This window comes from Schistocerca nitens, chromosome 3, assembly GCF_023898315.1.
Source record: "Schistocerca nitens isolate TAMUIC-IGC-003100 chromosome 3, iqSchNite1.1, whole genome shotgun sequence".
Classification (NCBI taxonomy): domain Eukaryota; kingdom Metazoa; phylum Arthropoda; class Insecta; order Orthoptera; family Acrididae; genus Schistocerca; species Schistocerca nitens.
In genome coordinates, this window is record NC_064616.1 from 344,345,893 (window position 1) to 344,917,950 (window position 572,058).

Here is a 572,058-nt window from a genome sequence, read left to right on the forward strand (position 1 = left end):
TCTCAGTCCTCGAAGATTTTGATACAATAAAGATAGCTGACATTTCACATTGAATGAGTTATAATTGGGTAGAGTTGAAATATCTCCTGACTGTTGAGAATTCTCAACCGATAGCTGTTTATACTGATGTAATAAGTTAGAATTGTGTTTTTTGGTTTCTTTCTCAAACTGAAGGTTTGTCTCAGCCCTAACCTTTCTTAAAATTTGGTTTCTTTCTGTCCTCCCTACGCTAAAAAAGGGTCTTTTCTGAACCCTGTAACCACTGGTATTTTATCACTTACGACAGTGCCTCCCCCCTTTAATTTACCTGCTAATTTCCCAGCCAGTTTACCCTTCCCTTTCCTGTTGAGGTGAAGGCTATCCCTAGTATAATCCCACCTATTGAGAGAATCAACAGGAACCACACTAATGTGTGACTCTGCACCCGACATAAGCTGCCGTTCCAACTCAAAATTAACTCTCTTGACCGAAGAGTTCAAACGATGTCGGTCATGTAGCCCAAGAACAGATACAAACTCAACACTAGTATGCTTCGATGCTGATGCAATATTTGCCAGGTCACACTCTATACTGTACCCAGGATCTCTGTCAATACTATTTCCTGCTCCACTCACTATAACCACGGTGTCTTCCTTAGTGAAATCTTTGTAAAGTGATCCTAAATCCTGCTCCAGACCAGTACTAGATTTAAAAAAATTGGTAACCTGATATTCTGATCCTAATTCATCCTTCAATTGTTGGCCAACACCTTTTCCATGGGAACTACCTACCAACAACACTTTCTTTCTCTTTACTGATTTCCCTACATTCTTACTTTTCAATTTGCTGCTGAAAGTTTGTTTTGCCCTGTCTACACCTGCAACTGCTTGAGGTTCACCAGCTTTTAACTCAATCAACAGGTCAAATCTATTTTCCACATTCACCACGAAGCTGTCAGACAAAGTTCTAGGCGTGTTCCTCTTGTTGCCTGTTGCCACTTCCCACCTCTCTTTACCCTTCTCCATCTTTAACCTGGCCTTGTCTAACTCAGCCTGAAGGGCAGCAATTTTCCCCTCCTGTTCTAGTATCTTCCTGTTTCTACTACATAAAATACACTCCTGGAAATTGAAAAAAGAACACATTGACACCGGTGTGTCAGACCCACCATACTTGCTCCGGACACTGCGAGAGGGCTGTACAAGCAATGATCACACGCACGGCACAGCGGACACACCAGGAACCGCGGTGTTGGCCGTCGAATGGCGCTAGCTGCGCAGCATTTGTGCACCGCCGCCGTCAGTGTCAGCCAGTTTGCCGTGGCATACGGAGCTCCATCGCAGTCTTTAACACTGGTAGCATGCCGCGACAGCGTGGACGTGAACCGTATGTGCAGTTGACGGACTTTGAGCGAGGGCGTATAGTGGGCATGCGGGAGGCCGGGTGGACGTACCGCCGAATTGCTCAACACGTGGGGCGTGAGGTCTCCACAGTACATCGATGTTGTCGCCAGTGGTCGGCGGAAGGTGCACGTGCCCGTCGACCTGGGACCGGACTGCAGCGGAGCACGGATGCACGCCAAAACCGTAGGATCCTACGCAGTGCCGTAGGGGACCGCACCGCCACTTCCCAGCAAATTAGGGACACTGTTGCTCCTGGGGTATCGGCGAGGACCATTCGCAACCGTCTCCATGAAGCTGGGCTACGGTCCCGCACACCGTTAGGCCGTCTTCCGCTCACGCCCCAACATCGTGCAGCCCGCCTCCAGTGGTGTCGCGACAGGCGTGAATGGAGGGACGAATGGAGACGTGTCGTCTTCAGCGATGAGAGTCGCTTCTGCCTTGGTGCCAATGATGGTCGTATGCGTGTTTGGCGCCGTGCAGGTGAGCGCCACAATCAGGACTGCATACGACCGAGGCACACAGGGCCAACACCCGGCATCATGGTGTGGGGAGCGATCTCCTACACTGGCCGTACACCACTGGTGATCGTCGAGGGGACACTGAATAGTGCACGGTACATCCAAACCGTCATCGAACCCATCGTTCTACCATTCCTAGACCGGCAAGGGAACTTGCTGTTCCAACAGGACAATGCACGTCCGCATGTATCCCGTGCCACCCAACGTGCTCTAGAAGGTGTAAGTCAACTACACTGGCCAGCAAGATCTCCGGATATGTCCCCCATTGAGCATGTTTGGGACTGGATGAAGCGTCGTCTCACGCGGTCTGCACGTCCAGCACGAACGCTGGTCCAACTGAGGCGCCAGGTGGAAATGGCATGGCAAGCCGTTCCACAGGACTACATCCAGCATCTCTACGATCGTCTCCAAGGGAGAATAGCAGCCTGCATTGCTGCGAAAGGTGGATATACACTGTACTAGTGCCGACATTGTGCATGCTCTGTTGCCTGTGTCTATGTGCCTGTGGTTCTGTCAGTGTGATCTTGTGATGTATCTGACCCCAGGAATGTGTCAATAAAGTTTCCCCTTCCTGGGACAATGAATTCACGGTGTTCTTATTTCAATTTCCAGGAGTGTATAAAACCACTGATGAGTCTCATTTACTTCCCCTATTCCCACGCCACTACAGTCACCCACATGGAAAAAGCTACAGCACCCATCACACCAAAGCCCCGACCTAAGAACTCTACGGCAAGTCAAGCACTTTTCACTCAAGATAAGAGTAACAGTTTATTAAGAATAAGTCATTTAAATTAGAGATAAACACGAAAATATGATTCCAAAAAAATGGCTGTGAGCACTATGGGACTCAACTGCTGTGGTTATCAGTCCCCTAGAACTTAGAACTACTTAAACCTAACTAACCTAAGGACATCACACACATCCATGCCCGAGGCAGGATTCGAACCTGCGACCGTAGCAGTCCCACGGTTCCGGACTGCGCGCCTAGAACCGCGAGACCACCGCGGCCGGCATATGATTCCACAAATTTGGCCTATACGCAACTGTGTCTAAACAAAAACAACAAAGCAAAGTTTCTGAAACAACAACTTAAACTTTACGCTACTTTCCGGAAGTGTGAGTTAAATAATGAAGAGGTACGCTACAGTTAAATGGCTGGAGAGACCAAAGAACAACTAAACGAAATTCTACAGTAAGGTACACGAAAGTACAACTGTCCTCAACGCGAAGGTTTGTTTGAAAACTAAGAATTTACTAGGAGAACCGGCCGGTGTGGCCGAGCGGTTCTAGGCGCTTCAGTCTGGAAACGCGCGACCGCTACGGTCGCAGGTTCGAATCCTGCCTCGGGCATGGATGTGTGTGATGTCCTTAGGTTAGTTAGGTTTAAGTAGTTCTAAGTTCTAGGGGACTGATGATTTCAGATGTTAAGTCCCATAGTGCTCAGAGCCATTTGAACCATTTTTTTTTTTTTTTACTAGAAGAAATTATGCCGTCCGACCTTCGAAGTGACGTTTGCAGTCAGCTATAGGGAGCCATATTTACACGTGGACTTCAAGTCATGACGCAACTTCACATTTTCCGTCTACAAAAAGCCTATGAGAGTTGGAAGAAGCAGTAAAAGATAGAAAATGTCCTAGGAGCGATCGAGGATGTAACCCATAACGTTTGGATTCTTAGCCGCACTCTCGTTTATCACGATTTGATGTTACGTTTGTCTTTAATGGCTCGTACATCGCTTAGATACTATACTTGATTGAAAGTATGAAAAACAAGAAGAAAATGATCGTAGCGTGGAACAATAGGTTCCTCTTGCGACTCTTACAACTGAAGAATAATTTTCTTTGAAATTGAAACTGGCAAGCCTCTAGAAATACGACTCCACGATGTTATTAAACGAAAATACCTCACAGTAGAGAAATCGCGAAGTTTCTCGCGGCATCGGGGAGATTTGTTTGTTGTACTAGAATTCTGTAGTGGGGTAGTCAATCCGATGTGGGAATAAATAACGAGTTAAGAATGAAAAGTCCCTTTATGTGTGAGTCCCTTTTTATATTTGTTGTAAAGTCACTTAGCTGAAGAGTAGAAAACTGTGCCACTGCCATATGGGGCAGGGGCATGAAATTACAATAAAGGAAAAAAAAATATGACTTTTGTTCCTGAGCTGAGAGTTCCAATCAAACGTAATGACCAGCCCGTCTACCCCAACAACAGCCATAGTTCTTTAAAACATCCACCTGTTCCATAGAAAACACAACATGTACCAAATTTACCTTGTTTCCCCCTCTGTCTTCCAGCTCAACACACAAGCCACCAACTCCCGCAAACTGGTCCACTGCACTCTCACCCGTATCGACACTCTAGTATAAACCAATTCCAGCCACCCATCCACACCACACCTCTCCCCAAATCATGGCACGGCAGCAATATAATATCCTATTCCACAATACCTACCGAGCGAGGTGGCGCAGTGGTTAGACACTGGACTCGCATTCGGGAGGACGACGGTTCAATCCCGCGTCCGGCCATCCTGATTTAGGTTTTCCGTGATTTCCCTAAATCGCTCCAGGCAAATGCCGGGATGGTTCCTTTCAAAGGGCACGGCCGACTTCCTTCCCCATCCTTCCCTAATCCGCTGAGACCGATGACCTCGCTGTCTGGTCTCCTTCCCCAAACCAACCAACCAACCACAATACCTGCTCCATTTCAATTCACAAACACGTCTTCATGCACACCATATCCCAACACCACACTGATACTTTCATCCTTAATGACACCTTCCTCCATTCTCATCTGTACTTAGCCATACATCCTCCAACAAACAGATAACCCACTTTCCATTGCCCGAGGCAGAGTTGCTATTGGCCCTCACAAGAACAGCCCTGTCCTGTTACAACCCCTCTATAATAGTCCTAACGAACACCTTATCCCACTCTCTCTTCCTCAAAACCATAACCTTTACCTGTGCCACTATCTATATACGAAGATGTCATCCCATCCCACACGAATTTCTCAGCCACATAGATCATATCTTTTTGTCATCTATTATTGCCGCTGACCTTAACATCAGCAGCAGCTCCCATGCTGAACTCAAGTGGTGGTTTATTGACTCCCTCCATGAGGATATAATCCCTCTCCCACTGCATACCTGCTCTGAAGGCAATTTCGGTCCTGATGTTATCCTCACATCTCATAACCTCCACGGGCGTATTACTACAGCAGTCCTCGACCTCATCAGAACTGTCTATTTCCCTGTCCTACGCACCATCCCTTACACCAAGCACCCTACCAGTGCACCCACTCTTCCTGCCTCTCCCTAACACATCCAGGACTAATCCTGTACCAGCTGGGATGCCTACAGGGAATCACCGCTATCCAACTTGGAAGCCACCCCTCATCCTTCCAACACCCTGGTGACATCACCATGCTGCCAGATTCCTGCAACAGACCTTATCAGATGCCATGACGCACCACACTCCGATGAAGTCCATCTATCTACACCGTCCCACACTCCCTCCACTTGCTCTCCTACTCCTCTGTCAATCCCGTCGAGTTAACCAATATTTCCTGCAGATCTGTGACCGAGACACACTACATACCACCGACAACTGCAACGATACATACAATATCTGCTGAACGCAAAGAAATGCTGCGTTTGGCGACAAATGTGTACAAACCTCAAAGCCACACTGCCCATAAACTCTTCTACGTACTGGAAGGCATTTCACCATCTTTCTGGAAACAAACCTGCTCCTTCCTACCCCCTTCTGACTCCCCGACAACCTAAGCAAAGCCAACCACTTTGCATTATACCTCTCTGACATCTTCACCATCCCAGACGTCCCCCACTTCTATTACTCCATATTCCCAACAGTCTTTGAGCGCAACAATACCTCCCTCTCACACCTCACTCCTAACATCCAGTAGCTCAACAAAATCCCACTAACAACACAAGACATTCAACAGATACTCCATAACAAAAGACATTTGAAAGAATGGTGTCTCTCCTTCCTAGAAATCCTAGCCACCATTTACAAAATAGTCTTTCACATGGGTTTCTATTCTAAGCCATGAAAAACCTCTCGAATCCTCTCTTCCTCAAACCTAATAAACCTGCTACTGATGACACCTCCTACCGTCCCATCAGCCTTGCCTCCCTGCTTAGCAAGGTTTTCAAGGCCGTTCTAACCCAGCATATGCATTAACACCTACCCATTTCTGTCCATCAATGTGGCTTTCTTCCCAAGTTCTGCTCCAATGACCAACTCGCATAATTTACTCGTCTCCTATCCCACCAAATCAACAACCTCAAATCCCCCATTTTTGTCTCCATTTATCTCGAAAGAGCATTTTACCTCTTTAAGCTCTAGACCTATGCACTTCCCATAAATGGTGTCAGCCTCATTGCATCCTTTCTCTCTAACTGTCTGTCTTATGTCACCATCAACAATTCAAACTCCTGTATCTTCCCACCCACTGCAAGTGTGCCCCAAGGTTCTGTTCTCTCTCATGTCCTGTATGTCCTCTACACCGCCAATATTCCAAAGCCCTCTCTTCTTGTCCACCTCCTCCAGTATGCCGATGATACCGCCTTTCTCGCCCTCTGCTGTGCCCACCAGAAATCCCAACGATCCCTCCAGTTTCATTTCAATCAGTTCACCTTCTGGTGCAACCAGTGGCTTCTCAAAATCAAAACTACCAAATCCCAGGTAATAATTATAGGCTGTGTCACTCACAGCTTTCGCCCCCACGACTCTTACCTTACCATTTACGACCTTAACTGATACACAAAAATACCTCGGACTAACATATGATCGCTGACAAACATGGAAGCCCCATCTACTAACCATTCAACACAAGCCCACAATATACTAAAATTACCAAAACTGCAAACCGGCTGAACGTGAGGATTGCACCCATCCACAATCTTCTGTACCTACAAAGCCCTGATCTCACACATACCCTGCTATACAAATGTGGCATGGACTTTTGCTCCTCTCTCCTTTTATCACGCCCTACAAATCCTCGAACGCCATGCTCTCTGCCTAGCCTTTTGGATCCTATTTCCGTCCCCCACCTGCATCCTCTACCAACTTACAAAATTCTCCACCCGACTCTTCCGTCTTGAACACCTCTGAATATCCTATGTCACCCATAAACTCGACACTAACCACCCTGAAGTTTCTCCTCATACTTATTGATCCTGGTTTCTGCTGTGCCTCTACTACTACATTCCTCCGACACTACACCGTCACACCCTCTACGGCTTCTTTCAACGAAACTTTAATCGCCTTCTCTTACTCGACCATCAAAGCCATCCAGATGTATACCCGACCTACCAGATCTAAGAAATCCCTACCATCCTCCTGTTGTAAGGGTTCCTTTCCCTCCACTCCTTTCCATCCATTTCTTAAATCTTGGTTCGGAACCACATCGCTCTTCACTCTTCTCAAATCCCTCCTCAAAATATCCATCCACATCAACCCCCACCTAAACAGTACTCTTGAATGTTACGTTCCCATGACGCTCTCGTCCCTGCCAGTCTACATTCACTCATCACTTCGCTCATCTATGTATCTATGTTTAACATTCACTGCCTCGGTCTTTTATGTTTTACGTTATGTAACTATCTATCTATTTTTATACGTATATTTGTGTGCAACACTCATTTTCCAATCATCTTTGTCTGTACCTTAATTAATCAACAAAACAGCCTTTTATATTTTAACTTATGCAACTGACAATCTATCTTTTTAGTATGCAAAACATTCATTTTTGTCAGCCGCCATATGGAGTTTTTACACAATGTTTTTTTAAAATTTTCACTCTCATGTGGATGAAAAGAGGCAAATTGTATCCGCTGACAGCCCACCAAATAACAATAAAGATAAAGATTATGACTCTTATATTTTCTTTTATTGCCACCGTTTTCTGTAGATGATGTATCGAAACGTGTCACAATAAATAAACTTGTCTGCGTCCAAGAGGTCTCCAAGAATTTATTACATGCGAAGAGAAACAAATGAACCTCAAATTTACTACATGTCTCTGTTGTAATCTCAGCAAAATGTTTGAAATCGTTTCACACACACAAGATTAAAAAGGAGAAAACAATTATTTAAATAAAAATAAATTTTTAATGTACGAAGTTTTAAAGGCCGACTAAAAATTATAAAATAACGTCTCCTAGCCCTATACAAATTCGTAACCTTACACACACACACTTCGGAACATTTGTGATTGTGAATTTTTAATAGCTGTAAAAATACTTGTAAGATTTAAAACGAAAAAAGGGGCGCATACAATACATAGTTGAGGGATGAATAGTTCACCTCTTTACTGTTACACTAATTACAAACTGATGCATGAATAGTTCGCCTCCTTACTATTATCTGTTCCATACGCACCTCGTTTCTCGTTTGTTCACCTCTTTACTGTTACACTAATTACTAACTGATGCATGAATAGTTCGCCTCCTTACTATTATCTGTTCCATACGCACCTCGTTTCTCGTTTTAAATCTTAGAAGTATTTTCATAGCTATAAAAAATTCACAGTCACTCATTTTCAGGACTCTCTGTACTGGACTAGGGGTCTGTAAGGGGCTAGTATAAATTATTTGTTCTTTTTAATCCGATTTCAAAACGTGGCATATCAAAATTTAATTTTTATTTAAATAATTATTTATTTGTATAATTATCTATATGCTCACGTTACACGTTTTCGAAGATGACGCTGTTACAGATGTCTAACAACGCCGCACATTTATAGACATGTAGCATAATTCGAAATTAAGTTTACTGGATTATTAAGGGATTACTATTGCTACTTGTAAAATGTGCTGTAGCGGTTTTCGGCACGCAAGGCGGCAGAAACAAGTCTGCTTCAAAAGCTCGTTAAGGTTTGTGGGTCTGATATAGTTATCTACAGGCATGATGGTTCTGAGCGTATAAATGAACTACCTAGGAATGCATAGGGGACTATAAGTCTTGCGAGAAGCGCACCAAACATTTCAACACACAAAACTGTGGTGCTCATCACGTCAGCGTGACCTCAATTCTTTTGATCAGTAGTGCTACAAGGACTTCACGAAGACGGTGAAGCTAAATGACCGTAATTTTGCCTGTAGCTAATTGTTAATCGTTCCATTAATTCCCTTCGTTGATGAAACTTCTGTAGTTTGTGACAACGTCAACAACCCAGAAACTCACATTTTAGGTAGAACGAAAATGCACACATTTTCAACATTGTTTCTCCATAAATCTATGGTTCGTTATCATTGCCATGCAGTTAATTAGACTGTTGCCAAGACAACTCGTGGAACAAGCATTACACTCATGAACTTACAAACTGATGTCCGTAATTGCGGGACCGAATTAGTCATTTTTATACCTTCATGACAAACTCCGTTCACAATGTAGCCGTTAGGAGACGCATCAACTATATCTAACAATTTCCGATCAGTGATAGCGTCTGTAGAGTCCCGTTTGTTGGACCCCGAGACAGCGACGTCATATAACATTAGACTATTTGAACGATAAGATTCTGACACAATGATTGCTGTGAAGACATTTTCAAATGATAATTTATTGTAACCACTCATAATGGACTTGCTTGGATTAGAGTCCACGCACTTATCAAATTATACAATGGAAGAAACGTAAGGGATTGGCCGGAGTTCATATTTAAAAACTTGAGACAAATGGTTTTTTGAACAGTAGTAATGGAGCATATTACTACACAATCATTTGAAAATTACTTTCTTTAATATGGAATGGTAAATGTAAATGACGTGTGACTAGGGCTTCCCGTCGGGTAGACCGTTCGCCGGGTGCAAGTCTTTCGATTTGATGCCACTGCGGCGACTTGCGCGTCGATGGGGATGAAATGATGATGATTAGGACAACACCCAGTCCCTGAGCGGAGAAAATCTCCGACCCAGCCGGGAATCGAACCCGGGCCCTGAGAATTGACAGTCTGTCGCGCTGACCACTCAGCTACCGGGGGCGGGCAGATGGAATTGTAGGATGGTTCCTTTGACAGCGCACAGCCGATTTCCTTCTTCATCTTTCCCCAATACATGCTGATGCTCCTTCTCTGATGACCTCGTCATCGATGGGGCCTTAAATCTATCATTCGATATAGCAAGCTACGTTTCTGTAAATTTACACATTATGTTAGATTATCAACTGTATATTGTTAACTTTATTTTCCGTTATTAGCTTCTCAAACCAGAAGCGGGCGGTCAAACTGATCTGCAGTGTCAGCTCGCAAACTTTGTACTGGCCGTTGATCAAGTGTCTGGAAATTGTAACTTTGTCATCCCTACACATATAATCCATCATGGCATTTATTGGTGACAATGCTGATACATTCAGAAGTAACTGCAACATTCATTCAGTGAAAGCTGGACGGAAAAACGAAATTCACTTGCATAACATTGCTTTAAGCACTGTAGAGGACGATGTACACTATTCAGCACTATTCAGCAGTATTCGTGCAGCAAGAGTGAAAAAATGGAATGAAAAAAATATTTAAGTCCAAGACGAAGCGTTTCCTTGTGGCACATTGTTTCTATTATTTACTTGATTTCCATCTATAGTTGAGAACTTTTCTCTGTAAAGTATTATTTTTTCATACACTCTCTTTCTTTTTTGTTTTATTAATTCTTCAGTTCCTTCAAATGGCTCTGAGCACTATGGGAATTATCATCGGTGGTCATCAGTCCCCTAGAACTTAGAACTAATTAAACCTAACTAACCTAAGGACATCACACACATCCATGCGCGAGGCAGGATTCGAACCTGTGACTGTAGCGGCGGCGCGGTTCCAGATTGACGCGCCTAGAACCGCTCGGCCACTTCGGCCGGGTTCAGTTCCTTGTTCATACATTTTAAAATCAGTATTTTTTTAATCTGTGCGCTCCATGTCCAAGTAGTTTTGGCTCGTATGATGGCACTAGGTGGCAGTACAATGCACCTAATATGAAAAACGTATGTTTATGGGGGTGTCCGGATACTTTTGATCACATAGTGTATACTGCGCTCGATCATTATGAAGCACATCGGAGAAAGCGATTTTTTGAGCAAATAGCCAACAGGGATTCAGAAAATGTCGTTCTTTATTGTTACACACAGTATTGAGTGCTATCGACAGGGGATGTCAAATTGCTTCCATATCTTTTGACACCGTCCCTCACAAGCAACTTTTAATCAGATTACGTGCCTATGGAGTGCTGTCTCAGTTGTGTGACTGTATTCATGATTTCCTGTCAGAAAAGTCTCAGCTCGTAATAGTTGACGGAAAGTCATTGAGTAAAACAGAAGTAATATCTGGTGTTCCCCAAGGAAGTTTTATAGACCCTCTGTTGTTTTTTATCTACATAAACGATTTGGGATACATTCTGAACAGCCCTCTTAGATTGTTTGCAAATGATGCTGTCATTTACCGTCATATAAAGTCATCGGCTGATCAAAACGGCCGGCCGCGGTGGTCTCGCGGTTAAGGCGCTCGGTCCGGAACCGCGTGACTGCTACGGTCGCAGGTTCGAATCCTGCCTCGGGCATGGATGTGTGTGATGTCCTTAGGTTAGTTAGGTTTAAGTAGTTCTAAGTTCTAGGGGACTGATGACCACAGAAGTTAAGTCCCATAGTGCTCAGAGCCATTTTGATCAAAACGAATTAGAAGATGATTTATGCAAGATATCTGTATGGTGTAAAGAGTGGCAATTGACAATCATGAAAAGTGTGAAGTCACAGCCACACATTACCCTCTCTCTGCTCAGCTGTGCCCCTCCGCCCGCATGCCACCTGGAACTCCATTCCAATACTACGTGTGCAACACCCCGTTTCTGTAGGGCTCCTGACATGGTAGGCGTTACCAAACTTTTTCACCTCCACATCCTTCTCTACCGAACAAACCGACAAGAAAGCGATTTAATATTGCAGTGTCATCCAGTTCTGAGCCATGTTTAATTTCAAGTCTATGGCTCACTGGGAAGTTATTTTAAAACAAATAGCAAAACTTGTACCAATCAGACAGACAAGAAAGCGACCCAATAAAAACCCAAATTATCTACAGAAGAGTCGAACGGAAGATGGCACCCAACCTGAGGGAACATCAGTTGGGGCCCGCATCTCGTGGTCGTGCGGTAGCGTTCTCGCTTCCCACGCCCGGGTTCCCGGGTTCGATTCCCGGCGGGTCAGGGATTTTCTCTGCCTCGTGATGGCTGGGTGTTGTGTGCTGTCCTTAGGTTAGTTAGGTTTAAGTAGTTCTAAGTTCTAGGGGACTGATGACCATAGATGTTAAGTCCCATAGTGCTCAGAGCCATCAGTTGGGCTTCCGGGGAAATAATAAGAATCTGATAAGCAATATTGGTCGTAAAACTTATCGTAGAAGATTTAAGAAAAACAAACCAACATTTATAGCATTAGTAGGTTCAAATAAATGCTCCTGACGACGTTGCCATGGAAACATTTACAAATTCTGAAGTCATCAGGGATAAATAAAAAGAATGAAATGTTATCCATTACTCATACAGAAACCAGACTGCAGTTGTAAGAGCAAAGGCTCTGAAAGGGAGGCGGTAAATAAGACGTGAATGAGACCATGTTTTAGGTTATCCCATTGTTATTCAATCTGTTCATACGGCAAGAAGTAAAGAAAAACCGAGATGAAATTTGGAAAAGCGGTTGAAGTTCACGTGGAAGAAATAAAAACCTTAAGGCTCCCTGATGACACAGTAATTCTATCCTAGAGGGAAAAGGACATAGAAAATCAGTTGCACGGAATGCATAGTGTCCTTAAAAGAGGTTATAAGATGGACATAAGGAAGTGAAGCAAGGGGAGCGGCGTGTACTCGAATTAAATCAGGCAGTGCTGAAGGAATTAGATTAAGAAATTGGACACTAAATGCAGTATAAGAAGTTTTGTATCTGGATAGCTAAATAATAGACGATAGCAGAAGTAAAGAGGATGTAAAATGTAGACGGGCAACAGCAAGGAAATCTTTCCAGAAACAAAGTAAATATATTAACATGGAATATAAATTCAGGTAATTTATGAGAGTATTTGTCTGGAATATATTACAATCAAAACTTGAACGATAAACAGCTAAGAAGAGAATAGAAGCTTTTGAAATATGTGCTACAGAATAATACCGAAACTCTGCTGGGTATGTTGGATGACTCATAAAAAGATACTGAATCGAGTCGAGGGAGAGGTCGATAGAACACATCATCATCAGTTTGGTAATTGAGAGGGGGGCGGTAAAAATTATAGAGGGAGGCCACGGCTAGATTACAGTAAGCATACTGAAACGGATATACATTGCAGTAGTTTTGCGCAACTGAAGAGCATGCACGGGATATACTAGCGTATAGGGCTGCAGGATATACTAGCATGTAGGGCTGCAGAAAACCAGATTCTGACTGAAGACATCAACAACAACAAAATGGACACTGATGAAGACGCCATTCTTCAGACTTGTTAGTCAAGAGCACATCGGGATTTGCCCATTGCATGCGCCACCTTGCTCCAGAGTGATACTAAATTGTTGCGTCAGTCTGTGTGGCGGGGCTGGATGCGAGTTCGATTTGTGGAATTGAGCACCATCATGCATATAATGTATTCGTTCGAGCACACGATCCCATGTTCCGCATGCAAAACCGTGGTGAATGTGAAACGATCAACATACGTACCTCGCACCGTTGGTGCGACCTAAATCCATAGACGATAATGAAAACACGATTACAACAACAGTTGTCCTAACCATGTCGTCAGGTGCAATTGAAAACCAAATAATTAGTGCTTGGTTTGCAGATCGTCTTACAGATGCGAAGAATGTTGATTTCGAGGGAAAAAAGTTACTACTGTTATTGAAAGGTGTTAGTGTGTGTACAATAGTACACATATTCTGCCAACATGGCGGAGCTTCCACAAATTTACCATCGATGTAAATAAACTAATTCTAACACTCCATGCCCGCAGCTTAGCCACACCGATCTTGTTCATTGTCAACCAGAAAGGTAGGAACAGATGAAAAACGGAGTCAAGGCACAAATTAGTCTCTCCTGTTTCGAGTGTTAATGACTCCAAACCCGTTTGCAGGAAAGCATGTAATGCTTCAAAGAAAGTGAAAAGTTTATTGCACTTTGCAATAAAATATTTGAAAATTTAATTGATTTTTTGCGAAATATTTTTGTGTTCGTGTGTAAATAAAATTTGTAATGTTATTGTTCGTTTTGTAAGGTTTTACTGTGCAGCTCTTAAAGAGCTGTAATTTTAAACCCACTGCTTAGTAGACACATGTCCACGTAAACGGTTTAACTCATTTATTTACTATTCATACTTCTTCCTCTCGAAATATTTTTCCTGGCTTTTTAAAATCCTCTTTGTATCTTGTGTCTATCAAATTATATTTTAATCCTCAGTTGCTGAACACTATTACTTGGATATTTATTCGTTTTTTTTTGTTTTGTTTTTGTTTTTTGGTTACTACCCATTTCGCAATACTTGCCACTCCATATTTCCCTCACAATTGGAGATTAGTGCAAAGACAACAACGCAACGATATAGTGTCACGTTATAGTGTCATGTTACGCGCGTGCCATTTGGTATTTTAGTAAGCTTCTGGTGTTACAGTGCGCTGTTTTTCCTGAATAACCGGGAATGTTGCACCTAACTCGTGCTCAACGTATGCAACACGCGGTAAGAGGCATTTTCCCCACAGAAGGCGTTCGAGACAGTTCCGCACTGTTGCCTAATGAATAAAATACACTGACCATCATAAAAGGAGCTTCACCCGGACGGACAAGGCCGATTGCGATAAGACAGATAGATGACACCACGTATACGAAATCATTGCATCATCATCTTTGAAGTACAAGTATTTATTGCGCTACACGTGTAGTCGTGTATGTAATGTACTTGTTATGTACTTGTTATTATGGTGTCGAGCATCCATGCCTGTGAACATAAGCGTCCAGTCGTCACGGCAATAAGTTGCGCAGGTCTCAGATGCAGCCCTGTGATATTCCATCGAATGCGGCTTGCACATGAGCGCCAGTTTTTGCAAATTGGTGGACGGAGGTGGAGTCGTGATGGCACCCCACACATTCTCAACTGGGGAGAGGTCGACAGATGCGGCTGGCCATGGCAGAGTATTTACAACCACAAGGCGTGGTCGATAGGTGGCAGGGGCAGGGACCTCACGCGCGTACACTAAGGTTGTCACTGAGCCTGTTACTAGCACTAACGGTGAACGGCCGCCACATGATATTGCTCGCCATACCATTACACCGGCTGAAGGGACGGGCCATGGGAGATCACAAATCACTCCGAGTGGCGTTCTCCGCTGCGCCTCCACACAAGGACTCGGTGGTCGTCACTTCCAAGGCAGAAGCGGAACCCGTCACTAAACATGGCCCGTTGCCAGTCTGCAGGGCTGCCAGTCTGCTGCGTGGGTGTGAGTGGCACGCGTCGTAACAGTCGGTGTGCGGCGAGCCCAGCATCGTGCAACCGCCTACCAATCACACTGGCATTTAACGTATGTTGCATAGAATGCAAGACAGCATGCTGAATGGCCCATATCGTAGCCATCTGATCTTTTCGCTCGTGGCGGACAATCCGTCAGTCCCCCCTCCTTGTGGTGCGTATTGGACGTCCAGATCCTACATGCCGTGCATGGGCATAATGCAATTGCTGATGATGCTCTAGTGACGCTATCCTGCTGTCACACTGGCGGTACGGCCGGTTGCGACCCTCTCACATCAACCAATGGGCACGACGTCACGGCCCACCGACGCTCCTCTAGTCCGCGGCCGACCGTGCAAAAGTAGTCATTGGCATAGCTGATGGCGTGCAACATACCCACTCAGTTTGCAGTGGATATGTCGGGTCTTCCTGGGTGCAGTCTCTTTATGACAATCAGTGCACAAACTGCAGAATATCAGAGCAGCTTTGTGTTTGGACAGAAGAGTTTTTAGGAAGCAGAACACAGCATATTATTCTTAACGGAGGGGAATCTTCAGATGTGAAAGTGTCTTCAGACGTACCAATGGGATTTTTATAGGACCCTACCTTCGCATTATACCAGGTGATCAAAAAGTCAGTATAAATTTGAAAACTGAATAAATCACGGAATAACGTAGATAGAGACGTACAAATTGACACACATGCTTTGAATGACATGGGGTTTTATTAGAACCAAAAAAATACAAAAGTTCAAAAAATGCCCGACAGATGGCGCTTCATCTGATCAGAATAGCAATAATTAGCATAACAAAGTGAGACAAAGTAAAGATGATGTTCTTTACAGGAAATGCTCAATATGTCCACCATCATTCCTCAACAATAGCTGTAGTCGAGGAATAATGTTGTGAACAGCACTGTAAAGCATGTCCGGAGTTATGGTGAGGCATTGGCGTCGGATGTTGTCTTTCAGTATCCCTAGAGATGTCGGTCGATCACGATTCACTTGCGACTTCAGTTAACCCCAAAGCCAATAATCGCACGGACTGAGGGCTGGGGACCTGGGAGGCCAAGCATGAGGGAAGTGGCGGCTGAGCACACGATCATCACCAAACGACGCGCGCAAGAGATCTTTCACGCGTCTAGCAACATGGGGTGGTTCTAATAAAACCCCATGTCCTTCCAAGCACGTGTGTCAATTTTTACCTCTCTATCTACATTATTCCGTGGTTTATTAAGTTTTCAAATTTATACTGACTTTTTGATCACCTGGTATAATGTGAAAGTCCTATATGAACGACTTAACATCAGAAGTTCCAAGGACTTTTCGCGGATGACGCTATAATGCACTGGGATGACAAAAGTCATGGGATCTTTTGCCCGGCATAGTGCAGCAATTCGACGTGGCATGGACTCAACAAGTCGCTGGAAGTCCGCTGCAGAAATATTGAGGCATGCTGCCTCCATTGCCGTCTATAATTGCGAAAGTGTTGCCGGTGCAGTATTTTGTACACGAAATGACCTCTCTATTATGTCCGATAAATGTTCGATTAGTGGCCAGATCATTCGCTCTAATTGGCCAGAATGTTCTTCAAACCAGTCGCAAACAATGGCCCAGCGACATGGCGCATGGTCATCGATGAAAATTCCATCGTTGTTTGAGAACATGAAGTCCACGAATGACTGCAAGAAACACAACATAAGCATTTACAGTCAATGATCGGTTCAGCTGGACCAGAGGACAAAGTCCATTCCACGTAAACACAATCCATTCCATTATGCAGCGACCACCATCTTGCACAGAGCCTGGTTGACAGCCTGGGCCCATGGCTTCGTGTGGTCGGCGCCACACTCTAACCCTACCATCAGGTCTTAACAACGAGAGGCACTGCAGGCGATGCCGTGTTATTAGCAAAGGCACTCTCGTCGGTCGTCTGCTGCCGTAGTTCATTAACGCTACATTTCTTCGCACTTTCACAACGGATACGTTCGTCGTAGGTCCCACACTGATTTCTGCTGTTATATCACACAGCGTTGCTTGTATGTTACCGCCGATAACTCTACGCAATCGTCGCTGCTCTCGGTCGTTAAAAGAAGGCCGTCGGCTACTGAGTGGTCCGTGGTGAGAGGTAATGACTGAGTTTGCTATTCTCGGCACACTCTTGACACTGTTGATCTCGGAACACTGTATTCCCTGATGACTTCCGAAATGGAATGTTCCCTGTGTCTAGCTTCAACTACCATTCTACGTTCAAAGTGTATTAATTCCAGTCGCGCGGCCATAATCACGTCAGAAACCTTTTCACGGAAATCACCTGGGTACAAATGACAGCTCCGTCAGAGCGCTGTCCTTTTATACCTGATGTACGCGATACTGCCACCATCTGTATACGTGCACGTCGCTATGCCATGGCTTTTTGTCACCTCATTGTATATAGAGAAGTGGCAGTAATAGACAATTTTAGCGATATTCAGGATCATCTGCAGAGGTTCGTCGCATGGTGCAGGGATTAGCAGTTGATCCTCAACGTAAACAAATGGAACGTATTGCGCGTAAGTAGAGATAAAACTCATTATTGTATAATTTCACAATTAGACTCTCTGAAATGACAAGGTTTCAACTAGCAAAATCGAAGAAAATGAGCTGTTATTGTGACAAAGTTCTGTCTGACTTTTTCCACATGTAGAACGTACTCGTGCTGCAGTCTGTGGAGAAACAGCCGGTTTAGAAGAACGTCCAAGTTCCAGGTGATGGCACTTTGTACGATTTGTTGGGATGACAAGGTTTTATTTGGCAGATAAAACGTGAATGTTCTAAATATTGAATTATTTTTTTTTGTAAGTAATAATAAATTAAGTCGAATACACTATGTGATTAAAAGTATCCGGACACCACCAAAACATGCGTTTTTCATATTAGGTGCATTGTGCTGCCACTGTTTCCCATGTGATAGTGAAGTGGAAACGTGAAGGGACACGTACAGCACAAAAGCGTACAGGCCGACCTCGTCTGTTGACTGAGGTGGGGCTGCCATTCCCCAAGAAACTTTCCAGTACCTGTCTGAACGTATGCCTGCGAGAGAAGCTATCATCAAGGCTAAGGGTGGGTTAACACCGTATTGAATTGCAGCATTGCCGATGGAGGGCGCCACGAGACCGCCGACAGTTGAAGAGGGTCGTATTGTGTAATAAGCAGACATCTATCCAGACTATGACACAGGAATTCCAAACTGCATCATGATCCACTGCAAGTACTAAGACAGTTAGGCAGGAGGTGAGAAAACTTGGATTTCATGGTCGAGCGGCTGCTTACAAGCCACACATCACGCCGGTAAATGCCAAACGACGCCTCGCATGGGGCAAGGAGCGTAAACATTGAACGATTGAACCGTGAAAAACGTTGTGTGAAGTGGCGAATCACGGTACACAATGTAGCGATCCGATGGCAGGGTGTGGGTACGGCGAATGCCCGGTGAACGTCATCTGCCAGTGTGTGTAGTGCCAGCAGTAAAATTCGGAAGCGGTGGTGTTATGGTGTCGTCGTATTTTTCATGGAGGGGGCTTGCACTCCTTGTTTTTTTGCGTGGCACTATCACAGCACAGGGCTACATTGACGTTTTAAGCACCTTCTTGTTTACCACTGTTGAAGAGAAAGTCGGGGATGGCGATTGCACCTTTCAACACCATCGAGCACCTATTCGTCATGCACGGCCTGTGGCGGAATGGTTACACGACAATAACATCCCTGTATTGGACTGGCCTACACTGAGTCCTGACCTGAATCCTACAGAACACTTTGGAGATGTTTTGGAACGCCGACTTCGTGCCAGGCCTCACCGACCGACATCGATACCTCTGCTCAGTGCAGCACTCCCTAAAGAATGGTCTGCCATTCCCCAAGAATCCTTCCAGCTCCTGATTGAACGTATGCCTGTGAGAGTGAAAGCTGTCATCAAGGCTAAGGGTGGGTCAACACCATATTGAATTCCAGCAGTACCGATGGAGGGCGCCACGAACTTGTAAGTCATTTTCAGCCAGGTGTCCGGATACTTTTGATCGCATGGTTTATTTGTATAGTTATCAGTTTTCTTTAGTCAAAGCTTATCATATTAACAAGCTTCAGGACTTACATTGGGAAAAGTCTACCGTAGAAAGTGGCACGTGAAAAGGCATCAGATGCTTGACTAGCATGATCAGAACCCAATTTATTGTAGTTTTCAGAGGTTGTTTGCAGTGGCAGTTTTGCAAAGAATGAAGTAGATGGAAGAATAAAGCAGTTGTGTTGTATTTTTATTACAGTGTTTTTGTAAATGTTCTTCACAGTTCATTGTGACAAGTATTGACGACTACGAAATCAAAAAATTACTACTGTAGGTAGAGAGAAAACTGAATAATGAGATAATGAGTCTTTGACATTAAACGAAAGAAATGTTAGTTGATACCTTGTCATTCCAAAGGAGTCAAATTGTAGAACAATCACTTGAAGCAATCACATCAATAAAATATCTAGGAGCATGCTTACAGAGCGATTTTAAGTGGAACGACCATATAAAACTAATCGCAGCAAAGGTAGACTCTAAACTGATATTCATTGCAAGAATTCTCGATAAGTGTTGTGCACCTACAATTGAGGCAGCCCACAATAGCCTCGTTCGACCAATACCTGAATACTGCTCGTCAGTCTGAGATTCGTACCAGACGAGATTAATAGAGGATATAGAAAGGATCCAAAGAAGTGCCGGTCGTTTCGCTACAGGTTTAAATCGTAAGCGCGAAAGTGCTACGGAGATACTCACCCAACTCCAGAGACAGATGCTACAAGAAAGACGTCGAATGTTAAAATTCGGAGAGTGTGCGTTCCTAGAAGAGGCAATCGATGTATTCGTATTCCTTCCTTCTACTTATTTCTCGCGGAAATAGCACAAAAGTAAGATAAGGGAGATTCGAGCTCACAGAGAGGCTTGCAGCGGTCGTCCTCGCTGCGCGATATTCGGACTGAGACAGAAAAGGGGGGAAGTCCCAGTGGTACACAAAACACCCATCGCCAAATTCCATAATATAAGGTGGCTTCCGCAGTATAGACGTAGATGCAGCACATGGTATGTTAGTTCAGGAAGTCACGTCCTACTCTTCTGAACCAAACAATATATAATCCTCCTACCTCTCCATCTAATGAGGCTTTTCTATATGACCGTGTACCTATAGTCCCTAATGTGTGGGGAAAAGGCATCTACTCCGAAGAATAATGCAAAACCGAGAGGAGTAGATGAAGGTATAACCGAATCGTCACTGCTCAGTACCTTACCATTGACGACTAAAAACCAAGTTCGGTTAACTTTATACATCTTTATTCCGTAAACTAATTTTTAATTAACAGTAGTTAGTGGAAAATTTGGAGAAAAAGTTTTCAAAGTGTGTCATTAATGAAAATAACCAACGGTCGCCAGTTCTTCACCAGAACAAGAATAATTAAACTGAAACAGAAGTTTATACTCGTAAGCAATCTTACATAAGAATAGCTATTGACCTCATAACGTAGGAACAGTACCTAACGCACACTTTCAAGTACTTCACACCACACATGTGACAGTAGTCAAATAATAACCAAGTAGCAAATACATATAAGATATTATATTAATTTTCAAAGAGCAATTAAAGTAAGATTGTTTACTGGCTGTGGAAAAAAATTGTGGTAAAGTCTTGTGAGATCAAACTGCTGAGGTCATCGGTCCCTAAGCCTACACACTACTTAATCTAACTTGAACTCACTTAGTCCTAAGAACAACACATACACCCGTGCCCGAGGAAGGAGTCGAGCCGGCCGCGGTGGCCATGCGGTTCTAGGCGCCGTAGTCCGGAACCGCGCGACTGCTACGGTCGCAGATTCGAATCCTGCCTCGGGCATGGATGTGTGTGATATCCTTAGGTTAGTTAGGTTTAAGTAGTTCTAAGTTCTAGGGGACTGATGACCTCAGATTTTAAGTCCCATAGTGCTCAGAGCTATTTGAACCATTTTTGAAGGAGTCGAACCTCCGGGTTGGAGCCGCACGGACCGTGACAAGGCGCCTAAGACCGCGCGGCTACTGGCTGTGGACAGAAACTTTTTGTTACGTTACTCACTGTAATACTGACTGTCCTAACTGTAGCAAGCAGAAAGATTGTTTGAATTTACTCGTTGGTAAGGACTGTCATTTACCTAGCAGTTACTCTGATATTTCTTTGTAATAAAAGTTACAAATTATGCCACAACCTATAAATTAGAACTCTGCTGTGACAGAGAAATTCAGTGTCCAAGTTAAATAAAGTTTTACTACCAATTTTTTAATTATGAACGTTACTCTAATTTTCTCAAATGAATTAACATTGGCTTTTGCATCATTCTATTTCTGACATTATTCATACTACAGCCAAAGATTCCATTATTACGTAATTGTCCAAAAGTTGGAAAAAATATGTTTTTATAATCTAATAAATTAATGTGCACTTCATTTTCAAAAAAAAATGGCTCTGACCACTATGGGACTTAACATCTATGGTCATCAGTCCCCTAGAACTTAGAACTACTAACTAACCTAAGGACATCACACAACACCCAGTCATCACGAGGCAGAGAAAATCCCTGACCCCGCCGGGAATCGAACCCGGGAACCCGGGCGTGTGAAGCGAGAACGCTACCGCACGACCACGAGCTGCGGACTCTTCATTTTCAGTTCGTGTTCTGATGACCTCTGTTAGTAAAAGGGGGATAGGATGGATACTACTTAGTAATGCCTTAGGAAAATTATTTACGTGACAATATGCACGAAAACAGTGTTATTTAAGCGATAAAATTCCAACTACGCTTGTCAGCCTATTACAATTCTAGTTATAAAATGTCTAGATCTTACTTCACTTCACGATGCCGCTGGTCTGTCGAGCGTCTTCATTTAGCGGTAAAATAGGGCACAGGTTGGTCTTCTTGCCACACCATAGCCAATAACAAGGGTCCATATTACTCTTGATGTTATGTGAATTACTCTTGCTGCATTTGTACTGTGCCCAATAAATGCCATACACATAGCTTGTCCATATTGAACACCCGCCAAAACAACCATTTCAGTTTCAACTGCTCCGCACTTCGGAAACAGACTTTTTATCCCCGCACTTTTGCATAGCCACACCGGCGAATACACATAACCAACGACACCAATCGTCTCCTGGCGACTCCGAACTGCTACTTTTTTGGCGCGCTCGCACGCCCAGCGATAATGCATTTACAATTTATTACTCTCTTTGACAATAGCTTTTCACTCACTAGGCCAGCGTGTCTACTTACAAAATGTTAACAGTCCGTGCGTATTCTCTTTCTTAAATAACAATTAGCGTTTGTAACTTGACAACATATTTAGAAGAATAATATTCAGAACAACTAATAAAACAAACTTCGTAAAACACGCAGAAAATGTATAATCATCCACAGAGTTGTGTTGTTATAAACACTACTGTTTCAAACTGGGATACACGTCTCTGCTGCGGTCTTTGTGTTGTACAGTAGAGTCTTGATTATCCAATCTTCGGTTATCCGACCTTCTGCGTTATCCGACCCTTTCACCGCGCCGGCCGTGCGCCATCCGACTACAGGTCAGTGACTAACGTGTTGTTTGTTGATAGTTCATTGTCGCCGTCTGCTACTCCTCACTCCTCAGGGCTAACTTAGATCTGCAGTGGAGTGGACGTGTTGCACTTTGTTTATTGTAAAAATCTGTGGTGATCGTTTCAAAGCGGAAAAAGGAGGTCGTTTCAATGGAAGAAAAACTTAAAGCTTTAAAAAGAATAGACGATGGTGAAACTTTATTAAAAGTGGCCCAAGATTATAACGTCTGGAAAACAACAGTTGGAGACTGGAAAAGTAACCGCAATGAAATTGGGAAGTGGTGTTCTCACCGAGCAACCTTGGCTGTTATGGAATATCGGAAAACCATGAAAAAATGTGATTATGAAAAAGTAAGTGAAGCTTTTTTCCTATGGTTTACTCAACATAGAGACAAAGGTGTACCCATGTCGGGACCTATTTTGCAGGAAAAAGCCTTAAAGTTTCGTAACGAACTAAACAAAGGTGAACCTGATTTCACAGCTAGTGTAGGCTGACTCGACAGATGGAAGAAAAGATACGGAATTCGGCAACTTAATGTCTGTGGTGAAAAGCTTTCAGCAAATTTTGAAGCTGTTGAATTGTTTAGCAACAACTTCACAAGGTATTGGACAAGGAAAACTTAACACGAGATCAAATTTTTAACTGCGACGAGACTGGTCTCAATTACAAAATGTTACCGGAAGAAACATTAGCGTCAAAGGCCGAAAAGGCCACAAATGTAGCAAAGAAAGAGAGACAATTCTTGCAAGCAGTAACGCCACAGCAAATTTGAAAATGAAACTGTCTATAAGTAAGCCAAAAAAAACCGAGACCATTTAAAAATTTATCTAAAAATGCTTTACCGGTGAAATATTACAACAAAAAAAAAACAAATGCTTGGATGAGCTCAGACATCTTTAAAGAATGGTTTTTTAACTAGTTCGTGCCACAAATTGAAAAGTTTTTGAAAGCCAACAGCTTGCCCCGCAAAGTACTGTTGCTTCTAGACAATGCCACTTGTCATCCTAATGAAGATGGTCTTCAAGATCAAGATATAAAGGCCATGTTTTTGCCTCCAAAAGTCACATCCTTACGTCAGCCTATGGACCAAGGGACCATAGAGACACTGAAGAGAAACTACCGCAGAAACTTACTTTCCTCTATAATTAATGCTATGGGCAAGGGAGAAGACAAGCTAGAGCAGTTGCGCCGTATTAATTTGAAAGACGTAGCTTATGACGAGACCCAATCTTGGAAGAGTGTTGGAGCAAATACAATTGCAAAATCCTGGAAAATTTTGCTGCAGAAAAATCAAGTAAATTCTCCAGATGATGAAAATCTACAGCAGCAGACCGAACCAGAAGATACTACCCTGCTTTCATTGTTACGAAAAGTTCCGGGATGTGCTGACTCCAAAGAAGATGACATAAATGAATGGATTGTCCAAGATGAAGAATTTGAAGAAATAGTCAATATGGTAAACGAAAAAGAAGAGGACGAAGAAGCGGATGTAGTGGAGGAAAGTGAGCCCAAGATTTCTCACAACGAAGGCCACAAGGCCTTAGAAACTGCTTTAAAATATGTAGAGCAACTGGAGGAAACATCGTCTAACGTGGTTTTACTTCTTAAGAGACTACGCGATTTAGCGGCAAAAATAAAAAAAAAAAAAAGAAAAACGGCAAACAGCAGGCAAACACAGTAAATATCTATTCAGTCTAATTTGATTTGTATTGTATTAAATGTTTAACTCATTTGGCCAACTTTAGTTTAATTTTGGTGTTTTTTTTTTTGTATTATTTTCCGTGTTATCCGACCTTCCCGCTTATCCGACCTTGCCGCGGCCGGTTTAGGTCGGATAATCGAGACTCTACTGTATGTAGCCTTGAAGTGACATTATTAAAGATATATACCATTGCAACTACTATGTATCTACCATGTACAACTTTTTTATCCTGTTTCAGTGGTATGATTTTTTATCGTCGCATACTTCATGATGGACTAATAACTGAATAATAAATTGAACGGTTTTATTGACTGCCGTCCCAAAGAGTACATGCTAACACGTATTTCATTGTTATGCTTAAAAGAAACAGTTTGTCACTTAAAGGGTGAACCTGCACGAAACCAGTATACGCGTTGACATTCACTACTGCTACCGTTGAATAAATGCTAGTAGAATGTTGGAAAGCTGTCCGTTCTCTTCTGGAGCTGGCACACGTGTGGCCCTGCCACGGCCGCTGTGCAAAACGCACTGGCCGCCTCCCACGTGCTCTTTGTTCTCTAAAGGTCAGCGGCGCGTCGCGTCGCGTCCTACATATGGCGCGAACCCAACAATCTCGTTCCAATACCGTCCGCTCGCTCTGAACGTACTCACTACCGCCACCGATTTCTATATGTCGTTCATTGTTCTTTTATCTAAGAGCAGTGTCTTTAGTGATCGGTTGTAACTCGAGGATTTTTCCGTACGCAGAAAATTTCTCTGCATCATCTAAGACGGTATTGAACGCAACGCGAAGCCAGAAATGCATCTAAATACCATTTATCTCTTCGTAAAATTACATTGTTCTCTTGGCAAGCTGCTGTTTGATGCGAATTGCGTAATATCATAACTCTGCAAACGCTTCCTTAGACAGAATTAGTTCTCGAAAAGGAAACTATATATCTCTGTAGTGGGTAGTCATCACTTGTTTTCAAGGTTGGAAACATTTACTTTTGAGTGCTTTTCTGTTGGTAAAAATCACAATATCCCGTGGTTTGGACATTCTATTTTATATAATCTGGTTGCATGTGTTCTGAAGTTAAATTCCTTGCAAAATATAAATCAAGTAAAATCATTGGAAAATAACAGAGCGCCTGCAGAAGATTGATTTCGGCAAGCCGGCCGCTGTGGCAGAGCGGTTCTAGGCGCTTCAGTCCGGAACTCCGCTTCTGCTACGATCGCAGGTTCGAATCCTGCCTCGGGCATGGATGTGTGTGATGTCCTTAGGTTAGTTAGGTTTAAGTAGGGGACTGATGACCTCAGATGTTAAGTCCCATAGTGCTTAGAGCCATTTGAACCTTTTTTTATTTTGGAAATCTGGAAATTAAACGATAAAATCATTACACACAAATTACACAGAATCATCGGAAATATCTAGCAAACAGACCACTTACCAGAAGAAAGAATGTCAGCTCTAATACATCTCCTCCACAAGGAAGGACACAAAACAGACTCTACGAACTATACAGGAAATTCACTATTGTCTGTGACATACAAAATCCTGTTCAACATCCTGTGAAATCGGAGAGAGCCTCAGATAGATTCACAGATAGGAGAATACCATGGAGGATTCAGAATGAGGAGATCTTGTAGTGAACAGATCAGGTGCCTGAGAACAAAATTAACAATTAAAAAGTCCAGGAACCCCATAGCATCATTCGTCGACTTCAACAAGGCGTAAGACTCCATAGATAGAGTAACACTCTCCAGCACACTATAAGAAATGATGTTGGACAATAAGACCAGAAAGCCGGCGGGGTGGCCGAGCGGTTCTAGGCGCTACAGTCTGGAACCGCGAGACCGCTACGGTCACAGGTTCGAATCCTGCCTCGGGTATGGATGAGTGTGATGTCCTTAGGTTAGCTAGGTTTAAGTAGTTCTAAGTTATAGGGGACTGATGACCTCAGCAGTTAAGTCCCATAGTGTTCAGAGCCATTTGAACCAATAAGACCAGAAAACTTATCCAGAAACATTAATAAATACAACACCCAACAAGAAGTTCATTGTACAGACAGGTGTGAGATAGGGCGATGGCCTATCATTCATTCTATTGAACTCAGTTTTGGAGAAAATAATCAGGACATGGGACAAACGAGTCAATTGGGTAAGGAGGGAAAGACACAAAGTTACAACAGTCAACATAAAATGTCTAGCCTTTGCTGATGATATAGCCATCATAACAAATAACAGAAAAGAAGCCAAATAAACTCTACCGACACTACACGAAATCTCCGCCATAACAAGACTACAAATCTCATATGAAAAAATGCTGTACATGGACACAAAATCCACAGACAGATACCCACTGGTAACAAAGTATGGGAAGATTGCGCAAGTAGAAAATTTCAGAAACCTGGGAGCGGTAATACAGAAAACAGGACTGAACCCGACATGCAGTGAAGAAGGGATCACAACATTACAAAACGCATACAGACGTACACTGATCAGCCAGAACATTATGAGCACCTACCTGATGGCTGGTATGTCCTCCTTCGGCACGGATAACAGCGGCGACACGTCGTGGCATGGAAGCAATGAGGCCTTGGTAGGTCGCTGGAGGGACTTGACACCACATCTGTGCACACAAGTCACCTAATTCCCGAAAATGCCGGGGAGGGGGCGATGAGCTCTGACGCCACGTTCAGTCACATCCCAGATGTGTTCGATCGGGTGGGAATCTGGCGAGTTGGAGGGCCAGCACATCAATTAGAAATCGCCACTGTGTTCCACGAACCAGTCGATCACAATCCTGGCCTTCTGACATGGTGCATTACCTTGTTGAAAAATGAAGGGGTGTACGTGGTCTGCAACCAGTGTGCGATACTCCTTGGCCATCATGGTGCGTTGCACGAGCTCCATTGGACCCATCGACGCCCACGTGAATATTCACCAGAGCATAATGGAGCCGACGCCAGCTTGTCTCCGTCCCGCAAGAAGCTGTTACCCTGGTAAACGACGGATTCGCGCCCTCCCATCTGCGTAATGAAGAAGGTATCTGGATACATTAGACTGTGCCACGCTCTGCCACTGCACCAACGTCCAGCGTCGATTGTCACGTGCCCATTTCAGTCGTAGTTGCCGCTGTCGGGGTGTTAACATGGATCGTCGTTTGCGAAGACCCGTCGTTAGGAGTGTTCGGTGCACTGTATGTTCAGACACACATGTCCAGCATTAAAGTCTGATGCTCGTTCCGCCACAGTTAGCCGCTTGGCCCGTTTTTGCAGTCTGCCAAGCCTAGGACGTCCGACAGCTGTACTGAGGGGTGGCCGCCCGACATCACGATAGCTGGACGTGGTTCCACCTTGGTTTCGCCACGTCCTGAAGACACTCACCACAGCAGTCCTCGAACACCCGAGAAACCGTGCAGTTTTCGAGACGCTCGTGCCGAGCCTCCGGGTCATCAGAATCCGCCCTTGGTCAAACTCATGTAGATCGCGCGCCTTCCACATTGTATACAAGGACAGCACGCTCACTGATTCTACATGCGCCGTGCGTGCGTCTGACTAGCAGCCATTCCTCGCCAGGTGACGCTGCTGTCGCCTGGACGGGTTTAAATCGATAGTAGGTCGGTTTTCGTAATGTTCTGGCTGATCTGTGTTACATTACAACAAAAGAAATATTTCCAAGAATGACAGAGTAAGACACTGTAATACAGTAGTCTTGCTGGAGGCGTTCAAACAACAGTTATCAAGGGAAGAATGAAAATCAAGGGGATGGAGAAACAAGATAGGAAAATAATGAGCGAGATATACGAGCTATTCCAGAAACAGGGGATCTGGGTAAAGAGACCAAAAAAAACTGTACTAATAGACAGAGACGATAAAAAAAACATCAGGGAAAGTTCTACGGATAGGTTGAACGAAAACGGACTGACCAAGAACATTTTGAATATGGTGATGACTAATACAGTGAAAAACAACTGTTTAAAGAAAACCATGGAAGACCTCAAGAAACTAACCATCTCCACAGGAGACATGACAAAATGGCTCTGAGCACTATGGGACTTAACATCTATGGTCATCAGTCCCCTAGAACTTAGAACTACTTAAACCTAACAAACCTAAGGACATCACACAACACCCAGTCATCACGAGGCGGAGAAAATCCCTGACCCCGCCGGGAATCGAACCCGGGAACCCGGGCGTGGGAAGCGAGAACGCTACCGCACGACCACGAGATGCGGGCAAGAGGCATGACAGACAGGGAAAAATTCAGAGGAAAAAAAACCGTAAAACAGAAATTTCAGCAAACGCCCAAAGAGAAGAAAACAGAAAAGAATTGGACAGAAGAGAGGAAAAAGAAACACTGTGATTATATGAGAGATTTTTGGGAAGAAGAAAGAAATAGAGTGAAAAATGCCATGAAAATTGATTGTGTTTTAGCGCTTTCGTTAAGGGCAAATTAAAGCTAATAATAATAATTATTATTATTATTATTATTATAAATCAAGTAAAAATTTTTGCTTAGAATGGCAAATGGGGATTGTGAAAAAAGGGCGACAGTAGATTTCAATAAAAGACACTATAGTAATTCAGTTTCTACGTACTCGTACTTCTCCAACTGATTATACATAAAGCTTTATAGTAGTATGTAATTTTGAGAAATTTCATCTAGCGAAACAGCAGTCTAGGAATATTCCGTACATTAAATTTCGGGGCCTGGCCTTTTTCGTAAAAAAATTAATTCCAAATTTAAGATCATTCTTTACTTTTTCACTCTTATTATTTTTTTTTTTGAGTTCTTAGTAACGTGAGTACTGTGGGTCTTCTTTCTTCGGAATATTTGATAACAAAACACTCCACGGCTGTACTGTCGGCTGTTGGTGTCTAAATTGAACAATGTTTCGGGGATCTGTTCTGTTGCTATCATCATATTATTTAAATACTGCCTTATTATAGATACAAAAGGTTTATAGGTTAACCTGCACGTGGTGTGATATAAAAACACATCCGAATATATTAAGAGCAGACATGTAAGAACAGTTGAATCATCATAACGTTTCACTGAAGATTTATCATGTCAAAAGTAATCGCCTCGTTTGTTGTGACATTTATCTTTGTCACATGTTACTTTTTCTTCAAGTCTCTTGGTCTCTATCAAAACTAAAATCGCATTAGTATCAATGGTATGATGGCGTCTTTCTTCAAGTCTTTAAAAAAAGTGATTTTAAGTCGTAAAAAAATGAGTCTTGTGGGTCAAGATTATGAAGCCTGTTTTTCATAAGCTTCTAAAAGAAATAGATGCTGGCGGGTGTTATGTGGACAATGACTGCTTACATCGCTTTTCATTTCAAGCCCCAGACAGCTATATATTTGTTCGCGTGACTCATCATTCCTGCTTTACAGTGAGCAAATATATACATCTGATGCTGAGAGACGGGGACTGTCCGTGCCGCGTTTCGGAAATGCTGCTTTAATTTTTCACCATACCTCCCTCACATCTGTAGAGCAAGAATCTGAGTACGGCCAGATGTTTCAGAAAAGCTAAAATTGATTAATACCCAGAAAACATTGCGGTCATTGTTTCCCATTCTACAAAAAATCTTGCCGGCCTAAGTGGCCGTGCGGTTAAAGGCGCTGCAGTCTGGAACCGCAGGACCGCTACGGTCGCAGGTTCGAATCCTGCCTGGGGCATGGATGTTTGTGATGTCCTTAGGTTAGTTAGGTTTAACTAGTTCTAAGTTCTAGGGGACTGATGACCTCAGCAGTTGAGTCCCATAGTGCTCAGAGCCATTTTACAAAAAATCAAAATGTAGACATTCATTGCTCTATAAGCAGTTGTCGATCACCGGACTAGAATGGCCCATCGTTTTATGTTAAATACGTTAAATTGTGCAAATCCTCATTAAAAGTCCTTTCATAGCGTGACCTTAGGTTGACGACGTAGGAAAATCAGTGGAACCATCACTCACCTGGAGGAGAAAGAGGAGAAATTTAGGTCACTATCATGAGTCGGAACAGTTCCTGATACAAACCCAGGATGACTGACGGTTTTCGCTTAGCCGTACTGTTTCCAAATCGAAAAGTTTTTATCGTCTGACCTAGCCCGCAATAGCGCCATGAACGTGCACAGACGACGCGTTGGCCTTGTGCTATGGCCTTAACAGTGACGCCACGTTCAGTCTGCGGGCCCCGTAAAAGTAAGTTCTTAAACGCACTCTCCCAGCGAATACAAATGACGTACTTTCCGCACTGAATCCTTTTGTCACATTAGACAGTACGCCTTTTTGGTGAAGTTGGATAATTCTTTTCTTCTTCGACAGTCTTGAATCGAAAGTGGACGTTTTCAAAAGAAATGGAAGGAAGTTTTGCGCTCAGCGTATTTGACCACAATGTTGTGACGGTAGTGTATTCAGTATGATGTTTCTAGCACGCACATGGTTGAGGAATGCGGGCTGTCTACACTACGTCGGAACTGGATTGACTCATCGTCTTGCACCCTCTATTTTGGATCGCTCTAATCGTTTAATTTGGATTATGCTTCCACTAGTAATACATTACTGCCATTAAGATTGCGGGTATATGGCGTACACTTAGGTCCGCATACGTTCTCTCTTGTCGTGTTGCAAGCTGCCAAGCACAGTCAGTGAAAATCCGTTAAACGAAGCAATGTCAGTATGCCTCCACGAAGACAATTTCACTGTGCAAGCGACGTCCAATGGGTCAGAATGATGCGTCTCTTGAAAATGAGATTCTCATATCGAAAGTAAAATAACCTTTATAATTCAGAATACTGTAGGAAATCACCCAGTACTTACTTAATTGTTACAGAGTGTACAGGATATGCTGCTTCAACAGCTGTATGTGTGAAACAAGTGAATGGAAATGTGCAGTCACTGTAGTGCATAATGTGATCATAGCATAAGACAACAACATGTCGGTATGACAGTAACGGTTTCGTACATGTCAGCTCCCCTTTGGAGTTCTGCAACGGCACACATTACACTGTTGTCCAGAAACCACAAGCTCCTCTTACTGCAAGAGGCACATGAGCGCTGTGACTGCTGTGATGAGTTGCAGATGTAATATTTTCGGACGAGTTCCTCTTCAATATAAGCGAGCGAGCTGGCGCAGTGTTTACCACACTGGACCCGCATTCGCGAGGACGATGGTTCAGATACTCGTCCTGACATCCAGATTTAGGTTTTCGCTCCGGGAAACTACCGTGATGGTTCCTTTCAAAGCGCACGACAGCTTTACTTCCCCATCATTGAAATAATCCAAGCTTGTGTTCCTTCTCTAATGAACTCGATGTAGACGCGACGTTAAACTCTAACCTTCCTTCCTTCTTTCTTTGTTACACCCAAGAATAGCAGTTTATGGTTGTTACACTTATTTGTATGCGTCAATGACTTTCTCAACAGCATTAGCCAGCAAAAAAAAAGCTCTTTTTTCAAGGTACCGTAGCAACACCGTAGTCTCTGAAAAATAGTTTTACATCAAACATGAAGAAAACAAGTGATATGCATTTCAATTTGAGAAAGAGAGAAACGATACTGTTGAAATGAATGTAGACGGTACCTCTACAGGTTGGGTAACGCACAGAAAATTTGTCGAGGTAAATATTGTCTGACTTTGAACATCGTCCGTTAGAAACGCCTTTCATATTATGTATCGATACGCGAACTGCGAGTCACTTGGGTGGCTCAAAGACTAGTTGCTCAATGCTCTTGTCTGTTGCGGAAGTCACATCTTTGGCTGCAAGATAACCCTTCGTCCACACGTTAACGCCAACGCTGCAGCTAACATTGCCCAATATTTAAGGGACAGTGGCCACACATTGGGGCCAACATTCAGTTGAATTCGTATAGAGACAACGTAAACATATCTGACGCACAGATCACGGCCGTTGCATGTGAATAATATTGATCCACTGTTCCTGACACATTTCGAAAAACTGAACTTGGAAGCAAATACGACGACGATCGAAAGAATGAGCAGACAAACTCAGTTTCGAAACGGCAAATACACAAAGCAAGCAACGTTCGCGCGAATGTGTGGTCGGTGTATCGATATTGGCATAACGTCCTTTCGATGTTTGGTCGAAATACCGACAGGCAACGCTGTCGTACCGTCACTGGGACCAACGTTGGTGTCTTGCTGTTTCATCGATCCACACATTGGGCGAACACTGTTGGCGCCAACGTTGGCTCCAATGTGAGGGCCCGGCTTAAAACACATCTCCAATTTTTACTCCGCCGGCCAATCAGGTGGCTAGTCGGTTAGATTCAGTTCTAATAGAACCACGCGGCGAAGTCTCCAGCTCTGCTTCATCCCGTGGTCGCCGCCTGCAGCAGCTAATATCTACATCTACATCTACATCCATACTCCGCAAGCTACTTGACGGTGTGTGGCGGAGGGTACCTTGAGTACATCTATCGGTTCTCCCTTCTATTCCAGTCTCGTATTGCTCGTGGAAAGAAGGATGGTCGGTATGCCTCTGTGTGGGCTCCAATCTCTCTGATTTTATCCTCATGGTCTCTTCGCGAGATATACGTAGGAGGGAGCAATATACTGCTTGACTCCTCGGTGAAGGTATGTTCTCGAAACTTCAACAAAAGCCCGTACCGAGCTACAGAGCGTCTCTCCTGCAGAGTCTTCCACTGGAGTTTATCTATCATTTCCGTAACGCTTTCGCGATTACTAAATGATCTTGTAACGGAGCGCGCTGCTCTCCGTTGGATCTTCTCTATCTCTTCTATCAACCCTGTCTGGTGCGGATCCCACACTGCTGAGCAGTATTCAAGCAGTGGGCGAACAAGCGCTGTTAGTCGACCACAACATTATTACAACCGGGAATGAGGGCGCTTCAGTAGACTCGTGTGTTTTCCTGTGCGCTTGAAGCCGATCAGAATGTTTTCTCCCATTATAACGACCAAACAAATTGTTCTTGAAGCTGTTCGGTATACGACAGTTGGAAAAATTGAGGTGATTTTTGTTTACTGTAATGTCACCCTGCGTTTCTGATAACGACCACAGGAGGTCAAATGCAATAATGTCGTGGTTGGATAGTACTTGTTAAGCTCAGCCATAATTGACTTGTGCATTCAGCACTTCTAACAAGAGAAACTCCCCCTCCCGCCCCTCAGGTTTAGTGGTAAGATGGCTCAGTGGACAGCCCGTCAAAAACTGAACACAGATCAAGCATGAAAACAGGAAGAAGGTGTACTGAACTGTGAAAAAAAAAAAGGAAATAGAAACAGGGAACGGTCCAAGAACAGGAAGTGCAAAACAGAACATCTTCAAAATAGCAACGGCGTCGTGGATAAGTGGTCACTGTGTTGGACTGCCAAGCGGTCCAGCCGTATTCAAAACTCTCGTGCCATTTATTTCGGTTTTTTCACATCATTATCAACTGTACGTCCAGTCATTGAAATGTTTGTTCTCTTTCTGTAGTTTTGGCAGTTGTCATACAATACATTGGTTATAAAATATGAGTCACGTGCTAAAAATACGTTACCATCGCAAGTAAATAGTGAGAGCAGGCGAGACACCTCATAGGCGTCTCTCAGATATAAAAAAACAGCAAATAAACGGGTGTGAACTATGTTACAATAAAGGAATTCGAGAGTCAAAGCTTCCAAAACAGAACTCAACTTCAAAAACGCTCAAACATATGTTTTGACAGAGCACAGAGAAACTGTGCAATTTTAAAACTGTTGCGTTCATTTGTTGCAGCTTATGTGACAAACTATTACGTTGTCATCATTTCCTAGGGAGTGACCACATTCACATTCATACGAACATCTTAACCAGGCAAGGAGGTATATCTCCCTCACTTACCAGGTCTACAAATTAGGTACGTCGGTAAACATTCCTATCACATGACATACTTACTGTCACTTAATGTTGTGTATGATACATAAGACGTTTTTCCAGTGGAGGATTCGGTTGACTTGTCTCCTTGTCATCAAACGTTTGCGGTTCCCACTCGAAAGCCACTTCCTTTCGGCTACTAATAGAGTAGTTGTGCAGAAGCAACTGTCGATATAGGTCCCTACTTTAATCTCAGGTGTCTCCATAACTATTTCTCTCCTGAAATCATTTCTCACTCTTACAACTCTTATGGTCAATCTATATGTGCTCTTTTATCCCTCATTTACATCAGAAGCCGATACCAGCATTGTTTATTGGAAAAATAGCAATCTTCAGCGGAATTAATAGTACAGTGTGTTTGAAAAAGAACTCCCTGGTTTTAATGTGTCCTAGAATCTGTACAAAGTGACATACACAATTTTAGTTTGTGGTGTTTGATTCATCACCTCTCCAAGTTTGGCTCCCATGCAGTTGGCAGGTCTGCTTGACCTTGAGGGGCACCAGTGCTGATTTGTTCCTCTGTTCCCTCAGCTCTGCAGAGCAGAGCAATTCTTTTCTGATGAGGCTACATTACATGTCAGTGGAACAGTTAATCGTCATAACTGCAGAATTTGGGGGGTAGAGCACCCACATGAGCTTATTCAGCATCAACGTGACTGTCCCAAAGTTAATGTCTGGTGCGGTTTGATGGAAGATCGTGTGATTGGTCCTTTCATTTTTGTAGAAAAAACAATAAATGGGTACGTTTACTGTGACATGTTGACAGAGTACGTCTTTCCCCAAATGGACGATATTGAGGAGGAAAAGGGGCTTGTGTTTTTCCAACAAGATGGCGCCCCACCTCATTACAGTAAGCATGTGCATGCGGCGCTTGACACTCGCTTACCAGGAAGGTGGATAGGCAGAGCTGGTCAAATACCTTGGCCACCACGAAGTCCAGACTTAACCCCAATGGACTTTTTCTTTTGGGACCACATAAAAAATGTTGTGTTCAGTGAAAAGCTCAGAGACATCAATCATTAACGGGAAAGAATCGTCGCGGCGGTTGGGACAGTTACACCTGAAATGTTGATGAATACGTGGCGAGAAGTGGAATATCTTCTCGACGTGTGCAGCGCAACAAATGGATCCCACGTAGACGTCTACTAACATTAAACAAAACTTGAACGAATTCTCTTTCATGATATGTACTCATTGATGTAATTTTTCATTAATTTCCCCATTAAATTTATACTTAAAACTAGGGAGTTCTTTCTCAAACACCCTGTATTATACGCGGCTTTCAGCAGACAGAATATTTTCCTCTTTACATGCAATTTTCAGCCAATATAAGGTAGGTTTGAGCTGAAGAGGACTCCGAGACACATGCTGCAGTCCAGACTACATCGAAAATTGGTTCTTTTGCGATCCATGCCTATTGCTAATAGGTGTAGGTAGTACAAGCTACAGTTTACATTGGCATTGCACACATTTTCTCTACAGGAGAAGACGCAGCTACACTTATGTGTTGTGCTACAATGATTGAACGTCTTGGTTATAATTTTGCATTGCTTTAATATATGTTAAAGATCCATTCATACACTACTGGCCATTAAAATTGCTACACCACGAAGACGACGTGCTACAGACGCAAAATTTAACCGACAGGAAGAAGATGCTGTGATATCCAAATGATTAGCTTTTCAGAGCATTCACACAAGGTTGGCACCGGTGGCGACACCTACAACGTGCTGACATGAGGAAAGTTTCCAGCCGATTTCTCATACACAAACAGCAGTTGACCGGCGTTGCCTGGTGAAACGTTGTTGTGATGCCTCGTGTAAGGAGGAGAAATGCGTATCATCATGTTTCCGACTTTGATAAAGGTCGGATTGTAGACTATCGCGATTGCGGTTTATCGTATCGCGACATTGTTGCTCCTGTTGGTCGAGATACAATGACTGTTAGCAGAATATGGAATCGGTGGGTTCAGGAGGGTAATACGGAACGCCGTGCTGGATCCCAACGGCCTCGTATCACTAGCAGTCGAGGTGACAGGCATCTTATCCCCATGGCTGTAACGGATCGTGCAGCCACGTCTCGACCCCTGAGTCAACAGATGGGGATGTTTGCAAGACAACAACCATCTGCACGAACAGTTCGACGACGTTTGCAGCAGCATGGACTATCAGCTCGGAGACCATTGCTGCGGTTACGCTTGACGCTGCATCACAGACAGGAGCACCTGCGATGGTGTACTCAAAGACGAACCTGGGTTCACGAATGGCAAAACGTCTTTTTTTTCGGATGAATCCAGATTCTGTTTACAGCATCATGATGGTCGCATCTGTGTTTGGCGACATCGCGGTGAACGCACATTGGAAGCGTGTATTCGTCATCGCCATTCTGGCGTACCACCCGGCGTGATGGTATGGGGTGCCATTGGTTACATGTCTCTGTTACCTCTTGTTCGCATTGACGGTACTTTGAACAGTGGACGTTACATTTCAGATGTGTTACGACCCGTGGTTCTACCCTTCATTCGATCCGTGCGAAACCCTACATTTCAGCAGGATAATGCACGACCGCGTGTTGCAGGTCCTGTACGGGCCTTTCTGGATACAGAAAATGTTCGACTGCTGCCCTGGCCAGCACATTCTTCAGATCTCACACCAATTGAAAATGTCTGGCCAATGGTGGCCGAGCAACTGGCTCGTCACCATACGCCAGTCACTACTATTGGTGAACTGTGGTATCGTGTTGAAGCTGCATGGACTGCTGTACCTGTACACGCCATCCAAGCTCAGTTTGATTCAATGCCCAGGCGTATGAAGACCGTTATTACGGCCAGAGTTGGTTGTTCTGGGTACTGATTTCTCAGGAACTATGCATCAAAATTGCGTGAAAATGTAATCACATGTCAGTTCTAGTATAATATATTTGTCCAATGAATACCCGTTTATCATCTGCATTTCTTCTTGGTGTAGCAATTTTAATGGCCAGTAGTGTATATTCCGTTGCGCTATCGGCGTGTGTAATGCCCTGAAAATATCCCCTTTCTTGTACAAAACTTTAACCCATGAATGAACAACAACGCGATACGACTACTGTTAATGAAATATTACTTACTGCAGTCCTAACTGCTATGCACTCTACAGGTAGTAAAGCCTTTCAAATTGAAGTAATATTGACAAATATACGAGGGCTATCCACAAAGTACATTACGTTTTGGAATTAAAGTATTGGAAATTTTTTTATTATATACAGATGAAAGCCACACTTAAATACTACTTTTGTACATAGTTGCCATTTAAATTAAGGCACTTATCGTAGCGATGGACGAGCTTGGAAATTCCTTCGTCGTAAAATTCGGCCGCCTGCGCCTTCAACCACGTGGTTACCTCTTCTTGAAGCTGTGCGTCGTCATCAAAACGCTGCATAGCCAACCACTTCTTCATTGCTGGGAATAAGTGGAAGTCGCTCGGTGCCAGGTAGAGACTGTACGGCGGATGAGGAAACAACTCCCACTTAAAAGATTCGAGAACTTCACGAGTGGCATTTGCCGTGTGAGCCCGGGCGTTGTCGTGAATCAGCAAGATCGTTGAGCCCAACTTTCCCCTGCGCTTGTTTCGTATTGCTCTTCTGAGATTGTGTAGAATTTGGCAATACCTTTGAGAGTTTATTGTAGTGCCTCTTTCCAGGAAATCCACAGAAATCCCAAAAGACAGTCGCCATCACCTTCCTTGCCGACATTGTCTGCATGCATTTCTTGGGTTTTTGGGGGGAATTTGTGTGCACCCACTGCATTGACTGCAGTTTTGTCTCGCAGTTCACATGCTTAACCCATGTTTCGTCACCAGTAACGACGCGATCGGGTAATGAGTCGCCATCTTTCTCGTAAGCGTCCAAAACCGTTAACGTTGCAGCCATTCGCTGATTTTTGTGAATCTCTGTCAAGATTTTTGGTATCCATCTTGCACAAAACTTGTGGTAACCAAGCTTTTCGGTAATGATTTCGTGCAACAAACTTCGTGAAATTTGTGGAAAACTCATAGAGAGTTCCGTTATTGTGAAATTACGGTTTTCACGGACCGCAGCATCGACTTTTTCGACAAGTTCGGCAGTCACTATGCTGGGTCTTCCACTTCGCTCTTCGTCGTGAACGTTAGTTCGGCCATTTCTAAATTTTACGACCTATTGACGCACTCCACCTTCAGTGATTATGTTGTCCCCATACACTTCACAAAGCTGCCGATAGATTTCTATCGGTTCAAATGGTTCAAATGGCTCTGAGCACTATGGGACTCAACATCTTAGGTCATAAGTCCCCTAGAACTTAGAACTACTTAAACCTAACTAACCTAAGGACATCACACACACCCATGCCCGAGGCAGGATTCGAACCTGCGACCGGAGCAGTCCCGCGGTTCCGGACTGCAGCGCCAGAACCGCTAGACCACCGCGGCCGGCGATTTCTATCGGTGTACAGTTTTCTGCAGTCAGAAACCTTATTACAGCACGCACTTCACACTTCGCGGCATTTTCAATTATCGCTGACATTTCAAACTGTCGCAGTAACTCAACAGAGTATAGCACGAACCTCTCACTAGCACGGCAGGATGCCGACTGAGCGGCGGAATGCCATGACACCAAGAGGGCCGCGCTAGCCCCGCCCCTAACGGACACAAACGAAAACTTAATGTACTTTGTGGATAGCCCTCGTACTTGAAAAACAGAATTTCATCAGCATGTTATGGCCTTAGACTCCTGTCATCAGTGTATGACAACCAGCGCTTTTTAGTTGCATGCTATACGGAAGTACATTAATTTCATGGCTACGGAACTCAGTTTTGCTGTACAAATGGACAAAATGGGGTCACAGTTTCAGAATTATGAAAAGTTGCGATAAGAATAATAATGAAAATATGTAGTGCCACACATTATAGAGAACTGTTCAAAAATTGGGGGTTCAACTGGACCATGTGAGTGTAATTTTTTACTAATCATTTAAATAAATTTATAAAATAGTCTGATAATCACTGAGCAAATAGCTCTACCTATGACCATGGAACAATATACAGTCAAGAAAGAATAAACAAAAAATTCAAAACAGAATTTTTCTACCAGAGGATAAAATTGTCTAGGGAGAACATAGAGATTTAGAAACACACTTATTTTAAAAGACAGTTAAAACATACCTGCTTGGCAATACATTTTATACAGTAAAGGAATACTTAGACATCACAGATTAGTTGTTTGATAAAACAGTGTAACATGGTGTTAAAACACTGCTGACATTCCTCTACACAATTTTCACTACAAAGAGTTTTTCTGGAAACCCATACACCGAAGCTCTGGACTGTATAATACTAAAATCTACTGCTCTTTCTGCACTTACCATTTGAGACATTATCAAAAGTTGATGACTCAGTGTTTCAGGCAAAAATGTGAGAAGTTGCGATGCACAAAATGGAAAAAAAATATCATCGTCATGGTCCTGATGTCATCTGACAGTGTGTGTACAGTAAGTGCAGCGACTAGTGTTGTGAAATAAAAGAGCAGTATAGCATTCGCTTTTACATTATGAAGTAATTTTTGTTCAAGTATGTATGAAAGAAACAAACTTGTGTGCTGGGGTAAGGCGAACGACGTTGTGCTATTGTTAATAGACTAGCCTTGTATTCTGGACGCTCTGTTTCCCATCCACGCATCCTGAATTAGGTTTTCCGTCACTCTCATAAATTAATTCAGGCAAATGCAAAGATTGTTCCTACTACGAGGCCACGGCCTCCCATCCTTGTCGAACTAGACTTGTAAGTATGTAAGTGCGTCTATATTAGGACTATATTTTACGTTCTTAATCTATAATGCCATGGCATGTCCAGTCTGTTCGTCAAAGTCATCCATGGATGAATAACATTACTAGTACAACAGTGACTCACAGATAGGCGTTACATGCAACCGTCGTGACCACAATCTGCAGCCTGCGTTGCTCAACGGTACAGCGAACGGGCGGGAAGTATTTTGGTTAGAGATGATATTGGATAACATGCGACTTTGTCTACTACATATTGAAATACTCTGAACAGCAATTACTACGGCAGAGAGATTTTAAAACTTACGTCAGGTAACTACACTGTCCAGTCACATTAATATGACCACCTGTCAAAAGACGGAAAAACTACCTTTTGCAGCGTGGACTTGCAGGAAGAGAGCCAATGAAGAAGCACCATGCAAAGCATGCATTGCTGTCCGTCGTGATCACACTCACTATTACGAAAGATATCACGCCTTTTGTATTCGCCGGGGGACCATTATGAATCACGTTGACGTCAGTGTAATTATTGTCTTTGAATAAAAGTGCCGTTTCTGTTCGTCTCACTGCCTATTTCTTTCAGTTACATGCTGTACCGTACTGTAGCAGTTCTTTCTATCTGTGGTCCAAGTTTCATCGAGCTACGTTACTTGGCAGTTACACATAATCCGAAAGTTACTTTCGTTCTTACGTTTTGCACACCAGTGTATGCGTTTTTCCCTTAATTTTTTGTACGTTTGGCAAGAAATAAACATCACAGCATATCATATTTCCAACCAGTGAGTCTCTTAATTTTAAAATTTGTCTCTTTACCACTTCAGTCTCAAAATATCTAAGACTTCGAATACTTCTTGGAGTGTCTGTACTCGATTTTTTTCTCCTCAAAATGGCTGCTTGTGATATATCGATCGCTGGATGATATGAGATACATATCTCAGTTGTACTCTCATGTGAAGCAGATAGAGCTTAGGCACAGAGCGATAACTGTCTTGCACTGTCTGCGTACATAATGAGGCAGTTTTCCTGATGCGGAGTCATACTAAAATAGTAATCAAGCAACTTTATTCAGATTTCCGCGGTTACTATAAGCCACGCAAGTCCAAATGCTTGTGTTACAGGTAGGCGTCTGGACTGAAATATCTCTAGCAAACAGCGAAGTTACTGTCGGCCGTGAGACAGGGTCCGATGTAATTCAAAGACGCGTGGGGAAAGATTGTGTAGTATCGTGAAAAAGCTCTTTCTACACTCCTGGAAATGGAAAAAAGAACACATTGACACCGGTGTGTCAGACCCACCATACTTGCTCCGGACACTGCGAGAGGGCTGTACAAGCAATGATCACACGCACGGCACAGCGGACACACCAGGAACCGCGGTGTTGGCCGTCGAATGGCGCTAGCTGCGCAGCATTTGTGCACCGCCGCCGTCAGTGTCAGCCAGTTTTCCGTGGCATACGGAGCTCCATCGCAGTCTTTAACACTGGTAGCATGCCGCGACAGCGTGGACGTGAACCGTATGTGCAGTTGACGGACTTTGAGCGAGGGCGTATAGTGGGCATGCGGGAGGCCGGGTGGACGTACCGCCGAATTGCTCAACACGTGGGGCGTGAGGTCTCCACAGTACATCGATGTTGTCGCCAGTGGTCGGCGGAAGGTGCACGTGCCCGTCGACCTGGGACCGGACCGCAGCGACGCACGGATGCACGCCAAGACCGTAGGATCCTACGCAGTGCCGTAGGGGACCGCACCGCCACTTCCCAGCAAATTAGGGACACTGTTGCTCCTGGGGTATCGGCGAGGACCATTCGCAACCGTCTCCATGAAGCTGGGCTACGGTCCCGCACACCGTTAGGCCGTCTTCCGCTCACGCCCCAACATCGTGCAGCCCGCCTCCAGTGGTGTCGCGACAGGCGTGAATGGAGGGACGAATGGAGACGTGTCGTCTTCAGCGATGAGAGTCGCTTCTGCCTTGGTGCCAATGATGGTCGTATGCGTGTTTGGCGCCGTGCAGGTGAGCGCCACAATCAGGACTGCATACGACCGAGGCACACAGGGCCAACACCCGGCATCATGGTGTGGGGAGCGATCTCCTACACTGGCCGTACACCACTGGTGATCGTCGAGGGGACACTGAATAGTGCACGGTACATCCAAACCGTCATCGAACCCATCGTTCTACCATTCCTAGACCGGCAAGGGAACTTGCTGTTCCAACAGGACAATGCACGTCCGCATGTATCCCGTGCCACCCAACGTGCTCTAGAAGGTGTAAGTCAACTACCCTGGCCAGCAAGATCTCCGGATCTGTCCCCCATTGAGCATGTTTGGGACTGGATGAAGCGTCGTCTCACGCGGTCTGCACGTCCAGCACGAACGCTGGTCCAACTGAGGCGCCAGGTGGAAATGGCATGGCAAGCCGTTCCACAAAACTACATCCAGCATCTCTACGATCGTCTCCATGGGAGAATAGCAGCCTGCATTGCTGCGAAAGGTGGATATACACTGTACTAGTGCCGACATTGTGCATGCTCTGTTGCCTGTGTCTATGTGCCTGTGGTTCTGTCAGTGTGATCATGTGATGTATCTGACCCCAGGAATGTGTCAATAAAGTTTCCCCTTCCTGGGACAATGAATTCACGGTGTTCTTATTTCAATTTCCAGGAGTGTAGATCCCATGCGCTACTGGAAGCCCCCAAAGGCCCACTGCTGTTTTAACTATGGAGGAACAAGACCGCTAACGCAATTCTGAATTTAAACGTTACAGCGTTTAAGAGTGGCAAAAAGTTATTTACTTATTGTGAGTTTTAGGTGCACGAATTTAACTTAGGAGTGTTGTGCTTTGTTTGGAAATAAGTAATATTACGTTTTTATTTCATCTTTAGATACGCCTAATACATACATAAAAAAAGTTTTGCATCACCTCGATTCCGAGCGTTGCGGAACCTATACAGAAAATTGGAGATCAACATAAACATCATTTCCGCCCTTTTTATTGCTCATGAAAACCACACATTGCATGTTGTACCACCATACAGCGAGACCTTCAGAGGTGGTGGTCCAGGTTGCTGTACACACCGGTACCTCTAATACCCAGTAGCACGTTCTCTTGCATTGATGCATGCCTGTATTCGTCGTGGCATACTATCCACAAGTTTATCAAGGCACTGTTGGTCCAAACTGCCCCACTCCTCAACGGCGATTCGGCGTAGATCCCTCAGAGTGGTAGGTGGGTCAAATTGTCCATAAACAATCCTGTTCAATCTATCCCAGGCATGTTCGATAGTTTTCATATCTGGAGAACAGGCTGATCACTCTAGTCGAGCGATGTCGTTATCCATTCACAAGATGTGCACGATGGGGGTGCGAACTGTCGTCCTTGAAGACAAATGCATCGCCAATATGCTGCCGATATGGTTGCACTAACTGTCGGGGGATGGCATTCACGTATCGTAAAACCATTACGGCACCTTCCATGACCACCAGCGGCGTACGTCGGCCCCACATAATGCCAACCCAAAACATCAGCGAACCTCCACCTTGCTGCACTCACTGGACAGTGTGTCTAAGGTGTTCGGTCTGACCGGGATGCCTCCAAATACGTCTCCGACGATTGTCTGGTTAAAGGCATATGCGACACTCATCGGTGAAGAGAACTTGATGCCAATCCTGAGCGGTCCATTCGGCATCTTGCTGGTCCCATCTGTACCGCGCTGCATGGTGTCGTGGTTGCAAAGATGGACCTCGCCATGGACGTCGGGAATGAAGCATGCAGCCTATTGCGCACAGTTTCAGTCGTAACACGACGTCCTGTGGCTGCACGAGAAGCATTATTCAACATGGTGGTGTTGCTGTTAGGGTTCCTCCGAGCCATAATCCGTAGGTAGCCGTCTTCCACTGCAGTAGTAGCCCTTGGGCGGCCTGAGCGAGGCATGTCATCGACCGTTCCTGTCTCTCTGTATCTCTTCCACGTCCGAACAACATCGTTTTGGTTCACTCCGAGATGCCTGGACACTTCCGTTGTTTAGAGCCCTTCTTGGCATAAAGTAACAATGCGGACGCGATCGAACCGCGGTATTGACCGTCTAGGCACGGATGAACTACAGAAAACAAGAGTCGTGAACCTCATTCTGGGTGGGATGACTAGAACTGATCGGCTGTCGGACCCTCTCCGTCTAATAGGCGCTGCTGATGCTTGGTTATTTACATCTTTGGGTGGGTTTCAAAAATGGCTCTGAACACTATGGGACTCAACTGCTCAGGTCATAAGTCCCCTAGAACTTAGAACTACTTAAGGGGAGCCGGAGGTGCCTATGCTGCCCATGTTAAAATCACTAAGTTTGAGGAACATTTATGAATAAACTACCAAATAGAAAAATTTGAATTTTTTTTACATATAGAGTGGTTTAGTATTGCAGTTATGACAGAGGGATTTTGGAGTATCTTTTCTAGTTTCCTTCCAATTATTTTTTTTTTATTAATGACCCAAATTTTTGTACAAATAATTGCTTTATAATTAAACTGAAATGAAACTACTGAACATACTGCCAAATGGCTGTGTAACAATGTAAGTTTGACCACTAGGAGTGCTGTATAAAAATTTCATCTCTCTAGCTTGAGTGGATTTTGAGAAAATGTTCCTTATATTCGAAATATTCTAATTTACGGGAAATGGCTATCAAAGTTTCTCAATACATTCCTGCAGTATAGGATGGATTATCAGGGTCTTCTTCTTCATCCTCCAAAAGCTTCCTCTTCTGTCTTCTTTTCTGGCCTGTTGTTCCATCATACTTCATATGCCTTTCTTTCTGCTCCTCTTATCCTTTCTCTGTCAATATTTCTTAGTGCTCGTATAGTGTTCACCCCAGCTGTAAATCCTAATGCCTTCAGAACTTCACACTTCACACTGTTCTCTTGGTTGTAGGTTGCTATTGCATCATAAATGCCAAAGTGCAGTGTTTTTATGCTTACAAACACCCTTTTAGGAATCATTTTCCAAATCAAATTGTTTACGCTCTCATTAGGATTCTGCGTCTTTCCGTGTGGACATTTGTGTAACAATTCTGACTGTGCTAAGTCATGAAAAATTGGTTTTATTGTTCCCTCCTGATTCTTGTACATACTGCATATTACCCGCTTTACACAAGAAGTCTAATACTACCAACAACAGGCGCAACACTGAACTAATTCGAAACGGTAAACAGGAAAGAGACGATGTTCCGCACTCTTATTCATTGTAGTATCGCAACTTGGTATTAGTGTTAATTTTCTTTTCCCTACGTTCTTCCTCTTCTTATATACACGGTTACTAAAACGTGGCATCGTAACCAGAACAAAAGTGTACGACAATATTAAATGGAGCAAGATGTTCGAAATTCTGAGGAAAATAGGAGTAAGCTGTAAGGAAATACGGGTAACATTTGTCACAGAAAACAATGTAGCCCGCCCTTGCACACTCGCTGTATGCGTAACATAAGGCGCTGTATGCGTTGACAGGCCGAGAAAATCCCAAGCAGTTCGCCAGGAAGTCACGAGAGGGTGTTAGATGCATTCAGCGGCTGCCATTTCCTCTGCAGGCGTGGGGGAAAATGGTAATAACTCCACTTCTAGGGCGAGTAGAACAATAATTCAAAGTTTACATTAAAGAAGAATGTTCCAATTAATTTTCGGTAGCAAAAAAAGATCGTAATTTTTTGGATTTGACCACCTCCGGCTCCCCTTAAACCTAACTAACCTAAGGACAACACACACATCCATACCCGAGGCAGGATTCGAACCTGCGACCGTAGCGGTCGCGCTGTTCCAGACTGTAGCGCCAGAACCGCTCGGCCACCAGCGGCCGGCTGGGTGGGTTTAGTGACATCTCTGAACAGTCAAAAGGACTGTGTCTGTGATACAATATCCACAGTCAACGTCTATCTTCAGGAGTTCTGGGAACCGAGGTGACGCAAAACTTTTTGGTGTGTGTATTATTCGCTTGGTACAGTCTGTGACAATGTCTTGCCCAAGTAAAATCTACACAAATGTTAAACTAGCACCGCGGTACGTTCAGGTGGTGCCGGGTAAAGTAATTTTTTGCTTTTGACCAACAAACCATGCTCATTAAAAAATTTTACCGTCGCTTTCTTTTAAGAAGTAAATATGGAAAAGTCTCGATACAGATGAGATGAAAATATCATGAAGAAAGCCGTAGATGAATCATAAGCAAACGGACGAGCTCGCTGCAAACTTAAAATTGACTTAAACTCATTACTTAAAAAATTATTACTGTTTCTATTATAGTTTAGTGAAAATATAACAAATGAACCAATCATGCAATATGCATGTATGTTAAGTCAGATCGAAGCTGACGACGCCAATGATTATGATAACATGTTACTTTCACAGTCAAACAAAACCGTAAACTGTTTACTAAATTACACACCTGTAAATTATACCATAACTAAAATTTCTCCACGTGAAAGCATAGTATGAGATCAGTGAGTATCCCAGGCCATTCTCCAGCAAATTGTTATGTTTAACTAATCATAATTCGGTGTTTAAAACTTATGTATAGTTTACAATTTAAATCTCAATCCTTGTAGGCGGTGAATGTGGTGAGGTATTTGTAAATGTACTGATATATACTAAAATATTGTACAGATGTTTTAATATGAGGTCACAAACTGACAATGAGTATTTACCGTATTTCGTAGTATGTACATATATGTGAAATAAATGTTAAAAAATTTAACGGTGGCCATTTGCAAATACATGGATTGAGCTGTTAATAGTCACGGGACTAAACGCTTGAAAGAGTGTGCGCAGTCAAACTCATGGTCTTTCGTTGGTGAGTGGTAAGTGTGGTAAGATGGGTGAGTCAGACTTGGGTGGCCAGATTACTGCTTGGCCTAAGACAGTGTTCAAGGGCGTCAGTAAATTTATATTGGTCACCAGTTGAAAACTGGGAAGCATTTCGTGAGAGTGAGCTCTGGAATTTGGATTCTGTTGCGACTTAGCGATTTTCGTGGGCTTTCAGAGACTGCTCCTTTTGTGACCACGCGAGGTTTATCGTTGCTTGAACAGTTTAATGCAGTTTGTAACTGGGTGTCGCACTTTTTAGCTGTCTGTCTTAATATAATTGGAGGTCAATGAACTTTAGCTTTCAGTATGACTGTTACTTATATTTTGCGCTAATACACTCCTGGAAATTGAAATAAGAACACCGTGAATTCATTGTCCCAGGAAGGGGAAACTTTATTGACACATTCCTGGGGTCAGATACATCACATGATCACACTGACAGAACCACAGGCACATAGACACAGGCAACAGAGCATGCACAATGTCGGCACTAGTACAGTGTATATCCACCTTTCGCAGCAATGCAGGCTGCTATTCTCCCATGGAGACGATCGTAGAGATGCTGGATGTAGTTTTGTGGAACGGCTTGCCATGCCATTTCCACCTGGCGCCTCAGTTGGACCAGCGTTCGTGCTGGACGTGCAGACCGCGTGAGACGACGCTTCATCCAGTCCCAAACATGCTCAATGGGGGACAGATCCGGAGATCTTGCTGGCCAGGGTAGTTGACTTACACCTTCTAGAGCACGTTGGGTGGCACGGGATACATGCGGACGTGCATTGTCCTGTTGGAACAGCAAGTTCCCTTGACGGTCTAGGAATGGTAGAACGATGGGTTCGATGACGGTTTGGATGTACCGTGCACTATTCAGTGTCCCCTCGACGATCACCAGTGGTGTACGGCCAGTGTAGGAGATCGCTCCCCACACCATGATGCCGGGTGTTGGCCCTGTGTGCCTCGGTCGTATGCAGTCCTGATTGTGGCGCTCACCTGCACGGCGCCAAACACGCATACGACCATCATTGGCACCAAGGCAGAAGCGACTCTCATCGCTGAAGACGACACGTCTCCATTCGTCCCTCCATTCACGCCTGTCGCGACACCACTGGAGGCGGGCTGCACGATGTTGGGGCGTGAGCGGAAGACGGCCTAACGGTGTGCGGGACCGTAGCCCAGCTTCATGGAGACGGTTGCGAATGGTCCTCGCCGATACCCCAGGAGCAACAGTGTCCCTAATTTGCTGGGAAGTGGCGGTGCGGTCCCCTACGGCACTGCGTAGGATCCTACGGTCTTGGCGTGCATCCGTGCGTCGCTGCGGTCCGGTCCCAGGTCGACGGGCACGTGCACCTTCCGCCGACCACTGGCGACAATATCGATGTACTGTGGAGACCTCACGCCCCACGTGTTGAGCAATTCGGCGGTACGTCCACCCGGCCTCCCGCATGCCCACTATACGCCCTCTGCTCAAAGTCCGTCAACTGCACATACGGTTCACGTCCACGCTGTCGCGGCATGCTACCAGTGTTAAAGATTGCGATGGAGCTCCGTATGCCACGGCAAACTGGCTGACACTGACGGCGGCGGTGCACAAATGCTGCGCAGCTAGCGCCATTCGACGGCCAACACCGCGGTTCCTGGTGTGTCCGCTGTGCCGTGCGTGTGATCATTGCTTGTACAGCCCTCTCGCAGTGTCTGGAGCAAGTATGGTGGGTCTGACACACCGGTGTCAATGTGTTCTTTTTTCCATTTCCAGGAGTGTACACTTTACGATTTTGCTAGTGTTTTTCCGTGAGCTAATAAGCGGCTGTATGTACTTATTTTGCGCATGTTACTCTTTTTAAATTCTCTAATTGCACTATATAACTACGTTTTGCAATGCTGGATTAACTATTGTTCAAACGTTTTATCAATTTTGGCTACGTAAGGCCACGATTCAAATAAATTTGTGTGCATTTCTCTGATATAAACGTTTTTCTCGAACTTTAAACCACCTGGTTTAGCCGTCAGTATTACCCTATTTGATTTCATTTAACTATTTCGTCCTTATTTTTGCTAATAAAATGTTTTAGAGACACTTAATTGTGCTATGATTTGAGCTTAATAGCGAGGATGCATGGCCATCCCCGATTGACCATACTAAATTCTTAGGTCGTGCATTGCCCTCACCAAGCTGTCATATTTTGTTCCATCTTCATTGAGTTTACTCGTCCAGGGAAGATAGCAGTGACTTTTCGCTACGTCGCAATTGAGTTGACTCGTTCCAGGATAAATAGCGACTGACATCCGGTGACGTCGTATCTTCATGAAATGAAAATCAAGAAAGCGAGTGAGTGTTATTCAGTTCCAAAAAGCACATTAAGTGATAGACGTAAAGCTTTACGTGAAAATAGAGAGATGGCCATAACAAGAGTTTTCCAAGAACATTTAATGATGAACTGGAACCAATATCGTACGATCAATGAAACCTTCGAAGAAGAGGTGGCTATAACAAGCCTTTTCCGAGAACATTTTATGATTAACTGGAACCAATATTGCACGATCAATGAAACCTTCTAAGAAGACTGGATTCAATGCCACATCTGTAGTGGTGGAACCAAAAGAATTGTGCCCATGTAGAGCTGAGAATATTTTGCTGTAGGCGCGAAAACTTTTCACTTAAGATGAAACTAATATTTTGTTCGAAACTTTAACTTAATAGCTTTTGTGTGAAACTTTACTTATTTGAGTCAACTTTACCCCGACATATAAACTTATCACTTAGATGCATAACTCTTACATAATTTAATTTAACGTTTATAACCATTTACGATCCTATTAAAACTTTTTATAACAGAAATTACTGTTTTCCACATTACAATTTTATGCCTGATACAACCCTCCAAATATTTAAAAGACCATAACCGGAAGAGTGCAAACATGTTAAAAAAATCAACGAACGTCTGCTCTTACGACAATGAGTTACATACTTTTTGTGTCTGCCAACACACCCCGCTGTCCAGCGTCATCTGTTGGCTAGTTTTTGCACTCATTTATGGTTTCAATGAAACGCGATTTCATTTCAGGCATGTGCACCTTTCTACCCACATTGTTCCGTGAATAAATGCATTTTCAACTGTTAATAGACTTTTGGGTAGCCCTGTACATTACTTCAAGCGATTTTGTCAAATAAAGACGTGATAGGAGACCGTAGCTATTACGTGATGCAAACTGTTGATGGCTAAAGCAGCAACAAGCCACAACTTTGCTTTCGGTTACTGTATTGAAACTACCGATTTCGAACTAAGCGATTCGTCATCTAACGGCTTGCTTCCTTTCGTCAAAACACATGTTATTTTGGTTCATTGGTGAGTTGACCTACGATAAACAATAATTCACAGTTACAATGGTGTAATAATGAAGTTTGCGCTACAGAAAGCATGCAAGTCGTATGATGATGGATTGCATCAATTGGAAGGCGCTAACGGTACATTTTCAATAAAGTTACCTAAAAACAATTTGTGGCTGGTTGCTGATTTACGCCATCAATAATTTGTATACATTATTTCGTCCTACATACATGACGCGTAATGATCGCGACAGTAAAATCAGGGAAACTCAGGCTTACGATGTGGGGGCATAGACTGCTGCTCTTCTTGTGTACCATTTGTGAAGGGAATAGGAAGGAGGGGGAAGGGGGGAAACCATTCTCGAAAACTATGTACTTTCCATCAGACATCGTACGGTGGCTTGTGAAATGCAAATGTAAATCTAGGTATACAGGGTGGACGACGTAAACCATACCCTGTTTCATTTCGTGAATGCTTCAAAAGATATCCAGACGATGTTTCTGGCATTCGGTGGTAGGTAGAGGCGAACGTAGCTTTGTCGCGTGGCAAGTATTATCGAGTCTTGTATAAACGAAGACCATGAAGATGGAATGTTATGCTTTTTTAAAGCTCTCGATAACACGAGAACGATGTTACAACGTTTGTTACTGTTGGCGTTGAAAAAATCTCAGAAGTATCCGAAAATTGTGCTAAAGTTGATAGGCAAGGCTAAAGAAATCGACTACTGCGGTGTAAACAACCGCCAAGTGCTGTTCTCATGCAAAGTTCCATCGTTATTTGAAGCAAGAAAATAGGTCCATGCTACTAAGATTTTATACGACATAGATACAGGGGCAACTACGATTGTTGTGAATGTCGCTGTATCCTAACTTCTAACGTATCCGAAGAAGTTTAAGAAAACTATACCAGGTGTACACTGTCCAGTAACATTACTATGACCCCCTGTCGAATGCCTGACTAACCAACATTTGCAGCGCGAACCGCTGAAAGACGTGGGGGAAGAGTGTCAGTGAGGTTCTGGAAGGTACCGAGAGGGATTGGAGCCAACCCTACTTCACTTCCGTGACCAGCTGTACCAGGTTTCTCGCTTGAAGATCCCTGGTGCGAACAGACCGATCGAGGTGCTCCCACAGACTCTAGATTGGGTTTAAATCCGAAGAGATTGGCAATATGGTAACTCATTCCGGCGTTCTTCAAACCACCAACGTACACCACGAGAAGTATGACACGTTCCATTGTCCTACTGATAGATGCCATCGAGCCGACGGAGAACAAACTGCATGTGGGAGTGGACACGGTCCCCAAGGACATGTGTCTTTCAGAATAACAAGATCACGCACAGAATGCCACAAAAAATTCCTCAGGCCATAACGCCCCCTCCGCTGGCTTGGGAACTTCCGACGTTTATTGCTGGGCGGTATACGCCAATGGCCATCTGTTCGGTATACATCTACAGCTACATGATTACTCTGCAGTTGACAATTAAGTGCCTCTAGAGGGATCATCGAACCACCTTTAAGCTTCTTCTCTACCGTACCACTCACGAACAACGCGCGAGAAAAACAAACATTTGAGTCTTTCTGCGCGAGTTCTGATTTCTCTTATTTTATTATGATGATCATTGCACGCTATGTAGGTGGTCGCCAACAAAATATGTTCACACACTGAGCAGAAAGTTATTGACTGAAATTTCATGAGAAAGTCCTGCCGCAGCGAAAAACGCCTTTCTTTTAATGAATACCACTCCAATTTGTGTATCATATCCGTGCACTCTCTCTCCTGTTTCGCGATAATACGAAACGAGCTGCCCTTCTTCGAATTTTTTCGATGTCCTCAATCAAACCCAGCTCGTGAGAATCCCACACCGTACAGTAATACTCCAGAGGAGGTAGGTTGTGCGTAGTGTAAGCACTGTCTTAATAAACATGTTACATTTTCTAAGTAGTCTGCCAACAAATCGCAGTCTTTGGTTTGGTTTCCCAACATTATCTACGTGACTGTTCCAATTTAAGTTATTCATAGCTGTAATCCCTAGGTATTTAGTTGAGTTTATAGCCTTTAGATTTGTGTGATTTATCATGTAAATGGAATTTAGATGATTCATTTAGTGCTCATACGGATGATTTCACACTTTTCATGATTTAGATTCAATTGACATTCTTGCACCATGCAGATACCCTGTCTAAATCATTTTGCAGTTCGTTTTGATTATCTGATGACTTTACATGGCGGTAATGTCAGAATCATCTACAAACATTCTAAGGGCCTGCTCAGATTGTCTCCTGAATCTTTTATGTAGATCAGGAACAACAGAGGGCCTATAACACTTCCTTGGGAAACGCCAGATATTACTTCCGTTCTGTTCGATGACCCTCCGTCAGTTACCACGAAATGTGACCGTTCTGACTGGGGATAACGACCCAGTCACACAACTAAGACGCTTCCCCATAGGCACGAAATTTAATTAGAAGTCGCTTGTGAGGACCGTGTGAAAAGCCTTCTGGAATTCTAAAAATTTGGAATAAATGTGACATCCCCTGTCGATAGCACTCATTACTTCGTGAGAATAAAGAGCTAGTTGTGTTTCACAAGAACGATATTTTCTGTATCCTTGTCGGCTATTTATCAATAAATGGTGTTTTTTAAAAAATGATTTATAATGTTCGAGCACAGTATATGTTCCAAAATCCTACAACAAATCGACGGTAGTGATGTCGGTTTGTAATTTAGCGGATTACTCTTATTTTCTTTCTTGGGTATTGGTGTGACTTGTGCAACTTTCCAAAATGTTCAAATGTGTGTGAAATCTTATGGGACTTAACTGCTAAGATCTACATCTACATCTACATGATTACTCTGCAATTCACATTTAAGTGCTTGGCAGAGGGTTCATCGAACCACAGTCATACATCTCCCTACCATTCCACTCCCGAACAGCGCGCGGGAAAAGCGAACACCTAAACCTTTCTGTTCGAGCTCTGATTTCTCTTATTTTATTTTGATGATCATTCTTACCTATGTCGGTTGGGCTCAACAAAATATTTTCGCATTCGGAAGAGAAAGTTGGTGACTGAAATTTCGTAAATAGATCTCGCCGCGACGAAAAACACCTTTGCTTTAATGACTTCCATCCCAACTCGCGTATCATATCTGCCACTCTCTCTCCCCTGTTACGTGATAATACAGAACGAGCTGCCCTTTTTTGCACCCTTTCGATGTCTTCCGTCAATCCCACCTGGTAAGGATCCCACACCGCGCAGCAATATTCTAACAGAGGACGAACGAGTGTAGTGTAAGCTGTCTCTTTAGTGGACTTGTTGCATCTTCTAAGTGTCCTGTCAATGAAACGCAACCTTTGGCTCGCCTTCCCCACAATATTATCTATGTAGTCTTTCCAACTGAAGTTGTTCGTAATGTTTACACCCAGGTACTTAGTTGAATTGACAGCCTTGAGAATTGTACTATTTATCGAGTAATCGAATTCCAACGGATTTCTTTTGGAACTCATGTGGATCACCTCACACTTTTCGTTATTTAGCGTCAACTGCCACCTGCCACACCATACAGCAATCTTTTCTAAATCGTTTTGCAACTGATACTGTTCTTCGGATGACCTTACTAGACGGTAAATTACAGCATCATCTGCGAACAACCTAAGAGAACCGCTCAGATTGTCACCCAGGTCATTTATATAGATCAGGAACAGCAGAGGTCCCAGAACGCTTCCCTGAGGAACACCTGATATCACTTCAGTTTTACTCGATGATTTGCCGTCTATTACTACGAACTGCGACCTTCCTGACAGGAAATCACGAATCCAGTCGCACAACTGAGACGATACCCCATAGGCCCGCCGCTTGATTAGAAGTCGCTTGTGAGGAACGGTGTCAAAAGCTTTCCGGAAATCTAGAAATACGGAATCAACTTGAGATCCCCTGTCGATAGCGGCCATTACTTCGTGAGAATAAAGAGCTAGCTGCGTTGCAAAAGAACTATGTTTTCTGAAACCATGCTGATTACGTATCAATAGATCGTTCCCTTCGAGGTGACTCATAATGTTTGAATACAGTATATGCTCCAAAACCCTACTGCAAACCGACGTCAATGATATAGGTCTGTAGTTCGATGGATTACTCCTACTACCCTTCTTAAACACTGGTGCGACCTGCGCAATTTTCCAAGCTGCAGGTACAGATCAGCGTAATCTGAAAGGAACCTAATCGGTATACAATCTGGACCTGAAGACTTGCCCATATCAAGCTATTTGAGTTGCTTCTAAGAAACTCATGCTAGCAGCTGTACGTGTTTCAAATTGTGGAATATTGCATTCGTCTTCCCTGGTGAAGGAATTTCGGAAAACTGCGTTCAATAACTCCGCTTTAGCGGCACAGTCGTCTGTAACAGTACCATCGGCACTGCGCAGCGAAGGTATTGACTGCGTCTTGCCGCTTGTGTACTTTACATACGACCAGAATTTCTTCGGATTTTCTACCAAATTTCGAGACCATGTTTCGTTGTGGAACCTATTAAAGGCATCTCGCATTGAAGTCCGTGCCAAATTTCGGCGCGTCTGTAAATTTTAGCCAATTTTCGGGATTTCGCGTTCTTCTGAACTTCGCATGCTTTTTCCGTTGCCTCTGCATCAGCGTTCGGACCTGTTTTGTGTACCATGGGGGATCAGTTCCATCTCTTACCAATTTATGAGGTATGAATCTCTCAATTGCTGTTGCTACTATATCTTTGAATTAGAGCCACATCTCGTCTACATTTGCATAGTCACTTCGAAAGGAATGGAGATTGTCTCTTAGGAAGGCTTCTAGTGACACTTTATCCGCTTTTTTTAAATAAAATTATTTTGCGTTTGTTTCTGGTGGATTTGGAAGAAACGGTATTGAGCCTAGCTACAACGACCTTGTGATCACTAATCCCTGTATCAGTCATGATGCTCTCTATTAGCTCTGGATTGTTTGTGGCTAAGAGGTCAAGTGTGTTTTCTCAACCATTTACAATTCGCGTGGGTTCGTGGACTAACTGCTCGAAATAATTTTCGGAGAAAGCATTTAGGACAATCTCGGAAGATGTTTTCTGCCTACCACCGGTTTTGAACAAGTATTTTTGCCAACATATTGAGGGAAGGTTGAAGTCCCCACCAACTATAACCGTATGAGTGGGGTATTTATTTGTTCGAGACTCAAATTTTCTGTGAACTGTTCAGCAACTATATCATCGGAGTCTGGGGGTCGGTAGAAGGAGCCAATTATTAACTTAGTTCGGCTGTTAAGTATAACCTGTGGTGTCACCGCCAGACACCACACTTGCTAGGTGGTAGACTTTAAATCGGCCGCGGTCCGTTAGTATACGTCGGACTCGCGTGTCGCCACTATCAGTGATTGCAGACCGAGCGCCGCCACACGGCAGGTCTAGAGAGACTGCCTAGCACTCGCCCCGTTGTACAACCGACTTTGCTGGCGATGGTTCACTGACAAAATACGCTCTCATTTGCCGAGACGATAGTTTAACATAGCCTTCAGCTACGTCATTTGCTACGACCTAGCAAGGCGCCATTATCAGTTACTATTGATATTGATTCATGTACCGTCAAGACCGACGTTCTTCATTAACGGATTAAAGTTAAGTATTCCACCAGCTACGTCCGTTTTTCTAAATTCTAATTTCCTTGTCCTGTTCCAGACCTCACGCCAGCCTGCGTGAGCTAAAACGCGTGCCTTTCGGCCTCCTTCTAGTAACACGGTGTTGGCTCTCCTGCCAACCAAAACATAACCTCCACCCATACCAATTCGCACGGAGTATCTACTTCGACTTCACTACAAGATAAACCACTACTGACAGACACAAACACTCCACCACCAATTCTGCCTAATCTATCTTTCCTGAACACCGTCTGAGACTTCGTAAAAATTTCTGCAGAACTTATTTCAGGCCCCTAAGCTTACACACTACTTATCCTAATTTATCCTAAGGACAAACACACACACCCATGCCCGCGGGAGGACTCGAACCTCCGCCGGGACCAGCCGCACAGTCCATGACTGCAGCGCCCCAGACCGCTCGGCTAATCCCGCGCGGCTGCAACTTTCCAGTCTCTGGGTACTGATCTTTATACCAGCGAGCGCTTATGTATGATTGCTAATTATGGGGCTATGGAATCAGCATACTCTAAACGGAACGTGACTGATATACGATCTGGACCGGAAGCCTTGCCTTTCTTAAGTGTTTTAAGCTGCTACGCTTCACCAAGGATGTCTACTTCTAAGTTACTCATGTTGGAAATTGTTCTTGATTCGAATTCTGAAGTATTTACTTCGTCTTCTTTTGTGAAGGAATTTCAGGAAGTCGTGTTTAGTAACTCTTCTTTGGTGGCAGTCATAAATAAGATCACCATTGTTATCGCGCAGTGAACGTATTGGTTGCGTCTTGCCACTGATGTACTTTACATACGACCAGAATCTCTTCGGGTTTTCTGCCAGATTTCGAAACAGAAATTCGTTGTGCAAGCTATTGAAAGTATTTCCTATTGAATTTCACGTTAAATTTGGAGCTTCTGTATAACTTCGCCCAACTTGGGGATTTTTTGTTCTTTTAAATTTAGCGTGCTTTTTTCGTTGCTTCTAAAATAGTGTTTTTACCTGTTTTGTGCACCATGGGGGATCATTATCATCTCTTTTTAATTTATTTGGTATATGTCTTGGGCTACGCTTACATAGACTGAGAGAAGTAGAGATTGTCTCTTAGGAAGGTGTCAAGCGAATTTTTATTTGCTTTTTTTTAACAGATGTATTTTACGTTTATTTTTGGTGGGTTTGAATGTTACGGTATTCTGTTTAGCTACAACAACCTTGTGGTCACTAATTCTTGTGTATCTGTCACGATGCTCCTTATTTGGTTAGGATTATTTGTTACTAACGGATCAAGTATTTTTTCGCACCAATGTACACTTCGAGTGGGCTCCTGAACTAGTTGTTTAAAATAGTTTTCAGAGAAGGCATTCAGTACGATTTCGGACGATTATTTATGCCAACCACCGACTTTAAACATTTATTTTCGTCAAAATATCGAGGGAAGATTGAAATCACCGGGAGTCGGTAAAAAGAAACCAGCTATTAATTTATTCCGGTTGTCAAATATAACCTCTACCTATACTAATTCACCCGAACTTTTGTACTTCAATTTCACTACAAGGTAAACTACTTCTGACACGAGTATAAAATGTGATTCATCAGTAAGGCCACCTGTCACCACTCAGTGAACGTCAAGTTGCATACTGGCGTGCAAATCCCAGCCTTCGTCGCTGATGAACATCAGTCAGCATGGTTGCATAACAAGGCGCCCGCAGCGAAGGCCCATAAGCAGCAACGTGTTCCTAACGGTCGTTGAGAAGACACTGCTGGCAATCCCTCAGTTCATTTGGTCGGTCAGTTGCTTAACCGTTGCACGTCTATTCGCTCGTGCATCTCCGCAGCCGTGGTTCAACCCAGTCATCTCAGTCATCTATGACCCGTGGCACACCACTGTTCAAAATTGGCTCTAAACACTATGGGACTTTACATCTGAGGTCATCAGACCCCTAGACTTACAACTACTTAAACCTATCTAACCTAAGGACATCACACACATCCATGCCCTAGCACTGGTAAAACACGTCTGGTGCGTGCAACTTTAGGAGAAAAAACAAATGGCATACACAAAGGACGTTCTTCAGCGTCCAAAGGTCTAGATTACTATGGAAAGTGGACCCTTGTTTGGACGGTGTACGCAATGAGTCTATAGAAACCAAAAGCAGTGATGCCTTCTTCAAACTACACTACTGGCCATTAAAATTGCTACACCAAGAAGAAATGCAGATGATAAACAGGTATTCATTGGACAAATATATTATACTAGAACTGACATGTGATTACATTTTCACGCAATTTGGGTGCATAGATCCTGAGAAATCAGTACCCAGAACAATCACCTCTGGCCGTAATAACGGCCTTGATACGCTTGGACATTGAGTCAAATATAGCTTGGATGGCGTGTACAAGTATAGCTGCCCATGCAGCTTCAACACGATACCACAGTTCATTAAGAGTAGTGACTGGCGTATTGTGACGAGCCAGTTGCTCGGCCACCATTGACCAGACGTTCTCAGTTGGTGAGATATCTGGAGAATGTGCTGGCCAGGGCAGCAGTCGAACATTTTATGTATCCAGAAAGGCCCGTACAGGACCTGCAACATGCGGTCGTGCATTATCATGCTGAAATGTAGGGATTCGCAGGGATCGAATGAAGGGTAGAGCCACGGGTCGTAACACATCTGAAATGTAACTTCCACTGTTCAAAGTACCGTCAATGCGAACAAGAGGTGACCGAGACGTGTAACCAATGGTACCCCATACCATCACGCCGGGTGATATGCCAGTATGGCGATGACGAATACTCGCTTCCAATGTGCGTTCACCGCGATGTCGCCAAACACAGATGCGACCATCATGATGCTGTAAACAGAACCTGGATTCATCCGAAAAAATGACGTTTTCCCATTCGTGAACCCAGGTTCGTCGTTGAGTACACCATCGCAGGCGCTCCTGTCTGTGATGCAGCGTCAAGGGTAACCGCAGCAATGGTCTCCGAGCTGATAGTCCATGCTGCTGCAAACGTCGTCGAACTGTGCGTGCAGAAGGTTGTTGTAGTGCAAACGTCCCCATCTGTTGACTCAGGGATCGAGACGTGGCTGCACGATCCGTTACAGCCATGCCAGTCATCTCGACTGCTAGTGATACGAGGCCGTTGGGATCCAGCGCGGCGTTCCGTATTACCCTCCTGAACCCACCGATTCCATATTCTGATAACAGTCATTGGATCTCGACCAACGCGACCAGCAATGTCGCGATACGATAAACCGCAATCGCGATAGGCTACAATCCGTGCTTTATCAAAGTCGGAAACGTGATGGTACGCATTTCTCCTCCTTACACGAGGCATCATAACAACGTTTCACCAGGCAACGCCGGTCAACTGCTGTTGGTGTATGAGAAATGGGTTGGAAACTTTCCTCATGTCAGCACGTTGTAGGTGTCGCCACCGACGCCAATCTTGTGTGAATGCTCTGAAAAGCTAATTATTTGCATATCACAGCATCTTATTCCTGTCGGTTAAATTTCGCGTCTGTAGCACGTCATCTTCGTTGTGTAGCAATTTTAATGGCCAGTAGTGTATACTTATGATTTAATTTTACTCATTACTGTCAGTGTTGCTTCGGGATTTCTCGAACTTTCGAATGGCTTTAAAGAGCACATCGTTCCATATATGTTGATTAAAGAATATTACCCGTAGAACAAAATTGTGTGCCCCTCTGTCCTCAGCCATTTGCCGCAAACCTCGCTCCGATGTCTCGAACGGCTCACGAAATAAAAGAGGTACAAGTTTCGAGTTTTGTGCTGTAGGTCTGGACCGTACTAGTTCCCACCGACTGAGCAAGATCTCTAACTCTAACGACCTCGACGTAGACGGCAGCCGAAAGAGCGAGGAAAAAAGCGTTCGCGAATGGGTGCAAGTGACGGCCAAAAAGACGGTCTGGAGGCCGGACTGGTTGGAGGGCGTGGGCGTGTGGGTGGGGGCCTGCGGCCGGCGGCGGCGGCGGCGGTCCGCGGCAGCGAGCAGTGAGCAGGCAGCCATGGCCCCGCGCACCGCCCTCTCTCTGCTGGCGCTGCTGCTAGCGCTCGCCCTGGGAGCCGCCAGGCAGCGCTCGCCGTCGCGCATCCCCTGGTGGAACATCAAGGTCGCCCAGGAGCAGGGGTAAGTCGCACGCACGCACTGCCTCCCCCTTCCCTAAATTTCCCTCCTTCTTTCTCCGGATGCAATGACAGTCTCGTCACTAGTAGCCTTGAATAAATCGCCGATGTTTTTCTATTACTGCTGACCAGCTGAGTTACCACATTTACAACCTGTTCAGAAGCCTTTGACATCCAGATATTCTGTACTATTCCAGAACGGATCAAATCTAGTCACATATTATACGGAACTTGATTCTCGTGAGGTCATTACACTTTGTAACGCCTCGCACTATCACTATTGTATATCGTGACTTCCCATTTTGGTCTAATTGCCCTATAACAGCTGATTTTTAACATCTTATATTTTGTGAAGTATACTTTCGTATATCTTCCTATATCCAGTATCTTCTTACACCGGAGTTTTATTTCTTTTGAGCCTACAACCAACGTCCCATCTCATACTAGCACACTGCATATTTAAGACATGAAGTTGTTGGACTTGCAGTGGTGGAATTGTGGTTCAGGTCATCAAGTTTTATGCGTCCTGTAGCTACAGACAAATATGCTGGTGGTTCTTAACTTCCGCCGTACCGTTTGCTATAGCTGCGTATGTCAAATCTTAAACAACCGTTCGTGTATGTGGAAATAGGAAAATTAACAATGAAAACCAAAATCTTCCGCAAATTATCTTTGCTAAGAAGGATACCGTCAGCAGCAACTATAATCGTTTTCTCACATTGCTCTCAAATACATCAAGTTACCCACGTCCCCGTGTCGTTCGCTAAACTCGGCCCGTACTTAATATTTCTTATGTCCTCAGACGAGCCAGTGAGAAATTACTTACTTCGGCATGTATATATCTCTTATAGCTTTCCATCAATTTGTCTTTTCTTTTATTTAATATTATCGCCTTCAAATATACCCGTGAGACTTCTAAGCCACGTGCACAGTAAAGTTTTTCTTCCTACTAGAGAATTCCTCGTCTGATATACCGCTATTACAGACTGTAATTTACTAAATCATTTCATTGTTGGAAAGATACTATCAGAATGTTGTAGACCTGACAGTGCCGGCCGTTGTGGCCGAGCGGTTCTAGGCGCTTCAGTCTGGAACCACGTGACCGCTACGGTCGCAGGTTCGAATCCTGCCTCGAGTATGGATGTGTGTAATGTCCTTAGGTTCGTTAGGTTTAAGTAGTTACAAGTTCTAGGGGACTGATGACCTCAGATGTTAAGTCCCATAGTGCTCAGAGCCATTTGAACCATTTTTTTGTCGCTGCCGTAACAACAGTTCCACTCCCTCTGCCCACGTAGTGCTTTGCTAGGTCAGCCCAACCAATAACTGACGAATTCACAGCTCTGACCCTTCCATACGGTACGACCTTCCCTTTCTCTAACCTGTGAACTGGTATACCCAGGTAACTGTAGGAGGACCTATAATTCAACGTCCTTCCCGAACAACGCTGCAATGTAGCCAGTTTCACGTACAGCGTGGTTGGAATGTTGATATTAACACTTAAACATTACGTGTTTACATTATTTCAAGACAAAAAAGATCCCAGCTTACTGTACTGCATTAAAACAGCGCATCGATGTGGGGATGACCAACGTTGTTACAGTCATTGTATCTAACAAGCATGTTGTGGTACACACTCTCCATCCCATCTGGTGTCTCTTCAGTTTCTAGTGTGGCTGCCAGAACTCGTGCAAGCGGATCTTCCTCTGTCTCGTAAATTATACGACACCATAACAAGTAGACCAGACGAGTTAAATCCGGCGATCACGGCAGCCACGCGGTTGGACCGCCTCGGCCTAGACATCTTTCACCATATCGTCCCTCGAGATGTCTCCGGACCGCACGTGAGAAAAGAGGTGGTGCACCATCGTGCTGAAACCACATTTCCTAACGGACATTCAGTGGCACAGCTTCCAAGAACCGATCATCCTGTCTATCCTATTGCATACCAGGACAAGTAACTCTTGAGATTTTTCTCTTTCTCTCAGCAGACGTGAACTATTTATACATCTGACGGACATGGGTTCCTACTATGTACTCACTCCACTCTACAAGTCCTAGAAGATCGTAACAGGAATTTTCGAAAGCGCTGTATACAGCTGATTGCCAGAAAACTTTTTAATACCCCAAAATATATATCGAGAAATTTCTCCTAAAGCAATCCCACATATCATATTCTTGAGCTGGGAATGATGGCAACCATCCAAAATTCACACGTAGTGCGATTCAAATAAGGATGTATTCTCTCGTGGTACGTGACGGTCGGAAAGCTGAAGCAAACCATTTTACTCATTTTGTTAAATTGTAATTCCTCTTCCGCCTATCTGAACACTTAGCTGTCATTTGCCGCTTGCTTAACTAACTTCGCTAAACGTTACTTTCAGCGCCTTTGAGATAAATTAATCGAACTGCTAAAAATCTGCAGCGTGAATCAGCGTCGTTGCTTCTGCGTAAACTGGAACAAGGAAGAGCTGTCGGCCATAAGTCGGTCTGCCGAACCGACCCGTTCGTTTCGAGAAGTCCCATTAAGATAGGGGAGAGAATCAGAAAAATGCAGCGGTCTTATGGTAGCATAACGAAGCTTTTGAAATCGTGAGATATTTGCAGTCTTCCTGGATCCCATTCGTATTCCAAGTCTAACGCAAGTACTCGCCGCTCTCTTTATCGTCGAGAACTACGTCTGATGATGTAAGGATGCAATGTTTTGTTCACATACAATATTCCGTATCAGCGTTCCTTAGCCGCAAATCTATTGCAGCCTTTTCACTTACTCCGGAAGAACTTACTTTTTTATTTCAAGATTGAGGACATTTTTGGCTTATCACCGTTTTTTGGTACTTCAGGCTCCTAAGAAGGCTGCACACTCACTGCGACGTGTAACAACTCGTTCTCCTTTATTCTTTTTCGTTCTTCTTGTTCTTTCTGCGAATTAGTGACTCATCGACGGAGAGGTCATGGAGACGGCACAGTGGTTCAACTGGACGCAAACGACGCGAAAAATATGTCACGTCTTACTTGAAGGAAATATCTCACCATTCGGATAACGTGAGTTAAAGCTACGACAAAACCTAGAATGAGGACGGGCAATCTGGGGTTCGAACCTCGTGAAAATTTTCACACCAACTGCCTCAGTTCTCATGCAAACAGTGTACAAGAAGAGTGGCTAGTTGGGATTTATGATAAAGATGGTAGCACTGTTAAAAAGCTCAGATACGACGATCGCATGTGTACATGTGAGAAGATTTTTTTCAACTTTCGGTGTTCCTAAATCATAGCCTTTTGCAATGTATCACTTGATGATAATCATGAGGCCATAAACTCTATTAGTGAAAATAGATCACTTCTACACTCAATGGCGACTACGATGTTTTTTTAAAAAGTTTTACATGACTGCAAACCCTAAGCATGAGAATGTAACACAGTATACTGTTCAGAAAATGAAAATGTGAAATCATGTTTCACATGCATGTTCATTTCAATGGACCACGTGGTTTCACATGATCTTTGGAAATTTGTGGTGATCTCCTATCGGACCAAACCGCTGAGGTCATCGGTACCTATTCTTACACTCTACTTAATCTGACTTAAACTAACTTACGCTAAGGACAACACACACCCCATGCCCGAGGGAGGAATCGAACCTCCGACGGAGGGAGTCGCGCGAAGCGTGGCAAGCCGCCTTAGACCAGGCGGCTGAAAGCAATGAGATAATAAAATTGTAAGCACAGATGACTGGATGGAAACTGGATACTGATTCCACGTGTTATATGGAAACAGTGAATTCCAATACAGAAGTAATATTGTCCACATTGAATACATTCGACTGCAAATTATCTCGCGTAGATAAACTTGAGTGGCCGAGCTGTTCTAGGCGCTTCATTGCGGAACCACGCGGCTGCCACGGTCGCAGGTTCGAATCCTGCCGCGGGCATGGATGTGTGTGATCTTCTTATGTTATTTAGGTTTACGTAGTTCTAAGTCCAGGGGAATGATGACCTCAGATGTTAAGTCCCATAGTGCTTAGAGCCATTTTTTTGATAAATTTGATGCTCCACAAAGCACGACTACACAAATGCAGCGCAAGCAAGCAACCATCTCACCATAATCCAGAAAGATGTCACTTCAGTGTACCCATTTCTTTATCACAAGACGGTGTCTGTACTAAACAGACCGACACGCCCTCATACCACCAAGCGGAAGAACAAATTGTTCGCTTTGTCCTCCGATCATGCGGCCCACGCTAACCAACTCTGCCCTCCTAGCATTTATACTGGCTAGCTCATCTCGGAGTTCAGGCGAATTGCTTGAGACATGTCTTGCAGTTCCCATCTAAAGATAAACTACTCTAGCAGACGGCTAAGTGAATGAGGTTCTTTAAGACAGAGAAGTGCTTGTAGATGCGTGCATGGATAAATGGCATGAAAGGTGTCTAACAGCAGATGACTTTCAAACAGTAGATGCATGAATCGCTGATGAAAGACTATAGGAGAAAGATGTGGAGCTCCGTTTCACCGCATATAAACGTCCCACACGCGAGAGTACCTTCAGCATCTGCCTAAAGAGCGCCCTGTTGGCACATCAGGATACAACGCCTCGAGTGATTGTCATCTTACTCGCGCACTGTCATTGGCGTATACCAACGTTTGCCGCCAATGATCAGTGCGAGCGATCTCTTTCCACGCTTCGAGAGTCCAACGGCAGTATTCCTCCGCCCATGCTAGGAAGCGTGTCGCGTGACGGCAAACTTGTCCTGCGCATCACAACCAGGAGGCGTTTCTGGACGGCGTGACTGCTCATTTGATGTCCGTGTCCAGCACTCAGCTTCTGAATGATTTTCTGCGCTGTGGTACATCTATCTGCTGTCTACAATCAGCGCTAGTAGAGGAAGACCGGTATCAACCGTGCGTTCTCACCTGCAGCAGTTGGCTCTGGCTACCGATGTCCTCACGGTAAGCACATGAGACGGTGGTACTCGACAACCTCAGAGAGAGCCTCGTACACCCTGTGCAGACGGCTGGTACAAGGTCTTTGGACATTCGAGTAATGTGGCACGCCTATCATTTCATCCGCCGTGGTAGCAGGAGCATTTTTATCTTCAGCACAGCTGCTTTCTCTTATTCGGTTCTTCATGTTCATATTTTTTGTGATGAAAGTAAGATTGTTATAACTCTTTTGTTTTCTCTTGAGTTCTACGTCAATGACGAGTTCTAAGTTACGCAGTCGACTGTAGAATACCCTTTGGACAAATTACCTCGTTATCATCAACTGATGTTCCAAGGTCCATTATAACGGTAGGCAGGGACCATGCGAATTTTAGTATTTTACGAATACGTAATATTTGGTTCACAAGTCACATTATGAAGATACTGTGGCGTCGAGACTCTGACACGCGAAGGTGAGATGTTGCAGGGAAGTTAGTCAACATACAGGCTGTGACGCTGCCCGTTCATGCGGATATGCACATTACTGTGGAGATGTTAACTGTTGGGTTTTCTCCGATCCCACTTGTTTGGTTCCGATCTTCAATAGTTTTTCGCTAAGGCATAAATTGTACTTCTTAGAACTTAGACTCACTTTTGGGTTGCATACATTTTCTAGATACATTCATGGTTTTGAAAACAAGCTACTTTCTTTCCTACTGTTCTGTTTCTCCGATCGTAAAACACATTCTCCCATATTATTATTGTTACATTTCGGTACACCTGTGCTATCATTACCTGGTAGTCATTTATTTCTTCAAGATTTCAATTACGCATAGTGGCTACAATGGTATATTCACAACAAGGGTTCTCTGATAATCTTCACCATCGGAATGGAATCAAAGTAACAATAAAGAACAGTTAGAAGCATACATCTGTGCACACACCTAGAATGCAAAGTTATATCCTGTGAACTATGATTCGCAGAAACTGACGATATGTTCCTCTAGGATATCGCCGTCCCTCACGCTTTGCCAGAACGAGTAGTCTGTAGCCTCAAAGATGTGCTACTGATGGTAGCGAACTCGAATAGGGTTCATTGTTGGAAGTATCGTTCCAAGTCTTTGCGGTAGCCCATCCCAAACAGAAATTGAAGGTAGCATTTAGGTGTTAGGAGTTGTCGGTCAGGCATTCTTTATTGGGGAAGTGGAGTCGTTAATTATCTCAAATGATAATTTAGACATTACTGGTGGGATTTCAGATTTCCTTCGCCATCACTCCCCAATACGAGCTCGTGTTCCATTCCTAATGATATCGTCATCAACAGGAAACTAATGCATCAACGCGTGAATTTCGGGGATAGACACCCGTTCACCGTTTCTAATTCTGCTTTTGTTTGATATGCTCTTAATGTGGAAGATTACAGAAAGTATCAACATAGGGTAATTCTTCTAAAAGCGCTCACCATTGGCTCAAAGCAATTTACACTACTGTTGCGTGCAGTGGGAGCATACTAGGTTCTGCGGATTTTGTGTCCCTTCCCTCGGACTGAGTGCCTGGAAGTACAGATATACATGTTTCCACTGTTATTTATCTTTAACGTGGTATGTGTTTGACAAACGATATTCACTCCTCATCAGAGATCACACAGAATAAGCGTGGGTATGCTGCCGGCCGGTGTGGCCGTGCGGTTAAAGGCGCTTCAGTCTGGAACCGCGTGACCGCTACGGTCGCAGGTTCGAATCCTGCCTCGGGCATGGATGTGTGTGATGTCCTTAGGTTAGTTAGGTTTAATTAGTTCTAAGTTCTAGGTGACTGATGACCTCAGAAGTTAAGTCGCATAGTGCTCAGAGCCATTTGAACCATTTTCGAGGGTATGCTGCAGAGTTATGCCTCTGCATTTTTATATTAAATCTCTTATAATTTTTAAATAAAGCAAACGTTACTAAGATTCTACATCTTTTTTCTTCATCTCTACATATTTATTTCTCAACATAGTAACCCTGGTGATAAACACATTTCATTCAATGAGAGACCAGTTTGTTGATACCGTCACTGTGGAATGTTTGACTTTGTTGACAGAGCCCCAACTTTAGACCGCTTCATCACTATCGAAGTGAAGTTCTTGAAGGTGTTCTTTAAAGATTCGGTAATAGATGAAAATCGGGTGGGGCCAAGTCGGGATTGTATGGAGGATTCTCGATGACAGTGAACCCGAGGCGTCGGATTTTTACAGACGTCACGGCGCTTGTGTGTGGTCTGGCATTTTCATACTGAAGGAGAGGGTGCTCTTTATGTGCAACAGCCCTTCGAATTCGTGCTTTCAGTTTTCTGAGGCTATCTCCCGCACCGACGTACAGTAGTTACGTTACACACTGTCACGTTGCAGGCTACAATGCGGAGCCCTCTAGCGGCAGAGGGTTGCAACTTGGTGTCAGCGAAACGGAAATGTAGACCGAGTAATATGCACGACATGTAATATCTGAATCGATATTGTGAACAGAATAAAAAATTCGGAGGCATTACTTTCATCACCTTGGAAGGCAAAGTTACCATTAGTAATCTTCAGGTTGTCAGATTCTGGCGCTTCAGTTCTCTGATCCTTCTCAGTTATAATGTCTATGTTTATATTTGATATTGTTTGCTTCTGATACAGCAAATAAAATATAATCGTACGATTACAGTATAAAGAATAACCAAACACCAAATATGATTTAATTTCTATACTCTGTTCCTCACCACCTACAACAACGTTCGACGGGTGACCGCGTCTAGTTCTCCATTTCAGATAGTGGAAAAGATACATCCGCTCTGGTCCAAGCTGTAGATTACCCTAAAAAACAGCAGCAAAATCTTGACCAGCGTAGCTCAGTAGCTAAAATCTAAAACTTTCGACTTCGGGAAGTATTCTTTTCAGTTTGATGTACATGGAAGACGAAACGCAGCTCACTACAGACTAAAGTGAGACGAAAACGTGGACGAACAAATTTCGATGTATTTGTTTTGCTTATTTTACCGTGAAAGGATGAACGAACAAGGATACGCGGACTGTATTCTTACGTTCACTGTTGGATTGTTCTTATAAAGACACTCGCTCTAGTCAGTGACGTCCTTATACTTTTGTGACAGTTACGGACCTTCCCGTAAGTAGAGTAATATAGAGCTATAAGTAAGTCAGGACGACTTCACAGGGATTAAGTTATTTTCTGCAAATCCTAATTACCGGTTACTACAGCAGAACGACATGTGAAAGACCCGATCGAACGAGGTGGCGCAGTGGCTAAGGCTCTGTACCCATCTCTGGGAAACCCGTCCGACTGTTCAGATTTGAGTTTTCCGTGGTTCTCCTAAATCTATTAAGCTGAACATCAGAATCATTCCTTTGAAAAGGCTACTGAAATATTATTCGCAATGCTAGTCCAAAATGAACTCGCGATTTTTCTCCAAAAACTTTGTCGTTGACGGACCGTTATGTCTTGTCGTCTCACTTTCCCACGAGAATGTGGCTACGATCCAGACGTTGAAAATTAGTTTTCCTTTGTAGAGGGATTAGTTGGTGAATGTTGACGGGGGGGGGGGGGGGAGAGGGGGGGCCGGAAGGCACTCAGCTTCTTAGGATAACTGAGGAGGTGAACCACGGCCTGTTCACTGTTGTCGTCCAGTGAGCCATAGAAAGATGGAACAGCAGTCCGTCGCAATGCACGTTCGTTTGCACTTGATCATGTACTTAAATTATTTATGTAACTTTTAATTCTGTTACGTCACTGTGTCTATAACACAAAACCAACAGAATCTAACATAAACACAATTTTTAAGTAATTAAAAATCACGTTAATAGCACATTGAACCATGAAATGCCAAAATGAAACCGGAAATGAAAAGGGGAACAATAATAATCATAAGAGATATAAAGATTAAGAATTTACTTTATTCTACGAATCTTAGCAACGAGAAAGGGAAGGGACAGGTGTTGATCGTTGTCTATCAGACTGAGATAGTTAGGCGTTACCACAGTAATAATTTGAGACAAATATGGAATATTAAAATCGAGAAGTAGTTAGTTAAATACACAGTGGCCGCGGACTAGTTGTTAGCTTCGCTGGTAGCTGAAGCGAAGGTGTCGGTTACATTTCGGCGTGACCATATCGAATTAGGCAGGACTGAAACGGGGTTTACTCTGCTGCGTAGAGCCAAATGAGAAGCTGTCTGACAAAATCAGTAGGAAATCTGACAAAAGAGTTGAAGTGGTTCACATTTTTATTTATTTGAATCGTGCAACAATGAAAAGTGAGGTGCCAAGTACGGCATTATCCCTTTTAAATCTCATACTAATTTTTTTGCGGGCTAAAGGAATGCTTACGACACAACTCGCTTACGACAGGAGTGTGCATCAAATGTCCGTTGGGAAATCTTGAATTACATTTGCTATAGCTTCCCTGTATCGCTCTAGATTAATGCTTGGACGGTTTCATGAATAAAGCCTCGTCCTATCCTTCCCTCATCCTCGTCCAGTAGCGCTAGTAATGAATCTCCAATGAACTCGACCTCGACGAAGCGTTAAATCATAACATTTCTGCTCTACTTTCCTTCCTCCACAAAATTAGACAATGAACTGGTGAGTTCGTGGTGGCACAGCGGCTACGTTTAAAGTTGAACTGTTTAACGTAGGTATTCTAGTCAGTGGATCGTGTTACAAAAGTATTTTTGGCTGAGCGATGCCGAAACGCGGGTTGCATCAGAAAAGCGTGTGCAAATTCTAGTCCGAGCTCGGAGCGGACAATGTAAGAAGCGATATTTTCAATGGTGACACGCGCGAAATTCCTGATGACTTCGCGATGCCACTCTTCATCATAAATAGCGGTCATAACGCAGCAGTTACAAAAAAATCTGTGATAGCTTTAAGTTTGACAGTTAGCAGTTAATAATTATTGACTGAAACATTTGAAATCACATTTTTGACACGCAGTCTTAGCTTCCGCAGAGAGTGTGGAGAAAAAAAAAACCAATTGATTTCCCTAGAACACAACGCTGGGCGTTGTATGTGGGTTGGATAAGCTGATAAAAGATTGAGACATTACTCACATAAATGTAAGCATAAAAAGTCTCTTTCAAACAGATTCATCTAATACTGGTGTGTGAAATTGCAGAAAATTGCTCTTTATCTTTATCGGTGAAGAAATCATGATGTGATCAAACAATGTAATTGTTCAAAACGCGTAATACTGAGTAAAAAGGAATTATTCTATCTCATAATATCCAAATATAACGTTGTATTTTCTGGGCCCTTTGTTACACATGTTGGATACGTAAAATAAAATGCTATTTTTGCTCGAAAAGCAACGAATCTGTTGGTATTGAAGCTGCATGAAAGGCAACGGATCTTAAATGGCTCATGCACTATAGTACGACGGACTTCTCAGACATCTAACTGGTCTGTTTTTATTAGTTTTCTGTTTAATAATTAAAATATAAATTAAAACAATTATCTGTGGCAGCCACTTTTCATTTTCTCCCACGTCGCATTTCGACGGCTTACATCCTCATCGTCAGGCAGATTACGGGATTTCATTACATTTTGTTTTGCTGGAGATTGCCAATAGTCTGTTTTAAATTTCATTTCGACTGTATTCCAGGAGAAAGAACCCTGACGATCGGCATGAATTTACGTTGACATCTTTCTTCTTTGCATGCCATCTAAAGATGTCGGCACAGTAGCTCAGCGTGTTCAGTCAGAGGGATGCCTGAGTGAAATATTCAGCGATGAACTTGAAGGGGTGTTATCTGACACCCACCCAGACTAAATACACTGGACTCGCATTCGGAAGGACGACAGTTCAATTCCGCGTCCGGTCATCCTGATTTAGGTTTTCCGTGATTTCCCTAAATCGCTCCAGGCAAATGCCGGGATGGTTCCTTTGAAAGGGCACGGCCGACTTCCTTCCCCGTCCTTCCCTAATCCGGTGAGACTGATGACCTCGCTGTTTGGTCTCTTCCCCCAAACAACCCAACTCCCAACCCAGACTAAGTACGAGAACAATAAAGAACAAAATGGGGAAAAAATGAAAATCTATATTTATGACGACTCGCAGGGTTCTTTCTGCTGGAACATATTCGAAAAGAAACTCAGAAAAGACAACTGGCTACACACGGCAACCAAAAATGTAATATAATCCACTTATCGACCTGAAGATGAAGGTGCAAGGCCTCGAAACGCGTCGTGGCATAAAATAAAAGTGACTGACAAAGACAGTGGTATTAGTTCATATTTTAACTTTCAAATAAGCGCAGTTTCTGAACCACAGTCCAACTTGGACGATATAAGATACAGTTTATTGTTGCCTGGATTTGAGTAAAACTAGGTTACGATGAGTGTGAAATTAAGAAGTTCCGCTAGATGTTTAGACTGGCAAGGGGTTAGATATCACGACGACAAAGGACGTAGCGATGCCTTCAGTAATGTAAAATATTCTGACTTTCCTCTTTGATTAAAGAAATCATGAGTGTAAGAACACCTTGCAAGGGAAACGAGTTACAACCAGCCTGTGTCGCATTCATGATTATAGACGAGCGATGACAACTTGGGCTTGCTATTCGGAGTAAAAAGATTGAAAATGTGGGGTCGCCTTCGTATTTGCATTGGCGTTGCTGTCCACTTTATTTCGTGATTAGCCACCGCACGCCTGGCGTCGCGCCATAATAGCTATCACCTGCCTGCACCATATGAACGGAATTGTACCTCTACGTATCAGACCACCTTTAGTTCTCAACTGGCTGAACTCCCAGCTTATTCGGGAGGACGTCAGTTCAAATCCGCGTCCCAAATCCAGATTAAGATTTTCCGTGATTTTTATAAAATGCTCCAGACAAATGCCGGGATGGGTCCTTCCCCATCCTTGAAACAATCGGAGCTTCCGCTCCGTCTCTAATTACCTCGATGTCAACGGGACGTTAAACTCTAATCTTCTTTCCTTTCTTTCCAAAATTAATTCGCGATATCATATGTAGCGACAAGAAATTAAGAAAACATACAGGAATAAGGTGAGGATATGTGTATTGGGAACTATTAAAGAGTTTCATTTTTCTTAGTCGTCCCTAGCTTCTTAATCAATTGATGCAAACTTTTGAAATTGGCCTCTAGCACTCTGTAAGAATAGTGGGCGCCGGGGATGTGGTATGGCAATAAAGAAAAGTCGTATGGCATGACTGAAAGACCCCAAAGGCCAGGCAATGCAATATCTGCACGTCTTCTATAAGCAACTGTATCTATTTTACTCTTGACTGTGTGCAAGAATACATATTTTTCAAAAGTTCTACTTCCTTCCTTGGAGCATTCCGATCTTTCGAAACAGCTTGTTTGTTATTTGATAAATGAAGTTCTAGTGAACCATAATGAAGATACACAATGAATTGCGAACATATACCATGTAACGAGCAGTATCTTCTTGCGGCCTGATGGAGACAACGGTGTGTTATCACATAAACTCCATGGGAAACGAAAGCGTTGGGTACCACCACTGTCCATTACCGCTCAACACACGCTCACAGATCATTGTTCGGAGATAAATCGAATGGGCACAAGACAGTAGGAATGAGGTCAGTTTACCGTAGTGGGCACACGTGCACCTAATGTCCGTGGAGAGTTCTGCAGTTAATTTTAAGACAGTTCGGGAGAATTAGGGTAGTGCAGATCGTCTGCGGTTTACTGTAAAATCCACATTATCGGCCAATTGGTTTTTGACGGTGAGAGACGATGGGGGACCCCACTGAATCCCAAGTAAACTTCCTCGGTATGATGACATTTCCGAACATAACCCTTTTGGCTAGCGCGATATGACTTCCAACGTGTACACCGGCTCATCAATCAGGGTGACCCTTTTTCATACTCCAAGTGTCCCTTGGTTCTCCTACACCCTGTGCCCCGTGATATGCGGTGAGCAGCGGTTCACGTGACTTTTCTATCCCACAGGAAGGAGACGGTTGTGTGTGGCCAGGCTGCTCACCAGTTGTTACTATCCAGCACTGAATCAACGAGTGCTTTGTTGCAAGGTGCACCGTGACTTTACCCCGATATTCAACAGCGACCCTGTTATCTACAGTTTGTTGCCTGCGACAGTTGACTCAGGTCAGGACGTCTTCAACCGTATTTAATTATTTTTGGTACACCCGTGACACAGCAGCATGTGTGGGGACCAGTACCAAGTTGTGGACTGTCCCATGCTATCCGTTTCCGCAGTCACATGTGCCAATATTTGACGCGTCTTGCCTAATCTGCATCTTCATCCCCCTCAATCCATTCATTTCATTTCAGTTCATTAAATTCAGTTCAAATAGTCTTTAGGTTTTATAGTACGACAAGTTCTTGTAGCGATAATCTGCCGTAATTATTATAGACAAAATAAATGATCGACGATTAATTACTCTAAACTAAACCGAGGGCTTAGGTACAGAGGACAGACCTCTGCTACACACTGTCCCAATGGCATCATTGGACGTCGGTTTGGGTGGAGGGGGGTATAGTTTCGTACCGTGGTCGAAAAATACACCTCGCGTCGTATTTATTCACAATATGACCAATTCTGATGGTAATACTGTTTTAGGGTAGATTTCGAAGAATGTGTTCTGCGGTCGGTGACGTTGAAACTTTCGTGCTTTTTCGCATGTATTTACGACGCTTTTGTTATTTGGCCTAATGGCAGTGAGAATTTCCGCAGACTTTTAGAACAGATTTACTGAATGCGATAAACCTCCATATTTCATCCGAATGCTGGGTTTGTTCCTATGATAAAGATATCGGCCAGTTTCCTTCCCAATCCTTTTCCAATTAAAGATCCAGTTCGTTTCTATTGACATTGTCGTCTACGGGATGGCAAACCCTTATCTTTTATCCTTTCTCCTTCCTTCCACGCTTCACTGGTGCTTACTAACCAGGAAGAGACAGAGTGTGTGAGCGCAGTAGTAAATACTTATTGAGGAGGAGTGAGTGGGATGCAAATGCTCAGCCATACTGATTTACAGTGACGAGTCAAATCGTTATGACCCTTGCCCACAGTGAGATTGAATCCCGCCTCGTGGCGTTGCAGGAATGTGACACGGTAAGGAAGGTATATAAGAAGAACAGAGATAAATGGGGAATCATTCTAGCGACGACAAAGGCTGTAAGTGAGGAATCCACAGACATTAGCGCCTTTGACAAAGCGCAGACTGTTATGGACCGACGCCTGGGAATGAGGATACCGGAAACTGTGAAGCTGGCTGGCGTGCAGTGCTCTTGCTACTGTCATGAGCTTCTACGGAAAGTGGTACAGGGATAGTGAAAGCACAAGTAGGCGACAACGTGTTGATCATCTACAGACCCTCACAGGTCGTCAGGTCAGAGGCTTACCCGCTCTGTAAAGCAGGATAAGCGGCGACCTGTGTCAGATCTGACGACAGAATACAATGTTGGTACAGGAATAAGTGTTTTAGAGCACACCGGTCAGTGCGTATTGTTGAAATGGGGCTCCGAAGCAGACAGCCCTTACGTGTTCCCATGTTGATCTAACGATTGCAGTAGACGCAGAATCATTGTGACTGGACCGTGGAGCAATGGAAGCGTGTCACCTGCTCGGAGGAATCACGTTTGTTGTTTCACTAGCTCGATGGTCGTGTCCATATACACCGCCATTCAAGCGAACGGCTGTTCGAAACATGCAACATGACGTGGACGCAGGCCGGTGGGGGCGATATTATGCTGTTGTGAGACGTTCACCTAGGCTTCTATGGGACGTGAGGCAATAATCGAGGGCAGCATGTTAGCTGTGGAATACGTGAACTTTACTGCTGACCACTCGCGTCCCTTCCCCGATGGCGATGGGCTCTTCCAGCAGGATAACTGTCCACGTCAGAAGGCCAGAATCGTGCTGCTGTGGTTTGAGGAGCATGGTAGTGAACTAGGCGCTTCAGTCCTGAACTGCGCTGCTAGGGTCGCAGTTTCGAATCCTGCCTCGGGCATGGATGTGTGTGATGTCCTTAGGTTCAAGCAGTTCTAAGTCTAGGGGACTGATGACCTCAGATGTTAAGTCCCATAGTGCTTAGAGCCATTTGAACCATTTGGTAGAGAACTCATATTGATGTGTTGACTATCAAATTCGCCTGGTCTGAACGCTATGGAACACATCTGGTACCCTATCGGACTCACAAACCACAAGCCCGTTATTTACGAGAACTGTGTGACTTACTAATCGACGTCTGCTGCCGCATACCTCAGGAGACCTACCAAGAACTTGTCGAACTCATTCCACGCATAATAGGTGCTGTATTGCGCTGCAAAGGTGGAGCTGCATGTTATTAAGCATGTCGTCATAATGTTTATGCTCATCGACGTGTTTTTAGTTGGTCTCTATTGCTACATAGGTGAATCTTATGATCAGAAGCTGTCATGTGACGATGTGCAAAAATGTTGTGAGTAACGGGAAAAACGCATACAGACGTGAGTGAATTCAAGTGGGTCATACGAAGTCCATTTTTTTCTTTTTTTCAAACACTTATCGATGGCGAAAAAGAAACCACAGTGAATATCAAAATTTGTTATTTCTAACCTTTAGCTACACCTTCCAGCTATTTCTCTGCACAGTTTCCGCTCAGACTTAGACATTTATCGTAGCGTGGTATCAACTTCCCAGTACCCTCATCACAGAAGGCAGCCGACTGTGATGTCCGCCAATTCCCTACGCTGGTCGGCAGCGCGTCGTCTGGGTCAAAATGTTGCCCTCATAGCCAACGGTCCATGTGAGCGAAGAGATGAAAATCAGAGGGAGCCAACTCCGCTCTGTTTGGTGGGTGATTAGAGACCTGCCATCGGAATCGCTGCAAGAGCGTCCTCGTTCCCCTGCCATATGTGCCCGAGAATTGTCATGAATATGGAAACGTATGACAGTTCTGTTATGTGGCAAGCATGAAATCAAGTGAAATCAGTACGACTTCACACTTGGCGGGAGACTCTTCTTGTAGGCACCCTGACGTGCTCACTGTGCGCTCAGAACTGAAAAGGGCGACGTGACAGGATAAACGGGCATACTAGGGACACTGCGCGACACATCTGCGCAAAGCTGCACCGGATTTTCACTGTGGTTTTAATTTCGTGACCAATCGGAGGATGAAAACAGATAGCCCTCGCACCTTGAAGGTAATCGCCACAGATCGAATATATCTGGTATGCACAGAAATCTGCAGTATCACAAATGTTTCTTTTGACTCAGACGTCCTAAACATTTTCAGCGGAGCGCAAGAACAGACTGTTGTAAAGTGTTCATCCACTTCCAGTGAGATTATCCATTTTGGTGAAACTTGTCACTGCGTAAGGAAGCAGATGAAAATCAGGAAACTGCACCCTCTTACACGACATAACGAATAGCTCCTTAGCAAAGCAAGAAGCCTCCTTTTTCTTGTTTTGTCTAACGTGATATGTAAGCAAAAAAAAAAAAATGGTTCAAATGGCTCTGAGCACTATGCGACTTAACTTCTGAGGTCATCAGTCGCCTAGAACTTAGAACTAATTAAACCTAATTAACCTAAGGACATCACACACATCCATGCCCGAGGCAGGATTCGAACCTGCGACCGCAGCGGTCACGCGGTTCCAGACTGAAGCGCCTTTAACCGCACGGCCACACCGGCCGGCTGATATGTAAGCAAACAGACAAAAAGATAAGCTAGGCATGGGCAGTAATCTGGCCATCTGACTTGCAGACACCTGTATACGAGGGTGGGAACATTAATAGTGGCAACTATTTACTTACAAATAAAACAAAATAAATATATGTTTCAAATTTTTGTTGTCCCACAAAGGAGTCACTAGCATTGTGTATAACCCATTGCGAGTGATATCTAAATCCGGGGAGTGTAATGGGTGGTACAGCACTTCCCAAGCCGGCCCGTGTGGCCGAGCGCTTCTAGGCGCTTCAGTCTGGAACCGCGCGACCGCTACGGTCGCAGGTTCGAATCCCGCCTCGGGCATGGATGTGTGTGATGTCCTTAGGTTTGTTAGGTTTAAATAGTTCTAAGTTTTAGGGGACTGATGACCTCAGATATTAAGTCCCATAGTGCTCAGAGCCATTTGAACCATTTTTTGAAGCACTTCCCAGCCCCATCGATCGAACAAATCAGTCACAACTTGCGCCATATGCGCCAGAACTTCTTTCTCTAAGCCGTTGGCATGTTGTGTTTCAAAAATCAGTAGCTTAGAGAAAGAAGCGGCGACTCTTTCCGCAGGACCGTTACATAATTTTGCAGGAGAATACTTGTGCGAATATGGCGCAAGTTGTGACTGATTTTTTCGATCGATTGGTCTGGGAAGTGCTTTACCACTCACTACATTCCCCGTTTTAGGCACTTGTGACGTCAACGTGATTCATAAATTGAATGAAACACTTCATGGCATTCCCTTCAGAACTGTTACAAAGAATCGTCGGACAATAGACCGCTCCACTTGAACTATCAACACACTTGGGGCTTCCACGTGTGTCCTACATTTTCCACATCGCTGGTGACTACTTTGAACGACAGTAAAACTTTGAAACTTATACCTATTTTGTTTACCTTGTACATAAATAGCTGCAACTATTAAAATTCCAACCCTCGAACCTAATTTAAAGTATTAATTTTTCGATACCTGCAGTTTAATTAAAATGTGATACATTACAACAAGTAGGCGCAAGAGTATTAATACGTCTTAATGGTCCACCCATACGCCAAGTCCACCTCTGGTTTGGTGCCTTGGGCTGAAGGTTGGAGAAACATTTAAAAACATCAGTTTTTTGCTACATTGTTGAAGCTTAAATCGTTTATTTATGAGACCGTTAGTTATCTGTGGGATAAATATTAGTTCTTTTTGCTAATTCCTCCAGGCTATTAGAGATTCTTTTTGCCAGCAGTGCTCTCTTTTTTGGCTACTGCCAACCTTCGTGCTCGTTTTTGCCATTACTATGTTAATGTGCTGTTAAAATATGGCTACACAGCTAAACAAGCCGCTACTGGCCACGGCCTGAAATTTATATTTTATTTATTAATGTGCAACATGTTTAGAAACTTTTGGCTCATGTATCATGTAGTTCCTGCGTAAGAACAAACTAAAACTACACGCAACGACGAGCTACTAAGCTTGGAACACGTAGCACAAATAATAAATTGAACAGGATACTCTCTATTTATGTATTTATTTTTTGTTTTCACCCTTGTTCAAATGGTTCAAATGGCTCTGAGCACTATGGGACTTAACATCTGTGGTCATCAGTCCCCTAGAACTTAGAACTACTTAAACCTAACTAACTTAAGGACATCACACACATCCATGCCCGAAGCAGGATTCGAACCTGCGACCGTAGCAGTCGCGCGGTTCCGGACTGAGTGCCTAGAACCGCTAGACCACTGCGGCCGGCTTTCGCCCTTGTGCTTAGAAGTAAAGTGTAAACTTGTCTGCCGGCCGCGGTGGCCGAGCGGTTCTAGGTGCTTCAGTCCGGAACCGCGCTACTGTTACGGTCGCAGGTTCGAATCCTGCCTCGGGCATGGATGTGTGTGATGTCCTTAGGTGAGTTAGGTTTAAGTAGTTCTAAGTTCTAGGGGACTGATGACCTCCGATGTTAAGTCCCATAGTGCTCAGAGCCATTTGAACCATTTTTCGAAACGCGTATGAGCAGTACCATAGGCATTCTGTCGGCATCCGATAAAATATGCTCTACGTCTACATTTACATGTACGTCTACATTGAGACCCTGTGAATTGTTCTTAATTACCTGGAAGAGTGTTCCTTTTATTATATCATATGTTAGCAGTTCTTCCTGTTCCATTCACAGATAGAGCGTGGAAAGAATGCATGCTTGTACTTGACTGATTTTAAATGTATGTGTACGGTCTCTAAGATACGTAGGAGATTGAAGAATATTCGTACCCTTTTTCCTGAAAGACCGTTCTTATAGTTTCCTAAGTAATTTTTTGCGAGATGTAGCGTGTGTCCCAGTTAAAATTTATCAGCATTTGTGGTACATAGTCTTTTGCCCCCGTTACCTGCACCACCCTTCTTTGTATACGCCTCGTATCCCCTGATGTGGCTCCCGTAAACCTGAGCAGTTTTTAAGTGCGAGCTGTAACAGCACGAAGACGGCCGTGAGCCAGGAAACGGGGTACTGACTCGCACGCTCCCGCTAAGATTCTTGAACTCTGTGGCATCGTTATCTGTGGTCGTGCAGGAGAAGACTGCTGGGAATTGCGCAAGCCGAGGTGAGTGTACGCGATCTTGCGGCGCCACTCTCGCGCCGTCATAGATCCCCGTCTCGTTTCCGGCCTGCAGATAGCCTTATCTCGGGAAGTGGAGCTTCCTCGGTTAGCGAACCCTTGTCGCGCACTCTCGCACACTTTTTACGGCTCCGGCGACACTGCGACCTCTGTTTGTTACGCTTAGGCAATCCACGCTGCAGGCCAACGCACGGGGTGCGCGCCCTGGGGCTCAAAGCATAGCGATTTTGATCGAATTCCAAAAGCTTTACGTGTTCTGTGACCTACTGCAAGAGAAAACTAGAACGTCCTTGACACGGATGCTGCGTTAAAGTCGCGCGCTGCTCGCCCACCACCGATGTTGCCCAACGTGTCTCCTTCCCCGCGCCTCATTCGGAAGGTTACCGAATGGTCAAGTTGAAATTACGCAACGTTTCAGCGGCACGCCACTCGCGATCGTGATGTAATTCTAGGCACAGTGAGCTATTGATGGAGAGGTCATGACGCACTGAGGAGATATTTTGCAGCCTCGGCGTCGTTACCTGCTATTATGTGAGATACATAAACTCCACTGATCGAATTCCCTGTTACTCTTGTATGTCAGTAAGAGTTTCTTACGAAAGTATAGCAAATGGCTTTTGATAATATGAAATATTATAGAAAACGAGTAAGAAAATGAGTAGGCAAGTGTGAAAGAGCGAGAGTGATTCGGCATGCTTCTTTCGAGGGAGGGATATTTTTTTTTCTCTTTAATTCAGTTTCATCTACACCTACATCTACATTTATACTCCGCAAGCCACCCAACGGTGTGTGGCGGAGGGCACTTTACGTGCCGCTGTCATTACCTCCCTTTCCTGATCCAGTCGCGTATGGTTCTCGGGAAGAACGACTGCCGGAAAGCCTCCGTCCGCGCTCGAATCTCTCTAATTTTACATTCGTGATCTCCTCGGGAGGTATAAGTAGGGGCAAGCAATATATTCGATACCTCATCCAGAAACGCACCCTCTCGAAATCTGGACAGCAAGCTACACCGCGATGCCGAGCGCCTCTCTTGCAGAGTCTGCCACTTCAGTTTGCTAAACATCTCCGTAACGCTATCACGCTTACCAAATAACCCTGTGACGAAACGCGCCGCTCTTCTTTGGATCTTCTCTGTCTCCTCCGTCAACCCGATCTGGTACCGATCCTACACTGATGAGCAGTACTCAAGTATAGGTCGAACGAGTGTTTTGTAACCCACCTCCTTTGTTGATGGACTGCATTTTCTAAGGACTCTCCCAATGAATCTCAACCTGGTACCCGCCTTACCAACAATTAATTTTATATGATCATTCCACTTCAAATCGTTCCGCACGCATACTCCCAGATATTTTACAGAAGTAACTGCTACCAGTGTTTGTTCCGCTATCATATAATCATACAATAAAGGATCCTTCTTTCTGTGTATTCGCAATACATTACATTTGTCTATGTTAAGGGTCAGATGCCACTCCCTGCACCAAGTGCCTATCCGCTGCAGATCTTCCTGCATTTCGCTACAATTTTCTAATGCTGCAACTTCTCTGTATACTACAGCATCATCCGCGAAAAGCCGCATGGAACTTCTGACACTATCTACTAGGACATTTATATATATTGTGAAAAACAATGGTCCCATAACACTCCCCTGCGGCTCGCCAGAGGTTACTTTAACGTCTGTAGACGTCTCTCCATTGAGAACAACATGCTGTGTTCTGTTTGCTAAAAACTCTTCAATCCAGCCACACAGCTGGTCTGATATTCCGTAGGCTCTTACTTTGTTTATCAGGCGACAGTGCGGAACTGTATCGAACGCCTTCCTTTCGAATAACACAAGACTAGTGTTGGATTTCTAAATCAATAGATGCGAGACATCTCGAAATATCATTAACATCTAGATTTCATTACCCTGTAGCATATGTCAACGCTAGAGATTCAGAGCCCTTAAACTAAAAGGGGCGATCAAAAAGATTCAGTTGAAAGGCCACACTAACCCCTTCGCTACCTGCCGGTGCATATATACCCACATCCGAGTCGCGCTCCGTTGCATATACGCTTCAGCAACGCTTTCAAGCGGAAATTTTAGTAGCCGCAGGTTTGCTCTCCAGAACGTCCAAACACTGATACATTGCTACCTAAACGGGTAATTCGTACTTGGAGATGGCGTTTTTTACAAATAGATACACTCGTGCTTTTTTCAGTTACATTATAACGTCCTTTCCCCCCATACAGATGTGCGTCTAGCGTGCAAAGTACTGTAACTTCGTGTAAGTAACCTCGGCAGGCTGTTTGTTCCCATTGTCGTGAAGTTCATATTCGCCGTTCAGTGACATATCAGATGAACTGGATACGATGGCATCACGTTCTATTGATCTCACTAGTAGGATTTGTTAACAAAAAAGTACAAATAAACAACGAAGGCAACATGATGACAGCAAAACTGCGTATGTTACAATGTAGGTAGTAGCTCTGTCAATTATGTATGAGTGAGTGGACAGTAGGTGACTTTAATTTTTGTCGTGTAATTTGGTGGAATCAACAGAGACTTGAAATCTCATCTCCTTCTAACATCTTGCTCACTGCCTGTGTAGTGATAATAGGAACATTATTTTCTGTACAATGTACGACACTTTTACTTTTACTTTGTTGCTACTGTTTGAACAATCTGGGATCGTTGGTACTTTTTCCATTTGCTATGCCTCAACGACTCACTGTTAAGTTTCCTTATATTAGCTGGTGTCTAGAGAACTGGAGAATGGACTAATCAAAGAAAGAAACTTTAGATGACGCGTTCAAAACTATTCACACATCAATTACTTGGCGAACTGCAGCTTCTAACACGTGTATGAACGAACAACACTTCTTCAGTAGCTACACTAGATGTATGTGTACACGGTGTTCACAAAGTCCCATTATCATTCCAAAAAATCATAGCTTGGAAACTATTGGAGAGAGAGAGAATCACCGTTTGTTGTAAAATGTTTAGTAGCTCTCAAAAAAATTTTTTTTGTCGTTTGCTGAACATCTGACTTGGAGTGCATCAAAATGGCGGTAGATCAAAAGAGACCACAGAGGGTCATCCTAAATGCAGAATCCAAGTCTGTGTCACAGGTACTGCGGAATTACCGACAGCAGTATTGGAGGACACCACCAGCAAAAACAAGCATAATGATCAAAATCTTTAAAGAGAGAGACAGTATGAAAGACCTTCCTCGAAGTGGACGCCCCCTGTGCTTCAAGCTCGTCGTGACAAAGTGGTTCGAATGGCTCTAAGCACTATGGGACTTAACATCTGAGGTCATCAGTCCCCTAGACTTAGAACTACTTAAATCTAACTAACCTAAGGACATCACACACATCCATGTCCGAGGCAGGATTCGAACCTGCGACCATAGCAGCAGCGCGGTTCCAGACTGAAGCGTCTAGAACCGCTAGGCCACAGCAGCCGGACGTGACAAAGTGAAAGCAGCATTTCTACACATCCCTTAGAAGTCAATTCGTTGTGCATAACAAGAATTTCAGGAAGAAAGATAACCTGTCTGTAAAGTATTACATAAGCGGTTACGCCTTTTCGGATACAAAGTGCAAGTGGCCCAAGCATTGCAGCCACACGAGCACCCTCTGCAGTATGCATTCGAATGTTCCAAGCTGGTCTCCATAGATGCTGACGACGACTATCTAAAAAGTGCCTGTTTTCAGGTGAGCCAACGTTCCATATTTTTGGACATGTGGATAGCCACAACATTAGGATTTTGGTTTTCGAAAACCCACGCAACACACGTGAACATAGCCACGATAGCCCAAATCTTAAACTTTGGTGTGGCCTAATGCATCATAGAGTGATAGGTCCATTTTTCTTCGGAGAGGAAACAATAACGGGAAATGTTTATCTGGATGTGCTCGAACAGGTCCTGGTATCGAAGAACTACAGCCATTCATCATCTTCCAGAAAGATGGAGCACACCCCCCCCCCTCCTCCTCACTGGAGTTTGAACGTGTGGGATGTGCTCGTTGACACATTTCGTGAGAGGTGGATGAGCCTTAATTGTATCTTCGCATGGCTTCCGCGCTCTCCAGGCTCCACGCCATTAGACCGCTTTTTGTACGGTTACGTCAAGGGTCGCGTGTACATAATACCATTGAATGACTTGCTACCCTTCGTGCACGAATCAATGAAGCAATCAGAACTGTTGATGCAGCAATGCTGACCCATACATGGGCAGAACTCGACGATCCCCTTGATGTTCTACGAGCGACGAGTGGGGCACACAATGAAATTGTGGCATAACTGGAAAAACTTTGAGAGCTGCTAAATGTTATAAAACAAATCACGATGTTCTTTCTCTAATAATTTACAAATCACGGTTTTTTGAAATGATAGCAGGACTTTATGGACATCCTGTATAAAGTGCTGTAAGGAGTTGCGCAACGTTGTCAGCCAACAGTAAATGTTGCTGGGCGCCATGTTACCAAGTGACGGAGCTTGAGTAGAACGAATGGTCAGCGTTCGCGAATGTCGTTGGCCGTATCGTGAAATCACATACCTACAGCCGTGTAGGTGGGTGTTTGTAGCCCATGGACCGAAGAGCTCCAAACAATCGTAAACCTGGAAGAGAAATGTCCTTGTTTGGTGTCAGATACCTCTAGCGACGGAGCACATAAAACTTAATGTCGGTGTAACTTTGGAAGGTTGCTAAACGTCCACTATTCTCTGCCCCGAGACTTGAGCGATATCTGTTACGCAGTTGAATGTATGAACATTATTCTTTCATGCACGGAATGACGATGGAAACATTTTACTGAATTTGGCAAAATATGGCTTCAAGTTCGTGTCTGCCTATCCTCATTCACTTCCCCTAAATGAGATAGGGCAGATGCTTTAAAGAGTCATTAAACAAAACTACGGTTCTTATTGCGTAGTGTGCTGCTTATGCTGGTGGGTGGTCATGCGAGGGGTCCTGGTTCGATTCCTGGCCGGACCGGAGAATTTCGCCGGCCGCTGGTGGCCGAGCGGTTCTGGCGCTACAGTCTGGAACCGCGCGACCGCTACGTTCGCAGGTTCGAATCCTGCCTCGGGCATGGAGGTGTGTGTTGTCCTTAGGTTAGTTAGGTTTAAGTAGTTCTAAGTTCTAGGGGACTTATGACCTCAGCAGTTGAGTCCCATAGTGCTCACAGCCATTTGAACCATTTTGAACCGGAGAATTTCGCTGCTCGAGAACTGGGTGTTGTGTTGTCCTCATCATCATTTCGTCACTATCGGCACGTCAGTTCCCAAAGTGGCGTCAAATAAAAAGACCTGCACCAGGCAGCCGAAATCCCCGAAAGCGGACTCCCGGCCAAAATATGCCATACACACATTTCATTCTTTGTATCATTCTGGTTTGTATATGGGCTACATATCATCTTGCTGATGATAGCAAGCAGTAAAGGAAATAAAAGAAAAATTTGGAGTAGGACTTAAAATACATGGAGAAGAAATAAAAACTTTGAGGTTTGCGGATGACATTGTAATTCTGTCAGAGACAGCAAAGGACCTGGAAGAGCAGTTGAACAAAATGGACAGTGTCTTGAAAGGAGGATATAAGATGAACATCAACAAAAGCAAAACGAGGATAATGGAATGTAGTCGAATTAAATCAGGTAATGCTGCGGGAATTAGATTAGGAAATGAGACAGTTAAAGTAGTAGATGAGTTTTGCTATTTGGGGAGCAAAATAACTGACGATGGTCGAAGTAGAGAGGATATAAAAGTACTGGCAATGGTAAGTGAAGCGTTTCTGAAGAAGAGAAATTTTTTAACATTGAGTATAGATTTAAGTGTCAGAAAGTCTTTTCTGAAAGTATTTGCATGGAGTTTAGCCATGTATGGAAGTGAAACATGGACGATAACTAGTTTAGACAAGAAGAGAATAGAAGCCTTCGAAATGTAGTCCTACAAAAGAATGCTGAAGATTGAATGAGTTGATCATGTAACTGATGAGGAGGTACTGAATAGAACTGGGGAGAAGAGGAATTTGTGGCACAACTTGACTAGATAAAGGGATCGGTTGGTAGGACATGTTCTGAGGCATCAAGAGATAACCTATTTAGTATTGGAGGGCACCGTGAGGGGTAAAAATCGTAGAGGGAGGTCAAGAGATGAATACGCTAAGCAGATTCAGAAGGATGTAGGTTGCAGTAGTTACTTCGAGATGAAGAAGCTTGCCCAGGATAGAGTAGCATGGATGGCTGCATCAAACCAGTCTCTGGACTGAAGACCACAACAACAGCAACATCATCTTACTCTGATTCTGTTCCAGTTTTCACAAATAGTGCTAAATAATACAATAAACCGTATGTATTATGGACTACAGTAGGATGCAATATGTACGATAATATATCGCTGTTAGTACTGCATTAAGACTATAATAAGCAAGGTTTCATAAATAAGATTTCTTCATTCTAATAAAGAAAATTATATGAATGAAGACTACTCCATTGTGACCCCGAGGTTAATGTCAAGGAACTGCTGCGGTATAAAAACTGTGGCAGAAAAATTGTGGCGGCACACATCCCGGCTAACAGGAAGCCCTTTCGTTCGGTGCCTTTACTGTGCCGGTGACTAACTCGCCGCCTCTCTGAAATCTGCGGTGAAGTGTGGCTTCCTGAAAAACAGCAGCTTTGGGCGCTGACGTGTCGCGTCTTCTCCTGTACTCTGTGGTGACGTGCACACGTACCACTCGTTCCAATTTTAGCAGCAGTGTAATGTGGTCTGCCCTGTGAAATCCGTCACAGCTCGAATAGGTCATGTTTCTACACATGGTTCCTGATGTACAAATATCGTCTTGACTTCATCGGCATCATTATCTGAAATGACTTACATTTACGCGTGTACTCTGAAAGTCATCTTACGGTATTTGGCAGAATGTAATTACGAGTCCGCAGCTCGTGATCGTGCGGTAGCGTTCTCGCTTCCCGCGCCCGGGTTCACGGGTTCGATTCCCGGCGGGGTCAGGGATTTTCTCTGCCTCGTGATGACTGGGTGTTGTGTGCTGTCCTTAGGTTAGTTAGGTTTAAGTAGTTCTAAGTTCTAGGAGACTCATGACCTCCGATGTTAAGTCCCATAATGCTCAGAGCCATTTTTAATTACGATACCATCACGTTTCCCCATGTCGCTGTTCCTTTCGCGAATTGTGCATTGGAAGAACGCTACACGTTGAGCATCCATCATGGCTCAAATTCCACTGATTTATCATTTCACGAGACGTACATGTGAGGTAGAAAATGTTGCTTGGCTTAACTTGGAACGTACACTCTCAGAATTTCAAAGGTAAACATCTCCGTGATGTACAACCGTCTCTTATAGCGTGCCACTGGCATTCCCGTAACGCTCTTACACTTACTAAATGACGAAATGCGCCGTTCTTCGTTGGAACTACTCTGTTTCTTCTACTAATCCAACTTGATAAGGGTAGCAGACTGCTAAGCAATCGTCACAAATCGTTGTACTCATTGCTGCGTGTCGTGACCCCATCAACCAAGCGTCTCCGTCGAGTATGGTTACCAACTTTAAGAGCCTGCTGAAGAGGTACATCTACTCGCTGCTCTCCCACTCGGCCTTTCATTAAGTGATTATTTGCTCTAGATTTTCTATACCTCTTCTTAAAACAAGGCCAACGAACCTGAGAATTTTTTGGTTACACGAGAAGAAAGACGCCTGGGAGACACTGAGTTGCTCAATAATGGACACATTAGTTCTTCTTACGGTCCGAGGCTTGCACCAACACGATGTAAAAGAAGGCGAAAAATGCAATGTTTCAACAAGCTGGATCTTTGTATTATTCGTTATTGGTTCAAATGGCTCTGAGCACTATTGGACTTAACTTCTGAGGTCATCAGTCCCCTAGAACTTAGAACTACTTAAACCTAACTAACCTAAGGACATCACACACTTCCATGTCCGAGGCAGGATTCGAACCTGCGACCGTAGCGGTCGCGCGGTTCCGGACTGTAGCGCCTAGAACCGCTCGGCCACTCCGGCCGGCATTATTCGTTATTGCTCTGTGGTGCCGGATCTTGGTGAGCTGCTCCATAGCCAGTTGTTCTAGCCTGTTCCATCTTCTTATCACAACTCCACAACTTACCGTCTCGCAGATGGCTAACCCAAGATAGATGAAAAAATGAACGATTTCCACTTCCTGTAACTGTCCTGTAACTTGGATCTGTGCTCCTCAATTAATTATCATGAATTTGGACTTTTTGATATTGGTGTCTGATCCATGTAATAGGCTAACGTCCTTTACGTATGTTAGTAACTTAGCAAGTTCATCTCCGAGGCTGCTAAATGTGGTAACATAAATTTTTGTCCCTGGGCTTTTTTTAGAAAGCGTTTTGGTTCAGTTTCGTTACTATTGCTAGAAAGATATTATTCGGCAAAAACAATGTCGCTTCAGTTTCATTTTAAGGTGGATGTTTGATTACCATCTACAGGCATACTGCTTGCCGAAATTTCTAAAGAAATGCTGCGGCCGAATATAGCCACTTTTGCAATATTCATCACACTGACTTTTATTTACCCATGTCTGCGAATAATGATGATATTTCAGAATGTGAACTCCATACTGCCATATACGTTGTGGAGGAGGATTTCACGTCAATACTGCCGTGTTTAGGAATAATAAGTAATGTTGCAGACGTGTTGGAATATTCAGGTATATCTCACGAAAAGGCCATGAAGATAAAATTAGAGAGATTCGAGCCCACAGTGGGGCTTACCAGCGATCGTTCTTCCCGCAAACCGGAAGTGCTTGGAACAGGAAAAGGGGGAAGTGATTGTAGTAATCAAAATACCCTCCGCCACACACTGTAAGGTGGCTTTTGGAGTAAATACATAGATGTAGATGTACTGCAGTGACAATTAGAACGGATTTCTCTTATTAGATTAGACTGCTTTCCCATAGGCAACGCTATCGCTACACGATCTCGGTACTGCTGTCACTGTATTGCGAAAGCTGTACACGTGCTAGGGAAGGCTCCCTTTGCCAGCAGCCGCGATGTGCAGTTTTAGTGATCATACCGCAGCAAGGTCCGCTAGCACGCGCAAAAACGGTCTGCGGTAACAACAAATAGCTTGTGACGTCATGCAGTGCGCTGAGTAACAGGAAACAGCTGGCGGCTCCCTCGGTTTGAACTCCTGCCCTATTTAGCGGTGATTATCCGGGTCACACATCTAGTCACCACGGCGAGACAGACGTAAACAAATTCTCCAGCGAGACTACTTCCATACGCGGCTTGTGCGCTGGTAGTGGGTTGTCGCGCATTTTTGCCGTGTCGTCCGCACGGCTGTCGCTATGGCGGACATGATACAGTACACTTCTATTTTTAAATCGTTTATTATCTAGCTCAGTCACATCAGCTACCGGCCTTGTGGCAGTGGGAACACCGGTTACCGTCAGATCACCGAAGTTATGCGTTGCTGGGCTTGGATAGCACTTGGATGGGTGACCGTCCGAGTCTGCCGAGCGTTGTTGGCAAGCGGGCTGCAGTCAGCGCTTGTGAGACCTAATGGGGAGGTACCTGATTGAGAAGTGGCGGCTCCGGTCACGAAAACTGACAACGGCCAGGAGAGCGGTGTGATGAGGATGACACGGCGGTCGGTCGTTACCGGAAGGAGTCAATCACATAAGATTTCAAAAAGAAATCATTGGTTTATGGCATCATATGTCATCTTCAAGACGTGAAAGGGAGCAATACTACACTCACAAGAATATTGAGATTGTGTTTTTGTCAGAATAGTTCTGTATACACTACTGCTTCCTCTCGTGATCAGAATGGTCGATGGCTGCCGAAATAAGTAGTTTCTTTCTGAAATTTTATGTGACAGTGTTGGACAATAAACCAATTAAAAATAATTTTATCAGTCGCAGTCGCCTCCATTAGGACTGAAATGTCTTTTTATGCTTATCCATTACGGATATTTTACAACCGTGACTGTGTATTGAATGTAAATAAGTAATACAGAACTGTAACCAGTCACTTTTTTAAATAATTATGTTTTATTCCATGAACCGGTTTTCGAACCTTTTCAGGTTCATCTTCAGATGGTTCAGGAAGTAATGATCTAACTTCCTCAAACCATCCGAAGATGAACCTGAAAAGGTTCGAAAACCGGTTCATGGAATAAAACATAAATACTCACAAAAGTGACTGGTTGCAGTTCTGTATAACCTATTTACATGAAATGTCTTAGTTTCCAAAACACTATTAAGAGCCAGTATCTAGTCTTGTTAACTTAATAATTAAAATAACTTTATGGTGGTGCCGTGGCACTGTACAGGATCGGACAAAGAAGGCAGGAGCCAGGAATTGCTGCTTATCTCCTTTCTCGTTTCTACATATTTCGTACTAATACACTCCTGGAAATGGAAAAAAGAACACATTGACACCGGTGTGTCAGACCCACCATACTTGCTCCGGACACTGCGAGAGGGCTGTACAAGCAATGATCACACGCACGGCACAGCGGACACACCAGGAACTGCGGTGTTGGCCGTCGAATGGCGCTAGCTGCGCAGCATTTGTGCACCGCCGCCGTCAGTGTCAGCCAGTTTGCCGTGGCATACGGAGCTCCATCGCAGTCTTTAACACTGGTAGCATGCCGCGACAGCGTGGACGTGAACCGTATGTGCAGTTGACGGACTTTGAGCGAGGGCGTATAGTGGGCATGCGGGAGGCCGGGTGGACGTACCGCCGAATTGCTCAACACGTGGGGCGTGAGGGGTCCACAGTACATCGATGTTGTCGCCAGTGGTCGGCGGAAGGTGCACGTGCCCGTCGACCTGGGACCGGACCGCAGCGACGCACGGATGCACGCCAAGACCGTAGGATCCTACGCAGTGCCGTAGGGGACCGCACCGCCACTTCCCAGCAAATTAGGGACACTGTTGCTCCTGGGGTATCGGCGAGGACCAATCGCAACCGTCTCCATGAAGCTGGGCTAAGGTCCCGCACACCGTTAGGCCGTCTTCCGCTCACGCCCCAACATCGTGCAGCCCGCCTCCAGTGGTGTCGCGACAGGCGTGAATGGAGGGACGAATGGAGACGTGTCGTCTTCAGCGATGAGAGTCGCTTCTGCCTTGGTGCCAATGATGGTCGTATGCGTGTTTGGCGCCGTGCAGGTGAGCGCCACAATCAGGACTGCATACGACCGAGGTACACAGGGCCAACACCCGGCATCATGGTGTGGGGAGCGATCTCCTACACTGGCCGTACACCACTGGTGATCGTCGAGGGGACACTGAATAGTGCACGGTACATCCAAACCGTCATCGAACCTATCGTTCTACCATTCCTAGACCGGCAAGGGAACTTGCTGTTCCAACAGGACAATGCACGTCCGCATGTATCCTGTGCCACCCAACGTGCTCTAGAAGGTGTAAGTCAACTACCCTGGCCAGCAAGATCTCCGAATCTGTCCCACATTGAGCATGTTTGGGACTGGATGAAGCGTCGTCTCACGCGGTCTGCACGTCCAGCACGAACGCTGGTCCAACTGAGGCGCCAGGTGGAAATGGCATGGCAAGCCGTTCCACAGGACTACATCCAGCATCTCTACGATCGTCTCCATGGGAGAATAGCAGCCTGCATTGCTGCGAAAGGTGGATATACACTGTACTAGTGCCGACATTGTGCATGCTCTGTTGCCTGTGTCTATGTGCCTGTGGTTCTGTCGGTGTGATCATGTGATGTATCTGACCCCAGGAATGTGTCAATAAAGTTTCCCCTTCCTGGGACAATGAATTCACGGTGTTCTTATTTCAATTTCCAGGAGTGTATTAGCAGTGAAGAAGATTGAGGATAGGAAACTCACTGCAGGCAGGTAACGCACCATTCAGCAAGACATTACGCTGTATAGGAAAACCTAATCCTTGTGTATGTTGTTCTGTCTAAGTTTAATAATATTCTAGAACAATTAATCGCTGTTTCTTCAGGTGCATAGTACAGTTATTTAAGGCAATTGAATATCTCACGCTACGTCTTTCAAGAATAAATGGCCATTCAATTCGATATTCAAAAATGGTTCAAATGGCTCTGATCACTATGGGACTTAACTGAGGCCATCAGTCCCCTAGAACTTAGAACTGCTTAAACCTAACCAATCTAAGGACATCACACACACCCATGCCCGAGGCAGGATTCGAACCTGCGACCGTAGCGGTCGCGCAGTTCCAGACTGTAGCGTCTAGAACCGCTCGGCCACCCCGACCGGCAATTCGATATTCGATATTCACCATTCTAGCAGATGTTGTCTTGCAAAATCCTCATTGTGATAACAGTCTATAATTTTCTTCTTAGGTTCTTATTTCCATCAACGGTAGCCAGTGATGCTCACACAAAAGTCCCGTGACCAGGTCGTCCTTGGCCTAAACTGACGGCTGCAAAGTGGATATGATCCATTTGCTTTCTTCAATAAAACTCGATTCCTGTGCATTAGAAACTCTACACGTTACACTTGTCAACGATGACAAGTATGGTGGCTGAATCCTGAGAACATGCCCGAGAGGAAGATGTGGAGGAGGATAAACTGTAAACTACGCCCACGGAAGATCCACTAATCTCATTGTCCGAACTCACCACGTTGCCGACAGGTAGAAGAGCAGAGGACGTTTCCGTGGTGTGTTACCTTACAATGACTACTGGTGAAGGGTACTGTAATGAAACCCAAATTTTAAAACTCTTACATTCGAAGTAATAACTTACTATATTTTTTGTCAGTCGCAATCACCAAGTGTTTACTTATGACCAGCTCTTCAGAAACTACAATATAAAATATAAAAACCAAAATACAAACACAGAATTTAAAAATATAAAATTAGATATCGTCCATATTCGTAAATCAGTACATGGCACATGTAATGTACGAGGGCGTGCTGAAAACTAATGCCCCCGAATTTTTTAAGTAAAAACTCTTAAAGATTTTTAAATAAATTGTACATCTTTATTCCTCAGGCATACATATTTGCACCCCTCTGCCGCCAGAGAGCTCCGCATTTTAACGTGTAACATGGCGCTCTGCAACGTTAACTACGTCGGTGCAAGAAAAACAGCACGCTCTACCCGAATTTTTAATTCGAAGAGTTCATCCGCACATGGGGCACTCTCTCCACCAAATGTGGACTGAAAGAACGAAAACTGTTTTCTTTATCATTATAGTGCTGCATATGATTGTCATTATTGCCAAGTAAGTGACATATGAGCATTATAAAATTGTATATTAAGTAAGCTACACTCCTGGAAATGGAAAAAAGAACACATTGACACCGGTGTGTCAGACCCACCATACTTGCTCCGGACACTGCGAGAGGGCTGTACAAGCAATGATCACACGCACGGCACAGCGGACACACCAGGACCCGCGGTGTTGGCCGTCGAATGGCGCTAGCTGCGCAGCATTTGTGCACCGCCGCCGTCAGTGTCAGCCAGTTTGCCGTGGCATACGGAGCTCCATCGCAGTCTTTAACACTGGTAGCATGCCGCGACAGCGTGGACGTGAACCGTATGAGCAGTTGACGGACTTTGAGCGAGGGCGTATAGTGGGCATGCGGGAGGCCGGGTGGACGTACCGCCGAATTGCTCAACACGTGGGGCGTGAGGTCTCCACAGTACATCGATGTTGTCGCCAGTGGTCGGCGGAAGGTGCACGTGCCCGTCGACCTGGGACCGGACCGCAGCGACGCACGGATGCACGCCAAGACCGTAGGATCCTACGCAGTGCCGTAGGGGACCGCACCGCCACTTCCCAGCAAATTAGGGACACTGTTGCTCCTGGGGTATCGGCGAGGACCATTCGCAACCGTCTCCATGAAGCTGGGCTACGGTCCCGCACACCGTTAGGCCGTCTTCCGCTCACGCCCCAACATCGTGCAGCCCGCCTCCAGTGGTGTCGCGACAGGCGTGAATGGAGGGACGAATGGAGACGTGTCGTCTTCAGCGATGAGAGTCGCTTCTGCCTTGGTGCCAATGACGGTCGTATGCGTGTTTGGCGCCGTGCAGGTGAGCGCCACAATCAGGACTGCATACGACCGAGGCACACAGGGCCAACACCCGGCATCATGGTGTGGGGAGCGATCTCCTACACTGGCCGTACACCACTGGTGATCGTCGAGGGGACACTGAACAGTGCACGGTACATCCAAACCGTCATCGAACCCATCGTTCTACCATTCCTAGACCGGCAAGGGAACTTGCTGTTCCAACAGGACAATGCACGTCCGCATGTATCCCGTGCCACCCAACGTGCTCTAGAAGGTGTAAGTCAACTACCCTGGCCAGCAAGATCTCCGGATCTGTCCCCCATTGAGCATGTTTGGGACTGGATGAAGCGTCGTCTCACGCGGTCTGCACGTCCAGCACGAACGCTGGTCCAACTGAGGCGCCAGGTGGAAATGGCATGGCAAGCCGTTCCACAGGACTACATCCAGCATCTCTACGATCGTCTCCATGGGAGAATAGCAGCCTGCATTGCTGCGAAAGGTGGATATACACTGTACTAGTGCCGACATTGTGCATGCTCTGTTGCCTGTGTCTATGTGCCTGTGGTTCTGTCAGTGTGATCATGTGATGTATCTGACCCCAGGAATGTGTCAATAAAGTTTCCCCTTCCTGGGACAATGAATTCACGGTGTTCTTATTTCAATTTCCAGGAGTGTATAATAATTCCAATCCCAAAGAAAGCAGGTGTTGACAGATGTGAAAATTGCCGAAATATCAGTTTAATAAGTCACAGCTGCAATATACTAACGCGAATTCTTTACAGACGAATGGAAAAACTGGTACAAGCCCACCTCGGGGAAGATCAGTTTGGATTCCGTAGAAATATTGGAACACGTGAGGCAATACTGACCCTACGACTTATCTTGGGAGAAAGATTAAGGAAAGGCAAACCTACGTTTCTAGCATTTGCAGAGTTAGAGAAAGCCTTTGACAAAGTTGACTGCCTTACGCTCTTTCAAATTCTAAACGTGGCCTTTGTAAAATAGAGGGAGCGAAAGGCTATTTACAATTTGTACAGAAACCAGATGGCGGTTACAAGAGTCGAGGGACATGAAAGGGAAGCAGTGGTTGGGAAGGGAGTGAGACAGGGTTGTAGCCTCTCCCCGATGTTATTCAATCTGTATATTGAGGAAGCAGTAAAGGAAACAAAAGAAAAATTCGGAGTAGGAATTAAAATCCATGGAGAAGAAATAAAAACTTGGAGGTTCGCCGATAACATTGTAATTCTGTCAGAGACAGCAAAGGACTTGGAAGAGCAACTGAACGGAATGGACAGTGTCTTGAAAGGAGGATATAAGATGAACATCAACCAAAGCAAAACGAGGATAATGGAATGTAGTCGAATTAAGTCGGGTGATGTTGACGCAATTAGATTACGAAATGAGACACTTAAAGTAGTAAAGTAATTTTGCTATTTGGGGAGCAAAATAACTGATGATGGTCGAAGTAGAGAGGATATAAAATGTAGACTGGCAATGGCAGGGAAAGCGTTTCTGAAGAAGAGAAATTTGTTAAAATCGAATATAGATTTAAGTGTCAGAAAGTCGTTTCTGAAAGTATCTGTATGGAATGTAGCCATGTATGGAAGTGGAACATGGACGATAAATAGTTTGGACAAGAAGAAAATAGAAACTTTCGAAATGTGGTGCTACAGAAGAATACTGAAAATTAGATAGGTAGATCACATAAGTAATGAGGAGGTATTGAATAGAATTGGGGAGAAGAGGAGTTTGTGGCACAACTTGACTGGAAGAAGGGTTCGGTTGGTAGGACATGTTCTGAGACATCAAGGGATCACCAACTTAGTATTGGAGGGCAAAGTGGAGGGTAAAAATCGTAGAGGGTTCAAATGGCTCTGAGCACTATGGGACTTAACTTCTGAGGTCATCAGTCCCCTAGAACTTAGAACTACTTAAACCTAACTAACCTAAGGACATCACACACATCCATGCCCGAGGCAGGATTCAAACCTGCGACCGTAGCGGTCGCGCGGTTCCAGACTGTAGCGCCTAGAACCGCTCGGCCACTCTGGCCGGCAATCGTAGAGGGAAACCAAGAGATGAATACACTAAGCAGATTCAGAAGGATGTAGGTTGCAGTACGTACCGGGAGATGAAGAAGCTTGCGCAGGATTGAGTAGCATGGAGAGCTGCATCAAACCAGTCTCAGGACTGAAGACCACAACAACAACATACTTTAAAAAGGCAGAGCAAACATCAAAAAACGTACATAATAATATTTTTTTTTTAAAAGTTGAAATGAAATGTGTGTATGGCATATTTGGCCGGGGATCCCCTTCTGGGGACTTAGGCAATACAATGCAAATATTTTTTGTTCAGGCCACTTCGGCGCCTGCATCTCATGGTCGTGCGGTAGCGTTCTCGCTTCCCACGCCCGGGTTCCCGGGTTCGATTCCCGGCGGGGTCAGGGATTGTCTCTGCCTCGTGATGGCTGGGTGTTGTGTGTTGTCCTTAGGTTAGTTAGGTTTAAGTAGTTCTAAGTTCTAGGGGACTGATGACCATAGGCCGTGCGGTTAAAGGCGCTGCAGTCTGGAACCGCAAGACCGCTACGGTCGCAGGTTCGAATCCTGCCTCGGGCATGGATGTTTGTGATGTCCTTAGGTTAGTTAGGTTTAACTAGTTCTAAGTTCTAGGGGACTAATGACCTCAGCAGTTGAGTCCCATAGTGCTCAGAGCCATTTGAACCATTTGAACTGATGACCATAGATGTTAAGTCCCATAGTGCTCAGAGCCATTTGAGCCACTTCGGCGGCTTGTGTGTCGATGATGGTGAGCTGATGATGAAGACAAAGAAGCGCGCGCGTGCGCGCGCGCGCACTCACGCATGCACGCACACACATACACTTCCGAGCGAAAAAATCTACGACACGACTGTGAATCGAATCCGGGACCTCATGATCGATAGTCATCAACGCTGACCACAAGACCATGAGACCACGAGGTGCTGACTTTTTAAAGTGACAACACGTAACGTGATTTTTCATATTAGAACAGAATATTCGCGAAAAGTATTTGCGTACCTGCTTTGTGATGTCTTCTTCCGTTGTAGGAACTGTATTTTTACCATTAACAAAACCACTGGTAAGGCACCAAATTCTTTAGTCAAAGATGTTGTTTCCCTGAGGCTGCTGTAATGCTGGGCAGCGGAGGCGCTATGTTAGTTGCAGCAATCGTGCCACCGTTGACTGCAGATACTCTCAGTTTCAAAACATCTTGGGCATTGTGGAGCCACAGAAAATACGTCACAAGCTTCTAAGTTATAATCATTAATTACCTATAACACTTCTTATTTAGTATCGTACAGAATCGAAAATTCTGTAGTAAATCTCAAGTCTTTAAATTGTTGTTTTGTCGGCTGCATTTGTAGCTTCTGTTGACTTGTAGGTAGATCTTTCTTACTATTCGCTGGAAAGTCCAATGTTGTTGTTATGGCAATTTTGATTGTCTGTAATTTAAAGTCCAACATGTACTATAGTTCCAACATCCTGCTCTATTAAAGCATGATGTTGTCGGTAAACCTTGTTAACAGTTTAATGCATGCACACGCATGAGTCCAATTTTGTACAGTTACTTATTTTATGCTGCTCCTTATCAGTTCTTTAGAAGTTTGAAACGAAGGATCGTTGACGTTTGTTGCCGATATTTTTTGTTCAACTATGGTTACAACCCTGACATTACCAGGCGTCGCAGACGCAGCAGTTTCTATTATTAATTACAAATTTGATCGCAAAATCAGAAAATAATCCAGTAGTCTCTAAACTATAGGTTGCAGTTGAGTAACAACCATCTTCAGATCACGCTTTCATTGTAACGGTTACCTGAGACATCATACAGTGCTAACAATCAAAAAACAGTTACTACGAGTAACTTCAAAATATACTAAATACGCCTACGGCATGTCTCTCGTGGTCTAGAACCGGATTTTCTTGTGGCTCTATCTGCTGCTTAAATTGTATGCTAGAGTTTATCAATCGTAGTGCATTGTGTGTGGTGCGGTGCCAGTCTCTGGGTAGATGTTTTCAGTGTGTCACATATCTAGGCAACAGTCGAGTACCCTATGTATCTAGGTAGGGATGGACAACACGGTCAAGTGGTCTTGTGTTACCTTGTTGAAAGATGACATCACACACCTTGAAGACAGACCTCAGCCACTGGCCAGAAATGTAACGTTTCCTGACCTAATTGACAAATATGAGAACAAGAGATGACTGTTTCGTGTAGCCAATGACACAACATGTTGTTTCACTGCTTGGATCAAAAAATGGCTCTGAGCACTATGGGACTTAACATCTATGGTCATCAGTCCCCTAGAACTAAGAACTACTTAAACCTAACTAACCTAAGGACAGCACACAACACCCAGTCATCACGAGGCAGAGAAAATCCCTGACCCCGCCGGGAATCGAACCCGGGAACCCGGGCGTGGGAAGCGAGAACGCTACCGCACGACCACGAGCTGCGGATAAGGCACTGCTTGGAGGACGGAAAGGACAGTCCTAAATCAGTAAGCAATGGAGACACAATCTGAACTGAAATATATTTATGGGTCAGTACATCGATACCCTATATAAAGGACGTAGTGTCCAGGTCACTGATAACTGTTCAATAATATGCAGAGTCTTTCCGTGGGGAATAAACGGGTTGTACTGAGTCCACTGTAGCTTGCTGACAAGTCTGTAGCACACTCAATAAGCTCTGCGTTAATCAGACACGAGGCCGAATACAGTCTGCCGGCTCAGCTTTTTTTTTTCCTTTATTATTAATTCCTCCCCCACGCCTTTATGGGCGGTTCAAATGGCTCTTAGCACTATGGGACTTAACTTCTGAGGTCATCAGTCTCCTAGAACTTAGAACTACTTAAACCTAACTAACCTAAGGACATCACACATCCATGCCCGAGGCAGGATTCGAACCTGCGACCGTAGCTGCAGCACGGTTCCAGACTGTAGCGCCTAGAACCGCTCGGCCACTCCGACTGGCAAGTTTTATGGGCGGGGGTGGGCTGTCAGCAGTACGAGACTCTGGTCTTCAGCCAAGACAATTCATAAGAGATAACAAAGGTGATAGAAAAATAAAAATACGAAGACTGTTTACGTTCTAATTTAAAATGATTAATGACGGAGAGCTAAAAGACCGAACAAGTTGCGATGAAATGGAATTCTTCCATGAAAAAACAGTGTAGCATTGCACCTTCACTTAACATCTGAAGGACCTGCACTGGGTGAAAAAGATTGTGAGAGGAGAGAATATGTTCCATAGAGGTTTGGGGGAAGTGAGTAAGGAGACAGAGGCCTGTTAGGTGGAGAAACTATGGAGATGATACTTAGGAGGTGAAGCAGATAATGTAAATATAGATAGTTGGAAGGACAGAGGGTGAGTAGGAGTAATGGTGTGTGGGAAGGGTAGTAGCACAAGAAGAAAGGGATAGGGGTGGGTGTAGAGGCATAAGGAGAGAGGAGTCGTGATGTGAACTGGGAGAGGTGGGGAAGGGTTAATGTTGGTAGGAGGGATAAATATCGGAGCGCATGTCATTGTTTGCGAGAGGCAGTTAGTTGAAGTTGCGTGGAGACGGGATATGGAGTGTTTGTAGGTGTAGGGATGACGGGATGTGTTTGTGGATCTGCTCACTCAGCTCTGCGGACGGAAATAAATGCTAGCCGGCAGCGGCGGTACACTGAATCTTCCTTGAAGGCGCGATCGCAAGCCGCGTTATGGTTGGTCATTCCAGCGGGCAGCGACTAACCTCCTGGTGGTGTCGGTGGTGGAGCCAATTGTGAGACTTGCGCTTCGATATCTCGATGTCACCACAACCATGTCAAGTCCTGGGCCCATATCACGAAGACGAATGCAATCCGGCAAAACTCACTCACCTAGGAGCCTTTATCAGACGTATACGTACACGATGTACTCAGTGTCACATTGATCGGAAGGGGAGGTCCAACTGTATGGTCACCTCGCACCCTTTACCTGACGCCTTTTGATATTATTTGCGGGAATATATGAAAAGCCTCGTGTACGTGACACCAGTCCCCGACAAAGAAACACTTCTCGCCAGAATACTTGCAGCATCTGATGAGCTTCCTGGGATACTTCGTGTACGTGATAGACTGCGCCAGAATTTCCTATGAAGATGTTATGTCAGTATAGAATGTGGTGGTCACCATTTTGAACAACTTCTATAATTTACATTATTGTTGAGTAAACAGTAAATTGTCTATGAACGAGAGAGGTAGCGCAATGCTTAGCACACTGGATTCACATTCGGTAGGACGACGGTTCAAATCCTTGTTCGGTCATCCAGATCTAGGTTTTCCGTGATTTTCCTAAATCGCCCGAGGCAAATGAGGGGATGGTTCCTTTGAAAAAGGGAGGGCCAGTTTTCTTTTCCATCCTTCCGCAATCCGAGCTTGTACTCCGTCTCTAATGACCACGCTGTGGACGGGACGTTACACCCCATCTTCCTTCAATTATCTTTTTTGAAATTAAGCTGCATTTGCATTGATTGTCATAGTTTTTCCTAACATTCTAGAGCTTTCACTGGTTCAGGTTTACTTCCAAGACCATAAGTCGTTGTACCAAAGTTAATGTATTTCAACTTTTCTCTCATTTCCTTCAGTTTGTGCGCAATCGTTTGAATCACCCTCTCTGTTAATTAACAGTGGAGTGTAATAGGTAGGATCAAGACATGTCAACACGTCTGCGGTCAGCGTTTATAGTTCAGGGACAACTGATTATCGCTTATCATTTTGTTATTGTATTAAGTACTGAAGGAATTGTTTACTTCCAGGCAACAGTGCAGTTGTTGCTCAGAATTCTATATTCAGCTGTCTGCCTCCGTTGTTGAGTTCGTTAATTCAAGACAGCAACACTGATATCTACTATATGGGTCTCCAATAAGGAGACTAGAAATAAATAGTATAGGTAGCATTGCATTATATACATGGTGTAAATTTTAAGTTGACAAACCAGAATAACTCGAAAAATAAGCTTCACACGAAAAAATGTGTAGAATCCAAAGTTGCTTATTTTAGAGGGGGACATCTGCTGGTGCTACAATTAGCCCGCCACCCCAGCCCCCTGGGCGTTGGGCGGGAGGAAACTTTAAAATTTCAAATGGGAACCACCATTTTTTATTGCAGACTCAGATTCTGCATAAAAAACTACGTACATTTTGTCTTAAACATTTGTTTTGATTCTTGGTAGTTGGCGCTGTAAGTCAAGAAAATCCATGTCCTCATTTTTGCATGGAAAATGTTTACGGATAAACTAAAAATACTTATTTAATTCGTTGGATGTTTGGTTAGTTACTTAGCTAGTCAGATGATTTACTTTATAATTAAAAGTTGTGTGGCCTCATGACCACGAAACAAACAAAACTTCTCCGAATCTGAGGAAAAAATTAATATTTGGGTCAACATTTGTAAAACTCTAATTTCTCTGTCTCAAACCCCACCGTATGGGGAGAGAGGGAGAGTTTTAATTTTAGCGAATCAAAATTTACGAAGTAAATAAGTATTTTTTATTTATCCGTAGCCATTTTCCACGCAAAAATGAGAACATGGATTTTCTTGAATTACAGCGCCAACTACCAAGAATTAAAACAAATGTTTAACACAAAATGTACGTAGTTTTTTATGTTGAATCTGATACTGCAATAAAAAATAGGGGTTCCCATTTCAAATTTTAAAGTTGCCTCCAGCCCCACCCCCAGGGGGCTGGGGAGGCGGGCTAATTTTAGCACCAGCAGATGTCCCCCTCGAAAATAAGCAACTTTGGATTCTACACATTTTTTCGTGTGAAGCTTATTTTTCGAGTTATTCTGGTTTCTCAACTTAAAATTTACACCCTGTATATCAGAAAATTGCGAACGAGAGCGGCAGCGCAGTGATACACATCACGAAATGAAGTACGTTTAGTGAAATACATCACATCGTCTATTAATTCCTCTCGTGTGGTGCCGCCTTTGACTTTCCTCTCAGGCCGGACGGAGTGGCCGTGCGGTTCTGGGCGCTACAGTCTGCAGCCGAGCGACCGCTACGGTCGCAGGTTGGAATCCTGCCTCGGGCATGGGTGTGTGTGATGTCCTTAGGTTAGTTAGGTTTAATTAGTTCTAAGTTCTAGGCGACTGATGACCTCAGAAGTTAGGTCGCATAGTGCTCAGAGCCATTTGAACCATTTGACTTTCCTCTCAGTTCTGTTTACCCTGATTGAGATTATGGGACAGAGGCAATTTTCCATTTTTTTTCGAATCCCTATCATTTATCCTGTCTAGCACGAGATTCGCTTTTTTCCCTAGATCTGACTAATTTTATTTTAATATTTAAATGTTTTTAATTTCAGTCTTTGATCACAATATGAATTATTTAGACGATGACCGGTTTGAGTCCGTAATGACCATCCTCAGATCTTTTTTTACACCATGCCCCAAAGTGATAAGGCCATAATAAGGACATGGTGTAAAAAAGATCTGAGGATGGTCATTACGGACTGAAACCGGTCATCGTCTAAATAATTCATATTGTGATCAAAGACTGAAATAAAAAACATTTGACAGTATTGGATCACTGTTTATATACGCGACCATGTCGCAGTTGGTGAAATTTTATTATTTAACTTTGTGGCCGGATGCCCTTCCTGCCGTCACAGTCGTCAAGATAACCTAAGGTAAGGAAGTCGAGTGTGCAATCTGTCTGCGAATCGTGTAAACTTTGTGTTCTCTTATTTTAGCTGCTTGTGTATCATATTTTCTGAGACAAAAATTGGGGACCAGTGCAGCGTTTGAGTAAAAGAGTGCAGGAAACCACGTAAAAACCACACGCAGGCTGGCCCGTGTAGCACCCTGCTAACATGTCGCACAGATTCCATCCGCGCCTTGCTCACATCTCTGTCTGGCAAGCTAGGACCCAGCGCATTACGCTGTATGAGAAATCAGAAGCAATACTACACTACTTTCAGATGTCTGCAGAATCTATTTAGAAGAATACATAGCTTTTGAGAAGAAAAAAACCCTCTACTACACTGAGGTGACAAAACTCATGGGGTAATGGTATGCACATATATAGATGGCGGTAGTGTCACGTACACAGGGTATACACAGGTAGTGCACTGGCGTAGCTATCATTTGTACTCAGGTGATTCATGTGATAAGATTTCCGTCGTGGCTATGGCCCCACTAAGGAAATCAACAGTCCTTGAAAGCGGAATGACAACTGGAGCAAGATTCATGGAATATTCCATTTCGGAAATCGGTAGGGAATTCAATACTCCGAGATCAACAGTGCCAAGAGTGTGCCGAGGATACCAAATATCAGGCATTACCACTCACCACGGACAACGCAGTGGAGATGCCCTTCACTTAACTACCGAGAGCAGCGGCGTTTGCGTAATTTTGGCAGTGCTAACAGAAAAGCAACACTACGTGAAATAACAGCAGAAATCAATGTGGGACATACGACGACTGTATCCATTAGAACAATGCGGCGAAATTTGGCGTCAATGGGCTATGGTGGCAGACGACCGAAGAGAGTGCCTTTGCTAACATCACATCACCTGCAACGCTTCTCCTGGGCTCTCTGACCATGTCGGTAGGACCTTAGACGTCTCAAAAACAGTGGCCTGGGCAGTTGAGTCCCTATTTCAGAGGACAAGAGCTGATGGTAAGATTCTAGTGTAGTGGAGACACCACGAAGCCATGGGGGAAGGTTGTCGAAAAGGCACTGTGCAACTTATTAGTGGCTCCACAACGGGTGTTGGCTATGTTTACATGGATTTAACAGATCATTGAATGGAAATTTTTATGTTCGGTTACTTGGAGACTATTTGCAGCCATTCATGGACTTCATGTTACCAAAAAACAGTGGAACAATGCGCCATCTCACTGGGCTTCAATTTTTTGCAGTTGGTTTTAAAAGCATTGTGAACAGTTAGAGCTAATGATTCGGCCACCCAGATCGCCCAACATGAATTCCATCAAACATTTATTGGACGTAATCGAGAGGCTATTTCGTGCACAAAATCCTATAACAACAACTCTTTCGCAATTATGGACAGCAACGAAGGCAGCATGGCTCAATATTTCTGCCGTGGACTTCCAACGACTTGTTGAATCCATGGCACGTAGAGGTGCTACACTACACCTGGATAAAGGAGGTCCGACACGATATTACGAGGTATCTCATGACTTCTGTTACCTCAGAGTATAGTAGAATAGTGTACTGAAGAATAGGATTTCTTCTCTGAAATCTTGTTATCACAAAGAACACGTTTATTAATGTTCATTGTCCCTAAAAGTGAGGTTATTAGAGGCCAATCATTAGTTTTGTTGGACAAATACAGTGAAACTGTTTATTTATAACGTTACTGAGGGGACAACCACAGTATTTGATGGTGCGACTGGGGAAACAAGACCAACCTAGATTACATTTTGGTTGATATGTAATTTCTGGTCTTAGTGAATGTAAATACACTGCCGGAAAAAGAATGCAACACCATCAGGAACTGTGTTCAGTGGCACCAGTGTAATACTTAGGAATATTAGTGTCAGTGATTCATTTGTCAGTGTCACCGGGGATCAGATGGCGCTCAGGAATCCTGCCTGTGCACCTTCTACACTCCTGGAAATGGAAAAAAGAACACATTGACACCGGTGTGTCAGACCCACCATACTTGCTCCGGGCACTGCGAGAGGGCTGTACAAGCAATGATCACACGCACGGCACAGCGGACACACCAGGAACCGCGGTGTTGGCCGTCGAATGGCGCTAGCTGCGCAGCATTTGTGCACCGCCGCCGTCAGTGTCAGCCAGTTTGCCGTGGCATACGGAGCTCCATCCCAGTCTTTAACACTGGTAGCATGCCGCGACAGCGTGGACGTGAACCGTATGTGCAGTTGACGGACTTTGAGCGAGGGCGTATAGTGAGCATGCGGGAGGCCGGGTGGACGTACCGCCGAATTGCTCAACACGTGGGGCGTGAGGTCTCCACAGTACATCGATGTTGTCGCCAGTGGTCGGCGGAAGGTGCACGTGCCCGTCGACCTGGGACCGGACCGCAGCGACGCACGGATGCACGCCAAGACCGTAGGATCCTACGCAGTGCCGTAGGGGACCGCACCGCCACTTCCCAGCAAATTAGGGACACTGTTGCTCCTGGGGTATCGGCGAGGACCATTCGCAACCGTCTCCATGAAGCTGGGCTACGGTCCCGCACACCGTTAGGCCGTCTTCCGCTCACGCCCCAACATCGTGCAGCCCGCCTCCAGTGGTGTCGCGACAGGCGTGAATGGAGGGACGAATGGAGACGTGTCGTCTTCAGCGATGAGAGTCTCTTCTGCCTTGGTGCCAATGATGGTCGTATGCGTGTTTGGCGCCGTGCAGGTGAGCGCCACAATCAGGATTGCATACGACCGAGGCACACAGGGCCAACACCCGGCATCATGGTGTGGGGAGCGATCTCCTACACTGGCCGTACACCACTGGTGATCGTCGAGGGGACACTGAATAGTGCACGGTACATCCAAACCGTCATCGAACCCATCGTTCTACCATTCCTAGACCGGCAAGGGAACTTGCTGTTCCAACAGGACAATGCACGTCCGCATGTATCCCGTGCCACCCAACGTGCTCTAGAAGGTGTAAGTCAACTACCCTGGCCAGCAAGATCTCCGGATCTGTCCCCCATTGAGCATGTTTGGGACTGGATGAAGCGTCGTCTCACGCGGTCTGCACGTCCAGCACGAACGCTGGTCCAACTGAGGCGCCAGGTGGAAATGGCATGGCAAGCCGTTCCACAGGACTACATCCAGCATCTCTACGATCGTCTCCATGGGAGAATAGCAGCCTGCATTGCTGCGAAAGGTGGATATACACTGTACTAGTGCCGACATTGTGCATGCTCTGTTGCCTGTGTCTATGTGCCTGTGGTTCTGTCAGTGTGATCATGTGATGTATCTGACCCCAGGAATGTGTCAATAAAGTTTCCCCTTCCTGGGACAATGAATTCATGGTGTTCTTATTTCAATTTCCAGGAGTGTATTTTGACTGTACAGGCAGTAAGTGTACTGAGTCAGAGGTGAATATACTTTGTAACATTCATTCCAGGACACAACCACGCCCCACCGACAAGTACTTCCTGCTGCTGAACAGCTTCAGCCATTTGAACGGGGTCGCAATGTGAGCTTGTGGGAAACTGCATGGACATATCGATGAATTGCCTGAATTGCTGCATATGGTGGGTATCAGTGGTGTGTCGATGCTTTCACCAGTGGTTTGTGGAACATTCGCACACCTGTATACCAGGTTCTGGACATCCGTGTAATACAGAGGCACGTCAGGATCTACGTATTCTGCGGGCAGTGGTGACCGACCGATCATCATCCAGCGACGAATTACGGGCACATGTTGCACCTGCTTTGTCATCAGGAATCATTGGGGAACGTCTGCTTGTAGAAGGATCAAGAACACGCGTGCCTCTGGCCAGGCTACCATTGAAACCACAACACCGCCAAGCCTGCTGTCGTTGAGTGGGGAGTGAAATGGCGTTCTGTTATCTTCAGTGATGAGAGTAGGTTCTGCCCGTATGCGAGTGATGGACGTACTCTTGTATGGAGTAGATTTGGTGAGCTACCTAATCTAACAGTGCATTAGCCCACGACACACAGATCCTGTACCAGGCTTCGTGGTATGGGGTATGGGGGAGGGGACAGGCGCATCAATTACAACTCGCAGTCACGTTTGCTGTTCCTGCACGGTAAAGTAACCAGTGCTCACTTCACTGCACAGGCCTTTATCCCTGTACTACTGTCATTTCTTCGACAGGAAGGTGATGTGATTTTCAGCACTACAATGACGTCCACATACGGATGCTGCGACTCAACGTGCTCTTCGTAGTGTACAAAAATTACCCTGGCCAGTAAGCTCACCAAATCTCTCGCCAGTTGAACACGTATGGCACCTTGTGAAGCGGCAACTTACTCGTTTCCCAGGGTCTGCCAGAACCACTGACGAATTGCAACAAAAAGCGCAGGATGCTTGTGATAATCTATCTCAAGATGCGATTCGGCACCTTATGATCGTTTGCATGCGAGAACACACACCTGCCTTGCCGCCAGAGCTGGACACACAGTGTACTGATGCAACTGGGCACTCTTTAATGTGACACGTCATTCATATGGTTTGCATTTGTTATCATATACTCCTGCAATGATGAACTACCTGACACCTCACTTGTTAATAAAATGACCTCGTGCTTGAGGACGTTGCACTTTCTTCTTCCGGCAGCGTATATAAACCATGTGAACTAAAGTATCCGGTACCTGGCTGAAAATCACTTACAAGTTCGTGACGCCCTCCACTGGTAATGGAATTCAATGTGGTGTTGGCCCACCCTTAGTCTTGATGACAGCTTCCACTGTCAGGCATACGTTTAATCAGATGCTGGAAGGTTTCCTGGGGAATGGCAGCCCATTCTTCAAGGAGTGCTGCACTGAGGAGAGGTATCGATGTCGGTCGGTGAGACCTGGTACGAAGTCAACGTTCGTAACATCCGAAAGGTGTTCTATTGGATTCATGTCAGGACTCTGTGCAGGCCAGTCCACTACAGGCATGTTATTGTCGTGTAACCACTCCGCCACAGGCCGTGCATTATGACCAGGTGCTCGATCGTGTTGAAAGATCCAGTCGCCATCCCCGAATTGCTCATCAACAGTGGGAAACAAGAAGGCGCTTAAAACATCAATGTAGGCCTGTGCTGTGATAGTGCCACGCAAAACAACAAGGGGTGCAAGTCCCTCCATGAAAAATACGACCACACCATAACACCACCGCCTCCGAATTTTACTGTTGGTTCAAAATGTTCAAATGTGTGTGAAATTCTATGGGACTTAACTGCTAAGGTCATCAGTCCCTAAGCTTACACACTACTTAACCTAAATTATCCGAAGGACAAACACACACACCCATGCCCGAGGTACTGTTAGTACTAAACACACTGGCACACGGCGTTCATCGGGCATTACACTCTGCCATCGGATCACCACATTGTGTACCGTGATTCGTCACTCCACACAACGTTTTTCCACTGTTCAGTCGTCCAATGTTTACGCTCCTTTCACCAAGCGAGGCGTCGTTTGGCATTTACCGGCGTGATGTGTGGCTTATGAGTGGCCGCTCGACCATAAAATCCAAGTTCTCTCACCTTCTGTCTAACTGTCATAGTACTTGCAGTGGGTTCTGATGCAGTTTGGAATTCCTGTGTGATGGTCTGGATAGATGTCTGCCTATTACACATTACGACCCTCTTCAACTGTCGGCGGTCTCTGTCAGTCAGCAGACGAGGTCGGCCTGTACTCTTTTGTGCTGTACGTGTCCCTTCACGTTTCCTACTTCACTATTACATCGGAAATAATCGACCCGGGGATGTTTAGGAGTGGGGAAATCTCGCGTACAGACGTATGACACAAGTAATACCCAATCACCTGACCACGTTCGAAGTCTGTGAGTTCCGCGGAGCGCCCGAGTCTGCTCTCTCACGATATCTAATGACTACCGATGTCGTTGATGTGATGTACCTTACTGTAGGTTGCAGCAGAATGCATCAATATGAAAAAGTATGTTTTTGGGGTGTCCCGATACTTTCGATCACATAGTGTAGTTTTACCGTATTTCTATGGTGCCCCATACCAATAAAACCGGTAACTTAGCGTCACCAAAAGTTTAAAACACGGATCTTGAAAAAATCTCTGCGCAGTTTGTGAATCGTAATTCTGCGAATGTGTATTTGTTTTACCTAACAATGTTAGGGCCTTCAGGTCTTGTCTTACATCCAACCAGACGTTCTTAGTGAGCCAAAACTACAATTTGTATAGTACATGAACAATATAATAATAATAATAATAATAATAATAATAATAATGGAACTCAAGAAATGTCAGCCTTATTAACATCGTGATAAGCATATACTCGTAAGTTCGTAGGCTTCCACGACCAATGTTATTTTGGATTAAATAATTTTAGGTATTAGGTCGCCTCATTGTAAACTTCTAAAACAGCTAATTTCGATCGACTTACTGCGGCCTTTTTCAGGGCAGTTCACTGCTGCAGTGAACCGCAGAAAGTCGGCCGAAACGTCGGCAGTTTAGTTGTTTTAGTAGTTTACAATGCTGCGGCCTAATACCCAGAATTATTCAATCCAAAATCGTGTTACGTAGTTACGTCATTGTGAACTTGCCAAACGTGATTTGTAACAGTCATGTAACAGAAATGTATGGCAGCAGTACAAAATAATAGATTAGGATTATCAGTTGAGCCGACCGCGGTGGACGAGCAGTTCTAGGCGCTTCAGTCCAGAATTGCGCGACTGCTACGGTCGCAGGTTAGAATCCTGCATCGGGTATGGATGTGTGTGATGTCCTTAGGTTAGTTAGGTTTAAGTAGTTCTAAGTTCTAGGGGACTGATGACCTCAGATGTTAAGTCCCATAGTGCTCAGAGCCATTAGAACCATTATCAGATGAGATGGAAGAAAGAATAAGAGATAGATATATTTTTTCCTTGTTGGACAAAAGGAATATGCCGGAAGTGAATCTACGCCTTTGATAACAGATAAAGTTTTAATCTTCTTTTGAATGCAAAGTTATTTTTGATAGTACGCAGGTCACAGGGTAGTTTAATCCAAAATCGTTAATGCTATCTGATAACAATCCCACACCGCACAGCAGTATTCCAAAACAGGACGGACAAACGTAGTCTAGGCAGTCTCTTTAGTAGATCTGTTGCACCCTCTAAGTGCCTACCAATAAAATGCAGTTTTTAGTTCACCTTCCCTACAACATTTTCTATGTGTTCTTTCCAAGTTAAGTTGTTCGTAATTGTAATTCCTAGGTATCTAGTTGAATTTACGCCCTTAGATTTGATTGATTTCCAACGGCCTTGCCGCAGTGGTAACACCGGTTCCCGTCAGATCACCGAAGTTAAGTGCTGTCGGGCTGGGCTAGCACTTGGATGGGTGACCAGCCGGTCTGCCGAGAACTATTGGCTAGCGAGTTGCACTCAGCCCTTGTGAGGAGCTACTTGATTGAAAAGTAGCGGCTCCGGTCTCGTAAACTGACACACGGCCGGGAGAGCGGTGTGCTGACCACATGCCCCTCCATATCCGCATCCAGTGACGCCTGTGAGCTTAGGATGACACGACGGCCGGTCGGTACCGTTGGGCCTTCCAAGGCCTGTTCGGACGGAGTTTAGTTTAGTTTTAGATTTGATTGATTAATCGTGTAACCGAAATTTAGCAGTTTTCTTTTAGCACTCATGTGGATGACCTTACACGTTCCATTATTTAGGGTCTATTGCCAATTTTCGCACCATACAGATATCTTATCTAAATCATTCTGCAATTGGTTTTGATCTTCTGATGACTTAACTAGGCGATAAACAACAGCCTTATCGCAAACAACCTAAGACGGCTGTTCAGATTGTCTCCTAAATCGGTTATATAGACAATGAACAACAGAGGGCCTATAACATTACCTTGGAGAACGGCAGAAATAACTTTTGTTTTACTTGATGACTTTCTATAAATTACTACGAACTGAAATCACGAATCCAGTCGCATAATAGAGACGATATTCCATAACCACGCAGTTTGATTGCAAGCCGCTAGTGAGGTACAGTGTCAAAAACCTTAGGAAATCTGGAAATACTGTATCAAATAACACTCAACACTTCGTGTGAGTAAATAGCTAGTTATGTTTCACAAGAGCGATCTTTTCTAGATCCGTGTTGACTGTGTGTCAATAGACCGTTCTCTTCGAGGTAATTCGTGGTGTTGGAACACAGTATACGTTCCAAAGTGCTGCTGAATATCGACGTTAATGATATGGGCCTGTAATTTAGTGGAGTACTTCTGTTGCCTTTCTTGTATGTTGGTGTGACTTGTGCAACTTTCCAGTCTTTGGGTACAGATCTTCAGTCGAGCGAACGGTTGTATAAGATTGTTAAGTGTGGATCTATTGCATCAGGACACTCTGAAAGGCTCCTAATTGGTGTGCAATTTGAACCGAAAGACTTGCTTTTATATGTGTTTCAGATAGCTGTCAAACACATTACTGCATTGCTTCATTTTCATGGTTAATACACTCCTGGAAATGGAAAAAAGAACACATTGACACCGGTGTGTCAGACCCACCATACTTGCTCCGGACACTGCGAGAGGGCTGTACAAGCAATGATCACACGCACGGCACAGCGGACACACCAGGAACCGCGGTGTTGGCCGTCGAATGGCGCTAGCTGCGCAGCATTTGTGCACCGCCGCCGTCAGTGTCAGCCAGTTTGCCGTGGCATACGGAGCTCCATCGCAGTCTTTAACACTGGTAGCATGCCGCGACAGCGTGGACGTGAACCGTATGTGCAGTTGACGGACTTTGAGCGAGGGCGTATAGTGGGCATGCGGGAGGCCGGGTGGACGTACCGCCGAATTGCTCAACACGTGGGGCGTGAGGTCTCCACAGTACATCGATGTTGTCGCCAGTGGTCGGCGGAAGGTGCACGTGCCCGTCGACCTGGGACCGGACCGCAGCGACGCACGGATGCACGCCAAGACCGTAGGATCCTACGCAGTGCCGTAGGGGACCGCACCGCCACTTCCCAGCAAATTAGGGACACTGTTGCTCCTGGGGTATCGGCGAGGACCATTCGCAACCGTCTCCATGAAGCTGGGCTACGGTCCCGCACACCGTTAGGCCGTCTTCCGCTCACGCCCCAACATCGTGCAGCCCGCCTCCAGTGGTGTCGCGACAGGCGTGAATGGAGGGACGAATGGAGACGTGTCGTCTTCAGCGATGAGAGTCGCTTCTGCCTTGGTGCCAATGATGGTCGTATGCGTGTTTGGCGCCGTGCAGGTGAGCGCCACAATCAGGACTGCATACGACCGAGGCACACAGGGTCAACACCCGGCATCATGGTGTGGGGAGCGATCTCCTACACTGGCCGTACACCACTGGTGATCGTCGAGGGGACACTGAATAGTGCACGGTACATCCAAACCGTCATCGAACCCTTCGTTCTACCATTCCTAGACCGGCAAGGGAACTTGCTGTTCCAACAGGACAATGCACGTCCGCTTGTATCCCGTGCCACCCAACGTGCTCTAGAAGGTGTAAGTCAACTACCCTGGCCAGCAAGATCTCCGGATCTGTCCCCCATTGAGCATGTTTGGGACTGGATGAAGCGTCGTCTCACGCGGTCTGCACGTCCAGCACGAACGCTGGTCCAACTGAGGCGCCAGGTGGAAATGGCATGGCAAGCCGTTCCACAGAACTACATCCAGCATCTCTACGATCGTCTCCATGGGAGAATAGCAGCCTGCATTGCTGCGAAAGGTGGATATACACTGTACTAGTGCCGACATTGTGCATACTCTGTTGCCTGTGTCTATGTGCCTGTGGTTCTGTCAGTGTGATCATGTGATGTATCTGACCCCAGGAATGTGTCAATAAAGTTTCCCCTTCCTGGGACAATGAATTCACGGTGTTCTTATTTCAATTTCCAGGAGTGTATATCGGAATAAGTTGCATCAGAAGTCTTTCTGAAATCAAGAAATGCTAACATGGCCGCTTCTAGCCCGTCCATAGCACGTCGGATGCCTCGCTTTGATAGTGCAATTGCCGAGCTATGGTGTTTTCGGCTGCCTCATTCATATTTATCGTAATTTTAGGTGTTTTCAAATGGCTCTGAGCACTATGGGACTTAACATCTATGGTCATCAGTCCCCTAGAACTTAGAACTACTTAAACCTAACTAACCTAAGGACATCACACAACACCCAGCCATCACGAGGCAGAGAAAATCCCTGACCCCGCCGGGAATCGAACCCGGGAACCCGGGCGTGGGAAGCGAGAACGCTACCGCACGACCACGAGATGCGGGCTTTAGGTGTTTTCAGATAATCCGTTAGCTGTTAATGAAAAATGTGCTCCAAGGCCTTACATCTACGTCTATGTCTACATACATACTCCACAAGCCATGATATCGTGCGTGGTGGAGGGTACCTTGTACCACTACCAGTCAGTTCGTTTTCCTATTTGACTCGCAAAGCGAGCGAGGTAAAGACGCGTACGACTCCTAATTTCTCTTATCTTGTCTTAGCGATCCTTACGCAAAATGTATGTTGGCGGAAGTAAAATCGTTCTGCAGTCAACTGCAACTGCGGGTTCTTTAAATTTTCTTAATAGTTTTTCGCGAAAAGAACGTCATCTTCCCTCCAGGGAACTCCTCTCAGTTCATGAAGCAACTCCGTAATATCATTGTGTTGATCGAACTTATCGGTAACAAATCTAACAGCACGGCACTGAATTGCTTCGACGTCTTCCTTCAATCCGATCTGTTGGGGGTCCCAAACACTCTATCAGTACTCAAGAATGGGTCGCTCTATTTTTCTATACCTGGTCTCCTTTATAGATGAGCTACACTTTCCTAGAATCTCCCAATAAACCGAAGTCTAAGATTTACCTTCCCTGCTACCTATAAAATTACTTGTTCGTTCCATTTCACATCGTTCTGTTACGGTATGCCTAGATGTTTAATGGACGAGACTGTGTCAAGCAACACACCGCTAACATTGTATTCGAATGTTACAGGATTGTTTTTCCTACTCATTTGCTGTAGCTTACTTTTTTCTTTAAGATTTGGAGCAAGCTGCCGCTCCTCTCACCTAATAGAAATTATAAATCATCTTGTACTCTGGTGTCCAAATTTAAAGCAACAAACGGAAATTTTGCAAGATTGCGTTTATTTTGCCACAAAACACTATAAACAGGTGATGGCAAAGTAGAAACAATATAACGAATACAGAACGTAATCAATTTTCGATATGCATAACGGTAGACAAAACTGTCCTTAGTTTCTTTTCCAACTAATCGGATTTGCACACACATATTCCGACAACTGGTTAATGTGCTCAGCATAGGGTGTTACCACCTTTGGCACTAATAGAGCCCTGACAAGGATGGGACATGCTGTGAATGATGTCATCAATCTCATGTTGAGGCAATAACGCCCATTCTTCGTGGAGAACTGCTCACAGGTCTTGGAGAGTGGTTGGTGGATACTGACGTGATGCAACCTGTCTCACTAGTACATCCCAGATATGCTCTATGGGATTCAAATCTGGAGAGCGACCAGGCCAGGCCGTGCGTACAATATCTTCCGTTTCCAAAAAAATCAACAGCCTGTGCTCTATGAGGTATTGTATTATCGTCCATCAATATGAAGTCTGGGCCCACAGCACCTCGCTGATTCACACGTACAATTTCATTGAGAGGTGTTTGAGCAGTCAACATAATCCCTGCCCACACCATTAGGGAGCTTCCTCGATATCTGTCTCTTTCCACAATTTCTGGGTCCCGAAATCGTGTTCCACGTGACCTCCAGATGCGAATCCGTCGAGAATCACTCTCCAGACCAAATCGGGGCTCATATGAGACAATAGCATTAGCCCACTGTCCGACCGTCCAGATAGCATACTGAAGGCTTCACTCTAGACGTTCCCTTCTATGAAGGTAAACAGACAACAGGTCTCCAACAATAAAAGCCATTCTGCTGAAGCTTTCTGTACACCGTTTGCCTCGATACAACACGTCCAGGGGATGCTGCGAGGTCAGATGCCAGTTGCAGTGCAGTACTAAAGCGGTACCGTCGTGCCCTTACCGCCAAACAACGGTCCACTCTTTCCGATATCACACGTGGTCGGCCCTGTCCTTGTCTCAGGGATGCAGTTTCGGTCTCTATGAACTGTCGCCTCATCCGAGAAACAAACAGAACGATTCACATTAAGCCATCGGGCGACATCAGTTTGCGACTCCGCTGCTTCCTTTCTTCCTATTTCCCTCCACAGCAGAGAGTCTGTAAGCTTCTTCTATGCGCCATACTGCACCGTCTGTGACTGTCTACACAGCGATTGTGGATGTGGGACTACGCTGCAAACACTACCCCGCTTGATATGTACCTTGACGTCATTGCTGGAGTGGTTGTCCGTTGATTGGAATGCCATCCTCTGTGCAAAACACGATCGTAACGACATCTGTTGACAGTTTGTGTGATTGTATCGTGAATCAGACACAGCACGGGGGTGAAGCAGTTTGTTGCTTTAATTTTGGATGCCAGTATATTTTCACACACTTACTGAAAGGCAACACTTTCCCGAAAACTGTAGTGTCATCAGTAAACAGTCGCAGAATGGCGCTCACTCTATCCGTCAGGTCATTTGTGTATGTAGCGAAAAAGAGCGGACCTGTCACACTTTCCTGGGGCACTCGTGAAGATGCCTTTGTCTCTGAGGAACACTCGCCGCCAAAACAACGCACTGAGAACCTATTCCGTATACTCTGACCTTCGTTAACAGTCTTTACCGTGCCAAATGTGTTCCGAAAATCTAGAAATATGACCTCTGTGTGTTGCCATTCACCCACTCTTCGCAGGATATCACACACGGAAAAGTTAACCTGAGTTTCGCACAAGCGATACATTCTAAATACGTGCTTATCTGTAGACAGACGTTTTTCTCTATTTCAAGGAAATTTACCATTTTTGAACATAGAATATGCTCAAGAATTCTGCAGCAAGCCGATGTTAAGGATATTGGCCTGTAACTTTAGGGTTTCGTTCTTTTACCCTTCTTATATGTATACAGGAGTCACCTGCGCCTCTTTCCAGTCGCTTGGGTCTTCGAACTGGACGAGAGATTGGCTATAAATGCAAGCTAACTAAGGGACCGATGCCGAAGAGTACTTTTCGTAAAACCGAATTCAGAATCCGGATCTGGAAAGTTGTTTGGTTTCAATTCTTTTAGATGTTTTTCAGCGCCAGGGATTTCTACGTCTATTTGCTCCATACAGGAGTCTCTGCGACGGTCAAACGATGGTATGTCTATACGATCATCCTGCGTGCATGATTTTTTAAGGAGAATGTTGGAACTTCAGCTTTCCTCATTCTTTCTTTTATTGTCACGCCAGACTGGTTGACGAGTGACTGGATTGAAGACTTCAACCCGTTTAGCTATTTTACATGGGACCAGCATTTGCTCGGGTTCTTGGGAAGATCTTTTCTAAGTTGTGGCTATGAAAGTTGTAAGCTTCGCGCATCGATCATTTTATAGACACACGAATTTCTACTAACTTTTGCCTGTAGACAATTCTGCTTTCTGTTTTGAACCAAGAGTGTAACAATATCTCTTTTTTTCAATATTTTACTAATTTTGTTCTTAAGCCACAATGGGTCTTTGCTGTCCTTAAACCACTTACGCGGCACATAATTCTCCGGAGAGCGATTTACAGTCAGTTTAAACTTTGCCCATAATTCTTCTGAGTCCGTTACATTGAAACTAGATGACGCCCATTCAGTGTCTAAGAAGGATGCTAACAACTGCTTATCTTTTCTTTCCAGTATAAATACTCTCGTAGTCTTCTTGTTTTATTAACTTTAGTAACCACCGTCTCTATGACGACATTATGATCACTATTCCCTGTCTCTATACTGACACAATCGTTAAGGTCAGGCCTGCTTGTAACTACAAAGTCTAAAATATTCCCATTGTGTGTGGGTTTCTATCTATCTGTTGAAGGCGTTGGTTTCTTTAAGCTTCCACTCAGTATAATATGTACCACTAGCAACAGAGAGATTGAAATTCTATGAGAACCACAATATTAGTATTGGTTGAAATGGCTCTGAGCACTATGGGACTTAACAGCTGAGGTCATCAGTCCCCTAGAACTTAGAACTACTTAATCTAACTAACCTAAGGACATCACACACATCCATGCCCGAGGCAGCATTCGAACCTGCGACCGTAGCGGTCGCGCGGTTCCAGACTGAAGCGCCTAGAACCGCTCGGTCACTACGGCCGGCTATTAGTATTGGCAACTTTTTAATGATACCTGCGTTCACTCCATCTTTACGTAGAGCACCTGAAGAGATTCTCGTGGTTACTTTTCGTACTCTATGTAGAAACAAGGTTACAGAAAATCGCGTGTGTAAAGAAAGTGTATTCTTGTAATTAATAATTTATCGCAACTTGAGAACTGACTGCTGCTGAAAAATAGTCGTTTAATTAGACTGCAGAGGCTTGAAAAATAGCACCAAATTTTATCTTTCCTATGCAGAAGAAGCTTCGTTATTTTGACGGTACTGCAGGAATCGACTCACTGTATGCAGCAGAACGGGTGTGCCTATGTTAACGTTGCGCTTGTTTTGCTCCACTGTATTCGGCATGTCCCTAGATACTTCACATAGTTCACGTGTTGGATTTCGCTTCACTTTTCCGTATTCAGAGACTCGTGTATTCATTATCTGACGTAGTTCCGTATTCTGCCATGAAGTGAGAGGCCACTTTACTTTGACGGGCCTTAAAAAAAGAACAAAATGCACATATTACATTTCTATACTTTTCATCACATAATCGCAGATCTTAGTGCCTTGTTGTTTCTGAGAAACACAAAACAAGATTTTACAATTTCAGGCCCGATTTTATTGAGCGTGACGGGAAAAGTGCGGCACAGCATTATAATGGCAAGAATAATGATTTAATGGTATCAAGTGCTGTCAACGTCCTTCTCTGAAGTAATAAGCAACAGTAGGCCTGCTGAGTGACATTAGATAGCTATTCATCGCTGTGATGAATGGACTCATTCCACTTGGCTGAAGAAGGAAAACAAAAATGACATGAGCTCCGTTTTTGCTGCTGTGATGAATGTGCTCATTCATCTTCACTCGAGGAGACGTGAGAGAGTAAGGAGATTTGGCTTCCGAAAAGATCTTATCTGGCGATGCAACATTGGCTTACGGGTTAGTTCCAGACTCTTAAGTGATATTTAATGACCTGAGGAATCTCCACGTTCGTTGACGACAAAAAATAAAAATAGCACCCGTCTAAAATGAAATGGTGACAATCCTCTGGTTGTACTCTTGTCACCTCGTGTTGCGCAAGGTTCTTCCAATGGTAGAGGAAGCAAACTAGCAGTACCCCACACTACTAACAATGATTTATAATTTCGTATTTCCATTAGACGGCAAAGGTCCACGACTGAGAATTCTGTGTGATCCGATAGCACATCACACATTTAAACAAAAAAAGTCTCAACTAAAAAGTATTTCACACTGACGAAGCTCCCACCCTGAACAGCCGAAATCAAGCAGCGCATTAACCTTGACTTTTTAACCCCCTGCGGGAGAAGTGAGGTTCAAATCCTCACCAGGTGGGACTGCTTTATATTTTCCCCAATCACCTGAGGAGAGTAATACAACTGATATCGTGCTGCACGTCATCAAAGGCGTGTCGGTGTCAACATTTAACTACAGTCCTCTTTCTAATATCTAATGAGCTTATCGGTAATGTTATGCAGATCTGCATCATTTTTCCACGGCAGGAATACTTGCTGCCCTAACTTCCCAGAATAAATGCTGGACGACTGGTATGTAACCAGATAAACAACAATATTGTTGGTATACATTGAGCATCAGTTATAATTTGCATATGATATTGAGAAAGCGGCGATTTACAGTTTTGAAATATTTTTCAAAAATCGTAATGTGGCACAATATCTGCATATAATGTCTTCGTTGAAGCAATAGCAGTTTCGGTCACGCAACAGACCATGTTCAGGCATTAATAAAAAGATTCATTACAGCTCATAAATGAAAATATGATAATGAGTTTTGAAATCATAGTTTTCAATTTTCTGTATCAAAATTGTAAAATGTAGGGAAGCAACAGCGTGACACATGAAGCAATACGTTGTCAGGGCGGAGCACTAGGCCAGCATCTGCGTGGGGTTGGTCTGTTATTTGACCGATATTGTTGTAGTAAGGAAGTGACGTACGGTTGTTGTACCAAATCATGATTTTGGAAAGATATGATTCGGATCTGTTTCTTGATTATCGAACTATACTTTTAACAGGCTTGAACCGTTGCGTGGATTCTGCTATGGTCTCCAACGAATGATTTACAAATTCTCTCAGCAAAAACTAGCGGGTGGAACCTATTTCCGAGGAAATCTGCAACGTCGCTGTTTATAAAATATAGTTGGTCCAAAGCGGACAACATATGGCACTTCGTGTAGATTTCCGCACACGGTGAACACTTGGCTCGCTTCGAAAACTTCGAGCTTCAAGAGCACAATGGATGATCGCTTGATTACACTAACAAGCGTACATTGTTTCAGACATACATAACGAATAACTTTATAGTTATCAGTAAGAGGAATTTAATTACCAAAAGCAATCAGCTGAACCGCGAAAGACCTTTTCCGCAGCGTGAATCACTTTGTACCCAATAAAGTAGTGATAATAATAACAACGTTACTTCCACTCTCTTGTAATTCAATTGCTCGTAGCGCACTTTCGCGGCATACAGATTGAAAAAACAATTGTCTTTCATGTTACATGATTGTGATCATAACTATGCATTCTGTTTCTGAGGTTAGAATAAGGTTAGTGTAACTTATAGACGGTTGAAGATGGAGTTTCAAATTGAGGAAAATGACCGGATGCTATGTATCCTTATGTTTGAACAATGACTGGGCCATCCCAGTAACTTGGCATATTCAGAAGGACCATTAAACTCATTTAAAATGCTTTATAGTGGTTAACCCACGATGATTAATGTCAATCAGACTGACTCACAACTTGGCGATCTGTGCTGCTCTGGTTGCTTATGAAGGACATCGACCATTTCTGTAAAGGGCTGTTACCCATTCCTTCGTCTCAACATCAAGAAACATGGTAAGAAGCAGCTGAGTCCCAAGAAAACATAACTCTCTGAGCAAAAGCCAGCGAACCCAACATGAAGTGTCTGATGAGACAAGATGCGTCTTGTTCTGAGAAATCCCTCCCAGACACATAACGCTCCGTGCTGACGTTTATGGCCAATAACTCAGACGCTTTGCGGGAGCGACTCAGACAGGGGCTGACTGGGTGACCGGTTCACGGCCACATCACACGAGCATTTATCAACGAGTGGGGCGTGTCCTTTGTGTACGCCATGACTATGTAGTCAATTAATTATATCTGCATAGAATCGCCTCGTAAAATTCTTATTTATACAATTAGTTTCGCGCCATTTATCATTCACGCTCAGATGGGTGGATTAAATGCTTGTATTTCTGTAACTAAATCATCATGCCGGAAACAGATAATAGAGTATAATATTACCGATCTACGTGATTTGTAGAGAAGTGAATGAACACTGTAGCTATAGCATCTCTTGGTCAATACGTTCCGAAGTTTCGAAGAGCTTTTTACAAAACTATAAAAGAAATGTTGTAATCAGCTCTAGCAATTAATATCATCACCTTCAAGAACTTTTCCTTGTTAGTTCCTTTATGTGTGAGCCCACAACCTCGACGTGATTTCTGAACGCTAAAACCAATTTTTTATGCCCACCGTAAGATGTTGGACCTTTTTCATACAGATGAACTTTATTACATGTTGTATTACATCACTGACCATTTTCAGCCTATGGGCATTTACAAATGCCTACAGTATCAAATATTAACGAGGTAATACAAGCTAAAGAAGTGAAGCACTCCGTCTTCAGGCCACCAGTGGCCCATCAGGACCATCCGACACCGTGTCATCTTCAGATGAGGATGCGGATAGGAGGGGCGTGTGGTCAGCAAACCGCTCTCCCGGTCGTTATGATGGTTTCCTTTGACCGGAGCCGCTACTATTCGGTCGAGTAGCTCCTCACTTGGCATCACGAGGCTGAGTGCACCCCGAAAAATGGCCACAGCTCATGGCGGCCCGGATGGTCATCCATCCAAGTGCTGGCCACGCCCGCTTAACTTTGGTAATCTGACGGGAACCGGTGTATCCACTGCGGCAAGGCCGTTGCGTATAAAGAAGTAAAACACTTTTTTTAATGTTGTCATACTCTACAAATTACAAGAGTGGTTATATTACTTACAGTTGCGTTCGTGAAATATATGTCGCTACACAGAGTGATTCCGTGACGATGTTACAAACTTTCAGGAATAATGGAGAAGGGTAGATATATTTAGCCTTCCCCATCATTCGCTACTGTGAAACATGTCTCTTCTACTGAAATAGTGTCACAGCCCTTAAGGGCTGTTTGCTAGACATTTTTTTCTTTTTTTCGTCCATACTACCACCTTTGAAAGTTGCCTACCCTACAATCTCAGCAACAGCAGTAGCTGTAGATGTACTCCACTGTCAGTGGTATCAGACCAATTTCCATTTATAACTTTCGACTCGGCCGTTTTCGAACCAGGGTTCCTTATATCAAACTCATACATTTACCCTTCTGCATCATCCCCGACAGCTTGTAGTATCATCACAGAATTACCCTGTATTTAACACGTTCACGCCGGCGCTGAGAATTGCTTCTCGCTGTGGGGTGGCGCACATAGGGGTGCTGTGCCCTAAAAGCTGGCCAAAAGTGCACTTATCAAATGCGAATAATTCATGGAATGCATAAATTCCTACGGTAGTCTCATAGATGAGGCCGTATATTATTTGCTTATTGTGCTACAGCCTGGAACCACGCGACCGCTACGGTCGCAGGTTCGAATCCTGCCTCGGGCATGGATGTGTGTGATGTCATTAGGCTAGTTAGGTTTAAGTAGTTCTAAGTTCTAGGGGACTGATGACCGCAGAATTTAAGTCACATAGTGCTCAGAGCCATTTGAACCATTTTGCACTGATACGCAGTAGAGCTACGTATTTACGTCTCACTTACAGTGAATCTGAAGCTTCTCTGCTGGCTTGAAACCACTCTGCGTTTGTGAATGTGTAAAGTGTGTTTTTACTTGAAGTGTGGTGACAAGCAACATGTATTCCGAAGAGCCAAGTATGTACGGTTACTTTTCATAATTTTTATTCATATTATTTTCTACTTTTAAAAAGTGGTTCAAATGGCTCTGAGCACTATGGGTCTTAACATCTGAGGTCATCAGTCACCTAGAACTTAGAACTACTTAAACCTAACTAACCTAAGGACATTACACACATCCATGCCCGAGGCAGGATTCGAACCTGCGACCGTAGCGGTCACGTGGTTCCAGATTGAAGCGCCTAGAACTGCTCGGCCACACCGGCCGGCTTCTACTTTTACTAGCAATCATTCTTTTTGTTATAGGTCAGGGTGTTTCCCTGCATATTTGTTAACAAAGTGTGATATAAAAATCATTTCTTCACAGTAAATTTAAAAACGTTGCTGCTGAATACTGCAGTTTGATTATGTACGATTGTTTTACATTGATGAGTTGCCAGCTGTAGTCATGTCATCTCCGAAATGAATTCTGAAAACATTAGCATTAAGCACTTTCGTCTGTACAGACAAGCGTTTGCTAGGAAATTCTCAAGAGAAGAATACAGTCTGGACATAATAAACAGGATACTTTTGACTCTGATCCATTAATAAGAGGTGTGAGACCGAAGTTAAAGAAAACCACCAAATCTTTCTTGAAGAAATATTACATTTACTGCTCTCAAGCAAAGGATGGATTAGGCAAGTTCCTCAAGCTGAAAATGATGATAAGAGGAGACCCCAATAGAAACAGACGGCTCAGATGAACAAGACTGGGAGACATCATTTGAATAATACATAGTATTGTAGCTAAAAACTAAAGAATCTAATAAAAATACCATAATTTTGTTTTATATAATATTACAAAGCACGTAAATGCATTGTTATTCTACCAATAACATCTAGTGTCTCACATTACAGAAAATACCAAACATTAATTTGGGCTATCTTTTTGCGTGAAACACTCCTATGTGCATCGGCCGTTTTCATTTTTTCCTCCGTGTGGCGGCGATGCTTTTCCTGTTTCTGCCGCGGGGCAGCGGTCGTATTCAAATGCCCTAGACTACTGTTTTAATATATTCTCATTTTATTTTGAAAGTCCATTCTCTTAATACAACGAGAGATCGCATTAAGTAATTTTACACTAAATTAATCAAAATTTATGTGATATCTCATTTATTCAGAAAGCTCTCTCGTTGAAGGGTCACAAACATCGTATTCGCAGCTGTTTGTTGCGCCTAGCTGATATGCAGTACATCATGTATTGCTGGTACCACTATTGTTAGAGTCAAGCGTGAACCACCGGTGGTACACTCTGACCCTAGGGAGGATCTAGCAGGAGCCACCAGTGGTATACGTCGACGTGAACGTGGGAACCACACGGCTGCTACGGTCACAGGTTCGAATACTGCCTCGGGCATGGATGTGTGTGATGTCCTTAGGTTAGTTAGGTTTAAGTAGTTCTAAGTCTAGGGGACTCATGACCTCAGATGTTAAGTCCCATTGTACTTTGAGCCATTTGAACCATTTGAAGTCTTCAGAGGTACTGTCTCGCTTCGCAAGAATGGCAGAGAGAGATACGGCAGTATTAATTTACTTTCGGTGCGGACAACAGGGGACAAAGTACACTGTTGTTTTGGCTTCCTGATTTAATATAATTAAATCAAAAGGTTATCATCAACCGCAAAGGAAAAACTACACGCCCGAGAAAAGTTAAATCAGATATAGCTGCTGCGATGGTGAGAGGGGGGACGCTTATTTCGCTGTGGCGAATGGAATAGTTCCGCTAAACGTGTGACCTTGTACAGTCCGTGGGCTTTGCATTCTACTTCATTATAGGCAAGAAGTGCATTAGATCGCGGTCATATGATGGGCGTCCGACGCAAGGAAGTCCGACCACCGCGGACGTACGTACCACCGTGGCAATACTGGACCACTACTACCTCGAGCTGAGTAAAACGACCGCCGTTTGACGTAGGAAATAGCGTATTGAGATAACTCTGAATCGAATCCGTTTTCTTCATCCTGATCTTTGGTCTAATTTCGCAAATAGTGGGAACTTCCATCTTCATATAGGAATGGTGTTGACAGCGCGGCATAATCCCTCTGATTGGTACAAAAAAAAAAAAAAAAAAAAACCTTGTAGACGGTGGCGTAATTTTTTCAGGTAGCGTATGATGGACACTGGTGTTTTCGAAGAAATGCTCGCTATGACGTAAACGGGGACTTGGAAATAGATGTTGTGTGACAGCAGGGAGAAAGTGGGTCCGCGGCAGGGAAAGCTGCTTTGCGCAACGCTTTGCGACCTCGGCCGCACCGCCTCCGCCTCCGCCTCCGCCTAAATCCGCGCCGCATGACCCCGGAAGATCTATGTTTAGCTTCCACTTATCATCCCGCCTGCTCTTTCCACACTCAAACCAGTACCCACGTGCTTTTATTGCACATGTAACCCCCAATCGTGTTCTAACGCCCCGAGGCCGTTTTGCTCCATTACACAGAACTCGATAGCTACCTGCTACTGAGAACGCGGCTTCTAGCGACATTAACTTCCGCATTATGCATGTTACGTGACTATTTCAAATGAAACACATTGTCGTAATTAGTAGACTTTTTTTATTCTTTACTTATAAGGTGACGTTATGTTTGTGTGAGTGGCCGTGTGTTTGCTTTACATTTGAAAGTTTTCTCTTCGTTGTTGCACGTAAAACAGAATAATGTACTTATAGAAGAGTGAATGGTTTTGATAAAAAGCAGAACGACGGTCGCTTCACTTTTTACTACGAATTTCATTATTATCCAAAGAAAATATAAGTTTTATATTAGTATTTTCATTTTTCATTTGCTGAATAGGGAAGTGAGGATGAACATCACAATCTTAGAGAGGAATATGTTGATTACTAAAGACGATGTTCAAACCCGGCCCTGTGTAATTCAGTTATGGTTATAATTAGTATGAACTAGTCAACTCATGATACTACAAACCTAAATGATCCATACGTATATTTGCAGCAGTTACACTCCAAAAACAGAGAAAACGCTACCCTAATTTTCTCTTAATCGTCGAGTATGACGCAACTCTCAGACTTGGAATGCCATCAAATTTCCTTAGAAGATGGAGCAAGTACGAATCGCAGACACATGTACGGACACGAACGTTCACTTTGTGCTCGAAAACAACTGGTACAAACACTGATAACCCAACGATTAATTTGAACTGCACCGCGTACGAAATGGACGCATGAGCAGCGACTGTCACACTTATTTCCAGTTCTCTCTAGACAATGATTCTCGACGAAGACTGGAAAGTGATAGAGGTTGTCACACTAGACTCACATTTGAGAAGATGATAGGTCAAATCCGTCCAGCTTTAGGTTCATCTCAAAAGTACACGGCGTTTTTCCTTCCCGAGTTTCAGTTTGTGTTCTGACGCTGGGATGTTAAATTTTCCTTCTACAAAACTGAGCAGGAAACAAAGGAAAACAACTTGTCCGTTACAACTTATACGTGGAACTAGCCAATGGAAAGTGTATGTTCATCTACATCTACATCTACATTTATACTCCGCAAGCCACCCAACGGTGTGTGGCGGAGGGCACTTTACATGCCACTGTCATTACCTCCCTTTCCTGTTCCAGTCGCGTATGGTTTGCTGGAAGAACGACTGCCGAAAAGCCTCCGTGCGTGCTAGAATCTCTCTAATTTTATATTCGTGATCTCCGCGGGAGGTATAAGTAGGGGGAAGCAATATATTCGATACCTCATCCAGAAACGCACCCTCTCGAAACCTGGACAGCAAGCCACATCGCTATGCAGAGCGCCTCTCTTGCAGAGTCTACCACTTGAGTTTGCTACACATCTCCGTAACGCTATCACGCTTACCAAATAACCCTGTGACGAAAGGCGCCGCTCTTCTTTGGATCTTCTCTCTCCCCTCCGTCAACCCGATCTGGTACGGATCCTACACTGATGAGCAATACTCAGGTATAGGTCGAACGAGTGTTTTGTAAGCCACCACCTTTGTTGATGAACTACATTTTCTAAGGACTCTCCCAATGAATCTCAACCTGGTACACGCCTTACCAACAATTAATTTTATATGATCATTCCACTTCAAATCGTTCCGCACGCATACTCCCAGATATTTTACAGAAGTAACTGCTACCAGTGTTTGTTCCGCTATCATATAATCATACAATAAAGGATCCTTCTTTCTATGTATTCGCAATACATTACATTTGTCTATGTTAAGGGTCAGATGCCACTCCCTGCACCACGTGCCTATCTGCTGCAGATCTTCCTGCGTTTCGCTACAATTTTCTAATGCTGCAACTTCTCTGTATACTACAGCATCATCCGCCGCATGGAACTTCTGACACTATCTACTAGGACATTTATATATATATTGTGAAAAGCAATGGTCTCAAAAAAATGGTTCAAATGGCTCTGAGCACTATGGGACTTAACATCTCTGGTCATCAGTCCCCTAGAACTTAGAACTACTTAAACCTAACTAACCTAAGGACAGCACACAACACCCAGCCATCACGAGGCAGAGAAAATCCCTGACCCCGCCGGGAATCGAACCCGGGAACCCGGGCGTGGGAAGCGAGAACGCTACCGCACGACCACGAGATGCGGGCAATGGTCTCATAACACTCCCCTGTGGCACGCCAGAGGTTACTTTAACGTCTGTAGACGTCTCTCCATTGAGAACAACATGCTGTGTTTTGTTTGCTTAAAACTCTTCAATCCAGCCACACAGTTTGTCTGATGAAATGAAATGAAATGTCGTGCGACAGGGACCTCCCGTCGGGTAGACCGCTCGTCTGGTGCAAGTCTTTCGATTTGACGCCACTTCGGTGACTTGCGCGTCGATGGGGATGAAATGATGATGATTAGGACAACACAACACCCAGTCCCTGAGCGGAGAAAATCTCCGACCCAGCCGGAAATCGAACCCGGGCCCTTAGGATTGACAGTCTGTCGCGCTGACCACTCAGCTACCGGGGGAGGACAGTTGGTCTGATATTCCGTAGGCTCTTACTTTGTTTATCAGGCGACAGTGCGGAACTGTATCGAACGCCTTCCGGAAGTCATGGAAAATAGCATCTACCTGGGAGCCTGTATCTAATATTTTCTGGGTCTCATGAACAAATAAAGCGAGTTGGGTCTCACACGATCGCTTTTTCCGGAATCAATGTTGATTCCTACAGAGTAGATTCTGGGTTTCCAGAAACGACATGATACGCGAGCAAAAAACATGTTCTAAAATTTTACAACAGATCGACGTTAGAGATATAGGTCTATAGTTTTGTGCATGTGCTCTACGGCCCTTCTTGAAGACTGGGACTACCTGTGCTCTTTTCCAATCATTTGGAACCTTCCGTTCCTCTAGAGACTTGCGGTACACGGCTGTTAGAAGGGGGGCAAGTTCTTTGGCGTACTCTGTGTAGAATCGAATTGGTATCCCGTCAGGTCCAGTGGACTTTCCTCTGTTGAGTGATTCCAGTTGCTTTACTATTCCTTGGACACTTATTTCGATGTCAACCATTTTTTCGTTTGTGCAAGGATTTAGAGAAGGAACTGCAGTGCGGTCTTCATCTGTAAAACTGCTTTGGAAAAAGGTGTTTCGTATTTCAGCTTTACGTGTGTCATCCTCTGTTTCAATGCCATCATCATACCGGAGTGTCTGGATATGCTGTTTCGAGCCACTTACTGATTTAACGTAAGACCAGAACTTCCTAGGATTTTCTGTCAAGTCGGTACATATAATTTACTTTCTAATTCACTGAACGCTTCACCCATAGCCCTCCTTACGCTAACTTTGACATCGTTTAGCTTCTGTTTGTCTGAGAGGTTTTGGCTGCCTTTAAACTTGCAGTGAAGCTCTCTTTGCTTCCATTATGTATTTTCCCGTACAGGGGAGATATTTTACTTGAAAATCGCTTGCCCGATGTCGGTGGACGATTACGATATTGCAGTGCCTATTTTATTGTGATTTACGACGCAAGGTTGCTTCGACATGCATCCATACATGTCCGAAGGAACTTTGCGTCGTAATTCGCAATAGCACCCCGTCGGAGGTTCGAGTCCTGGTGAGAGATACAAAAGTCTTAGATAGTATAATAATGGGAAGGGAAAACACGAGCCAATTCGATAATAACCGCCTACGCAAAGCGAACAGGAACTCGTGGGATCTATTAGAGTGATTCTTCGTATGGCTAAAACGCCTTTGCGAGCCCTACAAAAGTTACGAACACAGATGACGATGTCTCGAACGTTCACATCTTTATTAACGCTATTCAGCAGTACCGAGTTATGTGAATATTGTGAGTGATGATATCCCTTACAAGAGCTGACTACAATCACTTTTGTACACTTCTTCTACACGAGTGTTCCGTTCTCGTTAACAGATTTTATATCCACGAATTTCAGTCATATCTAAGTAAACAATGTGCAGTGCATCGTTTTTATTAAACTCGATTACTTATGATGATTTAATGACAGCATACAAGCCTTTTGCACTAACAGTCTGAAGATGACGGAGAAATGGCGCGAAATTATTATTGATGCGAGTTCTTTATGGGGTGAGTGGGCGCAGCTATAATTAATTGACTACACAGTCGTGATGTTCACGAAGTACCCGCTACACACCTGGATAAATGCTTACGTCATTTGAGCACAGCGGAGCCGTGAGGTGCTCAGTCTGTCATCTCGTGTTTCTTAAGCCGCGTCCGGAATGCGTATGAGATACTGGCCGTAAACGCTAGTACTGATCATTACACGTCTGGAAAACCTGTCTCAGAACAAGTCTAGTCTTGTCTGCAGCTTTCGCGTGGAGAGTTATGTTTTCTTGGGACTCATTTACTACCTTTTTTCTCAGTGTTGAAATTAAGGAGCCACTAATAAACCTTGAGCGGAATGGTGCCAGAGCAGCACAAATCACTAAGTGATGAGTTCTACCACTTGTCAAGTAAATAATTACGGAACGTTTAGCAAGTAATATGAATGTCACACAGTAATTGGTATGTCGTACATCACCGTATTTTGCATTTCTTGGTTCATCATCGTGACGTTACGTGTGCAAATACGAGGGGGGACACAAAAGAAACCGGACTGTTGTCATAAAAAATTTATTGATGAACCTTTTTACAAAATTACTTCAGTGACCTTCAAAATACTCTCCATTACATTCTATGCACTTATCAAGTCCCTTTTCCCACTGTTGGAAGCATGTTAGGAGCTCTTCAAGTTCGGTATTGTTCAGTGCCCTTTGCGAGGCTGTTTTTACCGCCTCGACATCGTCATAGCGCTCCCCTTTTAGCGTTTTTTTCATTAGTGGAAATAGGAAAAAGCCGCATGGGGCTAGGTCCGGCGAATACGGGGCGTGGGGAATGACAGACCACCTCTGATATGAAACTTCCTGGCAGATTAAAACTGTGTGCCCGACCGAGACTCGAACTCGGGACCTTTGCCTTTCGCCGGCAAGTGCTCTACCAACTGATCTACCGAAGCACGACTCACGCCCGCTACTCACAGCTTTACTTCTGCCAGTACCTCGTCTCCTACCTTCCAAACTTTACAGAAGCTCTCCTGCGAACCTTGCAGAACTAGCACTCCTGAAAGAAAGGATATTGCGGAGACATGGCTTAGCCACAGCCTGGGGGATGTTTCCAGAATGAGATTTTCACTCTGCAGCGGAGTGTGCGCTGATATGAAACTTCCTGGCAGATTAAAACTGTGTGCCCGACCGAGACTCAAACTCGGGACCTTTGCCTTGAACTCGGGACCTTTGCCTTTCGCGGGCAAGTGCTCTACCAACTGAGCTACCGAAGCACGACTCACGCCCGGTACTCACAGCTTTACTTCTGCAAGGTTCGCAGGAGAGCTTCTGTAAAGTTTGGAAGGTAGGAGACGAGGTACTGGCAAAAGTAAAGCTGTGAGTACCGGGCGTGAGTCGTGCTTCGGTAGCTCAGTTGGTAGAGCACTTGCCCGCGAAAGGCAAAGGTCGCGAGTTCGAGTCTGGGTCGGGCACACAGTTTTAATCTGCCAAGAAGTTTCATATCAGCGCACACTCCGCTGCAGAGTGAAAATCTCATTCTGGCACCTCTGATATGCCAAATAGTGGGTCACTCGTAAGGCCGTGTGTGCTGGAGCGTTGTCGTGATGCAGAAACCAGTCACCTGATCGCCAAAGTTCCGGGCGTTTTCTCCTCACATCCTCTCGCAGACGCCTTAAAACATCCAAGTAAAAGTGCTGGTTAACAATCTGGCCAGGGAGTGCGAATTCCCGATGCACAATTCCACGGACATCAAAAAAGACAATGATCATCGTCTTCACATTTGACCTCACTTGCCTTGATTTTTTTGGTCTGGGAGCGTTGGTTTTTTGCTCTTGTGTGAGAAGGCGCAGAACAAATTTAGCAGCAACACGTCTCATGGGCAAATCCTCACCCAAAATCCGCTGGCACGAACTCCAACTGATTCCTGTCTCTGCTGAAATTTGGTCGATAGTTTGGCAACGATCCTCGTTGATCTTTTGGCGGACCTTTTCAATGTTCTCCTCATTTCGCGATGTTGAAGGGCGTCCAGAACGAGCTTGGTCTTCAACACTCATCTCACCACGTTTAAAGCGCCCAAACCACTCGAAAACCTGTGTGCGGCTCATAGCGTCTTCCTGGAAAGCTTCCTGAAGAATTTGGTGTGTCTCCGTTGCAGTTTTTTAAAGCAGGAAACAAAATTTCACACACAGTCTTTGATCTTTTGAAGTTGCCATAACGACTTCGCAGAGGTAATCCGCCAACAGTCAGATAAACGCAATACCACACTTGCACGTTCAGCTCTACACTGACGGCGTCTGCACAGCTGTGTCATGAAGGTCTCTACTAACACCATCTAACGTGAGAATCCTGCACTACGTCTACTGGTGGCAGCGCCCTCGGAGTCCGGTTTCTTTTGGGTCCCCCCTCGTAAATTAAAGTCCTCCTCATAGTGACAATTATACATGAAATATATTCGCAGCTGCGAATATAGACTACCATCAGCTGTACGAGTATAATGGAATGACGACAATGAAAATTTGTGCCGGACCGGGAATCGAACCCGGATTCCCCGTTTATCGCTAGCGGTCGCCTTACCATTTGACTATCCGAGCACGACTCACGACGAGACCCAAACTTTTATATGTCGTCAGCCATGTGTCTACAACCTGTACCCGTACATCCATTATGTATTTTCTCGTACAGGGGAGGTATTTTACTTGAAAGTAGCTTGCCCGATGTCGCCGGATGATTACGATATTACAGTGTCTGTATTGTTGTGAGTTACGACGCAAGGTTGCTTCGACATGCATCCATACATGTCCTAAGGAACTTTGCGTCGTAATTCGCAATAGCACAGGCACTCCAATATCGTAATCATTGTTATTTCTTGTAAAGATCTTTCTATTTTTTTTTTCAAAAGTGCTTAGTAGCACAAAACATTCTTTTGCCATCATAAGAATGATATGTCGTGCCATTGAATCAGCGTGATACCGAAACTGCTGGGGACCTTTCCCAATGCATGACGACAAAAACCCATCATGCAACTCACTACATTTGGGCAGAGCTGAGTCCAAAGTTAGCACATCTCAATCGATGGCGTCCCAAATGTTCTCAAGAGGAATGAGGTTGGCTTCCTTGTGTGAGACGCGCGACTCCCCCCGTCGGAGGTTCGAGTCCTCCCTCGAGCATGGGTGTGTGTGTTGTCCTTAGCGTAAGTTATTTTAAGTTACATTAAGTAGATCGTAAGCCTAGGGATCGATGACCTCAGCAGTTTGGTTCCATAGTACTTACCACAAATTTACAAATTATTTTCCTTGTGTGAGAGAGAAAGAACACTGGAGTGTTGCATTGCCTTGCTGTTACTACAAGACGAACAAATGGAAACATATAGTCAGACACCAGGATCCAGTATCATTCGCCAAAGAGAGACATATTAAGAATACGATTTAAAACCATGTAAACAACGTCACTCAGGAATGCCTCTACTGTCTTCCTGTACGCTGTCTTGTCGGCAACAGGATGCATCGCCTCACGTGGTTTCCACCTTATTCGTACCCTACTATCACTGTCTCAATGTGTGCCGCAACTCATCAATCCAGTCATCCAATTATCATGCCTCGAGAATGTAATTGCGGTGGTAGTGCCCAAACTGGTTCGTGTGTCGTGTAGTGGTTGTTTTACATGGTATGTTTCAAAAATGGTTCAAATGGCTCTAAGCACTATGGGACTTAACATCTGAAGTCATCAGCCCCCAAGAGTTAGAACTACTTAAACCTAACTAACCTAAGAACATCACACACATCCATGCCCGAGGGAGGATTTGAATCTGCGACCGTAGCAGCAGCGCGGTTCCGGACTGAAGCGCCTAGAACCGCTCGGCCACAGCGTCTGGCTTTAGATGGTATAAATACTCAGTCTTGTTGGCTATCATTGACTGACAAGTAAATTGGCGCACTGTGACCCGTCTACACGTTGTTACAATCGGTTTTTGTCGACGGCCACTTCTATCATCAATACGTTGCCGTCCACGTCAGCTGACGTAGGTGGCGGTGGTTTTATCCCTCTCGAGATGTAAGTAGTACACTCTTGACACTATGGCACTTGAAGATCTGTTGTGTGTACGACCACGGGTATTGGGTGTTCCTTTGGTCGTGTCCCCATTATGTTGCCCCTATGTAACGCACTTCTTGCTCATAATGCACTAGATTGTAGCGCCAGTAGCTGGTGTAAGTTCACGTGTCTAGCAGAACTATTACATTCTGTCGCGAAGTAAGCGCCCCCTCTCTCACCAAAGCGGTAGCATTATCTGGTTTAATTCCTCTGGAGTGTAAAATTTTTTCTTTTGCGTTTGATAACATCCTACACAGCAATCCACTTCATGTCATGTCATCCACAATATGTCGTATTCACTAAAACATCCACTGTAGCAGAAAGCGAATGCTAACACAGAACTTTCGTTGCTGTAAAAGGTAGGTGGCTTGCACGCTTTTCAACGTATTTTATCACAGGGTTTAATCTGTAAGTCAATTATTATCGCCAATACAATATGAAATATATAATAAACATTTATTGAGATAATGTATATGCACAATACTCAGCTCGGAGTGCGAATAGCTTTGTGACAATGGGGTTCAAGTCCTAAACTAACCTAACACTCTGAAAGTTAACTGTCTAATCTATAGAGTCCTGCTTTGGCGGCTGTCTGTAGCAATTATTGAACACAGTTTTCGCTAGACACCCGGCTTTCAACTGTCCGATGATCGCTCGGAAATAGCGGCTTGCCTTTACAACAGCAATGGATGATCAGCGCGGTTGGAAATATAAACTGGTCTGTAGCACGGACGAACTGGTCAACCGCAACTGGATCAGCAACTGTAGAACTGCAGGAACAGGCTGAATGTGGTACCGCCTCTCCATTTATCGGCGACCGGCGGAATAATCTTCCATCTGCGATCTCGTTGGCGATAGCATGAAAGTAGTTCCGGGTTTCAGCGTCGCCTGTGGCGGCTGACGGAACTAGTGGCGGATAGGTCTGACGCTTTGAACAGCCAGTAGCGGAAGAATAAATTAGTTCCAGTATGTAAGGGCCATCAAGGAGAGGTTTGCTCGGAACTCTGTGGCGCCTGGTGTGAACAGTGTCCGCTTCGTGGCACCTTCTTGTGATTTCGCTGTGTATCTACTGAAAAAAATGGCTCTGAGCACTATGGGACTCAACATCTATGGTCATAAGTCCCCTAGAACTTAGAACTACTTAAACCTAACTAACCTAAGGACATCACACAACACCCAGTCATCTCGAGGCAGAGAAAATCCCTGACCCCGCCGGGAATCGAACCTGGGAACCCGGGCGCGGGAAGCGAGAACGCTACCGCACAACCACGAGCTGCGGACTGTATCTATTGACTGCGTACATAGCAGATAAATATAAATAAACAGATCAATTACATATGACATAAAATTAAACTATTTCCCATTGATATAACGTAAGTAATTGATAATAAACGCTTTCTGATGATATAAAAGCAGATTTAAAAAACAAACACTATGTGATCAAAAGTATCCGCACATTCCTACGTGATGTGGAACTGGCAGACATATGTTACCAGAGGCGGACCCGCCAGTACAAAAGGAGACAGGGAGTATTTTGTTGTCCCCCCGCCCTCTGTCGCGTCTTCACCGTTGTGTCTCCCCTACCCTCCACCTCTGCACCCTTCCTCTCCTATCCCAAGGTGGCTTCCGTCGACTCCCCCTCCCAGATTATGCCCTCTCTCCCTCCATTTATCCCATCAACTCTGATCCTCACCTGACCCTCCTTTCCTCTGTCCTTTTCCCAGGCTACCTCCACTCCCCCTTCCATCCTGTTTTTCCCTGCCTACCCTCACTCTGCCTCTCTTCTCTCCACCAAGTCCTTTTGCTCTCCCCTCCACTGCCTTTCCCACTCCTTCTCGCGTCCACCCAGCCCCCCCTTTTTTCTACCTCTCCTCCCTCCATCGGCTCCCCCTTTTTTTCCTTTCCTCTCCTCCCCCCCCTTTTTCCCCTTCATCTTCATCCTTCCAGGTCCTCCACCCCCCTCCCCCCCATCTGCCGCCGTATCACCTCTACAGTGCTTAGTGTTGTGCGTCCCCTGTCAGTGTTGCGAACAGCCACAATACTGTCGCTTGTTGTGTTTTTATCTCGTGCGAACAGAAACCAGACTGTCGCCGTGTTTTTTAATTGTGCATGTCTCCTTCCTGTGTGTCTTCCTCCGCATCGTCAACGCCGTGTGTTGTATTTTAAGTTCCGAAACTTTCCGTCATTTTACTGTTATTAGCAAAGTCACCGTTTTATCGCCTTTTTGTATTGTTTGTTCTCTCACCATTATTTGTTTAACTCTTCTCTCGGCTGTAGAGCAGCGTATTAAGCTGCTGTCAGGTGGAGGGGAATCGAAAATCAATAAAGGAAAACAAAATATTTTTTGTCAGTCTGGTCCTCAACCTTAGCCTCACATGGGCGCAGCATATTCGTGACGTCAGAAGCAGAGCAGTGGGGCGTCTCCGCGCCCTGTATCCTCTGCTAAATTCCCCGTCGCCGCTGCTTCCGTGCCACAGCATTAGGCTCTAACACTGGTCAGACCACTGCTAGAATACCCGGCCCTGGTGTGGGGAAAGGCCGCAGACTCACACATCGCAGCGCTGCAGAAGGTTCAGAAACGGGCTCTGAAATTCGCTCTGTGCCTCCCGAGACTGTATTCACCTTGTCTGCTGCATAAGGAAATGGGCATCCTGCCGCTGCGACACAGAATCCGGCAGAGTGCTCGCGCATCCTGCGAGAAGTCAGGTCAATACAGCAGTCGGCTCGTCCTAGAACTGGGCCAACAACACCGCATGCCGAAAACACGTTGACCGGCCACGCTGCGAGAATAATTTTCTCCGCAGTAGCCTAAGGACATCTCACCTCCACATCACCACAGGCCAATAATTTTCTTCACAGCAACTTGAGGATAAGCAGCTTGCCGCTGTGGTCGAGAGGTTCTAGGCCCTTCAGTACGAAACCACGTGGCTGCTACGGTCGCAGATTCGAATCCTGCCTCGGGCGTGGATGTGTGTGATGTCCTTAGGTTAGTTAGGTTTAAGTAGTTCTACGTTCTAGGGGACTGATGACCTCAGATGTTAAGTCTCATAGTGCTTAGCCATTTGAACCATTTTGAGGACAAGCATATCCATATTACCTGAGGCCGGTCCTGCACGTCAGATAATCATAACACGACATCGAGATGCTCAACAAGAATAACATTCTTATGTTTAACCTGCACACATGTCGAGCAAGGAATACGTGCCAGATAAGCAACTAGCAAGTTTGTTGTCAGTACGGAAGCAGTAACAGCAGAATGGGTCATTTTGAGAGGACAGTGACTTCGAACTTGGACTAGATGTCATCAGTGTAGCAAATCCATAAGGAAAATTTCAACCCTTCTGAAGCTTCTCGGGTTGAATGTTAGTGATTTGGCTGTAAAATGGAAATATAAAGGAACAATCATAGATAAACGAATACCGGACATCCTTCATTACTGACGGACCGGAGCTGTTGAGCAGAAGGAATCACTCATGAATTTGCTGCCAACAGTCCAGCTGGCACAATGATCGTGCGTAGGGAGTTAAAATTATGGGCTACAATGGGTATAAAGTGGACGCCATTGCACAGCAGATTACTGGAAACGAGTGATTTGGAGTGATGAATCACCCTATACCCTGTGGCAAACGGATGGATCGTTTTGGGTTACGCGAATGCCTGGAGAACAATATCTGTCATTAAGAGTAGTGCCAACAGTGAAGTACGGAGAAGGTTGGGTAACGGTATGAGGGTGACTGTCGTGGTTTGTTACTGGCCCCCTTATTGCGCTTAAGAAAGCGCTCTACATGCGGAAGGGTATGAACACATTTTACAACATTATGTACAACGAAGAGTAGGGGAACAGGTCTGAGACAACAACTGCTCCTATTATCATGGCAATGTACCCTGTCACAAAGCAGCATCTGTACATCAGCGGTTTGTGGACAATGGACTGGCCTGACCAAAGTCCTGACCTGCACCCAATGGCACACCTTTGGGATGAGTTAGGGCGTAGACTTCACTCGAGACCCAAGCGTTCGACATCACTAACTTCTCTGCTTTCGGCTCTTGGGGAAGCATCTGTGCGTCAGCAGTTTGTGGACAATGGACTGGCCTAACCAAAGTCCTGACCTGGACCCAATGGTACACCTCTGGGATGAGTTAGGACGTAGACTTCACTCGAGACCCAAGCGTCCGACATCACTAACTTCTCTGGTTTCGGCTCTTGGGGAAGAATGGACTGCCATTCCTCCACTTTCCATTGGGAAGCAGTAACATTCTTTATACACTGCAAAGTTTTTGCTTTCTAATATTATGGGCTTATATACCGATTAATGGTACTACTTAGTGGCTTTTATGTCAGGTCCCACAAGTTGATGCATCCAAAAAATACATGATTTGTGTCTTACGTTTCACCGTAGGCACTAAGTGGAGATGGTGTTATGTTAATATGGGGTCGGTGCTGTACAAAGCAACAATAGTTGACCAGCAGCAGCACAATGGTAACTGCAAATTTCCGTGTACATGAAAGTTCGTGACACCAACGGCTGGTTAGTACGCCTGACGTTGTTTGTGTGTAGCATTTTCCTCTAGCTATCTCATTATTTTTCCTACTGATTACAAATCCTCTTCTTGTAGTTCGGTAAGAGATCATTAGCTGTAATGAGTGCACAGTCTTATTAACCTGAAATTACTGCGTTCTTCGCAAGGGAATAAACAGTTTCATTTCTCGATGTGTTGAGTGAGCTTTAATCCAATACGGACTCATTACGGTCCTTTCTTTCCAATTGGGTTGAATATGCTATTATCTCTTAGTTTGTACGCTGTCGATATACATACTTCAGGAGAGTGAGCGCAGATTTTGAGTTCGACAAGACTCCGATACCATTTGACAATAATAAAAGGCGTCCAAAATATCCGTAAATTCTATTTAAGGTATGGTAACTCCCGTCGACAACATGCACTTAAGTTTATCTTAGGTATGAGAATCCCCAAAAACTCATCCTGTACGCTCCTACTTTTTTGAAGCGGAAGTGCAGAGTATCATTGCTTGTGTATAATCGTCCCCGGATTCAAGAAGAATGATCTTTTTAAACTGTTAATTTAGCCGGAAGATCAAATCTCAGGTCTGATTCAAACTTTATACTCTGTGCATTAGCTTTGTGCAAACTTGATGAGCCGTCGTTCAGAACTGGTTAATCGGATGTTCGACGATGCCTCTACATACTACCCTGCGAATGGAGATAGCTCTTTGCGCAACCAGATATTTACGTGCAGAAAATTACAGGAAGTTTCTCTATGTGATCTAACAAAGCATCTCACGAAAAGTAATCTCTGTTAATTAATAATGTTATACTTAGGTATTTGCGCCTTAAGTGGCTCCGGAACGCCCTATACTTGCAACGTTAAAATAACGCTTATAAATTACATCTTTCCTCACAAAGTATTTGAGGTAGGAAGTTGAACTTTTTAAAGATTATTTATTGGAACATGGGCTACAACTTAACACAGGGATTTTACAAGATTTTAGTTCAGTTATTAAAGATGAATTTTTTTCAATTGTAATGAAAATTCACAACATTTTTTTGCAATTTTTTATTTATATATTTAAAAATATACAGTTTTTTGGAAAAAGGCTGTGTTAAATTATGCAGAAGGTACTGTGTAACATTTACTGAAAGTTTGAAACAAATATGTTTGGAAGATCCTTAGAAAACATGTAATTAGTATGAGAAAATGAAAGATTTGGGAATCAAGCGTCAAAGATTGGATTAACTTTTTAGTGCATTCCAGGTCCATAGGATGGATTATCTTCATCCTCTGCAAACTCCTCCTCCAGCTTCCTCTTGTTCCTCCTCCTGTTTACTCTTGCTTGTATTTCTAGACTCTTTACAGCCCTGTCTGCAGCCCGAAGGCGTTCCTTGTCTAAAGCAAGCATCGCTCGTACCATGTTAGAACCTATCTTCATTCCCATATTTCTAAATACCTTGCACCTTACAATGTTGCCATCATTGAAAGTCGCAACAGCATCATACACACCAAAGTGAAGTGTTTCTATTCCAACAAATACAGTCTTGGGGATTCTCGACCATATAACACTATTTACACTTTCATTGGGGTTTTGAGTTTTTCCGTGAATACACTTTTTCAACAGTTCAGGTGCTGCTAAGTCTCTGAAAATAGGTTTTATCACCTCCATTATTGCATGAGGCAGACTATGCTTATGAGTGTACACTTCACCAGTTAGCAATCCTTTGTTATATTTACACCAACTGTCTTCTTCTTTGGGACACAAGCTATGTTGGGGATTTTCATCTTCTTTATTGTTTACAGTAATAACACATACCTTTGGCTTTCCAACATTTCTCCTTTTCTTAAAAGCCTTCAGAGGATTTCTAATAACTTTACTTTTACTCATTATTATACTTCAACAAAACAGAGACTCAAGAAACAGAATTAATTACGAATATTTTCGAGATAACGACAGAGTAAATAAACATGAAACAATCGACAATCACACCAGCGATATATATTGAACTATCACAGGTTAGCCACAACACATACTTTATCTCACATCACTAAAATGTACCTGATGAACACGGACGTTAATAATAACACCATTTGACAGCAGTTTAACAGCGCCACAGTGGGTCACGCCCATGTTGAACACATTTCAAAAAAAATTTAAAAATAGTTGTAGTCTTCGGAATTGTATAAATTATATATCTATTAAAAGGTAATAGTCTGCAGATTCAGAAAACGCAAAAAAGTAAAAATTGAACTTTTCATGATTTTGAGCCTTTCCGGAGCCCCTTAAGTGGAGGTGTGGTTCGTTACTTTCAACCTGTAATGCATCTGTTGGTGTCGATTTCTTGGCATCAAAACGTGCTCTAAGTGTCTTGTATTGTGTTCTGTTAATTTATATAGTTAGCTGTCCGTCCCCGATCCGCACCATTTGCGTCTATTTGCTTCCGCAGTTTAGGTGCTGTCGCTCTAGGTGTTGTAGTTCGGAGTCCATGTTACGCCAGCCACTAATCTTAGCTCGTTAATATTTTTCTAACATGATACAGTTTGCTGTCGATGTATAGGCAAAGATAAAGGATAGTGCACGTACGGCACCAGTGTTGTCTCCGTCGCTGCGCGGGAACCAGCAACAATTGCCTGCGTTCTCTCACTGCATGACGTCCCAGCCCGCTGCTCGGACAGTGTGCCAGGAGGGGTACTGGTTTGGAGTGTATTCCTTGTACAGCGCAGCTGCTTGACCGTAGTTCGCATGCTACGTGCGCTCGTTTGTTCACACCACAGTTGCTGCGTGACAGCTCGGCGTGTCTTCCCCGACTTAAGCATTCAGTAAGAGGCAATCCGAATAAATAAAGCGGACCCATAATTTACAGCATGTAAACAACGTGACATCCGTCTGCAAAAGAGTATCTTGACACCTTCTGAACACTATGTAAAACACTCGTCGAATTTCGGCAGCCGAAATTTTATGAATCTACATCTACGTGGCTACTCGGCAATTCACACTTAACTCTTTGGCAGTGTGTTCATGGAACCACTTTCAGACTATTTCTCGACCTTACTACTCTCGAATGGTACGTCGGAAAATTGAACACTTAAATCTTTATGTAGGTGAGAGTCAACAAAATATTTTCGTATTCGGAGGAGAAAGTTGATCGAAATTTCGTGAAAAGTTCTCAGCACAAACAAAAATTATTGTCACCGCAACTCGCTTATCATATCCGTGGGACTTGTAACACCTACTGTATGTCGATTAGAAGTAGGTTTATACTATGTAACTGTATATCTGTGATTATGAAGTGTTTGTTCTTTGTTACTTAAGGTCATTGATTTGTTACAGGAAATTTAAAGTTTGTAATGTATGTATGGAAAAAAACTCAATAATGTTTAAAATAATGAAATTTTATAATATATTTATGTTTATAAATAAAACATTATATATTGGAAGCTGGTTGATGCTTAGGACACTTGTAATGTGTAATGTAAAAGATGTAGGGAAGTCCCTCCGCAACGGAAGTGGCTTGGAGCCATGTAAAACTTGGTTTTGGCGGTCGAACTGGGCGGCTCCTAGGTAGGAACGGTACGCAGTCAGTGGCTAGCCGTTGCGCGGTACACATCGAGGGTACCAAGGGAGGCAATTGGGAGCAGTTTTGCAGGGAATTTTGCCTCGGATGTGGATATGACTGTTGCACGGTACTCTCAGCAATAAGGAATGGCTCTAACACGTTAAAAATCCGTCGCCAAGAAGAAATTGTAAAGAGCATTCAAACATCAAGAGCCGTGAGTACAGTTAGCCGCTACGTCGCTTGCCACCACTACGTCGCCACTGGTCCACCAACTTCATGCATACAGATATGTGTTAGAGCATGGACCAGTTAATGTGTGTGAGTGATTTAATAATAACCCAAGTCCTATAAACCTGTGTTTAGAACCGTATCTTTATCCTAATCATGAACCTATGCAGGATCCCCTCCTAAGTGTTCAGAAAACCGAGTATCCTGTTTCAAACAAACTAGTAATTTATTTCTGTGTATTAAATGTGCAAAAATTTAGTGCCAGACAGTGTAAATGTTGGTGTCTAAAATACCTGCTTCACAGGTGATGAAAAGGGCATGTAAGATAAACTTACATGAAACATGATTTAGCCTTGATGCTATCATGAACGATTTTTTGAGGTCAGTCGAGCTCAGTGTTCGGTAATTTGCTTTGGAGGACGATAACATAAACTATTCCAAGTGAGGCTAAGAATTAAATTTAGCAGAATTGAATTTTGCTGCTGAAATAATCATACAGTTTGATTAGTGAGACAGTATCAGTTTATGGGTCCCCACCATAATTCTCTCATATTAGAAAGATAATTGGAATATTATTGCTACTAAAGAAACCTGATACATTTCTATGAATGGGAGTATGAACAGTGTAATTGTGGTATTATTTAATTTTTATTTCTGGTATTTACAAGTATATGTCAGTTAAGTCAGAAGACCCTCCATGTCCAACTTTAGTTCGGTACTTCCTGCAATAACATCTCAATACTTAGTCACGTAATGATCGTGATTCTAACTGTTGGTATTATGAGTTGGCTACAATTTTGCTTTCTATGATTACTGGTTTGTGCATTAATGGTAACTACTGCTACCCACACCTTAGATTGTCCTGTATTCGTGTGTATCCAGTGTGCTGTTCAAAGGGAATCTTAATGAAAGTCACTTCAACAACTAATATTCAACTTTCTTAAACATAATATTCCAAATTCATGTGCCTAATTGGACTGGCGACCGTTTATTGCTTCATTCGTATGAAATTTTCTACTTTTATGACACCTCAAAGTTAAAGCCTGTTTAGTATTCTGTTAAATTACAATATATTCAAAATTACTGTCCGATACCCTCATCCATTAGCCACACGCACAGTCAAAACTCAAAATCCTCCCAGAGGGTAACATTAGTTTGTGTCACGACAGGCTAGTGTTATACACTCTTTCCCTTTTTCGCGATAATGCGAAACGAGCTCGCCTTCTTTTCATTGTTTCAATGTCCTCCGTCGATCCTATCTGGTAAGGATCCCATATCGCGTAGCAATACTCCAAGTGATGATAGACAAGCGTAGCGTAGACAGTCTCTTTAGTAGACTTCTTGCATCTTCTAAGTGTTCTACAATAAAACGCAGTCATTGGTTCATATTCCCAACGAAAATTTCTATGTAATGTTTCCAGTTTAAGACGTACGCAGTAGTAATCTCCAGTTATTTAGTCGAATAGACAACTTATAAATTTGTATTATCTATCGTGTAACACTGTAACCGAAGTTTAATGCAGTTTTTTAGTACTCTTTTGGAGAAATTCACGCTTTTTATTGTTCACCGTCAACTACCAATTTTCGCAACATGTAGATACACTCCTGGAAATGGAAAAAAGAACACATTGACACCGGTGTGTCAGACCCACCAAAATTGCTCCGGGCACTGCGAGAGGGCTGTACAAGCAATGATCACACGCACGGCACAGCGGACACACCAGGAACCGCGGTGTTGGCCGTCGAATGGCGCTAGCTGCGCAGCATTTGTGCACCGCCGCCGTCAGTGTCAGCCAGTTTGCCGTGGCATACGGAGCTCCATCGTAGTCTTTAACACTGGTAGCATGCCACGACAGCGTGGACGTGAACCGTATGTGCAGTTGACGGACTTTGAGCGAGGGCGTATAGTGGGCATGCGGGAGGCCGGGTGGACGTACCGCCGAATTGCTCAACACGTGGGGCGTGAGGTCTCCACAGTACATCGATGTTGTCGCCAGTGGTCGGCGGAAGGTGCACGTGCCCGTCGACCTGGGACCGGACCGCAGCGACGCACGGATGCACGCCAAGACCGTAGGATCCTACGCAGTGCCGTAGGGGACCGCACCGCCACTTCCCAGCAAATTAGGGACACTGTTGCTCCTGGGGTATCGGCGAGGACCATTCGCAACCGTCTCCATGATGCTGGGCTACGGTCCCGCACACCGTTAGGCCGTCTTCCGCTCACGCCCCAACATCGTGCAGCCCGCCTCCAGTGGTGTCGCGACAGGCGTGAATGGAGCGACGAATGGAGACGTGTCGTCTTCAGCGATGAGAGTCGCTTCTGCCTTGGTGCCAATGATGGTCGTATGCGTGTTTGGCGCCGTGCAGGTGAGCGCCACAATCAGGACTGCATACGACCGAGGCACACAGGGCCAACACCCGGCATCATGGTGTGGGGAGCGATCTCCTACACTGGCCGTACACCACTGGTGATCGTCGAGGGGACACTGAATAGTGCACGGTACATCCAAACCGTCATCGAACCCATCGTTCTACCATTCCTAGACAGGCAAGGGAACTTGCTGTTCCAACAGGACAATGCACGTCCGTATGTATCCCGTGCCACCCAACGTGCTCTAGAAGGTGTAAGTCAACTACCCTGGCCAGCAAGATCTCCGGATCTGTCCCCCATTGAACATGTTTGGGACTGGATGAAGCGTCGTCTCACGCGGTCTGCACGTCCAGCACGAACGCTGGTCCAACTGAGGCGCCAGGTGGAAATGGCATGGCAAGCCGTTCCACAGGACTACATCCAGCATCTCTACGATCGTCTCCATGGGATAATAGCAGCCTGCATTGCTGCGAAAGGTGGATATACACTGTACTAGTGCCGACATTGTGCATGCTCTGTTGCCTGTGTCTATGTGCCTGTGGTTCTGTCAGTGTGATCATGTGATGTATCTGACCCCAGGAATGTGTCAATAAAGTTTCCCCTTCCTGGGACAATGAATTCACGGTGTTCTTATTTCAGTTTCCAGGAGTGTATCTTTTGTAAATCCTTTTTTAATTTGTGTTCAAGAGACGACTTTACTAGACGGTAAACAACATTATTACCTGCAAGCAACTTAACAGAGATGCTCAGATCGCTTCCTAATTCGTTTACATACATTAAGAACAGCAGAGGAGCTATACCACTTTCTTGGGGTACCACACATATCAGTAGTGCTTCACAAGCTAAACACTGTCTTCTAACTTTTCGATTGTACGAGGATTGTTTGTATACACCTTACCTTTTAACATCTTCCAAAGGTAAAAATCACAATGGATTTCGATCTCTGGAACGAGGTGATCAGTCAACTATTCTTTCATTAAAAACACCTCGCAGTGCTTTCACAGACAAGAGTGTCATTATGTGATTTCGCATTTTCCTGCATGATATGACCGTAAGTCCTTCCACCAGCTTTTCGTTCTCTCAAAAAGAATTGCAGTTTAGATTATCCACATATCTATCAGAAGTTGCGTCCATGCTTCATCAGAAAACAGGATAACAAAAAAATACAGCCTTCGTGCTATACTACACATGTAACATACAACTCTGTCCTAATGAAGAGAAATGCTGTTTGCGACGAAATTACGTGGACTACTTGACCGTTTCTGTATTACGGTTATTAAAACATCATATACACTCATGAGCCAAAACATTACAACCATTTGCGTAATAGCCTGTTGGTCCATTTATGAAACACAATGCAGCAGTATTTCTGCATGGTATGGATTTGAAAAGTCCTTTATGCGTTTCCGGAGGTACGTAGTGCCAGATTTCTAAGCACAGGTAACTCAATTCCCGTAAATTTTGGACCGTTGGTCGGTGGGCCCGATGCTGGCTCCTGATAATATTCCAGATATGTTCCATTGGGTTCATATCAGGTGAATTTGGTGGCCAAGACATCAACATGAGTTCGCTATCTTTCTGCATAAATCACTGTAGCACGATTCTGGCCTAGAAACGACGATAATTATCGTGCTGAAAGATGCCATCGCAGTCAGGAAAGACATCAAGGCTGAAGGGATGCAGGTGGTCCACAAAAATGTTTACGTTGTCCGCAGACGTCATTGTGTCTACAGTCCACACATCTCGTGCAAGACCGGATGAATGTCTCCCTCGTGCCTGCCGGACGCACACAGCTGTGACTTTTGCAATGTTGAAAAACTACTGCAGCGTGTTCGTCGCCATAAAACTGCAGACGAGCCTCTCCTTCTCCACGATAACGCAAGGCCACACTCAAGACTGAGCACCCGAGAGGAGCTCACAGAAGTTCATTGAACTGTTCTTCCTCATCCATCTTGCAGCCCGAATCTCGCACCTTCCGACTTCCATCTGTTTGACTGAATGAAGCATCCACTCCGTGGGAAGGAGTACGTGGATGATGGAGAGGTTACTGAGGCAGCGATATGTCGGCTCCGGCGTCAACCAGTAGAGTGCTACCATGCGGGAATACTGACCCTCCCAATAAGGTGGCGTAAGGCCGTCACACTAAACAGAGATTATGTTGAAAAATAGGATTTTGTAGCCAAAAGAGTGGGCAATAATGCGATGTATTGGAATCCTGAGTAAAACCGACGTGATTTCAGAAAAAAATGTGTTGCTCTACTTACTGAACTCCCCTCGTACCGTGCTAAGAGTGAGCAGCGCCATCAGGTGTCAATCAGACTGGTGTCATAATGTTTTGGCTCATCAGTAGACACTCTATTAGTAGCTGCTTGCTGCTGAGGCAAAACTGTAATGGACTGTACTTGTATTTCATTGTTTCCACTTTCTCTGTGGAATCGCAATTGTATAATACGTAATGGATGTGATGTTCGCATCACCGTTCTGTCCTACGTTATATCAGTCGTTCTCAAGATTTGCTTAAAATACTCTACAAATGAGTTTTTCTCTTCCTCTCAAGTTAAACAACATGTGGATATTGTCAAAGCACGATACTCAGCTTGGTTCAACAGCGTTCAGATTATATAATTGGATTACTGTTAGAGCTCCTTTAACAAATACGTCCTGCGTTTGTGTTACTAACATCGAGGTCCACAGAATCAGCTGTAATACATTATAGAAACAGTTCCAACATATTAATTGCGAAGAACGCGGGGTTAGATTTCTATACCTGTAATTTTTCTGATACCTTTAATTTTTACCCCCGTATACGAAATGAATGATCTTATATTTAAGCTCTCTTAGTATTTCTTCCAGTTATTTAATTTAAAAGTCATTTCACTTTCGCCTGCGCTATGTTGAAATCAATGTACTTTGATTTGTCGTTTGTACCCATTCAGTATTTTTCAACGTCCCTCCAAGGTCCCTCCAGTCGTAAAGTATTAATCATCACTTCGACAAAAAGCAAGTTGCCACCATGAAACTTGGTAATGATGTTGGTTACCCTCCAATGTTTTCAAATAATGGATGGCTTGGCAGAGACCTAAGTTGTAGAAGTGCGCATTTTGCTTGTTTAGGTAACGTTACACAGTGTAAATCACCTCGTCATCACTCTGGAAATACCCTTTAAGCAATGTTTTATTCATCCGAAAAAAGAGTAAATGGGTGCCACATCAGGAGAATAGGTCGAGTGAGGCCAACGGATACAACATGTGTGATTCTATCATGTGCAGAACTAGCCAGGTTTTTTTCGTGGAGCAAAAGCATCCCTTTTGACAGATACCAGTGACACTTAGTCTTGACACCACCGAAATCTGATGAGGTTGCAGGAGGCTATGTTGCTGCGAGAGTCCGACTCTTACGAGAATTATCTGTTAGCACCACACCGTGGCAGTCCCAAAAACACTCAGTATCAACTTTACCGATGATAGTCGAGTCGTGTCATTTTTTGACGGTAGTGAATCGACAAGTTCCCACTGCTTCCTTTGCTCCTTTGTCTCTGGTCATAGTGATACACACAAAATACATCCACGATTATTAGGCGACGTGCCGCCATTTAACCAGTATAGCGAGCATGGCAAAATGGCACTATCCAAAACTGGCGCCAGGGCAATTGTGGTGCACAAAGGGCCAAAGATGACAGAGATGAACGACGATTGTGGAGATGTGTACGGGCGAATAGATGTGCATCTGTTGAGCAACTGACCGGCCATAGAATCCAAGGGGCTACGAACAGTGTCTCTTCAACGATCGTTCAGTGAACGGTGTACCGGCCTCGGCAGCAGGCGCCTGCTTCATGCACCTATGATCCCTGCTGTTCATCAGCGATGAGGGCTGGAATTTACACTCCAACACCGCCAGTACCACAACTGGATGTCCACTGAGGGGCGACAGGCAGATGAATCACGTTTAATGTTCCATCGGACAGGTGGTCTTTGGCGTGTATGGCTTGAAATGTCCGAAAACAAACACCCGGGAACAATCTTTGGAGCGTTATGGTCTGAGGAATATTTTCGTGGCATTACCTGTGTGATCCCGTCATTCTGGAAGGCGCAGTGGATCAAAACAAGTAAGCATCTATTCTTGAGGACCATTTACACCCTTACGTGTAGTTTGTTTTTCCTCGGCACGGTGGCGCGTACCGGCAGGACAGTGCAACTTATCACATAGTTCGCTGTGTACGTGCTTGGTTCGAAAACCACCACGATGAGTTTACCACACTCCCCTGGCCGCCAAGCTCCCCGGTTTAAACCATATCGAGAATCTGCGGGACCAACTCGATTGGCTGTTCGCTCCATAGATCCTCAACCGAAAAACATAGCGCAGCTGTCCACAGCATTGGAGTCGGCATTGCTCCACATCCCTGTGAGTGCCTTCCAGAACCCCAATGACTCTCTTCCTGCCGCGCGGGATTAGCCGAGCGGTGTAGGGCGCTGCAGCCACGGACTGAGTGGCTGGTCCCGGCGGAGGTTCGACTCCTCCCTCGGGCATGGGTGTGTGTGTTTGTCCTTAGGATAATTTAGGTTAAGTCGTGTGTAAGCTTAGGGACTGATGACCTTAGCAGTTAAGTCCCATAAGGTTTCACACACATAACATTACATTACATTACTCTCTTCCTGCACGTCTCGCAGCGGTCCTGCGCTGCAAGAGGAGGTTATTCAGGCTTTTGACGGGTGGCCTCATTAATGTGACTAGACAGTGTATAAACAATTTGTTACTCGCAGAGCCGGCCGAAGTGGCCGAGCGGTTCTAGGCGCTACAGTCTGGAACCGCGCGACCGCTACGGTCGCAGGTTCGAATCCTGCCTCGGGCATGGATGTGTGTGTTGTCCTTAGGATAGTTAGGTTTAAGTAGTTCTAAGTTCTAGGGGACTGATAACCACAGCAGTTAAGTCCCATAGTGCTCAGAGCCATTTGAACTATTTTTACTCGGAGAATTTCTTTAGCTTTCTTCGGAGAATGTAACGGAACTCATAAATCAATACATTCATGTTAAAGAGATTGTTCAGCATGTGTCGTACGCATCCAAATCACACGTCCTCCAAGGGAACAATAATTCAGTTTGGTAGCGCAAAAACCCTATGCATTCAAGCATATATTGCAGCACCTAGCGACTACATTAACCATATTGTGCCGCATAAAAATCACCGACAACACGGTTACGTAATTGAGCAGTGATTTGGAAAGAGCTTAAATTGACGTTGGTGTCATCTGAATAACGCATAAAAAGATACCAGCTGATTTAGTCTCCTGGGGTGACTTAGGTAAATGTAAGTACAGCCTGACGGAGATTTGAGCGTCGTTCGTCCTGCAGACAACTGCAGCATCTCGGCTAATTTCCTCCCATGTCTGTGCAGCTGGTTATTTATGTTGTTCTTGACAAGAGTTTCCTTGATGGACGGAATACGTGAAAATATGATCGTGCTCGATCCGAACAAATATGAGGATGCTGCACAATATTCTGGAGATACTTTTCTGTTCAGTATTTTGTTTCCATCACATTAGGCAGAAATCTCATTACTTCACTTCTTTTGCTTAATGACGACACGCTGTGCCGTATGGTTTTTGCACTATATGTCACTGTTTTTTTTTTTTTTTACCTTTTCTGGTGGGAAAAACTTTAACGGTATGAGGCGACGGGAGTCACAGAAGAGGGTCGCCACTTGACTAGAGATGACTAATCATTTAACGTTTTAGTCGTCCGTCAAACTCGATGTTTTCTAGGTCGCAGTGTTTCCTTTTCACTCTGGAACGACCTACATGGCTATATCACACTACCGGAAAAGCCCCATTTTAAATATAAATGTCATTCATTTAGGGGACCTCACAATTTCGAGTAAGTCCGAAAGTAAGTATTTCTTCTGTTAGCCCTCGTTAACTTTTGCATAGCCCAGTGATCACGCAATTAATCAGTTTATGAACTTTGTGTCTGTGAATTTCCATGATCTTACCTTTAATAATGCCTCAAATGTTACCTGGTCTGGTTTTATTTTGTTCTTGATTTCATGAAGGTACTCTTCAGCGAAGTATTTTTCGACACAAGCGCACTGTCGATTGATACAGAACACCTTGGCTTTAACCAGTTTCCATTGTAAACTGGAATTCAGTCTTCTTATGTTTGTAGATCTCTATTAATTCTTACTGTGGAACGGATTTCACAAGAGGACCGCACTTACTCATCACCGATTTCGCCCAAATTGGTGGTATAGGCCTACGCAGGGCTTGGCAGCAAACGAAAGTGACTCAAGTGAGAGCTACAGATGGTCAAGCATTTACAAGAAATAACATAGAAGGTTTGGAAGGTAGGAGACGAGGTACTGGCAGAAGTAAAGCTGTGAGTACCGGGCGTGAGTCGTGCTTCGGTAGCTCAGTTGGTAGAGCACTTGCCCGCAAAAGGCAAAGGTCCCGAGTTCGAGTCTCGGTCGGGCACACAGTTTTAATCTGCCAGGAAGTTTCAAGAAATAACATATTCGACGTGAATCGTGCGGGACATTCCCCATTTACCTTAGCTGATTTTCCAGGCAGCGGTTTGCGCAGTGGAATGAGTGCAGAGCGATAATCCAAGTGTCATGGGGTTGAGTCCCTATGCGGAAACGTTGTTTTATTTTGAAGTTTTACGTTACTTATATTACAAATATACCGAAATAATGCTCAATTATTGTATTTATTAATATCGTCATAGAAGGCATGCAAAAGGAGAGGGAAAGGAAAATTTGGGATTGCAAATAAATTTCCAAGAAAAGATTGTGTATATAGCGTCCACGAGGATTCTGCAAATAACTTTTGAAGAATGGACTGTAATTAAAGCATACAGGACATCGTATACCGTAAGTTACATTCTGACCTTCGAACAGCCCTACGCAGTTGCACACGATCAATATATTCCCGGAGCAAGAAGCCGAGAAAATTACTGTTTCATGTGTTGTGACGAATTATATCACACAGTACGCATAAATCATCATCTGTACAATAATAAAAGTAACTAATTATATATACGAAGTTCTCTTGTACGCCTGATAATCCCTTCTTGGGTGACTGGGTGTTGTGTGATGTCCTTAGGTTAATTAGGTTTAAGTAGTTCTAAGTTCTAGGGGACTGATGACCATAGATGTTAAGTCCCATAGTGCTCAGAGCCATTTTTTGAACCTTCTTGGAAATTTATTTGCAATCCAAAATTGTTCTCCTTCTTTAATATATTAATAAACACAATGTATTGTACATTGTTTCGGTTTATGTGCAGTGTAAGTAATGTAGGAGTAGGAAGAAAGCAGAAGAAATAAAAACTTTGAGGTTTGCCTATGACATTGTAATTCTGTCAGGAGCAGCGAAGAACTCAGAAGAGCAGTTGAATGGAATGGACAGTGTCTTGACAGGAGGATATAAGATGAGCATGAACAAAAGCCAAAGAAGGATAATGGAATGTAGTCGAATCAAATCAGGTGATGATGAGAGAATTATATTAGGAAACGAGACGGTTGGAGTAGTAGATGAGTTTTGCTCGTTGGGCAACAAAATAACTAATGATGGCCGAAGTAGAGAGGATAAAAATGTAAACTGGCAATGGCAACAAAAGAGGTGTTTCTTAACATCGACTATAGGTTCAAGTGTGAAGTGTAGCCATTTATGGAAATGAAACATGAACTATAAACAGTTTAGACAAGAAGAGAATAGAATCTTTGGAACTGAGGGGCCACAGAAGAAAAATATATTAAAATTTTGACTGGATTAGGAAATTTTAAAATGATATTACTTCAGTACCAAAGAATCCTCGTACTATTCTTGAACATCGTCGAAGCAATTGGACCCACACAGGTCGTGGGACAGTACACCAGGCTGTGCACAACACGTCAGAAACATTGTATTATTGTCTGAGACTTCCTCTAGGAGCTAACGCACCTAAATGTGAAACGTTTTATGTATGCATACTTTACTGGCACTTTTATTTTACAAATTGCAACTGTTATGTGTGAAGCGAAACTCTTCTCGCCTCTTTAGCTGTGGTGAGTGTGTGTAGGTTTTAGTGTGTTGTTCGTGTTGTTGATGACGTGAAAGAGAGAAGAGAGAAGGGAAGAGAGGGAAATCCTGTGGCGTCACATAGCCTTTTCCTTCTGAGTAAAATCAAGATTTCCGCCGAACGTAACGCATCCTCCTGATCGATTGATCACCACCGATTAACACTCTTCCAAGTCCTTACTTAATTCATGAGACACAATAATTGTGTTTGAGAATTAACACAGGATTTAGAGCAAGGTCTGGTTGTCAGAAACTACACGAACCACCTCTTCTCCTCTTGGTCAGCGAATACTGATGTTGCCCATTTCTTTCTCCGGGATTAGAACTGAAACAGCTGGTAAGAGTGTCTGTTGCGGATGAAATACAGTGCCAAATACCATAAATCAAAAGGAGGTACCAAGAAATGTCGTCATTTTTTTCAAGCAATGCAAAACTTTTGATCGAGTATTCCTGCAACGAAGATAATGTCGACCCTTTTTGTGTGATAAACAGGGCATAGTATTGGTGTGAACACTTGCACAATTTCGTCATATTAAGATTTCTCATGCATGTTTTTTCCTGTCTTATTCTGAAATGCATTGCACTCTGACTGGATGTCATGTTGTACATTATAATTGAAGGCCACGAGCTGCCTGCCCAACAGTTCAAACATCAGCTAAACTCTGGAACGCATTCAGTAATTAAAACTTCCGGGCTAAGAGGCCGTGGTCCAATAGTATAAATACTTCTCCCTGACGTTTCGTTGCCAGCTGCGGGCAACATCATCTGAGGTGAGTCTACGACTGGCTGCTAGGCCGTGGAGGTCCTGTTTATACAGAGCGTGTTGAGGGCGCCACCACTCGTCACGTGTTGTCAACAGTAAAATTAATTACTGAAGACGCCGGCCGTGAAAGCCTACACGCTATCTGGAACGCATTGTTAAAACACGGCTGGAATGGTGGTTGGATAGTCATTTATTACTGCCAAGCACCAAAAATGAGTTCAGCAATGGCAGGGTACTTATGATAATAATGAAATATTAACGACCGACTGTTTAGCCGCGTGCATGCGACGTAGCGTCCTTGGTGTACTCTTAATCGATATGTCAGTTGCGTATAACGACGTGAAAACCTTAAGCAAATATACAAGATTTGCACTCTTTGAATTCGAGAGCCATTCGTCGCGGCTATCTATGTGTTGCTTCACACTCGTTGATGGCACATTCGGTTGAGCAATGAAATGAGCTTCCAGTACAGAAACTTGTTATCTCTTTCATAGCAGAGGTTTGATCGACTCAGCATCAGAAGGTGATTTTAATTACGTGCTCTTTTCGTGTGGGTGATACCGCGATAAGCAAGTAACTAAGAAAACTGAGACACTTATTTACCACTAATAACACCACTATCCTGGCATCACAAAATGCAACAACTTACAGGACAAGCGTGGAATATTTAAGAAATTGTACCCTGCACGTATAATTAAGAGTCTGCTAATATGGAGAGCTTCTGTCTGTCAAGGATAGTGCCATAGAGAAGTACTGATTAATCTTTACCTTTTGGAAAGCACCGCATAAACAGAAGATAATGGTCACGATATTACTTCAGAACAAATTATTGTATTTTTAGCGTTCTTCATCTTTTTTGTTTCGTGTACATTTTTTGTTATCGGTTATCAGCTTGTAATATTACCCTCCCACACATCACTATTAAATTTTTCTTAGTGCCTTCATTAGTTTCAAAAGCTTCGAGAGGAGTAAGACATACAAAAGAAAACCTTTTTACTTATCTTCATTTTCACTTGTTGTTGTTGGCTGCAGTTATTGCATCTAGGGGTACATAATTGCGGCTGAAATTTTGATTTAACGTTTTGGGTTTCTGATGACTAAATAACTGATGCAGATTTGCCCATATATTTCTTGAATTTTATTCTTTGTCAAATTTTTCAATATCACACCGTCTTTACAATTTCCAATTAAGATTCCAAATAACATTGTCAGCGTCGGTAAAAAAAAAAAAAAAAAAAAAAAAGGAAGCCTGTCTCCATCGGAGGCAGTACCCACAATATTCCAAAGAGTGTACAACGCATAAAGAGCTTACAAACTTTCTTGGCAAAAGAAGATTCATCACCAAGATGTAACATTATTTTATAAATGAATCCAGAAATAAATGTAATAATTAGCGTTAGATTGTGAAATTAATGATATGAATTTTAAGTATGGCAGATATTTCGTAATTTCAAATATTTTGAAAGGAAGAGTAATTTTAACCGCACATACAGATTAGTACGTAACGATTTTAACAAATTAATTTCCTTTAATACATTTTAGTTTGAAATATAATACATAGTATACTAAATCAAATGAAATTCTCTCAATGAAACAGCCGAGAATGTTCACCTACATCAGATTCGGGATAAATCCTGGTATCTGCTACTTCTATAAAAAAAAAGGTTATGTGTCCCATTAAAAACTCCTTTGTGTGTACGTATACAAATTTGCTTTAATTGTCAGATGTAGCGCTACACAGGGTTGTCAGAAACAGTCTGAAAAGCCTGTGAGGGTGTTGCAGCGTACGCTGTGTTGACAAATAATTACTGAGGAAAGAATTCGATACGTTGCGCCGTTTCCGATTTAATTAGCATTGAAGTCAGCCAATCAGGTCGTTGAGCGAGCAAATTCAAACAGCCTGACACAGAAATTGTCGCCAAACGTGTTCATCATTGGATCCCTCAAACCGAACAAACGTAGCTTTTGCTCAGCTAGGTCAAATTTATCACTTCTGAAAAAGGCTCATTTTTAACTCGTACCAGTCATTTAAACAAGTGATATCTCACGGATTCATAGATGTCTGTGCACTACCGCATTTTAGAGCGCGCAAGGGCTTGAATTGGCGCCCACAACGACGTGATTGGCTAACGTCAATGCTAATTAAATTGGAAGCGACGCAACGTATCGATTTTTTTCTTAACCATCATTTCTCAGCGTAACCTACCCTACAACACCCTTATAAGCTTTTCAGATTGTTTCTGACTACTCTGTATATTGTTTTGCTAGATGCACGGAACATTCCAATAAACTTCAATAAATAAATTAAAGATAAAGCAACTGTGAAAAGTATCAAGAATTTCTATGTTTATAGTATCCCTGAGCCACCACAGTCTGTTGACCCCGCCTCTCGTGCTTCCCATGTGTTTATGCCGGTAAGAGTGCCATTGAGATAAGCGATGTTCTGTTCTCACGACGACTTAATAATTGCTATTTTGCTGGAATCATTTAGAAAGCACCTGCACGACATTTATTGAACATTAAGTACAATGAACTGTAAAATGATACATATTTATCTTCACTTATAGCCTGCAGGCCACCGTGCACTTGGAGCACCATTATCATTACCTCATTACCTGTCCATCCGCTGGAAGAGCGACTGCGGACAAGTCTAGGTACGAACTTGAATTTATTTAATTTCTCCAGTCATGGTCATTTCGTGAGACGTGTGTGTACATTATCGAGAGTACTAACCACTTTCCGAGTGATCTCTGATCAAGTGAAACAAACACAAAAATCAAACAAACTGAGATCCGGTGAATATGGGGCTTCGGATTCACGGAAATTCTTTTTTCATCAAAAACTAGTTGACGTAACGGGCCGTACAACAGGGAGAGTAGCCATGCTGTAGAATCCGAATGTCCGCAGTGTACGATCTACTACAAACCTGCTATACAGAGTCATCTAAAGGCCTCTTATATAATAACTGGTTTATAGTTTAATCAAGAGTCACAAATTTTTGTGAATGATGCCTCTAATATAAAAAAACGCATGGCCTTGATTTTGGACTTGCACAGTAGAGCTTTTTTGAGAGATTGGTCAGTGTCGTTAAATATAACGCATGCGAGAAATTCCATTGCCTTCTTACCGCGTTACTAATCGCACACTTTTTTTCTGTTTGTATCTCAAGGACTTACTACCTCATTCCGAAGTTTTTAGGAAGAAAGATTCATCATAAGTCAGGAGGAACTCATTATTCGTCTCTTATGATAACAGATTTTAACTCGTAACCTTAAGAATGACTCGATCACTATGCCATGGGGAGCGCCAGACGATATCTTTATGATACATAAGATCTATTTTCCAAGCTGAACACAGCTATAAGAAGTCACGAGTGTTTAACGTCCCCTAAAATCACAGAAACAGTACTATCCTTACAAACGTCAGAATTTTTGCATTTTATCGAACACATGTAACACTGCAAGAAATTTAAATTTGACGAGAGAAGAATCGTGTACTTTTAAATACATTATTTCTTTATCCAATTTAGGGAAATCATTGCCACAAAGACCCTAAATGGATGAAGAGACTTCAGTTTTAATTTTACAAAATCATTAACTGTTACTGTTTTATTAAATACAGAATAGATACCCAATTAGCTGCCCATTTTTTCTTTTAAGTGACATATATCAGTTAAAGAAACCGAAACATTACTTTTGGTGTGACTTTTGTGGATGTGTGATACTTGTGTCTAGTGGACACACATCACAAAGTTCCATTGTAGAGTTGTGGAAATACGTTAGTCAATAGGTGTACACTGGTGCCGATGTCTGGCGTCAATGTGCTGGTTGTCTAAGAAAGTGACCTCGTCGTCCCAGTTTATGCTGACTTGTAAAAACCTTGATCTGAGATTTAAACAAAATCGAGTGACCTTGCAACGTGACATAAACTTCAAAGGTACCCTGCAGCAAGACCATATGCAACTTTTTGTGTGACCTGCAGCAACCTTTTCTGTAGATAGCCCTGTTTCTAAGACCATTTCTAATTTCACAGATTCCTTACTCACACCTTCTCACAGAGATCTTTCCAAATTACAATTACGTTACCTAAGTTCATTACACATCTGCCTTCTTCTGGCGAATATTCGCAATATTACTACTGTATATTTATCCATAATAAATCGACATCTTTATATTCCAACTTATATTCCCGACTTCAAAATTACAGTTACAATCTTTTATAGTCTATAAGTATACAATAGTATTTGGGATAGAGTAGCATGGAGAGCTGCATCAAACCAGTCTTTGGACTGAAGACCACGACAACAACAAGTATACAAATATTTTTTCTCAACTGTTTTCCCTCATTTTTAAGAAATCTCACATCACTACACCGAGCCATACCACGTAGGGTGTGTTGGTAATAAGACTGACCACACTGTCTACGATATATTTTTTAGTATTTTCCGAATCTTGTGTACCATTTCATGTTACGCACCCCGAGGGTCAAACTGTATCCAATGAAGTTGCGACATGCACATTAATAGAAAAGGAAATCTCTCTTAACATAGTGATATTTTGCTCTTCCAAATTCTATGAAAAACGCTGTAGTATCATATAAGCCTAACGCTGTGATATCGTATAGGACTAATGTTGCGAGCGGTTTTAGGCGCTTCAGTCTGGAACAGCGCGACCGGTACGGTCGCAGGTTCGAATCCTGCCTCGGGCATGGAAGTGTGTGATGTCCTTAGGTTAGTTAAGTTTAAGTAGATCCAAGTTCTAGAGGACTGATGACCTCAGATGTTAAGTCCCATAGTGCTCAGAGCCATTTGAACCATTTCACTAATGTTGCAAGTCAGTAAACATGTAAATGTATTAGAATCATTATGGTTTTCATATCGAAAAATTTAGTAATCTACTTATTTTCGCCGGCCGAAGTGGCCGCGCCGTTCTGGCGCTGCAGCCTGGAACCGCGAGACCGCTACGGTCGCAGGTTCGAATCCTGCCTCGGGCATGGATGTGTGTGATGTCCTTGGGTTAGTTAGGTTTAACTAGTTCTAAGTTCTAGGGGACTAATGACCTCAGCAGTTGAGTCCCATAGTGCTCAGAGACATTTGAACCATTTTGAACTTATTTTCCAATCATCATATACACTGTGGTGACGAAAGTCATGTGATACCTACCAATATCGTGCCAGACCTCCTTATGTTCTGCTTAGTGAGGCAGCTCGACGTGGCATGGACTCACCAAGTTGTTGCAAGTGGCTTGCAGAAAAGTTGAGCTATGCTGTCCCTATCTTTCTTTCTTTCTTTTGCTACTGCCTTTATCCCTCATTGTGCGCAGGGTCGGCAGGGTTAAGGACGGATGTGACATGATTAATTTTGAAGGGGTGGCCGGATGCCCTTCCTGCTGCCACCCCATACCCCCTGGGACGGAATTAGTGTACCCCAGCTGTCTGCGTCTAGTGTAATTCGTGAAAGAGAGTGAATGTGTGTCAAATATCTTCGAGTCGTATAACTGAGGCGGGACGTGGGGACCAGCCCGGTATTCATCTAGTAGGATGTGGAAAACCGCATAAAAACCACAGCCAGGCTGGACGACGCACCAGCCGTCGTCGTTAATCCGCCGAGCGCGCCTACCCCAGTCCAGGAACAAGCGCGTTAGTGCTCTCGACTACCCTGGCGGGTCCATGCTGTCTCTATAACAGCCTACAATTACGGAAGTGTTGTCGGTGCAGGAACGAACTGTCCTCTCTGTTAGGTCGGTTAAATGTTAGATGGGATGCGTGTCGGGCGATCTTGGTGGCCAGATCATTCGTTCTAATTGTCCAGAATGTTCTGACATGGCACATAGTCATTCATAAAAATTCCATCTTTGTTTGGGAACATGAAGTCCATGAACGGCTGCAAATGGCCTCCAAGTAGCCGAACATAACCATTTCGACTATATACGAAGGTAGTAACTGTTCCCGAAAGAACAGATACCATTGATGGCCGTGCAGCTTCTCTAGAATGAGATGATAATTAAATCGACACCCTGGCTGCAAACAGGCATTGATATCCATCATTGTAAGCACACGAGAACACGAGACACGAGAACTAATCAAACGCGCAAATTTCTTCATTTTGGTACAAGTTTGATCAGTGCAGTTTAACACAGGTGTTTACCAGAAGATGGTTCCAGAGCGATTATCTCGACTTATAGATCTGAGGCACAAAGCCCTACTGAAACGCGCGGGGAACTCGGAATTCCGATTGTCTAGTATGTGAAGCAGCCAATCAGATCATATGAAGCACTTCTGTACTCGCGGTATGTCAGCCAATCAGATTACTACCAGTAATTTAGACAACAAATCTCGTAATTCCGAAACTAAATGAAATTTAATGAAAACAAAATAAAATTCCTTTCCACAAAATAAATTACTTAAATTTTAAAACTCAACGACCCTTCTAGCTGCCTTTTACAAAATTAAGCTGACCCGGACATATGTCAGAAATTCCCCTGTTGCGCAACAACTTTCTCACGCATACATTTACATGGTTTAATAAAATATCTCATTCTCTCTTTGCGTATGTCCTCCATTCACTCTCTCAGTCTAAAACACTCACACAGCCAAAACATCATGAAATAAAAATTAGCCAAAGTACTTTTAATTGCGACAGAAATCTGTCCTAATCAAACTAAAGAAAATTCCAGAAAATTAGATTATATGAGTATATACTCGTGGTTGTTGTTTCAGTTGATACTATAGATGAATACATTAGAGTCTATAGCTCGGTTTCACAATGCCAACATGAATATTATGGGTTTTATGTAAAAAAAAAATGGTTCAAATGGCTCTAAGCACTATGGGACTTAATATCTGAAGTCATCAGTCCCCTAGACTGAGAACTACTTATATCTAAGTAACCTAAGGACATCACACACATCCATGCCCGAGGCAGGATTTGAACCCGCGACCGTAGCAGCAGCGCGGTTCCGTACTGAAGCGCCTAGAACTGCTCGGTCACAACGGTCGTCTTTACGTAAAAATTTATATCTCCGAAAGTCCGAAAGTACTGAAGATTTTAAATTTTAACAGTAGGGTTGTGTTATCCATAGAATTTGGTATACTAAGTATGAAAAAATCGATAATATTTAATAGTACTTCCTCAGATTCATAGAGTGTTTGTGTAACGTACTGCACGCAGCATTAGTCAAGTACACGGCTCGCTTGGCCCAGCAGCCAGCTTCAGCTGTGCCAGCGCGAGAACCAATATCCGCTCTTCTCCCGGCGCGACGTCAAGCTACGCTTTCAGTGCAAGTTGACAACTCGTAACAATTTGCTACGTTACAAGTGGATATTAAACGTATACAGAGAAGGGCAGCACGAATGGTCACAGGTTTGTTTGACCTGTGGGAAAGTGCCTCTGAGATGTTGAAGGAACTAAACTGGCAGATACTTGAAGATACATGTAAACTAGGCCGAGAAATCCTACTTACAGAGTTTCAAGAACTGACTTTAAATGATGACTCTAAGAATATACCACAACCCCCTACGTATCGCTCCGATGTGGAACGTATGAACAAGGTTAGACTAATTACAGCGCGCGTAGAGGCATTTAAAGTCAGTTTCTCCGCGCTCCATATGTGAAGGGTACAATAAGACATACCCACTGCCACGCACTTCACAGCGGTTTGCGGAGCATAGATATAGATGTAGAATTGCGTCTAGATAGACAAAAAAAGAAAAAAATAAGATTTTGGATACAGTTTCGCAGAAGTGTCGCTTGGTTCTCTTTCCTTTAAAGGTGTTCATTTATTCAAATGTAATACTGTAGTAGTCTACGGAACTACCTATGGTTCAAATGGCTCTGAGCACTATGCGACTTAACTTCTGAGGTCATCAGTCGCCTAGAACTTAGAACTAATTAAACCTAATTTTGTGGCGGCGTTAGTAGCGACAAACAATTCGCTGTAGAAACGGCTTACGAAGTCACCGCCACACTTTTAATAGCGGGCCGACCGGTCCGCTGGAACAGTGAACAGAAAGATGAAAACCCAAACACTCTGATTAAATAAAAGTCGGTACTTATCTTTATTAACGAAGATACAGAAACACAGTAGTGAACTCCGTGTCTACAGAAATCTGTCTAGTTCGAGTCAGAGCGGCTAGGTCAGCGTCGGCTGACGACAAACAACAAATCTGCTGCGATGAACACACAACTGACTAGCAAGTACACAATTCGGTGGCGAGTATACAACTGAGCGGCGAATACAGAACTGTGCTAGCGCTCGCGACTCCAGCGCTTAAGAAACCAGAAGCCAGCGGTGGCGCGCGCAGACTTGCGGCGATTTCCTGTCTCGCTGGCGCTGCTTATACGGACGGCGTCCGGACTTTGATGCTGCCAACCTTTTGGCAGCGGGATCGGGTGGCATTACTGGCTAGGATATAACACCTAACTAACCTAAGGACATCACACACATCCGTGCCCGAGGCAGGATTCGAACCTGCGACCGTAGCGGTCGCTCGGTTCCAGACTAGCGCCTAGAACCACACGGCCACTCCGGCCGGAGAACTACCCATTACTGAAAATGCAACATAGTTGCAGTTATGAAACACTCGAAAGAATGTCTCTGTGGCTACGACAGGCTCAGCTTGATGGGTGTTGACACGATTCAGATTTACGTAGTTGTGGAAAACGTTCCATATTTTAATGCTAACTTGCTGTACTGTCTTGAAAAAGGTAGAACGTTCTACTTGAAGTGAAAATGCGACTTTCTGCTTTTGTTCGTATTTACCAGGTATGCAGAACAACACCACTTACAACAGAACACGTGATAAATAAACTACTTTTCTTACTTTAATGTTACCGCTAATTTCGCGTCAGGTGTGACTGGACACAAATACCTAATTGATGAATTCTTCCCAAAAGCTTCTTCGACTAGATCTAACCTGAAGAACTCACAGAACTTTGTCTTCGTGTAATAAATGACGAGTGTCGTAAACGAAATTTTTATCAAGCCTTGTCAGCAAGATAGGACACGTTTCAGATTTTACATTACGCAACTGTTGGAGTAAAATGTCTTCTTCTTCATCATCGTTGTCTTCCAACAGAAAGTTCAATAATAATTCGTGATGACTAATTTGAAAAAGATGTGAAACTTCCTGGCAGATTAAAACTGTGCGCCCGACCGAGACTCGAACTCGGGACCTTCGCCTTTCGCGGGCAAGTGCTCTACCATCTGTGCTACCGAAGCACGACTCACGCCCGGTCTCACAGCTGTACTTCTGCCAGTATCTCGTCTCCCACCTTCCAAACCTTACAGAAGGTCTCCTGCGAACCTTGCAGGAGACCTTCTGGAACATGTTCCTCTGTACTTCCCGGCAGTGCATTTTCACCGGCGACATTCGCATTTTGAAAAGCAGAAAATGTGTCTTGACTTGATTGAGAAACGGGTAATGACGCAAAAACCTGAATCTACAGTATTTGCACAATTGTGCCCTGTCATTTCGGATCCTTGTGGCGAGCTGTTGCCGGCCGACCGATCGACAATACTACCCGCTTCACTAGCTATTTCACTGTCTACACGATTATTTATTGCCTGATCCATTCCCCTATGCACAAATACCAAATTACTGTGTTGAACATTAGTTAATTCATTACACGGTGGCGCTAACACACTACTCTCGTCTTCACTGTCATTTCTCAGTTTACTTTGGAGCCTAGTATTACGTTTTTCACACGCCATTATTGTCACAATATTTCACACGATAACACAGAAAAGCACAATTTGGAGAGCAAAATAAGAAAACACATTAACATAGCACTGAAAATAATATTTAATTAATTGCAATCGCAGCTGCGAAATACTTGGTGCAAATCTACATGCATGCCACAACTGTTTTACTGTACAACAATGAAAAACACAACTGCAAAGGAGATTCTCTCTACAATTACGCGCTAGTAATAAACAATAACTACACTAGTTAAACAAACTACAAGAAAAAATCAGAAGATTCCAGCGAGGTATCCTCGGCTAAGAGTCGACATATGAAACGTTCCCTTTGAAAAATTTATGAATTCCTGTGCTGGTTAACCCCTTACGTTATTTGAGTTTCAAACAGCTGAGCAAAACTGAATGTACTCAGACATTTCTTTCTTTACTTATTCTGATGAACACTAAACTGACACACAATATTTTTAGCGTAACGCAATCTGACTTTCAATAATCCCTACAAAAGAATGGCCCTGACTAACAATAACCTATACCTTTCATGAATAACCTCACAAAAATCTTCGTTACTCGAACTACTGCAATACAGCGAGCGCCAATATTGCCAGCTAAATAAAGGATTCTAACTACTGAAGGCACTAACTACTGATAGGCATAGTTAGCAAATGAAAGATTTTGATAGAGAACAAACAATGTATTTACCTTAATAGTGGTTCAAATGGCTCTGAGCACTATGGGACTTAACTTCTAAGGTCATGAGTCCCCTAGAACTTAGAACTACTTAACCTAACTAACCTAAGGACATCACACACATCCATTCCCGAGGCAGGATTCGCACCTGCGACCGTAGCGGTCCTGCGGTTCCAGACTGTAGCGCCTAGAACCGCACGGCCACCACGGCCGGCCCTTAACAGTGTTCAAAAGTCATAATATACAGGGTGTTACAAAAAGGTACGGCCAAACTTTCAGGAAACGTTCCTCACACACAAAGAAATAAAATATGTTATGTGGACATGTGTCCGGAAACGCTTACTTTCCATGTTAGAGCTCATTTTATTACTTCTCTTCAAATCACATTAATCATGGAATGGAAACACACAGCAACAGAACGTACCAACGTGACTGCAAATACTCTGTTACAAGAAATTTTCAAAATGTCCTCCGTTAGCGAGGATACATGCATCCACCCTCCGTCGCATGGAATTCCGTGATGCGCTGATGCAGCCGTTGAGAATGGCGTATTGTATCACAACCTTCCACAATACGAGCACGAAGAGTCTCTACATTTGGTACCGGGGTTGCGTAGACAAGAGCTTTCAAATGCTCCCATAAATGAAAGTCAAGAGGGTTGAGGTCAGGAGAGTGTGGAGGCCATGGAATTGGTCCGCTTCTACCAATCCATCGGTCACCGAATCTGTTGTTGAGAAGCGTACGAACACTTCGACTGAGATGTTCAGGAGCTCCATCTTGCATGAACCACATGTTGTGTCGTACTTGTAAAGGCACATGTTCTAGCAGCACAGGTAGAGTATCCCGTATGAAATCATGATAACGTGCTCCATTGAGCGTAGGTGGAAGAACATGGGGCCCAATCAAGACATCACCAACAATGCCTGCCCAAACGTTCACAGAAAATCTGTGTTGATGACGTGATTGCACAATTGCGTGCGGATTCTCGTCAGCCCACACATGTTCATTGTGAAAATTTACAATTTGATCACGTTGGAATGAAGCCTCATCCGTAAAGGAAACATCTGCACTGAAATGAGGATTGACACATTGTTGGATGAACCATTCGCAGAAGTGTACCCGTGGAGGCCAATCAGCTGCTGATAGTGCCTGCATACGCTGTACATGGTACGGAAACAACTGGTTCTCCCGTAGCACTCTCCATACAGTGACGTGGTCAATGTTACCTTGTACAGCAGCAACTTCTCTGACGCTGACATTAGGGTTATCGTCAACTGCACGAAGAATTGCCTCGTCCATTGCAGGTGTCCTCGTCGTTCTAGGTCGTCCCCAGTCGCGAGTCATAGGCAGGAATGTTCCGTGCTCCCTAAGACGCCGATCAATTGCTTCGAACGTCTTCCTGTCGGGACACCTTCGTTCTGGAAATCTGTCTCGATACAAACGTACCGCGCCACGGCTATTGCCCCGTGCTAATCCATACATTAAATGGGCATCTGCCAACTCCGCATTTGTAAACATTGCACTGACTGCAAAACCACGTTCGTGATGAACACTAACCTGTTGATGCTACGTACTGATGTGCTTGATGCTAGTACTGTAGAGCAATGAGTCGCATGTAACCACAAGCACCGAAGTCAACATTAGCTTCCTTTAATTGTGCCAACTGGCGGTGAATCGAGGAAGTACAGTACATACTGACGAAACTAAAATGAGCTCTAACATGGAAATTAAGCGTTTCCGGACACATGTCCACATAACATCTTTTCTTTATTTGTGTGTGAGGAATGTTTCCTGAAAGTTTGGCCGTACCTTTTTGTAACACCCTGTATATATCAGTTCATGACATCCAGTCCTACAAATTTCGTTTTTCTGTCGGACACAAGTCCAAATCGTCCGCTCTCAAAACTCTGCCCTGTCTCTTCCCACATCCACCACTGCTGGCGCCTCACCTCCAACTGCGCAACGCTACGCGCTGTTCACATCCAACTGCCCAACTTTACAATAGCGAATATTCCAACAATGCCAACCAGCCACAGACTGCACACAGCACAGCCAGTGATTTTCATATATATAGCGCTACGTAGCGCTACCAACATAAAAACCTGTACAGCCTGCTTACACCTTAAGTAAGTTTCGATTATTTTTAACATGCTGAATGAACATTCGGCTGTCGCCGAAGTGACAGGTATTGTATAAAATAATAAAATTGCGGTAAACACTTTCGTAATGTCGCATTCTAGCACTGCATGTTTAGTTATAAGCGCCTTACATAACTGGCGAACAGTCCAGTTCATTGTCAATTTAGGTAGAACAAGGTGATGAGTATTCATAAATTGAAGTGAAAAATTAGGGCCTGTTATATCAAAGTATTTACTCTGGAACTTATCACATTCTTGTAGTAAAGTTGTTTCATCTACAGTGAGCAACAATGATGGTGTTAAGGAAAGTAAATACCTGACAGGCTGCAGTAAAACGTGTATTTAACTGAGCTATTATTGTGTCTAGTACATTTCTGAAAATAGTATTTCTTCCCTGTTTCGAAATTGGTGGTCAGAAGCTAGTTCATTAAAATTTTTGTTTTTTAACATTCTTTTGTCGTTTTTCGTGAAAATTGGGGTCTATGTATTTTTTTTTTTTTGTATTTTCACTGGTTTTGTGCTTGAATGATTCGAAATCATTTCTGCAAAATATCAATCGAGTTTTTGTAAAATTTTAGTTGCATAATTGATGTCATTCAATATTTGGTGCATGAATTCACCAAGAAATACTAGCTCGAAATTTAGCATTTTTGTTTTCACACTTTTTGCTTTGCTACTCTAATCTTTTCTGGAACTCTTCAGTACTATTTCTGACAATTCCTTGATTACATATAACAAAAAAAGAAGTTTTACTGCAGATATCGTATTATCTCTACTAGACGATCTAGTCGGATTTAATTTTTTCTAGAGTGATTTCTGATTCGCAAGCGAATTTGGACAGTAGATCCCAACGCTTAATTCCATTCCCGAAAAAATTATGTCAGACTTGCATTGTTGCGGAAAAATCTGTACTTCCACACAATTGCTAACGCCATCCTTTATCACTAAACTCAAATTATGATTGGCGGAATGCACATAATCCTCATTGGGTGAATATCAAATCAATAATTCAGTCAATAAAAAATAATTTAATCACCTGTTTGACTAAATCTGCTGCGCCATGTTTAATGGCTGCATCAAAAGCCTAGAAATAATTATTTTACTTCTATATCGATTGGTTGTCCATTTTCCGATCTGGTTATTACTGCATATCTCAGAACAATACTTAGCTGATATACCTTCGATATATCCTGTGTAGTGTCCATTATGATGGCGAAAAACGGTGATGCTCTAATTTGTCTAGCAGCTTATTTTCAAGTTTGACCCCTAAGCACTATATCGGGTTCTCATTTTGAAATATTGGACTCAGATAGCTTGTAGATCCTAAAAACAAAATGATTTTAAAAATGTTTTCGTATGTAAGCGATTGAAAAATAAACACACCATAAAATGCTAAAAAAAATTTTTAGAAGTGAAAATGATTACCCTTGGGCATATCCAAAACTTGCCGCAAAATTTGATCATACCGGGCGATAAGCTCTACAATTTACAGGAAATTGCTGTGGTATCCTTCCTCCTGACCTATGTTCTCTAAATGTCCTCTGAAAGCCAATGATCTTCTTGCTAGAGTTAGTATGATATAGAATAACCCTGTAAGAAGCATTTTTCATTTGCGACTTTCTTGTCGATAGTATCATTCTTTTTCCGAAGTTTGTACACAGAACATGCTTCCGTTTGGCCACTAGAGAAACTGTGTTCTTTAATTCTTTCTGATAGGTGTTTCCAGTCCCGATTACTCGTACTCCATACATTATTCCTTTGCAAAGCAACCAACCAGCAATGTTGACAATAGGGAGCATCTAGAATTTTGGAGTAACACAGGCAAAAATGGTTAACTTGACCATACTTAGAAACTGAAACATAGTACGATGTTGAAAAACACTTGTTATTTTGATGGGGATCTTTAGGAAATGGTCCTGAAAGCTGCAACAATGCCATATCAAGAATAAGATGTTTTTCTTTATCACCCAGTGTCTTGTTCGTAAAGTTTCCTGAGTCATAGGAAGTTTTATTCACCTTTTCGAAGAGTGTATTGGTCGATGGTACTTTCCATGATTCGTGTGCCATGCAGATGTCGTCGACATGATCGCTGACGTCATCGTGGAAGGCAGCATTTGTAACTGCAGTTATTGTCGGATCGTCTTCAACAGGCTTCTCAACAGATACCAGATTATCTGGGTCACAGTCAACACAAATGTTTAAGCTGGAGGTGCTTGTAGAAGGCTGATTAAAAAATTTGTCAGTTTTTCGTCACTTATTGTTTACTCTCTTCTTTTTCCTACCGTTGCATTCGTTGAAATGCACCACTGAATTTCTTTTTTTTATTCATGATTTTAGTTCCTTCAACAAAATTTTGCAAACTAAACAAATAGTCCTAATGCTTGGTTACCCGTGTGTGCTCGAGTTGAATACTCACTACACTGCACGTTGTTAAGAATAAACCGGATGTTAACATCGCGCAATGTATACCTCCGCGTTTGCTGTTACCTCATTGGCCTGTCGTTTACGTGGAGCTTAAAGCACACAAGATGATAGTAAGACAGGCTGTGCTATAATGTCACTGATAATATCGAAAAAAGTCTCAGAACCGCACAAATATTACCGGCATATTTGCGTTGACTGACCAGCCGTGTAAGCTAACTCACAGTTATGTGAACATCTGTAGATAATTTGTAAATTGGAAATTTGTGGTAAGGTCTTATGAGACCAAAGTTCTGAGGCCATCGGTCCCTAAGCTCACACACTACTTAATCTAACTTAAACTAACTTACTCTAAGGTCAACACACACACACCCAAGCCCGAGGGAGGACTCAAACCTCCGACGGGGGGAGCCGCACGAATAGATAATTTGTAGAAAAGTCGACCGACAGAGAAACAACAGAACACCAAATGCTAACTGATTTTAAGACCATGAATTAAAATACGGTAAAACTTCGGAAATACGGACTTTAACAGCTAGGTGGAAAGCATATGTCAGTTCAGAAAAAGAGCAGGTGAAGAAAGTGAGGCCACTGAAGGCAGTACTTACCGTCATTAACACATCTGGCAATCTTTAAGCTCCCCCGATATCTGAGTCCGATCGATACAGCCATACAGGTCGCCACTGGAGTTGTTTTTTGCTACACAGATGACGAACCGATCGCTAATACAATCCACAAAACCATTCAAGACCAAGATCCACATTTTCTCTTCTTCTTTTATGAAATTCAGAGTGCAGTTGGTTACAACACTTTATCGGGATCGATAATTAAGGATAACTCGCTTAGGGGAATTCCCTACACAAACAGCTGAGTTACCATGCTTAATGCCCTATTATTGGTTGTCTGGCGCGACATGACCTCCCGCTGTCGCGAAGAATTCTGGGACTGTGCGGAGCAAGGCCTCACCAGAAGTGGGGAGAAAAGATCGGTGGTTTGCAGGGACTGCAATTTCATGCTCAATACCTATCGTTTTCGACGTTAGAAATGACGTGCGGCACCAACAATGTTCCGTAATAATACAGTGTAGAGACTTCATATGCAAATGTGGTCCGTCACTGTATTGTCAAACACACTACCAATAATTCAGCTCCACTGACTGTTAGTTCGCAAAGATTGGCAGCCATGGGTACCCCGACTTCAACCAACAACATCCGAACGGCGGCAGGATCCACGTCTTAGCGGACAAGCAATGTTTATGTTTTGGGGGTGGGGGAAATTTTTGCGATTTCAGTTCATGCCGTGCGAGGTTTGTTGGTCAAGATCCAAAAAGTTAAAAGTTTAAAATTCTTGATTCAGCTAAGATATTATATATTTTTTTCGATCGTCGTTCATAGAGACCGAGGGCCCCCTTGAGCTCGGGGGCCTTGGGGCACTGCCCCGCTTAGTCATATGGTAGCTACGCCACTGCTATTTATAGAGGTCAGTTAATGGAATTGGTAAGTAGGAAATCTAGTGTTGGAATTAAATACATGTGGGACGGGGGAGGATAGAGGGGGTTCAGAAGAGGGAGACGTTTGGAGGAGGGAAACAGAAAATGGTTCAAATGGCTCTGAGCACTATGGGACTTAACACCTGTGGTCATAAGTCCCCTAGAACTTAGAACTACTTAAACCTAACTAACCTAAGGACATCACACACATCCATCATGCCCGAGGCAGGATTCTAACCTGCGACCGTAGCAGTCGCGCGGTTCCGGACAGAGCGCCTAGAACCGCTAGACCACCGCGGCCGGCGAGGGAACAGCTTAAAAAACATGAATGAATATTTGATTCTTCATTTGTGTGGCCACAGTGTCTGTAGTTGCTTTATAACTCTTGGGGCTATTTTGTTCTGTCGTTGCAACTACAAAAATGCTGATTTGTTTTCACCATATGCGTTTCACTTTATTGAAGTAAAGCATTACTGACCACTGTTGATGCTTTACTTCAATAAAGCGAAAAGCGTCTGGTGAAAAAAATCACTCATTTTTGTAGTTGCAATGATGGAACAAAATACCCTCAAGAATATTTGGTTGAGTGTTGAAGTTGGGTACATCAGAATGGCATGGGGGGGGGGGGAGGGGGGGAAGACTTGGGGGGATCAAGAAATCATGATGGACAGAGTGATTAAAAAGAAGTTGAAAGCTTGGGAGAGGGCGGGAAGAAACAATAATGGACATTACAATATACAGTACATCTACATCATACTCAGCAAGTCACGTAATAGTGTGTGAAGAGGGTAGTTTCGGTACTGCTATCTGATCCCTCCAGCCCTCTTCCACTCGCGAATAGTGCGTGGGAAGAATGATTGTCGGTAAGCCTCTGTATTGGCTCTAAGTTATCGAATTTTCTCCTCGTGGTCAATATGTGAGATGTATGTGGGGGGACGTAATATTTTGTTTGACACCTCCTGAAAAGTGCTGTCCCGAAATTTCAATAGTAAATCTCTCCGTTATGCACAACGTCTCTCTCGTAACGTCTGCCAGCGGAGTTTGTTTAGCATCTCCGTAACGCTCTCTCGCCAGCTAAACGATCCCGTGACGAAACGCGCCGCTCTTCGTTGGATCTTCTCTATCTCCTCTATCATTCTTACCTGATAGAGATCCCAAACAGATGAACAATACTCAAGAATCGGGCGAACAAGCGCCTTATAAGCCACTTCTTTCGTGGATGAGTTACATTTCCTTAAGATTCTTCCGATGAATCTGAGTCTGGTGTCTGCTTTTCTCGCCACCTGTTTTATATGGTCATTCCATTTAAGGTCGTTCTGGATAGTTATGCCTAGATATTTTACGGCAGACGCTGTCTCCAGCTGTTTGTCATCAATAGTGTAGCTGTACAGTAGTGGTTTTCTTTTCCTATGTATGCGGAATATTTTACATTTACTTACGTTTAGAGTCAACTACCAGAGCCTGCACCATTCACCAATTCTCTGCAGGGCGTTCTGCAAATTCTTACTGTCTTCTTGCGTTGTTACTTTGGTATAGACAACTGAATCACCTGCGAATAGCGTTAAAGGGCATCCGACGCATTCTGATAGATCATTTATAGATATTGTAAACAGCAACGGTCCTACCACACTTCGCTGTGGTACTTCGGATAATATCTTTACCTCTGTTCATTTAGTTCCATTAAGAGCAACGTATTGAGTTCTGTCTACAAAAAAGTTTTTAATCCTATCGCAAGTCTGATCTGATACTCCGTAAGCTCGTATTTTTTTCATTAAACGGCAAATCCGGGACTGTATCAAATGCATTACTGAAATCAAGGAACACGGCATCAACCTGAGCGCCGTTGTCCATTGCCCAGTGGATCTCACGGAGGAACAGAGCGGGCTGAGTTTCGCAGGATCTCTGATTGCGGAATCCATGTTGATTTTTATACAAGAGATACATGGAGTTGAAAAAATCAGGGGTGGAGGTGGGGCAGAAGGAAAGTAATCAACTGCATTGGATTAGTATAGTAATGATGGTAGGGGGAAGAGGACTAAGAAAAATGGGGGGTTGAAGAAGAGGAGAACTGGCAAACATGTATGCAGTGTGGCTGCAGTCCCACGTTAACCTTCGACACGGTTCACTCCCACCACCCATCCCACACCGTTGTCCTCCTCTATTTTCCTGCCCCCGTTTTTTCTTCACCTGCCCCATTTTTCTATCTTCTTAAACTTCATTATACACGTCTGCCAGTTCACCTCTTCTCCCATGCCCCATTTTTCTCACCCTTCTTCCCCTCTGACATCAATATTATACCAACCCAATACAACGGAGTGCTCTCCTTCCTCCATCCCCCATTTCTTCAGCTCCTTATGCATCATGATGTCTTATAGTTTCTTCTCTCCCCCCTCCCTTCCCCAAGCTTTCAGCACCTTCGCAATCTCTCTGTCAGTCATAATTTCTTGAACTCCCCCTCCTAAGCCTACTCCCACTACCTCATCACCAAACTGATCTATCCTGCTTCAACACTCAGTCGAATGTTCATTCATGTTTCTTATGCAGTTTCCCTCTTCCAACCCCCCTCCCCTTGTACATCCCCCTCTGTCCTCCCCTCCCCTACATGTACCGAATGTTTACACAAGACTTCATGCTTATTCGTTCCACTAACTGACCTCTATAAGTTGGCTACCCCTCTCCCTACATTCCCCTCAGATGCTACCCCCTCTTACCCTTCCAATAACACTCTTCACTTTCATCCTTTTCTTAATCTTATACCCAAGAGGGGTGATGTAAAGGTTGGCGCAATGGACTTGCATTCGGAAGGATGACAGTTCAAGCCCGCGTCTGGCCATCCAGATTTAGGTTTAACGTGGTTCAAATGGCTCTGAGCACTATGAGACTTAACTTCTGAGGTCATCAGTCCCCTAGAACTTAGAACTACTTAAACCTAACTAACCTAAGGACATCACACTCATCCATGCCCGAGGCAGGATTCGAACCTGCGACCGTAGCGGTCGCTCGGCTCTAGACTGTAGCGCCTAGAACCGCACGGCCACTCCGGCCGGCCTTAGGTTTAACGTGATTTCGCTAAATCGCTTCAAGCAAACGCCGCGATGATTCCTTTGAAAGGATACAGTCGGGTTCCTTCCCCATCCTTCCTTAATCCGAGCTAGTGCTCCATCTCTAATGACCTTGTTGTCGATGGAACGTAAGATACAAATCTCCTCCTCCTCTTAATCATATACGACCTTCACATAATAATACTCACTCCCACTTCATCTTCTCCAATTTCCACCCCGCCTCCCCCCCCCCCCCGCCCCGTTTCTTCGCTCGTATTTTTATATTTAGTACCTTTGATATTATTACTGACACTTACTATATCGTTATGTGCGATTCATTGGCTTCTCCACTTTATTCGGTCTGTTGCTTACAGACTTCGGTTTTTTAGTGCTGTGTAACTTATGTTCACTTCATAGTACTAACGATCTGATGCACACCTGTAAATGCAAAGATGATGATTCAAAATGCTGCCTCCAAAGGTAATGACATGCAGTCAGATGACACATAACACTTGTAATCCTATTTCTGTAATACTTCTATATTTACTATATCTCCTAGAGTCGCCATTCTTTGACAGTTCATCTTAAAGACGTGTGTTAGTCTTTTTTACCTGCTTTGGATTGCCTGAACAGATTTGCTCATAATAATGTTCTAGCAAGTAAGTGAATGTCTTGTAATTTTATATTAGTGTGCATGTGATATTTTTCTTTTTTAATTTTCATTATTTTTATTATGTGTCTTACTATTTTCATGCTCCAACTTTTAGCATTTTACTTGAGAATGACTTAAGAGCCGAAATCTAGATAGTACAGAAGATATATGTAGTAATTCAAGGTCAAATGGCGGTCTACTCTTTTAAAAAAATATCGTATGACTGCGGCTCGACACCATCGGAAACTGTATTCTAAGAGAGTTGGTAACAAGAAGGGCACACATCGTGCCGCTATTGAGTAGGAAGCACTCTAGTTTCATATAGCGTCGGACGCTGAACGAACTCCAGGATTCACAGCGTGTTTGTTAGCTAGCAGACAGGGTCACTACAGTCATTTTTTACCTCACTGCCCTTCATTGGCTGCCTCCAAAGTGACAAACTGACAGCGCGTGGGTAATAACCCGACTCATTACATTCAAATGCACCAATTTCAATGAAAACTAAATACAAACATACATAACTAACCGTAAGATTCTCATTTGCTGTCTCGTTCTGTTTACTTTCGTAAGTTGGGAGTAAAACGCGAAAATTTACTGTCTGGAAAACGTTGAACTGGTCTGAGTAGTAGTTTATCGCCGAAAACTTCAGTTTTCCACTCTCAAAAGACAATGCACTAATAGTGGAACGTTCCTTTCCTAGGCAGTATCGCCGAAAGGCCATCTTGGTCGTTTCCACGTGGTCCCGACGTCCATCCATGTTACTTTCTGCTCGTAGATACGTCTGTGCTGTACAAGTTGTGAACACATCTTTCGCCTTGTGACTGAAAGAGATAACCCTGTCTTTTACTAATCTTCATTTAATCCAGTTTCAATCGCAGAAACAGTCGCCAATTTTGTAGCGTTGTCTACTAACTGTGACGGTAATTAAAATGAAAAGGAGCCTGGTGCGACCTATATTCAGGGAAATCGATGACAAATGTACCAAGGGAATTCTTTGCTAGATCCCAAGAGATGAGGAAAGACAGAGATAAAAGTGAGAAGATGACATAACAGAACAATCGGAAACTGCGTGGATTCACATCGCTGAATAGCAGAATGCATGGAAAATTCTAGAGCATGTCTTTATGCAAAGGTTTTTGCTAAAATAGCTGATGATATACACTATCTGATCAAAAGTATCCTGACATCCCTATGTATTGCGAAATTGACCATTAGTTGTCACGAGAGGCGGATCCATCAGTATAAAAGGCGGCGGGTGTTGTTGTCAGCAGAGAAGAACTAACAGCAGAATGCGTCGATCAGAACAGCTCAGTGACTCCGAACGTGAACCAGTCATTGGATGTCACCTGAGCAACAAATCCATCACGGACATTTCAACCCCACTCGTGAGTTCTAAAGTGCTCCCAGCAGTCCAGCTAGCATTATGACTGGGTGTATGGATTTAAAAAGGATGGACTGGAATGGTCGAGCATCTCCAAATAGCCACACAGTTTTATAGTCAATGTCAGGCGACGCTTGAGCTGGTGTAAAGAGCAGCGCCATTGGACAGTGTACGACGGGAAACGAGTGATTGGGAGTGATGAGTCACACTATAAACTATGCCAATCAGATGGAATTGTTTGGTTTTGAACGAATGCCTGAAGAGCCTTACATGCTGTTATATATAGTGCTAACAACGAAGTGCATAGGTGGTGGGGTTACGATCTGGGACTGGGTTTCGTGGTTGGGGTGCGGTCCCATTATTGAGCTTAATAAAACGCTACATGCAGAAAGATATGAACAGATCACACAGAATTATGTACTACATACAATAGAGGAACAGATCGGAAACGATGACTGTATCAACCATACAATACACGCTGTCATAAGCAGCATCTGTGAGTGAATGGTTTGTGGACAATAACATTCTTGAAATGGACTGGCCTGCACAGAGTCCCGACCTGAACCGTATAGAACATCTTTGGTATGAGTCAGAACGTCGTCATCGCTTCAGATCCTAGCGTCGAGCGCCACTACCTTTTATGGCTTCGGCTCTTGAGGAAGAATGGGTTGCCATTCCTCCACAGACATTCAGATACCTCATTCAAAGTCTCCCCAGCTAAAATCATAGCCGTTATAAAGGAGAAGAGTGGACGCATCCCGTATTAAAATCAGCTAATAGGTGTCCGGATACTTTTGATCGTATAGTGCACAGTTCTTTGCTCCAGTAATTGTGCAGTTCTGCGACGTAGAAACGTTAGCTAGAGACATGGAGGTCTAGTCATATGCACGTCTGTCACCGTCCTGCGTAATTTGTATACTAAAGTGGACATTTATGAGTTGCTACACAGCACTATGACACACTCCCACACCTCCACTATGTGTTGGTTGGCTCCAGCAAACAAATATACGTCAGCTTAGTGTGTTCGAAGTTACTTGATCTTTCAGGAAATGTTTCTCCACGCCGTGGAGATTTACACATTTTTAATACAGTATTAGAGTTGTAATTCTCTGTGACAGGTAGAACAGCCACCAGAATGCGTTAATTCTGTTCGTGTTTAGTGTTGTTACCAGGTCTGGAAGGGTATATAAGGAGCTTAGACACCGTCAGATGTTGCATGATCATTGTGAAGGACACGGAGACACTGCGTACGCGTGTGAGACAACGTTATCAGCACCAGACAGAGTTTGAAAGGGGCCTCATTGTTGGTCTCCGTTTGGCCGGTTGTTGAATCATGGAATATCTAGATTTGTGGAACATTCGGATGTGACAACGGCCCGATACTGGACTGCATGGGAACACGAGGGCGCGCAAACTCGTCGTCAAGGTTCCGTTCTAACACCTCTGACCGCCACAATGGAGGAGTGCCGCATCGTGCACCAAGCACACTGTAACAGTTTGAAATCTGCACCTGCCATCCGAGAACAGATACTGGACTCCCAGCAACATTCTGTGTCATGCTTCACCATTGGTCAGAGACTAGCACCAGCTGGACAAGAGAATTTACATCCCATGCGTAGGCTGTCACTAACACCAGAACACAAACAGCTGCACTTGAAGTGCTGCCGTGACCAGGAAGTATGCGCTGCTAATCAGTTATGTAGTATTGTGTTCAGCGATTAATCACGGTTCTGCACCACTCCAACTGACAATCGTCGGCGCGTATGGTGGCGACCCGGGGAGAGGTCCTGTAATTCCAATGTTTTCGAGAGGCACACCGGTGTTACTCTTAACATCATGTTGTGGGTATCCATCGAGTATAACTTCAGGTCATGGCTAGTAGTGACTGAGGGAAGTCTGAAGGTACAATAGTACATCACGGAATTCCTGCATCCACATGCGTCACCTTTCATGCGGCATTATAGATGTGTCATTTTTTAACAGGACAATGCTCGTCTTCTTCTTCCTTCTTCTTCTTCTTCTTCTTCTTCTTCTTGCGTTACTGCCTCTGCAGGACCACGGGTAGCCCATTCGTGGACTGCATTTTCCTATTCTTCTCCCAGAACCTCTCTATTCTTTCTCTTCTTCTCTCCCGCTCTTCTTCCGAGATCTTCAGTGTCATTTTCTCCTGTCGGCTCCACTGGTGACACACTAATCTTTTCCTGTATTCTTCTCTGTCGTTGATCTCCGGCATATTGGTCGCTGTATATTTGTTCCTCCAATTTTCCTTTCCTTCGACCTTGATCCCCAATTCCAATCAGTCCTTCCGAAGTTCAACAACACACTTGGTTCCTGTCTTTCCCCGTGTCCTCCCTGTTGTTTCCCACACTCTCTTCATCATTCTGTCCATACTCATCCGAACTACATGTCCCGCAAACCTAGCCCTATTGAGTCTGATTTCCACGGATATTGTTCTCATGTTCCGGTACAACTCTTCCCTAGGTCTTCGCATCCACCTCTCTGCACCTCTTTTGGGACCTAGTATTTTTCTCTCTTCTTTCTCTAGTTGTTCTTCCCCATTTCTTCCTAGTGCCATCGTCTCAGCAGCATATAATACTGCATTCCTCGCCGTTGCCTTGTAGTGGCTTATCTTTGCCTCTGTGGATATATTATTCTTATTGTATATCTCTCTCGTCATACAGAAGGCTGACCTCATCTTCTTTACCCTCTCTGTTATTCCCTCTTTGTTCCTGTTCCTTCCTGTTACAAATTCTCCCAGGTATTTAAATTTGTCCACCATTTTCCCAGTGCCTTCCGGTGCTTCCCAGTATGCAGTGGTGTTTAATGTCTTTTTCTTGATATAGGTAATCCTCAGTCCCACCTTTCTGGATACCTTAGTTAAGTTGTCGAGTTGTGTCTTTGCGTCTTCTTCCGTCTCACTTACTATTGCTATGTCGTCTGCAAAGGCTAGGCGGTCCACTTGAGCCTTGTTGTCCTTTTTGTCCCCCACATGGGTCTTTGGTATTCCCATTTCCTCGCTTATTGCTCTCCACTGCCTGCTCGTCTACATATGGCACGTGCCTCTATGAACTGTCTTTGTGATGCTAAGGTACTCATGTGGCCAGCAAGATCGCCAGGTGTGTCCCCGACAGAACGTGCGTGAGACCATGGCAGACGTTGTCTCCATCCCAGTACCACTATCCAGTATATTGACGACTAGTTAAAACAGTTTTGGGACAGTTTACGACACTCAGCCCAACCGAATCAGTGCATGCGTCCAGGCCAGAGGGGATGCAACGCCATACTGAGAAGTGGGCCAAGTTCTTCTGTAAATTTGGCTCTGTATTGTAATCACTGAACTAACAGTATTAATTCATTACTACTAACTGTATTAGCAACACGTTTTGCAGACAGTATTCACACATACCACTGAATATACTTGCAAAAGTAAATGATTGAACGACACAGAGTTCAGGAGATACGGCATCATAAACAATGTCATGCGTAAAAAACTGCCGTGTCATACATAACGTTTTAATTTATTACTTTTTTACTAATAACTCTAGCCGAAACACATTTCGCAGACAGTATCCGCATATACCACTGGATGTACCTGTAAAATTGTATCACAATACAATACATGGTTCAGGAGATATGATGTCATAAACATTGAGCTGCATGGAAACGAAACTGCAGGGTGAAATTCGCTCCAGATATAGGTGAAATATGTGTACAAATATGAGTGAAATATGTTAAATATATGTGAAATATATAGTGTCTGTGACAAGTGCGCATGCAGGCAAAGCCTCGGGTGAAAAGCTCATCCTAAGGCCCTGGATCAATTTCAACCAAACTTAGCGCACATATATGGATAGAAATACTTTGGGGATAAAAACAAACAACCTGCCATTTGGGTGAGAGTGATAATGTGGAGAGAGAAGGGGGAGGAGGAGGAGGTGGACAGATAGCGAGGGAGGAGGAGATTAACAGAGAGTGGGCGCTGGAGGAGATGGAGAGAGAGAGAGAGAGAGAGAGGGAGGGAGAGGGAGAAGGAGGAGGCGGACTAATAGAAGATGAGAGTAAACACACACCCCATCAACGCCGGGGACTCAGCTAGTACACCAACAATTAAAACTAACCTCTGGGAGACAGAAACAGTACCTTACTGTAGAAACAAGTGTAATTGAGACAAAAAACAACAACAACAGAATTTTAATAAATAAATGAAAAGCACTAGTTAGATTTTGTTCTACGGTATTTTAAATAACCAAAGATTAAAAAGCAATAACGAAAAGACACAGCGTGGGAAGATGACTGCCCTGTAATTGGCTGGCGAATCTGAAAAAGTGCTGAGCTAGCAGAACGTTCCCTCTAGCCCGGATTCTCTTTCACTTCCCAGGGGGACGTTGCAGAGTTCACTTCTAGCGGAGACTTGCTGGCTTTGACTTCTCATGGCTTGGGAGACTGAAGAAGGCGCAGTGTTATGCCATGTTGGTAGTTGGTACTGGCACTGAAACTAGATTCTGCCAGCAAAGCGTAAGACACATTTATGTTACTATCGTGAAATATTTGTGGATAGATCTACGAATCAGGTATTAAAACCAACAGCAAATGGACGTGCTGATATTTGTAACGCTATCCCAATGCTTTTCTAATGGCCGTTAACAATTATGATGTAATAAGCTTTAATGTACACTGTTTGATCAAAAGTATCGAAAAACGCATACGTAATGGCAGTGAAATGCTAAGGTCCTAGGTTCAAGTCTCGGTCCGGCACGAAGTTTTAATCTGCCAGGAAGTTTCAGTTTACCCTTTTCACAGACGTACTCATTGTTGGTAGAGTCTTTCAACATCTGGTGCATGCAGAGAAAGAATAATTACCTCACAGATTCTGTTTTATATTGTTACTCGTTTATCTTCATTGCGCAAAAAGTTCGGCTTAGTCAAATGCTCACTTGAGCTAATAAGCAAAGCAGAATATATAGAAGAAAAGTGGTTTTCATTGCTAGAAGCAACATTTAGTGAAATTCATATCAACTAAAAATTAAAGGTACCTTGAAGAGAAAATCAGATAGAATTTTCAAACAAATACAAAAAATTGAGTACTATACAAGAGAATGTTAAATAATGACGTGTCAAGAAAGCTATATACAGGACATGGTTTCTTCTGTTGAAACAGTGGTAACTGATTAACCACGACAGACGGGAACTGAAGGGTAGCTGATCGACTTCTTCATTCTCCCAACAGAATGTCAATTTCCTTTCAACATCCGACGAGTTTCAAAACCATGAGATGGACCCTTTTAATATTCCTAGCACAAATAAAAAACAGAATGACTTTACGAACTGTGTACTCCTAGAACCGATCATGCTGAACTGGCTTTTATACCTCGAATGATCGTAACAGATTCACTGACACGTTCTGTTGGTTGGTTGGTTGGTTGGTTGTTTTGGGGAAGGAGACCAGACAGCGAGGTCATTGGTCTCATCGGATTAGGGAAGGGCCGTGCCCTTTGAAAGGAACCATCCCGGCATTTGCCTGGAGCGATTTAGGGAAATCACGGAAAACCTAAATCAGGATGGCCGGACGCGGGATTGAACCGTCGTCCTCCCGAATGCGAGTCCAGTGTCTAACCACTGCGCCACCTCGCTCGGTGTCACGTTCTGTACCGGGGATGAAAATCAAACAGAATTCATTTCACTGACGGAGGAGTTGATTTTCAGTGTTTGGTCACAAATCGGAATTTTGTTATCTGCATAAGAGAGAATAATTTCTTCCTTCGAATAACTTCGACAGACAAAGATAACGAAAATCGATTTCTTACAACCAAAATGTTTCAGTAGTGTTTTCACTTTTGTTGTTCAGCAGAGTGTATCATCTAGTTGAACCATAGAGAGTCTGTCTAGTATGTCTTGAGGAGATAAAATGCAGCTCACCAGCTACCAAACGAGGGCATCTCCAGATATCCAAACAGCGGTTTCTCAGGAATGTGTTCGACTGGCAGCAGAGATCTTGCAGCACTCGCAGAGAACGTAGCAAGTGACTGCCTAGTGTACGTGGCAGCCAGAGGTAACCCTGTTTACTGCTCAGTGTCGTGTTGTGTGGAAGAAATTTTCTGTTGAAATGTGTCTTCGATTTCAGGATTTTTCTAATTACATACGTGTTTTGAACAATATTTTGTGCCAGAATGTTTTTAATTGTTTTTTAATCCTTCTAATTAGCATCCTATCATATTTTATTATACTAAAATTTACAATAATATACAATGAGGTGACAAAACTCATGGGATATCGATATGCACAAACACAGATGGCGGTAGTACCACGTACACAAGGTATAAAAGGGCAGAGTATTGGCGGATCTGTCATTTGGACTCGGGTGATTCATGTGAAAAGGTTTGCGACGTCATTATGGCCGCACGACGGGCATTAAGACTTTGAACGCGTATGTAAAATGATATAAGCAAAACGACGTGGAAATGTCTCAAAGAGAGGCAGGATTATAATCACTCTCGAATCATCGAGAATGAGTTCATCTCATAGTAATTATAGTCGCTCTGGTGAGAAACAATTTTTTTTTCGGTACGGTTCACTGAAGATCTTGCTTATACCAAGTGCGAACAGGCCAAACCCTACAGTAAGAAGAAAGCTGTGGAAGACCGTATGAAAGCAGCTGATAAACTAACAATGCGAAAACGTTGAATTTTTATCCCTATATCTTGGCTATGTGTATCAACAGGCAGTATTTTATCCAATATCAAAATAATTCCTCCCGTTAAAATACATTGCGACAGAGTCTTCTGCTACAGTTGTGTGTGTGTGTGTGTGTGTGTGTGTGTGTGTGTGTGTGTGTGTGAATTCCTAACGGACCAAACTGATGACGTCAACGGTCTCTAGACTTACAGACAACATAAACTAACTTACGCTAAGAACAACACACACACCCATGACCGCGGGAGGACTCGAGCTGCCGGTGGGAGAGGCAACGCAATTCGTTCCATGGCGCCTTAAACCCCGCGGCCACCCCGCGCCGCTGCTACAGATGTCTGAGGTACGGAGCGTTAAAAACAGTTAACCTTTTTCTCGAGGAAACTCAATGTCCTAGTTGTAGAGGTGAGTGAAACGACGCTACACGTTACAGTTCGAGTACGTTTTATTGCTGACAGAGCGATACAGTAGAAATGGTTGAACATTTCCTGAGAAGGGACTTCGTCAAACATACAGAAGATTTGAAATTCTATTTTGTAACAGCTGAAATACGAATGATGAAAGCTCTGCCTACAGTAAGTATTCCGCTACAGGCGAATCTGCTTCTCAGGAAAAGAACAGCACAGAGAGAAACATCTACGCTTTTGCAGGCTGTACTTTAACTACAGACCTAAAGTCATCCCTCGACGTTATAGAAGTACACACTCTGCAAAAAAAAAATGGTTCAAATGGCTCTGAGCACTATGGGACTCAACTGCTGAGGTCATTAGTCCCCTAGAACTTAGAACTAGTTAAACCTAACTAACCTAAGGACATCACAAACATCCATGCCCGAGGCAGGATTCGAACCTGCGACCGTAGCGGTCTTCCGGTTCCAGACTGCAGCGCCTTTAACCGCACGGCCACTTCGGCCGGCTACACACTCTGCATCCCGCATGTAAATAGATATTGCTTCAGAAGGGTCATTTACTTTCTATAGCAAATATATTCTCTACAATGTTTAATACATAGCCCTTACTGTTAGACAGTTCGTAATGGTTGGTTGGTTTGGGGAAGGAGACCAGACAGCGTGGTCATCGGTCTCATCGGATTAGGGAAGGAAGTCGGCCGTGCCCTTTCAGAGGAACCATCCCGGCATTTTCCTGGAGTGATTTAGGTAAATCACGGAAAACCTAAATCAGGATGGCCGGACGCGGGATTGAACCGTCGTCCTCCCGAATGCGAGTCCAGTGTCTGACCACTGCGCCACCTCGCTCGGTAGTTCGTAACGTATTGCTCACAAGGGAACCTCCCCATCGCACCCCCCTCAGATTTAGTTATAAGTTGGCACAGTGGATAGGCCTTGAAAAACTGAACACAGATCAATCGAGAAAACAGGAAGAAGTTGTGTGGAACTATGAAAAAAATTAGTAAAATATACAAACTGAGTAGTCCATGTACAACATAGGCAACATCAAGGAGCATGTAAGCCTAGGAACGCCGTGGTCCCGTGGTTAGCGTGAGAAGCTGCGGAATCAGAGGTCCTTGGTTCAAGTATTCCCTTGACTGAAAATTTTACTTTCTTTATTTTCGCAAAGTTATGATCTGTCCGTTAGTTCATTGACGTCTCTGTTCACTGTAATAAGTTTAGTGTCTGTGTTTTGCGACCGCACCGCAAAACCGTACGATTAGTAGACGAAAGGACGTGCCTCTCCAATGGGAACCGAAAACATTTGATCGCAAGGTCATAGGTCAACCGATTCCTCCACAGGAAAACACGTCTGATACACTCCTGGAAATTGAAATAAGAACACCGTGAATTCATTGTCCCAGGAAGGGGAAACTTTATTGACACATTCCTGGGGTCAGATACATCACATGATCACACTGACAGAACCACAGGCACATAGACACAGGCAACAGAGCATGCACAATGTCGGCACTAGTACAGTGTATATCCACCTTTCGCAGCAATGCAGGCTGCTATTCTCCCATGGAGACGATCGTAGAGATGCTGGATGTAGTCCTGTGGAACGGCTTGCCATGCCATTTCCACCTGGCGCCTCAGTTGGACGAGCGTTCGTGCTGGACGTGCAGACCGCGTGAGACGACGCTTCATCCAGTCCCAAACATGCTCAATGGGGGACAGATTCGGAGATCTTGCTGGCCAGGGTAGTTGACTTACACCTTCTAGAGCACGTTGGGTGGCACGGGATACATGCGGACGTGCATTGTCCTGTTGGAACAGCAAGTTCCCTTGCCGGTCTAGGAATGGTAGAACGATGGGTTCGATGACGGTTTGGATGTACCGTGCACTATTCAGTGTCCCCTCGACGATCACCAGTGGTGTACGGCCAGTGTAGGAGATCGCTCCCCACACCATGATGCCGGGTGTTGGCCCTGTGTGCCTCGGTCGTATGCAGTCCTGATTGTGGCGCTCACCTGCACGGCGCCAAACACGCATACGACCATCATTGGCACCAAGGCAGAAGCGACTCTCATCGCTGAAGACGACACGTCTCCATTCGTCCCTCCATTCACGCCTGTCGCGACACCACTGGAGGCGGGCTGCACGATGTTGGGGCGTGAGCGGAAGACGGCCTAACGGTGTGCGGGACCGTAGCCCAGCTTCATGGAGACGGTTGCGAATGGTCCTCGCCGATACCCCAGGAGCAACAGTGTCCCTAATTTGCTGGGAAGTGGCGGTGCGGTCCCCTACGGCACTGCGTAGGATCCTACGGTCTTGGCATGCATCCGTGCGTCGCTGCGGTCCGGTCCCAGGTCGACGGGCACGTGCACCTTCCGCCGACCACTGGCGACAACATCGATGTACTGTGGAGACCTCACGCCCCACGTGTTGAGCAATTCGGCGGTACGTCCACCCGGCCTCCCGCATGCCCACTATACGCCCTCGCTCAAAGTCCGTCAACTGCACATACGGTTCACGTCCACGCTGTCGCGGCATGCTACCAGTGTTAAAGACTGCGATGGAGCTCCGTATGCCACGGCAAACTGGCTGACACTGACGGCGGCGGTGCACAAATGCTGCGCAGCTAGCGCCATTCGACGGCCAACACCGCGGTTCCTGGTGTGTCCGCTGTGCCGTGCGTGTGATCATTGCTTGTACAGCCCTCTCGCAGTGTCCGGAGCAAGTATGGTGGGTCTGACACACCGGTGTCAATGTGTTCTTTTTTCCATTTCCAGGAGTGTGTATTCTATACGACACTGGTGACGGCATGTGCGTCACATGACAGGATATGTTGTCGGCCCACCTAACTTGTACACTTAGCGAATGGGTAAAAAGATTCTTCTACCTTGCCCGATTTTGGTTTTCTTGTGGATGTGATAATCACTCCCAAAAAAGTGATGAAAACATAAGAGTTTGTCACAAAAAGTGAAAATAAAAAATTAAACCTTTCACTCGAGGAAGACTTGAACCTATGACCTCTCGTTCCGTAGCTGCTCTCGCTAACCACGGGACGACGGCGCTGCTTGACTCCCATTGTCCTTGATGTTGCATATCTTAGCATGGACTACTCAGTTTGTACATTTTACTAATTTTTTTCGTGGTTCCACGCAACTTCTTCCTGTTTTGTCGACTGATCTGTGTTCAGTTTTTCAAGGCCTATCCACTGTGCCAACTTATAACTAAATCTGAGGGGGGTGCGATGGGGAGGTTCCCTTGTCAGTAAGCAGCATCATAACAGTGCGCGCATGCGTCACGGGATAGCTGATTATTGATGTCGCGACCGTCAGCCCGCATCACGTATCTGTTGCGTTTTGCAGCCTGTTTTGGATGCTGGGCTAACAAAGATTGGCAATAAATGGAACAGAAGTGACAATAAGTCCCGGTTCACACATGTTACTCATTTACTCGACTGAATTGCGCTAGGGATGGCGATAGTTAGACATCGTTTGTAGTAATGCCTATTTGAAACACGCTTCAGATATTATTTGACAGATGGTGCGAGGAGTAGGTAACGATAGGACCGAAGGTTTCTATCTACGTTAGTTAACCAGTAAGGGGACCAGACACTTTCTCATGGTAAAAAGTAGTCATATGGCATTATTGGCTGTGTGTTTAAGTACATCAGGTAAGTGTAGCACAATCTCTCCTCCCCACCGCTGTAAAGGAAAAGGGAAATAAGGCAGTAACACGTGGCGTAACCAAGCAGTTACCTATCCAAGTACTGGCCACGTCCCTAAGTTGCTCAACTTCGGTCATCAGACGATAATCGCTGTATTCAACGAGGCAAGGTCGTTGGCACTCTTTTTCATGGTCATAGTGTTCGTCGGTGGATCGTGACAATGTTTCTTCAGTTAACTGTCGCTCCGTTTTATAGTACAAGTATCCCCTTGTTTCTGAGTGTTTTAGTGATTTACTGATGTAAATCACTAAAAACCAACTGAAGATGAGCCTCCAGGGCTCGAAATGCATAGTGCAGTAAATAAACGCAACTTGTGATTGAAGGTGGTTTGTTCTTCATTTTACGAAAGTAAAACAGTCGCGGACGAAACACTGAAAAACAATGGATAAAATTAAGATCCTTTTATTTCTGGTATAACTTCGTTCGCGATCGTCTTCGATGAGATCATTAGTGGCAGGGTACAAGCTGAGGGTGAACAGGGAAAGGAAATCGAAAGGATCCATTACGACATTCGTCTAAATTGATTTAGATAAATTATAGAAAACCGAACCGTGGATGATTCGACAGGCATTCGAGCACTACACCTCCCGAACAGAAATTTACTTAGAACGTTAGCAATCTCTCTTCCACAAGCTCGATAAATGTGTTTCCATCCATCAGCTGTTAGTCACAATCAAAACAAAGCCATTAATGACACGTTATATCAGAAAATCTTAACCAGATGTTCCTATTCACTGTGAAGTACTGTAAAGCGTTCCATAAGAATTTAGGAAGAAAGCTCACTTCATTTCTATACAGGATTTCTTCTCTTCGCTCTCCGAAGTAAAAGTTTATTTATATCTGATGAAATATGCCTATCCGGTGATGTCCTTAGGTTAGTTAGGTTTAAGTAGTTCTAAGTCTAGGGGACTGATGACCTCAGATGTTAAGTCCCATAGCGCTTGGAGCCATTTGAATTTTTTGGAAATATGCCTACTTTACCGCGTTCTCTCATCACCACTGCCCCACCTTGACCAGCCGACTGGCGCCTATCTCCCCTTATATGTCTTACGCCATGCTTCCTCATTTCCCCCATATTCATACATCGAGTACAATTGAATATCACAACTGTCCTCTTGTCTCCGCTACTTCGTCGTCGAGACAATCTGTCTGTTTATCCATTACACAAGCATTTACCTGCAACCTTGCTTAGTCGTATGGCAAAATGCAAGGCTACCAGAAAAAGCATACTCCCTGACAGTACCATCCGATGATTTTATAATCCTTATTTTCTCTTGTCGATATACAACGAACCATTCCATTCACGGATATCCACATTACTACTTCACACCAATAAACGTTATGGATGTGCTTCCTGGATTGCTTCTCCTTGTATGTTTTATTTATCTTCTTTAAATTCCTTGACATTCGCCCATTCATTATTATGAGCATTATTATCGTAATCATGTTTGGGCCCAACTGGACCACGCGATGCACAAGGAAGAGTATATCCAGAGTTTAGCTTTAGCTCTTTTTTGTGCCCATATTACTTTAATTCTCTCAGTACGGGTTCTTTCTGCTCGCCAGAACAAGTTGTTCTGGTTTTATTTGGATGTTCTGCCAGGCCAGCTGTCCAGTGGTAAATGTTCTGCCTATAATGTTTCGGTCCGGAATATCAAGTTGTTACTCCTGCTCCTTCGGGGCTTCTTTTACTGCACCGATTCATTTTATAGTCTTAATTTTAACTTTACTGCAACTTTCGTAGAACTGCACAACCAGACTAGTTAATATAGCTGCTTCTATTTTTTAAATATTCCCACTGTATTTTGGAATTCGTTTTCTCATGTCCGAATAAATGTTGGCATAATTTTCAATTTCTTTATTTGTTCTTAGTCTGGAGTTCCATCTTCAGTATAATTAAGGTATAAGATTTTCCTAATTACTTTTCGTTCTCTCTTTTGGATATTTTCAGTATTTCTCCCAATATTTAAACTGTGTTTCAGCTTCATAAAGACGTTCTGGTTTACTTACTGTGTTATGGTGTCCTCGTTTTTTATATTTTAAAATGTATTTTTTATATATTTGTTCGTGGTAATCTGATTGGTTCGTCAATTTGAATCTCCGATTTTAGTTTCCTCCACTCTCGGATTACTTTGAAAAATAGTAGAAGAATCCACCATCTTGTCCCACTCCTCTTTTAATTTCAAACTGTTGAGAAATTTCTTCGTTGAATTTTACTTTAAATTTTTTACCATTTATTGTTTCACTAATAACTGCAATGATTTTGACGTCATGTCCAGGCCTTGTTCTGTCATAATCTGGAAGAGATATTTACGAGCCACTGAGTCATAAGATATTTTAAAATCTGCTAAGGACAAAATAGTGTGAAGAGTTTCATTGTAATTTCTTCGCTTTATCTGCTGTAGAAAATATCGAAAATGTTTATCAATTGAAGGTCGCAATACTTAACTCCACTGCTGTACTGTTACAGTACAGAAACTGCCAAGATATGCCCAGTCACACAGCAGAAAGAAATTCTGTAGAAAAATGTCAGGTTGCAACGCCGCACCAATACTGGAACCTCTATAGACAGACTGGATTGTGTGCTCGTTTTGGACGAAGACAGACAAGCAAATCGACAGTTTTCTTGTTTAAAAAATTACCTCCGTATTCACCACAAATACATAAAGCCTAAATTATGATGGTCGAAAACTGATTTGAGCACTTCTTCTCCAAAATAATAGCCTGGTAACTGACTACTTCACTACTGGTCTTATAGTCAAAATGCTTCAGACTATTACAACTCCAATCACACTAATCACACAGTATTCCAGTATAACATCTCATGAAATATATTGCTCTCAGTTATTGATATGGGGTACAACCTTAGGTTTTCAATTTTAATAATAAAAGAATAATCTGTAGTGCCTCCATTAGCCGAGCGGTCCAAGGCGCTGCAGTCATGGACTGTGCGGCTGATCCCGGCGGAGGTTCGAGTCCTCCCTCGGGCATGGGTGTGTGTGTTTGCCCTTAGGATAATTTAGGTTAAGTAGTGTGTAAGCTTAGGGACTGATGTCCCTAGCAGTTAAGTCCCATACGATTTCACACACATTTGAACATTTTTTTTGTAATACCTCCCAGTATTTTACAGTATATCCGCAACTTTAAATTACTGTCAAATAGATGGCTCATAGGAAACGTTTCACGTTTTAAATGTGACTGTTCATTCAGTTTTTTTTATCTCTGAGCGTTGTGTGTTCATAAATCTCAGAAGATTCTTAGAATGATGAACTCCAGCTGAGAACCTTGATTTGGAGGCATGCAAAACATTGTGGTTCCATTTCACCGCAAAGCTACAACCCTGCTCTGCTTGGAAGGTTTGAACTCCCACCCGTGGTTGAATTTAATTGAATTTAGCATTTTTTGTTCTAATCGGAACGAGACCTGACTTATTTATACATTAGTTTACATGAAGATACAATAAAAGCCAAAATCTTAACATACAATATAATATAGTACAAACTGCCAGACATAGTAAGTGGAGAGCTAACAGTTGCGCGTGTCTGAGTTACCACAAGACCTACCTTCCAGTGCTGCATACTCCAAGTCCAGCCGTATATATTCGACTTACCTATTACCCAGTATTTCATTCTCTGCACTCCCATATGTGAAATCTGATTCCACTTTACTTTAACATAACAAATCTCTAGGGGAGGTTGGTACATCATATAAAGAACAAACTAATCTGCCGAGGCCCTGCGTCTTTCAATTTGGCTGGTGCACATGTGTTACAATAATATTAAGCAAGGTTACAAGTGTGAATATTAGAATTCAAGAAGTTGCTGTCATTTACCGTCTTGCAGATTCAGATCAGATGATCAAACCAAAATTCAAAACGATTTAGACAAGATATCTTTATGCTGCGAAATGTAGCAATTGACTCTAAATAAGGAAAACTGAAAGAAATTCGCTAAATTTCGGCTACATGGTAGATCTCGCAAATCTAAAGGCTGTATATTCAACTTTATACTTACGAATTACAGTTACGAATAGCTTAAATTGAAGCGTTCGCATAGATAATGTTGTGGGGAAAGCAAACTGCAGACTGTGATTTATTGGCAGAACACTTAAAAAATACAGCATGTCTACTAAAGAGACTGTTTGCACTACGCCTGTCCGCCCTCTTTTGGAGTACTGCTGTGCGGTGTGGGATCCACATTACATGGGTTTGACGGAGGACATCTAAAACGTTCAAACAAGGGCAGCTAGTTTTTTAGTATCACGAAATAGGGTAGAGAATGCCACGGATATGATACGCGAATTGGGATGGTAGTCATTAAAACAAAGGCGTTTTTCGTTGCTCAGGATCTTCTCATGAAATTTCAGTCACCGTCTTTCTCCTCAGAATGTAAAATATTTTACTGGCGCTCATTCACATACGGAGAAATAAACATTATCATAAAATAAGAGAACTCAGAGCTTTCTCCGAAAGATTGAAGTGTTCGTTTTTCCGGCGCGGTCTTCGAGAGTGGAGCGGTAGAGAAATTCTTAAAGGTGGTTCGATGAACCCTCTGCCAGGCACTTAACTGTGAATTGCAGAGTAACCATGTACATGTAGATGCATAAGTGTGCGAAGATGAATGTGAAATACCATATGGAATTCATAGCGGGTGCGTCATTGGGTCTGCGTGAGTGTCAGTATAGCATTTCGCATCTTCGTCTACATTTACATGTATACTTCGCAAGCTACGTTACGATTTGTGGTGGAGGGTACTCCTGGTGGTACCACTAGCTTTTCCCCTCTTCCCTATTCCACTCGCGACACGTGCGTGGGAAGAATGATTGTCGGTAAACCTCCGTATGGCTCTAATTTCTCATATTTTCTCGTTGAGGTCATTTCGCGAGACATATGTGAGGGGAAGTAATATGTTGCCCCACTCCTTACGGAACTTGCTCAGTCGGAACGGCAGTAATAAATCTCTCTGTAATGCACAGCGCCCCTTTTGGTGATCACCTCCTCAACGCTCTCGCGCAGACTGAAAGACCCCGTGACGAACCGCGGCGCTCTCCGTTGCATCTTCGTTCTCTCTCTCTCTTTCTCTTTCTCTCTCTCTCTCTCCACTATTAATTCACCCCGGTAATGGTCGCAGACCGACGAGCAATACTCAAGAAACGGTAGAACAAGTGTACAAATTATATTTCCTTAAGATTCTTCAAATGGTTCAAATGGCTCTGAGCACTATGGGACTCAACTGCTGAGGTCATTAGTCCCCTAGAACTTAGAACTAGTTAAACCTAACTAACCTAAGGACATCACAAACATCCATGCCCGAGGCAGGATTCGAACCTGCGACCGTAGCGGTCCTGCGGTTCCAGACTGCAGCGCCTTTAACCGCACGGCCACTTCGGCCGGCTAAGATTTTTCCAATGAATGTAAATCTGTCTACAATTTGTACTATCCGGTCACACTTTAGGTCGATCCGGATGGTTATGCCTGTGTATTTTGCGTTAGTTACTGTTTCCAGTGATTAATCACGTAATGTAGTGGCTTTTTTCACCCTTTTATGCGCAACACGTTACATATACATCTACATCTACATACATACTCCGCAATCCACCATACGGTGCGTGGCGGAGGGTACATCGTACCACAATAGCATCTTCTCTCCCTGTTCCACTCCCAAACAGAACGAGGGAAAAATGACTGCCTATATGACCCTGTACGAGCCCTAATCTCTCTTATCTTATCTTTGTGGTCTTTCCGCGAAATGTAAGTTGGCGGCAGTTAAATTGTTCGTCAGTCAGCCTCAAATGCTGGTTCTCTAAATTTCCTCAGTAGCGATTAACGAAAAGAACGATTCCTTTCCTCTAGAGGCTCCCGCCCGAGTTCCTGAAGCATTTCCGTAACACTCGCGTGATGATCAAACCTACCAGTAACAAATCTAGCAACCCGCCTCTGAATTGCTTCTATGTCCTCCCTCAATCCGACCTAATAAGCATAGCAAACGCTCGAGCAGTACTCAAGAATAGGTCGTATTAGTGTTTTATAAGCGGTCTCCTTTACAGATGAACAACATCTTCCCAAAATTCTACCAATGTACCGAAGACGACTATCCGCCTTCCCAACAACTGCCATTACATGCTTGTCCCACTTCATACCGCTCTGCAATGTTACGCCCAAATACGAGGTGTGGCTAGAAAAAAACCGGACTAGTACTGGTGAAACAATAAAACGAATGCAATAAGGCTGAAAGTCGCGTGACCTGTCACGTGACTCTCGCTCCGCTTACTGCTCGAGTTTCATCTGCCTCCTGCACTCAGTCTGCCCGTGGCGTCTGTTTTAAGTAGTTGACGTTTTGTCTGTGCGTCGGAAAATGTTGAGTGTACAGAAAGAACAGCGTGTTAACATCAAATTTTGTTTCAACCTAGGAAAATCTGCAAGTGAAACGTTTGTAATGTTACAACAAGTGTACGGCGATGATTGTTTATCGCGAACACAAGTGTTTGAGTGGTTTAAACGATTTAAAGATGGCCGCGAAGACACCAGTGATGACACTCGAACTGGCAGACCATTATCAGCAAAAACTCATGCAAACATTGAAAAAATCGGTAAACTTGTTCGACAAGATCGCCGTTTAACAATCAGAGCAGTGTCTGAGTTAACAGGAGTTGACAAGGAAAGTGTTAGGCAGATTCTTCATGAAAGTTTCAACATGAACAAAGTGTGTTCAAAAATGGTTCCAAAGTGTCTCACAATTGAACAGAAGGAACGCCGAAGAATGATTTGTTCTGACATCCTGGAAAACATTGAAAGTGATCCCACCTTCTTACAAAATGTTATTACTTGCGATGAATCGTGGTTTTTTACTTACGATCCCGAAACTAAACGCCAATCGATGCATTGGAAAACTCCTGGTTCTCCACGACAAAAAAAAGCACGAATGTCAAAATCGAAATTCAAGGCAATGATGATTGTTTTTTTTGACATCAAAGGGATTGTGCACATTGATTGGGTACCAGGGGGACAAACAGTGAATCAGCATTACTACATTAGCGTCCTGGCTACCCTACGTGAGCGAGTACGGAGAAAACGGAACGATTTGTGGAGAAAAAAGTCATGGATCCTTCACCAAGACAATGCCCCAGCTCACAGTGCGTTGTCAGTGAAGACGTTTTTTGGCAAAACACAACATTCCCATCTTAGATCATCCACCCTACTCACCTGATTTGACCCCCTGTGACTTTTTTCTTTTCCCTAAAGTCAAGTCAGCTTTGAAAGGAACTAGATTTGAGACTGTTGAAGCAGTAAAAGAAAAAGCGACGGAAGTAATGTATGGACTTACCGAAAATGATCTGCAGCATTGCTATGAACAGTGGAAAATTCGTATGGAGCGGTGTAGAGACCGAGGAGGAGAGTACATTGAAGGAGATAACATGAAATTGTAAATAATTGTAAATAAATGTTTTTTCCAGCATCAGTCCGGTTTTTTCCTAGCCGCACCTCGTATTTAATCGACGTGACTGTGTCAAGCGCTACACTACTAATGCAGTATTTAAACATTACGGGATTCTTTTTCCTATTCATCTGCATTAATTTACATTTATCTATATTTAGAGTTAGCTGCCATTCTTTACACCAATCACAAATCCTGTCCAAGTTATCTTGTATCCTCCTACAGTCACTCAACGACGACACCTTCCTGTACACCACAGCATCATCAGCAAACAGCCGCACATTGCTATCCACCCTATCCAAAAGATCATTTATGTAGATAGAAAACAATAGCGGACCTACCACACTTTCCTGGGGCACTGCAGGTGATACCCTCACCTCCGATGAACACTCACCATCGAGGACAACGTACTGGGTTCTATTACTTAAGAAGTCTTCGAGCCACTCACATACTTGGGAACCAATCCCATATGCTAGTACCTTAGTTAGGAGTCTGCAGTGGGGCACCGAGTCAAATGCTTTCCGGAAGTCAAGGAATATGGCATCCGTCTGATACCCTTCATTCATGGTTCGCAAGATATCATGTGAAAAAAGGGCGAGTTGCGTTTCGCAGGAGCGATGCTTTCTAAAGCCGTGCTGATGCATGGACAACAACTTCTCTGTCTCAAGGAAACTCATTATATTCGAACTGAGAATGTGTTCGCGAATCCTGCAACAAACCGATGTTAAAGATATTGGTCTGTAATATACAGGCGTCACCTGCGCTTTTTTCCAGTCGCTCGGGACTTTACGTTGGGCAAGAGATTCGCGATAAATGCAAGCTAAGTAAGGACCCAATGTAGTAGAGTACTCTCTGTAAAACCGAATTGGAATACTCAATACTCAATACATTTATTTGCGTTCAGTGTTAACTGTCAGTTTTTCCACCAATCATCGATGTTCCGCAGAATACAGTCCTCTGGCTTCTCTATGTTCTTATAGACGACCACATCATCTGTGAATAGCTTCACGGAGCGTCCACTTTATCCACTAGATTATTTGTATATACTGTACACTGTAAGACGAAAACAGACTCACCATGAAGAAATTATCCGAATGGGACGGAAATCGGTAGGTGTGTTGTACATGTACAGAGAAAAGAATGATTACAATTTCAGAAAAATAGGGTGATTTATTTGGGGGCCATGGCCATAATGCTACAAATGTTCTCAATTGGGGAGGGATACGGTGACCTTGCTGCCCAAGGTAGGGTTCCTTTCCCCCTCTTCTATTTCCACATTGTCACCTGCACCCCACTAGGAGGCTGGAAGTTATTACCCCAACAGAATTTCTTTCCAGATGGTAATTAACCCTTTCAGACCCGAAATTTTTCTGGAGGAAGAAAAATTTTTCTTTATGTGGTAGTGGTCTTATGTGATTTTTTAATGATTTTAGGAGCAAGATTTATACAAAAATATGTACCCGTTTCCAAAACGTACTTTGTTCACTTGGCTTCACTTTAAGGACTAAAATAACTAATTGTGAAATATTCTCTATTGTAATAAATAGTAAAATGATCATTCAATAATTTCCATGTAAAATAACAACAGCAATATTCAATTATACATTGGAATATAGCGAATCATGTATTCTGGTGGTCACGAGTTGCTGCGCACTGCTACATTGACTTGCTGATATTTTTATAGTGATGCCCAACGGTTGGCAGCAGTTGCGCGTGGTGAAAAGGTTGAACATTTTCAAGTGTGCAGCTCAGGTTCGCTTATGGAAGAAATACTTTTGTTGCAGCTAACAGACTGTAAAAATTAATGTACCCAATTGTAGCCAGAGGGTCTGAAAGGGTTAATATGTGTACCAAATTAGATTCAAATTGTTCCATGGGTTTAGGATGTCCTTTTTACCTTTGAATTTGCTCACGTACGTACATGACAAACATATTTCACATATATTTCAAGTATTTCACATGTATCTATACACGTATTTCACCTGTACCCTTAGCGAATTTTGCCCTGCAGTTTCATTTTCAGACAGTTCAATATTTATGACGTCTAATCGCCAGAACTATGTGTCGTACAATTATACAGGTTTGCAGGTACATCCAGTGATATATGTGCCTACTGCCTGCGAAATGTGTTGCGAATAGAGTTAGTAGTAAAGAAGTAATAAATTAAAACGTCATGTCTGATGCTGTAGTTTTTCACGCATCTCAGTGCTTATGAGGTCATATCTCCTGAACTGTGTGTCGTACAGCGATATAATTTTGTTGCGGCATTCAGTGATATATGTGTTATTGTAAGCAAATAGAGTGGCGAATACAGTCAGTAGTAGAGAAGTAATAAATTAAAACGTCATCGATCATGCGGCAGTTTTACTGCGCGGACAGCGAAAGTGTAGTAAGCGATAAACTTTCTTCCTTTCATCATTTTGTGGTGGTTGTAAGAAAGACAAAGGTTCGTATAGGTTTAAAATAATGTTTACTGCTTTTTGCAGGCCTTTAAGTCCTCTCATTCTCAAAAACTGGATGAATAAAATGTGGGTACTCACGAGTCGTGCGCTACACTGCTTTTCACCCCCACCCCTTTAATAAGCTGGTGGTTCTTACCCCACAGCGATTCATTCCAGATAGTAATTCAAACATATACCATGTTTCGTCTAAATCGGTTCAGTGATTTAGGAGGAGATGTAGAACGTACGTACATAGATAGATATATACATACTTCAATTTTCATAATGTGTATGGACTGTAAAATGTAACTGTTAGATCACACTTCGTTGGAATACTTGTCGATTTTGTTCCAATATGAACGACGTATTTAGTTCGTCTACAAGTAAGTCCTGGATACAGTCAAAAATTTGATTCAATACTCGGTAAGCTTGTATTTTGTTCATTTAACAACGGTGCGAAACTGTGTCAAATGCCTTCCTGAAATCAAGGAACGCGGCATCAACCTGGACGCAGATGTCTGTGGCGCTCTGCATTTGATGGGCGAACAGAACGAGCTGAGTTTGCAAGTTCTGTGTTTGCATCGAGAGAAATGAAGTAAGTATAGAAGGTTAGGGTCTAACCTCCCGTCGACGATGAGGATGTACGTAGCGGAGACAGTCTTTAATTGGACTATTATGGAAATGGAAATTGGTGGCGTTCATTTAGAAGAAACCACCTGGAATTCAGGCATTCACTTCAAGTGATTTAAAAAATCCCAGGAAAACCTAAACAAAATGGTCGGACGAGATCTGTACCGACGCTCCTCTCGAATGTAGGTCCAGTTTCCTGACTAGTGCGCCACATACCCTGGCGTCTCGCTGACAAGAAACGTGCGTAACGCACATCGCTGAAAGTACCAGAGTACTCATTATTCCTCAAACACTCATGTGCTCGTCTTACACTTCAGTTAACCATATAGTCCAGCGAGGTCATACGGTGGTCCTGCGATCGACAATTTTATATTTCTCGTTTTCACGGTTTTCTGGACTGTCCACTTTAACGACGCTCTGATTCCTCAGACAAATCCGCGACAGGTTCGTTTCAGATGGTAAAAAGGGAGACCTTAGTTGACAGAGCGCCATTGAACCTTAAGTAATTGGTAAATTCTATCTGATAAATCTCTTGATACTTAAGCTCTGGAGAGAGAAGTTTTAAGATTCAGACAATGTTTACAAGAACGCAGGATACTATAAACGTCTAATGACGCTATAACGGTGAAGTGGTCATATAGTGCGGACATTCATGCCGTCGAAGATACGGCTATTGATGTCGATTGAATAATATGGAGAACAAAACATCCGAATCAGTAGTTTCAGGATGTTTGCTTTTCTGTTCTTTCTATTACATCATCTCAAATATGAAAATTTTTTGTCTTGCGTTAGTCATTTGTTCCACAATTAAACAATTAATATGTGATGTTAGGATATACCGGAAAAATATTAGTTTGAACACTCAAATACGGACGGAAGCAGTCATTTTTACCAAACTGTGAACAGTTTTCTACCACAAACTGAAGGCTGCACTGCATTTTCATTTTTCCTCCTAGAATCCGAGTAAACAAACATTACTTGGTCTTGAAACAAGTTACTACATACTTGGTAGGATTGTGAACAAAAACATAAAAAAATGAATTGGTCACATGCACTGTTACAAATGTCTCAAATTGAAAATAAAATGGAACTGTAATGAAAGATTCTGAACTGCGGAGAGAAACTCCTGCAAAGAATAAGATCTGTTTGCAGCAAGGAAGCCTTTCAAAATTGATTTGAGAGTCTTAATTTGCGAACTTAATTTCTCTTCGAAACCTAATAATAATAATAACAGAATCTTCAGGAATGTACACTTCTCTATGTAAAATTATTACGGAAGCGCTATCCAAATATGAATCCTTGTCTCTCGATTTTTGACTGATGTAATGCGGCAGTTCCATTTTAATAAGTCCATATTATTAACTACAAATCCCAAGGGACCTTATATGTACAGGGGTGGTAGGGTTTGCATTCTGAAATTATTGAACAGTGGTCTGAACGATGTACGAGAATTGACACCATAGATTTTCCTGACCACACTTTTCAGCAATATGAATATGTATTTGTGAACGCTATGCTTTTTGCCAAAATATTTTAACAGGTAAGTCAATAGAGCGAAAATAACAAAAGTAAGCTGGTTTTCCTACTTCATAGCCAGTGACAGTGTAGACTATGCTTATAGTGGAGCAGGCAGCTTTCAGTTTCCACAAACTACACTGAATGTAACACGTCTAAGGAATTTTTTAAAACTATTTTCAGTTCTAACAATTTGAAATCTTCTGCATCACCGATTGTTTCATCGCTCTATGATGGTAGCATTTTTCTTTAACGAGAGTTCCTCATCAGAAACTACTTGTAAGTTACATAGCATTCCATGTCTTTCACGATAATACTTGTATCTTCTACAAAAAAGATACTGTTTTTAATAACCTGTCACATTATGTGGTTCATTATTGATACATTTTAACCAAAGCCTTGGGCCCATAACATCTTTGAGGCAATTACCCGCCTCTTCCCCTCACCACCGCTTTATAACGCCACAGTCAGACTCAAATGTATCCCTGCTTGGTGACACTAAAGCAGACATGGGAAATCTTTGATTACCTGCAGGCCCCGATTCGCATACTTGCAGCTCGCAGGCCGCCTCGTCACGTAACGCAACAACAGCTCTCCTGGCGCATAAAGTCGAAATTTTATCACTCGTCACAATGTTAATGGCGCGACACATCGGTGTGAATGGTACCCCTTCCCGGACACGTCACGCCAACAATTTATGCCCCATAGCACGTGTTTCTTGAGAGTACATTCATTTTATGTTTACGCCGTCTTCAAAAATTCCGCTGCAAAATTCTGCAAAGCCGTTATAAAAGGAAAAAAAGTTCAGGACACGTAGAAAAATTTAAACGTCTGAAAGTGGGATGAGCCGGCCTGTGTGGCCATGCGGTTCTAGGCGCTTCAGTCTGGAACTGCGCGACCGCTATGGTCGCAGGTTCGAATCCTGCCTCGGGCATGGATGTGTGTGATGTCCTTAGGTTAGTTAGGTTTAAGTAGTTCTAAGTTATAGGGGACTGATGATCTCAGATGTTAAGTCCCATAGTGCTCAGAGCCATTTGAACCATTTTTGGAAGTGGGATGCCAAGCACCTTGACATGTCATCATGATTTTTTTTCGTTGGGTCTGACTGAAACCAATAGCGAGCTCGATCTGAGCCACATGCCAACGGTTGCCCATTAATATAGAAGAGGAAGTTTTCCGACTGCTAATTTTTGGGTATTAGATATGAAATGAATCAGTGATGAGCTATTCTCTTAATTTTACGACTCCAAAAGAACGATATGGTTTACACAAACCATGTAATCTAACTGCGAGACCGACAGCAAATTTCGCATACTGATATGTGTTATTGCTCTCTTGCACCGTTCTCTCCAAACCTTCCTAACCCCTAGTGTTCTTAGGTAACAGATTTAAGTAGATTTGTTTTCTAACTAGATTTCCTAAGTAGATGTGTTTTCATCACACCGATGTGAGCCAACTCACGAATGATCTCATGATTTATGCAATTTCCTCCCCACTTGTGTTATGTATCTTTAGTCGACGTAGATACATCCGGAATTCTTCTTTTGTGGCACTACAGTCACTGAGAGTCTTTGCCTCTTTAACAGTTTTCCGCCATTTATCTCGGTCCGTTGCCAGTGGTCTCCAGTTTCTATAACACCTTTTCCAGAGATCCTCAGTGACCCATTATCTCACATGATTCTCGGCCAACCACGGCCTCTCTGTCATCCTGGATTTCCTTGTAATACCTTTTTAGGTACTTCCGCATCACTCGTCCGTGCTGCATGCCCAGACCATATCAATCTGGGTGATTTCACTATTCTTCTGATAGGTGAGTCTTTATAAACCACGTGCAACTCATGATTGTATCATTTCCTCCATATTCCTCTTTCAAAAATTGGAGCGATTATTCTTGGAAGAATCTTTCTTTAGAATATGCTCAACATTTCGATGACTTTTGCTATTAGGGTCCAAGTTTCGGAGGCATATGTGAGCACTGGTGTTATAGAGTTTTGTATATGGGTAACATGGTGGTGCGGATCGGGAACCAAGGTGACAAGAGTATTGTTAGAGCAAAATAGTGTCTATTGGCTGTTATTAACCTCTGTTTGATTCCGTAGAAAGCGTGTTTCAGTAGGTGATTGTTGAGTCCAGATACCTGGATTGCTTAACTCTTTCAAAGACATAGTTTCCCACCATTATTGAGGAGCCATGGTATTTTGTTTTCTTCTGGTTGATGTTTAATACCATGTTAGCCTGGTCGAGGTTGATAAATGTCTCTTCCACTGTCTTTCGCGTTCTTGCTACTGTATCTATCTCATTCGTTTAATCGCGTTTCTGTACTGATTTACGGAAGATCGTCCCCCTGCTCAAAAGGTTTACATCTCTCACCACCTTTTCTAGAGCAGCATTAAAAAGGAGACAGGCCAGCGCGTCTCCTTGCCCTGCCCCATTTGCGATGTTTGGTGTGTCAGACCTCATTCTTCCAGTTTTTGTGCTGCATCGCATCTTCCTCACTGTCATTCTGATTAACCTTTCTAATTTTCTAGGGATTTCCATTTCAGCCATGGCATAACATAATTGCTCTCTATCTGTACTATCAGATGCTGATTTAAAGTCTATAAGGAGATGATACGTGCCAAAGCCGAATTCGATCTTCTCTAGGTTTTGCCTTAGAGTATAGATCTGATCTAAAGATGATTTTGCTGAGGGAAATCCACATTGATATGCCCCCGCCTCTTAATTATTGAGAGGAGACGATTGGATATTATGTTGGAGGATACCCAATATCCCAGATTAAGTAATGAGCTCCCCCTCTAGTTATCACATTCTAACTGATCTTCCTTCTTGTATATGAGGCATATTATTCCTTTTTCCACTGAAGGCGTATTGCCTCCTCTTCCTATTCTAAAGCAAGCCATCTTTAACAAGATCCGTTCCAGTTCGCTACCTTGTTGCTTTAGCATCTCTGTCGGGATACAGTCTGTTCTTGCCGTCTGGTTGTTTTCCAGTTTCTTCGTGGCAATTGTTATTTCTTCTGGGTTTAGTAGCTCTGTCCTATCAGTCATTTCCTTCGTTGGATCTCTTTATGTTACTGTACTGGGGTTCAAGAATTTGTCAAACTGTCGGCGCCATCATTCACATATCTCTTCCCAGCCACTTAAAATTTTTCCCGTTTCATCTTCTATCAGTCTTATTTTACCACCACAGGGTTTCTGTGCTACATTTACTTCTCTGCAAAATTTCCTTGCCTCCCTCTTATTCCTCACAAGCTCCATTTCTTCAATGTTATGTTTCATTCGCTCTCTCTTTCTTCTTTGATGGGACCTCTTTTCAATCCACCGTTTGTCTTTATAGTCTTCCACCATCTTTCTTGTAAACTGTGACTGTATTGTCCTTCTCCCATAGAAGAGATTTAATATGTTGAGTGCTCATCTTCTGCCCTGATACTTTTTTCACTGCTGGTCATAATATGTTCTGATATCTCCGAGTACTATCGTTGTATTATATGCTTTTGCATTTATTTGATGGAAAAGAAATATGAAACAATATGATGTTATATAGTTTTCATTAACCTGATTTCAGACTTCTTGCCAAGAATATCGTTCTTAGTCTTAAACGTCAGTTTTTAATGTGGACCTATATCCTTAAAACTTCTGTTAACTGTCTTGGGATATAAACTGTGCCATGATTCTTCCAGTGCTATTATTTTTACAGCATAATCTTACTAGCCATTACTGAGTTTTCTCACTGTGTCCTTCAGCTAGATAATACGTTATAAACAGGTTAGTTTCACAGCTCCTTTTACACACTTACATCTTTCGAATAAAATTACTCGTAACAGCCGATTCTGTATACAATTTCCATAGAAATATTGCGATTAAAAACGCACAAGACACGCATTGACTAAAAACGTGAATCAAATCCTCGGGAGTCCAACAATCTTTGTTGTTACGTTATCCAACAGTAGCTGCACGTAAGGATATTATTTCTTTCGCAATACTAATAATCTCAACAAAATAGTCTACTTCCAAGACCAAAGTAGAGGTTATGCTGAACACAGTTAGAGAAAAGAATAGAAGCCGCAAGAGTTCCAGTCTTAGGACAGAAGTTTCCGTAGTGTTTCCCAGAATTTCGCTGCAAGTAGGTTCTGCGGTGTTGTGTAATTAAGTTGTGACAGCTTAACAGCTCCTGCAAAGGTTACAGAGCGGTGCAGCTGTAATAGCCACGGCATGTCACAGCCACGGGCAGATGTTTCATGGCTGGTGCCCGTGGAAGGCGGCGCGCAAAGGCCACGACACACTTATACCTTCAGGAGGACTCAATTTATAGGCCAAAGCAGAACGGCAAATGCGCTGTCTTTCATATGCGAGCGTACCATCATTTCTGCGATATAATTTGTAATTACACAAATTTTAATTGCACATATAAAACACTTTCGCTGTCAATACTTGCCTTTTGAACTTGATTCTGCCGGCCAGAGTGGCCGAGCGGTTCTAGGCGCTACAGTCTGGAACTGCGCGACCGCTACGGTCGCAGGTTCGAATCCTGCCTCGGGCATGGATGTGTGTAATGTCCTTAGGTTAGTTAGGTTTAAGTAGTTCTAAGTTCTAGGGGACTCATGACCTGAGAAGTTAAGTCCCATAGTGCTCAGAGCCATTTTTGAACTTGATTCTGAAACACTTGGGTAAGATCTGTCTGCCAAAAAGGCTAAAATCAAACGAAAAAAATACAGTTGATGTTATATGATTGCATGAATGCGAAAGAACAGACACCACACATTCATATAATTGATATGTCTCCATGCGCTATGAATCCACAACCTTCAGCGCAGATGCACAGTTACGTTCGTCCTGAGGCGGGAATCTATAATTAGCGAGCACGGAGGACATGGACGGGGACTGGGGATAAGTGGTGGCGCCACTTGGGACAGTGGATCGAACAAGGAGCGTGCAGAAATACGAACTGTACCCGAGTGGCTCGGTAGTTAACGCAACTGCTTGCTAACCAGGAGGTCCCGGGTTCGAGTTCCGTTCCGGCACACATTTTCAATAGTGGCCGCTGATTCCGCATGAAGTCCCAATGCAGCTGATGTCATCAGTTCCTTCCCTTTCCTGTTTCCCCCCTCTTACCTTCAATTTACATAACAATTGAAGTTCACTTACTTTGTTTATTATTGTCATCGAGTGCGCCATGAGGAAATAGATAAATACAACTACGCAGATATTGTAAGTAGGCTGTTTAGGTTTTTATGTTGGTAACGCTACGTAGCGCTCTGTATGAAAATCACTGACTGTGCTGTGTGCAATCTGTGGCTGCTTGGCATTGTTGGAATTTTCGCTATTGTAGTGTTGGGCAGTTGGATGCGAACAGCGCGTAACGTAGTGCAGTTGGAGGTGAGCCGCCAGCAGTGGTGGATGTGGGGAGAGAGATGGCAGAATTTTGAGAGCGGACGATCTGGACGTGTGTCCATCAGAAAGAGTAAATTTGTAATACTGGATATCATGAACTGATATATATGACTTTTGAACATTATTAAGGTAAATACATTGTTTGTTCTCTATCAAAATCTTTCATCTGCTAACTATGCCTGTCAGTAGTTAGTGCCTTCAGCAGTTAGAATCTTTTATTTAGCTGGCAGTATTGGCGCTCGCTGTATTGCAGTAGTTCGAGTAACGAAGGTTTTTGTGCGGTAAGTGATTCATGAAAGGTATAGGTTATTGTAGTCAGGGCCAGTCTTTTGTAGGGATTATTGAAAGTCAGATTGGGTTGCGCTAAAAATATTGTGTGTCAGTTTAGTGTTGATCAGAGTAAGTAGAGAGAGAAATGTCTGAGTACGTTCAGTTTTGCTCAGCTGTTTGAAAATCAAATAACGTAGAGGTTTTCCAGCACTGTCATTTATAAAGTTTTTTTCTAGGTGACGTTACAATATCTAACCACAGAAAGTAACTTTGAGTTCCATTCCTACGCTGACAAGATCATAAATAATCAAAAAATGGAAGGTAGATCATCTTGATAACAAAATAACTCTTACGTTTGGTGGTAACTGAAGGAAACTTCACAACCCAAGATGGCTAAAAAAGAATTTTATCAGATGACTAGTACCAGTAGAGCTATGCTGTCATCATCGGACCTTTCGGTTTCGAATTTTTATAACATATTATCCATCAGTGTTACAGGTCGCTTTACATTGCATTGTAACACTGATGGATAATATGTTGTAAAACTTCAAAAGCATAAGATCCGATGATGACAGCATAGCTCTGACGAAACCGGTCATCCAATAAAATGCTTTTTTCAGCAATCTCGGCTTGTGAAGTTTTCTTCAGTTAATATATATTGCAGATCGCTCAAAGACTGACCAAATCAGGAATATATATCTTATACTTCTGATGATAGTTGTCGGCATTATGAAATACGATGTCTGTTAGTCATGCATTACTGTTAGATGTAGCCAGGAACAATTACGTAGGGCGATTTACTGACAGACGACCTGTCAACAGCGTTTGGTCCAAATATATTCACTGCCTTGACATTCACTGCCTTGACATTCTTGTTTTAAACATGGCTGTTCGTCATCAGAAATTACCTAATGTTTCAGTGCAGGTTACTGGTGCAATACTTTTATAACTGAATCATATCTCTTTTTTTTTTCATTCATACTTTTAAGGACTGTTGTGGGCCTCTAGAGCATTGCATTCCATATTGAAAGTTGGTTTTTTATACTAGAGGAGTCTCTAGAGAGCTTCTTATTACAGTGACTTGGTTCTGCGAAGCCACCTTGGAATCAAAAGTTTCTGGGAACAGATGCCTGAATGTCAACCAGTAGTATAACACTTCCGTGTCTGCTAGTTGATATCCATGTGGACCAGTCTCTCAGTAGTTTTGGATTACTTTTCGAGCTTTTGTCATTAATTCTTGACATTTTCGCTGTAGTTCTTCAGCATCAGTACTGGTGGAGTCGTCCATCCTAAATGAATAACCTAATACAGTATAAGGTCAGTTATTGATGGCAGTGATCAAACCTTAGAATTCAGGCTAATGATAAAACTGTGACAATTCTGGCAAAGCCAAGGTGAAAATCTCTCAGCCTAAGACTCCTACTTACCCGTGGACTCCTTCCTCCTGCAACTACACCCCTGTCTAGTTTGAGTTTCTACCCTTTCTGTACTTCATTTTTTCTGTGAGGTCGTGGGTTCGAGTTCTCAAATGAATATATTTTTTTATTATTTTAGATTAAAATGTACCAAATACTCTTCCTGTTATAATGTCATTATTTTAAATTCTTTTAGTGTTACAGATATGTCCAGCCACTGCCGCTTCTAGTATAAATCCTATCATCCTTGTGTAGTCGCCTGAGCTATGCCTGGTGCAAACACGAGGGAAGACAGTTTCGCACATTTCAAGTATTTTAGCAAAACTTCATACTTATTAGTAATGATGAATTTGAGTTCCAGAGTCTGTATCTTTTCTAAATCGCTACCCAGACCTCTCTTATGTGTAAGTTTGCTCCTCATAGCTGTGTGTTTGAACTCAGATAACGCAGTTTTGCACTTTTTAAAAATTGCGCAAGGATCCTTTCTTCTCCTCCTTTCCCCCTCCCAAACAAGTTCTTGTCTGAAATAGAACCACGTACCTCAATTTTTTCCATCACTTTTTCAAGAGAACGAACGTACTGTTGTTTCCCACTGAGCACAAACTGAACTGTAATATCAGCGATTATAGGTGTTGCGGCAATGCCCTCAGAATGTCTGTCTGAACTTGTAGTAATCTTTGAAAATCGGTGATTTAAAGACAGTAAATGTGTGTCATCCGTTGGCGATCTGGCAGTCACATTCGTAGGTTACATACATTTCATTTCCCTATCGTGCATTGTGTGTATTGAACCGAGGACCTAGAAACGACAGAGAGGCTTCGTCCCGCCGTAGCCCTCAGTGGTTTGCAACCCCACAGCAGTCCACCCAGTTTGAGCTGTAGAATAATTATGGTGTAGCATACATGGAGACAGTGTTTGTGCAGCAGTCGCCGACATAGTGTAACTGAGGCGGAATAAGGGGAAACAGACAGCATTCGCCGAGGCAGATGGAAAACGGCCTTAAAAACCATCCACAGGCTGGCCTGCACACCGGACCTCGACACTAATCCGCCGAGCGGATTCGTGCCGGGGAATTACTTCTCTACGCGCCGTCGTAGCTTTGCGGAGATAAATTGTGGGACCTTCTGAATACAGGCTAATGGGGTGGCAAGCTGAAGTTTTGAATTTAACGTTCAAAAAATCGTTCACACAGGTGAATCGTACAAACATACCGTCATTTGAGAACACCTCGGTTGGTGTTCCGCATACAGCCTGCCTTTCGCAAACAGTAGTATTCAGTGAACTGTGGATGAAGCCCGACCAACAGTGAATTACATACATTGAGCGAAAATAATAGTAGTATGTAATATACAAACAATATGAGTAAAGCCATTGCTTGTAACTTTTTATGACATCATCTAACTATGTACTCCTTGTGTTCTTAGCATTGAGAATGGCTAGCTTCTAGCCGAAATCTAGATCTGCACAATAAAATTTAAAAAGGACTACTGATCACTGCAACTATAATTTGCAAGTTGTTAAAATTTGTTGCTAACTTAGACAAAGATAAAGATGATCTGTGAATGTATTTTAAGTTAAAATTAAAATTGTATGTAATGGAAGAAATAACAGATAACAATAAATTTCACTTAGATATGATGTGACAGCTCTTCCCTCTAAAACTTCTATATGTTTGGTATACATCTTTTACATATGCTTTCTTGAGTGTGCTAATACTTAGTTAATAATGTACTAGTCAATTAGGTTACAATGTGTTTCCGATCTTAAGATAACAGTGGAGATTGGGAGTTGATAGTCAGCTGCATCACTCACACCTGATTCAGCGGAAGAAGAAGAAATGTCACATCTTCAGATAGTGTTACACGTTATGAAATGGTATAACAACCAACTACATAGAGAGTTGCATTTTCAAATTGATTCGATTTAGTATTGGAGAACCTTAGCTTATTTTTACTATGTTCGTGTGTGATCTCGTCTTCATTTCCTGTGCGTGGTATAGCATCTGAGTCAGTGTCTGTGTTTGAGTCGTTTAACATGTACTGCTGATCTGTCGGATGTGGAGCCTGTCGTATTATAGCGTATGGTCTCTCCTGTTTGTATGCCGCATGTAGCACTCTCGATACTTCGTCTGCGATGTTGTTCATACAGTTCCAGTCATCTCTGCGTATTAAGTGTCCTATTACTTGGTTCTCTATCCTCGGTCTTATATGTCCTAGGGCATCGCAGATGAGCACTACGTGTTTAGGTGTGCCATTTTCACCACAGGCACAGGTGTGAGTTTGTTTTAGGCCAAACCTGTGAAGGTGCACAGGATACGGACCGTGACCCGTGAGGAAGTACAACATGCTACGTATTGGGTTTACGTACCTCAAATTCATCCGCTCTCTGATACTGGAGAAGAAAGAGTGGACCCGTCTTCACTTATCAGTTGTGTCTCACTCTGCTAGCCGTGTACAAGTTCTCCACGAGCTTAATTTCCGTTTCTCTGTTACGTCGTGTCCAGTTATTTCTCTTATTTTGTTGCGTCTTCCCCTCTTCAACCAGTAGGCCGCTGCTTTGTAGCGAATCATAATAGCTAGAGGGAAAACTCCCAGTACCACACGCAGTGCGTCAATCGAGGTCGTGCCGAAAAGCCCCGAGATGCTGAGAAGAATTGTCCTCGGGCCGCGCGTCACGATGGTTTTGTAAGTACCTAAGCATAATCGATGTGCCCGAGCAAGCACTATGTAATATGTCCTCGTTGTCTATATGGGTATTCTCTATCGTATGGTGTTCAGTCTTGCAAGTTTATGCATGAGTTTCGTCGCTTTGCTAATTGTTAGTCTACCATGTTCGTTAAAGCGTAAATGTTCGTCAGTACAAATGCCGAGTTATCTTGTCAGAGCTTTCCTTTTTGTAGATATGTTGTTTATCTTTATAACTGGATTTCTTTTATGTGTGCCTCTTAGAAGTAGGTAAACAGTTTCGTTAGTTGCTATTGTTTGTTGTTCGTGCACCATTCACCGATGAACGTGAGGGGCTGCGTGGCTTTACTCTCTAACTGGGACCTGGAGTTTGCAGATACCATTACCGTAAGGTCATCAGCGTACGCAACCATTCTGTTTATCATGTATTGTCTTCTAGCGCATTCAACAGTATTTCTGTCGCTATGTCAGATTACACTGGTAACGGGCAAGGCGAACTCTAGATTGCGGTTTATTGCTAGAATCCTGAAGCGATGCAGTCCTTCAACAAAGGAAATTGCTTACAATACGTTAGTTCGTCCAGTCTTAGAGTATTGTTCGTCTGTATGGGACCCTTACCAGTTGGGTCTGATTCAAGAGATTGAGAAGGTACAAAGAATAGCGGCAAGATTCGCGACTCGTACATTTAGCCATAGCGAGAGCATTACAAATCTCATACAAAGTTTGAAGTGGGACACACTTGTAGATAGATGACGAGCTAAACGAAAGGGGCTGCTCACTAAATTCCGAAATCCGATCTTCGCCGAGGATGTAGAGCATATATTATTACCACCAACTTTCAAATCACGCAGTGATCACCATTCAAAGATAAGGAATATTAGAGCTTGTACTGAGGTGTTCAGGCAGTCGTTTTTCCCTCGCGCGATCCGCGAGTGGAATAGAGGGAGAGGGGGGGGGGGTGGTAATATGACTTTTGCGCGAATTGTGCCCTCCGCCACACACCGCTTGGTGGCTAGCGGACTGTATATGTAGATGTAGATGTAGATGTCCCAGAAAAGCGGTCCGCATATGGATCCTTGCGAACAATCTCTGGTTACTCTCTTTATAGCCTTTTGGAGACCAGTCTTCCATTACAATAATCTCTAAGGCTGTGATATAGAGCCAGCGGAGTACTCATTTCTCTGAGTCTTGAATACAGGGCCGGTCACCAAAGTTTGTTGAAAGCATAAGCTATGTCAATTTGGATTCCTACTATGTATTTGTTCAAATGGTTCAAATGGCTCTGAACACTATGGGACTTAACATCTGAGGTCATCAGTCTCCTAGAACTCAGAACTACTTAAACCTAACTAACCTAAGGACATCACACACATCCATGACCGAGACAGGATTCGAACCTGCGATCGTGGCGGTCGCGCGGTTCCAGACTGAAGCGCCGAGAACAGCTCGGTCACTGCGGCCGGCCTATGTATTTGTCATGTCTTGTCTGTCACACGGTAATCTCTCCTGTTCATTTGCCAGAATGTTAATGAGGTATATTGGTCTGTATGTCTTAGGGTCAGTCAGGTCTTTGTCCTCTGCTTTCTTGAGTATAACTGCATTTGCCGTTTTCGATATATTCGGTATTCGTCTTTCTAGTAGAGCATCATTCAGTACATCTTTCAGGTATAGTACGATAAGTGGACCAGCTTCTTTGATGGTTTCGGGTGGATGCCATTCGGGCACGGAGGCTATTTGTTCTTTACTTTGTGTACTGCAGTTTCCTCGCGAGCAAAGGGGATGGTGATACCTCCGTGCGGGACTGCTACGGTCGCAGGTTCGAATCCTGCCTCGGGCATGGGTGTGTGTGATGTCCTTAGGTTAGTTAGGTTTAAGTATTTCTAAGTTCTAGGGGACTTATGACCTAAGATGTTGAGTCCCATAGTGCTCAGAGCCATTTGAACCATTTGATACCTCCGTTTTCGTATTTGTCATCAGGTAGACTGCGAAGGTCGGTGTGAAGCTGATTGTCCTGAGTGTGGTCATCGACAGGAAGTTGTTTGTTGAGGAGATACTGTGCTGTGCATCCCCAGCCCCTTATGCTAGTACCATCTGGTTTCTTCAGTGGCCGGCCGGTGTGGCCGAGCGGTTCTGGCGCTTCAGTCTGGAACCGCGCGACCGCTACGGTCGCAGGTTCGAACCCTGCCGCGGGCATGGATGTGTGTGATGTCCTTAGGTTAGTTAGGTTCAAGTAGTTCTAAGTTCTAGGGGAATGATGACCTAAGATGTTAAGTCCCATAGTGCTCAGAGCCATTTGAACCATTTGTTTCTTCAGTGTTGAAAACGCTGTCGGAGTCTGCAGTTTAAATGGCTCCCCCCAGATATCGCAGATATTGTTCTCTAAGTTTGTCCTAACATATGTGTCCCAATGTTCTTTCCTAGTCCTATGTAGTTCTCTTTGTATAGTGTTTTTCGTCGCGGTAGTGCTGAATGTCTAATTTCCCTTTCCTGTGCTGTCTTGGATTTTTGGTAATATCGTCGTTTATCACGAATGTCTTTTCTTAGTCTTGTTAATAATGCTGACCATGGTGGCTTTTGTTTGGCTACGTCGCGTTCTGCAGGTATTGTTGTAGCTTGTGCTCTCTGTAGGAATGTGACCTCTGTAATCTATGCTTCCTTGGGTGACACATACAGTAAACTCTTCAGTCACGTGCCTTAGTTGTTGCCACTTTGCTTTGGGCAGCAGCAACCTTGCGTGTTGTGATATGTCTGTGTCTGTTTTAGTGAATATAATAATTGCGTTATGATCACTGAGTATTCTCCTATCGAGCGCAGCTAGTTCGCTAACTGTGTTAATGATGCACCGTTTTCCAGACAAATGTCTATGTTGCTACCTATTCCACTATTTCCGCGGTTAAGTTGGCGGCTGGGCTACATTGCTTCAAACGAAAAGTTTACATTCATTTATACCGACGATTATTATTTGTCCTCTGGCATTCGTTCTGTCAGAGGGTTGGTCTAGGTTTGTGTCTATCAAGATAAGTAGTCGTCTGCCATTTGCAAATCGCGCAACTTCTTTTATTACGTCAGCAAAATGCTCTATATCAATTAGTGCTTGGCGTAGATCGACGAGATAATTCATATTGCCCCGCCTGATGTTATTTCGGCTGTAACCGTGTGTTGTGTGCATAGTTGCGTTATTTGTGTTACTGTAAAGTTAGTGTTTACTACAACGATTGCACCCATGGCCTTGTTTGCATCTGTGGTTTGCATGTACTACCTCGGAAGGCCTGGAAATCTTCCACCTCGTGTGTATTTACTTCCGCGCGTTCTGGATGTTATCGAGGTACACGCGTCCATGCGCCCTTACTAGGTCCTTGTAGACATACTTAAGATTAAGGCCTTTATTTCTTCGTCCACATGATTTGGGTAGAAAATTTACAGAGTTCGCGTTTATATGAGTGTAAGTTTTCGGTTCGTAGAATCATTCTGTCTGTTTGTTCAGTGCTGGGGTAGCATATAATGTTGCCCAGTGGGCTATTCATTCTTGTTACTGGTCCTAGTGAAGTCTGAAAAACATCTTTCTTTCCCAGTCGACTGAGGCGCAAGTTCTCTTCGACGTCGTCGTAGTCTATTTTGTTTGGCTCAAATGGTTCAAATGGCTCTGAGCACTATGCGACTTAACTTCTGGGGTCATCAGTCGCCTAGAACTTAGAACTAATTAAACCTAACTAACCTAAGGACCTCACACACATCCATGCCCGAGGCAGGATTCGAACCTGCGACCGTAGCGGTCGCTCGGTTCCAGACTGTAGCGCCTAGAACCGCACGGCGACTCCAGCCGGCTCTATTTTGTTTCTTACTTCATGGCTTTGTAATTCTATCTGTTGTACTAGATCGTGGTGTTTACTGTAGTTTTCGGTTTTGGGTTAGTGCTCACATAGGCATATAGGCAGTCGGCTTTCCCTCGCTCTGTCTGCAAGTGGAACTGGGAAGGAAACGACTAGTTGTGAAACAGGGTACCCTCCCTTACGCACCGTGCGATGGTTCGCGGAGTATGTATGTAGATGTAGATGTAGTTTTGGCGTCTCGTCAGTTGGAGAGTGTTGTGGTTTTTCAGTGTCAGCTTTAATGTACACTACTGGCCATTAAAATTGCTACACCACGAAGATGACGTGCTACGGACGCGAAATTTAACCGACAGGAAGAAGATGCTGTGATATGCAAATGATTAGCTTTTCAGAGCATTCACACAAAGTCGGCGCCGGTGGCGACACCTACAACGTGCTGACATGAGGAAAGTTTCCAACCGATTTCTCATCCACAAACAGCAGTTGACCGGCGTTGCCTGGTGAAACGTTGTTGTGACGCCTCGTGTAAGGAGGAGAAAAGCGTACCATCACGTTTCCGACTTTGATAAAGGTCGGATTGTAGCCTATCACGATTGCGGTTTATCGTATCGCGACATTGCTGCTCTCATTGGTCGAGATCCAATGACTGTTAGCAGAATATGGAATCGGTGGGTTCAGGAGGGTAATATGGAACGCCGTGCTGGATCCCAACGCCCTCGTATTACTTGCAGTCCAATTGACAGGCATCTTATCCGCATGGCTGTAACGGATCGTGCACCCACGTCTCGATCCCTGATTCAACAGATGGGGACGTTTGCAAGACAACAACCATTTGCACGAACAGTTCAACGACGTTTGCAGCAGCATGGACTATCAGCTCCGAGACCATGGCTGCGGTTACCCTTGACGCTGCATCACAGACAGGAGCGCCTGCGATGGTGTACTCAACGAGGAACCTGGGTGCACGAATGGCAAAACCTCATTTTTTCTGACGAATCCAGGTTCTGTTTACAGCATCATGATGGTCGCATCCGTGTTTGGCGACATCGCGGTGTACGCACATTGGAAGCGTGTATTCGTCATCGCCATACTGGCGTATCACCCGGCGTGATGGTATGGGGTGTCATTGGTTACACGTCTTGGTCAACTCTTGTTCGCATTGACGGCACTTTGAACAGTGGACGTTACATTTAGATGTGTTACTCCCTGTGGCTCTACCCGTCATTCGATCCCTGCGAAACCCTACATTTCAGCAGGATAATGCACGACCGCATGTTACATGTCCTGTACGGGCCTTTCTGGATACTGAAAATGTTCGACCGGTGCCCTGGCCAGCACATTCTCCAGATCTCTCACCAATTGACAACGTCTGGTCAATGGAGGCCGATGCGCTGGAGTTTCGTCTGTGTTATGATCCTGTTCTGGATGGGCTTGACCGTGTCTCTGATGTCTGTTGTCATTTTTATGCACCTCTGTTGAGTGTAGCGTGTTGTTTTTAATGTCTTCTTTATTGAGGGCTTCCTCTTCCAGTTCTACTGTAAGAAATGTCGCCGTTTGGAGTGTTGTCCATTGTAAAAGTTCATGTTTGATGTGCCTCCCCACATTGTAGTCCATGGAGCCGTAGAAACACGCATCGTCGACGTAATCTGTTAGACTAATATATATCTGCACAGTGTTGAAACTTTTGAAGGGATTCATGTCCGTTGGAGAGTCTGTGCTCAGCAGCGTTGTTGCCTCTAGGCTACTGCACGTCGTCATGCTCTTGTTTTGGTTGCTGGTGATTCGTGTTTGCTTCTGTGATGAGGAATGCTGCTGTTCATATCTGTTTTGTTGAGAAGACGTTTGTACATTTCAGTTGTTGATATCTGAATTCGTATCCCTATCTAAATTTCCAAAGAGTGTTATCTCACCGCTTTTGTTTTGGTGTGTGCTAGTTGACTTTGTTGGTGACATCGTACTCCGTTTTTTCTGTTTGTCTTTAGTAGTTCATTGTAAGTAGGGCATTCTACTCAAACCGCTTTGTTAAATATTCTTTTCCTGTTCATGCAACGAATACAGCCAACAGTTGTTTCTTCATTACATTAGAATTTTTTGTGACCATGTTTCGCACATTTACCGGAGACAGCTTCCCTGTCACCTCTTTTCAAAGACTGGCCAAAATCCCAACAGTTGAGGCGGTTTTGCGCTGAAACATAGTTCCTAATGAGTGGTGATTCAAATTGTATTTACACCCTATCCTTCTGTAACACCAGTAATCTGATCCTTGGTGTTCCCTCTAGAATATTATTTACCGTTATTTTCCCTTTCGCACCTGTTTTGAATCGTATTTTGACTTCTTAAAATTCCTCTTTGGTGATGTGGTCGCTGATATTTATTTTAAACAGCTCTTCTACAATGTCTTGATGTGTAAGCGTTGTCGGAACGCTGCGTTCAGACAGTAGCGGTTTTAGTTACCTCGGCTCTTCGCATCGAACATCCGTTAAGTGCGATGTTTTTTCATTAATCTTCCTCTTGTCTGCTGATCAGTCAGTCTCAAGAATTACTGTGTTTGCTGTATTCCTTGTTGTTTTGACTTTAATTTTGTCAAGTCAAGGGTTTATTGCTTTAGTGCAGGACTAGTGATCAGGGACTTTACGCCACCACCCCTTCTCCCCTCTACCGGAAACGCAAAGGAAAAACAGCCAACAGCACGTGACTTTCCCAGCCGGTTACCCATCCAAGTACCGGTCACGTCCGATGTTGCTTAACATCAGGAATCTGACGAGAACCGGTGTATTCAACTAGACATGGCCGTTGGCTACTAGTAATACTTCACAAGTTTCATGAAGTAATCAAATGACGAATCTGATTCTATTCACATCTCGGCAGAGGTAAGGCAAAGTCGCCTTCCACCTGAAAATTCGCTCGGATACCACAGAGCTTTACTAGGTATGGTCCTATTTGATTTTGCATACCGTTGCCTTCCGCCGATCTTTGAATTGGCTTACCCAGCTAGTTACAGCTGTCCTCCAGTTCAGCATGGACTCCTAACGATATTATAATTTGATGTTCCTCACACATAAATGTAATTGCCAGTGGCGAAAGAAGCGATAACAGAAAAAAAATCCTAGAAGGGAATGGGAATCAAACCCCGGACTTTTCGGTTTGTAATTTCACCTTCTCAACTATTATTACAATGATTTATATACATCTACATAAAAGGAGATACACCTCCAAGGACGATGATAATATTCCAAAGTTGACAGATGGTTCCACATTGCACAACATTCTAACGATTTCTTCTCAGTGCCAGGACGTTCATGGTACTTTATCAGATGTCGTACGATTCGTTTGCTATACCAGTAACTGGTGATGAACTAAGTGTGGCCTCCAATAAAACATTCGACCGAGGCGCCAATCTGCCGTAGTTGCCCAGGCATACATGATGGTAGCTGTCAGCAACTTACAACGAAGAATTTTACTCGTATTGGCAACTAAAATACGTTTTGAGTGCTTTTGCGTCAGCATGTGTACGTGTGTGTGTGTGTGTGTGTGTGTGTGTGTGTGTGTGTGTGTGTTTGTGTATTGTCTACTGCCAAACACGACGTTTCGTTTCATTTGTAAATCTATATAGCCACTGTATCTCATAACTTGGCTACAGTGCAGTATCTGACTTTGGTACAGCATGAGTGCAGTAAAGCGACCTGTGTAAGTAACCATCCAACTCTGTTTTTTGTTTCTGACGATGCTTGGCTACAGTAGCCTTGTAACTGTTGTTGTTGTTGTGGTCTTCAGTCCTGAGACTGGTTTGATGCAGCTCTCCATGCTACTCTATCCTGTGCAAGCTTCTTCATCTCCCAGTACCTACTGCAACCTACATCCTTCTGAATCTGCTTAGTGTATTCATCTCTTGGTCTCCCCCTGCGATTTTTACCCTCCACGCTGCCCTCCAATACTAAATTGGTGATCCCTTGATGCCTCAGAACATGTCCTACCAACCGATCCCTTCTTCTGGTCAAGTTGTGCCACAAACTTCTCTTCTCCCCAATCCTATTCAGTACCTCCTCATTAGTTATATGTTCTACCCATCTAATCTTCAGCATTCTTCTGTAGCACCACATTTCGAAAGCCTCTATTCTCTTCTTGTCCAAACTATTTACCGTCCATGTTTCACTTCCATACATGGCTACACTCCATACAAATACTTTCAGAAATGACTTCCTGACACTTAAATCTATACTCGATGTTAACAAATTTCTCTTCTTCAGAAACGCTTTCCTTGCCATTGCCAGTCTACATTTTATATCCTCTCTACTTCGACCATCATCAGTTATTTTGCTCCCCAAATAGCAAAACTCCTTTACTACTTTAAGTGTCTCATTTCCTAATCTAATACCCTCAACATCACCCGACTTAATTCGACTACATTCCATTATCCTCGTTTTGCTTTTGTTGATGTTCATCTTATATCCTCCCTTCAAGACACCATCCATTCCGTTCAACTGCTCTTCCAAGTCCTTTGCTGTCTCTGACAGAATTACAATGTCATCGGCGAACCTCAAAGTTTTTATTTCTTCTCCATGGATTTTAATACCTACTCCGAATTTTTCTTTTGTTTCCTTTACTGCTTGCTCAATATACAGATTGAATAACATCGGGGAGAGGCTACAACCCTGTCTTACTCCCTTCCCAACCACTGCTTCCCTTTCATGTCCCTTGACTCTTATAACTGCCATCTGGTTTCTGTACAAATTGTAAATAGCCTTTCGCTCCCTGTATTTTACCCCTGCCACCTTTAGAATTTGAAAGAGAGTATTCCAGTCAACACTGTCAAAAGCTTTCTCTAAGTCTACAAATGCTAGAAACGTAGGTTTGCCTTTCCTTAATCTTTCTTCTAAGATAAGGCGTAAGGTCAGTATTGCCTCACGTGTTCCAGTATTTCTACGGAATCCAAACTGATCTTCCCCGAGGTCGGCTTCTACTAGTTTTCCATTCGTCTGTAAAGAATTCGTGTTAGTATTTTGCAGCTGTGGCTTATTAAACTGATTGTTCGGTAATTCTCACATCTGTCAACACCTGCTTTCTTTGGGATTGGAATTATTGTATTCTTCTTGAAGTCTGAGGGTATTTCGCCTGTTTCATACATCTTGCTCACCAGATGGTAGAGTTTTGTCAGGACTGGCTCTCCCAAGGCCGTCAGTAGTTCCAATGGAATGTTGTCTACTCCGGGGGCCTTGTTTCGACTCAGGTCTTTCAGTGCTCTGTCAAACTCTTCACGCAGTATCGTATCTCCCATTTCATCTTCATCTACATCCTCTTCCATTTCCATAATATTGTCCTCAAGTACATCGCCCTTGTATAGACCCTCTATATACTCCCACCTTTCTGCCTTCCCTTCTTTGCTTAGAACTGGGTTGCCATCTGAGCTCTCGATATTCATACAAGTGGTTCTCTTCTCTCCAAAGGTTAGTTCAAATGGCTCTGAGCACTATGCGACTTAACTTCTGAGGTCATCAGTCGCCTAGAACTTAGAACTAATTAAACCTAACTAACCTAAGGACATCACACACATCCATGCCCGAGGCAGGATTCGAACCTGCGACCGTAGCGGTCACGCGGTTGCAGACTGAAGCGCCTTTAACCGCACAACCACACCGGCCGGCTTCTCTCCAAAGGTCTCTTTAATTTTCCTGTAGGCAGTATCTATCTTACCCCCAGTGAGACAAGCCTCTACATCCTTACATTTGTCCTTTAGCCATCCCTGCTTAGCCATTTTGCACTTCCTGTCGATCTCATTTTTGAGACGTTTGTATTCCTTTTTGCCTGCTTCATTTACTGCATTTTTATATTTTCTCGTTTCATCAATTAAATTCAATATTTCTTCTGTTACCCAAGGACTTCTACTAGCCCTCGTCTTTTTACCTACTTGATCCTCTGCTGCCTTCACTACTTCATCCCTCAAAGCTACCCATTCTTCTTCTACTATATTTCTTTCCCCCATTCCTGTCAATTGTTCCCTTATGCTCTCCCTGAAACTCTGTACAACCTTTGGTTCTTTCAGTTTATCCAGGTCCCATCCCCTTAAATTCCCACCTTTTTGCAGTTTCTTCAGTTTTAATCTACAGGTCATAACCAATAGATTGTGGTCAGAGTCCACATCTGCCCCTGGAAATGTCTTACAATTTAAAACCTGGTTCCTAAATCTCTGTCTTACCATTATATAATCTATCTGATACCTTTTAGTATCTCCAGGGTTCTTCCATGTATACAACCTTCTATCATGATTCTTAAACCAAGTGTTAGCTATGATTAAGTTGTGCTCTGTGCAAAATTCTACCAGGCGGCTTCCTCTTTCATTTCTTAGTCCCAATCCATATTCACCTACTACGTTTCCTTCTCTCCCTTTTCCTACACTCGAATTCCAGTCACCCATGACTATTAAATTTTCGTCTCCCTTCACTATCTGAATAATTTCTTTTATTTCATCATACATTTCTTCAATTTTTTCGTCATCTGCAGAGCTAGTTGGTATATAAACTTGTACTACTGTAGTAGGTGTGGGCTTCGTATCTATCTTGGCCACAATAATGCGTTCACTAAGCTGTTTGTAGTAGCTTACCCGCGTTCCTATTTTCCTATTTATTATTAAACCTACTCCTGCATTACCCCTATTTGACTTTGTGTTTATAACCCTGTGGTCACCTGACCAGAAGTCTTGTTCCTCCTGCCACCGAACTTCACTAATTCCCACTATATCTAACTTTAACCTATCCATTTCCCTTTTCAAATTTTCTAACCTACCTGCCCGATTAAGGGATCTGACATTCCACGCTCCGATCCGTAGAACGCCAGTTTTCTTTCTCCTGATAACGACATCCTCTTGAGTAGTCCCCGCCCGGAGATCCGAATGGGGGACTATTTTACCTCCGGAATATCTTACCCAAGAGGACGCCATCATCATTTAATCATACAGTAAAGCTGCAGGCCCTCGGGAAAAATTACGGCCGTAGTTTCCCCTTGCTTTCAGCCGTTCGCAGTACCAGCACAGCAAGGCCGTTTTGGTTATTGTTACAAGGTCGGATCAGTCAATCATCCAGACTGTTGCCCTTGCAACTACTGAAAAGGCTGCTGCCCCTCTTCAGGAACCACACGTTTGTCTGGCCTCTCAACTGATACCCCTCCGTTGTGGTTGTACCTACGGTACGGCTATCTGTATCGCTGAGGCACGCAAGCCTCCCCACCAACGGCAAGGTCCATTGTTCATGGGGGGGGGGGGGGGGGGTATCTTATGGAATTCAGTATGTGTACATTTAAATGTTTATGGTAATTCTTTAATTAATGTGTAAATTAAAAAATATGTTTACAACTTTTGATTTTTTCCGCAGTGTTGAAGACCAACTCACTTCGGTTCTGTGGAAAGAATACTAGCATAGCAGCTCGTCCGTAAATATTTTTTTTTATTTTTATTTACACGTCAAGTTCCGTAGAACCAAATTGAGGAACAAATCTCAGTACATGAAATTACAACATAAAAGTAATAACAGATAAAAATCAAATGTTTATGAACCCGAAAAATGTCAGTCCATAAGTTTAAGTAAACGCAATAAACAATACAACAAGAATCAGCTTAATTTTTCAAGGAACTCTTCGACAGAACAGAAGAAGTGAGCCATGAGGAAACTCTTCAGTTTCGATTTGAAAGCGCGTGGATTACTGCTAAGATGTTTGAAAACGAGTGGTAGCATACTGAAAATGGATGGAGCACAACAGTACAAGATTCTGATAGCTAGACGACGTTGGCCAATCAGTGTGGTGGATATCTTCACCTTCGAGAAATTTGTCCACTACAGAAGGTGACTGCGGACAGACAACACTATCGATAGCGTGGTAGTATGCACCAGCCTCTCCTTCGAGACATAACACGTACGACTACAGGACATTGTCTCTGCGCCTCTGGGATTAACAGTGTTGTGGACTACCAACGAAGATATGAAGCTTTTTTAAATATCTATTTTCTGGTATAATAACAAAATAATTCACATAAATAACGATTTTCAGGCGCTCTTCAATTCTATAAGAACCAAATGAAAGTGAATTTAAGCTATAATTTTAAATATTTTAACATGGAAGATTGTTAAAATTTAAATCTTTCGAGACTGTCACACTATAGTGAGAAACAGTGATAATCTCAGTGTTACATGTAACAGCATTATTAATCAGTACAAACGGTGAGAAAATCTTACATTTTCATAGCATTGACGCATTTGAGTTGACACAGCGTGAAACATTCGATGGTATACAGAATTGAAAACAATGATCTCACAAGACCAGTGCAAAATGAAATGCAAACTTCAAAAATAAAATAAAAGAAAAGGAAACAAGACGGTCATATAGGAACATTTTCCTACAAACAAATGGATATAACCTGCCCTCATTACATCTACATAGCTACGTGTCTGATCTACATCACAGTATGACGTAATTGCATCACTCGAACTGCAATTTGGTCATTTATAATACCTGAAAAAATCCACATTGTAACTGTTTACGTCCTTTAAAAACTCTTTTCCGAGGTAAGATGTGTGCTACATATTAAATATGAGTATTACATGCATAGCAAAAATATATTCAAACATTTTATTAAAAAAAGTTTTTTCCCTTCTTAAAGTAGCATAACGATAAACAACATTTCTATATAAAGGACGTTCCGAAACTATTCGTTCAGATTAACACAGGAAATAGAGAGCATTAAAACGAATATATTTCAATAAGGAAAATATGGTCTCCGAAGTCAACTTGTAATGTTAGTGGTGCTGACGTAAGTTGTTGTATTGGTTTCGCTGACTGGAAATGTGTACTGCCATTCAAATATGCCGGCCGGAGTGGCCGAGAGGTTCTAGGCGCTACAGTATGGATCCGCGCGACCCCTACGGTCGCAGGTTCGAATCCTGCCTCGGGCATGGATGTGTGTGATGTCCTTAGGTTAGTTAGGTTTAAGTAGTTCTAAGTTCTAGGGGACTGATGACCTCAGAAGTTAAGTCCCATAGTGCTCAGAGCCAATTTTGAACCATTCAAATATCAACAATTCGCATGTTGGGACAAATGTGAGTCCACGACGTATCCGATCTCGTGCTCATCAATGGGATTCGGTGTTAATATGTGTGCGGCATTCTCAGTGGTAGCCTAATTGGACCATACATACTTTCATTCCGCCTCAACGGAAAGAGATATCGCGTTTTCACGGAACATGTGCTGTCAGAACTGCTGGAGGTTGTACCTCTCAATGCTAGACAAAGTATGTGCCGCCAGCACGATATCGTGTCTAACCGTTTCAGCACTGTTGTGGGAAATCATCTGAAAGCCACCTTCGGGAATCGATGGATCGACAGAAGTGGCTCTTTGGCCTGGCCTTCCGCGTTACTTGATCTCGAGTGTTTAGATTTCTTCTTCTGGGGGCATATGAAGCAGCTGGTGTATGAAACCGTTGTGGAAACAGAAAACCTCTTCACTTGAATTGCGGTCGCTCCTGGTGCCATTACCGACGTGCCAGCAGTTTTTGAACGGGCAGGACAATCTTTGGTCCGACGATGTACTGCGTGCGTACAGGCCAATGGTAGCGCATCCTAGCAGTTCCTGAGAATACCACTACTGTAAAGTAGCATACTGAACTACCTCCTGTGTAAATCGTCCATAGCATCAGAAAATGCCATCAGCGACCATATGTACCACAGCGAAATATATTTGGTTTGGTGCGTTTCTTTGCATGGCCATCTCCCGCAGCAGCTGTTGACATGACATTAGTTATTATTGGTTTCTTCGTCTTAAGCTTAATGCAATTTAACTAAATAGAGTTTTACATCAGACGGGTTTCGCTTGTATTTATAAAGTATCTTCTGTGTTTATTGTTTTGATGTTCTCTACCTCCTGTAGGTGTGTGGAAAATTTAAACAGTCATTCATCTCTGTACAGTGAGTAGTAATCATAATATTAAAAAAATGTTTCAATAACGTTCTACATTTACAAATAAAAAATAAAACTGTATTTCTTTTGTATAGATATGAAGACGCTTGATGTCTGCTGGGGCAGATTGTTTCTGTGAAATACTTCGTAAATAAACATTTTAAACATTTTGTAAGTTACTGTTTTTATCCACACAGTGACAAAAACATCATATTTTCCTAAAACATGAAGATTCGTACACACATCGACTATGATCTCTGTCCCATCGCCACCAGTCTGGTTCCTGTGTCTGCACTAATTACCATTTTCCCTGCTGATGCTTGTCCTACTAATATAATTATGCGAACTCAGTTGGGTTCGTTTGTGGGGAATCTGCATCAAGGCACTTAAGGATTTCAAATGAAGTCTTTGGGTCATTACGTTGTAAATTTCACCAGGCCCTATTCACAGTTATGCGTAACTTTTGGACACTAGTTTCATGTTTTCGACGTACGAGGCTCCTCTCGTAGGAAAACCAAGAGGACTGCCCTTAGATGTTGACGTTATAAATTGCGTCTCTAAGTCTTCTGTACTACTGCATTTATTGCCAATAACATCACCTCTTAAAGAACGGCCTTTTATCGTTACAAAAAGAATGGTTTCCACGATGTACTTACAGTCGGCTCTTTCAGTAGAGTTTCTGTCTTGGCCATTACCTCTCGGGTTAAAGTGCCTGGAATTCGGCTAGATCTCCTGATCTCTCCCCAATAAAAAGCTTACAGGGTGAAATTAGAAGCGACCTCCAGAAAGCACGTTCAGCGCTCAGGCTTATCACGGGACGTCATCAGACAGCTGTGCGAAGCCTGACAGCTATTCTCAAAACGAAGGCAAGAACACTACCTTCTCGCAACAGACGTATCGGAACGTTCAGTAATAGTGTGGATGACTCGCTGAGGTTGAAATCGTTTCCTATCATCGATACTTTCTCCCTTCGTCCTAAATTTCACTCCATGAGAAAGTGTCCATTCTCTGCAACAGTTTCTCCCACAGGTGTTTGTGGCATTAAGACTGCATATTACACACAAAAGCCATATACTTACTTCCTTCAAACGTGTCTAATGCTGTGCAGTAAGATGAAATCACAAGAAAGAAAAAGAAGCGAAGCAGGTGATAAACCTGAAAGAATCTTTGTCTTGTCATATATAGTTGGAAGATGACAATGGTAAACCACCTTCACCACGATCTTTTCCGGAAACGAACGGGCCTTTCATTGACTCCAAATGTAATTAACGACACTTTTCATTTAATATACGCAGTTAGAGGCTTACGTAAACGATCATCTGAACTACGGTTTTTCTCTCAAAATATCAGATATTTCACAAATCAATATATTAGGCACATTTTTTGGTTTATATGGAGAAAACGTGTTTGAGATTTCTCTTTAAAATATCTTTGGCCTTCATTTTATTACAGATGATCTTACTTTATGGGTGGAAATAGTGCTTATATTATTCTATACTTATCTTTAGCTATACACTAAATATGCTTTCCACACTTCGTTTCAGGCCCAACGCTTGTGTTGTGGAGGAAGTACCCGGGACGAAGCTGCGATTCTACACAGAGTGCAAGTACTGGCGCAACAGAGACATCTGCGGACAAAAAACGTAAGTTATTCTGAAGTGTCAGTCCTCGTGTTTAGCTCATTCACAAATGATGTAACTAACCACATGCTACATAACGCAGACAAGACATATGCAGGCAAAAATTTTCGCTGTTGCTCGGTTGAATTCTTTTCGGTTATTTCCTATTACCAAAACCTTTTCATCACTTAAGCCGGTAACATTTTATCCTTGTGACAATGGAAATGATTTTCTATCAATTATGAAATGTGGCAGAGGCAGCGTACCTTGAAAATATTTTCATTCACCAGACACGAGGTAGAGTTCTGAGTCAAATTCTCTTCTCCGTCTTTCAGGGTACAAGAACTATGATTAACTCATAAGAAAGGGTAATAAACTGTTCAATGAGCAAAATTAAGTACCTCGTTTTGGTGACTCGTTTGTCTGTCTTTTATTTGTTATTTGTCCACGGGAAGACTACTCGAAAAATCTGAAAAAAGTAAAATTTGCCAGCAAGACAACATTCGTCGTATGATCTATTTATTCCCTAGCAAATGTACACCGATCTTAGCTTTTAGTGTGCTATGTCTAGGCGTTACAACCCGCCACACCTTTTCCCGTTCGTTACGCGCGTACAAGTTTTCCTTTATAACCTACCTTCTCCGCGTTTCCTCCAGTTCAGTCAAGCCGGTATCATACATAAAATCCATTTCATACCTCTTCTTGTGATGATAAATATTTAACATTTCACTCACGTGATCTGCTTCATTAGAGTAACACAATTGAGTAGATATTTGCAACTACGTTTCTCCTCCTTAACATTTAGTGCAGTCAGTGCCGTATTATTCAGTGTTACGATTACAGTAAGCTGAGTTATCGAAACATTTTTGGGTACTTCACTCCTTTGGCAACGCTGTTGCACATACCGTGTCTGATGGGTCCGCCACACTATCTCTAAACTCATACTGTGTACACTTTATAGGCTCAGTCTGTAACAAATCGTCTACGAAGTGATGTATGCGCGAAGATGTCGCATGGGAAATTATGTGTCGTAAAGTAACGAAGGAATCATTAAATAATTTTAGAAATAAGATGATCTATTCCTTCAACAACATCCATTCTTCAGAAAAAGGAGAGGACTTGAATCTCACGTGGGGTGTTACCCTGATATAAACTCTTCCTATTGTAGGAAATTTATTGTGTACGCTCAGGGAAAATATGTTTTCAATTTTCCATGAGACAGACATCAGGGAAAGCAACTTTTAACTTGAAGTGTCTCTTCACTTTAGTATAATGTGGGTGAGATATTTTAATCTACCTTCTATGGTATCCTCAAAGTTAACACCAGACAGTTCATCTTCAGCAAAAATAAACGCTTTGTGAATTTGAATCAGTAGACCTTGTTTTGGTTAAAGTGCAATGTGATATTCGAGTGCTTTATTGTAAACTAGAGTAGCTCTCTCCTGTGTCAAGAAATCCCGGTGTCACAGTTTGCCTGTCTTCTGCACATATAGCATTTCTCAAAAGAGTATTCTCTTTTGTAATGTGAGAAGCCACTTTACTAAGCAAATACTGAGATATACTTTCATCCACTCGTAAGTATTTTACGTCCTCCACAAACTGCTTACGTAACACATTTTGCTGAATGCTTTTACTATCTCGACGTAATACCTATGGCTTCGTTGAAGTATGTTTCCTTTTTTTCCGCCGCTTTTCTTCCAAACACACACACAGCGCAGTTGTGGAACTAGCAACTGCAGTGCATAATAATAAGTTGTTGTCCGCCATCTTGAAATTTGATGAAAAATATGAAGACAGTGTAATACCCCTTTTTATCGCCACGTCAGATATCTTTGTCAAATAAATTTGATGAATATTTGATCATATCTTTGACCAAATCTTTGTCAAAGAAATATGATAATGTAATACCGGCCTAAGTTCACTAGTCAAAATCTTAGACATCTCCTTTTAGAGGGCGCGATATTCGCTTTACAGTGTCGTTGCTGGTGCAGAACTGGTACTATGTGGTCATGTGATCCTCCACCGTTGACGCAAGTCGTAGGAATACAGTGGTATACACTGAACAGCCAAAGAAACTGGCACACCTGTCCAATGTCGTGTAGGGCCCCCGCGAGCACGCAGAAGTACCGCAACAAGACGTGTCATGGACTCGACTAATGTCTGAAGTAGTGCTGGAGGGAACTGACACCATGAATCCTGCAGGGCTGTCCATAAACCCGTAAGAGTACGAGGGGGTGGAAATCTCTTCTGAACAGCACGTTGCAAGGATGCAGGTGATCAGACAGAACGCTTACGTACGTTTCACCTGTCAGAGTAGTATCTAGACTTATCAGGGGTCCCATATCATTCTAACTGCACACGCCCCACACAGTTACAGAGCCTCCACCAGCTTGAACAGTCCCCTGCCGACATGAGGGGCCATGGATTCATGCGGTTGTCTCTGTACCCGTACGCGTCCATCCGCTCGATACAATTTAAAACGAGACTCATCCAACCAGGCAGCATGTTTGCAGTCATCAACAGTCCAATTTCTGTTTTGAGGGGCGCAGGTGAGGCGTAAACCTTTGTTTAGTGTAATCATCAAGGGTACACGAGTGGACCTTCGGCTCCGAAAGCCCATAACGATCATGTTTCGTTGAATGGTTCGAACGCTGACACTTCTTGCTGGTCCAGCATTGAAATCTGCAGCAATTTGCGGAAGGGTTGCATTTCTGTCACGCTGAACAATTCTCTTCAGTCGTCGTTGGTCCCTTTCTTAGAGGATCTTTTTCCGGCTGCAGCGATTTCGGAGATTCGATGTTTTACCAGATTCCTGATATTCACAGTACACTCGTGAAATGGTCGTACGGGAAAATCCCCACTTCATCGCTACCTCGGAGATGCTGTGTCCCATGGCCGTGCACCGACTATAATACCACGTTCGAACTCACTTAAATCTTGATAAGCTGTCATTGTAGCAGCAGTAACCGATCTAACAACTGCGCCAGACACTTGCTGTCTTATGTAGGCGTTGCCGACCGCAGCGTCATCTTATCCTGTTTACATAACCCTATATTTGAATACGCGTGGCTATATCAGTTTCTTTGGGGCTTCCGTACATGTGCCAGTCGGTTGTAATGAATCAGCGCAGTTGGATCGACGTGGAGACTTGACAGAATGGCAGAAAGGAGCTATCACGTTTGGACACGCCCTTGACCACACCAAGAATGAAGTTACTCGATTTGTTGGCGTATCAATGCGGATCGTCCAACGTGTCTGCTGGGAGTAGTGTAGCACTCGCAGCCTCGGCGTTAGAACGGTGGATGTAAAAAGTTCCTTACCGACAATTTGCGAAGTAGAGTGTTAAGCATTGGTAGTGGAAACCGGTTTCAAACACGACAGGAGTTTCCAGAATGAGATTTTCACTCTGCAGCGAAGTGTGCGCTGATATGAAACTTTCTGGCAGATTAGAACTGTGTGCCGGACCGAGACTCGAACTCGGGACCTTTGCCTTTCGCGGGCAAGTGCGCTGCCAACTAAGCAACCCAAGCACGACTCACGCACCGTCCTCACAGCTTTACTTCTGCCAGTACCTCGTCTCCTACCTTCCAAACTTTACAGAAGCTCTCCTGCGAACCTTGCAGAACTAGCACTCCTGAAAGAAAGGATATTGCGGAGACATGGCTTAGCCACAGCCTGGGGGATGTTTCCAGAATGAGATTTTCACTCTGCAGTGGAGTGTGCGCTGATATGAAACTTCCTGGCAGATTAACACTGCAGAGCACATACCCGCGAAAGGCAAAGGTCCCGAGTTCGAGTCTCGGTCCGGCACACAGTTCTAATCTGCCAGGAAGTTTCATATCAGCGCACACTCCGCTGCAGAGTGGAAATATCATTCTGGAAACATCCCCCAGGCTGTGGCTAAGCCATGTCTCCGCAATATCCTTTCTTTCAGGAGTGCTAGTTCTGCAAGGTTCGCTGGAGAGCTTCTGTAAAGTTTGGAAGGTGGGAGACGAGGTACTGGCAGAAGTAAAGCTGTGAGGACGGGGCGTGAGTCATGCTTGGGTTGCTCAGTTGGCAGAGCACTTGCCCGCGAAAGGCAAAGGTCCCGAGTTCGAGTCTCGGTCCGGCACACAGTTTTAATCTGCCAGGAAGTTTCACGACAGGAGTTATTGCCGTCAGCGAAAGCACGTCTATAGCAACCAATTTTCGAGTGAAAGTTGCTAATGCAACTGCCTGCACCGGACATCTGGAATCGGTACCTCTCTTAAGACCATACCCACAGCATCATACAAAATTGCACGTCTCTGATGGTGTAAACAATACAGAAACTGGACAGTACCTGACTGGACGTCGAGTCGCGAGTTTACCTGATTTCCAGTGACACAAGGCGTCGACTGTACCGACGGCATAACGAAGCGTTTAACACGTAGTGTGTGGAGATCTTCCAAGATGACAACAGCCGTCTTCACAGAGCTGCGCGCACATGTTCTTGGTTTGGTGCGCATTCAGGCTTCATGTCGCCCCTCGACTGGCCCGCTAAACCTCCCGATCATAATCCCGAAGAAAGTCTGGGACTATCTGGAACAACACGTCAATTGTGGCAACCAGCATCCCACCAGTTTGGTAGCCCTGCCGGATCTAATCATCAATGAATATATATGATATACCTGAAGAAGCTTGTAGACTATTTTCCTCGACGAACTGAAGACATTACGAAGGCTAGATTCGGTGTTACACAGTGTTAGCGAGATATCTCCACGGGGTGACAAATATTTTGTCAGGTGTGTTTTTATGTACTACTTCAGCTAACCTAATACTACTGCTACCACGGCTAACAAGGGGCTGAATCCGAACTCCATTGACAAAGTATCGGTTGTTTTTCAGGGACACATTTTTGACACTGTTTTTGTATAGAGGACTTCGGTGTCTCATTACAGAGTAATTACGTAATCATGATTTACTCGATTGATTACCCCAGTTACCTATTTTTCTGTGAAAATACCTACACAATGATGTTTCGTTGAATGGTTCGCACGCTGACACTTGTTGCTGATCCAGCACTGAAATCTGCAGCAGTTTTCGGAAGGATTGCACTTCTATCACGTTGAACGATTCTCTTCAGTCGTCGTTGGTGCCGTTCTTACAGGATATTTTTCCGGCCCAGCGATGTCGAAGATTTGATGTTTTACCAGATTCCTGATATTCACGCGACGCTCGTGAAATGGTCGTACGGAAAAATCCCCACTTCATGCTGTGTCCCATAGCTCGGGCGCCGACATTAACACCATTTTCAAACTCACTTAAATCTTGATAGCCTGCTATTGTAGAATCAGCAACCTATCTAACAACTGCGCCAGACGCTTGTTGTCTTACATAGGCGTTTCCGACCGCAGCACCTACTGCGCCTGTTTAAATATCTCTTTATTTAAATACACATGCCTATACCAGTTTCTTTGGTGCTTCAGTGTAGATACTGTACGCAGGAAAATTAAAGAGACCTTTGGATACAAGAGAACCACCTGTACGAATATCAAGATCTCAGATGGAAAACCAGTCTTTAACAAACAAGGGCATGTTAGAAGGGTGGAAGGAGTATATAGAGGGTCTATACAAGGGAGCTGTACTTCAGGATAATGTTATGAAAATGAAAGAGGACGTAGATGAAGATGAGAAGGGAGATATGATACTGCGTGAAGAATTTGACAAAGCCCAGAGAGACTTAAGTCGAAACAAGGGCCCGGGAGGAGACAACATTCCTTTAGAGCTACTGATAGCCTTGGGAGGGGCAGCCATGACAAACCTCTTCCGTCTGGTGAGGAAGATGTATGAGACAGGTGAAATACCTGCAGACTTCAAGAAGAATATAGTAATTCCAATTCCAAAGAAAGCAGACGCTGACAGGTGTGAAAATCACCGAACTATCAGTGTAATAAGTAACGGTTGGAAAATACTAACACGAATCCTTTACAGAAGATTGGAAAATCTGGTAGAAGCCGACCTCGGGGAAGATCTGTTTGGGTTCCGGAAAAATGCAGGAACTCACGAAGCAATACTGACCCTACAATTTCCCATAGAACATAGTTTAAGGAAAGATAAACCTAAGTTTATGGCATTTGTAGACTTAGAGAAGGCTTTTGTCAGTGTTGACTGGAATACTGTCTTTCAAATTCTAAAGGTGGCAGGGGTAAAATACAGGGATCGACAGAGTATGTACAACTTTCACAGAAACCAGATATCAGTTACAAGAGTCGATGGGCACGAAAAGAAAACTGGTTGAGAATGGAGTGAGACAGGTTTGTAGCCTATCCCCGATGTTATTCAATCTGTATACTGAGCAAGCAGTAAAGGAAACAAAAGAAAAATTTGGAGTAGGAATTAAATTTCAGGGAGAATAAATAAAAACTCTGAGGTTTGCCGATGACATTGTGTTTGTGCCAGAGACAGTAAAGAAGTTTGAAGAGCAGTTGATCGGAATGGACTAAAGAAAAACGAGGATAATGGAATGTAATCGAATTAAATCAGTTGATGCTGAGAGAATTAGATTAGGAAATGAGACACGTAAAGTAGTAGATGAGTTTTGCTATTTGGGAAACAAAATAACTTATGATGGTTGAATAGGGAGGATATAAAATATAGACTGGAAATGGCAGGAAAAGGGTTTCTGAAGAAGAGAAATTTACTAACGTCGAGCATAGATTTAAGTATCAGGAAGTCCTTTTTGAAAGTAGGCATGTATGGAAGTGAAACATGGACGATAAACCGTTTAGACAAGAAGAGAATAGAAGCTTTTGAGATGTGATGCTACAGAAGAATGTTGAAGATAGAATAGGTAGCTCACAGAACAAATGAGGAGGTAATGAATAGAATTGGGAAGGAGAGAAATTTGTGGTACAACCTGACTAGAAGAAGGGATCGGTTGATACGACACATTCTAAGGCATCAATGGATCACTAATTTAGCACTGGAGGGAAGTGTGGGGGTAAAAATCGTAGAGGGAGACGAAGAGATGAATACACTGAGCAGATTCAGAAGGCTGTAGGTTGCAGTAGATACTCGGAGATGAAGAGGCTTGCACAGGATAGAGTAGCATGGAGAGCTGCACCAAACCAGTCTTTGCACTGAAGACCACAACAACTGCATGCGATACTACCGCCATCCGTATGTATGTATATCGCTATCTCGTAACTTTTGTTACCTCAGTGTATTCCGGGTAACAATCTCTGATTTTTCGACTGACAGTACGAAAATACTTCCTTAACAAAAGAAACATTCCACAGTGGACACTGGTAACTGTCCTTGCTGGTGTCATGTGCAAAAGTCTATGCGCCCAGTTACAGGGTCAATAAATCTCTTGCTCACTTTTGCGCACTAAAATGTTATCATTCGCATAGGTATCTGGTGATGGGCTTTCTTTTCTCGGACCCTTTCCTTAGTTCCATGAGAGGGCTATCTAAATTCTAGATGCCGGTGTTATATGAGACTACTGTTTGTGCCACTGTAGCAGGTGACAAGGTAACAACAGCGAATCGGAAGCATGTACCCGGGAACTGTTGTATTACTGAGAGACGTCTGTACTGTGCGGCAATTAGCTTTATTCCTTTCCATGTGCCTTTTGTGAAGCGGCTGCCTGCTGAATACATGCAGTGCGTTGGAATGGAATCGTTGACAGCCAGGACGTGGGCAGCTAGTAGCCATCCTTCCTGATAGAGAGTTCAACTATCTCAATAATCTGTCTTTATCCGTTATTGCATCTGCGGCTACCTTGATACTGATTTCCTTCAGTCGCACAGAGAGACACGGGTGTTCTTTTCCTTCTCCTTGGTTCACCAACACTGACGTCGCTGCACTCACACCGAACTGTATACATAGCTGGAGCATGAAGACCGCCTATGAAATCCTTCGTGGGCTTCAAAAGACTGCAAATATTGCTCCTGAACAGAAATATAGGCTTTATACACGGCCCAGTCACATTAATGTGACAACCGTCTATTTTCTACGTCAACGCGCAATAACCATTCAGAGACAGTAGGTGGCAGCACTAGCAGTGGAGGGTATATAAAACGTGTCGGGGGACACGGAAAATAGTGCAGTCGTTGTAATGAGGAAACTGAGCGACTTATCTGACGTCCAAAAGGGCATGATCAATGGCTTTTGGACCAATAGTTGAAGCATTTCCGAAACGGCTGGGCTTGTAAACTGTTCACGTGCCGCCGAGGTTAAAGTATACCGTGCGTGGCAAAATGGCGCTATTCAAAACTGGCACCGACGTAGCTGTCGTGGCCATAGATGACAGGTGTGCATGACAGCTGCGGAGATGTGTGCGGGCGAAAAGACGTGCAGCTGTTGAGCAGCTGACCGCCCACAGGAACCAAGGGGCTACCAAAAGTCTGCCCTCAACGAGCGTTCAGCGAACGTTGCTACATGGCAGGCAATTGGTTCATGCGCCCATGCTGACCCTGTTTATCGGCGACCAAGGCTCGAATTTGCACGCCAATATTGCAACTGATGTCCACTGAGTGGCGACAGGCGGCCTTTTCAGATGAATCACGTTTTATGAACCAGCGGACAGACGTCCGTAGCTGTTTACGACCCTGTAACAATCGTCGGGGAGGCATCGTTATGATCTCGGGAATGTTTTCGTGATATTTTCTACATCTACATCTACAGCTACATCCATACTCCGCAAGCCACCTGACGGTGTGTGGCAGAGAGTACCTTGAGTACCTCTATCAGTTCTCCCTTCTATTCAAGTCTCATATTGTTCGTGGAAAGAAAGATTGTCGGTATGCCTCGGTGTGGGCTCTAATCTCTCTGATTTTATCCCCATGGTCTCTTCGCGAGATATACGAAGGAGGGAGCAATATACTGCTTGACTCCTCGGTGAAGGTGTATTCTCGAAACTTCAACAAAAGCCCGTACCGAGCTACTGAGCGTCTCTCTTGCAGAGTCTTCCACTGGAGTTTATCTATCATCTCCGTAACGCTTTCGCGATTACTAAATGATCCTGTAACGAAGCGCGCTGCTCTCCGTTGGATCTTCTCTGTCCCTTCTATCAACCCTATCTGGTACGAATCCCACACCGGTGAGCAGTATTTAAGCAGTGGGCGAAAAAGTGTACTGTAACCTACTTCCTTTGTTTTCGGATTGCATTTCCTTAGGATTCTTCCAATGAATCTCAGTCTGGCATCTGCTTTACCGACGATCAACTTTATATGATCATTCCATTTTAAATCACTCCTAATGCCTACTCCCAGATAATTCATGGAATTAACTGCTTCCAGTTGCTGACCTGCTATATTATAGCTAAATGATAAAGGATCTTTCTAGCTATGTATTCGCAGCACATTACACTTGGCTACATTGAGATTCAATTGCCATTCCCTGCACCATGCGTCAATTCGTTGCAGATCCTCCTGCATTTCAGAACAATTTTCCATTGTTACAACCTTTCGATATACTACAGCATCATCCGCAAAAAGCCTCAATGCACTTCCGATGTTTTCCACAAGGTCATTTATATATATCGTGAATGGCAACGGTCCTACGACACTCCCCTGCGACACACCTGAAATCACTCTTACTTCGGAAGACTTCTCTCCATTGAGAATGACATGTTGCGTTCTGTTATTTAGGAACTCTTCTACCCAATGACACAACTGGTCTGATAGTCCATAAGCTCTAACTTTGTTCATTAAAGGACTGTGGGGAACTGTATCAATGTATGTTTTCTGGGAGATGTCGTGATTCTGGAATGCACAGCGGATCAACGCAAGCGTGCATCTATCCTTAGGGACCATGTCCATCCCTACATGCAGTGTGTGTTTCCTCGACACGACGGCATCTGCCAGCAGGACAATGCAACGTGTCACACATTTCGCAGTGAACGTGCGTGGTTCGAAGAGCACCAGGATGATTTTATCGTTGTTCTACATCTACATCTACATCCATACTCCGCAAGCTACCTGACGGTGTGTGGCGGAGCGTACCCTGAGTACCTCTATCGGTTCTCCCTCCTATTCCAGTCTCGTATTGTTCGTGGCAAGAAGGATTGTCGGTATGCCTCTGTGTGGGCTCTAATCTCTCTGATTTTATCCTCATGGTCTCTTCGCGAGATATACGTAGGAGGGAGCAATATACTGCTGGACTCTTCGGTGAAGGTATGTTCTCGAAACTTTAACAAAAGCCCGTACCGAGCTACTGAGCGTCTCTCCTGCAGAGTCTTCCACTGGAGTTTATCTATCATCTCCGTAACGCTTTCGTGATTACTAAATAATCCTGTAACAAAGCGCGCTGCTCTCCGTTGGATCTTCTCTCTCTCTTCTATCAACCCAATCTGGTACGGATCCCACACCGCTGAGCAGTATTCAAGCACTGGGCGAACAAGCGTACTGTAACCTACTTCCTTTGTTTTCGGATTGCATTTCCTTAGGATTCTTCCAATGAATCTCAGTCTGGCATCTGCTTTACCGACGATCAACTTTATATGATCATTCCATTTTAAATCACTCCTAATGCCTACTCCCAGATAATTCATGGAATTAACTGCTTCCAGTTGCTGACCTGCTATATTATAGCTAAATGATAAAGGATCTTTCTAGCTATGTATTCGCAGCACATTACACTTGGCTACATTGAGATTCAATTGCCATTCCCTGCACCATGCGTCAATTCGTTGCAGATCCTCCTGCATTTCAGAACAATTTTCCATTGTTACAACCTTTCGATATACTACAGCATCATCCGCAAAAAGCCTCAATGCACTTCCGATGTTTTCCACAAGGTCATTTATATATATCGTGAATGGCAACGGTCCTACGACACTCCCCTGCGACACACCTGAAATCACTCTTACTTCGGAAGACTTCTCTCCATTGAGAATGACATGTTGCGTTCTGTTATTTAGGAACTCTTCTACCCAATGACACAACTGGTCTGATAGTCCATAAGCTCTAACTTTGTTCATTAAAGGACTGTGGGGAACTGTATCAATGTATGTTTTCTGGGAGATGTCGTGATTCTGGAATGCACAGCGGATCAACGCAAGCGTGCATCTATCCTTAGGGACCATGTCCATCCCTACATGCAGTGTGTGTTTCCTCGACACGACGGCATCTGCCAGCAGGACAATGCAACGTGTCACACATTTCGCAGTGAACGTGCGTGGTTCGAAGAGCACCAGGATGATTTTATCGTTGTTCTACATCTACATCTACATCCATACTCCGCAAGCTACCTGACGGTGTGTGGCGGAGCGTACCCTGAGTACCTCTATCGGTTCTCCCTCCTATTCCAGTCTCGTATTGTTCGTGGCAAGAAGGATTGTCGGTATGCCTCTGTGTGGGCTCTAATCTCTCTGATTTTATCCTCATGGTCTCTTCGCGAGATATACGTAGGAGGGAGCAATATACTGCTGGACTCTTCGGTGAAGGTATGTTCTCGAAACTTTAACAAAAGCCCGTACCGAGCTACTGAGCGTCTCTCCTGCAGAGTCTTCCACTGGAGTTTATCTATCATCTCCGTAACGCTTTCGTGATTACTAAATAATCCTGTAACAAAGCGCGCTGCTCTCCGTTGGATCTTCTCTCTCTCTTCTATCAACCCAATCTGGTACGGATCCCACACCGCTGAGCAGTATTCAAGCACTGGGCGAACAAGCGTACTGTAACCTACTTCCTTTGTTTTCGGATTGCATTTCCTTAGGATTCTTCCAATGAATCTCAGCCTGGCATCTGCTTTACCGACGGTCAACTTTATGTGATCATTCCATTTTAAATCACTCGTAATGCGTACTCCCAGATAATTTATGGAATTAACTGCTTCCAGTTGCTGACCTGCTATTTTCTAGCTAAATGATAAGGGATCTATCTTTCTATGTATTCGCAGCACATTACACTTGTCTACATTGAGATTCAATTGCCATTCCCTGCACCATGCGTCAATTCGCTGCAGATCCTCCTGCATTTCAGTACAATTTTCCATTGTTACAACCTCTCGATACACCACAGCATCATCTGCAAAAAGCCTCAGTGAACTTCCGATGTCATCCACCAGGTCATTTATGTATATTGTGAACAGCAACGGTCCCATGACACTCCCCTGTGGCACACCTGAAATCACTTTTACTTCGGAAGACTTCTCTCCATTGAGAATGACATGCTGCGTTCTGTTATCTAGGAACTCCTCAGTCCAATCACACAATTGGTCTGATAGTCCGTATGCTCTTACTTTGTTCATTAAATGACTGTGGGGAACTGTATCGAACGCCTTGCGGAAGTCAAGAAACACGGCATCTACCTGTGAATCCGTGTCTATGGCCCTCTGAGTCTCGTGGACGAATAGCGCGAGCTGGGTTTCACACGACCGTCTTTTTCGAAACACATGCTGATTCCTACAGAGTAGATTTCTAGTCTCCAGGAAAGTCATTATACTCGAACATAATACGTGTTCCAAAATTCTACAACTGATCGACGTTAGAGATATAGGTCTATAGTTCTGCACATCTGTTCGACGTCCCTTCTTGAAAACGGGGATGACCTGTGCCCTTTTCCAATCCTTTGGAACGCTACGCTCTTCTAGAGACCTACGGTACACCGCTGCAAGAAGGCGGGCAAGTTCCTTCGCGTACTCTGTGTAAAATAGAACTGGTATCCCATCAGGTCCAGCGGCCTTTCCTCTTTTGAGCGATTTTAATTGTTTCTCTATCCCTCTGTCGTCTATTTCGATATCTACCATGTTGTCATCTGTGCGACAATCTAGAGAAGGAACTACAGTGCAGTCTTCCTCTGTGAAACAGCTTTGGAAAAAGACATTTAGTATTTCGGCCTTTAGTCGGTCATCCTCTGTTTCAGTACCATTTTGGTCACAGAGTGTCTGGACATTTTGTTTTCATCCACCTACCGCTTTGACATAAGACCAGAATTTATTAGGTTTTTCTGCCAAGTCAGTACATAGAACTTTACTTTCGAATTCATTGAACGCCTCTCGCATAGCCCTCCTCACACTACATTTCGCTTCGCGTAATTTTTGTTTGTCTGCAAGGCTTTGGCTATGTTTATGTTTGCTGTGAAGTTCCCTTTGCTTCCGCAGCAGTTTTCTAACTCGGTTGTTGTACCACGGTGGCTCTTTTCCATCTCTTACGATCTTGCTTGGCACATACTCATCTAACGCATATTGTACGATGGTTTTGAACTTTGTCCACTGATCCTCAAGACTTTCTGTACTTGAGACAAAACTTTTGTGTTGAGCCGTCAGGTACTCTGTAATCTGCTTTTTGTCACTTTTGCTAAACAGAAAAATCTTCCTACCTTTTTTAATATTTCTATTTACGGCTGAAATCATCGATGCCGTAACCGCTTTATGATTGCTGATTCCCTGTTCTGCGTTAACTGTTTCAAATAGTTCGGGTCTGTTTGTCACCAGAAGGTCTAATATGTTATCGCCACGAGTCGGTTCTCTGTTTAACTGCTCAAGGTAGTTTTCAGATAAAGCACTTAAAAAAATTTCACTGGATTCTTTGTCCCTGCCACCCGTTATGAACGTTTGAGTCTCCCAGTCTATATCCGGCAAATTAAAATCTCCACCCAGAACTATAACATGGTGGGGAAATCTACTCGAAATATTTTCCAAATTATCCTTCAGGTGCTCAGCCACAACAGCTGCTGAGCCAGGGGGCCTATAAAGACATCCAATTACCATGTCTGAGACTGCTTTAACCGTGACCTTCACCCAAATCATTTCACATTTCGGATCTCCGTCAATTTCCTTCGGTACTATTGCACTTCTTATGGCTATAAACACGCCTCCCCCTTCACTGTCCAGCCTGTCTCTGCGGTATACATTCCAGTCTGAGTTTCTCCGTGCACCAAACCCTCCTGATTTAAATCCAGTCGAGACTCTATGGGACCACCTCGATCGGGCTGTTCACGCCACGGATCCTCAACCGAGAAGCATTGTGCAGCTGACTACGGCGCTGTGGTCAGCATGGCTCCGCATCCCTGTCGGTATCTTTTAGAACCCCATTGACTCTCTTCCTGCACATATCGCGCTACTAGAGATGGTTATTCAGGCTTTTGACAGGTGGTCACATCAATGTGGCTGGACGGTATAGGTGAGCAGCATTGTTCCTTGCTACGTGAACCCACGACGCCTCTCACAGTTAACGAAATGTTGGAAGTTTATTTTATTAACGTTATACTTCGAGTATTGGTACTTTCCGTGGCTTTTCTGGCAAACTTGTCCACATTTTTTTTCGCTATTAGACTTACCTGCGTGATTTGTGAAGAAATAGATGGATGTTACGTACGCAAAGGGGAAAGAGATGTGGTAATTAAATCAGGGAACCGTCTCATTAACGTAAGGAAAATATCACTAACATCGCAACTAATTATGCCTCTGCAGAGTCTGACAATTGAACTTCCAGTCCTTGCGAGTCCTCCCTTGAGATGAAAATGATGGCGTTTTATTTCTTTCAGTTATACTTCGTTTTGCAAGTATAAACCGTATTTTAAACGTTAGATGCCCTCTCCTGTAGTATGGTCACAGTCTCTACAGGTGACTATAATCATATCCCTCCTATTTGCAACAGCAATCATCCGCTGACTTATTTGCTACCCGTCTTTTCGAAGAATTTTCAGAAGATGTGTAAGACAGTAACACATCTCGGTAAATGTAATTTATGGCCAGAAATATAAATGGCGTGCTGGAAACTGGATAGTGCCACAGGTCCTGTTGCAGGTCCACTGATTTTTGCAATACAAAGGTGGTTCTAAATCGTTAGGGTAAAACGGTGGAGATGGTACAGGGTCTGAAACTGAGCATTTGAGGTCAGAAATCGACAATCCGAAATAAATGCTTCAGGCAGTTCGAGGTCTTGTGGGTGTGTTAAGTGTCTGCAAACTACTTATGATTCATAACATGCCGTGTTCATGTTGATTAACAATACACGATAGTCGGTGGAGTTTACCTCTCTTTGCAGTTCATAACTGGTTGTCGAAAGTAAACCATTACTCGTTACGAGAAATTGCAGACATGCCATTAATATATGGTGTAGCGGAGTGTTTTATGTGGAAAGCTGAAAGGTCTTGAGAAAGAGTTTCGCAACAATTTTCGTCTTAAATAGAAAAACATCGTGAACGTGGACACAAACCTTAGAGAAACTGGCTCATAAAAAAAAGAGAAAAAAATATATTCGCACATTGTACAGAAATGATCTTTCGCTTGCAGTTTCAGTGGATTCAGATTTTGCCCTTTATGCAAATGATACGATAATAGGAACATAAAATAGCACAAACCACCTTAATGTAAAGGCAGCTAATGACGTATGTGAGAACTACAACAGATTTTTCAGCGCAAATGGATTATCACTGAATTTTGAAAAGATTCAGTACATACAGTTTAGTACTTCTCATAGAACTCCACAAGCTATAAAATAGGTTTCACAAACAGTGAAATACAAGGAATTGAAAGTGTTGAGCGTTTGGGGATACAGACAGATCACACTCTTAGTTTGATACCTGCTGCCTGGAATTAACGACGCGCCTCTGTTCTTCTACTGTACGTTTTCGGTGCACATGTTTGCTGCTATAAGCGATTTAAAAAGGATGAAATCCAGATTTGTGTTCATATTTCCATTCACAAATGAGTTACGGAATTGTTTTCTCGGGAAATTCAGGTTACAGAGGTATCATTTTCGGAATAGAGAAGTGTGTTATTAGAATTACTTTTGGCGCTGATTCTAGACATCTTGCAAATACTTCTTCAAAAAGCTGATTATTTTGACAACTACTGCACAACACATATATTCATTAACGTCCTTTGTCATTGCCTATATCTCTTTCTTGACTAAACATTGTGAAAAGCGTGGAGTAATACTAGGACAGAGAACAGTCTCTACAAAGACTTCACGGGGCTAAAATTAGTACAGAAAGGACATTGATACATGCTAACACACAGTCTACAGAGCACACTAAATATTATGTGCATATAGTGCGGTATAGTTTAAGACTGAATTCAAGAACTTTACTTTTAGCAACTACTTCCACTCTAATGAAGAGCATGTTCACACAAACTTAAATTTCATGGTTTATGTTGGTTTATAATTAAATTAGCACATTAATACAGTAATATAAAGTTATTTCACTGTATTACTCTTAAATTACACAGCCTTGACATCTTTTCATATCATAGGGACCACATTTCGTAGCCTCCATGAAATGCTATCACTGTGCTCTAAAAATATAATAGTAAACATAAGCAGTGATGGTAGATCTTCTGGGAGAAGGTCCAACAATAAGTACCTGTCTCCTTACCCGTGAAATACACACATCGAAGAATACTGCTGGGAGACTACTGGTGAAGCAGCAACCACACCGTAATCATAACCATTGTGATAACTAATGAAACCACCAGCTCTTCTGTCTATATATTATATCGTAATGCCTTTATTACGCTACACTCTGTACAGTTCCTATAATAAAAAATTTTGTATTTGTAGTTGCTACAAGGCGTGAGTTGATTCCGTCAACAACAAAAAAAACTGAATATTCATTTCCGACCATTATTTCCATGTCTCAGAGTACTCTGTTTTATCTGAAAGAGTGAGGACACGTTGCCTGTCAAACATTTATCATTGGACATAAAAGAGTAACCGACCATTTTCCTTTATGCGTATTATACAAATATTGTGATAAACGTGGAATGTAATTTAATCTAATGCATTCAGTGAGCAACCTAATGGTTAGTTACAGCTCGTGGCTTACGCGTAGTGAATTACAACTCCACTGACATGGTTTCGGAGATTGGCAAGGATATTTTCCGAGTATTCTGGTATAAGACACTAGTTTCCAGTGGCTCGTTACACAATGTGAGGGGCAGTCAAATGAAAACCGAACACTCATCTCAAGGGGAGCATGGAATCGTTCCATTCAAAAATAGTCACCACATTTCGATCAATTTCTGCTTCGTAGAACGCGATCGGCCGCTGAAGAATCCACAGCCGTGCCCATTGTTGCACTTCACCGTCGGACTAAAACCGACATCCACGCTTGCCTTTCTTCAAGCCGCCAAGCATGTGAAAATCACACTGTGAAACATCCGGGCTGTACTGAGGATGCTGCAGTGTTTTCCGAACAAATCACAAAAGCATAGCCTTCGTGTGATTGTTGATGTGGGGGCATCATAAAAGATTCATCATTTAACCGCTATGCTAATCATAAACCATTGAATGGCTGTCACGAGGCGCTTTGTTTTGCGTTAAGAACTAACGTTACTTATAGAAACATAGGAAAAAGCAAAAGAGGAATGTACTTTTATTAAATTCGAATCTTTTTGCACATTAGACCTCGATACTTTTTTTTTCTTTTTTTTGGACTTAACAGCTACGGTCACCAGTCCCCTAGAACTTAGAACTACTTAAACCTAACTAACCTAAGGACATCACACAACACCCAGCCATCACGAGGCAGAGAAAATCCCTGACCCCGCCGGGAATCGAACCCGGGAACCCGGGCGTGGGAAGCGAGAACGCTACCGCACGACCACGAGATGCGGGCAGACCTCGATACTCTCGATGGAGAAGCGACAGTCGGTGAATCACTTCCCTGGGATCTCATGTTACCACTGTGGATCAGCCACTTATCCATGGGAATGGCGGAACTTGTACCACTTTATTTCAAAAAAGGTTAACTACTTCTGCTGAGCACGCATTAAATTTCAACTTCTAGCTAACTCACTGCCATTGAACTGACCCCTGTAGCCTGACTGAAATCGAGTGGACAGTCACAAAATCCATGACTAACAATGTATTCTTGTAGTCAGTGTTGCAAGGAAGCAGCGGTCACATTTTCAAGCCTCTTATTGTCATTTGTGGTTGTTTCATGTTTGGTAACCACTGTATACGTATATGTGCAACTGACCGTCGCACGGTGTAATGCGTCACGTTATCGCGCGGCAACACCACGTCCTTTACTCTCGAAGTCGTCCGACCAAATAAATGCAGTCTGCATTTGTCTGTTGTTTTTTTTTCTCCATATTACGTTTTGCTGTATGCATTGCGCACACCATCGCTTGCAGGACGCCGAAGCAAAAGATGGAAGCATGGGTGGATGAGAATTAAAATACTCAAAAGTGAAGTAGAATACTCTGACGGGAATCTGCAGAGGACATTAGCAATGGTTTTACAAGACGATTAATTCTTCCATTAGCTAAAATTACATAAGCATATTGCTTATGTAACCGAATGTTCTAATTAAACTGATAACCTTAGTTTACTTGTCTTCTTTTTTGTCATTACAATATTCTTCTGATATTTTACGGGCTACAAACAAATGGGATTATGCTTTCCAAATTCCTTCACGGGTGATCTAAGAAAATACTTGGCAATGAAGCTCCACTCGCATACTCACCTGCATGTTTGGCATATAATACCTGCACTCCCCATCTCCAGCCTTAATTAAATTTACTTAGGATAGTTTACTGGAAATGGAAGAAAACTCTTTAGACTACACCCGCTCCTTAACGTAAGCGAGAATTGTTGCCTTAATAATTCTTCTAATACACTGTATGACATAAAAAGTGAAGCACCCAGAAGATGTGGTCAGATGTCGATGTAATGCCGTACACGTGTTCACTATCGGCGGGTACGTAAATGTTTGGAGTTGCAGTTCTCTGTGAGACGCAGAACGGCCAACAGAGTTCGTTTTAGCGTTGTTACCAGACTTGATAGGGCAGATAGGGGTCGCGAACAGCATCAGACGTTGAGCGAGCACTGGGAAGCACACGCAGGCGCCTGTACTTGTGTGACACAGCGTTATGAGCAACTGACAGAATTAGAAACCTACCTCATTGTAGGTCTCCATTTGGCCAGCTGATCGAATCGTGCAATGTACACGTTCGTGAAACATTCGAACGTGACAGTGGCCAGATGTTGGAATGTATAGGGAGGTGAGGGCAGGTTTATTGGTCATCAAGGTTCCGGTCGAACACGTCTGACCACCAGAAGGGACGTCCGCGGTATTGGGCACTACGACCAGATAGCCGTACCGTAGGTGCAACCACATCGGAGGGGTATCTGTTGAGAGGCCAGACCAACGTGTGGTTCCTGAAGAGGGGCAACAGCCTTGTCAGTAGTTGCAGGGGCAACAGTCTGGCTGATTGACTGATCTGGCCTTGTTATATTAACCAAAACGGCCTTGCTGTGCTAGTACTGTGAACAGCTGAAAGCAAGGGGAAACTACAGCCGTAATTTTTCCCGAGAGCATGCAGCTTTACTGTATGGTTAAATGATGATGGCGTCCACTTGGGTAAAATATTCCGGAGGTAAAATAGTCCCCCATTCGGATCTACGGGCGGGGACTACTCAGGACGTCGTTGTCAGGAGAAAGAAAACTGGCGTTCTACAGATCGAAGCGTGGAATGTCAGATCCTTTATCGGGCAGGTAGGTTGGAAAATATAAAAAGGGAAATGGATAGGTTACAGCTAGATATAGTGGTAATTAGTGCAGTTCGGTGGCAGGAGGAACAAGACTTCAGATCAGGTGAATACAGGGTTATAAATACTAAATCAAATAGGGGTAATGCAGGAGTAGGTTTAATAATGAATAAAAAAAATAGGAGCGCTGGTCAGCTATTACGAACAGCATGGTGGACGCATTATTGTAGCCAAGATAGACACGAAGTCCACGCCTACTACAGTAGTACAACCTTACATGCCAACTAGCTCCGCAGACGACGAAGAGATTGAAGAAATGTATGATGAGATAAAAGAAATTATTCACACAGTGAAGGGAGACGAAAATTTAATGGTCATGGGGGACTGGAATTCGATAGTAGGAAAAGGAAGAGAAGGAAAAGTAGTAGGTGAATATGGAATGGGGGTAAGGAATGAAAGAGGAAGCCACCTGGTAGAATTTTGCACAGAGCATAAATTAACCATAACTAACACTTGGTTTGAGAATCATGAAAGAAGTTTGTATACGTGGAAGAGACCTGGAGACACTGGAAGGTTTCAGATAGATTATAATTGTAATGGTTAGACGGAGATTTAGGAACCAGGTTTGAAATTGTAAGACATTTCCAGGTGCAGACGTGGACTCTGACCACAATCTACTGGTTGTGAACCGTAGATTAAAACTGGACAAACTGCATAGAGGAAGAAATTTGAGGAGATGGGACCTGGATAAACTGAAAGAACCACAGGTTGTAGAGTGTCTCAGAGAGAGAGAATAAGGGAACGAATGACAGGAACAGGGGAAAGAAATACAATAGAAGAATGGGTAGCTTTGAGACATGAAATAGTGTAGGCACCAGAAGATCAACTAGGTAAAAAGACGAGGGCTAGTAGAAATCCTTGGGTAACAGAAGAGATATTGAATTTAATGGATGAAAGGAGAAAACATAAACATGCAGTAAATGAAGCAGGAGAAAAGGAATACAAATGTCTCAAAAATGAGACTGACAGGAAGTGCAAAATGGCTAAGCAGGGATGGTTAGAGGACAAATGTAAGGATGCAGAGGCATATATCACTAGGGGTAAGATAGATACTGCCTACAGGAAAATTAAAGAGACCTTTGGAGAAAAGAGAACCACTTGTATGAATATCAAGAGCTCAGATGGGAAACCAGTTCTAAGCAAAGAAGGGAAAGCAGAAAGGTGGAGGGAGTATATAGAGGTTCTATACAAGGGCGATGTACTTAAGGTTAATATTATGGAAATGGATGAGGACGTAGGTGAAGATTAAATGGGAGATACGATATTGCGTGAAGAATTCGACAGAGCACTGAAAGACCTAAGTCGAAACAAGGCCCCGGAAGTAGACAACATTCCATTACCTGGTTACCGTCCAACTACTGTCTTCAAAAAAATGGCTTTGAGCACCATGGGACTTAACTGCTGAGGTCATCAGTCCCCTATAACTTAGAACTACTTAAACCTAACTAACCTAAGGACATCACACACATCCGTGCCCGAGGTAGGATTCGAACCTGCGACCGTAGCGGTCGCGCGGTTCCAGACTGTAGCGCCTAGAACCGCTAGGCTACTCAGGCCGGCTGCTATTTAGGGAGCAAACTAACTGATGATGGTCGAAGTAGAGAATATATAAAATGTTGACTGGCAATGGCAAGAAAAGCGTTCCTGAAGAAGAGAAATTTGTTAATATCGCGTATAGATTTAAGTGTCAGGAACGCTTTTCTAAAAGTATTTGTATGGAGTGTAGGCATGTATGGAAGTGAAACATGGATGATACAAAGTTTAGACAAGAAGAGAATAGAAGCTTTCGAAATATGGTGCTACAGAAGAATGCTAAATATTAGATGGGTAAATCACGTAACTTATGAGGAGGTACTGAACAGAACTGGGGAGAAGAGGAATTTGTGGCATAACTTGACCAGAAGAAGGGATAGGTTGGTAGGACATGTTCTGAGGCATCAAGCGATCACCAATTTAGTATTGGAGGGCAGCGTGGAGGGTAAAAACCGTAGAGGGAGACCAAAAGATGAATACGCTAAACAGATTCAGAAGGATGTAGGGTGCAGTAGTTACTCGGAGATGAAGAAGCTTGCACAGGATAGAGTAGCATGGATATATATATATATATATATATATATATATATATATATATATATATATATATATATATATATATATGACTGACCTCTCCTTACATTCAATAAGTTGGTACTTTTTGAAGGTCAAACGAGTGTTATAATAAATCCCACAGAAGCGATTGTTAATGATGTTTTTCAAAAAAGTAATAAGTCGTTGTCTGAAAATAGACTCTCCCTAAATTCTGGGAAAACAGATATTATTCTGTTCTGTACAACAAATAGTCATACCAATAATTAAATATAGCAGATGAGTAGGAGTCAGTAAGTAAGGCAGAAGGTCTCATATGTTTGGGTGCATATAATGATCAAAATTTGGACGGGAAGCAGCATATTACAGAGCGTCTCAAACAACGTAGAGGAAAAAAATTGCATGAATAGAACTAAAAAATTAAGTGTTCATTAATATTAACACTAATCATGCATACATTTCCTGTAACTGATTCGTTCCACATCATTTCGGTAAGAGAATCGTTCAAATGGACTATGGAATATGTAAATAAATAAATAACTCAAAATTTAAAGGCATGTAGGTTTGTGCGACAACCTAAAGGCATAATATCCCACACATATGCTGTCACGACTGGGAGCATTTAGGCTTCTTGGCACATCAAAATAAATTCGCTGTCACCGTTACTCAACAATAACGAAAATGGTCTTCCATTGGACTGCAGTCCAGTGTATGTCTTCGACTGCTCGTTACAAACGTTCCTCCTGTTATGTTTGATGGGCGATAAACATATGATTGGCCTGACAAAAAAAGTGAAGCTCCATAAGACGTGGTTGGTTATGAAGGTAACTTCGCACACGTAAACATCATCAGCGGGTATGTAAATGAATAGAGTTGCAATTCTCTGTGACAGGTCGAACGTTCACCAGAGTGCGTTAGAATTGTTCGTTTTCGGTTTTGTTACCAGATCTGGTAGGGTATATAACGGGCGTGAACAGTATCAGATGTTGAGTGTTCACTGTGAAGGACACGGAGATGGAGCACACTAATGTGAGACGGCGTTATCAGCACTTGACAGAGTTGGAAAGCAGCCTCATTGTGAGTCTCCATTTAGCTGGATGGTCTAATCGTGCAATATCCAGGTTTTTGGGGCATTCAGATTTGACAGTGGCCCCATGTTGGATTGCAAGGGAACGTGAGAGCAGGCATACTCATCGTCAAGGTTCCACACAACCACGTCCGACCACCACAAGGGATGAGCATCGCATAGTGCATCAGGAACATATTACACCCTCATATCTTCACCTGCCTTCCACGAACAAGTAATGGACTTCCTGCAACGTTCTGTATCATCCTGCACCGTTGGCCAGAGACTAGCAACAGCCAGACAAGGGAATTACCGTCACATGCGTAGGCTGCCATTAACACCACAACGCAAACGGTTGCATTTGGAGCGGACTCGTGACCTTGAAGCATGGACTGGTGGTGAATGGTGTCGCATTGCGTTCAGCATGAATCGTGGTTGTGCACTATACCGGATGGCCATTGTCGGCTAGTATGGCGATGACCTTGCTCATACTGTCGAATACTTTGTAAATTTTTCTCGATATTGCAATCACTGAAATAACATCACCTACTCTCTCAACCCGTGAGGCTGCACTTCATTTCTTCGAATGGTGTCGCGAGTCTTGCCTTTTGACTGAATTACAACAAAAATCAGTTATCGATCGTGTCGTAACTCTTGACTAGAACTGAGCGTAGCTTCTCTCTATCCATCCTTAGTTTAGATATTGTTTTCAAACTTCGACTTGAGGCCAATCCAGTTACCTCTGACAGGCAAACACTTAACCTCACTGTTTAGCGTAGGTATTAACAGTTTGTGCTGTAACAGCTGTCTCAGCTGTCTACAAGCCAATAGATTCCAATGTATAGAATTTCCTTTCTTTGTTAAAAATTGTACTTCCTTTGCAATTTCCGAGTGATTTCAGAACTCCTATGCGAATAAGAAATGTTTCTTTCGAGGTACCTAACAAATTCATCTTACGATTCTAGCCAGCAGATGAGAAGATTTTCAGATAGTTTTACTATTGGTGTTTACAATAGATATGACCAACTGTCAGAGTCTAGTGGAGAGGAATCTCTAGTAGCTGTAGATGTAGGAAGTATGCAGCAGACCTCAGTAGTTACTGTGCCTAGAACAGTTGCAAAGTCGAAGAGGAAGAAGAAGGTTCTGCTGTTAGGTAGTTCACATGGCAGAGGTGTAGGCCAGCAGTTGCAGGAAGTGCTGGGAAGTGAGTACCAGGTCACCAGCATTGTGAAGCCTAATGCAGGGTTGGCTCAGGTGACTGTTAACATAGGGGGGTTATGTAGGGATTTTACTAAAGAGGATCAGGTAGTGATTGTGGGTGGGGCTGGTAATAGTATTGGTAGGGATGGGGAGTATAACATAGATGGTGACCTGGAAAAGATAGCCACTCAGACTGGCAACACGAATGTGCATTTCGTGGAACTGTTTCAGCGTCACGATCGGCCTCATCTTAATACAGCCGTCGGGCGTAATAACATGAGACTTGGGGGTGCGCTGATGACAGAAAGCATGGGTCACATTTCAGTGGTGTCGGTGGAGTCTATCAGCAGGACGGGTTTCACTAGACACGGCCTGCACCTCAACAGGTATGGGAAGGGGAGGTTGGCAAAGCTTATAGGTGACAGCATAGGTGGGGTTGGTGGGATCACTCATGGGAAAATTCCTGCAGTAGTGTGTGTTAGAGCTGCACCTTTTTTAGATTGAAGTCAGCTGATAGGTATTCCTGCTTAAGGGAAGTCTCTCTAACAAGGGAATCACTTTTGACAAAGCTTAGGTATCCGAGTAATGAGGGAATTAGTATATTTCATCAAAATATACAAGGTATTAGGGATAAAGTTAGTGAACTGCTTATAGATGTTGACTCTGAAATTATTGGTATATCTGAACACTTCTTAAATAAGGAGATAATTCAGAGGCTTCCTTTACCAGGATACAGGTTGGCTGGCTGCTTTTCGAGGAGCTCTTTGCGGTGTGGGGGAGTAGCCATGTATGTGAAAAACGGCATCGCATTTGAGTCAATTGATGTTTCAAAGTACTGCACTGAAAAGGTGTTTGAATGTTGTGCAGGTGTGGTTAAATTTAACGGAGTTGAACTTGTAACTGTTGTTATTTATAGATCCCCAGACTCCGATTTCACAGCATTTTTGCTAAAGCTAGAGGAGGTTCTTGGTTCACTTTATAGGAAATACAAAAAGTTAGTTATATGTGGTGACTTCAATATTAATTGTATAAGTGATTGTGCAAGGAAGAGGATGCTGGTAGACCTCTTTAATTCATATAATCTTATGCAAACCGTATTCTTTCCAACGAGAGTGCAAGGGAACAGTAGAACAACCATAGACAACATTTTTGTTCATTCCTCATTACTAGAAGGGCATTCTGTTAGAAAAAAGGTGAATGGCCTTTCAGATCATGATGCGCAAATTTTAACTTTAAAAGATTTTTATGCTGCAACTCGTGTTAAATATAGTCATCAGCTGTTCAGGAAAGCTGATCCGGTTGCTGTAGAGACCTTTGTAAACCTTATAAAGGAACAAGAGTGGCAAGATGTTTATAGCGCTGAGACAGTAAACGATAAATATAATGCTTTTCTAAAGACCTTTCTCATGCTCTTTGAAAGTTGCTTTCCGTTACAACGTTTAAAACAGGGTACTAGCACAAACAGGCAGCCTGGGTGGCTGACTAGAGGGATAAGAATATCTTGTAGAACAAAGTGGCAATTATATCAAAACGTTAGAAACAGTCAAAATCTAAATGCAGCAGCCCATTACAAACAGTATTGTAAGGTGCTTAAAAATGTTATTAGGAAGGCAAAAAGTATGTGGTATGCAGATAGAATAGCTAAGTCTCAGGATAAAATTAAAACCATATGGTCAGTCGTAAAGGAAGTTGCTGGTCTGCAGAGACAGGTCGAGGATATAGAATCAGTGCGTAGTGGGAATGTCCGTGTTACTGATAAGTCGCATATATGTACAGTATTTAATAATCACTTTCTGAATATAGCAGGTGAACTAAGTAGAAACCTAATTCCAACAGGGAATCATATAGCGCTCTTAGAAAAAAGTGTTCCGAGACTGTTACCTGAAATGCTCCTCCATGATACTGACAAGAGGGAGATTGAGTTAATAATTAAATCACTAAAGACCAAGAACTCTCATGGATATGACGGGGTATCTAGCAGAATACTGAAGTATTGTTCTATGTATGTTAGCCCAGTACTTAGCCATATCTGTAACTTTTCCTTTAGGAGTGGTCGGTTTCCTGATCGATTAAAATACTCGGTAGTGAAGCCACTTTATAAAAAGGGAGACATTGATAATGTTGACAATTTTAGACCTATTTCTATGCCATCGGTGTTTGCTAAAGTTATCGAGAAGGTTGTATATACAAGGTTACTGGAGCATTTAAATTCACATAATTTGCTGTCAAATGTTCAGTTTGGTTTTAGAAATGGTTTAACAACTGAAAATGCTATATTCTCTTTTCTCTGTGAGGTTTTCGACGGATTAAATAAAAGGTTGCGAACGCTAGGTGTTTTCTTTGATTTAACGAAGGCTTTTGACTGTGTTGACCACAAAATATTACTGCAGAAGTTGGACCATTATGGAGTAAGGGGAGTAGCTTACAATTGGTTCGCCTCTTACTTTAAGAACAGAAAGCAGAGGGTAATTATCCGCAATATTGAGAGTGGTAGTGATGTTCAGTCCCAATGGGGCACTGTTAAGTGGGGCGTTCCCCAAGGGTCGGTGCTGGGGCCACTGCTGTTTCTTATTTATATAAATGATATGCCTTCTAGTATTACAGGTGATTCAAAAATATTTCTGTTTGCTGATGACACCAGCTTGATAGTGAAGGATCTTGTGTGTAATATTGAAACAGTAACAAATAATTTAGTTCATGAAATAAGTTCGTGGCTTGTGGAAAATAATTTGATGCTAAATCACAGTAAGACTCAGTTTTTACAGTTTCTAACTCACAATTCAACAAGAACTGACATTTTAATCAGACAGAATGGGCATGTTATAAGCGAGACGGAACAGTTCAAGTTCCTAGGCGTACGGATAGATAGTAAGCTGTTGTGGAAAGCCCATGTTCAGGATCTTGTTCAGAAACTAAATGCTGCTTTATTTACCATTAGAACAGTATCTGAAATAAGTGACACTTCAACACGAAAAGTAGTCTACTTCGCATATTTTCATACGCTTATGTCGTATGGTATTATTTTTTGGGGTAATTCTTCTGATTCAAAAAGGGTATTTTTGGCTCAAAAACGGGCTGTTCGAGCTATATGTGGTGTAAGTTCGAGAACCTCTTGTCGACCCCTATTCAAAAATCTGGGAATTCTGACATTGCCCTCACAGTATATATTTTCTTTAATGTCGTTTGTTGTTAGCAATATTAGCCTATTCCCAAGAGTTAGCAGCTTTCACTCAGTTAATACTAGGCAGAAATCAAATCTGCATGTAGAATGCAGTTCCTTGACTCTTGTGCAGAAAGGAGTGCAGTATTCTGCTGCATCCATTTTCAATAAGCTACCACAAGAACTCAAAAATCTTAGCAGTAGCCCAAACTCTTTTAAGTCTAAACTGAAGAGTTTCCTCATGGCTCACTCCTTCTATTCTGTCGAGGAGCTCCTGGAAGAGCTAAAAAATTAAGCAAATTCCAGTGTTACATTGTTGATTGTCTTCATTTAAACTTATGACTTGTCACCTGAATATGGTTTTTTTTTCTATATTTCATTTTATCTGTTTCTAATATCGTGTTATAATTTCATGTATTGACTCGTTCCATGACCATGGAGATTTCTCCTTAATTTGGTCCCACGGAACAATAAATAAATAAATAAATAAAAATAAGAAACTCTCTTGGTTTTGTCATAAAAACAAAATCATACAGTCTCCTTCCTTTCTCTAGCGTTGGTCCCGTTCAGTAGGGGTAAACTTTTTCGGGATTTGGAAAATTTTGTGTTGTCGTTAAACTTTGTTGCCGATGCCCTTCCTGAAGTCACGGTCATCAAGGCAACTTAAGGGAGGGAAGTCGTGTGCACCAACTGCCTGTGAATCTGTGAATTTCGTTCTGTGCATTATCATGTTTTAACTATTTATGTATCGTACTCTGTGAGACGGGAATTGGGGACCAGCCCAGTATTTACCTAAATGAGTATGGGAAACCACCAAAAAATTACACTTAGGCTGACCAGTGTACCATTCCTGGGACGTTAATCCGCCGCGCGGTACTACCCACCTCCCTTTCAAAGGGTTCAAATAGCTCTGAGCACTATGGGACTTAACTGCTGAGGTCATCAGTCCCCTAGAACTTAGAACTACTTAAACCTAACTCACATAAGGACATCACACACCTCTATGCCCGAGGCAGGATTCGAACCTGCGACTGTAGTGGTCGCGCGGTTCCAGACTGTAGCGCCTAGAACCGCTCGGCCACTCCGGCCGGCCTCCTCCCTTTAACGCAAGGTAGAGCGCTGCGCATTATGCTATACGAGCATATCATTCAGGGAAGTTCGAGAGTGAATCTTGTACTCATTTCTTTGAAAGGACACTCGTTCATACACAATTAGAGCGAATACCCTGGAATAAATCTACTGACTACACTCTATGTTAGTCCCTGCTTAGATGGCACCTTGTTCTGTTTGGGTGACTGTGCTTGTAGTCATTACTAATAAATTTCTATATTCATTATCCTTTACATCCTATAGCCTCTATATGATGTTTCTCATATTCTTATCTTCGTCTACCAGATATTGCAGTGATACATTCTAAATGCTTCCAGAATTTATTAAACTCGACGCTTGTTTTCCATACAATTCCATACTCCAGAAATAATGTTTTTCACAAATTCTGATCTTCGCCTGTCCCATAGTATATCGATACATTCCAAATGCTTCCAGTCTTTGTTACAGTCGACGCTTCTCTTCCATGCAATTTCATATTCCAGAAATAAAGTTTCTTAAACATTTCCGTTAATTCTGTATTTCATACCACTGGAACTATTCGATAAATAACATTCTCATTTCCATTCCGCTTCTTGTCTTCCTTGCTTCATCCACCTGCTTGCTAGGTTAAAAAAATCTTGCTGTTCATTCTATTTTATCATTCCTATTTTCTATGTTTAGAGGGACGCTTTTCTTCTTTCAACAATTCTCCGTGAATGTCCTGAGCTAAGTAGCCTCCCCATTTCACTCTTCAATTCTTCAACGGCTTTATACTTTCACCCAAAGAGCTATGTCACTAGCGTAACATATCACTTGTGTCCGTTCTCGCTGTACTTCTATTCCTGTCCTGTTCGAAAACTTCTTTCATTTCCTTAATTACTTCATCGACATACAAGTTAAAATATAGTTACGATTACCTGCAATATTGACATACATCCTTCTCGTCACAGGCTTCTCATTATAAATTTTCTAATGTCATTGTTCCCACTTTCTTGTCGTAGATATCATCGGTTACATGTGTTTCCGCTTAGGATTTCGGTCATATTACGTTGTAGTGTCGGCAGACTTGCCAACACTACGCACACTAATTGAAAGAGGCGGCCAAGATGCACGCGCTAACTCACGAAGGATGGAGTGAGGTCTGAAACAGGATACGTAATGAATGTTATAAAGAAAAGTACGTAGCTTCTTGAATACTTAACTTTTAATCCATCCTTGTATACATCGTTCTTGATGAGACATCTGGAGATTGTGGCGATACAAGTGAGACTCTTTAGATACATGCAATGTTACAAATGGCGCCTTGCTAGGTCGTAGCCATGGACTTAGCTGAAGGTTATTCTAACTGTCTCTCGGCAAATGAGAGAAAGGCTTCGTCAGTGTAGTCGCTAGCAAAGTCGTCGTACAACTGGGGCGAGTGCTAGTCAGTCTCTCGAGACCTGCCGTGTGGTGGCGCTCGGTCTGCGATCCTGACAGTGGCGACACGCGGGTCCGACATGTACTAATGGACCGCGGCCGATTTAAGCTACCACCTAGCAAGTGTGGTGTCTGGCTGTGACACCACATTCCTCCCCCGCAAATCGGCGAACGGTCGTGTTATAAAGGCTTCCGCCCGCCGTGGTGAGCACCCGATGTTGACGTATGCGATGAGGTGGGGAGCCTAACAACAGGCGAGGCTGTGCCACCCGCACCCTGCCATTCGGTCCGAGGGGAGCTAGGAAACGCCTGAAAACCTAGTCCAGGGTGCACGTCAACATGCGGTGTATGCGCCCGTAGAGAGACAGGAGGGGCCGAAGGGTCGACCTCCATGTGGTCGGGGCACCCGACGGGCGAAGACGACATCTGGTCCGGAGCGGGCAAGAGTTCCAGTGCGGAGGACGGCCGGTCACGGGAAGCGATCGGCGGCGCGTGACCCAGGGAGGCGCCAGGCGGTTGCAGCGACGCGTCCTCTGCGGGCGGCGCCGGCGGGAGAACAGGCGGCGGCGGAGGCGGCGCGTCGCCATGAGGCAAAATGGAAGGCAGCGTCGGTAACACCTGGGGATGAGGCGAGCCAGCAGATGGGTCCCCAGGGCGCCGACCGGACGGCACCGTCGCTGAAAGCAGACGGGGAGCGGCAGAACCCGGGCGACGACAGAGGCGCAGCTGATTGAGATGCCGACGCACCTCACCAGAGGCCCCCAAAACCAAATACATCGCGCGGCCGAGGCAGCGAAGAATGCGCCCTTCGAGCCAACGCCGGGAACCGCGATGGTTGCGATAGAATACAACGTCGCCAGGAGCAAAAGCAGGAGTCTGCCGCTGCACAGGAACCTGATGCGGCGGATGCAGCAAAGACATCAAGGTTCGATGAGGACGACCATGGAGCAACTCAGCCGGCGAGCGACCATCGCGGGGCTGAGAGCGATACGAAGACAAAAAGAGCAACAATGCGTCCTCCCGAGAATGCGACTCTTTCAACTGCAACATCTGTGACTTGAAAGTCCGGACCAATCGTTCAGCGGCACCGTTTGACTGCGGCGAAAACGGCGCGGATGTCAGATGTTGAATACCATTGGCCTTGCAGAATGACTGAAATTCTGCGGACATGAATTGTGGGCCATTGTCGGAAACAATAGTCTGTGGAAGACCTTCAATGCAAAAAATAGCGGATAACGCTTGGATGGTGGCAGAAGACGTCGTGGAAGACATCCGGACAACAAAAGGAAAATTACTGAAAGAATCGACCACAACCAACCATCGAGCATTCGAGAATGGACCAGCAAAATCGATGTGCAAGCGTTGCCAAGGGGAAGTGGCTTGCGGCCATGCAAAGAATTTCCGCGGCGGGGCGGATTGTTGTTCGGCACACGCCATGCAAGAAGAGCACATATTCATAATCGCAGCATCGATTCCGAACCAAGTACAGTGCTGACGAGCAAGTTGTTTCGTTCGCACCATACCCCAATGTCCTTGGTGAAGAAGCCGTAAGACAGAGGACTGTAACGAACGTGGGACCACGACTCTGGATTGATCATTATCAGAACGCAACAACAAAACACCACGTCGTACAAAAAGTCTCTCCTTGTGAGCAAAAAATCGGCGAACCAGCGGATCCTCGATCCGCGACTTTGACAAGGGCCATTGCGTAGCAACAAAACGCAAAACAGTAGCAAGGACCGGGTCAGCAGCTGTGGCTGTAGCTACACGACGAAAATCAATCGGAAACGATTCGACCACGTTATCGGTGTCCGCATCAATGAACATGCAAGCAAGCTCGGAAGAATCGAATGCTCGATCCTCAGCAACAGGCAAACGGGACAACGCATCAGCGTTTCCGTGCTTAGCAGTGGACCGATACAAGATATCGTAGCGGTACTGCGACCTCATAACGCAATGCGTGGGGAACATTGCGCGCTCTGAAAAATTTCGGTTGCGCGTTTACTTTCAATTCCAAATGTGCTTCATAGTTCTTAGCGCAACCAAGGCCCGGTGCAAAAATGTCTGCAAATTCTTCACATAGACGAGAAACACTGGCGGAAGGCACAGTCTGGGTCACTGACAGGACCTGATTTACGATTGACAAGTTAAACAACTGAAATAAATCTAAACCAAACAAGTTCACTGCAATAGAAGAACGAAGAACGTAAAATGACACAAGTTTTGTTTGTCCCTTGTACGTTGCAAGAAGAGTGCACTGTCCTAACACAGGGATCTGCTGTCCTGAATAACTAGTGAGCTGAACATTTGCGGCACGCAACGGCGGTTTGCCCAGTTGTTTGTACATGTCGTGATTGATCAATGAAACCGCAGCTCCGGTATCGAGCTGGAATGGTATCACTTTGCCTTCAAAGTCTAAGTCCACAAAAAGTTTATTGTCCTGCTGACGACAAGAGCGATTTTCACGTGCAATTTGAACTGATACAGGTAGAGAAGCACTGGCGACTTTACGGGATTGCCGGCGACGTCGACGCACAGCATTTGTGGGATGAACACAGTCACTGTTAGAGAAAGTGGCACTGGACGGGGTGGAATTAACTATATGAATGTCCATGGGCGAAGGTCCACGAGCCTGATTGTCCTTGGTTCTATTCCGGCGCGAAGCAAAGGGCCTGGAATGGTTGTGATTGATCTGAGCTTTTTCTGGCAAACACTTTGAACATGTCCTTTCGTATGACAGTAGAAGCAAATAGCTTGGCGTGACGGGCAATTGTCACGCGAATGTCTAGTTGCACACCGCGGGCATGATTTCAGAACTGCATTTGCTTGCCTACGCGGCACACGTGTTTGAGAGCTAGGCCGCAGCTGCGCGGACGTGCGGGAGGGCTGTTTAGCGGTCCGTGCAGCGCGCCCGGTGGGCCGGTTAATGTGACACACGGCTGGCGAAGTTTCAAATGATTCCTGAGCAAAGTCAAGTGTGTCTTGCCTATCCAATATGTCTATCACTTGTTGAAGGGAGGGATTGACTAGTTTCAAAATCTGTTCCCGTATGCGAACATCAGAAACGTTCTGTGCAATTGCATCACGCACCATTGTATCTGAATAAGGGAGTCCACATTCACACTCAAAAGCACAATCCATAGTAAGTCCTTGCAACGTTGCAACCCACTCCCTATTAGTCTGACCGGCCGTACGTTTTGTACGAAAGAACGTATACCTTTTTGCAACGACATTGACTGTTTCTTTGAAATAGGCATCTAAAGCAGACAAAATTTCTTCATAGGATAGAGTTGCTGTCGCGTCGGGGAAACAATTTCACTATCACATGGTAGGTGGACACACCTACACACGAAAGCAAAAACGGCTGCCGCTCAATACCTTGAATTCTGTAGGCGGCGAGATGGTAGCCAAACTGTCGTGACCACTCCGTCCATGTTTCCTCGGCCGCTTGAAACGGACGAAACTGGGGTGCAACAGCATGTTGTGGCTGCGGTAGCGATGAAGCGGCGGCGGCCGCATCGGTGTGCATTGCACGCTGACCCTGGACGAGCTGTCCAAGGGCATCCAATAACGCCTGCGTCTGCTGATTCTGCAAGCGATAAAATTCGGACAGTACATCTGGCGAACCCATGACACAAGGAAATGTAAGCAATTAGAAAGAACAAGACCCTTTTTTTTTACTCGTCGCCAAAAATGTAGTGTCGGCAGACTTGCCAACACTACGCACACTAATTGAAAGAGGCGGCCAAGATGCACGCGCTAACTCACGAAGGATGGAGTGAGGTCTGAAACAGGATACGTAATGAATGTTATAAAGAAAAGTACATAGCTTCTTGAATACTTAACTTTTAATCCATCCTTGTATACATCGTTCTTGATGAGACATCTGGAGATTGTGGCGATACAAGTGAGACTCTTTAGATACATGCAATGTTACAAATGGCGCCTTGCTAGGTCGTAGCCATGGACTTAGCTGAAGGCTATTCTAACTGTCTCTCGGCAAATGAGAGAAAGGCTTCGTCAGTGTAGTCGCTAGCAAAGTCGTCGTACAACTGGGGCGAGTGCTAGTCAGTCTCTCGAGACCTGCCGTGTGGTGGCGTTCGGTCTGCAATCCTGACAGTGGCGACACGCGGGTCCGACATGTACTAATGGACCGCGGCCGATTTAAGCTACCACCTAGCAAGTGTGGTGTCTGGCTGTGACACCACATATGTCACCTTTCAAAGTCCAAGTGCTTTTATATTCACAAGTCCATAAATGTCATGACGGTTTACTCAACTTTTCCCAACGTTCCTTTCCGTTCAAAGCGTGCCATCACAATTTATTCTATTTTCTCTTAACTCTCTTGAAGCCAGCTGACCATCATGTATTACGTCTTCGATTTTTCTTTCTATTCTTCTGAGTCTTATGTTAGCCATCAAATTCCAAACCTGAAATGTTACATAGATCATCCGAGGATTCTTACTTTTATCCGCTCGTGCCTTTTTCGTTGAGCTGGCAATAGTTCTGGAAATCTGTTTGTAAGGCTTCTGTCTGATAGGTTTTGGACACCAGCTCGAATAACTTTGAAGTTACGGTATTTCTTCTGATATCAGCGACTACGAGTACATCTCAATGACTGCTTCTGAGTTATTTGATATCGCATCATGTACCGCTGCTAAAAAATCTGACGCCATTATTGGGTCACCTATTTCTTTCACATTAAACCCATTCTCCTCTATGTTACTGCATGTCAGCTCTTCTCTGGTTCTAAACATTCTGCTGCTCTCTTTGTACTGCATTTAACAGTCATTCGATTTGCGTTTCATACATTTGCATTTCATATGTGTCTATCTCACTGCCGGGTATTGTCGTTCAGTCTTACTGAACACTGTGAATTTCACCACGACAAATAACTTGCATTGCTGACTACCCATGTAATCCTTGTAATTCAAGTATTTACTTTTCGCATCAATAGATCTGCGTATTTTTAGTGATACACATAGCTTTTCCGCTTCTAGCTTTCCTGTACTTATACAGGCGTTGACACTTGAAATTACTTTCTTCTTTGTGACATTCGCTTGCTCTTTCACTAAACTGACTTCAACTCCCTAACTCAGTCCTGTAGTCATCGTCTCGGAGAATGTCGACTTTGTCTTATTCTTTCTTAGATGATCAATGCCCCACTCCATAGTATCAGCTCCGTTTTACTTTAATGAATATAGTGCTACAGTTCGTCGAATCTGTAGGCGTATCGGTATGCACTTAACAGGCAAACATTTAGTTCTCAACTCCTTATCTAATGTTTATGCAGTCCACTCGATATCTTTTCGTATTATTGTTTCATTTTCAGGTATATCTTCTTCCTTTGTGATTTTGAAGACTATATTTCTTAGAGTCATTTTAAAAATATTGCAGACTTTAAGTGTTTCTCCTCCTTCGTTTCGATTCTCTATCCAATATTCTTCAATAACTTTGCCCTCATTTTTCTCCTCTATTGTAACATTCCACATTCGGTAGTACGGTGATTCAAATTCCCGCCCAGCCATCAGTATTTGAGTTTTCAGTGGTTTTCCCAATTCGCTTGAGGCTAGTGCGAAGATGTTTCCTTTGATGAGAACAAGATCGATTCCTTTCCCATCCTTTCCGAGCTAGTGCTCCGTCTGTAATAACCTCGTTATAGACGGGACGCTAAACTCTATTACTCCTTTTTCATAGCACTTCAGTTAATCAAACCCAACTCATTTGCGAACATCATCACACATTTTATCAACCACTCTGTTTCTAATATAATCCCACTGTCTCGCAATAATTAGCTCGTCACATAGATATAAGCCTGAGCACTTGCCCGCGAAAGGCAAAGGTCCCGAGTTCGAATCTCGGTGCGGCACACAGTTTTAATCCGCCAGGAAGTTTCATATCAGCGCACACTCCGCTGTAGAGTGAAAATTTCATTCTAGAGATATAAGCCTCTTCAGCTGTTATTGCCAAAGACTTTTTTCCAATACTGAAAAGATTAATTCCTCATCTAATTCCTCGTTGTGTTGCTTATAGTAACTCACTATGTTAGCCATATTCCTATTCATTACGAAGCTACCACTGTTTTACCAACTGCATTACTGTTGTTATTACCCTAGTCTCCTGCTGAGAAGTACATGTACATTTTTCGTTTTACGTTGCTATACCCCACTAAATCTATTTTCATCATATACATGCCGTTATACAGGGTGAGTCTCATTAACTTTCAAAAACCGCCGAAGTGCTGTAGATGACGCTGAGATATAAGTAATTTAATATAAGACACATGGGGTCGCAAATGCCGTGAAATACCCCAGGAGTGGAAGAGAAATGTTGAACATGTGACGTCACCAGATGACGTACCTCGCTGCAAGTGCAGCGGTTGAGCCTGTAGGTCTGAAGCACCTGATCGTCCCAACCCAAGTCAAGTATTCAGGTCGGTGCCGCGTGGCCTACGGGCGCGACTTTAGCATCTCGGGCTCGGTTTTCCATTCTTGGGTCGGGCAGGCAGTATTTTTTTCACTGCGTTCGACACTTGTATGTCGACATTAAGGTAAGATTTATTATTTTATTTGCTGGCCTCGCGATCTCCGCAGGTTTATTGCAAAGAACAGTACAACAGAAACCTACCTATTGCGTCACAAGTGAAGCTTCCGAATTGCATTGTTGCCAGTAAATGATCTATGCTTTCTTTACTAAATAATGTCTGTAAACAAAAAAAGGGCGCAAGGAGAGAAACACAAAAGAAGAATAGCCTTTACTTGGTTACAGAGAGGACAATAATTTTACAACTTCTAGGAATGCAAGTATTGCATCACTCAGTCATCCCTTCACACACGAGCCCAACCAATACACGTGCCACGCAGTACGTCATCCGATGACGCGACGAAACGAAACTTTGGGGGTTGAGATGTTGTGTGATAGCTCATTTATCAGTACTACATAACACTCCTTCCAGCCTGTATGCATGCGTTGATTTGCTTGGGAAGAATGTCGTGAATCTGTTATGTCCACTCCTGATGCAAGCTGGCCCACAACTGATCCTTGGAATCTTGGGCATACTAGCACTGGGACGGAGCTGACGTCCGAGCTGGTCCCGCACATGTTTTATCGGCGACACATCTGATAATCTTGCTGGCCATGGGGCTGCCTCAGCATCACTCCGACATTTCATAGAGACACGTGCCATTTTTGGACGAGCATTGTCCTGTTGAAAAATAGCACCGCGGTACTGTCGCATGGAAGGACACACAGAGTACGCGAAGGAACCTGCCCCCCTTCTTGCAGCGGTATACCGCACGTCTCTAGAAGAGCGTAGCGTTCCAAAAGATTGGAAAAGGTCACAGGTCATCCCCGTTCTCAAGAAGGGAAGTCGAACAGATGTGCAGAACTATAGACCTATATCTCTAACGTCGATCAGTTGTGGAATTTTGGAACACGTATTATGTTCGAGTATAATGACTTTTCTGGAGACTAGAAATCTACTCTGTAGGAATCAGCATGGGTTTCGAAAAAGTAGATCGTGTGAAACCCAGCACGCGCTATTCGTCCATGAGACTCAGAGGGCCATAGACACGGTTTCCTAGGTAGATTCCGTGTTTCTTGACTTCCGCAAGGCGTTCGATACAGTTCCCCACAGTCATTTAATGAACAAAGTAAGAGCATATGGACTATCAGACCAATTGCGTGATTGGATTGAAGAGTTCCTAGATAACAGAACGCAGCATGTCATTCTCAATGGAGAGATATCTTCCGAAGTAAGAGTGATTTCAGGTGTGCCGCAGGGGAGTGTCGTAGGACCGTTCCTATTCACAATATACATAAATAACCTTGTGGATGTTGTAGTATATCGAGAGGTTGTAACAATGGAAAATTGTACTGAAATGCGGGAGGACCTGCAACGAATTGACGCATGGTGCAGGGAATGGCAATTGAATCTCAATGTAGACATGTGTAATGTGCTGCGAATACATAGAAAGAAAGATCCTTTATCATTTAGCTACAATATAGCATGTCAGCAACTGGAAGCAGTTAATTCCATAAATTAGGAGTGATTTAAAATGGAATGATCATATAAAGTTGATCGTCAGTGAAGCAAATGCCAGACTGAGATTCATTGGAAGAATCCTAAGGAAATACAATCCGAAAACAAAGGAAGTAGGTTACAGTACACTTGTTCGCCCACTGCTTGAATATTGCTCACCGGTGTGGGATCCGTACCAGATAGGGTTGATAGAAGAGATAGAGAAGATCCAACAGAGAGCAGCGCGCATCGTTACAGGATCATTTAGTAATCGCGAAAGCGTTACGGAGATGATAGATAAACTCCAGTGGCAGACTCTGCAGGAGAGACGCTCAGTAGCTCGGTACGGGGTTTTGTTCAAGTTTCGAGAACACACCTTCACCGAGGAGTCAAGCAGTTGTAAGTAGGCTGTTTAGATTTTCTTATTGGTAACGTCACGTAGCGCTCTGTATGAAAATCACTGGCTGTGCTGTGTGCAGTCTGTGGCTAGTTTGCATTGTTGTCTGCGATTGTAGTGTTGGGCAGCTGGATGTTAACAGCGCATAGCGTTCGGCAGTTGGAGGTGAGCCGCCAGCAGTGGTGGATGTGGGGAGAGAGATGGCGGAGTTTTGAAATTTGTAAGACTGGATGTCATGAACTGCTATATATAATATGACAATGAAGGTAAATACATTGTTTGTTCTCTATTAAAATCTTTCATTTGCTAACTATGCCTATCAGTAGTTAGTGCCTTCCGCAGTTTGAATCTTTTATTTAGCTGGCAGTAGTGGCGCTCGCTGAATTCCAGTAGTTCGAGTAACGAAGATTTTTGTGAGGTATGTGATTTGTGAAAGGTATAGGTTAATGTTAGTCAGGGCCATTCTTTTGTAGGGATTTTTGAAAGTCAGATTGCGTTGCGCTAAAAATATTGTGTGTCAGTTTAAACACAGTCATGTATAATTGTTCTAAGGGGACGTTTCATTTGTTGACCCTTAGCCGAGGATACCTCACTGGAATCTTCTGATTTTTTTCTTGTAGTTTGTGTAATTAGCGTAGCCTTTGTTTATTGCTAGCGCGTAATCATAGAGAGAATTTCCTTTGTAATTGTAGTTTTTCATTGTTGTACAGTAAAACAGTTGTAACATGCATGTAGATTTGCACCAAGTATTTCGCAGCTGCGCTTGCAATTAAGTAGACATTATTTCCATTGCTATGTTAATGTGTTATCTTATTTTGCTCTTCAAATTGTGCTTTTCTGTGTTATCGTGTGAAATATTGTACTATTATGGGGTGTGAAAAACGTAATAGTAGGCTCCAAAGTAAACTGAGAAATGACAGTGAAGACGAAAGCAGTGTGTTAGCGCCACCGTGTAATGAATTAACTGATGTTCAACATAGTAATTTGGTAATTGTGCATAGGGAAATGGAGCGGGCGGCAAACAATGGCGTAGGCAGTGAAACAATTAGTGAACAGGGAAGCATTATCGATCGATCGCTCGGCAACAGCTCGCCTCAGGAATCCGAAATGACAGTACACAATTTTGCAAATACTGTAGATTCAGGTTTTGCGTCCTCACCGTTTTCTCAAATAAGTCAAGACACATTTTCTGCTTGTCAAAATGTGAATGTTGCCGGTGCAGATTCACTGCCGAAAAGCACTGAGGAACCTGTTTCAGACACCAGTGCATTGTTATTACAATTAATACAACAAATGGGACAAACACAGCAAAAGCTTCAAAAGTTAGACACAATGGAACAAAATCTTCAAAAGTTAGACACAATGGAACAAAATCTTCAAAAGTTAGACACAATGGAACAACACCAGAGACAGACACAGCAACAGTTAGACGCAATGGAACAAAATCTTCACACCACACTTGAACAAACACGTGAAGATTTAACTACTGAGTTACATAAAATAGAATCGAAATGTCAAAAAGTCTGTAATGACGTAAAAACACAAATTTGTGAGCATTTCCAACCTATTTTTTCGCGTCATAAAAATGCATTACAGAATCACGAAGCAGCCATAAAAGAACTGCAAACTATTGTTCATGAAAATCATGAGACCTTGCAAGCTGAAATTGACTCAGTTGCATCTACCGATTCGGTTACGCAACTTGCAAATACTCAGGAAAACTTAAAGGACACAGTAGAAAGACACATGGAGAAAATTAGTTCATTATCAGAGAAAGTAATTGAACTTTCGGATCAGCTAAATAATTTATCTACGAAGGTAGATGATAATCTGAATGACATAAAACCGGTAGTCTTTAATGACACAGAAGAGTGCGAACAAATTAGGAAATTCAAACAAAATCAGAATCAAATTAATACGCAACACCAAAGACAAATCCGGGAAGTACAAGATCAGCTGACACAGGTAATACAAGAATTACGTATTTCAGAGGCCACTCGCGCTCCAATACGGGAAGAGGGACATAGAAATACGGAACAGCCACAAAATAATAACTCAGGGCACTTCGGAAATTATGAAAGAAATTGGCAAGGTACACCGAATTTTGAGATGGAACCGCCGAAACGACGTAACAGTGACCGACATGCGACTCGCCGACATGATGATTTTGACTATAAGCTGTTCATTACTAGACGTAAATTCAAAACATTTAAGAATTCTGGCAACGACATTCATCCACAAGCATGGCTCCATCAATTCTCTCATTGTTTTCCCCCCAACTGGTCATTAGAGCACAGATTAGAATTTATGTGTGGCTATTTAGAGAATGAACCAGCTGTAAGAATGCGATCGGTCATGCACGATTGTCACAGTGAAGGAGAATTTTACCATGCCTTCCTCTCAGCATATTGGTCTCAAGCTACACAAGACCGAGTAAAACATAGCATCATAATGATGAAACATTTCGAACAATCTGAATTTTCCAGTCTTGTGAAATATTTTGAAGACATGTTGCACAAGAATCAGTACCTGTCAAACCCATACAGCCCCTCAGAACTCATCCGCATTTGCTTAATCAAATTACCTGAACATTTACGACATATTATTTTGGCAGGACGTTGCAAAGACGACATTGAAGCTTTTCAGGGACTCTTACAAGAATTAGAAATTGACACTGACAATCGCGGAACGCGAAAACAGGAACACAAGAATTACAGGTCACATCCGTCGCAATTCCGCGATGAAAGAAATAATAATTGGACACGACAAGGCTATTCTCACAACACAAATCGTGACCAAAACAGACACCACCCGTATGACAGCCGTTGGCAGAGTAGTAATAATTACAGGGAAAGATCACCTCTCTGCGGTGGTGACTATCACAGAGACAATCAGAGAAACAGACAATTTGGGAACCAAAATAATTATTATCAAGGGCGACACAATAACTTTAGACGCAACGGTCCAGCGTGCAGTTACGATTCAGGGAGAAGTTCTCCACCATGTGACCGACAAGCAATTAATTACAGAAATTACCGACATAACGACAGACGATATAATCATAACGACAGACCTGAATTGCATCAGAACTGGTGGGATTCAAACAGGGCACGGCCCTCTCGACAAGGTGAATTTGTAGAAGTTAGGTCTCCTAATGCCAATAACGACGTGCGCCAACAAAGAAACAGACAATGACTCGCACCACAGGCAGCCACGTGCGCCGGCTAGCTCAGCGAAAAATAACATAGACGCTAACCTTGAGAAAAATTTTAGCATTCCTTACCGACGTATATCACATGGTAGTTACTTGGAAGTTGAAACTCTGCGCACTAGAAAGGGTAAATGATTGCACCAAATTTCACATGTAAAACCATTTCTTGAGAGATAATCTGCTTTTTAACTTAGTATCTGCCATAAATGTTTTCACTTTACATTACTAGTATCCTTTGTCAGACTTAGAATCTGTTAACATGCAACAATGTTTGAAGTTAAATATCCAGTCAAGAACCAAGAGAACTTATTTAAACAGAAATTACGAATGCATTGTTATAGTGAACAGACGACACAGTGTTGTACATTCTTGCTTGTTAGTTGCACGATCACGTAACGACTATAAGGCTTACATACTTAGAACATATAACAGTACTGCTAATGAGATTTTAATGCAACATTTAGGTTTACTTGAAGATACATTCTGGATTTAAAGTACTTTCTGTGAGATACCAGTTGACACAGTGGTTAGTTTATGTGACAACTACACGATTTTATTACGACGCTACTAATGAGTGACAATTTACAATGTTGCTTTTGCGGTTTATCTGTTTTATACCTGCACAGTTTTTCTGAATTATTCTGGAAAGTAAAACATGTTTTAGTAGTAACTTTTGTGGTATAGCTACAATGAGACAGCCTTTTCCGTAGCACAATGATACGTTACAGCACAGTACTTCCTTCATCACGGCAATAAGCGTAATAACTAAGATATCTATACGCAAAGCAATTCACTTCGTTTATTACGAGGTAAGTACATTGACTTCAGCAGAACTTTGCTTACAGAGGACGATAACTACGACAATTCCACAGAATTATCTTACAACAAGACGCACATTTAGCCCTACAGGACACGCATTTGAGTGATTAATTTTGTACTTAAAACATTTATTTTTAAAGATTTTTGAATTACGAAGAAAGTTTTCCGTGATACATTTCATTCCATTGCTGTAATCTGTAACACCTGAGGGTATAATTACATTAATCCTCAGGGGGGTACACGCTTACTTTGTGTACCATGTGTGTGGCAAGCACAAGGAGCCCTAGCTAATATGGTATTTGCTTATACAACTTTACACTTCGGTACCATATTTCTCTAACACATAAATTACACAGCTATCTGATCATTTAACTGAGAGAGACAAACATTTTTTTTTTACTACATCAGTGACTGATGTTTACGCAATTACACTGCTGGATAACTTCACACTTATGAAATTGTATTTTGTCTGTACTGTGTGAACCCTTCACATTTTTTGGAACCATTGTGATACTATGAGAGCTTTGAATTATGTATTTGGTATGGGATCATGATTTTCAAAGTACGTTTGAGGTAGATGACACTATTGAAATGAGCAGAGAATTTTTTTTAGGTTTTGAAATTATTGGAGGAAGCTACGACGATTTTGAGAATTGACTGAGATGTTATGATATTATTACGACGACAATATGTATTATGCTGTTGAGGTATGTTTATGATCAATAAGATGATGCTACCGTATATGAGGTGATTATGCTACGTATCTCTTATGATGAAATATTGAAGAAGTGTCGACGAATAAGGTAAGGAATAATGAGTAGTGGTTAGGGACTCTGGTTTGTGAAAAAGGTTGTTGGAAACCAAGAATCGTACTTTAAGAGTTATGAAATGTATGTAAATGCGTGAATGTATTACAATGCCGACGAAAATTTTTTGGACACTGTTATATCAATAGGATTTTGTTTCTACAGATTTGAAACGCAAATTCTTGACCTGTGAAATATTTTTATATGAGACTGTCACTGTATTGCAAACTGCTGTCATAAATATTTCGGTAAGGAAGCTAAGTGACCCAGATGGCGCCCAGGCGTGCCAGTCGCCTGGAGAAAAAGCCATTAGTGTGTGCCTTTCAGAGGCACAGGTGGAGAAAAAAAGGAGGTCATTATCCTCGCTATTGACATTCCTTTGTAGAAAGCATCGCAAATACGACACGCTCATTACTTGGAAAGATACTTACATCTGCACACCTGATTATGACAAGCGTCTTTCTACGAGAGTTGAGAGAATTTCTACTAACTTATGAAATGTCACATGACTATTGAATGATATTTTTATGCTTTGGTTTGCGTAATTGCTTATTTCATTTGATATCTGGTTTCCAGCTATGTTGCAGCATTGGTTTTATAAAATAAAATTAAATGCATTTGCTAATGTGAACACTTTCTGTCAACAGATCTATTAAATAATTATTTTCTGATCCACATTCTTCGAAAAAGGAGCTCTTGGAATGGAAAGAACAATAAGAAGGGACTAATAACAGTAACTGCATATATAATTTTCTTTTCAAGTACTTGGTAATTTCTTTTGTAGAAATAGTTGTGGTGCACCACTTTAATTACATAGACATTAAGATGTGAATATACATTTCCCTTGTCTGCATTGTTGTCTTTAGTGTAATATTTTCTTCTGCTTGAGCTTTGTCATGTTTAGATATAAGTTATTGCATTTGCTGCTGCTGTTTGCCAGGCATAGTGCTACTAAATTTCACTTTTTATTACTCTGTTAAGCTAGTTTTACTACTGATTTATTTTTCTTGTTCTGCACATTGGCTCATATTAGTTGTAATGTTGCATTGCTTGGTTATTTAGATTTACTGTCGCTTGCTTTGCCAATTTGCATTTTTTTATTGCTGTTCGTATAAATTGTTTTGTGCTGCTGCATTGCCTCGTCCCTTAGTTTAGCAGCTGAGCTCTGTAGATTTAAGTTGGCTTAAGAGGGGTAGACTACATAAGAGAATGAGTTGCGATGAATTGGAAGAAATGCATTGAGAAGTTTTACGAAAAAATTGCAGAAAGCAGGTATAGATAGCACTTTTTGAAATAATGAAGAACGAAGGGAGATCTCCAAGAAGTAAAGAAAGTTTTGTTTGCAAGATACTGCAGTAAAACAAACCCTGTCCTTTCCCTTTCTGTTATTCCGCTATGTGTTTGTGTACTCTTGTATATTTGTGTTCTTCCTGTCTTTATGTGTTTAGCTAATACGATTTATGTTGTAGAATTTTTCTAGTACTAAGGTACATTCACTATGATGAGGAATACTGTTATCCTCCAATATAATTTGCATTAATAATATGTTATTCACTTTGTAAAGATGTTTAGACATTATTAATTCTGTTCTGTTTCTATGCTCAAGTGTGAAATTAATGTTTCGAAAACTATTCTCTTTATTTTATATATTTACTTATGTCATAATTCCTGTATCACTGATGGACATGTTTATATCTATTCTTTTGTAAAGCCTGTTTTACTACAAATGTTATCTGTATTGTTATGTTCTTTAATGATGTATTTTGTACCTTTGTTATTGTATTCTTATGTTATAAAATTGTAATTGATACCAGTTCATCAAATTAAGTAACTTGTAAGTTACATTTCACTGCACACGTTTCTGTTGGTCATAGTATATGGACAATATGTGAGAAGTAGGGACTCATAGTGTTTGCACGTGTGTTAATAATTCAGCAAGGGATTGGATAACAGCATTGCTGGTTCTAAGGGCAATTCCAAAAACTTTGGGAGTGCACAAGCGGTGGTTATGGACTTGCTATATTGTCCGCAAGACTCTTTGATGGTGATTGTGCACCTGCACAGTCGCAGCAGATGGCTGCTGGCCATCTCTACAAGGACTACAGTGTGTCTGCATCTTTGATGACCCACCAATACCATTATTTCTACAAGGACTGCAGTGGGTCTGCACCTCTGGTAGCCCACCAATACCATAATCTCTACCAGGACTACAGTGGGTCTTCTCTGTGATAACCTACCTACCAATACTCTTCAAAATTTCGACTGACTCTGCTGTGGGTTTGCTCTGTTGTGGACCAATACCTGTCTGCAGGTCAAGAGTCAGCACTGTCTTTCCGTTGGAAGGACAACACTACTTCTTCAAGATTGCATGGAAATCCACTACTTCCGTGTGCATTTTCTTTTACTGCTCAGACTTTGAGAAAAAAAACACTGCAATTTTACTGTGATGGATGATCAGGACTGTTTTTGTGGACTGTGAGAAAATTTTAGCTTTTGACCAACATTGTATCAATAAGTGTGTGCATTTGATTTCTTTGTTATTGTAATTGTGAAAAAAATTTTAACAAATATGTATTGGCCAGTGCCCAAAAAAATTTGTAAAATTTTTTTGTGGGGAGCATGGGGGCTATGTAAGTAGGCTGTTTAGGTTTTCTTATTGGTAACGTCACGTAGCGCTCTGTATGAAAATCACTGGCTGTGCTGTGCACAGTCTGTGGCTAATTTGCATTGTTGTCTGCCATTGTAGTGTTGGGCAACTGGATGTTAACAGCGCATAGCATTCGGCAGTTGGAGGTGAGCCGCCAGCAGTGGTGGATGTGGGGAGAGATGGCGGAGTTTTGAAATTTGTAAGACTGGATGTCATGAACTGCTATATATATTATGACTATTAAGCTAAATACATTGTTTGTTCTGTATTAAAATCTTTCATTTGCTAACTATGCCTATCAGTAGTTAGTGCCTTCCGTAGTTTGAATCTTTCATTTAGCTGGCAGTAGTGGTGCTCGCTGAATTGCAGTAGTTCGAGTAACGAAGATTTTTGTGAGGTAAGTGATTTGTGAAAGGTATAGGTTGATGTTAGTCAGGGCCATTCTTTTGTAGGGATTTTTGAAAGTCAGATAGCGTTGCGTTAAAAATATTGTGTGTCAGTTTAAACACAGTCATGTATAATTGTTCAAAGGGGACGTTTCACAGTACATTGCTCCCTCCTACGTATATATCGTGAAGAGACCATGAGGATAAAATCAGAGAGATTAGAGCCCACACAGAGGCATACCGACAATCTTTCTTTCCACGAACAATACGAGACTGGAATAGAAGGGAGAACCGATAGAGGCACTCAAAGTACCCTCCGCCACACACCATCAGGTGGCTTGCGGAGTATGGATGTAGATGTAGATGTAGATGTAGGACATAGGATGCAGGTGACTTACAGTTGTGCCATCAGAGTTTGCACAGTCATTAGCAGCTGTAACCTGATGTAATATTCGATGACTCCCCACACTATGACGCCATGAGTAACACCGTTGTGCCTCTCCAAAACATTGAAAAATGGGGCTTCTACTCAGGTCGTCGCCGTACTCGCCTACGATGGTCATCTGGGATAATGCAGAGCAGCGATTCATCTCTTAACATAATGTGATATCATTCATCTCATGCTTCCCGGTTACAGCACCACTCTAAACGTAGCCGTTGGTGTTGCGGTGCTAATGGCAGCCTGCGAGTGAGTCTGGCTGCTGTTACTTTTCGACCAGTGGTTGCGAGATGACACAGAATGTCACAAGCAGTTGATAACCTGTTCTCTGGCGGCAGGCCCAGATGCGAAGGGTTTACAATATGCTTGGTGCACAATACGGCGATCCTGCTTTGTGGTGGTTAGATGTGGTCTAACCTGACGCACCCATGCTGTCCAACACTGAGCCGCTGACACATCTGAATGTCCCACAAATCTGGATATTCCTCGATTTGACTAGCTGTCGAATGGAGAACCACAATGAGAACCCTTTCAGTATCTGTGAGGTGCTGATAACGCTACCTCACAGGAGTGCGTGGTATCGCCACGTCCTTCACGGTAAGAGCTCAACATCTGATGCTGTCCATAACCTTTATACACCCTGCCAAATCTGTAAAATTTAAACATGGACAACACAGATCAACTTGGTGGCCGTTCTGCATGTCATAGAGAATTGCGACTCTAGTTGTTTATATACCCACCGACGTTGTATGCATGTACAAAGCTACACTGACATCAACCCATGTCTTTTCGATGCTTCACTTTTTTTAAGGGAATGTATTTTCCAGTCTCTAGGAACAGTTATTGCGTAAGGGGAGACTGATGTGAAAATATTTATTTAGTTAGTCTGACACAGTAAAAGAAACACTCACAGTAGTTGTGACATTTGCTCGCTTGTAGAAAGGACTGCTTGCAATCGAGATGGCAACTACATAGATTAAATCAACTCTATGCATGTTAGAAACCTAATCTTCAAACGATATTACAGTATTTCATTTTTATAAAAATTATTTTTAACAAGGAAATCGATGAAAGTAAAATAAATTACGTTACACTCACTCGTAGATCACAGTGTGGAAGAATGCCATGAATCGTCACTTTTAGAAGCATTTTTAATAGTTGGTATCCACTGAATTCACGTTCTCGTTGCAAAAGACCCGTACTTTTCGAGTATGCTTCTGAATTAAGCACTGGCTACGCTTTGACTTTCCCCTGGAATAGTCCAAATTATGTGAGATTTCACTGCATGGACATCAAGAATAAATATTTTGGGGTCCATTGTTGTGTTGTTTGGTCAGTTGTTCTGTAGTGCTTCATCTTTTTGGCACGCTCCAGTAAGTGAAACCGGCGCTTACTTCGAATATTAACCTTTTCCTGTACGTCAAAATTATGCTGATAGTTCTTTGTTTCCCCATCACGTAATTATGAAAACGCTCGCGTAACACAAAATAGCATCCATTTGTGAGCTTGATGTGCCTGCACCAGGGCTCAGAAATTCTGTGTTTTATTAGGTACTTATAAATCCTTCCATTACTTGATCATCCACGAATGTTCACTACCTACTGACCGACAAGAGCAGTTTTTATGCGTTCTGGGTTGCACGATGATTCATCGCTGAGTCCATACATTCGTAATGGACAAAGGCCTCTTTCAGACTTATTCACTTGTTACGATCTTCATCATTAGTCCAGTCGCACATTAGGCGTGTGTGTTATTAGACAGAGATTTAAACCCCTGCAATCTTGATCTAGATTTTCCATGGTTTCTCTAAATCGCTTCCGATGAATGTCAATATAGCACTTTAACTAACCCATGACCGAATTCCTGCTTCTGTGCCATCTAACTGAGAGTTTGCAACGTCTCTAGTTATCCTCTATTCGCCATCCTGTATGTCGTCGTCTAAATGTTACTTGTAGTAGTGAATACAGCACAGGAGATTCTTAGTTCATATTCGGTCAGACAGTGTGGCTATATGCACAAATCCTCTCCGTTCCAACTACATAATAATTACTATGACCCCCTCAGACCTTGCCTTTCTTCTTTCTGATCTGTTCATCTTCCTGGTAAACACTGACATTCGTAGTATTCTTATTTCCTTAGCGCGTCGAGTTAATCTCACTGCTTGGAAAGTTTGCGCATTTATCGTCCATGTCCAGTAATCGCCCGTTCCGCGAATCGCAGGAGGAAGTGACAGTGGTTCACAAACGACCCTCCGTCACACGCCACAAGGTGGCTTGCGGAGTGTAGATGTAAAAGTAGATGCAGATGTCTCACTGCCATAAGCTGTAACTCAGAGCATGTGCTGGCTACTGACTTTATTTTTTAAGCAAACGGTAAATTCACTTTTAAGTACGGCAGTTAATTTCCCAAGTGAATCTTATATTTTGGTTTATTTCTTTTGGTCTCCAACCGCTCGCTCTTTTCAGGTAGCTTAAGTAACTGACTTGTCAAAAAGCTCATTACCACCGTTGTAAAGATTAACTATCATACTGGTAATTTTTAGGCCTCACTGTACTTAATTTTCTGGTCTACTCTTTCACTGTCCCATTTCGGTTCATTCATTCTTCATTGAAATTCTTGCTTATTACAAGCAAACAAAATAATAATATCTGCAGACTGAAAACTGTTTAAGGAAGATTCGCTGGTGCAAACACTTTCTTTACCCTTACATAGAGATTCGCATCATTCCTCTTAAGACTGCAGTACATGCACTCCCTAATTCCTTTCAAATTTTTCGCTCTCTGGATCTAGCGGAGAAAGTAAAGCACGGGAAATTAGTGTTTAATACCCGTAGACAAAGAGGTCATTGGGGGCAGAGAAAACGTTTCTATAGGACCAGGAAGGGGAAAGGAAAATGGCAGCGCACTCTCAAAGGAACCACACCCACTTTCGCAGTAAACGATGAAGGCGAAAGCACAGCTTCGATGGCCTACTGAAGATTTGAACACCACTACTTCCCAGTGACTTGACCACTACTCACCTCGCTCTGAAGATGCGATTTCCCGTTTCTCAAGTATTGTCAGCATGTATTCTGTTGAAGGGGGGCGAATAACGTTGTTAGAACCATAAGTTCCACATGAAGTGGTAACACCCACTCGTTGCTTCTGTTACATCGTTTAAAACTTGTGATTATACCACTGAGCTTCTCAGTTTTTTGTGACCAACTTGATTTCTGCTCTGGGTAAAGTATGATGTATTTCTTGTTGTCATTTAGTCAGAAATTGGGTAAAACTTGTATTCAACTAACAAAAAGTTAATTACCTCACACATCTTCACCCTTTTGTTTCTCATGTATTACACGAGTTGATAATAATGGAAGTTTACTGCAATGACTTTGCAGCTAATTGAAAACAGTTGTCAGTTACAGTGGTCATCTAAATATGGTGTACGATCTCCTTATGAAAACTTACTGTAATTAATTTTGAGTGTTTCCCCTTGTTTTTATCTTCCGCGTAGTTACCTCGACCTTCCCAGAAGACTTTCCTTCCCCAGTGATGAGAATGTCTCTATCTACTTTTATCCAATATTTTACTGATACACTCGTCCTATTGCCTGTATTTGGTTTTGATGGTTAAAACGTGAACAATGTTCTGGAGGTATCTTCGAACACTTTCAAATTCGCTTCCCGTTGGACGAATGGTGTCATATGACGTCCATCAACTATAGCTATCTATATTGATTTCTTTGTACTTCCGCATTTGAGATTGTCTCTGTCGTGGTCTCTTCACTACATTTTCCGGTGTCATCAACTAAGAGTATCAAAAGAGTTTTGGAAGGTTCAAATGGCTCTGAGCACTATGGGACATAACATTTGAGGTCAACAGTCCCCTAGAACTTAGAACTACTTAAACCTAACTAACCTAAGAACATCACACACATCCATGCCCGAGGCAGGATTCGAACCTGCGACCGCAGCAGTAGCGCGGTTCCGGACTGGAGCGCCTAGAACCGCTCGGTCACAGCAGCCGGCTGTATGCGGTATAAATCTTCTATGCAATGCCTCTTCAAATACGTAACACTTCGGCTTTCTTGGTTATGGGAGCACCCACCACACAAGCAACAACTATTTGCCCACATTCGAATTAGAATTTATTTAGCTCTTATTTATGCAGTCATACCTACAGAGAACACTGTTGTGAATAACTGACACTTGAAACGTACTGAGCGCACGTGGTCAAACAGCTGCAGGCTCGTGATGGCAACAACCGAATAGAAAGAGTCGATTCAGTTCAGTCTCTTGTAGTTTTGCATATTGATGGAATTATTCATTCACTCTTTTCAGTGAAACCAGTCTGTGGGAGCAACTGGATAAAAACAGTCGACATAGCCTATTATGGTTTTGCATATTGACTGGATTATTCATTTTAGGTTTTCTGTCAAGTAAAATAACTGTTTAGTTTTTCGGTTGACTGCCCATTAATTCTCCTGAGTGAAACCAGTCTGCAGTGCTTTCATTAGTTGAACTTAAGCAGTGATATACAACTGGGGTACGCATACCCTCAGAGGGTTCATTTAATTATGTACTGTAAAGACTAATTTCTTTTCATCATTTAAAATAATTAATGCATTGCTGTGGATGAAGATGCTCCAGATGTAATCAACATGTAAGTAATTAAGCTGATGTATCTTTGGGGCTACAGAATTGAGCATTAAAGTTTCAAACAAAATTTTTGCGACTGTTTGCATTCCGTTTTACTGAAAAGATGTCATGATGTCCATTAATTAAAAATCATTTGAAACTAGCCCTTAAACGCTTATTGAACCATTTATTTGTGTGGAAGGTAAATAAATATATTGTGCAGAAGAGTTACGTTACCGGCTACATAAGTACAAATCATACTCATGCACACAGCAAGCCTGATAACATTTTACAGTCTTTAAAAAGTACCAGGTATAGTATTCCACGGGCATGAAGAAGTGCTATTCTCATTCATATTTTAGTACTTCAGTTTCACAGTTAAGCCTATCTTTAGCCATCACTGTAAACAGTGTTGCCAACCCCCTAGGGACCGCTGGGAGCGACGTGTGACGTCACCTGCGCTGGTGGCCAGGGCAGCAGGAGCAGCGGAGAGGTGGCACCGGTCATCCACTGGTTGCAGCCACCTGTTGCTCTAGCTCGACTCCCTAGCCACTACTTCCTGCGTTCGGCTGCTCTCCTGGCCGACAAGGAGACTATAGTCTAACATCCTGTAGTAAAATATATATAATTTATACTATATAATGTATATAATAAATATACAAAACGTACTAGGGATGCCAATCCATATCCCTGCCCAGCTGTTTATGATTAAAACTGTTTAGTTTAATTATTTCGAAATTTACACTTATGCAGATTCTTGAAAAAATCAGCAACAATCAAGACACAAAGAAAACGCTGAAGTACCTTTTTCTAGGCAATAATGAAAGGTTGCTAGGAGAAAACAGGTAAGCGTGTAGGAGTAAATTACCTTCAAGGAGTTTCCGTATACAATAATATATACAATGTAGATACTTTTACTGCGAACACGATGGTACAGGGTTTACTGAGCAAAACTGGGACTAGGACTGCTGTGGTTTAGGTTGCAGTAACAGAGAAACACTGAACGTACAAATCTATGCGATAGAGAAAGACGCAGAATAATAGCTGTGTGTGAGTCGCCGAGTAAAGGAAAGTGGGCATGCTCTTTTCTCCGTGTAACCAGACTCCAAGATAATGAATCGCGAAACTTTTCTTGCAACCGCTACTGCAGAGCTGCCAACCGACTGGCGTGTAATAAACACACTATGAAGTGACTGTGTATTGTATTTATTTAATGTAGAAGCACGCTCAAAACGCAAATCTACACTCAGTGTTTAACGTTATAAGTACCTAATAATTTCCAATATATAAATTCACAATATAAAAGAAGAAAATAAATCAACACCTTAAAAACCTATCAACACATTTGTTGTAACAGAAACAATGTAGTATATAGTACAATTTAAAATATTTATTCAGAATCTGAACATCAGAAGTTGAGATACTGAAATCAAATTTTGAGGGACTGTCATCATTACTATCCTTGCGTGTAACCCGTAAAATTTCGTCAATTTGTAAAGGGTGTTGGGTCCCCGAGTATTAGCTTTAAATAGCCATTCGTGTACCAGCCACAAGATTCAGGCTGTAGATTTACATTAAGGGACGGTAGCATTAAGCCACATTGAATTTACATATATAGTGCGTAAATTTTTTTGTTTTTCCGATTTCCAGTATGGTGGTATTATATTTGAATTGAAGATTTTAATTTTTTAATATATTACTCATTACCTTTTTAGTTTGAATAATTCGCTTTGAACATACGAAATTTCGCGTCGTTAACACTTTCGTACTGCTTTATGCCACACATAACAGCAGTAGACTCCTGAACCACTTCACTTTTTTCATCAAACGTCGCTGTCATCTGTAAATGACACAAAACTTGTTTAGCAGATTTTTGCAAAAAATTGCAACGCTGTGACTTTTCCTTTATTGAAGAAAGCAGAGCTGTAATCGCAGATTGTAAATGCATGGAATGCTGGTAAACGTAGACATAATGGGGTTCCAGCATCGATGCTAATTCTGCGCAGTTGATAGAATTAATATGTTCATTGTTTTTTTGTCTTAGTTGCTGAACCTGCCAACCAAATTTCAGACTCAGAGACTTTATGCATATTGGCCAGCAAAATTATTAAAACATCAGTATCAGAGAATTTTACCAAAATTTTTGAACTTAGTGGCATTTTTCTAATATGAATACTAATCCCCATATCCGCTTCTTCATCAATTTCTTCAGTTTTTACGAAATTATTTTCTTTATTTGATAAGAGTAACTGTGACTTCCAACGGCTATAAATACTTCCTTAGTTTGCATTATTGATGCCAAATAGTCATTCTCCCAGTAATAGGCTAATAACTGTACCAAAGCCTTCTTAAAACGATAATTCTTAAGACATCCAAAAAATCAGTAGTTCCCGGTTGTAAAGATTCTGTAATTCTATAATATCAAATCCTTGTCGATTTTGACGTTTAGACTTCAGTACTACCTCTTTATTTTTATTCACCTGAGCTCTGGAGGTGCATTGTGATGCGGAATTAAAAATTCTGTTTCGTAATATCGGTTTCTCAAATTTTCCCGTAACAAAGTTGCTTTTAGAAATAAAACTTAACTTTTGTTAATCTCCAGCTGACTTAACAGCAAGCAAGAAATCAATAACAGTGGATGCTGCTGCTTTACCTCTAGAAATGTTAAATAAAACCTATTTATCGACACTACTATCAAATGTATATGTTATTTTTAATCGTTATAATAATATTTTGTCCTTTTTATCCTGCTTTTTTGCAAAGAATATGTCTAGTCTTGTTGTGACAAAGCAAGATTCTTCTTGACAGCAGTCAATATCTTCGTTTTCATACTATAGCTGATTGTGAGAGTCCATCTTTGACGCGAACTTATGAAGTCGATGGTAAGTTTATTAGCTGAGTGTAGATATGGGTTTTGAGGGTGCTTCAACTCTCCAATACACAATCATTTCGCAGTGTGTTTAGACATTCAAGTCGTTTGGCGGTGCTGCAGTAGAGGTTGCAAGAAAAATGTAAGAATTTCGCGAGTCATTTTCTTGGATTCGCCGCTACAAGCTCTCGACCTCAGTTACTGAACCTTGAAACTGCATCAACCCTAAAGTAGGCCCAGTTTTCCTAGGCAACGCTACGCTATCGTGTTCGCAACAAAGTTATCTACATTTTACGTATGATTGTATAAGGAAACTCAATGAGAATAATTTGCACCTAGCTTCATCCATTATTTCGGGGAAAAAAGACAGGTAACCTTACTTTACTGTTTTATTTACATATTTTACTCCTCGTTGATGGTAATTAAAAAAACTGCATGAGAGCAAATAGCGAAAAACATTTAATTAAACAATCTTTAATTAAAATAGCGGTGCAGCGACATGGGGCGGCTATCCTATCGCGTTTTGTTTACTTATACATTATAATATATGAAATATACGTTTTATTAGGAAACTCGATGAGGGAAGGTTGGCTTAAGTCGAGATCTTAGACTACAAGTTGTGTTCCGTTTTGCGCAGCAGGTACGTAAATTGCCAGAGAAGGGGGAGAAGGAGGGGAAGGGGAAAGGAGCGTTATAAGTTCTTTTTAATGAAAAGTCCGTATTTTACAACTGAATTTATTTCTGTTTACCAGGTATGTTTCGCCGGTTCATGTTAGGCATCTTCAGTGGTCTATAATATACAAAAAGATTATTTACTTATACATATCTTGATATTATATTTGTGGTGATTTTTTGACAGTTTTGTTTAAATCTAGCTATTTCTATTTATAGTTATGTGGCTGTATTTTTTTACTTACGTTCCATACAGTTATGAATAGAAACAGATTTAAACAAAACCGCCACGATGCTGTAAAAATCTCATAACAAGATATGTGTAACTAAATAATCTTTTATAGACCACTGAAGATGCCTAACATGAATAGGCGAAATGTGTCTGGTTCACAGAAAAAAGGTTCATCTGGAAAAGACGGAATTTTTATTATTTTTTATTTATTGAGATATTTCTCTATACACAGTTTTTTCTCCAACATAACAAATACACGGAAATTATTACATCTGTTACATAAGACAAGATTTTAAACATGGCTGCAACAGCAACTGTTGAAATTCTTCACGATACATAAGATCTTAATTTATCTCCTCTGGATGTCCCTCCAGGTGTTTCGATTTTGTATATCTTCTTCCTCTGCGCCACTCTTCCCACTGTTAATCGTACATTGTAGAGCTAGGTGATCATAAGGCGTCCTCTTCTCTTCTTTCCCTCCGGTTCCCATTCCAGGATCATTTTCGGAATTCTAGCTTTCTCAGTTCTTCTTGCATGCCCGTACCATTGTAATTTCCTCTCATCCACCACATCATGTATTCTTTCTCTTACTTTCATTCTCTTTATTATTTCGTCGTTTCTTACTTTCTCTTTTCTAGAAATTCTTGCTGATCTCTAGGAGTCCATTTCTACTGCTTGCAGCTTTTTATGTGTTTCAGATTAGTAATCCAAGTCTCCACTCTGTACATAACTATGCTCTCTAGTATCGATTTATACGATTTTTTTGTTTCGGTTTATTACATTTCTGCTCCATAAGGCTGAGTCAAGCATCCCAGCGACCTTCCTTCCACTGGAAATCTTTTATTAATTTCTACCTCTGATTTTCCCTCCATCTCTAAAATGGATCCCAAGTAACAGAAAGTATTGACCTTCTTAATTTTCATTCTCTCTATGAATAAGACATCTGGATCATTAGTGAGTTATTCTGTTTTCTGGTAAATAATCTTCAATCCCCAGCTTCTGTATTCCATTGCTAATTGGTTACATATATAATCTGTGCTACAACCACTTGATCATCAGCAAATAATAGGTGATGCAGGTAAACTCCATCTTTAATTTATAGCCCCATCCCATTGCATTTACGAGACCATGTATTAAGATTGATGTCTATATCGATTTTAAATAATGTTGATGTAATGGGGCAGCCTTGTAACAGACCCTTGCTTGTTCTAAATTTCGGTGAAAGTGTGCTACCAATTTTTACTTTACGTATGTTATCTTTACATTTTTCTTGTACTATTTTAATTAAAGGATCCCTTATGTTTGTCGTATGTAATGCTCTCCAAAGTAGTTTGCTTGGGACAGTATAATATGCTTTTTGTAAATCTATGAAATTTAATCCTATGTTTTTTTTTATTTTCGCTATGTTTCTTTAAGATCTGTCGGAATGTAAAAATATGGTCTAGGCATGATCTACCAGCTGTGAAACCACATTGTTCTTCCTGGGTTTTAAATTTTTTTTCCAGCTTATTTTCCCAAAACTTCTCATTAATGTGATTACAACACAAATTCCTCGATAATTCGAGCATCTTTTGAGATCTTCTTTCTTAAAAATAGTATTAATATCGCCCAGCTTCATTTCCTTGGGTATTGTATCTCCACGTAACATTTTATTGAATAACCGTGTTATTAGTTTCACTATTTCGTCACCACCCTATTTTAAAAGCTCCGGATTGATATTGCCTGGTCCAGGTGATTTACCATTCTTCCCTGTTCTTAATACCTTGCTCACCTCGCTTTCTAAAACTTGGATCTTCTCCCCTCCCTGTTCCTTTCCTTCCACTTTTCCTTCCTCTGTATACTCTTCTCTATCCTCATTTCATAATTTCCGGAAATATTCTTCCCGTTATTGTCCGTACTAACCCCCGCCTCCCTCCACCCCCTCCCCCCTCCAAATTCTGGCATAGTACTCAGCGTTATGTCTGTCAGCAGAATTGCGCGCGGCCGGCCGTTGTGGCCGAGCGGTTCTAGGCGCTACAGTCTGGAACCGCGCGACCGCTACGGTCGCAGGTTCGAATCCTGCCTCGGGCATGGATGTGTGTGATGTCCTTAGGTTAGTTAGGTTTAAGTAGTTCTAACTTCTAGGGGACTGATGACCTCAGCAGTTAAGTCCCATAGTGCTCAGAGCCATTTGAACCATTTTTTTGAGAATTGCGTACTAAAGCCTCTAACCAGCGTCATATATCACAGAACAAAAGCAAAACGTCTATAATGAAAGTGCAGAGTATGAGCAAAGGCTGTGTTGTGTTTTGCAGGGTGATTCGCTACGAGTGCTGTGAAGGCTACCAGCAAGTCGCCCGAGAGCCAGGCTGCGCAGGAGGTAAGCCACGTTTCTTACTATCATCTCTTATCTTCCGATTTCATCCAGTATTAATTTTTACTTTTACACTGCTTATTGATTATTTAAGCTCACACGAAAAATTTAACTTGCTACAGTCACATACATTCTTGGTATGCCTTATTAGGATTTCAGCTTGCTAACACTGATGTGGTGGTCACCACGCTTTTCGTGCTAACTGCACAACCTCATATCACCTGTCATATACTGTACAGGATGCCCTATCAGGAAATTTCAGTATTCTGAGAGATGCTATTAATGATCATTTGAAGCAAAAACTTCATGAAGACATATAATCCGCTCCGAAGGGATCCAGCGGTAAACGTTTGTAAATTTTAATAATTTTATGAAATGGAGCTTGGTATTTTTCGGTGGGCTGACTGGAGGCAACAGGACTAGCAAAGCCTGACCGACATTTCCCGCAAGTGAACCGGGGTACTTCTAGCTGGTGATCGGAACACCAAAGTGTTTATTGGCTTTGTAGCGCAAAAAGACCAGGGCAAAGCCAGGTGTCATTTGCCACAAACCGCGGCACGTCCGCAAACCAATTGGGCCTACTGACCGCAGCTGCCGGCACGCCGTTACGTGCTTTGAAGCCGCGGTGGCAGCGAGCCGCACGCTGCACTTCTGCCTGCCGGCGGTACGTGCGCCTGAAACACGCCTCTCCACGTCTGTGCACCACGTACTTGATATTCTAGGAACATCTAGCGTCGGAATTATGTGCGAGAATAAAGTTTTATGCTACGACGAGGTGTTCTATGTGAAAGGCAAGCATTTTTTTTATAATCAGTGTGCTGGTGTTGTTGAACCCGTTAAGACTTGTATGTGTGCATGTACGTTTGTTTAGGTGTGGAAGGTCGTTATGTCACCTTGTATTATTCCCTCTTCTTTAATATATTCTTCTGTTTTAGTGACATATTTTGTGTTTTTTGCTAATTTCGTTTTCCATAGTGAGCCTGTTCTTGTTCATCCTGTGAATATGTCCATAGAATTTCATCTTTTTTCCAGAGATGTCCGTTATTGTTTCTGTCTGTTTGTAGAGCTTTCACGACGGCCTCTCTGTCCAAATTCCCTTGCGAAAATTAGGTCGAAATATTTTCCTCAAAAATTTCCTTTCCTGCTTTTCAGTCTCTCTTGTGTTTGTTTGACCAAGAATCGTCGTATTTTCTGCAGCGTGGAGTTCCGCTAGAACTACTGTGTTGTAATGCCTTAATTTCGCCTTGACAAAGAGAGATTTGTTACTGAAATGACGCAAAGTGAGCTTGTGTGCTTCTTGTAATGTTGAGATTCTTCCTTTATTGGGACTATTGTGTTCAGTCCTGATGTCTGGATGGTCTTTCCTAGATACCTAGATTTTTTAAAGTGTGTAACTTGGGACACTTCCTCTCACCGACTTATAATGGAAAGATTATCTGCAAGCTTCCTCCGATCTATTGAATTTCCACGTAGGAAATTCGTAGGCCAGTTTGCTGTGAGATTTCGTGACACTTCTCCAGGACAAGTTTGGCTTCTTCTCTAATGTTTGTAAAGCAGCGATATCGTCTGCGAAATCCAGACACTTCATATTGATTCTCTGCTCTTTTTTAATCCCGAGTTGGAGTCCCTTTATTTCCTTTCCCCATGATTTCACAATTTTTTGCAGGATTGTATTAAATGGTAGAGGGAGAGTGCGTCTGATTCGCGAAATCGGCGCGGATTTGAAATGCTTATGAAGTTTCTCCCACGAATTTAACTTTGGAGGCTGTAGCTTTTAATATCGGTTGGATAACTGCCATTGATTACCTGTCAATTGTGAATTTCTTGAAAATATGGAATAATGTTTGGATATCTATGAAATAATAAATCTTTTTGTAGTCGACAAAAGCTACAACAATACACACGCGTAAGCTGCCCAAGAAATATTCGTTTTATTTATTTATTTAATGACATAATAGTATCTGGCACATGCCAATCATCACTGGAGTCTGCATTACAGGAGGCAAAATATACATTATCTCTAGTGTACAGTATTTCCTGTTACTTAATGTGACTGCTACTTTTTCATACAAGTTAATTTGCCTTATACATGGTGTTCCTAAATTCCCGTTACCAACTTATGGGACTTGTGCAGAGGAATGAGTACATAATATTTTGCATAGGATCCCTTGTCCGGAAACGTAGCGTTTCCGTTCTAGGATGGTCTCAGTTCAGGTGTTTAACTCATCCACTTCTGCTGAGGAGTTGAATTAGGCTTGATGCAATACAATTATTAGGTAACAGTTCGAGAAGAAACATAACGAAACATCCATTTATCACTTAGGAATATTTGTTTGTATTAACATTTAAACATTACGTGTTCACATTATTCCAAAACAAAAAATGATCCAGCATACTTTACGTACAGAACTGTATTGTTGCATTATAAAAGCGGCTCAATGTGGCGACCACCAGTGTTGTTACAGACATTGTACCTACGAGCATGTTCTGGCATACACTCTCCATTTCACCTGGTGTCTCTTCAGTTTCTAGTGCAGCGGGCAGAAGTCGTGCCAACAGAACTTCCTCCGTGTCCACATGAGTCTCGTAAATTAAATTTTGCATACGACCCCACAAGAAGTGGTCCATAAGAGTAAATCCGATGAACGGGTAATCCTGTATACACTATTGCATACCCACGACCCCACAAGAAGTGGTCCATAAGAGTAAATCCGATGAACGGGTAATCCTGTATACACTATTGCATACCAGGAAAAGCAACTGTGGGGCTTTTCTCTTTTCCTCAGAAGACGTGGACGTGCTACTCATCTGAATTTAAAGCGTCGTAAAACGGAAACGACACGTTACCGAACATGGGTTCCTCTTCAAAATGTTATGTAGTCAGTCCCCTCTACAAGTCGTAGAAGTTAGTAACGGGAATTTCCTAACACCCTGTATACTGGTGTCTTAACACGTCTCAAAGACATTTGCCAATAACAGTTATATAATTATCTAGTTATATGTCAGTTTTAATTAGCATGATAATTTCGGATGTTATGTACTTGTCAATCAGTATATACGTATGTTAGGCATATCTAGTCGTTTATTTCATAGGTTATGTAATGATATTTCTAAACTGTATTATATGTGTTAAATACGAAAAATGCAGAAGGCAAATGTTTCATTAAAAGGTGTTTCACAAATCAAGTTACACCATTACATGCTTACGTGATTATTAAAACAATGAAAAAAGTTGCCAGATGTGCAAAACAAAAAGGTGAAATGATGTAGATAAAAGAAGAAATACGAGAAAAGTATAAAAAGAATGAATTCTTGAAGACAAAACTGTATTTATCACAACTAAAAATAGGAAAACTACTAAGAAATCGTGCATTTGACATAATTATGAGATCGATTAACAAATATGACAAAAGCGAACATCAAACGATAAGATTTAAGCATCAGAAAAAAAAACATAATATTTTATTCCACCATCATAATCAAACACGGGCAGTTTTGAAGTCTGATTCAGAATTTAAATGTTTCGATATAGTAATATGTTGACAAATAGAATCCATACATATTATAAAAATGGATGTAAGTATGCGTGAATGTATGTATTTTGTATGTATGTTTGTTTCACATCTCCACCTAAAGCACTGGAACGATTTCAGCCAAACTTGGTACACTTATTACTTACTGCCTGCAAAGAACTGTTGTTGGCGTAAAAACCATCTGCCAATTGAAGGGGTAGTGGTGGGTGTGAAAAAGCAGTGTCGACCACGACGCGTGGAAACACAGATTTTAACATCCAGTATTTAAGAATTAGAGCACTTAGTGACTTGCAACAAACTTTAACATAATTTCAAACTTTTACGAAAATTTTTCTCACCCACAAAATGATGAACGGGAAAAAGTTTATCGCTTACTACATTTTCGATGTTCGTGCAAAATAACTGCCACATCCGGCATGACGTTTTAATAAATTACTTCCTTATTACTAACTTTATTCGTGACACAGAATTCACATACACTATTGAATACACCTGTAAAATTATATCAGGATGCTGCATGTCTACATCTACATCTACATCTACATGGATACTCTGCAAATCACATTTAAGTGCCTGGCAGAAGGTTCATCGAACCACCTTCACAATTCTCCATTATTCCAATCTCGTATAGCGCTCTGAAAAAACTCTGATTTCCCTTATTTTATCATGGTGACCGTTTCTTCCTATACAGGTCGGCTTCAACAAAATATTTTCGCATTCGGAGGAGAAAATTTGTGATTGAAATTTCGTGAGAAGATTCCACCGCAACGAAAAACGCCTTTGTTTTAATGACGTCCACCTCAAATCCAGTATCATTTCAGTGGCACTCTCTCCTCTATTTCACGATAATACAAAACGTGCTGCCCTTCTTTGAACTTTTTCGATGTACTCCGTCAATCCTATCTGGTAAGGACCCCACACCGCGCAGCAGTCTTCTAAAACATGACGGACAGGCGTAGTGTAGGCAGCCTCCTTAGTAGATCTGTTACATTTTCTAAATGTCCTGCCAATAAAACGCAGTCTTTGGTTCGCCTTCCCCACAACATTTTCTGTGTGTTCCCTCGAATTTAAGTAGTTCATAATTGTAATTCCTAGGGATTTCGTTGAACTTTCGGCCAGTAGATTTGACTGATTTATCGTGTAACCGAAGTTTAACGGATTCCTTTTAGCGCTCATGTGGATTACCTCACACTTTTCGTTATTTGAGGTCAATTGCCAATTTTCGCACCATACAGACTTTTATTCTAAATCGTTTTGCAATTTGTTTTGATTTTCTGATGACGTTACTAGTCGACAAACGACAGCCTCAGCTGGAAACAACCTAAGGCATCTGCTCAGATTGTCTCCCAAATCGTTTATACAAATAAGGAACAGCAAAGGGTCTATAACCCTACCTTGGGTGACGCCATAAATCACTTCTGTTTAATTCGATATCTTTCCGTCAGTTACTACAAACTGTGACCTCTCTGACAGGAAATCACGAATCCATTCATCTATCTGAGAGGATATTCAACAAGCCGCTTGTGTGGTACAATGTCAAAAGCCTCCCGGAATTTCAGAAATACGGACTCAATTTGAAATCCCTTGTCAATAGAACTCAACACTTCGTGCGAGTAAAGTTTTCTAAGTCCGTGTTGACTGTGTGTCAGTAGACCGTTTGACCGTTTTCTTCGAGATACTTCGTAATGTTCGAACACAAAATATGTTCCAAAACCCTGCTGCATATCGACGTTAATGATACGGGACTGTAATGTAGTGGATTACTCCTACTACCCTTCTTGAATATTGGTGTGATCTGTGAAACTTTAGTCTTTGGGTACGCATCTTTCGTCGAGCGAATGGTTGTATATGATTGTTAAGTATGGAGCTAATGCATCAGCACACTCTGAAAGGAACCTAACTGGTATACAATCTGGACCGGAAGACTTGCTTTTGTTATATGATTTAAATTGCTTCACTCCTCCAAGGATAATTACTTCTACATTACTCATGTTGGCAGCTGTTCTGGATTATTTACTTCATCTTCTTTGGTGAAGGAATTTTGGAAGGCTGTGTTTAGTAACTCTGCTTCGGCAGTACTGTCTTCTCCATTGCTATCGCGCAGAGAAGGTATTGATTGTATCTTGCCGCTAGCATACTTCATATACGACAAGAATCTCTTTGGATTTTCTGCCAGGTTTCGAGACAAAGTTTCGTTGTGGAAACTACTATAAGCATCTCGCATTGAATTTCGGGGTAAATTTCAACCTTCTGTAAAAGATATCCAATCTTGGAGATTTTACGTCTGTTAAAATTTGGCATGTTTTCTTCGTTGTTTGTGCAACAGTATTCTGACCCTTTTGTGTACCAAGGAAAATCAGCTCCCTCGTTTGTTAATTTATTTGCCATAAATCTCTCAACTGCTGCCGATACTATTTCTCTGAATTCAAGCCACATCTGGTGTACACTTACTTTGTTAATTTGGAAAGAGTGGAGATTGTCTCTCAGGAAGGCGACAAGTGAATTTTTTATCTGCTTTTTTGAATAGGTATATTTTTCGTTCATTTTTTTTAGGATTTGTGGGTTACAATATTCAATCTCGCTACGACAACTCTGTGTTCACTAATTTTTGTATCCGATTTGATGCTCGTTATTAGCTCAGGATTATTTGTTGCTAAGAGGCCATACTATTCGCGTGTGCTCATGAACTAACTGCTGGAAATAATTTTCAGAGAACGCGTTTAGCACAATTCCGGGTGATTTTTTATGTTTACCTCCGGAATTAAACATGTATTTTCGCCAACATATCGAGGCTAATTTAAAGTCATCACCAACTACAATTGTATCGAAATCCAACTCAAGTTTCCTTTGAACCTTTCAGCAATTGTATCATCTGAATTGGGGGGTCGTTAAAAGGATCCAATTATTATTTTATTTCGGTTGCCAAGAATGACCTTTTCCCATAATAACTCACAGAAACTATATGCTTCAGTTTCGTAACAAGGTAAAAACTACTTCTAACAGCAACAAACACGCCGCCGCCCATTGTGTTTGGCCTGTACTTTCGGAACACCGTTAGACTCTACGCAAAAAATTTCGGCTGAACTGATCTCCAGATTTCAGTGCCTATAACGATTCGAGCATCAGTGCTTTCTATTACCGCTTGGAGCTCTGGTACTTCAACACAGCTACAACAATTTACAACTGTCATACCGATGCTTCCTGTATCTTCATTCTTCCTGTGTTCGGTCTGCACCCTGTGTGACTGAAGCCCTTTTTGTGTTTTCCCGAGACCCTCTAACATAAAAAAACCGCCCAGTCCACACCACCACCTGCGTGTAGTGGACTCCTGGCCTATTCAGTAGAACCCGAAACCCCACCACAGTATGGCGCAAGTCGAGGAATCTGCGGCCTACAGGGTCGCAGAACCATCTGAGCCTGTGATTCAGAGCCTCCACTCGGCTCTGTACCAGAGGTCCGCAATCGGTCCTGTCGACTTTGCTGCAAATGGTGAGCTCTGCTTTCATCTCGCAGGCAAGACAGGCAGCTTTTACCACTTTTGGTAACCGCTCGAAACCATCCTAATCCAAAGTGACACGCACCATTGGTGCCAACGTGAGCCACCACCTGCAGTTGGCTGCACTCTGTGCTCTTCATGGCATCCGGAAGCACCCGTTCCACGTCTGGAATGACACCACACTGTATACACACAGAGTAAACATTGACTTTCGTCCCCCTCTTGGCAACCATGTCCCTAAGGGGCCCCATACTGCGCCTAACGTTGGAGCTCCCAACTGTCAATAATCCCACCCTCTCTGATTGCCCGGATCTTGCAGGCCGAGAGTCGTCCTCTCAAACAGAACAGTCTATTGCATTTGGCTGAGCGACAGCCACAGACAGCACCTGGAACCTGTTTGTCAGACTAACTGGGGAGGCCTTACATGCAGGCCCCTGGGAAGTCTTTCACCTGCCACACCCCGAGGCGACCTCCCACTCAACCACAGGTGAGGGGTCAACCTCAGCGCGAGTAGGAACTGGTCTGGCACCAGTGAGGACCGACTGGAGGACTAGGACTTGCTGGACGTCCGTTGGATCCCACTGCCGGCCACAACAGTGGTGCCCATCCACAGCAGCATCAAGCTATGTAACTGAATTCATCACAGACCGGAGCTGAGAGCGAAGAGTCACCAACTCGGCTCACATCCGCACACAACAATCACATTCCCTGTCCATACTAAAGACCGTGGAAAACTACACTGCCTAGATAAACAGACTATCGATTGGCGCTACAGATCTCGACTGTAGACGCTGACGAAAACGCGACAACTGTGTCTAATAAATTAGATTAATCCGCAAAGATTCAAAAACGGAACTACCGAAGCACTCAGGTGAGTCTAAATAATTTTCCCTGGATTAGGAACTTGTAATATGTCACAAAATCGGTTTACTTTCCGACGCAAACGAAAACACAAGAGCTATGGGTATTACGAGGGCAGTTCAATAAGTAATGCAACACATTTTTGTTCTGAAACAGGGGTTGTTTTATTCAGCATTGAAATACACCAGGTTATTCCCCAATCTTTTAGCTACACAACACTATTCTTCAAAGTAATCTCCATTCAATGCTACGGCCTTACGCCACCTTGAAATGAGGGCCTGTATGCCTGCACGGTACCATTCCACTGGTCGATGTCGGAGCCAACGTCGTACTGCATCAATAACTTCTTCATCATCCGCGTAGTGCGTCCCACGGATTGCGTCCTTCATTGGGCCAAACATATGGAAATCCGACGGTGCGATATCGGGGCTGTAGGGTGCATGAGGAAGAACAGTCCACTGAAGTTTTGTGAGCTCCTCTCGGGTGCGAAGACTTGTGTGAGGTCTTGCGTTGTCATGAAGAAGGAGAAGTTCGTTCTGATTTTTGTGCCTACGAACACGCTGTAGTCGTTTCTTCAATTTCTGAAGAGTAGCACAATACACTTCAGAGTTGATCGTTTGACCATGGGGAAGGACATCGAACAGAATAACCCCTTCAGCGTCCCAGAAGACTGTAACCATGACTTTACCGGCTGAGGGTATGGCTTTAAACTTTTTCTTCGTAGGGGAGTGGGTGTGGCACCACTCCATTGATTGCCGTTTTGTTTCAGGTTCGAAGTGATGAACCCATGTTTCATCGCCTGTAACAATCTTTGACAAGAAATTGTCACCCTCAGCCACATGACGAGCAAGCAATTCCGCACAGATGGTTCTCCTTTGCTCTTTATGGTGTTCGGTTAGACAACGAGGGACCCAGCGGGAACAAACCTTTGAATATCCCAACTAGTGAACAATTGTGACAGCACTACCAACAGAGATGTCAAGTTGAGCACTGAGTTGTTTGATGGTGATCCGTCGATCATCTCGAACGAGTGTGTTCGCACGCTCCGCCATTGCAGGAGTCACAGCTGTGCACGGCCGGCCCGCACGCGGGAGATCAGACAGTCTTGCTTGACCTTGCGGCGACGATGACACACGCTTTGCCCAACGACTCACCGTGCTTTTGTCCACTGCCAGATCACCGTAGACATTCTGCAAGCGCCTATGAATATCTGAGATGCCCTGGTTTTCCGCCAAAACAAACTCGATCACTGCCCGTTGTTTGCAACGCACATCCGTTACAGACGTCATTTTTACAGCTCCGTACAGCGCTGCCACCTGTCGGAAGTCAATGAAATTATACGAGACGAAGTGGGAATGTTTGAAAATATTCCACAAGAAATGTCCGGTTTTTTCAACCAAAATTGGCCGAGAAAAAAAATGTGGTGCATTACTTATTGAACTGCCCTCGTAGATATTAAATTAATACGCAGAAACTCAATAAATTAAACTTTCAAAGCACACAGATGAAATTACACAATTCGCTCCTGGCCAGGAACTCGTACAAGTCACAAAATCAGTCACTTCCCTGTTGCTACGTCCGTCTCAGTCGGTCACTGCTGCCTGACTGAACACATTAGTTGCGTCCGTCTGAGGCATAAAGGTAAATTAGTAGTGACAGAGCACAGCCTCAACAAGGGACGTATGTTCTAATTTGAAAAATCAAACACGTTGTGCCAAGCTAGATACTTTTGGGTGAGCATCATCAAAGAATCAATTGAGATAAGGCTCCATGACAATCTTGTCAACAGGGGCGAGGGCTACCAGCTATGTTAGGCATGAAGCCCTGCACTAGCAGCTATACACCAAGACCGGACCCAGCAGTTCACACTTCACAAGTAGGGGTAAGAATAAATGTAACGAGGTCGCCGAACTCCGCGTCTGGGGAACGGGTGGGGAGACAGGCCTATCCAATCTCGCCACTTCACCAGAAGATGATGAAATGACAGTCATCGAAACGTCACGGGATCCCGAGATGATTTCACTAACTCAATTAGCATCTTTGGATGTTAATCACATCGACATTGACAGGTACATGACTACACTTATGCAAAACGAATGTGCTGATTAAAACCCATATGGTTACATAATTATATGACTGTTATTGGCAAAAATCTTCGGAAGGTGCTGAGAAAACAGTATATGAGTTAAATTATATGAAAAGTAGCAGTCACATTAAGTAATACGAGACGCAGTACACTAGAGATAAATGTAGGGTAGAGTTGTGTATATTATACCGACTCTACGTTATTCCTCGACGCATATTGTCAGCCAATTCAGTGTGTTAAGGAACAGATCGCCTGAGGCCAGTGTTGATTTTGTTATATTTATCTCCCAATTTTCTCTGTACATTGAAAAGACAATTACTGTTATAAAGTAAGGGGCAATATAATGTTCTATTTGTGGGCGAATATACATTAAATTATCTTAGTTTTCAGGGAGACATGAATCGGTATCTGTTGTGGTCCGTTTGCAGGAAACTGACAACGAAAACGTAATTGCAATGCAGAAGAAGCCATGGCAGGCAAAATGTGGGCTTTAGGTGCCCATCCAAGCGATATCGCCGAATACAAGAGAACTCAAGAAAGCTCCAAACAAAACTTTATGGTGTAGCTATGAAGCCCGTGAATTGACGAAGAGCCCATGCATAACAAAAAAACACTAAAGCACAGGAGAATAAATGTAGAAATACAGCTCCACCCGTGGAAAAGAATTTTGGAGACTCTGCCGGGAAGTTACCACTGAAACTCATTCGTAAAACAGTACAGCGAGTTATGCGAGGAAGGTCGAATGGGAAAAAATTATCTCATGCAGTGAAATGCAAAATGTGGATTCATGCAACATGTGCAAAGGGGAGAGGAGGAAGGGAGTGAGAAAGTTATATTGTAGTGCCTTCAAAAAGTGATGTAAAAACTAAAATATGGACAAACAAAAATAAGGAACTTTCCTTAAACTTAACCTAGTACATATCTTTCAGATTAGGAACATAGTCTATGAGCGTGTTACACTGGTAAAAATTAGGAAACCAGTTTCCTAATTTGTACTACTTGCAGGATGTTTAGAAAATTAAGCGTAGTGTGTTTGTTTTTCTCAGAATTTCCATTCTTTAAATTAGATACGAAGAACAACACCTTATAATTAAGGATGGAATTGTTCGAATAATTTTGTAACTTACTGTTTAGGCTATAGTAAATGAAATCACAAAACTGGTACAATTCTGTCTTCTGTAATGCAGGTGCCACTGATGATGAAGATGCGGCCGATACTAGTCTGGAAATAAATAAATAAATAAAAGTAAACTCTACTGGGCAGCTTACGTGTATATTCACAATACTTGCACTGTGTCACAACAGTGAAATTAGAAATATACGTTTAAAGGTACTATTTCTGGAACAATAACCAATGAGGTGTGAGTAATCTGATGTTAAAATGTGAAGTCATACACTTGCGATGAGTAAAAACCCGGAAAGGGCGAATTACTGACAAGAGCGTAACAATGCTGTTACCGTAAGTCGAACTTCCTGAATCACTGGCGGGAACTTGTGTGAGAACGTCTAGAGTTAAAACTGGAAAGGGTGCTGGGGTGGAGTAGTTTTTGCGTGAGGCAATTAGCCTATTTCCGCAATATTGTATATTTCATAGCCTTATAAATTAGCATTTGACGCAATTTAAATTTCTTGTTGTTTTTAGTTGACTTATTTTTTCTTGCAGAATTATATTGCACCATTTTTACTTAGCATAAATTACGCACTTACGCCATCATGGATTTTTACACATTAAAAGTGGAATTTTTTCGCTATCTCGGATTTTTTCCGCATTTCTTACCGACAGTATTGAAAGATGGCTGGAGTGACGTTATGACAGCCATCTTGAATCGCCAGAACTATACCAGAAAGCCGGCCGCTGTGGCCGAGCGGTTCTAGGCGCTTCAGTCCGGAACCGCGGTGCTGCTACGGTCGCAGGTTCGAATCCTGCCTCGGGCATGGATGTGTGTGATGTCCTTCCATAGTCCTTAGAGCCATTTGAACCATTTTTTGAACTATACAACGTCGATTGCATCACAAATACCACTCAACTATTATTGCCGAATGCCCTGACGGAGAGAAAGTAATTCAGGCACTACAACTTCTTCGATGTAATGGTAGATAGCTTTCAATACGAAGTGGCTATGATTGCAAGTTGTGTCCAGCAGTGTGTAGTGGGACACCCTTTTCTAACGTAACCTCTTTTTATACAAGTACCCGATACCAGGATTAATCCCGAATCTGGTATAGGTGAACCTTCACGGCTGATTCACTGAAAGAATTTCATTTGATTTTGTATACGATGTATTATATTTCAGGTTAAAATGTATAAAAAGAAATTAACTTGTTAGTACTCTGTACGTACAGTTATTATTATTATTATTATTATTCGTTACAGTCAACTTTGGACTACGCTAAGCATCAGTCATTTCTTGTGCTTTTTCTTGCGTTCTTCCCAGTACTTCTTCATTTTTTCTGAGTGGGCTTCTTTACGTTCTTGCGACCAGGTTGTTCCCGTCTTCTTTGATTGCGTTCGGTCTTTGAATCCCTGTATTTTGTTGATGGCATTCCTATATTCCATTCTGTTGTAAACTGTCTCTGATATAATGTTCATTTCTGCAATGTCTTCTTTTACTTCTTTCAGCCAGTTAATTTGTGTCTTTCTGCTTTCCATGTATTCCAGGATTTTCTTTGCCGTTCTTTCTGGTGCCATTCTTTTGACATGCCCATAGAAACTCAGTCTTCTCTTTTTAAAGGATGTTGTCAGTTTTTCAATTTTCTCGTATAACTCTTTATTGGATCGCAATAACGTACAGTTAATATTATTCTTCTTTCAGAAATATTTGAGATTACGAAATAACTGGCATATTTAAAATTCTTCTTATTAATTGCACTATCTAACACTAATTATTAAATTTTTTCTGGATTCATTTATAAAATAATGTTACAACTTGGTGATGATTCTTCTTTTGTCAAGAAAGTAAGTAAACTTTTTCGCTTTGTAAACTCTCTGGAATATTGTGAGTACCGCAGAGTGCTGGGAGTAGTTGGCGCGCCTCTGATGGAAACGCACGTGCTTTTTAATTTTGTCTACAACAATGTAATTGACGGTTGTATGGAAATGGAGATTGTGAAATCAGTGTGATATAGAAGAATGGGATAAAATAAAAGAAAATCACGGCAACAGATAGTACTTCATCAGTTATTTAGTCATCAGAAACCCACAACGTTAAATCAAAATTTCAGCAGCAAAAATATACCTCTAGACGCAAGAACTGGAGCTAACAACAAGCGAAAATGAAGATAAGTAAAAATTTTTTCTTTTGTATATATTACGCCTCACGAAGTTTCCAAAACTTGTGCAGAGACAGAGAATTTTAATAGTGATGTATGGGAGTGAAGATTACAAGTGCCACAAAACATGACATGCAATGTTTATCGGCTAAGCTGCTTAACAATTCGGGTGGACAGCTGTGGCCTTACACAAATGTAAATAGTGACTTCCAAAAGCAAGTTACACTTGTCGTTCCACGCTAAGACCATTGTGCAACAAGAGTAGAGCCTTGTCATATACCATATTTCCTGCAGACACATTTGTGCTGCGGTACGGATAACAAGTGTCTCACAGTGTGCGAGTGAAGCCGCGCGGTAACTGGAAACGTATTCCAATGTTGCAGCGAGCGGGGCTGTATGATTCTTGTGTGCAGAAGTCTATATTACACGCAGATTCAACTCGAAATCCTGGAGGTATATGGAGTACATGTAATGTCGTGTCCAGCTGTAATGAAATTGACCAGTTTGATAAAGGCCGCACAGACGTGGGTGACTTTGATCGGGAAGGAAGGCTATCGACATCTCCAAGAGATGACAACGACCATGCAACCTTTTCGGCAAGCTGAAAGAACATCTGGGGAGAAAGAGATTTTCCAACGATGAGATCGTGCACACAGCAGTTCCCGAATGGCTGCGTGACCAAGGAGTGGATATCTATCGTCGAGGAATCGAAAGATTGTTTGCAGAGACTTCTAGAGTATGTCGAAAAATATTTATGTTTCTATGTCACTTTGAGGTGTAGTGCAGCATTCAATAAAAGTTTCTTGGCCTGAAATAATAATCTGTAACTTAATTTTTGAAGTCCTCTCGTAGCAATCACCGTTGAGAAGGTCGATTCGAAAGCTGTATGGAAATACTACATTTCTGCACTAAGCACGCCGTCGTATATGTTCCTATTACAGTCTTAGTCATATATAGTGTCTGGATAATAGATACGCAATGCCATATGTGCCACCGCTTCAGCCCACTGCAGACAATATTAAACTTTCGACGTAGACGCTTCGCTCCAACTATGAAAAAAGAAGCACACTGCCCGTTACGATATGCAGACTAGTCAGTGGACATATTACGCTGTGGTTCAGTAACACTCGTTGTTGCGAGCAGCCGTCTGTATCTATTAGTTCCACATTCGCATTACTGCCATTTATGAGTCGAAATGTTTGGGTATGTCAAACCCACTTCCCATAGACAATTCATTCTGTCTCGTGCAAACTCACTCACATTCTGATTTATTCTGAGAGATTTATACCGAATAACTCATTTAGAGGCGGATCTGATCCCACATGGTACACAAAACAAGTCAGAACACTGTTACAGTAGCAACTAAAAAAAGTATGCAAAATTTAAAAGAACGCAAAATCTCCACCTTTGACGAAGTTTTACAGAAGCTCGAAATTTGGTGTGGATTTCAATGCGAGAGGCCTTAAATAGTTTCCACAAAGAAACTCTGGCTCGAAATCTGGCAGAAAATCCAAAGACATTCTGGTCTTACGAGCAGTAAACCAGCGACAAGACACAATACCTTCACTGCTCGATAGCGATGCTAACGTTACCAGTGACGGTGTTACTAAAGCAGAGTTACTAAATGAGGTTTTCCAAAATGACTTCACCAAAAAAGACGAATTAAATATTCAAGAATTCGAATCAAGAACAGCTGGCAACATGACTAACTTAGAAGTAGATCTCCTCAATATAGCGAAGCAACTCAGATCGCTTAATAAAGGCATGCCTTCCGACCTAGATTGTATACCAATTAGATTTCTTTCAGAGTATGCTGATATAGTAGCTCGATACCTAGCAATCATAGACAACCGCTCGCTCGACGAAAGATCAGTATCTAAGGATTGGAAAGTTGCACAGGTCACACCAATACTTAAGAAAGGAAATAAGAGTAATCCAATGAACTAAAGATCCATATCATTGGCGTCGATTTGCAGCAGGATTTTGGAGCATATACTGTGTTCGAACGTTATGAATTACCTCGAAGAAAGCGATCTATTGACAACAGTTAGCACGGATTCAGAAAATATCGCTCTTGTGCAGCATGACTAGCTCTTTTTTCTCAACAAGTAATGAGTGATATCGACAGGGGATATCAAATTGATTCCATACCCTTAGATTCCCAGAAGGCCCTTGACATCGTTCTTCACATGCGACTTCTACTCAAATTGCGTGCATACGGAGTATTATCTCAGTTGTGAGACTGGTTACGTAATTTCCTGTTACAATGTCACAGTTCGTACTAACTGACGGAAAGCAATCGAGTAAAACGGAAGTAACACCTGGCATTCCTCAATGAAGTGTGATAGGACCTCTGCTGCTCCTGACTTACGTAAACTATATAGGAGACAATCTCAGCAGCCCTCTTAAATTGTTTGCAGATGATGCTGTCATTTGCTATCTTGTAAAGTCAATAGAAGATCAAAGCCAAATGCAAAAATATCTCTTTAGTGAGAAAAGTGGCAATTTAAGTAATGAACAATGTGATGTCATCCACATGAGTTCCAAAAGGAATCTGTTAAATTCCGGTTACACGTCGCTCCGGATATTCGGATTTAGCTTATGACATGTTCAATATTCCTGACATCATTGGCGATAATGTGGCGCAGACGTATAGTGAAATTCTGCATGACCCGCTGAAGTGTAGTAACATGGATGCTGTCGACGTCCTGATTAGCTGTTTCCAGCTCAGCCATGGTTTTGGGGTTATTTCAGTACACATTATCCTTAATATAGCCCCAAAAAAGGAGTCGCATGGGTTCAGATCCGGAGAATATGGCTGTCAATCGAGGCCCATGCCAGTGGCCCCTGAGTTCCCACGAGCCAGAATGCGGTTCCCAAAGTGCTCCTCCAGGACATTAAATACTCCCCTGCTACGATGGGTCGATCTCCGTCTTGCATGAACCACATCTTTTCGAAATCAGGGTCATTCTGGATAATGGCGATGGAATTATCTTCCAAAACCTTCACGTACCGTTCGGTAGTCACCGCGCCATCAAGGAATATGGCACCGATTTTTCTGTGACTGGACATTATACGCAACACAGTCAACCGTTGAGGATGAAGAGACTTCTCGATCGCAAGATGCGGATTCTCAATCGCCCAAATGCGCCAATTTTGCTTATTGTCGAACCCCTCCAAATGAAAGTGGGCTTCGTCGCTAAACCAAACCATGCATGCGCATACTAATTCCCATCACGCCCCGCGGCCAACCTTGCAGTTTCAACGTCCTAACGCAAGCCGTTCAGAAGTAATGACGATTTCATTTCATATAGTTCAGTAACACAGGTCTGCAAAAAAAATATTTTTTTAAAGTTGTTTCAAATTTGATAGCTGACTTTTATGTACTTTTCAGCGCTGATTTCAAAAATGCAATCCACTTTTTCTATCAAGTCAGGTTTTCTCACAAAAAAGGGAGTATTTTTGGGTATAATAAAAAAATTTAAGCACTTATCAAATTTTTTCCTACGTTATAAAATTTTATTTTATTTATAAATCATGTTGTAAACTACATTTCCAGTACACTCCCATTTCTCTTGAAGCTCATAAGTTCTTATAATAACGATTTCACTTTCTGTCGAAGCTTCAAAAATGGTTCAAATGGCTCTGAGCACTATGGGACTCAACTGCTGAGATCATTAGTCCCCTAGAACTTAGAACTAGTTAAACCTAACTAACCTAAGGAAATCACAAACATCCATGCCCGAGGCAGGATTCGAACCTGCGACCGTAGCGGTCCTGCGGTTCCAGACTGCAGCGCCTTTAACCGCACGGCCACTTCGGCCGGCTGTCGAAGCTTCTTTTATTGATTTTCCGGCTGTGGAATTCAGCAGTAGTCCGCTACAATGTTAACGTTCCATATTCCTTGATATCTTCTTTCCATTTCTTTGATATCTTGGTGGAATGTTTCGCCCTGGTCTTCACTTACATCACCAAGGTTTGCAGGGAAGCAGTCAAGATGTGAGTTGAGAAAATGAACTTTAATGCTCATGTTACAGCCCAGCTTCTCAAAGTTGTCGAGCATGTCTGCGACGATTTTCTTGTAGTTTGGATCTCTTGTGTCCTAGGAAACCCGTAACAACTAATTTAAAAGATGTCCATGACGTGTTTTCTTTTCTTTCCATTTTGTCCACAAAGTTGGGATCTGTCATTAGTTTTCTCATGTCTGGTCCGACAAAGATTCCTTCCTTTAGCTTTGCCTCGTATAAACCAGGAAACTGTCCACAAAGATATCTGAAACACTCCCCTTCTTCTGGCAACGCCTCAACAAGTTGTTTCATCAGCCCAAACTTAATGTGAAATGGTGGAAATAACACCTTTTTGGGATCCACAAAGATTTTCCTCTCAACATTTTTAACCCCTACCGGTAATTTTTTTCTCAAGGGGCAAGTTTTTTTTATGTAGTGTTGCTTTCTGTCTCTACTGTCCCATTCACAAAGAAAGCAAGGGGACTTTGTATAGCCACTTTGTTGTTGAAGCAGCATTGAAATCACTTAAATCACCACATAGTGTCCATTTGTGGTCTGAGTAACACAGTTTACTTAAAACCAGTTCAAGGTTTTCGTAATATTCTTTTAAGTGAACCGAGTGTCCAACTGGTATAGAAGCATACTTATTGTCATTGTGTAGAAGTACTGCTTTAATGCTTATTTTTGAAGAATCAATAAAAAGTCTCCACTCATCAGGAGCATATTCTATTTTGAAACGTGCCATAAGTCCAGGAACATCACTGCAAAACACCAGGTCCCCTTCTTGAGAGAAGAAATATACACACTCCCTTTCCCTCGATCGATACCAAGAAAAGGATGTACCCGTAGCCACCACATTTTTATCTTTCAATCGAGATCCTAAAACCTCTGCCGATTCTTTAGAAGGGCCTAGGTCTCTAATTAAATCGTTCAATTCAGGTTGTGAGAATGGAATGGGATCGGTTGTGCCAGGATCGTAGCAGTCTGTGTCTTCTTCGCCGGCCGCGGTGGTCTCGCGGTTCTAGGCGCGCAGTCCGGATCCGTGCGACTGCTACGGTCGCAGGTTCGAATCTTGCCCCGGGCATGGATGTGGGTGATGTCCTTAGGTTAGTTAGGTTTAAGTAGTTCTAAGTTCTAGGGGACTGATGACCACAGCAGTTGAGTCCCATAGTGCTCAGAGCCATTTGAACCATTTGTGTCTTCTTCACTATCACCTTGCTGAGCCAATGGATCGTGATCATCTATATCATCCAAAGAATCTGGAGGAGAAGGTGCTGCTACTTCAGGTCCATGAGGAAAGGGCGAATGGCTGATTGAATGTTAGAGTAAGAAATATCCTTTTTGTTTTCCAAATTGAAACGTCGTACGTTGCAAGAACAAAAATAGTAGTCATCACTATGATTTTTGGGCTCCCTCGAAACCATTGGTATTCCAAAACGTAAGGATTGCTTTTTACGTTGAAACCATTGCCTCAGTTCTTCAACACACACTGAACAAACTTTGTGTGGGGCCCAAGGCTTATCTTGATCGCCTAACTTTATACCAAAATAAGTGAAATATACTTTTTCAACAAAATCGGAAATGTTTCTTTGTTGCTTTTTAACGGTATAGTTGCCAAAAATGTTGGAGAAGCTATCTCGCGAGTTTATACATCCTCTGGTAGCCACTGTCCATTGTCCATAAAACAACTTCACAACACAAGAAAACAGTTCAAATGGTTCAAATGGCACTGAGCACTATGGGACTCAACTGCTGAGGTCATAAGTCCCCTAGAACTTAGAACTACTTAAACCTAACCAACCTAAGGACAACACACACATCCATGCCCGAAGCAGGATTCGAACCTGCGACCGTAGCGGTCGCGCGGTTCCAGACTGTAGCGCCAGAACCGTTCGGCCACCAGCGGCCGGCCAAGAAAACAGTCACTACTTTAAATCACTAATAACAACAGCACGTGAACAGCACAGAGTGAAGAGGTACTGTTAACTGAAGGACAATAGCAGAAGCTGGAATGAGATTTTCACTCTGCAGCGGAGTGTGCGCCCATATGAAACTTCCTGGCAGATTAAAACTATGTGCCGGGCCGAGACTCGAACTCGGGACCTTTGCCTTTCGCGGGCAAATGCTCTATCATCTGAGCTACCCAAGCACGACTCACGCCCCCTCCTCACAGCTTTACTTCTGCCAGTATTAATAGCAGAAGCTCACTGCTTGGTGATGGCGGGGGAAGGAGCAGCGCGACAGACAGGCACTGGCATGAAAATACTGCTGGTTTCTCCTAATTAATCTTTATTTTACGTATATCTAGTACAAAAACGGCTAAATAACAGTTTATGGAGATCATAAAGCCCAAAATTCAAACTCACTACAGTGCTGAAATATCGAAAATAGGTAAAACTAGACAATCAGTTTGTGAAATAACTGTACGTGATGGAACTTTTTCACTATTTTTCCCGAAATCAGCGTTGAAAATACTATAAAAATCACTTAATAAATTTTAAACAATTATTATGTCCCAGGCCTGTGTAATTGTAACTCTGTAAAAACCTAGGAATAACAGTTCTGAACAACTTAAACTGGAACGATCACGTAGGTAATGTTGTGGAGAAGGCGAACCAAAGACTGCGTTTTATTGGCAGAACACTTAGAAGATACAACAAATTCACTAAAGACTGCCTGCGCTATGCTTGTCCGTTTTCTGCTACAGATAGCTGGGCGCAAGACTGCCAACCCGTTAATCGTTAATTAACGAAGTTAACTTTTCGATTAACAGATTAACTTTTAAGTTAATTTAAAAAAACTGCTGTGTTGGCAGAAGAGCCAACACCGTATTGCTAGAGGAGGCCGAAATGCACGCGTTTAATTACACGCAGACTGGCGTGAGGTCTGGAACAGTTAAATGTAATTAATATAGCCAATAAGGTACGCTGTTGCTGGAATACTTAACTTTAATCCATAATCGGTGTACATCGCTCTTGACGATACAAAAGTATAATTTCAATATTTACTGGTAATGGCGCCTTGCTAGGTCGTAGCAAATGACGTAGCTGAAGGCTATGCTAACTATCGTCTCGGCAAATGAGAGCGTAATTGTCAGTGAACCATTCCTAGCAACGTCGGCTGTACAACTGGGCCGAGTGCAAGGACGTCTCTCTAGACCTGCCGTGTGGCGGCGCTGCTCGGTCTGCGATCACTGACAGTGGCGACACGCGGGTCCGACGTATACTAATGGACCGCGGCCGATTTAAAGGCTACCACCTAGCAAGTGTGGTGTCTGGCGGTGACACCACAAAAACTTTAACGGAATCTTTATGTTTTGTTAACTTTCTTTGGTTCGTTAATCTTTAATTAGGTACCTATCATTTATGATGAAAATAATGCTGCTCCGCCCACGGAAATCATGTTTGACAAGCTGGGGTCATGTAGGTGTGTGGCTACGCGAAGGTGCATTCGATTGATGTAAAAAAAAAAAAAAAAAAACAGAGTACGAGGGAAAATAACTAGGTGTCGGCTGTTTATTGCTGGGTTCGCCAAGAGTAGGCTACTACTTTTTATTATTGAACTGACTGTGGAAAATAACCCATGGAATCGGATTCTAGCTCCACAGCTAAAAAAATAATCCGTGCCCGCATTTAAATGATTACTTTAATTTTATGAATGCCTAATGTCTGTTCTTTCCGCAGCTTTGCTACATGCTATGTAATTGAAGGTGGAGGGAGGAGAAAGGAAAGGGACTTACGATATCAGCTGTGTTGGGACTTAGTGAGGAATCACCAGCGGCGAGTGAAAATGTGTGCCGGGTCAGATCTCGGACCCGGGATCTACTACTTGCTAGGTAGTTGCGTTAACCACTGCACCACCCTGATACGGTGTTTACCGCAAATGCTGGAACTATATCGGTACGCTTCCTGGCTGGCTCACATTCCCACCTAGCGCCACCTAGCCGCAAACTGATCCAGATCAGGAGCACAAATACTTTTTCATTGTGTTAGCCTTAATGGCTAACACTTCGCGCCTTAACAATTCGAAACAACCCACTAGGAGAGCACATGAATCTCGATACATACAGTTCGAAGAAACAGAGAAGGCACGATGTGGTCTAGGAAAGTCGAAAAGAAAAATCAGCCTTGGGAATTCAGTTACTGACGGCGGAGCCAGTAGCAAAAAAAAACGATTGAAAGAATACGACAGAGAAGCCCTGGAGAGGCTTTTGGTAATGCAGCAATTGGCAGTGGTATGTCTCAAGACAGTGTGGACGAATGCGTAGTAAACTTTTTTGTTACGAACATGATTCCTTTACCTGTCGTCGAATAGAAGTCGTTTGAGAAGCCGATAAAAACTTTAAACCTCAGAAAAAGTTCAGTTTCGAAGAGAAAACTTGGTAGACGCATCGTTGACGAGCATATTCGATTAAAGCAATATCGTATTAAAAGATACTACCCCGATTCTCTTGTATTTTTGTTCTCCTGTGATTTGACAATGATTACTAAATAATTATAAAACTGAATTATTAAACGATTAAACTGTTTTTATTTATCTTCCTCCCTAAACTTCCCAAACCAAAACATTTTTATTTAAGTAACCGTAATACGTTTGATTCACTTGCGATTTCACTATACCACGACAAAGTTTACTGTTACGAGTTAACGATTAACGATTGATTTTAACTTCTGATAAATTTTCTGTAAAATAACGCTTTAATGTTTAGCGAAGTTAACATTTTTAGTAACGGATTGACGATTAGCGAAGTCAACTTTTTGATTAACGTTACTCAGTTATGCTGCTAGAGTACTGCTGCGTGGTGTGGGATTCGCGTCAAATAGGACTGACGGAGGACATCGAGAAAGTTCAAAGAAGGTCAGCTCGTTTTGTACTACCTCGAAATGGAGAAGAGAGTGTCACGGATATGTTACGCGAGTTTGGGTGGTAATCATAAAAACAAAGGCGGTTTTCGACGCGGCGAGATCTTTTCACAAAATTTCAATTTCCAACATTCTCCTCCGAATGCGGACATACTTCTCTAACACCCACCTACATGGGAAGAATGATTATCGTTAAAAAAAAAGAGAAAACAGAGCTTTCACCGAGAGGTTTAAGTGTTCATTTTTCCCGAGCGCTGTTCGAGAGTGGAACTGTAAAGCAATAGTGTGAAAGTTGTTCGATAAAATCTCTGCCAGGAACTTAAGTATTAATTGCAGAATAGTCGTGTAGGTGTAGACACAGATGCTTCCACGTTTCCATTTCATTTTACGAGACTTTCGTGTCTTAACTTGGAGCAACACCGACATTTCCGTTTACACAAGAGAGAACTTAGCTCTTCACACAAGTTCTTCGTCTCCCTGCAACGTTAAATATATATCGCTGGAACAATCCTCTCCGAGTTTGTACACTTTCTGAATATTGCCATTTTCATAATTTCTATAGCGAGTTGTGTGAGCATGGACATCTGTGAATCTGAGTCTGACTGGCTTCGCCAATTATTGCCGACCTGCTATATATTACGTAATCTTCCTTATCTATTAAAAAAGCGTAACAATTTTTATTGTGATGTACGTTGATAATGCCCTAGGGAGCGAAATTAGCTAATTGCTAAATAATGAAATAAAGTGCTTATTTAAAAATAAGACAACATTCTACGCAGAAAAAGATTTCCTGTAAGGTATGTTACATAGACAGCAAACTAATAGTTGGTACTCATTACACTTCACTCTCTCGAACTCGCAAGAACCTTCAGCTCACAATGAATATGAAAAACAAACACGTGATTTACTGGCCGTTGCTCTTTTTACGAAAGATTCAAACAACAGAAGTTATTTTGCGTTGTAAGCTGCGTATTCTTTGATATTTTATGATTGTAAAATCTCACTGTGGTTCCCTAATTGTACAGAAGGAGACAAAAGCGTTGGAGATTTTGAAGACGTGGCAGAGGAGAAGACTTGATGCGAAAAATCAATGTCCCAACGTCAGTCAGATTGTAAATGAGGGTAACGAAAGACAATCCACTATAATTAATGCAGCTTTCCTCACAAATGGTCTCAGTCAAAGGCCCCTAGAAATAAACAGGATTATCTCGAAACAAAGATAATTTTACATTTGACTTCTATTTCTCCACAAAATTAACGCAGTCATCAGTGTCCTATTACATCAACGCAAAGGGTAAATCATTTTAAACATTTGTAAAAGCAACTGAGTTACGGTAGGACCTCTACGGGTAGGAAGTACAATGAAAAATATGTTTAAGATGTCTATATCACCGAAATCGCTTCACTCTTTATTGTCATCTTGAAGTCGGCAGGGATTCTGAGATTATTCTTGGTCCTGTGATTTTGATGCGGATGAGTCACTTACTGATCCCCACAAAATCCCCGATTGCTTCGATGAACTGTTTCTCTCTTAGTCGAGAAATCCAGTTTTAAGTCGCCATGGGCTTCCCTCGCACTATTCCGTTCGCTACACTCCCGCGGAGCATGTAGCTTCCGCCTTCAGGACCTGGCAGAAAAATTTCTGACAGAGCGCAGTGTGAAAGTCTTGTTGCTCAACTTATCCAGCCAGAGTTTAGGCCATACCAGTCTTGGGTGGAGCTACTGCTGGAGATATCGACCTTCCAGAAAAGTCAAGAAGCTGTGGGAACCGAAATAGGATATTTACCTCAGTCTTTGAGTTAAGATGATGACCGAAGCACGCTATGTACTAAACATGTCAATTCCAGTTGTAGGGACATATTTCAGGAAACGGTCGATTTCAATGACATACGTAAAACTAAACCGACTCATGTTCTCTTTTTTTTTAAGAAAAAAAAAACTCTTGCGCTAATGTCAATCCTTCTTACGATGTTTTTCTGTATGATAGGTTACCCACACATCACATGGTGCCCTCGTTTAACATGCTGCTTCATATACATGAATATTAATCAACAATGGTGTTTCAATTGAGACGTACATCCATCCGCCACGCCTAACGGGTCAAGCTATCTGACTATTTAGTATGAAGTACTGATGGTGTTGCCTGAAGCTGTGCCGCAGGCGATTCGTGAAGCGTTGTGGATTCAGCAACGACGGGGTGCCGGCACGCTTTGTAGTTCCAATCCGAGACCATCTCGACACAACACTGGCTCACGCAGCACTAAACCTATGATCCAAGTAGCTGTATAAATCATCAACAATTGGGAAAGGTGGACGCGTCGAAATGAACGACGTGCTTAACAACCAAGATCCCCCGAATTAATTTTTAAGACTTTTTTCTTGTGAGACTAGAATAGGCTGCTGTACAGTCTACGAGATGCCAGATTGCACCAGTTATGGGTGACGCAGAGATGATTCAACACACACTAGGTATATTCGACCCAACGTATCAGACGTTAAAACGCAGATACAGCTAGCGTAGAGAACGTACAGTTAGCCAGATAGAGCAGCTTTTGTAGTTAATTATGTAACGTAGCCAATTATTAGCACAAGCTAATTTCTCAGTGGAACGTAGTCCACGGAGTCCTATCTAAAGCCTTTATAAGTGTGACACAGAAGCTATAGAACACATTGTACATAATTATTTGCCAATAATTTTATAATGCCCGTAAATACATAACTCTTCAAACAGCCGAACCATTATAGTCAGCTAAGAGACAATTTTGCAGAAATATGTACTCGAAAATGGTAGCTTTAGCTTTTATGTAAAGCATTCATGTTAGAAAATAAATTAATTTTACAAAACAAATAATGAAAGATATAATGAATATTAAGAAGTAGTCTCGCAGTATTATGACATATCGTATTATTTTAAGTCGGTAATTCTTTCTTCTTATGTCGTTTGAACATACTTTCACGTATTCCTCAACGAAGAGCTATACTTTGTTGCACACAGCGACTGGTTTGGGAAACTGGGCCATTGCATTCGAAACAGCACTCTATTTAATTGTCACGTTTGATTTTGTCATGACAGTTTACTTTACAGAATTGGCACTGCATTGCACAACACACAAATTTTGAGAGGAATTCGCTGAAGCATCCGCCTAGATAGTCGAGGCGGAACTTCCCCTAGCGCTGAGGAAGTACGAGGAAGCTGTGCGTCTGGATCCGTCGTGGCGGAAGTTCTAGAGATAAGAAGGTCGGATGCCTCGCTGATCTTGCGTAGGTAGTCCAGTCGAAGTCCATGTTCACCTTCGACGTTTATCTCACAGGGTAGCAGCTGCGTTATGCTGCTAACACTCCCCCGCCTTCCACCTCCGCCTCGTCCCTCCCTGCTCACCCACCTCTGGCCATTCATATCCATTAGGAGCGTTTTGTGTAGATTCTGTGTTGTCGGCAAGTAGAACTGACTACATCCCCTTACTCCGTTATTCCTAAGTTTTTCGACATGTTGGCAGACCGCAGCACCAGACTGCCATTAGTACAGGTATTCTCTTGTCCCTTGATTGGCCATGGTGTTGTTACTCGATCTCGAGGCTCACACTCCAGGCACAGTGTTAAGCATGAAAGCTAATAACTGCTTCTGTCGAGACTGCTCCTTCTACGTTGAAACCGCGATAAGAAACAGAACTGCTACACATCAGACACTTTGCCTCCATCGGCTCTTTGACAAAGTGTAAAATATTAACCAATCACGTGCTATAACACGCAGTGCGTTCCCTTCACATAAATATCCCTCAGAGAACGTGTCCTCGGTGAGAAGGTCCAGCAGACTCAGAAGCCTTTTGTTGTGAGCGGGAGCACACCTCTTCCATGTGGCGATGCTTACTAAATAGTTTCACCTGTTTGGCCCTATCCTCATACGAAGTATAAATTAGATATCGGACTATATTGCTGCTTCTCCACCTAAGAAAATCTTGACACAGATGCAGCCTAGTCGCGAAGGCAGGCAAACTGCTCAAAGGCATTTCTTATCCCACCAGGTTCAGTACGGCAAAAAACCGCTTTTATGTCACTGCACAGAATGAAAAACTGTAATTTCACTAACCAGTCACAATACTAAGATCATTAAAACAGACTTGGAACAACATTTCCTAAAAATAAACAAACAAATGTAGAATTCTCTCGAGGAACCACTCTGCACTGATCGACAAGTAAGTCATCTACTTGTCTTGTCCTTAACAAAAAGAACTCTGATCTTGGTAATACGAAGGCTTCTTTTTTTCAGCCGGCCGCGGTGGTCTCGCGGTAAAGGCGCTCAGTCCGGAACCGCGCGACTGCTACGGTCGCAGGTTCGAATCCTGCCTCGGGCATGGATGTGTGTGATGTCCTTAGGTTAGTTAGGTTTAAGTAGTTCTAAGTTCTAGGGGACTGATGACCACAGATGTTAAGTCCCATAGTGCTCAGAGCCATTTTTTTCTTTTTTTCAAGGTCCTATTGGACGTGAAATTACAACCACTGTGAAAATCCAATGAAATTTTGTGCAGATGTGTTGTGCAGTGTCTCTAGTATGCCCGTTTATCGTGTCACATCGCACTTCAGTTCTGAGCGCAGAGTGAGCACGTAAAGATGCCTAGCACAGAAGAGTCTCCCGCCAAGGGCGAAGTGCGTGCAGTCATTCCCTTTCAGGGCTTCCGTCTCATTTAATGCAGCCCAAATCACGTAACTGCAAAGTGCAACAGAGCAGAAACTTTGAAACAGCATGTATAGACGTTGACGATGCAGGCGGTCAGGGAATGAGGCGAGTGTCAACCAATCTCCGCCAGTGGATCAGACGATTCGAGAAAATTTCATTCAGAACAAATAAAGAGGAATGTTGTCATCGGACATTGTCCTTCTTCATAACAATGCTCAGCGGCACACTGCAGCTACTACACACACGCTCCTGCAGAGTTTTCGGTGGGAAGTGTTTGATCATCCACCATTCAGCCCAGACTTCGCTCCCTCTGCTTTTCATCACTTTGCTCATATGAACCGCTGGCTATCAGGACAACATTTTGGCCCAGAGAAAGAGCTGTAGACCAGCGTAGAGAATTGGCGAGAAGCACAGGCGGGCTACCTTCTGTGCCTTCTACTGGAAAGTTGGTACCAAGTTACGACAGATACCTAAGTCGTAGGGGCGACTATGTAGAGAAGTAGCTGGAAGGTGTAGCGAAATGTTGCAAATAAAACATTTTTTTATTTTCACAGTAGTGTCCTATTTGTGACCAATCGGACACTTAAAAAAAGTAGCAGTCGTATAATATCATGGAAACTTTAAGTACGACAGTTAATCCCGTATCACTAACTGCAGAGCAAAGCATCAGCTCCATGGGCGCTGAAGTATTATTCTTGAAATCTCAAACAGAATACCTGGGCTCAACTAGATTCATGACTGTTAACTCATACAGTAACACAGTTAATTGTCTCTTTTCATTTCAAAATGCATATATTCTGACAGAGTAGACCGCTGAGTAAATGATATTGCTGATCTCGTGCTGTTACACAGCGCACCACCAATGGTATCGCCAAATACTGGACAACACATATAATCTAACTATGAGTCTGTGATAAACGTATGTTATATTTTTTTCTGATTCTACAACTGAGTTTGTTTTTCACACTCAAAACTATTCTTTTTTATTTTACTTTTTTTGAGTCATCAGTCTACTGACTGGTTTGATTCTGCCCGCCACGAATTCCTCACCTGTGCCAACCTCATCGTCTCAGAGTAGCACTCGTAACCGACGTCCTCAATTATTTGTTGGATGTATTCCAATCTCCTCTGTCTTCCTCTACAGTTTTTTCCCTCTACAGCTCTCTCTAGTACCATGGAAGTACTCGAACATTATGAAGCATCTTGAAGAAAATGACTTATTGATACATAACCAACACGGATTCAGAAAATATCGTTCTTGTGCAACACAGCTAACTCTTTATTCCCATGAAGTAATGAGTGCTGTCGGCAAGGGCTCTCAGATCGATTCCATATTCCTAGATTTCCAGAAGGCTTTTGATACCGTTCCTCACAAGCAACTGTTAATTAAATTGCGTGCATATGGAGTATCGTCTCAGTTGTGTGACTGGATTCATGATTTCCTCTCATAGAGGTCACAGTTCGTAGTGATAGACGGTAAATCATCGAGTAGAACAGAAGTGATATCTGGCGTTCCGCAAGGTAGTGTCATAGGCCCTCTGCTATTCCTGATTTATATAAATGATGTAGGTGATAATCTGAGCAGCCCCCTTAGATTGTTTGTAGATGACGCTGTAATTTACCGTCTAGTAAAATCATCAGACGATCAATTCCAGTTACAAAATGATCTAGAGAGAATTACTGTATGATGTGAAAAGTGGCAATTGGCACTAAACAAAGAAAAATGCGAGATCATCCACATGGGTACTAAAAGAAATCCGATAATTTTTGGGTATACCATAAATCGCACAAATCTAAGGGCTGTCAATTCGACTAAATATCTAGGAATTACAATTACAAGCAATTTAAATTGGAAAGACCACATAGATAATATCATGGGAAAGGCGAAACAAAGATTGCGCTTTGTTGGCAGAACACTTAGAAGATGCGACAAACCCACTAAAGAGACAGCCTACATTACACTTGTCCATCCTCTGCTGGAATATTGCTGCGCGGTATGGGAGTCTTACCAGGTAGGATTGACGGAGGACATCGTAAAAGTCCAAAGAAGGGCAGCTCGTTTCGTGTTATCGTGCAATAGGGGTAAGAGTGTCTTTGATATGTTACGCGAGTTGGGGTGGCAGTCACTGAAACAAAGGCGGTTTTCTTTGCGGTGAGATCTATTTGCCGGCCGGTGTGGCCGTGCGGCTCTAGGCGCTTCAGTCTGGAACCGCGTGACCGCTACGGTCGCAGGTTCGAATCCTGCCTCGGGCATGGATGTGGGTGATGTCCTTAGGTTAGTTAGGTTTAAGTAGTTCTAAGTTCTAGGGGACTGATGACCACAGATGTTAAGTCCCATAGTGCTCAGAGCCATTTGAACCATTTTGAGATCTATTTACGAAATTTCAATCACCAACTTTCTCTTCCGAATGCGAAAATATTTTATTGACAGCCACCTACGTAAGGAGAAATGATCATCATAATAAAATAAGAGAAATCAGAGCTCGAACGGAAAGATTTAAGTGTTCCTTTTTCCCACGCGCCATTCGAGATTGGAATGGTAGAAAAGTAGTATGAAAATGGATCGATGAACCCTCTGCCAGGCACGTAAGAGTGAATTGCAGAGTAACCATGTAGATGTAGATGAAGTCATTGTCTCATGTCTTAACAGGCGTCCTATCATCCTGTCCCTTCTCCTTGTCAGTGTATTCCACATATTCTTTTCCTCTCTGATTCTGCGCAGAACCTCCTTATTCCGTACCTTATCGGCCCACCTAATTTTCAACATTCGTCTGTAGCACCGCATCTCAAATGCTTCGAAACTCTTCTGTTACGGTTGTCCCACAGTCCATGTTTCACCACCATACAATGCTGTGCTCCAAACGCACTTTCTCAGAAATTTTTTCCTCAAAGTAAGGCCTATGTTTGATACAAGTACACTTCTCTTGGCCAGGAATGCCTTTTTTGCCAGTGCTAGTCTGCTTTTGATGTCCCCCTTGCTCCGTCCGCCGCGGGTTATTTTGTTGCCTAGGTAGTAGAATTCCTTAACTTCATCTAATTCACGACCATCAAACCTGTTAAGTTTCTCGCTGTTCACATTTCCGGTACTTCTCATTACTTTCGTCTTTCTTCGTTTTCCTCTCAATCCATATCCGGTACTCATTGGACTGTTCATTCCATTCAGCAGATCATGCAGCTCTTCTTCAGTTTTACTCGGGATAGCAATGTAATCAGCGAATCGTATCATTGATATCCCTTCACCCTGAATTTGAATCCCACTCCTGAACCTTCCTCTTATTTCCATCATTGCTTCTTCGATATACAAATTGAACAGTAGGGGTGAAAGATTACACTACTGTCTTACACTGTTTTTAATCCCAGCACTTCGTTATTGGTCGTCCACTCTTATTATATACCCTCTCGGCTCTTGTACATATTGTATATTACAAGTATCTCCATATAGATTACCCCTGTTTTTCTCAGAATCTCTAAAATCTTGTACCATTTTACATTGTCGAACGCTTTTTCCAGGTCGATAAGTCCTATGAACGGGTCTTGATTTTTCTTTAGTCTCGCTTCCATTATCAGCCGCAATGTCAGAATCGTCTCTCTGGTGTCTTTGCCTTTCCTAAAGCCAAACTGATCGTCATCTAACACATCCTGAATTTTCTTTTCCATTCTTTTGTATATTATTCTTGTCAGCAACTTGGATGCATGAGCTGTTAAGCTGATTGTGCGATAATAATTCTCGCACTTGTTACCTCTTGCAGTCTTTTGAATTGTGAGGACGATATTTTTCCGAAAGTCAGACGGTATTTCACTAGACTCACACATTCTAGACAACAACGTGAGTAGTCGCTTTATTACCACTTCCGCCAATGATTTTATAAATTCTGATTCAATGTTATCTATCCCTTCTGCTCTTTCAAATTCTGATTCTAATACAAACCACTCATTAGTCGCAATTATTTTTCATTATCTTGCCTTTAACCGATCGTAGTATTGAGACTTTCATACGCATTGTAATTTGTCATAAACTGGTGAAAACCATTACCCTTTGAGCACTAATTTATTAAATATTTTAATAAACAAAAATAAATTATTTCAATAGTTTTCCTGTGTGAGCAATAGTGTGAGAAAATTCGAGGTAATGAATCAAGAATGAAAGAGAAAGAATATTTAAACCATGAGTGGAAGGATGGCTCATCACATTCGACTTGAAACTGACCAAAATATAAAAACGGAATAATTTTCGGGAAAAAAGGATTTTACGGACAAGGCACCTAACATCCTCACTATACGAGGGCCTTTTCTCACTGAAAAAACAGTCAAGTAAAAACAACGTTTCTCTGGGTTAATTATCCACACTTGTAGTTCATATAAGACAGCGATGTTGATACCTCCATAGATAACACTGAAAAAATACAATAATTCTGCAAAGGGCAGTATGCAATTCATTTCGCTTCAGCCCTGTATATAGTCTAAAGGTTTCAGTTACTAAAGCTGACATAGGGTAGGTACCAACCATAAACAATTTATATTCATGGTAAAACATGGGGGCGATATTGTTATTTCTAGTACATCGGCTGCGACAAAGAGGTAAAAAAATAAAAAAATATCTGTTAGAAAATGGGTGGAACAATTGCAAGAACTTTCAAAACGAAAATGAGGAAATACCTTTAAATAAAATGTTATAAAGCAGTGGAAGTCTCCATCTTGCTATATGTAGCGTAATGTTTCGCTCAAATCAAAAAATATCTTACGAAAATGGAAACATCAACATTGAATGTTGTCTTGTCGAATGAGAACCGTGGCTGTAGTAAAATTATAAACAATTACATATTCATCTTCAGATGGCTCTTACAGATTTCCTTACTTTCCTTTTGAGGTCTCATATTCGTTACTGGTTTCGTGCACTACGATAAAAAAATTATCGTTTCAAATTCGGTAAACTTACGATTGAAATGGCCGAAAACTTACGTGGTGTTTATTTCTGTGTGATGAATTCGTCATGTATTTGTGTGTGTCGATGTAGTTTCCAGAGAATTTAACTGCACTCACATAGTGTACGTGCAAACATGTGTTAACCTTAAAATGCGTAACATAAATGCACGACGAATTCGTCGAGATGAAATATACACCACGGAAGTTTTCGCCACATTTCATGTATTATCAAATTTAAAATCATTCTCTGTAGGTTTCTGTGAAGGTCAAAAAGAAAAAATCTTATAAGTTTACCTAATTTTAAACGACAATTTTATGTTAGCTCACAAAACCAGTACCGAGTACAAAATGAGACACAGCAGGAAAACAAGGAAATCTGTTAGAGCCATCTCGTGGTGTGTTTTTAATTATTACGAATCCGGTAACTGTTTGGTTCAAACAATTTTTATAAACCATGCTTGTGGCTGGTTGTTGTTTACAAAAATAAATGGTTCAAATGACTCTGAGCGCTATGGGACTTTACTGCTGTGGTCATCAGTCCCCTCGAACTTAGAGCTACTTAAACCTAACTAACCTAAGGACATCACACACATCCATTCCCGAGGCAGGATTCGAACCTGTGACCGTAGCGGTCGCGCGGTTCCAGACTGTAGCGCCTAGAACCGCTGTGCCACTCCGGCGGCGTTGTTTACATTGTAAACCTTATAAACAACGTTGAAGTCCTTCTGTTCTGTAAAAAGTTGCAACAGAGGAGTTAAAATCGGGAACATGTACATAAATCTGGAAATCGGTATGACGTACACAACAGTGAAAGCTGCATGTAACAAAAATGTATGGAACCAACACGTTCAGCATATGCCGGAGACCAGGATCCCAAGGCATGAAAGAGTGTAATCCACATAACGCACTTGTTTGGTAATTTCTTAAATTCTTTATTCGATAATATAGATTATCACCAATTAAAGCAAGAGTAGTTTCAATATTTGGTTCAAAACACGAAACAGATATCGGTTCTCTATGTCTCCAGCGCACTACCACATACAATCCGGGTTGTAGATCAAACGGTATGCACGACAGCAGTGTGGGCTGCCTAACTTACAGGCAACATGCTATACGCTTCCCCACTGAAGAACTTTGACTTCTGTGTTAACGATGAGATTTCATACGACGGTGGTATTTTCTCTCTGCTTTCAGTCCGCTGCTTCCTAATACTTGTCTGAACTCAAGAGGTAGAAAGTTCTAAGTAACTTCGAGCGTATATCACTACTGCAATTTTCGATCCTATATCCCTAGTAATTACCGACTTAACTGGACTATATGGTTCAAGTCGTACTTTTCAGGGCGACTAGCACCCTCAAAAATCACTTTAGATCCTTCAGTGTACACTGATGTACAGAACTTAATGGCGAAGATAACTTTCGCATGGTGTGTCACTGCCAAGTAACACAGATCGATCACAGCGGTTCATGATGGCCCCTTTGTACAATACAAAAGGCAGAAGGTTGTTCTTAATTGGGTGTGTGGTCACCGAGGACAGCAACGTATGCTCTACAACGTGCTCCCTTGTTCGTAACGGGTTCTTGTGGCAGAATGTTCCATTCTTCCACCAGCGCGGTTGATAATTGCTAGATGCTCGTTACTGCATGTCGACATGCTGGTTAGTTGGTTGTTTGGGGGAAGAGACCAAACAGCGAGGTTATCGGTCTCATAGGGTTAGGGAAGGATGGGGAAGGAAGTCGGCCGTGCCCTTTCAAAGGAACCATCCCGGCATTTGCCTGGAGCGACTTAGGGAAATCACGGAAAACCTAAATCAGGATGGCCGGACGCGGGATTGAACCGTCGTCCTTCCGAATGTCGACATGCTGCAATGCGTCTCTTCAAGCACCACATACGTGCTAAATGGGATCAAAGGCGGAGGAACGGGCAGGCTAGTCCATTCATTGGATATCCTCTCGTATCAAACCTCCTCCACCTGCTCAGTTCGGTGCAGTCGCGCACTGCCATTCTCAAAACGAAGTAAGAACCGAATGCACCCCTGAAAAGACTCACATGGAGAAGAAATGCAGTGTCAATATGACGTTGACCCGTGAGTTTACCACGTTCAAAGATTTAGAGGTCAGTACCTCCATGCAACATTAAGCCTCCCCACACCTTAACATCCGTGCCACTAAAACAATCATGTTCGACAATATTCCTGGGCTCATTACGTGTTCCCACCTCTCGCCATAGGAGGGTACGTCCAGAATCACTACTCAGCCTGAATCTGTTCTCGTCCGAGGAAAGCATGCGACCCCACTCATCTTTGCTCCAGTCCCTACGCTCTTAGCACCATCGAAAACGATGCCGCAGCTGTGCAGGTGCAAACGAATTACAACGTATAGGTCGTCGGATAATGGGAGCACCCCCATGCAGTCTCCGTGCCCCTGTGGAACGTGACATTGCGTGTCTTGCAGTCCTGTTAAATGTGGTTGCAACTGCAGCCGCTGTTTGACGATAGTCCCTTCATGCTGTTGCACAATTTAGCAGTCATATGCTATTGTACATGACCTCTCCTTCGGGCATGAGTACTTGTGGTTCGGAACGCTCACGATGCAATTGAAACAATACTCTGAGCAATACCAATCTTCTTGGCTACATTCGCCACACTTCGACCTTCTTCCAGTTCCCCAGACAGTCTTCCCCGTGTGAAGTCATTCAGATGTTGTCTCTAAGAACACCACCAGAGTGTCATGAAGAACACCACCAGAGTGTATTATAACTGCTCACTGACAGACATTCACTGTCTTTTCCCGTTCCTTCAACTGCCTCGTGTTGCAGGGACAGCCCCATTTGGCGCTACAGTCACGGTGAACTCACGCTATGTGACGCCCAACTGTCTGTGCACGACTGAGAAACCTTCGCCAACCTACTCCTGCACTTTAATTCAACTTCGCCGAGCAGTTAATGTTAAAGTATTATGCTACTTTATCTAGCTCGTCCCTAAGTTCTGTACAGCAGTGTATATGTCCCTTCGTCTTTATTTGTTCAAAGGAAATTACTTAAATTGTATTAGCATACACAAAGCGTGGGCTATCCTAACTAAATGTTAATGAATTCATAATTAAATACATCCAATAGTGCGCGAGACTTGAAGTTAAGTAAATGAAAGGATGAGTCGCACTTCTTTAGGAATGGAGTACAGGTACTCTGTGATTATACTAAAGTGGAGAAGTTATAGATGATATTCAGAAGTGGTTTAGGATACGTAACAGAAAAATTTTGGCCTTGAAAGGCCGATAGTGATGCTAAAACCCACCAGGGTTCAATAATGTATTCAATACATTTGAAAGAACGATCTTACCTGTAGGTTTGCGAGAAACTGTAAGAAATTTTGTCCTACTTTACTTAGAGATGTAAAACTGACATACGGAACTGAATTACGACTAAAGTCGACCGATAGAGCGCAGGAGAGCGAGTCCGACAAAGGAACTGCAAGGGTCCATGTCGAATACGTGGAGGAACTGGTCCGCCTTCTGATAACAGTTTCTCGTAAGTCACTGTAACTATGCAGCGTCCCACGTGATTCGAGAATGCTGCACATCGTTTGCGATTTTAAGAAGGGTCACGGGACAGATGAAGAATTATTAGAATTATATATTAATACCTTCAGCTGCTGACGGACGTTGATGTATATCAACGGGGGCTGGTGAAAATGTGTGCCCCGAAAGGACTCGAACCCGGGATCTCCTGCTTACATGGCAGACGCTCCATCCGTATGAGCCACCGAGGGCACAGAGGATAGAGCGACTGCAGGGACTATCTCGCGCACGCCTCCCACAAGACCCAAATTCTCACCTTGAATGTCCACACATTACATTCGTAGTGTCCCTACCAACACACTCATTACTTGTGGAAGACAGTCTTACCAAGTCCCGTAAGAGTTCGGGTAATATGTGTGCATCCGCACAGAAGAGGGTCATGGCCGGTACTGCCAGAACTATATGCTTACATGGATATGGTGTCTGTTCTTTCGGACATGTCCGAAAGAACAGACACCATATTCAAATAAGTATGTAGATGAAGAATTGGACATCTTTTACATTGAGTCTAATTGTTATAGAATTATGAAATATACACTGACGGAAAAAAATCGCAACACCAAAAGATAATTGATGTAGAGTGGTGAAATTTTGGGAATACATTTGTCTAGGTAACACATTTAATCGATTAACGCTGTGAGATCGCAGGTTAATGCATGCGCGATATAAGCCATTGCAAATGTGATATGCTGGCACATTAATAACCGGTGAAATAGGCAGAACGTTGTATGCAGGCATGCAAACGTGCATGCATTATGTTGTACAGCTGCCGGATGTCAGTTTGTGCAGTGGAGTTCCATGCCTGTTGCACTTGATCGTTCAGTACAGGGACGGTTAATGCTGTTTGGGATGACGCTGGAGTTGTCGTCTGATATCCAATATGTGCTCGATTGGAGACAGATCTGGGGATCAAGCAGGCCAAGGCCACATGCCGACACTCTGTAGAGCATGTTGGGGTACAGCAGCGGTATGTGGGCTAGCGTTATGTTGGAAAACACCACCTGGAATGCTGCTTATGAATGGCAGCACAACAGGTCGAATGACAGGAATGACGTACAATTTTTCAGTAAGGGTGAGTGGGATAACCACGAGAGTGCTCTTGCTGTCATACGAATTTGCATCCCGGACCGTGACTCCAGTTGCAGGTCCACTGTGCTTAGAAATCAGACGTGTTGGTTGCAATCCCTCATTTTGCCGCGTAACCCACATACCGGCACCGAGGCAGAACCAGCTTTCATCAGAAATCACAACAGACCTGCATTCTGTTCTCCAATGAGCTCTTGCTTGACATCACTGACGTCATCAACTGCGGTGGTTTGAGGTCAGTGGAATGCACGTTACAGGCGCCTGCTCGGAGCTGTCCTTTGAGTAAGCGATTTGTAACAGTTCGTTGCGTCACTGTGGCGCCAACTGCTGCTGATGCACGATGCGCCAGAGCCATACGCCGAACGCGATGCTCTTCGGTCTCGGTAGCGCCACGTGGCCGTCCAGAACCCGTCTTCCTGCGACATTATATTCTCGTGACCGCTGCTGCCAGCGATCAGGCCAAATCGTTCTGCAGTATCGAGGAAGGAACATCCAGCTTCTCGTAGCCCTGTTACATGACCTAGTTCAAACTAAGTGAGCTGTTGATAGTGGTGTCTTTGTCGCCTTAAAGGCATTCTTGACTAATATCAACTCACCGCGTCCAGTCTCAAAGGCAACTAACGCTCAGGACCATTACAGCGTGTATTTAAAGAAACCTGGTTTGCATTCTAATAGTGGCGCTACTAGCGCCACTCTTATGCGACTGGTGTGAAATTTGAACAGACATCATCTTTTAGATATAGAAACACGCATACCAACGCTCGTCTGTATCGAACAGCTCCTTCTTGGTGTTATAACTCTTTTTCCGTTAGTGTATCTTGTACTTGCGAATGATAACTTTTTTGGAGACTAAACCATTGCTCCGTGAGACTCAACGAGGAATCCACAAGCACCCATCTTTCTCTATTCTTCCATGAGATCCAGAAGATCTAACACGGCAGAACCCAAGTTGGTCCATTCTTTGACTTTCGGGAATCCTTCTTTACAGGTCTGTATCCTCTCATAGTAAACGCGCTTATCAGCGATCGAAGACTTTGTGGCGGAAGCGGCGCCAGAAGCGAAAGTAGCGTCAGACAATAAGACGGAATAATAGGATTTAAATTACCGTCAAACACAAGCTCAGATTTGGAACGGTTCTTTTTAAAGGGAACATCCCGTTCTTTGCTTTACGCAATTAAGCGGAACAACAGAAAGCCTATTTCTGATTTATGTGAACCGCCGTTATACCGAATGCGAGTGTGACAGGATCTTTCTTCTTGTCTACATACACAAACGATATATGGGATAAGGCGGGCAGTAATCTGCAATGTTTGTTGATGACTCCGTAGTAAAAGGGAAAGTGTCGTCGATGAGTGGACGTAGGAGGATACAAGATCATTTATAAAAATTTCTGTTAGTGGCGTACCGGTTTCCGCACACACGTCGATTAAATGTCTAGACGTAACGTTGCACATGGATATGCAATGGGACGATGACGTTAATTCCAAGGTAGGGAAATCCAATGGTCGACTTCGGTTTGTTGGGAGAGTTCTAGGAAAGCGTAGCTCATCTATATATGAGTCCGCATAAGTAACACTTGCCTGGTCCATTCTTGTTTACAGCTCGAGTGTTTGGAATCAACACTAGGTCGGATATAAGGAAGACACCGACGCAATTCAGAGGCAGGCTGCTAGATTTGATACTGGTAGGTGCGATCAGCACATGAGTATTACGAAAAGGCTTCGTAATATAATATGGGAATCCATGGACCTTTGTTTTCATGAAACACTACTGAGAAAGCTTAGAGAACTGCATTTACGGCAGACTGAAGAGCGATTCTGCTGCCACCAACGTACGAGAGCGTGCTGAAAAGTAATCCTCCGGATTATTTATGTTAAAACTCTTAAGGCTTTTTCAATAAAACGAATGCTGTTAACATCCCACATCTTTAGTCTTTGTGTATACATACATATTTGTCAACATAGTCACCCTGACGAGGAACACACGTCTCCCAACAAGAGACCAGTTTGTTGATTCCGTCACTGTAGGATGAGTGGCTTAGTTGACGGAGCCACAACTTCACGGCTTGCACCGCTTCATCACTATCAAAGTGAAGTCATCGAAGGTGTTCTTTAAGTTTTGGAAACAGATGAAAATCGGATGGGACCAAGTCGGGACTGTGTGGAGGACGATCGACGACAGTGAACACAAGGCGCCGGAATGTTGGAGATGTCGAAGCACTCGCGAGTGGTCTGGCATTGTCATCCTGAAGGAGAGGGTGTTCCATGCGTGGACGAACTCTTCGAATTCGAAACTCGATTGCAGCACACTGTTTCTCACACACCGACGTAGTTACGCTACACACCGCCATGTTACATACTACAGTTCGTAGCCTCTAGCGGCAAAAATGAAAAAAAAAGAAAGAAATGATGGCCGGGAGTTCGCACCTGGGGAAGTTCGTCAGTCGAGTTGCAAGTCTTTTCAGTTGACGCTAACCCGTGCCGCTGCATGGCAGTCAGATGCTCTGACCACACAGCTAAGGGGGTGGACAGGGCAGCATATACGTAAACACAAAGAGTGTTGATTACACCTGTTTTATTTCAAAATCTTTAAGAGTTTTCAAATAAAAAATTCGGAGGCTTTTACTTTTCAGCGCCCCTTCGTACAAAACACGGCCAGCACCAGGTTAGGCGTGATTTCAGGGACGAAAATGTTGATGGCATGCTGAACCCCAGCTGATATGTGAAGAGTGCCGGCTACTAGTGGGAAAGCTGTTGTAGAATGTTTCAGTTGCTTGCAGCAACAGAAGTGTGTGGTCTAGTTGACTTTCAACGCGACAATTTCTTGATAGGTTAGGTCGAACGCTGCACTTTTCTTTGTAAATTCTTTATTCTTTCTTACTTCATCTGTAGCCTTGTGAAGACCATCGAAGAAATTTTTTTGTGATTAACAACCTAATATAAAATTCCAAGTCATTAGTCTGAAAAGCAGCAACTCCAAACTAAAATGTTTTGAGTTCCCCAGTGCACGTTTTCACTTTTATACGATTGCGGCTTGGTGATATTATAAATGGTTCAAATGGCTCTGAGCACTATGGGACTCAACATCTGAGGTCATAAGTCCCCTAAAACTTAGAACTACTTAAACCTAACTAACCTAAGGACATCACACACATCCATGCCCGAGACAGGATTCGAACCTGCGACCGTAGCAGTCGCGCGCTTCCGGACTGCGCGCCTAGAACCGCGAGACCACCGCGGCCGGCGGTGATATTATACTTTTCATGTATTTATTTATGCCGTCACAATCACAACTTATCAACTGCCTGTAATTCGATAGCTCTCAAGCACAATACTAAACGTTTTTGAATGAATGAAAGAGAGTATTCCGCGTAGTGTGATATATGATCAGTGGGAGCTGTCGACAAAGTGCAGAGGCTTTTCACCGTATCTTTTATCTCAATAGGCATTAACTTAAGCGCCCGCCTTTACTTACTAACATGCCCTCACCTGCCTCGCCGTGCTATTTACGTATTGTTTCTCAGTATTTCAGAGTTTAGCACTGCTTCAAAATTTCATCTAATTAGGCCTGTACCTTTCCTAAAGCCAAACCGATCGTCATCTAACAGATCCTCAATTTTCTTTTCCATTCTTCTGTATACTATTCTTGTCAGCAGCTTGGAGGCATGAGCTGTTTCGCTGATTGTGCGATAATTGTCGCACTTGTCGGCTCTTGCTGTCTTCAGAACTGTGTGGATGATGTTTCTCCGAAAGTCTGATAGTATAGCGCCAGTCCTATACATTCTACACACCAACTAACATTCTACGCACCATCTAATTAGATTTAGTTGGGCTTCTATTGCTTTCGTGTTTCTCTTCTCTTCTTTTTGTTTCATTGGGATACTTTTACTGCGCTATTTGACTTCTAAGAATGCAAGGCGGAAAGCTTGCCGAGTATAGATGTAGATGAAATATACTACTTGCTTAGATATGCAAGTGATTATCGTTTCAGCACAACCGGACAAAGCGGATAGGAGTAACTCCATCTACATTCCCTATGTAAATAAAATTAAAGCAGCGGATTTCTCACCCAGAACTGACATTTAAATGTTGGTTGTTTGTGAGAACATCGTGTTACGCTTCGTGTAAGAAGGAGAAACATGTACCAGCATGTGTGGAACTTGACAGCGGAAGGATTGTTTCTTATCGCAAGCGCCAGAGAGGACAACCGTAATGTTCGCTGAGCCGTTCGGGATCGTACAGGCACGTCAGGTATCGAGAGCCAGGGACTGGGCTTATTTGCAATAAGACAAGTATCCACACGGAGAGGGCGACGTCGTCTACAGCATCACGGACTATGAGCACGGCGACCGTTGCTGTGGCTTCCTTAGACGTGGCAACAGACAGAGAAGCGTCGACAGTGATGCGTCCGACGACGACGCCGGACACGGGAGCGGCAGCACGTGTTTTCCTTCACAGTGATAGTTTTGCGCATAGCCCCTCGAAGGACGTATACGTGTGTGACGGCTCCGAGGAGAACTGTTGCCTCGGCCAGTGCGTTCATCAGAACTATCATCCACTGGAAACCCCCGGCCATGAGTGGTTGATGTACTGGTTCGCCACCACTCGCCAGCGTCTGCGACTGATGAACTTTGGCTGAGAGTTGAAGCAGAGTGAGGTGACATCCCCGTATCTGTTGGCCAAGCTCAAGGTTCGATTCGATGCCCAGCCGGGTTAGAATCGTTGCTGCTGCCAGAGATGGCAGCACAGCGTACTAAATTACGCACCCTGTATACCTTGTAACACCTACCAATTTAATCATGTATGCATCCTACTACACTAGTCAGGAAGAATCAGTGTGCAAGGAAATGGGATACAGAAGTACTAAGGAATAGAGAAATACGCATGAAGTTCTCTGAGGCTATAGATACTGCGATAATGAATGGATCAGAAGCGTAGTTCATTTAAAGAGGAATGGACGTCTCTAAGAAGAGCAATCATAGAAGCTGGAAGGAAAAACACAGGTATAAGGGAGGTAACTGCGAAGAAATCTTGGGTAATAGAAGAAATACTTCAGGTGATCGTCGAAAGAAGGAAGTACAAAAACGTGCAGGGAAATTCAGGAATACTGAAATACAAGTTACTGAGGAATTAAATAAATAGGAAGTGCAGGGAAGCAAAAACCAAATGGCTACGTGAAAAATGTGAAGAAATCGAACAGGAAATGATTGTCGGAAGCACTGACTCAGCATATAGAAAAATTAGAACAACTTTCGGTGAAATTAAAAGCAAGGTTGGTAACAATGAGAGTGCAATTGTAAATTCTACTGTTAACTGCAGTGGAGAGAGAGGGTAGGTAGAAACAGTAACCTGAAGATCTCTATGAGGGGGAAGACTTGCTTAACGACGTGACACAGAAAGAAAGACGAGTAGATAAGGAAGAGATGGGGGATCCAGTATTAGGACCGGAATTTAAAAGATCTTTGGGCGACTTAAGATCGAATAAGTCAGAAGGAACAGATAACATTCGATCGGAATTTCTAAAACCATTGGCGGAAATGGCAACAAAAGGAATATTCGCGCTGGTGTGTAGAATGTATAGGACTGGGGGTATATCATCGGAAAATCATCATCCACACAATTCCGAAGACAGCAAGAGCCGACAAGTGCGACAATTATCGCACAATCAGCCTAACAGCTCATGCATCCAGGTTGCTCACAAGTACAGTATACAGAAGAATGGAAAAGAAAGTTGAGTATCTGTTACATGACGATTGGTTTGGCTTTCGGAGAGGTACAGGTACCAGAGAGGCAGTTCTGACATTGTGTTTGATAATGAAAGTAAGACTGTAGAAAAATCAATAGACGTTCATAGGATTTGTCGACCTGAAGACAGCATTCGACAATGTAAAATGATGCAAGATGTTCGACATTCCGAAAAAAATAGGGTAAACTACTGAGAAAGACGGGTAATACAGTCTAAACCGGTTATAACAACGTCGGAAGGGTCGACGGTTTACGTTCATTATAGCCAATAGTCGCAATAACCTGTTTTTGCTTTGTTTTTTCATAAAAATTTTGTAACTGTAAATTTTAGGTTGCCATAGAGTTAACACTTCAAACATTAGCACAAATACAGTTCATCTACAGTATTTACAATATAGTATCTGTGGAGAGAGTGTGAACAGGGTTTTTGATATTTATGCAGTACATACAGCAGCAAAATAAAAGAAAAATGTAAAAACCTTAAAAAAGCGAGGAAAGAAGTAGAAAAGTGTAAATTATTCGATAATGTCTAACACGGTCTTGGATAACGAATGACATAAAATGTTGGCGTGTCTAAATCTTCCTGTAAGTGCTGTGTGGTATAACAGTCAACACAACTCCGTTCCCGCTGCTGTATTACAAAAATTGATCAACAGCAGCAAAATTCCATGAAGACCTACACTTTCTCCTATGTTTCTCTTCATAACGTTGTACAAATGTGATGTATCGTACCTACTACAATACATTGAATATATCTAACAAACATAACCGCAAAACATCACTAACGAATACACTATTATTCCACTTCTGTACTTTGAAAAATTAACACACGCTGGAGGAAATCGTCTCTGGCTTCCGGCGGCTATCTGATTTGGTGAAGACTGCCAGTCTCGCTAGCGGGATGAAAGCAGAGCTCACCATCTGCAGCATCGTCGACAGGACTGACTACGGAACTTTGGTACAGAGCCGAGTGGAGGGTCTGAATCAGAGGCTGAGACGGTTCTGCGACCGTGTGGGCTGCAGATTCCTCGACTTGCGCCATAGGGTGGTGGGGTTTCGGGTTCCGCTGGATAGGTCAAGAGCCCACTACACGCAGCAAGCGGCTACACGGGTAGCAGGGGTTGTGTGGCGTGGACTGCGCGGTTTATTAGGTTAGATGGCCTCGGGCAAGTACAGAAAGGGCAGCAGCCTCAGAGGGTGCGGGGCTAAGTCAGGACATGCGGGAGCCAAGCAGCAATCGGTATTGTAATTGTAAACTGTCGAAGCTGCATTGGTAAAGTACCGGAACTTCAAGCGCTGATAGAAAGCACCGAAGCTGAAATCGTTATAGGTACAGAAAGCTGGCTGCCGAAATTTTTACAAAGGCACAGACGGTGTTTAGAAAGGATAGATTGCATGCAACCGGTTGTGGCGTGTTTGTCACTGTTAGTAGTAGTTTATCGTGTAGTGAAGTAGAAGTGAATAGTTCCTGTGAATTATTATGGGTGGAGGTTACACTTAACAACTGAGCTAGGTTAAAAGTTGGCTCCTTTTACCAACCTCCCGACTCAGCAGCATTAGTGGCAGAACAACTGAGAGAAAATTTGGAATACATTTCACATAAATTTTCTCAGCATGTTATAGTCTTAGGTGGAGATTTCAATTTACCAGATATAGACTGGGACACTCAGATGTTTAGGACGGGTTGTAGGGACAGAGCATCGAGTGACATTATACTGAGTGCACTATCCGAAAATTACCTCGAGCAATTAAACAGAGAACCGACTCGTGGAGATAACGTCTTGGACCTACTGATAACAAACAGACCCGAACTTTTCGACTCTGTAAGTGCAGAACAGGGAATCAGTGATCATAAGGCCGTTGCAGCATCCCTGAATATGGAAGTTAATAGGAATATAAAAAAAGGGAGGAAGGTTTATCTGTTTAGCAAGAGTATTAGAAGCAAGATTTCAGACTACCTAACAGATCAAAACGAAAATTTCTGTTTCGACACTGACAATGTTGAGTGTTTATGGTGAAAGTTCAAGGCAATCGTAAAATGCGTTTTAGACAGGTACGTGCCGAGTAAAACTGTGAGGGATGGGAAAAACCCACCGTGGTTCAACAACAAAGTTAGCAAACTACTGCGAAAGCAAAGAGAGCTTCACTCCAAGTGTAAACGCAGCCAAAACCTCTCAGACAAACAGAAGCTAAACGACGTTAAAGTTAGCGTAAGGAGGGCTATGAGTGAAGCGTTCAGTGAATTCGGAAGTAAAATTCTATGTACCGACTTGACAGAAAATCCTAGGAAGTTCTGATCTTACGTTAAATCACTAAGTGGCTCGAAACAGCATATCCAGGCACTACGGGATGATGATGGCATTGAAACAGAGGATGACACGCGTAAAGCTGAAATACTAAACACCTTTTTCCAAAGCTGTTTCACAGAGGAAGACCGCACTGCAGTTCCTTCTCTAAATCCTCGCACAAACGAAAAAATGGCTGACATCGAAATAAGTGTCCAAGGAATAGAAAAGCAACTGGAATCACTCAACAGAGGAAAGTCCACTGGACCTGACGGGATACCAATTCGATTCTACACAGAGTACGCCAAAGAACTTGCCCCCCTTCTGACAGCCGTGTACCGCAAGTCTCTAGAGGAGCGGAAGGTTCCAAATGATTGGAAAAGAGCACAGGTAGTCCCAGTCTTCAAGAAGGGTCGTCGAGCAGATGCGCAAAACTATAGACCTATATCTCTGACGTCGATCTGTTGTAGAATTTTAGAACATGTTTTTTGCTCTAGTATCACGTCGTTTTTGGAAACCCAGAATCTACTCTGTAGGAATCAACATGGATTCCGGAAACAGCGATCGTGTGAGACCCAACTCGCTTTATTTGTTCATGAGACTCAGAAAATATTAGATACAGGCTCCCAGGTAGATGCTATTTTCCTTGACTTCCGGAAGGCGTTCGATACAGTTCCGCACTGTCGCCTGATAAACAAAGTAAGAGCCTACGGAATATCAGACCAGCTGTGTGGCTGGATTGAAGAGTTTTTAGCAAACAGAACACAGAATGTTGTTATCAATGGAGAGACGTCTACAGACGTTAAAGTAACCTCTGGCGTGCCACATGGGAGTGTTATGGGACCATTGCTTTTCACAATATATATAAATGACCTAGTAGATAGTGTCGGAAGTTCCATGCGGCTTTTCGCGGATGATACTGTAGTATGCAGAGAAGTTGCAGCATTAGAAAATTGTAGCGAAATGCAGGAAGATCTGCAGCCGATAGGCACTTGGTGCAGGGAATGGCAACTAACCCTTAACATAGACAAATGTAATGTATTGCGAATACATAGAAAGAAGGGTCCTTTATTGTATGATTATATGATAGCGGAACAAACACTGGTTGCAGTTACTTCTGTAAAATATCTGGGAGTATGGGTGCGGAACGATTTGAAGTGGAATGATCATATAAAATTAATTGTTGGTAAGGCGGGTACCAGGTTGAGATTCATTGGGAGAGTCCTTCGAAAATGTAGTCCATCAACAAAGGAGGTGGCTTACAAAACACTCGTTCGACCTATACTTGAGTATTGCTCATCAGTGTGGGATCCGTACCAGATCGGGTTGACGGAGGAGATAGAGAAGATCCAAAGAAGAGCGGCGCGTTTCGTCACAGGGTTATTTGGTAACCGTGATAGCGTTACGGAGACGTTTAGCAAACTGAAGTGGCAGACTCTGCAAGAGAGGCGCTCTGCATCGCGGTGTAGCTTGCTCGCCAGGTTTCGAGAGGGTGCGTTTCTGGATGAGGTATCGAATATATTGCTTCCCCCAACTTATACCTCCCGAGGAGATCACGAATGTAAAATTAGAGAGATTCGAGCACGCACGGAGGCTTTCAGACAGTCGTTCTTCCCGCGAAACATACGCGACTGGAACAGAAAAGGGAGGTAATGACAGTGGCACGTAAAGTGTCCTCCGCCACACACCGTTGGGTGACTTGCGGGGTATAAATGTAGATGTAGATGTAGATTTTAATTTTCTAGTTTTCCACAGTCACAGCAAAGATTGAGTTGTTTGGTTTTTTAATCAGTTGCTTTAACTTCAAAATGCAGTATAGTAACGCATACTATAGTGTAATGTCCTGCTTAAAGTAATCTGTTGTCTTTATTTGTTTTTTGCATTTAAGATGTGCGTATGCACTTTACATTTGACGAAGTAGCCGTTTTTAACGCCTGATTTGAAACCAAAAATCTCCAGAAAACGAAAGTTTGAAAATAAGCGTTAATTGTCGTTAGTTATCCCCAAATACGTAACAAACAAAAATAAACATTCCACGTACTTATATATTTCTACGGATATGTAATAAAAATACGTCGTTTTAAACGATAAGTCTCAATGAGGAATGTCGTACTTCGCGATTTTTTATATACAGCGTTTACACATGATTTAGACGGGACCGTTGGTGTTCGTCGTTAAAAGCGATGTCGCTATAAACGGCATCGACTCTATAAAATATGTACAAGAACAAACAGGGAACAATAAGACTGGAAGACCAAGAAGGAATTAAAAAGGGTGTAAGACAGGTATGTAGTCTTTCACCCCTACTGTTCACTCTATACATCGAAGAGTAAAGACGGAAATAAAAGAAAGGGTCAAGAGTGGGACTGAAATTCAAGGTAAAAGGATATCAGTGATAAGATTCGCCGATGACATTGCTATCCTGAGTAAATGTAAGGAAGAATTACAGGATCTGTTGTATGGAATGAACAGCTTAATGAGTACAGAATAGGGATTGAGAATAAATCGAAGAAAAACAAAAGTAGTGAGAAGTAGCAGGAACGAGAACAGAAAGACACTTAACGTCAGAATTAGGGATCACAAAGCAGACGAAGTTAAGGACTTCTGCTTTCTAGGCAGCAAGATAGCCCATGACGTACGGAGTAAGGAGGACATAAAAAACGCACTGGCAAAAAGCGCATTCATGGCCAAGAGAAGTCTACTAGTACCAAACATAGGCCTTAATTTGAGGAAGTAGTTATGGGACTTTACGTCTGGAGCACAACATTGTATAGTAGTGAAAGATGGACTGTGGAAAAACCGTAACGGAAGAGAATCAAAGCATTTGAGATGTGGTGCTACAGAAAAATGTTGAAAATTGGGTGGGCTAGTAAGGTAAGGAAAGAGGAGGTTCTCCGAAGAAACGGTAGGAAAGTAGTATATGGAAAACACTAACAAGAATCTGGGACAGGATGATAGGAAATCTGTTAAGATATCATCAAATAACTTCCATGGTACTAAAGGAAGCTCTAGAGGGTGAAAACTGTAGGGGAAGACAGAGATTGTAATGCATCCTGCAAATAATTGAGGATGTCGGTTACGATTGCAACTCTGAGATGAAATTGTTGACACAGGAGAGGAATTCGTGGTGGGCTGCACCAAACAATCTACATCTACATCTACATTTGCATCTACATACATACTCTGCAAGCCACCGTACGGTGCGTGGCACAGGGTACCCTTATCCTTACTTGTTGTTTCCTTTCCTGTCTACTCGCGGATAGAGCGAGGGAAAATCGACAGGCTAAATGTCTCCATATGTGCTCTGATTTCTCGTATCTTATCTTCATGGTCCTCACTTGAAATTACGTTGGTGGTAGTAGGATGGTTCTGCTGTCAGCTTCAAACGCTGGTTCTCTAAATTTTCTCATTAGCATTCCCAGAAAAGAATGTCGCCTTCCCTCCAGGGATTTTCACTTGAGTTCCCGAAGCATCTTCGTAACACTTGCACGTTGTTCAAACCTACAGGTAACAAATCTAGCAGCCCGCCTCTGAATTGCTTCGATGTCTTCCTTTAATCCGACCTGTCGCCGTTCCTAAACACACGAGCAGTATTCAAGAATAGGTCACACCTATATGCTGTCTCCTTTACAGATGAACCACACTTTCCTAAAATTCTCTCAATAAACTGAAGTCGACCATTCGTCTTCCCTGTCACAATCCTCGCGTGATCGTTCCATTTGATAACGTTGAGAAACTTTACGCCCAGATATTTAAACGACGTGACTGTGTCAGAACATTGCCGGTTTGTTTTTCTTACTCGTCCGCATTAACTTACATTTTTGTACATTTAGAGCCTGCTGCCATTCACCAAACCATCTAGATATTTTGTCTAAGTCGTCTTCTATCATCTTCGACACCTTCCTGCACACCACAGAATCATCAGCAAACAACCGCAGCTTCCTGCCCGGCCTGTCTGCCAGTTCATTTATGTATACAAAAAATAACAACGGTCCTGTCACACATCCCTGGGGCACTCCTGACGATACCCTTGTGTCTGAAGAAGACTTGTGACTTTTAAAAAAATACTGTTCACGAAAAATGAATTACATTTCGTTGCTATCGTTCCTGGTGTATCTCGTATATCACCCAATTTAACATTAAACTTTATTTCTCAATGTGTTTTATACTATGTTGTTAGATTTACGCAGAAGAGTACACCTGCCTAATATCATGTAGGGCCCCGGCGAGCACGCAGAAGAGCCGCAACACGAAGTGGCATGGACTCGACTAATGTCTGAAGTAGTGCTGGAGGGAACTGGCACCACAAATCCTGCTGGGCTGTCTATAAATCCGTAAGATTACGAGGGGGTGGAGATCTCTTCTGAACAGCACGTTGCATGGCATCCCAGATATGCTCAATAATGTTCATGTCTGGGGAGTTTGGTAGCCAGAGCAAGTGTTTAAACTCAGAAGAGTGTTTCTGGAGCCACTCTATAGCAATTCTGGAAGTGTAGGGTGTCGCATAGAATTGCCCAAGTCCGTCGAAATGCACAATGGACACGAATAGATGCATGTGATCAGACAGGAAGCTTACGCACATGTCACCTGTAAGAGACGCATCTAGACGTATCAGAGGTCCAATATCACTGCAACTTCACACGCCCCACGCAATTTCAGAGGCTCCACGAGCTTGAACAGTCCCCTGCTGACATGAGGGGCCATGGATTCATGAGGTTGTCTCCGTACCCGTACACGTCCATCCACTCGATACAATTTGAAACGAGACTCGTCCAACCAGACAACATATTTCCAGTCATGAACAGTCGCCGGCCGCGGTGGCCCTGCGGTTCTAGGCGCTTCAGTCCGGAACTGCGCAACTGCTATGGTCGCAGGTTCAAATCCTGCCTCGGGCATGGATGTGTGTGATGTCCTTAGGTTAGTTATGTTTAAGTAGTTCTGTGTTCTAGGGAACTGATGACTTCAGATATTAAGTCCCATAGTCCTCAGAGCCTTTTGAACCATCAACAGTCTAATGTCGGTGTTGACGGGCCCAGGCGAGGCGTAAAGCTTTGTTTAGTCATCAAGGGTACACGAGTGGGCCTTCGGCTCCGAAAGCCCATATCGATGATATTTCGTTGAATGTTTCGCACGCTGACACTTGTTGATGGCCCAGCACTGAAATCTGCAAGCTATTTGCGGAAAGGTTGGACTTCCGTCACTTTCAACGATTCTCTTCATACGTCGTTAGTCCCGTTCTTGCAGGGTCTTTTTCCGCCGCAGCGATGTCCAAGATTTGGAGTTTTACCGGATTCCTGATATTCACGGAACACTCGTGAAATGATCGTACGGAAAAATCCCCATTTCATCGCTATCTCGGTGATGCTGTGTCCCATCGCTCGTGCGCCGATTATAACACCACGTTCAAACTCACTTAAATAGTGAAGCAGCAGTAACCGATCTAACAACTGCGGCAGACACTTATTGTCTTATATAGGCGCTGCCGACCACAGTGCCGTATTCTGACTGTTTACGTATCTCTGTATTTGAATATGCATGTCTATACAGTTTCCTTGGTGCTTCAGTGTATGTATCTAGAGACTTCATAATTGTTTTAGTGTTATACTTTTGCTTTGCAAGAGTGATTGCAGCCTTGCTCCGGAGCCCCACGGATCATTTGTGAGCCGTGGGCTGGTGTGTGTGGGCAGTAGCCTGAAGCGCTCGTGTTGTGTGCAGTGCGGCCGCTGAAGAACGTGCTGGAGACGGCGCGCGAGCGGGGCGCGGCCAAGTTCGTGAGCTACGTGGAGCAGGCGGGGCTGGCCGACGTGCTCGCCGGCGGGCGCGCCGTCACGCTCTTCGCGCCGCTCGACCACACCTTCGACGTAAGTCGCCGCTGCTCTGCCTCCATTTTGGAATTTTATTTTACCTCTCTACTATAGAGACAATCGTGCGAACGTTTACCTATCATCAGCGTGTCGTCACTGGCTAAGTGGACGGCTTACTGACTATCTGATTGTAACAGTAGCGGTAACTTAAAATATTACTAGATTTCCACTATGCTATATTAGATGCAGCCGCGCGGAGTGGCCGCGCGGTCTAGGGCGCCATGTCACGGACTGCACGGTCCCAGGTTCGAGTCCTTCCTCGGGCATGGGTGTGTGTGTTGTTCTTAGCATAAGTTAGTTTAAGTAGTGCGTAAGTCTAGGGACCGAAGACTTCAGCAGTTTGGTCCCTTAGGAATTCACACACTTTTGGACATTTTGATTAACTGCAGGATAGCAACTTGCATTAACCAATTCGATATAGAAACAGCCAAAGTTGCAAGATTCACTTTTTGTTTAACTGTCGACGAGTTTCAGTTTACATGAAACCATTTTCAAATCATCCTGTTTCGGTTTACCTGAAACCATTTTCAAATCATCCTGCAGGACGGATTTTTTCTGTTTTTTTTTTTTTTTTTTTTTTTTTTTTTTAGTGGATTTCGATTCCCCCAAACGGGGCGGGCTGGCAGCAGCTTAGTACGCTGCTCTTCAGCCTACAGAATTTTTAAAACATAAGAAGATAAGAAACAATAAAAGCAAGCGATAAGACGGTGACGTAAATTGTAAAACGGCGGAAACTTGTGGAAAGTTAAAACATAAAACAAATGGTGGGCGATGATAATAAAATACACAGGAAGCATACAGGGAAAATAGTAGACAGACAATTAAAAAAACACGGCGACAGTCTGGTTTCTGTTCGCAAGAGATATAAAAATCACACCCAGCGACAGTATGATGTCCATTCGCAACACTTCGGAAAAGACGCACAGCACTTAACAATCACTGGAAACACTGCACTAAAAAGTTGGCACAAAGATGACACACCACAGGCAAGGGCAGATGGGGAGGGGCGAGGGGGGGGGGGAACTGGACAGATGAGGGAGGAGGAGAGGAAGAACGAAATGGGGGATCGACAGAGGGAGAGGACTCAGAAGGGGGAGCAGGGCAGACACGAGAGGGAATGGGGAAAGGTGGAGGAAGGAAACGTGAAAGGACTCGGCAGAGAGAGGGTAGGCAGGGAAAAAACAGGATGGAAGGGGGGGGGAGAGGGAGCCTGGGAAAGGACAAAGGAAAGTAGGGGGAATGTGAGGATTAGAGTTGATAGGAGGGATAAATGGAGGGAGAGAGAGAGAGCATCATCTGGGAGGGGGAGTTGACGGAAGCCACCTTGGGAAAGGATATGAAGGGTGTAGAGATGGAGCGTAGGGGGGACAACAGTGAAGGCGCGGCAGAGGGCGGAGGTTGGAGAGAAAAAGAGCAACCAGGGGATGTGGGGGAGGTGTAGAGTATGCGGATATGTTCGAGGAATAGGAGCAGATGGCGGAAAGGAATCAGGTATTAGAGGATCCGCGTGGGGGACGGGGGGCATATACGGAAGACGGGGCGGAATGCGTGGGACGGAATATTAAAATTACAATTTATTCGGTAAACTGTTACAAAAATTATTGAGTGCATTTGACAAGACACAGAATATATCGTACCAGTACATACTTACCAGACAGGCAATACAGTATTTTCCGAAATAGAAAGTAAGCCATGTCAAGATTTTACACATACGTATAACAAAGCAGAGTTTAACAGAAAACGGTGACATAACATGCATATAACAGCTAATATACTACCTCTGCTGCCACAAGGAAATGGAAATGCCGTGTGGCTAGGGCCTCCCGTCGGGTAGACCATTCGCCTGGTGCAAGTCTTTCGAGTTGACGCCACTTCGGCGACTTGCGTGTCGATGGGGATGAAATGATGATGAAAGACACACAACACCCAGTCATCACGAGGCAGAGAAAATCCCTGGCCCCGCCGGGAATCGAACCCGGGACCCCGTGCGCGGGAAGCGAGAACGCTTCCGCAAGACCACGAGCTGCGGACTGCCACAAGGAATTCTCAGGTAGCGGGCGACTTCCTGGGTGTAGGGAATGGCTTTATTACAACTTACATTCGTCAAGGATAAAACAGTTAATGTAATAAAAGTACAAGTAACTACCAGACTTTTAAGCTCTTTGTATTTTTTTCAAAAACAGCGGAAATTTAAATCTTTACTTGTGAAGTGTCATTTAAAATGGTTTTTATAACTATATATTCTGTTAGATTTGTTTCTGGTTAAATATTTTACGATTATCATGTATTTCAAAAAGTGATAGTAATTTTTCGATGTCGTACTACTTTGGTTTCTTTCCACATTATGATGATACATGTCGCTATAGAATACGACTTTTGTTTGTTCGCGTCATATATGGAGCTGCTGTTGTTCACTGTTCATTGGTTTTATATGCCTTGCTGTTCCTGAAAAAAAAATTAGTACGGAAGGCAAATGGAAGCTTATATTTGTTAGGGGGATTATGAGAAATTGCAGTGCAAGTGGCAGACAAACCGCATACAAGCCTCCTATGAGACTTATTCTAAAGTACTGCTTGAATGTTCTGAGCCCTAATCAAGCAGTCCTTTCCGCAGACGTCGAAGGAACGCAGAAAAGCGGTTCTAGCCACGTAAGAGGTCAGTATAGCTCATTAAAAATTTAACAGAGATGTTCTGTAAACCGAAAAGAGAATTTCTGGACGAAACCGGATATTGTTTTCGCGAAACATTGTTGGATAATATTAGAGGACTAGTATTTTACTGTGAGATCAAAGCACGTACTGAGGCGTACGATCATTCTCCCTGTCTCAATAGCTGAGTACAATGGACATGGAGTGGCTAATATTAGTAGGGGTGCCCTTCGCCTTGCATTACAAGGTAGTACCCCAAAGATTCGAGAAGTGTGTCCTACACAAGGCATTCTTTTGGACAACAGAGCAGCTATTGCAAGCAACAACTTTTGCATTTCTTCTGAAATTTGCGTTTTGCCCTTGAGCCTTGCCACTCAAAATATTATCAGGTTCACTGAGCCACCTTATGTGGCCGCCAGATATTGCTTACGGTACGGTCGGCTGTACATCACATTGGAAAACTCTTCTGCAGATATCAGGGGTAGCAGCAGAACAGTAATTGAGGGAAAGAGTGGAGCTGCTTAGTCAAAATTGGTGAATTAGTCTAAAAACACGAAAGCTTCACCATCAATCAAGTAAGGTTTCTTCTAAGGTACATTTTATGTGCCTTAGAACTACAAAAAATTCGCAATAGTGGTCATGTAGCAAGTCTCTGAGGAAGACTACCGCTGTCTCTCTACAGACATTCATTCCTCTCTCATTATGGAAAGAGTTATCGGAACTATATTTCCTCTCTAATTATTTTCTGTGGTACAATCCAAGAAATACAGTAACCAGCCACCCAGACGCTTTTCGGGCTTTCACCCATCTCGAGCTGGCGTAGGCGGCCACACAGCGAATACTGCGCTACAACAGAGCATCAGTGAAGTGTGTATGCTACGCATACAAAGGAGGAAAAGGAGCCATAAATTACAGGACAAAAGGCAGCTGCAAAAAGCTGTCGATGAAAACCTTGTACTGACGGCCCGAAACTACACAAAATGTGGGTGGTTGCTGTATTTCTTCTTACTAACTGAATCCAGTCACGGAACTCTGTTACCATTAACATGGATAAGTACTTATTTACAAAAGTTCGCCACTTCCTTGTTATATTCAGAATAAAAATTTCTTCCAGTATTTTAAGAATGTGTACCTTTCTAAATTTGCTCTTTTCTCCGTAAAGATACCCCACTGCCACTCATAGTATAGAGCGGCAAGTAACAGCCCTTCTCCTAAATGACATATTGGGAAGAGAGTTCCCTGTGGGCTGTGCACCCTCACTAGTATTACAGTCACTATCTGATATCTATGGATAAGATGCCATCCTCCTACTTTGTCTTACTGCAGTTTCTCTGATTCCGCTATTTCTGTGCAGAACACACACTAGATTACAAACGTTTAAATTTATTATGCTGTGATCACTATCAGTCGCATTTGTTACAGCTCTTTGGTAATCTATTCGTGAAGATGCCGCTCGCGAAAGCCAAATCAATATTCGTTATAACGTCTGCACCACAGCAGAATGTTGGAAATGAGCTTGGCAGAAATAGTTTATCAATTTCCAGTGCTCTCTTTTCCATCCCGTGTGCATAGCTGGGCACAAGACAGTTAATTTGTTAATCGTTAATTAACCAAGTTAACTTTTCGGGTAACGGATTAACTTTTAATTTTAGAAAACGTTAACGGACTCTAACTTCCGTTAACTTTCTTTGCGTTCGTTAATCGTTAATTAGGCACCTACTATTTACGACAAAAATGACGCGTTCATCCCACGAAAATCATGTTCTGACAAGTTTGGGTCACGTAGGTGTCTGGCTACGCCGGGGTGAAAGCGATTGATGTAAACAATCGAGTGCGAGCGAGGATGACTGGGTGTTTGCTGTTTATTGTTGTTTGTTTATTGAGTGCGCATTAATAATTAATTACTACTTTTGTTAATGGATTGACTGTGGAAACTAAATCAGGGCATCGCACTCTAGCTCTCACAACCATCTAAAGAGAAGCCTGCTAGAAACACATCTGTAAAAAGTGAAGCCCAGTGTCTAGTAAAAATGTCTCTGGACATAAAGTCAAGAGATTCATGATGCGATATTTCTAGGGGAACAGGTTTTAATAAATGTTTTTATTAAGTATAATTTTCTGTGAGCAAAGATAATTTGTCTCCTAAACGAGCCTCGCTCTCGCATGAAAACTATAACATGTTGATGTTCATGAAGGGAAATATGCACGTTATGTCACATACTATCTGAGTCTCCTGTATTTTGATTCTTCCGTGAATTAAGAAATGGCTCTGGGCACTATGGGACTTAACATCTATGGTCGTCAGTCCCTTAGAACTAAGAACTGCTTAAACCTAACTAACCTAAGGACATCACACAACACCCAGTCATCACGAGGCAGAGAAAATCCCGGACCCTGCCGGGAATCGAACCCGGGAACCCGGGCGTGGGAAGCGAGAACGCTACCGCACGACCACGAGCTGCGGACCGCGAATTAACATTGATAACTAAATAATCATAAACTAAATGATTAAATCATTAAATTGTATTTTTATGTGCCTTCGATGTACTATCCACTTTCAAATCAAAACATTTTTATTCAAGCAACGGTAATACGTTTGATTCACTTGCTCATTTCACTACATCCAGATCATAAAGTTTCCTATTACAAGTTGACGATTAATGATTAACTTCTGATAAATCTCCTGTAAAGTAACGCTTTAACGTTCAGCGAAGTTAACTTTTTTAATAACGGATTAACGATTAGCGAGGTTAACTTTTCAATTGTCTGTGTGTTACTGTTCCATACAGGGAATGGTTCAAATGGCTCTGAGCACTATGCGACTTAACTTCTGAGGTCATCAGTCGCCTAGAACTTAGAACTAATTAAACCTAACTAACCTAAGGACATCACACACATCCATGCCCGAGGCAGGGTTCGAACCTGCGACCGTAGCGGTCACGCGGTTCTAGACTGAAGCGCCTAGAACCGCACGGCCACACCGGCCGGCCCCATACAGGGAGTTTGGATTCAGTGTGCACGATTTCATATATACTCATGTAAGTGCTGTTAAGCTTAATGTAGTGAACTTTTGTGATATCCAACGTTTAACAAAATGTTACCGACAAACGTCGAGGGGTTGCATCGAAAGTCTTGAAGAACAGATTGAGGACAATAACCCATTCCGAAATACATTGCGCCACGCAGCAATGTGAAATTTGGCTCAAAGGTGTCTACCAATTTCTTCTGCAATGGTGCAAAAGTGTGGCTCCCTGCGACGCCACCAGTGGGCTCGGCGAGGTGTCGACACATGCATAAAGGGAGACCAGAACTCAGAAGTTCATGTGAGATGTAAGGTGGGTCAGTGGGATCCCAGTGGCATCAAATTTCATAACATTTTACCCAATCCCTGCCTGAACGCGTCACACGCTGGACGGTCGTCACTCAGACCCCCCTCCCCCCTAACCACATCTCACGCCTTCTCTTGACGTCTCTACGATGGTGGTCGAAAACGAGACGCCCAGCGTTGAAATCTCGTAGTTTGCTTGTGGGACGCCAAGGATAACAATTCAGAGTCAACGCCGCTCAGAGTCGACCCTAAAAGGCTTCAGGAGGTGGCATTGCGAGGAATGGTTTTGAACTGTCCCAAGTAGTTCCACCCCGTATTCAAAATGGTTCAAATGGCTCTAAGCACTATGCGACAACATCTGAGGTCATCAAAAATGGTTCAAATGGCTCTGAGCACTATGCGACTTAACTTCTGAGGTCATCAGTCGCCTAGAACTTAGAACTAATTAAACCTAACTAACCTAAAGACATCACACACATCCATGCCCGAGGCAGGATTCGAACCTGCGACCGTAGCGGTCACGCAGTTCCAGACTGAAGCGCCTTTAACCGCACGGCCACATCGGCCGGCTCTGAGGTCATCAATCCCATAGACTTAAAACTACTTAAACCTAAGGACACCACACACATCCACGCCCGAGGCAGGATTCGAGCCTGCGATCGTAGCAGCAGCGCGGTTCCGGACTGAAGCGCCTAGAACCGCTCTACCACAGCGGCCGGCTACACCCTGTATTCTATAGCTAAAATCGCCCTATGGTGTCAGAGAAGGGATGAATTGGGATGGGGATGGGGTGAGTCAAAGGCTTTCAAGAATCTCGTTTTGTTGCACATCGCACTAAAAACTGTTGTTTTCCTCGACGAAATGTGTGTAAAATGAAGGCCCCAAAGGAAGGGGTGGATTCGTTGACACTCTTTTTGTCACCTTCTGAGGCCCTCTCGTTACCAGTTCCGAGTGGCGATGTGTATGAAACGTTTTTCTCGGCCACCCATAAGAAAACGGTGTGATTTCAACGCTTGACGTTGCGCTTCTGACCTACACCGCAGAGGCGTCCAGAGAAGGTGTGAGGTGTGGTGACGGCCTTCCATCGTGTGACACATTCACGGTGGCGTTGGACAGAATTGTGATGAAATTTTGTGCCAATATGACCTGCTAACTCACCTTTCGCCTCACATGAAAGTCTGAGCTCTGTTCTTTTCCTTGCGTGTGTCGACACCTCGCTTTTTGGTGCATCGCCTAGCCACGTGGTGACGCTTTCTCACCTATTACAGAGGAAAGCTGTAGGCACCTTTGAGCCGAGTTTCACATTTCTGCTTCACAATGGGGGGAAATTACTCGCTTAAAAATATTACACTTTAATTCTTTTCCGAAGTGTATTTATGCGCCAACAGTACAGAGTGTCGAAGATATAGGGCCATCCTTTTGGCAGCAAACGTGCGTTTGTTCCCTGATTGACCGAAAGCTGAAAGTCTGTCAGTGGGTGATGATGATGTTTGGTTTGTGGGGCGCTCAACTGCGCTGTCATCAGCGCCCGTACAAAGTCCCAATTTTTTTTCACAGTCCAACTTTTTACGCAGTCCAGTCTACCCACTGTGACGAATTGTAGGGAAGCAGCCTACTCACGCCGTAATAAATTCACATCAGTCTTTCCATTGTGTGCCAGCCAGTCCGTTGTAACTAGCTCTGACGTCATACGAGGGCGGTTCAGAAAGTAACCTCCGATTGGTCACAGTGCGGGTTGTGGGGGGAGTAGCGACGCCATCTGTGCGTTCACGCACTCAACAGGTCAGTCGGCATCAAGCCGTGGTCGAGTGAACGTCGTACCTGCGCTAGTTTAGTTTTTGTGGCAGTTTGAAATGTGTGCTGCAATAGAAAACCCCGCCAAATGTGAAGTGCGTGCTGTCATAAGGTTTTTTACAGCCAAAGGATATTCTGCAGCAGCTATTCATCGTGAGCTTTGTGCCGTGTACGGACCAAGAGTTATGAGTGAAGGAGTTGTCCGTGAATGGGTATGTTTATTTAAAAGTGGACGAGAAAACGTTCATGATGAAGAGAGGAGTGGTAGACCATCATTGGTGACTGACGAACTCGTTCAGACAGTTGATGCAAAAGTTCGTGAAAATCGACGTTTCTCAATGTCGGAGTTGTCTACTGGTTTTCCACAGATTTCTAAGACTCTCTTGTACGAGATAGTGACAGCAAGATTGGGTTACCGTAAGTTCTGTGCACGATGGGTGCCCAAAATTCTTACCAACCACCACAAAACTCAAAGAATGGCCTCTGCATTAGACTTTCTGTCACGTTATGAGGACGAAGGAGAACCATTGTTAAACAGAATCGTGACCGGTGACGAAACCTGGATTAAGTACGTGAACCCTGAGACAAAAGAACAATCAAAGATGTGGGCACATTCAAATTCGCCTACCAAACCAAGAAAAGACTCGCAAGCTTTTTCTGCCAGAAAACTGATGGCAACGGTGTTTTGGGATGCCAAAGGGGTGTTGTTGGTTGAATTCATGGAACGTGGTACGACCATTAATCAAGACGTGTACTGTGAAACAATAAAAAAGTTACGACGGGCTATACAGAACAAACGCCGTGGTATGCTGACTTCCGGTATCGTTTTTTTGCACGATAACGCCCGTCCTCACTCTGCTCGCAGAACAACGGCCCTTCTTGAGTCCTTCAAGTGGGACGTTATCAACCATCCACCTTACAGCCCAGACCTGGCGCCAAGTGATTATCACCTCTTCATGCATTTGAAGAAATGGTTCGGGTCACAGCGGTTTGATGACGACGAAGAGCTCAAAGATGCGGTCACAGGCTGGCTCCAGGCACAAGCGGGTGATTTTTATGCAGAAGGAATTTCAAAGCTTGTGAAGAGAGACGATAAGTGCCTCAATCGCTATGGAGACTATGTAGAAAAATAGTGCAAAGATGTAGTTGTAAGATGTATATATTAAAATATTTTTATTTAACTTGGTGTATTTTTTTAAATCAACCGGAGGTTACTTTCTGAACGGCCCTCGTAAATGTTGCGCAATACTTTAAAAATCAAGCAAATAACCTAAAACATTTCTAGCATGTCAGGAGTAATACTAAATTAATGTGTGTTGAATGTCAGTTCGATAACTTTAGCCATTTTCGAAATTTGGACGTTTTTCTGTAAAAATCATTGGCGCAACAGAAAAGAGCTAGAAAGTTAAAAATTTATATTTAGATTCATCTTTCATAATAATTTAATAAAAACAGTACTTTGGATTTCACAAATTAAAATTTTAGTGGAAATTCATGTTTTTCTGGTTTTCGTCTTAAAACTTCTGGAAGCAAGATAGATTAAGTAGGCTAATAAATAAGGCTAGAATGTTTATATTTAAGTAGAATGGAGATCCGCTATCACCATAAAGAGGTGAGAAGTTTCATTTGAATACCTATAAAACTATAGCGATAGCGTATCTCCAAAGGGCCAGTTCAGAGCTCGTCTACTGCGTGCAGTGTAATTAAATTAATTCTCTCGCCCAAAATATTTAACTTAGCCACATCAAACTTTTATTATGATTACTTACCTGCGTGCTGAATGCACATTTAAATTAAGAGCTTCATCGGCCATCAGCAAGAGAAGCTATGATTTATTAGATAACTTAATGTGGTGCATTACTAGCCCAGCGGCTAGTCGGGAGAACCGATTTGATCAGGCATTCCCTCAGCCGTCCGCACCGCGGCTTTATATATAAGAACTCTGCGCGAGGAAGCAAGGCCCCAGTTCTCTCCAGACGCTGAACAGCATGCCATCTGTGTCGGGAGTCGCGTCGCGTCGGTATCATTGCTACAAACAGCCTCGGATGCCGTATTAAGTTACTCGAGATACGCGTAACCATGAAATCATTTTCAAGTGAAGTGTTAATTCTGGGATGGTTTTCATTATCTAGCTTCAGTTTGCGTATTGTCGTATTTTCACGTGCCGCCACGGGACAAACATTCTACCATCATTTAGCGTGGCGTTTGATGAACCTAATCATCAAATTATGGCTAGCATTCATTTAAATATTCAATTTGGACAATTATAGTTGCATCAGCGCATTAGACTCTGAACTGCTCTGTTAGTTAGGTTGTGTGGATTCTTTTGTTTTTCATCTGTGACTTTCAGAATATACTCAACTATTTTAGAATATCGTTTTTGATTATAAATCCCGGACAATCTCCTAATTCCTCAGAGCTATAAGCTGTAACTATAAGTGTATTCTCAGATGAAGTGGGCACTAGGAGTTCTAATTACAGGCTTCACGTTTTGCTAATCACTTTCTGGTAGCCAATATTGTAGTTAGAGAGCCAGTGTTGAGAACGGCAAACAACAGCAAAAATAATAGGAACATTTTTAAGAACAATAATTTCACCCGCCGCCGCACATATGGTTAATCGGCCGGGAAGTGTTTCTACATTCTACAAACACTTATATAACAACATAATTCCATCCGCCGCCCCACAGAATGATGATGTGGAAATGATGAGAACAACACAAACACCCAGTCCTCACGCAGAGAAAATCCCCAACCCGGCCGGGAATCGAACCCGGGACCCCATGATCCAGAGGCAGCAACGCTAGCCACTATACCACGAGCTACGGACTCTGTCAGTGGGCCTGACAGCATTCAGCACGTCGGATTGCATCGAATGCATCCACGCGTGCCACAGCATTGCTGAGACGGCCAAGCCCAATCAGTCAGCGTACAAACTCTCGTTTTCAGCCGTAACAGTGGCATAGCGGAATGTTTTTGCCCTAAATCTTCGACGATCTGTAGAGTCGTTTCTGTTACTCCTCGAAGATTTGTTACAGGGTGTATGATGTACGGCGACTGTTACACAGGAACTGTCCCGGGAGGAGCGCGCGCGCCTGACGGACCAGTCGCTGCTGCTGTACCACATGGTGTCCGGACGCGTGCCGTCGCAGCACTTCCGGGCCGACCTGCTGCTCGAGTCGCGCTACACCGGACATCACCTGCGCGTCAACAAGTACGCCAGCGGGGTGAGCACTCTGACACAATCTATCTTCCATGTCCGTGAGTTACTACTTCTGTTGCACACAAAATGTGTCATACACGAGATCTTTGGGTACGTTTACTCTGCAGCCTCGCTGACCGTTGTTAAACATCGCATCTCGCTGCTCCCCGGGAGTCTTCGGCATCGCTATTTGAATGGATTTCTTGTACTGATGTGAAACGAAAACTATATTTTCTACGTCATTTGATGAGAGTAACAGTCGCTTGGCAAGAGAAAGGAAAGTAGGTGTGGGTGGTCCCTTCGAATGCAGGATGTATTTTGTTGTGGTCTTCAGTCCTGAGACTGGTTTGATGCAGCTCTCCATGCTACTCTATCCTGAGCAAGCTTCTTCATCTCCCAGTACCTACTGCAACCTACATCCTTCTGAATCTGCTTGATGTATTCATCTCTTGGTCTCCCTCTACGATTTTTACCCTCCACACTGCCCTCCAATACTAAATTGGTGATCCCTTGATGCCTCAGAACATGTCCTACCAACCGATCCCTTCTTCTAGTCAAGTTGTGCCACAAACTTCTCTTCTCCCCAATCCTCTTCAATACCTCCTCATTAGTTATGTGATCTACCCATCTAATCTTCAGCATTCTTCTGTAGCACCACATTTCGAAAGCTTCTATTCTATTCTTGTCCAAACTATTTATCGTCCACGTTTCACTTCCGTACATGGCTACACTCCATACAAATACTTTCAGAAACGACTTCCTGACACTTAAATCTATACTCGATGTTAACAAATTTCTCTTCTTCAGAAACGCTTTCCTTGCCATTGCCAGTCTACATTTTATATCTTCTCTACTTATCTTAGAAGTAGTCATTTTGCTCCCCAAATAGCAAAACTCCTTTACTACTTTAAGTGTTTCATTTCCTAATCTAATTGTGTCAGCATCACCCGACTTAATTCGACTACATTCTATTATCCTCGTTTTGCTTTTGTTGATGTTCATCTTATATCCTCCCTTCAAGACACTATCCATTCCGTTCAACTGCTCTTCCAAGTCCTTTGCTGTCTCTGGCAGAATTACAACGTCATCGGCGAACCTCAAAGTTTTTATTTCTTCTCCATGGATTTTAATTCCTACTCCGAATTTTTCTTTTATTTCCTTCACTGCTTGCTCAATATACAGATTGAATAACATCGGGGAGAGGCTACAACCCTGTCTCACTCCCTTCCCAACCACTGCTTCCCTTTCATGTCCCTCGACTCTTATAACTGCCATCTGGTTTCTGTACAAATTGTAAATAGCCTTTCGCTCCCTGTATTTTACCCCTGCCACCTTCAGAATTTGAAAGAGAGTATTCCAGTCAACACTGTCAAAAGCTTTCTCTAAGTCTACAAATGCTAGAAACGTAGGTTTGGCTTTCCTTAATCTAGCTTCTAAGATAAGTCGTAGGGTTAGTATTGCTTCACGTGTTCCAATATTTTTACGGAATCCAAACTGATCTTCCCCGAGGTCGGCTTCTACTAGTTTTTCCATTCGTCTGTAAAGAATTCGCGTTAGTATTTTGCAGCAGTGACTTATTAAACTGATAGTTCGGTAATTTTCACATCTGTCAACACCTGTTTTTTTTTTTGGGGATTGGAATTATTACATTCTTCTTGAAGTGTGAGGGTATTTCACCTGTCTCATACGTCTTGCTCACCAGATGGTAGAGTTTTGTCAGGACTGGCTCTCCCAAGGCTGTCAGTAGTTCTAATGGAATGTTGTCTACCCCCGGGGCCTTGTTTCGACTCAGGTCTTTCAGTGCTCTGTCAAACTCTTCACGCAGAATCATATCTCCCATTTCATCTCCATCTACGTCCTCTTCCATTTCCATAATATTGTCCTTAAGTACATCGCCCTTGTATAGACCCTCTATATACTCCTTCCACCTTTCTGCTTTCCCTTCTTTGCTTAGAACTGGGTTTCCATCTGAGCTCTTGATATTTATACAGGTGGTTTTTTTTTCCAAAAGTCTCTTTAATTTTCCTGTAGGCAGTATATATCTTACCCCTAGTGAGATAAGCCTCTACATCCTTACATTTGTCCTCTAGCCATGCCTGCTTAGCCATTTTGCACTTCCTGTCGATCTCATTTTTGAGACGTTTGTATTCCTTTTTGCCTGCTTCATTTACTGCGTTTTTATATTTTCTCCTTTCATCAATTAAATTCAATATTTCTTCTGTTACCAAGTATTTCTACTAGCACTCGTCTTTTTACCTACTTGATCCTCTGCTGCCTTCACTATTTCATCCCTCAGAGCTACCCATCCTTCTTCTACTGTATTTCTTTCCCCCATTCCTGTCAACTGTTCCCTTATGCTCTCCCTGAAACTCTGTACAACCTCTGGTTCTTTCAGTTTATCCAGGTCCCATCTCCTTAAATTCCCACCTTTTTGCAGTTTCTTCAGTTTTAATCTACGCAAGATGTATACACTGTGTAGAAACTTTCATTAGTTCTATTCACAGCTCAAAAATTCTCTAGAGAATTTTTTCAGGTCCGAATGTCGAATCCAATTTTCTATTTCATTGAAGGTTGAATAACACTTAGGCTGTTTTGAGCTTGTGTACTTACGAACCAAACATTCTGGGCTAAGATACAACGCACTTATATACGATCTTTAATTGTGGTATTGTCTTTGGAATTGTCAAACAGGTCTTTTGACTTTTTGTTCTGTAAAACTGTTCTTCAACATAATAAAACACATTTTATGGTTTGTCAGTACCTTGTATGACAACAATTAGAATTATTTAGGATACACATTATTACAAATTTACAATTTTTTGGAATTTGTTGTGAACAGTTGCACTGGACATTAATTGATGGTCGTACAACAGCGGTTTTCTTTGGCGGTTACATTTTGTTATTATAAAATTGTGCATTAATATATAGCAAATATTACATTGTTACAGTTAAGTAACAGTTAGGAATGTAAACACATAAGGGATATTACATTATATTGGGGTGTGAATTTCTTTACTATTGGGACACTTTGTCGTTAGTAGCAGGTTTACTTTATTGTGTAAAGTTTAAGAGTGTTGATGTGCTCAGTTGCAATTGCTCATTTAGGACCTGCTGGGGATTTAGGGCAAAGTGTTTGTTAATTTCAAGTGCTTCAAGTAAGCTGAGTTTTCTGCCTTTGTTGGCTATAAGTAGCATTTCTGTGTGTGTTAGATATTTGTGGGATTCTTTAAGCACATGTTCAGCAAAGGTGGAGTCTGATCTCTAGCTGCGTTCATGTTCAGTCAGCCTTGTTGATATGGCCCGGCCCGTTTGACCAATGTACAGTTTATTGCAGTCAGTGCAGGTTATTTTGTGGACCCCACTGTTGCTTAGTTCATCTGTTTTTTCCTTGCTGTTGAACAGGAGATTAGCTGTAGTACCTCTTACATAAAATGATGTTTTATAGTTTTGGGCTTTCAGTGTTTTGGCTGGTTTGTCTGATAGCTTACCTAGATTTTCTATTTTATTTTAAATATTTCTGAACTATAAACAGACATATGAGATGAAACCCAACATTACTAATACAAATTTTATGCAAGACACATTAGTAGGCTTACTCACTCTGAGGTATAATTTTGTAACATCTTCTTGGACATCTGCTTCATGACCTACAACTGCTAGTTGTATATTTTAATCCTGATGTTTTACCAAATAAAATTGTACATTATGAAGCTGCGGTGATCTGCATATCTCTTGTCTCAAATAACTTTGTATTTAGAAAAGGCCGCGCGGAGTGGCCTCGCGGTTTAAGGCGCCATGTGATGGATTGCGCGGCCCCTACCGCCGGAGGTTCGAGTCCTCCCTCGGGCATGGCTGCGTGTGCTGTTCTTAGCATAAGTTAGTTTAAGTTCGTTTAAGTAGAGTGTAAATCTATGGACCGACGACCTCAGCAGTTTGGTCCCTTAGGAATTTATACACACCCATTCAGAAAGGACTGCAACAAATGCCTGTTCAAAATTATTACTTGCAGTTCCCACTCTTGAACTTATCTATTTAGGTCAAATTGACTCCATATTTTAAGATTTCAGAAGGCTTTTGACACTGTCCGCCACAAGCGACTTTTACTCAGACTGCATCTGCTTAGTTGTGTGACTGGATTCGTAATTTCCTGTCAGAAAGATCACTGTTCGTATTAACTAACGGGAAGCCATCGAGTAAAACAGAAGAAATACCTGGCATTCCCCGAGAAAGCGTGGCAGGACCTCTGCTGTTCCCGACATACGTAAACGATATAGGAGACAATCTGAGCAGCCCTATTATAGAGTTTGCAGATGTGCTGTCATTTACCGTCTTGCAAAGTCATCAAATGACCAAAACCAATTGCAATATATTTAGACAAGATATCTGTATGGTGCGAAAAGTGGCAATTGATTCTAGATAATGAACCACGTGAGTCATCCACACTAATTCTACAAGGAATCCGATAAATTTTGGTTGCGCTATAAACCACACAATTCTAAACGCTGTCAGATTAGCTAAATACCTAGGGATAACAATGATTAATAACATTTAAAAAAAGGTTCAAATGACTCTGAACACTATGGGACTTAACTTCTGAGATCATCAGTCCCCTAGAACTTAGAACTACTTAAACCTAGCTAACCTAAGGACATCATACACATCCATGCCCGAGGGAGGATTCGAACCTGCGACCGTAGCGGTCGCGCGATTCCAGACTGTAGCACCTAGAACTGCTCAGCCATTCCGGCCGGCCATGAATAACTTAAAATGGAATGATCACACTGATAATGTTGTGGGGAAGGCGAACCAAAGACTGCGTTTTATTGGCAGAACACTTAGAAGATGCAACAAATACACTAAACAGACTACCTACGCTACGCTCCTCCACCTTGTGCTAAATTGATTGGTTGGTTGAGTTGGGAGAGGGAACCAATCACCGAGGTCATCGCTCCCATCGGGTTAGAGAAGGATGGGGAAGAAAGTCGGCCGTGCCCTTTAATAGAAACCACCCCGGCATTTGCTTAAAAGGATTTACGGAAATCACGGAAAGCCTAAATCTGGATCCGGATGCAGGTTTAAACCATTGTCCTCCGGAATGCCAGTCCATTCTACTAACAACTGCGCCCCCTCGCTCTTTCATCTGCTCGATAGAGAAATAATTAAAATCACTCAAAAGAGGAAAGGCCGCTGGACCTGATGGGATACCAGTTGGATTTTACACAGAGTACGCGAAGGAACTTGCCCCCCTTCTTGCAGCGGTGTACCGTAGGTCTCTAGAAGAGCGTAGCGCTCCAAAGGATTGGAAAACACAGCTCATCCTCGTTTTCAAGAAGGGACGTCGAACAGGTGTGCAGAACTATAGACCTATATCTCCAGCGTCGATCAGTTGTAGAATTTTGGAACACGTATTATGTTCGGGTATAATGACTTTTCTGGAGACTAGAAATCTACTCTGTAGGAATGAGCATGTGTTTCGAAAAAGACGATCGTGTGAAACGCAGCTCGCGCTATTTGTCCACGAGACTCAGAGGGCCATAGACACGGGTTCCCAGGTAGCTGCCCTGTTTCTTGACTTCCGCAAGGCGTTCGATACAGTTCCCCACAATCGTTTAATGAACAAAGTAAGAGCATATGGACTATCAGACCAATTGTGTGATTGGATTGAAGAGTTCCTACATAACAGAACGCAGCATGTCATTCTCAATGGAGAGAAGTCTTCCGAAGTAAGAGTGATTTCAGGTGTGCCGCAATGGAGTGTCGTAGGACCGTTGCTATTCACAATATACATAAATAACCTTGTGGATGTTGTAGTATATCGAGAGGTTGTAACAATGGACAATTGTACTGAAATGCAGGAGGATCTGCAACGAATTGACGCATGGTGCAGGGAATGGCAATTGATTCTCAATATAGACAAGTGTAATGTGTTGCGAATACATAGAAAGAAAGATCCCTTACCATTTAGCTACAATATAGCAGTTAAATCCATAAATTATCTGGGAGTACGCATTAGGAGTGATTTAAAATGGAATGATCATATAAAGTTGATCGTCAGTAAAGCAGATGCCAGACTGAGATTCATTGGAAGAACCCTAAGGAAATGCAATCCGAAAACAAAGGAAGTAGGTTACAGTATGCTTATTCGCCCACTGCTTGAATACTGCTCAGCAGTGTGGGATCCGAACCAGATAGGGTTGATAGAAGAGATAGAGAAGATGAAACGGAGAGCAGCGCGCTTCGTTACAGGATCATTTAGTAATCGCGAAAGCGTTACGGAGATGATAGATAAACTCGAGTGGAAGACCCTGCAGGAGAGACGCTCAGTATCTCGGTACGGGCTTTTATTGAAGTTTCGAGAACATACCTTCACCGAGGAGTCAAGCAGTATATTGCTCCCTCCTACTTATATCTCGCGAAGAGACCATGAGGATAAAATCAGAGAGATTAGAGCCCACTCAGAGGCATACCGACAATTCTTCTTTCCACGAACAATACGAGACTGGAATAGAAGGGAGAACCGGTAGAGGTACTCAAGGTACCCTCCGCCACACACCATCAGGTGGCTTGCGGAGTATGGATGTAGATGCAGATGTAGATGTAGATGTAGGTGTAGACATAACTGGACACGAGACGATTAACCTGTTAATCGTTAATTAACGAGGTTAACTTTTCGAGTAACTGATTCTTTAACTTTCGTTAACTTAATTGTGTCCGTTAATCGTTAATTAGGTACCTATTATTTACGATAAAAATGACGCCGCACCGCCCACAGAAATCATGTTCTGAGGAACTGGGGTCATGTAGGTATGTAGCCACGCCAAGGTGCACGTGACTGATGTAAACAATCGAGTACGAGCGAGAATAACTAGGTGTTAGCTGTTTATTGCTAAGTTCGCCTTAAGCAGGCTACTACTTTTATTATTGGACTGACTGTGGAAACTAAACCATGGAATCGGATTCTAGCTCCAGAACTAATAAAAATTCGTACCCGCATTTAACTGATCACTTTAAATTCATGAATTCGTGGTGTCTGTTCTTTCGGACACATCCGAAAGAACAGACACCATGAGGAATCTGCAGCTGTAATACATGTTTTGTAATTGAAGGTGGAAGGAGGAGAAAGAAAAGGAGCTTATGATCTCAGCTGTTTTGGGACTTTATGCGGAATCAGCAGCGACGAGTGAAAATGTTTGCTGGACTGGGACGCGAACCCGGGATCTCCTGCTTACTGGGCAGTTGCGTTAACCACTGCACGACCCGGATACTAGGCGGATTTTGGGAAAGATTAATTTGTCCAGGACTGCTGGTTTCTCCAACACTCATTGCTAAGTGAGTTCTAGAAGTCCCACGAGAAAGCCTCACCTTATATAAATACTGTAAGTGGGAGCAGGAATGGCCAATGAAAATTCCTACATTTCTTTCACTCCCGATATGTATTAACTGGTAGGCGAGAATTTAAAATAATTTCTTCGAGAGATCTGTAGCTCCGTGAAACCCGCGAGTCGGCTGCAAGCCCTCGTGAGATGGAGGCGGCACGTCGTGGGCTCTCGGCGCCTGAGTTTGTGTTGAAAGTGGTTCTTATTCTTCTGGAAGTCGTTCGTTATCAACGAAGTTACTTTTCCCGCACGGAAAGCCTACAGAGGATTCGAAAGTGCGTTCCTATATACGGACGTCGAATTCTGCTTAGGTAGTTTTTTGTTTTTCTAGTCAGGTGTTTAGATTATTAATCGTCGATTTGTTCGGCAAAAAGAGGCCTCAAGGTAGTGCGTGGAGCCATTAGCTAGTTGGAGGTGGTGGTGGATAAAAATGACGGTGTTGGCTAGGGTTAACTGATAACGAAAAAATTTTATTTGTTGAAGTGCCAATTTCAGAGGGGGGTTTTGGTGTGACTCTTTCCCTCTTGAATTTGAGCTGCTGCGAGCTAAATGCACCTGTAAGACTCAATGGACTTGTTTCACCATCATCGGGGCATGCTAGTGACGTGCGAGCAGCGGGGATACAGCGTAAACGTACGCTTTCTGTATTTTGTTCGTGACGGGGCCATGTTGGCTAAGTTAGGCACCTGGAACAAGGTATCCATAGTCATATAAACACACTCATTTGACAGACAACCGTGTCAAGTGAGTGTTGTATATGCCTGAATTCGAGCAAAACTGTAGCCTCAAGGACCAACCGCTTTCGTCAGCGAAGTGTGAATCACGAGGTTTCTTATAGCTTGAAATTATGACAGTCGCCGATATGAGATAGCACCCATAAAAATCAGATATGGAATACAGAAACAACCATCCCTCACAATGACATAACACGTCTAGGATCACTGAGATTAGTATTTTAATGATAGTTCTGACTTGAACGAAATAAGACTGACTTTGAGAGTAACCTACTCTTATCGTAATTTCACCATCGTCTCTTCTACATCTACATCCATACTCGTCAAGCCATCTCACGGAGTGCTGCGGAGGATACCTCGTGTACCTATATCGGTTCTCCCTTTTATCCCAGTCTCGTATTGTTCGTGGAAAGAAAGATTGTCGGTATGCCTCTGTGTGGGCTCTAATCTCTCTGATTTTATCCTCATGGTCTCTTCGCGAGATATACGTAGGAGGCAGCAATATACTGCTTGTCTGCTCTGTGAAGGTATGTTCTCGAAACACCAACAAAAGCCCGTACCGAGCTACTGTGTGTCTCTCTTGCAGAGGCTTCCAGTGGAGTGTATCTGTCATCTTTCGCTATTACTAAATGATCCTGTAACGAAGAGCGCTGCTCTCCGTTGGATCTTCTCTATCTCTTCTATCAACCCTATCTGGTACGGATCCCACACCTGTGAGCAGTATCCAAGCAGTGGGCGAACAAGTGTACTGTAACCTACTTCGCCGGCCCAGTGACCGAGTGGTTCTAGGCGCTACAGTCTGGAATCGCGCGACCGCTACGGTCGCAGGTTCGAATCCTGCCCCGGGCATGGATGTGTGTGATGTCCTTAGGTTAGTTAGGTTTAAGTAGTTCTAAGTTCTAGGGGGCTGATGAACTCAGAAGTTAAGTCCCATAGTGCTCAGAGCCATTTGAACCATTTTGTAACCTACTTCCTTTGTTTTCGGACTGCATTTCCTTAGGATTCTTCCAATGAATCTCAGTCTCGCATTTGCTTTACCGACGATTAATTTGATATGGTCATTCCATTTTATATCACTTCTAATGCCTACTCCCAGATAATTTATGGAAGTAACTGCTTCCAGTTGCTGACATGCTATATTTTAGCTAAATGATAAAGGATCTTTCTTTCTATGTATTTGCAACACATTACACTTGTCTACATTGAGATTCAATTGCCATTCCCTGCACCATGCGTCAATTCGTTGCAGATCCTCCTGCATTTCAGTACAATTTTCCATTGTTACAAACTCTCGATATACTACAGCATCATCTGCAAAAATCCTCAGTGAACTTCCGATGTTATCCACAAGGTCATTTATATATATTGTGAATAGCAACGGTCCTACGATACTCCCCTGCGGCACACCTGAAATCACTCTTACTTCGGAAGATGTCTCTCCATTGAGAATGACATGCTGCGTTCTGTTATCTAGGGAACCTTCAATCCAATCACACAATTGGTCTGATAGTCCATATGCTCTTACTTTGTTCATTAAACGACTGTGGGGAACTGTATCGAACGCCTTGCGGAAGTCAAGAAACACGGCATCTACCTGTGAATCCGTGTCTATGGCCCTCTGAGTCTCGTGGACGAATAGCGCGAGCTGGGTTTCACACGACCGTCTTTTTCGAAACACATGCTCATTCCTACAGAGCAGATTTCTAGTCTCCAGGAAAGTCATTATACTCGAACATAATACGTGTTCCAAAATTCTACAACTGATCGACGTTAGAGATATAGGTCTATAGTTCTGCACATCTGTTCGACGTCCCTTCTTGAAAACGGGGATGACCTGTGCCCTTTTCCAATCTTTTGGAACGCTACGCTCTTCTAGAGACCTACGGTACACCGCTACAAGAAGGGGGCAAGTTCCTTCGCGTAGTCTGTGTAAAATGGAACTGGTATCTCATCAGGTCCAGCGGCCTTTCCTCTTTTGAGCGATTTTAACTGTTTTTATATACCTCCGTCATCTATTTCGATGTCTACCATTTTGTCATCTGTGTGACAATCTAGAAAAGGAACTAAAGTGCAGTCTTCCTCTGTGAAACAGCTTTGGAAAAAGACATTTATTATTTCAGCCTTTAGTCTGTCATCCTCTGTTTCAGTACCATTTTGGTCACAGACTGTCTGGACATTTTGTTTTGATCCCCATACCGCATTGTCATTAGACCAAAATTTCATAGGATTTTCTGCCAAGTCAGTACATAGAACTTTACTTTCGAATTCGTTGAACGCCTCTCGCAAAGCCCTCCTCACACTACATTTCGCTTCTCGTAATTTTTGTTTGTCTGCAAGGCTTTGGCTATGTTTATGTTTGCTGTGAAGTTGCCTTTGCTTCCGTAGCAGTTTTCTAACTCGGTTGTTGTACCACAGTGGCTCTTTTCCACCTCTTACGATCTTGTTTGGCACATACTCATCTAATGCATATTGTACGATGGTTTTGAACTTTGTCCACTGATCCTCAAAACTATCTGTACTTGAGATAAAACTTTTGTGTTGAACCGTCAAGTACTCTGAAATCTGGTTTTTGTCACTTTTGCTAAACAAAAAAATCTTCCTACCGTTTTTAATATTTCTATTTACGGCTGAAATCACCGATGCTGTAACCGCTTTATGATCGCTGATTCCCTGTTCTCTTGTCGCCTCCTGGCGTGGGCGACAGACCATGAACTTAACGCTAAATCGGTATTTTTACTAGGATTTCGAGGAATTGTGCAGAAACTTCCAACTGAGACGTAAAAGAGGTAACATTTATTCTATATAACTTCATAAACAATTAATTACGCAAATGAATAAGACTGCTCGGTGTTCTCAGGGTTGCTTGAGCTAGATCGAAAGTTACATTACATAGCGTGGCATGTTTGGTTGGTTGGTTGGTTTGGGGAAGGAGACCAGACAGCGATGTCATCGGTCTCATCGGATCAGGGAAGGAAGTCGGCCGTGCCCTTTGAAAGGAACCATCCCGGCATTTGCCTGGAGCGATTTAGGGAAATCACGGAAAACCTAAATCAGGATGGCCGGACGCGGGATTGAACCGTCGTCTTCCCGAATGCGAGTCCAGTGTCCAACCACAGCGCCACCTCGCTCGGTCGTGGCATGTTTGAGGAGTGCTGCTGCTGCTACTTCAGAGGCTACCGAGCTGCTCGTTTATCCGGCTAAGTGCGTCAATGGACCATCAAGTAAACAAACATTATGGCTGCATTGGGTCTGTGACCTCCGATGTGCCGCGCGGGGTAGCCGCGAGGTCTAGGCGTCTGGTCACGGTCCGCGCGGCTCCCTCCGTCGGAGGTTCGAGTCCTCGGACATGGGTGTGTGTGTCGTCCTTTGCGTAAGTTAGTTTAAGTTAGATTAAATAGTATGTAAGCTTAGAGCCCGATGACCTCAGCGGTTTGGTCCCATAAGACTTTACCACAAATTTCCAATTACCTCCGATGTGCGTCTAGTCAGTCACTATGTGCGAAGCGGCCTCTGCTTTCGCGGTTCGTCTCCAAGCCACCTCCCTCAGTCTCAAACGAAAGACTCCTCCTGTAAAAAAAATGTAACATACATATGAATGACGTATAAAGTAAAACAGAAAAATATTTACTCCCTAATAAATAAAATATTTTTGTATTAACGTTTGGTTATTTAATGTAAGACAATAGTGATCCTTATTGATGAGGCTACTGATGCACCTACAAATGGTAGATTGGGAGAAAGGACACTGAGTGGTCGTTGTGTAGGTTGTGCAGTGGCAACGAAGTCAACCTGAGTAAAGATCAGTTATAGATGTTTGAGAGAAAAAAGAAAATATTAGAGTTAGGAAATGATGTTGTACGACGGAAGCCAGGCCGGAGTTGTGGAAGTGAAGTAAAGTAAGGAAACTGTGACGGCTGAAAATGCCCAAGTAGTTCTCTACGGAAGAATTGATGCTAACTCGTAAAGCATCGGTTAATTTACGTTGTACTAGGGTTCAGAGAATCTAATTATGTAGTGTAGGTACAGTGCGTTGATAGTATGGCAGAGTATTACGATAACCAATGTGCGATACGATAGTGATTTATTTCACATGTGTGCTAGAGCTGTACGAACTTCCTAGATGTCCTTTGTAGGTAACACTCGAAATGAATTTGATGAACTGGTGGAATGATTACCTCATGGGTAGGATGGCTCACACCAAATTTTTGTGGATATAGACTTTGGAAAGCGAGCCATTCCTAAGTTGAGCCAGAGAGTAGTTTTGGTATGTTTCGAGTTGAATGTTAGTAGATGAAGGATTATGATATCCTCTAGCCATTTAAATACGGTTTCTTGCTAGTGCAGAATCATCAAGTGACTGACAAGAAGTAGTGTCTTAAATAACTAATTAAGGATTGCAGCCTGTCACCATAAACGACAGAGGCGAATGTAGGAAACATGAGGGTCATCACCCAGCGGTTCGCCAGCCGAGCATCTCTTATTGCTTTATTCACAGCATTCATTGTAGATCCATAAGTAACAATAGAGAATGTGAAATTTCTTCAATTTTCTGCAACACAAGGGGAAAGATACATAAAGTACGATACGACTACAGTCTCAGAGGAACAAATTCGAAAGAGTAGACACTATTATTCAATCCTAAAAGGAAAAAAGTATAGGATGTGTTCGAAGAGTCTACGTTCAGTACTGCAGAACGCGTGACACCTTTGTATCAGGGAATGACGCAGCCGCTAGAATTTACCTAGCGGTGTGCGAACATCTTCACGCTATATATATGTTTTCAACACCTCCTCTGATTCACTTAGGTTTCATAAACCAAATTCTTCAAATATCTCCAGAGGAAGAACGTCAACTAATTCATACTGCTTCTCGTTAAGCATTGGTTACCACCTTTTAGAGGCTATGTAGCGTTAATGGATAAAGTTTCCTGACAGTGATATCCTGTCCTCAATTTGCTTATCCTGGCACTTTCCAAGGAACATTCTGAAACATTTTGCACACATTAAGACATACCCGAATACGCTTCTATGTGAATATCTCATGACTGCCTTTTGTTTGACACATAGACGTATGTAATGCATAGGATTGGCTGTACGATTCCATGAACTTATATCCATTTAAGTCGTACATGTATAAAGAACATCGGCCTAACAGTCTGGATTATGACGCAAAATCAAGGCTCCAATAATAAATAAAACATAACAGAATGAGAAATATTGGATAATTCACAAATTATGTATGCACAAAGATACTAAAATACAAGCTCTCGTGAATAGAATTTACTTCCATTCAAACATTTGGTGCCGGCCGGTATGGCCGAGCGGTTCTAGGCGCTTCAGTCTGGAATAACGGGACCGCTATGGTCGCAGGTTCGAATCCTACCTCGGGCATGGATGTGTGTGATGTCCTTAGATTTGTTAGGTTTAAGTAGTTCTAAGTTCTAGGGGACTGACGACCTCAGATGTTAAGTCCCATAAATCTCAGAGCCATTTGAAGCATTTGGTTTTTGGTTCTTAGGCTATGGTCGTAGACAAATACCTCATAGTAGTGTATAGAAATATGACATAAAAAACAGCGAAGGAGAGTGATGAAAATAGAAATAGTGAACGAAGTTGTTTGCCCAGCAAAACAAGGTGCAATGTAAAAAAGCTTTAAAGCGTACTGGAACGAGCGGGAGGAAAAGCCCAGAAATATAGAAAATAGAGAACGCGTCTCGACAAACCTCCCTTCCCCCCCCCCCCCCCACACACACACACGCACACAATTCAAATGCCTCTGTGTTGATACTGCTGTCCTCACATGGGTCCTTTGTGTCTTGTAGCGGAAATGAGATCTTAGCACATAATTTTACGTAATTTCTGTGCAGTCTAGTATCGGATGATTTAAACAAGTAAAACATGAATTATTCGAAAAGGTTTGCCAGTGTTACGATGAAAACGACGTAGGATCTTCGTTAATAGCGGGAGAGAGATTCCATAATAACTACTTTTCCACCAACAGGTACGCTATCACGGTTGGAGACGATCTGCTGGTCGTTGTTTAAACAGATCTGCTCATTGTTGCCCTTCAATCTTCACTTAATTTAAGCGTTAAGTTAAGGTTGTGTGTGTTACCTTTAAGAGATAAAGCTCTTTTGATGGAAATGTGTTGTCAAAACAATTAACGAGTAAGTGCTGTATCATGCTCATCGGGAGTGTAGATGTCTTGTTCGACAATGAAAATCGTAATAAGGAGTATGAATGCACGGTCATTTGCAAGCACGTCCAAGAAATCATAAACCTAAAGCATATCTTTAAATTGTGTCCTATCTCGAAACGAGGCCTACACATAAGCTGCAGATTCTGTACGTGGACGATGTAGTGTGCGCGATATTTCAAGTGGAACCAATACTTCATTCGGAACTATGTGGCGCTCACGTATAACCATCATGTGAGGTACCCATACAAAGTTGGACATGTCCGTAGTGCCGACTTCGCGAAAAAAATAAAATTGAAAACTAGATTTTTTACAAATGAAGAATAATGTGAATTCGCTGTCTCCGGCATAATCGAGGCTTTTTCGCTTTTTTTTTTCATGGAAGTAGAAATGCGCACACATGCCTCGCCAGCGAAACCGCATGTAGTTATGGTAACACATTTGCGTGACTCCATATTTCCTGATTAAACTTAAAATTATAAATACCACATAAAACTGTACGTTGACTGCGACTTATATAAAAGCACCCTTTCCTTCCTCAGTCACGTTTAGAAATCAGTATTTAATTTGGCACGACAAAATAATGTGTATTTAATAGATGAGCACCTGATGACGGCATCATTCGCTGAAACCCGTCGTCCCAGGTTTGTATTAAAACGTGACTGATGTAAGAACCTGTGCTTCTTGTAGAATGAGGTGACAAAAGTCGTAGGATACCTTCTAATATCGTGTCGGACCTCCTTTTGCCCGACCTAGTGCAGCATCTGAAAGTGGCATGGACTTAACAACTTGAAGTCCCCTGCAGAAATATTGAGTTACACCGCCTCTATAGATGTCCATAATTCCGAAAGTATTGCCGGTGCAGGATTATGTGCATTAACTGACCTCTCGATTATGTCACATAAATGTTCGATGGGTGGCCAGATCATTCACACCAATTGTCCACAATGCGCTTCAAATTGTTCACAATGTTCTTCAAACCAATCACGAATAATAGTGGCCCGGTGGCATAACATCGTTGTTTGGGATCGTGAAGACCACAAATGGCTACAAATAGTCTCCAAGTAACAGAACATAACCATTTCCAGTCAATGATCTGTTCATTTGGTCGAGAGGAACCAGTCCATTGCATGTAGACACAGCTCACACCATTGTGGAGCCACCACCAGCTTGCACAGTGCTTTGTTGACAACTTGGGCCCAAGGCTGCATGGGGCTGCACCACACTCAAACCCTACCATCAGCAATGACCAACTGAAATCTGGACTCATCTGACCAGGCCACGGTTTTCCAGTCGGCTAGGGTCCTACCGATGTCGCCACGAGCCCAGAAGAGGTGCTGCAGGCGATGTCGTGCTGTTTCAAAGGCACTCACTAACGCCAACTTTCGCCACACTGTCCTAAGGCTACGTTCGTCGTACGTCCCACAACGATTTCTGCGGTTATTTCACGCAGAGTTGGTGGTCTGGTAGCACTGATAATTCTATGCAAACGCTGCTGCTGTCGGCGTTAAGTAAAGGCCGTCGGCCACTGCATTGTCCGTGGTGAGAGGTAATGCATAAAATTTGGTATTCTCGACACACTCTTGACACTGTGGATCTTGGAATATTGGATCCCGTTCCAGTTTCCGAAATGGAATGTCCCACGCGTCAAGCTCCAATTACCATTCCGCAGCCGCGGGGTCTCAGGCGCCTTGCCACGTTTCGCGCGGCTCACCCCGTCGTAGGTTCGAGTCCTCCCTCGGGCATAGGTGTATTTGTTGTCCTTAGCGTAAGTTAGTTTAAGTTAGATTAAGTGGTGTGTACGCCTAGGGACCGATGACCTCAGCAGTTTCGTCGCATATGAACTTACCACAAAAATACCACCACCATACCGCGTTCAAAGTTTGTTAATTCGTCGTCGGAAACAGTTTCACATGAATCGCCTGAGCACAAATGATAGCTCCGTCAATGTTCTGCCCTTTTATACCTTGTATACGACTTACTACTGGCATCTGTATTTGTGCATATTGCTATCCCATGACTTTTGTCGCCTCAGTGTTCAGGTAGCAGGCTACAGTGGCTAAATCACTTAGGCAAATGCCTATATGATTCCACTAAAAAGTTCACGTCCTTTTTCCTCCCCCATTCTTCGCCAACCCGAATTTGTGCTCTGTTTGAAATGCCTTCGTTATAGATGGAAAGTTAAACGCTTACTTTCCTTAGTCTCCTTTCCCTGAACTACGTGTGAATGGCTTATGCTGAATCAAAGCTTCTTGTCACTCCATTCCCATATGAGATGTAGGAAGCCTTAGAAACAGAAGACATATTTTGAAGTGGGAATGCAGTTCCTAGTAGTTAAATCTGACATCACGCCATTGGTCGTGAACCCCAACTATGTAGAGGACAGCTGTAGTGACGAGAATTTGTCCATCGTAGGACAAACGTGAACTGCCGTACCGTTACGATGATCGTGTCGTGCACGTTACTCATTTCAGAGTTGTCGTGCGGCGATAGTCTACAACTAGTGGAACAAGTAATCACGTGAAGCTGTCACCAAAATACAGCATTTGAAATGCTCTCTTGGTGATCTTTTATTTGTATAAGGAATCGCTCATAATTTTCATTTTACGTCAAAAAGAATTACAAAAATAAAGCAAGGAAAATATTAAGTATCCTATAATCCTACCGTTTATATATCATTTCGGAAATGGAACGTCTTAATAACTCCATGAAATAGAAATATGTTTGAAGATCTACTTGGAGTGCTGATTCGGGGCGTACTCAAGAAAACTGATTTGCTGGGTAGCCACACGAAGAAAAAATTACACAGTGTTATTGGTTTGTGACCCATTGTCATGAGTGTTTGTGGGACGTACTAACATAGTGTGGAACGGTTGCCTTCAGTTATTCAGTTAGAACATCAAGTGTGTATCAGTGTCACGCGGATTACTGAGGTCTGATTATAGAGTGTAGTTTTGTGTTTATGTTGTTTATCACCATGGAAATGAAAGGAAAAGGAAATCTGGTGCACCACATACCTTCGCCACTAAGTTCGCATCAAGGGCCCGCAGATCTTATTGTGTCTCATATGACAGACACACTCCCTGAGAAACTGCGAAATTTTATGATTTTTCCCGAGGACATTGGCTCAGTCTCATAAACAGGAACGTACTCCACAATCTTTCCTTTCCCTTCCAGCCGAATAAAGGGTTACTTATAAGCACTTCATCTACATCTACATCTACGTGATTACTCAGCTATTCACAATAAAGTGCCTGGAGCCGGCCGCGGTGGTCTCGCGGTTCTAGGCGCGCAGTCCGGAACCGGGCGACTGCTACGGTCGCAGGTTCGAATCCTGCCTCGGGCATGGATGTGTGTGATGTCCTTAGGTTAGTTAGGTTTAACTAGTTCTAAGTTCTAGGGGACTGTTGACCTAAGAAGCTAAGTCCCATAGTGCTCAGAGCCATTTAAAGTGCCTGGCAGAGGGTTCAATGAACCACCTTCATGCTGTCTCTCTACCTTTCCACTCTCGAACGGCACGCGGGAAAAACGACCACTTAAATTTTTCTGTGAGAGCCCTGATTTCTCTTATTTTATCGTGATGATCATTCCTCCCTATGTAGGTGGGTGCCAACAAAATGTTTTCGGAATCGGAGGAGAAAACTGGTGATTGAAATTTCATGAGAATATCCCGTCGCAACGAAAAACGTCTTTGTTTTAATGATTACCACTCCAATTCACGTATCATGTCTGTGACACTATCTCCCCTATTTCACGATAATACAAAACGAGCTGCCCTTCTTTGTACTTTTTCGATGTCATCCGTCAGTCCCACCAGATGCGGATCCCACACCGCACAGCAGTACTCCAGAATAGGGCGGACAAGCGTAGTGTAAGCAGTCTCTTTGGTAGACCTGTTGCACCTTCAAAGTGTTCTGCCAATGAATCGCAGCCTTTGGTTTGCTTTACCCACAATATTATCTACTTGATCATTCCAATTTAAGTTATTTGTTATTGTAATCCCTAAGTATATAGTTGAATTTGCAGCCCTCAGATTTGTGTGACTTATCGCGTAATCGAAATTTAGCTGATTTCTTTTAGTACTCATGTGAATAACTTCGTACTTTTCTTTATTCAGGGTCAATTGCCACTTTTCGCGCCATACAGATATCTTATCTAGATCATTTTGCAGGTCGTTTTGATCATCTGATGATTTTAAAGGACGGTAAATGACAGCATTATCTGCAAACAATCTAAGACGGCTACTCAGATTGTTTCCTATGTCGTTAATATAGGTCAGGAACAATAGAGGGCCTATAACACTTTCTTGGGGAACGCCGGATATTACTTCTGTTTTACTCAACTGAGGCGATACTCCGTAGGCACGCAGTTTGATTAGAAAACGCTTGTGAGGAACGGTGTCGAAAGCCTTCTGGAAATCTAAAAATATGGAATCAATTTGACATCCCCTGTCGATAGCACTTATTACTTCATGAGTATAAAGAGCTAGTTGTGTTTCACAAGAACGATATTTTCTGAATACGTGCTGACTATATGTCAATAAATCGTTTTCTTCGAGGTACTTCATACTGTTCGAATACAGTATATGTTCTAAAACCCTACTACAAATCGACGTTAGTGATATAGGCCTGTAATTCAGAGCATTACTCCTACTTCCGTTTTTGGGTATTTGTGTGACTTGAGCAATTTTCCAGTCTTTAGGTACGTATCTTTCTGTGAGCGAGTGGTTGTATATAATTGCTAAATATGGAGCTATTTTATCAGCATACTCTTCGGAGTTTCCGAAGGTGACTGTGCGAAAACTTCAATACATACATAACAAAGACATATGTCAGTGGACAGAGCATCTCTCAAAGCTTTTAACTCACATTACTGATGTTCAATATAGGCACCGTCTGTGACCCTGTAAAGAGCAATTCTTGAGAGCATTTGACTGAAATCGCTGGCGCGAACTGCACGGGAAGGCGTGACAACGACGTCCGCTTTGTAAATCTTTTCATTGGCTTGCCCATACGCAGACACGAACTAATTCGATGCGATAGTACGGGGCGGATGACTTGTTTACATTTTCTTACACGCCTACCCCCTAGAGCAACTATGCCACAGCGCATATTACGAATCGAAACGTGGAGAAATGCTCTCTCTCTACCGGTACGTGTCATGTTACTGCCTGTGTTGTATGCTTCACGCAGTCATCTTCTGAAACCACGGAGGTACTTATTAATACCCATGTATTGGTGATAAAAGTGTGTTCCAACCGCGTACGGGGTGTGTGGCAGGTGGAGACGGTGAACTGCAAGCGTATCGCGCGCCGCGACCTGGAGGCGACCAACGGCGTGGTTCACCTGGTGGACGGCGTGCTGGACCCCGTCTTCGTCGAGAAGAGGGACGTCGCGGAGATCATCATGGAGGTAAGACCTGCTTAATGTCAAGCACCTTCTCTCTTCATCGCTATCGATATCCGCATTCGTTACAATCAGTTTGGAAACACAAACTGAAAAGACATTTGCTGTCTTACCAGGAGACATGTTAAATACATGTCAATGCTCAGTAAGAGCGTCATATTCAAATAACATTCAGATAAATTTTCTACTTTACACCTTCCGACAAAATGCCGGAATCATGTAGGAAGATCATCTTATATAGACGTGACTCGTAAAGTGAGTGTTCCTGTCTGGTGGAGATGTGGTAGTAGGTGGACCAGACGTCGAGTCCAGATGACACCACTCCGTAACTCCTACTGTATGCATATCTCTCAGGGAACGCTCGTCTCGAATCGGCGATATGCAGTATCCCGTGTGTAACTCAGATGGAAACCACTGTTCCGGTTGACTAAATTGTCATTCACTTGTATTTCCACAGTCTCTTTGTTTATAAAGTCACAGAATCTATAGACAGGACAAGGATTCTTTGCTTTACGTCCAACAGCTGTCCTTCAAGGATACTGCGCCCTGGCCAGTGTTTCACATATGCCCAGTAGTGCAAACACTCTGACACTTGTCAGTTATCTTTATTAACAAACACATTCTGCCAAAATGTAAGGGTCGCAGAGAAGCGGTTACTAATTGCCCATATACTTTACGAACAACAGCCAAAGCAGTGGAAAAGTTCACCTCCTAACACTTTTCCTTTAACATAATAATTATCAGCTTGACTGTATAAGGGCACAAACGCTGTAGTATAGTCGCAGACCGATGTAGAATACTAGTACTACACCTTCGTACCGTGCAGATTTGATACAAATGCACGTATTATACACACATCAAAAAAAGTTTTGCATCACCTCGGTTCTGAGAGTTCCGGAACCTGTACAGAAAATCGGAATAGAGATCAACATAAACATCATTTCAGCCCTTTTTACTGCTCATGAAAACCACTCATTGCATGTTGTACCACCATACAGAGAGACCTTCAAAAGTGGTGGTCCAGATTGCGGTACACACCGATACCTCTAATACCCAGTAGCACGTCCTCTTGCATTGATGCATGCCTGTATTCGTCGTGGCATACTATCCACAAGTTCATCAAGGCACTGTTGGTCCAGAGTGTCCCACGCCTCAACGGCGATTCGGTGTAGATCCCTCAGAGTGGTTAGTGGGTCACGTCATCCATAAACAGCCATTTTCAGTCTATCCCAGGCATGTTCGATAGGGTTCATGTCTGGAGAACATGCTGACCACTCTAGTCGAGCATGTCGTTATCCTGGAGAAAGATGTGCACGATGGGGGCGCGAATTGTTGTCCATGAAGACGAATGCCTCGCCAATATGCTGCCGATATGGTTGCACTGTCGATCGGAGGATGGCATTCACGTATCGTACAGCCGTTACGGCGCCTTCCGTGACCACCAGCCGTGTACGTCGGCCCCACATAATGCCACCCCAAAACATCAGGGAATCTTCAATTTGCTACATTCGCTGGACAGTGTGTCTAAGACGTTCAGCCTGACCGGGTTGCCTCCAAACGCGTCTCCGACGATTGTCTGGTTGAAGGCATATGCGACACCCATCGGTGAAGAGAACGCGATGCCAATCCTGAGTGGCCCATTCGTCATATTGTTGGGCCCATCTGTACCGTGCTGCATGGTGTCGTGACTGCAAAGATGGACCTCGCCGTGGACGTCGGGAGTGAAGTTGCACATCATGCAGCCTATTGCGCACAGTTTCAGTCGTAAACGACGTTCTGTGGCTGCACAAAAAGTATTATTCAACATGGTGGCGTTGATGTCAGGGTTCCTCCACGCCATAATCCGTAGCTAGCGATCACCCACTGCCGTAGTAGCCCTTGGGCGGTCTGAGCGAGGCATGTCATCGACAGTTCCTGTCTGTCTCTATCTCCTCCATGTCTGGACAACATTGCTTTGGTTCACTCTGAGACGCCTAGACAATTCCCTTGTTGAGAGCCCTTCCTGGCACAAAGTAACAATGCGGACGCGATCGAATCGCGGTATTGACCGTCTAGGCATGATTGAACTACAGACAACACGAGCCGTGTTCCCCCTTCCTGGTGGAATGACTGGAACTGATCGGCTGTCGGACCCCCTCCATCTAATAGGCGCTACTCATGTACGGTTGTTTACATCTTTGGGCAGGTTTAGTGACATATCTGAACAGTCAAAGGGACTGTGTCTGTGATACAATATCCACAGTCAACGTCTATATTCCGAAGCTCTGGGAACCGGGGTGAAACAAAACTTTTTTTTGATGTGTGAATTAGAAGAGCAATCACACGAAAACCGACAACGGGGTTATGGAATAGTTCCATTAAAATGCAATCACCACACGCGTTAAGACGTTATATTCCACTGGGAGAAGGGGCGATAAGTTCCTGTTTCGTAGAAAGCGGCCGGCCGCTGACGGATCCACAACCACACCCACTCTTGCACATCCCCGTCCAGCCGAAACCGAAGTCATGCATATCTTTCTTCAGGTCGAGAAAGATGTGAAAACCACACGGCAGAAGATCCGGCCTGTAGGTAGGACTACTGTGTTTTCCAACCAAATCGCTGAAACGTAGCCGTCGTCCGACTGGCAGTGTGGGGGCGTACAGCACGGTGCTTCCTCTGCTCATCGAGTTCCACGAACGTGGAACCACAATCAATGTACTGCGCTATGAAGACACTTTGAAGAGACTACCACACATCATAACGTCAAAACACGCAGGAATGCTGTGGAACGGAAACATCCTGTTGAACGATAACGCCCGCCCCCACGCTGCCAATCGAAGGCAACGTTTCGGCGATTTGGTTGGAAAACACAGAAACATCCTCTGTACAGCCCGGATCTTTCACTGTGTGATTTTCACTTCTTTAAAGACCTGAAGAGAGACACGCATGGACGTCGGTTGCGGACGGACGAGGAAGTGCAAGGGTGGGGGCGTTTATGGATCCGTCAGCGGCCGAATGCTTTCTACGAAACTGGAATTTACCGCCTCGTCTCCCTTGTTTTTTTATTGCAGTCAATGTCCTACTCCTAAAACTTAGGCTTCATTGAAGTACTCAGTAGATTTTATCTTAAAAATTCTGTGTTTGCTTTCAAAATTCTCTTTGTGTAGATGTTTTGTCATGCTCATCAGCGATATAAGCGCTTCGTAGCAGGTCCACCGTACGTTATCGTAAAATGAATTATTTTATGACATTAGCCATTTTGTGTGACTCCGTATTACTCATAGAAAGAGAAATGATTTCTTTGTGCATTATATACAGATGAATCCCAACACCAGCCATAGCTTGGGTATTCCTGTTCAACGTCAGAGTTCAACGCTAAGAACACTACAATTTCAATTCCAATAATTTCTTTCTCCCTATAATTCATTACTGATATGGTTGTTTGATTATGTTCCAGTTTTTCGATAAAATAAATAAATTATTTTCAGTAATACGTATTTGGCTAATATCAGTAAATGCTTCCTTCGTGTTTCTTCTCTTTATATCTAGCATGTGAACTTCGGAAAAACTATTCTGGTTATAATCACTGCGCTATAAGCAATAATTCCGATGCAACTGAAACGATTACCCCAATTTAAAACAAAATTTGAGTATGCAAGTAAAAGGATACACTAAGTATAAAAATACACTGATCAGTAAACCGTTTAATGCCACTATGGGCTTCTGTTTTCGCATAGCTCTGAAGATGATGTAGTAGAATAAATCATCAATATCTACTTGTCTCCATTCAAGTCCCACACAAGCCTTGGCCTCTGTAAAAGAATTAAAAATAAATTCTAGTCACTTCTGCCACTTTCTTCTAATAGAAAAGAAAATCTTCCCTGTGTCCAGCGTAAGTTTTTCTCCTGAACCTTTCTCGCTTTGTTGCACCAAAGCAATTACAACTCATGGACTCAGAAAGTTCTCATCATAGGCAGACTAAAACCGTCATTTTAATGCTCTGTAAGACAATGTTTTATTGATTAACACAGTTCTTCAGCAAATACCTTACTCTAAGAACGACGAAATGTGCGGTTAACTACGATTTTCTCTTTCCAGCCATTCTCTCAAAATATAAAATAATAATGGCGGTCACTATATAAGGTTAACTGCAAAAATATCGTTAAAAATTTCCGAAACCCTACATCCCTCTCTTTAAAATCCATCTTTGTGGACGACGAGTTCGTGATATATCCAACATGCCACCACCTTGGTTCAACCACCTTAAAGCACAGGCTCTGTGCCGAAGCATCACTTCACAGCACTACACATTGCGTTTATTTTCAGAACACGCAACACATTAATAGAAAAAGCCTTAACTTGTGAGGAAAATACACTCCTGGAAATTGAAATAAGAACACCGTGAATTCATTGTCCCAGGAAGGGGAAACTTTATTGACACATTCCTGGGGTCAGATACATCACATGATCACACTGACAGAACCACAGGCACATAGACACAGGCAACAGAGCATGCACAATGTCGGCACTAGTACAGTGTATATCCACCTTTCGCAGCAATGCAGGCTGCTATTCTCCCATGGAGACGATCGTAGAGATGCTGGATGTAGTCCTGTGGAACGGCTTGCCATGCCATTTCCACCTGGCGCCTCAGTTGGACCAGCGTTCGTGCTGGACGTGCAGACCGCGTGAGACGACGCTTCATCCAGTCCCAAACATGCTCAATGGGGGACAGATCCGGAGATCTTGCTGGCCAGGGTAGTTGACTTACACCTTCTAGAGCACGTTGGGTGGCACGGGATACATGCGGACGTGCTTTGTCCTGTTGGAACAGCAAGTTCCCTTGCCGGTCTAGGAATGGTAGAACGATGGGTTCGATGACGGTTTGGATGTACCGTGCACTATTCAGTGTCCCCTCGACGATCACCAGTGGTGTACGGCCAGTGTAGGAGATCGCTCCCCACACCATGATGCCGGGTGTTGGCCCTGTGTGCCTCGGTCGTATGCAGTCCTGATTGTGGCGCTCACCTGCTCGGCGCCAAACACGCATACGACCATCATTGGCACCAAGGCAGAAGCGACTCTCATCGCTGAAGACGACACGTCTCCATTCGTCCCTCCAGTCACGCCTGTCGCGACACCACTAGAGGCGGGCTGCACGATGTTGGGGCGTGAGCGGAAGACGGCCTAACGGTGTGCGGGACCGTAGCCCAGCTTCATGGAGACGGTTGCGAATGGTCCTCGCCGATACCCCAGGAGCAACAGTGTCCCTAATTTGCTGGGAAGTGGCGGTGCGGTCCCCTACGGCACTGCGTAGGATCCTACGGTCTTGGCGTGCATCCGTGCGTCGCTGCGGTCCGGTCCCAGGTCGACGGGCACGTGCACCTTCCGCCGACCACTGGCGACAACATCGATGTACTGTGAAGACCTCACGCCCCACGTGTTGAGCAATTCGGCGGTACGTCCACCCGGCCTCCCGCATGCCCACTATACGCCCTCGCTCAAAGTCCGTCAACTGCACATACGGTTCACGTCCACGCTGTCGCGGCATGCTACGAGTGTTAAAGACTGCGATGGAGCTCCGTATGCCACGGCAAACTGGCTGACACTGACGGCGGCGGTGCACAAATGCTGCGCAGCTAGCGCCATTCGACGGCCAACACCGCGGTTCCTGGTGTGTCCGCTGTGCCGTGCGTGTGATCATTGCTTGTACAGCCCTCTCGCAGTGTCCGGAGCAAGTATGGTGGGTCTGACACACCGGTGTCAATGTGTTCTTTTTTCCATTTCCAGGAGTGTATTTTTAGCATTTCCAACACAAATCTATCATTATGTATTATACGAAGCCCTTTGACGCGCATCCGTTTCCGAAACGGAACCTTTCATCTGATAGTGGAGACATGTCTCTCTGGCCGAGGCATGCTACTCTTGCTTTTTCCACTACAATCCCCATCAATGACGGGAAACTCATTTCCGAACACGCGATTGGTGCACCGGATAGTTCCTCGAAAGAGGTAGTTTGTAGTGCAGAGCCCACAAAGAACCACTTCCTATGGTGTCTCCATGTGGTACATGGAAATAACTGCTAGGAATGTTGTAGAAACATTGCTTAAATTTCGGCGAGAAAACTTGTATTCTCATACATACTTCGTTAACACATAGTGGTATCTTAATTGGCGGCACTTACAATCGTTGAGCACAATTTGGACTTGCTGATATGTGTACATTGTAATTCTCAATTGTTGACTGTATAGATCGATAAGGACGCGAGAAATGTTCACCTGCTACTCATTTCAAATAATTTCATCGAAAATCGTCAAGTGCGAGAACACAGGCAAACTATGAATTAGCATTTAGTAAAGAGATACTCATGTTTTCTTCAGTCTGGCTAAACACAAGAGTGACGCTCTCAGTCACAGTACTTGAATTTACAGAAGATAATCAGTCTCGGCCGTAACAGTGGCTTGCGGCGTAAGCTATGTGCAGCATGTGTGATCGGCAGGACGGGCGCTTCTGGCAGCTGGCGAAGGCGATGGAGCAGTCGGGGCTGGTGAACCGGCTGCGCGGCTCGCACCAGCCGTGCACCGTGCTCGCGCCCTCCGACGAGGCCTTCCAGAAGATCCCCAAGTCGCGCCTCGACCGCATCCTGCAGGACGACGCCGCCAGGGAGGGTGAGTTCTTCACTGCTTCTCACCTTTGTCGTCACGTTAAACGCTGGCAAAGCTACTGCTGTAGTCGTTAAAAAATGCTCGACGCTTCAGTCGAGGAACATTTCTGCAAACAAACATTCACACAGCAAACGAAGTTTCCTTAACACCTTAATAATGACAGTGGGCAAAAGTCTCTGCCTCATACGTTAACATTACAATGAAATGAACATCCTTAGCTGCTTACAGGCGTTGACATACGTCAACGGGAAGAGATGAAAATTTGTGCCCCGACCGGGACTCGAACCCTGTATCTCCTCCTTAGACGGCAGACGCTCTACCCATCTCCCTTTTTTTTTTTTAATTTCATTTTGTTCGCTTTTGTTCGTTGCATCTGCTCGGGGCGGACGTCGTAAGACATCCGTTTAAGTTCTTTGTTGATCGATTAACTCAGTTTTTTTGTATTACAGAGGGCAGCTAACCCTCTGACCCTCTGACCGTGCCGGCTATCTGAGCCACCGAGGACACAGAGGATAGCGCGACTGCAGGGATTTATCTCTGGCACGCCTCCCGCGAAACCCACATTCTCTACGTATTGTCCCGCACTACATTCGTAGTGCCCCCGCCCATTATACTCATTACACGCGGCGCGTTGCCGATTCCCTTAAGGGTTCGGACACTGTTTGTGCATTCGCACAGAAGAAGAAGATGGTCAAGTGGCCGGCGAGCCTTAACTATATATGTACTAAGATAGTATATGTTCTTTCGGACATCTCCCGGGTTCGAGTCCCGGTCGGGGCACACATTTTCATCTGTCCCCGTTGACGTATGTCAACGCCTGTAAGCAACTAAGGGTGTTCATTTCATTGTAATTTCATTCTGACGAGCTGCATGGTCATCGATGGCATCTGCCATGTAAGCAGGAAATCCCGGGTTCGTGTCCCGGTCGGGGCACACATTTTCATCTGTCCCCGTTGACGTATGTCAACGCCTGTAAGGAGCTAAGGGTGTTCATTTCATTTTAATTTCATACATACTTTAACAGACTAGTTTTTAAATAAACAAGCTGAACATAAAAAATTCAAAACACACACAACACACAAGGAACGATCAAAAATTTTTCGCCTGATGGCGTTGCTGCAACGTATATGCCACTTAGTGAGACTCTGAGCCGGCCCTTGTAGCCGAGAGGTTCTAGGCGCTTCAGTCCGGAACCGCGCTGCTGCTACGGTCGCAGGTTCGAATCCTGCCTCGGGCATGGATGTGTGTGATGTCAAAAAATGGCTCTGAGCACTTTAGGACTTAACATCTAAGGTCATCAGTCCCCTAGAACTTACAACTACGTAAACCTAACTAACCTAAGGACATCACACACATCAATGCCCGAGGCAAGATTCAAACCTGCGACCGTATCAGTCGCTCGGTTCCCGACTGAAGCGCCTAGAACCGCTCGGCCACACCCGGCAGCTGTATGATGTCCGTAGGTTAGTTAGATTTAAGTAGTTCTAAATCTAGGGGACTGATGACCTCAGATGTTAAGTCCCATAGTGCTTAGAGCCATTTGAACCATTTTTGAGACTCTGATGCGGGCATATAAATACCGACATGTAGGCAATTGATTGTCGTAGCATTTGTGTCTTTCCGACGTGTGTGCGATAAATGCGGGAACGTGAATTACGGCGACGTTATTATCAAATGCGTCCAAAAAGTACTAACGTGCTTTTATTCTTGTATTGGCTGCCGAAAGACAAATACAGGTAGACACCCACCGGAAAATGAAGAATATATATGAGTCATCATGTCCCACGTAAACAAACATAGTGGAATAGTGCCCCAAGTTCCGTGCGACATGGGGTGCTGCTACTTCATGATAACGTACGTCCCCACATCGCAAGCGTCGTAACACAGAAGTTTCACAACTCAAGTGGGATACACTCTAGCACCCGCCCTGTGGTCCTGATATTGCCCCACGCCCTTAAAAAGGACCTTGAAGTTTAACACCACGTGTGCGCATCTTCTGTACATTACTTCTAGTAAAGAAATATTCGTGTCACCCGACAAAACAGCATTAGTCCAGCACTTAAGTTGTTTTGCTTGTCAGGTATGCAGCTTTTTTCTCCATTATTGAAATACCTGTGTTTCATCTAGTGCTAAAGAAATCTGTTTCGTTTTGTGAGGGATGTCCAGGCCAGAATAAGAACACCCTTATCAGGCTTTTAATGGTTGTAAGTGCTCAGAGGCATTGCTTGAACATCATATTTATTTTCCCTGTCAGAGGACACTCCTTTCTGCAGATAGTGGCTTTGCAGTAATGAAAAGAAGACTGATACTGTGGACAGACTCTATACACTGAAGGACGTGTATGAACACGTAGCTCTAGTGGTAACGGAAACTTTACATTTACTATCATTGAAAGTGAAGATGTTTATAATTACAATAACTAGTGGCCACATTATTACAAAAAAAGGTCAGTTCCATAGACTTCTGCTAAGGGCGTTCCTAGGGAGAAAAAGGAGTGTACTGTTCCAACTTTTAAGGAAATCTGATTATCTGCTGAACAGATCGGAATAGTTGTGACAAAGCAGTTCATAGCTGGAATAATTCAACATTCTTTCACCCTCAGGCCAACATATCCACGTAGCCCAGAACTATTAACCAGACATGTTTATCCAAATGATACGTGTCCACTGAATGAAAAAAAATTAAAGATATTCGCAAAATGCTCAATTACATTCCCGACAATGTTGAATCCAAAGGATATTATGAAAAAATTGCAGCTTAGAGAACAAAGACAAATGAGTAAAACTGCAATTCCATTATGGAAAGTTTCTTCTTTATGTTTATGCCCTTTGATGATTTACTGTTCTCTGTACTGTAAATGTATTTTTCAATAAACAAAAGAAAAGATTTGTTTTTCTAGAAACAAAATTTGAACATGAAGAAGGTATAATGCTATGTTTCTTTAATGACAGTTGTTTTGTATCACATTGTACAATAAGTTAGTGCACTATTCACTTCAGGAAGATAATAAACTGGCTTTTGTTGTTTTTCAAAATTTACCTCTAAGGACTTAAGGTCGTTTTGCAAATTCATGTATATTCACAAACTGGCTTTAAACTTTAAAAAAATACAATTCACAGAGTTCTGTACTATCAAAAATATCTCACCTTATATTAAACTAGAATACCAAGAAGAAATAATAGGGTAGAAAGTACTAAGTTCTTAGCTGTGCATATTGATGAAAACTTAAAATGGAAAAACCATATAGTAGACCTGCTAAAGCGTTCAGGTTCGGCTACTTTTGTCATAAGGACAACTGTCAACTTTGAGCCTAAAGAAGTCAGTAAGTTAATATACACTCTTGGAAATGGAAAAAAGAACACATTGACACCGGTGTGTCAGACCCACCATACTTGCTCCAGACACTGCGAGAGGGCTGTACAAGCAATGATTACACGCACGGCACAGCGGACACACCAGGAACCGCGGTGTTGGCCGTCGAATGGCGCTAGCTGCGCAGCATTTGTGCACCGCCGCCGTCAGTGTCAGCCAGTTTGCCGTGGCATACGGAGCTCCATCGCAGTCTTTAACACTGGTAGCAAGCCGCGACAGCGTGGACGTGAACCGTATGTGCAGTTGACGGACTTTGAGCGAGGGCGTATAGTGCGCATGCGGGAGGCCGGGTGGACGTACCGCCGAATTGCTCAACACGTGGGGCGTGAGGTCTCCACAGTACATCGATGTTGTCGCCAGTGGTCGGCGGAAGGTGCACGTGCCCGTCGACCTGGGACCGGACCGCAGCGACGCACGGATGCACGCCAAGACCGTAGGATCCTACGCAGTGCCGTAGGGGACCGCACCGCCACTTCCCAGCAAATTAAGGACACTGTTGCTCCTGGGGTATCGGCGAGGACCATTCGCAACCGTCTCCATGAAGCTGGGCTACGGTCCCGCACACCGTTAGGCCGTCTTCCGCTCACGCCCCAACATCGTGCAGCCCGCCTCCAGTGGTGTCGCGACAGGCGTGAATGGAGGGACGAATGGAGACGTGTCGTCTTCAGCGATGAGAGTCGCTTCTGCCTTGGTGCCAATGATGGTCGTATGCGTGTTTGGCGCCGTGCAGGTGAGCGCCACAATCAGGACTGCATACGACCGAGGCACACAGGGCCAACACCCGGCATCATGGTGTGGGGAGCGATCTCCTACACTGGCCGTACACCACTGGTGATCGTCGAGGGGCACTGAATAGTGCACGGTACATCCAAACCGTCATCGAACCCATCGTTCTACCATTCCTAGACTGGCAAGGGAACTTGCTGTTCCAACAGGACAATGCACGTCCGCATGTATCCCGTGCCACCCAACGTGCTCTAGAAGGTGTAAGTCAACTACCCTGGCCAGCAAGATCTCCGGATCTGTCCCCCATTGAGCATGTTTGGGACTGGATGAAGCGTCGTCTCACGCGGTCTGCACGTCCAGCACGAACGTTGGTCCAACTGAGGCGCCAGGTGGAAATGGCGTGGCAAGCCGTTCCACAGGACTACATCCAGCATCTCTACGATCGTCTCCATGGGAGAATAGCAGCCTGCATTGCTGCGAAAGGTGGATATACACTGTACTAGTGCCGACATTGTGCATGCTCTGTTGCCTGTGTCTATGTGCCTGTGGTTCTGTCAGTGTGATCATGTGATGTATCTGACCCCAGGAATGTGTCAATAAAGTTTCCCCTTCCTGGGACAATGAATTCACGGTGTTCTTATTTCAATTTCCAGGAGTGTATTTTGTACACTTTCATTCCCTGTTGTCTTATTGAATAATATCCTGAAGTGATTCCTCACTTACATTGAAAGTATTCATTGTTCAAAGAACGTAATTACCCATTAATTGCTCTAACTCTGGCACAGAACGCCGTGAAATATATAGCTATAAAACTCTTTGATGATCTACCAACTGGAATAAAACGTCTGACAGACAGCAAGAGTGTTTTAACAACTCCTTCTATACCACAGACCAATTCCTGAATGGTAATGAATAATCATTAGTACAGGAAAATCCGTAACTAGCCAGAATGTACCCATACAAGTATTATTTTTTTAAGATACCTGTTCAATTGGCATGCTCCGCATTAAAACGTTTATTGTGAATCTGGTAAGGCTGACACGCATTAACTAACTAAATAACTCATCGACTATAATTCAATACGAACATTTGACAAGAATACCAGAACCAATTCATAAATATCGTTATTCACTGTTGCTACGAGTATTGCCACGTGGGACGGAAACGTGCCAATACCCCGTGTCATTCATTTGACAAGCCTTTCTTGCTGTTGTTTTTTTAGATAGGTTAGCATTACGTTGGACAAGTGGACGAACATCAGCTCTGATTTCCATGTCGTTATTACTCTCCGACTTGTGAAAATCCACTCAGCTATCAATGATTACGTTTGCCGTTAAACTAATCATATACACTTCTGGAAATTGAAATAAGAACACCGTGAATTCATTGTCCCAGGAAGGGGAAACTTTATTGACACATTCCTGGGGTCAGATACATCACATGATCACACTGACAGAACCACAGGCACATAGACACAGGCAACAGAGCATGCACAATGTCGGCACTAGTACAGTGTATATCCACCTTTCGCAGCAATGCAGGCTGCTATTCCCCCATGGAGACGATCGTAGAGATGCTGGATGTAGTCCTGTGGAACGGCTTGCCATGCCATTTCCACCTGGCGCCTCAGTTGGACCAGCGTTCGTGCTGGACGTGCAGACCGCGTGAGACAACGCTTCATCCAGTCCCAAACATGCTCAATGGGGGACAGATCCGGAGATCTTGCTGGCCAGGGTAGTTGACTTACACCTTCTAGAGCACGTTGGGTGGCACGGGATACATGCGGACGTGCATTGTCCTGTTGGAACAGCAAGTTCCCTTGCCGGTCTAGGAATGGTAGAACGATGGGTTCGATGACGGTTTGGATGTACCGTGCACTATTCAGTGTCCCCTCGACGATCACCAGTGGTGTACGGCCAGTGTAGGAGATCGCTCCCCACACCATGATGCCGGGTGTTGGCCCTGTGTGCCTCGGTCGTATGCAGTCCTGATTGTGGCGCTCACCTGCACGGCGCCAAACACGCATACGACCATCATTGGCACCAAGGCAGAAGCGACTCTCATCGCTGAAGACGACACGTCTCCATTCGTCCCTCCATTCACGCCTGTCGCGACACCACTGGAGGTGGGCTGCACGATGTTGGGGCGTGAGCGGAAGACGGCCTAACGGTGTGCGGGACCGTAGCCCAGCTTCATGGAGACGGTTGCGAATGGTTCTCGCCGATACCCCAGGAGCAACAGTGTCCCTAATTTGCTGGGAAGTGGCGGTGCGGTCCCCTACGGCACTGCGTAGGATCCTACGGTCTTGGCGTGCATCCGTGCGTCGCTGCGGTCCGGTCCCAGGTCGACGGGCACGTGCACCTTCCGCCGACCACTGGCGACAACATCGATGTACTGTGGAGACCTCACGCCCCACGTGTTGAGCAATTCGGCGGTACGTCCACCCGGCCTCCCGCATGCGCACTATACGCCCTCGCTCAAAGTCCGTCAACTGCACATACGGTTCACGTCCACGCTGTCGCGGCATGCTACGAGTGTTAAAGACTGCGATGGAGCTCTGTATGCCACGGCAAACTGGCTGACACTGACGGCGGCGGTGCACAAATGCTGCGCAGCTAGCGCCATTCGACGGCCAACACCGCGGTTCCTGGTGTGTCCGCTGTGCCGTGCGTGTGATCATTGCTTGTACAGCCCTCTCGCAGTGTCCGGAGCAAGTATGGTGGGTCTGACACACCGGTGTCAATGTGTTCTTTTTTCCATTTCCAGGAGTGTAGTTGGTTCCCACCCCATATCTGAGACGTTATGTTCGAAATTATTTCTTAGCACGGCATGAATTCATTTCAGATTCTCGTTTGTCTTCAGCACCTTAAGTCTCTTTTAACACAGCATGAACTCTTCATCTAGACTCGACACTCGTTAAACTTGTTGCTTTGATGTTTTACTCATATCAGTTTCCAATAACCACTGTCATTGCCTACAACTGTTCCTGAAGTGATAAGTTCTATTCGGCTCGTGTTAAAATAGAGAAACACAAACTGAACTAATTCGAGATAAGACTGACTTACTCAGATTGTTCACTGGCGAAGCTGTTGTCTGTAGGAAATTATAATCGGTGCTTGACTTTAAAGAAGACGCAAAATGGCTCGGACAGTGTTTCCATCAGCTGGACTGTTAGGAGCTTTCCTTAAAATATGAATGAATGTAACAAGAAAAAATAAACTAGAAAATCCGACAGTTTCCGGTTACAGGATTAGTGGTAAAATGAGGAAGCATGCCACATCGTTTATAAAGCTGTGGGTACTATTACAAGTCAATATAAAATGGAAAGGTTTCAAGAAATTAGTTTTTGAGTTGACGAATAGTAGACTTGGATAATAGTGGACGGAGCAAGGGTAAAGGCAATGCTTCCTGTAAAGAAAACGCATAGAAGGTCATAGCATTGAAGAGTATCTCTCCAATGTTTGGAGCCTTCAATGAAGCAGGAGTAACAGTTGAAATCTACGACATTCAGAGACACAGTGCTAAGATTTCAACATCTTAGCATATCTGAAGTGTTTCAGAGAGGTGTAGGAAACTTGAGTGCGAATCGTTAGATGATAGCAGTCGTTGTTCACGTGAAATCCTGTTGTGTAAGCTGAGACAATTGGTATTGGAAATAGACAGCTTTACAGGTCTACTGTCTCTTTGATATACTTCGCATGACAATCAGAGAGTACATCACGCGCAGATGCATGTAGATAGTCATTTTTTTCGTATTTCATATGCAAACGAAACAGCAGTGGGAATGGCTAACAATGCCACGAAGTAGCCTCCGCCTAACACTGTAAGAAAGCTTGTGAATTATACGTGTCGACTTAGTTATATAAGATAAATATGTACGGCCATGAAAAAATCGATGTCACATGTACCATAATTAGTAAGCGAAACGTTGCAGAACCTAAATCTCGACGGGCAGACAGAGATTTGAGCCAAATGAAACTAGTGATTGAGAATTATTCAAACCCGTCTGTGAACGAAGATACGATGAAAGAATATTACAATGAAGAGAAGCAGTCATAGAATTAGCATCACATTATAGTTTCGAATTTTCGTTGTGTTATTAGTATTCAACGGTCAACATGGTTCAAATGGCTCTTAGCCCTATGGGACTTAACATCTGAGGTCATCAGTCCCCTACACCTAGAGCTACTTAAGCCTAACTAACCTAAGAAAATCACACACATCCATGCCCGAGGCAGGATTCGAACCTGTGACCGTAGCAACAGCGCGGTTCCGGACAGAAGCGCCTGGAACAGCTCAGCCACAGCGGCCGGCGGCTGTATGCGATGTGTATGTTGACTGGGAAAAACTTTTTCAAATCACTCAGTGCTTGTTGTCAACAGTAATGTCAGCCTTACTCTTCGCCATAAATGTTGCTTTCGGTACTGTGCGGTTCTGTCTCGGGTTTGTTCGTCTAGCAGCGTTAGTTGTACACAACGGTATGGGTAGATCTGCTGGTGAAGAATTGGCCGATATGCTCTGCAAGAGCGGCAGAACGACGCTATGCTGAGCTGTTCCCGCAGCAATAGCAACTACATCTCAATACTTTTGCATCTGAAAGTTATTACACTACCCTGTGTGTTGTGTTGTGCGTTTTGGTGATGGCATATTGCAGTCTTTTTGGATGTTGTGAACGTGTTTTCACTGAAACAAAAGCAATGTGGGAAACGAACCCGATAAATTGTAATTACATTATTATTACTCTGCAACGAGCAGTCGGCAACCATGTGTCCTTTATACTAAAATACAAAGCATCCCTGAAAAATCTTAGTAGAATTGTCGGTAGACTTTGTGTGTGTGTGTGTGTGTGTGTGATAGAGAGAGAGAGAGAGAGAGAGAGAGAGATTCAGAGATATAAATATTTCGTATCTTGGTCTAGGAAGAAATTATGTACGACAAAATATTTAAAACTATTTTTTCCATGTGTTCGTATTTAATACGTACCACAAGGAATTTCATGTTTCTCTCTATAATAAAATTCTTCGCTCTGAGAGGAGGTTCTCGATTGTGTATTGTCCTTTTGAAGGTGACGTATGCCGAAGTTGATTTACATAACTGGCCATTAAAATTGCTACACCAAGAAGATGCAGATGATAAATGGCTGTTCATTGGACAAATATATTATACTAGAACTTAAAATTTGATTACATTTTCACGCAGTTTGGGTGCGACCATTGACCAGGCGTTTTCAATTGGTGAGAGATCTGGAGAATGTGCTGGCCAGGGCAGCAGTTGAACATTTTCTGTATCCAGAAAGGCCCGTACAGGACCTGCAACATGCGGTCGTGCATTATCCTGCTAAAATGTAGGGTTTCGCAGGGATCGAATGAAGGGTAGAGCCACGGGTCGTAACACATCTGAAATGTAACGTCCACTGTTCAAACTGCCGTCAATGCGAACACGAGGTGACAGAGACGTGTAACCAATGGCACCCCATACCATCACGCCGGGTGATACGCCAGTATGGCGATGACGAATACACGCTTCCAATGTGCGTTCACCGCGATGTCGCCAAACACGGGTGCGACCATCATGATGCTGTAAACAGAACCTGGATTCATCCGTAAACATGACGTTTTGCCATTCGTGCACCCAGGTTCGTCGTTGAGTACACCATCTCAGGCGCTCATGTCTGTGATGCAGCGTCAAGGGTAACCGCAGCCATGGTCTCCGAGCTGATAGTCCATGCTGCTGCAAACGTCGTCGAACTGTTCCTGCAGATGGTTGTCTTGCAAACGTTCCCATCTGTTGACTCAGGGATCGAGAGACAGCTGCACGATCCATTACAGCCATGGGGATAAGATGCCTGTCATCTCGACTGCTAGTGATACGAGGCCGTTGGGACCCAGCACGGCGTTCCGCATTACCCTCCTGAACCCACCGATTCCATATTCTGCTAAGTTATTGGATCTCGACCAACGCGAGCAGCAATGTCGCGATACGATAAACCGCAATCGCGATAGGCTACAATCCGACCTTTATCAAAGTCGGAAACGTGATGGTAAGCATTTTATGAAACGTCCCCTTAGAAAATTTATACATGACTGTGTTTAAACTGACACACAGTATTTTTAGCTCAACGCAATCTGACTTTCAAAAATCCCTACAAAAGAATGGCCCTGACTAACATTAACCTATACCTTTCACAAATCACTTAACTCACAAAAATCTTCGTTACTCGAACTACTGCAATACAGCGAGCGCCACTACTGCCAGCTAAATAAAAGATTCAAACTACGGAAGGCACTAACTACTGATAGGCTTAGTTAGCAAATGAAAGATTTTAATAGAGAACAAACAATGTATTTACCTTAATAGTGTTGAAAACTCATAATATACATAGCAGTTCATGACATCCAGTCTTACAAATTTCAAAACTCCGCCATTTCTCTCCCCACATCCACCACTGCTGGCGGCTCACCTCCAAGTGCGCCACGCTACGCGCTGTTAACATCCAGCTGCCCAACACTACAATGGCAGACAACAATGCAAACTAGCCACAGACTGCACACAGCACAGCCAGTGATTTTCATACAGAGCGCTACAAGTCGTTACCAATATAAAAACCTAAACAGCCTACTTACAATTTCTCCTCCTCACACGAGGCATCACAACAACGTTTCACCAGGCAAGGCCGGTCAACTGCTGTTTGTGTATGAGAAATCGGTTGGAAACTTTCCTCACGTCAGCACGTTGTAGGTGTCGCCACCAGCGCCAACCTTGTGTGAATGCTCTGAAAAGCTAATCATTTGCATATCACAGCATCTTCGTCCTGTCGGTTAAATTTCGCGTCTGTAGCACGTCATCTTCGTGGTGTAGCAAATTTAATGGCCAGTAGTAAATTAATGGTTCTCGTAAAATATCTTATGTCGTTCCTTTACAAATTCGTAAATGATTTTTCGGTCTTCAATGGCTTTTAGTAATGAAGAAATAGCTGACAATGTTAATTGACGAATAATGCATAAAAATTAGCAGAAATGATCTAGAACTACTGTTCGGAAGCTAAAAAGCCGCGTTGTTTCATTTGGAAAAAAAAAAAGCAAATTTGATGCCTTCATCTCGATGTGTAATAAGGTTGCGATAAAATGCTGTTTGTTGTTTTACGAAGGCATAGTAACTATTGGTGAAAGTAAAAACAGATTATCAATATCTTTAGCGCATCAAAAAGTATTTAAAGAGAAATGGATTCCTCATCCTGTATATAGGATTCAACTAAGTGGTGCTAGCCAGAAACCATGGAGGAAAGCTGTTCGAAATTCTCTCTCCTAGTATCTAACCGAAGCTACTCCGAGGCTCCGAGTGAAATGACGCATAAGTTCCTCCACCGTTCCGTGAACAGTATTTCAAATGGCTCCACGTGTTGGATGCAGAAAGCGGAATGTATCAAAACCGGTATCAGCATTAAGGAAAAACAGACCAGCAATACAGCTCTAGGAGACAGGGAAAGATGGATGATAGCCTAGGAAAGCACCGTGTGCAGGTATTAATAATGGAGTGGACGACTGCATAATACACTGGTATACGTCGAATACATCGGTCGCTTTTTATAGCGTCTTCTGCTTCTCAAACTGGCCACTCTGCGACAACAAATCGCTGTAGAGAAACAGTATCATACTTTTTACTAACTAAATTCAATTTGAATAATAAGCCGGTATGATGTTTTCTGGAAATTAAAAACTAATTTAAGTAAATTTAAATTAAAAAAATAATAAGATTTTAACGGCAGCATCCGATAGTAAATCATCATAACTATCTGTAGATATATAATTTTGTTGGGTTTAAATGGTTTATTAGAGGTAACAATAATTTTTAATAGTTTAATAGTTTTTGATTGTCCTGAGACCGAAAACCGCATAAAAAGCAACAATGAAATCGATTTATAACTGTCGCGGGTCTGATACAAAACATTTTCAATATGCTGCCCTTCGTTTTCTGCCACCAGTTGAAATCGTAATTACAGTGATAAATATGTGGCTGGTTTCCTAGGACGATTCTGCCTGGCTTTGATATTTGGGAAGATTCAGTATGGGCGTGTGTTTGTGCCATACAATTATTCTTGCCCATGTAAGTTGTCAGGTTGACTGTTTGTGCTGCCATTCTATACACTTCCCGTCCTTAATTGGTTGAGAGAACATCGATTGTTCCACAACAGATCGGAGTGTCTCAGAAGTCACGTTCGCCGGCCGCTGTGGTCGAGCGGTTCTAGGCACTCTAGTCCGGAACTACGCCGCTGCTACGGTCGCAGGTTCGAATACTGCCTCGTGCATGGATGTGTGTGATGTCCTTAAGTTAGTTAGGCTTAAGTAGTTCTAAGTCTAGGGGACTGATGACTTCAGATGTTAAGTCCCATAGTGCTTAGAGCTATTTGAACCAAGTCACGTTCAGAATGCACTGCGCAATGCAGTCCTACAGTTCAGCTATGTTTCTAACAGGAGTACTGAACGTAACATTTTTCTGATAAGCTGACAGCCAGAAGTCACACGGATTACGATCAGCTAATCAGCACGGCCAGACTGTAGACCAGTGGTTCCAACATGAGGGCTAAAAAGTAATTTTCTGAAGGGTAAAACCAAAGCGTTCGATTGTGTTTCGGTGACGAAACTAAGTTATTTTTAAAAGATTGTTACTGTTATTGCTATTTCGTAAGACTACAATAATGATTACATTAGTTAGAAATACACTCCTGGAAATTGAAATAAGAACACCGTGAATTCATTGTCCCAGGAAGGGGAAACTTTATTGACACATTCCTGGGGTCAGATACATCACATGATCACACTGACAGAACCACAGGCACATAGACACAGGCAACAGAGCATGCACAATGTCGGCACTAGTACAGTGTATATCCACCTTTCGCAGCAATGCAGGCTGCTATTCTCCCATGGAAACGATCGTAGAGATGCTGGATGTAGTCCTGTGGAACGGCTTGCCATGCCATTTCCACCTGGCGCCTCAGTTGGACCAGCGTTCGTGCTGGACGTGCAGACCGCGTGAGACGACGCTTCATCCGGTCCCAAACATGCTCAATGGGGGACAGATCCGGAGATCTTGCTGGCCAGGGTAGTTGACTTACACCTTCTAGAGCACGTTGGGTGGCACGGGATACATGCGGACGTGCATTGTCCTGTTGGAACAGCAAGTTCCCTTGCCGGTCTAGGAATGGTAGAACGATGGGTTCGATGACGGTTTGGATGTACCGTGCACTATTCAGTGTCCCCTCGACGATCACCAGTGGTGTACGGCCAGTGTAGGAGATCGCTCCCCACACCATGATGCCGGGTGTTGGCCCTGTGTGCCTCGGTCGTATGCAGTCCTGATTGTGGCGCTCACCTGCACGGCGCCAAACACGCATACGACCATCATTGGCACCAAGGCAGAAGCGACTCTCATCGCTGAAGACGACACGTCTCCATTCGTCCCTCCATTCACGCCTGTCGCGACACCACTGGAGGTGGGCTGCACGATGTTGGGGCGTGAGCGGAAGACGGCCTAACGGTGTGCGGGACCGTAGCCCAGCTTCATGGAGACGGTTGCGAATGGTCCTCGCCGATACCCCAGGAGCAACAGTGTCCTTAATTTGCTGGGAAGTGGCGGTGCGGTCCCCTACGGCACTGCGTAGGATCCTACGGTCTTGGCGTGCATCCGTGCGTCGCTGCGGTCCGGTCCCAGGTCGACGGGCACGTGCACCTTCCGCCGACCACTGGCGACAACATCGATGTACTGTGGAGACCTCACGCCGCACGTGTTGAGCAATTCGGCGGTACGTCCACCCGGCCTCCCGCATGCCCACTATACGCCCTCGCTCAAAGTCCGTCAACTGCACATACGGTTCACGTCCACGCTGTCGCGGCATGCTACCAGTGTTAAAGACTGCGATGGAGCTCCGTATGCCACGGCAAACTGGGTGACACTGACGGCGGCGGTGCACAAATGCTGCGCAGCTAGCGCCATTCGACGGCCAACACCGCGGTTCCTGGTGTGTCCGCTGTGCCGTGCGTGTGATCATTGCTTGTACAGCCCTCTCGCAGTGTCCGGAGCAAGTATGGTGGGTCTGACACACCGGTGTCAATGTGTTCTTTTTTCCATTTCCAGGAGTGTAATTATATATTTTAAATACTATAATTATCGTGCGAAACAATATGGTGGAAGTCACAGATTATGAAACGAATGTGTGAACATCATCTTCTTCACATAGTCAACGCTGTACACACACGCTTTGTTCTTTGTATCACGTACATAGGATAGTAAACTGGAGACACATACATCACATATGTTTAAATATCTCATGAAAATTCCTTCTCAGAGATGCAGATAGTTCTCACAATGGACCAGAAATTGCTTCATTATTCACTTCGCAACAAATAAACAAACTAATTCACAGCAGAACTAACCAGTAATTATGTAATGGCTACTACACTGCTGTAGAATCTAAATGTAATGATAATAATAATTACTATTAGTGGCGGTGGTCAGACACAAAACGTCGGCAGCCTGAAGTCTTCTAGTATCTACCATCTGCCAACACAGAAGTAAAAAGCCTAATTAATCCAGAAATTATGTAATTTACAAACAATAAGTATAGTACACACACTTTCTGAGAAGGAGTTGTAGGTAGCACTCGCGATGCACTGAGAATTCCTCCATCATTCTATGAAAAAATATTGTTAGAAACAAACAGTACCATCTGGTCCAAATGGCTCTGAGCATTATGGGACTTAACATCTGAGGTCATCAATCCCCTAGACTTAGACCTACTTAAACCTAACTAACCTAAGGACATCACACACGTCCATGCCCGAGGCAGGATTCGACACCTGCGGCCGCAGCAGCAGCGCGGTTCCGGACTGAAGCGCCTAGAACCGCTCGGCGACAACGGCCGGCATTACCATCTGTCGCCGGCTGTTGTGGCCGTGCGGTTCTAGGCACTTCAGTCGGGAACCGTGTGACCGCTACGGTCGTAGGTTCGAATCCTGCCTCGGGCATGGATGTGTGTGATGTCCTTAGGTTAGTTAGGTTTAAGTAGTTCTAAGTTCTAGGGGACTGATGACCATAGATGTTAAGTCCCATAGTGCTCAGAGCCATTTGAACCAAGTACCATCTGTCTCATTGACTTATTAGTTCTTAGTTTAATAAAACGCCTACAAAACAAAATACCATTATCTTTCGTCATTTTAAAATCTGAAGTTTTCATATAAAATTCTTTTCATTCTGAAGTTCAGTGGGTGCTAATATTCATGGTAGTGAGGTAGCTACGTAATACCTCATTCCACTCAGTGGTAATGGTCTTGTAAAGGTTGGGAACCACTGCTGTAGGGAAATGACGGCTGATAACTGTAGCATTTCTAAAAGTGCCACTGCAGCAGCAGCTTCACTGGCTGTGCCATGTTCGGAGGAGTCTCATCTTGCAGTAGAATAATCCTACTCACACATCCACGCTGTTGAAGGTTCGGAACGGCGTTGGTGCGCTAAAGACGCTCATCGCGTTTATCAGTGACGGTGCAGCTAACGGCACCCCCAGGAGCAATCTTCTCGAGACATTGTGGTCCTGCGATAAACGACATCGTCAAACTGCACCACATATGTAGTACTTACCTTTGCAGAATGTAGCGGTACCTGTTGATGTGCGAACGGATTTTCCGTTGTCCGTCCTCTGCAAATCTGTGTATTGACGTGTTCTTGAGACTGGAAATGGGCTTCTTCTGTCTACAGAATGTTCCATTGCCATTCATTGTCCACTTCCATGCGATTAAACGTTTGTTTTACTGGGAGGTCAGCATGAAGCAACCGATGGCCATGGGTAATTTTAGAAAGAGATTTTCACTCTGCAGCGGAGTGTGCGCTGATATGAAACTTCTTGGCAGATTAAAACTGTGTGCCGGACCGAGACTCGAATTCGGGACCTTTGCCGTTAGTGGGCAAGTGTTTTGCCGTCTTTTTTTTTTATTCATTTTGTTCGGTATTGTTCGTTGCGTATGGTCTGGGCGGACGTCATAATACATACTCACAATACATACGTTCAAGTTGACCGTTGATTCCTTTGCTCAGTTTTTTTATTACAGAGGGCGAGCGGCCCTCTGACCGAACACGCTGAGTTACCGTGATCTACCGTCTGAGCTGCCCAAGCACGACTCACGCCCCGTACTCACAGCTTTACATCTGCCAGTACTTCGTCCCCTATCTTCCGAACTTCCTTGGTAGGTAGGAGCGAGGTACTGGCAGAAGTACAGCTGTGAGGACGGGGCTTGAGTCGTGCTTGGGTAGCTCAGACGTTAGAGCACTTGCCCACGAAAGGCAAAGGTCCCGAGTTCGAGTCTCGGTCCGGCACACAGTGTTAATCTGTTTCATGGGTAATTTTGTAAATTTGCAGAATTTTTCGTAAAAATTTATTCGTCGTTCTCTCATGCACGTCCAAAGTTTGAGCAATCCCACGTGCACTGCGTGTTTGCAGACCACCGCTCGCCCCCTTGCAGTGCTGTGACCACATCTTCTATTGACGTCGGATCAATTGTTTTCCTGCCTCTGTCATACTGCACTTTGAAAGGACCTGTTTTTTTCAGATTTCGTGATCATTTTCTGCAGGCTCTTGGCAGACATCGGACCAAGGCCTCTTTTCATTCCCTTAAGAGTCCCGAACATCTGTATACCTACTGACGTACAGGCGCCGTTCTTGCATTGAGACAGCAGTGCCGAGCGTATCAGGGCAAACTGAGAAACAGCCATGTATCCTGGGTCTTTTATTTTGGATATTCTGCCCCTTACAGCACCATCTAGTCGTAAAATTCTCGTTAACTGTTTTTTGTTTCCATAACATTTCCCCCTTGTTCGATAATATCTGACACCAGTAGGACTACAGCGCGCGTACGGGATAGGCAGATCTCGGACGTAGAAAATCTGACGCCATTACGAGCAGTCGTTCTTTTTTTACACCCGTTTTGAAAGTGGAACTTTAATTATAATCACTCTGTATTACACTTGTGGTAGCATTAAGTTTTAATATAGTCTTTATTCACGAAAAAGTTCGCGTGCGACAGCCGACAGATTGTATCCCAAATTTCGCAAGTAACCTATGTTAAATTGACAAATTGTTGAAATCAACGCCTAAGTACGAATTGTGTGACGTGTTTAGACATACAGTTTGAGTTGTAGTTATACAATAAATAATTTTTCTTGTTTTTGAAGAATCAGAGCAAATCACCTTACTTCTGGCCTCAGACAGGACAATCGAGACCTACTGACTGCCTTGTCTTCCTCAGCCAATGGCATCATTTGGACGCTGCATGAAGCGGCATGGTGTTGGCATACAGCTCTCTCAACCGTTGTCGACTTTGAGGACCTTGGATCGGCTACTTTCCATTCGCACAGCTCCTTAACTGGCATCACGACGTTGATGGACCCAGTTCCAGTCCTCCCACCAAACAAACATCCCTAACAGTACCGGGAATTGAATCCGGGTCCTCTGCATGACAGTCAGTCACGCTGACCACTGTGCTACGGAGGCGGAATGATTTTGAAAGGCTGACGGATTTTTAAGCGATGCAGCCATTTCGTTCGGGACAGCCTTGTGTGCGTGTTCGACGAAAAAGGATCTTCGATATCCCGCTGAATTTTATGGCATATCGGTCAGTTGTAAGGGTGTCTGAAAAGTTCATGCGATAGATCTAGGGACTTTTAAAATTTCTAAATGTGTTCGCAAACTTAGTGAAAATTTCTGCATTATGTTGTACGGACTCTAACTCTGGCTGAAGCGCGTTGTTCAAGACTTAGTAAATCCTCGCACGTGTTTGCGGACGCGTAGTATTTTCCTCAGTGCACTTAATTGACTTGTGATTATTTCATGGAAAACTTCGAGTGATTAGAACTTCAGCTCATTTTCAAAGAACCGCAAATATAGCTCTAATGCTGAACCGTTGACAATTGGCCGGCCGTGATAGCCGTGCGGTTCTAGGCACTTCAGTCTGGAACCGCGTGACTGCTACGGTCGCAGGTTCGAATCCTGCCTCGGGTATGGATACGTGTGATGTCCTTAGGTTAGTTAGGTTTAAGTAGTTCTAAGTTCTAGAAGACTCATGACCTCAGATGTTGAGTCTCATAGTGCTCAGAGCCATTTGAACCATTTGTTGACAATTGTTGTTGCACTCCCAGTTCGTGCAAACGTTACTAATAAATGATGTATTTAGCAAACTATAACCATTCCGGTATTATGGACAATTATTTTCTTCCAGTCCAATCGTGCCTGTAATTTAATTAATTTCCAGTAAACATCAGGACTGTAACCGGATGATGTGACGGATGTGTGGCAGCCCCCTAGACTCATATGAAGCCATCGGACTTTACTTTAAAGGCGGTCACGCATTTTATTTACGCCTTTAATACACATCCTCTGCACAGTTATAAGATCACTAAGGGCGTGTTTGGCTTCAGTCGGACGACAGTTATGCATCAGTAACATATACTGTCCGTGGTGCACGCCTGTGGTGGTGGTTGCGCTGTATGAGACATTACTACGTGGGAAAACTTGGAATCTTTTGCACCTGTATGGAACGTGTGACTGGCTTCTAGTAGTACGATCCAAATTTATTAAAAAATGTTCAAATGTGTGTGAAATCGTATGGGACTTAACTACTAAGGTCATCAGTCCCTAAGCTTACACACTACTTAACCTAAATTATCCTAAGGACAAACGCACACACCCATGCCCGAGGGAGGACTCGAACCTCCGCCGGGACCAGCCACACCAAATTTACTGACAGATCCCTAGATCTCGCTAGCGAGTTCATGAAATGGGTTCCTCCAACTGTGAAAAATTCACCTAGCTATGCATCTCGGAGTAGATGGGTTTTACCGTACGGTCAGAAAACGTCTAGGCCAACTGCAGCTCCAAATAATTGCAAATGTGGCACCAGTCACACATTTCTTTACTTTACGACCACGAACAAAAATGTGAAGTTGCATGTGCTGATTAAAAGCGACGTGTCCTCCATTAATCACCTACCATCACTAAACTCGTCTCTTTCCAGTATCTTCCTGTTTCTTTACTAGTTTCTGCGTTCCCCGAGACGAGTGTGCGACGAGTATAATTTTGCGTATTGAAACGGGATTTGTCCGTAAAGAGCACATTGTTGTCTGCGCATCAACTTTAGGTTATTATGATTATTATTATCGTATGAATCAATTATAACAAATCCAATACACATTTAAATAAAAAATACACATGTGCAACTACTTAAACTACATAAATATCAAACAGCCCATGCTACGCACTAATGTCGGAAGACTCATTCCAGTGGAGCGCCTCGTTGGATGCTTCGTGTAGACTCTTGATGCCACCTGGGAAACGTCTGTTAGGATACTCATTTGCAATGTAGCTCGTTGTCTGAATGTCAACACAGTCACATGTACTGCCAGTGCAAAAGCCCCACTTGCTAATGTTGTATTTGCACATACCTTCTGCAAACCGGTATCTGGCAAGCTGTACCCACACTTCTCTCGAGTCATGAAAGCCTTGAACTTAAACATATGGGATGTCAATAAGTTCGTGGTTCCGGGGTTACGTAGCTTTTCACTCATGTTTCCACTCAGCGGACCAATTGAACGCAATGTAGAGCATTAGGACTCCACCATATACTGGTCTTTTGGATTTGAGCCGTTTCCTAGGCCGCGAGAGTAAATCTTCGTGAAGACGAATTGACTCAGTTTTAAAAACTTACTGTCAAAGGTTGTAAAGAGCCTTTAGATGTCACAAGCGGTGAACACCAATCTGTTGTAAATGTTAACGCTATAAATTGCGGTGGCTATGTGCCATATGGCAATGACACTTGTATTGGACTCGGCTAATTAAGGAGTCCTCCGGGAAAAGGGAAAGGCCAAGGGATGAACACTGAAGTTCAGTAGTAGTACCTAGTGTAGAAGAAGTGCACAAAAATTCTAGTCCCACGAGAGATATAGTGCTGCCAGTGTCAAACGAGACGCCGAAATATAAGTTCTACATCACTGATCGTAAATCGACCGCCACAGGTTCAGCTCATCTATGAATGAAACCGAAAGAACCATCGGTTAAAAAAAATTATGGGGTTTTATAGTTTGGGTTTTTCTCTTCTTCAGATTCCCCTGACGTGGGGACAGGCGGCCAGTCTCATGTGGTGGATTTCCGATAGCATCACGGAACTGTTCTAAGTATGCGCGTCTCCCTTCAAGTGTCGCCGCGGGGGAGGTTTCCTTGCTTTTTTGTATTAGATAATATTAACAATTGTCGCCTATACGGCGTTTGGTGAGGGCGGGGCAACAGTTGTTACTTCTCTTTGCCTGAGTGGGGACCCGCTTGCCTTAATGCCTTTGCGCAGCTTTCCCAAACTTGGAAGACTATTGGGTTATGAATTCGCTCTGGTGGAAGCAAGCGACAACTTGCTTACAGGAGGCCTAGTACAGCTGTTTCACTGGAAACCTGGACGTAAACGTCATAGACCCATCGCTTAAGGTAACAGTTGTCTTCAGTGACTTCGACGGGGCCATCCAGCATAGCAGTTCCTAGAACGAAATTATACTCGTTGAGACCAAGAGGAAAAGCATTTGCGTTTCTACTCTTTACCTATTTAGCACTTCTAGCTTCGCCTTTCGGCTGTCGCACACCCAGGCAGCATCAATGCGCAAATCTCAAAAAAAAGAGAAAAAAAAGTCCGTCTCTGCATTGCCAAGAGCAAAGCACATGCGGCCAGACGTGTGGCATACAGATAGATTAATCTCAGCCTCGGATGCACATTTTGGCTGGAAACTGGATGCAGTCCATGCGACAATGATACATTCTGAAAGCGTCACTGGACACTGTAACGCAGTTAACTCCATATACTGGCCAATTGTGGATTAGTTACACCCGACAGAGATTTTACAGGTCTACGACTAAGAGTTCCTGTGTCTCAGAAAGATGATATGAGTTTCAGTGTTGTGGAGCTGTGGGCTTTGTAGGACTTATTTCAAGGCATACGAGGAGTCTACCAATAACATAGTGTCAAAATGGCGCCATTGCGTTATTATTTTGATTACTTCACCGAGAAACTCCCGTTTGTACACAATCAAAGTGTACACATGAGGTAGACGTAGTGGGTCTAATGCTCTATTTAATCTTTGAATCACTTGGCCACTGGAAGGAGGGAATGATCCTTTCCAGTCACAATTGTCCGTGAAGACGAACCCTGTGGCGAGAGTCCCGTTCACTCGTGACTACATTCAACAAGAATGAGCTTTCCACATTCTAACTGAGTTGGGTATGTTTTCACAGTCACCTTTAGCACAACGACAAGCAGTCTACACAGGAACTGTATCTTTCAGTGTACTCACCATTTGGCTCCGACTTACGGAATCAGCGCAAACCTCATTTCATTGTGACTGTAACTAAATATTGCAGAAAATCGGTTCAGTAGCAGTTTTAATATTTGACAAACTGCCAATTTGCTTCTGTCTCGGGTTCTTCGGCCGACGTTCGTCTGATGAGTTTACTGACGTTTCGCCAGCACGAGTGGCTGACATTGTCAAAGCTTCACCCTCCATTGCCGGTGGTGAAGGGTGAAGCTTTGACAATGCCATCCACTCGCGCTGGCGAAACTTCAGTAAAATCATCAGACGAACGTCGGCCGAAGAACGCGAGACAGAAGCAAATAGGCAGTTTGTCAACAACTGGCCACGAAAGCCTTAACAATTTTGTAGTTTTAATACACTCCTGGAAATGGAAAAAAGAACACATTGACACCGGTGTGTCAGACCCACCATACTTGCTCCGGACACTGCGAGAGGGCTGTACAAGCAATGATCACACGCACGGCACAGCGGACACACCAGGAACCGCGGTGTTGGCCGTCGAATGGCGCTAGCTGCGCAGCATTTGTGCACCGCCGCCGTCAGTGTCAGCCAGTTTGCCGTGGCATACGGAGCTCCATCGCAGTCTTTAACACTCGTAGCATGCCGCGACAGCGTGGACGTGAACCGTATGTGCAGTTGACGGACTTTGAGCGAGGGCGTATAGTGGGCATGCGGGAGGCCGGGTGGACGTACCGCCGAATTGCTCAACACGTGGGGCGTGAGGTCTCCACAGTACATCGATGTTGTCGCCAGTGGTCGGCGGAAGGTGCACGTGCCCGTCGACCTGGGACCGGACCGCAGCGACGCACGGATGCACGCCAAGACCGTAGGATCCTACGCAGTGCCGTAGGGGACCGCACCGCCACTTCCCAGCAAATTAAGGACACTGTTGCTCCTGGGGTATAGGCGAGGACCATTCGCAACCGTCTCCATGAAGCTGGGCTACGGTCCCGCACACCGTTAGGCCGTCTTCCGCTCACGCCCCAACATCGTGCAGCCCGCCTCCAGTGGTGTCGCGACAGGCGTGAATGGAGGGACGAATGGAGACGTGTCGTCTTCAGCGATGAGAGTCGCTTCTGCCTTGGTGCCAATGTTGGTCGTATGCGTGTTTGGCGCCGTGCAGGTGAGCGCCACAATCAGGACTGCATACGACCGAGGCACACAGGACCAACACCCGGCATCATGGTGTAGGGAGCGATCTCCTACACTGGCCGTACACCACTGGTGATCGTCGAGGGGACACTGAATAGTGCACGGTACATCCAAACCGTCATCGAACCCATCGTTCTACCATTCCTAGACCGGCAAGGGAACTTGCTGTTCCAACAGGACAATGCACGTCCGCATGTATCCCGCGCCACCCAACGTGCTCTAGAAGGTGTAAGTCAACTACCCTGGCCAGCAAGATCTCCGGATCTGTCCCCCATTGAGCATGTTTGGGACTGGATGAAGCGTCGTCTCACGCGGTCTGCACGTCCAGCACGAACGCTGGTCCAACTGAGGCGCCAGGTGGAAATGGCGTGGCAAGCCGTTCCACAGGACTACATCCAGCATCTCTACGATCGTCTCCATGGGAGAATAGCAGCCTGCATTGCTGCGAAAGGTGGATATACACTGTACTAGTGCCGACATTGTGCATGCTCTGTTGCCTGTGTCTATGTGCCTGTGGTTCTGTCAGTGTGATCATGTGATGTATCTGACCCCAGGAATGTGTCAATAAAGTTTCCCCTTCCTGGGGCAATGAATTCACGGTGTTCTTATTTCAATTTCCAGGAGTGTATTTACTGTTTAGTCGAGATGTCTACTACTTACATTATTTTCGATTTCTTTGCGTTGTCATTACCAAAAAACTTCTTCAATGATAACCTCCGAACATCGTTTTCGACGTCAGCACACGTACCTCCGACTTCTTGTTTTGCAGAATACACAGCCGAAATGTGAGACTTACGCAGTTCCTAGAAGCTCCGCGACACGTTGACTCGAATATTTCTAGAGACATTTCAGTGGCAGTGGCTCTTTAAAGGTTGCAGTAAAAATCATGTAATAAAAGCGTGGGATTGTGGCAATTATTTTATGCATTCTGAAGAGCCGATCTAAAGTACAAAATGTGTAAATTTGTCATAAATCACTTCTAAACAGATGATGGGAGACAGAAGGTTTACGGGGAGAAGAAAACAACTAAATAAATCGAAAAAAGTGGCTACGTGCATTTCGTTTAATACCACTGTATTAATAGATTCAGTGAGTGCTCAGAGCTCTACAACTACGCTCAAAATAACATAACAGTCGCCAGTGAAACGTCACGTTCCTATCCACTTTTTATTCGTCTCGCGGAACGTGACCTCGACATAGAATGCACTGTTTGCTCTAAAGAGTCTATTTTGCGACGCATGCGTTGGGAGGTTGCTTATTTCCCACGTCAGTTACGTTAAGGGCACTTGGCGGCACGACCGTGGCGAGGCACGTGTTTGCCACACTGTATATTTGTGTTACACACAGTGTTGCAGGCCCCATCTCCTGCAACATATCTGTGCACAGTGAAAAAAGTGAAGTACACACATCATGTTTCACTAACGGAGAACCTTCAGAGGTTTGCGGGGAGTTCAGAAAACGCACACTAGAGAAGCCTGACCTGTCACCACGTATCAGTACCATAGGCGTTCGCGGCCAACCTAGAATACACATAACAGCCAATTAAAAATATATTTCCTGTAAGCAAACTCTGACACTATATTTATTTTGAAAATAATATGCTTTTCACCAACATTACACATGTGTCAATAACATGGCACTATTTCAGATGTTGTAACGGTAAGGACCGATCCGACAAGGCCAGCAAAGACTCAGTCATCTCAAAGGTCTAGCTATGCCTGAAAGTCCATACAGAAGTGGATTAGCATAGATTAACTTGTAGGTAACTGACTGGCAGAGTGCCAAACTCGAAGTACAGGGTGAGCACAAAGTCTTGCCCTGATTATAACAATTTATTACAGAATAACCGTTTGAGATGATAATTTACATTTGATGCCGTTACATAGGTTAGTGTTACTAGTTTTTTTTAAGACCACTTACATTAGTAAAGCTCAACGTGTGCTCCCTTGGTAGCTCAAGAATGTCGAGGCGGTATTCCAGGGAGTGATGTCCGGATCGGTGGACTGGAAGGAGCGGTCCAACACTCTGGCCATCCCGCTCTCCAGACATTACGCCCCTGGACTTTTCTTCTGGGGCTATATCAAGGACAGAGTCTTTGCACACCAGTTGCTGACGTCGACGAACTGAAGGCTAGGATACAAGCTGCTGTGGGTACTGTGACAGAACACATACCTGGCGGGAACTGAAATACCGCCTCGACATTCTCCGAGCTATCAAGGGAACACTCGATGAGGTTTACTAACGTAAGTGGTCGTCAAAAAAAATTAGTAACACTAACCTATGTAACGGCATCAAATGTAACTTATTATGTCAAACGGTTATTCTGTTATAAATTTTTATAGTCAGGGCACCCTGTATATTCCAAAGCGACAATGAAGGCTGGATACGACGGGACGCTAGTTCCCTTGTTCAACTCTTTCCCTTCTAATTCCTTCAGCTGGCACAGTTCTAGTTTTGTTCCCTACTATATGGTAAAATGGGCCTACGACCTTGCCTCAGTGGTGACACCGGTTCCCGTCAGATCGCCGAAGTTAAGAGCTGTCGGGCTGGGCTAGCACTTTGATGGGTGATCATCCGGTCTGCCGAGCGCTGTTGCCAAGCGGGATGCAGTCAGCCCTCGTGAGGGCAAGACTGAAGAGCTATTTGATTGTGAAGTAGGGGCTCCGGTCTTGGAAACTAACATACGACCGGGAGAGCGGTGTGCTGACCACGTGCCCCTCCGTATCCGCATCCAGTGACACCTATGGGTTGAGGATGACACGGCGGCCGGTCGGTACCGTTGGGCCTTCATGGCCTGTTCGGGAGGAGATTTTTTTTAGTTTTTATTTGCTAAAATAAATCCTAATTGCAGCTCAAGAAACGATTTGTAACTAAAAATTCCCGATGTCATTTTAGGAAAGTATCAGTTGTATCATTAATCTCGTATCACAGCCGTCTGCTTTAAGAAAATGCAACGCAGTCAAATAGTATTTATTTCAAGAAAATGCGTAATTCACCTCTGTCCCTGCTTTTGCAGTAATAATGATTTATTATAGACGAACAAGTTTAGCACTGAAAGTGGAAACTTAGAGACAGTCGAACAAAACGCGGTTCGCCTGCTCGTAACTGAAGACCTACATACGTTTTCAAATCAGCTGCAAGGCATCAAAAGTGACCTATAAGGCCGTCAGTGTCTTTAGAGATGGTATCGACAAGAAGGCCACTAGAGCTACAAACAACGACTGCACAATTCAGTGTTTATTGCATTGAAAGAGAGACATTAATTTACGATTGTAACAGTTGCGTACACTGAGGTGACAATAGTCATGGGATAGCGACGTGCACATACACTGAAGAACTAAAGAAACAGGTACACCTGCCTAATATCGTGTAGGGCCCCCGCGAGCATGCAGCACGACATGTCATGGAGTCGACTAATGTCTGAAGTATTGCTGGAGGGAATTGACAGCATGAATCCTGCAGGGCTGTCCATAAACCCGTAAGAGTACGAGGGGATGGAGATTACTTCTGAATAGCACGTTGAAAGGCATCCCACATATGCTCAATAATATTCATGTCTGGGGAGTTTGGTGGATAGCGGAAGTGTTTAAATTCAGAAGAGTGTTCCTGGAGCCACTCTCGCAATTCTGGACGTGTGGGGTGTCGCATTGTCCTGCTGGAACTGCCCAAGCCCGTCGGAATGCACAATGGACATGAATGGATGTAGGTGATCAGACAGGATGCGCCGGCTGCTGTGGCCGAGCGGTTCTAGGCGCTTCAGTCCGGAACTGCGCTGCTACTACGGTCGCAGGTTCGAATCCTGCCTCGGGCATGGATGTGTGTGATGTCCTTAGGTTGGTTTGGTTAAAGTAGTTCTAATTCTAGGGGACTGATGACCTCAGATCTTAAGTCCCGTAGTACTTAGACGTATAAGGGTCTCATATCACTCCAACTGCACACGCCCCACGCCATTAAATAGTCTCCACCATCTTGAACAGTCCCCTGCTGACATGCAGGGTCCATGGATTCAAGAGGTTGTCTCCATACCCGTACACGTCCATCCGCTCGATACAATTTGAATCGAGACTCGTCCGACCAGGCAACATGTTTCCAGTCATCAACAGTCCAGTGTCGGCGTTCACGGGCCCAGGCGAGACGTAAAGCTTTGTGTCGTGCAGTCATCAAAGGTACACGAGTGGGCATTCGGCTCCGAAAGCCCAAATCGATAATGATAAGGTGAATGAACCTCACGCTGACGCTTGTTTATGACCCAACATTGAAATCTGCAGCAATTTGCGGAAGGGTTGCACTTCTGTCACGTTAAACGATTCTCCTCAGTCGTCGTTGGCCCCGTTCTTACAGGCTCTTTTTCCGGCCGCGGTGATTTCGGGGATTTGATGTTTTACCGGATTCCTGATCTTCACGGTACACGCGTGAAATGGTATTACGGGAAAATCCCCACCTCATCGCTACCTCGGAGATGCTGTGTCCCATAGCTCGTGCGCCTATTATGACACCACGTTCCAACTCACTTAAATCTTCATAACCTGCATTGTAGCAGTAACCGACCTAACAACTGCGGCAGACACATGTTGTCTTATATAGGCGCTGCTGACCGCAGCGCCGTATTCCGCCTCTTTACATATCTCTGTATTTGAATATGCATGCCCATACCAGTTTCTTTGGCGCTTCAGTGTATACAGATTGCGGTAGTATCGCGTAAGCAAGGTACAGAGGGGCGGAGTTATCACATGGACTCAGGTGATTCAAGTGAAAATGTTTCCGACATCGTTATGGTCGCTAGACGGGAATTAACATACTTTAAACGTAGGTTGGTAGTGAAAGCTAGAAGCATGGGACATTTCGTTTCGGAAATCGTTGGGGAGTTCAATATTCCGAGTTTCACAGTGTCAAGAGTGTACCGAGAATACCAAATTACTTCTCACCACGGACAACGCAGTGGCCGACGTCCTTCACTTAATGACCGAGAGCAGCGGCTTTTGTGTAGAACTGTCAGTGCTAACAGAAAAGCAACACTGCGTGAAATAACGGCAGAAATCAATGTAGGACTTATCCGTTAGGACAGCGCAGCGAAATAGTGCATTAATGGGCTTTGGCAGCAGACGACCGACGCGAGTGTCTTTGCTAACAGAACCACTTCGCCTGCAGCGCCTCTCCTGGACTCGTGTCCTTGTCGGTTGGACTCTAGACGACTGGAAAACCGTGGCCTGGTCGGATGAGTCCCGATTTCAGATTGTAAGAGCTGATGGTAGTGAACGAGTGTGGCGCAGACCCCACGAAGCCATGGATCCAAGCTGTCAACAGGCACTGTGTGAACCGGTGGTTGCTCCATAATGGTGTGGGCTGTGTTTACATGCAATGGACTAGATCCTCTAGTCCAAATGAACCGTTCGGCTACTTGGAGACAGTATGCGGCCATTCATGGACTTCATGTTCCCAAACAACGATGTCATGTCACCGTGTCAAAATTGCTTTCGATTGGTTTGAAGAACATTCTGGACAGTTCTAGCGAATGATTTGGCCACCCAGATCGCCCGACAAGAATCCCATCGAACATTTACGAGACATAATCGAGAGCTCAGTTTGTGCACAAAATCTTCCACCAGCAACACTTTCGCAGTTATGAACTGCTATAGAGGTAGCATGGCACAGTATTTCTGAAGGCGACTTCCAACGACTTGTTGAGTCTATGCCATGTAGAGTTGCTGTATAAGCTGTGCAAAAGGAGGTCCGACAAGATATTATAAGACATCCCATGACTTCTGTCACCTCATTGTGATGGCAGAACAGAACCTTACATTAAATGATTGCACATAAAATACTAGCATAGTAATAAATACAATACTCAGCTATGAGTTGAACATGTATCTGGAGAAAATAAGATACCACATCGAAAAAGACGATTTCCTTCTATGATCACCAAAGAAGACTGCAACAATACCTCGGTAGAGTAATAACTTAGGAAGATAGTGCTGGTTATAACGTGATCCATTAATGATAGAAATTATCAAAAATTCTCCTGAACAGAGTGGTAGATACCTTAGACAAACAACTGGGAGAATATCAGGATGGTTTTCGAAAGGGAAGATACTGTGTACCACAAATTTTTCACTCAAAATCAATAATTCGATATAGAATGTTAGCCAGCAAACCAATAATAGTGTCATTTATTGATTTCAAGAAAGCATTTGATTGTATACACAGAGAAACAATAGATAAGGTCATTAGAGAATTTGGTGTTAAATCAAAATTAGCAAATATAATTCGTGAAACACTAACAGATACAATATCTAAAGTCAAATTTACGGGAGAAGTATCTCAGCCATTTGAAATAAAAACAGGTGTTAGACAAGGTGATGGTTTATCACCATTACTGTTTAATTCTGTTCTAGAAAAAATTGTGAGGATCTGGAATTCGGAGCAGAAAAATCATAAAATTGAACCAATAACTCTAGGAAGGAAAACAAGTGGATGACAGAAGTAAGGAAAGATCTAGAAAGAAACAACATCAAAGAATCAGAAATGGCGGAAAGAAACAGTTTTAAAAATAAAATACTTAATTTGGAAGGCCTTCAAAGCAGAAGAAATAAAAAATCGGGAACAATATGGACAGAAGAAAGAATGAGACTTCATGGGGAGAAAATGAGGGAAAACTGGAAAAATAGGAAACCACGACAAAGGAAGAAGAGGAACTGAAGTTGTTAACGTGATGCTATTTGGTCAATACGATTGTAAAAAAAATAGTAACGTAAGTCCATAAAATGTTCATTACGATCTCCTAACAATGGAGAAGAAAGGAGGTACCGCCCGTCACTTGTTGTTGCCAAGCCGTAATCTACTTGGAATGATTCGGGGAAAATATGAAAAACTCAAATTAGGATGACTGGACTAAGTAACAGACCTGAATCTTATTTAAAAAGACCATGTATCCTTAGTTTCATTGATTTGACTAATAATTACACTTTCTGCAGAGAAAAGAAATTGTTTGCCAAGAGGAATAGCTTCATCTTGGGCTTTCAAATACATGTTTCATCATTTTTAACGCCTTAAGTATTTTTGCGGAAATTCAGTGAAAATGTATGTTGCAGAATATTGCAGTTTTATGAACAATAAACATGCTCATGTGCACAAGTCTTGTGTTAATTTACTTTTTAGTACTGCAGTTTTATAGTATTCATTATGGAAATACGGTTTTCTTACATACTCTGTGGACGCAGTAAACGTATGAAGAAATACGAAATTAAAGTGGTCTTCCATCTGCCAAGACGCCAGATTTTCTGGACACTGAAGGGTGATCCGCTATTGCAAAAGGGGAGAGTCTATTAAATTCCGAGTCATTGTAAAGCTATATAGGAAAAATGAGACGTACTGTACAAGAACGGTACATCGAACACCCACGGCATACTCGCCGTTTCCTCAGCCTTTAGGCAATCTGTGGTCAAGCAAGTTGGGTAAATACGATTCTGAGACAGCCTGTTTAACGAGGACGAGGTTTTACATCAACTCAGTCCGTGGATTCCTCTCATTTCCTATCAATGCTCCCACAGGAATTTCTATTCCGTATCTTCGTAGTGTGCTATTCTGACACCAGTCTCCGATTTGAGCTCTGAACCATCTGACTCAATTTCACTGTAGATATGCAGCTAATATCGAGCAGCTCTGTGTTTGCGGTTACCGCTTGCACGATTTTATCGTTCAAATGTTAGTTTTATCCGCGACTGGCTGCTCCGCCAACTGTATCGTATCTGGCACATATGCCTTAAACTTCCAAGCATAACTTTGAGTCGCATAGTCCTTGGAGCATAAATAGGCACTATCCCTCACTAGGGAATCAGTCATCGATCCTCCTTGATAATGTCCTGCCCATCGGGGAAAGTTCATTCATTCATTCATTGCGTTCCGTAGATCTCATAAAGGAGGAGGACCTTCAGAGATGTGGAAAGAGTCAAGATACACATTAACAAAGAGAGAGGGATGTCGTAGGAAATGTATCAACAGCAAATTATCGCTAACTGCTTAATTTTTTTATGCTTATGACGGCCAAATTAAATCGAAAAATTAGATAAAAAGCTGCTTCCTCAGTTATACTACATAGCTGCTGTTTACCTGCTAGCTTAATATTAATTGTTTCGAACAGTATTTTCCAAAGAACTTAAGTTCTATTTACACTGCATTACTACGTTTAACAATGAACATTCATACTTACCATGTAGCTCACAGAAGATTTCAATCCCTCCATCTTGATATTCAGATAATGTGTGTAAAGGGTGGCTAATGAGCTGCGATTTAACTTCCGTAGGAATTCCAATTTCTTGCTTTATGTTAGACGGAAGCTTGTTGAATATCTTCCAACCGGAGTACATAACTCTTACAATGAAATGAATACCCCTAGCTGCATACAAGCGTTGATATCAACGGGGACAGTTGAAAATGTGTGCCCATACCGTGACTCGAACCCGGGATCTCCTACTTACATGGCTGACGCTCTATCCATCCTTTTTTTTTTTCCTCCGCTGGGACCAGCCGCACAGTCCATGACTGTAGCGCCTTTTTTTTTTTTTTTTAGCACCTTCATACAGCTATGCGGCTTTAGGAAACATCTCATCATCTTGACTTTTTAATTGTTATAATTTTTACGATAATCTGAATGGTTACTGAGTACTGAATGTTGTTACGTTATTTACAGTCTGTCTGAGGTGTGGTTGCCCTCTCCAGAATGTTGTTTGTTGTACATATTAATTTACTTTACAACATTTTAAACAAAAAGACGAAATTTGTGGAATCGAAAATTTCAAATGCAAAAATAAGTTGATATTGCAAAAATTATTCTTATTTCAGGTCAGCACATTTCTGTGTAATGAGGTCGCTTCCTCCGTGCCAATGTCGCTCTCAGCAAGAGATGTATAAAAAAAATATACACTTCAGCAATTTAATGTTTGCAACAGTATTTTCAGCAGCGTGAGAACAATCCCGGGCCTGTTGGATGAGAGCCATCTATCATAACCACTTTTTTTTTTAATATATACCACGACACAGACAAAAATTTTAATAAAGTAAAAAAAGAGAAATATTGGCACCAGGGAGGGTTTTTTCATTTTTATTTTTTTATGAACCAGCCAACCATGAAATGCAATAATTTATCAGATTATCACGCTGCCGATTCTGCTTTTTTTTTACAGGAAAAACACCGAAATATACACTCATATGGCAGTGTATTCCTTAAAAAAACGAAAAAATCTCGTTTTTTCCCAAAACACTCATTGAAGGCAATCAATTAAAATAAAACAAAAGAAGTCATGTCGACAAAAACAAAAGGGTGAAATCAGAAAAACCTATAGGAAGGAATGGGGCGTCAATTTTAACGTGCCCACACATTCTTCCTTCCGTCACTTCTACATCGTGGAACATCTAAATCCGTAGTTGTGTCCACAAAAAAAAAATAAAAACAATAAAAAAGGGGGGCATGGTACTCATCCAACGCCTTGGCGATGAAAAACAAGATACAACATATTAGAAAAAAAATCACTATAACGGGGCATCCGGAGCCACATCCAATGTGCGGTGGCCATATATTGGGAAAAGGCACACGGATCTGAGTCACATCCACTCACCAACACGTAGTGGACATAATGGCCAACAAGCCACATGACGATATTGTTCTTCGATCGAGGAAAGAAGGTTGAATCGGGACGCACGAGAATCTCCCCCGAGATAGCCGCTTCCGGCCAGTTGTCGGCGAAGCCATCTCCAATGGTCATGACCGCAGGAAATCAACCGATGAAATAATGTATCAGTTTCATGGCAACGATTGCAGCGATCCGTTACACTGAGGCCAATACCAAAAAGTCGCACGTTGGTAGGTACAATATCATGAACAACTTGGTACCACGAGGACGCCACTTCCATCAGGAATATCGGGAGGCTGATGTTAGACCAAACAATCTTCCAGTTTTTTCTGGCGACAGAGCTTCCACAGAGGGAATACTATGAGGAACTGACCACGAGCTTAAGAGCACTTTTAGGGAGAGATTCGCTTGCGAAAGGATATTTACTCCTAAATAACCGACCTCAAGAAAAATTTTCTTGACGTGCCGTAATTTATAACTAATCCTACCAATACCTACATCTACTGGAGGTGCTAAACTCGCCTGTCGGATACAGTCATAAAGGCGAGCTGTAAGTGACTGGGGGGCCGGGGGGGGGGGGGGGGGGGGGCGTGTTGACATGTTAACACGGTGCCACGGATGAATAAGGCAGAAGCCTTAACCCGAATGTCAGGGAGGCCCAAACCTCCCTGAAAACGGGGCCACGCCATGACCCCATAACGCAGCGAAATACAGACTGGCACCAGATAAACCTGCCAGTTAAACTTTACAACTTGTGGGACATCATCGCAGGAAGTGGAAAAATTTGTGCAATAAAATAAGCCTTACTTAACACATACGTTTCCATGGCCCGAACCTAATGAAGAAGTGAGAGGGAGCGACGATCGTGTTCAATGATTGCACCCTGAATCTTATCCGTGACAGACTTCCAGTTTATCGTAGCCATCTTTAGCGGACAGTTGTCAATTATAACACCCAACGATCGATATCGGGTGACCTTCGGAGCCCATGGAATTTCAACAGCGTTAAATCCTCAAAAATTGAGTAAACGACATTTCTGGTCATTAACCCGCGCTCCCGTAAGACGATAAAAGGCATCCAAAACTTCCTTCAGCAGTGGTGTATCATCATGGGTACGGAGAAGAACCATAACGTCATCAGCATATGCACGAACGGTAAACCTTTCTCCCAGCAGCGACCAGTCACTCAAACGAGCAGCTATAGTTCGCAATAATGGTTCCAGAAACAGCACACAGAGCGGCATTGATACTGGACTCCCTTGAAGGACGCCCTGACACACCGCGATGGGAGAAGTAAGACGGCCATTTACGTCAATGGACGCCCAAATACCAGTGATTAGAGAACTAAACAGCCGTCGTGCAGCATTGTTAAAACCAACAGTCGTCAATACTCGCATAAGGAATCCATGATTGACGCGGTCAAACGCTTGGTGAAAATCAATGAAAAGCAAAGCGCTTGGCACGGGAATGGTGGAAGCAATCGAAATTAAATCTCGACAGTCAGCAACGGGAGTCAGGAGAGTACGACCCGGAAGACAACTTTGATGGATCGCGATGATGGTAGTCAACAATACCGATAGTCGGCCATTGACCGCTCGCGCCACTCTTTTATAATCATAGTTGAAGAGGGTTATCGGTCGGATCTGATCCACACGCAAACGTCCCGGCTTTTTGGGAATCAGGACTATTTTAGCAACCTTAAAGCTGGGCGGGAGAAGGCCTCCGTGGAACACTTCATTGACCATGGAAGTTATCGTGTCTCCTATTAGGGGCCAAAATCGAATATAAAATTCTTTGGGAAGGCCATCGGGGCCAGGTGATTTATGGGAGGGAGAACGAGCCTCAATATCAAGTATATCATCGCGGTGGAATACAGAGGAAAAACTCTTCCTGGAGAGCTGGTGTAACAACACGATCAAGGAGGGAGGTGAAATCAACAGACGGTGGACCGTCTGAATCCACTTGAGCGTAAAGCTCGGAATAGTACTGGTAAAGATTTGGAGGACCACTCACGCCCATCTAGAGAACGAATGGTAGAAAGACACGTCCTTTGAGATCGCTTGTGAAGCCGGAGAAGATGATAGAGAGGTCAACTCATCCTGTACGAGTCAATGAGGCTGGTAACGCAGTCGGACCCCATCAATTTGCCTAAGTTTGAGTTGCAGAAGTTTTACCTTCTCACGGTGGACGTCGACGACCCTCAAGGGGGCATCACGAGCATTATCGTAAAGATCGCGAAGGACTGCATAATAAAATTCCCTAGTGCGCCGTATTTCAGTCGCTTTTTCAGCGCTAAAATGCTTGAGTGTATTTCGAATCCGGGGTTTAGGAAAGGTAACCCACCATTCTAGAAGTGACGAATAAAGCGTCTGGGACTGGGTTGTCCGCCGCCATACGTCTGCGATGATGCCTTCCAGAGAGAGGTCCGTGAGATGTAGAATGTTTAGCTTCCATAAAGGGCGCGAAAGATGGACCCGCTGCGGGATGTGGTTAAAAGTCACTGAAACAGCACAGTAATCAGTGAAACTGGCAGGAATTACATCAATCGATAGAAGCTGACTACATATGGGGGCAGATAAATAAAAGCGGTCCAATCGGCTACTTTAAGTAGCTGTAAAAAAACGTAAACAGCACCAATGTAGGATATCTGAAGAAGATGGTCAAATGGCCGGTGAGACTTAACTATATAAAGATCGTATCTGTTCTTTCTGACACGGCCGAAAGAACAGATACCATCTTCATATATGTACATAACTCTCTCCTGAATCTTAGGCATCAATGTGAAGTCTACATCAGAATTACTTTTGTGTCTTGTGACTATGTAATTCACAGTTCAGCTCAAACGAAAACCATTAAGGAATAAACGTACTGTGAGGTGAATGTGCGAATCCCAAAGCTCCTTGAAAAGGCATCTACGTGATGTACGGTTATTCTACTTTAGACGATATTCTTCCTACTCGCTGATGCCGAATAAACACCTCGTTTACTTTAGGTCCGCTGACCCAGAATATAATTCTACATGACAACGAAGAGCGAAAACAAGCCAACACACTTCTCTTTAGGTCAATACAGTGAGAGATGTTTCAAGGTGCGTAACTCTCTGAATGGAGATTCTTAGTTTATCTGTGTGTTGACTCCACTTTAGGTTGTTACTGGCTTAGCGCCCGCTGCTTCTTCCACATTTGTGTGGTAATTACATCAAAAATAATTTTATAAACATACACCATTTCATCAAAAGTATCCGGACACCAGACTGAAAGTGTCTTACAAGTTCGTGGCGCCCTCCATCGGTAATGCTGGAATTCAATATGGTGTGGCCCACCCTTAGCCTTGATGACAGCTTCCACTCATGCAGGCATACGTCCAATCAGGTTCTGGAAGGGTTCTTGTGGAATGGCAGCCCATTCTTCACAGAGTGCTGCACTGAGGAGAGATATCGATGTCGGTCGGTGAGGCCTGGCACGAAGTCGGCGTTGCAAAACATCCCGAAGGTGTTCTGTAGGATTCAGGTCAGGACTCTGTGCAGGCCAGTCCATTAAAGGGATGTTATTGTCTTCTATAGGATTCAGGTTAGGACTCTGTGCAGGCCAGTCCATTAAAGGGATGTTATTGTCGTATAACCACTCCGCCACAGGCCTTGCATTGTGAACAGGTGCTCGATCGTGTTGAAAGATGCAATCGCCATCCCCGAACTGCTCTTCAGCAGTGGGAAGCAAGAAGGTGCTTAAAACATCAATGTAGGCCTGTGCTGTGATAGTGTCACGCAAAATACCAAAGGGGTGCAAGCCCCTCCATGAAAAACACGATCACGCCATAACACCGCCGACTCCGAATTTTACTGTTGGCACTACACACGCTGGCAGATGAGGTTCTCCAGGCATTTGTCATCCCAAACCCTACCATCGGATCGTCACATTGTGTACCGTGATTTGTCACTCCACAAAACGTTTTTCCACAGTTCAGTAGTCCAATGTTTACGCTCCTTCGACCAAGCGAGGCGTCGTTTGGCATTTACCTGCGTGGTGTATGGCTTATGAGCAGCCCCTTGACCATGAAATCCAAGTTTTCTCACCTCCCGCCTGTCATAGTACTTGCAGTGGAACATCTAACCGAGAAGTAAAACACCAATTTTCATGGGTTTAGCATTTTTTCAGTATAACAAAATATTTTCTTAAAAATTTTCATCTCCTTTTCACCCCTTTGGGAGCTGAATTCGCAAAAACAGTGAAACACGCTTTTTTTTCGTTTCTGAGAAGCCAAATACCAATTTTGAAAGATTTAACTGTAAAAATTTTCTCACAATGAAACATTTTCACAAAACATTTCACCCCTATTTCACCTCCTTAGTGGTTGAATTTCCAAAAACAGTGAAATGCGTATTTTTTATTTTTAATCGAGAAGCCAAATTCAAATTTTAGAAGATTTATCTTTAAAAAACATTCATAATGGAATATTTTCATAAAATATTTCATCCCTTATTTCACCCCGTTAGTGGCTGAAATCCCCAAAACATTGAAAGACGTGTTTTTTTATTTGTAATTGGGAAGTCAAATATCAATTTTCACAGATGTAGCTTTACAAATAATTTAGTAGTTCTCTGATAATTTATTTTCAAAAAATTCTTTCACTCGCTGTTTCACGCCCATAGAAGTTAAATTTCCAAAAATGCTGAAACACGTACTTCTTTATTTCTGACCGAAAAACCAAATACCAATTTTCGTAGGTCTAGCTTCATAATTTTCGTAATAGCGACATATTTTCAGAGTACCTTCCATCCCCTGTGTCACCCTCTTAGGGGTTTAATTTCAAAAAATCCTTTCTTAAACGACGCCTAGAGTAAAAGATCGACACCCTCTGCAACTTCCAAGTTCGTATCCTTAGTGGTTTGGGCTGGCGGATGATGAGTCAGTGAGTGAGTTGTGTACTGAGATTACACGGTGTGACTGTGCAGCGCTGCTGGCGAACCACGTGCTGCCACACCCGGTGTGCCTGGCGGCGGTGCTGGGCGAGCAGAAGCTGCGCACGCTGGGCGAGCCGCACCTCACCTTCGACTGCGACAAGAACGGCGCCAAGGTCGAGGGCAAGCGCCTGCGCGCAGACTTCACCATCGGCCGCAACGGCGTCCTCTACATGATTGACGACCTGCTGCTGCCTGACAGGGGTTAGCCTCCTGCACTAGCATACTTTTTCTTTAAATTCGAAGACTTTAGGTTAGACTTTACCGTGACTGTTACTGATGCCCAATGAAAGAACAAACTGTTACCAGTCACTGTTTATTTGTAACCACAACGCGTTTCGAAGGCTTAAGCCTCCATCACCAGGTGGATTTATGTGTGTTAATACGACATGTGTGTGCTATGTTAAGACTTCGGGGAAACGTGTGGCATTGTCTAGTGGAGAAACAAAACATTATTTCAATACGGTTTTGGGGAGGTTTCTGACTAAAAACTAAGCGTAAAGATAAACATGAAAATAAAACAATTGAAATAGAATACCTCCAGTGGCCACAGGGTCCTCTCTCTGTCGTAATACACTCATGCTCATAAATTAAGGATAATTGCAGAATGTGTAGTAGGCACATGGGGAACACACACGACACAGATCTGTAAGTCGACGGTATTGGTGATAAGTTGAGAAAAGCATCCCGAAACACATGTGCTACAAAACGCCACTGTTTCCTGCGCATGTAACCCGACATCAGTATGGGATACGATCACCATTCACACGTATACAGGTCGCACAACGGGTTGACATACTCTGTATCAGATGGTCGAGCAGCTGCTGGGGTATAGCCTCCCATTCTTGCACCAGTGCCTGTCGGAGCTCCGGAAGGGGTGTGAAGACGTGCAGCGATACGTCGACCGAGGGCATCCCAGACGTTCTCGATGGGGTTTAAGTCTGGAGAACAGGCAGGCCACTCCATTCGCCTGATATCTTTTCTTTCAAGTTACTCCCCCACGATGGCAGCTCGGTGAGGCCGTGCGTTATCATCCATCAGGAGGAAGGTGGGACCCCCCCCCCCCCTGAAAAGGCGGACATACTGGTGCAAAATGACGTCATAATACACCTGACCTGTTACAGTTCCTCTGTCAAAGACATGCAGGGGTGTACGTGCACCAATCATAATCCCACTCCACACCATCAAACCACGACCTCCACACAGGTCCCTTTCAAGGACATTAAGGGGTTGGTACCTGGTTCCTGATTGACGCCAGATGAAAACCCGGCGAGAATCGCTGTTCAGACTGCACGTGGACTCGTCCGTGAACATAACCTGGGACCACTGTTCCACTGACCATGTACTGTGTTCTTGACACCAGGCTTTACAGGTTCTCCTGTGACCAGAGGTTAGTGGAATGCACCTTGCAGGTCTCCGGGCGAATAAACCATGTCTGTTCTCGGCGAATAAACCATGTCTGTTCTGTCGTCTGTAGACTGTGTGTCTGGAGACAACTGTTCCAGTGGCTGCGGTAAGGTCCCGAGCAAGGCTACCTGCAATACTCCGTGGCCGTCTGCAGGCACTGATGGTGAGATATCGGTCTTCTTGTGGTGTTGTACTCTGCGGACGTCCCGTACTGTAGTGCCTGGACACGTTTCCTGTCTGCCGGAATCGTTGACATAATTTTGAGATCACACTTTGTGGCACACGGAGGGCTCGGGCCACGACGTGCTGTGTTTGACCAGCCTCCAGTCGCCCTAGTATTCTACCCCTCATAACGTCATCAATATGTGTTCTTTGAGCCATTTTCAACACACAGTCATCATTAGCAGGTCTGAAAACGTCAGCACACTTACTTTGTGCACCGTACTCTGACATGCACCAACACACCTCTGCGTATGTGGACTGCTGCCAGCACCACCGTGCGACGACGTATGGTCATACCCCGACGTGATTTAAACCCGCAAACTGCCCACCAGAGCGTTGATTCACCATGTATCAGCATGATCCTTAATTTATGAGCATGAGTGTACATCACACATAAACGGTTACATTTTATAAACAAAGATGGTACCTTGAAATTACTAGATGCAGAGAACATATAGCAAAAACAGAAGGATTACTTCGAAATGCAAAGAGCATATAACAAAACAACACTGTTATTTCAAAGTACGTTTTAAAGCATTGTGGAGATTTTTGGTTGAGTTTATGAATACATACGTTAGAGTAGATATTTCAAGTGGTATACAAGTCATTTTCGTTTATGTAGACTAACTTTTGTACTCGTTTTCGTAATCGGGTGGCATGTTACAAACCTTAAGTGGAACGATTATGATGGCAACGGTGGTAAAATTATATATAAATAACAGTTTTGGTTGAGATTCAGAGATAGAGTATGAAACGATTTCGAGAAAGAGAGCTAAGTTTTGAATATGCTAGAGCTATGGGTTTGCTAAACTTGTATCTGTAATGTGTTATTTACTTAGTTATAATACGTAAGAGTCGGTACGTGTCTTAGAGTACTTGAAAATACATCGTAGATATAAAATCTCACCGATTTTGCGTGAATAGGCAAGACTCGAATCCAGAATAAATTTGGTTGGCTCTATTCTAAAAGTATAATTCATAGCAGTACATTTTTACGCATACATGTTTACATACGATACCAGACTAGATATTTTCAATCTACGTGATGTGCAGCGAAGAGCTTGCTGCAGCTGCTGCAGCAGGAGCGGCTGTACTCCTTCATGCAAGTGGTGGGCACCGCCGGGCTGGACGACGCCTTCGACAACTACGGCGAGTACACCGTCTTTGCCCCTGACGACCAGGCCATGGAAGGTAAGTGATGCCTAGGCTGCCTGCCTTTCCGCCTTACGGACACGGAGATGACGGACCCTGACGTGTGTGTGTGTTGTGTGCAGCGCTGCCTCCACAGCGTCTGCAGGAACTCCGCACACAGCGGGAAAAGGCCCGCCAGTTCGTCCTCTTCCACGCCACCCAGGGCCGCATCAACAGCCACGACTTCACCGACAACCAGGTTTGTGCAGAACTCGTAAGCTCTTACAACCCGTGCTTCTGAAGACATGTGTCCCTCAAAAATGCTAATTGGGCCTCCAGTTTGTGTAAGTACAAAAATTCTTATCAATGACTTGAACCCATAGGCAGGATGTCCTATAACTTAATTCTGGGCAACAGGCTATAAAATGGCAGGAGACGGGCTAGAGCTTACAAAGGCAACCTCCCCTTCGCACCCCCCTCAGATTTAGTTATGTGGACACAGTGGATAGGCCTTGAAAAACTGAACACGGATCAGGAAGAAGTTGTGTGGAACTATGAAAAAAATAAGCAAAATATACAAACTGAGTAGTCCATGCGCAAGATAGGCAACATCGAGGATAGTGAGAGCTCAGGAGCGCCGTGGTCCCGTGGTTAGCGTGAGCACCAGCGGAACGGTAGGTCCTTGGTTCAAGTATTCCCTCGAGTGAAAATTTTATTTTTGCAAAGTTATGATCTGTTCGTTCGTTCATTGACGTCTCTGTTCACTATAATAAGTTTAAAGTCTGTGTTTTGCGACCGCACCGCAAATCGTGCGATTAGTAGAAGAAAGGACTTGCCTCTCCAATGAGAACCGAAAACATTTGATCGCAAGGTCATAGGTCAACCGATTCCCCCACAGGAAAACACGTCTGATATATTCCATACGACACTGGTGACGGCATGTGCGTCACATGACAGGAATATGTTGTCGACCCACCTAACTTGTACACTTGGCGAATGGGTAAAAAGATTCTTCTACCTTGCCCGATTTAGGTTTTCTTGTGGATGTGATAATCACCCCCAAAAAAGTGATGAAAACATAAGAGTTTGTCACACAAACTGAAAATAAAAAATTAAACGTTTCACTCGAGGGAATACTTGAACCAAAGACTTCTTTTTTTGTGTGTGTTTTTATTTGGATACAAAATTAGGCAGTTCACAAACACTAAATGAAATGCATCCTCTGCAAAAACAAAAAAAAAGTCATTGTAAAACAAATCACAAATGTAAAAGAACAGGGATTCAAGAATGTTGCTTTTATTTATTTATTTATTTATTTATTTTCCATAAAGATCACTCTGTTAAAAGGAACATGTAGATCATTTCATGGTATAGTATGTGCATTATATATGGAGCGGTGAGAGAAGCGTGAGGTTCATTATCAGCTGTCAAATGTGCACACCGACTGCACCCGGCACGTCCCAACTGCGTGGGGGGCCGAGGAAGACTGCCTGAAGATAGTTGGCAAAGGTTTTCCGATAGTGTGACCATCTATGAACCTCATTGTGGGCTTGCTGCAAGAAATACCAAAAGTCGAGTCGCGACTTGGCAGCATCCCCATAGAGGTACGCGATCGTCCAACCTTTGACCCACATGATCGAGTGTGATTTAGTCGCCGGAAAGTAGTCACTCTCCGGATGTAAGAAGGAAGCAGGTGTAATATGTTGCGGGGTCACACGGAGGTAGCAAGCCACCATCTGTCTTCCTAGGAGCCATACGTCCTCCACCGTGATACAAGTTAAGCGGTGATGGTCGTCATCCACTTGGCGACATTTCGGGCATAGTGGAGTGTCCACTAGTCCAATTGCATGGAGTCGTTGGTTGGTGTTGAACTTGCCACAGGTGACAGAGAACCACAGTGCCCGAACGAAGGTAGGAAGGAATTTTTGGTTCTCATGTCTCCAAATCTTCGGCCAATGCAACTTGGGGTGTTTGAGTTCAATGACATTACGACTTATCCGTCGTAGCAGCCAAACATAAAAATCCTTCGCGCGTGGTGGTCTCGTGAGCGGAAGCTCGTCTCTGATATAACTAAGTTCCACGATAAATGTTGATACATGCGCAAAATGTGACGTAATGTTGCCCACCGCCACCGGAGGTGTGAGGGACGCTGGAACTAGGAGATCCAGTAGGCGGGATGTAAGGGAATCACGCCCGCTACGCCATTGCTTGTACATAGTGGCTAGAAGGAGCGCCGTCGCTCGGCAGTGAACATTCGTAAGTCCGAGTCCCCCCTTGTCCGTAGGGAGCGTGAGCGTTGCGTATCGTACCTTGAGGGGTGACCCAATCATCACAAAATAGCCTAGTGCTGATTGAAGTCGACGTCCGAGCGTGAGTGGTAGGCGCAGGTTCTGCGAAATATGCACCATTCGAGAAACCACGTAAGTGTTCAGATATTCGACTCGCTGCAAAGGATCAAGGCGCCGTATGAAATGTTGTCGGACCATGGTACGTGTTGTCTGTAAAATACGTCGGTAGTCAACTGCCGCAGTATGTTTTACAGATGAGGTAAAGTCTATGCCGAGATAGCGGAATCGTTGCACATAAGGAAACGGACTGATTTCTTCCGGCGTAAGGCCCCTTCCAACCGGCATTGCCGCTGATTTGTTCATGTTCACTGCACTACCCGCCGTCACACTGTGGTCCAACAACAGTTCAAGGACCGTCTTCACCTCTTCCTCAGAACGAACGAGCAGCAGGAGGTCGTCCGCATAGGCACGAAATTTGAAGATGTAGCCCCGCAGTTCCATCCCAGAAAGAGAATATGTTAGCCTCCCAATTAATGGTTCCAACGCTATCGCGAACAGCAGCATCGAAAGAGGGCAGCCCTGGCGAATGGATCGTCGAATTTGAATGGGCCCTGCTATACGCCCATTAACCTGTACCAAGGATTGTGCGCCTCCATAAATCCTTCTAATGAGATCAGTAAAACGATCTGGAAATCCCATTTGTTCCAGTACAGCGTACAGATAGTTGTGGCGCACCTTATCAAAAGCACTGTCAAAATCAACCGCCACCATCGCCGCTTTAAGCCGGCACTCCTCCGCCAGCGCTATCACATCACGGCATTCGCCAGTAGCTGTTTGCACATTCACCGATCCACCCGGTGTCGTCTGTTCTGGAGAGAGAACGCTACGAATTAACATACGACATCGGGACGCTAGCAACCGTGCAAAGATCTTATAGTCGGCATTAAGCAGGGTGATGGGACGATAATGTGTGACCGTAATTCCTGGCTTCGGTTTATGTACTGGCACCAAGAGGCCTTCCATAAAAGCCGGTGGAATAGGCGCAACGCAATTTAACATCTCGTTGTACATTTCCGTCCATCGCGATGCCATTTCGTTGCGAAATTCTCGATAAAATTCAGCAGGAAGTCCATCAATGCCTGGGGACCGATTCAATTCACCCTTTGCGATCGCATCATGTACTCTCGTTCCGCAGCTGAGCACGCTAACCACGGGACCACGGCGCTCGTCAGTTCACACAGACCTTGATTTTGCCCATCTTGCGCATGGACTACTCAGTTTGTATATTTTGCTTATTTTTTTCATAGTTCCACACAACTTTTTCCTGTTTTCTCGATTGATCTGTGTTCAGTTTTTCAAGGCCTATCCACTGTGCTAACTTATAATTAAATCTGAAGGGGGTGCGATGGGGATGTTCCCTGGTTAGCATCCAATTGTCATGTGAGTCGTTAGATACGCAAGAGTTGTTGCGAATGAAACGTGGGTACCATTATACACTGTCCAATCACATTAATGTGATCACCTGTCAAAAACCTGAATAACCACCTTTTGCAGCGCTGACGTGAGCCGGTGAGATTCTGGAAGGTGCCTACTCCTGTGCCGTGGCCACCTAACCTAGGTTTCTCGGTTGAAGATCCGCGGTGCGAATAGCCAGATAATGGTAGTCTCACCAGTTCGCGATTGAATATAAATCCGGGGAGTTTGGTGGCCAGGGGAGTATGGTAAACTCATCTTGATGCTTTTCGGACCAAGCGGCTGGTTCAAATGGCTCTGAGCACTATGCGACTTAACTTCTGAGGTCATCAATCGCCTAGAACTTAGAACTAATTAAACCTAACTAACCTAAGGACATCACACACATCCATGCCCGAGGCAGGATTCGAACCTGCGACCGTAGCGGTCGCTCTGTTCCAGACTGTAGCGCCTAGAACCGCACGGCCACTCCGGCCGGCGGACCAAGCGCGTCCACTGCTAGTTGTGCGATACGTTGCATTGCCCTGCTGCCAGATTCCATCGTGCCGAGGAAAAAACATACTGCATGTAGGGGTCGACATGTTCCCCAAGCATAGATGCTTACTAGAGTTGATCCACCGTGCCTCCCATATGACGAGATCACCAAGGGAAAGCCACGAAAATATTCCCCAGATCTTAATGGTCCCTCTTCGTTACGACGATCGTTACAGCGCCATACCCAACGGCCATCTCTCCAGTGGAGGATAAAACGCGATACATTTGAAAAGGCCACCTGACGCCGCTCGGTGAACGTCCAGTTTCGGTATTCGCGTGCATGTATAAGATGAACATCAACAAAAGCAAAACGAGGATAATGGAATGTAGTCGAATTAAGTCGGGTGATGCTGAGGGAATTAGATTAGGAAATGAGACACTTAAAGTAGTAAAGGAGTTTTGCTATTTGGGGAGCAAAATAACTGACGATGGTCGGAGTAGAGAGGATATAAAATGTAGACTGGCAATGGGAAGGAATGCGTTTCTGAAGAAGAGAAATTTGTTAACATCGAGTATAGATTTAAGTGCCAGGAAGTGGTTTGTGAAAGTATTTGTATGGAGTGTAGCCATGTATGTAAGTGAAACATGGACGATAAATAGTTTGGACAAGAAGAGAATAGAAGCTTTCGATATGTGGTGCTACAGAAGAATGCTAAAGATTAGATGGGTAGATCACATAACTAATGAGGAGGTATTGAATAGAATTGGGGAGAATAGGAGATTGTGGCACAACTTGACTAGAAGGAGGGATCGGTTGGTAGGACATGTTCTGAGGCATCAAGGGATCACCACTTTAGTATTGGAGGGCAGCGTGGAGGGTAAAAATCGTAGAGGGAGACCAAGAGATGAATACACTAAGCAGATTCAGAAGGATGTAGGTTGCAGTAGGTACTGGGAGATGAAGAAGCTTGCACAGGATAGAGTAGCATGGAGAGCTGCATCAAACCAGTCTCAGGACTGAAGACCACAACAAGGACAACATTCCGTCCTTCATCGGCGGTGAACAGCAGTCTGCACGGTTGCTTGAACCAAACGCCTGCCACGGTGGCACATACGCAGCAACGTTCGCTGAACGGTCGTTAAGGAGACACTGTTGGTAGCCCATCGGTTCATCTGGGCAGTCAGTTACTCAACAGTTGCAGTTGCACGCCTAGTCGCCCGCACACACATCCACAGCCGTCGTTCACCCTGTCGTCCGTGTCCGGTGGTGCACCACAGTTGCCTCAGCGCCAGTTTTAGATAACGCCTTTTACCTTGCATGGTATAAACACGGCAGCACGCGAACAGTTTACTAATTTAGCCGTTTCTGAAATGCTTCCACCCTTGGCCCGAAAGCAAATGATCATTTCGTTCTGGACGTCAGAAAAATCGCAGCGTTTCCGCGTTACGACAACGACTGCACTGTTTTCCGCATCCCCAGGCACGCTTTATACTGGGTGTTACAAAAATGTACGGCCAAACTTTCAGGAAACATTCCTCACATGAGCCGGCCGAAGTGGCCGTGCGGTTAAAGGCGCTGCAGTCTGGAACCGCAAGACCGCTACGGTCGCAGGTTCGAATCCTGCCTCGGGCATGGATGTTTGTGATGTCCTTAGGTTAGTTAGGTTTAACTAGTTCTAAGTTCTAGGGGACTAATGACCTCAGCAGTTGAGTCCCATAGTGCTCAGAGCCATTTGAACCATTCCTCACATGCCCGCATCTCGTGGTCGTGCGGTAGCCCGGGTTCCCGGGTTCGATTCCCGGCGGGGTCAGGGATTTTCTCTGTCTCGTGATGGCTGGGTGTTGTGTGCTGTCCTTAGGTTAGTTAGGTTTAAGTAGTTCTAAGTTCTAGGGGACTGATGACCATAGATGTTAAGTCCCATAGTGCTCAGAGCCATTTGAACCATTCCTCACACACAAAGAAAGAAAACATGTTATGTGGACATGTGTCCGGAAACGCTTACTTTCCATGTTAGAGCTCATTTTATTACTTCTCTTCAAATCACATTAATCATGGAATGGAAACACACAGCAACAGAACGTACCAGCGTGACTTCAAACACTTTGTTACAGAAAATGTTCAAAATGTCCTCCGTTAGCGAGGATACATGCATCCACCCTCCGTCGCATGGAATCCCTGATGCGCTGATGCAGCCCTGGAGAATGGCGTATTGTATCACAGCCGTCCACAATACGAGCACGAAGAGTCTCTACATTTGGTACCGGGGTTGCGTAGACAAGAGCTTTCAAATGCCCCCATAAATGAAAGTCAAGAGGGTTGAGGTCAGGAGAGCGTGGAGGCCATGGAATTGGTCCGCCTCTATCAATCCATCGGCCACCGAATCCGTTGTTGAGTAGCGTACGAACACTTCGACTGAAATGAGCAGGAGCTCCATCGTGCATGAACCACATGTTTTGTCTTACTTGTAAAGGCACATGTTCTAGCAGCACAGGTAGAGTATCCCGTATGAAAACATGATAACGTGCTCCATTGAGCGTAGGTAGACGACGAAACTAAAATGAGCTCTAACGTGGAAATTAAGCGTTTCCGGACACGTGTCCACATAACATCTTTTCTTTATTTGTGTGTGAGGAATGTTTCCTGAAAGTTTGGCCGTACCTTTTTGTAGCACCCTGTATACCCTCCACTGCTAGTCCTACCACCTGCTGTCCGCATTATTGCGCATCGACGTCGAACATAGGCGGTGCTCACATTAATCTGATTAGATCGTGTAATTCGGTTCAAACAAGTTGTCATCTGAGAGGTTGCGGCCAGGACTGTGCCCTCCAGCAGCGCAGCAGTTGGAGCCTGCCCTTGTCGGCGCAATGCATTCTGCCTGCCGACTGTTCTTGTATGAGATTTCCTTTACCTTTGGCTTCGCATGCCTTAATATTGGCGATGAAAGTAGTCGAAAGGTGTGCATAGGGGAGACGCTATTAAGATCTACACTACGCCAGCGTCAGAATTTTACTTGATTTTCTTAGAAGATAGAAACTTTAAACTCCATACTTGTGAATTAAATACTGAAAAATTTTCAAAAAAAGTCCTCTTACGAAGGTGCGTAACTTTGGGAAAATCTGTTATTCCAATCATCTATTTGTCCGTCTCCTCCTCCCTCCTCTCTCTGCTTCTTCCTTGCCCCTCTCTCTGTCCATCTCCTCCTCTCCCTTTTCTCTGTCCAGCTCCTCTTCTTTCCTTTTCTCTGTCCATCTCTTCTCTCCCCTCTCTCTGTCCATTTCGCCCTCGCCTATCTCTGTCCATTTCCTCCTCCTCCTATCTGTACATACATCCCCCCCCCCCCCCTGCTGTCTGCCCATCTCGTCGTCCTCCCTTCTTCTGCACACTCGACCCCCAATAGGAGGCTTGTGGATCTTACCCCTACAGTACAGCCCTACAGTATTTCTTTCCAGATTGTAAATAATATGTGTACCAAATTTGACTGAAATCCCCCCAGGGGTTTAAGATGAGCTTTTCACCCTTGGCTTTCCTCGCGCATGCACATGTCAGATATATTTTACACATATTTAACATATTTCACGCTCATTTGTACACATATTTCACCTACGAGGGTCACTCCAAAAGAAATGCACACTATTTTTGTAAAAATACAGTTTTCATTCTGCATGTGTGACAGTTTTACAGTGTGTAGATACATCCTTCCCGCTTGTTTTCAAACTTAGTTCAACTGGTTCCCGTGAGTGGCGCCGTCACAGCATGTCTTCAAGATGGCTGCTAGCTATACTTGACGTTCGTCAGAAGCAACGTGCTGTCATAGAATTCCTGTGCTGTGAAAACGAGGCAGTGGGAAACATCCAAAAGAGTTTTAAAAAGGTGTATGGAGATGCTGCTGGCGATCGCAGTACAGTTAGTTGGTGGGCAAGCAGGTTACGTGATGAAAGTGGGCACGGCAATATTGAGGATTGTCCTCGCAGCGGCAAGCCTCGTACTGCACACACTCCAGACAATGTGCAAAGAGTTAACCAGTTGGTGATTGCTGACAGATGCATTACAGTGAACGAATTGTCACGCTACGCTGGGATAGGGGAAGGAAGTGTTTGCAGAATACTGAAAGTGTTGGCGTTAAAAAAGGTTTGTGCCATTTGGGTTCCCAGGATGTTGACAGTGGCTCACAAAGAAACAAGAAACACGGTGTGCAGCGAACTTTTGGAACAGTACGAGGATGGTGGAGATGAATTACTTGGTAGAATTGTGACAGGTGATGATGAAACATGGCTCCATCATTTTTCACCAGAGACGAAGAGGCAATCAATGGAGTGGCATCGTGCAAATTCACCCAAGAAAAAAATTCAAAACCACACCTTCTGCTGGAAAAGTTATGGCTACGGTGTTTTTCGATTCCGAAGGACTCTTGCTCGTGGACATCATACCAAGTGGAACCACCATAAATTCTGATACATATGTGACGACACTGAAGAAACTTCAAGCTCGACTGAGTCGTGTTCGACCACATCGGCTAAAGCAGGATGTTTTGCTGTTGCACGACAATGCATGGCCACATGTCAGTCAAAAAACCATGGAAGCGATCACAAAACTCGGATGGACAACACTGAAACACCCGCCTTACAGTCCTGACCTGGCTCCATGTGACTATCATCTCTTTGGGAAACTGAAAGAGTCTCTTCGTGGAACAAGGTTTGAAGATGATGACTCCCTTGCGCACGCTGCCAAACAGTGGCTCCAACAGGTTGGTCCAGAATTTTACCGTGCGGATATACAGGCGCTGGTGCATAGATGGCGTAAGGCAATTGAGAGGAATGGAACTTACATGGAGAAATGAAAATATTGTTCCTAAAGGATGTATCTACACACTGTAAAACTTTCAAACGTGTAGAATAAAAGATGGATTTAAAAAAAATAGTGTGCATTTCTTTTGGAGTGACCGTCGTATATGTCGAGCAAACTTCACCGTGCAGTTCTACTTTCGCGCAGCTCAATGTTTATGACGTCGTATTTCCTGAACTATGTGCTGTGAAATGATGTAATTTTGCAGGTGCATCCAGTGTGTATGTGCCTACTGTCTAAGAAATGTGTTGTGAATAGATTTAGCAGCAAAGAAGTAATACATTTAAAACGTCATGAATGATACGGTAGATTTCTCTCGCATGTCAGTATTTGAAGTCATATTTCTTGAACTATGAGTCACACAATGATATATTTCTGTACGTACATTCAGTGGCATATGTGAGTACTATCTGACAAAATTGTTAGGAATAGAGTTGAAGCAAAGAAGTAATAAATTTAAACATCTTGCATGATGCAATGTGCAGTGGTTTTTCAAACATTCAGTGTTTATGAGGTCGTATCTCCTGAATTAAGTGTCGCACAATGACGTAATTTTTCTGGTACATTCAGTGGTATATGTGAATACTGCCTGCAAAACGTCAGGAATACTAAGGTAATATATTAAAATGTCATGTGGCAGCTTTATTGCATGAGCAGCGAAAATGTAGTAAGCCACAACGTTTTTCCTTTCATCATTTTGTGGGGATCGTCAGCGAGAAAAAGTTTCGTGACGGTCTGAAATTATGTCTAAAGTTTGTTGCAAGTCTCCAAATGCTCTCAGTCTCCGACACTGGCTGACTAAACTATGGGTAATGTCCAGTCGTGAGCTACACTGCTTTTTCACACCGACCCTTTTGATAGGACGGTGGTTCTTACCCCCACAGTGATTCTTTCCAGATATTAAATGATATGTGAACCAAATTTGGTTGAAATAGGTCCAGTGGTTTAGGAGATGTGATACATACATACACTACTGACGATTAAAATTGGCACACCACGAAGATGACGTGCTACAGACACGAAATTTTACCGACAGGAAGAAGATGCTGCGATACGCAAATGATTAGCTTTTCAGAGCATTCACACAAGGCTGGCGCCGGTGGCGACACCTACAACGTGCTGACATGAGGAAAGTTTCTGTGGTGTCACCGCTAGACACCACACTTGCTAGGTGGTAACTTAAATCGGCCGCGGTCCTGTAGTACATGTCGGACCCGCGTGTCGCCACTGTGTACTCGCAATCCTAGCGCCACCACATGGCAGGTCACAAGACACGGACATGACCTCGCCCCAGTTGTACGGACGACATAGCTTGCGACTAGACCTATCAAGTATTCCTCTCATTTGCCGAGAGACAGATTAAATAGCCTTCAGCTAGTCCATCGCTACTACCTAGCAAGGCGCCATGTGTATCATTGCTAATTGCTTACTACTATGCAAGAGATGTATTTCAACAAGAAGAACATCATTAAAAGTTAAGTAGATGACAATCTCTCTTCTTTTCTTTATAGTTTTTCATCCAGTCTCCTGTTTCAGAATTTACGCCCGTCTGCGTTAGTTTCGCGTGCACCTAGCCACTCATTGTGTCGAGACCTTAGGGAATCGACACAACAATATTTTGGCGCCGAGGAGTGGTGCCGCGCCCACGTTGCAGTCTTTGTGTTATACTTGCTCTAATTTGCTTGTGTCATGGCTTCGCCGCATTCTCCAGATGTACTGTCCGAATTTTTTCGCTTGCAGAATCAGCAGACGCAGGCGTTATTGGAAGCCCTTGGACAGCTCGTCCAGGGTCAACGTGCGCTGCAAACCGATGCGGCGGCAGCCGTTTCATCGCTACCGCAGCCACACACCGCTGTCGCACCGCCATTTAGGCCCTTTGAGGCCCATAACGAGAGCTGGACTGAGTGGGCCGATCAGTTCCGGTTCCACCTCACAGCTTATGGAATTCAAGGTAAAGAGCGGCAGCCGTTTTTGCTTTCTTGTGTCGGTGTGTCTACCTACCGTGTGATAGTGAAATTGTTTCCCCGACGCGACGTAGCAACTCTGTCCTACGAAGAAATTTTGTCGGCTTTAGATGCCTATTTCAAAGAAACAGTAAATGTAGTTGCCAAACGGTATACGTTTTTTCGTACAAAACGTACGGCCGGTCAGACTAACAGGGAGTGGGTAGCAACTTTGCAAGGCCTTACTAGAGACTGCGCGTTTGCCTGTGAATGTGGCCTCCCATATTCAGATACTATGGTGCGTGATGCAATTGCACAGAACGTTTCTGATGTTCGCATAAGGGAACAGATTTTGAAACTAGTTAATCCCTCCCTGCAACAAGTGATAGACATATTGGACAGGCAAGACACACTTGACTTTGCTCAGGCATCATTTGAAACTTCGCCAGCAGTGTGTCACATTAATCGGCCCGCCGGGCCCGCTGCACGGGACGCTAAGCGGCCCTCGCGCCCGACTTCGCTGCGGCCGCCTAGCTTGCAACCACGTGCGCCGCGTAAGCAAGCAAATGCAGTGAAATCTTGCCCGCGGTGTGCAATTAGACATTCGCGTGAAAATTGCCCGTCACGCCAAGCTATTTGCTTTTACTGTCAAAAGAAAGGACATGTACAAAGTGTTTGCCAGAAAAAGCTTAGGTCAGACAATCACACAAATTCCAGGCCCTTTGCTTCGCGCCGGAATCGAACCCAGGACAATCAGGCTCGTGGACCTTCGCCCATGGACATTCATGTCGTTCATTCCCACCCGTCCAGTGACACTTTAGCTAACAGTGACTGTGTTCGTCCCACCCAAAGTGTGCGTCGACGTCGCCGGAAATCCCGTAAAGTCGCAAGTGCTTCTGTACCTGTCTCAGTTCACATTGCACGAGACAGTCCCTCTTGTCGTCAACAAGACAATAAACTTTTTGTGGACTTAGACTTTGCAGGAAAAGTGATACCATTCCAGCTCGATACCGGAGCTGCTGTTTCATTGCTCAATCACGACACGTACAAACAACTGGGCGCCCCGCCATTGCGTGCCGCAAATGTTACGTTAACTAGTTACTCAGGACAGCCGATCCCTGTGTTAGGCCAGTGCAGCCTTCTTGCCACATACAAGGGACAGACAAAACTTGTATCATTTTACGTTCTTCGTTCCTCTAGTGCAGTGAACTTGTTTGGTTTAGATTTGTTTCAATTGTTTAATATGTCTATTGTAAATCAGGTCCTATCCGTGAATCAGACTGTGCCTTCCGCCAGTGTTTCTAGTCTTTGTGAAGAATTTGCAGACATTTTTGCACCGGGCCTGGGTTGCGCTAAGAACTATGAAGCGCATTTGGAACTGAAAGACAACGCGCAACCAAAATTTTTCAGAGCGCGCAATGTTCCCCACGCATTGCGTGATGAGGTCGCAAAAACATTAGCCGAATTAGAATCTCAAGGTGTAATTGAACGTGTGCAGGCTTCTCTCTGGGCCTCACCCTTAGTCATTTTGCCAAAACCTTCCGGAAAACTGAGACTTTGCGTGGACTTCAAGGCCACTGTGAATCCACAACTTGTGACTGCTACTTTTCCTTTGCCCCGCCCGGAAGATCTTTTTGACAAACTGTGCCCGGGAAAATATTTTTCAAAATTGGACCTAGCAGATGCGTACTTGCCACTACCTGTGGACGAAGAATCCCAGCGCGTCTTTGTGGTTAACACGCATCTTGGCTTGTATCGCTTCAAAAGACTGCCATTCGGGTGTGCATCCGCCCCTGCTTTATTTCAGCAATATTTACAAACTATTTGTGCGTCGGTCCCTACTGCTGCGAACTATCTGGACGATATTGTGATCTCAGGAAAGACAGAAGCCGAACATTTGCAGAATCTCCGGACCTTATTTCAGGTCTTGCGTCAGAATGGTCTTCGCTTGAGGAAGGACAAATGTGTTTTTTGCTCGTGACTTACCGTACCTGGGGCATGTCATAAATGCCCAAGGTATACATCCGAGTCCAGAGCACCTTCGTGCCATTCAGGACTTGCCGTCACCGCAGAACTTAAAACAGCTACAGAGTGTGCTGGGTAAGGTAAATTATTATCACCGATTTGTGCGCAATGCTTCTTCCATTTCAGCTCCGCTTCATCGCTTACGCCGTAAAGGTGTTCCGTTCGTCTGGACGACGGAATGCGAACGCGCCTTTCGCCAGTTGAAATCGGCGTTACTTTCAAATACTTGCCTGACGCCATTCGATCCCCGAAAACCCCTTTTGTTGATGGTAGATGCATCGGATTTCGGGATCGGTGCTGTGCTTGCGCACAAAGATGGCTCGCATGATCGCCCTATTGCCTTTGCGTCAAAATTGCTCTCATCTGCGCAAAGAAATTATTCACAAATAGAGAAGGAAGCTTCGGCTCTTGTGTTTGGTGTAACAAAGTTTCACGATTTCTTGTATGGTCGTCACTTTACCATCATCACGGACCACAAACCTTTGACATCGCTTTTTCATCCGAACAAGCCTGTACCTCCACGTACAGCGCAGAAATTCATTCGCTGGTCACTTTTTCTCTCGCAGTACCGCTACGATATCTTGTATCGGTCCACTGCTAAGCACGGCAACGCTGATGCGTTGCCCCGTTTGCCGGTTGCTGAGGATAAAGCATTCGATTCTTCCGAACTTGCTTGCATGTTCATTGATTCGGAAGCCGATGACGTGGTCGCATCGTTTCCGATTGATTTTCGTCGTGTAGCTACAGCCACAGCTGCTGACCCTGTCCTTGCTACTGTTTTGCGTTTTGTTGCTACGCAATGGCCCTTGTCCAAGTCACGGATCGAGGATCCTTTGGTTCGCCGTTTTTTTTGCTCACAAGGAGAGACTTTTTGTCCGACGTGGTGTTTTGTTGTTGCGTTCCGATAATGATCAATCCCGAGTCGTGGTCCCACGTTCGTTACAGTCCTCTGTCTTACGGCTTCTTCACCAAGGACATTGGGGTATAGTGCGAACGAAACAACTTGCTCGTCAGCACTGTACTTGGTTCGGAATCGATGCTGCGATTACGAATATGTGCTCCTCTTGCGTCGCGTGTGCCGAACAACAATCCGCACCGCCGCGGAAATTCTTTGCATGGCCGAAAGCCACTTCCCCTTGGCAACGCTTGCACATCGATTTTGCTGGTCCATTCTGGAATGCTCGATGGTTGGTTGTGGTCGATGCTTTCAGTAATTTTCCTTTTGTTGTCCGGATGTCTTCCACGACGTCTTCTGCCACAATCCAGGCCTTGTCTGCTATCTTTTGCATTGAAGGTCTCCCGCAGACTATTGTTTCCGACAATGGCCCACAATTCATGTCCGCAGAATTTCAGTCGTTCTGCAAGGCCAATGGTATTCACCATCTGACATCCGCGCCGTTTTCGCCTCAGTCAAACGGTGCCGCGGAACGATTGGTCCGGACTTTCAAGTCCCAGATGTTGAAATTGAAAGAGTCGCATTCACGGGAGGACGCTTTGTTGCTCTTTTTGTCTTCATATCGCTCTCAGCCTCGCGATGGTCGCTCGCCGGCTGAATTGCTCCATGGTCGTCCTCATCGAACTTTGATGTCTTTGCTGCATCCGCCACATCAGGTTCCTGTGCAGCGGCAGTCTCCTGCTTTTGCTCCTGGCGACGTTGTCTATTATCGCAACTATCGCGGTTCACGGCGTTGGCTCGCAGGGCGCATTCTTCGCTGCCTCGGCCGCGCGATGTATTTGGTTTTGGGGGCCTCTGGTGAGGTGCGTCGGCATCTCAATCAGCTGCGCCTCTGTCGTCGCCTGGGTTCTGCCGCTCCCCGTCTGCTTTCAGCGACGGAGCCGTCAGGTCAGCGCCCTGGGGACCCATCTACTGGCTCGCCTCATCCCCAGGTGTTACCGACGCTGCCTTCCATTTTGCCTCATGGCGTCGCGCCGCCGCAGCCGCCGCCGGCGCCGCCCGCGGTGGACGCGTCGCTGCAACCGCCTGGCGCCTCCCTGGGTCACGCGCCGCCGCTCGCTTCCCGTGACCAGCCGTCCTCCGCCATGGACCTCTTGCCCGCTCCGGACCAGATGTCGTCTTCGCCCGTCGGGTGCTCCGACCACATGGAGGTCGACCCCGCGGCTCCTCTTATATCATTACGTGCGCATACACCTCATGTTGACGTGCACCCTGGACTAGGTTTGCAGGCGTTTCCTAGCTCCCCTCGGACCGAATGGCCGGGTGCGGGTGGCACAGCCTCGCCTGTTGTTAGGCTCCCCACCTCATCGCATACGTCAACATGGGGTCCTCCCCACGGCGGGCGGAAGCCTTATCTCACGACCGTTCGCCGATTTGCGGGGGAGGAATGTGGTGTCACCGCTAGACACCACACTTGCTAGGTGGTAACTTAAATCGGCCGCGGTCCTGTAGTACATGTCGGACCCGCGTGTCGCCACTGTGTACTCGCAATCCTAGCGCCACCACATGGCAGGTCACAAGACACGGACATGACCTCGCCCCAGTTGTACGGACGACATAGCTTGCGACTAGACCTATCAAGTATTCCTCTCATTTGCCGAGAGACAGATTAAATAGCCTTCAGCTAGTCCATCGCTACTACCTAGCAAGGCGCCATGTGTATCATTGCTAATTGCTTACTACTATGCAAGAGATGTATTTCAACAAGAAGAACATCATTAAAAGTTAAGTAGATGACAATCTCTCTTCTTTTCTTTATAGTTTTTCATCCAGTCTCCTGTTTCAGAATTTACGCCCGTCTGCGTTAGTTTCGCGTGCACCTAGCCACTCATTGTGTCGAGACCTTAGGGAATCGACACAACAGTTTCCAACCGATTTCTCATACACAAACAGCAGTTGACCGGCGTTGCCTGGTGAAACGTTGTTGTGATGCCTCGTGTAACGACGAGAAATGCGAACCATCGCGTTTCCGACTTTGATAAAGGTCGGATTGTAGCCTATCGCGATTGCGGTTTATCGTATCGCGACATTGCTGCTCGCGTTGGTCGAGATTCAATGACTGTTAGCAGAATACGGAATCGCTGGGTTCAGGAGGGTAATACGGAACGCCGTCCTGGATCCCAACGGCCTCGTACCACTAGCAGTCAAGATGACAGGCATCTTGTCCGCATGGCTTAACGGATCGTGCAGCCACGTCTCGATCCCTGAATCAACAGATGGGGACGTTTGCAAGACAACAACCATCTGCACGAACAGTTAGACGACGTTTGCAGCAGCATGGACTATTAGCTCGGAGACCATGGCTGCGGATACCCTTGATGCCGCATCACAGACAGCAGCGCCTGCGATGGTGTACTCAACGACGAACCTGGGTGCACGAATGGCAAAACGTCATTTTTTCGAATGAATCCAGGTTCTGTTTACGGCATCATGATGGTCACATCCGTGTGTGGCGACATCGCGGTGAACGCAATTGGAAGCGTGTATTCGTCATCGCCATACTGGCGTATCACCCGGCGTGATGGTATGGGGTGCCATTGGTTACACGTCTCGGTCTCCTCTTGTTCAAATTGACGGCACTTTGAACAGTGGACGTTACATTTCAGATGTGTTACGACCCGTGGCTCTCCCCTTCATTCGATCCACGCGAAACCCGACATTTCAGCAGGATAATGCACGACCGCATGTTGCAGGTCCTGTACGGGCCAGATCTCTCAACAACTGAGAATTTCTGGTCAATGGTGGTCGAGCAACTGGCTCGTCACAATAAACCAGTCACTACTCTTGATGAACTGTGGTATCGTGTTGAGGCTGCATGGGCTGAAGCTGTACCTGTAGACGCCATCCAAGCTCCGTTTGATTCAATGCCCAGGAGTATCAAGGCCGTTGTTACAGCCAGAGGTGATTGTTCTGGGTACTGATTTCTGGTGATCTATGCACCCAAATGTCGTGAAAATGTAATCACATGTCAGTCCTAGTATATATATTTGTCCAATGAATACCCGTTTATCATCTGCATTTATTCTTGGTGTAGCAATTTTAATGGCCAGTAGCGTACACAAATACTTAAATTTTTGTAATTTGTATGGATTACAGACCCTACACTAAAATTTTATTATATTTTCCATGAAACATACTTTCACACAAAAACACACATCGCTACGATCACTTTTGAATGTAAACAATTAAACGCAATTTGTAAACAAAGTGCTAATGGGAAATGCCTACAAGTTTGCTGCACGCTACGTTAGAGAGCTTCTACAGAGGTTTTTTTTTTTGTGGGATTTGAAAGTCACTGTTTCAATCTGAGTATTCTCCTTGTAATTTTGATGTGAAACTTATTCTCTGTTGATGAAAATATAGCCCCACGAACTCGTTCATTAATTTGAAACCACTGTGCATTACACAAAATACGACTGACGGGCATGTGGTTTCGGTCCTTTGACTGCGCTGCTTTAGGGTGAAGATTGTTGACAGAGCTTGTGTTCAGGTGCTGATGTCGCTGGACGAGACCCACCCGCTGCGACTGCAGGTCTACCGCAAGGCGCTGGGCGTGGAGGACGCGATGCTGCGCAGGCCCGACATCCACGGCATGAACGGCTGCATTCACGTCATCAACAAGCCGCTCCAGCCCCCCAACAGCTCGGCCGGCGACATCCTGCGCCGCGACGGAAACTTCACGTAAGGCACAAACAACTTCTCATTCGGCTTATGCATGCCACATTACAGACGGTAAGAACTATACGACCACTTCGAGCTGTTAATGGTAAAGACTTTCGCGAAATTTCATTATTCCATATTTACCAAACGTTGCACAAAACTAAAGCCACTTTCCGGGCACAAAAATGTGCAGTAAGAGTTATATGTGGTGTGAACTCAAGAATGTCCTGCAGAAACCTGTTTAGGGAACTAGGGATACTAACTACTGCTTCCCAATATATTTATTCCTTAATGAAATTTGTCATTAAAAATGTATCACTTTTTCAAACCAACAGCTCAATTCATGGAATCAATACTAGAAATAAGAATAATTTTCACAAGGATTTAAAGTCACTTACTCTTGAACGAAAAGGTTTGCATTATTCAGGAACACACATTTTCAATAACTTGCCAGCAGCCATAAAAAGCTTAACAACCAATGAAATTCAGTTTAAGAGAAGCCTAAAGGATTTATTGGTGGCCAACTCCTTGTCGCCTAGTCGTAGATATTGCTAATTGCTATAATCGCACTATTTCACTCCAATTTACGGAGCTTGTTAGCACTTGATGTTAGGTTGGCGCCATTAAAATGCATTGTAGTAATCGCTGCTGCTTGCTGGATCGCTGCTGTGTCTCGATGCTGATGCTGGCTCTAAATCTGGTTGTCTAGGGTAAAAACATGAGGTCCCGTGTTTTTTATGTGCTTTTGATGATAAAGAACGAGCGAAACCAACACATATGTAAACATCAAATATTTATTACTCTGGTGGCCATCTTAATTCCACTGTCCACCGAAGACCATAACACAACACAAAGTAGTACTTCCTTTACATGTTCTTTGCATTGTTTATACATCTCAAACAATAACACAGAAACACACTTTACCAAAGTGACATTCCGACTGCCTCCCGACCCTTCTTGCTGCTTGTATTTATAACATTGTCAAAGAACTACTAAAAAGAGATATAGTTTATAAGTCACATGTACATCTGTTATCATAATTTGTGCAGAAAAGTTATTAATTTGCATCGAGTGACATAATTTAACATGTTATTAAAATGACAGACAGATTTGTTGACTTGACAGAATAATTCTTTGTTACAAAAAGGCCGTTTTTTAGAAGTTTGTCAATTGACTTCTCTAATTTGCATAAATAATTAAGTAACATGAATTATTAAGAATTACATTGGTTTTCGTCTAAAATAAGATTGATTAAGTGAATACTGAGTGAAAACGCTCCTAGTGAACAAATAGGTTTCACTGGGTGATTTTTATTTAAGGAGATCCAAAATACCTAAGTTGGCCACCATTCTTCGTACTTCATATTAATTGTTTAAGATACACTTACTGTTTTTTACATGATGACATTTGCTGTATCAGTGGCCGGCCGAAGTGGCCGTGCGGTTAAAGGCGCTGCAGTCTGGAACCGCAAGACCGCTACGGTCGCAGGTTCGACTCCTGCCTCGGGCATGGATGTTTGTGATGTCCTTAGGTTAGTTAGGTTTAACTAGTTCTAAGTTCTAGGGGACTAATGACCTCAGCAGTTAAGTCCCATAGTGCTCAGAGCCATTTTTTTGCTGTATCAGTGATCAAGTGATATTAACTTTTGTGTGGGTCAGTTATTCAGTATAATTTAATGGGTTGACTGTTTATGGAGACATGTTATGCAATCATTGTTAACATACACAATAACTTTTCTATAATCATAAATACTCGTTAAACTTGTTGAATTTGGAGGGTATCGCATACTACGGTAAAGTAAAGCCTTTAATATGTTCCGTTACATACTGCATTGATGAATTTCTCAGTAGAACCAACTGATTTATATTATTATTGGTGTTTTGCCCTTAAAGAGCGCATTTGGACTAAACTACATGGCCAGTTCCTTTTGCTGCCTTCCTTGTTGCCCAAACTTCCCTCATTCGCTCGCTGTGTTTCTGTTCCCGGTCCTCTGTCCATGCTTTTTGTCGGCTTTGTGTCTTCGGCTTCATCTTGATTGCCTTTTTGGTTGCCCATATTTCTTTCATCATCTGGCTGTGATCTTGCTTGCGTCCTTCGGTCCATTTTATGCCTGTTCGTTTGTAACATTGTATCTCATGTAGTTTACTTTTCTTAATGATGTTTCTGAATTTTATTCTGTCGTTTATTGTGTCTGCTGTTATGTTGAGTTGGTTCAGGTCGTTTTCTACCTCTGCCACCCATTTGTTGTTTCTAGTGGTTACCCAGTCAAAGATCTGTTTGGTCAGCCTGTGTGATGGCATTCTGTATAGGTGTCCATAGAATTGTAGTCTGCGCTTTCTAATCTTTTCTGTGATTGTCTTCGTATGTTTGTACAGTTCCTCTGTAGGTTTCTTGATCCATATTCCATTGTTGTTAGTTGCGCCAAATATTTTCCTGAGTATTTTCCGTTCTACTTTTTCTAATTGTCTGATACGTGTATGCCCTAGGATTAGTGTGGTCTCTGCTGCATATAGTGCCTCGGGGAGCACCACCGTGTCGTAATGGCATAATTTGGCTTTTTGTGAGATAGACTTCTTGTTGTAATGTTTCCACACTACTTTGTATGCCTTGTCCAGTTTAGTCTTTCTTTCTTCGTTTGAGTCTCTGTTATATCCACTCATTTGTAGTGTTTCACCGAGGTATTTGAAGTTTGCCGTTTTGTAAATCGTGCCATACTTTGTGTTCAGAGATGAGAGTTTCTTTGTGCTCATAAACTGTGTCTTTTCGTAAGAGATCTGTAGTCCAGTTTTGGAAGCGATTTCGTGCAGTTTTTCAATAGCATCTTTTGATTCCTTTATACCTTTCGTGACAATCGCCAAATCGTCTGCAAAAGCCAGGTATTTAATCTGTAGGTTCCCTAAGGTTATCCCCTATTGTGATGTTTCCCATTCTTTTATGACCTTATATAACACCAGATTGAAAAGGAGAGGTGAGAGACCATCGCCTTGTCGGACACCTGTGCGAATTTCAGAGGTCTCTGATAGTTCCCCAAAGAAATTTAGTTTGGAGGTTGTGTTGGTTAAAGTTTGCTCTATGATAGCCCGTGTTCTGTTGTCTACTTTGTATTCTGCTAGAATTTTGAAGAGAGTTTTCCGGTCGATAGAGTCGTACGCCTTTTTGAAGTCAACAAAAGTAATGATCAGGTTCTGTTTGTGTTGTAAAATCATTTTCAGGTTCCAAATTTGTTCCGCGCAAGACCGCCCTTTACAGAAGCCTCCTTGGTATTCCCCAATCAAGTGGTCGGTCTGACATTCTAGTCTGTTTAGTAAAGCTTTAGAGAGGATCTTGTATGTGACCGGTAGTATGGATATTCCTCTGTAGTTGTTCGGGTCAGTCTTGTCATCTTTTTTGTGTAGTGGGTGTATCAGGGCAGTTTTCCAGTCGTCAGGAATTTTCATGGTCTTCCAGATGTCTTCCAAGATCCTGTGGATGTCTTTGGTGAGTTCTGGGTCTTGTAACTTCCAGATTTCCGCGATGATGCCATCTTCTCCTGGTGCTCTACGATTCTTGAGTGACTTGATTATTTCTTTAACTTCTTCTAGAGTTGGAGGTTCACTATCTGGATTGTATGTGCTCGTTTCTGTCATCATTTCTTCCATAGGGGGGTCCGTGTTGAACAGTTTTTCAAAGTACTTTGCCAGAATGTCACAGTTGTTTTTGGTATTGGTTTCTAGGGTTCCATCCGGTCTTCTGAAGCACAAGTTGGGTGGTTGTTATCCAGTCATATTTTCTCTGAACGTTCTGTAGAAGTTTCTTGTATTGTTCTTCATGAAGTCCGATTCGATCTCTGTCAGTCGCCGTTTGTCATACTGTCGTTTTTCACTGCGAATGATTTTGCTTGATTGCTTCTGTGTTTTCAAGAAGTTCATCCAATTCTCTTGGGATTTATGGCTACTAAATTTATTCCATGCACTGATTCGTTGGTCAATAGCTTGGTCACATGTGTGGTTCCACCAACGGTGTTTCCGTGTGCGTGCTGTTTGTGCTAGTTTCATGGCCTCTCGGATTCTTCGTGAAAGTTGTGTCCAGTCTGTCGTTTTCTCCATTTTAATTTTGTGTAATATTTGTGTCTGGTATAAAGTAACGTATTCTGGATCTGGTCTAACAATTTTGTTCTTATGGAGCTTTGTCTTGGGCAAAAGACGAATCCTGATCTGTAGTAGGTGGTGGTCTGAGTCGAAGTAGCCTTTACGGGTGTCTATGTTCAAAATTTCTTTTTGTGAGTCTTTCTGGACTATTGCGTGGTCGATTTGTAGTTCTTGCTTTCCGCTGGGGAATTTCCATGTGGTAAGTTTTCGTGTTGGTTTCTTGAATTTTGTTGACATAATGGCCAGGTCGTGGCTTTCGCAAAAGTCTATCAGATGTTTTCCGTTTTTGTTGGTGTCCTTGTGTGGAGTATGTTTTCCTGTGATATGTCTGTATATCTTTTCTTTTCCGAGTTTAGCGTTGAAGTCTCCCAGTATTATTTTGACTCTATGTGAGGAATTTTTCTGATAGTTTCTTCCATTGTCGTCCAGAAGTCATCAATTTCGTCCGGGTTTTTCCTGTTGTAATCATTAGTCGGTGCATGTGCGTTGATTATTGTGTAGGATTTATTGGCTGATTTCACTGTGATGGTGCTGATTCTTTCGTTTGGTGACAAAAAGTCGATTATGCTGTCCGTGATGGACCTGTGTACTGCAAATCCTGTGCCAAAAAAGCCTTAGTTTTTTCAGTTGTCTCGATGGTTTTCATTTGTATATTCTGAAATTCTCCGTGTTGAAATGGTCTTCGTCTGTGAATCGTGTTTCTTGCAGTGCACATATTTTGATTTGAAATTTTTCGAGAGTGTCTGTCAGTTGTTTCATCTTCGATATTCCGAAACGAATACGTATAGTGTAAGTCAAACGTTCGAATTAGAGACCCCATGATATTTATATTTATTTATATATATCGTATAGTGTAAGTCAAACGTTCGAATTAGAGACCCCATGATTATATATATATATATATATATATATATATATATATATTTGAATTACAAAAAACAAATACTAAAAAAAAAAGAACTTGCATGGCGCGAGATTCGATCCGGCGACCTTCGAACCCAAGCACTTACCGCTGCGCCACGACGCTATAGGAAGTTATACATCGTAGAGAGTATTTCACCGCAACGGTTTCTATTAACTGTCGATTTTCTCGACAACGGCTGAGAAGTGCATCTTGGTGCTTTGCCACATTACACCTCTGGCCATGAGCTTTTATTATGCGCAGTATGAATCGAATCTGAATTTCACAATTGGCGGCCTCCCCTTATGAGATCAGTGTCAATCAATTTATTGGTTGCGACATAGTGCTGGTTCATGTAGCAAAGCAACATTTCTTTGTACCCTTGTACCATCTTTTCATGTAAATCAATAACAATAATTTTACCACTCTGGAAATACTTATTTAAATCTGTGAATTTTGATAAAATTTAGGCCAAAAATAAATAAATAATTTTAAAAAACTTTCATTGAGGGATCGATGAATTTCTTTTGCTGCAACCGGCCTCTTCTCTAGGTATTTAGAATCAAAATAGAGACGCAAAACATTCCACTGTTCTAAAATTCTCTCTACAACGTCTCGCAAAGATAGCCGTCTTCTCAACAGTGGTTTGATTTTATATTCTGATCTGTCAATTTTAGACAAGATGTGCAGACTCATGGACTTTTTCCACTTATCTTATTATGTAACATTAATGTTTACACTGTGAAAGTACTTCTGGATCATTACTTGTTCTGGAAATCCATACATCTCCCATTTTTTGTTCTGAAGATGCATAATACCTGTAATGACTCACGGTTTTTTGATGAGTTCCCAATATTGCATTTAATTTGCTTTTCAGGAAAATTATTTTCAAAAATGGAAACAAACTTGTTATAACAATCGACCCCTAGAACACTATTGTTCATCTTTTGATGTTTTGATCTTTGACTCTTCTCTCTTGGTCTTTGAATCTGTGCACTAGTATGAGTTGTTCAATTGAATTGTGCTACCACTTTTCATTAAAGTTTTTGATAAGGAATTACTTGTTGGTGACTTTCATCCTCTAACATATGAGCATTAGAGGAGGGGGAGGAGATTAGTGTTCAACGTCCCATTGACAATGAGGTCATTAGAGACAGAGCACAAGCTCAGATTAGGGAAGGGTTGATAGAAGAGAGAGAGAAGATCCAACGGAGAGCAGCGCGTTTCGTTACAGGATCATTTAGTAAGGGGACATCCAGTGATACCACACTCGACCCCCACCCCATCCTGTGCGTGGGTGGCGAGCGGGGGTTGGCAACTTTAAATCTCCAAAGGGAGCCCCCGTTTTTTTTTTTTTTTTTTTTTTTTTTCCGATGCTGCACTATTCGTTAACTGACAAAGGATGTTGATGGTCATTCCTGTTCCACAGCGTGGTCAAACGTCGATTGCACAATGTCAGCCGCTAAGCGAGGATACAGCTTGTGACCGTATAGCATCAGCATGGCGTAGTTGTTAACATTTGTCGTCTGCGAGTGACTCTGATAACGCCTGGAATCCGTCCTGGTACCCTGCCGAAGGTGCAAGCCCAAACCTCTGTGCCTGGCGTGTATCAGGGACGACAGCTAGGCTGTTGTGGACGTGTTGTAGGCCCCAAAGGTTCCAAACGGTCCGGTCGGCGGCCATACAACAGTTCTGCTGTGATGCGCTCTTGTATCGATGTGGTCCTCTAGGAGATCAGGAACTGGATCGGAATCTCGGCCCCGGGTATGGTTGACACCATCTTCTGCATCTGGACTTTAAAGATGGAGGCGAACTGCTCGGAATCATCATTTGAGGCTGCGTGGAACGGCGCTGTTGTCAGATGTTTTATGATGTTCCGAAAGCTGATATTCTGAAATATACTGGATGAAAACTGAGACTCATTGTACGAGACAATTGTTTCTGGGAACCCTTCAATAGCTAATATTTCTTTGCAAGGCGCTTATGTCTCCCTTGCTGTGGTCTTTGACTTTGGAACTACACAAGGTAACGTGGAAAATTAGTCTGTGAAGATAAACTGTATCTCTCTGAGGAAGGGACTGGCAAAGTCCACAAATAGACGCTCCCAAAGACGTGGAACCTCTGAATGGCAAAGGGGCAAGGGGGGCGGGAGGCAGTAGCGAGTTGGCCTCTCAATGTTCTGCACGATGTCAGGCCACTAGTCTTGGGAAAGTGTTTTCACACACACACACACACACACACACACACACACACACACACACACACACGTTTTTTGTTTGTTCATTTGTAGTACCACATGTATGTATTTTGTGTGTGTGCGCGCGCGCGCGCGCGGGTGTGTGTGTGTGTGTGTGTGTGTGTGTGTGTGTGTGTGTCATAGAATGATTTTGAAGTAAGGATGAGTCACGGCTCGATGCTCGCTGTATGTGATCGGAGTGTAGTGTGGAAGAAGTGTGGTTTGTTGTGTCTGGTGTACTTGTTGCATTTACACTACAGTGAAAAAATGCAAACAATTGTAGATTACATACAAGACAATAAGTCACATGGTGCTTAATCTTACTGTATTTTACCTGTTCTTTAATTCTGTTTTGATTTATCTCATTATTCCTTTGAGGACCAAATATGTAGCATAATGCGTACTTTAGTATACACCTAAATAATAATAAATTCCAGAAATCATTATGTAGGACTATAAAAAGAGGTTTAATATTGTCATTGCATATGAAAATAACATTTTGTTGTTGAGTACACAGCCCATTTTCAGAAAATATACAATGAACTTTAAGGAAGAGTGTCATCATAACGCCATTAATTGTTGCTTGCTAGGTAACATACGATTCCAGGGTAGTTATAATTAAATATTGGTTTACCAAAAGCTGTTACATATTTTAACATATACCTAGATATGTTTTCTGGTATATGCCTGACAGGCAGTTTTAATCCTTTACAGTCTTCTCCATTAATTACCAAATCTCTTTTCAGAAGGAGCAGTCATTGTTAGGCACTTAAGTAGTGGCTGTTTAGCTACACACAGGATAACTTCTTTTCCTCTTGTATATTAATGGCTTTTATGTTCATAGAGTCAGATCTCGAGCTTGCAAAAATGGGTTGTAAAGATCATGAAAGAAACCCCATAAGGGCACCATAAATACTATAAAATTATTGTTTTTTTCTTGTGCTCATTATATCACAGTCAAATTGGTAAGAATACTTGTCAGTTACACCACAATAATGAAATTCAGTGCTGCCTCACAAGAACCAATACATAGGTGTAGGAAGAATAGGTAAACATCTTGACAGCACAAGCTACAAGACAGTTTGCTATAGAGTGCACATCTCTCCCTCTGCAGGAAAAGAAAGAGTAAATGACAGAAACTATGATACTGTACTATGAGAGTTATTGTAAACTGTCCGCCTGCTTAGCCTGAGTGGTAACATGCTTGTCTCCCATGCAGTGGGCCCAGGTTCGATTCCTGGCAGGGTTGGAGATTTTCTCTGCTCTTGGACTGGGTGTTGTGTTGTCATCATCATTTCATCATCATCACTGGCACACAAGTCACACAATGTGGCGTCAACTGCAATAAGATTTGCACCTGATGCCCGAACTTCCCTGGATAGGGTCTCCTGGCCAGCAATGCCATACGCTCATTTCATTTCATTTCATTGTAAACCTTGCACATTATTTCTGATTGTTAGCAAACATGACTGTACATGCCACACAGCTAAATGAAATAGTCCATTATGTATATGAATCCAATTCATATGGAATTTCTTTTCATATGCCTGTAAGTATTCAATTAATGAAAACTGCAAATTTTTAGCACAAAGAACAGAACACTATGAAGCTTTCCTTACTGTAATTTCAGCACAGTAAAGGATTGTTGTAACCAATCTCAGTGTGAGATTCCTACAAGCTTTATTTCTACACTGAGTCTGCACCATTCATTATCATGGCAATCTCCAATTTGCACCATGTAATGCAAAGTTACTGTGCATTTGATTCACAGGTTCAAATAAGGAGAGAGAAGTAGGCAATGGTCCAAGCTCCCTGAATCTGTGGGCTATTTATTAATTATGAACAGTCTATTCTCTCCAAGAAAACATTTGTTTTTCTGCTTTCAGGTGTATATATAATGCTGCTGTATCTGATATCCTGTAAATAATTATAAAATATGATGTGCTTCTGTCTGACAAAGTGACTAAATGTAAAAGACTACAGACTATGAGCTATGTTACAATAACTGTGATTAGGAAGACAGGCTACTGTTTACCATACAAATGACAGTGAAAGCAAATTGCTGCCTCTGCTGTCACCTGTAAAGTAAGTAGCAAACTGCTTCCTAATCAGTGAGATAAACTGTGTGTTATTTAAATTTGTTGTTGATGCCAAGATATATACAGGTTCTGCATTCTGAAAATTCTAGTAACATTACATAATAAAATTTATCAGTGTGTGCTAAACATGGCTTCACTGAACAGTATGGATGTGACACCATCACAGTTGCTAAGTTGTGTACTTAAAGAAAAAACATATATTTATTGTGGGTTTATTGTGTAGATTTCACCACTGTACAACCAACTGAATTGAAAGGAAGTACCACCTTTGGCTATAATTTATATGTAAAATATTGTCAGGGTAGGATCACTGTCATTTCTAGTTACTCAATATGAATGCTACTTTTACATCAAGTTTACTGAATCTTCAAATTTTTTGTAATGAATTGTCTTGAGCTACAGTCAAGTGTCATAATATACATCCAAGCAATTTAAATGCATGTTGCAGCATCAGAGCTTGATGAAGATGACACTGATGAGTCAAAATATCGTCACTGAATTTGTATACCATTACTTTAATATTGCCATTCTCTTCAAAATATTAGTAAAGAAAGCACAGGAAGGACTGTATACAAAATAATTAACTTCTGTGCAACAAAAATGAGACTATATTTGGAACAACATCCCTTTGAAGCTACATGCTATACTGAAGCTGTGATTTCCCCCTCAACAATCCCTCCTTCCCCCTCTTACTCCCTTCTCACGTACTGCATTGCTTTCAACTCATTACACATAACTGTATTTCATTTGTGTGCAAGTTTTAGACAAAATGTTGTCTTTGTATTTTATCCTTGCTATCTTCAGAATTTTGAAGTGTATAGTCCAATCAACAATGTCAAAAGCCTTGTCTATATGCACAAATGCTATAAATTTATGTTCAGCTTCTGTATTCAAGATAAGCCATAGTCACATCAGCCTCACATGTTCTTACATTTCTCCAGATCCAAAAGTTATCTTTCCCGAGGTCAGCCAGTGTCTACCCATTTTTCCATTCATCTGTGGTTGATTAGTGTCAACATTTTGCAACCAGGATGTGCCATACTCATAACTGTACAATATTCACAACTTTCAGTACCTACCTTTTTTCAAACAGGGATTATTATATTCTTCCTGAAGTCTAAGGGGTATTTAACTTGTCTCATATCTTACATACTACGTGGAATAGTTTGTCCTGTCTGAGGATCTCCACAAGGTTGAGAGAATGTTGTCTATCCCAGGGGACTTGTTTTTGCTTAGGTCTTTCATTGCCTGGTGAAATTATTCTCGTAGTATCACATGCCCATCATCATCTTCATATGCTTCCTATAATATTGTCTTCAAATTAAATTTTTCTTGTAATAATTATCAGGTGAACTAAGAGCTCTTATTCAATTGTTGTTGATTGTTTTGCATGTGCAATTAAATAAAATATGCAATATGGCTTAGGTTAAGATAAGTTAAACAATTCCCAGTCTTACTTCTTGTTAAAAGTATTTATAAAATGCCGTGACACAAAATGTAAGTTATGGAAACAGAACCACCAACAAATGAAGTTACTGAACAGATCCTTAGTGCTTTTAATAAAAAGTTTGTTTCTGGTCTGGACATGTACACCAAGGCTTTTAAGTTAGTCTGTCATGCTTTGTTGTTACACAAATTGGATTCATGACATTAGAGGCAACCAGTGGTTTGTCATATCTCTACAGTAGGATGCAGGAGACTGTAATATCCAGGAAGGATGTGAAAATAGCTTAATCTAATAAAAGTGTTTACTTCAGGCATCCCTTGATACTTCTGGGAAACCTTGCCCCTTTTTCACTAATTTCTGAATCTGCCTTAAGGTAGCCAATATTTGGAGTAACAAGATCTACTCTTACGTGGTAAAAGTTACCAGCAAAAACAGAGTAAAACTGAAATAAGTGATTGTGACACATAAGCAGTATTAGTCACATGTGGCAACTCTATGTGGATTGCTAATGTTGTTAACAGCAGGCTCTCTAAACAATATAACAAATCTAAAAGGAAAAAGTTAAGGAAAGATAACACAGGTAGCAGAGCACAAAATTACATGAAACTCAAGGCCAAGAGACATACAAGGTTCCTTAGTGTAATGTGAAAAATACATCCTGATGAATATAATTTTCTGATGGTAAAACTATCTCAAAAGCTCAAGGTTTGTACCTGCCTTACTGATGCATCACCATCATGCAGTAGTATTGAATGCTGCCTTAGTTTTGTGGGTGGTGAGTAATCTTCAGTAAAGGCCTTACAAATTTACCTACCTTGTGTACACAATTTGTGATTTTTTCTGCCTCGTTTCCAATAAAATGGTAATACTTTATACAGGCATAATCGATTATTATACACAGACAAAAATTATGAAAATCAGTTTCTTTTTCTATGGCATTTACATATGATTACAAATTACCACAATCATAATTAAAAGTATTAAATGAACATTGGATATGAACTGCTTAAAATGGTTCATCTGTGTATCAAATATTAAGCTTAAATGAATAATTCACATTTGACTGTTCTAATTCAACACACAATAGTCTTCAAAAATTGAAATTGTATAAAGTGTCAACAAGCAGCAAGTGTAGATCTCTCTCTCTCTCTCTCTCTCTCTCTCTCTCTCTCTCTCTCTCTCTGCAGAACTGCTGAATGATTAAACTACAAGGAATTCTAGGAATTCCTTGGTCAACATTTAAACAATACACAGAAGAGGTTTTTCTTCTAGATTTGAAAATATGTTTCAGGCTGTCAAATGTCTTAACAAAAATGAAAGAAAGAAACCTCCTGACTATATTACTTCTCCATGTAATATCCAATATGTGTTAACCACAAAAACTGCAAGCATTCTGGCATATGAATTTGCAAAGTGAAATGGAAAATCTGTAATGAAGACACAAGAAAGAAAACATGGCAACACTGTAATGGCTCATGCAGCTACCATTATGTACACCATACATGTCTATGGAGAACCATGAACTTCACAGGGGCAAATTGACAACATCCTAAACCCAGGATTCTGCACAGTCATCAGTGCAAAATATCAATAGTATAATTTTGTTTACTTTGCTACCTCACACAAGCAATAGTCTACTTCTAGACTCAGGAGTTCTTGCTTCTCTCAGGTTCTTCTGTAATACAGTATGTTATGATCTTATGGCAAGATCAATGACAATCTGTGATGTTCTGTACAGGTTGGTATATAATTTCCCATTGCCTTCAGCAATGGAAATAATACAGCAGTTAAGGGCTTATTTGACTGATTGATCTTTGCTGACAGAACCTAACCACAACAATAATTTACCATCTATTTTCACTGTTGATGTTTCTGAGAAGGTTACAACTGCAGATTTGAACATTCCTCTGCCTTCTTAAGAAGTCAACATTAGTGGCAAAAGAACTGAGGTAATGTCTCCAGAAGACAATTGGCTTCATCCCACATCCTATCCTGCAAGTAGGGAAAAAACCTAAGAAAAATAAATCAAAGGTTCAGTTCCACACTCTCATCTAAAATGTCTTAATTATAAGCTAGATTAACAACAGAGAATGAAGAAATTAAGTAGACCAGTAAGGAAAAAATCTAGATATGAAAGACATAAAAACTTAAAGAAAAATTTTCATAAAAGGAAAAACACACACACAGCCATTCATTCACACAAGCAAACACACATCATGCACACAACTGCCATCTCCGGCAGCTAGGACCAGAATGCAAGTGTCACGTGGAATGAATGCAGCAATCTGGAGGTGTTGGGAAGGGAAAGGGATATCAGGTTACAGGTGGGGGTGGAGTTTGCAGGGACTAGATGGAGGCGTGACACGACTACCACCAGGTGCAGTGTCAGGAGGCTGTGATGGTAGGGAGATGGGGGGCGAGGGGGTGGAAAAGTAGAGGAGCAAGAAAGGGGAACGAAAGGCTGGTGTGTTGGCAGAAGGTGGTGTACAAAAGAGTAGGAGGTGAGAATAGGAAGGAGAGACAGGATAGAAACTGTTAAGTGGAGGGTGTGGGGACAGTATGTTACGTTAAGTTGAGGCTGGGATAATTTTAGGAGTGGACGGTGTGTTGTAAGGATAACTCACATCTGCGCAGCTCAGAAAACCTGTTGGTGGAGGGGAGAATCCAAATATCCTGGCTTGTGAAGTCGCCATTGAAATGAAGCATGTTATATTCAGCTGCATGTTGTGCCACAGAGTGGTGTACTTTGCCCTTGGCCACAGTTTGGCAGTGGCCATTCATCACAGTGGACAGCTGGTTGGTAGTCATACCAATATAAAAAAATTGTGCAATGGTTGTAGCAGAGCTGGTGTATAGAATGACTGATTTTGCAGTTGGCCCAGCCTCAGATGGGGTAGGATAAGCATCTGACACGACTGGAATAGGAAGTACTGGATGCATGGATTGGGTAGGTCTTGTACCTGAGTCTTCTACAGGGATATGATCCCTTTGGTAAAGGACTGGGAGTGGGATAGTCCTATGAGGACTCATCTTCAGCAGTGATGACTTCTACAGATGAAGACAGCTTACACCATCATCAAAACTTCAGTGTGAAGCTGAGAAACTTGTAAAGCCTGCTGGACAATTTTATGGACTTCCATACATTGATATGATCCAGCAGTCAATACAGTTTCAACATTATCTACACATACTTTGAAAGTCTACAAAACAAGCACAGCGATTAGGACATCATAGTACATATTAATAAACCTGATCTTTACGTACTACTAAGCAATGGTATCTGGAGGAAAAAGTTCTCACTAAGCACCCATTAACAATAAACTTTGCTCAGATATCAGTAGGGGGTGTCAAACCAGGCAGTTATGTTGCCACATTTGTAAGAAGTGGCAGAAATTATGCTGTATTTGTATAGATGTAAATTCTTTCATAGTTGAAGGTGTCACTGATTTTTTTTAATAAACTATGTATGAGGAAAACAACATTCATAGCCATTGGAGTACACAAACCTCTGTGTTCCCGCATAGGCATTTTTCTACCTAATCTCTATACTCAGTGTGTTAATGAGAGTACCTCAGAGATAGCACCAAGAAAACAGCAGTAACAGAATTGTACACTGGAACTGAATGTAAATTAAGGATACATATGTGAAATTCCTCGGAATAACACAACAGGATACATTTAAGTGCAATATGCATGCTCACTCTCTACCCACCAGGGTAGCCGAGCGCGCTAACACGCTGCTTCCTGGACTCGGGTGGGTGCACTGGCTCCAGATCGAATCTGCCCAGATCGATTAATGACGGGCCAGCCTCGATGTGGTTTTTAGGCGGTTTTCCACATCCCACTAGGTGAATACCAGGCTGGTCCCCATGTTCCGCCTCAGTTACATGCGTCCGCACTATTTCACGATTTACACTAGACGCAGACAGTTGGGGTACACTGATTCCGTCCTGGGGGTACTGGGTGGCGGCAGGAAGGGCATCCGGTCATCCCTAACATAACACTGCCAAATCCGTTGTAACCACGCCGACCCTGCGATCGCTGCGGGACTATGGCATAAGCGAAAGAAGAAAAAGAAGAAGATGCATGTTCACTTTCTGGCAAGCATATTAATCAAAATATATTTGCAATAAATACACACAGCAAATACCACAGCAATACTCATGTATTATAGACCATTTGTCATGTATTGATGTCATCCAATGCAAACTATGTAAAAAAATTATAGGGACCCACAATGCAGACAAACCATTGCAAAACCAAAAGACTCATCTCATTATTGTTTTACTTAAAGTTGGTATACTAACCATGTTTATTTCTAAATTTTTCTTGGGGGAATGACACTTAAAGTTTTAAATGTGGCCTTCCCAAACAATACAAGAAACAAAGGTTAGTGTCATCCTATAATGCACAGAACTGTACTGTATCAAAGTAGCCAACTGTATGCAGGTCAGAGGCTCAATATTACATTCAAGTTCAGCAACATCTCTCCACACTGGATTATTTTACACCAATTAAAAAGAATATCTATTGGCAGTTGACACCAAAATTTCAGATTGGCTACATACATGTACAGTATAATTATTTAATATAACTACTTAATATTCAATTTTGTTATTGTTCACTTATAAAGTTAACAATCCTGAATGTCTCAATTACAAGAAGTTTACTATGTAAACCTGTCTTGTGACACCATAGTATGTTTTAAAATGTGTGTAAAAAAGTTTCAAGTGTTGTAAAACAATTATTTCAGAAAAATGATCTTTGTGTCATCTCTTGTTGCATAAAATTAATAATAGGTTGGTGCTGAAAATAGCTTTCTGCTGCCAGCCTCGTTTTCCTTTTTATTTATCTTTCACATGATGCTTTCTGGGAAATGAGTCCCATTTTCATGTGCAGTTTTCATGTATTAGGGGATGGTAGCCAAAATGACAGAGAATGACAAAACAACATAATCGCTTTTTGCTTCTTTTTTTTTTTTTTTTTTTTTTTTTATTTGGCGACTGACAGGATTACAGCCTTTGGTTTATCTGTTTGCTAATGGTGGCTACACATTGCCCACAAGCCATTAATCTTTGCTTGCTCATATTTAATGGGGTGAGTTGTAGGGGACCACTTTCAATGTCAATGAAACCAATATTTCTGTCCATCATCATCAGCAGCAGCAGCAGTGTTCTGCCCTAGGGCAGGTCTTCACATGTAGCTCTCCTTGCAGTCTTGCCATTTGCTACGTTTCTCACTTTCTCATAATTGTTTCCTCTTGTTGTACCATCTACCATTTGGTATCTTCTGCATTCTCTTCCTCTTATTCCATTCACCATTCCTTCCACAGTAGACATCAGCAAACAATCTGTTCTCATCCAGTGTCCAAATGAACTTTGTTCCCTCTTCCTGATTACCTTTAAAATACTTCTCTCTTCTACCCTCTTCTCAACACCTCCTTATTTCTCACTTTGTCTACCCATTTTATCCCTTATATCCTCCTCCAAATCCACATCCTAAATGCTTCTATTCTTCTTTCTTCCTGTCTCCTCAGTGCCCATGTCTCTGCTGTATATAATGCCATGCTCTATATGAAACACATTATCAGCCTCTTTCTCAGGTCCCTGTGCATGCACTCACATAGAAGGCCTCTCATCTTATTAAGTTCCTCCTTGGCAATTGCTGTATGTGTTTTAGCTCCTTATCACATCTCGTGTCATCGATAATAATGCTTCCCAGATATTTGAAAGCACTAACTTGTTCTATATCTTCCTGTTCTTTGTAGTCTTTCCTACTTTTCTTGCACTTACCATCACACATTTTGATTTTTTCTTATTAATTCTCATTCCAAATTCCTCACAGGTCTTATTTAATTCAATTTAGCATTCTGGTTATTGTTCTTTTGCTCTCTAGCAATAACATCATATCATCTGCAAATTGAATACATTCTATTCTCCTACCACCAACTTCCCCTCCTCTATTTTGCTTCAAACACATCTGAATAATATGCTCCAAATATATGTTAAACAGTATTGGGGAGAGCAGCAGCTTTACCTCACTCCCCTTCTGATTGTACTTTCCTTTTCCATCTCATTCCCAATCTGTACTCGTATTTTCTGTTGTAAGTACTGGTTTTCAGTCAGTCTTATATCCCCCCAGTCAACACCATTCTTCCTTAGAACGTCCATTAATTTATTCCACTGTGCTCTATCAAGAGCTTTCTCCAAATCAATGAAAACAGTATAAACTTCTTGTTCTCTTTCAATGTATCACTCACCAATAATTCTCAGCAGTCCAATTGCCTCTCTTGTACCTTTTCCTTTTCTAACTCCATACTCTTCCTCTGAAATAATTTTTTCCAGTTTCCTGTTAAGTATTCTGTTTATCACCCTTAATAAAACTATTGCTGCATGAGAAATCAAAATTATACATGTAAAATTCTCACATTTCTTTTTATTCCTTTACTTCATCAGTTGGTAGCATTACTGCCAATAGAAAGCCATCTGGCCATTCACCTGTTTCACATATCTTATTACACAGAACTTACTATGCTGTCATAGTAGGAGGAGAGGTGATACTCCTACGTGGCGCGTCCCAGGTGGCGGATAGGGAAGTCCTCACAGGTTTACTCGCGGACTTGAGTGAAATAAAATAGCTCTCGCGGACCAAACACACCCTCTGCGGTTAACAACCGGAGTTGTAAATCAGAGCTTGTTCCAACTAAGGTTGACAACCTTTGACAGTCAAAAATGGAAAGGTCTTTTAGGAAAAAAATTCCACCGTCCTGTTCAAAAAGGCAGGAAAAGGCTACATCGGATTCGGTGGGTAGTCAACTAGAAGACAGCAACGAATCGGAGCGTTTGCAACCATCTAAATGCACACTAAATCACAAAAATAAGATTAAACTTGAGCAAATAAATTATATAGCAACACACAACATAAACTCACTACTTCAGACCGGAAAACTCAAGGAGCTCACAGATGAACTAAATAAACAAAACATTTTAATAACAGGGATCCAAGAAATGAGAAACACCACAGAGGACCCATTCGAATCACAAGGATACAGAATTTAAAATGGGAAACCAGGACCGAGGGCAATGAAACAATGTCCCCAGTTTGGAACAGGGTTTTTAGTAAACATAAAAATAATAGATTCAGTAACGGATTTCCAAGCAGTATCACCAAGAATTGCGACTCTAAGCTTTAAAACAATGAATAAAACCTATACAATAATAAATGCTCATGCCCCATCTTATTGGGAGATTTCAATGCTCAGTTGGGAAAAGAAAGGAAATATAAAGATATAATTGGAAAATGGAGTCCACATAAATTTACAAACAAAAACGGTGAAAGACTTGCAGAACTCTGCAGAGAACACAACCTTATATCTAAATCAACATACTTTAAGAGGAAGCCAAGTAAACTTAAAACATGGAAACATCCAGACTGGAGGAAGGGTGAGTGGCAGCTAGACCATGTCTGTATGGACAAAAATTTTCATAAGGAGATCCATGATGTTAAAGTACTGAGAGGAGTAGACACAGGCTCAGACCATTACATGGTTAAAATTAAAATCAAATTCACGCCGTTAAAGAAGAGGACCGGAAAAACTAATAAAATGAAAAGGAGGCTTGACCCACATCAGCAAATTAAAAATAATAAGTACCAACAAATAACACAAACGATCAAATTAACAGATGATCTAGAACAACTAGTGCCTAATCTTAAAAAAGAAGCAGATAATCTAGCTCCCTTGAATCCACGAAGGAAACATGCATGGTGGACATCAGAATGTGACAAATTCCATGAAGATAGACATCAAGCATGGTTAAAGTTTCAAACACATAAAACTGAAGAAAATGCCATCAACCTAAAAAATGAAAGAAAAAAATTCACTCAAAATATTAGAAGAATCACGAGAGGATTTCATAAAGATATTATTAAGTCTATAGAAGGTAATTATCATAAAACCAACTCCAGGAACTACTACAAAATCTTTGGGAAACAACTACAACAATATGAGGCCCCTACACTAATACTGAAAGATGAAGATGGAAGAATGACACACAGTAACAAGGAAAATGCAGAAATCATGGCAAAAGCATTTTACAAACTTCTGAAGTGAGAGGAACCCAAAGAACCCTTACAAATCAACGTAAATACCCCAATAAAAACCAAACCTAACAAACTAGACCCTCCAACTTTCCAAGAAATAGAAGAAATTCTTAAAGAACAAAAAAATTATAAGGCATGTGGAGAAGATCAGGTTTTTGTTGAAATGTGGAACTATGCAAGTGACACAGTCAAGACCTCCTTACACATGGCTCTAACAAAAATTTGGGTAACAGAACAATTTCCCGAACATTGGACCACTGCTATCATCCACCCACTACACAAAAAGGGAGATAAGAGCAACCCAGACAACTACAGAGGAATCTCTCTCCTAGATTGCACATATAAAATTCTATCCAAGATCCTATATGAAAGAATCAAGGAGCAATTAGAACAGGAGTTAGGGTAATATCAGGGAGGTTTCAGACCATGGAGAAGCTGTGCAGAGCAGATAATTAGTTTAAAATTGGTTATGGCATACTACAAGAAACGGAACAAACCTCTGGCAATAACATTTGTAGATTTTAAGAATGCATATGACTGTCTCCACAGGCCTTCAGTATTAAAAATTTTAAGAAATCTAGGACTCCATCCAAAACTAATTAAAATAACACAACTCACTCTAACCAACACCAAATCAAAAGTGAAGTTTAGAGGAGAAATTTCGGAACCATTCCTCATAAAAACAGGCTTAAGACAAGGTGACTGCATATCACCATTACTTTTCAACTGTGCACTGGAATACATAATGAGAGAATGGTACAAGGACAATCCAAAGAGGATAAGAATTGGAAGGGCAAAAGATGATATTAGCTTAAACTGCTTGGGATTCGCTGATGAACTTCCTCTCCTAGCCAACACCGTTCAAGAAGCCAGGCAACAAGTGAAATCACTACAAGAAATAGCAGAGGAAGTGGGCCTTAGAATATCATTTGAAAAAACGGAGATTATGCTAACTGATCCACCACTTGCAAACAAAATTACAATAGGAGAACAGGAAATCAAAATTGTTGATAAATTTAAATATTTAGGCGAAATAATAACATACAATCTAAATGAGAAGCCATCATGACAAAATAGAATAAAAAAACTGAACTATGCAAATTACATTACCAAAACTACATACAACAAAAAAGCCTATGTATAGATGCAAAATTAAAACACTATAAAACAGTTACACAACCAGAAATAACGTATGCAGCTGAAACTATCTTCAAAACAACTAAAACAGCAGAAATTGACAGAATACTAAAAATAGAAAGAAGAATAAGTAGGACATGTATAAATAAACAGTGTAAAATAAATGGACATTGGAGAATAGCATCAAATGAAACAGTATATAAGAAAATAGAACCAGTCATGAGCACAATCAGGAAGAAACGCATCTCATTCTTTGGACATCTGATGAGAACTCCAGAAAACAGTATTAGTAAAAAAATAATACAAAAATTGTGGAATAGCAAGAGCGACATTAAATGGATCACAGAAATTAAGGAAGATATAAAACAACTTCAAATTACAGTAGATGACCTAAAAAACAAGACAGAGAAAACCAGAATACTGCAAGACCTGCAAACCAGACTACAAATGAAAATCAATAAAAGGAGTACAGGAAGAGTTGTCTCAGATGAAGAAAGAAAGAAAATATCTGAAAGAATGAAGAAATATTGGGCAGACAGAAGAGCAAAACACCTTTCATATAAGAATAGCCTCTAATAATTATATTACCTAAATATATTAAGTTATTGTCGAACCAAATTGTATCCATGTGTAACAACTTGTTTAGAACTTTGTATTTTTGACTACAGTGGTCCAATGAAGGCCATAAAATAAATAATAAAAAAAACACAGATATGTTAACTCTTACACACCATTACTCCAAAGGCTCTTAAACAACTCTGCTGGTAATCCATCAGTTGCTTTCACTTTATGATTTTTCATCTCTATTAAAGCAATTTCTACTTCTCCTCTCAAGAGGCAGCATCCTTTGTCCTCTTCTATATCTCTCATCTCCTCTTCTAATTCAGTACTGTTTGGTTTTTGACTGGCCTCATATAGGCACTCTATATATTCTTGCCATCATCCCAACACTTCCTCTGATATATGGTCCATAGTACCATCACATCTTTCTATTCCCCCACTTGTACTCCTTTTCTTTGCTTCAAAGATTAGGTCAACAGCTAATCTATATATCATTTCATATTTTCATTCATTTTCTAGTGTCTCTATTTCTTTACATCTCTCCTTCATCCATGTCTTCCTTGCCTGTTCTGTTTCTCTCCTTAATTCATTATTCAACTTTCTGTACATCCTTTTTCCTTCCTCAGTTCAAACTGTCTTCCATTTCCTCCTTTGTTCCATCTTACCCAGCATTCTCTTTGTCACCCATTCTTTCCCTATTCTTTCAAACTTCCTCATCCCTACAATTTTCCTACAATTTCTTCTGCAGATTGCTTAAGGTTTTGTCTCATCCTCTTCCATTTCTCATTTGCACTCTGTTCATTGGGCCCTCTATCCCATTTTGATATACATGTGTTTCCAACTCAGCATCCTTACCCTCTTCCTTTAGTCTCTTGGTTTTCTTCCTCTCACTCTCTTCAATCATAATTGCAGGTCTGCCACCACGAAGCTGTGGTTCGAATCTGAGTCTGCTCCAATGTATGATCTGGTATTCTTTATTCTTTTTTGTACCTATTCTACATTATGATATAATCAGTTTGGTGTCCGTCATCATCCAACCTAGACATCCATGTATATCTTCATCTTCTGAGGTGTGCAAGCAATGTGTTTCTAATCACAAGAGAACTTTCTCGGCAGAAATTAAACAGCCTTTCACCCCCATTGTTCCTATTTCCCAATCCAAATCTTCCAGCCATATTCATTTTCTCTTTCCTCTGCTGCTACTGCATTCAGACCTCCTATTATGATGATGCAGGTATTTCTTTTTTCTTTATCCTTAATTTCTTCGGTCTTTTCATAATATTCCAATGCTTTCTCATCAGTATGTTGACTTGTTGGCATGCATATTTATACACACATCAAAAAAAGTTTTGCATCACCTCAGTTTCGAGAGTTCCGGAACCTGTACAGAAAATTGGAATAGAGATCAACATAAACACCATTTCCGCCCTTTGTATTGCTCATGAAAATCACACATTGCATGTTACACTACCATACAGTGAGACATTGATTCACAAGATGTGCACGATGGGGGCACGAATTGTCGTCCATGAAGATGAATGCCTCGCCAATATGCTGCCAATATGGTTGCACTGTCAGTCGGAGTATGGCATTCACGAATCGTACAGCTGTTATGGCGCATTCCATGACCACCATCGGCGTACATCGGCCCACATAATGCCACGCGAAAACAGCAGGCAACCTCCACCTTGCTGCACTCGTTGGACATTGTGTCTAAGGAGTACAGCCTGACCAGGTTGTCTCCAAACACGTCTCCGACGATTGTCTGGTTGAAGGCATAGGAGACACTCATCGGTGAAAAGAACGTGATGCTAATCCTGAGCAGTCCATTCGGCATGTTGTTGGGCCCATCTGTACCGCGCTGCATGACGTCGTGGTAGCAAAGATGCACCTCGTAATGGACGTTGGGAGTGAAGTTGTGCATCATGCAGCCTGTTGCGCTCACGACGTCCTGTGGCCGCACGAAAAGCATTATTCAAGATGGTGACGTTGCTGTCAGGGTTCCTCCGAGCCATAATCCGTAGGTAGTGGTCATCCACTGCAATAGTAGCCCTTGGGCGGCCTGAAAGAGGCATGTCATATACAGTTCCTGTCTATCTGTATCTTCTCCATGTCTGAACAACATCGCTTTGGTTTACTCCGTGACGCCTGGACACTTCCCTTGTTAACAGCCCTTCCTGGCACAAAGTAACAATGCGGACGCGATCGAAACGCGGTAATGACGGTCTAGGCATGGTTGAACTACAGACAACACAAGCCGTGTACCTCCTTCCTGATGGAATGGCTGAAAATGATCAGCTGTCTGACCCCCTCTGTCTAATGGGCGCTGCTCATGCATGGTTGTTTACGTCTTTGGGAGGGTTTAGTGACATATCTGAACAGTCAAATGGTCTGTGTCTGGGATACAGTATCCACAGTCAACTTCTACCTTCAGGAGTTCGGAACTGGGGTGATGCAAAACTGTTTTTGATGTGTGTATTAAAACATCTTTCTTCTCACCTGTTAATCTCATCATCATCATCATCATCATCATCATCATCATCATCATCATCAGTGTTTCATCTATGTACTCAACTTTCAATACATTTTTCATCAGCTGGTCCTAACATAATTGCCACGCCGTAACTGCCACTCTTCTCCATACCTGAGTAAAACAATTTGTACTCTCCACTACCCAGCTGTCCCTTACTCTCCCATCCCACTTCACACATAGCTAATACACCCAGTATATTTTTCATCATTTCCTGTTTGGTATTTCCCAGCTTTCCAGCTTGCAATAGTGCGAGTACATTCCATGTGCCATGTTCCTCTTCCTATTCCATTTCCTCTTTCTTCTTCATCCACCTCCAGCACTTCTGTGTTTGAGCTCAATGTAATCCCGTCCTAGAGATCCGATTGATAGAAAGTTTTACCTCCAGATTATTTTACAAAGAAAGCCATACCATGTGTTTTCTGGGGTGGTGGGGCGGGGGGGGGGGGAATGTGGTAGTAGCCCATTCTTTTCCACATAGGCAGATGGTTGCCCAGCCAAATACAGATGCTCAATATGAGTCAAATACTGTCTGTAGCCACCTCTCTGAGGACAGACACTACAGCTACCCTCTTCCATCCTTGACAACATAATGAAGTCCATCTATCCACCTTCTCCAATGTTAGGAAAATTTTAATATTGCACACTGATGATTATTTGTCTGGAAGATTTACTGCCAGGGGGAGATATTATAAAGACAAGTCTCTAAATCTGTAGAAATGTTTTGACTGTGTGTGTGTTAGCTTTCCAGACTGTGACCAAAGATTGCACTTGACAAAATGACACAGGACTACATCATTTTTGCACTGCTCCATCAAATGCCCTCTAAATTGCTGAAATGCAATGTTTTTGTTCATAAAAAGCGTATTAGAAATTACAACAGTAACTAGAAACAATATGTAATATTTTTATAACCAAGTTGTAAGTGTCTGTAAATATTTTTGATAAATTTTAATATATTTTACTAAGGCACATCCATAATTTGTTAGGTTTACAGTTTTGAAGTGGGGTTGAGAACACGCCTTACCTCATGGCTCATATCACCGTAATATAGTATGTTCTACATTCCAGTAACCCTCCTGGCCTCAACCTTCGTTAGTCGTTGTCCTTCACCCACTTATCCCCTTCCCTGTTCCCACTCCAGCACTACACATTCTTCTATTCCACAAGTGCACCCACAGTCTTTTTACTTCCATATTTTTCCGCGTCCCCTTCCCCCCTCCCCCTGCCCTATCCAACCTCCTGAATGCACCGAGCTGCCTTACTCTCTCTCCACTTCGTCCCTGTATGCCCCCAGAAGCAACATCTTACTGTCCCCCACCCGTACCCTATTACCCCTCCTTGCCTTGCAGTCGCCACCCAGATTGCTTCTCCCATCACGTACAGCTGCTTGCAGTCTGGTTCAAATGGTTCAAATGGCTCTGAGCACTATGGGACTCAACTGCTGAGGTCATTAGTCTCCTAGAACTTAGAACTAGTTAAACCTAACTAACCTAAGGACATCACAAACATCCATTCCCGAGGCAGGATGCTTGCAGTCTGGCCTCAGAGGCCAAAGGCAATGGTCATGTGCGTGTGAGTGAGCTGCATTTCAGTGAATGTGCACTTGTATGTTGTCTAATTCAAGAAGGACTTCTGGCCGTAAGCTCGCCTGTTTTGTAGTATTTTTGTTGTGACTGTCTGTGATTCAGCATCTCTGCTATATGGTGAGTAACAATCTATCCTGTTCATGATATTGTCATTATTCCACCCTGGATTTTCTGTTATAGCCTTACAAAATATACATTGCATTTTATAAATTCTGCGCTTTTATGTAACCAAAGCAATTACTTTTTTATGCACAAATCTAAGAGAATCTTTATAATTACTGTTGTTACTTTTCACTCACAAGGGGAGGCCGCCAATTGTGAAATTCAGATTCGATTCATACTGCGCATAATAAAACCTCATGGCCACAGGTGTAATGTGGCAAAGCACTAAGATGCACTTCTTAGCCGTTGTCGAGAAAGTCGACAGTTAAAAGAAACCGTTTCGGTGAAATACTCTCTACGATTAATAACTTTCCACAGTGTCGTGGCACAGCGGTAAGCGCTCGGGTTCGTTATCCGAAGGTCGCCGGATCGAATCTCGCGCCATGCAATTTTTTTTATTATTAGTTTTTTTTTAATTCAAACATTAATGAATTGCTTATGCATGTTGGTGAAGACGGATCGCTCTCAAATTGTACCGCCTCCATTTTTCCGTTTGTTTAACAGGGTGTACCAAAGCTCTCACGTCCGCACTGATTTTCGACGATGTTATAAGTTGCGCTAGGGACCGCATCCACCTCCTTTCGAAGTTAGCAGGCAACTACGCTGTTATGCGGCGGCTCGTTTCGGCCCATTCAACATCTGTCCTTCAAGTGTAACGAGCGAGTAACGGAGTTTATATTTCATACTTGCCACAGCAAATTTGTGTTCGTGGGGTCTCTATTCTAATTCGAATGTTTGACTTACGCTATACGTATTCGTTTCGGAATATCGTTTCTACGTCTTCCGTTAACTATACGTGGTTAACATTATGAAGACAATTAATAACATTTGTGAAATACAAATGATGTTCGAAGTCGCCAGTTTTTCCACGACAAACGACTTTCAACAACTTATTATATGCATAATTGTTGCAACTGATTGCCGGGAATTATATATATATAATCAGTGCGGACGTGAGACCTTTGGTACACCCTGTTAAACAAACGGAAAGATGGAGGCGGTACAATTGGAGAGCGATCCGCCTTCACCAAGATGCATAAGCAATTCATTAATAGTTACATATATATATATATATATATATATATATATATATATATATATATATATATATATATATATATTACAAAAAACTAATAATAAAAAAATTGAACAGCGCGAGATTCGATCCGGCGACTTTCGGATTACGAACCCGAGCGCTTGCCGCTGCGCCACGACGCTGTAGAAATGTGTTACTCGTAGAGAGTATTTCACCGCAACAGTTTCTTTTAACTGTCGATTTTCTCGACAACGGCTGAGAAGTTCATCTTGGTGCTTTGCCACATTACACCTCTGGCCATGAGCTTTTATTATGCGCAGTATGAATCGAATCTGAATTTCACAATTGGCGGCGCCGGCCGAAGTGGCCGTGCGGTTAAAGGCGCTGCAGCCTGGAACCGCAAGACCGCTACGGTCGCAGGTTCGAATCCTGCCTCGGGCATGGCTGTTTGTGATGTCCTTAGGTTAGTTAGGTTTAACTAGTTCTAAGTTCTAGGGGACTAATGACCTCAGCAGTTGAGTCCCATAGTGCTCAGAGCCATTTGAACCATTTTGAACCAATTGGCGGCCTCCCCTTGTCAGTAGAACGTTCTTATTCATGATCAAAGCCAAGAGTTTCCTGTTGTTGAGAAGGGCGAAACTTGTTTATGAAAACTGAAACATGTTTTACATAAGCTCGACGAAATACTGGAGTGAGGTTTGTTTTTTGTGTTTTTTTAATTTTAGTTTTTTTTAAGAAAATTGTACTGTCTAGTGTTATATGATAAATCTGTATTTCTTTTATTTTTACTACAATATCGTCTGTTTCATGTTGGAATCAACAATTTTCGTATAAAACCTGAATTGAACATTGACAATTTCAATGTTGCTAAAAATACTGTTATTTTGAATTAACAGACAAGAGGATAATTATACAGGGTGTTACAAAAAGGTACGGCCAAACTTTCAGGAAACATTCCTCACACAAAAATAAAGAAAATATGTTATGGGTACATATGTTCGGAAACGCTTAATTTCCATGTTAGAGTTCATTTTAGTTTCGTCAGTATGTACTGTACTTCCTCGATTCACCGCCAGTTGGCCCAGTTGAAGGAATATAATGTCGACTTCGGTGCTTGTGTTGACATGCGACTCATTGCTCTACAGTACTAGCATCAAGTATATCAGTACGTAGCATCAACAGGTTAGTGTTCATCACGAACGTGGTTTTGCAGTCAGTGCAATGTTTACAAATGCGGAATTGGCAGACGCCAATTTGATGTATGGATTAGCACGGGGCAATAGCCGTGGCGCGGTACGTTTGTATCGAGACAGATTTCCAGAACGAAGGTGTCCCGACAGGAAGACGTTCGAAGCAATTGATCGGCGTCTTAGGGAGCACGGAATATTCCAGCCTATGACTCGCGACTGGGGAAGAGCTACAACGACGAGGACACCTGCAATGGACGAGGCAATTCTTCGTGCAGTTGACGATAAATCTAATGTCAGCGTCAGAGAAGTTGCTGCTGTATAAGGTAACGTTGACCACGTCACTGTATGGAGAGTGCTACGGGAGAACCAGTTGTTTCCGTACCATGTACAGAGTGTGCAGGCACTATCAGCAGCTGATTGGCCTCCACGTGTACACTTCTGCGAATGATTCATCCAACAATGTGTCAATCCTCATTTCAGTGCAAATGCTCTCTTTACGGATGAGGCTTCATTCCAACGTGATCAAATTTTAAATTTTCACAATCAACATGTGTGGGCTGACGAGAATTCGCACGCAATTGTGCAATCACGTCATCAACACAGATTTTCTGTGAACGTTTGGGCAGGCATTGTTGGTGATGTCTTGATTGGGCCCCATGTTCTTCCACCTACGCTCAATGGAGCACGTTATCATGATTTCATACGGAATACTCTACCTTTGCTGCTAGAACATGTGCCTTTACAAGTACGACACAACATGTGGTTCATGCACGATGGAGCTCCTGCACATTTCAGTCGAAGTTTTCGTACGCTTCTCAACACCAGATTCGGTGACCGATGGATTGGATAGAGGCGGACCAATTCCATGGCCTCCACGCTCTCCTGACCTCAACCCTCTTGACTTTCATTTATGGGGGCATTTGAAAGCTCTTGTCTACGCAAACCCGGTACCAAATGTAGAGACTCTTCGTGCTCCTATTGTGGACGACTGTGATACAATACGCCATTCTCCAGGGCTGCATCAGGGATTCCATGCGACGGAGGGTGGATGCATGTATCCTCGCTAACGGAGGACATTTTGAACATTTCCTGTAACAAAGTGTTTGAAGTCACGCTGGTACGTTCTGTTGCTGTGTGTTTCCATTCCATGATTAATGTGATTTGAAGAGAAGTAATAAAATGAGCTCCAACATGGAAAGTAAGCGTTTCCGGACACATGTCCACATAACATATTTTCTTTCTTTGTGTGTGAGGAACGTTTCCTGAAAGTTTGGCCGTACCTTTTTGTAACACCCTGTATAGAACAAAAATATTCTGTAGTCTACGCACACCTTTCTTTATCCTCGCTCAGTTTCTAGACGGTTTCTAGGGGAATGTAGTAAAACACTGATCGCATACTCATCAAAGCTATCGAAATGAAGTAACGCCCGATAGGTATGCAACACACCTAACGTAACGGTAACATTGTTACGATCTTAACTGATGAAGGCTACTAGGAAAACTACAGTAGTCTACACTTACTTATAAAAAGTCTACTGTAGCCTATGGTAGTTTTGCAGCCCTAGTAACGAACTGCATCTGTAACGATGGAGATGACAATGAGATATAAAATATCCGGTCACAAGCGAAGAGAAAGCTTCTTTTCATACCTAACTAACACTTTGGCAGAACTGCAAGAGAGATTACGGCAAGAAGTCCTCCTGCATGAAAGTGTGCTGGCTCCAGTTCCGTTCGGTATCTACGCGAATGGCCAATCCATAGCGTCCTGTAGCAGGAGCTTCTTCCATGCCGATGACATTCCTCTAGCCGTTCAGAGTACAGATCTTGAATCAGTGGAGAATACCTCAAGAATGCCCTTAAACAACGTTCCAGATACTACAACGCAAATCAGCTTAAACCAAATCCCACAAAGACAGAAGTGTGTGCTTTCCATTTGAGATATAGGGAAGCTAGTCGCAAATTAAACATAGTATGGTTAGGCGTCGAACTGGAACACTGCGAGACCCCAAAATATCTAGGATGTCACTTAATAGACCTCTACTTTCAAAAAGCAATGCCTGAACTGTAAATCAAAAGTTTCGACCAGGAACAATCTTCTATGGAAATTGTCCAAAAAAATGGTTCAAATGGCTCTGAGCACTATGGGACTTAACATCTTAGGTCATCAGTCCCCTAGAACTTAGAACTACTTAAACCTAACTAACCTGAGGACATCACACACATCCAAGCCCGAGGCAGGATTCGAACCTGCGACCGTAGCAGTCGCGCGGTTCCGGACTGAGCGCCTAGAACCGCGAGATCACCGCGGCCGGCGGAAATTGTCCAGATCACAGTGGAGTAGTCAACGCGAAACTCTACGAATTTCTGTAATGGCACCATGCTATTTTGCGGCAAAGGATGCATGTCCTGTTTGGTGTAATTCAGCACACACCAAACAGGTGGACATAGTTTTCAGTGACACCTGCAGAATCACAACAGTTTGCTTGAAATCCACTCCAGTAGAATGGCTTTACCACCTTGCCGGAATAGCACCTTCGAAGAGAAATAGCTGTGAATGAGGAATGAAAGAACGAAAATGGAGCAGGAGCGAATGCATCCGCTGTATGGGTACGAACGGCACCCGCAATGACTGAAGTCAAGGGGTAGTTTCCTTTGAACATTGATGGCACTTGGAACCACTGCTGAAAAAGCTAGGTTCCAACTATGGAAGGCTATGACCTACCTCCCCCCTGGCTGGAAAAGAGTTTCAGAAACTCTACTTCCTGGCTATGGTGAGAAAAGGACGGCTTGGAAGTCACTGAATAGACTGAGATCCGGAATTTGCAGATAAAAGGTTAGTTTGGCAAGATGGGGCTACACTGATCTTGATGATATTCGGTACGACTGTGGAGAAGGCCAGACTGTTCAGCTTTGTTGAGGAACAGTCTGATAAACATATTCCCGATATGCCGTACAGCTGGTTGGAATAGTGACAACACAACCAGAAAAAAAATTTGCTTCAGTATATAGACATTTTTGTTTTGTCTACTGCTTGTGGTAGGAGGATAATATTCACATCAGGACACAATTTGAAGGATTAGTGTTGTGCTCGTTCGTGATATTTTCCTGATACTAACGCTTTATCAGAAAAGTATTTTGAACAATTAGTTCCTGATTTGTAAATGGTTGCGAAAACATACTTGACCTCTTAGCAACAAATAACCCTGAGAAAATAAGGAGCGTCGTAATGGATACAGGAATTAGCGACCACAGGTTGTTATAGTGAGACTGAATACTGTAACATCCAAACCCACCAAAAATAAACGCAAAATACATCTATTTAAAGAAGCTGAAAAAAATTCGCTTGACCCCTTCTCTAAGGGATAGTCTCCACTGCTTCGTAACTAACTGTGTAAGTTTAGGCCAGACGTGGCATATCTTCAGAGAAATAGTATCTGAGGCAACTCAGAGATTTATACCAAATAAATTAATAAAAGATGGCACTGATTCCCCATGGTACATAAAACAGGTCAGAACACTGATGCAGAAGCAACGAAAAATGCGTGCCGAATTTAAAAGAACGCAAAATCTCCAGTATTGGCAAAGTTTTACAGAAGCTCGAAATTTAGTGCAAACTTCAATACGAGATGCATTTAATAGTTTCTACAACGTAACTCTGTCTCGAAATCTGCCAGAAAACCCAAAGAGATTCTGGTCGTATGTAAAGTACATCAGCGGCAAGTTGCAATCAATATATTCAATGCGCGATAACAATGGTGATGTTACTGATGACAGTGCCACTAAAGCAAAGTTACTGACACAGCTTTCTGAACTTCCTTTATCAAAGAAGGCGAAGTAAATATTTCGGCATTCGAATCAACTAATTCGAATGACTAACTTAGAAGTAGATATCCTAGTTGTAGCAAAGCAGCTTAAATCACAAGGTGGAGCCAAGGTCACCGGTCCAAATTGTATACCAGTCAGGTTGTATGCTGATACAATAGCTCCATACTTAGCAATCTTATACAACGGCTGTCCGCCTACTTAGCCGCACGTAGTGGCCGCCCAGTTTGAGGAGCCATGTCACGGATTGCGCGGCCCCTCTCGCCGGAGGTTCGAGTCCTTCCTCGGGCATGGGTGTTTGTGTTGTTCTTAGCACAAGGTAGTTAAAGTAATGTGTGGCCGGCACGGTAGCTCAGCGTGTTTGGTCAGAGGGTTAGCTGCCCTCTGTAATAAAAAAGTAAGTTAATGGACCAATGATGAACTTGAACAAGCGTCATGGGCCGTCCGCAACGAACGAACAGAACGATCAATAACGAACAAAATGAGATTAAGAAAATGCTGAGTGGTAAGGTTCTTTCATACCATGCAGCGGGCCCAGATTTGATTCCCGGCCGGGTTGGAGATTTTCACCGATCGTGGACTGGGTGTTGTGTTCTCCTCATCATCCTTTCATCATCACCGACGCGCACGTTGCCCAATGGGGCGTCAACTGATATCAAACTTGCAACCCGGCGGACGAACTTCCCCGGATGGGGCGTCCCGGCCATCAATGCCACACTTTCATTTCATATACAACAACTCGCTCTTCGAAAGAACCGTACCTAAACACTGGATAGTTGCACAAGTCACACCTGTACCCAAGAAAGGGTTCAGAAAATGTCGTTCTTGTGAAACAGAACTAGCTCTTTATTCTCACGAAGTAGTGAGTGCTATCGACAGGTGTTACGAAATTGATCATATTCTTACATTCCCAGAAGGCTTTTGACACCGTTCCTCTCAAGCGACTTTTACTCAAATTGCGTGCCTATGGATTATCGTCTCGGATGTGCGACTGGATACGTGATTTCTTATTAGAACGGTCACAATTCATAGTAACTGACGGCAAGTAATCGAGTAAAATAGAAGTAATATCTGCCGTTCCACAAGGAAATGTGATACGCCCTCTGCTGTTCCTGATCTACATAAACGATTTAGTAAATAATGTGAGCAAGCTCTCTAAGACTGTTAGCAGATCATGTTATTTAACTTCTTGTAAAATCAGCAAATGGAACAGAAAAGGGAGGTAATGACAGTGACCGTTGGGTGGCTTGCGGAGTATAAATGTAGATGTAGATGAAAACCAATTGTAAAATGATTTAGACAAGATATTTGTTTGTTGCGAAAATTGACAATTGACTCTAAATAATGAAAAGGATGAAGTCATCTACACGAGTACTAAATGGAATCCGCTAAATTTCGGTTATACAACGAATCAAACAAATCTAAAGGCTGTAATTTCAACTAAATACTTAGGAATTACAATCACGAATAACGTAAATTAGAACGATCACATAGATAATGTCTCAGGGAAAGCAAACCAAAGACTGTGATTTATTGGCAGAACACTTAGAAAAAGCAACAGGTCTGCTAAAGAGTGTGTTTGCACTACGCTTGTCCGTCCTCTTCTGGAGTATTGCTATGCAGTGTGGGATCCGCGTTAGATATGACTGACGGGCAACATCGAAAAATTTCAAATAAAGGCAGCTCGTATTGTATCATCGCGAAATAGGAGAGAGAGTATCGCGGGTATGATACGCGAACTCGGGTGGCTATCATTAAAACATAGGCGTTCTTCGTTGCGACAGGGTCTTCTCATGAAATTTAAATCACCTACTTTCACCTCGAGAGTGCGAAAATATTTTGTTGGCACCCACCTACATAGGGAGAAATAATCATCACCTTAAAATGGGAGAAAGCAGAGCTCACATGGGAAGATTTAAGTCTCTGTGGATTAGCCGAGCGGTCTAAGGCGCTGCAGTGATGGACTGTACGGCTGGTCCCGGCGGAGGTTCGAGTCCTCCCTCGGGCATGAGTGTGTGTGTTTGTCCTTAGGATAATTTAGGTTTAGGAGTGATGACCTTAGCAGTTAAGTCCCATAAGATTTCACACACATTTGAACATTTTTTAAGTCTCTGTAAGTCCATCTTTATAGTGATGATTGCGGGACCTAAGCTGTTCAGTATAGAATGTCGAATCAAAACAGCTTTCAGAAGTCTACATTTCCAGTTGTTATTTTATTTCAGCAACCAGTTTCGGCGCTACATTACACTATCTTCAGGCCCCCTGTCCGATGTTTGTCCGCAGCTCGTGGTCGTGCGGTAGCGTTCTCGATTCCCACGCCCGGGTTCCCGGGTTCGATTCCGGGCGGGGTCAGGGATTTTCTCTGCCTCGTGATGACTGGGTGTTGTGTGCTGTCCTTAGGTTAGTTAGGTTTAAGTAGTTCTGAGTTCTAGGGGACTGATGACCAAAGATGTTAAGTCCCATAGTGCTCAGAGCCTTTTGAACCATTTGTCCGATGTTTAGGAAGAGTCCCACCTCTGGCCAGTCATAATGGGGACCAGCATTCAGTGATTGGTATCCGTAGACTTGTACTTGACACAGCGATACCTTCGATCACCAATTGCCGACCACTTGGGATCGCTGTGTCAAGTAGAAATCCACGAATACGTCACTAAATGCTGGCCCCTATTTTGACTGGACCAGAGGTGGGAATCTTCCTACACGCCGGCCAGGGGGCATGAAGATCGCGTAATGTAGCGCCGAAACTGGTAGCTCAAACAAAATAACAATTGAAATTTAGACGGCTGAAAGGGTGTTTTGATTCGAAAGATTTAAGCGTTCGTTTTTCGCACGCGCTTTTAGAGAGCTGAACGGTAAACAAGTAACTTGAAGGTAGTTCCATAAACCCTCTGCCAGGCACTAACTTGTGAACTGCAGAGTAGTCATGTAGATGTTGATGGATGCGGCCCCTCATAACTGCACGTTGCATAGGAGGAGTGGCTATCACGGCTGTGGTGGGTTGCTGAAATGCGACGTCGTGTGGAGGACACACATGACACTGTTGGGAAAAACAGGAAACTGGCAATGGAGCCAAACAGCGTTAACTGACAGTTGCGGAGTAATAAATAGCCACACTGCGCCACTATTCCCTCTGGATGCTCGAGTACTTTTTATGTTGGTTTTCAGCTAATAATGAGATTATTATGGACAATACACACTTGATTACAATATTCACGTTCAAATTGATGTCTTGTATTTCTACGCACTGAATACAAACGGTGGATAGAAACGTGGCAATTTAGATGCATTATTCTGCCTTTAATGTTATATTACTGTAGGAAATGTTTCATTCGTTATGATTTATTATTTACCTTCTTACATTCTATACTTTGTATGATTTTTATTTTTAGATATCTTTCGTATTACGATTTTTCAAAGAAATACAAGACAAACCTGCACGTAATGGCCCTCTTATCACTTCCGGCCGCATTTGGCGTCTTTTAAAGTATAAAACTGACGTTTACTTTTAGTCTATGATAGACCTACTTGGTTGGGTAAGCGAGCCAGGGGTATACGGCTGCCTATATTTTAAGGGTGCATTTTATGCCATAAGTTAGTCAGCACAGAGACATATGTTATGTAAATGTTTCTTAAGGAATATTTAAACTACGTACAGTGGGGTTTTCACCATATAATCGCCTGATGATGGCACCTGGTACCAAAACAAGTAAGTCCTTAGACAAAATGTAGGTGGGACGGTAGATTAAAATAAATATTTTTTCTCAGTGTGTCAATCATTTACATCCGGTTTAGCTGATTTTCCTGAGAGTTCTTTTAGCTTCAGTGAAAACTGCTTTCTTACTGTTTATCGTAACACTGTGGCATATTTTGCAGTCTCTGCTTAGAGACACTAGCTCGGTAATTAGTAAGGAAACTTGTCGTACGTGAAATGCTGCGACAATCAGCTGTATAAGGGAATAACGAAAATGAAAATCTGTGCCGGACCGGGACTCGAACCTCAATATACTGCTTTACGCGAGCGGTCGCCTTAACCGCTTTGGCTATCAATGCACGAGACACGGCGAGACACAAACTTCCATATGTCGTCATCCTGTGTCACAACCTGTACTCGTACACACATTAAGTAATTCCCGTAGAGAGGAGAACATTTCAATTGAAAGTCGGTGCCTGGTATCGGCGGATAAATCCGATATTGCAGTGGCCGTGTTGTTAAGAAGAACGATGCAGCGTGTGGGTCTGTGCCACACTCGAACCATACCATCAGCTCTTACCAACTGAAATTGGGACTCATCTGACCAAGACACGATTTTCCAGTCGTCTAGGGTCCAATTGATATGGTCACCAGCCCACGACAGGCGCTGCAGGGTATGTCGTGCTGTTAGCAAAAGCTCTCACGTCGGTCGCCTGCTGCCATAGCCCATTAGCGCCAAATTTCGCCGCACTGTGCTAAAGGATAGGTTCGTCGTACTTCCCACATCGATTTCTGCGATTATTTCACGCAGTGTTGCTTGTTGTTAGCACTGGCAACTCTACGAAAATGCCGCTGCTCTCGGTCGTTAAATGAAGGCCGTCGGCCAGTACGTTGTCCGTGGTGAGAGATAATACCTGAAATTTGGTATTATTGACATGTTCTTGATAATGGGTATCTCAGAATATTGAATTCCCTAACGATTTCCGGAATTTTATGTCCCGTGCGTGCAGATCCAACTACAATTAAGCACTGAAAGTCTGTCAATGGCGGTCATGCGGCCTTAACCACGTCCGAAACCTTTTCACATGAATCACCTAAGTACAAATGACAGCCCCCCCCCCCCCCCAGTACACTGCCCTTTTATATGTTGTGTATGGGACACTACCGGCATCTGTATATGTGCATGTCGCTATCCCATGACGTTTGTCACCTCTGTGTAGCTGACTGCTGGGGTAGTCCCAGAAAGGAGGTGGGAGTGTCAGGAAGCTCATCTGGACCCTGTCATGTGGACTGAGGAGTTCAGAGGCCCGAACACCAGCTGCAGACCACCGATGTCATCAGTTACGCGAGGCGCGTGGTCAGGAGAGTTACGTCGGAGATGCCCATGGTGAAGGACCCGTTAAAGTAGACCCTACATTTTATTTAGTCCTTCAGTTGGTAGGGCGACACGCTAAATTCGTGGAGGGATTACTTGGGAAGAGACAGCACGAATGCTGCTGGCTGTGGTATGCGGTCGGGGGCCTCTGTCTCGCTGGATTTTATCGGCTATATGTAACGTTCCCAGACGTATCAATGTCTGTAACACTGCGTCGTCGGTTGTGCGGTAATCATCTAGGCGTTACAATGAACCGGTTTATGGGAAGACGATCGGGGGCGTGCCATTTGTGTATATAAATAACGATGGGAAATATGGCCGCTATATAAGCAAACCAAGACATTGGCAAAACGTCCGATTATCTTGAATGCACTCTGTCGCTTTTCATATCCTTCTCGGCCAAATTAATGAGTTAAATAACTACTTGTGGCTGAGACTGCGTAACAGTTAAAATTTGTAGTGACGATAAAATGTCTTTGTCAGCACCGCATAGTGTAGCACGGGAAGGTTAGCTGGACCACTAAATCAGATCCAGATAGACACGGGTACATGTCGAAGTAACTGTAATTAGGCCACAGAGATGGGAACTTAATTCCAGTATTCTCAAAATAGAGTTCCAGAAATTGAGAAGGAAAGGAAACTATCCTGTTCTAGGCTAGTCAGCCTCGCGTCAGTGGCGCAGGGGAGGCGCTGTATCTGTCCAAAAAAAAGGAAAACTAGTAAACTGATGAACGTCGAGATACTTTACCAAAAGCGTGTGTGTTGCAGCATCTTCCTGTCAGCGATGGAGCGCGTCATGCAGTCCAACCCTGACCTCCTGCAGCTGGAGAAGACCACGTCCTCCAGCTCTTCTTCCTCCTCGTCGTCGTCCTCTTCGTCTTCGTTATCCTCGACGACGTCGACGACGTCCTCGTCCTCCTCGTCGTCATCGTACACCTTCTTCGTACCGACGGACCAGGCGTTTAACAAGCTGGGCTCTACTCGGCTCCAGCGTATAATGAACGACCTTCCCTACCTGCAGCGGGTAAGTATATCATGAAAAAATCTTAGGACCTACTTGGAAGTTGACGCGCAGACTTCTGAGTTTGTAATTTTCTACGTAGCCACTGCTCACAGAGCCGCAGTGCCACACACTGAAGCTACACTACTGGCCATTAAAATTGCTACACCACGAAGATGACGTGCTACAGACGCGAAATTTAACCAACAGGAAGCAGATGCTGTGATATGCAAATGATTAGCTTTTCAGAGCATTCACACAACGTGCTGACATGAGGAAAGTTTCCAACCGATTTCTCATACACAAACAGCAGTTGACCGGCATTGCCTGGTGAAACGTCGTTGTGATGCCTCGTGTAAGGAGAAGAAATGCATACCATCACGTTTCCGATTTTGATAAAGGTCGGATTGTAGCCTATCGCGATTGCGGTTTATCGTATCGCGACATTGCTGCTCGCTTTAGTCGAGATCCAATGACTGTTAGCAGAATATTGAATCGGTGGGCTCAGGAGGGTAATACGGAACACCGTGCTGGATCCCAACGGCCTCGTATCACTAGCAGTCGAGATGACAGGCATCTTATCCGCATGGCTGTAACGGATCGTGCGGTCACGTCTCGATCCCTGAGTCAACAGATGGGGACGTTTGCAAGACAACAACCATCTGCACGAACAGTTTGCAGCAGCATGGACTATCAGCTCGGAGACCGTGGCTGCGGTTACCCTTGACGCTTTATCACAGACCGGAGAGCCTGCGATGGTGTACTCAACGACGAACCTGGGTGCACGAATGGCAAAACGTCACTTTTTCGGATGAATCCAGGTTCTGTTTACAGCATCATGATGGTCGCAGCCGTGTTTGGCGACATCGCGGTGAACGCACATTGGAAGCGTGTATTCGTCATCGCTATACTGGCGTATCATCCGGCGTGATGCTATGGGGTGCCATTGCTTACACGTCTCGGTCACCTCTTGTTCGCATTGACGGCACTTTGAACAGTGGGCGTTACATTTCAGATATGTTACGACCCGTGGCTCTACCCTTCATTCGATCCCTGCGAAGCCCTACGTGTCAGAAGGATAATGCATGACCGCGTGTTGCAGGTCCTGTTCGGGCCTTTCTGGATACAGAAAATGTTCGACTGCTGCCCTGGCCAGCACATTTTCCAGATCTCTCACCGACTGAAAACGTCTGGTCAATGGTGGCCAAGCAACTGGCTCGTCACAATACGCCAGTCACTACTCTTGATGAACTGTGGTATCGTGTTGAAGCTGCATGGGCAGCTGTACCTGTACACGCCATCCAAGCTCTGTTTGACTCAATGCCCAGGCGTATCAAGGCCGTTATTACGGCCAGAGGTGGTTGTTCTGGGTACTGATTTCACAGGATCTATGCATCCAAATAGCGTGAAAATTGAAAATGTAATCACATGTCAGTTCTAGTATAATATATCTGTCCAATGAATACCCGTTTATTATCTGCATTTCTTCTTGGTGTAGCAATTTTAATGGCCAGTAGTGTATATTTCCTCCTTTCCAGAACTTTATCTGGTATCTCGATAAAGGTTTCATTTATTTTACTGCCATAAACTGGGTGCCTGGATTCGAACATAAAATTATAACTAAATCTGTTTCTCAAATCCTGGTCGTAACATTTGTCACTTAACAAATGTTTTAAATCCGTGAGACTCGTTTCGACTTAAGCTATACAATCTTAAGTTTCTGGTTTTCACGAGTATTTTACGATGAAAACTCTTTTTAGGCGTACCAGAATGACAATTAAGAGTGACGCCCCATGAAAGCACCTGCAATCTTGTGTTGATAATGCCACAACATTTACACTTCAAAACCTACAACAACAAAATTTTCCGTGTTCTTTTATCCGAAAAACCCGTCAGTGTCACATGAAAATAAGTTTAAATATGCACAGAACTAAACATAAATCTTTTCAACTACGAGCGCAAAAAGAACGAGAAGATATTTAACTCTTATAACGACTAACTAAAAATCGTTTGCCTTTCCGTACTATCGATACAAAACAGTAGTTCCACTTATTTCAAGCAACTAACTATTTTATCCTGTTATTTCTTTTAAAAAATCTGTGTCAAACTTACTATAAAAAGACGTTAAAATTGCGTAGCCTAACTCCAAATACATCTCACAGACTTAAAATACAATGATGGAAAAAAATCAGAACACCAAGAAGGAGCTGTGCGACATAAACGAAAGTTGTTAGGTGTGTTACTACATCTGAAAGATGTCTGTTCAAATTTCGCGCCAGTAGCATAAAAGGGCGCTAGTAGCACCACTATGAGGAGGTAAATCAGGTTTGCTTTAAATGTATGCTGTACGGTCATGAGAGTTAGCTACCTTTGAGGTTCGATGTGGTGAGTTGATACTAGTCAAAAATTCCTTTAAGGCTATAAAAACTCCATTATCAACACCTCCCTGATTATGTAATAGCACTACGAGAAGCTGGAGGTTCCTTCTGCGATATCTCAGAAAGACTTGGCAGGAATGTAGCCACTGTACATGATTGCTGGCAACGTTTAGTCACGAAAATGTACGGTCGCAAGAAGGCCGGGCTCCGGACGGTCACGTAGCACTACTGAGAGGGAAGACCATCGTGTTCGGCGTATGACCCCGGCGCATCGAACTGCATCTGCAGAAGTAATTTGAGCAGCACTTGACATTACAGGGACACAACGAAATGTTACAAATCGGTTACATCAAGGACAGCTCCGAGCCACATGCCCTGTAGCGTGCATTCCACTGACCCCAAGCCATCGTCATTTGTGACGACGGAGGTGTCAAGCGAGAGCTCATTGGAGGGCAGGATGGAGATCTGCTGTGTTTTCTGATGAAAGCTGGTTCTGCCTCGGCGGCAGTGATGGCCCGTGTACTGGGTAGAAGGAAGCCAGTTGAGGGCTTGCAACCAACCTCTCCCCTTGCTAGACACAATAGACCTACGCCTGAGTCGATCTGTTGTGCGGCCGTTCATGAACAGCATTTCATGGGATGTTTTCCTACAGGATAACGCTCTCTCTCATGCCGCTGTTGTAACATAACATTCTCTACAGAATGTCGACATGTTGTCTTGGCCTGCTCTATCACCAGATCGAACTCATATGGGACATCACTGGACGATAACTCAAGCGTCGTCCACAAACAGCATTAACCGTCGCTGTAAGGACCGACCAAGTGCAACAGGAATGGAACTCCATCCCACAAACTGACATCTGGTACCTATACAACACCATGCATGCACGTTTGCATGCTTTCAGTCAACATTCTGGTTACACTGGTTATTAATGTACCAGCATTTCACATTTTCAATGGCTTATCTCGCGCATGCATTAGCCTGTTATCTTGCAATGTTAATCACTGAAATATGTTACCTAGACAAATCTATTCCCGAATTTTCATTACTTTACATTAATTATTTTTTGGTGTTGCGATTTTTCTCGTCAGTGTATACGTGAAATCTGAATTATAAATATGATCCCTAGTTAAGTATATATTTCCCTAAGTCTGATTTTATGAATATTTTGAAGAACTTCTACCCTTTCATAAAATTTTCGGGAAGTGCAATAAATTAACAATGCACAGAACATGGCACATGGGCTGCTGATATGTGTGTCGATAAAAGAAGATCGAATTACTAGTGTCCGCCAGAAAGTGGAATTTCCATAGCAACTATATAGTCATTCTCACCCCATAATCTCCTGCATCATGCTCACAGCTGGAATATCATTGATTAAAGGTGAAAAATAAGAGCTCCAACCTGAAAGAGTACTATTGTTCCTTCGCAAATTTTGTGGAAGTCATATACAGTGTAATTCAGTCTATATCTCAAAATTTTCCGGAAAATAATTTTTATCTGGACAAAAATTGTCGTATCATTTGTCTAGAGCAACTCAGGCAAAGAAAATGAAATGTCAGTTAATCTTTCCTACTGAAAACCGTTCATAACGCGAGTTCCACGTCTCTCATAATCTTTTACCAAGCGTGGTGTCTCAGCAGCTAAGATTCTTCATTTACATTCTAAAACGGCAGGCTTGAAATCAACTATTTAGTCAACCTAATATGAGTTTCAGGTGGTTCCTCTAACTCAGTTGCCTGAATATCGCGTTGGCTGCGTGAACAAGGTCGCGCCTGGTCCTTTTGTCCAGCCGTAACGCTTATTACTCCGTCTCTAATACTCACCAGTATAGCTTTCACTGAAGTGGTTTTGTGGTTTTGGCACCTTAGTACATAAATAGCACGTTTTCAACTCGGGAGTCAGTCACCGACCAAGGGTGGAAAGTTCCCATCCGAAATATCGGAAGAGCAAACAATTGGATCATGGATGTACGCCGGAAAAGTTACTATTTTTGGTACATTGTTTCATTAAAACCATTCATTCTGGGTGTTGCCGTTTGCACAAATGTTAATTCAGATTACAAAGCTATTAAGCCTGCCTATCCATAGAGTTATCACTCCACGTATTTGATATTCATATAGCAGGTAACAATGCTTTCAATCATCTAGTATAAATTGGTCGTATAAATGGTATATTACTTTCATTTTCAGACTATCAAGAACCATCTGGTGGACAAGATGATGGCATCAGAAGCCTTCAAGCCCGATTTGTTCTACGACGTCCCAACGCGGCAGGATGTTGTAGATGTCGTAAAGAAAAATGGAAAGCTTAAGGCAAGAAATACACATACCGCTCTGCATCCTATATTGTACATCCTTAAACTCTCATAGCATTACGTAAAATAATGAAAGAACATTGCAGCTTCAAACATGTCTCATTTTAAGTACTGGAGGTCAAGAAAAGATACAACATAGTCTAAAATTCACGACACAGGTCACTCTCGAAGTACTATACACTTTACTACGAGTACATATTCACAGTCGTATAGGTGTGCAACGATTACAGCCTTCAGTTAACAGTAATGATGATATGTTGGTCAGTTCTGACAGCAACCAGGCTTTTACCGCTCGTCCATTCATTAGCATACTGAGCAGATGTTACTTTTGGGTCCTACTATCCTGATCTGGTGGACGGCGTAGCTATCAGATAACATTAAGGCCTCGGAATCCTCATAATTTGATTGCTCCGGACTGTAATGATATGGAACAGGACAGCTCTGTTCGTTAGTTACTGACTGACGTCACTCTCCCCCCCCCCTTTTTTCGTTTAATTCCCTCTCCTTAAGCGAACAGGTGGTCTAGTGAGAAGCATGAGTTCTACTGAGCCATAGGCTCCAAGTGCGTTATTCCCGTTTGGCTCAGTTTTTTGTGCAGCTGGATGGAAGGCTTGCTTTTATTTCATGGGTGCCATTACACACGACGCCAATTCGTTGTGCAAATCTCATAGCGCGCGCTGCTGCGAGTAAGTCTGTCTTTGTTGTTGTTATTATTGTTTCTGTATGGGTTTTAAAACAAGTTTCGGCGTTGTCCGATGTCCAGTTACCATGATTCTCTAACCTCCCATTGCGCTCCTCTTAGATCTCTTGACCTCATTGCTTTCACAATTGCCTCTTGACAAGTTTTCCTCTGCCTTCCTCGTTTTCTGCAGTTCAGAAGTTTCCATATCATATTTTTTTAGGTAACCTGAATTCAGTCAGTCCATTGAACGTGAACATCCGATAATAATTGTTTCTGTTCGATATCAGTTGTTAATGAACTTCTACGCCCATTCGAAATCGAAACTCTTCGTTACGTATTTTCTCTCTTCTGAATATTCCCAATGGGCGTCTGAACTCATTCATTTCCATGGTCTCTAACTTCCTCTGCTAATTCTGTATAATTCTTCATGCCTGTGTCTCACACAACAAGGAACCTTTAATCAGAGTTTCATAGGTAATGAACTTCCGTTTTTTCCTGTAAAAATGTAAAAACAAATGTAAAAATAAAATTCTGAGAACGGTCGGGAATCAATCATGATAAACGTTGTACTTACGAAATAACCAGCCCCATATCAATAATCCATCGACTCGTGATCTGGGTGTGATTCGGAACAGAGTGACTGAGGAATTTACGTGTGTTCACACGTGAATGTACTGACTCAGTGGAGACAATGTTGGGAGAATACTTTGAGTTGGGAAACGTTTCTGTCTGATAGCAAAAATGTTAAATTCTGTCAAAAGCGACCTAGAATCATATGTCAGAGATCACTGTAGCCACGTTTAAGCGAAACAAGGCGAAGCTGCGTCACCAAATACGTAACTGCGATGAATGCACTATTTTATACGTGATTGAAAAATAGCGGTTGCGACGTTACCTATTCTTGGGGTCGATGAAAATGAAGTCTGAGTCCTCACTCAGCCACGCCACAAATACAACTTGTGGTTTTCGTCGCTTTTATCTTATGAATTTAATGGCTACAGTCCATTCCAGGTTTCTGATCCCAAAGTTCACTTTTGCTCAGGGTTTGTAACTGTGTGCTATGTAAATACTCTTAAGTCAAAGCTTTTCCTCATAGAATATTTATTTCGTAAACGATTTACAAAAGATGTTCCCAGTAACATTGACATTCGACGTGTATATGCACTATTACCAATCTACTTTTGAATGGTATTCGTATAAATTAAAAGAACTGCAGGTCTACACGATCTCTTAATTCACTCTGAACTGCCTGTTTGCCATCTCTCCAAAATATATTAAAGACAACCCTCTCCCCACCAGTTCAAGGGATGTGAGGTCACAAACATGAAGAATAAAAAAAGTTCATAACTAAGCTGCCTGAAGGCGAGTGTTATTTCAATTTATATTAGTATGAACTTAAGGCTAGTGTTATTTCAATTTATATTAGTATGAACTTAAGAGAGTTTTTCCTTTACTTATTAAATTTTTTGAATGTGTATCAGTGGAGTATCAACCATACCTTAGTCCACTATTATTTCCTCAATCTTATCTGCCATCTTAGCACAAAATAAATGAAATTTTTACGAAATTTAAAACAACTTAGAATTGATGTGTAAAGTATCTCGTCTTATTGCAATTTTCGTGTTGATTTCAAAACTAATCTTAGATTTTGTGGCTCTGTAGTATTTTCGAAGTTATCGAGAATTTAGTATTATTACTTATATAATAGTGATACTGATTCAGATTATGCTTTGGGGTACCGTTGTATGTCTAAAACTCTATATTCTTTCCTCCGGCATCAACTGAATAAAAGGTACTTTTCAAAACAGTTGTTTAATTGAATTTTAATAACACGGAACATCCCCATTTGTTAATACGTGATACGATTTTGGAATTAACCAATTGAACAGGTCTCTCATGAACCCAATTATGATATTACGATCTTTAGTTACCATGGATCCTCAAAATATGGTAGAAATATATGGGGTGATGAATTAAACTGATTTCCACATTCGAAATATGGATTTCACACAGGGATTCTAAAATACAGTTTCAGAGGGAGTGTGTGGTACCTATGGAATCAGGAAGGTTATGCTGTTGTTATAAATATGTATTAAATAAAGTGTAATTCATTTGATATAAAATGGGGTTAGGGCCAAACAGTTTGTTGCTAGGTGTCGCAATCGACTTTACTTCGATGATCGATTACGAAATTGTATCATACACTGCATGTCGTAGGAGCGCTGGGAAAAGCCCACTCTGCTTAAAATCAAAGTCGTCACAAACTTATAGTAACCAAATATGTTCTCCTTACTTATCATTCTGAACAGGGATATACGACCACTGAATATGACTATGCACAGACCATACAAAAAAAAAAAAAATACGGCAAGAGGATGTATACTGATAGCCAAAATATTATGACCGCTGCCCACTGCGATACTGAATGCGCCTGTTGACGTTGCGAGCACGTAATGTGGTAAGGAAAGTATGTAAGCAGGGCAGAGATGAATGGGAAATCAAGAAATAAAAAAAAAGGAAAATAAAGGGGGGGGGGGGAAATCACTCTAGCCACCATATGGACTACAAATGGGGAAATGCACTGACATTAGAGATTTTAGCAAAGGGCAGATTGTTGTGGCCCGGCGACTGAGAACGAGCATCTTGGAAACGGCGAAACTGGTCGGCTGTCCGCATGCTAGCGTCTATGGAAACTGGCTGAAGGACAGTGAAACCACGAGTTGGCCACGTCGACGCCTCACCAGAACACGTGGAGGTCGAAGGCTTTTCCTCTCTGTAAAGCAGGATAGGCGACGATCTGTAGCAAATCCGACGACTGAGTACATTATTGGTGCGGGCAGACGTATTTTAGAGCACACTGATCGGTGCTCATTTTGAACATGGGGATTCGCAGCGGTGACTCGACGACATCGTCATTTACGATTCCTGTGGGCACGGGATCATCGAGCTGTGACCGTGGATCGGTGGAACCGTCTCGCTTGGTCCGATGAATCACGTTTCTTGTTGAAACGAGGTCCGCGACCGTGTCCAGAGACGCCGTCATCCAGACAGACGGCTGGTGGAAACATGGATCGTGCTATAAACACAGGCGGGATGGGGCAGTGTTATGCGATGGGGGACATTCTCCTGGGCTTCCATGGGGCCTGTGGTATTAATCGTAGGCATCGTGACTGCTTTTGACTATGTTAACATTATTATACCACGTGCATCCCTTCATGCTTGTCTTCTCCGACGGCGATAGAATCTTCCAGTAGGATAACTTCCCGGGTCACAAGTCCAGAATCTTGCTACAGTGGTTTGAAGAGCACGAAAGCTGATGCTCACTGATGTCATGGCCACCAAATTCACCTGATACGAACCCTATGGAGCACATCTGGGGCGCTATCAGCCATCAGCGCTGCTGTCACAACTATCCGCCCGCAATTTTCAGAAAGATCTGTTCGTAGACATCTGGTAACACATACCTTCGAAAATCTACTAAGGACTTGTCGAATCCACGTCACATAGAATTCCGAAGACATACAATTACGCTATTAAGTATAGTTTTGACTCACCAGTGTGTATTACACAAGCGTTCCTGCAACTGAAAGGTGCATTCACTCATTCAATGAAAAACGTGTGCAATGGGTGCGAGCTATTGCGTAAATTTTGAACATTTGAGCATCCTGATAACTCCACAGAACTTGTCTGTTCCTTGTAACAAGTTATTTGTGTAAGAGACAGTCGAAAGTAGTGTGGCCACAGTTATATTCTAGTACAATGGCTCACAGGACAACATAAATGTCTTGAAAGAAATAACAAAATAGAACAAAATAGCGTAATCATGATAAACGATGAATGACAAATATATTTCCTGAATAGATTATGAAGAGAGAAAATAAAAATAATATATACCACAGTTGTATGAAATGGTGTATGTTTTGAGCAGTAATCAAGTCTTACAAAATAGGCAATATTTGTTGATACGTTCTCATAAATGTAATTTTTCTGTGGTATAAGTTACTGGTATAGTCTTAAAATACTGTACAACTACATTTTTTGTCAGTGTAGCACAGAATCGTGTTGAACTTCATATTTAAAGTCTCAGCTTACAACATATTCAGAGCCGGCGTGTGCACTCTGTAGCCTGAAAAACTATACAGTAGTTACGTGCGTTAGCCGGCCGGAGTGGCCGAGCGGTTCTAGGCGCTTCAGTCTGGAACCGCGCGACCGCTACAGTCGCAGGTTAGAATCCTGCCTCGGGCATGGATGTGTGTGTCGTCCTTAGGTTAGTTAGGTTTAAGTAGTTCTAAGTTCTAGGGGACTGATGACCTCAGATGTTAAGTCCCATAGTGCTCAGAGCCATTTGAACCACCAGTTACGTGCGTTAGCCTTGTTTAATAAACAGCGCTAGAATTTGCTTTATGTTATGTTTTAACGTCATGAAGGACTTCATGGCAGCAGACATCACGATAATTAAAGCTCCCTCCGACGCAAAATCGCTCTGTTGCTTTTCAAACAGATCGTGGATCTCACAAAAGTTTCACGCATTCCATAGTGCTTGCGATGGGTTGAAAAAAGAGGTCGTGTCCATTTTTTTTTCAAATTACGTTTACCAAAGATAACAGATCTTTATATCTGTACGCATCGTTTGGTGATAACAGGGGTTCATGTTTCATCGATAGAAGCGCTCGTTAGAAGGGTATTGAGCTAGAGAAGGAGCTAGTTTAATATAAAAAGGCTTATAGTGGACGTGTTCCAATAAAAAAGAAGAAACTTGACGATGTAAAGAAAATTTTACAATACATACCTGATCATTTTATAACAGCATCTGCCACTGGCCAGCGAAGGATGGACAAGATAGAAATGAAGCATACCCACAGTTGTCTGCTTTGCTGTATTTTGTTTGTGGCCAATATTTTCGGTGCCTTATGAATAAATCTGTACACTCGGAGCACACTCTTTTACTGCAATAATGAATATGAATAATATAAACTTGCATATCACAATCCTTTCGCAGAAATCAGAACGCTAGTTGCCTCATCACCATCATCAGGTTCTAAAAGGGGTCAGCTGCACTACATTCAAACTCGATTACTGATCACACTCGATGGCTAAAGTATGTTGAAATGGTGTATACCGTCTCACCCTATTCACAATATCAATAGTAACTGAATATGGCGCCTTGCTAGGTCGTAGCAACTAACGTAGCTGAAGGCTATGCTAAACTATCGTCTCGTCTCGGCAAAGGAGAGCGTATTTAGTCAGTGAACCATCGCTAGCAAAGTCGGCTACACAACTGGGGCGAGTGCTAGGAAGTCTCTCTAGACCTGCCGTGTGGCGGCGCTCGGTCTGCAATCACTGATAGTGGCGACACGCGGGGCCGACGTGTACTACCGGACCGCGGCCGATTTAAAGGCAAGTGTGGTGTCTGGCGGTGACACCACAGATTCAATTGTCTTCAATTATCAGTATGTCTAGGTGATGTCAACAGTCTTCATAGTTCCCCTGATGCCAAATAACTGTCTATCGAAGTGGATCAGTGTCTAAGACACTGGAGCTGCATTCCAGAGCAGCAATGTTCACATCCATGTCTGACCATGTCAATGTAGTTTGCCCGTGGTTTCCCAAAAAACTTGCCAAGAGAGATGGCCCAGTGTTAAGGCACAGCATTCGCCTTCCCTGTTCGAACTTGTTGTCCATCTCTAACGAACAGACGTTAAAAACTCGTTTTCCTTTCTCCTTCCTTAAATCGTTTCATGAGAATGCCATGATGACTCCTTCCCCATGCTCACGGCCTTTCCCCATCACTTTCTCACTTTCTGCTCTCTCTCTCTCTCTCTCTCTCTCTCTCTCTCTCTCTCTCTCTCTGATGATCTCGATGTCGAAAATCGAGTAAAGTTGCTCGGAGGTTAAAGCACAGGATTGGTATTCGGATGGAGCAATGTTCAGTTTCCCATTTGGCCATTCAGATTTACGTTTTACATAGTTTTCCTAAATCATTCCTTCTTTTGAAGAGTTGGAGCAGCTAGATTTTAAATATCGGTAATCTCGAAAAATTTGTGTAAGATAACTTTCACTTAGTGTTGCTATAAGGCAAAGTACCTCTGTCTCAACTTTCACCATATGTCAGCAACCCCGAACAGATTTGGTTACTGGAAAGGGCTGTTATAAATATTTACACATAGAAAATTGGAGAGTTGGAATAGTCACATACGCCAAATTGCAAAGTTTTTGTTCATATGCATTTTGCATAGCAGTCTAATATTGCTGTCTCGTATTCTGAGATGTGTAACAATAAAAATAGCTTATGTTAGCACACTGTCGTTCAGCCATTGGGCTATAATATTGAGTACAGGAGAATCCTTCCCCCATCCTCCCACCAGAAATAAATCTTCACAAATTAAACTCATATCCTTCCCCGATAAACAGACGGACGTATCAGTTCTGTGCCAGTTTGAAGACGGTCAGAACATACGTAGGTTGGGACTGAAATAGTGGCAACAGCCGGCCGGTGTGGCCGAACGGTTCTAGGCGCTTTAGGCTGGAACCGCGCGACCGCTACGGTCGCAGGTTTGAATCCTGCGTCGGGCATGGATGTGTGTGATGTCCATAGGTTAGTTATGTTTATGTAGTTCCAAGTTCTAGGGGACTGATGACCTCAGATGTTACGTCCCGTAGTGCTCACAGCCATTTGAACCATTTTGAAGTGGCAACACTACTGTTCAAACACTATGCAATGGAATCTATTATTGTCGCTTATAGCACACGTTGTTGATATACCTACCTTACCTCCGAGCAAATGGACTCGCCCATCCCACGTCACCGGCGTGCGCACAATCGAGGGAAACATAGCCACTTATGAGCGAGCGGTCTAACTAACGGTGTCACTATGTTTTCGGAACAGGAACAACGGACACCGTCAATGCACAGCATTACTGTTCGTTTTTGGAGCATCACCTGCACCCAGCTTTGCGAAAGAAACGGCGACACTTTCTGCGCAACCCACCCATCATTTTGCACGCCAATGCGTGGGCACATACAGCGCAAGCTGTGGCTGCTCTGTTAGGTCGATTGGACTGGGAAGCACTGTACCATCCACCATACTCCCCGGTCTTACCTTCTACATCGCTGGCAACGGGTTCTACACAACGCTGGTGACTACTTTGAAGGACAGTAACAGGTGCAAACATGTAACTAAATGGTTCAAATGGCTCTAAGCACAATGGGACTTAACATCTGAGGTCATCAGTCCCCTAGATTTGGAGATACTTAAACCTAACTAACCTAAGGACATCACATACATCCATGCCCGAGGCAGGATTCGAACCTGCGACCGCAGCAGCAGCGCGGTTCCGGACTGAAGCGGCTAGAACCGCTCGGCCACAACGGCCGCAAACATGTAACTCTTTTGTAGCGGTTGTGACTAAATAGTTGCCACTATTTAAGTTCCAACCCTCGTATAACGGATACAGACCAGTAGCAACTGTACACAGAGTCATTTGCGACGAAATTGCACAACTGTTTCTTCATTCAACGCAAAACTGACACGAATGCCACTCCACAACTCCCGCCTGTGTGCCCTCTAGGTCCGCTTATGTCATGTTGATTAACTGTCTCTAATCTGCTAATAGAGGTGCCCAAGATGTGCTGTGAATGGATCGATATTGAATAACAGTACGTTTTACAAATGCGCACAAAAAGGCGTTTAGACACGGGACAGGCAATGCCGCGCGCTCTGTAAAACATAATAGGTTAGTGCGCATATAAGTTCATACAGCAATCAGTAAGAAAATTGTTGGGCTGATCACATTTATATCATTGAATGGACACGTCCTTAAATGAACTTAATTGTAAATTTACTGCTTGTACTAATTAAAATAACGGCAAAATGCTGTTCTGATCGTTGCTTCTGTCTGAGAAGAATTTAATTTCACTGGTGGACTTGTGTTTGTCCCCGAGGTTTGCTTGCTTTTGACAGCAGATAATATAGATTCATTACCATCGCTATCAACGGCAGCATTATGCAGAATTTTAGCGCCTTTATGATTGCTACAGCATTTTGAACATCAGAGCCTGTGGCTTTCAATAAAGTTCTCCTCTTTGATTAGGGAATATCGAAGGAGTCTTCCACAACATCTCTTGCTGGAAAAAGTCTCTCGTTGGAAACGCTTTTGCAGCTGATAAATTTCTTGTAGGTTATGATCGTTCTACAAGTGTTCTTAATGGAAATGCTTCCTGCCTAACAAACACATGTAGAACTTTCAAATCTCACTTTGGAGGATGAAATGCCCAGGCAAAATAAGCCAATGTGATCAATTTTTTTAATGAAAAACCTCATTTCTCAGTACACCAGCATTACCGTGTTTACCATAATCTCAAACATCAATCGCTGGAAATTTCTGTCTTGCATATATTTTTGTCAGAAGAACAACTGAAAAGCGATATTGTAATTGTAGTACTGACGTCTAGAATGGCTAAGTTTAGGAATTGTTATATGTTTTCCATCAAGGACGCTGGATGGGCCGGCCGTGGTGGCCGAGCGGTTCTAGGCGCTTCAGTCCGGAACCGCGCGATTGCTACGGTCGCAGATTCTAATCCTGCATCGGGCATGGATGTGTGTGATGTCGCGATTATTTTGAAGGCAGACAAAGCTAGTTTCTTTGTATCCCTCGTTTTCCTTGTTTTAAGATACAACTCGTGGAATTTTGTGCGCGCACTTTGTCTTATTGCCACCAACTTAAAAATACTAAACAGTATGATTCAGACTGTACACTGTTACACAAAACTCTACAAGTTCTTGTAGCTTATTATTTTCTTTCTTTTTCAGGTGAACGACGCGACGATGGTGAACTGCGATATTGTGAATACGAACGGTGTGATCCACGTTATAAACGAGGTCCTGCTGCCAGAGCAATGACCGGGGTTTTGCATGACTTCGCGTCATCGTTGTAAAATTCGCCACGACAGAAAATCGTATATAATTCGCCGTATGCATCCAATAGTCCTTCAGCCAAACGAGTGAAATCATTTACATACCACAATGACAGTTCTTTCGGGAATTTCTGCATTTTACCTATCGTATACGTCAGCTAAGATCGAGACTCATCGTATGGCTGTATATGGCTGTTCTTGTTACTGTGAATTGAGTGACGTGCCACGTTAAACATTCTGCAAGGAATTCGGAAGAACCTACAGTCGTGGAACGTAGAATGGCAGCAGTAAGAAGAATACATTACGTTTTTACACTAATTCATCTCGACGACGCGTCTCTGTCAGCGCGTTTCACCGTACAACGTTTCTTGTTAGGTCATGTACCGGTACCTTTACCAGTATTTATCTCAACGGATTATTACTTTCTGGAGAAGTGACCCACGTCTCAACTTTTTAAACTTTTTTAATAACATTTAATGCGACCAACTGATTATCACAATTAACTAATTTGTCATTTGTATTTAATGCGTTGTAGTTTATAGTGGATAAATCATGTGATGACATTAAAATAAATTCCATTTGTATTTTTATTACTCTTGATATTATTTGTTTCATTAATTTTGTATTTTCTTCTTGCTACACACACACACACACACACACACACACACACACACACACACATACACCCACACACACATACACCCCCCCCCCCCCCCCCACACACACACACACACAACGCACACAAAAGCACAGAAATATTTTGCTAATTCAACTGAGATTGTCATTACAGATTGATTTAGAATCACAAACTACTTTAAAATAACACCGTGAAGTGGATGCCTGACATCCCCACAGACTGTAACAAACACCATATTATACTATTCATAAGAAAAGAGCTGAAAATTTGTGCCACAGAACCGGGGCTGTACCAAGAACCACAGAGCTTGAAGTTTACAGTCATTTGTTTTTGGATACTTGTAAGCTGCAAAGCCGTTTCGGAATGCTTTTTACACTGACAATATTCGCAAATACATTATTACTAGCCATATTTACATGCACCCAGATGAAAGTACTATTTCTAAGTAATTTAAAAAAAATTGGATTCCTCTAGTGTTTCGTAAACAGTTCTAGGTATCGAAATAAAGCTTCTGCTTACTGGTAGCACAGAAATGGGCTTGTTATAGGTTTGTTGGTAACACTTGAATCTACTGATTTACCGGTACTTCATTGGAAAAATTTTCTTTTTAACGGTACCTGAAACCTCTTGGAAAGAGGGTTCAATGATATAAAGCTTCTTACGTTCTACAAAAAAATTTACGCAAAGCACTAACATTATTTTCTAAATACTACTGTCGAAACAAAAGGCATGGCGCTGTCTCTCATCTGCTACGTGTTTCCGGCATTGAACCAAGTTTTGATCAATTAATAGTAGAAGGGAAAGCCCCTTTAGCATGCTTTGGCGCTTCTACTTACAAGGGAACCTCCCCATCGCACCCCCCTCAGATTTAGTTATAAATTGACTCAATGGATAGGCCTTGAAAAACTGAACACAGATCAATCGAGAAAACAGGAAGAAGTTGTGTGGAACTATGAAAAAATAAGCAAAATATACAAACTGAGTAGTCCATGTGAAAGAGAGGCAACATAAAGGAGAATGTTAGCCGATGAGCGTCATGGTCTCGTGGATGAGCGTCATGGTCTCGTGGTTAGAGTAAGCAACTGCGGAACGAAAGGTCCTTGGTTCGAGTGAAAATTTTACTTTCTTTATTTTCGCAAAGTTACGATCTGTCCGTTCATTCATTGACGTCTCTGTTCACTGTAATAAGTTTAGTGTCTGTGTTTTGCGACCGCACCGCAAAACCGTGCGATTAGTAGACGAAAGGACGTGCCTCTCCAATAGGAACCGAAAACATTTGATCGCAAGGTCATAGGTCAACCGATTCCTCCACAGGAAAACACGTCTGATATATTCTTTACGACACTGGTGACGGCATGTGCGTCACATGACAGGAATATGTTGTCGACCCACCTAACTTGCACACTTGGCGAATGGGTAAAAAGATTCTTCTACCTTGCCCGATTTAGGTTTTCTTGTGGATGTGATAAGCACTCCAAAAAAAGTGATGAAAACATAAGAGTTTGTCACATAAACTGCATCAAATGAATGCAACAGTTTCAGAGTCGCACAGTTTTCACTGTGCTCTGTCAAAACATATGTTTTTTACGTTTTCGAATGTTTCCGTGCGTAGACCGTCAAATTCTGTATATATCCAAGCAAATTTGAACATGTCCTGGAATTTTGGAGAGCGAAGTTGATTATGTGTGAGTGCCTGAACTTTGATAATTATCTGAAAATAAAAAATTTAAAAATTTCACCCCAGAGAAGATTTGAACCAAGGACCTGTCGTTTCACAGCTGCTCACGCTAACCACGGGACCACGGCGCTCGTAGGCCAACACTCTCCTTGATGTTGCCTACGTTGCGCATGGACTACTCAGTTTGTATATTTTGCTTATTTTTTTCATAGTTCCACACAACTTCTTCCTGTTTTCTCGATTGATCTGTGTTCAGTTTCTCAAGGCCTATCCCTGTGCCAACTTATAACTAAATCTGAGGGGGGTGCGATGGGGAGGTTCCCTTGTTAGTACCGCTCTCATAGTGGCCGTGAGAATACGATTAGATTAACTACAGCGTGTATAGAGACATTTAATCAGTCATTCTTGCCGCACTCCATGTATGAATGGAATGGGGAAAACCCATAATAACTGGCAGGTACAATGGGACGTCCCATGTGCCATGTTCTCCACAGAGGAATGCAGAGTATAGATGTCAGTGTAGAAGTTATTTGGCTGGTTTCATGAAAATTTCGCCAAGCCTTAGCAAACATTATATCGTTGAACTACCGAGCGAGGTGGCGCAGTGGTTAGCACTTTGGACACGCATTCGGGAGGACGACGGTTCAAACCCGCCTCCAGCCATCCTGACTTAGGTTTTCCGTGATTTCCCTGCATCACTTCAGGTAAATGCCATGATGGTTCCTTTTAAAGGGACGGCCCATTTACTTCCCCATCCTTGTCTCATCCGATGGGACCGACGACCTCGCTGTTTTGTTCCCTCGCCCCCATATCAACCAATCAACCAACCAATCTTTGAACTCAGCTTTCCAAGACGTTTCAGAGATCATTAACTGTGGCGGCCGGTACTTATCATGTGCTAATTTTCTCCAGCACATTGTAAATATCGCAGTAAAATTACGCAATTCCCCTTCGAATGCGGACCGGAAATCGCACTAGAATTACACCATTTCTCATTGCATGCGAGCCGGAATTTGCACTAAAATAATGCCATTTCTCTTAAAATACTTGCTGGTATTCTAATATAATGGAGGAAAACATGTTTCGTAGAGCTCTCTCCGTGATAACAAGAAACTAGAGTCAAGTATTGAAATTATGGACTGCCACGCTATGATCAACTCCGAGAAGTAACGCAGCTGTCTGTATTCTACTGCACATAGTCTCATGTGACGTCATCCCTTCCGGAACTACGAGTGCTACATCGCTCGCAGCACTAGGTCAGTATTTTGCTTTTAAATTGTGTGTAGCGTATTGTGCATCTCAAAAGTATGAGAAATTTTTGAGGTGCAGTTGTCTCCAAGGCACTGTGGTGCTGGTTGTGACAGAGCGCGCGTTTGTTTACTTCCGCATAGCAGTTTATCTTCATCGACCATCATGGCATTTTCCTACCACTAAGCGACGATTAAATTGACTTTTCCTTTGGACCATGAACGACCAAAGGCATATGAAATACACTAGTGGACATTAAAATTGCTACACCAAGAAGAAATGCAGATCATAAACGGGTATTCATTGGACAAATACTATTATACTAGAACTGACATGTGATTACATTTTCACGCAATTTGGGTGCATAGATCCTGAGAAATCAGTAACCAGAACAACCACCTCTGGCCGTAATAATGGCCTTGATACGCCTAGGCATTCAATCAAACAGAGCTTGGATGGCATGTACAGGTACAGCTGCCCATGCAGCTTCAACACGATACCACAGTTCATCAAGAGTAGTAACTGGCGTATTGTGACGAGCCAGTTGCTCTGCCACCATTGACCAGACGTTTTCAATTGGTGAGAGATCTGGAGAATGTGCTGGCCAGGGCAGCAGTCGAACATTTTCTGTATCCAGAAAGGCCCGTACAGGACCTGCAAAATGCGGTCTTGCATTATCCTGCTGAAATGTAGGGTTTCGCAGGGATCGAATGAAGGGTAGAGCCACGGGTCGTAACACATCTGAAATGTAGCGTCCACTGTTCAAACTGCCGTCAATGCGAACAAGAGGTGACCGAGACGTGTAACCATACCATCACGCCGGGTGATACGCCAGTATAGCGATGACGAATACACGCTTCCAATGTGCGTTCACCGCGATGTCGCCAAACACGGCTGCGACCATCATGATGCTGTAAACAGAACCTGGATTCATCCGAAAAAGTGACGTTTTGCCATTCGTGCACCCAGGTTCGTCGTTGAGTACACCATCGCAGGCGCTCCGGTCTGTGATAAAGTGTCAAGGGTAACCGCAGCCACAGTCTCCGAGCTGATAGTCCATGCTGTTGCAAACTGTTCGTGTAGACGGTTGTTGTCTTGCAAACGTCCCCATCTGTTGACTCAGGATCGAGACGTGGCCGCACGATCCGTTACAGCCATGCGGATAAGATGCCTGTCATCTCGACTGCTAGTGATACGAGGCCGTTGGGATCCAGCACGGCGTTCCGTATTACCCTCCTGAATCCATCAATTCCATATTCTGCTAACAGTCATTGGATCTCGACCAACGCGAGCAGCAATGTCGCGATACGATAAACCGCAATCGCGATAGGGTACAATCCGACCTTTATCAAAGTCGGAAACGTGATGGTACGCATTTCTCCTCCTTACACGAGGCATCGCAACAACGTTTCATCAGGCAACGCCGGTCAACTGCTGTTTGTGTATGAGAAATCGGTTGGAAACTTTCCTCATGTCAGCACGTTGTGGGTGTCGCCACCGGCGCCAACCTTGTGTCAATGCTCTGAAAAGTTAATCATTTGCATATCACAGCATCTTCTTCCTGTCGGTAAAATTTTGCGTCTGTAGCACGTCATCTTCGTAGTGTAGCAATTTTAATGGCCAGTAGTATAGAACAGTTCATACAGTTGTCTCCCGCCGCAAGATGTTCTTGGAATTCATTTTCCGATCTTCAGTAATATTGTGCAAATAAAGCTGGCGACCGAGGAGCTGTGCTCCTATATTGTGCGGCATCCCGATAATTATCTCAAGTTCCGATACTCTGACGGCCACGTAGGGAATGTCGTGGTTGATCACGCTGGTTTTGGCCTCCGAACGTCGAACGTTTCTGAACTGCCGTTTGAGGTGACGTCGGATGTTGTGGTGGCCGCTTTTAAACCTTATGGCAACGTCGTCAGTCACGTTGCTGAAACGTGGAAGACGTTCTACGCCTACCATGCCCTCAATTTTGTCCGCCAGATAAAAACTGATCTGAGGAAACATGTGCCTTCCTACTTGTTTATTGACAGTTGTAGGGCTGTCGTCATGAAAGATGGCCAGCTGTGCACTTGTTCAGTTTATGGCCAGGAAGACCATGTCAGCTCTGAATGTCTCCAATGTAGACAGGTTCAGACGTTGATCAGAGACGTCGCTCTTCCTGCGGCGCCCAGTGTGTTACCTCTACCTTATCCTGCCTGCTGCACTCACTCTCAATTAGTCGGCACTGGCGTCGACTGCGACTCCTCTTGACAACGTGATGGACGTTTTGCTGTCTCTCCTACACTGCCGTCGGACGCAGTACCAATGGACGATGGCCGTCAGCAGACACAAGCTGTCTGTCCCGACCTCATGGTTGTTGATCATGGAGCTGTACTGTCCTCCCCTTTTCTGCCGTCAGGACGTATGTCGGACGACGGCCGCTCGCCATCCGACATAGAACATGTTACGAAGCAAACGTCTCAGAGTAAGCGGAAGAGACAATGCCGTACCCCTTCTGATGACTACCTCCATTGGATGTGGGTACAGGATGACGGCCCTCCTACTGATGATGCGCTGTCCTCTGACACTCTGTCACCGGATGATACAATGTCTCTCCCCACTTCTGTATCCAGTCAACATTCACCAACAGACGCGGACCTTCCCCCGACTGCATCTGATGTGGTTGCCTCAATTTCTCTGTCTGACGCTACCTTTGGGCGCACTTCTGATAGTGTTTCACTGAACCGCCCCAGTGAGACGTCTGTCTCCTGGGTGGATGATATCGATGCTTAGGATTGACGTTCAGGAAGTACACATAGCGATGGAACCCCCTTGGTGGAGTCGGCTTCCTCCCCGTCACAGTAATGTGCCCTTCCACAGGGGCCTAGCTGTGAACTCCCTGTGCTTCCTTCATGTTTGCGTCATCCACCCTGCTGGCGATGGGCAGCTTCTCAAACTTATCGCATAGTCACAGACATTGTCAATAAATTTGTGCATGGCACAAACTGGCTTTACTCCATGAAATGCTGTATGTTGCAGACGTTGACGTTGCCCTCCCTCAGGAGGATCACGTTGCAACTGCATGTGCTCCCTATGGATTTATGGCACAAGTCTCTCATGCTTCCTCTACTGATAGCGGGGAGGCGATCGTTCTTCATGACGGTATCCTCGCTGTACAGTTGCTATCTTCCTGATGCCAGCTCTCACGTTTAGTGACGTCAGATTCATCAATGTCTATGTGCATCTGGTTCGAGTTGCCACTGTGGACGTTCAACTTTCTTCTGCGAGGCAGTTGCACATCTCTTCTTGGGTCAACAGGATGCACTGATGATGGGAGGCAACTTCAACTCCACTCAGGCGCCCAAAGACCAACTGATAAGTCACTCTATCTGTGCAACGCAAGTGGCAATTCGCCAGCTCCTCAACCTTGTGGACTCTAGCGAGCATGTTCATGTTGTCTGGGGTTTACACATTTCCCTAGCCATTCTTCCAGTCGCCTCGATCGTCTTCATATCAAATGGCTTCAAATGGCTCTGAGCACTATAGGACTTAACAGCTGTGGTCATCAGTCCCCTAGAACTTAGAACTACTTAAACCTAACTAACCTAAGGACATCACACACATCCATGCCCGAGGCAGGATTCGAACCTGCGACCGCAGCAGTCGCGCGGTTCCGGACTGAGCGCCTAGAACCGCTAGACCACCGCGGCCGGCCGTCTTCATATCTCCTATGCTATTGTTGGTAGGATGCAGGCTGCTGAGGTCTGGCCTGTTGCATTCTCTGACCATGATGCACATATTTGTGCCATCAATCTCTGCCGCCAAAGGCTGTTGTGTGGCCGGGGACCAAGGAAACCGACCATGATCCATCTTACTTGACCTGACCACTGGCAGCTCATGAGATCATGTGGATAGTTCTCGTAGACGCCAGGTCGTAGCACGGTAGCGATGAATCCAGGATCTCTACTTCAGCATTCTCCACGAATGTACTATGATGCTATATGCGCCAGAGCATCACGCAATGATGAATCTGCCAAAGCATAGTTCAAATCCCTCTCTAAACATCACCTTGAAGAAGCTATGGTCAGAGCATGGGCAAATCACAGGTTATCACAAGAGCATACACCTATGTAACATGTGAAGCAGAACAACGCCAGTAACGAGGCACTCTGGTTAATGTTCTTACGACTGATGATGGGCAGTGCTTAGATACCCAACGTGATATCGGGTCTGCCCTCTATGTGCGTTATATTATGCAGTACTCTGTACAATGTCAGCACCCTGCCAACATTATGGCAGTCTCCCGACTCTCCTTTGGCTCAGTTTCTGGAGATATAACGATGAATCTGCAATGGCCGCCTCACTCCTCCCTTCTTGATCCGTCGTTCGGTGTGTCAAGGTTGTCTGCCCTCTGTACCTTGTATGCTTTCGCCATGGAACCATTGCTCTGCGGCCTCCATCTACACCTATCTGGGATGTCTCTCAGTACTTATGCAGACGATCTCGTCATCGTTCTTTGTAGCACTGCTGAGATCAGAGAATCACTGGTATGGGTTATCAACTACGGCGAAGCTTCTGGTAGCTAACTTAATGTCCGCATTTCGAGTGCCATGGCTACAGCTGCAGGCTTCTTGCGGACAGCGCTACTCCACTGCGTGTAGCTGCTAATATCTGATGCTTAGAACTCGATTTCACAAGTGATTGGCAGTGCACGACAGTAGTAGGAAAAAGAGAGCACCGCCCAACGTTGCATTGTTGCATAATTTGTTCAAGATGGCGGATCCAAAATGACGGCCATAGCTGTGGCAATGTTGCAATGACGTCATGGTAGGAATTCAAATTTTGGCGGGAAAATAGATCAATTGAGCTACCTCCACCTAGCCACCTCCCTTCCCCGTCCACTATCCTTCCCCTCCCACCTACCCTCCCCACCCCTCCCCCTTTCCTTCCTCTCCCCTTCTCCATCTGGAAACTGGAGGGAAAAGGACTCAGTCTGTGCTGGGTTGCTGGATAAGATGGACATAAGTCTTTATTTTGCATGCACTGTTTATTTAAACAATTTGAGTTGTCATAGGCAATAGCTCCATCTAGTGTGTTCACCATGAGGTCCAGAGTCCAACTGACTTAGTTCACAGTACCGCTACCAGAGAACGCTGTCGTCCCTTCCTCTCTCCCCTCCCATGACGTCATCCAATATGGCGATATGGGGGACAAATGGCGGAAAAAGAACCCAGTCTCAAGCTGCTGGACTGAGAGGATGGACTGTGTTCAATGCAGGAGATATCAGTGCTGGAGAAGGAGGAGTATATTAGAATATGAGGACCATGTCTATAGCATTTATATTTGGTGAAGACGAATCTGGGCTATGTTACGCATCGCAACTCCTGCTGGTAAATGCATGTGTAAATGTAGATAGTTTGATAAAAGTCCAGTAGCACTGGTGAAGACGAATATGGGCTAAGTTGCGCTTCGCAATTTGTACTGATAAATGCGCGTACTGTAAATGTAGATCATTTGACAAAAGCTCAACCAAATCGCAAGAGGCAAGACGTTCACCCACTCTGGCGTATGGCCTCTTCCAACAGGCCCAGGGACTCGGGTTGACAACACACCGGGCTACCTGCCGCCAAGTCTCCGGGCCGGCTTACCGCACGGTCATGCAGCAGCTGCTAAGCCCCTCCTGTCGTGTTGGAAATACCTATGGCCTCTCCCATACCCGTCCTCAGCACACAGATATCCTTTGTCATTGAACACGAACTATTTCAGGAGTTATTTCGTGTTGCGGAATACTTTCACATACGTAAATTGAAGATAACAGGAACTAAATGTACTACTGCAAAAAGAGAGAGAGAGAGAAAGAGAGAGAGACAGAGGGAGAGAGAGCTTTGCAGACGATGCGAGAGTATTTAAAAAATTACACACACTTTATTCCAAGAAATACCAGTACCGCCACACTTGAACACGGACTCTAAAAGAAAAAGACAGTGACACATTTGTGAAACCGTCCCTGAGCACTTCGCGCGCTTTTTTGGCCAAAACACTTGTCTTCGAGTACAAGCTGCTTGAGGAGTTACTAAATCCAGCTTAAAATGTCTGTAAATACACATTCAAAAAGATTGATGCATAGTAGATTACCTCAATTTTGCGATGTATACCGGCACTGACTCTAAAAAAAAAGACTGCGGCACGCTTGTGAAACCTCCCTGTGACACTCTCACGCTTTTGTGGGAAACAGAACCCGAAACCGATATCAGCTGCAGTATCTGATTTTACACACAAAACGATGATATTTGGAAGTGGAAATAAATATCGCTGTAACTCTAAACTGGACGCTCACTACTTTTGGAGTTTTAGCTGCTTGTTTCAAGTCGCTGCCAGAGAGATCGAAAACTTTCTAAGTTCTACAGCTGCAGTGGTGTTCATCACTTTTCTGAAAAAGTGAGTGGGCCTATTTTATATTACCTGCTGTTGGAGTGCCGGCCGGTGTGGCCGAGCGATTCTAGGTGCTTCAGTCTGGAACCGCGGGACCGCTACGGTCGCAGGTTCGAATCCTGCCCCGGGCATGGATGTGTGTGATGTCCTTAGATTAGTTAGGCTTAAGTAGTTCTAAGTTCTAGGGGACTGATGACCTCAGATGTTAAGTCCCATAGCCTTTTTTTTTTTTTTTTTTTTTTTTTTTTTTTTTTTTTTTTGCTGTTGGAGTCAGGAACGTTATTTTTCCCTCACTTCTCGAAGCACACACTGGTGTCTAAGCACATGTGGGAAGATCAGAACAATTACATAAACAGAATTCGAAGCACTCTCCTACCGATGAGAAAAATAGCTGAAATTTTCGGTGTCCTACAGTCGCTGATCTGAAGATGCTCTAAGGCCACAATGGCGGATGAGGGACACCTTTCAACCAGAGATGAATGGTCTGCTTGAACTTACCTCTGAACACTTGGACAAAGAAGACATCACGTTACTCTCAGAATTTTCCCCTATCTTGTTCGAACCAGTGCGTAGAGGCCCTTATGCTCTGCACAGATGACGTCTTGTGAATGAATGGAGCAATCTGAATGGCTATTACTGACTTTACCAACCAAACTGCTGCTGCTGCCACTGTGGGAGTACTGTCCGCCATTTTTTTCTACAGACAGACAAATTACGAGACTTTCAGCTGCAAAACTGTTTTGTACAGACTGATAAAAACATACAGCAGCCATATTGCACTGGCAGTTAAACCCTGAAAAAGTGGTCTGCAGATCATGAAATACGGAAAGACACTTCCTCAATCACACTGATCTTCTACTGTCGAGGAAACTTTGAATATTTCAGCGTGAAACGGATCTCCAACCCAGGTATATAACCACATACCATATCGATGTAGTAAACACACAATTCGTATCCTGCACTATACAAGATCACTACTCCTACATCTTGCATATATAGCTATCGATGACCAGACACTTGTACATATACTGCAAAGACAGATAGCATAAGCACAAGCACCGTATATACTTCTTGCAGCACTAGATATTACCCATGAGCTCCATAGGTCATCCACGGCGGCAGTCACCAGTCATCTGCCCCCAAACACATGCTGGCCCGACACGCGACCGGAGCACCCTCCACGGACAGCAGTCACTCTCCGAAGTGTTGTACAAAGGCAGGGCCTGTTCCCCTCGGCACAAAGACGTTACTGTTTCTGGCCCCGACCTGCTTGCTTTCTTCACCCATCTCCAGACTCTGGGATAACAAGAACATATATAAACTACTGGCCATTAAAATTGCTACACCAAGAAGAAATGCAGATGATAAACGGGTATTCATTGGACAAATATATTATACTAGAACCGACATGTGATTAAATTTTCACGCAATTTTGGTGCATAGATCCTGAGAAATCAGTACCCAGAACCCAGTAATAACGGCCTTGATATGCCTCGGCATTGAGTCAAACAGAGCTTGGATGGCGTGTACAGGTACAGCTGCCCATGCAGCTTCAACACGATACCACAGTTCATCAAGCGTAGTGACTGGCGTATTGTGAAAAGCCAGTTGCTCGGCCGCCATTGACCAGACGTTTTCAATTGGTGAGAGATCTGGAGAGTGTGCTGGCCAGGGCAGCAGTCGAACATTTTCTGTATCCAGAAAGGCCCGTTCACCGCGATGTCGCCAAACACGGATGCGACCATCATGATGCTGTAAACAGTACCTGGATTCATCCGAAAAAGTGACGTTTTGCCATTCGTGCACCCAGGTTCGTCGTTGAGTACACCATTGCAGGCGCTCCTGTCTGTGATGCAGCGTCAAGGGTAACCGCAGCCATGGTCTCCGAGCTGATTGTCCATGCTTTTGCAAAAGTCGTCGAACTGTTCGTGCAGATGGTTGTTGTCTTGCAAACGTCCCCATCTGTTGAATCAGGGATCGAGACGTGGCTGCACGATCCGTTACAGCCATGCAGATAAGATGCCTGTCATCTCGACTGCTAGTGATACGAGGCCGTTGGGATCCAGCACGGCGTTCCGTATTACCCTCCTGAACTCACCGATTCCATATTCTGCTAACAGTCATTGGATGTCGACCAACGCGAACAGCAGTGTCGCGATACGATAAACCGCAATCGCGATAGGCTACAATTCGACCTCTATCAAAGTCGGAAACGTGATGGTACGCATTTTTCCTCCTTACACGAGGCATCACAGCAACGTTTCACCAGGCAACGCCGGTCAACTGCTGTTTGTGTATGAGAAATGGGTCAGAAACTTTCCTCATGTCTGTACGTTGTAGGTGTCGCCACCGACGCCAACGTTGTGTGAATGCTCTGAAAAGCTTATCATTTGCATATCACAGCATCTTATTCCTGTCGGTTCAATTTCGCGTCTGTAGCACGTCATCTTTGTGGTGTAGCAATTTTAATGGCCAGTAGTGTATATTTTCATATGGTTTACCAGAATTTCATATCATTTACGCGACAGCTCTCGATATCAAGGACATAGCAATATCCTACCGATCGCTTAGAAGGAATAATTTTGAAGATAAAGACTGGAAACTATATTTCTAGAAACCCGAAACTTTAGCGAGGTGTAGCGAGGTGGAACATGCTGCAAAACACTGAGTAAGTAGAAACTAATCTCGTCTGCCAAAGTCTTTACGTATAAACTCGAAACAATGCAGGAAACTTATACTTCCAGTCGCGAATACCTAAGTCAATGATACAACAGATTCCAAAGAATCCTTCTAATTTACGAAGTCAACTAAGGTGTTTCTCATGTCTGGAAAACCAGAAAATCTGTCTTCTACCCATCTTTCACCATCTATATGCGCACAACACAATATATGTTCTCTCAGGCAAATAAAGACAGGAAATGTGCACAAGCAGTCAACCGTACAATTTACATGAAAGGGTGAAACTGTCCAGCGCAAACACACATCCGTATCGAATCTTATCCAATTTCCATGGAGAACACACTCGATCACGAAGGCTACCAAGCACTTACTGAGTATTAGTTCGCTATTCAGCCGTCTAGATGGCGACAGGGTTAGGTCAGCTTCCTGTACTGCAGCCAGCCTCTCCATTCGGACAGCTCCCGCCATAAGCTGGAAACGTCAATCGTTCCCGCCACAGGCCGCTGCCGCATCGCACCACGCACCCCAGACAGAAACCAGCAGCATATATCTGATACAGTATTACAATTAAATATTACTATCGCAGCCTCAATTGGACGACATTCGACAATGAGCGAAGTGTTGGAAATACCCCCTGACGACTGTGGCTCTGGAAATAGAAATATCTGTACCATTCTTATGACTGGACATAATTTTACAAGGAAGAAAACCTTTCATTCCCCTTGCGGATATCCCAGTTTTCCACGTAGAATCCGTACCTTCCTTATGGCAGGACATAGCCATTTTCTTTGCACGTGTTGGAACACACACATACTTTATGAGCCCGCTGATCACAGCGAACCTATCAAGCACCCCCCATGATTAAATATAATACTTCGCCAATAACTGAATGCTGGCGATACCAAACAATACTGAGCGAAAATCCGCGATGGATGGACATGTCTCATAATTATTCAATGAACTGTGGATGAAGCCCGACGAACAGGGAATTGCATGCATTGAGGGAAAATAATAGTGCATTGAGAATGGCTAGTTTCTAGCCGAAATCTAGATCTGCACAATAACATTTAAAAAGAATGACTGATCGCTGCAATCTACAATTTAAATGTCTCATAAGTTTTTCTTGTGAGTGCTGCCAGTCTCTCTTAGAAAGAGAGTTGAAATCGTCTAACAAGCCATCAAATGTTAAAACACGATCGCAACGACTATGTTACTGTCACAATCAGTCTTAGTTCTACCAGCGCACTCAAGTATCCGTACAAATCGATATATGGTATTGCTTCCGAATGCAGTGGTTTTCCACACATATACCGTGACATTGAATATGAATGGTGATCTCTGGGGTGTGTATTAACAGACCGAAAGTGCGCGTGCACGTAGCCGGCGATGTAAGCTCCTAACAAAGTGACCAAATTTCGAAAGTGATTAGTCAAAGAAACATCGTATGAAGCCGGTATTTGCAACTCTCTCATGCCGCCGCTAGATATTTCTCCAGTATTTGTAACTCATTCTATCTCGATGGCATGTCAGAGGGTCTGCACTATATCCACTGTGTTGTAGGCGATGGCTGATTGAGAAAGATCATGTACAGTAGAAGGTGTGTTATGCGATGAATCACTTTTAAAAAAATGCTACACTACATTGACTCGTAAAAAATGTACAAAGTACTCTGGCTTTTCAGATCTATAGTGTTCGCTTTCCGGTAGAAATGCTGTCTGTGATTTGGACTCAAGTTTCTCCATTCAACCACATACCTGCGTTGAATCCTGTGGAGATGTCTTTTAACTATTACAGCCACTAGTGAATCATATTCATGGCACTCTCATATCTCGAAACGACTCACCCTTCTCGAATATAGCTGCTATAGTAAAATTCCAACGTGGTTTTAGACAGTCCCTATGCATCTTGTAACTGATCCTCGGGTTCTGCCCGCCATCTCTGCCGCTTTGTGCATGTCATCGTTCCAAATAAAATCGGAACTGAGCAGACGTCGGAGAGCACTATTATCTACCACCTTCTGCAACCAGTGCAGAAACAGGTTGAGCTGAATTAAGGCAACGGGGCCGTGTTCTGACCACTTGATGGAAATGGGCACATATTATCGTAGCGCCGCCAACCATTTACGATGTGTTAAGGTCAGCGCCAAACGAAGCTTTGCCGGCCGCGGTGGCCGTGCGGTTCTGGCGCTGCAGTCCGGAACCGCGGGACTGCTACGGTCGCAGGTTCGAATCCTGCCTCGGGCATGGGTGTGTGTGTGATGTCCTTAGGTTAGTTAGGTTTAAGTAGTTCTAAGTTTTAGGGGACTTATGACCTAAGATGTTGAGTCCCATAGTGCTCAGAGACATTTTTGAGCCAAACGAAGCTTTCTCGTGTAACATGAGGTAGTATAAAAGACAGTACAACCAGTTACGGGATCTGGGAGAAGGACGAGGATTTTACTACTGTATTGCCGTGTGTCTCCAACCGACATACAGGTACTGCAGTCCGAAGGAGATCTGTGACTCTCAGGGCGCATCCACGTCTGTCACCCAAAAATTCTCTCTATCATGTACCAACAAATAGAGAAAAAAAAACTACGAACTGTAAAAGCTCCGCTAACTTCGTTCGACAAAGAACTCGATATGTACAGGGTGTCCAGAAAAGGACTCCCTGATTTCAAAATTAAATATCTCGAAAACAAAGATCGATAGAGGAATGCAGGAAACGGTGTGTTTATTGTGAAAGCTGTAAGAAGTCTATACAGCAGTTTGAAATAATAGTTACAAAAGCTGCTAACAGATGGCGCTGTAGGCTGTACAGCTCATATCAGCATACATAAGTGAAATAATCGTATGAAAACAATCTTTGCAAACAATCACATCACAATGTTTTCAAAATGTTCACCATTGGCACTACAGAGGTTGCGCAAACGAAGAATGAAATTCGCCATCACATTTCGTAGTGTCTCAACCGAAATGGATTCACATGCCACAGAGATCGCCGATTTAAGCTCGTCCAACGTGGCGGGATGCTTCGGGTAGACCATGTCTTTCACTGTGCCCCACAAAAAAAAGTCACAGGGAGTCAAATCCGGCGAATATGGAGTCCAATCCATGCCTGCACCAGTAAATTTGGGATATTCCAAAGCAATGACTCGATTCCCGAAGTATTCCTCAAGAAAGCGAAACACTTGTTCGGTCCGATGTGGTCGGGCTCCATCTTGCATAAACCATTCAGTACCTGGTCGATCCTCTAACGCTTGCTGTGTGGCGACAAATTGTTCCAAAATTGCAACGTAACGTGCACCAGTGACCGTTTCTCGAATGAAAAAAGGGCCAATAATGCCTCTGCTGCATACTGCAGCCCACACAGCAACTTTAGGAGAATTCAGGGGTTTCGCTTCACACCAATATGGCTTTTCGGAACCCCAAAATCGCCAGTTCTGCTTATTCACGTATCCATTCAGGTGGAAGTGTGCTTCATCTGTTAACCAGATGCAGCCAACATCAAATACTTCACTATCAATCATTGTGAGCATCTGATTAGCAAAGGCAACGCTTTGTTGCACAGCTCGTACGGGTATGGCCTGGTGCGTTTGAATTTTGAATGGAAACATGTGTAGGCTCTTTCTCAGTATTTTCTGCGTGCTGGAAGGCTTCAAACCAGTCTCAGATGCAATTCTAAGGACGGATGACATTGTATTTCGCTGAATAATTCCAGAAACTGTGGCGATATTTTCAGGTGTAACTGCGGCTTGCTTGCGGCCAACATGCCTGTTCGTTGAAATTTTGCGAAGAGCGTACGAATGGTTTTCGCATCGGGTCCTTTTGGAACATTAAATCGTGCTTGAAAACTTCGCTTTGTTGCCGTAGGACTCTCTTCTAACCTGTGGTACTCTAGCACCAGAAAAACGCGTTGTTCAATGGAGTACATGGTTTTAATCTCTTCCTTCGGTACGCTAACCTCCTTTCACGTTTCAATAGTGGAACTGATCGCTCTGGGCTTCGGATCACTATTTATACTAGGCATTACGTATGGTGATTACAGCGCCATCTGTTAGCAGCTTTTGTAACTATTATTTCAAACTGCTGTATAAACTTCCTACAGCTTTCACAATAAACATACCGTTTACTGCATTCCTCTATCGATCTTTGTTTTCGAGATATTTAATTTTGAAATCAGGGAGTCCTTTTCTGGACACCCTGTACATCGAAAACAAGTACCGTCTATGTGCTGGCATCGAGCACATGCAATGACCCCCATTAAATATACACTCAGTCGCCTGTACAGACAAGTGTAGAGTGTCATAGCCTCAAGTGTAGGAGGAGGAACAAATCCCACAGACTATACTATCATTTGCAAGAGGAGGTCCCTGTGTTCCTGTGTCATTGTTTGAAACATTGTTTTTTTTTCCTGCTGAACACGCCCAAGCAGCGTATGACACAGTTTTGAACACCACCATACATCTTGTTTTCGACACCACAACTTCGAGATCTGAGTCAGGTTCTAAACTGACATTAAGATGTTTCGAGCCATTGGGTCTCACAGACAACTAGACATCACACGGTGCAAATTATATTGCTGCTGTTGCTCCCACAACACACACAAACACACACACACACACACACACACACACACACACACACTGGATAATTTTAATTATAAGACAGTCATAACATATGGAAATTGGAGGAATTTTGCGGCGTAGTGGAGCGTTTCCAGACAGCTGCCTGAAGGTGATTGACGGACTGTTCACTTAAACTCATCTGTCACAGTAATGGAGTAGCTGATGACTCGGTGTCCCATTTCGATTTATTCCTTGCATTGCAGTCACGTACGCGAAAACTGTTTCGGCGCTAGCCAAACCCGGAAGGTGTTGTCCCTCCACCATGACTCTCTCTCTGTTTCAAACAAGCGACTTCAGTCAATCATTATGTGGTAATTAACAGAGTACCAGTGGACAGATGGGATGAAAAGACACATTTAATGTACTGTAATAATAAGCATCACAGTTAATATTGGGATCAATTTTAGCAATTTTACCATAAATTCAACACCGACCAATTATGCAGGTGCATGCTTCCCCAGCTTCTGTATCATTGCTAAACTGTCCTCCTCTACTTTGCAAGGTCCATCGCGAATGTAGATAGATGACTGTGTAGTGCATCCATTCATTGTTGATTCTCGAACTTGTACACCAAAGTATACCAGACACTAATCTAAATATTTCTAGGACTTCGATCATAGTGCGTAATTTACGATCTTTCTCTATGTGCATGGAGGTAACGGAGCATTCTCGCATTCTTAGGATAAAGTTAGAGGTTGAAGGATCTCCTCGCGTTGTCTTTGACTAACCCTCCCTGCAGCACTCTCACCAATTTAATCAGCAACTGACCAGAAGTAGACAGCTACATTCCACGTCTAATGAAGGAACAGGGCGAGCCGAATCTGTAACCACTGTTCCGCTCCTATCTTGCTCATGGTACCCATCCAGGTGTACAAGATTTCTCCAGATAAGCTAATGTCGCCGGCCGCTGGTGGCCGAGCGGTTCTGGCGCTACAGTCTGGAACCGCGCGACCGCTACGGTCGCAGGTTCGAATCCTGCCTCGGGCATGGATGTGTGTGTTGTCCTTAGGTTCGTTAGGTTTAAGTAGTTATAAGTTCTAGGGGACTTATGACCTCAGCAGTTGAGTCCCATAGTGCTCAGAGCCATTTGAACCATTAAGCTAATGTCGAGGAGATTAGCAGCATTATCGGTGTACAGTAGTAGAAATGAAAGTGTTATGATGATATAATAAACGGTTAAGAAAAGAAGCGAGAGGTTTATATACATGATGAAGCTACAGAGGGACGGAGTTCGAAGCATTTGACGTAAATCAACTGCGCTATCAATTTTAAACTAATGTTCTAGTGCTGGGGGTCAGTACCAAGGAGGTATTGGTAAGAGGGAACATAAAGTCATGCACTCCTAAGGCTACACTGATCTGCACTTAAAACACGCTACACTGTTAGATCGTTGCAGTTTCCGACCTACTAGTCATGTTGAATGCAATGCTGTTAGTATTCCAATGTAAAAAATATATTTTCAGCCCATAACGTACATCCTTCTTGGAAGTTTATCTTCGGTAAACTATGGCGACAACCTGTAAAAGAAAAAAAAAACTTCTTCCTTAAAACATCGATTCCTTGTGGTACGTTTACAATATAGCTTTCCAGAGGTGTAGCACCCACTGTTCACACATCCGATCACGGTTCAGAAATTATACTATGTTCGCATCAGTCCTATATGAAATAATCTTTAGTAATGGAGAATGCCTCTTACAAGGAAAGAGACAAACGCATAGTGGCGGTGTTTTACATGTGAAATTACATGTCATGCCACCACAAACTCGGTAAACACGATATCTGTCAAGCAGATATATACATGGGGATTGTAGTACCTCACAAACACCTGTCGCTAACTTGGAATCACCGTAGTTATGAAATTGAAGACTCGATTTTATGCCCAAGATGCGGCAGGGGAATGGAGTACGTCGCATAAATCTTCGTTCATCTAGAGAAAAGCGCGAAACAGGATGGGTATGTTTCATTCTCATCACACTTGAGGTCGAAGTCCTCTGATGATCGCGCGGTCCCTCCCATGTAAGTTGTCTGGTTGACTGCTTCTACACATTTCCCGTCTTTATTCGGTTGAGAGATCGTCTATTGTGGTGTGTGCATATAAATGGTGAAAGATGGGTGAAAGATAGATTTTCTGGTTTTCCAGACATGAGACACACCTAGTTGCCTTTTTAAATTAGAAGGATGCTTTGGAATCTGTTATATCGCTCCCCTATTTTTCAGAGTTTACAGGTAAAAATCTTCATAATCGACATACGTTTCTAGTTTTCAGCATGTTCCACCACGGTACACCTTGCTAAAGTTTCGGGCTTCCAGAAATATAATTTCCAGTCTTTATCTTCAGAATTCTAGTGTGGAAGCGATCAGTAGGGTACTCCTATGAGCATGATATCGAGAACTGTCGCGTAAATGGTATGATATTCTTGCAAACCACGTGAGAATGAATATGTTTCTTGTAATTCCTGAGTCTGGAGATGAGTGAAGAAAACAATCAGGTCGGGGCCAGAAACATTAACGTCTTTCTACATCTACATCCACATCCATACTCCGCGAGCCACCTGACGGTGTGTGCTGAAGGAAACCGGCCCAGCCTTTGTAAAACAGTTCATAGAGTGACTGCTGTCTGTGGAGGGTGCTTTGGTCGTGCGTCAGGCCAGCGTGTGTTTTGGGGCAGATGACTGGTGACTGCTGCGGTTGATGACCTACCTAGCTCGCGGGATATATCTAGTGCTGCAAGGAGTATATGCAGTGCACGTTCTTATGCTATCTGTCTTCGTGGTATATGTACGAGTGACTGGTGGTCGATAGCTCTATATGCAAGATGCAGAAGTGATGATCTTGTATGGTGCAAGATACGAATTGTGTGTTTACTACATCGATAACGTGTGTGGTGATATAGTCGGGTTGGAGATCGGTTTCACGCTGAAATATTCAATCTTTCGTCCACAGTAGTAGAGCAGTGTGATTGAGGAAGTGTCTGTCTGTATTTCATGATCTGTAGACCACATTTGCATGGTTTAACTGTCAGTTCAATATGGCTGCTGTATGTTTTTATCGATCTGTAACACTTTTGTCGCTGAAAGTCTCGTAATTTGTCTGTCTGTAGAAAAAAATGGCGGACAGTGCTCCCACAGTGGCAGCAGCAACAGTTTGGTGGGTAAATTCAGTAAGAGCCATTCAGAATGCTCCATTCATTCACAAGACGTCATCTGTGCAGGACATAGGGTCTCTACAGACTGGTCCGAACAAGATGGGGGAAAGATCTCTATGGAAAATTCTGAGAGTAACGTGATGTCTTCTTTTTCCTAGTGTTGAAGGACAAGTTCAAGCAGACCATCCGGATGCTGACCCCCATCCGCCATTGTAGCTTTAGAGTATCTCTAGACCAGGGGCTGCAGGACACCGAAAATTCCAGCCATTTTACTCATCTATAGAAGAGTGCTTCGAATTCTGTTTGTGTGATTGTTCTGATTTTCTCGTATGTGCTTAGCCACCAGTGTGTACTTCGAGAAGTGAGGAAAAAAATAACGTTTCTGACTCCAACAGCAGCTAATATAAAATAAGCCCACTCACCATTCCAGAAAAGTTATGAACACCACAGCAGCTGTAAGACTTAGAAAGTTTTCTTTCCCTCTGGCAGCGCCTTCAAACAAGAGGCTAAAACTCCAAAAGTGGTGAGAGTCTTCTTTAGAGTTACAGAGATATTTACTTTGGCTTCCAAATATCGTCGTTTCGGCGTGGAAAATCAGGTACTGTAGCTGATATCGATTTCGGGATCTGTTTCCCAGAAAATCGTGTGAAGTGTCACAGGAAGGTTTCACAAGTGTGCCGCAATCTTTTTTTTAGAGTCAGTGCCGGTATACATCCCAAAATTGAGGTTATCTACGAGGGTAATCCCAAAAGTAACGTCTCCTATTTTTTTTATAAGTACAGACCTCTGTTTGTGTGGCAGTTGGTCACACTGTTATGAAGAGTGCTTCACGCGCTGTGTGTAAACATGCGCACGCCTTCTGAGGCACTCAGTCTTGGCTTGGTAGCCGTTCAGAATGGAGCTCGCGTTGGATGTTACCGTCAAGTGCGAATAGCGCGCAGTTATTCGGTTTTTGAACGCAAAGGGCACTGCGCCGATTGAAATCCATCGCCAATTGACGGAAGTGTATGGTGAGTCGTGCATGGATGTCAAAAATGTTCGTAAGTGGTGTAGAGAGGTTGCAGCTGGTCGGACCGAAATTCACGACGAACAAAGGAGCGGGAGACCGCCAGTTTCTGAGGAGACAGTGTTGAAGGTTGAGCAAAGCATGCGTGAAGGTAGGCGGATCACCCTGGATGATCTCTGCACGTTGGTTCCTGGGGTTTCCCGAACCACTGCTCACAGAATTTTAACGGAAACATTGAACTACTGGAAGGTGTGCGCAAGATGGGTGCCACGTATGCTGACTGAAGACCACACGCGGCAACGAGTTGATGCTTCCCGCGCATTTCTTCACCGCCTTGCAGCCGAACAGGACAACTTTCTGGACTCATTTGTCACGGGTGACGAAACCTGGACATACCACTTTACACCTGAGACCAAGCAACAATCACGCCAGTGGCGGCATCCTTCTTCGCCAAAGCCGCGGAAATTCTAACAAACACAGTCTGCCTGTAAAGTCATGACAACCGTTTTTGGTATCGCAAAAGGGTATTGTTGCTCGACTTTATGCACACAGGGACCACAATTAACGCTGACAGGTACTGTGAGACTCTGAAAAAACTCAAACAGGCAATTCAGAACCGGACAAGTGAAATGTTGAGCAAGGGCGTACACATTCTCCATGACAACGCTCGCTCACACATCGCTCGGCAAACCGTTGCTCTCCTGCAACAGTTTCAGTGGAACATAATCACTCACCCTATAGTCATGACTTGGCGCCCTGTGACTAACACCTGTTCCCTAGGTTAAATGAACATTTGGCCGGAAAGCGGTTCAGCTCCGACGACGAGGTGAAAGAAGAGGTTCATAAATTTCTGAAGAACATGGCGGCGAGCTGGTATGACATGGGCATACAAAAACTGCCACAGCGTCTACAAAAATGCATCGACAGAAATGGTGATTATGTCGAAAAATAGCTAAATGTTCAAGCTGTAAACTGATGTAAACCATTGTAGAAATAAACAGGTCTATGTACTTATAAAAAAATAGGAGACCTTACTTTTGGGATTATCCACGTACTATGCATCAATCTTTTTGAATCTGTATTTACAGACACATTAAGTTGGATTTAGTAACTTCTCAAGCAGCTCGTGCCCAGAGACAAGTGTTTTGGCCACAAAAGCGCGTGAAGTGCTAGGGACGGTATCACAAATGTGTCACCGTCTTTTTCTTTCAGAGTACGTGTTGAAATGTGGTGGTACCGGTATTCCTTGGAATAATATGTGTCATTTGCAAAGCTCTCTCTCTCTCTCTCTCTCTCTCTCTCTCTCTCTCTCTCTCTGTGTGTGTGTGTGTGTGTGTGTGTGTGTGTGTGTGTGTGTGTGTGTGCAGTGATACATTTAGTTCTTATGATATCTTCAAGTTACATATGTGAAAATATTCCGCAACACAAGATGTAATAACTCGTGAAGCAGTTCGTGTTCAATGACAAAGGATATCTGTGTGCCGAGTACGGGTGTGAGGGGACCGCGGGTATTTCCAACGTGACAGGAAGTGCTTGGCAGATACTACGTGACCATGCTGTAAGCTGGCGTGGAGACTTGGTGACAGGTAGCCTGGCACGTTGCCTGTCATAGTCCCTGGGCCCGGTGTAAGAGGCCATACACCAGAGTGGGTGAACGTCTTGCCTCTTTTGCTTTGGCTGAACTCTTACTGAATGATTTACATTTACAGCACAAGTATTTATCAGTATGAGTTGCGAAGCATAACTTAGCCCATATTCGTCTCCACCAAATGTCATTGCTACTGGGCTTTTATCAAACGATCTACATTTATAGCACACACTTTTATCAGTATGAGTTGTGAAGAGTTACTTAGCTCGTATTAGTCTTCACCAAATATCAATGCTATAGACACAGTCCTCAGACTCTAACGTACTGTGCGGCTGATCCCGGCGGAGCATCGAGTCCTACCTCAGGCATGAGTGTCTGTGTTTGTCCTTAGGATAATTTAGGTTAAGTAATGTGTAAGCTTAGGGACTGATGACCTTAGCAGTTAAGTCCCATAAGATTTCACACACATACTCCTCCTTCTCCAGCACAGATATCTCGTGCATTGAACACAGTAATCAATTGCGTCTGTCCTCCCAGTCCAGCAGCTAGACAAAGACTGAGTCCTTTTCCCGCCATTTTTCCCCCAGACCGTCATTTTGTATTACGTCTTGGGAGGGGAGAGGGGCAGGGACGACAGTGTTCTCTGATTGCAGTATTGTGAACTAGGTCAGTTGGACCCGGACTCTGGACTGCATGGCGAACACAATGGATGGAACTACTGCCTATGACAACTAAAATTGTTTAAATAAACAATGCATGCAAAATAAAGACTTTCATCTGTCCTATAGAGCAGCCCAGCACAGACTGAGTCCTTTTTCCACCAATTTCCAGATGGGGGAGGGGAGGGGAGGTGAGCAATGCATACAAAGTAAAGACTTATGTCCATCCTCTCTGGCTGCCCAGCACATACTGAGTCATTTTCCCTCCAATTTCCAGATGTGGGAGAAGAGGGGAGGAGGGAGGGGTGGAGATGGGGGAGGATAGGGGAAGGGGTTAGGTTAGTGGAGATAGGCCAATTGACCTATTTGCCCACCAAAATTTGAACTTCCCACCACGATGTCATTGCAATGTTGCCACATCTATGGCCGCCATCTTGGACCCACTATCTTGAATAAATTTGGCAACAATGCAACGTGGGGTGGTGCTGTCTTTGCCCTTCTACTCATGATTGCCCTCAACTGCCAGTGCCTAATGTCCAAACCACAACTTGGGCTCCTAAATCATCACTTATGAGCCCTCGATTTTCTGCTATGGACACGATATGTTAATGTATATTTGGTGGTACTTATCCCCCACATGGCACAGACACTTTCTCTTCCGCCATCTATGGCCCACCATATACCACTGGCATTTCATTCTTATGTTTGTCACGGCTTGCTGTTCAAGGTAAGGTACGAGACCCTCAGGGCAGTTAGGTACGTATCATGTCCCTTTTTGTCAGCTGTCAAATGGTGCTGTTGTCCCATAGGCCTAACTGCCTTACCAGCCCGTTGCTGGAGGCCCTTGCATCACGCTCCCTCTCAGCCCCTATGCAGCTTTAGGACATCCGACTGCCCTTCATTTACTTCCGCCATTTTTTCCTCGAACTTAGCTATGTTCGTGCTGCTATACTTCCAATCCACTTGACATCCACTGAGGCGATCTATGGCTTTCTTCATCAGCACAGGTCACCAAATGTGGTTTAGAGGAAGCATCCCCAAGTCGACTGGCGTGCCATCTGACTATCGATGTGCGCTCCTTGTCTTGCCACCGACATCCAGTCTGCATGGAACCTTACTGTCAATGGGTAGCAAGTACGCCAGTCACGCCTTGTAGACACCCTGTTGTGTGTCTTGGCTTATATAACACTGAAAGTTTCGAAATTCTTGTAAAATATTTTGATCAGCTTCTTATTTGTCCAGAACCAACCCATAAGTTCGAATCCTCAAAGACGCATCAAAATCTATAAGAAGATTTACCCCAACTATCAAAGAAACTGAAAAAATTAAAACCTTGTAAAGCTCGTATAGAAGAATGTGCAACAGCAAAACTTTTGAAATGGTATCTACCAAAAATAAAAAATGAGCTAAAATTAATCTTTGAGAAAACATAGAAAACAGAAAAACTGCCAGGAGACTAGAAGGCGGTCTTGATTTCTCCATTACATAAGAATGGCAACAAACAACACGTTAACAACAACAGAGGAATTTATTTGCAACCAGATGCATATAATATACACTCCTGGAAATTGAAATAAGAACACCGTGAATTCATTGTCCCAGGAAGGGGAAACTTTATTGACACATTCCTGGGGTCAGATACATCACATGATCACACTGACAGAACCACAGGCACATAGACACAGGCAACAGAGCATGCACAATGTCGCCACTAGTACAGTGTATATCCACCTTTCGCAGCAATGCAGGCTGCTATTCTCCCATGGAGACGATCGTAGAGACGCTGGATGTAGTCCTGTGGAACGGCTTGCCATGCCATTTCCACCTGGCGCCTCAGTTGGACCAGCGTTCGTGCTGGACGTGCAGACTGCGTGAGACGACGCTTCATCCAGTCCCAAACATGCTCATTGGGGGACAGATCCGGAGATCTTGCTGGCCAGGGTAGTTGACTTACACCTTCTAGAGCACGTTGGGTGGCACGGGATACATGCGGACGTGCATTGTCCTGTTGGAACAGCAAGTTCCCTTGCCGGTCTAGCAATGGTAGAACGATGGGTTCGATGACGGTTTGGATGTACCGTGCACTATTCAGTGTCCCCTCGACGATCACCAGTGGTGTACGGCCAGTGTAGGAGATCGCTCCCCGCACCATGATGCCGGGTGTTGGCCCTGTGTGCCTCGGTCGTATGCAGTCCTGATTGTGGCGCTCACCTGCACGGCGCCAAACACGCATACGACCATCATTGGCACCAAGGCAGAAGCGGCTCTCATCGCTGAAGACGACACGTCTCCATTCGTCCCTCCATTCACAACTGTCGCGACACCACTGGAGGCGGGCTGCACGATGTTGGGGCGTGAGCGGAAGACGGCCTAACGGTGTGCGGGACCGTAGCCCAGCTTCATGGAGACGGTTGCGAATGGTCCTCGCCGATACCCCAGGAGCAACAGTGTCCCTAATTTGCTGGGAAGTGGCGGTGCGGTCCCCTACGGCACTGCGTAGGATCCTACGGTCTTGGCGTGCATCCATGCGTCGCTGCGGTCCGGTCCCAGGTCGACGGGCACGTGCACCTTCCGCCGACCACTGGCGACAACATCGATGTACTGTGGAGACCTCACGCCCCACGTGTTGAGCAATTCGGCGGTACGTCCACCCGGCCTCCCGCATGCCCACTATACGGCCTCGCTCCAAGTCCGTCAACTGCACATACAGTTCACGTCCACGCTGTCGCGGCATGCTACCAGTGTTAAAGACTGCGATGGAGCTCCGTATGCCACGGCAAACTGGCTGACACTGACGGCGGCGGTGCACAAATGCTGCGCAGCTAGCGCCATTCGACGGCCAACACCGCGGTTCCTGGTGTGTCCGCTGTGCCGTGCGTGTGATCATTGCTTGTACAGCCCTCTCGCAGTGTCCGGAGGAAGTATGGTGGGTCTGACACACCGGTGTCAATGTGTTCTTTTTTCCATTTCCAGGAGTGTATTTTACAAGATTATACTGAACAGAGTATAAACAAAGCATTGGAGAGTGATTTCGGTGAAGATGAAGAAGGTTTAAGGCAAAGCAGATCATGTTCTGAACAAATATTTAATCCGAAGTGAAATATTACTGAATTCTGGAGGTCAGTATTTTTCTTTGAAATTGCGTGTAGAATATTTTGCAAATGTGCATTTTGAAAGCAGTGCTGTCGTGACGGCACCGTGGACGAATAGTCAAAGCAACAGACTAGTAATTCGCTGACTCAGATTTGATTCCTGCTGATCCCATATTATTTTATTCCTCGTCATGTAAAACTAGTAGATATAAAATTTAAATATATTTAAACAGTTCAGTTTATATATGTAATATTAATATATTCAGTTTAGTTACGATTATGAACCTTGTAAGGCCACCACATCGCAATACACTGGTATAATTTTACACGAGTCACCACTAGTCGTCAACAAAGTTTATTATTCAACTGAAGTATCTCGGTTGATACAAAGGATTCATGTGTTACCACTACAACAAATTACTTGTTTTTTTCGTACCAGTACTGTCATTCTAAGAAAACTTGATTGCGATACCTAGAATCGCTTATGAATTATTCGAAGTGTCCGAGTTATGCGGTTCATCACACAGACATTTCATGTATAAAAGTAAGACTACAGCAGACTATGACCATGATAACCAACAAGCGTTCTTTTCATGCTAGCGTTGAAAAGGCAAGTGATCAAGTGGCGAGAAATAAAAGTGGAGCAAAGGGGGCGACACAGCTATTGCTAGAGCAGTCCACTTCGCAATGTGTTACAGGTGAAGCAGTTACCTGAGTACCTTGGGATCAGCGTAGAGCATAAAAACCGACAAACTGAAAATCACTGTACATGTCTGCAGTGCCTTTAGTTACTATCCCAAGGTAGAATAGTGGATCCTCTACCACATACTAAAAATTATTTACGATGTAGGATGGAGCTTGTATAATACAAGAAAATGGATTTGAACTCAGTAGAGACAAATAACTGAATCAGAACTATATGTGTGGAGACCGTTCTTTCGGTCATGTCCGAAAGAACAGACATCATTTTTGATCCGGCAGCCACTATGGATTAAGACACAAAGGAATTACAGTCATTGGCTGCAAGTGGGAATTGATTTAATTCAATGGGGAAAAGTGAAAATTTGTGCCGACCTGGGATTTTTTTTTTATCAAAGGTGCTATCCTTTTTTATTTATTTATTTTTCAACTTTTTTTAACATTTCAATATTAATAAAAGAAGGAAGTTTAAGTTGTTTTTTCACCTATACTCCTTATACTACTTTATTTTATTTTAGTACAACGAAAAGCAAAGTGACAATCCTCGTCACGGGCGGGAGTCAAAAGAAAACAATGATCTGCATCACATTCCCAGCAGCACGCGGTGCTGCATCATTAAATTTTGCGTCCAGCCGGATAATTATCGCCGCCATTGGGATGGCATCCCTATTTCGGGTGCCGACCGTTGATCGGAACATTATGAGAGTAGTTGTAACCGTGTACTATCGTTCGTACGACTCGTAAACATTATCAGATCACATGTGGTGGCAAACAGCAAGGAGATAGTCGTCTTCTCAATGTGAGATACGCCAACGTGCACAAACCGTGTACCTTATCGTCTTTAAACGTCGCTGGCACTGCAGTTGACAGCATTGGCGTAGGTACTGGGCGCCAGGCATGCTGCCAAGCTCTCGCTGGATGTCTGATTTCCATGACATTGCGGTCTTGGTGACTCATCAAGCAGCGATAGATCTCCAGAGTCGTGGGTGTTCTCATGGAAGATAGTTCCAGACGAACATAGCTATAATCCATAAAAAATGAGAGTATTTGTGCAAGGAAGAAGAGATGCTGCCCACTGGTACCGGAGGTCCGAACGATGGCGGAAGAAGTTTATCTAACAGAGCTGATGGTATGGCGTTTTTTCGCTAATGCCAATTCTGAACCACTGCTGGGAAATAAAGTGCCAAAGCTTTGATGAGCACGTTCATGAGGTTGAGGCTGCCGTTCTGGAACCATAGGGTTACCGTGTCATACTTGATATTAACTAACACCCCAGGTACTGACATAGCAGGCAACGGCCTGGACTCAGTGGATACACTCTCCTGCAACTGTTTCAGCTATACGGACGTCTGAGTCACAGCTCTCGTACAAGATAAGTAATTTAAGTAGTAATAAACTGTTTTTAACACTTTAAACGAATTTATTACGTTAATTATAGTGCTCTTCAAGCGTACCATTAAAGGTTTTTGTCTTACTCGCGTATTTTCACAGTAATCACGTAAAGTTCGTTTTGTTTACATATCGCGGCCAGGCCGAAGTTTTGAGCTTTCAGGTTAAACTTCATACCGCAATTTTAAGTGCATTTACTGATGGTTTAGTGTGCTAAATACGTTTGCTGCCCCTTTATATCTGTAGAGTATCATCATCTCTTAAGTAATTTCCAGTAAAAAACTTCTGAACCACTGTTTACATAGTCGCGAGTAGGCCTAATTTTTCGTACACGTATTTTCATTGTTTTCCGGTAACTTAATTGTCATTCTGTCTCTAAAATCGATTTGTACCATGAGTGTAAAGTGCCTGACGTGCCGTAGAATCGTTAGCTCCGGGGTCTGGTGTGATGGATGTAGTAACTTTTTTCATTGGGGCGATTGTAGTGGCGTGGGAATTGGGAAAATGAGCGAGAACTCATCAGTATGCAGTAGAGATAGAAAGATTGGGGAGCAGGAGGGGAAAATTGCTGCCCTTCAGGCTGAGTTAGATGAGGCTAGGCGAGAACTGGGCAGGTTAAGGGGGGAGAAGGGTAAACAGGGGTGGGAAGTGGCAACAGGCATAAGGAACAGGCCAAGAAATTCTTCTGACAGCTTTGTTATTAATGTACAAAATAGGTTTGACCTGTTGCCTCAGTCAGAAACTGATGAGCCTCTCACAGAAGTAGATGTAGACAGGGCTCAACAAGCTTTCAGCAGCAAATTGAATAAGAATGTAGGGAAGTCTGCAGAGAGAAAGAAAGTCTTGTTGCTAGGTAGTTCGCATGCGAGGGGTGTGGGCCAGCTTCTGCAGGATGAATTAGGGTCAGAATACCAGGTCACAAGTTTTTTCAAACCTAGTGCTGGACTGGGGCAGGTTACAGAGGATTTAGGTTCACTATGTAGAGGCTTTACTAAGGAAGATACCGTGGTTATTGTGGGTGGGCCGGGCAACAGTATTGACAGAGATCCGGGGTACAGCATAGAGTGTGACCTGGCAAAGATTGCATCAACATCGAGTCATACCAGTGTTGGGTTTGTGTCGGTTCTGGAGCGCCTCGGCCGACCTCATTTGAGCTCTTCTGTCAGGAGAGTTAATTTGGAGTTGGAACGGCTACTTGGATCTGGTGCAGGGTCACAAATTGGTGTGGTTCCTGTTGATTCACTCCGTAGGTGGGACTATACTAGGCATGGCCTACACCTCAACAAGAAAGGGAAGGGTAAACTGGCTGGGCTGATAGCATGAAATTTAAAGGGGGGAGGAACTACATCTCATGGTGGAAACTCTTTTTTAGTGTAAGATCAGTGTCCAGTGGGAAACTCAGCCAGGCAAGTACTAAAGATGTTAAAAAAGTTCAAAATACTCACAAAAGTAAAGTGAAAAATAATGTTAGTATATTTCATCAAAATATTGGGGGATTGAAGAATAAAATTGATGAGCATCTGCTTTGTTTAGAAGATTTAGAAACTGAGAATGTAATAGATGTACTATGCCTGTCTGAGCATCATTGTCACTGATATGCAAAAGGTTAGCATCAATAGGTACAAATTAGCTGCACATGTAAGTAGAGATAATATGATGAGAGGAGGAGTTGCCATATATGTCAAAAGCTTCCACAGTGTAAAAAATTTAGAAACTAAAAAATTTTGTGTAGAGCGACATATGGAAACATGTGCTACTGAACTTAAACTAAATGATGGCACTTTCATAATTGTAACAGTGTATAGGTCCCCCTCAGGAGTTGCCATATATGTCAAAAGCTTCCACAGTGTAAAAAATTTAGAAACTAAAAAATTTTGTGTAGAGCGACATATGGAAACATGTGCTACTGAACTTAAACTAAATGATGGCACTTTCATAATTGTAACAGTGTATAGGTCCCCCTCAGGGAATTTCCAGCTATTTCTAGAAATCTTGGATGCTTTGTTGTGCTATCTGTCAGACAGGGGGAAGCAAATTATCATTTGTGGGGATTTCAATGTTGACTCCCTGAAAGAGTGTAATAGGAAGAGTGACCTTATAGTATTACTCAGTCCTTTCAATTTGAGCTCCGTCATTGATTTTCCTGCTCGGATAACAAAGAACAGCAGTACATTGATAGATAACTTTTTTTTATAGACCAAGATAAGTTTAAGGGCATAAATGCTTATCCTGTTGAGAATGGTCTTTCAGATCATGGTGCACAGCTAGTTACAGTACATGACATAGCTCTATGCAGTATATCAAATCAGACTTTCAAAGCAGTGCGTTCAATTAACAATATAAATATTGCAAACTTTAGGGAAAGCCTACAGCAGCTAGACTGGGATGAAATGTATAACGAACCCGATGCAAACTTGAAATATAACTTATTTCACGATACATTTTTCGGGGTATTTGAAAATTGTTTTCCAAAGAAAATAGTTAAACATAATTCCAAGAAAACATATAATAAACCTTGGCTAACTCAAGGAATGAGAATATCTTGCAACGGTAAAAGAGAACTGTATCTAACAGCAAGAGGGAGTACTGACCCCGAAATTGTTCAATATTATAAAAACTATTGTGCGGTACTATGAAAAATTATTAAAAAGTCCAGAAGCATGTGTATCATCTCTGAGATCAGTAACTCTGATAATAAAATTAAAGCAATTTGGAATATTATTGAAAGGGAAACAGGGCAACCAAGAGCACAGGAAGACTTTAGTGCCATAAAACTGAATGACAAGTGTACTAACAAACAATCAGAAATTGAAAATATTTTCAATAATCATTTTTTAAATGTTGTGGAGAAAATAGGATCTAGATCTTCACTAGAAGAGGCAAGGCTACTAATAGAAGAGGCCATACCTGTGCAGTTTGAAACAACTGTAATTCCACCAACATCTCCCTCTGAAATCAGTAAAATAATAAACTCATTGAAAAGTAAAAGCTCTTACAGAATTGATGGTATTTCCAGCAAGGTACTTAAAGCTTGTTCCCCACAGATAAGTAGGATTCTCAGCCACGTATGTAATAGCTCTTTGGAGCAGGGTGTTTTCCCCGATAGACTGAAATATGCCACTGTAAAACCATTGCATAAAAAGGGGGATACGTCGGATGTCAACATCTACCGCCCAATCTCTCTTCTGACAGCTCTATCAAAAATTTTTGAGAAAGTAATGTATTCAAGAGTAGCCTCCCATATTTGTAAAAATAAAGTACTAACAAGATGTCAGTTTGGTTTTCAGAAAGGCTTTTCAACAGAAAATGCTATATACGCTTTCACTGATCAAATATTAAATGCTCTGAATAACTGGACATCACCCATTGGTATTTTTTGTGATCTCTCAAAGGCCTTTGATTGTGTAAATCATGGAATTCTTTTAGATAAGCTAAATAATTATGGTTTGAGTTGGGCAGTGCACAAATGGTTTAATTCATACTTAACTGGAAGAATGCAAAAAGTTGAAATAAGTGGTTCATGCAATGTTAAAACAACAGCTGATTCCTCAAACTGGGGGGGCTATCAAGTACGGGGTCCCACAGGGTTCGGTCTTAGGTCCTTTACTGTTCTTGATATATATTAATGACTTACCATTCCACATTGATGAAGATGCAAAGTTAGTTCTTTTTGGTGATGATACAAGTATAGTAATAACATCCAATAAAAAAACAAGAACTAAGTGATGTTATTGTAAATGATGTTTTTCACAAAATTATTAAGTGGTTCTCAGCAAACGGACTCTCTTTAAATTTTGATAAAACACAGTATATACAGTTCCGTACAGTAAATGGCACAACTCCAGTAATAAATATAGACTTTGAACGGAAGTCTGTAGCTAAGGTAGAATTTTCAAAATTTTTAGGTGTGTCCATTGATGAGAGGTTAAACTGGAAGCAAGACATTGATGGTCTGCTGAAACAACTGAGTTCAGCTACGTATGCTGTTACGGTTATTGCAAATTTTGGTGATAAGAATCTCAGTAAATTAGCTTACTATGCCTACTTTCATTCACTGCTTTCGTATGGCATCATATTCTGTGGTAATTCATCGTTGAGTAGAAAAGTATTCATTGCTCAAAAACGTGTAATCAGAATAATTGCTGGAGCCTACCCACTGTCATCCTGCAGACATCTATTTAAGGATCTAGGGATCCTCACAGTAACCTCACAGTATATATATTCACTTATGAAATTTGTTGTTAATAATCCAACCTAGTTCAAAAGTAATAGCAGTGTGCATAGCTATAACACCAGGAGAAAGGATGATCTTCACTATGCAGGGTTAAATCTGACTTTGGCACAGAAAGGGGTAAATTATGCTGCCACAAGTCTTTGGTCACCTACCAAACAGCATCAAAAGCCTGACAGATAGCCAACTAACATTTAAAAATAAATTAAAAGAATTTCTAGATGACAACTCCTTCTACTCATTGGTTGAATTTTTAGATATAAATTAAGGGGGGGGGGGGGCAACAACTACTTAAGCATTAGTGTCATGCAATATTTTGTGTAATGTAATATCTTGTACAGACATCTTTTATTAACCTGACACGTTCCACATCATTACGAAGTGTCGTATTCATGATCTATGGAACAAGTATTAATCTAATCTAATCACCGGTTCCCGTCAGATCACCGAAGTTAAGCGCTGTCGGGCGTGGCCTGCACTTGGATGAGTGACTATCCGGGCCGCCATGCGCTGTTGCCATTTTTCGGGGTGCACTTAGCCTCGTGATGCCAATTGAGGAGCTACTCGACCGAATAGTAGCGTCTCCAGTCACAGAAAACCATCTTAACGACTGGGAGAGCGGTGTGCTGATCACACTCCCCTCCTATCCGCATCCTCATCCGAGGATGACACGGCGGTCGGATGGTCCCGATGGGCCTCTTGTGGCCTGAAAACGGAGTGCTGTTTACTGACATAGCATCCAAAGGCAGCCATGAGGCGGTCCGCGAAACCCTTCGGTACCTGTAGGATCTGCACTAAATGTGGCAGTGGTGACGCGAGGTGGCCGTTGGTGTACGGTACACGATGTACTATGTCGAGGTCTCTCAACGAATTGTTGCGTATGGACAACCGAACATTCTGAAGCAGCCGCCGACAAACCGCCGTCGCTGACCGCCTCAAAGAACGAATAAATGTGATCCCCTAGGCACCGCAGCGTTTCCACCGTCTGGAAAGGTCCTGGCACGTCTTTCAGATCTCGTCCAATGTGTATTACACTGGACTTCGTCATGTTAACGACACTATCTGCCGCCATCCCGTAAGTATTGAGATGCCCGACAGCCTGACGCACTTCATGTCCTGAGCGGATGAGGAGTATCAGGTCGTCCGCATAGGCACGACAAATGAATGAGGACTCATGTAGTTTTATTTCATTCAGAGAGCGTCGTATAACATGCATCAGCAGCTCGATTGCTATCACTAAAGCCACCAATGAAATCGGGCACCGCTTCTCAACCGTTTACCATCACCTTTGATGTAGCTCCTCGGATCAGCGTCGTAACTATGGAGACGAAGTCGGTTTAAACCGCCATTCGACTCATAACTGACGATATAAAGTCATGGTTTACCCTGTCGAATGCACGATCAAAATCCATCGATATTAGAGCTGCTCGCATTCGACATGTCCCTGCAGGGGCTATGGCATCACCATATTTACTTAAAGCTGAGTGAATGTTGCTTCGCACCTCTAGGCATGCCTTACCACGAGAGATAGTCCTCGATATCACAAGTTTAAGACGAGACACTAGCAGTCGTGCAAAGATTCTGTAGTCGTTGTTTAACGTGGTGAGCGGCCGATATTGGTTCGCATTGCGACTTCCCCTCCGACTTTACAATGGGAAGAATAAAACCCGTCACAAAATCCGGCGGCACGCGCATGTCAGGTTGCATCAGCTCATTGTACATCAACGCCCACTGTGGCACCATCATTTCCGCGAATTCACGATAAAATTCTAACGTTACCCATCCGACCCTGGGGATTTATGTGCTGCTCCTTCCTTGAGTGCCCCCATTATTTCGTCTTCTGTGAGTGGCTCCATTAGAGCAGCCTTACCCATTTCAGTCAGTCTCATTGGCAACTGTTACAAAATGTTCTCCCCCATTCGTTGATCCCTCGGCGCTCCGCCAAAAAGGTGGCGAAAATGCTCCAAAATTTCAGCGGCAATGTCCTTTTGTGTCATCAGTTGACGTCGCTCTCAGTCATGAAGCACTGTGACTAATGATCGGCTGTAGCATTTTTGCTCTCGCGACACATGATGCATCGAGGTGTGTTCCCCAGTGATGTTGTCTAGACACCCTGCCGGGTACAGGATGATTCACAGTCGACGTCGCATGGTCTGTAGGGTCCGTGCCTTGACACGATGAGCTTCTGCATGATGTTCTAGAGATGAATTCTGAAATGACAACACACGGAGCATCGTGTAATAATAATCAAGAATGGTACACAGGTAGGCTTGATGGTTGGTAAAGGCAGTGGGCCATCGTTCAGCATCAACAATCTTATCTCTTAGGCCAACAGAAACATATATCTTATCAAGTCGGCTTGCCGAGTAACCAGTAAAAAACGTATATCCATCGCGATTCCCATGAATTGTGTCCCATGTGTCGGATAAGTCCATATCCCAGCATATCGCTTGTAGTTCACGACAGGTATTGTAATGTGGAGTTTGATACTTCGTAGCTAATACACAGTTGAAGTCTCTATCCACCAGTAAATGATCGAATAATATTTCGCACATACTCGTCTGTTTTATTTTGCCGGATGGGGCATAAACGAAGACAATGCGTATGCCATGAACTGTTATCGCCAGTCGCCGTACGGAAGGTACACTGAAGAGGCAAAGAAACTGGTACACATGCCTAATATCGTATAGTGAGCACCCAGAAGTGCCGCAGCACGACGTGGCATGGACTCAACAAATATCTGAAGTAGTGCTGGAGGGAAATGACACCATGAATCGTGTAGGGCTGTCCATAAATCCGTAAGAGTACGACCAGGTGGAGATCTCTTCTGAACAGCACGTTGCAAAGCATCCCAGATATGCTCAATAATGTTCAAGTCTGGGGAGTCTGATGGCCAGCGGAAGTGTTTAAACTCAGAAGAGTGTTCCTGGAGCTACTCTGTAGCAATTCTGGACGTGTGGGGTGTCGCATTGTTCTACTGGAACAGCCCAAGTCCGTCGGAATGCACAAAGGACATGAATGGATACATGTGATCATACAGGAAGCTTACGTACATATCACCTGTCGGAGTCGCATCTTGACGTATCAGAGGTCCAATATCACTGCAACTGCACACGCCCCACTCCATTAGAGAGCCTTCACCATCTTGAACAGTCCCCTGCTGACATGTGGAGTCCATGGATTCATGAGGTTGTCTCCATACCCGTACACGTCCATCCGCTTGATGGAATTTGAAACGACACTCATCCGTCCAGGCAACATGTTTCCAGTCATCAACAGTCCAATGTCGGTGTTGACGGGCACAGGCGAGATGTAAGGCTTTGTGTCGTGCAGTCATCAAGGGTACACGAGTGGGCCTTCGACTCTGAAAGCGCATATCGGTAATATTTCGTTGAATGGTTCTCACGATGACACTTGTTGATGCCCCAGTTTACGGAAGGGTTGCGCTTTTGTCACGCTGAACGATTCTCTTAAGTCGTCGTTGCTCCCGTTCTTACAGGATCTTTTCCCGGCCGCAGCGATGTCGGAGATTTGATGTTTTACCGAATTCCTGATATTCACGGAACACTCATGAAACGGTCATGCGGGAAAATCCCCACTTCATCCCTAACTCGGAGATGCTGTGTCCCATCGCTCGTGCGCCGACTGTAGCACCACGTTCAAACTCGCTTAAATCTTGATAACCTACCATTGTAGCAGCAGTAACGAATCTAACAACAGTGACAGACACTTGATGTCTTATATAGGCGCTGCAGACCGCAGCGCCGTATTCTGCCTGTTTACATATCTCTGTATTTGAGTACACATGACTATACCAGTTTCTTTGGCGCTTCAGTGTAGTTCCATAATGACTATAAGCCAGGTCACGAACTGTGACCACCTCTTGGACCAATAGCCCCATTCCACTATCTTTGTCCGAGTTCTGCGCTGTGTACGAGATGTAGCCGTATACTTCCTGGAACGCAGTAGTACAGATCTTCTGCACCATCAGTATTCCACATCTGAGAAATACAGCATCTCCCGGTAAAGCTGTTGCTTCACAGGCGATCTAATAGTATTAACATTAACTGTCCCTATTTGGGATGCCTGGTTCCGAGTATCCGCCATCTTCGCACTATGCTGAACTGGCAAACATCTAAGAAGTCGGTGGTCTCATTACACGTCCCCAGAAGGTTGCCCGTTCGACGTCTTCCCGTGGTATAAGTTGCCCTCAGTTGTGGAAGAGAGATACGAGTCTCCACTAAGTGCAGGAAGTCACATCGGTGATATCTTCGTCCTGCTCAGCCCAGTCGGTACCAGCGAGGGTCTCTACTACGCCGGGTTCTGTACTGGTATATAGTGTTCGTGAACTTTTCGCAGCATCATCCCCTACTGCTGAAAGGTCGATGGACGCCTTAGGGGACAGATCTTCGGAACAACACGACATTGTTAGACTATTCAAATGCATTTGTTCAGTGACATCCGGTGGCGGCTAGCCCATGTCGGAAAGGTCCATGTTGCCAGAATCATCAGGTGTCTCTTTATGGGGATGGGGCGAATCTCCAGAGTCGAGACGCCATTTCTTGCAAGGCTTCGGGGAGTCTTGTTTTACGCGCCCAGATCTCGACCTCGGGCGCTGTTGAATCCTGCAGCTCCTGTTGCATCACCATTGCCGCAACGTCCACGGACCCCTCCACATCAGTTTCGATGCCCTTTGTTGTGTGGTCGTCCTCGTGATCTCGTGATCTATCATCTCCAACTTCTAGGGCAGGAGTGGAGTGGGAGACATCTCAGCACCACTGTGGCCTAATGTCCCCCCCCCCCCCCACTAACACACACACATCACATCATTCCTCGTGGAGCGCCGACGCGTATCGCACAAAGGGACCCTCCATACCGTAAATCACGGATTTTGATGCGCTTCAAATATGTTGTAGAGGCACTTACCCTGAGTACCTGGCTATTCGCGACAGGCCTTGGTTTTTGAGAAAAACGATTTTGAAGTTCATTGCGAGCTCTGTATATCCGTAACATTAGAGGCGTTTGGAGCAAGTCTGCGTAGCGCAGTGGTAAACGTTCATCGCTACCGCGGTGGAGATACTGTGTTCGAATCCTGCTTGTGTCATTTTCTTTTTTTTTTCAAAATCGACCGAATTTTTCAATTTTATTTCAAAGAATATCAACAAACAGTGTAAGGTGTGCGAAATTATAAAGATATATTCAGTTAATAATTTTTTCAAATACTCACTCCGTCTGTGGTTCGCATAATATTCTCCCAATTCATCTTCTTCGTTAAAATCTATGAATTCGTCATCAATAATGACCTGTCTTTCGACCAAGAGATCCTGTATTGCTATACATATCTCATCGCTAATTGCAACAGAATTGGCAGAAATCACGCTAGGCGGTGTATTCGTTACGAGATTCAAATCGCAGAGTAGATTTTCGACGTATTTAATGGCATTTGTGATTTCACCTTTTGATTCTTTGTTCAATTTCTCTAGTTGTGGATCTTCTTCTGGCTGCACTACTGCAGAAGCACTTGGTTTTTCCATTTCACAGAATTTTTCTAACACACGGCACTAGAGACGCTTTGCGAGCAACTGACACTGTAGTTAGATGCGAACGTACAGGAATGCAACTCGCATCCTCATTGGCCTAGGAGCTGGGGTTCTCGTTACGGCTAACGGTATTCACGAGAGAGGGGACGATAATGGGCGGGGATCGATTTCAGGTAATACAAGAAGCGACCGTTGTACGAATATTTGTAACTTCAACTGCGAACCACAAACGGAATGAATATTTGAGAAAATTAATAACTGAATACAACTTTATAATTTCGCACACCTTGCACTGTTTGTTGATAAAATCGTAAAATTCTATCCATTTTTTTTTTAAAAAAAGGACACGAGCAGGATTCGAAAACAGTACCTCCGGCGCAATAGCCTTGAACTTTTACCGCTGCGCTACACTGACTTCCTGTAAATACACGTACTGTTATGGATATACAAAACACGCAATGAACTTCAAAATCGATTTTCTCAAAAACCAAGGCCCGTCGTTAAAAAACCGGATAGCCAGGTACTCAGGGTAAATGCCTCTATAACATATTTGAAGCTCATCAAAATCCGCGATTTACAGTATGGAGGGTCCCCTTGTCAGTGGTAATGACGTGTGGTGGCCTGCGTCGGTAAGTATCCGCGGGGTAGTTGCCCGAGTCTCCTCTTCGTGCACTCAGATCGAAGCACTTCACCACCAAATCCAGAGCACGTCCAGGGTTAGCCATCGTAGATGACAATGGCCCTACAACAGCCCATATTTAAATATGAGAGCATATGTCTTGTAGGGGCGATTCGCATCTGACAAACACCGTTGAGCACTGGATATGCGGTTAAACTCGGCTAACATCCGGCTGTATGACTAATGGCTGCCGCATGGCTGCAGTGATTCAATTATCAATGATTCAAATACTTCGAAGGGCAGCTAGAAGATTCGAACTGTGTGCACGCTGAGGCCTGCATGAACCATTAACACGTCGCTAATATGACCAAGAGTGTCGCAACTGGAATGCCCGTTTGGCGGCTTCTGTAATCGTATCATATGCTGCCTCGCCGACCATCTTGACATAAACAGTGTTGCTTGGATCAACAATGAACTTGGACGGGTGTCACGGGACGTCCGTCCCGAAAAAATGCAAAGAACAATAATGAACAAATTATGGTAAACAAAAAAATCGTTTAAAGTATCTGCCTAGTAAGCAGGAGACCCAAGCTTGAATCCCAGTCCAGCACAAATTTTCAACTTTCCCCATTGATTTAAATCAATGCCCACTCGCAGCCAATGTCTGTAATTTCTTTGTGTCTTGAATCAGAAGTAATGGATAACGAATGTAAAGTTCACTCATCTCATTGACTTTATCCTAGCATTCATTTTTATTTAATACCAGAGTATACTCATTTCTCACAAAAAGAAAAATCAAGTTTTGAGACAGTACTGATCCAACAAAAAATTTACCGATATTCTAGGTCTCAGAATATGTTTTACAGGTCTAAAGTTCCAGATAATGTTTCCAGATAATGGGGCTATGTACTGGCACTTCTTTTCTATTGCAAGTAACGCTTTGCATGCGAATATCCACTGATGGAAAAAAACGAAACACAAACTCCAACAAATAATTAATGTAGAGTAATGAAATTTGAGGAATACACCTCTCTAGGTAACATATTCCAGTGATTAACATTGCACGGTCACAGGTTAATGTAAGTGCAAGAGAAGCCGTTGCAAATATGAAATGGTGGTACATTAATAACAGGTGTAACCTCCAGGATGTTGAATGCAAGCGTGCAAATGTGCATGAATTGTGTTGTACAGATACCGGACGTCAGTTTGTGGGGAGCAGTTCTATGTCTGTAGCACTTGGTCGCTCGGTACATCGACGGTTAATGCTGATTGTAGGTGACGCTGAAGCTGTCATCCGATGATGTCTCATATGTGCTCCATTCCTTACAGATCTGGGAATAGAGCAGGCCAAGACAACATGTCGACACACTGTGGAACATGTTGGGTTACAACATCGGTATGTGAGAGAGCGTTATCCTGTTGGAAGACACCCCCCGGAATGTAGTTCAGGAATAGCCGCACAACAGTTCGAATCACAAGATTGACTTCCAAATTTGTAGTCAGGGTGCGTGGTTGTTGTTGTTGTGGTCTTCAGTCCTGAGACTGGTTTGATGCAGATGCTACTCTATCCTGTGCAAGCTTCTTCATCTCCCAATACGTACTGCAGCCTACATCCTTCTGAATCTGTTTAGTGTATTCTTCTCTTGGTCTCCCTCTACGATTTTTACCCTCCACGCTGCCCTCCAATACTAAATTGGTGATCCCTTGATGTTTCAGAACATGTCCTACCAACCTATCCCTTCTTCTTGTCACGTTGTGCCACAAATTCCTCTTCTCCCCAGCCTATTCAATACTTCCTCATTAGTTACGTGATCTACCCATCTAATCTTCAGCATTCTTCTGTAGCACCACATTTCAAAGGCTTCTATTCTCTTCTTGTCCAAACTATTTATCGTCCATGTTTCACTTCCATACATGGCTACACTCCATACAAATACTTTCAGAAACGACTTCCTGACATTTAAATCTATACTCGATGTTAACAAATTTCTCTTCTTCAGAAACGCTTTCCTTGCCATTGCCAGTCTACATTTTATATCCTCTCTACTTTGACCATCATCAGTTACTTTGCTCCCCAAATAGCAAAACTCCTTTACTACTTTAAGTGTCTCATTTCCTAATCTAATTCCCTCAGCATCGCCAGACTTAATTCGACTACATTCAATTATCCTCGTTTTGCTTTTGTTGATGTTCATCTTATATCCTCCCTTCAAGACACTGTCCATTTCGTTCAACTGCTCTTCCAAGTCCTTTGCTGTCTCTGACAGAATTACAATGTCATCGGCGAACCTCAAAGTTTTAATTTCTTCTCCATGGATTTTAATACCTATTCCGAATTTTTCTTTTGTTTCCTTTACTGCTTGCTCAATATACAGATTGAATAACATTGGGGAGAGGCTACAACCCTGTCTCACTCCCTTCCCAACCACTGCTTCCCTTTCATGTCCCTCGACTCTTATAACTGCCATCTGGTTTGTGTACAAATTGTAAATAGCCTTTCGCTCCCTGTATTTTACCCCTGCCACCTTCAGAATTTGAAAGAGAGTATTCCAGTCAACATTGTCAAAAGCTTTCTCCAAGTCTACAAATGCTAGAAAAGTAGGTTTGCCTTTTCTTAATCTAGCTTCTAAGATAAGTCGTAGGGTCAGTATTGCCTCACGTGTTCCCATATTTCTACGGAATCCAAACTGATCTTCCCTGAGGTCGGCTTCTACCAGTTTTTCCATTCGTCTGTACAGAATTCGCGTTAGTATTTTACAGCCGTGACTTATTAAACTGATAGTTCGGTAATTTTCACATCTGTCAACGCCGGCTTTCTTTGGGATTGGAATTATTATATTCTTCTTGAAGTCTGAGGGTATTTCGCCTGTCTCATACATCTTGCTCACCAGATGGTAGAGTTTTGTCAGGACTGGCTCTCCCAAGGCTGTCAGTAGTTCTGGGTGCGTGGAATATCCACGAAAGTGCTCTTGCCGTCATGCGAAATTGTATCCAGGCTTTAACTCCAGGTGTAGGTCCAGTGTGTCAAGCAAGCAGACAAGTTGGTTGCAGGCCCTCAACTGGACTCCTCCTAACCAACACACGACCATCACTGCCACCGATGCAGAACCAGTATTCATCAGAAAACACAATATACCTCCACCCTGGCATCGTTTGATACCACTGAATTCGCAAATAGCAATGGTTCTGGGTCAGTGGAACGCACGCTACAGGGCGTGTGACTCGGAGCTGTCCTTGAAGTAACAGATTTGTAACAGTTGGTTGTGTCACTGTGGTGCCAACTGCTGCTCACATTGCTACTGCAGATGCAGTACGATACGCTTCAGCCATACGCCGAACACAATGGTCTTTTCTCTCAGCAGTGCCACGTGGCCGTCAGCAGCCCAGTCTTCTTGCGACCGTACATTCCCGTGACCAACGCAGCCAGTAACCATCTACAGTGGCCAAATTACTTCCAGGTTTTTCAGAAGTATCGTAAAAGGAATACTCAGCTTCTTGTAGTCCTATTACATGACCTCGTTCAAACTCAGTTAGTTTCTGATAATGGTATCTTTGTTTCCTTAAAGGCATTCTTGACTGACGTCAACTCACCATGACTAATCTCAAAGGTAACTATCGCTCACGACCGTTATTGTATATATTTAAATCAAACCTCAATTTCATCCTCATAGTGGCGCTAGTAGCGTCACTACTATGCGACTGGCACGAAATTTTAATAGACACCATTTTTCAGACGTAGAAATACGCCTATCAACTTTCGTTTATGTCGCACAAGTCCTTCTAGGTGTTGTGATTTTTTCCGTCAGTGTGTTTAAGCAGTTATTGTTTCTGAATAGAACCCTAGAATTTTTAACGGTACCTATTTAAGTTGCCGAAAGTCCTCGTAGAAATGGTACTGGGCTATTTAATAATCACCAATCCAAGTGCTGGTATGAAGATACGTTTTACTAATGACTGTCTTTCTGTTTTGACTGATTGCTGCAGAAAAGTCGTTTAATCAAAAAATAATATACAGGGTGTTACAAAAAGGTACGGCCAAACTTTCAGGAAACATTCCTCACACACAAATAAAGAAAAGATGTTATGTGGACATGTGTCCGGAAATGCTTAATTTCCATGTTAGAGCTCATTTTAGTTTTGTCAGTATGTACTGTACTTCCTCGATTCACCGCCCGTTGGCCCAATTGAAGGAAGGTAATGTTGACTTCGGTGCTTGTGTTGACATGCGACTCATTGTTCTACAGTACTAGCATCAAGCACATCAGTACGTAGCATCAACAGGTTAGTGTTCATCACGAACGTGGTTTTGCAGTCAGTGCAATGTTTACAAATGCGGAGTTGGCAGATGCTCATTTGATGTATGGATTACCACGAGGCAATAGCCGTGGCGCGGTACGTTTGTATCGAGACAGATTTCCAGAACGAAGGTGTCCCGACAGGAAGACGTTCGAAGCAATTGATCGGCGTCTTAGGGAGCACGGAACATTCCAGCCTATGACGCGCGACTGGGGAAGACCTAGAACGACGAGGACACCTGCAATGGACGAGGCAATTCTTCGTGCAGGTGATAACCCTAATGTCAGCGTCAGAGAAGTTGCTGCTGTACAAGGTAACGTTGACCACGTCACTGTACGGAGAGTGCTACGGGAGAACCAGTTGTTTCCGTACCATGTACAGCGTGTGCAGGCACTATCAGCAGCTGATTTGCCTCCACGGGTACACTTCTGCGAATGGTTCATCCAACAATGTGTCAATCCTCATTTCAGTGCAAATGTTCTCTTTACGGATGAGGCTTCATTCCAACGTGATCAAATTGTAAATTTTCACAATCAACATGTGTGGGCTGACCAGAATCCGCACGCAATTGTGCAATCACGTCATCAACACAGATTTTCTGTGAACGTTTGGGCAGGCATTGTTGGTGATGTCTTGATTGGTCCCCATGTTCTTCCACCTATGCTCAATGGAGCACGTTATCATGATTTCATACGGGATACTCTGCCTGTGCTGCTAGAACATGTGCCTTTACAAGTACGACACAACATGTGGTTCATGCACGATGGAGCTCCTGCACATTTCAGTCGAAGTGTTCGTACGCTTCTCAACAACAGATTCGGTGCCCTATGGATTGGTAGAGGCGGACCAATTCCATGGCCTCCACGCTCTCCTGACCTCAACCCTTTTGACTTTCATTTATGGGGGCATTTGAAAGCTCTTGTCTACGCAACCCCGGTAGCAAATGTAGAGACCCTTCGTGCTCGTATTGTGGACGGCTGTGATACAATACGCCATTCTCCAGGGCTGCATCAGGGATTCCATGCGACGGAGGGTGGATGCATGTATCCTCGCTAACGGAGGACATTTTGAACATTTCCTGTAACAAAGTGTTTGAAGTCACGCTGGCACGTTCTGTTGCTGTGTGTTTCCATTCCATGATTAATGTGATTTGAAGAGAAGTAATAAAATGAGCTCTAACATGGAAAGTAAGCGTTTCCGGACACATGTCCACATAACATATTTTCTTTCTTTGTGTGTGAGGGATGTTTCCTGAAAGTTTGGCCGTACCTTTTTGTAACACCCTGTATAATGCAGAGAATAAAAACAAAGCAGTCAGGGATGTTATAAAAAAGGAAACGGGGAGACTCAAACAAACGCAGAACAACACACTGTTAAGGGAGAAGTATAAGGTAATAAATGATCCATAACACTTAGCAAACCATGTAAACGAGCATTTTCCAAGTATTGCAGAGAAGTTACAGCAAAAATGCCCCCAAACAAATATAACACCTGTAAATAATGATGCACTAAATACAATGATGTTACTTCCAACCACAGAGAATGATTTCAATAAAGGTGTTCAGAAACTAAAAAATAAAAAGTCAGTAGGCTAAAATGAAGTACCAGTGTGTGTACTGAAACAATGTATAGGGATTATACAAGGCCCCTTAACAAATATAATAAATGAATCCTTCACATCAGGGACAATTCCAGAGCAGTTAAAACAGGCAAGAGTTGTCCCTTTGCTTAAGCAAGGTAATGCAGAAGACATAGAAAATTGCCAGCCCATTTCCCTGCTGTCACCTTTCTCAAAAATAATAGAAGCATTATGAAAAACAGATTAATGATTTACCTGAGTAAATACAATCTTTTAAGTGAATCACAGTTTGGTTTCTGAAGTGGCTAAAATACGGAGTCAGCTACAGTAGAATTCACAAAAGTTGTACTTGATGCTCTTGATAAAGATAAGTGTGTCATAGGCATACTTTTGGATCTTTCTAAGGCGTTTCATACAGTCGACCACAATATTCCATTAAATAAATTAGAAGCATAAGGAATAAGAGGGGTAGCTAATGACTGGTTTCGATCATACCTAACAGATAGGGTACATAGAGTGAAGCTAACACATACTTCAAATAGATCTTAACATTTAGTAAAACATTTATGAGAACCAAAGTACATGAATATAGGGGTTCTGCAAGGTAACATATTAGGACCAATACTGTTCCTGATATACATCAATGACTTTCCCAGTAGTGTTTCTCATGGTGAAAAAATTCTCTTCGCTGATAACAGCAATATTATAGTCACTGAGAAAACAAGAGAACTCCTTGCCGAGAAATCAAATGAAACTCTCAAGGAAGTTTATAATTGGTCAATAAGCAATAAAGTGACATTGAACGTAAAGAAAACTAATGCCATGAATTTCAGTTTGAAAAGGAAAAATGACAATGTTAAATTAAATGTAGATGGCACCTCTATAGACTGTGTAACAAATGCAAAATTTCTAGGAATGAATATTGACTCTCAGTTGAAGTGGTGTGAACACGCAAAGGTACTTGCAAACAGAATGTTATATAATAACACCGAGATATTGGCATGCACGTCCAGCTATTGGGACAGTGTCATTAAGGAGGCAGTTGAGATTAAACTAGCGAGCAACCTCGTTAACAGGGATGGAGGTTTCTGTTTAAACTCTGTTTGGAATCCGGCTCTCTCCCTTGTCAAAAAACAGAGGAACAGAGTCAATGTTGCCTCACCTGTGAATTCATAGTCTCACTATCGATAGCTCTGACTTTGGTCATCTTTGGTGGCACTAGTGTTCAGTGTGTGTGTTATCTTTCCTGCTTCTGTCGCAGAACCGAGGTATTAAATTTGCATGCACGCCGCCTGTCCGTTGCAGTTTGCCTTGAAAATGGCGGGGTGTTCTCCCGCCGAAATATCGGCGGTCGCTGAAAGTGTTACCTGGCTGAATTCCCGGAAGTTATTTGAGAATGTCATCAGTATGTTATGCCCTTAGAAGCCTATCATCGGTGTATAACATTCAGTGTCTTTTAGTTAGATATTATTCATATGTACACTCAATTCTTAACTATGGCATTCTTTTTTGGGTAACAAATACACAAAATATGAACACAATTTTCAAACTCGAGAAAAGAGCCATAAGAATAATAACCAATAATACTAGACGGGCTCACTGTAAAGATCTGTTCAAAACACTGGGGATTTTAACTGCTCCATGTAAATACATTTACCAGTCAGTTGCACACATCAAAAATAACATTACTGCACAAACAGCTCTATCCATGACGATGCAACAAGAGATAGACTCAACTTACATTCACCAAGAAAAAACAAACATAAAACTCAAAACAGCATTTCCTACCAAGGAATAAAACTGTACAATAAATTACCAAAAGAGATTAAAGAAATTGCAAAAATACACTCATTTAAGAAGGGAGCTAAAAATTACCTGTTACGCAATACATTTTATACATTTAAAGAACACTTAGCTAAAATAGAGTAGGGGTTTGATAAAAAAAAATGGTATACAAATAAATACTGATCATAATGATTTTAAAATACCCAACATTCCACATAAGACCTTCACTTTATGTTTTTTTCCTTCTTTTTTCCTTTCTAGAAATACTTATGCATAGCACAATACTAACACCTCTTCCTCTTTCTGAACTCAACATCTCACTCATTATGGAGGAGTGCTGACTCAGTTCTTCAGGATAGCAAATGGGAAGTTGCGGTACAGAAAATGACCCAGAGATCACTAGTGCGTGTGCGTGTGTGTGTGTGTGTGTGTGTGTGTGTGTGTGAGTGTGCGCGCGCGTTTGTGTATGTGTTTTTGTGTGTGTGTGTGTGTGTGTGTGTGTGTGTGTGTGTATGTGGTGTTATGAAACAATGTGTGTATAATGTGTGCAGTGACTGATAGTGAGATATGAGTGAACAGTGGGGTATTACATTATTTAATACGTTTAAAAAAGTATTTTATACCAGGAGTAAATCTAATGATTGTCTCTAACTAGAAGTCTGTAAATATATGTGTATAGGAATTAGCTTATTTTAAATTGATCTAAATTTGTAAATACTTTGACATGTCCTATATCCTTGTAAACAGAGATCTACGGATGAATAACGCTACTACTACTACTAATACTTGCACCTCTTGTGATCCAACAGTCGTGGCACTACAGTAAAGTATTGTGTGTTTGAACTGAAAAATAACTAGGGTAACGGGTGTGTTTGAACACAAACAACTCTATGGTATGCCTTCACATAAACTTGCTACTTCCATGTGTAATTTACACCATAGCCACCGATTATCTGCGCGCATGCATGCGTAAAGCGACATCATTGTATGGCAGACAAGTAACATTCACCGTCTTACGTCGCTTCTCAACATGGGGACAAAATTCTCCTTCCTACTTTCTGCGTATCTCTCTCTCCGCTGAGTTCGAAACTTAACTTAGCACCGATAACTTATACCGACTTGTGTCGATACCTACGGAGCGGAATTATGACGTCTGACATAATAAAACTTGAAAAAAATAAAGAAAAAATGGTTTAAACATGACAGTTATTACCAAAAACTTGAACTCTCTTAATACTTTAGACTTCAGAGCGTCTCGGACTTTAATCTATAGTGATGTAACAACAGTATACCCATAGGCGTCCGCAAGGGGAGGCAATAGGGGGCACTTGCTCCTCCCCTCTCCCCTAGATACAGGCCTACGATGTCCACCTCAGTTATACAAAAATGTGAACTCTAAAGTCTTGCCCGCTTCCCTCCGCCCCTCCCAAAAAAATTTCTGTAAGCGCCCACGAATATATATAATACGTACATAAGTCGCACCTGTTTCCAATGGCATAACAATACACGGTGTCTGTTTCCTAGGGTACCGGCCAATCATCGAGCTTATGTTTGTTTACTTGATGGTTAAATGACAAAGACGAGTACAGTCTGCGGAATTTCGTCGCACTGATAGCAATAAGGGAGCTGCAGTTCTTTGACAGTGTGTTGTTTAATCAGTTCAACTGAGGTGATGGTTCAAATGGCTCTAAGCTCTGATGTCATCAGTCCCCTAGACTTAGAACTGCTTAAACCTAACTAACCTAAGGACATCACACATATCCATGCCCGAGGCAGGATTCGAACCTGCGACCGTAGCGGTCGTGCGGTTCCAGACTGTAGCGCCTAGAACCGCTCGGCCACTGCGGCCGGCCATATTATGACACAGGCTTCACAAATATGGCGCAGTTAGTCGTTTGTATATGTTTTGACCGTCGTGAAGGTATAAGAGAAGAGATTTTTTTTCAAACCGCTTAAGTCAAGTGATACAGCAGAAAACATTTTCAATGTGATTGACCTTTATTTGTTTTAAGTTGATTTTCCTTGACAAAAATGAGTTGGCGTTAGTATAGATGGGACCAAGGCAAGTCTTAACAGGGCTGGCAGCAAAAGCGAAGAAAGTTGCATTTGATTGTCGAAGTACATACTGTACAGTAATACGCTGAGAAGCATTGGCTTCTAAGTATATGCCCGAAGTCCCCAAACTCTTTATACTTTGTATTGTTTTAGCAGACGCTGTAAACATTACAAACTTCATCAAGTCAACGGCACTCAAGTCACGACGATTCATGCTATTGTATGAAGATGTGGCAGGTAAATTTAAAAGTGCTCTTGCACACTGAAACACTGAAGTAAGGTGGCTCTCGTGGGAAGATTTTAAGCAGAGTATTTGAACTGAGGGCTGAGGTTTTTATGTTTTCCAGTGACAAAAGCACTGGCATATAATACGAGGGTGGTTTGAAAAGTTCTCGGGCCGGAATAGAAAAAAAGTACTTACATCACTGAAACTTTTTTTATATTTTTCAATGTAGTCTCCTTGTAGATTAATGCACTTGGTCCAACGATGTTCCAGTGCCTTGATCCCATCTCGAAAATTTGTTTCCTCCAGGCCTGCATAATAGTTGTCAATTCTTCGTTTGCAGTGTATCTTCGTCCACCAAGAAAAATTTCCAGTTTTTGGAAGAGGTGGAAGTCTGACGGAGCCATATCAGGTGAATAAGGCTGGTGTGGTAACAATTCATATCTTAGTTCGTGTAATTTTGTCAAGGGGTAGGCACATGTGTGCGGGTGCGCATTATCTAGATGGAAGATGTTCTGCCTTGGTAAACCTAGCCTTTTTTCGCGTATCTTTTGTTGCAATTTGTCCAAGAGGTTAGCATAGTATTCTCCAGTAATTGTTTGCCCAGTCGGGAGATAATCTACAAACAGAATCCCGTTCGCATCCCAGAACAATGATGCCATGGCCTTTCCCGCCGAAGGAATTGTCTTTGCTTCCTTTGGTGGCGGAGGATCAGCATGTTTTCACTGCTTTGGCTGTTGTTTTGTCTGTGGAGTATAGTGGTGTAGCCAAGTTTCATCTGTGGTCACAAACTGGCGCTACAAATCTTGTTTGTTTCTCCTAAAACGGTCCAAACATTGTTCCGATATGTCCATTCCCACGCAATTTTGAACCAGCGTGAAGAGTTGCGGCACCCATCTTGCAGATAATTTTTTCATTTCTAATTCTTAAGTTAAAATGTGATATACTCTTCCAGATGGCATCTGGCAAGCGTGAGCAATTTCACGCACTTTCAATCGGCGATACTCCATGACCATTTTGTGTACTTTTGCTATGATTTCTGAAGTAGTGACACACCTCGGCCGACCACTGCTCGGATCATCATCTAAGCTCTCCCGACCAAATTTAAATTCATTTGTCCACTTGGCAACAGTTGAATATGGAGGAGCAGAGTCCCCCAGTATATTCTGGAATGTCCTTTGCTTTCATACCTTTCTTTACAAAGTACTTAATCACGGCTCGAATCTCGATTTTTTCCGTCTTCGCACCTCACTACGCGGGAACAACAGCAGAGCCACTTCACCTCCACAGTTCTCTTCCAACAGCACAGACGTGGCAAGTGTTTAATGGCAGTTGTCCAGTGAATATCACGTAAACAACTCGTTGCGCTAGCGCTGACCTCTCTTGATGATTCCGAGAACTTTTCAAACCACCCTCTTATGAAGAATTCTTTCACTGATAATCCGTGGTTATCGATATGGGCTTATTTCACTTACATCTTTGACAGGCTTAATATTTTGAATATCACTCTACAAGGAGGAGGAGACACAACAGCTTTCTTAGCAGATAACAAAATATCGTCTTCCAAAACAAAGTTGACTCTTTTTAGTTCATAAGTGCTGAACAATGACGTTTTCTTATTACCTATTCTTACATCAGTGTAGGAAGACAACGAACTAGCTTCCAAGGCAGATTTAGGTCGAGATATTATTATGCATTTAGAGGTCCTTCAAGAAAAGTTACGAAAAGTACTTTCCAGAAGACTACATAAAATATGACTGGATAAGAAATCCATTTTCAGGAAAAGTATCAGAAGAAGTAATCACGAAAGAAACTTTCACCGACATGACTAGCGACAGTTCAACGGAAGGTGCTTTCAAAAAGAAAACTCTGCTTTCTTTTTGGATGGGAACAAAAACCGAATATGGAACCTTCTCTTGTGAAACAAGCAATCCTATTTTTGGCGCCGTTTGTTACTACTTACATGTTTGAAAGTGGGTTTCTGAGTTTTTGTACATTGAAAATAAATACAGAAACAGTGTTAATGCTGAAGAAGCCTTAGGAGTGAAGTTGAGCTTAACTGAGCCAGACTTAAAAGCTCTGAACAACATGCTTCCAACTGAAACAAGTAGATGTTCTTTCATCAGTATCTAATTAAGAAAACTGAGTATGAAGTGTGATTTAGCATCGAGGTTTGATTTGATCTCGATTTTTTTTTTAATCTGATTTACTACACTCCATGTTCAGTTTACTTTCTTGAAGAACTGGTTTATGTTATTTATGATGTAAAAGTTTAGTATGTATTTTAATGTTACTCCTCCGTTTCTCATTGAATATTTGTATCAGAATCGGCTTGATTTAATTTCGTATTATTTGCCACAAATAAGTACCACATACCAGCATGAACGATCCTGTAAAACAGTGCTTCCACAAACCTACCACACATAGTAGTTGAGCAGCATGACACAAAATCTGCACTTTCTTGTCAGTAATGAGCAAGATGGTGAAATTATTACTCTCGTACCGTTCCTCACCCCTGCGGCAGTCGTCACTCAACCATTCCCCACCCCCGTCAGTGTTTGATATAAAGTGAACCAGCCAGTGGTAGACCCAAATTTCTAAAAATGATATGTCGTATGCAGTTGCAAAAAGTCTGGGGACCCCTGTTCAGGAGGAATAGCAAAGTCAGTCTGTGGAATTTTTAAGCATTTCATTCTCTGAAATTTCTCAGTTTTCAGATTAAATTCTGGAAAATCACGCTCCTTAAACTACTGCCATTCTTTTTCCTTAACACACAGCCTGTATGATTATTTTAGCCCTGCAATGCCACAACATTGTTCATTGCCACTTTTGAGGAACTATCATGGAGCCAACAGCTCAAAAAGGAACTTTGCAAGCATAAATTAAATCATTTTCTCAAAGTAAAGTAGCAAGATTGGAATCACCCGATGAAGACCTCAAAGAAAGTGGTGAAGAGGTTAAAAATACAAGAAAATCTTTCTGGTTTCACTTCTTCTTCTCAGTCTGATGTAGTTAGTTCAGAAGATAGGTACTATTGTGTTAACGTTTGTCCAATAGCAACTCCACTGTAAAAAGTGACGTTCTTCAGTTGTTGACAGAAGTAACTTAAGAGATGGTGACCGATTTGAAATATTAAACAATATATGAGTAACTATTCTGAGAAAGGAAGCTTTTGAAATGTTAAACAATATATGGGTAACTATTCTGAGAAAGGAAGAATTTGAAATGGAATGTCGTATAAAATGCAGCCTGCACGCGCTAAGTACTTGAGATTTACGGAGCGATTTACATCGGCATCAATAAGCATCAGAATTTTTCTACTGCAGCGCCTTCATTTCCATTTATTTGTATCAGAATTTTCAGTGGATACAACATGTTTTCCAATTCTAAAAGTTGAAACAGTTTATGCCAGTTCAGCTGCTAATATTTTGGGGTAACGAGTTGAATGAACACCTTTTAATTGAACAGAGCTGAAGCCCCCCCCCTCCCCCAATCCCCTCCCGCCCCCCCCCCCCCCCACCAGAAGAAAAAATTGTCTCTGCTCCTGCAAATGTGGTTCCAATAAATAGCCAGAAATGCCAGTATAGATTAAATGTGGGGGGTACGACAGAAATGTCAGCACAAAATACCACACCATAAAGAGCAGAAAATGAATAGGAACTAAGTTTTAGTCTGTAGTGTAAAATACGTGTAAGTGCAATGGAAATGGAAATGATTTTTTTTGCCATGTCTTAAGTCGTGAATACTAAGGCATTTGAAACATGGTGTGTCATTTGGTATATGGTGATTAACATATAATTTTGCACTTATAACTCAGCGTTGTTTCTTATAAAACATTGGACACGCTTTTCTTAATTTTGAAATGAAGTGGTCGCTTTACATAGCCGTTCAGCTTTGGAAATTAAGAGGAAGTGTGAACAGTTAAATGTTGTGCATTTAATATTGCATGGAGTATTATGAGAGACCCTTTTATTTCCCTGACTTATTTTCCATTTCTTGACTCCTTCACACTTTTCATTGTTGTTCTCCACATATCAGTATTATAGTAGCCTTGTCACTCACTGTGCAAATACATAGCAAATTAAATCAGCTTTATGTTTTGCCCCAGGAGACCTTTGCCTAGTTTTTTTATTTTTTTATGATAGTTTACACTAATAATAACATGGTAAAATTTTTATGTATCAGTATTGAACTTCTTGCCACTGTAGCACAACAAACCTTACTGCAAAAGACGCGTCTTGGCGAAACTTTAATGCGCTGTATCACTACAATTGCATATTTTTGGAATACACTAGTATAAACTCGTTATCCACGAAATACGGTCCGTTAGCTTCCGAGACGCTAAAATTAAAGTGATGGTTGCTCAATTTACTGTCAGCCAATCACAGCGAGTACAGAACATGTGATCTAGTTAGGCGATTACAAGGAGAACAACATACGTGATTTAGCCAGCCTACTACAAGACGACTATTTAGCTGCTCGCGCATCCAAATTAAGTAGAGCTATCCCTTCATATACAGCTTTGGTTGTCACAAATATTGGCGGTTTTTTTTTCCAGAGGTGTGGTTAGTCTGGGATGTAAGAGCACAGCTTGAATTTCTGCAAGTAGAGCAGTGACATTCCTTTTCTTGCATGCGGTAAAAATTTGGCTGCTTTATTCCGAATATGTCGCAGTTTCCATATCTCGATTTCCGAAAGTATGGATGGTCTTGGATACAACAACACAACTCAAATTGCTAGGAGCGAAACAGTGACATTTATACTTTCGTTGTCACAAATGTTTGGCTGTTATTCTCCGAATAGGTCGCTATTTTCAGGAGCATGGTGAGGCTGTTTTCGGCTGTTTTTTCAGAATACCTTGCAATTTCCGAGGGTGTAGTTAGGCTGGTACACAACTTGATGTGCCCCAAAGAAACAGTTGTAGTGAAAGACTGATCTGTAGCATAGCCCGAGTTCTTGGTTAGGTTGCAAGGTAACAGTTTGGTTGTGAGCTGGTGGAGCCAACGAATGTGAATGCTAAGAATCTGGTTGTGGAGACAGGCTTATCTGTAGCGTAGCCCGACGTCAAGTTTAGGTTGGAAGCTGGCAGTTTGGTTGTGAGTTGGCGAAGTGAACGAACATGCAAGCAAAAAAACTGGTTGTGGTGACAGACCTAATTGTAGCGTAACCCAAAGCATAGATTACATTGGAAAGTGACACTATGGTTGTAAGTTGGTGAAGTGAATGAATTTGAAAGCAAAAAATCTGGTTGAGGTGACAGATTGATCTGTAGCGTAGCCCGTGGTCAAGGTTTGTTTGTAAGGTAACAGTTTTGTTGTGAGTTGGCGAAGCCAACAAATGTGAAAGCAAAAAATATGGTTGTCGTTATAGACTTACCTGTAGCGTAGCCCGAAGCGTAGATTAGGTTGGAACGTAACAATTTGGATGTGAGTTAGCGAAGCGAATGAACGTGGAAGGAAAAAGTCTGGCTGTGGTGACATACTGTTCTGTAGCTTAGCTCGATGCGTAAGTTAGGCGAGAAGGTGAAGTTTGGCTGTGAGTTGGCAAATCGAATGAATGTGAAAGCAAAACATCTGGCTGCGGTGACTGACTAATCCGTAGCGTAGCCCGAGGTCTAGGTTAGAATGGAAGATAGAAGTGTAGTTGCGAAGAGGTAAATGTAAATGTCGTGTGACTCGGGCCCCCCGTCAGGTAGACCGTTGATTTCACGCCACTTCGGCAACTTGCGCGTCGATGGGAATGAAATGATGATGATTAGGACAACACAACAACCAGTCCCTGAGCGGAGAAAAATCTCCGACCCAGCCAGGAATCGAACCCGGGCCCTTAGGACTGACATTCTGTCGCGCTGACCACTTTTTTATTATCTCATTTTGTTCGTTTTCGTCCGTTGCATCTGCTCGGGGCGGACGTCATAAGATATCCGTTTAAGTTCGTCGTTGATCCGTTAACTCAGCTAACACTGACCGAACACGCTGAGCTACCGTGCCGGCTACCACGCAGCTGCCGGGGTCGGACGTTGTGAACAGCTGATGCCAACAAATATCATCGTAAATTGGCGGTCTGATGGAATTCAGAGAGGGTCGAAAAAATGCTTCCTTTAGTGCGTTGAACTTCGGATCAAGGAAGTATTGATAAGAATTATCAAAGAAAAGATCCTCCCTGGGACGACGATCGCCAGCGACTGCTTCAGTTCATACAACAGCCTACTATGTACGGAAGGTTTTCAACACCATAGAGTGAATCATTGTCTGAAGACTGTTTCGTTCACACACAGAATGTGGAAAAAATGTGACAGAGGCAGAAGTGCCACCCCATGATATGGCAGAAAGACCGAACGTTTCGCGTATTACATAGCTGAGTATACGTCCCACCGAGCATATCTTTCGACAGAAACATTATAAAACTGTTTCACTGGAACGGGCAAACTTTACCCACCTGGCGGAACTGGGATGCAATAATTCTCTCGAAGAATGCTGCAGACGTGGTTAGCCCTTTCGGGGAAAGCGATGCCTTCACTTGCCTTGGTATTTTATACCATTGCTTCCGTACACTTTGGGACACCTACTTTGTTCCTGCCTCATGCTTAATAGTTATTCGTTGTTTGTGTTTGTGCATTGAAAATGTGATGATGTGATTGGCTGATTACATAACGTGTACTGTGCTCTGATTCTGTGCTGTGATTGGCTGGCGAGATTACTTGTCCTGTGCTCTGTTCGGTGTTGACAGTTTGGTGTTTTTGGCACCATGTCTGGTGCTTTTTAAATGCATCTGATGCCAGAGTTATGTAATTAACTCCATGGCGAAAATCCGTTGCTACTTTTTCAAATAATTAGCGCTGAACCTGGTGCTGTTGAAAATAAAAGATATTATCAAATAAACAATTTAAACTGATACTGCAAGGAACTGAAGACAACGGCCAATCAGTTCTTATAGAAACCTTTCTTCGCCGTCTGCCACACGTATTCGTTACAAACTTTTAAATGTGGCACAATCTGCTGCCCGCACCGCGTTCCCAAGTAAGATTACCTGCATTCGTGTGATCTAACATGGAACGTTGGTGGCATAGAGTCCTCTCCCCCTCTTCCCCCTCACCAGACTGGGATTCCCCGAGATTGTTTGATCAGTATAGACGTGACAGAGCTATTGAGTTGATATTTGAATGTGGTGGACAGTGAATAGTGAGACAGTTTTTGTTGGTGTTTGCGCAAATATGTTATACGTCTGCAAGACATATTGTGCAGTGAAGTGGGCATTTGCGGAAAGGAAACTACACACACTTATTACCGTTATAATTAAATATATACTACTTGTCAGTTAACAGTCATGTGGAAGCCGCAATATTCTCGACGATTTCGAAGTCAGAGAGATGTAGACGGTGGGTAATAAGAGTGAAGGGAAGCTATACTAAATACACTCCTGGAAATGGAAAAAAGAACACATTGACACCGGTCTGTCAGACCCACCATACTTGCTCCGGACACTGCGAGAGGGCTGTACAAGCAATGATCACACGCACGGCACAGCGGACACACCAGGAACCGCGGTGTTGGCCGTCGAATGGCGCTAGCTGCGCAGCATTTGTGCACCGCCGCCGTCAGTGTCAGCCAGTTTGCCGTGGCATACGGAGCTCCATCGCAGTCTTTAACACTGGTAGTATGCCGCGACAGCGTGGACGTGAACCGCATGTGCAGTTGACGGACTTTGAGCGAGGGCGTGTAGTGGGCATGCGGGAGGCCGGGTGGACGTACCGCCGAATTGCTCAACACGTGGGGCGTGAGGTCTCCACAGTACATCGATGTTGTCGCCAGTGGTCGGCGGAAGGTGCACGTGCCCGTCGACCTGGGACCGGACCGCAGCGACGCACGGATGCACGCCAAGACAGTAGGATCCTACGCAGTGCCGTAGGGGACCGCACCGCCACTTGCCAGCAAATTAGGGACACTGTTGCTCCTGGGGTATCGGCGAGGACCATTCGCAACCGTCTCCATGAAGCTGGGCTACGGTCCCGCACACCGTTAGGCCGTCTTCCGCTCACGCCCCAACATCGTGCAGCCCGCCTCCAGTGGTGTCGCGACAGGCGTGAATGGAGGGACGAATGGAGACGTGTCGTCTTCTGCGATGAGAGTCGCTTCTGCCTTGGTGCCAATGATGGTCGTATGCGTGTTTGGCGCCGTGCAGGTGAGCGCCACAATCAGGACTGCATACGACCGAGGCACACAGGGCCAACACCCGGCATCATGGTGTGGGGAGCGATCTCCTACACTGGCCGTACACCACTGGTGATCGTCGAGGGGACACTGAATAGTGCACGGTACATCCAAACCGTCATCGAACCCATCGTTCTACCATTCCTAGACCGGCAAGGGAACTTGCTGTTCCAACAGGACAATGCACGTCCGCATGTATCCCGTGCCACCCAACGTGCTCTAGAAGGTGTAAGTCAACTACCCTGGCCAGCAAGATCTCCGGATCTGTCCCCCATTGAGCATGTTTGGGACTGGATGAAGCATCGTCTCACGCGGTCTGCACGTCCAGCACGAACGCTGGTCCAACTGAGGCGCCAGGTGGAAATGGCATGGCAAGCCGTTCCACAGGACTACATCCAGCATCTCTACGATCGTCTCCATGGGAGAATAGCAGCCTGCATTGCTGCGAAAGGTGGATATACACTGTACTAGTGCCGACATTGTGCATGCTCTGTTGCCTGTGTCTATGTGCCTGTGGTTCTGTCAGTGTGATCATGTGATGTATCTGACCCCAGGAATGTGTCAATAAAGTTTCCCCTTCCTGGGACAATGAATTCACGGTGTTCTTATTTCAATTTCCAGGAGTGTATTATTGCAAATATAGCAAGGTCTAATTACTTGCCAAGTTGGGGCATATAGAGAAGTATAGTAAAACAAATAAGCACATAAAAGCAGAGGAACCATTCAGTGGCATCCGGCAGCGTGCTTTACCATAAAGCCAACCAGACAAGCATCGAAGTTGGTGGAAGGGCGGTTTGCAGAACGTTGTTCATTTCTGAGCGCGCACTATATGTGTGACCTGTGTAAATCCTTCTTTTTCTGGCAGTAAAGGAGCAGTGGATAACTCTATCGTACAAAATGCACAGCGATTGCCCGTAACGTGTTAGCACCACATTTGAGCAATTGTTAGTAAGTGACTTAGGAGGTCAAGGATATAGCTTAATTTTAGAGGGAAAAAATGACACTTAAATAACAGAATTACTAGGAATTGTGGTTAGGTACTATTCTACTGCAAGAAATATAATCGTTAATACCGTAGGTACCTAGAAATTTTACAGTTAGACGAACGCATTGCAAATGGAATTATACAGGTTTTTAAAAACCATATTCCTAAAACAGAGATGAATTTAAATAAACTTATTGCTACAGGCACAGATAATGCCTCTGTCATAGTAGGAATTAACGATGGGGTTTATGCTAAACTGAGAAGAGAAATTCCCCATCTACCATTAATTAAATGCATGTGCCATTTCTTGAAACCTGCGGTTTCACATTCTACCGGTGAGTTTCTGTAAACGAATTTGGTATTCTTAATTAAAGAGACATACACATCCCGATGTGGGGGACATTACACAGAAGGAACTATGTGCTACAACAGATGACGGTGATTTGCCATTAAAACTAATTCAGATGAGTGAGGCGAGACGGTTATCCATAGAAAGTTCAGTAACTCGAATATTACAGCAATGGTTGGAGCTTAAAACTCATTTTGAAATCTCAAGATTGAGAGAGCTTTTGTTTTCTATGTATAAGGATGAATCTAACTACTTGTGTTTTTCTTTCCTTTTTTTTTTCTTAAGCCTATTCTACAGGAAGTGCAGAATGTAAATAATAAATTTGAATCCAAATGTCAGGATCCCACAAAGCCATTGAATGACCTGATCTTACCCACTAAGTAACTATGTTCAAAAAATATGATTCCTAGATTCCAGTTAGATACGCTGAATTCCAAAGTTGAGGATCACCTACGGGCACTTCCCTAGCTTGGATTTTAATGCGAGACAAAACTTCCTTCAGGTAAGCTTTTTGTTAGTGAAGTTAAACAGTTGCCTCAGAGATGTGTTAAATTCCTTCCACAACTTATAAAACAACTGCGGCAACGGCTTCCTGATAACATTAAAGTTCTTCAGATATGTCGCTCTTTCCTTTGCGAGTGTCAAGTACCAGTAAAATGTCGTGTTATAGAAGTGGCACCGCAATTTGTTCAGGATCCCGGTATCATTACGGCAATATATAATCAGTATAAAAATTTACACCACATAAAACGGACTGAAGTAATGGACACAGCAGAATTTTATTGTGAAGTTGCTTCATACAGAGGTGCTAGTGGAGAAAACCCATTTTATGAAATTGTGAAAATCGCAATTTCCATCCTTTCCTTTCCTTTCCCGAACGCCGATGTTGAAAGGGTCTTAAGCCAGGTAAATGTAATAAAAACAAAACAATAAAATAGACTGAAAGTGAGAACCTTGCAAGTTTGGCAATAAGATATTTACTTATAAATGCAGGTAAATGTTGTTGCGACCATATCATCGTCGTCGAAGGATAATGCAGTTTTTGTGGCAGATTCTGACGAAAAGGGCGATTTTGAAATTAAGTAGGCATACAGCGCACGCAGCTTACATAATTGTACGCCATAATATTCGATATAGTCCCCGTCATGTGTCGTGGTATAATTGTAACGCTACCTCTAGGGCCGTTTAAATTGATTCAAGTTTGTAACTTCATTATACGTTATATAACTAGTTTTCTAGTCAACATTCTTTACATAGCGGGAGACGTATAGAATGCTAACCGTGGTTGTTAATTGATACCTCTAGTGCATTTCTGGTACTTTTGAGAGGACTCGGTGCGTTTTTGATTTCCCGTGTTGGCAACACTGGCCCTGATTGTCTAACAGGGGCACATCGCACAGACGCACGCAGTATTGATCCACGGTTTGCGAAACTGTCGTGCGGTACTTGGTGGCTTTCGTATTTATACGTGCGTATTCCGCAAATATGTAGTTTTAATGATACAGCGCATTAAAGATCTATCCAAGACCCGTTCTTTTTTCGGGTTGTTGTACAGTGCCAAGAAGTCCGGTACCGATTTACAAAAACTGCTAACAGGTGTGACGTTTACAATCAATATCTACTATGAATAAACATATATCAGTGTGTAATATCAAGTCTACCTGGACTGAACCATGCAAGCATGCTCATTATTCTTAATCTACCACCCAGGCACCGACAAAAAACTCAAATAATATCTTAAATATCGGTACGTACCAGTTCTTTAACTTTCTTAATTACCCATTAATGCTGCATAGTGTTAAATTTCTGTTTCAATGTGCTGTTCTCGTGAAATTTAATTGAATGATGTGCTGAAAATAATAAATAGGTTATTTTTGATTGTTTGACGCTTACAAAATTATATTTTTGAAAATTTTCGTAAGTTACGAGAGGTGTGGATAACTTCTATTTCGTAGTAAATCAGGGTTTGCGACTCACAGTTACCGCAAAAGAATAGAACACCGCGTATGTCAGCGTATATCAACGCAAATAAGCGTACATTTTTGACAATTTACGGAAGTTACCGTTGTCCTATGCATAAACTAATTCGTAGTATTAAATCGGTGTTGGTGATTAGTTGCAGTAGCAGATATTGTAACTAACATATTGTGCAACATGTAGTTTTCCCTTTCAAGAGGAGTATATATTATATGTCTGCTTATTTATCGTAAATAAATTAACTCTATTTTCGAGTTTTTTAGCGGCTATAATTAACGTCAAAAAGCTTTAGGAAACTAGCAATTTTTACCGGAAGTTTTTCTGTTGCCAGAGACCCCATCTCGTAGAATACATTACTGAAAAGCCACCTCGTTAGTTACGGGTTAACAACTTTCATTTCCCATTTAATGACTTAATACTATGAATGGTAGGTTGAATAAAGTTGAAACAATTCTAACGCTTTTTATAGTATGAGCTTATCTCTCTCAGGGACTAGTTTGCATCATAACATTTGTCACTAAATATTTTTATACGACAAAATTGGATCAGTTGGCTTAGTCATGTGGAAAATCTCATTTCTCATACCTGGCGGCTATAATTAAAGTGTATCTATTCACGGAGGTCCAGTGTGGGCTGTAATTACCGTACGACAGCGAAACTCGATAGATATGCTAATACGGAAATCGATTTAGGGTAGAGGAAAATTAGTTCCAGTTTTGGCCGCCAGAAGAAAATCTAGCGCTGTACAACATCCCGACGTCATCTCCGGTGCCCATATCGAACAAATTGTGTAAGTAGCGGTTAATAATGAAAGTAACATTATACCATTCTCACTTGTTTGATCTTTTCTGCCTACATCCCATTCCTAGTCCATTGGACATGGAAACATTTCTATACGCTCATCCTGCATTCAGATCACATCTGAAATTGGTTCTAATTTTCATCAGAGTGAATCGTCTCCACATTTATACGTTAGAATATCCACCAGTTACGCTGGCATACGATAATTACAGCCCACACTGAATCTTTGTAAGTAGCTGCATCTTAACTATAGCCACCCAGCATGTAACATAATATAATGTACACTTACTTACTGGTGTCCAAAATTAAAACGACAAACCACTATTTCCCCTTCCTGTATCTAATTCACGATATAATCATAATAACTGTCAAAAGATGACCGTACGATCGTGTCCTGCATGGAAGATAGCATTCTGGTTAACAGATAACCATGTCGACGACGACGTTAGGGCACCTGTCAAACGGGATAGTGTTTGGCGGATAGTCCCACATCCACAATCACTGTGTTCACAGACACAGACGGTGCAGTATGGCACAGAAAAGACACCTACCAGGCTCTTTGCGGTGGTGGGCCATGGGAAGAATGTAAGCAAGGCAGTCGCAAACTGATGTGGCCTGATGACTTAATAAGAATCATTCTGTCGTTTTTCGAATGTGATGACAGTTTATAGAGATCGAAACTGTATCCCGAAGACCAGGGCATGACTGGCCATGTGTAACATCAGAAAGAGAGAACCGTTATTTGGCTGTAAGGGCACGATGCACTGCACTGCACTGCAACTGGCATCTGACCTCGCAGCATCCAACGGACGTGTTGTATCGAGCAAACGGCGTGCAGAAGGCTTTGGCGGAGTGGCCTTTATTGTCAGAGACCTACCGTATGTTTACCTCAGACGTGTCTTCACAGAAGGGAATGTCTAGAGTGGAGCCATCAACATACCACCTTTACAGTGGAACAGTGGGCCTAGTTCTTTCCTCAGATGAGTCCTGATTTCGTCTGGACAGTGATTCTCGACGGTTTCGCATCTGGATGGAATGTGGAAACATTATTTCGGGACTCAAACATTATGGAAAGAGACTGATATCGAGGATGATCTGTAATGGCGAGGGTAGGATTATGTTGACCACTTGAACACCTCTTCATGAAATTGTACAATTAAATTGGCAAGGTTTAACTGCTGTCAGGTATCATGAAGAGATATTTGGACCTCACATGCAGGTGTTGCTAGGTGCTGTGCGCCCAGACTTTGTATTGCTGGACAATAGTGCTCGGCCTTGTAGAGCATGCATGGTTCACGTTTTGTTGGAAATGACAGATATTGCATGCATGATGTGGCCTCCTCACTTTCCTGATTTGAAATCCACAGAGCATGTCTGGGATGCACTAGGGTCATGGGTCGCATCACCTCAGCACCCACCAACCATTCTCCAAGACTTGCAAGCAGTGCAGCAGGAAGAATGGGCATTACTACCTCAACATGAGACTGATGGCATTCACAGCATGCAACGCCGTTTACCAGCTCTGTATTGCTGCCAGAGGTGGTCACACCCCATAATGAGCGCATTAACCAGTTGTCAGAATGTGTCTGTAAATCCGTTATATTGGAATAAACGAAGAACGTTTTTGTCTACCATAATGGATGTTTCAGTTGTTTACGTCCTGTATTCTTCGTATTGTTTGTAGTTTACTATCACCTGATTATACTGTTTTGTGGCAAAATAAACGCAACCTTTCAAAATTTTGGTTTGTTACTTCAATTTTGGACACCAGTGTAGCTTGTGAGACAACTACTGAGAATACGCCTAACTACTGTCAGGTTTGCGTTCAGTATTAATGCATCTGACAGAATACATTCCAGATAATGCTAGATATAAACGAGCTCGTCATTTAGGCCCTGAAGGCCCAAGTGATGCCCACCAGCTTCCGTGTCATCCTTGGCGATCATGTGTCCTGCAGATATGGTATGGAGGTCATGTGGTCAATACACTGCTTTCCAGATCTTATAGCCACTATTACTTAATCAAGTGGCCCCTCAGTTGGCATCATGAGCCTGAGTGCACACCATACTAGTCCTCTCACCAAGGGAAATCCTTGGCAGTTCATGGAATCGAACCCAGGTCCTCCGCACAGTAGCCATCTATGCTGACCACTCAGCTATAGAGGGAAACTAGCTGTGCATATGGGAATTATGAAACCTGGTGTATATTTCCTGGAGACATGGATTTTGAAGGTCTGGACCACCAGTAAATCATGGTCTATAGGAACAAGCAGCAATAGAAATTTTATTAATCGCCTGTAGATCAAGTGGGGCAAGTAGGGGCACTAGTGCTCCCGCCCCCTGCCGCCGCCCCCCCCCCCCCCGCCCACACACACACACACATGATCTGGAGTACATAGTTTTTCAAAGTTTTAAACATGACTGCTTGGTTCATTGCTTCAGTGACCGTATCTAAATTAAAATTGAAACAAATGAACCCTCGGTCACTATTATTTTTACTCTTATTGACCAGGTTTCAACACTTCTAAGAGTGCCTTCATCATAATTAAAACAATTAAAATAGTCTATTACATAGTTACAAATTTATAGGAAAAGACATTTTTATATATAAAAAAAGTGTAAGTACTGACTAACACTAAAAGACAGAGGCAATATTTACATGTCACATATAAAATAATTAACAGGCCAGAAAGGCTTTAGTCTCATAATATATAAAAAGGAATGCGTGAAGGCGAGCCACTATGGGCTGCTCGTACCTGTACAGCCACAGGTTGTAACAGACTGAGGCACCCACATTAATGCGTCTTTATTGTTAATCAGTACTTACATTTTTTTATATAAAAAATGTCTTTTCCTATAAATTTGTAACTATGTTATAGGCCATTTTAATTGTTTTAATTCTGATGAAGGCACTCTTAGAAGTGTTCAAACTTGGTCAATAAGACTAAAAATAATAGTGATCGAGGGCTCATTTGTTTCAATTTCACGTAGTTTTTATTGATTACAGAATTCTCATACACTTCTGAAAGTGATTTCCCCCATGACACTGCTCAAACCTCTCATTTAGCTGATTGTAGCATTACTTGGCTGATTGCAGTGAGACAATACTATGGCTTCTCGAATCTGACCAACTCATTCATATAAAAAATGGCGATTTTAGAATCTTGCACACTCAATCCCTGCCCCCTCCTTTGCATAAATTCCTGTGGAAGCCCATGCTGCAGATATATGTACACAAGTGTACACCAAAACAATCAATTTGTCCTCTCTGTATGCTGGTGACAGTCTTTTCGGAAATCCCTTTACATTAAAAATAATCCACCAATAATGTTTCTTTTACATCATGCATTCAGTATGTCACCATACATTTAATAAGACAATAATATCACCAGTGGTTGCACATAGCACTCTGATGATGTGCTTAACTTGAATAACATCAGACAACACGTGACAGACTAATCTTAAAATTTTGATAATCTGTCCTCACCGAGTATTGTAAGAATGTGTACTGCCAACTACATAAGAGTTCCACAGATTCCATGGTGACTGAATTAGAACAGTGCATATCTGGAAGCATACAGTCAATTGTTCATCCAGTTCGTCCTCTTTGAATGGAACAGGGAAAGGGGGGAAGATGCACGATATCGAGACATACTGGTATGATACACACACTTGTAAATTATGTGGTGACTTGTGAAATATATAAATGTAGAAGCAGGTACTGCTAGTATGAGTTAGAATGGAATGTTGTGTGTTACAGGGAATGGCGATTCTGTCCCAACCAAACATTGTGAGGATCGTAGAAATTTCTACAAAGAAAGAGAGAGAAAATCCACACCTTTAAGGTGAACTACATACAAATAAGGTAAATTGGTAATGGAAGTGAAACATTGTGGCAAATGGTAGGAAATGTACAACTCAAAACCAGACTACTATCACTGTCAGAGAATAGTATATCTATTTTGGCCAGTTTGTAAATTTGACTGGAAATGTATTATCACAAATCTTTTCACACTTTCATCTAGGCTATTAAGATTTGGAAGACATTCAGCTGTTCTGAGATTAAATGTGGCAGCAAAACTGAGAAATAATTAAAGATATCTTGCGATCAGTGTGTCCTTCCTATTTTGACCTACGCCCATGAGACCTGGACACTTCATGAATATACAAGACAGAAATTTAGTACTGAGCAGCAAGGTATGGAAAGGTCTGTGTTAAGATTTACAAGGAAAGACAAAACGGACAGAAGACAGATCAATTACCAATGTCAAAGGCATTATGGATAGAACAGCGCCCTACGAAATGGCAATGGAGTGGTCACATTGCCAGAAGAAATCATAACTGATGGACAAAGGCAATGCTGGAATGGAGTGAAAGAGGCAGGAGACACAGACCACAACAAAGATCGCCATACTGATGAGGCAGAGACCTGTGGAAGATTGCTGGAGTTAAGTGGCTAGAATATTGTCCAAGACTGTTGATCATGGAAGAAGAAGTTGCAGATGTGACTGATGATGATGACGATGATGTTGATGATGATTGATGATTGGTGATGATTTCAACTTCATCACCACCATCATCTTTATCATGTTCTGAACGTCACACCCCAGGTCATATCGTGGAGAGAACAGCCACTATGAAATGGTGATAGGGTGGGCATGTTGCCAGAAGAAGTGATAACCGATGGACAAAGGCCCTGCTGGAATGAAGTGAAAGAGTAAAGAGACTGACAGACCACAATGAAGATCGCCATACTAATGAGGCAGACCTGTGGAAGACTGCTGGTGTTAACTGGCTTGAATATTGCCCAAGACTGTTGATCATGGAAAAAGAAGTTGCAGATGTGACCGAGATGAGGATTTGGGGGGGGGGGTGATGATGATGATGATTGGTGATGATTTCAACTTCATTATCATCAGCCTCATTTTTATCATGATCTGAACAACACCTCACACCCCAGGTCATATTGTGGAGAGAACAGCCACTATGAAATGGTGATAGGGTGGGCAAGTTGCTAGGAGTGATAACCAATAGACTAAGGCACTCCTGGAATAGAGTGAAGAAGCCAAGAGACTGACAGATCATGATGAAGATCACCACACTGATGAGGCAGAGACCTGCTGGAGTTAACTGGCTTGAATATTGCCCTAGTCTGTTGATCATGGAAGAAGAAGTTGCAGATGTGACTGAGATGATGATGATGAGGATGATGTTGATGATGATTGATGATTGGTGATGATTTCAACATCATCATTAGCATCATTTTTATCATTATCTGAGCAACAAGTCACACCCCAGGTCATATGGTGGAGAGAACAGGCACTATGAAATGATGATAGGGTGGGCATGTTGCCAGAAGAAGTGATAACTGACGGACAAAGGCACTGCTGGAATGGAGTGAAAGAGGTAAGAGACTGACGGACCATGATTAAGATCGCCATAGTGATGAGGCATCTGTGGAAGATTGCTAGAGTTAATTGGCTTCAATATTGCCCAAGACTGTTGATCATGGAAGAAGAAGTTGCAGACGTGACAGAGATGATGGTGACGACGATGAAGTTGATGATAATTGATGCTGATTTCAACATCATCTTCGTCAGCATCATTTTCGTCATGATCTAAACAACACATCACACTCTAGGTCGTATTGTGGAGAGAACAGCCACTATGAAATGGTGATAGGGTGGGCATGTTGCCAGAAGAAGTGATAACCGATGGACAAAGGCACTGCTGGAATGGAGTGAAAGAGGTAAGAGACTGACGGACCACGATGAAGATCGCCATAATGATGAGGTATCTGTGGAAGATTGCTAGAGTTAAGTGGCTTGATTACTGCCCAAGACTGTTGATCGTGGAAGAAGAAGTTGCAGATGTGACAGAGATGGTGATGACAATGATGTTGATGATGATTGATGATTGATGCTGATTTCTACATCATCCTCATCAGCATCATTGTTATCATGATCTGAACAACACCTCATACCCCAGGTCGTATTGTGGAGAGAACAAGCACTATGAAATGATGATAGGGTGGGCATGTTGCCAGAAGAAGTGATAACTGACAGACAAAGACACTGCTGGAATGGAGTGAAAGAGGTAAGAGACTGACGGACCATGATGAAGATCGCCATAGTGATGAGGCATCTGTGGAAGATTGCTAGAGTTAATTGGCCTCAATATTGCCCAAGAGTGTTGATCATGGAAGAAGAAGTTGCAGACGTGACTGAGATGATGGCGACGATGATGAAGTTGATGATAATTGATGCTGATTTCAACATCATCTTCGTCAGCATCATTTTCGTCATGATCTAAACAACACATCACACTCCAGGTCGTATTGTGGAGAGAACAGCCACTATGAAATGGTGATAGGGTGGGCATGTTGCCAGAAGAAGTGATAACCGATGGACAAAGGCACTGCTGGAATGGAGTGAAAGAGGTAAGTGACTGACGGACCACGATGAAGATCGCCATAATGATAAGGTATCTGTGGAAGATTGCTAGAGTTAACTGGCTTGAATACTGCCCAAGACTGTTGATCGTGGAAGAAGTTGCAGACGTGACAGAGATGGTGATGACAATGATGTTGATGATGATTGATGATTGATGCTGATTTCTACATCATCCTCATCAGCATCATTGTTATCATGATCTGAACAACACCTCATACCTCAGGTCATATTGTGGAGAGAACAGGCACTATGAAATAATGATAGGGTGGGCATGTTGCCAGAAGAAGTGATAACTGACAGACAAAGGCACTGCTGGAATGGAGTGAAAGAGGTAAGAGACTGACGGACCATGATGAAGATCGCCATAGTGATGAGGCATCTGTGGAAGATTGCTAGAGTTAATTGGCTTCAATATTGCCCAAGACTGTTGATCATGGAAGAAGAAGTTGCAGACGTGACAGAGATGATGGTGATGACGATGAAGTTGATGATAATTTATGCTGATTTCAACTTCATCATCATCAGCATCATTTCTATCATGATCTAAACACCACCTCACACCCCAGGTTGTATTGTAGAGGGGACAGCCATTATGAAATGGTGATAGGGTGGGCTTGTTGCCAGAAGAAGGGATAACCGATAGACAAAGGCACTGCTGGAATGGAGTGAAAGAGGTAAGATACTGATGGACCACGATGAAGATCGCCATATTGATGAGGCATCTGTGGAAGATTGCTAGAGTTAACTGGCTTGAATACTGCCCAAGACTGTTGATCATGGAAGAAGAAGTTGCAGACGTGACAGAGATGGTGATGACAATGATGTTGATGATGATTGATGATTGATGCTGATTTCAACATCATCCTCATCAGCATCATTTTTATCGTGATCTGAACAACACCTCACACCCCAGGTTATATTGTGGAGAGAACAGGCACTATGAAATGGTGATAGGGTGGGCATGTTGCCAGAAGAAGTGATAACTGATAGACAAAGGCACTGCTGGAATGGAGTGAAAGAGGTAAGATACTGATGGACCACGATGAAGATCGCCATATTGATGAGACATCTGTGGAAGATTGCTAGAGTTAACTGGCTTCAATATTGCCCAAGACTGTTGATACTGGAAGAAGAAGTTGCAGACGTGACAGAGATGATGGTGATGACGATGATGTTGATGATGATTGATGATTGATGCTGATTTCAACATCATCATCAGCGTCATTTTTATCATGATCTGAGCAACACCAGCCACACCCCGGGTCTACTTCGCTTGCTGAGGCATATGTGTTCCTGTCCAAGTAGTTTAAATTTCTGGATGTTCTCATGAGGTTTAATGGCATTTTTAATTTAATTATTTGTTTATTTGGGGTTCAGACAATCTTATTTGATCACTGTAATGCATAGATGATCACATAAAGACATATCATTGTAAAATACTGACCTATTCAGTAGACAAATACATATAAATTGATAAGTAACACATTATCACTTACAAATCAGTTACAAACTGTAAAAGAACCCACCATGTATGTATACATCATACAATGAAAAACTCATACTAAAGTTTATAGAAAACAATGTAATTTGTTGCAAGCAGAGTCTTGAGACCTGTGTGGAGGGCATACATTATATTCACAAATTACGGTAATAGTTAGTTAGTCAGTTTCATGGTCCATGGATGATATTGTAAGAAAAATCTTACTGATGTGGAATGAGTAATTCTACATTCACATTGTTAACTAACTGGTAAATATGGCTACAAGCTGAACATTGTGCTCCTGTTTATTCATTTTTATTTTCATTTATTTATTTAAAAAACATAAAGATGTGAAGTAATAATTTCCTACTCACCATCTTTTGCATATTACAATACTAGATGTTCTTCTACAGAATAAGGGTGGTTGTTAAGGTGAAACTTTTTCAGTTTGTTTTCAAAATTTACTTTGTTGTCTGTCAGATATTTTATACTCTTTTTTTTTATGTGACAGTATTCATTAATTGGCTATACCATCAGTCACATAAAGCTTTAATTTATATAGGAGAATAATGTGATTCATACAGTCAGATCCCTTGGATAGGTCACAGAAAATACCAACCAGCACTATTTTATTATTTAATGCTTGTAAAATTTGGTGAATGAACATGTAAATGGCATTCTCAGTAGAGCAACTCTTCTGAAATCCAGTCTGTGGATTACTGAGGATACTATTGTTACTCCAGTGAGATATGATACTAGAATGCATCACCATCTCAAAAATTTTGGAATATGATGTCAGCAGTGGAAGAGGTAGGTAGCTACTGACATCTCCCCCATCTCCTTCCTTAAATAGGCGTTTGACAATGACATATTTCAGTCTCTGGAGAAATGCCTTGAGTAAGTGATGCATTACATATTTCAGATAAGACCTGTATGTGAAAAAATCTTTAGTACTCTATTGGAAATACCAATACCAGCTGAGCATTTATTCTGGAGAGAATATATAATTTTCTTAATTCCAGAAGGAGAAGCTGGTAATATAGTCATATGACTGAATTTTATGAGAGTTAATTTTCTCAACATACTGCTGTGATTTTTATCTTGATCTGTCTTTCCCTATACTTTGCACTATATTTAAGAAATGATTATTTGCTACCTGTGACTTCATTTCTTCCATTTAGTTCAATAGTCATGTTATCCTGTTCTGTTCCTGGTTATCATGTCTCTTATTTCACTACATTCATCTACAGTTATATCATACTCCGCAAGCCACCCAATGATGTGTGGCAGAGGGTATTTTTGTATCATTAACTGAGCCCTCCAACTGTGTGTTCAACTCACAAATAGCTTGTGGGAAGGAAGATTGTCGGTAAGCCTCTGTATTGGCTCTAATTTCTCGTATTTTCTCCTCATGATCATTACACAAGACATATGTGTGGGGGAAGTAATATGTTGCCTGATTCTTCCGGAAAGTGCTTTCAAAATTCCAATAATAAATCTCTCTGTGATGCACACTGCCTCGCTTGTAACTTCTGCCAATGGAGTTTGCTGAGCATTTCTGTAACACTCTCGTGTCAGCTAATCGATCCCATGATTAGATGTGCTGATCTTCTTTGGATTTTCTCTATCTCTTCTATCAGTCCTATCTGGTAGGGATCCGAGATAGATGTACAGTACTCAAGTATTGGTTGAACAAGCACCTTATAAACCAATTCCATTGTGGATGAGTTACATTTCTTTAAGATTCTTCCTGTGAATCTGAGTCTGGCATCTTCTTTTCCCACTATTTGTTTTATGTGGTCATTCCACTTAAGGCCACTTGGGATAGATCATCCTAGATATTTTATGGTAGATATTGTTTCCAGCGGTTTGTCAGCTATACAGTAGTCGATGTCTTTTCCTATGTATGCGCAACAAGTTACATTTATTTATGCTCAGAGTCAACTGCCAAGGACTACATCATTCATAAATTCTCTGGAGGTCATTCTGCAAATTGTTACTATCTTCTGGTGTTGCTACTTTGTTACAGACAGCCACATCATTTGTGAACAGTCTTACAGATCAACCAGTGCTTTATACTAAATGTAAACAGTAACAGTCTTGTCATAATTCGTTGGGGTACTCCAGAAATTACCTTTACATCTGTCGATTTTGTTCTGTTAAGAGCAACATGTTGAGTTTTACCTGCAAGGAAGTCTTGAAACCAGTCACAAATCTGCCCCAATACTTGAGAAGCTCACTTTTTTTTCGCTAAACAGGAGTGTGGGGTGGTGTCAAATCCCTTCCTGAAGTCAAGGAATATGGCATGAACCTGAGCACCATTGTCTACGGTGCTGTGGACCTCATGGAGGAACAGAGTGAGCTGAGTTTTGCAGGATCCCAGTTTGTGGAATCCAAAAACACCATAGTTCTTGAGCATAGAACATGTTCCATAATTCTACAGCAGACTGACGCCAATGATATAGGTCTATAACTGTGTACAACCCTTTTTAAAAATGGGAATGACTTGCATTTTCTTCCAGTTGCTAAGTACTCTTCATTGCTCAAGCAGTCTATGACAAATTACTGCTAGAAGGGGAACAAGTTCATTTGAATAATCTTTGTAGAATCTTATAGGTATCTCATCTGGTCCTGATGCCTTTCCTCTACTAAGTGATTTTAGTTGTTTTTATGTTCCACAATCGGTTATCTCAATATCTGCCATTCTGATGTTTGTATGACAATTGAAAGGAGGGACTGTGTTACGATCATCCACTGTGAAACAATATTGGAAGACCTAATTCAATATTTTAGCTTTTTCTGTATTGTCTTGTGTTTCAATGCCAGTATGGTCGCTGAATGAATGAATAAATGATTTGGACCCACTTATTGATTTTACATATGACCAAAACCTCTAATGGTTTTTACTCACATCAGTTGACAAAGTTTTACTTTCAAAGTCATTGAACGCTTCTCTCATTGTTCTCTTTACACTCATTTTTTCTTCGTTCAGCTTTTGTTTGTCAGCTAGGTTTTTACTTCCCTCGAATCTGAGATGAAAGCCTAGTTTACACAACGACATTGGGTTGCGCCACTCATTGTGTGGAATGAGTTGCACACAAATAGTTTCATATTTGATTGTAGACACGGCGAAACCAGTATACACATCAGTTTCATCATTTTGTGGGTGCCCGAGTTGTGTCTGAAATGAAAGTTTTGGCAACTGCACGTCGCACGAGATGTGATGGAGTTAAAGCTTGTTGCATGGAATCGCTGCATAAGAAAAAAATGTTTCGATTCATGTCTGGATAAAGAAAAGACATCAGCTCGGTTGCTCAGCATCCTTGCTGAAATAATTTATAATGGGAGACCCAAGAAGTTCTTTCATTTATCTTAGAATGTCACCAGAACTGTTCACATTTCTTCTAAATAGAGTTAATTATGCAATAAGGAATAAAGATACTGTAATGCATGAAGCACTGTCGCCAGAACTGAAATTACATATCGTATTGCATGCATTACTGCATTACAATCGAGAACACTCATCATGCTATAAGATACAGTTTTAGTTGGTGATGCTATTTCATTAACACCAATAATTATTAACATTAACAGTAATAATTATTAACATTAGTAACCATAATTATTCAGAGCAGGTCAAATTGAGAAGAGAATCTATCAGTTGCAAACTACTCTCTTGAAGATAGATCTGTACAGTGGCAATATTTCAAACTTCTAACATATGTGAATGGGGAGCACTGCAGCGACGTTTTAAATAGATGAATATTGAATAAAGAATGCAGCTTCTTGAATTTGTATAGCCTTCCCTTCTGTCAACAAAATTCCTTAACAAAGAGTTGAGCAACTCGAACGATGGGATTTTAGTCTCGTAGACGAGAGCATTGCCACAGCTTGAATTACACTTGCTTGTATTTTTCTTAATTCAGTTGTATATGTGCTCCTAACACAATAAATTTTGCCGTGCAGGTCCAATATTGTCAAACCATCTATGTTATGATCGCACATGATGGTCTCAGTGGCAGCAATATGTTGCTTATTTTTGTAATCAGCATCACTGAAATCCCACAAACACCTGTGCAAAGCATAGATGTCTGAAAAGCGAACATTATTCTCCATTCTCCACTTCATATTTCAGTTTGTCTACCCTCTACGAACACACATAACCTCAAAACTCATGCAACTACTGTCGCCAAAGTTGGAACACGCCAAAAGTGTTTAGTCTCACCAACGAGTTGCGCATGCGCAGTGGCCAGTAGCGCAGTTGCCTGCAACCTAGTGTTGCTGTGTAAATTAGGCTGAAGTTCTCTTTGTTTATGTAGCAGTTTTCTAACATGGCTATTAAACCATGGCAGGTCTTTCCCATTCTTTAAGACCTTACTCAGAACATACTTGTCTAGGGCATTTTGCATGATTCCTTTGAGTTTTTTCCATTTGTTCTCCACATCTTTGTCCTCATCACCAAATATTTGATGCTGACTGCTCAGATACCCTGAAATTTGTATCCTGTGACTCTTCTAATCAAAAATTTTTCCTACCTTTCTTAACATTCTTTGTAAGAGCTGTTGTCATAGATGCTATCACAACCTTATGATCACTGATACCTTCGTCTATGTTAACTGATTCGATAAGTTCACTCTGTTTGTTGCTTGGAGTTACCCTCACAAGATGGTTCTCTATCTGCTCAAAGTAATGTTCAGACAAGACATCCAGAACAATGTCATACAAACCCCTGTCTCTGTCAACAGTTTTGATAGCATGATACTCCCAATCAATACCTGGTAGGTTGACATCACTCCTTATTGCAACGGCTTGATTAGGAAAATTACTAACAATATTCTGCAAGTTCTATCTGAAGCATTCAACCACTAGAGCTCCTGACCCAGGCAGTATATAAAAGCATCTGATTATAATTTTTGACAGATCTTTGATACTTAACTTCACCCAGATTAATTCACACTCGGAATCTGTGATAACGTTGCTAGATTTTATTGAATTCTTTACTGCAATAAACCCACCACCACCATTGCTGACTAAACTATTCTTACAATAATTATTGGAATCTGAGTCAATCCTGGGTATGATGCTAGTTGCCTTACCTTTAGCCTTAAGTCTATCATTGAAATTACTGATTTCTGACATTATGTGCATGTTCATTGATTTATAATAACATTTCTTAGTAATTCTGAGTTGTTTTGTAGTGTGCAACTACTGCAGGATCTCTGCTTCTTCTAGCCTACAAATGAATTTCCCTTTTTCTTTCAAAAGATGCTTTAGTCCCTCTAGTGATCCATAGTTTTTACATAACTAACTGTGCACCATGATCAGAGAGAGCACTTGTTACTGGGTGAACAGTTATTTTCTTACTTTGAGCTTCACCACATAAAAAATTATCAATCAGGGTTCTACTGTTTTTACCCACCAATATTGGAAAGTTAATCACTAAAATCAAATTGTAGTATCCAATTAAGGTTTCCTGATAGTTTTTCCTATCAGAGTCCTTTAGAAAATCAACACCGAAGTCACCACAGTCTATTAACTGCCTCCTGCTGCAGCACAGTTGTGGCTACCTACTACTCACGTACACAAAAAACAGTTAATTTTGGTCTTAAATCAGACATACAATCACATCACAATTTATTAATGATGAAGAGGAGGCTGGAGACTATTAAGGAAGAAATAATGTGCAAAGAAGTGGGGTATGGAAATACTAAGAATGAAGAGATACGTCTGAAGTTCTCTGAGGCTATAGATACTGTGATAATGAATAGCTCCGTAGGCTGTTCAGTTGAAGAGGAATGGTCATCTCTAAAAGGGGCAGTCACAGAAGTTGGAAAGAAAAATGTAGCTACAAGGAAGTTAACTGCGAGGAAACAATGGGTAACAGAAGAAATACTTCAGCTAACTGACTAAAGAAGGAAGTACAAAAATGTTCAGGGAAATTAAGGAATACAGAGATACAAGTCATTTAGGAATTAAGAAAATAGGAAGTGTAGGGAAGCTGAGGTGAAATGGCTGAACAAAAAATGTGAAGAAATCAGAGAAGAAATTATTTCAGAAGGATTGACTCGGAATATAGGAAAGTCAAAATAGTCTTTGGTGAAATTAAAAGCAAGGATGGTAACATTAATGGTGCAGTGTGAATTCCACTGTTACATGCAGAGGAGAGAGTGAATAGGTGAAAGAATACACTGAAGGCCTCTGTGCGGGTGAAGACTTGTCTGATGACGTGATAAAAGAAGAAACCAGAGTCCACAAGGAACAGATAGGGGATCCAGTATCAGAATCTGAATTTAAAAGAGGTTTGGAGGACTTAAAATCAAATAAGGTAAAAGGGACAAATAATCTTCGATCAGAATTTCTAAAATAATTGGGGGAAGTGTGATCAAAATGACTATTCACCTTGGTGCGTAGAATGTATGAGACACGATATAACATTAGACTTTCAGAAAAATATCATCCACATGGTGAGAATTATTGCATGATCAGCTTAACAGCTCATGCATCCAAGTTGCTGACAAGAATGAGGATCTGTTAAAAGGAAAGGTAAAGGCACCAGAGTGGCAGTTCTGACACTATGGTCGATAATTGAAGCAAGTCTGAATAAAAATCAAGACACATTCATAGAATTTGTCAACTTAAGAAAAGCATTTGACAGTGTACAATGGTGCAAGATGTTTGAAATTTTGAGAAAAGTAGGGGTAAGCTGTAGGGGAATACGGGTAATATATTCTATGTACAAGAACTAACAGGGAAAGAATAAGAATGGGAGACCAAGAACGAAGAGCTCAGATTAAAAAGAGTGTAAGACAAGGATGTAGTGTTTTGCCCCTACTGTTCAATTTATATAGTGAAGAAGCAACGACGGAAATAAGACAGATTCAAGTGCAGGATTAAAATTCAGGGAGAAAGGACATGAATGGTAAGGTTGATTGATGACATTGCTATCCTCAGTGGATGTGAAGAAGAAGAATTGCAAGACCTGTTGAATGGAATGAACAGTCTAATGAGTACAGAATGTGGATTGAGAGTGAAAAACAAAAGTAATTAGAAGTAGCAGAAGTGAAAACAGCGAGAAACTTAACATCTGAATTGGGGATCACGGAGTAGAAGAAGTTAAGGAATTCTGCTTTCTAGGCAGCAAGATAACCAATGGCAGATGGAGCAAGGAGGACACAAAAAGCAGACTAGTGCTGTCAAAAAGGGCATTCACGGCCAGAAGTTTCAGGTTCAAATGGTTCAAATGACTCTGAGCACTATGGGACTTAACATCTTAGATCATCAGTAGAAGTTTCAGGGAATGTATGTTTGGAGCACAACATTGTATGATAGTGAAACATGGACTTTGGGGAAACTGTAACAGAAGACTGTGGGAAAACTGTAACAGAACAGAATCAAAGCATTTGAGATGTGGTGATACAGAATAATGTCAAAAATTGGGTGGACTGATAAGGTAAGGAAAGAGGAGGTTCTCCACAGAATTGGTGAGGAAAGGAATGTATGAAAAACACTGACAGTAATAAGGAACAGGATGATAGGACACCTGTTAAGGGGTCAGGAAATAACATCCATGGTACTATAGGAAGCTGCAGAGGGTAAAAACTGTAGGAGAAGACAGAGATTGGAATACAGCCAGCAAATAATTGAGGACATATGTTGCAAGTGCTACTCTTGGATGGAAAGGTTGGCACAGCAGAGGAATTCCTGGCAGGCCACGTCAAGTGAGTCAGAAGACTAAAAAAAAAAAAAAAAAAAAAAAAAACACATACATGGCAAATTTACAGCAGTAGCACACCAGTGAATACTGTAAACTTGTGGGCAAACATCCCCATTGGTTAAATTGTGCCATGCAACTTTGTCTGTACAATATTCCCTTGTACCAGAGTTAAATGTTGAAATTAAGTATTTTTAACAACACAGATTTGATGGCAGAAAGCTCAGCCAGAATTAATATTGTGTACAAAATTTACATTAATTAAATGCAATGTATGTTTCTCAGTCTGTTGCCATAATATCTAATAATAGGAAAATTGGTCTCGATAGTATTCTAGATTCATACAAAAAAGGCACAAAAGTTTTCCTTCCATTAAAATATGCAGTCATTGTCAAAAGAAACATTACATAGTAACTTAATAAGAAAGAGTTGTCTAGTGATTTCTGTATCTGAATTGAAACACATTTTTGTGTTTCCGTACTTGCATATTTTGCTGTCCATTATACTATATGAAACTATACCTCTTCTGTGATAACATGAAGTTAATTACTGACACCAGAGGTGATAATTATTTGTATATGAAGCAAAGAGGATTATGTGTAGTGTAAGGTATGATAAAATGGACATTGAGATAGAAATTCACTGACAGCAACTTCTGCTGTTATTCTGCTGCTATAGGATGCCTCCAACAACTTTAAGAAATAATAATGATGATAATATGCTACTAATGAATTAATTTTGATGTAATCAGTTTATTGAAAGCTCATCATAGCCTACACAACAGCAGCTATAGGAACACAGAAGTTTTCTGATAATTTTGTTGCTGAAGAAGAACAATGCAGTTGTTAATACAATTCACAAGTCTTATTGCAACCTTGATTCACTGCCTGGCAGGACCAGTCATGGGTGTTTGCCTTGTAAATGCCAAACTACATCATAGAAAAGGCTCTGAAAGGAGTCTAAGATACTGTTTATAACAGGCATTTGGACTTTAATTAGTTATGAGCCAAACACAGGATAAAAATAACATTGTAAGTGAACAAGCTGTTTGGTATTATTTCACAGTATTATATATATAATGGTAAAAAGGAAAATGGACGTCTACAATTATGAATAAGGAGTGGTTTTTCAAAACTTGATAAATGCAAAAATTTTAATTTTTAAGTATATGCACTTCTTAAATATCGTACCAAAATACTAAGTACATGAACAAGATAATGTATCATTTATACAACTTTTGTAGGTATGATTCAAATTGTCTGTCTAAGTAATTTTTATTGTTTATTTCACAATAGAAGGGCAACGTTTCCAAAGTCTATAAATGCAAAGATGGAAATTAAAAGTTTTGTTAATATACGTATTCAGATTTTTGTATCTATAAAACTAAATACAAAGAAAGCTACATAAATGTTGGACAAGCAGAAGTGCAAAATAGCAATGAACACTATTGATACTACACAAAATACCAGCTACAACAATACTAAACTGGAAATCTATTGATCATTTTCAAGAATGTTCCTATAAAAGTCTTCTGCTCCTTCTAGTACTTTAACATGCCTCATTTGTCTCAAGACATACTTTTTCTTTTCCTTGCTGGCTATGTTCTCCCCCAAATTGGCTGCTTTTCTCACTTCTTGGCTGCAGTTTTTCAATTTTCATACCTCAGTCTCTACAAGACTTTCATATAAGGGTACAATACTGACAACAATACCTTCTTCTTACACTTTTAAAAAACAATCAGTTACAGAGCAGTTATTTACAAAGACATCCTATGTTGTATGGCTTTTAGTGCACTGGACTTGAGACCCTTTGATTCCCTGTCTTTTTTAGTATTTTGATGGTGTCCTGTTGTTCCAGCACTTTACATTATTCAGTCAGTGAAAGAATATCTTCCTTTTTCTGGTAATCTTTGTCCATTTTACCAAACACTCTGTCAAGACTACAGCTATGACCACAAGTGGGGAAATAATGGACCAGCTTATTAAATATTCTGCTTTTTTTCATGAATGTTACTAGTGTACACATCATTACTGGATTTTTATGTTGACTGGTACAGAAATTAGAAAATAAATGAATTTCATTCGGACCATTTTCTGGCTTGGATGCGTCGGAGTTTGAGAAGTCCAGTATAGCAGAGGCTACTTCTTGGTTGCATCCTTTCAGTCCTTCTGTTTCAAGCCATGTGTAAAAAGCAGTCCTGCTCTTTGTATGTGCTCGGGAATGAATCATAATGCACAAATTGCATAACCAAGCCTGTTTTGAATAGATTACTTCACCTATGGAGAGCTTTGGTACTGGCTGATTCTTTTGTACATCAAAACCTACTTTCACCATATTTGGGTTTTTCTCCTTCATTATTGCACAGAATTTTCTGCATGAAGTTTGTGCAGCATGTGGTTTGTTATTAACTGATTCTTCTTCTCCAAATCTTGTTCTTTTTGAGAGTCTGTATTTGGATATTCATGATGTTGCTTGAAATGTTGCAGCCCATACAGATACTTTCTGGCCATCTTTTTTCCTTATGCTGCTCTTCATCAATACAGTATTCTTCCTTCTTGCTTCTTTCTTGATGTTCATTCTCCCTGACAAAGCTTGCTCAAACTGAGCAGTAGTAAGGAGTTAATGTTGTTTATTGAACCAGTAATTTATTTCTGTGTTTAGTTCTGTTGGCAAGTGCTTGCCTACAGTGTATGGTTTCTTCTTCTTCTCACCCCCCCCCCCCCCCCTCTTTTTCGAATGTCTCTCAGACATGCAGCTGGATTGATGGATCATTGTAGAATGAATTTTCAATGTAATGTGCCATCATCATCAGGTTATTCCTGTTAACTGACATTGTGGACCAGTGGATGCAATATATATACCAGTCATCTCCCCTCTGCATTGACACCATGTATGGACTGCGCGATGTGCTGGCCACTTTGATGGGGGTAGCTTGCTCTTGGGAGTTGGGTTGTGGTCCACAGTCTGCACTCCACTTTGCCATGCTTAGTATTCTGTTTCCACTGCATCTGGAGAATTTTCAGTGCCAGAGCCCATTCTTGACAAAGTTGAAATCCTTTGGCATTTTTGATGTGGTTCTCATGTAATCAGATTTCAATGCTCTGCTTATATACACAGTCCCAATAGTGGGATGGGTTGTGCAAAATTTTTTTTTGTATCTTTGTATTTCATTTTATGGTTGGTTTCAAGGCAACATTCAGCAATTGCTAATTTTGTGGGCTACTGGAGGTCAGTGTGCCATTTGTGTCCCATGTCTTTCTTCAATTGTATGAATATTTTGTCCGACATATGCATTCCCGCACTCACTACATAATAGACTCCAGATTTCCAGAGACACAGGTAATCTTTTACTGTGCTTAAAAGGGATTTGGTTATTGCTGGTGGGTGATACATACATTTGATATTTTGTCATTATAAAATTCTACCAATTTTTCTGCATATGTTGTTTGCGTATGAATTGGCGGCTCTCTTTTTCAGCTGTTCTTCATTGGGTGTTGGCTGTGGTGTGGCCTTTTGCTTGAAGGTGTGTCAAACATGGTGGTCACTATAGCTGTTTTTCAGGTACATATCCCTGAAGTAATTTAGTCCTGGTTTAAGGCTTTCTTAGTCAGAGAGCTCACAAGCTCTGTGGACGAACCTGTTTAGCACTCCTTCCCTTTGTGATGGGTGATGACAGCTGAAAGCGTGAAGGTACTGTTGCATGTGGGTGTTGTTCCAATGGATGCTGTGTCCCAATATTCTGCCCAGTTTTCTCTGTACCAGAACTTCCAAGGTTGACAACTGACCGTTTTGCTCCAACTCCATGGTGAAATGAATTTGGTTGTGTATAGAGTTCAGGTGTTGTAAGAAAAAATGAAACTCATCTTCCCCATGAGGTCAGATGATGAATGTATCATCAACATATCTGTAAACGTTGGTTTCAGTGGTGCTGAGTCTAGTGCCTTGTCCTCAAAGTCCTCCATGTACATATTGGCCACCACAGGTGACAGAGAACTACTCACTGACACGCCATCGGTCTGCTCATAGTAATGTCCATCAGAAAGAAAATATGTGGACTTCAGCAGAAAACTGAAAAGTTTGGTAAATGAGAGCCCAAATTTCTTTGCAATATGTTCCAGCAACTCCTTGAGTGACACTCTGGTGAAAAGTGACACAACATTGAATCTGACCATGAGATCTGAGCTGGCCTATCTCAGTTTCCATACACATACCACAAACTGATCTGAGTTCTTGATGTGGTGCTCATGTTTGCCAATCAACAGGCTCAAAACTAACATCAAGTGTTTGCAAGCTGGTACATTGGCACTCTTATTGTACTCACTACTGGTCTAAGAGGTGTACCCTCTTTGTGTACCTTTGGAAGCCCATAGAGACTAGATGGTGCAGCAGCATGTGGCCAAAGTTTCTTCACCCAAGAGGGTGAGACTTCAGTAAAGTTCAATTGTCTTGCGTTGCATCCAGCTGGTTGAATATGTCGTCGTCGTCGTCGTCGTCTTGTAAGCTACGCCATCTAGGAATTTGTATATTTTCTCTTTGTATTCTGCCACGGATCATCACGCAAAGAATGCTGTGCAGCACTTTCCCATCTGGATATATTATACCTTGGTGGTGCAGACCTGGCGAAAGTACAGCACATTTTCCATTGTATCTCCTCCACCATATTTGGTGGTGGAGTGGACGCAACTTGTTCCACCCGTATGATGATATCTGTGGCAGTTAATGCTGCTGCCATAGGGGCACAGTTTAAGCCTTTCTCAAGGACAGACAAGGCAGCATTATTGGTGGTTTTCCCTGCAAGATTCATTATGGATCATCTAGTATCTTGTTTTGGGTGTTTCGTTGACAGTCGGTTGAATTATGAAGACTGTTTCATAGATGCCTTTTGTTGTACTCCCTGCTTGCACCCAGGTCAACATTCAACTCACTTCCAGGTAATGGGGGTGAGCATTCTAGATGCAGGGCAAAGAGCTTGCATTTTATGGAGTCAAGCTGGAGCCACGTGTGTCTGATCAGTTCACGCACTGGAGCTAGGCTGGGTCCTCTGGTTATTCGGTTTGCTACTGGTGTCAGGATACGATGTATGATCTTAGAAAAGGGTGACACAATGCAGATATCACAGCACATTTTCAAAAAGGCAAGTGCACTCAAAAGGCATTGTTTCTTGTTTTGGAGCATATCAAGCTTTTTGAGTTGCTGCAGCATTTCCTTCCCATATATGTTGCTTCAAAGTCTCTTAGGTATGCAGCCAGATTGATTGATCATTGTAGAATGCATTTTTGATGGTGTAATGTGCCATCATCATCAGGTTACTCTTGCTGACTGACATCCTGGACCAGTGGGTGCGATATATATATATATATATATATATATATATATATATATATATATATATATATATATATATATATATATACCAGTTCACTCACCCCTTCACTGACCCCACGTATGGACCACATGACATGCCAGCCTTGGTGGTGGAGATAGCTTGTGCTCAGGATTTGAGTTGGGGTCCACAGTCTGCACTCCACCTTTGCCATGCTCGGTGTTCCATTTCTGCTGTGTTTGGATAATTTTCAGTGCCAGAGCCCATGCTTGACTGAGTTGAAATCCATTGTCCTTGTTGATGAGGTTCTCATAGCCACAGTTCAGTAACCTCCTTGTATACACAGTCCCAATAGTTGGGTGTGTTGTGCATAATTTTTGTATCTTTGAATTTCATTTTGTAGTTGGTTTCAAGGCAATGTTCAGCAGTTGCTGATTTTGTGGGCTGTTGGAGGCTGGTGTACAGTTTGTGTTCCATGCACATTTCTTCAATTGTGTATACCACCTGCTGGCAAAAGTAAAAGATGAACTGAGACTACAGAAATCTGGAGTATGTTACATACCATGTGAGTGCAGGAATACATATGTCAGACAAACTATTCACACAATTAAAGAACGGTGCATGTAACACAAATGGCACACTGACCTTGGGCAGTCCACAAAATCAGCAGTTGCTAAACATTGCCTTGAAACCAACAATAAAATTCAAAACAAAGATACAAAGTTCTGCACAACACATCCTATTGTTAGGACTGTGTATACAAAGATGCTATTGAAATCTAGCTACACGAGGACCTCATCAACAAGGACAAGGATTTCAACTTGGTCAAGGATGGGCTCAGGTAGTGGAAATTCACCAAACACAGTGTAAACAGAAAAATGAGCATGGTGGAGGTGGTGTTCAGACTGAGACCACAGTTCAACTCCTGAGCACAAGCTACCCCCATCACTGCGTCCAGCACATTGTGTGGTCCATTACATGGGGTCAGTGGAGGTGGGAGATGACAGACATATGTATACTGCACCCAATGATCCAGGATTTCAGTCGGTAGGAATAATGTCATGATGATAGCACATTCCACCATAGACAATTCATTCTACAATGATCAATCAATCTGGCTGCATGCCCAAGAGACTTTCAACCAGTATATTAACAAGGAAAACCTACAAACATACTTTTGCTTTAATTGCCTGAGAGAAAATGTCAAGTTTTGGAAAAACTCATAGGTTCCAACAGCTTATAACAACAGCAAATATGAGGTTTTGCTAAAATCCTTTGAACATATCATCCATGGCAACAACCTTGATTTGTAACTAAAAAAATCTAAATTTCAAACAATCAAGCATTTATTGACTTTTGAAAAAATCCTCCTGAATTATAAACAAGAGTGTTATATTTGACTCTAATTCATAGCTGACGTGGACACTGATATTTAAACTGTATTGATGAGGTGCAGTTAATGGTGTCATTTGGAAGTGAGTTGTTTAAACACATATCTACTCAAGAAAAGGTATATCATTAAATACTTTCATTGCAAAAGTGCATGAAAGAGGACATTGACACTAAAGATTATTGTGTCATTGGAACTTCAATGTATGGAGTCTTCCTTTGTTTCACAATATTGTGAACTTTTCCCATGAATGTAATTCACCACACTGTGTCCAAATGGTCTGTGAGTCTACTCCTAGTTAGTGAAAAGGATCTGTTATAGAAGACTCATATTTAAATAGAAAAAGATTTGACTTATACAAATATTATTGTGGGTTCTTCTGAGTCCTAGTTATACTACAAATTGCATCTGTGTCATGGTGACAAGCATTCACACTAGCAATTATATTAGAAATAAACTTCCTGATCCATTAATTAATTCATCACAGGCGGCCTGTAGTTGACATCCAGAGAAGAGGACCAGTGCATTGTGTCGACCCGGTTGCCACAACTGCAAAGGAAGCAGACCGGGAAGATTTATATGATCGTTTGATCAATGTTGGAAGATTAGGAACAAGAAGAGTTCAGTGGATGTCAAGAAGCCTTTTGCATCTGCATGTATTGAATTTGTACAGGTGCAGATTGGTAGCAGTTACAGCCAGGTTTCCAGTAACTGGGTACAGATGGCAAGCATCCAGGGGCATTGTTGACGGAGATCCACTTGAGGTCATCACACTGCAGTGAGCCGGTGGAATATATAAGGTGTTTAACTGTGAGTCATTTAGGAGAAGTGTTGTAAGGTGCGTATAATAAGTGTTTTTTATAACACAGTATTTTAATCCAGTGAGTTAAGAATGGATAGTGAAGTGTACCAAATGTTAAAAGATTTAAAGAAGTAATTTGACAAAAGTAGCTGATAATTAAGAAAAGATAATAGGTAATCTAAAAATGATGTAACAGAAATTAAAAAGTATTGTCAGTGACTTAAAAAGGATACTAAGGAACTTAAAAATGATAGTCACAAGTTAAGGCAAGCGGTAATGGTTCAAATGAATGAAATCAGTAAAAACTCGAAGATCATTTTTATGAATCTCAGGCTGAAAAAGATCAGTTACACCAGGAAATTCAAATATTGACTACAGAGGTATCTAATTTAAGAATCACTTTACTTGCTGATCTAGATAATGAAAGTAAAGAAATCCAAAATGATATGTGTGATAAACTAGAATTAGTCCAAGATGGGCTTATTGAATCGGTTAAAAAAGTGGAGTTAGGCCTTCAGAAAAAAAAAAAAAAAACAGGAAGAAAAATTTTCAAGTTTGATGAAGGAAAATTGATAAAGAACATGAATAAATCAAAGCTGTAAGGAAGAAGGTATAATTAGATGGAAGGAGGATTGCTGAGTTGTAACAAAATAAAATTAGTGAGGGCTTTGCTACAAGTTCAGGTGCACCTAGACAAACAAATAAAAGTGATAAGGCAGTTAGTTGAAATCAGAGATGTTGTATCAAATATGAATGGTCAGATGGTCTTGCCCATATGTAACAGAAAACCTTCACTTTGGCCTATCATATGGCTAACCTGTAAGGTACATGGGTTGTAAAGAACAGTAGGAAATGGTTTAAATGGGGGAGGTAATAGAATGTGACTGTGGTATAGTTGCATGGAACAACCATCTATTACTTCTGCTTTAGACTTGTGGAAAGAGTGCTGCATAGAAAGCAGAGGTCCTCTAGCAAATCAATTCAAAATTTTAAACCTGAGAGTGATGTACCTCCTATTATTTTCCTGAGAGCATTTGAGAACACAATACCAACCTCATGGGCTAATAAGAGGAGAGTTAGATTTTCAGTGGGTCATTTAGAAAAATAAGTCTCTGAATGGGAAGTTGTACACTCAGATTAGTTTCATAGTTGGAAGTTTTATACCAACAGTTCAAAGAGAAGTTTTGATCAGAAGGTGATCAACAAAAGTTGGCTTTAAAATTACTTGACCCAAATCCATATTATGGAAGTTGGAGTGGATTCAGAAAATTCTTTGAATGGCATTTAAATTGTAGGAAGATTAAGTATCATTACTTCAAGAACATGAGTAAATTAGTACAGAAGATTTTAGATCATGTTCAAGCTACGAGTGAGAGAAGGAAACTGGGTGGCCAATAAAATTATAATATATATTTGTCATGAGTGTGCGTTGGTCTAAATAGGTGTGGCTATATCTGTTAAAAGTAGTTACCACCAAAAGTGTGGTACGATGTATAGGAAAGGATTACTTGGTAAATGGTGTTTAAAAATGGATTTTGTGTGATAATGTTAGCCAAGTTGTTAGCAAGGACTTTAAGGAGTTGTTGGAAAGATATGACTTCAAACATGTAATGATTTTGAGATATTATCCACAAAGTAACCCAACAGCATATATTATACAAGACTTCATAGGAAAGGCTTCACAGGATGCATTGCTCTGAATGACATATTCCGTGGATGGACCTTGTCCCTGAATTTGAGAACATATTGAAGGAAATACCTCATATCAGTACAGGATTAGTTGGATTGGATTGTTTGGGGGAGGAGACCAGACAGCGAGGTCATCGGTCTCATCGGATTAGGGAAGGACAGGGAAGGAAGCCGGCTGTGCCCTTTCAAAGGAACCATCCCCGCATTTGCCTGGAGCGATTTAGGGAAATCACGGAAAACCTAAATCAGGATGGCCGGACGCGGGATTGAACCGTCGTCCTCCCGAATGCGAGTCCAGTGTGCTAGCACAGGATTAGTTCCCATGGACATTATAGGAAAGGAGTTTGTAGGAGAGCCATTTTTGTCCTTGTTTGACTACCTGTGAGACAAAAAGCTCAAGTGAATGTGACTTCTGCATGGTAGAGAATGAGCGCGGTGGTATTCGTTGATTAAGGAAACATAATGAAGTAGCACTAGTGTTTAGTTTTAAAGTAGGAGATAAAATGATGGTTCAGACAAGTGGATGAAATTCCAAATTATGTAAAAAATTTGGAAATTCTTTCAGCTTTTCCAAGTGCCATGGGAGATGTTAGAAGTACCCCATCCCAAAGCAGTTGTGCTGTGGGACCCAAACAGCGGATAAATAAAAGGCTTATATAATATATCAAAGATATGTAAGTATCGTGAGGAACTATAAGTAATGTTGACCTTAAAGAAGCATCTAAGTTAAGCTAACTGCCTGGAAATACTATAGTAGTAGATGTATGAAGAACATTGCAAGTTAAACACAGTTGACCCTAGTGACAACTAATGAGGGAAACGGAATGCATAGAGTTGTAGTAGATTATCTTGGATACAACATGGTGAACTAGCTGCTGCATAGTAATTGAATGATCAGGTAGAAATGTAGACAGAAGCAGTAAGTAGTAAGTACAGTTGAGACCCCAAGTGTAGAACAATAATAATTGCTAATGTTCATTTCAACAAAAGAACCATAATGTTGTAAACATCTATGATAACAAGTACAGAAGTATATAAATCAGTAACCTTAAGTCAGTAGCAGGTATAATTGAAGTAGTCCATAAATAAGTATGTCTCAAAGTAAGTGGTAGAAGGAAATGATTTTAAAATATCCTATTAGCCCACGGGCAGCATAGTATTACTGATCTACTGAAGTTGTAATCTCTAAGTTTAGGTACTTAGCACCAGGGCTGTATGGTAGACAGACCTGATTGACATGTGCATATGTAATGTTGTCATTGGCCCTTGTGTTCATGTAGAGATGTTGGTAATATGATACTGGGGGGTCACAGTATCACACAGGATGTATTATTAAATGTTCCTGCATTGAACATGCTTAAAATAGGACCAAAAAATGGAGCTCTGTTAATATCATCATCATCATCATCATCATTTAAGACTGATTATGCCTTTCAGTATTCAGTCTGGAGCATAGTCCCCCTTATAAAATTCCTCCATGATCCCCTATTTAGTGCTAACATTGATGCCTCTTCTGATGTTAAGCCTATTACTTCAAAATCATTCTTAACCGAATCCAGGTATCTTCTCCTTGGTCTACCCCGACTCCTCCTACCCTCTACTGCTGAACCCATGAGTCTCTTGGGTAACCTTGCTTCTCCCATGTGTGTAACATGACCCCGACATCTAAGCCTGTTCGCCCTGAGTGCTACATATATAGAGTTGATTCCCAGTTTTTCTTTGATTTCCTCATTGTGGACACCCTCCTGCCATTGTTCCCATCTACTAGTACCTGCAATCATCCTAGCTACTTTCATATCCGTAACCTCAACCTTATTGATAAGGTAACCTGAATCCACCCAGCTTTCGCTCCCATACAACAAAGTTGGTCGAAAGATTGAATGGTGCACAGATAACTTAGTCTTGGTACTGACTTCCTTCTTGCAGAAGAGAGTAGATCGTAGCTGAGGGCTACACCTCGCTTCCAGTTCTTTCACTATGTTGCCATCCTGTGAGAATATGCATCCTAAGTACTTGAAACCGCCCACCTGTTCTAACTTTGTTCCTCCTATTTGGCACTCAATCCGTTTAAATCTCTTTCCCACTGCCATTACTTTCATTTTGGAGATGTTAATCTTCATACCATAGTCCTTACATTTCTGATCTAGCTCTGAAATATTACTTTGCAAACTTTCAATCGAATCTGCCATCACAAGTAAGTCATCTGCATATGCAAGACTGCTTATTTTGTGTTCACATATCTTAATCTCACCCAGCCAGTATATTGTTTTCAACATATGATCCATAAATAATATGAACAATAGTGGAGACAGGTTGCAGCCTTGTCTTACCCCTGAAACTACTCTGAACCATGAACTCAATTTACCGTTAACTCTAACTGCTGCCTGACTATCTATGTAAAGACCTTTAATTGCTTGCAAAAGTTTGCCTCCTATTCCATAATCTCGTAGAACAGACAGTAACTTCCTTCTAGGAACCTGGTCATATGCCTTTTATAGATCTATAAAGCATAGATACAATTCCCTGTTCCACTTGTAACACTTCTCCATTATTTGCCGTAAGCTAAAGATCTGGTCCTGACAACCTCTAAGAGGCCTAAACCCACACTGATTTTCATCCAATTTGTCCTCAACTAATACTCACACTTTCCTTTCAACAATACCTGAGAAGATTTTACCCACAACGCTGATTAAAGAGATACCTCTGTAGTTGTTACAATCTTTTCTGTTTCCATGTTTAAAGACTGGTGTGATTACTGCTTTCGTTCAGTCTGATGGAACCTGTCCCGACTCCCACGCCATTTCAATTACCCTGTGTAGCCATTTAAGACCTGACATTCCACTGTATTTGATGAGTTCCGACTTAATTTAATCCACCCCAGCCACTTTATTGCACCACAATATATTGACCATTTTCTCCACTTCCTCAAATGTGATCCTATTTCCATCATCATTCCTATCCCATTGTACATCGTATTTTCACCTACATTGAGCACCTCTTCAAAATATTCCCTCCTTCTGCCCAAGGCATCAACAGGATTCACCAACAGTTTTCCTGACCTGTCCATAATACTTGTCATTTCCTTCTTACCTCTCTTTTGAAGACTGCTAATTACACTCCAGAATGGTTTTTTCCTGCAGCTTGACCCTGTTTCCAGTCTTCCCAAGATTTCTTCTTGGATGCTGCAATTATCTGTTTGGCTTTGTTTCTTTCTTCAACATACCTTTCTCTGTCTACCTGAGTTCTAGTATGTAGCCATTTTTGATACGCCATCTTTTTCCTTTTACAGGCTGCCTTGACTGTGTCATTCCACCAAGCTGTTTGCTTCATCCTACCTTTACACACTACTGTTCCAAGACATTCTTAAGCCACTTCTAGTACTGTGTCCCTGTACCTTGTCCATTCCTTTTCCAATGACTGTAATTGCCTACATTCAACTAACTGGTACCTTTCTGAGATCACTGTTATGTACTTGTGCCCAATTTCCTTATCCTGAAGTTTCTCCACTCTCATCCTCCTACATATATACCTGACCCGCTGCACTTTCGGCCTCACAATACCAATTTCACTGCAGATTAAATAGTGATCAGTTTCATCAAAGAATCCCCTGAATACACGTGTGTCCCTCACAGCCTTCCTGAATTCCTGATCTGTTATTATATAGTCAGTGACAGATTTGGTTCCCCTGCCTTCCCAAGTATACCGGTGAATGTTCTTATGTTTAAAAAATGAGTTTGTGATTACTAAGCCCATACTGGCACAGAAATCCAAGAGTTGTTTCCCATTCCTGTTGGCCTCCATATCCTCTCCAAATTTACCCATAACCTTTTCATACCCTTCTGTTCGATTTCCAATCCTGGCATCAAAATCACCCATGAGCAGAACACTGTCCTTGTCCTTTACTCTAACAACTATGTCACTGAGTGCATCATAAAAACCATCCATCTTATCTTGATCTGTCCCTTCACAACGCGAATATACTGACACAATCCTAATTTTCTTGTTAGACACTGTCAAATCTATCCACATCAGTCGTTCGTTTACATATCTTACTGCAACTACGCTGGATTCCATTTCTTTCCTGATGTAAAGCCCTACACCCCATTGTGCTATTCCTGCTTTGACTCCTGACAGGTAAACCTTGTATTCTCCCATTTCCTCTTCTTTCTCATCCCTTACCCGAATGTCACTAACAGCTAAAACGTCCAACCCCATCTTACTTGCAGCCTCTGCCAACTCTACCTCTTCCCAGAGTAGCCCCCATTGATATTAATAGCTCCCCATCTCGTTACCATTTGTTTGCCGAGTCATATCTTAGGAGTCCCTGGTTTGTCAATTGGAGGTGGGGCTCTGTCGCCTCCAAAGGTCCGAGGCATTTTGCTCTGATTGTTGCCAGCATCATATTTAAAGTACCAGGGAAGCAGGTTGCTAGCCTTACTTGCCCCGGGTCCCATTGGGTTTCACCCCTAACGGTTGAGGGACTAACCGGTGGATTTGGTAGTCTTTGCTGTCTGAGCACAAAGGTGACCACAACTCAGAATATGTCCGAGATGCCCAGCCTTATTCCAAAGTAACTGGTATCCTAACTGTCAGGACCACTTACTTGGCCACTCATATGTTGCCCGTGGATCATGAACTAGGACATGACAACAGGAACCCACACCATGAACCACCAATATCTGTTAATATCATGAAGTGAAAATAGTTAAGTAGTAGTTTGAGGCTGACAATGTGAGGGGAAGTAATGTCTTACATGTCCTCTCAGGAAAAGGTAAATTGGGTAAATGTATTATTATCCAGTGGGAAACTAATTGCCCTGCTTGAGAGAGATTCTAACAGTACAAGTGATAGCATATGGTGGGCATTGACAGTAAGTCACAGATAAATATCTGTCTATCATAAATGTTACTGTCAAGTTTTATTCCTGTGTAATAAAAAACAAAGGTTTAACTAAACTTTATAGAACCTAGTAAGTAAAACTATGGATCCATGAATCCTAATACAGCATGGAAGATGATCATGTGGTGGATAATATGACAAGTCATCTGTTTCACCAAACACTACTGTAGAAGCAGAAGATGACCTTTGGATAAAAGAAAATGTGAATGTTCATCAATTATGTAACACTAATAAAAAGGCAGATAGTTTAAGGGAATGTCAGTCAGTGGGAAGACCGCTATGATGTAAAATAGCTTAATATTTACAAACAATAATGAGATGCTATTATTTAATCATGTATGTAAAAGGTAATTACAAAACTAGATTTAGTATTGTTAGGGAATAACAAAGCGTGCAATTATTTATTGTACTATGGCAAACATAATACACAAAGCAATGCTAATGCACCTAAAAATAATAAGTCTTCATGTTAATGAAACAGTAGTGGTTATTACATCCTAGTGAAATAAAGGAACAGTAAGGTAGTATAATGAGGAAGTGGTGGCCATACGGAGGTACATGTCATAAGCTCAAATGGTGTGAGTAAAAGAGTTAAGATATAGTAATGCAAATGAGTATGAGTTGACGTAACCTATGTAGTCAAATAAAGCCATAAAATGGAGCAAGATGCTTAATCATCCAACATAAACTATTAACTGTTATTTAGTTTAAAACTGAAGTATCTCAGCTAGTGTGAAGTATTTATGGTATATCGTGACAAACACTTATATGTTCAACTGAGTGACATAAGCCCAGTAGGAATATATGTTATAATTTTGTATTATAGGTATTATATGAGTAAATGTACTGAAAATGTTTGTTTTGTATGTGTTTCATGACCCAAGATCCTGTTCAGCAAGATGTTCCAGTGCTGTTCTGATGATGCAGCAGGTGCTGTAGGGGTCCATCCACTGGCCAGCTGAGCTGGTGGCAGATGACCTGGAAGACATTGTCAAGACTGAATTTAATTATTAAAAATGTCTTGCTAATAAATGAACATAACATTGTATTACTTTTGTATCTGATGTCCAACTGTTAACATTAAAAAGTTGTGATATGTCAGATCTATATGTGCTGGTGATTGATTGTACATAATAAGTTCTGAGCAGACACAGTAAGATAGTTCAGTTGAGAGAATTGGTTGATACAGCAGTCTTAATTTTGAGACTTTCTAGTTGCATGAAGATTAGCCAGGCAACTATAAATGAATATTTTTATAACTCAGGGAATTTATTAGAAGCTTAAACTGAGTTAAATGACAAAAAATGTTACTATACACAGAATAAGACTGGATGTGTAGCAATATCTGCTGGCCACTGTGGCCGAGCAGTTCTAGGCACTTCAGTTCAGAACTGCACTGCTGCTATGGTCGCAAGTTCGAATCCTGCCTTGGGCATGGATGTGTGTGATGTCCTTAGGTTAGTTAGGTTTAAGTAGTTCTAAGTCTAGGGGACTGATGACCTCAGATGTTAAGTCCCATAGTGCTTAGAGCCATTTGAACCATTTTGCAGCAATATCTCTGACAGTTAATATAGTGATTATTTAGACATTATTTAGTTGTTGTTGTGGTCTTCAGTCCTGAGACTGGTTTGATGCAGCTCTCCATGCTACTCTATCCCGTGCAAGCTTCTTCATCTCCCAGTACCTACTGCAGCCTACATCCTTCGAATCTGCTTAGTGTATTCATCTCTTGGTCTCCCTCTACGATTTTTACCCTCCACGCTGCCCTCCAATACTAAATTGGTGATCCCTCGATGTCTCAGAACATGTGCTACCAACTGATCACTTCTTCTAGTCAAGTTGTGCCACAAGCTCCTCTTCTCCCCAATTGTATTCAATACCTCCTCATTAGTTATGTGATCTACCCATCTAATCTTCAGCATTCTTCTGTAGCACCACATTTCGAAAGCTTATATTCTCTTCTTGTCTAAACTATTTATCGTCCACGTTTCATTTCCATACACGGCTACACTCCATACAAATACTTTCAGAAACGACTTCCTGACATTTAAATCTATACTCGGTGTTAACAAATTTCTCTTCTTCAGAAACGCTTTCCTTGCCATTGCCAGTCTACATTTTATATCTTCTCTACTTCGACCATCATCAGTTATTTTGCTCCCCAAATAGCAAAAATCCTTTACTATTTTAAGTGTCTCATTTCCTAATCTAATTCCCTCAGCATCACCTTACTTAATTCGACTACATTCCATTATCCTTGTTTTGCTTTTGTTGATGTTCATCTTATACCCTCCTTTCAAGACACTGTCCATTCCATTCAACTGCTCTTCCAAGTCCTTTGCTGTCTCTGACAGAATTACAATGTCATCGGCGAACCTCAAGTTTTTAATTTCTTCTCCATGGATTTTAATACCTACTCCGAACTTATCCTTTGTTTCCTTTATTGCTTGCTCAATATACAGATTGAATAACATCGGGGATAGGCTACAACCCTGTCTCATTCCCTTCCCAACCACTGCTTCCCTTTCATACTCTTTGACTTGTATGACTGCCATCTGCTTTCTGTACAAATTGTAAATAGCCTTTTGCTCCCTGTATTTTACCCCTGCCACCTTCAGAATTTTAAAGAGAGTATTCCAGTCTACATTGTCAAAAGCTTTCTCTAAGTCTACAAATGCTAGAAACGTAGGTTTGCCTTTCCTTAATCTTTCTCCCACGATAAGTCGTAGGGTCAGTATTGCCTCACGTGTTCCAATATTTCTACGGAATCCAAACTGATCTTCCCTGAGGCCGGCTTCTATCAGTTTTTCCATTTGTCTGTAAAGAATTCGCGTTAGTATTTTGCAGCTGTGACTTATTAAACTGATAGTTCGGTAATTTTCACATCTGTCAACTCCTGCTTTTTTGGGATTGGAATTATTATATTCTTCTTGAAGTCTGAGGGTATTTCGCCTGACTCATACATCTTGCTCACCAGATGGTAGAGTTTTGTCAGAACTGGCTCTCCCAAGGCTGTCAGTAGTTCTAATGGAATGTTGTCTACTCCGGGGGCCTTGTTTCGACTCAGGTCTTTCAGTGCTTTGTCAAACTCTTCACGCAGTATCATATCTCCCATTTCATCTTCATCTACATCCTCTTCCATTTCTATAATATTGTCCTCAAGTACATCGCCCTTGTATAGACCCTCTATATACTCCTTCCACCTTTCTGCTTTCCCTTCTTTGCTTAGAACTGGGTTTCCATCAAAGCTCTTGATATTCATGCAAGTGGTTCTCCTGTCTCCAAAGGTCTCTTTAATTTTCCTGTAGGCAGTATCTATTTTACCCCTAGTGAGATAAGCCTCTACATCCTTACATTTGTCCTCTAGCCATGCCTGCTTAGCCATTTTGCACTTCCTATCGATCTGATTTTTGAGACATTTGTATTCCTTTTTGCCTGCTTCATTTACTGCATTTTTATATTTTCTCCTTTCATCAATTGAATTCAATATTTCTTCTGTTACCCAAGGGTTTCTACTGGCTCTCGTCTTTTTACCTATTTGATCCTCGGCTGCCTTTACTATTGCATCCCTCAAAGCTACCCATTCTTCTTCTACTGTATTTCTTTCCACCATTCCTGTCAATTGTTCCCTTATGCTCTCCCTGAAACTCTGTACAACCTCTGGTTCTTTCAGTTTATCCATGTCCCATCTCCTTAAATTCCCACCTTTTTGCAGTTTCTTCAGTTTTAATCTACAGCTCATAACCAATAGATTGTGGTCAGAGACATTATTTTACACTTCAGTATTCAATATGTATTGAACTCTAATGAAGTTTTATGAACTGTTAATCCTTGTTTAACCATCTTAATAGTGACTTGATGGTTAGAGGAAAATCCATGAATGATATTACTATGATTGTGAATTCCATGTATATCAGCTATGACGAGTGAACTGAATGGAATTATTAATGACACTTAGGCATTTTTAAAGAACTTACATGAGCTTATTGTGACTTTTGTAACTGTACTGATGAGGTGCAGTTAATGGTAGCATTTGAAGTGAATTATTTAAATGCTTATGCACTCAAGAAAAGGTATATTGTTAAATACTTTCATTACAAAAGTACATGAAAGATGACATTGATACCAGAGATTATCGTGTCATTGGAACATTGGTATAAGGAGGTTTCCTTTATTTCACAATATCGCAAATTTTTCCCGCGAGTGTAATTCAACATTAAACATCCAAATTGTCCATAAGTCTACTCCTTGTTAGTGAAAAGTACCTCTTACTTCCTCAATAAAATGTTATTCTGACATATCAGCAGTTAAAAACCTCCACAAACTTCCTCTGTGACTGCTATGGATTACTACCAACAACAAAACTAATATCGTGAGTTTAAAGCACACGGCCTATCTCCATCGTCTGCAGTTGTCATCTGCTGAACCAGATGAGTGTTATGTGCACGTGCACTGTAGTAGATCAGCACAAAAGCATATAATGTGATAGTCAGAAAAGTTAACTAGAGGCAAAACTTTACAGATCCATACCAAAAGAATAAAAAGACTAAGATTCTTTGTGGGCACTATAAGAATGTATTTCATCTTTCGGCTGGGATGAAAGTGAATTTCATGTATACATATGAACACCTTGTGTTAATTGAAAGGGCTCGAGGTGTGTGGGATGGTGCAGTGTGTGGTCTTGCCACTGTATGGTGGTGTCCACAGTGTGCGAGTCGAGGGCTGGGAAAACCCTGTCAGCAGTGGTGGCCATTGTGTCAGCACTCTGAAACTTCTGTGTGGCTAATACTATGCATACTACGGTGGGGAAAAGCACGCCAAGTTGTTACAGACAGCGTGAGGAGGTACTGGAGGTGTTGCAAGGGCCACTTGTCAGTGCACTGCTTGGATGAGAATGCTGCTCGCATGCATGCACTGCAGCTCTAACATGGCGAGTCCACTCTGTAAGCCTGGCACATAGGGCACTGATGTTGCCAAATTGTGGCAGGTTTGTAATTATGTCACATGTCCCCATGGCAATTGACAGTTCCAGCTGTGTGAAAGCAAGTGCAAAATGTGTTGTATCATTCATAATGGAAGAGCCTGCAAATATTGCCTCTGCAGAAGTAAACTGCAGGTGTGGGTCACACACGTTGGACAGCAGTAAGTGCACGGTGGGGTGGACAGGTGAAGAGGTGGGAGAAACTGCATGTGCGCACCCAGTGGCAGCCTGTGCAAGCTGTGTGAAGTGACTTAGGAATGCTTGGAATCCGCCCATCTGTGTGTGCAAGTTGGGGAGGGGGGATTTGGCCATTGGTGGGGGCCGGACCTGATTGAGGCGGTGTTGTGGGATTGTCTGTACTATGGCGTACTGCTCTCTGCACTAGCAGTGGCAGGCAGAGGGGTGGGGGTGGATGCACAATGCAGCTGTGCAATGCACATGACCCAATACAATGATCGGAAGCCATATGGGGGGGTTCAGCCGAGGTTCACCAATTTGGAAAATATGTTCCTCACTAACCTAGCACACGTAGCCCTATAGTACACTAGTACATCTGAGCATTAGTTGAAAAAAAGGGAAACAAGACACAGAAAGTACCTTTGACTTTTTAGTTTATTTATTGAGGCAGGACACAATTACATAAAAATTAACAGGGTGCATTAACGGAGTAAAATTACTTAGCAATAAAGATGGACACCGTGGACACAGTTCCTATAGCAGACAGTAGCCCAACAGAACTGAAGGTTTCAGGGACTGGCAGTAATGAATCATAAAAGTTGAAAGTTATAGACAGCTATTCCATACCTAGCAAATACAAGAAAAGAAAGTTTGTGGACATGCACATGGTAGACTATGGCAGTCAGGCACTTCACAGCACACTGACCACTGTGATACAATCATCACTGAGAATTCTGTGGTGCAGAAGCAGGCTACTGATCCCGTGAAGCTGGGGATAGCATGAAAAACATCAATGTCGAATTGATTTGTATGTTCAAAATTCTAAGGCTTTGTAAATGCCCACAGTCAGCCAACATGTACAATACAGACATACCAGTGTTGGCTTCTCTGGAAGTGTACATGTCCAGAATATTGTCACTGCACATCATGGCAAGTCGCATCTTCAAGGTCACACAGCACAAAAGACATTCACTGTAAAACACTACCTTGCTCAGACAAGCATGTCAATCATTTGATGCCAGCATGGGAAGTGCCATTCAGGGAGCTCTTTCTGTCTTGTACTTCTCTCCAGGAAAACCCCCCGGGCTGCAGCAAGGCAGAGCATGGCAGAGAGAAGTTCCACTACTTCAGTCTGCTTTGCTCACGGCCTATCTGCATCGTCTGCTGTTGTCATCTGCTGAACCAGATGAGTGGTGAGTGTGCATGCACTGTAGCACATCAGCAC

General features: G+C 43.1%; 1 protein-coding gene, 1 long non-coding RNA gene, 1 other non-coding gene and 1 pseudogene across 4 annotated transcripts; 3 read left to right on the forward strand and 1 right to left on the reverse strand.

Moving 5' to 3' along the window:
- Positions 1 to 60,181: 60,181 nt before the first annotated feature.
- On the forward strand, positions 60,182 to 475,046 carry LOC126248296 (transforming growth factor-beta-induced protein ig-h3-like). Its single transcript, XM_049949161.1, has 14 exons — positions 60,182 to 60,310; positions 220,886 to 220,984; positions 277,855 to 277,919; positions 328,035 to 328,180; positions 339,021 to 339,179; positions 358,739 to 358,870; positions 365,344 to 365,512; positions 402,727 to 402,936; positions 405,415 to 405,552; positions 405,636 to 405,751; positions 422,984 to 423,174; positions 459,925 to 460,180; positions 464,727 to 464,849; positions 474,343 to 475,046. Exons 1-14 carry the CDS (start codon positions 60,189 to 60,191, stop codon positions 474,430 to 474,432), a joined length of 2,016 nt encoding a protein of 671 aa, XP_049805118.1. The 5' UTR covers positions 60,182 to 60,188; the 3' UTR covers positions 474,433 to 475,046.
- Trnal-caa (transfer RNA leucine (anticodon CAA)) lies at positions 149,053 to 149,127 on the forward strand. The gene has a single exon. It is a non-coding gene; the product is annotated as a tRNA-Leu (tRNA).
- Positions 212,082 to 212,200, reverse strand: LOC126250221 (5S ribosomal RNA; annotated as a pseudogene).
- Positions 475,047 to 534,563: 59,517 nt separating the features above from the next.
- LOC126249595 (uncharacterized) lies at positions 534,564 to 566,776 on the forward strand. Of its 2 annotated transcripts, XR_007545621.1 has the most exons (5): positions 534,564 to 534,899; positions 539,690 to 539,794; positions 558,773 to 559,123; positions 561,342 to 561,450; positions 566,560 to 566,776. It is a non-coding gene; the product is annotated as an uncharacterized LOC126249595 (long non-coding RNA). The 2 variants fall into 2 exon arrangements; XR_007545620.1 differs by lacking the exon at positions 558,773 to 559,123.
- The last annotated feature ends 5,282 nt before the right edge of the window (positions 566,777 to 572,058 follow it).

Excerpts from the sequence above, each read along its gene's own strand:
- LOC126248296 (XM_049949161.1), top strand. The coding sequence starts at position 60,189 with ATGGCCCCGCGCACCGCCCTCTCTCTGCTGGCGCTGCTGCTAGCGCTC. Across the intron at positions 328,181-339,020 it reads CGCTCGACCACACCTTCGAC|GAACTGTCCCGGGAGGAGCG; the intron begins GTAAGTCGCCGC and ends ACTGTTACACAG. Across the intron at positions 358,871-365,343 it reads TCGCGGAGATCATCATGGAG|GACGGGCGCTTCTGGCAGCT; the intron begins GTAAGACCTGCT and ends TGTGATCGGCAG.